The sequence below is a fragment of the Cervus elaphus genome, chromosome 24 (assembly GCF_910594005.1).
Source record: "Cervus elaphus chromosome 24, mCerEla1.1, whole genome shotgun sequence".
NCBI classification, from domain to species: Eukaryota; Metazoa; Chordata; class Mammalia; order Artiodactyla; family Cervidae; genus Cervus; species Cervus elaphus.
The window spans coordinates 55,053,818-55,630,533 of NC_057838.1; the positions used below are offsets into that span (position 1 = coordinate 55,053,818).

The 576,716-nt window shown below is 42.5% G+C and overlaps 6 protein-coding genes, 1 long non-coding RNA gene, 1 other non-coding gene and 2 pseudogenes across 23 annotated transcripts; 7 read left to right on the forward strand and 3 right to left on the reverse strand.

Annotated features, from left to right (window-relative positions):
• Nucleotides 1–7,897: 7,897 nt before the first annotated feature.
• On the forward strand, nucleotides 7,898–76,194 carry IL17RD (interleukin 17 receptor D). The gene is made up of 13 exons (XM_043886306.1): nucleotides 7,898–8,107; nucleotides 47,079–47,136; nucleotides 51,883–52,008; nucleotides 56,259–56,377; nucleotides 56,868–56,988; nucleotides 59,303–59,347; nucleotides 59,648–59,799; nucleotides 60,855–60,920; nucleotides 61,465–61,519; nucleotides 62,018–62,128; nucleotides 62,946–63,130; nucleotides 68,450–69,401; nucleotides 70,139–76,194. The coding sequence occupies exons 1-13, from the start codon at nucleotides 7,982–7,984 to the stop codon at nucleotides 70,249–70,251; spliced, it is 2,229 nt and encodes a 742-aa protein (XP_043742241.1). The 5' UTR covers nucleotides 7,898–7,981; the 3' UTR covers nucleotides 70,252–76,194.
• An 8,086-nt stretch (nucleotides 76,195–84,280) lies between these two features.
• ARHGEF3 (Rho guanine nucleotide exchange factor 3) lies at nucleotides 84,281–394,807 on the forward strand. Of its 7 annotated transcripts, XM_043885392.1 has the most exons (14): nucleotides 84,701–84,723; nucleotides 87,639–87,739; nucleotides 122,976–123,068; nucleotides 189,251–189,317; nucleotides 250,181–250,243; nucleotides 351,597–351,704; nucleotides 369,494–369,664; nucleotides 372,950–373,012; nucleotides 375,279–375,375; nucleotides 375,537–375,613; nucleotides 380,880–381,137; nucleotides 386,752–386,922; nucleotides 390,138–390,324; nucleotides 392,577–394,807. In XM_043885392.1, the coding sequence occupies exons 2-14, from the start codon at nucleotides 87,690–87,692 to the stop codon at nucleotides 392,927–392,929; spliced, it is 1,758 nt and encodes a 585-aa protein (XP_043741327.1). In that variant the 5' UTR covers nucleotides 84,701–84,723; nucleotides 87,639–87,689; the 3' UTR covers nucleotides 392,930–394,807. The 7 variants fall into 7 exon arrangements, with proteins under 7 accessions (XP_043741330.1, XP_043741328.1, XP_043741327.1 ...); XM_043885395.1 differs by lacking the exons at nucleotides 84,701–84,723; nucleotides 87,639–87,739 and adding an exon at nucleotides 84,281–84,401; XM_043885393.1 differs by lacking the exon at nucleotides 87,639–87,739 and having other exon boundaries at nucleotides 84,642–84,723.
• LOC122682553 (histone H2A.V) lies at nucleotides 140,635–141,379 on the forward strand. Its single transcript, XM_043885400.1, has one exon. It carries the CDS (start codon nucleotides 140,732–140,734, stop codon nucleotides 141,116–141,118), a length of 387 nt encoding a protein of 128 aa, XP_043741335.1. The 5' UTR covers nucleotides 140,635–140,731; the 3' UTR covers nucleotides 141,119–141,379.
• LOC122682557 lies at nucleotides 176,765–180,117 on the forward strand. The gene is made up of 3 exons (XR_006337421.1): nucleotides 176,765–176,776; nucleotides 177,732–177,733; nucleotides 180,017–180,117. It is a non-coding gene; the product is annotated as an uncharacterized LOC122682557 (long non-coding RNA).
• LOC122682556 lies at nucleotides 180,124–180,493 on the forward strand (annotated as a pseudogene).
• On the forward strand, nucleotides 275,254–276,845 carry LOC122682552 (brain acid soluble protein 1). Its single transcript, XM_043885399.1, has one exon. It carries the CDS (start codon nucleotides 275,442–275,444, stop codon nucleotides 276,123–276,125), a length of 684 nt encoding a protein of 227 aa, XP_043741334.1. The 5' UTR covers nucleotides 275,254–275,441; the 3' UTR covers nucleotides 276,126–276,845.
• On the reverse strand, nucleotides 357,880–357,986 carry LOC122683403. Its single transcript, XR_006337740.1, has one exon. It is a non-coding gene; the product is annotated as a U6 spliceosomal RNA (small nuclear RNA).
• A 22,271-nt stretch (nucleotides 394,808–417,078) lies between the features above and the next one.
• Nucleotides 417,079–465,486, forward strand: TASOR (transcription activation suppressor). Of its 4 annotated transcripts, none has more exons than XM_043887027.1 (24): nucleotides 417,079–417,664; nucleotides 425,229–425,374; nucleotides 427,424–427,516; nucleotides 428,306–428,378; nucleotides 428,890–428,981; nucleotides 429,446–429,607; nucleotides 430,962–431,086; nucleotides 432,082–432,113; nucleotides 432,836–432,941; nucleotides 433,822–433,925; nucleotides 434,004–434,107; nucleotides 442,808–442,880; nucleotides 442,970–443,041; nucleotides 444,429–445,130; nucleotides 448,731–449,137; nucleotides 449,574–449,715; nucleotides 451,157–451,216; nucleotides 454,783–455,714; nucleotides 458,393–458,515; nucleotides 459,224–459,383; nucleotides 459,781–459,889; nucleotides 461,078–461,256; nucleotides 461,437–461,601; nucleotides 462,143–465,486. In XM_043887027.1, the coding sequence occupies exons 1-24, from the start codon at nucleotides 417,337–417,339 to the stop codon at nucleotides 462,196–462,198; spliced, it is 4,545 nt and encodes a 1,514-aa protein (XP_043742962.1). In that variant the 5' UTR covers nucleotides 417,079–417,336; the 3' UTR covers nucleotides 462,199–465,486. The 4 variants fall into 4 exon arrangements, with proteins under 4 accessions (XP_043742962.1, XP_043742960.1, XP_043742963.1 ...); XM_043887025.1 differs by having other exon boundaries at nucleotides 462,420–465,486; XM_043887028.1 differs by having other exon boundaries at nucleotides 454,906–455,714.
• On the reverse strand, nucleotides 464,144–514,794 carry CCDC66 (coiled-coil domain containing 66). Of its 7 annotated transcripts, none has more exons than XM_043887032.1 (19): nucleotides 514,723–514,794; nucleotides 512,607–512,671; nucleotides 511,911–511,936; nucleotides 505,609–506,050; nucleotides 503,588–503,753; nucleotides 503,299–503,402; nucleotides 501,757–501,878; nucleotides 500,683–500,784; nucleotides 477,911–478,042; nucleotides 477,268–477,428; nucleotides 476,886–476,970; nucleotides 475,877–476,038; nucleotides 474,366–474,510; nucleotides 473,788–473,928; nucleotides 467,850–468,346; nucleotides 466,907–466,947; nucleotides 466,027–466,268; nucleotides 465,646–465,764; nucleotides 464,144–464,422 (listed from the first exon to the last, which is right to left on the reverse strand). In XM_043887032.1, the coding sequence occupies exons 1-19, from the start codon at nucleotides 514,731–514,733 to the stop codon at nucleotides 464,336–464,338; spliced, it is 2,850 nt and encodes a 949-aa protein (XP_043742967.1). In that variant the 5' UTR covers nucleotides 514,734–514,794; the 3' UTR covers nucleotides 464,144–464,335. The 7 variants fall into 7 exon arrangements, with proteins under 7 accessions (XP_043742967.1, XP_043742966.1, XP_043742965.1 ...); XM_043887031.1 differs by having other exon boundaries at nucleotides 477,268–477,455; XM_043887030.1 differs by having other exon boundaries at nucleotides 475,877–476,020; nucleotides 477,268–477,518.
• On the reverse strand, nucleotides 474,586–474,745 carry LOC122683386 (annotated as a pseudogene).
• Nucleotides 514,795–576,716: the final 61,922 nt, after the last annotated feature.

Sequence of the window (576,716 nt, forward strand, 5' to 3'; positions counted from 1 at the left end):
GGCAAAGGAGAAAAAGAAAGCTATACCCATCTGAATTCTGAGTTCCAAAGAATAGCAAGGAGAGATAAGAAAACCTTCCTCAGTGATCAATGCAAGGAAATAGAGGGAAACAATAGAATGGAAAAGACTAAAGATCTTTTCAAGAAAACTAGAGATACAAGGGAACATTTCATGCAAAGACGGGCACAATAAAGGACGGAAATGGTATGGACCTAACAGAAGAGGAAGATACTAAGAAGAGGTGGCAAGAAAATACAGAACTATACAAAAAAGATCTTCATGACCCAGATATCCACAATGGTGTGATCGCTCACCTAGAGCCAGTCATCCTGGAGTGCGAAGTCAAGTAGGCCTTAGGAAACATCATTACAAACAAAGCCAGTGGAGGTGATGGAATTTCAGTTGAGCTATTTCAAATCCTAAAATATGATGCTGTTTAAGTGCTGCGCTCAATATGCCAGCAAATTTGGAAAACTCAGCAGTGGCCACTGGTCTGGAAAAGGTCAGTTTTCATTCCAATCCCAAAGAAAAGTAATGCCAAAGAATGTTCAAACTACCACACAATTGCACTCATCTCACATGCTACTTAAGTAATGCTCGAAATTCTCTAAGTAAGGCTTCAACAAGAGAGTTCCACAAAAACATCTATTTCTGCTTTATTGACTATGCCAAAGCCTTTGACTGTGTGGATCACAATAAACTGGAAAATTCTTCAAGAGATGGGAATACTAGACCACCTGACCTGCCTCCTGAGAAATCTGTATGCAGGCCAAGAAGCAACAATTAGAACTGGACATGGAACAATAGACTGGTTCCAAATAGGAAAAGGAGTACATCAAGGCTGTATATTGTCACCGTGCTTATTTAACTTATGTGCAGAGTACATCATGAGAAACGCTGGGCTGGATGAAGCACAAGCTGTAATCAAGATTGCCGGGAGAAATATCTATAACCTCAGATATGCAGATGACACAACCCTTATGGCAGAAAGTGAAAAAGAACTAAAGAGCCTCTTGATGAAAGTGAAAGAGGAGAGTGAAAAAGTTGGCTTAAAGCTCAACATTCAGAAAACTAAGATCATGACATCCCGTCCCATCACTTCATGGAAAATAGATGGGGAAACAGCGGAAATAGTGGCTGACTTTATTTTCTGGGCTCTACAGATGGTGATTGCAGCCATGAAATTAAAAGATGCTTACTCCTTGGAAGGAAAATTATGACCAACCTAGACAGCATATTAAAAAGCAGAGACATTACTTTGCCAACAAAGGTCCTCTAGTCAAGGCTATGGCTTTTCCAGTGGTCATGTATGGATGTGAGAGTTGGACTATAAAGAAAGCTGAACGCCAAAGAATTGAATCTTTTGAACTGTGGTGTTGGAGAATACTCTTGAGAGTCCCTTGGATTGCAAGGAGATCCAACCAGTCCATCCTAAAGGAGATCAGTCCTGGGTGTTCATTGGAAGGACTGATGGTGAAGCTGAAACTGCAATACTTTGGCCACCTAATGCAAAGAACTGACTCCTTGGGAAATACCCTGATGCTGGGAAAGACTGAGGGCAAGAGGAGAAGGGGACGACAGAGGATGAGGTGGTTGGATGGCATCACTGACTCAATGGACATGGGTTTGGGTGGACTCCAGGAGTTGGTGATGGACAGGGAGGCCTGGCGTGCTGCGGTTTATGGGGTTGCAAAGAGTTGGACATGACTGAGTGACTGAACTGAACTGAACTGAGAACTTCCAGATGTTCAAGCTGGATTTAGAGAAGTCAGAGGAACCAGAGATCAAATTGCCAGCATCGGCTGGATCATCGACAAAGCAAGGGAGTTCTAGAAAAATATCTACTTCTGTTTTATTGACTACGCCAAAGCCTTTGACTGTGTGGATAACAACAAACTGGAAAATTCTTAAAAGAGATGGGGATACCAGACCACTTAACCTGCCTCTTGAGAAATCTGTATGCAGGTCTAGAAGCAACAGTTAGAACAGGACATGGAACAACAGACTGGTTCCAAATTGGGAAAGGAGTGCGTCAAGGCTGTATATTGTCACCCTGTTCAACTTATGTGCAGAATACATTATTCGAAATGCCAGGCTGGATGAAGCACAAGCTGGAATCAAGATTGCTGGGAGAAATATCAATAACCTCAGATATGCAGATGACACCACCCTTATGGCAGAAAGTGAAGAGGAACTGAAGAACCTGTTGATGAAAATGAAAGAGGAGAGTGAAAAAGCTGGTCTGAAACCCAACATTCAAGAAACAAAGCTCATGGCATTCGGTCGCATCACTTCATGGCAAATAGATGGGGAAACAATGGAAACAGTGACAGACTTTATTTTCTTGGACTCCAAAATCATTGCAGATGGTGACTGCAGCCATAAAAGTAAAAGATACTTGCTCCTTGGAAGAAAAGCTGTTACCTACATGGCATATTAAAAAGCAGAGACATTACTGTGCTGACAAAGGTCTGTCTAGGCAAAGCTATGGTTTTTCCAGTAGTCATGTATGGATGTGAGGGTTGGACCATAAAGAAAGTTGGGTGCCAAAGAATCGATGCTTTTGAACCATGGTGTTGCAGAAGACTCTTGGGAGTCCCTTGGACTGCAAGGAGATTAAACCAGTCAATCTTTAAGGAAATCAGTCCTGAATATTCATTGGAAGCACTGATGCTGAAGCTCCAATACTTTAGCCAGCTGATGTGAAGAACTGACTCATCGTAAAAGACCCTGATGCTGGGAAAGATTGAAGGCCGGAAGAGAAGGGGCCGAAGGAGGATGAGATGGTTGGATAGCATCATCGACTCAATGGACACGAGTTTGAGCAAGCTCTGGGAGTTGGTGATGGACAGATAGCCCTGGTGTGCTGCAGTCCGCGGGGGTCACAAAGAGTTGGACAGGACTGAGTAACTGAACTGAAGTCTGCATCCTTGTCATTCCCATGTGACCATTAAGAAAAGTGACAACCAGAGGTTTAGTGAATTGCCCAAAGCCACATGGTTACTGAAAGCCAATATTTAACCTTGTTTTCTTACCGCCTCCTGAACTCTACTTGCACCCTTACATAGCACCAGCTTTACGTAACCCCGCGAGTATTTGCACCTGCACCGCGGCTTTACCCTAAAATATACCGTCCTCGCGGCTGCGCGTCCGGGATTGTCTGGGCGTCTCCAACCTGCACCACGCGCGCCCTCTCGCGGCTACAGTGCAGACTGGGCTCCCGCGCTTCAAAAGAAACGGGAAGTGGCAGTGGACGCGTGAACTCCTTGTAGTGGCCACGGCACTTAGGATGCGTGTCCGGGGATTTCGGGGCGCAGGGTTGGGTCGTCCGCTCCGGGTCCTCCGCGCGTCCCCGCCCCGGGCCTCTGGGCAATCTGAGCGGCGCCAGTGCCGGCTTGGGAAGAATGCGGACCAGCGCCCCAGGCAAAGTTTGGGGATCAGATGAGTCTGGGAGCTCCTGGCCGAGTCTCGGCTTCCCCATCTGTGAAGCGGAAATGATGACAACTTCTCAGTTCTAGCCAAGACTGTCCGGAGTTGGACTGTCATCGGTGGGACTCTCAGCAAGGCACCAATGCTCCTCCTACTGCTCTCCCCAAAGCCCAGGGAAAATCGCCCTCAGTCTGCTGGGACACGAGGTGGAGGACACACCTTACCTTTAATGCCTGGATTAGTGCATAACACATATACATCACAATACCAAAAATAAGTTAGAATTTTGGCCCCTCCGCTTCTAACTACCGTTCATTAAAATGGTTTCTAGTCCTTTTCAGCTGAAAATGACTCAGGATACGAATTGTTTGCATGATCACTTTATCCTTTCTTATGTTTCAGGGGGTAATTTGACTCCTACCAAAATCCAATCCTCGTGTTAAGGATTCTTTTTTTCCCTAACCTTATCTGGTTAGGTTCTAGGTATACTGGGAAAATATATTTATTTGCATTTCATCAACAACTTAAGGTGATTTAATCTGTTTAATCCCCAGCTTTCATTCCAAGTAGAGATGGAGGCAGCCACAGTTCCTCTCCCGCTGATGTGTGTCAGGCAGAGTACAGGGCACTGGAGGCAGGGAGGCGAAGCAGACAGGACGGTGAGGGGAGGCATAAATTGTGCCTGGGCCACAGACAGCCCTAGCCATGGTGGGTGATACCAGGAGACCATGTGTTGTATTGTTGGCAGGAAGGGCTGTTCATCCTCTGGTCACCTACAAAACTGGGCTCTGCTGTGACCTAGGGGAAGGATGGCCCATGGAGGCCTTGAGGGGATCCAACCCCCCTCATTTTATCCGTTTCTAGTATAGAGGCTCATTTCCTGCAGCCGCACAAATATTCTAAAGGGTCAGAATAAAAAGGGGATGAAAGGAAAAGAATCACTGAAGAAGACCAGTATGGGCGGATGTTGCCAAATGCCAATTTATTGCCTTTATTTCCTGACCAAATCTGACCCTTTGATGTATGTGGTTCTCCTGTCCCACCCCGCCCCCCACATGCATGCTTATGGCCTCCCTAGAAAGCAAACAGAAGGGCCTCTCAGTCCCTGGTCTGGAGAGATGTCATTCTAACCATATTTTAGACTAGACACGTAGGCCTTTTCTTTCTTGCACCCTCTGTTCTCCTTTAGAAAAGTTGGAGCACTCTCTGAATTCTGTAGCATCTATTCAGAGGCCATCAGTTGCCAGATGGGGCAGCGAACTGTGGGCAGGAGGGAACTCAAAAGTTAGCGGGTGTGGAGACTAGAAAGGATGTAAGACCCTTCCCCAGTCACTCAGTCATGTGGTGATTGGTGATGTGAGTGAAACCCGGGAAGAACTCTCTTCTCCCCTGCTTCCCACTTCGTAAGACTCCCTCTATCATAAGCTCCAAATGCTGATCCTCTTTCTGGGGTCCAACTCGGGAAGAAAAGAAAGAAATGGAAATGGTCTCTTAAGTACATGAGCACATGGTTCACCTCATTAGCAACTAGAAAAGCCAGTTAAGACTACTGTGAGATGTTGAGCAGTTTGGCGATGTAAGAAAAGTATTTGGCTGTGCACTGGGTCCTAGTTTTGGCACATGGGGTCTTCAATCTTCATTTCAGCCTGTGGGATCTTTAGCGGTAGCACTTTAACTGCGAACTCTCCGCTGCGGCATGTGGGATCTAGTTCCCTGACCAGGGATTGAACGCAGGGCCCCTGCTTTGGAAGAGTCTTAGCCACTGGCCTTCCAGGGAGTTCAGTTCTATTCAGTTCAGCTGCTCAATAGTGTCTGACTCTTTGTGACCCTGTGGACTGCAGCACACCAGACTTCCCTGTCCATCACCAACTCCTGGAGCTTGCTCAAACTTATGTCCATCAAGTTGGTGATGCCATCCAACCATCTCATCCTCTGTCGGCCCCTTCTCCTCCTGCCTTCAGTCTTTCCCAGCATCAGGGTCTTTTCTAGTGAGTCAACTCTTTGCATCAGGTGTCCAAAGTATTGGAGTTTCACCTTCAGCATCAGTGCTTCCAATGAATATTCAGGACTGATTTCCTTAAGCATTGACTAGCTTGATCTCCTTGCAGTCTGCATGAGGTCTATTCAGAGAAGGCCACCCTGGAGTTAGCCTTCTGTGGGTCCTGGTTCTTCTGGATGACCAAAGAAGTGTGATGCTGGGTTTGGCTGAATTCCTGAATATCCTGGCGATGAGATGAAAAATAAAACATTTCCCTGTCCAGTGATGCACATGAACAGGAAATCCCAGCACCTGAGTCTTCTGGTGGATGTTGTAATTTGGGAACCCAGTACCCATCCTCCCTTTCTTTCTCTGGTGGCAACACCAGGTTCTTCTTTGGGCACCACTGTCTCCCACTTCCAGCCTCCAGTTCAGGTGATGCTGGCTCAGCTCCCTGGTCCCAAAGTCAGTCGCTAGGAGTTCTTCTAGCCCACTTGTCTCCATGAGGGTAGCTTACAGAGCTGGGGGGCCACCCTGCCTCTGCAGAGTCTTAAGTTCAAGGTATGGGCAGGGTGTGGTGGAGCCACAATGGAAAATACAGGGACCCAGTTTTAGCAGCAGCTGAGCTGTCTGTCACCACATGAAGGCCAGGCATATAGGAGATTGGGGAGATTCTGGGCCCTGGAAGAAGGAGAGGGTCATGTAGAGGAGACTGCCTTGTTGGACTGGCAGAGGTGAGAGTCTTTAAGGTTGACTGAGATAGGAAAACCAAGATGAGGTTGAGTGGGGAGATCATTATAGCTGGAGCCAAGTAGTGAAGGCAGAGTAGGAAGAGAGAACACGGGAGAGGAAGAGGTCAGGACAGATTTTATTCCAAATGCCATTGAATAAAAACCACTGCAGAAGATTTTTAATCAGGAGAAGACAGTGGTCTGACACCTTTTTAGGGCCCACTCTGGATCCAAGGTGGAGAAATGCATTGTATTTGGGACAAAAGTGGAAGCAAGAAAAGCCCTTTGGCAGCTGTTATGGAGAAGGAGGGGGTGGTGGCATATATGAGGGACAGGCTAATGGAGAAATGTGAAGAGATGGGATTCAAGGGCACAGAGGCAAGACAAAGGGGAAGGGGGCTTGTGGCGAAGTCAGGGGATCTTGGTTACTCTACTTCTCCCAACCTCCGCTTCCTTTTCCAAGCAGAGGTACTACCCACTTCACAAGAGTTAAAGTCTGACAAGTGTAGTGGTTAATAGTATTGTTTTTGCTAATCTGGATTTGAATCTCATGTCTGGCAGGTACCAGCTGTGTGACTTTATCTGAGTCAGTTAATAGTAGATTGTAGCATTTGTTGAATACTTGTTTGTGTTAACCAATAGAATCCTCCCCAGCATAAGACACTTACTCTGTTATACCAGTTTTCCGTGGGGGGAAGGAACAATAATGGGGAGAGAACAAGTCATTTGTCTGAGGTCTCAGCCAGGATTTCTCTAACCACCACATTCATTACCTTAGCTTTTCCATGCTGAAAACTGGGATAACAGTAATATGCTTTTAGGTGTGTTTGGGAGGATTCAAGAGGTGGTTGTAAATTATTATTTAAACATTATTATCATATTTTGGGGGGTTTCCGGAGTTTTGCAGGGAGCAGGTATCACATGGAAAAAAAAAATCTTTCGATTAAAAAAAAAAAGACCTTTCAGGTCGGGGAAAAAACTGCAGCTATTGGCTCCTCAAAAGTCAACTGGAGATTGGCTGTAGGGGCATGGCTTAGAGATCGTGGTGGGGTCAAAAGGGAGAGTTGTTCAGTCGCTAAGTCATGTCCAATTCTCTGCGATCCGTGGACAGCAGTGCGCCAGGGTTCCCTGCCCTTTACTATCTCCTGGAGCTTGCTCAAACTCATATCCATTGAGTCATTGATACCATCCAACCATCTCACCCTCTGTCGCCCCCTTTTCCTCCTGCCCTCAATCTTTCCTAGCATCAGGGTCTTTTCCAGTGTAGTCAGTTGGCTGTTCTAATCAGGTGGCCAAAGTACTGGAGCTTCAGCTTCAGCATCATTCCTTCCAATGAATATTCAGGGTTGATTTCCTTTAGGATTGACTAGTTTGATCTCCTTGCAGTCCAAGGGACTCTCGAGTCTTCTCCAACACCACAGTTCAAAAGCATGAATTCTTCCGCGCTCAGCCTTCTTTATGATCCAATTCTCACATCCGTACATGACTACTGGGAAAACCATAATTTTGACTATACTTTGTCGGCAAAGTAATGTCTCTGCTTTTTTTTTTGTCTCTGCTTTTTAATACGCTGTCTAGGTTTGTCATAGCTTTTCTTCCAAGGTTCAAGCATCTTTTAATTTCTTGGCTGCAGTCACCAAGCCAGACCTGGGGGGCGGGGCCAAAACCTGAAGTTCGAGCCTAGGGGCGGGCCCCGGGGGAAGGGGCGGGGCTAGGGTCCGCAGCGCATGCCCAGAGGTGCTGCCCGCTCCGCCGCGGCTGCCGGCGCCACCGCCCACTCCGGGCTGGCCAGCGGCAGGCGGCCCGGGAGCAGAGTAGGGCCCGGCTGGGCGAGCGCACGGCCATGGCCCCGTGGCTGCAGCTCTGCTCGGTCTTCTTCACGGTCAACGCCTGCCTCAACGGCTCGCAGCTGGCCGTGGCCGCAGGCGGCTCCAGCAGAGCGCGGGGCGCCGACACCTGTGGCTGGAGGGTAAGGAGAGGTCTCGCTGTCCCCCAGAGCGCGGGGGGCACAGGTGCTCCCGGGCAGCGGAGCCCACGCCGACTTGCCTGCTCTCCGTCCGTGGCGTGCGCGACAGGGCTGGGATCCCGTCTGCTCCCGCCCTCCTGCCTCCCTCCCGGGGCGCGCGTCCGGCTGCCCCCGGCTGGGTTGAAAGAGGCCGCCCGACCCCCGGCTTTGTGTTGCTAATGAGGCGCGGCCACGGGCTGGGGTCCGGCTCCAGGCGGGCGGGCTAGAGGGGCGCCCGGCGGCGGGCGGGAGGAGGGCGCCCCACCCTTTGTTCCAGGCCCGGGACCTCAGGGCAGCGCGCCCCCGGGATAGGCTCCTCCGCGCTGTCCGAATGGGGGGCGCTTTGGAGCGGGAGTCGGGAGAGGGGTCTTACCCCGAATCTCCGGTCCTCAGCTCTGCAAAGGTCCGGGACCGCCAGGCAGGGGACCCTGAATGCTGGGCAGGGGTGCGCCCCGTTCTCGGGACTGCTTTGTTCCTTCCGGGCCAGGCCATCTTACCCCACTTTCACCCCAGCTCAAGACTCCAGTTTGCTTTTGCATTCAGCCCTTTGCCTAGCGGATGGTCTCTCCGATGACCCTCTCGCACCCACACACACCCCGACCCCGCTTAAGTTGCGGATATTTTTCATGACCAAAGGGGGGAGTGAGTTTGTCACCTCGGTCAGGTGTCTGAGAGCAGAGGGGCAGCGTCGTTGTCCTGTGTTGGGAGCCGTCTGCCCCTAACCATCGCCTCTTGGATGCCATCTGAGCGGTGGGACATGCGGAGGAGGTTGTGCTCTGGAGGCTTGCCATCCCAGCTCCCCAGCAGTGCTCTTGGGTTTGCGGAGCGCGAGGACTTGGAGACCGTATCTATCTGACCCCCCACCCAAGCCAGGATCAACCTGGCGTGTGGGCACTCACCGCCTTCAGCTTTGTGGAGAGGACACCGGCTTTGCACTCAGGCAGCCACTAACATGACCTTGCCTCTTTTCCTGGGCACCTTTAGCCTCTGATTCTTCACTTGGGAAATGGGAGTAAATGCGGATTTCCTAGCTTCCCTAACACTGCTTCTCTGAGGGAAGGGTAGGGGGTAGATCTCTTAGAGCAGAGCTCATTCACCTTTTGTGGGGTGCTGTGAATGGGCCTCAAGCAGTCACGGCCTAGAACTGACACCCCTTTAGGACCACAGGCTGGTGCCCTCACGTCACTTGCCCTGCCTTCAGAGAAACAGCAAGGAAGGCTAGGTACCAGCTGGGTAAGCTGAAATGTCTTCAAACCCTATGGCTGCAGTGTAGACAGCTATCACCCACCTTCTCACGCACCCCATAGTGAACAAAACCTCCTTATTTGAGTAAAACATATTTTCTTACTTTGCCCCATTTTAGTAAAATACCACTATTCTTTTTTTTTTTCCCCAGTAGATACCAAGTTTTCCTGTTTTTAGGTTTTAAAAGTTTTCCTTAAGACTATCCTCACATTGACTTACCAGTTTTTAAATTTTTTATCTCTAAACTGGTATGTTGGCATTTGGGTAAACAGCATCACTGGCATTTTCTATTTTCATAAGATGGCATAGGTGGGTCAGTGTAATTTGCTGTTTTTCTGCAGTTGCCCAGGTGGCTTCATGTATCCATGCACCAACTGTGTGAAGTTTTAATGCTGTGGGTATAGCAGGTCCCTAAAGGAGCTGAGCTAGTGGCTTTGCGCTCTCAGTAAGAATCTCTTCTCCCTTAACCTGCACCCACATTGTTGTTTTTTTTAATCTCAGTTTTATTTACTTACTTATTTATTTACTTTACAACATTGTATTGGTTTTGCCATACATTGATGTGAATCCACCATGGGTGTACATGTGTTCCCATCCTGAACCTCGCTCCAGTGGCTTTGCATTCATGCTGGAGGTAACCTCAACAGCTCTTAACCTTGGTCCCACAATCCTTCCCTTGGGGTCATCTTCACTGACTTCCTAAATGAGCATGGGAGTCTCAGAGTCACTCCTGGATTCCGGGCTCTCCCCAACCTAATACCTGGCACCTTCTTTCCTGGACTTGCTCTTTGATGCACGGAGCCCAGCTCACCCACCTGCCTCACATACTCACCTTCCCAACCTCCACCTGCCCCTCCCACCCTGCTCCCTCACTCCTGTGCCTATGATGCTGCCGAGGGCACGCTGCTTCCCTGCTCCTCGGGTGCCTTTTCCCTCCCTGAGAGCCCCATGGGCCCAAGACTCAGCTCAAGTGATGCTTCCTCAAGGAGGCCCTCTCTGAATGCTATTCCCCTTGCTTCGCCTTCTCTTGCAGGTCCTTGCCTTTGGCTCTCATCAGACTGCGTTGTCAGTATGTGTTCCCATCTGTGTCTTCAGACTAGTTTCCTTACCCAGGCACTTAACCTCTTGTTGGTGGGCTCCGGGCCTGGTGCACTGTAAATCTTGGATGAACCCAATTAGACCTCGCAGTCTTCCTGCTAAATCCTGTATCAAGTGATAGATTTTAAGAAGGGGGAAGGGGAGGGATGAAGATCAGAGCAGCAGGCTGCAGTGTCTTCCCCGCAGCAGGCTTTAGTACATGCTGTTCCCGCCTGTGTTCCTTCTCCTCACACCTCAGCCTCCCCTCTCAGCTCCAGCGTCACTTCCTGCAGGAAGCCCCTTCTCCCCCTGCCTCCCTAGGTGAATTTTTCCAGAAGTTGCTTTGTCAGGGGGCTGGCCAGTAAGTACTGATGTACTGCTACTTGGGTGTCTGATTCATCTCCATGTGACCTACCTGACAGTGAGTGTCCAACCGATAGACCTTGGTCTCAGTTCTGAGGTTGCTTACCGTCTATTTGGGGCCGCGCTCACATCTAACAGTAGGGGTTGATGCTGTGTGATGCAAACAAGTGAAGGCTCCCTGTGGGTCTAGGTCACACAGAACCTGGAGGGTAGAGGCACAGCAGGGCAGAGGAGTGAGCCCTGAAGGAGGTGCGGGATCTGGGTGCTGGAGAGGAACTGAGCGATCGACCCCCTGGCTCTGGAGGGAGCGGGTGTTCCAGGAACTCTTGCCCCTGCAAGAATGTGTGTTTTCCTAGGACTCCCAAGGTGACTGGAGCAGGCTAACCCTCAGCAGCTGTAACCCTCCCTTTGGGGTTGCTCTCAGAGGAGCCAGCCTGGTTTAAGTGGTCAGATTTCACAGCCTCCCATTATTAGTGGGGCAATTAAGGGGCTGATACCATCTCAGTGTTTTAGAAATGAGTTGTGGGCACACTTCCTCGACTGCTTTAAAAACAAAGTCTCTTAGGGCACTTGCCAGGTGAAGTTGCCCTTTGAGTAATACAGTTTTCTCAAAGAAGTAACAAGTTGTAAAACTTCCAGAGGGGCCAGCATCCTCCTTGACAGTCTTAACTGCTTGCTTCTTGGAAGTGGAGTGGTTGTGTTTGTGATGTGTAACTTTATATCAGTCACTTGCACAGAGGTTCCCCCCCCCCCCCCCCCCCCGCCCCTCCCTGTCCTTGCCTTGCTCATTGTTTTAAGAAGCCTATGCATGGAACAAGGAATTAGAAATCTATTCCCACAGGTTTTTATTCAGTGGCTTTTCCTGCAGTGGAGGAGGAAGGAACATTTCTTGCCTTCTTACCTAAATGGGGTACCCCTTCCCTGGTCTATTATCCCTGAAACTCAATTTCCACTGCCTCCCCTCCCAAAAGTCTGCTTCTTCAGGAATTCAGGAAGCCAGAATGCTGGCATCGTCTTTACAATGAAGTGCAAGTTTCCCATTTAAGGCAAACACTTCATCTCAAAAGGTAGGAAGAAATAGGGTGGTACTTGGAAAAGAAGAAGTTGCAGCTGATTAAAATTTAGGTTCTTGATAAAAGTCCAATCTAAGAACTCTCCTTGGCCGCGAGCCCAGCCATGTTTATTTAATTCTGAATTGGATGTGTTTTCATTCACTTGCAGCTCGTGGCTCTCAAGCCTGCATCTGATCTGCCTGTCTTGTGGCTGTGTTGTCCATGTTGCACATTGCGTCTCTAAGTTAAAAATGACTCAGCCCTGGTTGACACATTTTCAGAGAAACATTTTTATAAGAAGCGTGATGCTTTCTTCCAGCCTGCTTTGCTGTGTTAATTGGGAATCCTCTGGCTGGGGTCCATCTTTCTTGAGCAGCCCTCGCTTCCCATCCCTCCCCCATCCGCCCACTGGACCCAGAGCCCCTGCAGTGCCTGGGGCATTGTGCTAGTTATTAACGGTGGGGGGGGGGGCGGCGGCGGGAGGTGCGGCAGGGGGAGATTGGGAGGGTACAGCTGGGTGAATGAGCCCAGCAGCTAAGTGCTGGCTGAGGCACCATTTCCTTCTAGACATTTCTCAAAGTGAAGTCAGAGCCCTTCCAGTATCAGGATTGCCTTGGGAGCTCATTAAAATGCAGATTCAAGACCAGTGAGACCAGAATGGGCATGAGGTGGGGTCCAGGAACTGATAATTTTAGCAAGTTCCTCTGATGCTCTCAGCGGTGAGAATCACTGCTCTAGGAGACAGGACTTCTGTGATGGCAAGAAGGAGGTGAGAACCACACTGTAAACATTTAAAATCAGAGCTTGACTTTAAATTACTTCACTGGACCTTTAGAATGGAAAGTGGAGACTTTGTCCAAGCCCTGGAAAATGGCAGGGGTGAGGCTGGCTGAGGGGGGACCTGGGGAGCCAGTGATTCCGGGGGTGCCTCTGGTACTGGGGACTGAAGAGGAGGCCAGGGTGAGGGGGACCGACGCCTCCACTGGATTCCTCCCCAGAACAGCTGGGCCTGTCTGGAAAACAGTCTCAGGAAAGAGTCGAGTAGGGTCCAAATCATATTCTCAGCCGTTCAAACGTTTCAGACAGCTTCCTTACAAAGGAAAGAACTGCTAATGCTTTTTTAAGTCTTTAAGTTGAGTATTTCTCATACTTCATTTGGCTTAAACTGTATTGTTTTTTTCTTTCTTTTTTTTTATTTTTAAAGCTTTCAAACTCTCTTTCCCTCATCAGTCCCTAAACTTTTCACATACCATACCCGGCAGATGTCTGCTGCTGCTGAGGCCATCCCATCAACAGTTAGTTGTTCCTTTCATTCCTTGCTGCCTCTTGTGTCTGCCCCTGATGGATAGGTTCTTAGGCTTCTGGAAGCTCAGGGCCCCTCACCCTTGATCTGTAAAAAAAAAAAAAATGGGATGAAGCAGGGGTTCAGGTACCCCTAGAACTTAACAGGCTGGGCTGGGGGACAGGTCTGTCTTTGGAGCAGACCTTTGTCCAGCCACCCCAGACTGGCAGCCAAGACCATTTCTGTTTCACATCCCCCCCAAATCTGGAAGTGTTCCTGACCTCAGCAAGCCCCAGGGACCTGTCTGTGCTGGTGCGGCAGGCCCCATCTCCAGGCAGCCTGACTTGCCTGGGCAGTGGGAGGCAACGTCCTCCTGGGCAGTGTTTGTCTTCGCTGCCGGGATGTTCTGAATGGGCCTGACACATGATTAGGTGACTGATGGCCTCACAACACATTGTCTCCTCCAGGGCCTGGGGCCTTTGAAGCTCTTCCCTGTGGGAAGTAAAGAGACTATTTGCTCTATTAAAATGCCTTGGTATTTCCTCTGTTTAACCACAGGCCACTTCCTCTCTGCCACTCTAAACCCGGCAGGGCCACCGGCTGATTGAAAAGACACAAGCCCAGGAGTGATCACATCCTATTGAAACAGATATAGTCTTACTGCAGATTAAAGCTGGGGCAAGAAGAGACCAAATCTAAGAGGGATTCCTTGAGATGCTCCTTATCTTGCTCAAATTTAGCCTGTTGATATCATTCACACTTAAAGTCATGAATGCATTCTTTTTTTTTTTTTTTAAGAAGGAAATCCTCCTAAGTTGTAACCAAATGAGTGAGTGTGTCTTTCGTTTACATAAGGCAGGTTATAGTAATTCGATCCACTGAATTTCTCATTGTGTGAGTTGGGAAGGCTTCAGTGTCTGGGAAGGGCATGATGTCTGTTCATAGAAAACCATACTTGGCTTATTCTCTGCCTGTAGATCCTGTCTGTTTGTTCTCATGTGCTCAGAAACCCAAGTAAGACGTTTACAGCTTAACTAATACCAAGAATATATCTGGGGAGACTGTCTCTCCTGCTTTCCCGAGCAGTATCTTGAGAAGGTTTAATTAATAACACCAGGTATGAAACTAAAAATTGAACAATTGAAAAATTACCTACAGTAAACAAAGACTGAAATTTAAACTCCATCTGTACCCTGTTTCTTTTGAAGGGGCCTAAAAAGGGAATGACTAGTGAGTCTCTAACGAAGACTATTATTTTAATATTTGCAACTCCATTGTTCAAAGCATCCATGATAAAAACAGCTTTCCTTTTCTTTGGTTCCTTGTTTGGAAATGTTGGGGAAAGGTGGATGTAGCTAATTAAGGCTACAACATTTAAAGGGGGGGCTTAATAAGTACCAGCTGGCCTCAACAAATCAGCCGGGTGGATGACAAAATAAAGATGTGATGTGAACACACATGTAATTCTCTTCTAAAACGGAAGTTGGCCTATAAATTGTCTCATTTAATAGGGTAAATGAAAACTACCTCTACTATGCACTTTTAAGAGGCATTTGTTTTATAGTAAACCTCATGCCTTATTTGCATAAAGCCCGTGCATTAAAAGTTGAAAGGGCAGTAGATGGCAGGTATTGTGGAAAGTTTAATACATTGTAATTCTTCTGTCCGTTTCTTCACTCTAAACCTGATCTTAATAGACATTAATCATGAGGCTTTTCATTAAAATTACTACATTGTAGGGAAGCTTGCTTGAACTTATCAGAAATGCCTATAAAATTGTAACCATGACTTTGAAAAGAGAATTTGGAAATTGATAGCATTAATGAAAATGTTCAGGTGGAAATTTACCTTTTACACATTAAATGAATACTTCAAATGAATCCTTTTAAATCATAAGGGATCAGGCTTTAAATATAGCTTTTTTTTCAAATTTGAAAGTCCTTTACTCCCTTAAAAACCAGGAGTTTTTCCAAGTATTCTGTTTTGTCAGTTTTGTAGATTTTTTTCCCCACATTGAATGGTAACCCTTTAAAAAAATGCTGGCTATGGCCCCAGACTTCTGTTCTGAGCTGGACTGTTTGACTTGCTAGTGGGAGGTTGATGGGGATAGAGGGTGGGTTTCCTTGGAAAGAAGAGGTACGTTTCCCTGAGACAGGCCATATGGTTCTCTATGATTTTATTCTGTCCAGGTGATTTCTGGTTTCTCTTCTGAAAAGCGTTTCTTTCCCTTTTATCTGAGGAAAATACAATGCAATCCAGACAAAACGCAGGAGCAAGCGGTCAGCCTGAGCGTGATCCCAGCTGAGTGACAGCACATCACCTCCGTCCTCTGCAGGGGGCACGTTTGCCCGGGCTGGGACCCAGGCACTCACATATAGGATTTGCTGTAACTGCTCCCAGTCTGCAGTTCACAGAGACATTTGGAGTGAGGCGGCAAGAGCAGCTCCTCTGTGTCAGGCCACGGTGTAGTACTGTGGTTACATTTTCTGGGGAAGTACAAAGAGGAGTGGGACCAGGCACCTGGCTCCAGTGGCTTCCTACCCAGGCGGGGCTGTGAGGCCTGGGGGCTCAGAGACCGGGAGAGGCAGGGAGCTCCCCCTCTTCGCTCTGCCTGGCGCACTCCCCCCAGAGTAGTATGAACCAGGGCTCCTGCTCCGCATCCCGGAACATCCCGCCTGTGCATTTGCCTGCGTGGCAAGCTGGGCGATGAGAAGCTTGTGTCTGAGGTGCTGCTGGGTGCCTGCCTTGCGGACTCTGGCTTTGCAGCTCATGTCCTGGTTGATTCCCAGGAACTCTGGCTACTTGTTCTGCCTCAGTTTCTCCTGCTTTGGAGGAGACCCACCTCTCCCTGGGAGGCTTCTCCACAAAGGCCCCCCAGCTTCCCCCCCGTGTGACTTTCACCTTTGCCAGGAAGCCTACCTTAAGTGAAATCAGACACCACCCCCGCAGCCCTCCCATCATTCCAGATCTCGTGAGGGTGCATCCAGCCTTCTGCAGTGATGCAGTCAAGAAGGGGAATCTTGATCTGTTTATGAAGAAGACACTTAATTTGGATGGTTCAGAGGAGGCTTTGAGGCAGGGATTAGATGGCTAGGGAAGACAGATTTCGCCCAGGGGACTTTCGAGAAGGGCCTCTGGCAAGTGGAGCCCGGAGGTGAGGGACAGTTGGGCAGAAAGAAAAATGTGGGTGAAGCTGGAGGAGGGCGGCTCCTTGGAGGCGGTGGGGACAAGAAGGCTGAAGATGGAGGCTGGGACTAGATAAAGGGGTGCGTTGAGTTTTGCCCACATATGCACCTGTCAGGAATGGTGACGCTTGGGAGGTTTCTCCAGCAGCCGAACAGCTTGATGGGGGTGACCCTCAGCGACCTTCATTCCTTCCTTCAGTGTGTATTTGGTGCTTTCTATGTGTGAGGCCTGGTTTCTGGAGCTTGGATTGTAGTAAGGAAGACAAACAGGATAACAAACTACCAGAACCTGACCATTGTATTTAAAATAGCAACCACTACTCTCTGTTGCTCACCACTTTTCTTCACTTGAGTTTTCCCCATAGATTTTTTTTTTTTTGTACCATGAAACACACAGTATTTTCTGGTCTCCTGTGCATCTCCCTTGCCTCACAGTCAGCTCCCTGGGGGCAGGGCCTTGATCTGTTTTGCTTCCTGTTGTACCAGGAGATCAGCAGTGGCCACAGTAGATTCTCCCTCTGTGTGAGCAAGTGCTCTGCAGGAAACCAGGGGCAATGAGAACGGGCAGTCTTGGGTGGCCTCTCTGAGCAGGTGTCATCTAAGGCGAGCAATTGTATTAATGACAATTTCCTCTGGAGTTCTGATTTTCTTTTATCTTTTAAATTTTATTTTGACTGGAGTATAATTGGCTTTATTTATGTTTTCTTAACACTGGTGCATCATGTGGCATTAGGTGCTGAGAGTCGCATAAAAATACGCCCGACTTCATCCACACCGCGGATTATTGGCACCGTGTCCCCAGTACTGGCCAACCTCTGGGCTGCAGGACGGGTTCCCAGGGAACAAGAAAATGAGGGCCGGGGCTGGTCCTGGATGGCAGTCGCACTTAGGAAAGGGTTGGATTCTTGAAGAGGGGGGGTTTGGACTGTCCAGGTTACGCTGCACTGTGAATGGAAAAAGTAAACAGACGAAAAAAGACTGCTAAGGGCTCACTAAACACCCTGGTTTTGGACTTCACGAAACAATGTGAACAACATGACCCTTACTCCCTGGCAGCAGCCCTTAGGTGGTATGTGAAAACTTGGTAGTGTTAACAGAGAATCAAGCCTCATTTTCTTTCGGTCCCCTCTGCTTGTGAATGCCTTTCATTTTCTGAAGTCACCCACCGGTCCAGAATCAAAGATGCTCTTTGCCTTCTTTCCAGGGCTGTGGGTTTGCCGGCCAGCTGTGGTAATGAGTTTCTGCCCAGCTTTGATTTCCATGCCTTGCCTCCCCGTGGGAGGAACTAGATATTTCTGATCTTACCTCTGCTCATATTCAGATCCAGCCAAGCAATCAGTGACTTCCCGGGCTTTTTTGTGGGAGACTGTGGGAAAAGTCCTGGTTGGCTGGCTATGAATTAATGAAATCCTTAGAAGGCTTCCCTAAAGATAGCTCCTGTGGTTTTTAAAAAAATAGCATTGCCTCTTTTAATTTGAGAAAGAGGTCATGGAGTTTTACCGAAATTAAGCAGGGAAAATGTAACATCTGGTTGTGCTGCCTGAAGACTGCTGTCGGGAGGCGGGAGCGATGGGTTCCCAGTGTCCGACGTGCTCGAGGCGCGCCACCGCGGTCTCTCAGGGCCGCTCTGGACGCACAGCCTGCCCCTTTGTGCTCCCCTGCGTTTTGAACCTCAAGACACAGAAATGCTGTGCTGACATCTGTTCAGTTGAGCACATTTCCCGTCTACTGAGCTTGGTCACACTTTTTCCCCCCTTTATAGCGCATAGTTTTCAAGTTGGAGATTAGTATAATCATTGCCTTTATCTCATTAAAAAAAGATGGGGTAGATAACGGGAGAGAGCCTGGGCGGAAGGCAGGGGAGTTTTAAAGAGCCGTGCTGAAAACTGGAATTCTGATAAGAGGAGGAAGAAAACGATAAATTGCAGACAAGTTTTAGGGAAAGGCATCAAGGCATTTTAAAGGGACCTGTGCCTTTTATAAAGGCAGAAACCTAAATTATCTTAAATGTCTGCTGTGTCTACATACCCCCACCACCACCCAGTTAAGTGATTAATAAGTCACATTATTACGTTTTTAAAAATTTATGTCAATTCTGAACCTATTCTGTATTAAGACTTTATATTTGGGGAGCACACATTTTCTGAAACTAAACCGCAATGTGAAATTGTTGCCGCCCCGTGCCCACGCAGACCAGCAGTCACTCGAACCTGGGGCTCCCCTTTACTCTATTGTCTCCCACGTACTTTGGATTCTGAAAATTTCAAACCTGTAGAAAAGTTGAAAGAACAGTGGGGTAGACACCCATTTCCTCTTAGCTGAGAGTCACCAGTGCTTTGCCCCCACGTACTTCAGTTGTCCCCCAGTGTCCTTCATGCTTTCTTTCTGAATCACATTCCAGGATTCAGACAAGAGCCATTCACCGCTTGTAGACATACCCTATCTCTTTAGTGTCCTTGCATCTGATGGAGTCCCTGCACCTCTTTTTTGATCTTTTATAACATATACATTCTGAAGAATCGGGGTCACTTGTGGTATAGACAGTCACACAATTTGAATTTCTGATTGTTTCCTCATGATTAAGGTCAAGTTAAAATTTTGCAAGATCTTTCTAAAGGTTCAAGCGTGACGCTATTGGATTTTAGGTATCAGTAGGTAACAAACACAGGTGCAGTTCTAGCAAAGAGCAAAATGTGTTTTTTTCTACTTGAAATTATTGCACACACAGAACTTTCTAATGATTTAACCCAGTTTGGTCTTGTATTATTTGTTCTTTTTTAATTCAGTGCTGTACAGAAAGACTTCTCTTTTACTTTCCTGGGAATCCAAAGAAATGGCAAGGTGTCTTTTGCACTATCTTGTAATTTAACTTCTTTCCTTGAAGACGATCTGAAATCAGCTGTGCTCTCAAAATTGGGAGTGTCGCGTCCGAAGAATGCTTAAGGCTTTTGCCATTCACTGGGGCTTGTTTCAAAGAGTTGTAGATGTCACCATCAGTGACTGACCAGGAATGAGTTCCTATTATATCTCCTGCTTTGGCCTGGGTGAGTGCATGGTTGAGTGCTCCCTCACACCAAACTCAGTCACTTCTTTCCTTTGTGCTGAGAAAACATTGAACTTTATTCCCAGAAAAGGCCACTCCACTCAAAACATGTCCTTAAAGTCAGTTTCCAGCCTTCTCCTTCTGTGAGTACATACTGCCTGAATTATTTTATTAGAGACCCTTAAGAGAGTTTATTTGTTTAATTTGAATTACTGTCTTCCACCTCATGGCATGCTTTTATTTTTTATCTCTACCCTAGATTTCAGGGCCAAAGGCACAGAAAATTAATATTGATTATTTCTCAAAGTAAGTTAAAATGTCAAAAAGCAACAAGTTGTTATTCTCCCAGGGTACCAGGGAGACGACAGAGACAAAACCTCCATCTTTTATTCATAAGTACAGTGAGCTGGCGAGAGCGCCGGCAGGCCTGTGTGCCCGGCATTTGTTCAGCTTTCAGGACCAGGCCTCCTCTCCTGCTGACCGTGAAATGTCATGCCGAGATGCAATAGTGGGACATTCAGCGTCCAGAGAATGGACTGCAGAGATTCAGTCTCGCTTTTCATTTTATTTTCTGGCACAGAATCCACAGTGGCCTCTGTGGCCTGACAGCAAAAGGCCAGAGAAGGATGGCTTGGGACCCTGTGCTAGAGTACGCCGAGGCTGGGCCAGGGTGCGCCTGGGGAAGGGGCGGCCGGCCGCCTTTGCTTCGTCTGGTGTGCTCCGTTCAGGGAGAGAGAATTCTAGTTTCCACGGCTCTGCTCCCTTTGGTTTTGGTGGGGGAGGAAGTGCAGAGTGCTTTTCAGTTGAGAAATCACTAACCATCTCTGTGTAGAGGGCAGCCCTGGGCGGGGATGAGGCTGAGAGGCTCCTTGGACTCTAATGTTTTCTTTAGAAAAAGAGAAATCACGCAGCATTTGCTAAACAGGCTTTAGAGCAACAGTTTTCAATTGGCGGTGATTGGGGTATCTCTGGCGACACTTTTGATTGTACTGGGAGGGATTTTGCTACTGGCGTTTAGCGGGTGAGGGCCAAGGACGCCACGAAACATCCCAAAATGCACAAGTCAGCCTGCCCCAATAATGGCCCAAGATGTCAGTAGTGCCGGGGTTGAGCAACTCTGATTTTGGAGTCCCTTTTTAGTATTTGAATTTCGCAGCTCACTTAACCTTATAACACTTTTTAACTTCCTTTCTGTTTAATAGAAGCTGCTGGTTCTATAAATCTGCACTCAGGATGAATTTCCATTACAGTCTCTAAGACATATGATTAAACTATTGTGGTGCTCCATGAAGATACACCCTGAATGCAACTACTATTTAAAATGCAAAAGACGGTGGATTTTTTTTTTTTTTTTTGGCCATAATTTGATCAAAGTAGCATAACCTGTGCCTCTGTTTTTGTTACTCACCGATGGTCTGTGGATAACATTACATTTTTTCAGCATGAAACCCAACACTTCAAATCCCTAAAGCAGTCTCAAATTTATGGTTAATAAAAGCATTTATTGTACTGGATGTCATCTGTTATATCACTCTGGGGCTAGAAACTGGCAAGCAGTGGACAGGAAATATTTTCATTTCAAATCGCTTCAATCTTATGGTCTAGGGGCAAAAGTGTCTGATTTCAGGAAAGCTGCGGTGAATAGCATAGTAATGAATGCATTTTTAGTTGATTAAGCAGGCATTCTCTCCCTTTCAAACAGTCTTCTCTCTTAGGCTTGGTGGGGCTAAATAAACATGTGATCTTAAATGATAGCATTTCTTGGGTTGGCCATTCTTCTTTGATCATCTTAAACTTTTCAGAGTGTTTTCCAGGAATCCTCAGCAGGGCAGGAGAAAGCCGGGGAGAAAGGCTCGACTCAAGTGTTGACCCTCCTTGTAATTGTTTACTTTACGAGCAGAGGAGGTTTTCTGAGATGATGCTGACTCTTCCGAATTCCTCTTTAAAAATGGAATCTGGTACACTGCCGTCAGGATCACGAATTTAGGAGGAAAAAAAAAAAAGCCTTGTGATTACTTTTTTTTCTTTCTTTTCAAAGGCTGCAATTTTATTGTAACTTGAGTCTTGATCCCCCCACCACTGTCAAGTAAACAGGGTGAGGAGAGTTCCATTCAGAGGCAGCTCTGGGTAGTGATGATGTATCTAGGGTGAGAGGCTCCTTGGTCTCTGCTGCCCAGCGCCTTTGAACGTGTTATGTAAATCATTGCTTCCCCTGAGCCTCGGAGGTAGACGGATTATTTCTGATGTGGTTCCTTTTTTTCCAGATGAGGATTCCAAGGCACAAAGAGCCAGGAAGGGATTAGGATGGGAGGCCACGTGACTCAGAGAGGCCTCTCTCCCCTCCGCCAGAAACCAGAGCCATAGAGTTCCTACCCTGCCCCCTGCCCCCAGCAGGCCAACTTGCCTTGCCTTCCCAGCAGCACCCAGCCTGAGATGGACATCAGCCATGTGCTGCAGAACAGCTCGTGGGGGCGGGAGGAGAGCAAGACTAGATACCAGCCGAGTGCTTTGCAGAGAATTAAATTAAACCACGATTCGGCATTTACCCTGGAGGTTCCCAAACCTGGCTGAACCCCAGAAGCACCGGACGGAGGAACATTCTTGGGGGTAGGCGGGGGTGGGAGATTCCGGGACTCACCCCAAATCTGCTTAAGTGGGATTTCCCGGGGAAGGCCGGGAATCTGAGTTTTTTTTTAAAAAGCTGCCAGATCAGTGGTTGCCAGGGATTTGGGGGGGGGGGGGGGTTGGGGTGGGGGTGGATAGAGTGTTTGACTACAAAGGGGCAGAACAAGGGGATTTTCGGGAGATGATGGGATTGTTCTGTGTGCTGAATGTGGTGGTGGATACACTGATGTATGCATTTATGCACCTAATTGTATGTTTATACACGTGTACACTCATGAAATGTCTTCCCGGGCGGCACTAGTGGTAAAGAACCTGCCTGCCAGTGCAGGAGACAAAAGAGATGGAAGTTCGATCCCTAGGTCAGGAAGATCCCCTGGAGGAGGGCAAGGCAACCCACTCCAGTATTCTTGCCTGGAGAATCCCATGGACAGAGAACACTGGCATAGGGTCGTAAAGACTAGGACACAACTGAAGCAACTCAGCACACACTCATGCATACATTTATACGTGTGTAAACTCCTGGAACTGTACAACAAAAACGTCCATTTTTACATGTAAAAAAGCAAATGCTGCTCCAGTGAAACTGAGCTATCACCGAGGTGTCAGGTGACGAGTTTTCTAGCTGTGGGAGAATGCCACCTGGAATTGCAGAGGCAGGTAGGCAGATCCTATCGAGTAGAACTTTGTGTAACAATGGACATGTTCTTCTCTGCACTGTCCATTTCAGCAGCTGTTCACCATGGTGGCTGAAATGTGGCCAGTACAGTTGTGGGACTGAATTTTGAATTGTACTCAAGTTTCAATACCTGCACAGAGCTCGAGGCTGCCCTTCGGACAGCTTGCCTTGGAGGCAGACGTTGCCTTAATGGGGGGCTTTGGCTCTGTGCCAGGTGCTCACAGGGTCCTGTGGTCCTTTGTGCTTGAGGAATAGCAGTGAGTCATCCCAGGTAGAGGGCAGGATGGGCAGGCCAGCCGTCTAGGTTGGTGAGGGCAGAGGAGAAAGGAACTTTGGAAAGAACAGTGATGTGAGGTGGGCCCAGGCAGGGAACAGTCTGGCCAACTGGAGGAATCAGCTTTTCTTCCCATATATGCAGAAGTCGGGGCCAACTGTGGGCCATTTCCTGCCCCAACGTCCCAACCTTGTTCATCTTAAAAAGACACAATAGTTAGCATGTTCCTTAATTGAGCTTCTGTTCCCCAAGATGCTGGGATGTACAGGAAGCCATTGGAGAGTTCAGGAGAATGATGTGTGGATAGGGTTGGGGGTGCCTCTGGCTTCCCTGGAGGTTTGCTGGGTCCCCGTGTCAACCTGGACAGGGTGTGGTGAAGAACCTGCATGGGCAGATCCTGCTCCTCTTTGGGGAACGAGATTCTCTGGAAAGGCACCTGGGCACAAACCTCCCACCTTAGGCATCTAGCACATGGCTTCCATCTCAATGTGTTCAGACACTCTTAAACCTATCTCCCCACCCGCGTGTATTTATGCTGTCTTAAATAGCATTACTTTTCCAACTGCATTATAAGAGTGAGATTCTGAGAGTGTGACCTTTTATTAATGCAAACCAAATGGTGACAGAAATAATGTTCCAATTTGTCAACATATTAGTTCTTAAATCGGCTAAATGGCTAACAAAAAAATTCATGAGCCACAGGTTTTTATAAATAAGGAGGTTTTGTTAATCTTACATTAAAAGAGGGCTTACTTGAGAGCCTAAGGGGGTGGTCTTTTTTTTTGTTTTTAAGAAAGGGCTTTAAAATTAGAAGAGCTATTTCTTTATTTTTATATGAAAATGTCACATCTTTGCATCAGAAAGAGAAGGACATTCTGGATCATAACGTCTTTGAGCAGAGTTCCCTTGTGTTGCTTTTATTAATTGGTAACTTCAGTTTAATGCAAAAAAAAAAAAGCATAATGAGCATTAAATGATTCTTCTTCCACTCTTGAATACATAAACACATCTTGATGCAGAGTTGTAATCACTGCATTTTTTAATGGCTAATTTTATTTTGTTTTTTACTTATGTTTGTTTTCTGAAGATATTTCCATGTTTTGATGTAACGTAGTTCACAGACTTGTCGCTCTTTGTGGCCACATATTTCCATGTTGTGTGCCCCCGCCCCTTTTATTGCTCCTGTCTCCCCATAGATGAAGCACTTGGGCTGTTTCCAGGTTATTGCTGTTATAAAGCTGCTATGTATATCTTCATGCAGATTGCTTTCCTGCCCTCCCACCCTTGCCATTTTGGTTTGCTTCCTTGGCACACAGTGTTTCCCAAAGTGGAATTACTGGGGCAAAGGTTTTATAGCTCTTACTACACATTTACCAGCTTGCCTTTTGTATTGACTGAGCCAATTTACAGTGCAGACTTAGGTTTTGAGAAGAGGACGGATTTGGTCCACAAATCCCAGCTCTGCCTTTTGCTACCATTTATTGTGACCTTGGGCAATTTTCTTCATCTGTAAAATGAGTTAATAATAGTTTATCTCCCAGGATTGTTTTAAGGCTTAAATAAGATACTGTTTTAAAAACCTTTAGCTCTGTGCCTGGCCACATAGTGGATACATTTATAATGATTGGTGGCAGACGGCTATCAGTGAATAAGTGTGCTCGTTTTTCCACATCCTAAAAAATGTTGACATTTATAATTTTTATTTATATTTTATTATTTGAATGGCACTGTGTATTTATTTCATTCTGAGTTTACTAGAGTGGGACTGAGTCTTTCCACCTTCTTATTTACCTTCGGAGTAAGTTTTATTGCTTTGTGTGGATGAAGTATTGCTCAGTAAAAGTATTAGGGAAAATGTTGAAGTGAGTAAATGAGGGTTTTAAAATAAGAATATTGATTGAGTGAATCTTTTGGGCTTAATAACTTATTACAAAACCAGCTGAATCTAAGCATTTTCATGGGAATTCTATCTGTACCAGTAGTTTGGCTGGCAAACCTTTTTTCAGACATAGATTTTCCAAGGTTGATTTTGGATTGATCGCACATTTCCTGTGAATCGAATATAAATGAATCTTGTTTTACTGGAGCTTTTGTGCATCCTGATCTTGGGCTAGAAGTCACTCTGTTAGACGGTCTCATATCAGTGTGACCTCCGAGATGAGGGCATCTCAGGCCAACTGACTATAACTGTCGACAAGGTGGGCGACCCCTCTGACTCTCAGTTTCTTTACTTACACAGTGGGGCAGTCAGACTAGAATTACTCTGAAGAATTTAGGGATTGTTTTTATTGAGATAACTTGAACTTTTAACTCAGAGGGTGTAATTTTTCTGTCCTTCCCATTCCATTTCCCTATTGAGTTGGTCCCTTCTGTTTCCATCTGGATTCTTGCCTCTTGCAAGAGTGGGTGTCTGCTTTTGATCTCTTTTGAGAAAGAAACACCCAGCCTTCGGCCATTTTTGCAGCTCTTTCTATAATAAAAGTAGCATTTGTCCTCCATGAAGGTTTTGATTTTTAAAAAAAAAATTCACACTCAGGGAATTCGCTAGCAGTTCAGTGGTTAAGACTCTGTGCTTTCATTGCCAAATACATGGGTTTGATCCCTGGTCAGGGAACTAAGATCCCACAAGCTGTGTGGTGTGGCTAAAAAAATTTTTTTTGTATACAGATTGCTTTATTTCTACAAAGTATGCTCACCCCTTCAACACCTCTGTCATTGTTGATTTGTGTCTGTTGGTGTTTACCTGAAAGTGTTTAGTATGTCCACCTGCCTCCATCCTTCACATTTCCTGTACACTTGTCCTCATGGCCAGAGACCCCCTCGCATCTCTTGTTTTTTTAAACATTACACTACTGTTAATGATTGCTTTCAACCTACTTATTCTTCTGGACCAGGAGCTTTTAGGGTCCAATCAATCACTGAGTCCATAAACAAGGGCACTGTCTCAGACTCCCTGTGAGCCCTGAATTCCATCAGGGTGTTGACAGTCCCGGAGGCCTGGACCACTCTGTCATCGACTGTCAGGGGAAGAGAAGATTTGGGTCTGTGCATAGTGGTGGCGGGGGTGGGAGAGGGCAGCTGCAGATAAAAACTGACCAGAGATAAGAAATAGTTTGTTTGGCAGAAAGTCTGCATGTGGGTAATTGCAGAGCTGAGAGATTAATCTTCCGTTTCCCTCTCACCCCCATTTGCATTGAGCTGTCATCTTTTTGAAGTATAGTTGATTTACAATATTATATTAGTTTCAGGTCTACAATGTAGTGAATCAGTATTTTTATAGATTTTAGTCCATCTAAAGTTATTATAAAATAATAGTTCTCTTCCCCTTTGTATCTTATTTTATACCTAGCTGTCTCACTAGGAAAGCTGAAGATGTGAAAATAGTGACATGCACATGCATGCCCTCACCAAGGGATTGCTGTCCACTGGGTTTCCATCCAGGTGCTGTCATCATGAGTGGTTGCGACCTGCCCAGGTTGAAGTGGTGTGCTTTAGTGGGTCCTTGGTGAGGGTCCCATGGATACGATAAAAATATTTCTGGAAGAGTGGAAGAAGTAGCATTTAATGTTCATTAAGTGCCCCCCCCCCCCCCCCGCTTTTTTGCATTAGGCTGAAATTACCAGTTCATAAGAACAACACAAGGAAACTCTGCTTGACAGTGCTAATGGGCAGGCAAGGAGACAAGAATGCTTGATAGGCTGTTAGGAAGCTGGTCATCTCCACAGGGGTCTATGACGCAGGTGGAAGGAGGAAAAGATGGGGAGAAACTGGGGAAGAGGTCACCCACACAGAGACCAGAATGGCCTACTGCTTGAGGGCAGTGAGAAAGCTTTCTTGACGAAGAGCCTTATCTCCTAGGGTCATGCTCTCCGGAAGCTCTGAGCTTAGCCAGGAATGATGACAGGATGCCCTGGGAGGGTGCTGGGTGGTTTTAAACCACCTGCAGCAGTGATAGAGCAGTGTCTTAATCCCCTGCAGAAAGGACCGAGCTGTGCGTGATACATGCCACTTGTAGCTCTGAATTCCCTCACCCCAAGAAATAGAGCTTGGTTGTGAACACGTTCCCTGAACCTTTACCAACACCCCATGAATTGATGGTTCCCTTCTGTGGCCTCTAACTTGTGGTACTCCGCTAGAAAGGCACTGGGCAGGGTGGCCACTCTTTTGGGTTCACAGGCACTTTGGGGGTCTCCCCAGTGCCCCCAGCTGGCTCCTCACTGAGTGAATTGCTGTGCTTTGCTGGTGAGAGTGAGGACAAGGGGAGGCATGGGAGGAAGGGGGCAGTCTCCTCGGGATCTGCTCCTTACTGGGAGCTTGTTCTCTTTGTTCTGCTCTGGGCTGGTTGAAGCTTCAGCCCTTGCAGAAAGCTCTGGCCTGGGTGAAAACATCTTGAAATAGGCTTCCTACCTATGGAAATTGAAAAGGAGATAAATCACAGGGACCGTTTCTCCTGTTCGGATGTGCCTCCTGCCCCCTGTAAGTACAGACATATTTTAGCTCCAAATAAGTGGTTTGAGAAGTACCACTGTTCTAATTTGGAAATGTGAAGCTGGCCACTCCCCAAAGGTGCTCCCTCACCCTTTCTTCACTCAGGTAGTCACTTCTACCTGCGTGTCACTTCCTGGCCCCCGTCTGAGTCACTCTTAGACCCTTCATGTGCTCTGCAAATCCTGGGTGCCCTGTGAATAGGGCTGGGTTACCTACTGAGTACAGATTCTCAGTCTACACACGTTAGGGCTTTGGGTTAAAGGGGTTTGGGTTTTTTTTTTTAAGCATTTTGGGGAGCGTGTGATGCCAGGAGGATCTTAGTGACTTGGCTCATCTGCACGGAAGCACCACCCTGCCTACTTGCATAGGGTTGCTGGCAGCCTGCGGGGACTAAGACTGTTCATCCCGGACCTGTCCCCCTGACTCGTGGGAGGCAGTGGGGGACTACCCCAGGGCCACCTCTCTGCTGGGGTCACTTGACTGGGGTCACTTGGCCCTGTCAGGATTGTCCAGGAGCAGTGGAGATGAAGTCCGTCTAGCTCAGACAGTTCCGTGCCTTTGCAAGCAACACATTTGAGAACGGATCCCTTCACCACCCCCATGGCATTGTAAGGTGGCGGAAGGAAGCGGTGGCTGACAGGGGAGTTAAACAAGCTTGAAGGTAGGTCACATTTTTGACATACCATTTTCCTCTGCCGTACCAGCAGCTGCCCTCTGCTTTGAAAGGGAGCTTAGCTGCTCACATAAACTTTGGCTTGTGATAATGTAAACTATTATTAGGATTATCTTTTTATTCATAATATATGCCTAGCTCTCTGTCTCCCTTATTTATGCTGTACTTGAAACACTCATTCACTCTCAGGACCCAAAGCCCTCTGAAAACCGAGAAACACTTTATCTAATAGACTATCTATTTAAATCTCTCTGTAGTTAGAAAGAACTCTGGGAATGAAATCACCGGGTTGAGGAAGCTTCAAATCTCAGCAAATGTCCAGGTTGGAACTGGGATGTGACGATGATGAAACATTTCAGTTATAAGACTTTTTTTTTGTTTTTTAAATGAAGGTTTGTCCCAGGGGTGGTGGTTTTGATACAAAAATGCTTGATTTTCATTTTGAGAATCTTCAGCTTTCAGAAGAGTCTCTTCTCCCATTTCATCACCACCTGGTGGAACCGTCTATCACTCGGGACATTCTGGAAGTTAGAGAAGGTCCCCAGGCTCCCACTGTGGTCAGCCGGAAATACCTCCCTGCATCCTTCAAGGGAGGGAAGCCCCAATGGTCCTGCCTCAGGTGCTCCTGTGTGGTTTGTCAGTAGAGGACAGGTTAGCGTGCAAGCCAAAAATAAAACCCCAAACTAATAACCTTTTCAATTTTCATAAGACGACTCTCCCACCCTTTTGTTTCTCCCTCCACTGCACCCCAAAGGAGGAAGCAGACTGAATTTTTAAGCACATCTGGACACTGTTTTTGTAGTACTCTTACCCTGAATTCCCAGAAGGAACGTATTGGCTCCCATCTTTCCAAGCAGAAACTGAAATGACTCCTTTGTTTATAAGTACCCGGCTTGCATCTGTTAATAAATCTGGGAAGAAAGAAGTTGCACTGACATGAGGGTCCTTAGCCAGGCCGACACACTCTCCTCTGCTCTCTCATGAAGTTTCTGAGAGGTGCTAAAGTCTATGTTTGACCCTCTTTGGTGGGGGTTGGGAAGCGAGGAGTAAGGGCTCCATGTGTCCTGTCTGAAATGCTTTCTGTGACTGTGACAGTGTTGGGGCAGGGGTGCTTAGAGCCCTAGACTGTCTGCTTTTGCTACCGTGCAGTGCCCCCGTGGTGAATGTACATGTACAAACAGTCAGAATGCTCCAGGTCCGAGAGTCCAGAGGTTGGCAATGGAATCCACTTTTCCCTTATCAGATAGTGTTTGTTTTCCTCTTAGGCAAATCTTCTGGAAGGTGATTGTTGCTGAGGAAAGTGAGGCTAATCTTTCTTTAATATCAGTCAACAAGATGTTGGCCTGGGGTTCTTCAAGTATGGGGAGAATTTCAAAACAGTGTGAAACTTTTAAAACTGAGATAGGTATTTGCTATGTTGGGTAGCTTGGAAGTTTCTTTTTTTTTTTTTTTTCCCCCTTAAAAACTATGTTTTTGAATTGAAGCTGTACCTTCTGGAAGACATGAGTGTAGTGTGGTTATGAGGGTCACAGTTCTGTTACTACCCAATAAATGTTCATTAGCGATAAGCATTTAATCAGTGTAGGAGTTACTTTTCTTAAAATATGCCTCTCTCCAGACTGTTCTGGGTATCTGGAAATAAACTCAAGCGATGTAATATTCCTGCAGGCCTCTTCTCAGAGATGAATCAAATTTCAGAGATGACCGCACTTCAGCTTTATTCCCTTACTTTTGGGGAAAAAGTTGTTAGCCACAAAGCCAGAACTGATCCACTTAAGGTTGGCAGTACTATGGATGTCTGCCTGTCAAATGGCCGTTAATGATGAAAAATATCCAAAAGAGGATGATCTAAAAATTAATATTTGTATTTGTGCTTTTGTGCAAAAATTCACCATTTCCAGGAGGTTTGGACAAAAAGTATATGCCTGAACTGAAATTTAAGTTGATAACTTTGAGTTGTATCAATTATGTTGTAGCTTATCTTTCCAACTTTTTTTTGTTGTTGTTGAGTTCTGGGCTATTGTTTATTCTGAATGCTAGCTATTAGGTAGGTTAGTTAGGGGTATTTGGCTAAAAATGACCTGAGTGTTGGTTACCTCTACATTTCCAAGATAGCATAATTTCAAAACTGCCAAAAGATTGTGTTTTTTGTTGTTGTTGTTGTTTTTAAACTAATTTAGCAGTAACTCAGACTATAAACTGGTCTTCCTTGGTGGCTCAGTGGTAAGGAATCCATCTTCTACTGCAGGAGATGCAGGTTCGATCCCTGGGTCAGGAAGATCCCCTGGAAAAGGGAATGGCTACCCACTCCTGTTTTCTTGTCTGGAAAATCCCATGAACAGAGGAGTCTGGCAGGCTGCAGTCCATGGGGTTGCAGAAGAGTCAGACTTGATTGAGCGACTAAACAACAACAAAAGTGTAAAGCGCTGAGCAGAAATTGGAGAGTATCATGACTTAGGGCCCCTGTGCTCTTCTCCATAATAACATGGGAGATTGGATGGCTCTCCTGGCAGAATGCTAAGCTCTGATCCTGCACACAAAACCCTGACAGTGAACCAGATTCTTTTAAATGCCTTTTCCAGTGCTAATGTCGTTCGTTTTCTTTGTAAGTTTGCAAATGTAAGAAAAGATTTTCTTTAGATAGTATTTATAATATGCTTCCTACTTTTTTAGAAAACCAGGGGATAGGTCTGAATAGCAACAAAAGACCTAGGAGTTTATTTATATGGAGAAGCTATTTTAAATGAGCCATCAATATACTTATTTGCTCAGGAATTTTCGTAATCAATAAGGTGGTTTTCATGTAGAAAATATCCATCTTGACATTCCGTTACATGAAACCTATTTGACATTCTTTTTTTTTTTTTTTTCATTCTCCTTTACCTAATGGTCTTTCCTGGCTCCTCTTCTACTTTACCAACCCCACTTTTTCTATCTTCTTTTCCTCCTCGTGGGCCCTAAATGTGGATAGTCCTATCCCACAAAGCCCTGTTCTTAGCCCTTTGTCCTTTCTCATACCTCCTTTTAATTAGCCCATCTGCCGTTAAGATTCTGTTGCTTGACCTCATGCATGACTTCCTGCCTCATGATCCTGTATTTCCCAAAAAAAATATGGTATTATATCGAAGGTTCCCTGTCATCACCTCATCTTCACTAAATTTTTTTTCCTAAAAAAGAAAAGACTCCTTCCCCGGGGTTCTCTATATTGCTACAAAATCACTAACCTTCCAGGTTTCCCAAAAGAGGAGCCCTCAAGTTGCCTTTGAATTCCATCATCACCTCTCTATCACATTTGTCACAGAGGCCTGCCATTTTTTTTTTCCTTAGAAACCACCTCAGACGGGTCCTTTCATCATCCCCCCATCATCTCCATCCTTCTCACCTCACATCTGGATGCCTGCAGTGGCTGCCTCTCCCTCCTCCAGTTGTCCCCCTTCCTAATTCTTCCTGCAGACATAACTACAGCACCATTTTATTAATTGCTTTCCTGCTCAGAATCCTTCAGTTCCTTTCTTTGTTGTTGTTTTTCCCCTCTTTTCAAAAATTGTGGTAAAATATACATTTCATAAAATTTGCCGTTTTAACCATTTTAAAGTGACATTAAGTCCGTTCACATTGTTTTACAGCCATCACCACCATTCAGGTCTAGCGTTTCATCTTCCTAAATGGAAACTCTAAACACATTGCCCACCACCCCCAGCCCCTGGCAAACCCCTTATTCCACTTTCTGTCTCTGGAGTTGACTATGCTGGGTACCTTGTGTGAGGGGAATCACACGGTCTCTGTCCATTTGTGCCAAGGTCAGATTTTTAAAGATTGTTTTTCGTCATTCTGATCTTCAGGAATTTTGTTGAAGAGTTGGTAGAGGCTAACAAAGGGCCTTTGTTTCTGAGTCATCTTCTTTCTGTCTTTAGTGAACTCTGCTAGGAGCACAGCGCTGGTTTACCCCAAGTATAGATGGGACGGTCGAGGTGGGTGGGAGCGAGTGGGAAAGATTAGAGAATGCAGATGTTGACTGCCACCCTGAGTGTCTGTGGCACTAATTCCAACAGTTAGTGACATTTTTGGCCATGGAGGGAAGATAGGTGAAAATTGGAGGTTGATGGTGCTCTGGACTTCGCTTCCTCCTTCTTAAATGCCTTCCATCTGTATCAGGCAGGAAATCAGGCCCATGTTCAAAGAGGACTCTGAAAAGAGACCCGAGCTCTAATCTTTTCTCTTTTGTCAGTGGCACCTTTGGTCCACAGGCCCCAGGATCTGACTCCTTTTGATTCAGCCCTCTGGTCCTTTTGGTTCATCTTTTGAAGCTGCTGTTTTACTGTCTGTCTCTTGCTCTTCTCCACCCCCAGCCTAGCCCACTGCGACATCGACCCGGATCAGAGGTCCCTGCACCGTTCCCCTGCAGGCCCACCTGTCACATCAGGCTGTGCTCACCTCTGTAGGCCCTCTCTGTTTAGGTCTTGCCAAACTCCAGGCTGTGCCACATGCAGAACCCAGCCCACCTGTCCATCCCAGCCCTGCGGTGCCTATCCTTTCAGGCTATTAGGGGATGTTTAACTCGAAAGAGATGGGTTTGTTGGGTCGGTCACTCCAGCTTGCCAGTGTTCGTTCTGGCTGGTGAGGGAGGCTCCTCCTCATCCCTGAGGACTAAGGGCCATTTCCCGAGTGTTCACCATGTGGCCACGTGCTCCTCTGCTGCCTCTGCTTGGAAAGGTCTTCTCCCCACCCCCATCCTCTCCCACCCCTCCCCACCCCCCAAAAGTGCGACATGCCGCAGGGTCCAGCCAGAGACCTGTCTCCTCTGTGAAAACACTTCTCTGGTGTCTGGTGGGCCTTCCCCTCTCCACTTCCCTTTCTCTGGGCTTCTGTTACTTGGAGCTCAGTTGTATAACTGAGCACATTCATTCCATAAATATAACATTCAGTTCAGTTCAGTTCAGTTCAGTTGCTCAGTCGTGTCCGACTCTTTGCGACCCCATGAATCGCAGCACGCCAGGCCTCCCTGTCCATCACCAACTCCCGGAGCTTACTCAAACTCATGTCCATTGAGTCGGTGATGCCATCCAGCCATCTCATCCTCTGTCGTCCCCTTCTCCTCCTGCCCCCAATCCCTCCCAGCATCAGAGTCTTTTCCAATGAGTCAACCCTTTGCGTGAGGTGGCCAAAGTATTGGAGTTTCAGCTTCAGCGTCAGTCCTTCCAATGAACACCCAGGACTGATCTCCTTCAGGATGGACTGGTTGGATCTCCTACTGCCTCTAATTTCGTGTCTTTTAGCTTTGTTTTCCAGGACAGATGGTTAAACTCCTGGAAGAGCATTGTTTTCCATCACTCAAAAGGACCTTCCCTGTGTAAAGTGTATCTCTAGCCCTCAAGGCATCTGCTGATAAATTCTGGGGCACAGCTAAGTTTTTGAGGCAAGATCCTTTTCCTCCTTCATGCTACACGTGTGTTGTGATTCTAATCACAAAATGGAGTATACAGTTTTTATTGGCGAATTATATTATCTCCTCAGCTTGCTCTGGAGAATCTGCCCACAGTGGTCTTCCCCCAGCCACCCGGGCTCTGAAGAGTTGGCGCTCCGAGGTTTCCGAGCCGCTGTAATGTGATTACCGTGCAGGATAAAGCTGTTGTCAGCCGCTTCCTGGATTTGCCCATTTCCCTTTTAATTTTACACAGTTCTGTTATTCACATGAGACCAGCCAACTAATCATAAAATCCCCTAAATTTGTGTAATTTTCTTTTAAACATACAGCATAAATCATAGTAATTTGGTTATCCTACAGAGCAACATTTAGGGTACCCACATCAACAGGCAGCCTACTGAAATATTAACATGTGTGTGTTGCCTTCTCGATGAATCTGCCTTGTTGCCTTTTCCATATACACAACTGGGTTCAGAACAGGTGAAAGGGCCCGCTACTTTTTAATAATGATGGCTAATTAGAGCTGGCTGAACACTTAGAAATTTGCCAGTGGGCTTGATTCTCACCTCATTAGGATCTTTTTGCTATTTTACCCACATGGCTCTCCCAATAGGAACTACATCAGCTAGTAGAACTACATTAGCTAGTAGATGTTTATCATAATAAATGGTGTGTGTATTAGGATCCTACTTAAGTTAGAGTCCTTGTGACACGTGCAACAGAGATCATTTGGAAGAGTTTCCAAAGAGATGGGGAGGGGAGGAGTTTTAGGGACACTTTTCTTTTTATTGGGATATATACATATATTATTGACCTACAGCATTATATAAGTTTAAGGGATAGCATTGTGTACATTTAGGTTGATTTGATACATTTATATTGTAGTATGATTTACAATAGCTTTAGCTGACACCTCTATCATATTACATAATTATCAGTTCTTTTTTTGTAATGAGAATGTTTAAGATCTAGTCTCTTAGCAATTTTGAAGTATTTGTCTGAGTTATTCCAAAAGATGGAAAACCCAAATAAACTTTTTGGCCAACCCCAATATACAGTACAATAGTGTTGACTAGAGAAGATGTGCACATTCTTGTCTGTACTTAAATTTCTTTTGCCTTGGACTTGTTAGGTTTACAAAAGTAATAAAGCCCCTTTCAAAGAAAAGCCCACTATTTCCCCAGAAACTTGAAAACCCACTCCTAGGGTTCTCTGTTTGAGAACCACCGAGTGTCTCACCCCTCGTGGACAGCTGGGGAAGCAGCCGACAGGACTTGGTACCTGGTCCCTCCCGGCCTGGGGAGGAGTGGCCTTCCTCAGTGCTCGTGTGGCTGACGTGGCTCCGTGTCCCACAGAGCCTGACAGCTTGGCCTCACGTCCACCCAGCTGCTCATCCTCAGCTTGAAATCATTTTAGCCAGAACCTTCGGACCTCCCTTTTTTATTTTCTTAAAAATACCTAATCACTGCTTCTTTTAATTTTTTTTTTTTTTTCTGTTAAGTGTCTGTTTCATCCTAACTTCATGATAAAACCCACTTCATGATAAAAAGCCACTACAGGCTTCTAATTTAGTTCCACCATGTTGCTTTGATTCTGGAAGCACTTCTACACAGAAAGCTGATGAAGGGGCTACGGTGCATTGAGTTCTTTCTGTTGACGGGTCAAGGAGGAAGGTTGTGTATGTCACTTGCGTGCCTCACCCCCCTTGGGGGAGTAGGGATCCACCACCAGCACCACTGCGTCAGTGCCGTTCTACTTGCCTTGTCTGCCTCACGCGTATTGGCTAATTTACCTCTACACCAATCTGTGCCAATTGTCCCTGGGGAGGTGGGGCAGGGAACTCTCATTCCTGGGAACTTTGCATGCTCTCCTTCACCCACAAGGAATATTTATTTAAATCTGAAATCAACTGAGACATTGATACTCATTTTTTACCTCATGCTTTGCCCTCCTTCTCAGAATGACATTCTGGCCATTCAAGGAAATTGAAACAAAGTTGAATAGTTTTTGGCAAACACAATTGTTTCCTGGCCTAAATCACACAATGATTTAATTGGTATGTCATTGTGTGTGTGTTTGCATGGGAGTATTTTAATGGGAATTCCATGTGGTATCATTGGGAAACTAGGAAAGAGAGCCTTCTGGATTTATTGCTTATAGTTTAAGGGCAGACTACTGGCTTCCATCCAAGAAGTAGGGAGACTTCAAGTTGCAGGGATCATTAGTGTTTGAATATATCCTTCCGCTCACCTACTATTTAGAAATTGGTTTGGCAAAAGGTAAAAACCAGAACCAAAGGTGAACTGATATACTCTTTGAAACTTGCAGGGTTCATCAGAATCAACTTGTGGGGGTCTTGGCATCTTGGTGGTGACAGTCTCATTTCTCTCCTTTTACCGACATCTAACTTTTGAATCTCGAATAAGTTTTGGTGTGTCTGGAGTAAGAAGTCAAAATTGTAGATTATTCTTCATTTTGGGAAACTGGGGTTTGAGATTATCCTCCCTAGTGGTTCTTGGGCAAATATTTGAGAACGTGTCCCAAACCTAACCTAATTTTGTGTGTTGACAACAGATACCAAAGATAGGAAGAAGCAGTTGAGCAGGAGTGGGAAACTCAGCCATTCTCTCCTTCTTCTGGACACACTATATGAGTGTGTTCCTTCCCATTCAGCAAAGGTGGGAAAAAGGAATAAGAATTAACCACATTATAGTTTATGTTTTTAAAAGAACTTGACTCAGTAAAAAGGACTTGACTGCAAACGGGATTTGTCACCTGTGATCTTCAAAGTGATAGAGGCTCTTCATGGGTTCAGGTGGTTAACAGCAGAAACGGTTGTATTTTACATTCCCACTTTAAGTTCATGAGTCCCAGAGTCTTAGACAAAGTCTTCAGTTACTCAGTTGGAACAAATACTGGCTACAAAGGATAACAGTTGAGGCGTTAATCTGGAATTTTACTTAAAACTTAGATCTTAGATTTAACCACCTCCCTCCCTTATTTGAATTTAGTTTTTTTAATTGTCAGAGTTTCCCCCTGGGTCCCTAAACCACTCCCTCTGTGGACCTGGTGTTAAGCTATCGATAAGGCAGGCAGGTAAGAGCCTGGGTGATTTCAGGAATCCTGAAACCTCCTGAAGAACTCACATGCATACACGTGGACCACAGCTCTCCCCAAATCCTCAGACATCTGTGTCCCCCAAATAAAAGGCTGGAGCCCTCTGTTGGGAAGGATAAGGGTCAGTGAGAGGTTTTTAGTGGTTTGAAGCTATGTAACAACTCAGACTCCCCCCCTCCTACCCATTTTTCCGATCTGATCCGTGTTTGAAAGCCTCAGGATGTTACTCAAACCTTCAGCACATCCTTGCATCTTGAGACCATCTTGTACTTCAGCCTGTGAGCATGCTTGAGTGGGACACCTGTACTTAGGCAGGCCGCAGGCTGGGGGTCGGACAGCCCCTGACTCATGTTGTCTGAGCACTGTCATCGTTATCCATTTTCAGCCTCCTTAATGCAGGGCAAGTAACAGGTACTCAGCAAATGTGAGTGGCCTGCCTGTAGGGGAACAACTCTAGGAAATCGACATGGAGACTTCATACTGTTCTCAGGGAACTAAGATTTCCCCCCAGTTGGGAGAACCAAGACTGTTGAGAATTGCCCCCGGAGTGTTTGGTGGGCTGGAGGAGCAACTGAGGTGGGGGGTGGAGGAGAAGCTTGTTCACATGCTTGTTAACATTCGAGGGTCTTTGACAAAGGAAGTCTAATGCCCTGCCCCGGTCAGCCGGCGATTGCCCCCTGGGAGGCCCCCGTTGTGCGCAGGAAGTCAGACACTAATGATGTTAGCCAGGGGACAAAGGCGCCCTGCCCGGGAAGGGCCTAATTGCTGTGTCCGGCTCCCAGGAGGCCAGCCTCAAGCTGGTGGGGGCTGGGCAGGATGCGCTAAGTGTTAACACCTGGAGCCACACTGCTGACTTCCTGGTGCTTTTTTTCCTTCTTCTGTGTGACTGGGTTCAGGCACACGCGCAAGAGAGCACACACACGTGCACACGCAGGCGTGCACACACACACACACTCCGGCTGCATCTCAGGGACACTTTGGGATGTGGTCTCTAACAGACTAGTTGGAAGAGTTGGATCAGGAGGTCGCAGGGCTGAGAACCAGGAAGCCTGAGTCCCCCCACCCGCCCGTGGGGCTTCGTGACTATTGTTTCACCTCTGGGTGGGCTGACTCTCTTCCTCTCCTCCATGAAATCTGAGAAAGGCCAGACCTTGCAAAGAGGCAGATATATATTAGGAAGGTCACTGGAGTTTTGGCTGAGGACATTCTAGTCAGTACGGATGGAAGAGTGCTCCCAGGGAGAAGAGAGATGAGGGTCTTTACCCCTGTTCTGAGCCCGTTGGGGCCCTAGGGAGGCAGGTGAGGGGTGACGGGAAGTACCTGCAGCACCCATGGGGTGTGTGTATATCTGAGCCCACACCTGGAGGGGTCAGTTTTTTGTGGGGGTTGCTTCCCAGAGAAGGAGGAAGCCAAGATGCACCCCCTCATTTCTAAGTGGAGTCTCTGAATTCTTTGTGTCTAAACATGACTCTGGAAAGCGCTCAGTGGTCTCTCCAGAGCTCTGGGAATGTCCCAGAATTGTTTCTGGGGGGGAAGGTTTCCCCCAGGAAAGTTTCTGGGGGAAGTGGTGTGAGGAGTGTTTCTCACAGGCGTCTCCTTGGGGCTCTAGAAACCCTTTCCCCTTAACAGCAAAGGGGTCATCAGCAATTAAGAGTGAAGACCTCCTGCTATGGCAGGAGCACTGCTGGGATGGCCTTAGTGGCTCATTTCCGGCAACCGGCCAAGCAGCCCTGGATCCTGAGCCTGGTCCCTCCCGAAAGCAGGCGATGGGAGGTGGCCTGGAGCACAGGGGACTGCCTTGGGTTTTTGCAGCCAGAGACAGGAAAATTTAAAAAGGATGCTGGATGGCTGTGAAGGGGGGAAAGCCACAAGTAGCTTATGAAAAGGGGGTCTAATGTTGACTTGCTGCTTCCCGCTGTTATTTTAAGGTTTTTCTGTCCAAGACCACCAGGTGGACAGAAATAATAGGCCGACAAAAGGGGTCGCCTTGCTTTATAGCGCAGCCTGTGATGTTTCAATTAGCACTAAAACCTGAGAGGGCAGCCTTCCATAATTTGCGAAGATGTGAAATCCACCTTGAAGGAAGCACATGTGTGGGGCATGCTGGGGACTGGCCTTGCCGGAGGAGCCTGGGTCCCATGGCAACGCCACGGTCCCCCATTTCTGCAGGCATCTGTGCTGTAAAAGCAGAATTCCAGATGTGATAGAGCGTTTGGAGGCTCCGTCCCCCGGCCTCGGAAACTGTATTTGAAGTCGGCACAATTCAGTCCTCGCTCTCTGTGTGGTCCTAAGGCTTTTTATTAGTAGTTTTGTTTTGATCCGAACATTTCCTCTGAGCTTAGGCATAACAATCATGTTTATAGCTTTAATTTTTTCCTCTGCTGTCTAATCACTATTTTGCCCTCGCAGGAAGATACTTTTCTTGGGCTTCTGGAGTGAAGTCTTTGTAACCGCCTTTCCGAGTTAAGTTGAGGGCGAGCCGGTAGCCGATTGGCCGGGTGTGTGCTCGGGTGGCTGGTGTTTGCTTCCCCCTCGTACCCGGTATTTACAGAAAACCAGGTTATGTGTGTCCACGCGTTGCCCATGTGTGCTTTTGAAACTGCAAATATGTTGACGGTTACCTTAAGGATGCTGGTGCTTTAACATGCGGTTCTCATTTGTGTGGATGGGAGTGGTGTGTGCAAGTGGAGGGGAGAGGCCTGGCTCTTCGTCCAGAAGCATGTTTTATAGCTTGCTTTTAACGTTTGGAGAACTGGAAAAATGGAACAATCCTGTCTATTTGCGAGTATCAGCCATGAGAGAACACACCGCCCAGATTCTTAACAGACTCATTGGAAAAAGTACTTGGGGTTTTGCTTTGTGAAAACCAGGGCGGCTGCAGAGTTTTGTTTTGTTTTTAAACAAGAGGAAAAAAGTCAGCATGCACGTGTGTGTGTGTGTGTGTGTTGGTATCTGGGCTTTTACTGTATTTGCATGTTCCAGTGGCAAGGTAAAGAGAAAATTATGAAGTCTGCAGCAAGAAAGGTTATATTAAAATGTATTAAATCCCATTTAGACCGCCACCATGTAGAAAAGTTGCTGTTATACTGCAATACATAAATGTATCAAGTTAACACTTTGTACACTTAAACTTACACAGCGTTATATGTCAATGATATTTAAAAAAAAAAAGATAAAAAAAGAAAAACTGAGAAACAACGCATATAAATGCCCTCCCACACTTCTGTCTTTAGTGAATGGATTTCTTTTTCCAGGGTGGGCATGGAGGAAGGGCGAAAGAGGGAAAAGACGCTCAGATGAAAACTAGAGCTTTCAGTTTGATAAGCAGGACACATGGTAACTTGGCATAGGTTGGCTCCATGTTAGAGCTCAGAAACAATTGTCCCTTCAGCGTTCCTTCGGGGAGCGTGAAATTAGGAACATGTGTGCAATGATTAGCAACATGTCAGAGATGAATCATGATTACGGCTTTGGTCTGGTGCACAGGCGATGCTGTGGAGAAGTTATTCCCTACCTCCTCCAGCAAATCTCTCTAATTAGCTTAAGATCTCCGGGTCTTTTTGGGCCGACGTGGTAATTGCTGGTGGGAACCCACCGGCTCTCCCCTCACAGAGCTTGTGTGTTCCCCACTAGACATCCGAGCCCTCACCTCCCTAAAGCAGACAGCTGGCTGGCACCCCGCGAGTCTGAAGTTGGTTGCTTCTAGATGGGGAGTGGGAGAGAACAGCTCCTGGGAATGTGGCGTGAATATCTCGGATAGATAGATCCGGGCCCAAGCTGGCTTTGTGATTTATTCTCCTTGTGTTTTGGGTTTGCCAGCATTCTCCTCGGCTTACATCACCTGGGGCTTCTCTGCCTTTGCTGGGTTTTGTTTTTTTTTTTAAACTAAAGGTTTGAACTGAAGTAAGTGGGATCTGTCTTCATTTATGAAACCCTCTGAACCCGCATGAACTAACTACATTGACCCCATGTTCTGCCTCTTGCCCTCGTGATGTCCACTGGTCACAGGCAAAAACGTCACTCCCCTTGTGCATTTTAAGCTTCACAAAACTGTCTGCTATCTTTTTAATCTCATTGACATGCTTGTAAACTCACGGTGAAGGAAATGTTATGTACAATAGGATGTTTGAGTTGCCCATAATTTTAAGTAGTTACTTGGCTGGTGTGCCTTTAAAAAAAAAAATCTTTTCAGGGACTTCCCTGGCAGTCCAGTGGTTAAGACTTCAGGCTCCCAATGCAGGGGGGTGCAGGTTCAATCCCTGGTCAGGGAACTAAGATCCTGTCTGCCTGCCGGACATCACGCCCCGCCCCCCAAAAAAACATCCTTTCAGTTCTTCCTGACAAATGCTTTTATTCAAAATTTCCCCTAATCTCAGTTCACTGAAACTTCAGTAGCTTTCTTAAAGTTCCTTCACCACAATTGATTTGAAGGCAGTCTCACGTAGGCCTTACCGTTTGGCCTGTCTTCCATCGGAAAGGGGGCACTATATAAATCAGCATGGTCCTTTTCAAAATGCATTTTTCCAAAGTGGCACTTACGCTTTTCTGGAGCTGGAATGGGAATGTTTCTCTGGAACGTTGGTCTTTTCAAAAGGCCTGGAATCCCCCAGGGCCCCCCAGGAAACTGGCCAGCTGTCGGCCCCTGGTGGCGATGCTGGCTGCTCTGTATGGGGTCCCGCCCCATGGCTGAATTTTGTGTCCAGGCCATTGTTTTTTTTTTTTTTTGCCATCTGGGTGGAGCATGGTGTAGGTTTTTGCCTTTTTAATTTTATTCCTTTTGAGCTCTGAAGGGTGTTCCTTCCCCTCCCGCTTCCAGAGTAAAAGCTGTTTTCTCCGTTCTCTTTGCGTTTGCTTCTTCTTTCTCTGCTTGGCATAGAGGGATCACAGCCCAGCTTGGGTGCCCCGGCTTTACTCCTTACCTCGCATGGGAACAAATTAAAAGCTGCCGTTAGTGGTTAGTTAACTAAGAATGTGACACCCTGAGGTCACAGCACTGGCATTTTTAAGTAATAGGTAACAAGCAAGTATTCTTAATTTTCAGCTCATTAAATATCAAAACGGGTGTAGTAGGTAAAAGCTCAGAATTGTTTCCTGAAGAAACAGCTTCCGAAGCTGTTGACCAGCTTTGTGAGTGGCCTCCTCCGTACTCTCTAACGGCAGGCCCTGACTGTAAGCCCTTAAGGCCCCCTGTCACACCAAGCTAGGACCTCCTGGGTTCCTGAGTGTATAACTGGCTCAATTATGCATGCATTCATTATGATGAAAAGCTAATAATTGTCAGGGGCAAGGGCTGACCGTGTCCTCGGCCCTGGACTGTGGAGCCTGACCTAGTCACTTTGCCTTGAGTTTCACCCCATTTGAGGCAGTTTGCAGGAGTGGAGTCTCTGGGTCACCCAGCTCCCACCACAAGCAGCAGCAGAACTCAGTCCTCAGTCTGCTGGTTGGTGCCTCCTTCCACCTGGCTCTGCCCTGCACGGCTGCTTCTTCTCCCACCGTGCCCCCAGGTCTGGCTGCTGGAAACCTCGTACCTGGAAATGCCACTTCCTCTGGGCACCCCCCTGCCTCCCTCATGTGTCCCCTCGCAGCATAGCTCTCACTGTGTTTATTAGGGCAGGAGTCTTCTCAGGAATCATGACACAACCATTGCTGCCTGTGAAATAACTGTTTCAATATGTGCCAGGTGCTGTGCAGAGCACTTGACACATATCAATCATCTCACGTGGTCCCCACACCAGTCCTTTCCACGGAGCTTGATTCCAGCACTTCACAGCACTGAGAAATGAGGCTCAGAAAGGTTGAGAAGCTTGCCCAAGGTCACACAGCTGGAAAGTGAGGAGATCTGCAGACACCTGTGGCAATCCCAGACCGCATTCTCTTAACCATTCTTCTACTCCAGATGAGCCCCAGTGTCCCTGCACAGACGCGTCTGTGTAGGATGGCTAAATCTACAGTGGCAGTGCTCACGGATCAGGGTTCCGCATCTGCCTGAAGAGGGGGTGGGAGAGGAAGCAGTGAGAGTGATCGGTCAGCAGGAGGAGAGAATGACAGCGTGTGTGTGTGTGTGTGTGTGTGTGTGTGTGTGTGTGTGGCATTGAGAGGCAGTTCATCCACGTGGCAGATGAAATTATGTAAGTCATTAGCTTTCAATTGCTGCTGTAATAAATAGTTACCACCGTACAACAGTGTAACCCAACTATACTCCAGTAGGAAGAAGGAAATGACAACCCACTCCAGTATTCTTGCCTGGAAAATTCCATAGATAGAGGAGCCTGGCGGGCTACAGTCCATGGGATTGCAGTTGGACACGCCTGAGCACGCACGTATGTTCACACATGCATACTCCAGTAAAAATTAATTTTAAAAAGTTACCACCAACTTAGTGACTTAAAATACCGCAAACTTATTATCTTATAGCTCTTGACATCAGAACTCCAAAATGAATCTTCTGGGGCTGAAATCAAGGTGTCGGTGGCCTCTATCTGGAGGCTCTGGGGGGAGAATCCATTCCTTGCGTTTTCCAGCATCTAGTGGCTGAACTAACTGAGTTCCTCAGCTAGTAACCCCTTCTTCCTCCATCTTCCAAACCAGTAGTATAAGATCTTTAAATCATCTTTAAACCATCTCTCTGCCTCTCTGCCTTCTATGTCCATTGTCATGTCTCCTCTGACTGACCATCCCATCTCCCTCTTCTAAGGACCTTTGTGATTATTATTAGGCCCACCTGGATAAATCAGACTACTTTCCCCTACATTTCAAGATCCTGAAACTTAATTGTACTGCCCCTTTGTTATGTAGAGTAACATATTCATGCATTCTGGAGCGCATATGTGGACGTGTTACCGGGGTGGTGGTTCTTCTGTCTACCCCCAACTGTAAGAAAACCAGTGCTCTGCAGGCCAGCCTGGCGCACTGCTGCTCAGGGGGGCCCTAGGACTCTGGAGCAGCGGAAGCATTTCTCAGGCGTGAGCTGAGGACAGCCTGGTGGGGTGTCTGTCTGAGGCATGTGCTGAGAAGCTGTGTACTTGATGACGTCCCAGTGTGAAAAATCTTTACAGCGCACACGGGAGCCGTGCCTCCTGCTCACACGATCAGCCTTGGTTGATCACATGGTCTTTTTATTTCTGATCTTCTGTGGAATTAGGATGACCACCTTGCCTCTGCATTCAGAGAAGTGCTATGTCGGTCAAATTGTGGGGATGGATCACTGTTTTCCCATCGAGTGAAGTGCACGGGCAGGGACTTCCCTGGTGGTCTGGTGGCCAAGTCTCCGAGCTCCCAATGCAGGCAGGCCTGGGTTCGATCCCTGGTCAGGGAACTATATCCCCACATGCCACAACTAAAAGATCCTACGTGCCGCAGCTAAGACCCAGAACCTGCCAAATAAATAAACAAGTAAGTAAATAAGTATATTTAAAAAAAAAAGTGTGTAGGCAAGCTGATGTGTCAGGAACACAGTGTGAGAGGGCCTAGGCTAAGGTGAGAAGCCGCAGAGGAACAGGCCCCGGGTAAGGGGAAGGGCATTCAGGGAATATGTGTGTCCCCAGAACATATAGTGAGCAGTCATGTAGCCCAGAACAAGGTGGGAGGCAGGGAGGGGAGTGATTGACAGGGTAGGCAGGGGCCACGTCAGGAATGGTCGAGTGGGGCAGGGAGCCATCGGGGGGCTTGGAGCAGAATGAGGGCAGATTTGCATGTCAGGAGGTCACCAGGACCCAGGACTGGTTCTAGGCCGAGTCTTCTTGGCCGAGTGCTCTTCGATGAAGGTGGAATGCTCAGTTGGTGGTGAGTGGATGCCACAGGCAAGCCTCATTGTCCTTTGAGGCCAGGTCCCCGGGCCTGCCTCTGAGCAGCTTCACCCACATCACAGAGCCCTTATTTACAGTGATTTTGGTTTCTGAATACAGAATATAGCCCCTCTCACTGTCTTGGTCTCCTTTCCATAGTGCATTCATGGCAAGTGCCCAATGAATATCTGTTAAAAATGTTGCAATAGAAATATAGGGAGAACAAGAGCAAAATGAAAAGCTGATGTGATTGGTCACCAGAGTCCTACACGCCTCAGGGCATGCTATTAAATGGAATGCATTTCCTTTTTGAAAAATGCTTCCTCTGCATGGCTTCATGTGGCCCTCCTCAAACTCCCATCTCAGAGGAAAGAATTGTCTTTTAATAAAAAGACAATTTGAGGAGACTCAGACGCAGTGGAGTGAGGTGGTTTGCCCTTGGTCCCAGCTAGAGGATGAAGGATTAAGGTACTTTCTTTGGCCCCTGGATTACATTTTTTTCTTTCCCTCTCCTGAGACTCCCCTTTCCTTTCCATTCTAGCCCAGTTATTCTTCCCTCTTTTAAACTTCTGGTACGCAGTGTTCTTACCCTGGGTTTATCCTTTCTGACGTACTGTTTGTGACATTTCATACACTGTGTGCTTATTTATGGCCCTGTTACCATAGCTACATAGACCTTGTATGCCTTCTATACTGAGAGTTCTTGGAGGGTCAAGGTGTGATTTGAGATTTGTCTATACGTGCTGTGTGATTTGCATTCTTTGAATGAATGAACCACTTTGCTCTCAAGAGTAGGGATAATGACTTTCATTCACCACTGTACCTCATATAATGTTTGACTCATAGTAGATGTGTGTCAGCCGCTCATTCATGTCCGACTCTTTGTGACCCCATGGACTGTAGCCCACCAGGCTCCTCTGTCCATGGGATTCTCCAAGCAAGAATACTGGAGTGGGTTGCCATTCCCTTCTCCAGGGGATCTTCCCCACCCAGGGATCGAATCCTGGCATCCTGCATTGAAGATAGATTCTGAGCCACCAGGGAATCCAAGTGAATTTTGGTCCTGGGGTTTTGTATGGGAGGTGAAGGGTATGGCTTGGCTGTCTTGGGGGTCCTAAGACTTAGGGGTCGTGGAGGTGTTGTATCTTCTACTTCCTGGTCTCCTGGTCGTGGTGCTCTGGTTGTGGCCATCTGTAAGTTGGGCATCTTCCAGTTGCAGACTGTGGGCCTATCTCTAATCAGTAATAGAGGCATTTAAGGTTTGAGTAAGGTATTAACACTTTGCAAAGTGTTTCAACTCAGGTGAGGAATTCTGGAATCTCATATATACGTGGAAGGAAGGATGGAAGGAGGATAGCTGGAGAAGGAAGGTGAACCAGGAAGAAGGGGAGGGGAACCCTAGCTGATCATGGAGCTAATGCGCCATGATGATTTAGATTTTCTGTTAACCGTTTCTTCCTCACTTTAATTAGAACGAGGTGTGTCCATCCCTTTCTGCACAGCTGTGCTTTCCCAAGGTCTGTGTTTATCTGAGCCCAGGGATACAGTTTCAGTGGGTGTGCCTGGCCTCAGGATAAGCCGAGTGAACATGTCTGTACCATATGGATGTGCTGGGACTGTGGCCTGAGACCCTGGGCTCCGTCAGAAGGGTTCCTCACATTGCGTCTCAGTGTAACAACTGCCCATTAAATACCAGACTGCCAGCATATGGTTTTCCCCAGCATCCTCCTCGTCGGGTGGAAATTGTAGCTGTGTGGTTAGAATATTTTCCCATCAGTTAGCATCTAAGAATTAACATTTTGTGTGGGGGGAGAATCCTGCAATTCACGCTGAATGGTGCACTTGCTGATGGTTATAGAAACAGTTAAACCAGAGTCTTAGCTGATCTTTCCCATGGTGGATAAGTGGTGGGTCAGGAAAAGGCGGGGCCAGCAGGAGGATGCCGGGGCTCCCGTGTGGATGCTGTAATTAAAGTGGGAAGTCTGGCGGAGCTGTTAGCCCTGCTATTAGGAGTGCAGATGGCTAGCGGCCACATCACTGGGAGTCGGAGGTAGACCTTTTAAAGTCCTTTCTTTTTCTTTTATGACCCACCGTCTATGTTCCAAGCATAGGTATGGAGGCAGTGAAGAATTTTCTCATTAAAAGTAACAGCTTATTCCCACACTCATTCCCACTCTGGGAATGAAATACCTGTTTCCTCGAACTTTAGGAATTGCCTATCTGTCGTGGCTTAATTGGGCTTTTGGACGAGAGTGTCTGGTAGGCAAATTTTATAACCAGTCAGTGCTCAAAAGTGGATCCAACTGGACGGGCTCCAGCTGGCAGCTCATGGTCTCTCTCTCTCCCAATTTTACTGTTAATGAATTATTATTTAACCCCCAAACACAGAGCAGCCTGCTGCTATTGTTTCAGGGGAAGTGAGTACCCCTCATCCCTGTGGCCTGGCAGTTAGGAACCTCCTGGGCTGGAGGGAGTTGGGCGGGGGCCACGAAGAGCGTGGATCTTGCTTGGTGACTGGCGTGACTCTGGGTCTCTGTGATCATGTGTGCGTTTTGACCCCATGGGGATCTGGGCTGGAAAAGCAAGTTGACTTCACTCCTCCTCATGTTCTCCTGTTTTCCCACAGGGAGTGGGGCCGGCCAGCAGAAACAGTGGGCTGCACAACATCACCTTCAGATATGACAGTAAGTAAACGACTTGACCGCTGCAGAACAGAGCCCCTTCAGTGATCTAAAGCTTGCACGGTCGTGCTTAATCGGGGACCCTGCAGGTCCTCGAGTGGGGGGAATTTCCTGAACTTGCTCAGGTTTGTCAACAGAGCCGAAGCACCTCAGACTCATCTAAGCCACCCAAGTATTTCAGAGCTTGAACGGGTTGGTTAGTCCCCCAGAGTGCTAAGAGCAGCTGTGTGGGGAGACTTCCCCTGCTTTCCTCAGGAGATAGCCGTATCCTTAGGAACAACCCAGATGCCCTTGGGCCCAGTAGGGGTCACATGAGCAAAGCACCCCAAGCACAGGATGCTTGAGAGTGATGGGGACCGTGGTAAGCTGGACAGCCCGTGTCTGGTCCTAGAGGAGCACTGGGTCCTCCATGCCAGCTCAGTCAGATGTGGTTTCCAAGAGGAGTGGGGAATTTGATTTCTTTTAGTTTGAGCATTCTGGCAGGGGAGGCATGCTGTGTGGCATTCAGGGACCTTAGTTCCCTGACCAAGGATTAAACCTATGCCCCCTGCATTGGGAGTGCAAAGTCTTAACCCCTGGACCACCAAGGGAAGTCCCAGCATGGACTTAAAAAATATATATATTGTATATTACCATATATAAAATAGATTACCAGTCCAAGTTCCATGCATGAAGCAGAGCTCTCAAAACCGGTGCTCTGGGACAAACCAGAGGGATGGGGTAGGGAGGGAGGTGCGAGGGGGGTTCAGGATAAGGGGTCACATGTCCACCCAGGGTTGATTCATGTCGATACATGGCAAAACCCACCACAGTATTGTAATTATCCTCCAATTGAATAAATTAATTAAAATATATATATTGGCATTTACTTAAAAGTTTTCACAAACACAGAATGAGCCGAGTGAATCTGTGTCTCAGATGGGCCCGGGCGTCTCCAGTCAGCCACCTCTGATGGGGGCCTGAGTTCTCACCCCATCCCCCACCTCATCAGCCGTGAATGATGGCCAACGACTGCACTTTTCCAAACCACAGTTTTCTCATCATGTGAAGTAATGATTAACTTCCTCAGCACCATTTTGAGACTTAAGTGAGGTAATGCTTATACCTGCTCATCTCAGGATCTGGCCTCAGTGTGCATTCAGTAACTAATATGTTACTATTAGAAGTCATTCCAACTGGAGCTGGAACCCAAGCACCTTTTGGGGCCCTTCTGTCAAGGAATTGTGACTTTTTCTGACCAAATTGTTTCCTGAGGGCAGGTTGGGTTTTTTTTTTTTTTTTTTCTGATGAAGCATGTAGAACCCCCTCTGAGCATCTGCTTTCATGCCCTAGAAGGTAATTATATAGAATTATGAGCAATTTTAGCCTTACGAGCCATAATTTATAGGTAAGAATGTTGACAGGAAGGAGATTGATTCATATTAGTGACTCCTGATGTTTGATTCGTCTCTTGGAGAGAATTATGAGGAAGGGCTGTAGGTCACACTGAGGCCTTTGGAATCAACACTACTAAAGCAGGGTTTTTGAGATCATGTGTGCAACCTAACAGTTTTAAATACAAGTATGGATGTCAAGTTCATGCCCACAGTCGCTGACATGGGTACTTTCACTGATGAGGATTTAACATGGGAAACTCAGATACTTCACGTCCATGATGCATGCATGTTCTGGGTAAATGCTATGATGCTTAGGAAAGATTTACAAGTCCATGAGACTTGATTCAGCTAAGTAAAGACGTGTAAGGGATCTTTCTTTAGATTCGAAAGTTAATTTCTAATAATATGTTCTTGGTCCTGGTAGATCTTGTATTACATTCAAAGTTCAAAACTTTCCGGTCAGCTGCAAACAACTATTTGCATCTCTAATTTAATATGGGGTTTTGTGAAAGAGGATCCATACCTACAAAACTTAAAATGCCTTAGTGTTTCCTTCATGGGACTAGATACATGGCCCCCATGCCAATGTCTATCTCTTGGTCATTATTTTCTTTCTGATTCTTTGGCATTTAATTAGAATTTAATTCACAACTCAACTCCTGAGACATCTGAAGCTAGGTTGCATTTTGGCCAAATGTCATTTGGGCATAATTATTTTGTAACCAGAATCCAAAATGTTAAGAGTCGCTAATAATTGGATCCAGGCTGTGCAAAAATACTTAGTTATTGTTTTCCATTGAAAAAGATAATTTATTTCTCCCACAAGAAGTTCCTGTTACTGCTCTGTTGACTGGTTGCTAGTTCTGTTTGAAATAGCTAAGAACCAATTATCAAGTTTTCACCAAAAGTATTAAACTACAGAAATGTTACTTTTCTATTCCTTTGCTCTTAAATGTTACAAAGAAAGAAAATGTCTTGCCTTTAAGTCAAAACCAGCTCTCAGATCTTGCCTCCTTTCACATTGGATTTCTTGTTTCTTCAGGCTCTGAGGGGGTAATGCCTGAATAGGTTATACTACATTTTTTTAATTAATAGATTTTATATTTGCATAATTGCATTTGCAGAAACCCAGAGAATGCCGATTTTGACATTAGAAATGAAAAAAGAGGAAAGAAAAAGAATGACTTACTTTTGTCCATGAATCTTTTCCTAAAGCTGTCTGAAGTCAAAAGTTTTCTTTCATTATGTACTGTGCTGTGCGGAGTGACTTCAGCTGTGTCCGACTCTTTGGGACCGTATGGACCTTAGCCTGGCAGACTTCTCTTCCATGGGATTCTCCAGGCAAGAATACTGGAGTGGGCTGCCGTGCCCTCCTCCAGGGGATCTTCCTGACCCAGGGATCAGTCAGACTTGTGTCTCTCATGCTCCTGCATTGGCAAGTGAGTTCTTTACCACAAGTGCCACCTGGAAGGCCCCTTCTTTCATTGTAGATCTCAATAAATGAAAATGTCTGAACTTTATATACATGGTGGGATTTTGTCTTCTTCTTCTTTTTTTTTTTTTTTTTAATTGAGAAGCTGGTCTCAGCCAGGATTTCTGCCAGTTAATACCTCTGACTCAGAACTTATTTTTTAGTCCAGCTTTGTGCTGGAGATAGAACGGCAAGAGCCTTTTGTGTGATCCCTCAGAGGTGGTGTTGTGTCCTGGCCTTGGGCTGATCACTGGCAACACTGCAAGCCACCCAGGAGATCACTGTAGCTTCAGTTTCCTTGTTTGTTCAATGTGTGTGTTAAACCAGGTGTTTCAACATTTTTCCCCCTACTTTAAAGTTCTCATCTATCTAGTGAACACATGTAGAACACTTTGAGAGTGAATTTTCATCAGAGGTAGAATTTGGTTTTATTAATCATTAACATCTTTTCAAAAGTAATGCTGAAATGTAGAGGTGATTGCTTTTGAAGCAGATGGAGTTTGCAGAAGGGAGTGTGCCTTCAGTAGGAATTAGGCGAAAAAGCAGAACACAAAGCAGAGTGGAAGATGGAGTTTCAAAGAGGAGGGGGGTGTTTTCAGTGCATGTGTGTTGTGCCCTTATAAGAAGTTTTAAAAGAATATCATGTGCACATTAAAAGGCTTGCAAAAGTATCCATTAGATGTTGGCAGTTACTTCTGTGTGGTGGGAGGTTATGGATGACTTCTATGTTTTTCTTATATTCTTTTGTGACTTTCAGATATCTCGTGAATGTTTTTCGTCATAAAAAGTGGGAAATGTGTGGTATAGTTTATGGGGAGGGGGGATGGCAGTGCCACAAACTCACCAAGCTTCTTAGAAAATACCTCTGAATACCTCATTCCCAAAATCCCCTGACTTCCGAGAGGGTAATGAGTAGGTTTGAAATCTGATGGAAGACCTTTTGCATCAGATACTAAAGAAAGTCTTCAATCACTGGAAAGGAATAGCGATAAAGTAGTGTAATTCTGACGTCTGTAGTGAAGGCTGGCGGCTCCCCCTGCACGCGTGGCTGAAACAGCCTGCAGCCATCCTCTGAGGTCCCCGCCTGGGTCTGGCTGGATGCTTCGGGCAGCTTTTTTAGGATCGTGCAGACTTTGAAAGTGTACTTAGCAATTCCAGGTGGCACAGCTGCTGCACGGGCAGGTGGCAATGAATCACGTTCTCAGACAAAATCAAAGAATCAGTGGTTTTCGTTTTTTTCAAGCACCATGGGAGTGTTTGGATTCAGTGGGTATTGTGGGTGTCTTTGATGAGGTAGTGTTGGGAACAAAAGTTTTACCTTTGTCATGCTAGTTAACATCCAAGGTGCTCTGCTTATCACTAAATCACTTAGTCCCTTTGGCAGGTCCTAATTGGATTCTTTAACAGCCTGGCTGTGAATGACGCCCCCACGAGTTCACATCCTCCTAAGAGTTCCTCTTTCCCAGTCACCTTGCCCTCTTGGCTTCTTCTGAAAAAGAACAAACCCCAGATTACTTAGTCATTGTTTGGTTTCAGATCACTCTGTAACATTGGAAAAATTTTGAACTAACCTAACTTATTACTGATTTAGGTAAACTGTCAGAGTAGTAAAAAAGTGAATGCCTGATACAGCAAACTCCAGACCTTACATAATCCTCCAACCACTTTAACTTAAAAGTGAGGGGGTGGTGGTGTTATACATAAACCCCTCGGCAGCATCTTACAGTTTTCCCAACAGCTAACCTTTGATGTCATCTGTGGGCTTTGAGGCACACATCTTTAAACAGAGTAGATTTGGCTAACTCCGAGCATGCTCTGTGTATGTAATTTGAGAAGATGAACTTAGAAGAAGAAAGAAACACATTTTTAAATCTAACTGTCCTCGTTCTCCCAACCCTCCAGACTGCACCACTTACTTGAATCCGGTAGGGAAGCATGTGATCGCCGACGCCCAGAACATCACCATCAGTCAGTACGCCTGCCACGACCAAGTGGCTGTCACCATTCTTTGGTCCCCCGGGGCCCTCGGTAAGTGGTCCAAGTGGAGTCTACGATGGTGGGTGGTACCCAATCCGGAGGTCCTAAGTGCAGTGGCCTCCTGGGGCCAAGTAGGTCTTGCCACAAGTGTGGCTTAGGTGTGCCTCTGCACAGACACTACTTGATTGTAACTCTTGCTGCGCATGCACACAGCTTCATGCTGTGCTTCATGGCTCATCTTTTGTTCCCTTGGCTGTTACCAAGAGAAATGTAGGTTTGTAAAATAATAGTGTGTGAATGGTAAATGTCACTGAGGTCTTTGCTTGTGTGTCTCAGCAGGAGTGGGGGGATGAGTGGCCTATCCAAGAATGTAATGGATTCAGGATCCAGCATTTCTTTGGCCACGTGGAGATGCACCGGCCTAGCCTTGACACATTTTGCGAGTTGTCAGGACAACCCCAGTTTTCAGGAGAAATCATGGAATTAACAATTTTTAAATATTGGAAATGAACTAAATTTATATTTAAATTGTATGGACTGAAAAAAAAAGCCAAACAAACTAAACAGGAAAAAAAAAACCAAAACAACAAACCTACACTATCTGGCCAGATTCAAGTTAGGGCTGAATCTGCTTGTCCTCTTTAATGAATTGATGATGCCCAGGATGGGATGGGGTAGTTGAGTGTGGGACATGGAGAGAGCTCATTTGTTCAGATGGGCCTGGGTTTGAACCCAGGATGAGTTACCCAGGTGGCGCTTGTAGTAAAGAATCCATCTGCCGCTGTGGGAGATGCAAGAGACACAGGTTCAGTCCCTGGGTCAGGAAGATTCCCCTGGAGAAGGAAATGGCAACCCACTCCAGTGTTCTTGCCTGGAAAAATCCCATGTGAAGAAGAGCCTGGCAGGCCACAGTCCATGGGGTTGCCAAGAGTCAGACACGACAGTGTGCACTCACACACACACACAACCTTTAAGAGAAGCATTTACACCTATCTGAGCCTCAGCTTCCCCATCTGAGGCACATGACTTTCTCCTCATTTAAGAGTTAGAAACAGAGTGGATACATGTATATGTATAACTGATTCACTTTGCTATTCAGCAGAAGCTAATGCAACATTATAAATCAACTACAACTGAGAGACTTCACTTCACTCACTTCACTCACTTCATACTTTCTCACTGGAGAAGGAAATGGCAACCCGCTCCAGTATTCTTGCCTGGAGAACCCCATGGACAGAGGAGCCTGGCGGGCCATGGTCCATGGGGTTGCGGAGAGTTGGACATGACTGAAGTGACTGAGCACGCATACTCCAAAACAATTGCAAAAATTATTGAGTGGAAATGTACAATGGGATAACTACTTTGGAAAACCTTTTTGTATTCTAAACAGTTAAGTATGCATTACCACATGATCCAGCCATTTGACTACTGTTTCCCCAAGAGAAAGGAAAGCATATATCCACACAAACATTCATAGCAGCTTTATTTTTAGTTGTCCAAAACTAGAAACATCCTGAATGTCCACTGCATAAACTGATACACCAGCTGAGGTGAGTTCACACAATGGAACACCAGCCAGCAAAGAAGGAATGAAACCATGATATACTTAACAATGTGAATGAACTTCAAAATAGTTTTTCTGAGTGAAATCAGCAAGACAAAAAAAAAGAAGTTGAGCATTGACACAGTCAATAAAATACAAAGAAAGCCTTGGTGGCAAAAAGCAGGTTCCTAATTGCCTGGAAACAGAAGTGAGAGGGAGTATAAAGAGACAGGAGAAAGAATTTGAAGGTGATAGGTAAGTTCTTGGTTTTAATGACAGTTTCATGGGTATACACATAAGTCAAAGTATATGAAAATGTTCTCTGTAAAATGAAACTAATTGTATGCCAATTATGCCTCAATAAACCTGTTAAAAGTAGAAAAAGAATTAAGGACAACACACACACACAGTACATTTCTAAAGAGAGCTCTTAAAAAACAGTAATAGTGTCTGTTGTTATCACATCAGATCCCGGTCCTCAGGTTTCCTAGGACTTTGCACCCAATCTTAGAATTTAAAAAAAAGTCTGACCAAGGAAAAAGTAAGATAAAGTCTGAATTTCTTAATCTAAATGGGGTAAATCTCAAAGGAACCAGATTCAGAAAAGGTGAGTAGAGAGAGGAAGAATGGATCAGACCTATGGGCCTGACTCACTTCTCCATGTAAATACCACTGGGTCTGAATGCAGCAGGTTTTCCAAAAACAACATTATCTTAACATTTAAAAGGAAAAACATCCTCTGTGGATAAAAGAGAAGTGGTCATTCCAACATAAGGCTAAAAATGGTTAAAGGATTGGCCTGACACATTGCAGTCTCCCTTTTCTTTAGAATGAAAGTAAGAGATGTGAGGAGAACTGACATGTGGAACCGTGAGGGCAGAAAGATGAGCTTTTTCTGCATGACAGTGTGTGGGTGGGGATGGCTGGATAGATTCTAACAATTTCTATGAGGTTCTGTTAAGTAGACTCCTTGGGAGATAGAAAAACACATGCATTAAGAGCACTCTGGGTTTGATCCAACCTGGGCCATTTCATCCCTGTGTGACCCTGGGCAAGTCATCTAGTGTCTGTACACCTCTGTTTCCTCATCTATAAAGTGGGGACAATACCTTCCTCTTGTGGTTGTGAGAAGGATTCAATCAGTTAAATGACAAGGAGTAAATAAGTCCCTTTATTTTACTGCCCTATAAAATTGTAAACATGATCTAACTATGAGATGTTATAATATTTTGATAAACCTGTTACTATAAGATTTACATTTATTCCCAGACTTGGAATAGTGGTTTTCCAGGCAAGTCTTTTTAAATATAAGAACTGGAATCACCCACTCCCACCTCCAACTGATGAATTTGTCTGTAACTGTGAGATGTACAGTCTTACAGTCATATCAATCACCTGGCTTTTGTTTAAACAGTTCTGGCAACATTGCATGAATTAAATCTTAGTATAAATAATAAGGATTTGTTCAAAAATATTTTCAGGGGAGGAATGGGAGGATTTCAAAAGACAAGTTCCTGTGAGATCTCCTGAATAGTTGCTGGTCAGAAACCTTGGATCTGGTCAGCATGTGTGAATCTCTGCTGTGGCTCCGCCAGCCCTCACCCCTGTAGGAAGCTTTGTACTCGAAATACTACAACACGGCGGGATCCGGACTTGTGCCCTCTGTGCTCCGACCTCTTAAGTCGTGAAGCTCTAATTGTAACTCCTTTGCCCTTCCCACCATAAAATATGTGCTCTTCATCAAATAATTACAGGATTGGAGAACCTATTCGAAAGAGAAAAAGATTTCCTTGGCCTTTGCCATCGATAATTTTCCCACCTGCTTAATTGCATCCTGTGTAATTACTCTTGCCCTGGAAAGGGGAAGGGTTGAAAAATGTCTCCTTGTCTGGTGTTTCGAAAGAATGCGAAATCGATATCTTGCCAATTGAGGCCTGCTTCGGGGAACTCCAGCTGCAGTTGGACCTCTCCAGTCTCCATGGGATACGAAGCCCCAGCACCGGCTCTCGTGGCCATCAGAGCTTAATCCTTTTGAAAGCAACTAGTTGGACGTGCAGCGGGGGAAGCTCAGGTGGCGGGAGGCTGGGCCAGCCCCTTTGAGCGGCGCTGTGGGCGTCCCGGGGGCCTCTGAGGGCAGCATCAAGAGCACACACTGGGCAGCTCTTGGGTGTCTGCCTTTCAGGCGTGATTAGAGCAAGAACGGCTTTGTAAATCACATAGGCATTCTCCTAAGCTATTTAATCTCCAGCCTAGGACCCCCTTGGGTGTAGACACACACTTTGCTGGGAATTTTCTATGTTGCTCAGTGAAACACGCCAGCAAATATAGGACTAAAATGGAAAGTATTTGAAACATGGTTCGGGGCAAGTCCCTAGTCACTGGAAATGATTGTCAGCTGAATACACCTTGTTTAATGACGTGGAAATTATATATTCCACTGCAGATTTTTATGATCAATTGTGACTTGGATCTAAATATTTGAACCCTAATGTCATAGAGCAAACGGATGTTCGTTCGGCTGGCAGGATTAGAGATGTATTCATTAGTAATGGTGGGACAGAAAGTCACCTGGCCTGTATGAGAGGAATGCAGGGTATGCCTTTTTCCTTTCTGTAAACCCAGGTATTCCTGCCTGACTTAGAATGCCTATTACTCTATTGTGTAGGGGGAGAGGACGGTGATCTTAGAGGAAGGAAAGTGTGTTCAAAAGTAATTAGGTCCTCTTTTCATATTAATAAAAGCATTCTGCTTTGCTCAGGCATCGAATTCCTAAAAGGATTTCGGGTAATACTGGAGGAGCTGAAGTCAGAGGGACGACAGTGCCAACAACTGATTCTAAAGGACCCGAAGCAGCTCAACAGTAGCTTCAAAAGGGCTGTAAGTTGCATGCAGGGGAATGCACCCCTGAAGACGTGCCATTGTTCTGGGGACTGAATGGTCTATTGAGAGCCTGTGAAACTGCAGGAGGGGGGGCTGCGGAGTCCCACCCGCCTGCCCGGTGGGCAAGCCTGCTCCACACTCCCAGAAGCCTTCCAGCACCTCTTGGTGGTAAGACAGACACACCTCTCAGGTTACAAGCTGGAGTGGAGCAGCCATCCTGGAAGGTGGCTTTGTGGACTCTTCCCCACCAGCTTGGAGCCTCGGCTTCACTGTAAGAAAAAGTTTTGTCCATATTCCTTTTCATTTAGGGGTCCAAACCTAAACTTGGTCTGGAAAAGAAACCTGACTTTTTCCTGCCCGGGGACACCCCCCCTCAACCCTAGAACTGTGTCTGGGGGACTATCAGGATGGACTGGAATTCTTGCACGTAGGTAGAGGGGTGGGTGATTTCTCCGTGACATCACACGTGTTTTTTGATCCCTTTTAGGGGATGGAATCTCAACCTTTCCTGAATATGAAATTTGAAACGGATTACTTTGTAAAGATCGTCCCTTTTCCTTCCATTAAAAATGAAAGCAATTATCACCCTTTCTTCTTCAGAACCCGCAGTGAGTATGGTCTTTCCTGCCTACTTTCCACGGGGAGACATTTCTCCTGCTTTTAAAGACATTTTGACAGAGATATGTTCAAGAGTACACGAAATACTAGTATGAAACTAGCATGGGGAAGAGAAAAGCATCCAGAAAAGCAATTTTTAAAATTAAGATTTGAACCACTACAATATTGTAAAATAATTAGCCTCCAACTAATAAAAATAACTGGGATTGGACTCTGTGGGAGAAGGCGAGGGTGGGATGTTTCGAGAGAACAGCATCGAAACATGTATATTATCTAGGGTGAAACAGATCACCAGCCCAGGCTGGGTGCATGAGACAAGTGCTCGGGCCTGGTGCACTGGGAAGACCCAGAGGAATCGGGTGGAGAGGGAGGTGGGAGGGGGGATCGGGATGGGGAATACATGTAAATCCATGGCTGATTCATGTCAATGTATGACAAATACCACTACAATATTGTAAAGTAATTAGCCTCCAACTAATAAAAATAATTGGGGGAAAAAAAAGAAAAAATAAAATTAAGATTTGACCCAGGCTTCCCTGGCAACACAGTGGTCAAGAATCCGCCTGCCAATGCAGGAGACATGCGTTTGATCCCTGGGCCAAGAAGATCCTCTGGAGAAGGAAATGACAGTGCACACTAGTATTCTTGCCTGAGAAATCCCATAGACAGAGGAACCGGCAGGCTTCAGTCCGTGGGGTCACAAAAGCGTCAGATACAATTGAGCAACTAAACAACAACTGGTCATCTAACCAGAAACACCCATTCCGGGCTTTTTATAGAGTGGACATGACAATTGACCTTTTTTGAAGGTGCTGCAATGCAGCCATGTAGTAAAATTGTTTAACTTAAGAAGAGGAAAAGAAAGTATAAGTTTATTTTAAGGTGGAGGGTAAGCATCAAATGATTCCATTCTGTACCTGTCCTCAGGAGGGTGGCCTCTGTGGGTGGCTGCCTGTCATTTTTTCAAGATTAGGTTAAGAAAATCAAGTAGTGTCCCTGAGGTCACCTCATTCTAGGAAGTTAATTTATTTAACATCTCTGTGCCAGACTCCATTCTAAATACTTTCCAAATATTAATGCAGTTGACCTCCATAACAGCCCTACAAAGGATTTAATCTTACCAAACCCACTTACTAGAGGTGGAGCCACACAGAGAGAGGTTAAAGGGGCTGCTGGGGGCTGGGATTTGAATGCCACGGAGCCCGACTCTGGAGTCCTCACCCTGCAGCCAACCACTGGCTGGACTGGGTTCCCCTCTCTGCCTGCCTCTCCTTTTCCACCTGTTCTGCACACGGTGTGGTGTGTCTTTCATCAGCACAAATTGCTGCTCTAGAGTTCTTACTCTGATTGTTTTCTTCTCTTAACACTGTAGTGGTTCTCTATACAGAGACGTTCATTTTCTTAATGAAAATAAGATTTCATAGGGCAGAGACCATGTGCATTTTACAGTATCTCTCAATGCCTTACATGTAACAACCAGATAGAGGATTCAAAGAATGTGTTTATGGAAAGCTTGCCTAAATCAAAACTAGCCTACTTTAATTTTCTTCATCAGAATCAGAGTCTCTCTGGGGGTGAGGTGGGACAGGAGGTGCATTTATCACCATTTCAGGGCACCATGACCTCAATGCAGCCTTTGATTTTCTTGGCATCGTAAGCACATTTTCCAGAGGGTCCTCCTGGGTTAGCAGCATGGCATATAGGGCCTCTCTCATGGTTTTTTTTTTTTTTAAATCACATTTAAATCCTATTTCAAAGCTCCTCGTTTTCAGCACTGGTGCTGCTACCTAGTAGATGCCTGGATGTCATTTTTAGACTCCATCAAAAGGATTTTAAGTTGGAGAGCCTGCAAAAGTTAAAGTAACCTCAAGACAAGCTGCCAGGATCACTCCGATGTTCTCTTATGCCTAAACACTCTGCAGTTGGGTAGGGGCTGGCATTATTTCTATCTGCAGCTAAAACAGCCCCCTCCCTAAGACAGAAGCATGAACACAGTCTCACTGCCCTTGGCCATGGCCTTGAAGCTATGTAATACCTGACAAGCTTTTAAAATGTAGGTGACTTCATGTTGTTTCCACTTATGTGGCATAAGATGAACTGCATTAATATCTTTATATTGTACAATTCAAATTTTCACAAGATACAACTGGGCTATACTGAGAAGCATTGTTGAATCGATGCGGTTGCTGTGTTTGACACTCTTTCCAGCAGTGTTCAGTACCGAATATTTATATTGTATTGAATTGTTAGGTGAGGAAGATGTCAAACTGTCCTAAAACTAAAAACATGTGTCTTTCTTAATAGCGTGTGACCTGCTATTGCAGCCGGACAACCTGGCTTGTAAACCCTGTAAGTATAGCTGTCCTTGGGATTCCCAGGTGGCACAGTGGTAAAGAATCTGCCTGCCAATGCAGGAAACGTCAGGGAAGTGGGTTCGATCCCTGGGTTGGGAAGATCCCCTCGAGGAGGAAATGGCAGCTCACTCCAGTATTCTTGCTGGGATAATCCCATGGACAGAGGAGGCTAGTGGACTACAGGCCCTTTGGTTGCAAGGAGTTGGACATGACAGAGTGACTGAGCACAATGTAGCTGTCTTTGTCCAATCCCAAGTGGAGTCAGGGTGCTCACTCGGGTCCTTCCTCCCCCTAGTCTGGAAGCCTCGGAACCTCAATATCACTCAGCACGGTTCGGACATGCAGGTGTCTTTTGACCACGCGCCCCACACCTTTGGCTTCCGTTTCTTCTATCTTCATTACAAGCTCAAGCATGAAGGACCCTTCAAGCGAAAGACCTGTAAACAGGTAAGCTGCTGGGTATGCATAAAGAAACCACTGCATGTTTCAAAGTGACCCCAGAGCCCCTGGAATTTGGATGGTTCAGTGTGAACATTAGGCTCTGTGGACTCTGAGCAGTGGGTAGAATGTTATCACTGAGTTCATCTCAGGGTCATCCTGAGTCACCCCTCACTCCCTAATTATCTAATTATCTCTACCCTAGCCGGCCCAGTGCTGACGTAGCCAGTGAAGTTTTACCAAAGGATCCGAAACAATGACGTAGTCGTCAGGTCTTTTGCATTTCAAACCTGAATCAGGTGCTCACTGTGTGCTGGTCAGCAAGTTCTATGGTCATTGAGTGTTTACAGCTCAATGAAACCAAGGCTGCTGTCACCCTCGCTTTAGAGATGTGGAACCTGAGGCCCACGGAGGTCACCTGGCCTGCTGCTTAAGGCCTCACAGCTAATCTGGGAGCCAAGTCACTAGCATGTCAGTGGCTCGCAACTTATACAGAGGCCAAGGTTAACTTGAAATTCAGTAACCAAGTTCTTAAACTTGAGATAGTCAGAGGGAGTGGGCGGTATTTCATGGAAGTTCACCAGACTGCTCGATGACCCCACAAGAGCACCAAGAGAGGTTTTTAGTTCTGGTGGCAGAAACCAGCGCCCTCCTAGATGCGTGTGCTGAGTTTGGTTTTCCTGCCCGCTCTCACCTCTGTCATTGACCTTCTATTGTGGCAAATAAAATATGCACAAATGGGAGGGTAATTTTTTTCCCCATTCTTTTATTAAGTAAAAGGTATTCTAACTAGCTTCTTTGTCTTCAGATAAAAAAAACTGCTGCTCAGGGCACCACCAGCCCAGCATAGACTATGACGGGGGTCGCAGGCTCTCCTGGGCCTTTTAGCAGAGGGAAGTTCAGATAACCTGCCAGATAAGCACAGTTGCTTTCTAATTGTCATCTTCTGAAACCATAATTGAAACTGGTGGGAAGTCTCCTTCATTCAGTTCCAGAACAAAAGAGGGGTCCTGGTGACCTTTATCTGAGAAGAAAGTTTTAAAGTGTTATTTGTTTCTTTGCAGGAGCAAAATACAGAGATAACCAGCTGCCTTCTTCAAAATGTGTCTCCTGGGGATTATATAATTGAGGTACACATAACTCAAGAAAGCCCTATTATTTTTATTAAAAAAATTTTTTTTTTGGCTGTACTGCAGGATCTTAGTTCCCCAACCAGGGACTGAACCCAGAGCCTTGCCAGTTAAAGCACCGAGTCCTAGTCAGTGGACCACCAGGGAACTGCTGTTTTTTTAAAAAGTTTTATTGAAGTAGAGTTGATTCACAATGTTGTGTTAATTTCTGCTGTATAGCAAAGTGATTCAGTTATACATGCACACATATATATATATTTCCTATTTCATGTTCTTTTCCATTATGATTTGTCATGGGATATTGGATACAGTTCCCTGTGCTATACAGTAGGGCCTTACTATTTATCTATCTTCTGTATACTCATTTGCTTGGAAAAGCAGAGATGTATCCGACTGTTACTATCTAATCTCGGTTTGAAAATGATCACAGGCAGCAGCAGCTCTGCCCTCCGCTTGCCCCACTGACCACAGATGGAAAAATGAATGGAATCTGTTGAGATGCTATCACTTAAAAAAAAATAATACAGTATCCTCTGCTTTGCAGCTGGTCGATGACAGTAATACGACAAGAAAAGTGATGCATTATGCCTTAAAACCAGGTGAGATTTTGTGTGTGTGTTTGAAATGTTGCCTCTGAACTACAGAGTGGACCAAGATATTTGATACTTTCCGTACTTCATGGTTTAGGAAAAGAAAACACTTGAGCTCCTCACTCTTACATGATGTTCCATCAAATCTGACTTTCCTTCCACCCTAATGTTGATGCCAGGAAGATCAAAGCCAGTGTGCTACATGTGTCACTGGGACTAAATAAGTAGTCAGTTGTCCTCAGAAGCAAAGTGGTGGGATGGGAGGTTTCCTTGGGCATATTCTCACTCAAAGGTTTTCAGTGGTCTCAGTAGATTCTAGCTGTTGAATTGTATGCTACAGTCTTTTAAAGTGAATCCTTTTATAATCACCGAATCATTACTAGAGAAAGGTGGTCAGGGAGTCTTGGAACCTGTTGTGCGGCTTATTTTTAAAAAGAAAAAAAAATGTTTCTCTTTGAACCTGTTACACTGCTGACATCTAAAAGCCTTCCCTTTGAAACTTCCCAGTGCATTCCCCGTGGGCTGGGCCCATCAGAGCCGTGGCCATCACTGTGCCATTGGTCGTCATATCTGCGTTCGCCACGCTCTTCACAGTGATGTGCCGCAAGAAGCAACAAGGTATTTGTGTGGTGTGTCCCACCCCCAATCCAAGTTGGCAGGACTGGGGCCAACAGAGGGCGACTGGGAGCACTTGGTCCCTCCAGGCAGTGACTGGAAAACCACACAACTGTAGTCAGTTCCCTGACTGCTGTAGTTCCCAGAATTAAAATACTTGACTCTTCACCTCAGGAGCCACTAAAAGGACGGGTGTACTTCCCTTCTCAAACTCAGGATGATGAATTCAGTAGCATATAGGACGTCCAAAGGTATGAGTAAGGGAAGAGGTAGGGCTTTATCACTTATAAAAGTCCGATGACAGGAGGGAAGCTTGTGGGAAACTTGGAAGTGTATCTTAGTCTGAGTGGTGGTTACACAAATATAAACTCAGATAAAAATTTCCTGAGATGTACTCTTAAGATTTATGCACTTTACCTTTGTAAGTTGTGCAAAAAAAGCTCCCCTAAACCTCAATGAAAGTTTTAAAGGACGTCAGCTCTGCTGAAGCTTCATTGGTCCGGTAGCTGCACTCAGCTGCAAGAGCTGGTTCGAGATACCGCTGACCAGAGTGGAGGGTGGGGGTGGGTGGGTGGCCCTGGCAGTGTTTTTGGCTTAACCATGGTCAGTTTCTGGTGAAGAACAAATTTTGGCCATTTTTGGCTCCGCTGGAGAAATCAGCTGTCCCATTCCCAGAGGTGACCCAAGGGGCTGGTAGAGTTAGGGAGCTGGGAGTACGCCAAGTGACATGATGACTGAAGACGGCATCACGTCTCGAGCCGTGGGGAACAAGTCAGAGCGCTGCTCATGGGCACCAACCCTATCTTCTTGTCCACTTTAGAAAATATCTATTCACACTTAGATGAAGAGAGTTCAGAGTCCTCCACGTACACCACAGCACTCCCCAGGGAGAGGCTCCGGCCTCGGCCCAAGGTCTTCCTCTGCTATTCCAGCAAAGATGGCCAGAATCACATGAACGTTGTCCAGTGCTTTGCCTACTTCCTCCAGGACTTCTGTGGCTGTGAGGTGAGGAATGTAAAGTCTCTTCTTTTATCCTGGGTGGGATGTGTGCTAATAAACTCTTAGCTTCCAACTAGGGGTTAGCCCTGGCACTCTTCTTTGAGCCTGTCATAGCCATCATTGAAACGAAATGTTTGCTGACATTTCGTTCTAACCCTGACACTCCTGCTCAAAAGCCTTGAGTGGCACCCACCTGGCAGGAAGTTTTTTATGCTTTAAAGAGACTTGTTGAGTGTATGGATGGTGGAGGAGATGGCAGTGTGCAGTGGGGGTGGTGGGAGGAGGTCATCATGGCATTGGAGGGTCAAAGAGAAAATGGTAAGTAAAGAAGTGGGTTTAGACAGTTCTTTGGGGGAGCTTTGCTTAACAACATGTTAAGTGCTCATATGGTCTACTCTGGTTTCTTACCTATTCTTTTGAGTTAAGCTATTAACATGTAACTTTTTTATAATGTCATAGTGTTCATTTTAGAGTGAAGTTTGAAGCTCTCATGGAAAACACACTCTATTTCTTACAGATGCAAGAACTGTACAATGATTCTGTTTTTTGTTGTTTAGTTGCTAAGTTGTGTCCAACTCTGTGACCCCATAGACTGCCAGGCTCCTCTGTCCATGGGATTTCCCAGGCAAGAATACCAGAGTGTGTTGTCATTTCCTTCTCCAGGGGATCTGCCTGATCTAGGGATCGAACCTGCGAATCTGTGTTTCTACTATTGCAAGCAGGTTCTCTTACTGTGGAGGCACCCTTGGAAGTTATCTGTGCTTTGAGATGGAGGGCTCAATGAGTTTCTTAGACTCTCTCCATGTGGTGAGGCTGCCCCCTAGTGTCAGTAAGGCATATTTACAAGGCTGGCAGGGTTTCCTAATGTATGAAGGTTCTAGGGGTGGGCTGATCAGCCTGAAAGACCAGCAAGTGGCACAGTCTTCAAATACAGACAACCCATTGTTTGCTCTACTTTGTGAGTGACTAGCCTGGGGAAAGGTGGGCTCAGTTGAGTTCAGTCACTCAGTCATGTCCGACTCTGCGACCCCATGAATTGCAGCGCACCAGGCCTCCGTGTCCATTACCAACTCCTGAAGTTTACTCAAACTCATGTCCATCAAGTCAGTGATGCCATCCAGCCATCTCATCCTCTGTCGTCCCCTTCTCCTCCTGCCCCCAATCCCTCCCAGCATCAGGGTCTTTTCCAGTGAGTCAACTCTTCGCATGAGGTGGCCAAAGTATTGGAGTTTCAGCTTCAGCATCAGTCTTTCCAATGAACTCCCAGTACTGATCTTCTTTAGGATGGACTTGTTGAACCTCCTTGGAGTCCAAGGGACTCTCAAGAGTCTTCTCCAATACCACAGTTCAAAAGCATCAATTTTTCGGCGCTCAGCTTTCCTCACAGTCCAACTCTCACATCCATACATGACCACTGGAAAAACCGTAGCCTTGACTAGACGGACCTTTGTTGGCAAAGTAATGTCTCTGCTTTTTAATATGCTATCTAGGTTGGTCATAACTTTCCTTCCAAGGAGTAAGTGTGTTTTAATTTCATGGCTGCAACCACCATCTGCAGTGATCTTGGAGCCCAAAAAATAAAGTCTGACACTGTTTCCACTGTTTCCCCATCTATTTCCCATGAAGTGATGGGACCAGATGCCATGATCTTAGTTTTGTGAATGTTGAGCTTTAAGCCAACTTTTTCACTCTCCTCTTTCACTTTCATCAAGAGGCTTTTTAGTTCCTCTTCACTTTCTGCCATAAAGGTGGTGTCATCTGCATGTTTGAAGTTATTGATATTTTTCCCAACAATCTTGATTCCAGCTTGTGCTTCTTCCAGCCCAGCATTTCTTATGATGTACTCTGCATATAAGTTAAACAAGCAGGGTGACAATATACAGCCTTGACATACTATTTTTCCTATTGGGAACCAGTTGTTGTTCCACGTCCAGTTCTAACTTGCTTCCTGACTTGCATAGACGTTTCTCAAGAGGCACGTCAGGTGGTCTGGTATTCCCATCTCTTGAAGAATTTTCCACAGTTTATTGTGATCCACACAGTCAAAGGCTTTGGCATAGTCAATAAAGCAGAAATAGATGTTTTTCTGGAACTCTCTTGCTTTTTTGATGATCCAGCGGATGTTGGCAATTTGATCTCTGGTTCCTCTGCCTTTTCTAAATCCAGCTTGAACATCTGGAAGTTCACGGTTCATGTATTGCTGAAGCCTGGCTTGGAGAATTTTGAGCATTACTTTACTAGCGTGTGAGATGAGTGCAATTGTGCGGTAGTTTGAGCATTCTTTGGGATTGCCTTTCTTTGAGATTGGAATGAAAACTGACCTTTTCCAGTCCTGTGGCCACTGCTGAATTTTCCAAATTTGCTGGCATATTGAGTGCAGCACCTTCACAGCATCATCTTTCAGGATTTGAAATAGCTCAACTGGAATTCCATCACCTCCACTAGCTTTGTTTGCAGTGATGCTTTCTAAGGCCCACTTGACTTCACATTCCAGGATGTCTGGCTCTAGGTGAGTGATCACACCATCATGATTATCTGGGTCGTGAAGATCTTTTTTGTCCAGTTCTTCTGTGTATTCTTGCCACCTCTTCTTAATATCTTCTGCTTCTGTTAGGTCCATACCATTTCTGTCCTTTATCGAACCCATCTTTGCATGGAATGTTCCCTTGGTATCTCTAATTTTCTTGAAGAGATCTCTAGTCTTTCCCATTCTGTTGCTTTCCTCTATTTCTTTGCAGTGATCACTGAGGAAGGCTTTCTTATCTCTCCTTGCTATTCTTTGGAACTCTGCATTCAAATGGGAATATCTTTCCTTTTCTCCTTTGCTTTTTGCTTCTCTTCTTTTCACAGCTATTTGTAAGGCCTCCTCAGACAACCATTTTGCCTTTTTGCATTTCTTTTCCATGGGGATGGTCTTGATCCCTGTCTCCTATACAATGTCATGAACCTCCGTCCATAGTTCATCAGGCACTCTGTCTATCAGATCTAGTCCCTTAAATCTATTTCTCACTTCCTCTGTATAGTCATAAGGGATTTGATTTAGGTCATACCTGAATGGTCTAGTGGGTTTCCCTCCTTTCTCAATTTAAGTCTGAATTTGGCAATAAGGAGTTCATGATCTGAGCCACAGTCAGCTCCCGGTCTTGTTTTTGCTGACTGTATAGAGCTTCTCCATCTTTGGCTGCAAAGAATATAATCAATCTGATTTTGCTGTTGACCATCTGGTGATGTCCATGTGTAGAGTCTTCTCTTGTGTTGTTGGAAGAGGGTGTTTGCTATGACCAGTGCATTCTCTTGGCAAAACTCTATTAGCCTTTGTCCTGCTTCATTCTGTACTCCAAGGCCAAATTTGCCTGTCATTCCAGGTGTTTCTTGACTTCCTACTTTTGCATTCAAGTCCCCTACAATGAGAAGGACATCTTTATTGGGTGTTAGTTCTAAAAGGTCTTGTAGGTCTTCACAGAACCGTTCACCTTCAGCTTCTTCGGCATTACTGGTTGGGGCACAGACTTGGATTACCGTGATATTGAATGGGTTGCCTTGGAAACAAACAGAGATCATTCTGTCATTTTTCAGATTGCATCCAAGTACTGCATTTTGGACTCTTTTTAGGGCATCCCTGCTGGCTCAGAGGGTAAAGTGTCTGCCTACAATGCGGGAGACCTGGGTTCGATCCCTGGGACAGGAAGATCCCCTGGAGAAGGAAATGGCAACCCACTCCAGTACATTTGCCTGGAAAATCCCATGGACAGAGAAGCCTGGTAGGCTACAGTCCACAGGGTCGCAAAGAGTCAGACACAACTGAGCAACTTCAAAGGTGGGCTAGTGTAACCTAAGTATGGGTGTAATAGAAAATTTGGAAACTAGAAAAGAATGACAAAGTTCAAAATGAATGATAATCTTAACTTGGAGAAGAGGAACCACAGTTAAAGTTGTTGTATTTCCTCCTAGTCTTTTTCTGCATAGATGAACTCATACATACAGTTTTGCATTTTGGATGGATTGGAGTTATTTTTTTCTTTCTCTTCACTCAGTGACTTTTTATATTATTAGTAGTTCTATGGAAACTGAAGTTTTAAGTAGACACTTGGTTCATATTAATGATTCACCATAATTGAGTTGTTTCAAATTGTTAAACATCTTTGGTTCCAGTTTGCCTCATTTCTGTTGATTTTCCAGAGATAGATACCTGGAAATGGAATTGCTGGGTCAGGCAGGAACATTTTTTTAAGTGGTTGGTCAGTTAGCTTTCAGAATGTATAATGTTAGCGAGAATTAAGGAAAGTGTAAGACAATTCAGGATTATTTTCAGCAAGTAGGTAGATGTTGGGGAGTTTCTTCCCTTTGGTAATACCTTAGAGCAAAAAAGGAAGTCAAAGTCATTTCAGAACCCTTTCGCCCATAAGAGACTGTGGCTGCCACATTTAGGCATAGGCATTGGGAATTAATTTCTGAACTACAAAATGAAATTGCCAAAAGAATTTGCAGCAGAATCAGGTGAAGATGGTCTGAGAAAGTGAAGCCCTCTGAGGGGCCACACATGTCCTGTGGTCTTACTTTGTCAGTGCTCCACTCCCAACTCCCTCCCAGACCTCCCCTTGGGTTAAAGGCCTGGTAGGGATGTGGTCCTGTCGACTGCTGAGAAGTCGTGGTGAGAGATGGCAGTCTCTACAAGTGAGTGAACCAGAGTGGTGGTGTTATTGCAGATCATCACCCTTCTCTCCATGCACCAGTCACCTAGTAAACAGCAGGCTGACCTCAGGGCTGTGAGAGTGGCAGGGAAGCCCTCTTTGTCACTCATACTATTTGTCGTTGAGTCAGCTGGCCGCATGAGTGGGCGACTCTGGCATCCAGACCTGAACTCCATTTCCCAGCCCACTTTGAGATCCCTCACCCACACCCTTCTATTACCACCTTCCAGTTCTCTCTTCAGGATCTGCCCCCTCCAGGCAGCCTCACTCATCAGATAGATCCTCCCTCATTTCCTCTGTTTTCCATGCTCACCATCACACTCTTAGGTTTACTGAAGGCCTCACATGTGATGTGTGACTTAAGCAGGTTGTCAGATACTCTGTACTTCTGTCTTCACTTGTAGGGTGGGAGTGGTAATGATCCCACAGTATGCTAAAATGAGAGCATGATGCAGAGGGCCTGGTGCTTGGTGGTTGGTCACCCATGGAATGTTAGCTGTTCCTTGGAGCTGGGTGGCCTGGAGCCTGCACATAGCAGAGATTTGGGGCAGATGATGAGCCCTTCTTGTAACATTGCCCATCTTGTCACTCGCCAAGCTGTACAGGTGAGTGAGGTTACCTGGTCTCTTTCCAGGTGGCTCTGGACTTGTGGGAAGACTTCAGCCTCTGCAGGGAAGGGCAGAGAGAATGGGTCATCCAGAAGATCCACGAGTCCCAGTTCATCATCGTGGTGTGTTCCAAAGGCATGAAATACTTTGTGGACAAGAAGAACTACAAGCACAAAGGAGGCGGCCGAGGCTCGGGGAAAGGGGAACTCTTCCTGGTGGCGGTGTCTGCCATTGCCGAGAAGCTCCGCCAGGCCAAGCAGAGCTCATCCACGGCGCTCAGCAAATTCATCGCCGTCTACTTCGATTATTCCTGCGAAGGAGACGTTCCCGGTGTCCTGGACCTGAGCACCAAGTACAAACTCATGGACCATCTTCCCCAGCTCTGCTCCCACCTGCACTCCCAGGACCGCAGTCCGCAAGAGCCGGGGCAGCAGCCGGGGCAGCAGCCGGGACGCGTTAGCCGAAGGAACTACTTCCGGAGCAAGTCGGGCCGCTCCCTGTATGTCGCCATTTGCAACATGCACCAGTTTATTGATGAGGAGCCTGACTGGTTTGAGAAACAGTTCGCTCCCTTCCATCCGCCTCCTCTCCGCTACCGGGAGCCAGTCTTGGAGAAGTTTGACTCAGGCTTGGTTTTAAACGAAGTCCTCTGCAAGCCAGGGCCCGAGAATGAATTCGGCCTCAAGGCCGAGTTGGCGGGCCCCGGGACACCAGCCGACCCACCCTCTGGGGGCCCACAGTTCGGGCCTGACGAAGACGTGGAGGCTGGACCCGTTGTCGCGGGTGCCAGTGCCGTCCTGCGGCCCCTGCTGCACGCGGGGAAAGCGGCTGGGCCCTCGGACATGCCGCGGGACTCGGGCATCTACGACTCATCCGTGCCCTCGTCCGAGCTGTCCCTGCCCCTGATGGAAGGGCTCTCCGCGGACCAGACGGAGACGTCTTCGCTGACGGAGAGCGTGTCGTCCTCCTCAGGCCTGGGTGAGGCGCGGGGAGTGGGAAGCTGGTGGTTCGGTGGGTTGGGTTCCTAATGCGGGCCACAGCCTTGCCCTAGGATTCCAGAATCCAGGAGAAGCTTTTTGCTAATTTTGCTGCAATTTTATTTGTCAGTTGAACCTTATGGGAAGTAACAAAACTACACTGATATAGCCTCCCAGGTAGGTAATGGGATTGTTCAGGTGTGTGCGCTACAGAAATACTGATAAGAAATTATGGTGAGCTGCCCAGGACCGTGTTATGTAACATACAGTATGTGCATTAGATCGCCTTTCTAAAGGCGATACTAAACACATTGGGCCCCAAGTGTGTTGGATGAGTATCTGTGGACCTGTAGATTTGTAGAGTTCACCACTCCCCACTTTGCCAATGTCTTTAAAGCCACATGTATTGACCCAGGGATTCATGGGGCATAGTGTTCTCTCCATTCTAGCTCAACACAGGCTCTGGTAGAAGGGCCTGCTTCCCCAGGGAACCCCCCACAGGATGCCATGTGGAGCTGCTCTTACTGTGCCTATAACCCTTTGGAGTTCATGCATGCAAACCTGGCCCTTCAGCTGAGGGAACTGGAAGCTGGTGGCAGGATGAGAATGCCCAGCCTTGAGCTGGTGGGGAAGCCTGCCTCACTTGTGCAAAGTGCATGGTGCAAACCCAGATCCAGCCTCATTCTGGCCTGAGCACCCAGCAGTAACATGTGACTCTGCCCTCTCTTCTTTTCTTAGGTGAGGAAGACCCTCCTGCCCTTCCTTCCAAGCTCCTTGCCTCAGGGGCATGCAAAGCAGAACCTGGTTGCTGCAGCTACACTGGTGAACTCCACACGGTCGCCCCTTTGTAACAGAATGGAAGAGTCTAAGCATTGCCACTTTAGCTGCCGCCTCTCTCTGGTTCCCCAGCTCATCTCTCTGGGTATGTGGCCCACTTGGAGCTGAGGTCTCTTACAAGGATATTCAGAGCGAAATCCTGGCCAGTACTTGCTCTCCTTGCCTCTCTATTCTCTACCAAATATATTGGCAGAGTCTCCAGTTCTCTGAAACCATGTGGAACTGTGAAAGGCACGTCCATACTGTCTGACAGCAGCTTGCCATGTTAGGTCAGACTTTGGACTAGAGCCAATTTTGGGAGGTAGGGAAGAAACAGGAAAATACCTGCACTGATCATTCAGACTTAATTTATCTGTGCAAACTTTGCCAGTTAGCTATTGGCTGTTTTGATTTGAAATGCTGTGTGGAAAAAGCACTTTTGATGCCACTACAGCCCACAGAAGTCAAGTGCCAGTCTCTCTGGAATCCATGTAGTTAAAGATAATGCCTCTTTCCATTGTTGGTATGGAATTTACAATGCCAGGGGTGTTTAAAAAAAAGCTCTGGAGTCAGAGGTCAAGAAGGTAGCTGAATATACAGTCATTTTTCATAAAAATGAGTCTTATATATTACTGGGGGACATGTCTGTCCAAAGAGGGGGCTGCAGGGCCAGGCCGATCACCATCTAGACCATTCTTTCTGAGATGGGTTGGTCAATGTGCAGAGGGCACTGGGGCCACATCTTGATCTGAATAGGCATCACTCAGGGGCCAGGTCTGCCCACCAAGTTTCCCTGGCTTATACTTACTTTGCTGAATCTCAGATATTGGTGCCTAAATGTTTATTTTTAAGAAACTGATACCTAACTGGGCTGTATTCACCGAAGTTGTAATTTGTGCTTTGGTTGACCTCTAGTCTAAAGCTCTGAACAGAAAATTAGGGATGAGAATCCACTGACAAAACAGCAGTATGTGGAGGTGGTAGCCAGTTAATCTGCTGAACTTGTTTTACCTAATGACAAACCTCTTTTTAAGAAGGTGAAAAGGAAGGGATTGTTACAAAGATGAATGTGCTCTTCAAGTATTGTCTAGAGAAGACATGGGACCTGAAATCATTAAATTCTTGAATCTTAAAGTACTTCCCTCACAACCCCAGCCTGTGAATAAGGTTTCATTTTCTTTTTGTTTGACTTACCCAATTAAAGATTTGTCTCTTGTACTTCATTCTACCAAAAATAGGTATTGAGAGCTTAAGAGGAAAGAATTTGCTTTAAAAGGGAGAAGTATATGTTCTGTTTTTATGAGTGACTTCTGTACAGAATTTTAGTTTCCAAAGGGAAAATAGTTGTTCCATCTCCATGACCTTAAGGGGGAGTGAATATCTTTTTCTGCCTTTTTCATAAATGCTGTTGGATTTTGGCACCAATACCAGGGACCCTGATTTTCACTCCTTCACAAAATAGGACCAATATTGAGGGGGGGACACTGAGAAGCATCCTAAGGTGGGGTGTGCGGAAGTGGGGAGGGGAGGACTTTTCCTTCGAGGCTCATGCCCAGCAGGTGGAGAAGGGAAGGCTTGCACCCTTGCTGGAAAGAAGAGGTTTGTGTGTATCTTTGATGCAAATACCACACTGCCTGCTCTAAAGGCAGCTGGCAGCTTCTTGGGAGAAGAACATGCTTGTCTGTTCTCTGGCATCGAGTTTCCTGCAGCTGCTCTGAGGGAGAGACAAGTGGGCTGCAGAACTGTCTCCCCTGTAAGACCAAGCATCTTGTTGGAGGAGGGATGTTCCATGTTGCCACTGTGGAATCCGAGATGAATGTAGAGTTTCTGCGCACCCGTGAGTGTCCTGCCATTCATTGTCGGCATCCATTCTGTGAAGGAGATAGGTCAGTCTTATTAATGTATGAAAATGCACTTTGGAACATTTTCAGAATGATTTCTTACTGAAGTCAAGAAATGGTGCATACCCCAGAAGTGCCATTAGGAGCTGCCTTAGAATAGACGTTCAGCTTTGTACGTGAAAGGAGGCATCTCTGAGAAACTGGCCCCAGAAACAGAGTCAAAGACTGGATAAGAAGCATCAGTTGAGTTCTGTGAGCATGGGCAGAGAGCTTGCTAAATAAACTCACTCGGAAAATGGAAAGGAAAAATTGTGCTTGGCCAAAAATCAAGTGATGCTTTAGTTTGGATTTAGGGTTTAGGTACTTATTTTGAAATACTAAAGATTGTGATGTTCAGCAAAATCAAACTTTTGTACCAAGTAATGAAAATGACAGTGCGAATGCCCAGCTCTGAATAGTTGAGAAGTCCAACTTCCTAGTGTTGTCTTATTACTTTCACTTTTTTTTTTTAACCCCTCCTCACTTCATGCTGGAAGTGGGAACGGTTACCGTATGGATTAATGCAAAACGTTGTTTTCGCAGAGGTGCTTTTGACTCACGAATGGTCCTGGATGGTGGAAATCATAGGACAGAATTCAGATAAAGGTTCAAAAGTCAGGCTTTCAGAGGCTGGGGAACCAAGAATTCGAATATGGGAATGAACTCAATGAAGGGCCTTCATCCCGAGAGTAAAAGGCTCTGTAGCTCAGTTAGGTGGTATCCTCTGTACAGGAGGCCAGAGGTAGGTCCAGGCTTCCTTCAGCTAACCGGGGAGGGCAGGTAGTTGAAATGAGGGAGCTAGTTGTTTATCTTGACTCGCCGATGCCCTACATGTCTGCCACACATAACACATTGGCATTTGGCACAGTCGGCTTTTCTTAGAGCATGACCAGGTGGATGAAGGCCCAGGCAAAGGTGTGTTCTCCTCTGAGATGAGCTACAAGCAGTGGGGACTGCCTGGATGGGCCCAGCCCAGTCATACAGGGGCAGGAGTCTTTTGGAGGACTGAGGCCTGGGGCTGTGAGGCACGTTGATCTCCAGAGAATCAGAACTCATCCAGGCCCAGGTCCCAGGATTTCAGTGGGTGACCCAGTCAGGTAATAGTATTTTGAGCCCAACATGAGAGAGGCCATAAAAGTCATGAGACAAAGAGTTTTTAGTTGACACAATTATGATTGAAGACAGTCCCAGATCAGAAGTTCAGAGTTGGGTTGTCTTTTCCTTTAAAAGAAGCAAAGGAAGAAAAAAGCTTTTTTTATTTTTTTAATTCCTGGTGAAGAAATGACATACTGTCCTCCCTAAAGAGAGAAAGCCCTGCAGTCCGCAACCACCTCAGCACTCATGGGGCTCTCTTAAGGAGAGAGGAGTTACTCTGTCTTTATTGGAGAGAGGTGGACAATGGCAATGAGAAGCTTATGAGCCTTTTCTAGTTGATATTGTTGGGAAAGAGTCTGTTCTTACTTAACAAATGCTGTTCCTTCAGGTGGCCCCCCTGTAGCAAGTGTAGTGATAAATAAGGTGTGATGACAAACCCTTCTCAGGCTCAGAGAGACAGTGGGGCCTGGTGGAGACTGTGGCCAGCAGACACCCTTGTGCTGCATCTACAGGGAGCAGCCGCTCCAACCAGTTGTGACCATATAGTGTTTCCTGATTGTCCCATTTTTCAAGAGAAACTGAGAATCTGCAGTTTTACATGAAAAAAATCTGATTATTTTTCTTTAGTATGGGCACTAAAATTCTTAATTGAATTCCGGAAACCCATGGGTGGACCTGATTTGGCCCACTAGCTATCAATTTGCCACATCTGCTTTAGAAGATTTGAAAAGAAAGGCATCCATGGTAATTACAGATGTCTGGTACCACAAGAAAATACTCTTGCTAAACGCAGCCAGAAGATAGATTGCTTTTTTTTTTTTTTTTTACCCATTGCTTCCCTAAAGAAATTTGCTATGATTGTGAATATATTTGAAATCTTTCGATTGTTTCTTCACACTTCATATATCTTAAGGAAAAGGCAAGGCAACTGTTAATTTCAAAATCAGGTTTGTCCTCATTTAAAAAATGTGACACTTGGAGCAGTTTCATTTAAATTCCACACCTTAAAGGACCTTATTTATAGTTTTAACTCTTGGCTTAATCACTTTTTTAGATGAATTAAATCACTTAAAAAAAATAAATCACTTTTTTTAATGCTGAGCTTAGGCCAGGCCCTAATGAGGAAAGCAGACATTGTGAAGAGTATGGCAAGGAGTCCTGAGTATCCACTAGAGCCAGGCATTTGCCCTGTCTTCGGTTTTAAATAACTTGTAAATTGATCTGTTTTGGAGATGTGTGACAGAATACGGAGATACCAGTCAGGAGTCCTCATGGAGTTGGATCATCCTTGCTATATCACCTCCTTTCCAGGTTCAGGGTGAAAATAAACAGAAGGAGATCAGACTGTAAGCCAATAGCTTTCATGCCGATTGCAGAGCTTAGGGGGTGAGAGAAAGTTTGGATTATCTGGTAGGGGCCCCTATAGTGTCAAACAGGAAGGGTTGCGCATGAATTATTTCAGACATTTGGCTGTGGATGTGATACTGGATTTTCAGCGAAGGAGCTTCTGTAACCTACCCTGCTGATAGATAGTTCTTTGTACATCTTCCTTATAGAAATTCAAACCAGCCTTCTTTTGTTCAGCATGTAGTGGAAAAAGAACAGCTGGTCACCTTCGTGTATTTGAAAACCACAGTGAAGTCATCCCTCTAGTGTTTTTATTCCAGTGATAAATAATCTCACCCCTACTCATTCTTCACAGCTCTTGCTTGCCAGGGGCTTAATAACTTTCACTGTCCTTCTGTTTCTCAGCTTCACACTCAGTTTAGTTGCCCAAATAGAATGTGGTGCCTTATTCATATTGGTGCCTTGTGAAAGCCAGGCTCAGGATGGGGATTAACAGAAATTCTTACGTACCCAGCTTTTTTTACTATTTAGAAATATAAAGACGCTTTTTTAAAAGTGGTATATCACCTGTGTTCATTTTGAAGGTTGCTTACTACAGTTTTTTTTTCTCAGCAGTAGTCCTCTATCATATGTGGGTTTGTTATTTTTTTCCCTGTGTATTCAAACACTTGGTGCTTATTCTTGATGTGTCTGATGTCATTCCCGAGCTTCTTCAAGACCAGCTCTTACTTTCTGAGTGGCAACCACCCCTCCCTCCCAATTTTGGATTCTATTTTTATATATCTGTATATGTCACCTTTAATTCATGACTCACAGTATTATTAAATGGTGCAGACTTTAACCACAGACAAGATAGCAGTTGCTAAGGGCTAATTTGCTAATAGGGCAAGTGAGGCCCTCTTGGGAATTTTGGGCAGTTGCCTTCCTTCCTGCTCTTCAACTCCTCTCCAAAATTCAGTGAGGACCACAGACTCCACAAGGAACGTGTCCGTATTCTAAAGGGCTGGAGCCATGGCTCCAAGTTGACCAAGCACTGTGGTTTGTACAAGCAGATGTCTGACAAAAGCAAACCATTATGACTGTGTATCTGATGTTTTTATCAAAGAAAATTTCAGTGGAGAAGATTCAAAGAAGCTATCTTCTGTTTGTATGTGACAAAGACAAAGTTGGCCGCTCCAGTCATTAGCCAAAAAATAATTACCATTGGATGTCGCTAATGTGTAAGCATGTTATTTTTAATAAGTGGTTATTTTCTGTCTCAAGAAAAAGATGTAGTGAGTCTGGAGAGAGCAAAAGCTTTTGTAAAAACCAAATGTATTCATTTAGAGAGTAGATGACTTTTATTTTCACTGTATGTTTTGTTTTTCACTGCAGAAGCTCCCTATTACTATGTCTGGGGGGAAGGCCTGTGGAACAGTGGTTATTGCCATTGTCTTTGTTTCATCTTTAAGTTTCTCCTTTGTGAGCTTTGATGGAATAGTGAGCACTGACCAGCAGACTGTAGCAGTATGCTATATTTTTACATTGAAGATGTTATTGTCTTATTTGATTTGTACATAACTCTGTAAATAGGTGATAGTAGTACACAGGTGACATTTGCAAAATGTTGTTTTTGTACCCTAGAATCTCTGCATCAAATAAAATGTTTTGTTTTAAGATTGTGGTGGCTCATTATTTTAGGTCGTGTTTTCTGTTTCCTGAATAGCTGGGGTTCCTAGCACAATTTTCTGTGGGCCCTCGTTCTGAGAGGGAGAGAGATTACCCAGGAGGAGGAGTAGGTCAGGGTGGCTGGTCTGTCTGATACTTGCAGGAAAAGGAACCTGCTGCCCTTGATCGTTTACTCTACCCTCTGTCGGTCAGATACCTGTTGTCTCCTCGGTGTCTGGAACAGGGGCAGGGACACTTACCTCGAGGAGAAATTTGATTCTCAGAACAATGGACTTTCTTTGAAGAAATTGGAAAAGAAGTTGATGGATGCTGAAATTTGGGAGCCACAAATTTCCTGTCATTCAGAAAGAAAACGGTGCCTGTTCATTCTTCTGACAGATGGTGTCTTATCTTCTGTGTGCCATGTGCTCTGAGTTCTATCCCTGATGTATGTCAACTTTGGGGTCTCATTTTTGAGATTCTGACACCCAGAAACGGGGTATCTTTGCCGAGGGCACAAACAAGAAGTCAGCAACATTGGGATTCGTACATCTGATTGAATCATCCTCATTCCTAACCAATGGGCTGTACTGTCTCTCAACATAATTTCCAAGAAGAAGAAAACTTGAGTAGCAGGTTACGGCGAGTTGGTTCCCTCCTCAGTCCACATATTGAGAGTACAGCTGGTTCAGATGTTAAGCAGACGGATCTAAAAGGACTCCATTGGAAGGATCTCATTAGGTAGATGCTGCAGTAAGTGAATACCTCTTTCCTGTTAGTGGTGAGAAAATCCTCTTTGGACAGCATGCTGCTAAGTCTCTTCAGTCGTGTCTGACTCTGTGACCCCATAGACGGCAGCCCACCAGGCTCCGCCATCCCTGGGATTCTCCAGGCAAGACCACTGGAGTGGGTTACCATTTCCTTCTCCAATGCATGAAAGTGAAAAGTGAAAGTGAAGTCGCTCAGTCGTTGGACAGCATGAGAAGCCCTAAGTTTTACCATGGTATTAAAAAGCAAGAGTCCATTTTTATATCTGCTTTGGGTTCATACAGTTGCCAACATCTGTGGGACCTCACCACTGGCTTTATTTACTTTGTTTTAGAAATGCAAACTTCATGTAGCATAAAGACCAGCTCCCCCTTACAGGCTTTAATTAGGAGACACTTAATTTAGGTTTAGTTGAATAAGAGGCTACAGGCAATAAGCAGGTGGATGAGGAAGGAGACATAATTTATACCTTCACTGTCTCAGGCATGGGTGTCCCTGGTGGCACAGTGGTAAAAAATCCACCTGCCAGTGCAGGAGGCCGGTTCGATCCCTGGGTCAGGAAGATCCCCTGGAGGAGGAAATGGCAACCCACGGCAGTATTCTTGCCTGGAGAATCCCATGAACAGAGGAGCCTGGCAGGCTACAGTCCATGGGGTCGCAAAGAATCAGACACGACTGAGCACGCATGCACGTCTTGGGCATAGTGAGTCCTTAATAAAGGACTCAATAAGACGTTTCCCACCCCTACCCACTACCCTGTCTTCTCAGTTGAGAGGAACAAAATCAGAAGTGGTTCAAGAATAGTGGAGATAGAATGAAGGGCAGGACAGACAGAAACAAGGGGTAAGGCCTTTTGCAAGGAGATAAAATTTAAATGGGGTCTTTGAGATTAACGAAAAATAATGCAAGATCACTAGACTTGGCTCCCTGGCCTCTTTCTAGAGGGTTTTTAGACCATCTTTCACATTTATAGGTAATAAAATCTTTTTACAATATCTATTTGAGAGCCTAAAATATGTATTGGAGATGCAGTAATGAATAAGATATACATGATCCCTGCCATCTCGCTTCCACCTCATTCTCAGTATGGGACTATGGGCAAACCCCCTAATTCTTCTGAGCCTCAGTTGTTTCATCTGCAAGATGGGACTGATACCCACCACACTGGGTTATTGTGAGACTTATATGAGCTGAGGTTTATAGAGCACCCTCAGCCACACTTGGCAAGTGCTAGCCGTGTGGTAAATAGCGGTTTTTATTCTGTGGAAGAGCAGGTTTTGGACTACTTGTGGGCCCTATGGACATGGGTAGAAGAGAGTTCCCTGCTGATAGGAGCCTCAGCCCAGGAGCTCGGGCACAGGGCTCGGGCACAGGGCCCTGTCTCCTGGAGCACCTTTGTTACGTGCTACGCTAAATCATCTCTTTTCCTAAGAGAAGAGGATGGGTCTAAATGTGACTGTTGTGGAAGGAAGGCATGGGGCTTGTGGAGGGGGAGGTGCTCCTCACAAAACTAAACTAAGGCAGGATTCTTAAAAGTTGACTGTACATAGCCTGTAACAGTTGACTGGGTTCTCAGATCTGCCTGTGTCCCATTTACCGGGCTCATTGTCCCCTGATCATCTTTCAGCTCTGATAGAGGTACAGACATTTTTCTGAATTTGTTGCTTTAAGGTCCCTGTGCTGGACTACCACACTTTGCTCTGGCTGTGAACAAAGGCAGTGATTGTTCCTCTAACCGACGACGACCAACTCGTGGTTGGGGGGATTTCCCAAGTTTTAGAAGCTGGAGGGGATGCAGAGACCGAGTGATGGTCCTTAGGTTGAGGACCGCTCTTCCTGATGTGGCTGGTCAAAACATTCCAGGGAGCAGGCCAGGTGGCAGGTCCCAGACAAAGCATGGATATTCCCCACCAGCTGGGCAAGGCCAGGCCAGGCGGAACTCACAGCAAAGGCCAAAGTGTGACTGGTGAGAGAAGGCAAACATAAGCAGCACCTGCCTTTGGTTTATGTACTTGAAGATCCTGCACACGGTTATATAACTGTGCATTCTTGACGAGATTCTTTAATCATTGTGATTAAAGTGGGGCTTTGGTTTCAGGTACCCGGAACTTAGATCTCAGTCTGCGACTTTTGGGGGGACTCTTAAGCAGGTCACTTGAGCCAATCAGGACTGTTTCTACATCTGGGAAATAAGTAATAGCTCAGTACCAAATGGAGCTGAGGTGAGGCTTAACTGTGAGCCCAAGCAGAGTTACAGTCATAGAACCCAGTACACAGTGAGCCCCCCTTGCCTTTGGGGATGTGGTCACCTGGGGCAGGTTAAGGGATGTACAGTGATAGATATCTCCATTAGCCCTGGTCTGGGTAGCAGAGGGCCTCAGTGACCACAGTGGAGTCCCTGTCTCCTGGAGGACTCAGTTCTGCAGGCAGTTGGCTGGGACCAACTACAGGAAATGGCTACTTGTAAACTGCTGATAACCCAGAAGTGAACCCCAAAGTTATTACCTGGCTCTTAGCCAACCTCTTTTTTCTCTGTGTTTCTCTTTCTTCTCTGTCGCCACAGCAGAATTTGAGGATCCTCACTGGTGTGGTCCTGTCTTGGACCCTCTGAGCCATACTTTTCCTTCTCCCTCTCGAAGTCTCCAACCAGTCAGGCCTTCCTTGACCACTGTCCACCCTCATTCAGGTCCTGACACACGCCTTCAGGAGCAGCTCCCGTGTTTATTGCCAGACCCTCTCACTCGCTAGTTCAGCTGCTCCTTGAGGGCAGGCTGTGCCCCTTGCTTATGCCTTCCATGTGGGCTGGACTTGGGCTTTGCTTCTTTAACCAGCTTAAGACCCCAGCCCTACCACTGACTGGTCAGCAGGGCAAGTTACCTCATCTCCCTGGTCCTCAGTTTCCTCCTCTGTCTGATGGTGATAAAAATGCACCTGCCTATGGTGTGGTTGTCAGGATAAAGCAGATGGAGGGGATAGTCCGGATAGTCCAGTGCCTGGCACGTGGCAAGTGCACACAGCCATCATTTGTCTCAGTTGTCATCAGGGTAAGCAGGAACAGTTGCTAGTGCATTTCAAAAGGCTTCCCAGAAGAGTAAACTGCATCTATTCCTGCTTTGCAAATTGGGGTGAGATCCCATTCGCTTACCATGATCTCCAGAGCTGAGGGCCACTGGGGTGTCCTACATCCCCTGCCGAGTGGCTTGCATTGTCTCAAGTTTGTACTCCCTGTGGGTCCTGTGTCCAGACTGTAGACTTAGGCTTGGTGATGACCTGTTGTGTATTAGAGTCACCCCTGTGAGTTGGACACCTGCTACCACCTGGGCGCATCCCATACTCCCAGCAGGGTTTATGGCTTAGGTGTAACATCCCACCTTCAGGGCAGGGCGACATTGGATTTGAACCCAGGCATTTCCTGCTCTGAAACACCTGTCTATCTTTCCACTCCACCTCCCGGTCTTGCTTCTCAGGTCTTCCTCAAGCCCAGATTATGAGAGCAGATGGGACTTGCTTTTAGAGAAAGAAGTCTTTTACTGTATTAGCTGCTTGCAGAATATTGCTTAGGTCTGAACACTGAGATGAACACGTTACTCCTTCACAAGTGTCACCATCTCCTGGGGGAGAAGGTTAGTGTTGCTTCATCAACTGGATTCTCCACACTTTTCAAAGAAAGTGTGTGTGTGGGGGGGGGGGGCATCTGAACATTGCTAAAGGCAGAAGACTTGAATATTCCTTTCAGTGATCCACTTCTAGCATTTTCTCTGTAGGAAATAACCAGAACTGTGTATCAAAGTTAGTTATGCAAAGATTTTCATCACTAAGCATTATCCTCGATGCTGAGAAGTGAGGATCAAACCAGGTACCAGTCAGGACTGCTGATAAGAAGAGGCACATTCATACCACAGACCAACAGGCAGCTCTTAACAGTCATGTAGAATATTTTATCACAAGGAAAAGGCTCACAATATGTTAAATGGAAAACAAAAAAGCACACAAAATAACAGTAGATGTTGCTGGGTATCAGTAACCTCAGATATGCTGATGACACCACCCTTATAGTGAAGAGGAACTAAAGAGCCTCTTGATGAAAGTGAAAGAGGAGAGTGAAAAAGTTGGCTTAAAACTCAACATTAAAAAAACCAAGACTACGGCATCTGGTCCCATCACTTCACGGCAAATAGATGGGGAAACAATGGAAACAGTGACTTCTTATATTTTTGGCTCCAAAATCACTGCAGATGGTGACTGCATCCATGAAATTAAAAGACACTTACTCCTTGGAAGAAAAGCTATTACCAACCTAGACAGCATAATAAAAAGCAGAGAAGTTACTTTGCCAACAAAGGTCTGTCTAGTCAAAGCTATGGTTTTTCCAGTAGTCATGTATGGATGTAAGAGTTGGACTATAAAGAAAGCTGAACGCTGAAGAATTGATGTTTTTGAACTGTGGTGTTGGAGAAGACTCTTGAGAGTCCCTTGGACTGCAAGGAGATCCAACCAGTCCATCCTAAAGGAAATCAGTCCTGGGTGTTCATTGGAAGGACTGATGCTGAAGCTCTAGTACTTTGGCCACCTGATGTGAAGAACTGACTCATTGTAAAAGACCCTGATGCTGGGAAACATTGAAGGCAGGAGGAGAAGGGGATAACAGAGGATGAGAAGGTTAGATGGCATCGTTGACTTGATGGACATGAGTTTGAGCAAGTTCTGGGAGTTGGTGATGGACAGGGAACCCTGGTGTGCTGCAGTCCATGGGATCGTAAAGATTGGACACGACTGAGCAACTGAACTGATGACTGGGTGGTGGTGATTGTGGGTGGGTTTTATCTTACTCTTAATATTTCTTTCAGCATTGGTCATACGAGTGGTATTATATTATCAGTGGGTTTTAAATGTGTGATCTCACAGGATGAGTGTTAAAGGTACCTGGTGGGCACTCGATGGCCGGGTTGGTGGTCTCCATCTCGCCCTTGCCCTTGTTGTGCCTTCTCAAGAGATGGCTTTCTCCAACTGTGCTCCCTGGTGCTTCATCCCAGCCCCTCACCCCTGCTTCCCTACCTGTCACCAGTTATAGCTCTTCACTCACTCTTTCATGTGGAGACCTGCAGTACACACCCCAGCTTTCCCACCTGATGACTTAGGTGACAGCCTTGGTCCTATTCTACCTTGTCTTGCAAAGTTAGGGGAGATGGAGCTGAATTCAAGAATGAGCCCTCATGAACTGACTGTTTCAAGGAGAAAAGGTGGCTGATCATCAATATCTTTGGCTTCTCCACCAGTTTTCAAACTCCATGGATAGTGATGCACATTTCCTGCTTATTCCCTCCACAACCCCACCACAGGACTCCCTTTGGGTCCTCCCTTTGACTCTTCTTCCCCAACAGTTTCCTAATCTAAGCCCAGGAGCCAAGTCCTCTTTACCCTCCCCCTAGCAGGCCCAAACCATGAGTAGGTGGGAGGTGATGGGGCACTGCATATAAACCGTTGTGGGTTTACATAGATTTGTTTCTGGTCTACATATTCCTGCAGATCTGTTCTGATCTCTGGACACCCAGAACTGAAAAACAAAGGAAACTGAGGAGTGCATCCCCAGTAATAGTCAACACGCCCATTGCCTTTGCTGTGTCCAGGAGACTGACCCACTGCATCCATTCCTCACTCAGCAACCACGGAGTCCCATCACCTCTGCCTGGGCCTTTCCACGGTCAGGGTCTCGTGTGTCACCCTGGCCACCAAGGCCCCTTTCCATGGGCTTCCAGAAGCGTGCCCTCTGCTCTCCCACCTCTGGGCTTCCACGTCTGTCCTCTCCAGCCCTGTCGCCCTGCATCCCACAGGAAGCCTCCCTGTGCTCGAGTCTGGGCCGGCACTTCCCTTGTGTGTCTCTCACCACGTCCTGCCCCCTCACCTGCCCAGTGACGGCTCTGACTGTTCCCACGTCAGCCGTGAGCTCCATGGGGTCAGGGACTATGTCTGTCTGTCTTGTGACACAGTCACTGCTGAGGTTCAGAGTCTGGCATGGTCTGTGGCATGTAGCAGATGCTCCAATCATTACATGGAATCTAATGGAAATAGAAATTTTATCTCAGACAACGCCACCTGAATAGAGCACCAGGTGTCGACCTCTGGGGCGGAAGTGCCTGCCGAGCTCTGGGTTGCTGAGGGAGTGGAAGCCCTTTATTATTACCTAATAAACATGGCTGGCTGTAGTAAGTGATCTACTGTGTGGAGGAGGGAGAGTAACAAAAGAGGTTTGGAAGAAAAGGTCAAGGACTAGGGATCTGGATATAGGTTTTGGCCTTGGAGATGGAGTTCTGGAGAGGGTGTGTGATCCTTACACAGGAAAGGGATAGGTCATGAAGCACTGGGTTTGGGGTCAAGGTGTAGTGGAATGAAGTTGCCCCTGTTGGAATGAAAGTTCCTTTGCTCAAGATTGGTCAGTTTCTGGCCCAGAAGGTGGGCTGTGGGCTAGGAAGAGGTCACGGAGCCCTAGGAGGCTGAGTGCCTGCAAAGGAGAGACAGGAGTTTTCAATAAAGGGAGTCTCAGCTGTGCCAGATGAAGGTCTGAATGCCTGGTGCTGGTGACGGTGTGTCGGGGTGGTGGTGCCTGGGCTGGGAGATTTACATCCCAGCAGCTGCTGCCAGGGCAGGTCCCTCCTGGGAAGCCCCCAACATCCCCCTCCCCCTTGTGAGGTAGAATGAGGGGGTGGGGGTTAGAGCTCGCCCCATGGAGAAAGTGAGGAGGTCCACTCAGAACCTGATCCTCGGTTTACTGGCGGTATAGATGCGGAGAAACTTAGCCCTGGAACTGGTGCTCTCTCCTCTGACCTGGGGGCTGGCTTCACTTTTCTAAGCTTCAGTTCCTGAGACGGCCCATACAAGCCCTACACCTCACAAGGCTGTAGATCAAGCACCTGAAGTCCTCGCCAGGCACATGAAAGCAGCTGATGAACTTTTTTTTAATCATGGTTTGTACTTTCATAAGAGCTCATAACTAGTGTGTAGGGATTTTTTTTTATTCCTGACTTTATGGGGTCCTGAGGACTGGAAGAATTTAATCTGTTGAATGGATGAGTATAGAAAATGCTTTTAGATTTATGATTTTAGATTATTTAGATTCTCATGTCTATTTCGGCAGGAAAGACACACTGCTGGCTGCTGCTCTTTCAAACTCAGCATCCGCCCACAAACTTATTTTCTGAGAACCTGCTGGGCGCGCAGGGATTCGCCTTATTCTCACTCCCACAGTCGGGGAAAGTGAGGCCTGGGCAGGACCAGACACGCCCAAGGTCAGCCTGGTAGGCGAGGCTGGGGCTCCAAGCGCTGACCCGGGCCCTCGCCCGCCCGGGCCGCTCCTGCTGCCCAGGGCTCGGGAGTCGCCACAGCCCCCTCCCGTTGGGATACAGATCTCCGGAGCCACCGATTCGGGGGCTGCGCATCCTCTTCCGGACCCAGTAAGTTATCTCCCAAATGGGTGCTGGGCATGCCCCGGGGGCCAGGCCTCCCCTTCTCCGTCCCCAGCCTTCCCTGGGACCCCGACAGGGTGCGGAGTGGGAAGTGCTGAGCAGCGGCCAAGCGTGACCGAGTCCGAGTTCCCCGCCACCCGGCCTGCCGCCCGCTGGGGTCCCCGGCCCGCCTCCCGCCCACGTGGCCGGCCCGGCCTCCCCGCCCCCGGCCCCGCCCCGCCCCGGGGAGCCGCCCCCGTAGCGGCCGCTGCCAGAGTCGTAGCCGCGGCGTGCGCCAGCCCCGCGGATCGAGCCCGTGCTGGGAGCCGAGGTGAGTGTGGGTGGCTGGCCTGGAGCCCCGCTACTCCGCTAGCCTTCCCGGGCCGGAGACCCTGCTAGACACCCTGGGGCGGGAGGCTTTCCCGGGCTGGTTCCTCTCCACTTCACCCACCAAGCCGGAGCTAGACCCCACCTCCAAGCCGCCCTCGCTCATCCCGGTGCCCGCGGCACAGTGCGCGCTCCTGGCTCCGGGCACCCTGAACGCTCAGGGGAACCCTGGACGCGGCACAGGTAGGCAGTGCCACGACCAGCCCCGACCGGACGCCGCTCCGCCTAGACCCTGCCTTCGACCCTCTGGTAGCTCTTGGGCTAAAAGTTCCCGGACCCACTTCCGGGGAGGGAGGTGCCACCTGTCTTGGGGTGCAGCCCCTTTCCCTCCGCGGGTCTTCCCGTCGGGCGCTGTTTGTCGGGGCTCGCAGGACCCACCAGTCACTTCGCGGTGGGGAACCCGGCTTTGGGCGCGCGGGGCGGTGGCTGCGGTCTCGGGCCCACTCGGGCTCCCGTGCTTGTTGCAGCTTAAACTAAGCGGCTCGAGGAGCCAAGGATAGAGGGGGAGGCGGACACCATGGGGTTAAGGCGAACTTCGGTCCCTCGTAGCCAGAGAGGGGCAAGCGTTTTCTGAGTGTGGAAGTTTCTACTGAGTCGAGTTCCCGTGGGCTTTGCCACGAGGAAGAAACGCGCTTGCAGTATCAGCGGCCTCATCAAGGGCTTATACATTGCTGAAACTGAGTGACTTGTTCCTCAGTTCCATTTAATGCCTAAATCAGGCTTGCCTCCAGGACTGGGTAAGGATGTGAGAACTGCTAAACGGTGGTTGTCTTGGGTGAGCTAGCAGAAACTTATTTCTAAGCAGTTCATGCACTGCCCAGGTGTTACCACCTTCTACCCTGGGGTGTGGAAGAGTTTTGCTATGTCTGGGTGTCAGCTGTGTAGTCTTGCACAAGTTACTTCACCTGCCCATGCCTCAGTTTCCTCATCTGTAGAGTGGAGATGATAATAGGAGAAACCTTTAAAGGCTGTGTAAGATTAAAGTTTTTATTGTAGTGCCTGGTACAAGGTAAGTTCTCCCTCGGCTAACTGTCCTTCTTGTTACTATTTTGACTGACATGAACAGAGCACCACCATCCCAAACTCCCCTGTGAGCTAGGTGAGCAAGCTCTCCGCACTTCCCCATTTCCTGATAAGGACCTGAATTATTTACACAGTAGCTGTGGTGTCCCCTTCCACCTTGAAACACTTGGGCTTTGCATTAACACTTCCTATGCTTAACCAGCTTTGTGCGAAATGTTATCTCAGAATGTGAGATTAGAGATGACCTTTGTCAAGGACAGTCCTGGAAAACGGGGTCTTGGACCTTCTCTGGAGGCTCTGGGGTGTTGTGGGATGTTTCCCTCACTGGAGTGGAGTGGATAAGGTTTCATTAGGACCCCTTCAGGCCTTGGTCCCCCTGGCAGGCTGACATCTTCTATCAGAGCTAGATGAGGTAGTGGGGGAGTCTGTTTATGGGTCTGAGGGTCTGATCTTGTCCCCTCTCATTTACTCACCTCTAACAGGTTGTCCCTTCTATCAGTGGGGTGCTCCTGGGCTGAACCAGTTTAGTTTTTTCTTGTAGCGGTGGTAACCACAGACAGACATTCTGAACCTGGGGCTCTAAGAACCTTCTGAAATACACCTGAGATGCTTGGAGCCCAGGTGTGTATTTTTTCAGAGGGTTCTGTTTAGATCGTATTCTACAAAAGGCCCGCATCCTCCAAACGTGGGCCCTGAACGCCAAGTGGGAAGATGGGAGTTATGGTTCCCTATACAAGACAGGCCCAATTTTTTATGGAGTCAAGATGTCAGCATTTCCTCTGTCCCTGAGGTAGAGGTGCACACATGTTCCTTTGTGCCCTTGCTCAGAGCACACCTACCAGTGGAAAGTTCAGAGTCAAATCAGCTCTGCCTTGACTTGAGAAAATCTGATAAAGAAGTCAGTGGGGAAAGAAGGCAGGTGCGGTGGAGGGAGATGTGTGTTTAGGGCCTGTGGTGGGGCCTTTAGGATAGGATGCAGTTGATGAATATTTGAACTCGTCAGGAGACTTCTCAGACTTCTCTTTTGCACGTGCTTTTCCTTCTGCTGAGCACACTCTTTCATCACCTTTTCTCATGTCTGGCACTTTCATGCCATTTAGCTCAATGTTTCCTCTGTAGAAAAGTTTCCCCTGACAACTTTGTCCAGAGCAGCCCCTTCTCTGTCAGTTTCTGTCATGTTCCCCCATTTTTTAAATTTATTTTTGGTTGCACTCGGTCTTTGTTGCTGTGTGAGGACTTTGTCTAGTCGCAGAGAGAGAGGACTAGTCTCTAAATGCAGTGTACAGGCTTCTCGTTGCGTTGGCTTCTCTTGTTGCGGAGCACGGGCTCTAGGTGTGCAGGTTCAGAACTTGGGGCACATGGGTTTAGTTGCTCTGCAGCATGTGGGATCTTCCCAGACTAGGGATCCCCTGTGTTGGCAGGCAGATTTGTATCCTCTGCACCACCAGAGAAGTCCCGTATTCCCCCATTGTATTTTACTCTTGGAGCTTGCCTCAAATGGTTTTCCTCACGGATCTGCTCATGGGTTTATTGTCTTCGTCCACCCAGAAGAACATAAAATCCTGTTGCCCTTGTCCCTGCTCCACTCTGGCCCCTGGCACACAGTAAGTGCTCACTAAATGTCCGTGAGGGACAGCACGCATTGGGTATCCACTGAGGGAGGCTCGTGGAGGCTGGAGAGGTTTAGGAGTAGTGAAATGCGAAGGAACTGGCCCATAGGAATGTCAGTCTACAGCGTGACCTTTGAGGTCACACAGTTCAGCCTGCAGTTTAAAGCACCTCCACAGCACCTCCTCCTAGTTACTGCTTAACCCAAGTTTGGATCCTCCGATGAAGGGAACTCGTTGCCTCCTGAGAGAGCCTATTCCTGGCAGAGAAAGATGTGGGATGCAGAGAACCGGATGTCGTCCCCGTACCCCCTCTGATGAGGAGGAGAGGTGCGTACTACTGCTCCAGTTTTTCTGGTCCATGTTGCATCCTGATCCTTTCATCCACCACCCACCCATCCCAGTGAGCTGCCTCTGTTTCTCTGCCATCACCAAAGTTCCTGAGCCCCTGACCAGAGCTCAGTGTTCTCCTGAGTCAAAAGTCTTTGGAGGGTGCCTGAGGCAAGGAGGCACCAAAGAAAACTGCAATTGTTTAGAACCGTTCGAGGCCAAGCTCTCTATCGTCCGGGCTCCTGTAACTCACTGGGCAGCAGGGGTGGGTGGCCATGAGGAATGGGGCTCTGTTTCTTTCATTCGTTTTGTTCTTTTTTGAGATTTGTCAAGTTAATTCCTTAATCAGTTTATTAATTATAGTCCTAGCTATATTTTTAGAAGATTAATCCTTGGACCCATTACCTTAATGGTTTGTAAGGATATTGCCTGATTCGTGGCACCTCGCACAAACAGGTTGAAACTTGAATGAAAGCAAAATGTTTATGTATATGATGCTAATTTATTGAGTCAGTTCCAGTTTCTGTGGGAGGTCACCAGTGTGATGAGTGGAGCGGGGTCCACTGTGGAGAGTTTTGGAGGAAAACCTTGCTTTTTTTCCCCATGTACCTTAGCCACTTAGCTCAGCTAATTTTCTTCACTTATTCAAGAATCACTTACGTAGGGAGTGCCCTGGCACTGGTCACACAGCCGTCACGAAACCAACAGCGCTCCTCCCTTCAGAGTTCACATCGCAGGGGTGAAGATGGGTAATAGACAACTAGATCCATGATAAGATGCCAAGGGGAGTGGTCAGTGTGATGAAGGAGATGAAACTGGGTAAGGGGATTCAGAGTAGCTGGGATGGAGGCTGGTTTGGTTTAAGTTAGGGAACTTCTCTCTGAGGAAGCAGTATTTGAGCGGAAACCCATTTGAAAGAGGGAGCAGCCATGTGGGTGCCTTGGGGAAGACCACTCTTTACATATGGATATGGTCTGTCTCCCTGGGGAAAGGAGAGAGGAAATGAGGTGATAGGGGCAGAACCTCCCCCAGCCTCTCTCCAGATCTTAGCAGGTGGCTGGAGTAAGATCTCAGCCTTGTGTGTGCTCCTGGTTGACCAGGAGGCTGGTGTCTTTCCTTTCCAGAGAGTGGGACCCAGGGCAGTGATGTTCCTGAATCTGCTGCCTGGGCAATGAGCATGAGCCTCGGGGGCTTGATGCGGGATTCTCATTGGTTATAGCTGTGTGTGTGTGTGTTGGAATGTACCGTGGGAAAGGAACTAACGTAGCAGCCTTCAGTAAATGCCAGTTAATCTTCCCTGAATATCTGTTCAGTGACATGAAGAGAGACAGGTGTTATAAGTATCTTAGGCCTCTCTTGGGTGCACATCCCTGTGGAATGTCAGCTCTGGGAGGCAGAGTGAGTGTTCAGCCCCTGGCTCAGTGAGGGCTTGTGGGGACATTGGGCGGGTGCCCCAGGGTCTCTGGTGGCCATGGAGGAACAAGGCTACAGGAGGTGATCACTTTCATGTCCCAGGTGTCTCCTGGCTTTTCCAAGGTGAAGCACAGGTTTTCAGGGCAGAACTGGACATGGGGCCCAAGTCAAAACAGAAACGCTCAGAAAGAGAGGCTGGGGCCCCTGGCCAGAGTTGGAGGACAGAGGAGGCAGCTTGGTGTCTCGCCTGGCTCAGCCAGCTAAAGAGCAAGCTAGTTAGTTAACCAGTCCAACTTGGCTCCTTATCCCAACACCCCACCTCCACTTCCAGCCAGCATATAGTAACTTTATGGGTCTGAATTTGCTGGTAGAACCCCAACCTCTGAATTCAACTCCAGTTCTGAGCTCCATAATATTTTCCTGGAAACTGGAGCAGAGTACTGACCTGGCTTTGAAGCAGATTGAAACGTCTGGAGGTTGTAGAGATGGCAGTTGGGGTCTTGTGTTCCAGTCTCTGCTGCAGTGTTAACCGAGGGAGTGACCTTGGACAAGGTGCTTAATCTCTCCAAGCCTGTTGCAGTGAACCAGTGAAGTTGCTCAGTCGTGTCTGACTCTTTGCAATCTCATGGACTGTAGCCTTCCAGGCTCCTCCATCCATGGAATTTAGCCTTCCAGGCTCCTCCATCCATGGAATTTAGCCTACCAGGCTACTCCATCCATGGAATATTCCAGGCAAGAGTACTGGAGTGGGTTGCCATTTCCTTCTCCAGGGAATCTTCCCAACCCAGGGATTGAAGCCAGGTCTCTCACACTGTAGGCAGACGCTTTACCATCTGAGCCACCAAGGAAGCCCCCAGACCTGTTTGCCCATCTGTAAAGGGAGGTAGTGCTTGCCTGTACCTCAGAGTTTTGCTCTGAGGATTAATTGAAAAGATATTTGCAAAGTGTTTACCCTGTTCACAGCCTGCATGTGGCGGGGCTTACTGGGGTCATCATCTGGTACTTAGGATTGACCCAGGTCACTCCATCACTTCTTTGTGCTCCTATTGAAAAGGTGTGCTCAGACACACTGGAAGTTCTTCATTCAGATTTGGGGACTTCAGTGGTGTGGATGTTGTTCTTTTTGGAGACCATCTTATTAGACAAATCTGGATAATGGAGTTGGCGATTGGTTTATGGTGAGACAGAGGCCAAGCTGAACTGCTGCCAAGACCTCTTTCCCAACTATAGCCCCCCGTTCTCTCCCAGCGGTACCCTATGTCGTCATGGCCGTCACTCCCTGAGGGGCATATGACACCTTTGGAACTTGGCTGCTTCAGCTCACGGTTCTGATTCACCTTCACCCCAGGTCCCCACTGGTTCCTGTAACAGAATGAACCTGACATCCTCCAAACACCCCAGAAGCTTTTCCACTTTCAAATCTTTGCTCCTGCTATTCCCACTACTTGGGATGCTCTTTTGCTCTTGTCCACTTTCACAGCTTCCCTCACTACCCAACTCCAGTGGCCTCTTCCTTTTTCTTCTGTTTTGGCCAGAAAAAGAAATTATCTTTTGCATGCGTTGCCCTGATTATTTCTTAATACACAGAAAAGCAAGCAAATCAGAAATTGTAGAGTAAATAACGAAGTTCCACCTCCCTCATCCCAGGCTTACATCCAGAAAGAAGGTTTATGATCAGCTGGGTGTGTATTTGTCTTACAACCTTACATAACAAGTTTGTGTACCTGTGTATATTTTTTTAAAAGGCTAACATAATCACTTATTTTGTATGTATTCTTCTCCAGCCTTTCCCGCTCCCCCCCTGCCCCCACCATTTAACCATATGTCCAAGAGCACCTTCTCTGTCCATATGCTCTCTTGTTTTTACCTGCCCTGGCTCTCACCTTCCCCTGGAAGAGTGTACAAATTTGTGTGGAAATGGATTTTCACTTCTCTTAGGTATGTACCGAGCAGTGGAATTGCAGGTCGTATGGTGACTCAATGATTAACATTTTGAGGAACTGCCAAATGTTTGCCTTGTGGCTGTTCCATTCTGCAGTCCCACCAGCAGTGTGTGAAGGCTCCAATGACTCCACATCCTCACCGATGCTTACCACTGTCCATCTTCTTGATCATTGCTGTTCTAGTCCAGGTGAAGTGATCTCATTGTGGTTTTGATTTTCATTTTCCTAATGGTTAGGGGTGTTAAATATGTTTTTTAACTTTATTTTTTAGAGCAGTTTTGGGTTTATAGTAAAATTGAGAGGAGGATACAGAGATTTTCCCCTTGCTCCCTGCTCCCACACATGCCTAGCCCCCACCATTATTAGCATGGCTCACCGGAATGCTACATTCATCACCAAGGATGAACTTGCAGGGGCACTTCATGGACATCTAAATTCTATAGTTTCCCTAAGTGCTCATCGCTCTTGGTGTTCTCCTTTCAGTGGATTTGGGTAAGTGTACAATGACATATGTCCATCTTAACAATGCCATACAGAATATTTCACTACTGAAAAACCCTCTGTGCTCTACCTGTTCATACCTTCCTCCACCCCCGCCGTATTCAATGGTCTTTTTGTTGTCTCCATGGTTTGGCTTTTCTAGAATGTCACACTGTTGGAATCATACACTGTGTGTCCTTCTCATTTTGGCTTCTTTCACTTAGTAATATGAATTTAAGATTTCCCATGTCTTTTCATGAATTGATAGCACATTTTTAGCGCTGAATGACATTATCTGGGTGTATCCCAGTTTATTTTTCCCTTTACCTACTGAAGGCCATCTTGGTTGCTTCCAAGTACTTAAAATTATGAATAAAGCCTCTATAAACATCTATGTGCAGGTTTTTGTGTGGACATAAGCTTTCAGCTCTTTTGGGTAAACACCAGGGAGTGGATCATATGATAAGAGTGTCCTTAGTTGTTGTGGGTTTTTTTGGCTGTGCTGGGTCTTTATTGCTACATGCGGTCTTTCTCTATTTGCTGTGAGCAGGGGCCGCTCCTTGCTGCGGTGCATGGGCTTCTCATAGCAGTGGTTTCTCTTGTTGTGAGCATGGGTTCTCGGCACGTGGCCTTCGGTTGTCCGGCTTCAGTAGGTGTGGCTGGCGTGCACAAGAGCAAGGGCTCAGAAGTTGTGGTTCATGGGGTTAGTTCTGCAGCTTGTGGGATCTTCCCAGACCAGGCATCGATCCCACGTCCCCTGCACTGGCAGGTAGATTCTTGACCCCCACATCACCAGGGAAGCCCCAGCGTGTTTAGTTTTTTGAGAAACCTTCACACTGCCTTCCAAAGTGGCTGTACCGTTGTGCATCCCCAGCAGCAGCATACGAGAGAGGGCCTGTTGCTCCACCTGCTAGTCAGCATTTAGTACTGTTAGTTTTTTGGATTTTAGCCTTTGCCGTAGGTATGTAATGGTGTCCTCCTTGCTGTTTTATGTTTCCCTGTTGTCATGTGATGATATGTAGCATCTTTTCCTGTGCTTACTTGCCATGTGTATATCTTCTTTGTTGAGGTGTCTTTTAAGGTCTTTGGGCCATTTTTCATTCAGATGGTTTCTTATTATTCAGTTTTAAGAGTTCTTGGTATATTTTGTGTAACAGTCCTTTACCACTTGTGTCTTTCACAAATACTTTCTCCCACTCTGTGGCTTATCTTCTTTTACTCTTGGTATTATCTACTGCAGAGGAGAAATTTTTTTAAATTTTATGAAGTCCAGTTTATTATTTCATTCATGAATTGTGTTATTGGTGTTAGATCTAAAAAGTCATCACCGTTACAAGGTATTCTCGGCTTTCTGCTGTTTTATTTTTTGGGAGTTTCAGATATTTGCATTTTACAAGGTCTGTGATGTATCTTGAGTTAATTTTTGTGAAGGATGTGATGTCTATGTCTAGATTTTCTTTTTGTGTGTGTGTGTGGATGTTCAGGTGTTCTCAGCACCCTTTGTGGAAAAGATGGTCTTTGCCCTACTGTATTGCCTTTGTTCTTTGTCAGAGATCAGTAGACTGTATTTATGGGGGTCTATTTCTCTGCTCTCTGTTCTGTTCCATTGATTTTTTTTTTTGGTCTCGTCTTGCCAGTACTGTGCTGTTTTGATTACTGGAGCTTTATAGTAAATCCTGTCTTGAAGTGTCAGTCCTCCAACTTTGTTCTCCCTCAGTATTGTGTTGATTGACTATCTTTTAATGTGTTTATCAGCCATTTGTATATTGTCTTTGGAGAAATGTCTGTTCAGATCTTTTGCTTATTTAAAAAACTGGGTTGTGTTTTTACTACTGAGTTATAAGGTGCTTTATATATTTTAGATTCAGTCCCTTATCAGATAGATACATAATTTTTCAGTATTTTCTGCCATTCTTTGGGTTGGTCTTTTCACTTTTTTGATGGTGTCCTTTGAAGCCCAAGGTTTTAATTTAGGTGAAGCCAACTTACCTATTTTTCTTGTGTTGCTTCTGCTTTTGGTGTCTTAACTAAGAAACCTTTACCTAATCTAAGATCATAAAGACTTATGGCTAAATTTTCTTCTAAGGATTTTACAGTTGTAGCTCTTTTATTTAGCTCTTTGATCCATTTTGGGTTAATTTTTGTGTGTGGTGTGAGGTAGACCAGTACAGCTTCATTCTTTTGCATGTGGATGCCCTGTTGACCCTGCGCGGTCTGTTGAAAAGACTGTTCTTCTATTGAGTTGTTTTGACATCCTTGTCAGAAATCAGTCACAAATGTGTTTATTTTTGCATTCTCAGTTCTATTCTATTGATCTATATGTCTGTCCTTATGATACTACCATTGTCAGTTCTGTCTTGATTATTATACCCTTGTAGTAAGTTTTGAAATCAACAATTATGAATTCTTTCAACTTTGTTCTTTTCTGTGATTGTTTTGGCTCTTTTGGGTCCCCATATGAATTTTAAGATCAACTTAAAATTTAAGATCAGCTGTCAATTTCTGCAAAAAAGACAGCTAAGTATTTGACAAGGGTTGTACTGAGTCTGTAGTCAGTGGGAAGTTTGACAGTCTCATCCATACTAAGTCCAGTCCTGAAATACTTTTCCTGGGTGCATCACTCACCTCCACCGGTCATTGTCTTATGGGGACACACTCCGAGGCCCACCCTTCAGGCTGCACAGACAAAAATCCAGGAACATCAGCATCTTTTTTCATTGTTGGAGAAAGTGACACCATATAGTGTAGTGTTTGAGGCTGAAGGCCTTGGATGAGACATTTAACCCCCGATTTTGTGGAATGGGGGTGCACCTGGCACTGACCAAGCATGCGACCGACCGGCTCCCTTTACTCTGAGGCTGTGATGAAGATCCCTAAGGATACTCCCCAATTCCCCCGCCTCCATGCCTTGAGAAATGCGGTGAGAACTAAGGACCCCACACCCTGGAGGCACCAGGGAATGGTGGAAGGCATTGGAGTAAGGCTGCACTTTAACTTGTTTTATCTACTAGGCAAATAGATTGCATTTAACGGGAGGGCTTTTGCTGCTAAAGCAATTGCCCCCCCCCCCATCATAGTTTGAAGAATGGAATAAAAATAAGAACGGAATACTATCACATATTAAAAGATTAGTTTACACCCCTACACGCACTTATATGTTCCAGATGTAATGCCTTGGCACAAGCCCAAGGTTGTATTCTCACAGAAGAAGAAATAAGAAGCACAGCACCTACATGTGCATCTGTAGGAACCTGGTTTTCTGAATTTAAGGAACAACCTGGGGACTCCATTGAAAACTGCAGATCCACTCACACCTCAGCTTACTCTCAGCTGGGACAAGGAGCTCCATTTTAAACAAAACAGTGCTAATGCATGTGTGTGTGTTTGTGTTTGTCTGTGGTGGGGGATTGGAGTTGTTTATCATTGTTGTTACAAAAAAGTTGGGGCTGAGTTTTTCATTTTTGGAGGGGAAAAACTTACATGCAATAGAAATTATTTTGAGATCTTCAAACTCTAAGCTCCTTTGGTGTAACAGATTCCCTTTACCTAAGCTATAAGAACAGTTGATAGGGATTGCATTTCCATTCTTAAGTGAGGAGTGTGTGTGGCTGGAAAGTTAGGGGAAAAACACAGTGACATAACCCAGCCCCCAAACAAGGAAGCACATTACAGAGCTGAGGTTCCAGCCTCAGAAGGTACAGCTTAACTGACCTTATGTAACCTCTCTTTATGACACATCTCCGGGGTGGGGGGAGCGGAGCCGGGGGCGGGGGGGGGGGGAGAGAACTGTGTCTCTCCAGCATGGCTTTAATTTTACAAAAGCCCTGTGCAGCCTTGCAGACTCAAGTGGTTTTCTTAGCAAATCACATTTCATGTGTTCTGGGCTGGGCAGGGCCTCACTAATCCTTGGCCAGCATTGTGAGTCAGAAAATATTTAAATGACCGCCTGAGTCCTTTGAGGAGAGAGAGTTGGCAAGTTAACTTAGGGAGCTGGAGTGACTCTTAAGCAGCATTGCAGGAAACAGGGGTAAAATTGACACCAATGTTAGCAGCTTTCTTTTACTATGCTAGTAAAGAAAGGCGTATTACCTCTTAGGGTGAGATAATAATGACAATGCTACCAAATTTTATTGAGCACTTACTATATGGAGGAAGCTGGTTTTTCACACTTGTTTTTCACTGTGACCCATTGTAAGACAAAAATCTAAACAGTCTGTGTGTGTGTAACCTGGTCTGTGTGTGTGTGTGTATGCACACATATCTAAAACAAATTTGGTAACCACTACTCACCCTATGTATGTCTAGTGTCCTCTGATAATTCCCACATTAATGAATTTATGCTATTTTTTAACAAATGATGGTTGTGAGACCCACTAAATTTATTTCACTAATAGGTCAGAAACTTACTATTTGAAAAACACTGCTACACAATTTACTTTGTGTTTTATATGTGCTATCACATTTAATTCTTACAGCAGACTCATGGAGGGGGTATTATTTACCCCCATTTTATATATAGAAAAATTGAGGTACACAGAGGTAGCTTGCCCAGGGTCACCCTGTGAATAATAGTGGAGCTGGACTTGAACCCAGAAAGATCTGGTACTGTTATCAGTTCAAAGGAATATGGTGTAACTTAGTATCCTAATGAGTTGTTATACACTGAAGAAAATAGCCATAGAAAGGATACAAAATTATTACCACTAGTATGATGTATAGTTGCATTTAAAATTAATGTAAATACTTTGATGAGTTTGATCAATATATAGACAGATGTTATTCTTCCTAGATTTGCTGTATTTTGTGGGGGTTTTTTGTTTACATTTTAAATCATGTAATGACTTGACATTTTATGAAAGTATTGGTTGTAAGAGATGATTTCTGATAGGAATTCAGTTATTTTAGGAGTGCATTAGGGTTCTCCAGAGAAACAAAGTCCCTAGTATACAGAAGGCTGTAGAATATTATCATCAGTTCAGTTCAGTCTCTCAGTCATGTCTGACTCTTTGTGACTCCATGGAATGCAACACGCCAGGCCTCCCTGTCCATCACCAACTCCCGGAATTTGCTCAAACACATGTCCGTTGAGTCGGTGATGCCATCCAACCACCTCATCCTCTGTCGTCCCCTTCTCCTTCCACCTTCAGTCTTTCCTAGCATCGGGGTCTTTTCAAATGAGTCAGTTCTTCACATCAGGTGGTCAAAATATTGGAGTTTCAGCTTCAACATCAGTCCTTCCAGTGAATATTCAGGAGTGATACCCTTTAGGATGGACTGGTTGGATCTCCTTGCACTCCAAGGGACTCTTCAAGAGTCTTCTCCAACACCACAGTTCAAAAGCATCGATTCTTCAGCGCTCAGCTTTCTTTATAGTCCAACTCTCACATCCATGCATGACTACTGGAAAAACCATAGCCTTGACTAGATGGACATTTGTTGGCAAAGTAATGTCTCTGCTTTTTAATATACTGTCTAGGTTGGTGATAACTTTTCTTCCAAGGAGTAAGCATCTTTTAATTTCATGGCTGCAGTCACCATCTGCAGTGATTTTGGAGCCCCCCAAAATGAAATCTGCCACTATTTCTACTGTTTCCCCATCTGTTTGCCATGAAGTGGTAGGACTGGAAGCCATGATATTAGTTTTTTGAATGTTGAGCTTTAGGCCAACTTTTTCACTCTCTTTCACTTTCATCAAGAGGCTCTTTAGTTCTTCACTTTCTGCCAGAAGGGTGGTGTCATCTGCATATCTGAGGTTACAGATATTTCTCTCAGCAATCTTGACTCCAGCTTGTGCTTCATCCAGCCCAGCGTTTCTCATGATGTACTGTGCATAGAAGTTAAATAAGCAGGGTGACAATATACAGCCTTGACGTACTCCTTTTCATATTTCGAACCAGTCTGTTGTTCCATGTCCAGTTCTAACTGTTGCTTCCTGACCTGCATATAGGTTTCTCAGGAGGCAGGTCAGGTGATCTGGTATTCCCATCTCTTTCAGAATTTTCCAGTTTGTGGTGATTCACATAGTCAGAGGCTTTGGCATAGTCAATAAAGCAAAAGTAGATGTTTTTCTGGAACTCTCTTGCTTTTTCGAAGATCCAGCAGATGTTGGTAATTTGATGTCTGGTTCCTCTGCCTTTTCTAAATCCAGCTTGAACATCTGGAAGTTCACGGTTCATGTATTGTTGAAGCCTGGCTTTGAGAATTTTGGGCATTACTTTACTAGCATGTGAGATGAGTGCAATTGTGCGGTAGTTTGAGCGTTCTTTGGCATTGCCTTTCTTTGGGATTGGAATGAAAACTGACCTTTTCCAGTCCTGTGGCCACTGCTGAATTTTCCAAATTTGCTGGCATATTGAGTGCAGCACTTTCACGGCATCGTCTTTTAGGATTTGAAATAGCTCAACTGGAATTCCATCACCTCCACTAGCTTTATTTGTAGTGATGCTTCCTAAGGCCCACTTGACTTCACATTCCAGGATGTCTGGCTCTAGGTGAGTGATCACACCATCGTGATTATCTGGGTTGAGATCTTTTTTGTATAATCCTGTGTATTCTTGCCACCTCTTCTTAATCTCTTCTGCTTCTGTTAGGTTCCTACTATTTCTGTCCTCTTTATTGAGCCCATCTTTGCATGAAATGTTCCCTTGGTATCTCTAATTTTCTTGAAGAGATCTTTAAAAGTCTTTCCCATTCTATTGTTTTCCTCTATTTCTTTGCAGTGATCAGTGAGGAAGGCTTTCTTATCTTTCCTTGCTATTCTCCAGAACTCTGCATTCAAAAGGGTATATCTTTCTTTTTCTTTTTTGCTTTTTACTTCTCTTCTTTTCACAGCTACTTGTAAGGCCTCCTGAGACAGCCATTTTGCTTTTGTAATGCTGAAGAAGCTGAAGTTGAACGGTTCTATGAAGACCTACAAGATCTTCTAGAACTAACACCCGAAAAAGATGTCCTTTTCATTATAGGGGACTGGAAAGCAAAAGTAGGAAGTCAAGAAACACCTGGAGTAACAGGCAAATTCGGCTTTGGAGTAGAGAATGAAGCAGGACAAAGGCTAATAGAGTTTTGCCAAGAGAACGCACTGATCACAGCAGACACCCTCTTCCAACAACACAAGAGAAGACTCTACACATGGACATCACCAAACAGTCAACACCGAAATCAGATTGATTATATTCTTTGCAGCCAAAGGTGGAGAAGCTCCATACAGTCAACAAAAATAAGACTAGGAGCTGACTGTGGCTCAGATCGTGAACTCCTTTTGCCAAATTCAAACTTAAAATTGAAGAAAGTAGGGAAAACCACTAGACCATTCAAGTATGACCTAAATCAAATCCCTTATGATTATAAGTGGAAGTGAGAAATAGATTTAAGGGACTAGATCTGATGGACAGAATGCCTGATGAACTATGGACAGAGGTGTGTGACATTGTACAGGAGACAGGGATCAAGACCATATCCAAGAAAAAAAAGAATATATATGTATCAGTGTATAATGTATCAGTGTATAATGATGTGTTATGCATAATATACATAGTATACAATATTATATAATAGAATGTTTTATATATTTTATATGTATATATATATACACACACATACCACGTATATTGGGAGAATTAGCAAGAGAACAAGAGAAGGAGAGAGAGATTTATTTTGAATCATTGGTGATTCCCGTATGTGATCGTCGAGGCTTGGCAAGTTAAAAATATGCAGAGTAGGCTAGCAAGCTGGAGGCTCAAGGAAGAGTTGCAGTTTGAATCCCAGGGCCATCTGCTGGCACAGTGCCTTCCTGCTAGTGGAGATCAGTCTTTGTTCCGTTAAGGCCTTCGACTGTTTGGATAAGGCCCACCCATATCATGTACACAGCTTGTTTTACTCTAACTCTACTGGTTTAAATGTAAATTTTATCTAAAAAAAATTCCTGTACCTTCACAGGAACATCTTGAGTAATGTTTGATGAACTATCTGAGCCTTAGGGTCTAGCCAAATTGATATTTAATACGAAGAATCACAGAGGTTAAGATACTGTTTGAAGTTGTTCAGAAGAAAGGAATAAGGCAATGGGAAGGAGAAGTGTGGTACTGTTAGAACTGGGAGGACATTTCAGAAAGAACTCCGTCTGCCATGACTGACTAACTGCAAGATAAGGCCATCCCTCTGCAGTTACAGAGCGACAGACAGCATGGATTGGCAGATGGGGTGGGGATGGGCGTGGCTCAGAGTTTCTGCCTTTGGGTTGAATGGATTTTTCTTGCATTTTATTTTTAGATCAGAGGCCTGAGAATTCATGGCCCTCACTGAGCAGGGCCATTCATCTGCAGCTACTGGGTGCTTGTTCAGTAGTTTTATCTCAACTGCTTTATGTGCTAATGCCGCATTTTTGTTTTAGCCTAAACTTGGAAGACTGCTCCTGTCTCCTGAGCCACCAGCTGTGACACAGCTGTGGTGACCTGTGGGTCACTGGTCACAGGAACTGCTGGTGCCCAGGGCTGTCTTCGGGGGAGCTCAGGCTGCATGTGTAAACGTGGCATCCCAGACAACATTATTATAGTTTTAATTGTATCTTTTTTTAAAATTGAGATATGTCACATACCATAAAATCAATCCACATTAAAATATATAATTTAGTAGTAGTTTTTAGTATATTTGCAAGGTTGTGCAGTCATTGCAACTGTCTGATTCCAGAATATTTTCATCATCGCAAAGTACATTAATTTTGAAAGTAAACATTCAAGAACACTATCCCATGATGAGGTCTGTCCCATCAGTACAGAAACATGCATGCTGTTATTTTTTCCAATTTAAAGAAAGAAAGAAAACAACCCACGCACTTCTTTCCTTCAGTCAGACTCCCATTTCTTTTCACTTGAGAGCAGAATTTCTTGAAAGAATTGTCTGCACTTGCTGACTCCCAATTATTTCCGCCCCCCCCCGCGCTTTCTGACTATTTTTTAATAAAAAAAAGTGATAAACTATACATAATGTAAAATTTACCATCCTAAGTGTCCAATTTAGTTAAGTACGTTCACACAGTTGTGCTGCAGTTTCCAGAATTTTTCATCTTGCAGAACTAAAACCCGATATTCATTAAATGACTGTTCTCCCTTTCTCCCTCTCCCCAGACCCTGGTAGCCACCATTCTATTTTCCATCTCTATGAATTCACTACTCTAGATGTGCCCTACAAGTAGAATCAATATGTGTATTTATTTGTGAGGTGGTATTTGTCTTTTTTGGTGACTGGCTTTTTTGATTTAGTTTAATGTCTTCAGTTTACATCCAAGTTGTAGCATGTGTCAAAATGTGCTTTTTTTTTTTTTCCTAAGGCTGAATATATATTCCATTGTATGTAAAAGATCACATTTTGATTATCCATTCATCTGTTGTGGAGGCATTTGGTTTGCTTCCACTTTGGCAACTGGATAATGTTGCCGTCCCAACTCTCTATCTCTTTTTTCTTTCTTTTTAAAAAATATTTTGGCTGTGCTGCACAGTATGTGAGATGTTATTAGTTCCCCCAACCAGGGATCGAACCTGGGCCCCCTGCATTGGCAGCGAGGCGTCTTAACCACTGGACCACCAAGGAAGTCCCACAATAGTCTTTTGAGCCCATTATTCCTCATGAACATCTCTTGCCCAGGTCTGAAGTGACTGCTCTGTTCTTCATCCCAGTGGCCCATTCTCTAGTCCCATCCTGCTTGGCTACCAGCAGTGTTTGACAGTTGGTCATTTTCTCCTCCTTGAAGCTCTTTCGTTACCTCACTTCCAGGACACTGGTCTTCTTCCCACATCTCAGTTAAGGGCAGTTCTATCACTGATCGTCACGCTTGCTGCTACCACCCTTGTCCAAGCCCGTCTTCAGCATAACTCGGCTCCTCACTTCCTTCACTTCACTTAGAGACCGCCTTCTCTGGCCATCATATCTGAGCTATCACGACTACTCCCAGCACTCCTCTCCACCTTTCTAGATTTATTTTGTCTCTTAACTTCTGTCACTGTCCAGTGTAGCATATATTTTGCTTATTCATCTTATCCGTTTTCTGCCTCCCCTACTAGAATGGAAATTCCATGAGGGCTGGGGTTTTTCTCCTGTTTTGCTCCCTGCCATATCCCCCACACTTCATTTGGCACTGAGGAGACACTCAGTATTTGTTGAACCAGTAAATAAAATTTTGAAAAGTAGAGATTAAAAGCCATTTATGATTCTTTCATTATGATCCAATTCTTGCCCTATTTTCTTACATGTGAATTGTTACATATAAGTATGTCTGTATTTGTCTGTCCTGTTTTTTCCCACCAGACATTACTCCCTAAGTCTTCTTTCTTTCTTAAATTGCTACATAATCTTCATGATTGCTTGCTAAACAGCTGCATATTGTTTTCACGGAATGGATGTAGCAATTTTATTTAACCTTGTTGTTTTGTTTAGCACTATTGGGCAGCTTCCAATTTGTTGCTATTGGAGATTACACCACAGTGTCTGTCAGGCATTTGCCCTGCCTCCCTCCCTCTCCTCTGAAAAGAGTCCTCATTCTTTTGATCCCAGGAGGGGACTGTGGCCCAGGCTGGGCCCCTCATGGTTCCCCAGCCACTTGGCTGTGGTGATTGGTCCAGGGATGCATATAGGCCCAGCCAGGACAGGCCATGGGCTTCCCTCAGGTCAGCCTTACTCGAAAGTGGCAGAACAGATGCTCAGAGGCACCAGAGCTGTAAGGAAGGGGCCCCTTCCTTACAGAGAATAGAGTATTGGCAGTATAAGCGGGGAGATGGGGCACATCGCCTGTGGATCCGGTGCCTGGGCTGAGCTATTTCATTATGCTTCCGACAGATTCCCCTTTTTCACTGATGTAGATGGAATTGGATTTCTCACCGCAAAGAGAGAGTCTGGAATAATCCAACTCAATGGAGCATCCCCACTCACTCCTACCCACTGCCTCCATTGCCTTTTTTAGTTCTTTAGTCCAGAGCAAGGAAAGAGGTTACAGGGTACCTAAGGCATCTTTCAGGGCAGAAAATGCATTTTAGCAGAAGAGCTCAATTATTATTATTGGGTTTTTTGTTTTTTTTTTTTTGGTCATACTGGAGAGACAATGTGAAAGCATCATCAGTCTGTATTCAGATGCTGACACTGCTAACTGGTGGAGGTAACCTCAGTTTATTTGTCTGTAAAATGGGGGTGAAAATAATCACACCCCACCTCAGGGAATTGCTTTGAGGACTAAATGAGTTAACACAAAAAAAATCTTCAGAAGGGTGTGTAGCAGAGTGAGGGAATGCTCACTGAGCATTAGCTGTGGCAGCTGCTGGGTTATGATGCCCAGCTCTTAAAGGGTATGCGTACTCAGTCATGTACAACTCTTCTGCAGCCCCATGGACTGTGGCCCGCCAGGCTCCTCTGTCACCGGAATTTTCCAGGCAAGAATGCTGGAGTGAGTTGCCATTTCCTCCTCTAGGGGATCTTCCTGACCCAGGGATCAAACCTGCATCGCTTGCATCTCCTGCATCGGCAGGCGGATTCTTTACCACTGAACCACTTGGGAAGCCCATCTTAAAAGGGCAAGAGGAGTTAAACATAGAACTCCCATGTGAAGTACTAATAGCAATTCCATTCCGGTGTGTCTACCCAAAAGAATTGGGAACACCCATAAGTATACCCAGAGATACTTGCACACCTACATTCATAACAGTGTTATTCACAGTAGCTGAAAAGTGAAAACAGGTCACGTGTCCGTTGGCACATGAATGGACGGACAGGCTACGGCACATGCATACAGTGGCACGTTACTCAGCCACAGGAAGGGGGGAGACAAGCCCCAACTTGGATGTACCTTGAAAACAATACTAAGTGCAGTAAGCCAGGCGCAAAAGGACAAATACTGTATGATTCCACTTACATGAGGTATGCATAGGCAAGTTCATATAGATAGGAAGTAGAATGAAGGTTACTAGGGCCCGGGGGAGGGAGACCCCCGCTATGTGTTAAGCAACTCGTGTTTAATGAGTATGGAGCTTCTGTTTAGAATGATGAAAAAGTTTTGAGATGGACAATGGTGATAGTTATACAGCATTGCAAGTGTACTTAATGCTACTGAATTGTATACTTAAGAATGGTTAAAATGGTAAATTTCATGTTGTAAATTTTTCCACACCAAAAGAAAAAAAAAACTGTAAGAGAAGTTAGAGGGTGTGAATGGGTGTGAACTATGGTGGGTCTCCTGGACTTTTTCTTTACATGCTCAAGTTAACTCAAAATGAAGCCAACCACAGTGGAAGAAATGGTACAGACTGAAACGGGAGTGGGGGTGGCGGCGGCAATGGGATAAACTACCCAGGAGCCCACAGCATCCTTCTAATGTTTCACACTGCAGGCTGGGACCTGGCGTGGGACAAGCAGGCCACCAGGCCAGAGGGTGGAAGATGAGTGACAAGGAGAGGGTCCAAATGAGTGTTCTTAGTGACTGTCAGTCCTGTCCCTGGGTCAGATGGGCCCAGCCCAGAACCGGAGGCCATGTGAGTCACAGCTCACCCTCCAGGGAACAGAGGGATGTGGCAGGGAGGGGCTGGGCTGTGACTCAGAGGCCTTGGCCTCTGTGAGCTTCCCGCCAGGTGCATGGAGGCCCCCTCCGATTCCCCGATTGGCTTCCCCCTGTGGGGGTGGAGGCAGGGGTACCCACCTCTGTGCAGGCATTGAGGAGGCTCCCCAGCAGAGCCTTAAAGTTGTCCGGAGTTCTTTCCCTGCTCGTTTTTGGAAACACAATCACAATAATAATAGCAGCGACATTTCTTGAGCAATATGCTCAAGCTCAGGGCTCTGCACATTTAATCTTCTTCAAGCCTCATCTCACCTTGTCAGCTAGTCTTATCAGTCCCACTTTACAGAAGAGAAAAGGGGCTCGTAGGGATGAAGCAACTTGCCTGAGGCCACACAGGCTGCAGGTGGCAGAGATTCAGGAGGCTGGACTTGTAACCATGACGACACATAAACACACACACACACACACACACATTCGCGCAAGATTAGACTCCATTATGTGACTTTATCTCTGGGTCTTAGTTTTAAAGACAACTTTAGTACTTTTTTCTTTGTGCTGATGAAAAAAAAGTTGGAAAATACAGATAACAAGTATATTTAACAACAAAAAGATCATGCATTCTGGTTGCATTTTAGCATTTCAGTTCATTTTTATTGGTTCCTTTGGGATCCTGACGAGTGAATGACATTAAACAAACCCAGTGAGTACTGAGTGCCCCTCACTCTGCAGGACACTGTGAGTATCACAGTCGTCACAGCTCTGCCCAATGTTTGTAAAACTGTGATGGTATTTCAGAAGGACCAGGCTCATTTGGAACAAATTACTTTAAATATTCCAATAAATAGGTGTAGTATAGTTTGCCCTGGAGGGAGCAAGCTATAATATTCGTTTCTAAGGCATTGTTTTTCTGTGTGTAAAAGGCTACATGTCTCGTTTAATGGAAAGAAACTTGTTCTTTCAGTATTTTATTTGAAAGAGATTGTGGGAAATATGTAATTTTCCCCTGCTTATAGCCACTTCTTAATGAATGTGGCAATGATGAGAACCGGACCAAAAAGTTAAAATCCAATGAATAGGGGGGAAGGGAGATTAATCTTAGCCAATAGTTTAAATCTCATCTCCTGAAATTTTATTGGAGTTAATCAGTTGGCAAACTGACTCATCCAGGTGGCCCATCCTCGACTTTTTTCCTGTCTGTCTAGTATCAACAGAAAAATCAGTAAGAGTAAAATTAAGCACCTGTTTTTTTGTCCATTACAGTAAGAGACATTCATTTATACGTTCATTCAACAAGTACATACTGACTGATATGACAGCTGGGCTTAAGTTCACTGGGAGGGGTATAGAAGAAAAAAGGTTAAGAATGACTTGACTATGGAGGTTGTATGATGGGTACATTTTCTTCCCTGCTTTTGTATGTGTTTGAACTTTTGCATTCAAAACAGTTTGTGTGTATGTGATATTGAGCATTTCAGCCTTGGGCCAGGCCATGTACTAGGTGCTGGGGACGCCCTGATGGTCAAGACAGGCTCAGATTCTGCCCTTTTAGAATCAGAAGACACTCATTCAGGAAGCAAGTGCTAATCAAACAGTCACATGAATGTAAGTAAAATTACAGCTGTGATAAGTGCTGAGAAATCACCAGCTGAGATGCAAAAGTCTGCAGGCTCCATTTCGCCCAGGATTGGTGGAGGTACTAAGTCCTCAGCCTGAGGTAGCATGAAGGGAGCAGGTGTGTGTGTGTGTATGTGTGTATGCGCATGGACCTGCTCGCAGGCATGCATTTGTGCGCAAGCTCAGTCAAGGCTGAGAGGCTGTGGTTCTTTGCCTGTCTGAACCGTGGTGTGATAGAAGGAATTCAGAGTAGACCAGCTAACTGAATGCTCTTCTAGAGAACTTCTGTGTTCAAGAAGATAACAGAGCATAATCCTCCAATGAATTCTGATTCTGATTAGAACAAAAAAAAAAAAACCCCAAACGTTTTCTCGCCTTTCACTGCATACTGTACCACTCCCTGTCATGCCTTCTAACAGGATCCCAGTCCCTGCTGTTTCTCCATCTTTGTGTACGCCATTTCTCCTGTCTAGAATGCTCTAACCCCTGCTCTTCTCAGGGCCAGCTCCTTTCCATATATAGGTCTTGGCCCAAATGTTGCAAGGGAGTCCTTCTCTTAGCACTTCCCTCTGTTTACTTTCTCTTCCCCCATTTTTTCTTAGTCTTCCCCAGGCTGTGAGCGTGGTGACAAGAGGGGTATGTCTGGTTGCGTCCCCCAGCGTCACTCACCCCCAGCCGGTACACGCAGACGGTGGGTGCCCAGCACATCTGACAGCCGGGTGCTGTCTCACATCATCCCTGTGCATATTCCTACTTGATTATTTTGCATTTTAAAAGGATTTTGATCCATGGAGAGTTGTCAAAATGGACTTAAGGGAAGTTATGGAAGCTTAATATGAGATGAGAGTACTTTGTGTATGGTCTGTGTCCAGAAATACAAACAGTAGGGTCATGTACATCTGAATTGTCTTGGGCTGCAGGAGGTGAGGTGAAATGAGATGCTTCTGTAGGCTCCAGGTAAAGGAAAGGGGTGTTTGGGAAGCCCCATCTCTCCCGGGAGATGACAGGAGAAGGGGTCCTTGTCTTCTGGTCTGTGGTCACAGCTGACAGGACCCAGAAGTACCCCGCCACCCTTACTTCATATCTTCTATAAAAATAGCTCAAGATGTGTTAAGGAACTAAATATAGAAGGCAAGTAAGTGGAGCTTCTAGAAGATAATAGAGAAGAATATCTGTGTCAAATTAAGATGAGGCACAGCTTTCTTAAGACATAAAAAAGCACTGCCGTAATGAAAAAGTTTATAAATTGGACTTCATTGAAATTAAGAACTCTTGTCAACAGTAATGTGAACATGGGTGGCCTTAGAGGGTATTCTGCTAAATGAAATAAGTCAGCAAAAGATAAATACTGTATGATACCACTTGTATGTGGAATCTGAAAAATACAACAGACTGGTGAACAAAACAAAAAGGCAAACTCACAGATATAAAGAACAAACTAGTGGTTACCACTGGGAAGAGGGAAAGGGGAGGGGCAAGATGGGGATGAAAGTAAGTGAAAGTCGCTTCAGCCGTGTCTGACTGACTGTAGCCCACCAGGCTTCTCTGTCCGTGGGATTCTCCAGATAAGAATATTGAGTAAGAAAGGGGTAAGGAGTTAAAAAAAAAAAGGTTGTTGTGGAATTATATGAAATCTTGTGTGTGAAACTTTTGAAAATTGAACTATAGAATTAATCATTCAAAAAGTTAAAAAAAATAAATTAGAAAAATAAAATTAAAAACTCTTTATCAGGACTTCTCTGGTGGTCTAGTGGTTAAAAATCCACCTGCCAACGCAGGGGACATAGTGGGCTCGATCCCTGCTCCAGGAAGATCCCACGTGCTGCAGGACAGCTAAGCTGGTGTGTGCAATGCGACTACCGAGCCTGTGCTCTAGAGCCTGGGAGCCACGACTGCTGAGCCTATGTGCTCCCCAACAACAGAAGCCACTGCAGTGAGAAGCCTGCACACAGCAGTGAAGACCCAGCACAGCCAATAAATAAATTATATTTTAAAAAGAGTGAAAAAGCAAGCTATCGTCTGGGAGATAATATTTGAAATACATATGTCCAACAAAGTGTTCGTATCCAGAAGGTATATAAAACTGCTACAGACCTGTAAGAAACAACCCAATTTAAAAAAGGCAAAAGACTTGAGCAAGCGTGTCACCAAAGAGGATTCCAAAAGACAAGTAAACGTGTATAGAAGGGTACTGAACCTCAGTAGTCATCAGAAGATTTTAACCGCAGTAAGATACCACTGTATCTCCACCCAGAATGGCTACAATAAAAAAGACTGACGCAAAAGTGTTGGTAAAGACATGGAGCAACTGGAACTCTCATATACTGCTAATGGGCACATGCATTGGTACAACCACTTTGGAAAATCGTTTTGGCAGTGTCTACCCAAACTAAACATATTCCTACTTATGTGGTAGCATTTCCACTCCCAGGTATATATGCAACAGAAATGAGTGCCTAAGAATGCCTGAGGACTTGCAGAGGGAGGATCATGGCAGCTTTATTCATAATTTCCAAAAGATGGAGACAACCCAAGTGCTCATCAGCTAGCCATGTGAATGAGCAAGTTGTGGTATATCCGCACAATGGAGTATGCTCAACAATGAAAAAGAGCCTTTCAGCAGGACACTTAACTAGATGGATGGGAGGCATAAAGAAATGAGGGCTATAAATGTTTTATAATTTGATTTAGTTGGTGGTTATATTGGAGTATAAATATCTAAAAACATTAATAACTTGTACACATTAGATTTGTGTAGTTTATATATGTTGCAAACTGTTTTGTTATGTATGCAAAATATATGGTAGTGTTTCTCCAGAGTTGGTGAAGGAAGGTTGGGGAGCTGAAACTGTTCGAGGCCAGGGCAGGCTGGAGGGGAGGCGAGGTTGGAGCCCGTGAGAGGCCAGAGTTTCCCCTGCCATGGTGCTCTGGTGTGTTCCTCCTCGTCCTCACCCGCCTCACCCTCACAGCACGTGAGCAAAAGCCACCATCACCACCAGTCCCTGGCTCGAGGCTCCCTTTGCAGAAAGGAGGGAGGGTGGCCGGCTGTTCCTAACTGTGGTGCTGTTGAAAGGAGAGATGCATCTATCTGCTGCTGTCCTCGGAGTCCCTCGGCATCCCATCCTGGAAGGGGGAGAACCTGCCTGTCGGCTAGCTTTACCTGAAACTGATGGTTAAATGGTGATGGTGGTGGTTGGTGTTACTGGGTAGGTTGGAGGGGATCCAGTGAGGAGGTGGAACCTGCTTCTGTCTGCCTGGGCCCGTCACTTGGCACCCACACCTTGGGCTGATCCTCTGTAACAAATTGAAGTGTGTTGTGTAGATTGCCCAGGGCAGCTTTGTGGGTCTGCTGGGGGCAGATCTCCAAGCTGAATGGCCTGAGGGTCCCTGGGCCGGGGCTAGTGCTCCAGAGGACCCCTGGCTCCATGCTTGGGTGCCCTTGCTGGTGTCTCTCTGACAGGCCTGGCTTCTTGAGAGAGAATAAGCACTCTGGTTGTGGATCTGAATGCTAGCATGGTCTGACTTTTATCTGTTTATATGTTTGTGGTCTGCCCTGTTCTGTCTAGGTTTTAATCCCCTTTACCCAGAGGAGATGAGGAAAGTGCAGGGGTTAAGAGTATCCTAGGCTCTGGAGCCGGAGTTCCCAGGACAGGGATGCAGCTTTGTGCACCAGTGCAGTGCCTTGGCTGGTGGTCTTGAGTGAGTCGCTCTGTCCGTTTGTGCTTCAGTCTGTTTGTTGGATGATAGAGGATATATTAGAGATGAATCTGGGTAACATGAGTAGCAGTACCACCGCTGGGTTGTTGTGTGGATTTAATTAATGTAAAACACCAAGACCTGGTACGCAGTCAGTGCTCCTGGACGTTGGTGGTGTTGGCGGCGACAGTGAAGAGCGTTTAGATGGGCCGGAGTAGTGACGGGCCTCAGGGCCATCGTGGGCCCAGTGTGTCCGCACTGGCGCTTACTTGACGCGTCAGGGCTCAGGGTATGTTCGATCGCTTTCTGTTTTTTATCATTCCATCCCCTGACCACAGGTCCTCCATCCCTTATCCACAGTTATAGAATCAAGACACTACTACATGTTTTTTTAAAAAGTTTGATGCAAACTCAATGGATGCCCAGATCTGAGCTGAGTTAATAGGAGCCTCTTCAGAGTGTGTGGTAGAAAGTCACATGTTCAGCTGCAGAAATATTTACGAACTTGACTGTGGATGCTGCACTTGACCCTGCTGCGGCTATATGGAACATACTGTACATGCTTCCTATTACCTTTCTAAAATGCAAATGTTATGAGTTCTGAAATGCATCCAGCTCCAAGGGTTTGGAAGAGTTGTGGCTGTGGTTTATTCTCTCGGTGGCCAGCTTCTCTTTTTCGTTAATATTAAAGGATCCTGCAGTGAGTATCCTTGATAGACTTGGAATTGCTGGGTCAGCAAGCAGGCAGATTTTAAATTTTTGTTAGCTCTTGGCAGATTGCCTTTCAAAGAGATAAGAGAAAATGGCGATTCATTCCACCAGTAACACGTGAATGTGAATTTGGTCCTACTACTCCCCTGCTTCCGTGAGCCGCCTCAGCCACCCGTGGCCCCAGGCTTACATCCTAGCTCCTCTCTGTCACATTCACAGGCTTCCCTTCCCAGTCTAGCCCTGGCCTGTCTTCCCAGTCTCTGACTTTCTGGCCCTTCTGCTGCCGCACTACCGTCCTTGAGCCTCTGACCAGCTGCAGAGTCCCCTGGTCAGTCAACCACCATAGCCCACGCCCCCCACACACCCTGGGCTTAACCCTGGGCTGGACAGAGCTCTGTGGCCTTGTCTTCTGGGGAGAGCTGAGGGTCTGAGCTGAGAGAAGTTAGCCTGGAGGAGTGGAGGGGAAGCTCTGTGGGAAGTCCCGGAGGCAAACTTGGGAGGAATATTTGTGTCTTCTGGCCTGTGGAAAGCCCTTGCAGAGGATTAAGCCAGGGAGTGACCTGGCTGACGGGGCTCATATTTTATGCGTGTGCTCAGTTGCTAAGTCATGTCCAGCTCTTTGCGACCCCATGGACTGTAGCCCGGCACGCTCCTCTGTCCATGGGATTTTCCAGGCAAGAATACTGCAGTGGGTTGCCATTTCCTTCTCGAGGGGATCTTCTTGACCCAGGGATGGAATCCGTGTCTCTTGCATCTCCTGCATCGACTGGCAGATTGTTTACCACTAGCGCCACTGGGGACGCCCACGGGCTATAATGGAAGGTTAAAGTGGTGTTAGCAGTTGATTTGGAGAGAAGGGGGTCAGGCCTTGTCACTGATTGTTAATGAAGAGTAAGACAGGAGAGAGAAAGGTCAAGGCCACCTCTCAGTGTGGTACATAGAGGTGGGACTTGAGGAGGGGATGACAGTGAAAAGAGCACACGCTGCCAGGATTCGAATCCCAGCCTCGGCTCTTGTTGGCCACAGGACTTTGGGCCAGGGCATTTCACTGCACCATGCGCCTCACTGTTCTCATCTGTGAGGTGGGGACTAGGCCACCAGCTCTGCTATAGGGTTGTGTTGAATGTGAGTGGTGTCAGCAGGAGTCAGAGGCGTGGCCCACAGCCGGTGCTGTGCAAAGCCGTCCTTCATGCCGTACCCTCAGTCTCCCCAGACTTGGCTTCTCCGTTGCCTGCCTAACCATCAGTTTCCAGATTCATGTTCTTGTCTGGCCTTGCTTTCATTTTCTCTCTGGATTGAGTCCCTCGAACCCGAATCACAGGCGGTGGATGGAGCTTGGACACCTGCATTTCAGAGAAGTTCCCCAGGTGGGCCCAGCTGCTCCCTGTCAGGCAGGAACCGAGTCTCCTCAGAGCCAGTCCCCTGGGCGGCCCTGGGTAGATGCTCTTGGAAGGAATGAACCGTCGACCACTGTCTGGTCTCATTTTCTCACAGACAGACCCAGCAGGCTGGACTGATCCCGTTTCCAGAGCAGCCTGGTGCGGGGCTGGCTGCCTCAGAGTCACCCTGGGTGGTGGTGGTGTGTCGTCACAGTGCACATTCCCAGCCCCAGCCTTGCGATCCTGATTCGGGAGACCCGAACTGGGGCCAAGTGTGAGCCTGTGTGTGGACGATTCTGTGTCCTGCAGCCTCAGGACACCTCTGGGCCCCGAGCGCCGTGTCCTTTTGGCTGTGACACCCTGTGGCTCTGTTAGGGAAACACAAGGCCCTCGGTCTCAGCCACAGGCCCTGGCATGTCCTGCGGTGTTGGGTGAGGTTGGCTTTCTTGGTGCCAGGTCCCCAGGTGTGGTTTCTGGGTAGTGGCAGAGGCTGCTCCCCTCCTGCAGTCAGCAGGAGTGAAAACACCTGGGTGTTTCGAACTTGAGTGTCCCTCTGCTGCTACCCCAGATTGCACAAGAGCAAGTGCCTTTGTCACAGCCGATGCCTCAATGACTTGGGGGCCCTTGCCTCCGGTTTCCTTTGCTTTGTGGCCTCATTCTCCCTGCCAGCCCCTTGGGAGGGGGTGATGGGGAACAGCTGCTCTCACCGCAGCAGAGCTCAGGGCTCGGGTGCCAGGCTTTGCGTCCAGAAGCATCTGCCCCTTCGCATTGTCCGCGCCTTTCTGGACACAGAGGAAGGCTTATAACCGGGCAGCAGGGCCCTCCTCCACTCCTGTCTCCCTGCCACCTGCAGGCTTCGGGTGAGTTTGTGGAAGGTGTGGTCTTGCTCTTGACCTCTGCGGCCTCCTGAGCTGTAAAGGTTCCATTGAGGTGTGAGCACCTCCTGGTCACTTCTCTGCCTGAGAAGTGGAGGAGGGTTCAGCAGCGGGCAGAGCCAGGCGGGCTCCGGACACGTGACTTGGCGGGCCCGGCGCAGCTTGCTCACACCTCCTCGTCATTTCTTGTGCTTTGCGGGCGTGTGCCTCTCGGAGAGGAGGGCAGGGATTTGGAATCCTGGAGGGGATTTTCCAGAGCAGATCCAGGTCTCAGCCTCCGACCTGGGGATCAGCGGAGGGGCCAGGTGGACTGTCAGCAGGGTGGGGCTGGTGGAGGGCGTGGAAGCTCAGAGCCTCATTTAGGGTGACCGTCACTGGAAAGGTCACTTTCTTTGTAACTGTGGTCGAGGTGGCCAGTTTACTGGCTCCTGAGGTCTCTGTGTCTGTGTGGTCTTGCCTGCTGGTTGGATCTGGAGTGGTTCCTCACCAGGTAGTTTCATATTCTCTGAAAGTGTTTCTCCCTCCTCCTTGTCATGCTCCTGTTTGCTCAGTAGCCCAGTTCCCCACGCTTCAAGTTCTGCCTCCCAGGCCTGTTGACCTAGCGGCCCTGGGCTCACTCTGTTCCAGCAGGGACCCTCTTGTTTACGCCTTGCTCCCCGAGACCCCCAGTGCTGAATACAGTGTGGCTTCTGGACTCTCTCGCTGTGGGACCTCTGACAAGTTGCTAACCTCTCCGCGAGACCCTCTGCCTTCTTGTCTGTTTCTGGTAGAGGGGAGGGGATGTCAGCCTTGTGGAGCACTGGGCTGTGCTCATCACTGGCCCTGTGTGTCATCAAATCCCCAGAAAAGCGCCGTGGAGCTGACACCATTACCATCCTGTTTTACAGTTGGGGCAGTGCTATGAAATCGCTCAGTTGCTTCAGTCATGTCCAACTCTTTGCAACCCCGTGGACTGTAGCTGCCAGGCTCCTCTGTCCATGGGGATTCTCCAGGCAAGCATACTGGAGCGGGTTCCCATGCCTTCCTCCAGGGGATCTTCCTGACCCAGGGATCGAACCCTAGACTCTTACATTTCCTGCATTGGCAGGCAGATTCTTTACCATTAGCCCCTCCTGGGAAGCCCATAGGTGGGGAAACCAAAGCACAAAGTAGCCCTTTCTGGGCTCTCGAGGCCACCAAGTGGCAGAGGTCAAATCAGAATCCCTGTAGTCTTAACTTCAGAACTGACAGGCTTGTCTGGTTCTCTGTAGTGTGAATGTTTTCAGCATTTATAATATAAATGTTTCAGCAGCTTATGGTACATCATGCTATTGTGGAAATATGGTATCATGGAATCCCATCTCTCTTGCATTTGACTTATGTTGACTGAACTGGAAGCTCTTAGAAGAAAGAAACAACTATTGAGGGATTCTCCCCAGTGGCTCAGTGGTAAAGAATCCACCTGCCAGGAGACACGGGTTTGATTCCTGATCTTGGAAGATCCCACAGGCTGTGGAGCAGCTAAGCCTGCGTAGCAGTTATTGAGCTTGTGCTCTGGAGTCTGTAAACCACAACTACTGAAGCCCGCATGCCCTAGAGCATGCGCTCTGCAACAAGAGAAGCCTCTACGAATGAAAGGCTGGCACATTACAGCTAGAGAGTAGCCTCCACTCACCGCAGCTAAAGAAAAGCCCACGCAGCAATGAAGACCCAGCAGAGCCAAAAATAAATACATAAATTAATTAAAAAAAGAAAAGACATAATCATTGAATCCTGCTCTTCCGCTTAAGTGAGTGTATATTCTGGAAGGGGTGGTGGGGTGGAGATTGGGGGTGGTGAGAGCTGGCCCCACATCCTGTGTGCCCCAGTTCCCGTAGGGCTGCCCTGCGTGGGCGTCCAAGGGTTACATGTCTGTGTGTTCCCCCTGTCCCAACCACTGACTTTACCTGGAGTGCGACTGAACACACAGTCACCTACTCAGCACTGGGCTCTTCGAGGGAGGGGGCGCCCCTCTCCAGAACTCACCTTCTCCAGGGGAATTCTGGTCTCTGCAGGACTTCCCCACTAACTTTAGAAGTTGTCTTCCAGGGTCAGAGGCCGCGATTGGTCCTTCCTCTGTAGGACCTTTCTCAGCTGATACTTTGGGGTAAGAGCACAGAGATGGAGCAAAGGTTTAGCCCGAGAGTTTTCTTGGAGGAGTCAGGCTGTGTATTTACTCAGGTGCCAGTTGCGGGTTTGGGAAGTTTGGAGGCCTCGGTCCAGGAGTCAGATCCAGGTGTTCAGTCCCCGCGGTCCACTTCCAACTGCTGGAGCTTGGCCGAGCTGCTGAAGCCCATTTCCTTCTCTGTAACATGTGGCCAACAGTGTGCATCTCCTGGGGATGTCATGTGACTAAATGCAGGTATAGAGTGGGTCCTTGATATATTTAATTCCAGGGAATTTTATATTGTCTTCAAGTGCCTAGATGTCATGAAATGTTATTTATGGTTGAGCTTCTCAGAGAAATCACCCCCTTTTTTGCAGGTGTTTTGAAGTACTCTTCGGGCATGAAGTATGCTATATGTAAGCATTTGTCTCTGCAGGAAGTGAATGATGGTGAGGCAAACCAGGCTACCTTCCTCGAGCTGAGTTAGTGAGTGTGACATGTGTCAGTTCTACGAAGCTCACTTTAATAAATGCCCTGTTTGGTGAAGGATCAGGTCAGGAAAATGTTGCCCTGACCAAAGGATCCAGTTTTGTTCCCAGATGGCAACATAAGCACAAGGTCTATTCTAGGGTCATTTTACGAGAATCATCTCCCTTTTGTATTCCTGTTACGTAGAGTGTGGTGGAGATGAGCACACTTATTTTTATGCTTTGCCCTGATTCTTCCACTCACTAGGTCCACGGATGTGGGAAAGGCACTTAAGCCTCTCTGTAAGAAGGAGGTAAGAGTCTTTATCTTACAGCATTGCTGGGAAGGCTAAATGGGATCAAGCATTTGAAGCCCTCCACAGGGTGCCTGGCATATAGTAAAGCTGATGTCACCATTGCCTGTGGTGAGGAGGAGGGCGGTGACGACAGCGGGGGCAGTGCTGACAGGGTGCCCAGATCCTTGGGGAGCCCGCGTGCCCTCCCTTGGATGAGCCGTGCCCGGGCAGTGTCCATCTGACAGTGGGCACACTGCTCTGACCTGCGTCTCACTCCCTCCTACCTTCGTGTCCTCTGTGAACACATGAGCATGCTCTCTATCAGCAAAAACAAACTGAGCGTCCATCAAAGGCATTGTTGGAGAGACTTAGAGGTTTTGTGAGAAGCAGGTTTTTCAAACTTTTATTTTGTTGTTGCATTGGAACTATTTTATAGTATGAGGACTTACCCAGGAACCCTGGCATATGGATCCTATAGGACAGGAGATGCCCTGGTTGGAATCGCAACACCCTCAGGCCTAAGGACAGGCAGCTAGGAGCTGGAGAGTACTTGAGCACTGGTGCTATCCCCATCAAACCCTCCTCCTGGGATCTGGGATCCGGCCTTCCTCTGGGAAGACTGAGGCTTGGGATGAGGACCTGAAAACTGACCCAGTCTCCTGTCCCCGTCTCCCCAGAGGAGCACATGATGGAGGCCATTCAGTGAGAACTGGAACTGTGGCTGCCACTGGGGCTCGCTCAGCCCAGCCTCTCTGTGCAGTTACGCCATGTGGGGACCAACCACCGAAGCTGGAGGCTGCCTGGCCCGGGCGAGTCCGGGATGCTTGTTGGAACACGTGTGATGATGCCGTTAGTCTGTTGTACCCTTTCCATCACTGGGGCATCTTGACCTTGTGTCTAGAAATGTAACCCCAAGTCCTTGGGTCCCCAGCCGACATCTTCCTTTGAGAGAGTGACTTGAGGGCTCAGGTGGGTACTGAGGGAGCTTGCCTCTTGAAGCCTCACTTTGCTGTGATGCTGGGGGCGGCCAACTCCCACAAGGGCCGCTTTAATTCTTCAGGCGTGTGGCAATGGCCTCCGAGGTGCCCTGGTCCTGCAGCAAGTTTGTGTTGTCTTTCATGAGAGTGGACAAATGCAGTTGGTTGAATTTGTCCTTTCATGCAGGGAACTCATATTTGTCAGCACGCTCACAGTTGGGCTGCCTCCGTTCCCGGTGCAGTCGAGAAGACACGAGCACATATCGGGACTTGGGTGAGGGGGGAGCATGGCAGAAGCACTGCGGAATCACTGGAGGATGGGGAAAGCCTGTGGGGATGAGAGTGGCTGTTTACAAAGTGTCCCTTTGAGGGTGGTAGTGGAGACCTCATTCCTAAACTCTTGGCCTCTGACTCCCTACCCTCCAGGACTTCACAATGTCTGGCTTCCAGGAAGGATGGAGTAAATAAAATTCAGTAACACTGATCTCTAACTGCGTGCATCTTCTTGGCTAAACACTTGTTGTAGATTGTCTCATTTTGCCCAGAGGCGCAGAGCCCACTGAGACCAAATCCCATCCGTGGTTCCCTCCTGTGGCCATGGGTGCTGCTTCCCTTGTAACTGTCCATCTCTCTGTTACTACTCCACCATGCTGTGCTGTAACCATCAGGGTTTTTTTTTAAACTTTGAGACAATTTTATTAACCCCCCAAATATGTCAACCCTTTTTTTTTGTTCTTGTAAAACTGCGAGTGGTACAGATGTAACCGAAGCCCTCCCTAACCTCCAGCCAGTCCCACATCCCTGCTCAGAGGCAGTGGTTTAGAAACACCGTGTCCTGGGTGGTCTGCACACCTCAGGTACAGGCACGCCCATCCGTATCCACTCAGATGCTGCGAGCCAGTCTGTGGGAGGCCGAGGGTGTGCTGCCGCGTCTGCAGCGCTGGACAGAGCGCCGTTCGGTATCTGAGTGAGGGGCCAGCCTCTCAGGAACGGACTGCACTGTGGGTCATGGCATGATGTCAGTGTCATTATCTCCGCTTCAGTTTATCTCTGGCCACAGCAGCCCTCGGGGGCGGCGGCCTTGCTTGCAGTCAAGGCCTCTGGGCCGCATTCTTTGGCCATGTGAGAGGTGAGGTCATCGAGGGCAGGTGGCTCAGGGCGTTGTGGTCATAGACCCCGTCGTCCAGTCCGTCTTCAACCCCGACTTTGGCTTTGGTCCTGAGGTTGGCAGACAAAAGAAGAAAAAATGTATCCAGCTCGCCCTGTTTTGATAAAAGCCTGGAGGACAGACCCTGCCTGTTTGCTGATAAAATTTATAATGCTCCCGAAAGCCAAGCATGATGCAGAGGAAGGAGCAGGCTGGCTTCTTCAAATCTCTCCAGGGGGTGTGTTCCCTTCTGAGGTCTGAGACTGAAAAATTATTTTGTGACGAGTCTTGATTTGTTACTTGTGTGCTGTGAAAGTTTTTTTTTCTTCTCCTTCTTAGTATATCTCTTTTTTTTGGTGGGGGGGGGGAGTGTCACGTATTTATTAAGCACCAACTATATGCCTAACCCAACTTGGATGGGGCGTTAAGGAAGCAGAGTGGGGTCTGGGTCAAGGGTACCATGGGCCCTGGGGTCAGGTCACATGGACTCAAATCCCATCCTCCAGTGATGACTTCTGGGGCCTTGGGAAAGTTAATTGGCCATTCTGTGCCTCCTACTCAAAAGAGGGATCATGGTAGCACCCACTTCATTGGGTGGGAGAAGAGGAAATGAGGTCATGTTTGAGGAGTGCTGAACCTAATGCATGTTAGGTGCTCAGCAAAGGCAGTTGCATCATTAGTAGTTATTATGAACTAGCATTGGGTGCTCACATGCAGTCATAACTAGAAGGAGAATTGGACAGGCAATTCCTGAACAGGCAAGACCTGATTTCTGTTCTTGAGAGTTTGTAGTCTGACTGGGGGAGACTAGATTAAGGTGCTCGTCACTGTTAGCAATTAATATGTGACAGCAGCAATTAAGAGCAGATGGTATGGTTGGTATTGCAAATCCTATAGAGGTTTAGGGGGAGTTCCTGGGGGGGCAGGAGTGGTGTGTCAGGTGAGTGACAGGAATGAAGGGGAGACGGAGGACAGTGCAGCAAGGGTCAGGGGGACATTCCAGGTCTGTCTGGTGAACGACTACTGGTGGGATTGCGGATGGTCAGGAAGTCAGCTGGGATCTGCTTCATCCAGAGGTGAAGTGACACATGCCTGTGGAGTGGAAATGTGTGAGAGAGGCAGAGACACCGTTGCTGCTGCATTTGCTCCTCCTCCTCCTCCTTCTTTAGTTATAAGTGCATTCACTGAATTTTCATAACTGTTGACCTCCAATTGTGGGATGCAAAGTTGGGGAATTTAGCATGTCTATATCTATATTGATTTATAGACAACAAGCAGTGACGTTTTTGAGAGGACTGTGAAGACCCTGAGTTGAAGGAAATGGGAGAGCAGACAAACGTTGCCTGGTTCTGCCCTTTTCTGCAGACAAACTCATACACCAAGTGCCCTTGGGTCTGGTGGCATCGACTCAGTGTTGTCTCGTGAGCGTCATCCTTGTTGCAGGTAGCCGTAGACTGTACATTCTCATACGCTGTGAATTACCACCTTTTATTTCATTCATTCTACTGTTGATGAGCATTTGGATTTGCTTCTGGTTTGGGGCTGGAGGTGAGGCGAATAATGGCCCCTCAGAAGTTATCCATGACCTCACCCCTGGTTACAGGTACCATTCATTGGTAATACGTGTGACTGTGTTACGTTATGTGGTGGAGGGACTTTGTAGGTGTGATTAAGTTAAGGTGTTTTTTTTAAAAAAAATATTTATTTATTTGGCTGCTCTGGGTCCTAGTTGCAGCACGTGGAATCTTTGATCTTCATTGCAGCGCACGGGACCTTTAGTTGTGCCACGTGAGGTCGTTTAGTTGTAGCATGTGGAATCTAGTTCCCCAACCAGGGATCGAACCCAAGCCCCCTGGGAGAGTAGATTCTTAGCCACTGATCCCCCAGGGAAGTCCCAAGTTAAGGGCCTTGACATGGGGAGATGATCTTAAAATCTCTGGGTGGGCCAGTGTAGATACAAAGATTCTGGTAAGAGGGATGCAGGAGCGTCTGGTAAGAAGGTGAGCTGTGATGATGGAAGCAGAGGTGAGAGAAGGTGCTCCACTGCTGGCTGTGAAGAGGACGAAGGGGCCACGAGCCGAGGAATGCATGGAGAAGCTGGAGAAGCAAGGAAGTGGATTCTGCTCTAGAACCTCCAGACGGAGTGCGGCCCTGCTGACCCATTTCTGACCTCCAGACCCATAAGATGACAAGTAGCACTAAGCTGGTGATTGGTCCAGCAGCAGAAGGGACTGATACAGGACCGTTGTGCATAGTACTGCTGAGAACATTCTAGATAATGTCTCACGGTCCATGTAGGCACCTGGGAGCAAAGGCAGGTTGAGTAGATATTGCGACCATCTTCCAGGGTGATTGGACCAGTCTGTGCTCCCGCCAGCAGCAGGCTGTGAGAGTTCTGGTTGCTTCCCATCCTCACCAACACTTGGTCGTCCTGAGAAGAGAGATTTCTCAGGGAAGAATTAGCCAGATTTGGTGTCCAGTGGAAACCTTGTAGGAAGGTGGTTGAGGAGATGCTGGTCACCACTGATGCAGCCCATGGAGAAGGGCAGGCAGTGGTGCCAGTTTCTAGCTGGGGAGAATTAGGGCTCCTCGTCCATGAAGGGACTGGCATAGCAAATGCTCAGTAGCTTTAGATTAATACAGAGCTTTCCAGCTAAAGAGTTGAAACAGCACTTATTTTCACGACTTGCTGATTACTCAGGGTGAGTGGTGGGTCTTGTGAGGTGGAGAAAAAGCCTGCGCTATTCCGCCAGCCCCTCAGAGTTTGAACACTGTCCTCACTTAAGTGCCCAGATGTTAATCACAAGGTCATCACAACCTCTGTGAGCTCCGGTCGCGCTGTCCCTCAAAGGGGTGTGATCCCGCCTTCCCTGTGCGGCCATGGGTGGGTTAGAGGAGCCTCTGCGTGAAAGCCCTGAGCTTCCCGCCTGCAGGTAGGAGGTGCTGAGGCAGTGGTTGCTCTGGCCATTACCAGCAGCAGTACTGAGCACTTACACTCCTGCAGAGGTTGGCAATTCTGGGTTCAGAGTGAGTGTTCAGGGGCCGAGTAGGTGCCTTGGGAGGGGTCTGAGAATATCACCAGGGCATCCAGGGTGGGTGAGGGCAGTCCCTCTAGAGACGCTGTCTCCCCACAGCCCTGAGACTGCTTTTGAAAGTTTTGTTCATTCATTCATACATTCAGCTAGCACTGAGCTTTCTCCTGCACATTATAATACCGTGGTTAGGAACACAGTCCCCCCAGAACAAATGCTTGGTTAAAGTCTGGCTTTGCCATTTGCTGTCTATATAGCCTTTGACAAATCTTAATCCAGTTTTCCAATTCACAGAGGGAGGCAACACCTGCCTCCTAGGGCTGGTGTGAGAATTTGCTGAGATAATCCATGTCAGTGTCTGAGCCTTGGGAATCCCTCAGGGCTGGGGTACAGAAATGGGTGTCCCAATCTCCGTCCCTACCTGCAGGCTGAAGAGCAGTGGTTTCTTGATGGCTCTGTACAGAAAACCTTGTCTAACACCAGGAGATAAAGAGTAAAACCTGACCCAGAACTAGCCAGTGGGCCAGTGGAGGGCAGGCTCTGACTTCGTAGCTGCTGAGGAAATGTGACTTGGAGGAGCGTCTTCTGCTGGCATCATTTGGGATGTAGGTGTCAAATCCTCTTGCAGAAGTTACTATGCTGCAGAAGAGCTCGCTACGCTGAGCAGATATGGCTTCCAGGCCGAGGTGAGGGGGACTGAAGTGTTGACAGCCGCAGAGGTGACCCCGCAGAAGTTACAGCTGCAGAAGTGGCCACTGCTTTCTGCTGTGTCCCTTCATTGCAGGGATGTAGTGGCACCTCTGGGACTCCGAGTTCAGGTCCCACTACCTTCCATCTTGCCTCCTTCCAGGAGCCATTATCTTCCCGCTTGCCTTTTTCTGGGTCCCTCCATGATGCACAGGCCTCAGCTGAAGGAGTTAAACTCTGAGGGAGGCCAGCCAGAGCATTGGCCTCAGACAGGGATCCAGATACTAAAAATATCTCATGGTGTGCTCTTTGCAAGTTAAAGAGCAGGGTTGAAGGCTGTGACTGGGGATTCTCCCCCAAACTGATTCTGTCCAATGCCTCATAGTGCCAAGGTCCCAGGTATTTGGTCCCACTCACCTGGATCTGAAAGTTTATCCACATGGCACTTTGATCTGGGAGAAGGCCAGACTCACAGTAGAACACGTGGAGGAGCGTGGTGCAGGGGGTGGGGAGGATTTGGCCAAGCGGCCTGTGATGCTCAGCAGTCATCACAGCTGATGCAGTGGAGCTGGGCCGTGACAGCACAGCGTGAAGGTCATGGTGTCAAAACTCTCCTGGACCCCCTTTTGTCTAGGAGGCTCCAGGCTAGGGACCAGCACACCATCCCTCAACATGGTTTACACGGCCAGCTCTTCTTGTGTTGAAACTGACAGCTGTTTCTTTGGTTACAAAGGAAGTAGCTGCTCAGTGTTCTGGCCGTGTTGTAGAAAGAGAACGTGTCTTTTAACGCTAGAGCCACACCTGGAGTGGTGAGGAGTGCAGCTCCTGAGACTGGAGAGGGAACCTTGGAGTTGTATCTCAGAGTCCCCCTGGGGCAGGTGCTCAGGAAGTGGAATAGTGGGTGGAAACCTCCACCATCGGATTGTTCTCCCCAGGTCTGTCACTCTATCCCTGTCTGTTAGCCTCTGTTGCTCCTCAGCCCAGACTAAAATCCTTAAATGTGGGTATGGTGCACATTCAGGTGGCGTTTTACCATCCCAGGTAGTTGTTTTGTGAAGTGAAGCTCACAGCTCATACTTGTGGGTCCCCACCTTCCTGACTCCATAACACGTGCTCTGCCTTCAAGACATTTCACACGGGAAGAGATTACATGCTCATTAACACTTCTTCATCCATCAAACACTGATGGAATACCTATTTGAGATAATGTGTGGTTTTACTAAAATCGTGACCCAAAGTAATTTGGTCTCAACTGTGTCTGTAGTCACAGACTGTCCCAAGCTCCAAATAACCAAACCCACCCTCCGAAGGGCCCCAGTGAAAATATTTAACCATAGTGTCAACTTGATGAGAGTTTATCAGCCATAGGAACAAGACCCAATAGAACTTAAAGTTTTATTAAACTTAAAGTGATTTAAAGGACAAAGACATTTCTCTTGAAGATGGTAGTTCCAAGTTCAGAGGCACCTGTGCTCCATGCAGAGTCACAGGCCCAAGTGCCATTTATCTTGTTGTTCTGTTATTTCCAAGCGCATTTTCATCATCTGCGTGGCCAGAACTGAGTTCCAGCCAGTGGAAAGGATGAACAAGGCTTGCCCATGTCTTGAGACCTAGATGGAGAAGTGAAACATATCACATCCGCTCATATTCCGTTGGAACTCATGCCTGGCTGCATGTAGCTGCAAGGATGCCTGGGAAATGTAGTCCCTGGTAAAACTCATAACCTGTGGGCGAAAGGGAGAATGGATTTTGATGGACACTGGGCAGCCTTTGACATATTCCTTTTGTATGTATTTAATGCATCTCTTTGTGTTAACATAAATGCACCCAGGTTATAAATGTTGGTTATTTTGCTTTTTCAGAAAGAAGACCTGGATCTGTGACGCAGCATCTATGGACAACTCCAGAGTAATGAATCAGTGTGCCTTTAGAGGAATGGAAGAAAACAAAGAAAGGTAAAGATTTCTTTAAAAATTAAAATTAAAAAAAAATTCTTACATGCAACAGTAAGTGCAGTTCAGGACTTTTTATAAGTCAGTGGAGGCCATCAAGAATTTGGAGATCGCAAAACTTCCATGTGTCCCTTTTTCTTTTCTTGAATTCCTGACACCAGAGGAAGGATACATTCGTCAAGTATGAGGGAATTTTTTCCAAAATTTAGAAGGAAGAGTTGGCATATAGAACTGATATGGTCCAGAATTAAATATCTGATTCTAAAAACCAAGGGCGCTCATTCCAAAAATAATGGGCTTATCCTTAGATGTGCTGTTTCTGCATTTGCTGGTGGTGAACGCAGAGGAGGTGAAGGCAGACCCTTAGTGCAGACCCTTCTCTTGAAGTCATCATCTCTTCCTCTTCCTTCCACCTCCTCTTTTTTTGTTCCTTGTAAATAAATGCATTGGTTTAATTACTTAAGAAATGCATGGATAAGTTTTCTTAGTTAATAAAGGTGAAGTCTCCATTGAGCCTCCCCCCCGCCATTTCATTCCTCGCGCATACCCTACTCCTGTCTTTCCCAGAAGTAACCACTGTGACCTACTTTGTGGACTTCCTTCCAGAACTTTTACGAGGTGTCTGTGTGTGTTAGTTGCTAGGTCGTGTCTGACTCTTTGCGACCTCATGGACTGTAGCCCTCCAGGCTCCTCTGTCCATGGAATTCTCCAGGCAATATGCATAGGAAAAAAAGTCATTCTTTCCTTCCTTCCTGTTCTTTAAAAACAGTCTGTCATACTATGCTTGCTGGTCTATTCTGTACCCTTTGTAAAACATTCAATTATATGATTTTAAATGTTTTCACGACAGTACATGTGAAACTACTTTGTTTTGCTGCAAAGTGAGTATTGGGTCCATGGCACAAGAATCTCAGTGTTTTCCTGTTGGTGGTGGGTGGGTGGATTCTTTTTTTTTTCCCTTAATATTAATAGCGGTGCTTTGATGCACTTTCTGGTTTATGCCTCCAAGCACATGGGCAGACAGTTGTCTTAGGTGGTTACTGATGAGTGAAGTTGTTGGGCTACCCCATGAATGAGTTTAAGATCTTCATAAATATTGCCAGTTCATTCTCTAAAAAGCACCACTTACCAGCAGATACCAGATTTCCTCTTTGCCCACCTCTTGCCACACCTCCGTTCTTCATGCTTTTTGATTCTTGCCACCCTGCTGGGTGAACAATGGTATCTCTCCATGGTTGTACTTTCCTCCCCCTTCTCTTTACTCTGGGAAGTTCATCTTCTCAGGTCTCTGCATTTCCCAGTGGCCCTGGCAAGCGTCATTCCTTACAAGACTCAGTGACTGTCCTGAGGCCCAGGGCCCCTGGGCAACTCGGGTCTTGCCCAAGAGTGGACACCTCTCTGTTTCTCTTCTGAAAAGCTCCTAAGTCTGCTCTTCCGGGATTGGACATCCCAGGATCACCTGCTTCTCTCCAGATCCTGGCAGGGGTTGTTAGAAAAGCCTTGCTTTGGATTTCCCTACTTAAATGGATTCATCCACTACCATCGTCATCATCCTTGGCAACAATCTGAGTGTTTAGTCTGTGTCAGGCTCTGGGTGGACCACATGGGTTACTCATTCAATTCTCACCACAGCCCTGTGAGGTCGGGAGTTGTGTTGTTACCCCCATTATGTCAATTAGGTGACATAAGGACAGAAATTGATTCAAAAACAACCCAAACAACAAGGGAAAAGTTAACAAATACCCTGTCTTGCCGTGGAGCCCCAGTTCCTACCCATTGCTCTCACTTTGAGTGACAGACAGATGCACGCTTGCTCAGTGGCGAGCTCTTCTGTGGTCATAGCTTATGGACCACGTGGAGCCCTCAGGCCCATGTTCATGGTGGCCTTGACCACACTCAGGGGCCTTCCCAGAGGAGAGTGTAGAAGTGGAGAGTGTGTTTGGGGTTTTGTCTGCCTCCAGCGTATGAACATGGGCTCTTGCATTTCACCAACCCCTCTGCTCTGGTGTACAGTTGGGGGTGATGGTCCCACCCATGTTCATCCAAAATACCTCCCTGGTAAGGGGCTTTCAGGTTGAGCCTGTTTGTCATGGGAATGAATCTACTTGGTTAGGATAAATAAGCCCACGGAGCTGTGGCCAGAGAGGAGGTTCTTCTCTTGCCCCCATAGACCTGTTATCCTCCCTAAAATGTTTAATTTTAGACCTCATTAAAGCAGGCAGAATGCAGTTTCAGAGGTCTTCCTGAGCTGCAGCCCCTGACCCCAACTCCCCATAATGTTTCAGACACATAGACATGCAGAGCCGGCAGAGGTCCTAGGCTCACTGTCTGGTTTCTTCTTCATCAGGACAGTGTGGAGCAGTCAGGCCTGAGGGGGAAATGACTGAGTTCACACAGACAAGCCTGGTCTCAGGCCTGCAGGGACTGGGGCGCTGGCTCTTTACACAACATCGCAGCTACTTCTCATGTGATTATTAGGAGCACTTGTTCCCAAAATTGATTTTATTAACTGATAATGCCTTGAAGGAAACCAACCCATTGATTAGTTAATTATTCATTCAGTGGGAATTTATGAAATATAAATGTGTGCACCAGAGACAGCGACTTAAGTAAGATGCATTCTCAGGGAATTCAGGGTTGGAGGGAGTGGGCTTTTGCATACACAATGAGCAGTGGTTAAGTAGAAAATTTTAATTCATCATTGGTCAGTGGGGATAATAATAGTACCTCCTGCAATGGCATGTCCTGAGTTAGTCATAGGCACCTGGCCTGGAGTAAGCCCCCAGTTAAGGCATCTGTTTTCATTTTTGTTTGTTTATATTTAATCCCACATATCGTGAGGAGCCTAGGAAGATTTTTCCGTCAAAAGGTTGATAGAGCCAGACTTGTGGTTTAGAAATGATAATCCATTGGCATGATTTCTCATCCTATATGTTATCATCTTTTTAGTGTCTACCTTACTTAATGGACTGTGAACTCCATGGGGCCAAGTCTTGGCTGTTTTGTTCACAGTTGTTTCCCCAGTGCTTGGCAGGCAGTAGGTGCTCACTGATATTTCTGGACTGACGAGTGTAGGGGTCAGGTAGTGGTAAGGGGTGGACCCCGGATCCTTGAGGTGAGGTGCTGTGACAGAGCCTGCCACTGAGAAGGACCTGAGCTCACCTGAGCCAACCCCAGGTCCCCAAGGAGAGGGGCTCCCTGGAGGCCCTGCCCACAGACCTCACTCCTTTCTGAGGGGATGTCGTTTTGCTCCTGAGCTTTATGGACATTTTGTCTTTTAAGCAAGTGACTTTATTATGGGGGGACCTAGTCCCACAGCATTTATTAACTGAGCATCCATTACTTGTCACTTGTACTTCTGGGTGCCAACTCACAAGAACACAAGCTTTCTAGAAGAGGAAGCCCTGGGAATGCAGTTTGCTGCTGCCATCGGTGATGCTAGGGGGATAGCGCCTCTGTGCCTCTGTTTCCTCAGCTGTGCAGTAGCGGAGTTAGGCAACCAGAATTTCTGATGTTCAAGACGATTTTGAGGGGAGAATCCCTTGCCCTTCAAATAAGTCCTTCAGGTATATGAACTTCTGATAGCTCCCTGAAACGGATAGAAGGTTAGGACTCAGCCCACGCTGGAGAAGTGGAAGGTTTTCATTCATTCATTCATTCATTCATTCATTCATGTGTCAGTCAGTCAGTGAACCTCCCATCCTTGGTTAGCAGTCCTAAGCACTTTCGGAAAATGTTCAAATAAGGGGTTACTCTCTGCTTGCAGGGCCTGTCACTCTCAGATTGTACAAATACATATCTCTTTTATGAAAATAAAGATCTTCTCTGGCTCCCTCATTTATTCCAGGGTGTTTTGAGCACCTCCTTTGTGCTGGCTTGGCTACTTTACTGACTTGTCTGGTGCAGTGACACTCCACATCTAGTCCAGGGCCCTGTGCACAATACGTTCTCAACCCGTGAGTGGCTTTAGTGGGCTGAACTGGCTAGAAAACAGAATGGTTTTTTTGTTGTTGTTGGCTGCAACTTGCGGTGGGATCTCAGTTCCCCGACCAGGGATTGAACCTGCGCCTCCTACAGGGGAAGCATGTGGTTCTTAACCACTAGTGGAAGTGGAAGTGCCAGGGAAACCCCCAGGGTGATTAGTGGATGAATCACAGCATGAAGAGCTGTGTCCAGAATTGAGGTTTGCTGTGTGCTGTGTTCTGTTTCCACGATCTAAGGGTAGGCTGCCTCGAGAGCCCTCACCTTAGACAGGTTAGTCTGTTGTTAGTTGCTGTCTTCTTGATCTGCTTATCAGCTTGCATCTTGTCCTTTAGGCAGGAGCTGTTTTGGTCACTGATTTTTATGAGCTCTTTGTTCACCGCCCAAGGCTGTGGGGGCCTGCTCAGCTTCCTCCACCTCCAGAAGTTCAGCTGCTGAGCTTGAGCTGCTGGCGTCTGTACTGTGCGTGTGTGCATGCTCAGTTGCTAAGTCGTGTCTGACTCTCTGAGACCCTGTGGACTGAAGCCTGCCAGGCTCCTCTGTCCGTGGGCTTCTCCAGGCAAGGATACTGGAGTGAGTCGCCGTTTCCTCCTCCAGGGGTTGTAGGTCCTGACCCAGGAATCAAACCTGGCCTCTTGCATCTCCTGTATTGGCTGATGGATTTTTACCCCTTGCGCCACCTGGGAAGCGCCTGAGAAGCTGGAGACCCAGCAAAAGGGAGAGTAACCACTCCTGACCAGAGACACTAGCCTTCAGTCTCAACCTCAGCAGCCCTGTGACCTTGAGCAAGGCACTTCACGTCTCCAAGGTGTCTGGGACTTTCTGTCAGCATCTCTCACAGTCTGCTCCTCAGAGCATGATTGCCTCCAAACATTAATAAGCACTGCAGGGGAGAATGGGGCCTGCGCCAAACTTGTTTGGCCGTTGCTGACTTCGGCTCAGACAAGTGTGACCTTCCTCACAGGTCCCAACAGAGCCTGTAAAAGGTCAGTGTGCAGGGGAGGGGTCTCTTAAGGGAGGGTAAGGTATGTGGCACCCCGCCCCCGACACCTGCTGTTGGCACGGATCACACCGGGGACATGCTGGACTGGAAGATCTTGAAGCTTCTTCCCAGTGCTGCGGTGATGTCCCTGGGACAGAGAGGCATAGATGCTGGATATTTGAATGCTTTAGTGGTCTTTTTTGTTTTTTTTGATAGGAACTTTAAAATAGTATTGTAGACAAAAGATGGAAGAAGTCTTCCAGTCCCTGTCAAAAACCTGCCAGTGAGTGAGTGGAAAAGTGGGTCAGGTGTCTTCATGCCTGTTTTTATTCAGGCAGAAATTTTTCTGTGCAAAGAACACTCAGCTGCAGTTTGAAAAACGAATGTGCAGCATCTGCTCTGCCTCTCCTTGATTGTGTGACCTTGGATGTCTCTCTTCTCTCTCACATCAGTTATTGGCTTGAAAGAACATTTGGTTGATGGACGACTTTTATTTTCAATCCTAAAATTTTAGATGTATATATACAAATGTTTATATATTGAATTAAAAAAATCTTTCGGCTGCCCTAGCTCTTTGTTGCTGTGTGTGGGCTTTCTCTAGTTGAGGTGAGTGGGTGCTACTCTCTAGTTGGGATGTGCAGGCTTCTTTGCAGTGGCTTCTCTCGTTGCAGAGCACAGGCTCTAGAGCGTGGCTCAATGTTTGTGGCACATGGGCTTAATTGCCCTGCTGTGTGTGGAATCTTCCCAGACCAGGGATCAAACCCTTGCCCCCTGCATTGGCAGGTGCATTCTTAACCACTGGACCACCAGGGCAGTCTGGTATATTGCTTGAAACAGCTGAAAAGCTTTTGTAAGTCACTGAGGGCAGACGTGGTCTGTGTTGACTCCTCAGGGCGGTGCCTGGGATAGAGTCATCACTCACTAAACATTTGTTGCATAAATATGAAAACAGAGTGTACTCCTCATTACATTCATTGGAATAAGCCCAGAGACAGGTTATTATTAAACGAGTGTTAAGGTAATTGAGTGAGTGAGCTTCTGTGACATGTGAAGACCCAGGGATGTTAGTTTACAGATGAGAAACTGACACTTTGGGAGGCAAAGTGCTGGGCTGTGGTCTTGTAGCCGGAATGGAAAAGCCAAGACCCAGATTCAGCCTCCTGAGTCTGAGCTTCTGCTTTGGTGTGGTTTTTCCCCACTAAATCATCTTTCTGTGTCCTTTATGTGGTTAGAGGTGTTAATTAGGATAGTGTCCTGAAAGATCTTCTGTGAAGACACTGAAAAAGCTCTTCAGTTCTCCAGGGAGCCTGACTAGTTCTCTACATAGAAAATTATAATAATGTCTTCCAATTCTGGGCACCTCCTGAGGGGCTTTTTATGTGTATTGGCTCCAAACACCACAGCAACTGAGCAGAATGCACATTATCTGCCTCCGTTTTACAGATGAAGGAGCAGTTTTAAGTACCTGCCCCAGTTCAGTTCAGTTCAGTCGCTCAGTCGTGTCCAACTCTTTGCGACCCTGTGAACTGCAGCACGCCAGGCCTCCCTGTCCATCACCAACTGCCGAAGTTTACTCAAACTCATGTCCACTGAGTCGGTGATGCCATCCAACCATCTCATCCATCCTCTGTTGTCCCCTTCTCCTCCTGCCCTCAATCTTTCCCAACATCAGGGTCTTTTCAAATGAGTCAGCTCTTCGCATCAGGTGGCCAAAGTATTGGAGTTTCAGCTTCAACATCAGTCCTTCCAATGAACACCCAGGACTCATCTCCTTTAGGATGGACTGGTTAGATCTCCTTGGAGTCCAAGGGACTCTCAAGAGTCGTCTCCAACACCACAGTTCAAAAGCATCAATTCTTCAGCACTCAACTTTCTTTATAGTCCAACTCTCACATCCATACATGACTACTGGAAAAACCATAGCCTTGACTAGATGGACCTTTGTTGACAAGTAATGTCTCTGCTTATTAATATGCTATCTAGGTTGGTCATAACTTTCCTTCCAAGCAGTAAGCGTCTTTTAATTTCATGGCCTGCCCCAGTGTCACAGGTAATTGTTGGGATACCTGGGTCTTTGATGCTCTTAAGGGAGAAAGCCCCTGGCCTTCTTGCCATTCCCCCTGTTTCTCATCTGACTGGGACCCTCGTCTTACCTTGTCCTTGCAGGTGAGTGCTTGGAGCCCCTCTGCAGGATGGGGAGGGCTTGCCGTGGCTGCCCCAGGGTTGGGACTGGGCTTCAGCCGAGGGAATCATTAAGGTGCAGATGGTGGGCATTTGAGTTTCATTGGGAGCCCATCCACATGTTCTAATTCCAGGCAGTCTCTTCACAATGGGCCCCAGTGATGGGGGAACTGCCAGGAGAATGTTAGACAAAGTGGTGGCAGTCCTTGGCCCAGTTGTTGAAGTTTTCCCAGTCTCGGTTTGCCATCCGTGAAGGTGGAGAACAGTGGTATTTAGGTCATAAAGTTGATGTGAAGGTTCAGTCTGGTAAGAAGTCCCTCACTTGAGGTCACCGGGCACCTGGTTAACACCTGGCGCATGGCCGTAGTCTGTTATCAGCCTGTAAATCATTCTCTCACCAACTGCAGAACCGAGGAGGAGACGTCAGAGTGTTCTATGACAATCCTTACGGTGATCACCTTGGAAAATTCATTCAGCAGTTATTTGAATACCTACCGTGTGCTCAGCTGTATCCGCACGCTGGGGAATGCAGTCAGATCTGGGCCTTGCTTCTGACATGGAAGGGAAGATGAATGTCTGTCGTAGGAGACACGCGGGGTTAAGGAAGGGCCTAGCAGGGTCTGGCGCACAGTGTGCACCTGGGAAGTGCTTAAAAACACTCAAACTGAAGGGGACTCCGATGGGCACCACCCTTGAAGTGGTACCAGGAAACACAGCGCACAAGCCTGGCAGGTGACGCTCACCCAGCCCCCGCCCTGCAGGCGGACGGTGACACGTGAAAAGCAGCACCCATCCTGATGCTGAGTCCTCTCTGGGTGGGGCCATGTGCGTCAGTCTCTCTCCTGGGAATCTGATTTAAAAAAAAAAAATTCCTCCCAGGCAAGAGCGTGGCACATTTCCTGGAGGAAAATCAACCAAGAATCAGGCTTGGAGAGCTGTATGAACCTAGGGGTGGGGGCATGTGAACCCGCAATGGTTGAAGCGTTCACTGTACCTCACAGAGGAACAGAACTGTCATGATGCATTTATGAAGCGCTGGCTCGTATCGGATGTTCTCTGGGTTTGGAGTGGAGGGAGTCTTAAGACTCTGTCTCTAGATGGGGGAAGAGCATGGGAACTCGAGCAGGCTCCCTGTGTTCATTGCTTGGACGGTCGTGGATCGAGGGCCTGCTGTGTGCCGGGCGCTGCCCCAGGCTCAGGGCTAGATCTGTGACTGGTCGTTTTGCCCGTAAGGAAACTGACCGGGGAGGTGATATGCCTGGAGGTTACACAGTGAGTTTGTAGCCGAGGTGGAATTAGAACCTGGGTGTCCTGTAGCCATGGATAATGGCAATTAATGGGGCTGGGTCAGCACCCAGTTCTCCTTTGGGAGGTTGTCCTCGTGATTAGGACTGAGGACCTTTTTACCTGTCTGTCCATTTGGGCAAGTAAGAAAAGTTTTCACCCTTTCCCTCGTTTCCCTCCTTGCTTTCCTTACTGTCCCCATTTCTGCAGGTCCCTGCGGTCCTTCCTCATTCCTTCGGCACCTCCCACACTCTGAGGATTTTTCCAAGGCAACTCATTTTCTTACCTCCCCCACCCTGTCTTGCTACCACTTTAGTTTCAGTAGTTTATGGGGTTTTGCCAAGTCTTAGTTTTCCACATTGTCGTAATCATAGTAGTTTTATGATACTTCTCACTTGTGTCAGTCATTTTTTTGCTACATGGTCTTCATATGCATTCTTTTTTAAGGGATGTATAATAGTTCATTCATGTAACAAATATTTATTGAGTGGCTGCTCTGTGCCTGGCCCTGTCCTACAAATGAGTGAGCAGGAACTCGATGCTGCCCCTGCCCGCATGGAGGTTCTAATTAGTGGGAAAGTCGGCTGTTAATCTCACAATCACTTGGGCAGAATGTTCTGTTATGTTATGTGATGGTGTTGTGGGTGGGTGAGTTTTAATAATCTGTTTTGTACTCCCTAAAGCAAGTAAAGGAGGGTTTCACCCTCTCCAGTGACATCTGAAAACACTTCCTGGGGTAGAGGAGGTGAGCATTCCAGGCAGAAGGCGCACTTTCACTGTTGCGGAAAATTTTTTAAAAAAGTATAAAACTGTCGGTCATGCAAAAAGAATATTGTGCTTTGGCTAGTAGGCATGTTTTAAGTTCTGAAACAATGAAGATCTAATCACTTGTGAAAGACCTAACAACTCCTTTCTTTGTGTTCTTTATCTTTTTATTATAATATGTTATCAAAGAAACTAAGTTTTACCTTGTGTTTTTTCCACCCAACTTTATATTTGGAAAATTTGTAGCCTTACAGAAGGTTAACAGATTTTTTTTTAACCTAGATTTTATTTGAACATTTTGTGTCATTACTGTCTGTGTGTGTATGTGTACACATATGTACTTTTTTTTTTCCCACTTGGAAATCCACTGCAAACTACCTCTAAATACCTTGACCTGTAACTCTTAAAATAGGGGCAGGCTTCACCCACTGTTACCCACCTCTGCAAATTAGCAATAATTTTAAAGTTTTTTTTTTTTAGTGTCAATTGTTCTCTTTATTACATATTTTGTATATATGCATAAGTTCATTCCAGTGTTGGGACTTAGTACATGATTCTAAAATAAGGAAGTGAGGATTTTCCCTGTGTCAATGGGGCAAGTCCCAATAGTTTTAAAAATTCTGTCATGAGGTTACATTAACATTGCAAACAAGAAAATAATCCTATTTCAAATACTAACTTGAAATCCAAGAAAGTGTATAAATTCCAGTAAGTGAAATCTATTCATAGGTGTTTACAAATGGCAGGAGATCCAAAGGCCGGCAGTACTTCACAAATGCATCTAATGAAGTATGTAGAAACTCAAGACAGATGATCCGCTTCCCGTCTTTTGTTCATGTGGTTCTTGTCATATAGGCAAGTGTGAGTATAGGATGTCCTTGTCCTTTTGGTGGAAAGGGTATGTGCTGTTCATGAGGTAAAGATAAGCCAACCTAGGCAGCCTCTCACCTCCGGGTGAGCCGGAACACCTTTGCCCCCCCTTAGCAGCATGTCATAAAGAGACATTGGCTTTTATCAGCTGTATTTCAGAAAAATTTTCTTAAAAGCTGGTATGCTTCCTTCAAGGAGGTTCATCTTAGAAGCCTTGTGCATAGAACTATTTTAGGATTGAGGGAAGAGGTGGGAATAGATTTAGGGAACACAAGTCAGATGTCACTATTTTCATTCAGAAATGCACTCGGTACTTCTCTTATCCTTCCAAAGACATCTCTCTCTCTCTCTCTCTTTTTAAAAATCTGTGTTCAGTATTAATTTTACTTCTTTGATTATTCTAGTCCCTTTTTATTTAGCTGAGGCCTATCACATCTTTAAATATCCAGACCATATTCAAATTTCCTTAGCTTTTTCAAAACATTTTTTATAGCTCATTCCATTTCTCCTCCTTCCCACCCCACATCCAGGCAGCATTCCTGGCTGAAGCACTGCATTTGGTTCTTAATGTCCCCTTTAGTCCCCTTTAATCGTGGTGCTAGTAGTGAAGAATCCACCTGCCAATACAGGAGACATAAGAGATGCGGATTCAATCCCTGGGTTGGGAAGATCCCCTCAAGGAGGAAATGGCAAGCCACTCTAGTATTCTTGCTGGGAGAATCCCATGGATAGAGGAGTCTGGTGGGTTTCAGTCCACGGGGTCACAAAGAGTCAGACACGACTGAGAATCTGAGCACAAAATCCTTTGGAAAGGTCATGTACACACTGCTATATTTAAAATGGATAACTGACAAAAACCTATTGTATAGCACATGTAACTCTACTCAATGTTATGTGCCAGCCTGGATGGGAGGGGGTTTGGGGGACAATGGATACATGTATATGTATGGCTGAGTTCCCTCACTGTCCACCTGAAACTATCGTAACATTGGTAATTGGCTATACCCCAATACAAAATGTTTTGGTGTTAAAAAAATATTCAGTTTGTAGGGTTGGGAAAATCCTTAAAGAGAGGGGAATACCAGACCACCTGACTTGCCTCCTGAGAAATCTGTATGCAGGTTAAGAAACAACAGTTAGAACCGGACATGGAACAACAGGCTGGTTCCAAATCGGAAAAGGAGTACGTCAAGGCTGTATATTGTCACCCTGCTTATTTAACTTCTATGCAGAGTACATCATGAGAAACGTTGGGCTAGACGAAACACAAGCTGGAGTCAAGATTGCTGGCAGAAATATCAATAACCTCAGATATGCAGATGACACCACCCTTAAGGCAGAAAGAGAAGAAGAACTAAAGAGCATCTTGATGAAAGTGAAAGAGGAGAGTGAAAAAGTTGGCTTAAAACTCAACATTAAGGAAACTAAGATCATGGCATCCAATCCCATCACTTCATGGCAAATAGATGGGGAAACAATGGAAACAGTGACAGACTTTATTTTGGGGGGCTCCAGAATCACTGCAGATGGTGACTATAGCCATGAAATTAAAAGATGCTTGCTCCTTGGAAGAAAAACTATGACTAACCTAGACAGCATATTGAAAAGCAGAGACATTGCTTTGCCAAGAAAGGTCTGTCTAGTCAAAGCTATGGTTTTTCCAGTAGTCATGTATGGATGTGAGAGTTGGACTATAAAGACAGCTGAGTGCTGAAGAATTGATGCTTTTGAACTATGGTGTTGGAGAAGACTCTTGAGAGTCCCTTGGACAGCAAGGAGATCCAACCAGTCCATCCTAAATGAAATTGATCCTGAATATTCATTGGATGGACTGATGCTGAAGCTGAAACTTCAATACTTTGGCCACCTGATGCGAAGAGCTGACTCATTTGAAAAGACCGTGATGTTGGGAAAGATTGAAGGCAGGAGAAGGGGACAACAGAGGATGAGATTGGTTGGATGGCATCACCAACTCGACGGACATGAGTTTGAGTAAACTCCAAGAGTTGGTGATGGGCAGGGAAGCCTGGCGTGCTGCAGTCCATGGGGTCTCAAAGAGTTGGACACAACTGAGTGACTGAACTGAACTGAGGGTTGGGATTGGATCTGAGGACTTAAAGAATCTGTTTTTCTACCCATTCATCCATCTATCCATAAAACCAGCATTTTTTTGTTGAACCCCTTCTGTATCTGAGAAGGGGGTGTTAAGGGTGGGGGAGACAGCAGTGAATGAAGCAGATGTGGTGATCCTTGTCTTGATGGACTTTACCTTTTGGAGAGAAAGTCTATATAAACAGACTATAAACTGACAGACGTGTGAAGCAACATTAGCTGATGACGTATTCTGTGAAGAAAAATAAAGTTAAATAAAGCGATAGAGAATAAGACAGAATTTTAGACAGGGAAACTGGGAGGGATCTCTTTTTTTTTCCAGAGGATATCATTTTAGCACAGACCTGAGTGTTGAGAGCAAGCCCCATAGCCTTTTTAGGGAAACTCTTGGCAGGCAGAAGAGAAGCATATGCACCGGCCCAGGGGCAGGGCAGGGGTTGAGCTTTGTGAGGAACAGCATGCAGGTCCGTACCAGTAAATGTGTGTTGGTCAGTGTGACTAGCCTTGTTGCTGTGAGGTCACATCTTGAAGAATGGGTCTCCTTGCTCTGTGCTGGATGGGAGAGGGACTACTATGCTTGGCTAGGTGACTGGGGAGTAGGCTGTCTCAGGAGGTGGGTTCCCAGTCACCAGAGATAATAAGCATCTTTTTGACAAGGTCCTTGTTTGGTTAGGGCTGTCTGTGTATTTCAGGCATTCCACCAAAATCCACGCAAACACACAAGGGGGACTATGACAGCTCAGAGGAAGGAATCTTTGTTAGAATAATCGTTTACTTTGGCCAGATCACCATCATATTTTCTTTTTTTTTTTTTTTTTGGTGTATAGGAAAGCAGTTGATAATAACCTCTTTTATTACTGTTAACTAATATTATGAAATAGTCCTACTTTTTAAATAGATTTTTTATAGGTTTTAATAGTTTTTCAGATCTTATTTATTTTTTTCTGTTATTATTGGGAGTAGTTTTTCCAGACATATAATCACATTGTCTGTAACTCAATAAAATTTTGCTTCCACTTCCTTTCAAGTTGGTAATTTTTTTTGATTGTCTGACTACGTTAGCAAGTGCTTTCTGAGTAATATTAAACAGTGGTGAAACCTCAGGTCCTTCTTACCTTATACTTCAGTGGTGGAGCTCTATCTAACCCGTCCCTCAAAATGTAATGTTGGCTTTCGATTTGACCTGTGGTGCTCTTGAGGAAATTCCCCTCTGTTCCTATTTTGTTAAGAGGTTATTTTCCCCCTTAAAAGTCAGGAATAAATGTTGAAATTTAACAAGATTGGCATTTAAAAAGACATTTTTTTTTTTCTTTTGATTCTGGTAATGACACGAATTACATTGATGCAGCCCATTCCAGTATTCTTGCCTGGAGAATCCTGTGGATAGAGGAGCCTGGTGGGCTGCTGACCATAGGGTTGCACAGAGTCGGACATGACTGAGGCGACTTAGCATGCATGCATGCACTGGAGAAGGAAATGGCAACCCACTCTAGTGTCCTTGCCTGGAGAATCCCAGGGATGGAGGAGCCTGGTGGGCTGCCGTCTATAGTGTCGCAAGGAGTCGGACACGACTGAAGCGACTTAGCAGCAGCAGCAGCAGCATCCCCTAATACTGACCAATCTTTGCATTCCTAGTGTGAACCACGTGGTTGTGATCTGTGTTTCTTTTCATTAAAAAGCATTTTAAGCTACCATCATTTAAAATACTCTTCCATGAAGATGCAGTTAGTTGATCTGGTGGCTTAGAGTCGTGCTGTCAGGCTAGCTTGATTTCAGCTTGAAAAGTTGGAGTTAGAGCCATGAGCAAATATTCACTGACCAACGTACCATTGTTGAACGCTTGATGTGTGTACAATACTGCTGGGTGGCCTCCAGTGCCTTCTTGTATTAATAACGTGGAGGTCTTGTGATTCTGTGCAGTTGGTCCCATTAGTCAAGCTTTGTTGTTATTGCAAGTGACAGAAGCCCAATTTGGTCTGGAGTAAGCAGCATAGGGGCTGCAGTGATCATATGAATGGAAGGGCCAGGAGTATATGGCTTCAGGCATGGCTGGACCCAGGGGTTCAGTGTTAGTAGGTCTCGGTCCCTTTCTCTTCTCTTGGCTCTGCTTTTTTTCTGTATTGGCCTCCTTCCCCGGAAGCCGTCTTCCACAGGGTACCTCCCAGAAGCTCCAGGCTGACATTCTCCCACAGTGGTGGAGTGAGAGTTTATCATTCCCACTTGTTCTAACAAGACTGCCCAAGTAGCCTCACATTTGTTCAGCTTGTCGATGCTTTCTTCCGGACCATGAGGGTGGGGGGATAAGGTCAGCTTCACTTGGACCCTTAAACTCAGAGTGGGCAGGGGTGGTTCCCCCAGTGGAAAGGCCAAGTGCTATTACCCACGGGCAGGGAATCAGTTGCTGGGTGAAACACCTCGTGTTCACGACTGCCGAGCCAGTGACGCCCTTTCTTCTGTGACCTCACTGTCCTTTCTCACAAGTGGGAGGGGAGGCTGCCGGTCACTGGGACTCCTCACCCAACCTGAGGCCCAGCAAGTCAGTGACTGAGTCAGGATTCTAAGGTCTTACGTGAAGTTCGAGGCCTTACTTGCTCCACTGAATTACACATAGAAATAGGAGTGGAGAGTCAAAGCGTTAGATGGGCACCTTGCAAGTTGGTTGTCAAGGAAAAAGTTGCCCTCATCCTTGCCCCCAACCCCACAGACAAACACAGGGGTCATCTTGGTTGTTCTTTTGTTCCCTTTTCCTAAAGAACTTAGAAGGTAGACACTTTTTTTTTTTTTTTTAGTTGAAGGCTAATTACTTTACAATATTGTAGTGGTTTTTGCCTTACATTGACATGAATCAGCCATGGATTTACATGTGTTCCCCATCCCGATCCCCCCTCCCGCCTCCCTCCCCATCCCATCCCTCTGGGTCTTCCCAGTGCACCAGCCCTGAGCACTTGTCTCATGCATCCCACCTGGGCTGGTGATCTGTTTCACCCTTGATAGTATACTTGTTTCAATGCTGTTCTCTCAGAACATCCCACCCTCGCCTTCTCCTACAGAGTCTAAAAGTCTGTTCTGTACATCTGTGTAGGTAGACACTTTTAAAGGGATATCTTTGATGGGATAAATATTTTTTGGAGTGTTTATAGTAGCAAAGTTTTTTTTTTTTTTTTTTTTTTTTAATTTATTTTTTTCCAGTGGGTTTTGTCATACATTGATATGAATCAGCCATGGATTTACATGTATTCCCAATCCCGATCCCCCCTCCCACCTCCCTCTCCACCCGATTCCTCTGGGTCTTCCCAGTGCACCAGGCCCGAGCACTTGTCTCATGCATCCCACCTGGGCTGGTGATCTGTTTCACCATAGATAGTATACATGCTGTTCTTTTGAAATATCCCACCCTCACATTCTCCCACAAAGTTCAAAAGTCTGTTCTGTATTTCTGTGTCTCTTTTTCTGTTTTGCATATAGGGTTATCGTTACCATCTTTCTAAATTCCATATATATGTGTTAGTATGCTGTAATGTTCTTTATCTTTAGAGGAGAACATAGGCAAAACACTCTCCGACATAAATCACAGCAAGATCCTCTATGACCCACCTCCCAGAATATTGGAAATAAAAGCAAAACTAAACAAATGGGACCTAATGAAACTTAAAAGCTTTTGCACTACAAAGGAAACTATAAGCAAGGTGAAAAGACAGCCCTCAGATTGGGAGAAAATAATAGCAAATGAAGCAACAGACAAAGGATTAATCTCAAAAATATACAAGCAACTCCTGCAGCTCAATTCCAGAAAAATAAATGACCCAATCAAAAAATGGGCCAAAGAACTAAACAGACATTTCTCCAAAGAAGACATACAGATGGCTAACAAACACATGAAAAGATGCTCAACATCACTCATTATTAGAGAAATGCAAATCAAAACCACAATGAGGTACCATTACACGCCAGTCAGGATGGCTGCTATCCAAAAGTCTACAAGCAATAAATGCTGGAGAGGGTGTGGAGAAAAGGGAACCCTCTTACACTGTTGGTGGGAATGCAAACTAGTACAGCCGCTATGGAAAACAGTGTGGAGATTTCTTAAAAAACTGGAAATAGAACTGCCATATGACCCAGCAATACCACTTCTGGGCATACACACTGAGGAAACCAGATCTGAAAGAGACACGTGCACCCCAATGTTCATAGCAGCACTGTTTATAATAGCCAGGACATGGAAGCAACCTAGATGCCCATCAGCAGATGAATGGATAAGGAAGCTGTGGTACATATACACCATGGAATATTACTCAGCCATTAAAAAGAATTCATTTGAACCAGTCCTAATGAGATGGATGAAGCTGGAGCCCATTATACAGAGTGAAGTAAGCCAGAAAGATAAAGAACATTACAGCAAAGTTTTAATTTGACGAATTCTTCTTGCCTCGTCTGATTTGCCATCTCTTCACATACTTTTTTATTTATTCACTTTTTAATTTTTTTTCTTTTAATGTTTATTGAGCTGTAAATATATATACAGTGTGTGTGCCCACTTATGGGCAGAGCTCAGAGAGTGTCTACATGTTTTTGCCCCTTGGATGGAGGTCCAGCACTTGTTCAATTTACTGTCCCAGCCCAGCTTCTTCCTCTCAGCTTTCTCTTCCTTCCTCCCAGAGGAACTGTGGGCCCCTCGCCACTGCCTGGCCTCGGGCTGCACCTGGGAGCTCTGCTCAGAGCACCGCCCTGAGTCCAGGGCCAGAGTGAGAAAGCTGCCGCTGGAGGGTGGCGCCGGGAGCAGGGAAGTTACCCGCCGGGGAGGGGAAACAGCCGGCCCTCCAGCCCTCCCCGCCGCGGGTGACCACGTGCCCTGTCTCATCCTGGGCTGGCAGGGCCCCTTGCCGTTTCTGCTCTTCCTCCCGAGGCTTGGAGAGAGCGGGGGTTTACCGAGGGGCGTGGTGGCGGATGGTCCGCAGCTACGGTTCAGCCTCCCGCTGCCGTCTCTCCCACTCACTGAGTCCAGGCGGCTTGGTTGTTGAATGTGGTCATTCTCACGCCTCATTTCATGACACTCTTGATTTTTTTTTTTCTCCTCTGGGAAATCTTGCCATTCTGTGGGAGATGGCATATATAATAAAGAGAATGTAGGTATTGAAATATGACATTTGGGATTCAAATTCCCGCTCTGTGTTATGACTCTGGGCAAGGATGTGACCTCCGTGAACCTCAGTGTCTTCATCTCTGAGGGGGATAATATTAATGCCAACCTCATAGACTGGTTCTGAGGATTAAATGTGATGATATATAGTTGATGCTCAGCACACTGATACCAGCGTTTTTTATATCTGAAAAGCCAGGTTATAGCATTTCTTGGGGAGGAGAGTGAGAAGTGACATAAAAGTGAGTTGAGGGTTATTGTCCGGGCTCTGGCGGCCGCGGCGGCAACGGCGGTCGGTGCTGCACTAGCTGCGGCGGCGGCTCGGCGGGACCGAGGGCACCAGCGGCCGAGACCATGGCTGGAGGCAAAGCTGGAAAGGACAGTGGAAAGGCCAAGGCCAAGGCAGTGTCTCGCTCACAGAGAGCTGGGCTACAGTTTCCTGTGGGCCGCATCCATAGACATTTGAAGACTCGAACCACGAGCCACGGAAGGGTCGGTGCCACTGCTGCAGTGTATAGTGCTGCGATTCTGGAGTACCTCACCGCTGAGGTGCTGGAGCTGGCAGGTAATGCATCCAAGGATCTCAAAGTTAAGCGGATCACTCCACGCCACTTGCAGCTTGCAATCCGTGGCGATGAAGAGTTGGATTCTCTTATCAAAGCTACCATAGCTGGGGGTGGAGTGATCCCTCACATCCACAAGTCTCTGATTGGAAAGAAGGGACAGCAGAAAACTGCTTAGAGAGTTGTTTTAACCAACCCTCTTCCTCCCTGTCATTGTACTGTAACGGGACAGAAGAAATAATGGGGTTATGTGGAATTTTTAAAACAGTTAAATGGAAAACCATAGACAATTACTGTAGACATGGTAAAAGAAACATTTGTACGTTCTTAGACTCGAAGTTTGATAAAAGTACCTTTTCATGTGGCAGCAGTTGTGTTGATTGGCTAGGTTTCTCCCATGTGTTTTATACAAAAATGGAATTGATAAAAACCATTTTTTTAAAAAAAATAACTTGTCTCAAAACTGTTCTGTTTGTGCTGTGTTGGACATATTTTGCTCATCCTTTGAAATTTTTAAAATTTTAAATTGGTTATATATTCAGAAAAATAAATTGGGAATCAACTTCTATCATGGTTGATACCATATTATATTGGATCTTAGATGCTACCTATTTGTAGTATATAACAATTATTTTACATACCACTAAAGAAAGAAAACTGCTAATTAAACCATGATATGTCATCAATTATAAGTTGCATCCAAATTTCAGAGATCTTAGAATATAAAAACATAAAAAAAAAAAAAAAAAAGAATATAAAAACATGTCTAAGCACTGAAAAAAAAAAAAAAAAGTGAGTTGAAAAAATCACAACCTCCCCCAGATATGAACACTTTGGTATAACTTGAAGTTCACAGTTCTAAATTAGTTTAGTAATTCATGATAGCATGGTGTTGAAAAACTCACACTCTGGAAATGAACTGCCTTGGTTCCCAGCCTGACTGTGCCACCGGGTAACCTTGGGTAGATCACTTAACCTCTCTGTGATGAAGTTTCCTGGAATGTAAAATGAGGCGAATAGTAGGGCCTCCCTTCTCGCGCAGTTCCGAGGATTAAGTGAGATGAGGTGTGTAACATACTTCCTTAGCCCAGGGCCTTAGTTGATGTGTAATAATTGTGGCGTGTTATTGCCAACATACTGGCCGGTATTTCTCCGTGCCTTTAAATGTCTCAATGGAAGTTTGTCTTGAGTTTCAGAATTCACACTCTCCTTGTCCTGGCGCTTCTGAAAGTTGTCTCCCCCGCCTGTCTCTCTCACGTTTGTGTTGGCAGCTGATTTGGGAAGAGAAGACCACTGGGGCAGCAGCATCCTCCAGAGACCACAGGAGGAGACTGGCTCTTGGAGAAGCGTGAATGCGCCGCTTTCTGGGATTGAGCGTTTCGTCTGTTGGGGACAATGGGTGGCTTTCACGGGTGACTCATCCCCAGGGCCGCGGCAACCACAGCATGAGAAAAGCAGAATGGAGTTGAAGTTCACGTTTGCCAAGTCGGTGCTTCGGTCACTGCACGGCGGCAGCTGAGGGGGCCGGGGAGGGTTGATTTCTCCAAGGACCAAGGACTCCCTTCAGCCAGCAGTGGGTCACATGGAGCAACTGAAAGGATGTGAGAAAATAAGAGGTGCCGGCTTGGCCTTTTTAGTTTGAAAAATGCTCCTTTCGGCTCTGAATTGGTCCCTTGAGCTGCAAGGAGCAGTGCCAGTTAACCCACATTTAATTAGAAACTGGGTTAGTGGACATTCAGAGCGGGTCCTGCGTGTTGGACCCCTTCCAGGGGCTGGTACAGTAACGGCCATTGACACAGCCCTGGCTGTCTGTACGGTGGAATCAGCTGGGTGAACGTACATTCATCTCTTCCCACCTCCGCCAACACTTTTCCTGATTGATTTTGCCAGCTCTGCAGAGAATGTTGACATTCCCCTTGATTTTCCTCAAAACCCATCCCCTCAGCTTATCTTTGCCTACCTCTGCTGTTTGGGAAACACTTCAACACATCCTTAGGGTCAGATTTTTCTTTTCCTCTCGGTGGAAGTTTTTCCTCTCCTGAGTGAAATGATGTGGCTTTCACATACTTCCCCGTGGTGTATGTGGTGGTTGGGGGCGGCGGGTTGGGGGCAGTGGGTTGGGGGCGGTGTGTGTGAAAGCTTCCCTCCCTTCCTCCCTCCCTCCCCTAGGCCTCACTGTGTCTTGTTTCTGGGGCTGGGACCCTGTGGACAGCGATACAGAGACTCCCTTGTCTGCCTGGTTCCCACCAGCTGATGAGCAAGGTCATGTTCAAACCCCTGACACCTGCTTATCAAGACCGCCAGCTGCACTCCACAGAGGTGCCCCTCCCCCACGCCAGGGAGAGGGGGATAAGAATAGACTGGGGGGGACACTGTCCACCTGACCTTTGAGGCGTGCGGGGGGGCGCATTTGATTGGACAACTGGACTCCGGAGGCTCCTGATTGATGTAAATGCCCCACCGTAACGGTTGTGCTATGCGTTGGAGAGTTCTTTTAAATAGACAGTTGTTCACTGTTTGCACGCACACTGTGTGATTTGATCCCCCCTTTCTTATTCTTCCAAGCCACATTGCTTTTTTAGAAAGCAGTTTTAGATCATCCACCTGCCACTTATTATTTGGAAGTGCTCTGATTACAGAGGCTCTGTAATCAGAGAGTACAGATTACGTGTGTCATGAAAATACATAAATTGCATTGGATGGTGGGATTTCAGTGGAGCTAAGGAATGGCTGAAGGGCAACGTGTGTGAGCAGGAGTTCCTCTTTCTTTTCTGTGGATGCAGGTGCCCTGAGGCTCCTCTCAGGACTGGTCGGCTCCATGAGCTTCCTGGCGGATCCTGGGTGTCTCTGGAAGGGCAGCTCCTTGGTCCACCAGAGTTGCCATCTCGGGATTGGAAATCAAACTGCTCGTCATGGCTAGAGCTGCTTGGGGGTTGGTGGGACGATGCCCTTCTTGCCACTGAACATGATGTGGTTTTGAACGTAGAACAAGGTGGGGTAATGTCTGGGCATTATGTAGGGACAGATCCAGTTTTGAAGAGTCTGAAAATGTATATAATTTGTGGGGGCTTCAAATTATAAAAAAGATTTCAAATTATAAAAATGTTTCAAAAATATCCCTTTCCAAATTTTATTAAAATACTCTTTTCCAAATTTTATAAAAGTACAAAATCATATGGATGCCTCTTTAAGGAGGGGCTGTAGTTTCATGCGCTTCCTGATTCATCCACTGAGGGCTGGAGCAAAAAAGACAGACATTGTAAGGAGAAATTTAGAGGTGGGAAAGTAAGAGGTCCATCTCTAGGCTACATTAGAAAGCGGGGTTGGTGTTCCCATGTGTCTACATGCTGCTCAACTTGCAGGTGCATCGAAAAGTGGGCATTAGACATTTACGTAAACGATGAACGTGGCTGTGTTCTGATGAAACTTTATTAAATCTTTTTAAAAAAATTGAAGTATAGTTGATGTACAATGTGTCTGTTTCAGGTGTATAGCAAAGTGATTCAGTTATGTGTGTGTGTGTGTATTCTCTTCCATCATAGGTTGTTATAAGATACGGAATATAGTTCCCTGGGCTACAGAGTATGTCCTTGGTGTTTATTTTGTGTATGTGTTAATCGGAAACTCCTAGTTTATCCCTCCCTCCTTTCCCCTTTGGTAACAGTAAGTTTTTTTTTTTGCTATGTCTGTTAATCTGTTTCTGTTTTGTAAATAAGTTCATTTGTATCATTTTTTTTTTAGATTCCACAAGTAAGTGATATTTTTGTCTGACTTGCCTCACTTGCTGTGATCATCTCTAGGCCCATCCATGTTGTTGCAGATGGCATTGTTTCCTTCTTTTTTTGTGGCTGAATAACATTCCATTCTACTACTTCTTTGTCTGTTCATCTGTCCATGGGCACTTAAGTTGCTCCCATATCTTGCCTATTGCAAGTAGTGCTGCTATGAACATTGGGGTACATATATCTTTTCCAATTAGAGTTATCATCTTTTGTGGATATGTGCACATGCGTGGGATTGTTGGATCATATGGTAACTCTATTTTTAGTTTTTTTAAGGAACCTTCATACTGTTCTCCATAGTGGCTGCACCAATTTACATTCCTGCCAACAGTGTAGGAGGTTTCCCTTTTCTTCACATCTTCTCTGGCATTTATGATTCGTAGACTTTTTGATGATGGCAATTCTGACCTATGTGAAATGTGAGGTGATACCTCATTATGGTTTTGATTTGTGTTTCTCTAATGATTAGTGATGTGAGTATCTTTTCATGTACCTGTTGACCATCTGTATATCTTCTTTGGAGAAATGTCTGCTTGGTCTTCTGAGCATTGTTTGATTGGGTTGTTTGTTTTGGTATTGAGTTGTACGAGCTGTTTGCATACTTTGGAAGGTAAGCCCTTGCTGGGTACATCATTGCAAATCTTTTCTCCCATTCTGTAAGTTGTCTTTGTATTTTGTTGATGGTTTCCTTTGCTGTGAAAAAGCTTTTAAGTTTGATTAGGCCCTATTTGTTTATTTTTACTTTTATTTCTTTTGCCTTCAGAGACTAATCTAAGAAAATTTATGTCAGAGAATGTCTTCCCTAAGTTCTCTTCTGGGAGTTTTATGGTGTCATATCTTGCATTTAAATCTTTAAGTACCAATAAAGCTTTATTTATACAAACAGGCAGAGGGCTGGAGTTGGCCCTTGGACTACAGTTTGCCAGCCTCTGATCTAGACAGTAATTTCAGGTTATTTAATAAATTTTTGTAAAAAATTGATGTTTAAAAAATTTAAAACAAATTTTATAACATTCTGCTTTTGTAAGTTTATTTTTATTTATTATTAGCTATTTTTATTTATTGCTAAAATTTTTGAGGATTTTAGAAAAATATAAAGAGGAAATTTTAATATCACTTGTAATTCTACTACTCATCAGTAAACACTATTTAATCAGTGAATATTGCAGGAAATTTCCTTCTTGCCTTGGTATGCATATACACACACATTGATTATTTTAGTTGAAATTATGCTGTCTGTGCCGCTGAGTTTCCAGGTTTCTTCTAGAATATAGGAATCCAGGTGGCAATGCAAGAGGTATAGTTTTGGAGGATGGTGCCGTCATGACTAAGGCTGTGGACTGTGCTGTCTGAGTCCTGAGTGTGAAGACCAGTTTGTTTTGAGCTGTGAGGCCTTGGACAAGTGATTTTAGTTCACCTGTAGAGTGAAGATAGTCACCCTACCCACCTTCTGTGGTGGCTGTGAGGATTAAATGAGACAATCCGGGAAGAGGGCTTAGTTCTTGAGCAGTGTCAATTTTAAGCATCATCATCATCATCGTTGTTGCTGTTACTCTTGTGTTGGAGGAGTGGTAGCTATCCCTGGCTTGTGAGGCAGGTCATGGAGCGGAGGGTCTGCCCTGTTGATCCCAGCCCATAACCAACCACACTCTTCCTGGCACAGCTTGAAGGGGAGCAGGGCTGTTCAGGCCGTCGGGTTCTCTCAGGATGCATCGTCCCTCACGGGCACTCCACGAGGGAGTCCCCGTCCTCAGTGGGAGGACGCAGGACCACGCAGGACCCAGGGCCAGTCTGTGCTGGCCCCTCCTACCCAACCAGGTCCCACCGCTTCTGTCTCCCCGCAGTCAGGTCAGAGGCTCTGCAAGCAACGGGAGAGGTGATGGTGGAGGGAGACCTGTGATTCACAAAGCACTTTAGAAACCTGATTCCCAATAGAGCCCAATAGGGTTTGGGAGTGATCATCCCTGAGTGCAGGTGAAGACACGAAAACCTGTAGTCACGTGACCGAGAAATAAATGACAGTGATGGGGCACCTGCCACCTTTGCCTTGGTTTGGATCTGGGTTTCTCAGCCTCGCACTACAACATTTTGGCCAGGGTCGTTCCTGGTTGTTAAGGATTGTCCTGTGCGCAGTGGGGTGTTCATCATCGTCTGTCGCCTCTGCCCATTAGATGCCAGCAGCACTTCCCCCTCCAAGTTGTGACAACCAGTAACGTCTCCACACATTGCCAGGTGTCCTCTGGCGGGGGCAAAGGAGGAGGCATAGACTTGCCTGCAGGTAGATAGGGTGGAGAGCGACTCAGTGGCAAACTTGAAACACTGTCAGCAGTGTATCTGAAGGAGCAATCCAGGGAGTTCCCTGTTAGAGCAAAAAACCACGAGATTCTTTGTTCAAGATCATGTGCTTATACCCAACATGTTCACATCAGTTCCAGGTGGTTGAACTTTACAACCTATTTCTAAAATGTTTTTGTTTTCATTGATGATTGCCAGTGTTTCTTTATTAGGCTTCATGCCTCCCTGCTTTATGAAATGGGATACCCACCCCAGTTTCACCTTCCCCCTGACTTTCCACATTGCCGACTTATAGCTTCATCACAGAGCCTTACATACAGCCACGTGCCTTTAACCAGGGAGCAGGGCTGAGACCTTTTCCTTGGTGTTAAACCCTGCAATTTCCTTTTGGTCTCCTTTCTGGAAATCTATGTCACCCGTTACCACCTTCTTTTTTTTCTCATTCCCCTCTTTAGATTTTGCTGCTTCTAATCTGTTCTTCCTAAGTGTAATGGTGTCTATAAGAGTAAGAGTGACAGACAGTGAGTAAGGGTCCAAATGTGTCTTCCTTGGAGCACAGTATCAATATATTTTGTAAAACAGCCCCGTAGCTATCTTTCAAGAGAACCCTCCCCATTATTTAGGCTTTTTCGCAAATGCTGGGCACCTTTGTTCTGGGTGATTGGGGGTGCTGGGAGTCAGGTCTCTGAAGGGGCAGACACTTCACTGTGAACAAGGCTGAAGACACAGGCAGTGACTTGCACACCTAAAGCTGGCGAGTAAGGTGCAGGTTGCAAATGGTCAGAGTTCATCTTAAATGTCCTCCATGCTATGCATGAAGAGGAGCGTGCAAGGTTCTGTGTGCAGAGTGATCTGTGCCTTTAGATATCAGTGTAAATAACATCATCATTTCACAGCGAGGAGCACACATGCAAATAGATTGCACTGTGAGTTTTAGTCGCTGAATCCTGAACATCAGAGAGACAACGCTCGAGGCAGCAGAGAGCCCCGGGATTCAGGAAGCAGCTGCCGGCGGTCAGGTTCCCGCTCCACCACTTGTTGCCCCGTGATCCTGCTCAGGTCTGTGACCTTGCTGGGCCTGTTTCATCATCTCTAAAGTGGGGGTGATGATGATAACCCCAGCGCCCGACAGAGCAAGAGCTCGCTGAGTGGTGCTGTCCTGCTGCTGCTGGTCCTTTCACTGTCATTACGCTGTTATTACCGATGTGGTGTGACTGCCCTGAGAACTGAGTTTCCAGTCCTGCACCTCTTGGCTTGTGTGTTTCCTTTAAAGAGATGTGGATCCAGGTCCCATCTTCCTGACCCCAGCCTCTCATCCCCGACATACCTGGGTTTCTCTTCTCTGCGCTTTTCTTTCTCGCGTCTGCCTGCAACGTGACTCACTTGTTGCTTCATCTCTGCCAGCGACTTGGCAGGCCCACAGGCAGCGTTGCACATGCTGGCCTGTCCAGAAGGATGACAAAATGCAGATGTGGCCCCGACCTTCTCAGAAACCCGCCCACCTCTGACCTCATTGTCCTGGCTCCCAAACTTATGTCCCTGGCTGAGGGGTAGAGGGTTGAGGAGACAGCCCATGGAGGTCAGAGAGTCCGAGAGGACTTTTAAACCACCCTGGGTCCCTGGACCGACAGTGTTAGAATTGCTAGCAGGCTGGGATATATGTCCCCTGCGTTATGGAGCCCCACGTAATAGATTCTTAATAGATTCTGGTTCTTGTGAAGTATTTTGACTTCAAAGCTTATTCATGAGTGTTCTAGTTGAAGTGAAAAATGAAAAAGTTGAGCAATATGTTAAAGGAACAAAATAAGGCAGACTTATGAACCAGAGTCCCCAACTTAAATGCTCACAGGGCATCAGCTAGGGGTGGGTTATTCCCTTTTCTGGGAACTCTCTGTTTCCTGTTTCTGCCTCCTGTGGGTAATGTGGGTCCCCTGTGGCCAGGTCTGCTGATATCCCAAGAGAATCCAGAATTTGGGATTTTAAAGTAAAATCTCTAAATTCTCAAGAGCCCTCCAGATTTTGAAATGTTGGCAATTAATTAGACAAAAAAAATTAAACAAGTCTCGTGGGCTGGCACTGAAAAGCCACTAGCACTCAGGGGACTTGAGAGATGCCCTGCTGATGTCTCTGAGGGATTTACAGAGGAGGAAACCCATGTCCAGAGAGAAGTGACTCGTCCATGGTCCTAGAGCTGGATTTGAATCCAGATCTCTAGGGTCCCCATCACAGGCCTTTTTCTTCCAGTGCTGTCTGGAGTCTGTTTCTGATTGGCTTCCAAGAGGGCCATCGAGTGAAGTTTTACCACAGGTGTCAGCATCATCCAGGCGCGACTGAGGAGCTAGCAGAGGACCCTCAGGGAGAAGGCGCCCCAGGAAGTATGAACCCTCTCCCCGACTCGCTTGGCGCTCACTCATTCCCAGAAGGGGCTGTTCTTGGCAGGGCCTCCTCCTCAGGTTCATCATCCTGCAAAGTGCACAGATTTAATTTTACTGAAGTTTGGTCTGTTCTCAGAAAGTACATCCAGTATGGCTCAACAGAGACTTTTCTGCCCAAGAATCTATGCAGTGTAAAATATTTTGGAGATCTCAGCCTGCACAAAGCTAGGCTAGGATAAGCCCCCAGGTCTCAGGCCAATTCCGCCTTGTCCTCTGGCCAGCAAAGACCAGGCTGCCCCTGGACCATGGCGTCCCACCACAGCTGCCCAGCAGAGCAGCCCTGCTGGAATAAGGTGATGAGAAATTCACCGCTGCTAAATGGCTGGTGTGACTAAGTGACTCTCTGACCAAGAGACTCAGAAACGAGTGTTTCCTGTTACACAGGAGGGGAGGGGAAGTCTTGAGGCTCATGTATTCATTCATGTGCTGCTCAGTCTGCTCATGAAAAAGACATTTTATTTTTGCAAGTTATTGTAGCATGAACCCCAAACACCAAAGTCAGTCTCTTGAAGGAAATTGATCAGGATCCAGGAGCAGCCGTCAGGCCCTGGGAGGGTGACTCATGAGCAGTGAGTTCCCGAAACACACCCATCCCTGGCCAGCTCGGAAGAGGCTGAGAGGGGGAGGTGAATGTGAAGGGTTGGGGCAGACGCTGCCGGCATGGTCTCTGTTCTCAGAAAACAATGCGGGTTACCATCAGAGCATCTATCCCCTGTGAGCACCTGTGATTTTACAAATAGGACGTTCTGCAGAAAACCACGCTGGCTGGCTGTTTTCTTCTAGAAGGCCAAGTGGTCACTGTGCAAGCCCCATCATGGAGCAGACACAATCGGTTCTGGCTCAGCGTCCGCAGGAGCCACGTGCCACGGCAGCACGTCTGTGGCCGCCTTTCCTTCTGGGCTGTTGGAAGTTTCTGAACCCAGTGTGATCTGTTGGGTCTCAACCACAGGAAGAACTGGTTTTTCAGGCTGTTGAGAAACCCTGTGACTTATGAGGATGAAATATGGTGTAATTGACCCCCAGCTCCAGCCCCTGAAGTTCTAGAACACACTGAGAATTCATGTAAATCAGCAGTTTTATTTATGAACCTTCTGTAGATGAATCAGGTGCAGGCAGAGAAGCCTACAAATAACCCATGTGCCTTTCATGTACTGAACACACCTTTGCAGTCAGCAGAACCCAGATCAAGAAACACAGCGTGACTGGTGCCCGGCGTTCCCTGTGTTCCCTCCACAGGGGGCATCACATCCTGACTTCTTAGTATGCGTGGAATCACCAGGATGTTAGGCCAGTGGTTTTGAACTTAAAGAGTCCGAAACAAGTTGACGCCATAGAGCTGAAGGAAAAACCAGCCAGCGGGGGGTTGTTCTCTGAAGGTCAGGAGGAAGACTGTTGTGGTGTTGAGAGTCTGGGGACAGTGTTGCTTGATTGGCTGGGATGGAGATGAATGTGTTCGCCCATCTTTGAGAGGAAGGGGGCACAGGGAAATCGAGACCGTGTCAGGGGGGTTTGTCAGCAGCAGGAACACTGGCGAGGCAGTGTGTACCACGGATACAGGGCGATATCCTTAAAGGCTTGATTGTTCAGGAGTATTAGCAGCCCTTGAGGGGAGGAGTGGTGTCTTGAATGGGAGCCAGAGAGAAGTGCCATGTGTCGGCACTGATAGAAATCTGATCATCTCCGGACGCCGCCTGTCCGCCTGTGGGCTCCTGAGAGCTGTTTGCAGATGGCCTGGAAGATGTCTGTGACATGCAGCCTGGAGGATGCAGCTCTGCCTACCAGGTTCCTTGTCTCTTGGCCGAAGGTGTGGGGTTTCTTCGAGGGAAGCCCCGAGCCACTGTGATGGTTTGCTTAAAAACAACAGCAATCCGTCTCATCAGTGTGGAGGTTCCATGTTACTTCACGCCGGTCCTTGACACCAACAGCTGGGAGCTTCCCTGGCAGGTGGACATAGCTGGGCTTCTTCATGATTTGCTCTCACGTTACTCGAATGTGCGGCTGGGGTGGTTTCTATATATACACTTGCTTTGTGTGGCTCAAGGAAGCAGGGAAAGTGGCAGATCCTTTTAGAAATGGTTCCTGTGCATTCATTGTTCATTCAACATTTATTAAGCACCAACTGTGCCCCAGGTGCCGGGGATGACTTTATTTACAGTCACTGGGGTGATGGGCCCTCATGCAGGCTCAGTGTTCCAGGTAAGTTTTTTATTAGTTTGAGGGCTGTATGCTGTGCATCCGTCTCTCCTGGCCTGTGTTTCTTTTCTCATGTCCTACCAAGAAGTTAATCCCAAAGGAGATGATATATGTAAAGGGCTTGGTACACTGGATAATTTTTGGTAAGTAAGTCTGAGGGGTTATTTTTATTCCAGGGCCCACAGCCTTCTGTTTACGCATCAAGCAGAGTAGGCCTTGTGCCGGATGCACTATAAACATCACCCTTCACCTTTTATGTATTAGAGAACAGAGCCTCATGGAGGTGGTGCGCTCGCTCCTTGAAGGACCTGGTTTGCAGCTTCAGATCGTCACCCTCAGCTGCTCTACAGGGTTGAATGCAATCTGGGTACAGAGCTGGTGGGACAGGAGGGACAGGCTGTCCAGCAGCGGGAAGGCACCTGATTGCAGGACTTCCCTGGGACTCTGATCCCTGTTGGGGCTTCCCTGCGGTGCAGTGTACAGTGGACCTTGGCAACTTTCCTCTAGCCTTGTAAGCCCATTTAACTAGTTGTGTGAGGGTGGGGACAGGGGACACTCAGGTGACAGGCGGGTTATGGCAAACACTTCCTGTTGAAGTTAGCATTTGCCCCCTGGGGTTCTTGTTCTGCTCTGCTGCTTCCTGGCTGTGGTTGTGGGCAAGTTACTAGACCCTCTATGCCTCAATTTGCTCATCTATCAAGTAGAGTTAATATTAGTACCCCTGATGTAGGGTTGATAGGACAATCAGGATTAAGTATTCAACAGATACTCACCTTGGGCTTCCCTGGGGGTTCAGCAGTAAAGAACCCACCTGACAATGCAGAAGATGCGAGTCTGATCCCTGGGTCAAGAAGATTCCCTGGAGAAGGAAATGGCAACCCACTCCAGTACTCTTGCCTGGAGAATCCCATGGACAGAGGAGCCTGGCAGGGCTATAGTCCATGGGGTCACAAAAAGAGTGAGCAACTGTGCATGTCGGGTCCGACTCTTTGCGACCCCATGGACTGTAGCCCTGCCAGGCTCCTCTGTCCATGGGATTCTCCAGGCAAGAGTTCTGGAGTGGGTTGCCATGCCCTCCTCCAGGGGATCTTTCTGACCCAGGGATCGAACCTGTGTCTCCTGCATCTTCTGTATCAAAGGCAGATTCTTTACCCCTGAGCCACAGACTAAATAACAACAACAAATACTCATACCGTTTCTCTATAATTATTCCTGGATATTCCCATCTCCCAAATTCTGTGTGTTTCATGTATTAAGATCAACAGAAGCTGAGTCCTTTTGCCCAATAGTGTAACTTAAAACTTTGGCCTTGCACATTCTGCATTTTAGGAAGGGTTGGACTTCCTTGTGGATTTTTAAAAGAACATCGTATAAAGAAAGGGGTCTGTTCTTTTTGCACCCCCACTTATTTTAAGGATTGCTTGGATGCTGCTGTTATTTAGGTACATGACAAATCTCAGTTTGTTGGTCTGACTGGGGAAGACTGTGACGCGTGTGGAGATCAGTGCATGTGGGAGGCGTTTCCTTGAAAGGGGAGCTGGGGATTGAAGGTGAGTCTGCGTCTCTTACCTGAGAACAATCTGTTTATGGGCCTGACTTTGGCTGGGGAGAAAGGAAATGTCAAGCATTACTAGTCCGGAGGTGCAGGGGGCCCAACTGGAGGGAAGGGCAGGAAGGCCGGACTGGTAAATCCAGACAGGCCACCAGAGGATTCCAGGAAGGAAGCTCTGTGAGGGTGTTGCCCTTTCCCTTGCCGAGTTTTGTCTCACACAAATGTGGAAACGTTATCAGGGTGGGTTCATTAGAAGATGAGTTCCCTGAAAAACACCGTTAGCAAGTGGCTCCAGACCCTCGTATCTCCCTGGACTTTGTAGGCAGTTGTGGATGACAAGGGCATTCTTCTGGGATGGCCGGGGCCCATGCATATGGACCAGACGCTTTCCCCTGGGACCCCCCCAGCACTTCACTGTGGGGTTCTGTGACCCCCGTGACTTCTGGTGTTAGGAGCAGGTGGTGGCTTACCTCTCCGGATGAGCGAGCTCCTGACGAACAAGGACTCTGGAGGGTGGGGTTGGGGGTCAGAGTTACTGACTATTCATTTCCCAGGGCTGCTGTAACATGATTACAAACGTAATGGTTCAAACAACAGACATTATTTTACAATCCTAGGAATCTTAAGTCTAAGATCAGTCTCACTGAGCCAAGGTCAAGGTGTTGGTGGGCCTGGATGCTTTCTGAAGGTTCTAGGGGAGAACCTGTCTCTTTGCCTTTTCCAGCTTCTATAGGCTGCCTGTATTCCTTGGCCTGCAGCTCCCTTGCTCCCCTCCATCCTCTGTTCCCATCATCACATCTCCTACTACTACTTTGACCCTCCATCTCCCTCTTATAGGGCCCCTTTTGATCATCTGGAAGGTGATTGGGCCCAACCAGCTAATACAGGATCATCTCCCTATCACAGGATCCTTAACTTAATCCTACCTGCAAAGTTCCTTTTGCCACATAAAGTAATGTATTCGCGGGAATTAGGAGGTGGGTGTCTTTCAGGGGTCATTATTTAGCCTGCCACACCAACACATGCCCTGAAATGCTAAACTCACAGATCCTGGCTTTATCACTCACTGTCTTGGTGATGTTGGTGTTACTTAATGTCTCTCTATGGAGGCTCCTAATCTAATTTGGGAATAATGATAGTAGTTTCCTTCTTCTGAGACTTAATTGAATACATGCGAAGTTCTTAGAACAGTGCCTGGCATGTGGTAAGTGTATTTTAAGTATTATCTATTAACGCTGTCACCATCTTATTCTTAGTAAGCGCTGGAAGGGTTTGGATAAGTGTTCCATTTTCTTGTTTGCTTATTCTGACTACTGACATTTAAGAACAAAAAGCTTTGTCTTTATAATATATATATTTCTAATTTAAGAATCTCACTTTGGGTTTTATGATAAGAGACTACAAGGCTAACTCACCATTTTTTGGGGAAATAGATTCCATTTCTTTATAGAATGGTACCTAAGTAAAGTAGTGCTAAAGGTTAGGAAGAGATTAATTTAGCACCTGAATAATACAGTTGCCTATAGTCTTTCTTTTTCTTCTCACTTTGCCATGACCTTGGTGAGATTTTTGTGATGTTCACATCATGGCTGCTCGTCTCCTGCCCTCAGGTCTGTGTTCCAGCAGGGGAGGAAGGAGGGCCATCACTATATCAAGGGAAGCAAAGTCTTTTGGGAATCTTCAGTAGATTTTTATCTTTGGCCAGCACTGAGGTATGTCTTCCTGTAGCTACAGGGAGGTCGGGGAAGATGGTGGTTTAATTACAACCTAGAACACATTGAGTTCTGTTAGTAAGGACAAAAGATGCATCTTTTGTCTGCCATGTCTGCCACGTGTCTGCCATGATTCCCTAGAGAAACTCTGGCTGATGCTGGTCCCCAGGGAGATCTGAACAGGAGTGGCTGCATACTTCCTACCATTTTGCTTGTAACAGAAGAAAACGGTAAAGACCCAAGATATCCATCAGCAGGACAATGCACAAATAAATGGCTATTATATTCGTACAATCAAGGACTCTAGAGTAGTTACAACCTGCATATATCAATATGAATCAATCTTAAAAATATAAAATATCAATAGAAAAGTACAAGAGATGAAGTATAACATGATATGATTCCACTTAAAGCTTATGTATAGAAACACTGTTGTCTATAGTTACATAGTAAGGTGAAAATGCAAGTGGGGTGATCAGTGTCATGTTCAGAAGGGAGAAAGTGAAGGAATGGGATGGGGGTGGTGAACATGAGCATCGCTTGTTACTTGTAATCAGGGAAGGATCTGGGTTTTGTGGGGCCTGCTGCGTATATAATTTGAGGGCATCTTTTTTTTTTAAAAAAAAAAGGATCCTTGCTTTACTGTAAATCTGCCTCTAACTGGTCATTGCAGTGTGTATGTGATGTACTGAGAGTAATTTGTAAAGTTAGGTAGGAAGCTCTTTTTTTTTTTTTTGGCACCAAGGTAGGAAGCTCTTTGTAGATGAGTAATTATAACATTCATAATCATAATAGCTAATGATTTTTGAATCTTCTCTGTGGGCCAACCACTGTGCTAAAGATTTGGTGGGATTTTTTTTCACCTACTCCTTACAACCAGCTTATGATACAGGTTGTGTTTTGAATTGGACTATATGTTTTTTTAGTGGTGTTTCTCAAAGTAATTGACTTGATGAGTAGGTAAGAATAAGTTAAATGTTTTTGATTAAAAGATTTTTAATTAAAAAAAAACACTTCAAAATCCTTGTTGCATTTAATATGTTGGCTCAGCTAATGCAAACTCCAGTTGTAAATAATCAAGAAGTCAGTATGAGAGACAGCAAAAGAGACACAGATGTAAAGAACAGTCTTTTGGACTCTGTGGGAGAAGGCGAGGGTGGGATGATTTGAGAGATTAGGATTGAATCATGTATATTATCATATGTGAAACAGATCGCCAATCCAGGTTTAATGCATGAGGCAGGGTGCTCAGGGCTGGTGCACTGGGATGACCCTGAGGGATGGGATGGGGAGGGAGGTGGGAAGGGGGTTCAGAATGGGGAACACATGTACACCCATGGCTGATTCATGTCAGTGTATGGCAAAAACTACTATAACACTGTAATTAGTCTCCAATTAAAATAAATAAATTTAAAAAAAAAAGAAGTCAGACCTGATGACCTCCTGGTAATAGAATTCAGTGAGATTCTCACTGTATGGAGGCCCCAGAACAAGGTGCTTAAATGGGCACAGGGATCTGTTTCATGTTATCTGCTGAGGACGGGACTCTGTGTGTGCCCATGGGTGTACACACGTGGACGTGGCTTCCTCTGGATCCCGAAATGACCAGTTCCTCAGGGGGGAGAGAGGATGAAGGCAGGCCAGATTTGAACTGGCCATTCCTTGAAACAATGTGAGTTAAAAGCCAAGTCATGAAAACCGAAATGGCTGGCTGCCGGCTTTCCACTGGAGCTTGGCCAAGATGGCTTGAGGAATGGTCTGTGAGGTCCCTGGGCTACAGGGCTTGGCCTGGGGGCTTGGCTGTGGCTACCGCAGTGGATGGCTGAGACCACGAAGGGGCTCACGGCCCCCTCCGGGCCCTGGCCGTGGTCTTTGCTCCAGGGAGCCCTGCAGCAGCTCAAGCCGGGAAGTGCCCCGGGTCAAGCCAGTGTTGCTCTTGGCTGCAGGGAGAGAAGTTAGAAAAGACAGGGTGGCCGGAAAGAGAAGGAGCCAGGTCACCTACTTGGTCACATTTAATGGACATTGAGATTTGTAAATATTAAGCAAGTATCTGTTACCAAGGAATGGCCTTGCCAAGCGATTGAGCGGAGGGCCCCCTCCTGTTTGATCTCACAGGTTTGGGGTTTCTCTGTGCACAGAATGTTTGGCATCTTTTTCTTTTGTGTGGTTCTATGGGTTGAATAAAGGGGTGGTGGTTTTTCATCTGTTTATGTGCAGGCTGACTGTAAAAATTTGGTACTGGAAAGTGAACAGCAGTCTGTGATGAGATCAATTTGGTGTTTGCATAAATAACTTGAGAACCCTAAAAACAAAACTGTACATCATAGATTAAGGGCGTCAAAGGTAATTAAATCTCACCTACCTCATTTTGCAAATGAGGAAACAGAAGAGTCTACTTGCAACATTGCTTACAACTGTATACAAGTTCGTAAGGAGTGTGGCTTTTTGCAAAATGAAGATTTTTTAGACATTCCTGCTGAAGCATCTCCAGGAATTCTAAGTTGGAACATGGGGCCCCTGGAGGAGGGAAAATGTAAAACCGTTTGAGTTTCCTGGTAATTACAGGGGGAATGACAGGGTGGTGGGGCAGGGATGCAGGGGGAATGCTGGGATCATCTGCCCCGCCCCTGCCTCCTGCGGGGGTCTCTCACTGGACTCCCAGAGTGTCCCCCTCTGTTGAGCAGGACAGAAGCACGTATGGATGTGGAAGAAGCCCCCACAAACAGCTCCTCTGAGTTCCTGTGACAGCCTGCCCCGAGGGAGGCACCATGTGGAGTCAACCCTGTTTATGGAGAGGCTTCCAGACCCCACGTTCCCCTCATCCTTCTTGCTCAGACAAGCCCGCCCCTGAGCTGTCAGGGGAAGAGTTCGTTTTTAGCACCTCTGGCTCACCTGTGAGCTGCTCTTTCTGTTGGTAGCAGCCCTTTCCAATAGGTCTGTACCCTCAGGCCAGTTCTCTTCCAGGCCATGGACTGGGTGGAAGTGACCCCACATGGACCGTGCCCCGAAGGGACTCGTAATAGGGTACATGGATGGGTAGGTACGTGGGGGAATTGAGAGGAGTGATCTGTCTTGACAGAGGTCCGTGGGGAAGATCTGTCAGGAAGGTTCCTTAGAAAAAGGGTGCCACTGGGCTGACTCAGCTGCTCAGAGAGAACCAAGCGTCATAGCCTGGAAGGTGTCTTGAGGGAGGGGTCCCTTTCCCAGGGCTGGAGGCCTGGGGCGGGGAGGGTGGAGTGGGGTTCCCAGGAAAACAGGTCCAGGTAGATGGGGTGAGGATGGGTGTAGTGGTTAGAGGGTCTGCTAAATTGTACTTTTTTTATCTTGGACTGTATTTTATGAGCGATACGGAACCTTTCAGAGATTTGAAATGGGATGCAGTGGTGAGGAGGGAATGGCCAGATTTGAGATTTAACAGCTTCTTGCTGGTTGCAGCGTACAGGGGGAGCTGAGACACGGGACTAGATTGGGGAGGAAAGGGTCTGAACAAAATAAATGCAGAAATGAGGGCGATAGAGGGGGTCTCCAAAGACTCCTGACGGGATACAGAGTGGATATAGGGGGAATGATGATGCCATTCATTGAGTCTCTTCTTTAACTTGGGAACCCCAGTTTCTAGGTCTACATGATAGGGATATGGGACAATGATGGGACTAAAGAGCTCTTGTGGGCCTGTACTAGTGGGTACCAGGCCCTGTCTTCCTCTTCTCTTCTGCATCGAAACTCACCCAGCCAGCACCCCATCCCCCAGGGCCTGGCCCTTTGCTAGTTCAACCGAGGCATTACCATGCATCACGTGTGGGACTTAATGACTGGTGGGTATTAATATGTTACCCGGTCCTGATAACCTATTTACATGTTAAACAGAAGTCCTCAGGGCCTGGACTGAAGGAATCCTTAGTGCTGTTACATTAGCCCTGAAATTTTCCTCCCAGTTTTACCAGAAAACCTTTAATTGTCCAATTTTAGCTTCAACTTCTATATTTTTTTTTTTTAGGTTTCTCTCTGTTGAAGTTTCATATTGAGACCAGGTTTTTGTTTTTTTTAAATTTGAGAGTTGGGGTGGGGTCTTGTGCAGTTAAGACATTTTACTCTCTTTTGCCCCCTAGTGGCAGCCTGTTGAACACCTCTTTTTGGTTATTGATTCAAAAAATACCTCCTATGTGCTAGTGCCACAAAGATCCTCACTCTTTGATCTTGTGAGGGCCATTCATTCATCTCCTAAACATGTAAAATTAAAATGTCTGGGAGAGTTTGTTTTTAGTTTTAAGCATTTCACTTTACCCTTCGATACAGTAAATATCCTGAGGTTCGACAAACCCGAGGCTGAGAACAGATGCTTTGTGCACTAGCCATACTTCTGGTACATATATTGTTTTCTTCTGTTATCCTGGATTCAGGGTAATGAAGGAAGTCTTCATATGTACTCATTATTATAGGTCTAATGAGAAAAAATTATTTAAAAGATGACCCGTCCAGATGAGTGTTAGTATCTTGAGACTAGTATCTTGTATCTTGAGGCACATGATAATGGAAATAATGGAAAAATATGAACTCTTTCATATTCAAAAATGTGAAATGAATGGGACTGTCAAAGTTCTATTCCCTTTCTGGCAAACAATTTTAGAGAAATATTTATATTCTCTGCCTAGTGGTCTGTTTTGAAAAACCTGATCATGTTAACAAATGGACCTGAGTTCTCTGTACATTATTATTTTAACACCTGAGTGAAGCAAGAGAGTGCCTGGCTCTACACCTGATGCAACTTCACTCCAGAAGCGCGCCTGTCAGCCTTTTGAGGTGAGAGCTTGCTTTCTGTCAGTTTGTTGCTTGGGGCTTTCCGTTTTTATATGGAAATTTTGCCCAAGTTCCACATAGAGTTGTATTATGTACTTAACAAACCCTCGTTATATTTTAAAAACAGCATCAGATAATTATAACAACTATGAAAATAAGATCCATTTATATTGTGTTTTATCATCTGTAATGTGTTTGTGTCCACGAACGCTGAGTCTTCTAATGACACGTGAGTATTTCCCCTTCCAGAGGACACTGAGGCTCAGGCAGCTTAAGCAACTTGTCCAAAGTCACATAGTTACTGGCCTCTGGCCAGAGTGTTCTGCCCCCAGGGCTGGTGCTGATTAGGCTGGTGAGAAAACCCCTGTTCTCAGGAGGCTGCTGTACCACTTGAATGTGGACTGATGTTTTTAGCGGACGTGTGCAGAAATGACCATCCCATTGTAGGTTTTAGCAAGCCCCCTTGAGCAGGCGACGGGGCCATGCTGACTTGGTGAATGAGCAGCCGGTGGAGCTGGACCCCCCAGAGAGCGCAGGGGTTGGCAGAGGGCCTGGTGTGGCGCTGGGGATGTCTGGGGATCTCTGTTCTCCTCTGCGCCACAGACTGAGGCTGGCATCCGAGGGTGTGGTCCACGGCACAGGTGTCCTCTCCCCCAAGAGCTGGGACTTTGCCAGCTGTCCTGTTCCTGGCTTCTCCCCAGGCATTTGAGAAGGGTGACATGGAGTTACAGTCAGTTGATCCAGGGAACACAGTTCTTCATCTCCCACCCGCTGGGGCCAGTTCTGTGTTCTTAGGTCACAGCCATTGCATGTGGCTGGGGTGGACAGGAGGGACTCGACAGTCATGTCATGACGTTGATACAGCAGGTGTTGGTTGAAAGGATCAGTGACAGATCACATGACATGAGGTCACATGACCGTCTCCCCAGGTCTCTAGTGTGCTGTGCTCCCTACCACAGGGCCTTTGCACATGCTGCCCTGTTTGCCTGGGATGCTTTTCCTTCCGTTACTCTTCAGATCTCACACAAAGGTTGCTTTTCTCTGAAAACCTTCTCTCACTCTTGTACAAATATATACTTAGTCTGGGTAAAATATCTGTTTAACTCATTTATGAGAAAACTAGAAGGATAAGGAAGAGAAAGCTGGTTCTAGGAGGTATCCAGGAAGATATATGTGATATATATGCATATGTGTGTGTGTGTGTATGCATGTAAGTATATATGTAATATATATATGTACACATACATATACTCTCATTTGTGTGTGTACATATGTGTACACATATATACATATATTCATAGAAAATTGTGAAGAAAAGAATGTTGGGATAAGATGGAAAATTTAGATATAAAACTTGTTAAGGTTATACAGAAAAATAACACTAACTTTGGAATTATCTTTTAATACTTGGCAGAAATTACTTACAACTTACCAGTTTTTTACAAGTTCACATCCTAAATTTACAGAGTCTGGGACCTAATCAAAAGCAAATAGTAAGTCAGAAATCACCTACCCTGTAGGCAGGTGCTGACTGTAGATGGTGCTGAAGAGGCATGCTTTATTTCCTAGTTTGGGACTTTTTTTTTTTTAAGTAGCATAATGTCCTGAGTGGCTAGCACAGTGCCTGGTGTAACGTAGAAACACGTGGCTACTTGGTGAATGAATGAACACATGGGAAGATCACTTCCTCAAGCAGGCACAGGAAAGTGAAAGTGAAGTTGCTCAGTCATGTCCGACTCTTTTGTGACCCAATGGACTGTAGCCTACCAGGAGCCTGTTTTCCATGGGATTTTCCAGGAGTGGATTGCCATTTCCTTCTCCAGGGGATCTTCTCAACCCAGGGATCCAACCTAGGTCTCCCATATTGCTGTCAGACGCTTTACCATCTGAGCCCCCAGGGAAGCCCTAGCAGGCACAGGGCTGGGTGTTTAATCCAGGACAGAGAAACAATGTCTGTGAGAAACTGTGCCTCCACCACCCCGCTGGAGGAGTCTGGGCTCAGAACTACCACCCCACTGGAGGAATTTGGGGTCAGGACGCACCCCGTGTGCAGACCAGGGGGAGGCTAGTAGCAGGGCACTTACCAAATCAGGTTTGGGGCAATAAAGGACAACAGGTCAGGAGTCCAGCAGTGAGGATGGGGCGTTCAGAACCAGGGCAAGCTCAGGGATTAGGACAGGAGGGAAGGGAAGGAACTGGTCCTTCTGACATCACCGACAATGTGTGGTTCGTTGCGGAGGTTTTCAAGTCCCCATGGTCTGTCTCATGTCTGCCCCTTCCCTGGCCTGTTAGGTGGTCGTCTTTTCCTTCTCCCAGAGGCCTGAGCATCGCTGAAGGAGCAGTGGAGGAAGATGCACTTGGATCTGCATTTAGGCTCTGCCACTAATGAGCTATGCGGGCCTTAGTGACCCTCCGTTGGCCTGTTTCCTCATTGGAACCTTGGAGTGTAACCTGGGCAGGTACCAAAGCTGCCAACGCTCCAGACCTCAGGTTTTGCTTTCTCCAAAGGCTCAAAGTCTGTTGGTTCTCCTCTTCACTGCGTCTCTCAAGACTCAAAGGGGATCTGTTTTATACCCAAGAGCAGCCCTTCTTAGGAACTCCCCTCTCTCCTCATTCCCTTCAGTCCCCAGCTCATCTGGCCTTGCAGGCGCCCTAAGACCTCTCTCCTCCCTCCCCTAGACTCCCCCTGTGCACTCCAGAAGACTTTTCTCCCCGCCCTCAGTATTCCCTCATCTCCCCATATCCTGCCTCTCTTCCCTCTGATTCACTAAGTTTACACAAAGAGACTGATGAACTCAGACTGTATAACGGGAGCTGGGGGGGAAGGCAGACAGGGCCAAGTCATTCCTTAGCTGTTGGACAAGAAGCCGAGTAGCCTCAAGTTTTAAACAGCTCTTGCCCTCCATTCAGGGAGAAGAGCACCCCAGAGGTGCTCAAGAGATCCTCTCTTGAGGTCAAGAGGATTCTTTTAAAGTGGAATGTGTCAAGTTTCTGGCAGTTAATGGACCTCCAGTCAATGGCAATTCCTATTATTGTTACAGAAAAGGGAACTCAGAGGGAGGTGGGAGGGGGGATCGGGATGGGGAATACATGTAACTCCATGGCTGATTCATGTCAATGTATGACAAAACCCACTGCAATGTTGTGAAGTAATTAGCCTCCAACTAATAAAAATAAAATTAAATTAAAAAAAGGGAACTCAGCGGGGACTTTCCCACAGCTGTGAGTGATGATGAAGGGGCGGTGAAGCTCCACCGGGTGGGCTCTGGTGCATAGTCTGAGTGAGCACAAAACCCAGAGGGTGAGAATTCACCCTCAGGGTCAGGCTTGAAGGTGAGCGGGGATGGTGCTCCAGCTGGACACTGAGGTCGTGGGGGCCCCAGCTGTGGGGAGCAGCCTGGCAGAGAGCTGTGGTCTAGTCTTGAGGCGGGAGGGTGTATTTTCCCAAGGTTCCCGGGTTCTAGAGCCGGCTGTCCACAGTTATCTGGGTCTGAGCCAGAATCAATCTGTCCTCCATGCCACGGGATCTCCTTATCTGCAAGCAGACCCCGCTCGCCACACCCAGAGGTCCTGGGAGGAGTCTGGCTTTGAGTCAGGGTGTCTGTCTGTGAAATCTGGAATCTGATCAGGTCTTAGGATGGAAATTGGATGGTGCTGTGGACCACCTGAAGACCCAGGTTCCACAGGGGCCATTTTTAGGTGACATTCATGTGCTCCAAGCGGGAAAACGTTAAGTGAGGAGTAGAAGGAAATTCTCTTTGACCTTGTTGTTTCTCTTTGTTCTTCTCCTTTTAGGGAAGGAAGCATTTTTGTTTGCAGTTCAGATTAATTAAAAAAGACAGGAAAGGAAAGAAGACAAAAGGAAAAAAAAGAGCTACGTAGGGTATTTGAGACTACCCCACCCCCACCCCCCGGCCCCAATCCTGGCGCATCCCCTGAGGTTTTCTCACTGCTGGCCAGCAGAGGGCACTCTTCACCCACATACTGTGTTGACTCTCTTCTCTTGGTGGAGGCAGGAGTCTTGTTCTCTCAAGGAAAAGTCAGTCCTGGGAAAGATTCACTTCCAGCCCTTTCTAATACAACTCTGCATTCTCACGGAGGGAACTTTCCTCTTTTAGAGCCGCAACGTCTGTCCTGTTATTTTAACATCTGTCTACTGTTGTCTGAGTATTCGAAGCCTCTTAAGAGGAAGGTGTTTTTTCCCAGCTTCGTGGAGCACAGATTCAGACAGAAATGGGGCCAGAAGGCACAGAGCGGGCATGTGTTAGTCTCTTCAGTCGTGTCTGGCTCTCTGCGGCCCCGTGGACCGAAGCCGGCCAGGCTCCTCTGTCCGTGGGATTCTCCAGGCACAGAATGTCGCATTAACACCAATTAATAAATACTTGGCTCCAGATGAGCGTTCCTTGCCAGTCTCCTGATTTTCACACCTCCATGGTCCAGGCCCTTCCTCCCAGTGGTACAAAAATGATAGAGATGGTTACAGAAACCAGAGCATTCACAGGCCAGCCCTGGGAGGGGACAGCTTTGGGCCATGCAGAACTTTGTACTTTCCATGGGGATGTTTTAATTCCTTCCACTGGATTTTTTCCCCCCATCACACTTTTAATCCTATTGATGTGATTAATAATACTAGGTAACCCTTATCGCACTCTAACCAGCACCGTTCTAAGAGCTCTTACAAATGTCCACTTGTTCAACTCTCTTAAAATCCCAAGAGGTGGTGGAACTGCTGGGGCTTCTGAGGCTTCGTGAGGGCTGGACACTTGCTGAGAGTCACTTAGCTGGTGAGGGAGGATCCAGATTTGACCCTGCACAGGTGTTGTCCAGACTTATTCTTTCGTTGAGTCCCAGTTGGATCCCAACACGGTGCAGACACAAGACACTATAGTGCAGCTCTGGCTAATGTTAGTTTTGAATGTGCTGTTATTTGAGTATTTGAAAGAAAAAGAGAGGAAGGAAAGGAAGGGAGGAAGGAGAGAGAGCCAGCCCGCAGGGAGCATGCATCCAGGAGTGGAGCCCTAAGGAGTCCTGAGTTCCACCAGGGTGGAGGTGTAGGGGTGGGGGAGGTTGGTGGGTCTAGTTCCTCCTCCTTCCCTTCAAGAAGAGAGAGCAACTCTGCTTTTACTACGTTTATTATGTCTTGGGTTTTGAGTATAATCAGGTTTGACGCACAGGTTCTACTGCTGAAAGAACAAAACCTCTGGCGTAGCAGCCTGTAGCTGCAAGCATGCCCTGGGGCGTTATCTGCCCGCGCCCTGGGGTCCCTTCCTCTTCCAGTTCCCTTTCCAGTGGCTCCCTCCCTCCTGCCCCCGTCCTGTGCCACACGCTTCCTTCCCTGGCTCCTGCCCAGCCCTCGCATCACCAGCAGCTCAGCTCAGCTCTAGTAGAGACAAAGGCGAGGCTGGGAGGGTGAGAACCGGAGTCTGAGCTCAGCCTCCCCACCTGCCGGTACACTGTACGCTCCCTGTGCCCCAGGCTCCTCAACAGTGAGATGAAATGTTCCCAGAACCTGCCCATCACCTTGTGCAGATTATAGGAGAGGACGGTTTTAAACATCACCTGGCCCAAGTGTAAGAATTCACCATCTCTGGGCCACTGTGATGATCGTTACTAGTACTGTGACTGCCACCACCACCCTCTTTTTCTCTTTCATTTTCCTCCCAGTGTTCTCAAGAGAGTTCATCCTCTCTTCAGCCTCCACTTCTTCCTCACCTGTTCCCTCTTCCCAAGAGGCTGGCCAGCCAGCTGCCCCCATCCCCGCACCGCTGCCCTGAAATCGCACCCCAGGTTGTCAGCCATCTCCTGACAGCCAGTCCTGCCCCCTGACGGCACGCCACTCTCTGAGTCAGCAACCCGAGCTGGGCATCTTCTTTGAGGAAGTCTGGGTACTGTTGGCCATTTTGCAGATGAGCGACCCCAGAAAGAGGCTGTGGGGGGAGGCGCACAGAATTCAGAATCTGGGTTACAGACACAGCCAGGAAGGGGGACTCGGCTCCCAGTTCACTGATACCTCCCAGGTTCTAATGGGTTCTAGAACCTTGGTGGCTACATTGCCAAGGGAGGTAGAAGGCGGCAGGTCCATTGTTGTTCTTGGCTGAGTGGAGAGATTTCCTTCGGGGAGGAGACAATAAAAAGGAAGGAAGCGCCGCGGCACCGCAGGTGACTCTCGGCGCTCTGCACAGAGGGAGAGGAGCCAGGCGTAAGAGGCGACGTGCCGTGTGGTCCCACTTAGGTGATGTTTCGGAAAAGGCAACTTTACAGGAACAGAAGACAGATCAATGGTTGCCAGGAACTGGGGTCAGAAGGAGGGTCAGATCCCAAAGGGGCTGCAGGAAGGACTCTGGGAGTGATGGAGCAGCTCTGTGTCTATGTGGTGGTGGGCATACACCTGCGAGTGTTTGTCAGAGCTCACATCTGCACGTCGAAGAGTGACTTTGTATGTAAAAGTGTATTTTTAAAAATGAGGCAGTAGAATCAAATGAAAGGCAGGCTGCAGAGCAGGAAGACAGAACACGCTGTCATCAGCCTACAGCGGGTTGGTCTGATCCCCATTTACTGGTGTGGAAACTGAGGCTCGGGCTCCTGAGAAATGGAGGGACGATCTCTTTCTCTTTTCTTCCATCTGTTCACCTTGGCCCCTCCAGGCCCCGGGTGCTGCTCTAGGAGCTGAGGATCAGGTTCTCAGGAGGACAGGATGGTTTCCACCCACACACAGCTCACAGTATAGAATTCTGAGAAACAGATGCGGAATAAGTAAGTCTAAGAAAGGGTGGTGTGGAAGGGAGGGTCAGGGTGTGGGGCCAGACCAGGGTCAGGGAAAGTCCAGGCCTGGGGGGGTCGGTAGGAGGTGAGGGCCCACCATCCCCACTGTGAGGCTTGGAGCAGAGAGGATAAGACGGGGAGGGGAGAGGGTGAGCTGTGGCCAGTGGGGGCTGACTGGAGGCAGCAGGCCTCTTTAAGCAAAGGAGGATTCACTCTGAGGGCGCTGGGAAGCTTTTGTAGGTTGAGGCAGGACCATTCCCAGATCTGTCCGTCTCCTGAGACCAGGCCTGGTCCACGCCCTGCACTTCCTGCCTTGCTTCTGGGTCTCAGGGTGGCGGGGACGCCTCCAGTTTCTGTGTGTTTCCTTTACAGTTAATCCACTCTGCTGGTGATTCATGCCTCTCTCATAGACTCCAGTGCTCAAATACAATCTGCTAATAAGTTGCGTCTGGTGGAACCCGGGGCGGGTGTTACTGCCCAGTACTTAATAGCTGAGGTTCTCCTGAACGGCCTTGGGAAGCCAGAAATAACTTTCCGTCCTTTGCTTTTGTTTCCCACTTACTGACCCAGATCTGTGGATATCTCGGTCACTCTCTTGTTGGTTGTCTCTTAAGGGTCTTCACCCCTCTCCCCAACTTGCTGGCGATTTCCAGGTTTGCAGGGTTCAGCCTCCCCAGAGCCTGGTAACCTGGGAGCACTCGGGAAAGGTTTGTGGGATGAACGCGGGAGGAGGAGGCAGGAGGCAGGCAGCTGTCTCAGCTGTGTCATCACTCCTCAGAAACCGGGTCTTCTTGTCCATCTTTACAAAGTCGCTGGCCCTGAGCTCTTGCTGCCCACCCCGGTATGTCCATGCAACATGCCCGGAGACCAGCCATGTGGGTAGAGACCACCCGGGGCCCCTGGGAGCGGCACCAGCATGTCATCAGAGGGCCGTGTTGTCTGCAGCCTGTGCTGTTCCAGCCTCCCCACAGCGATGGTGCCAGAGCAGCGGCCGCGCTTTTCAGGGTGCACATCTATGTTAATTTAAATTCATGTGTTTGTGTGAGAAGACTTCCTTGTTTTTCTTGGGAAGCATTCACAGGCCAGTGTTGAACAAATTACCATCCCTTGCTCCAAAAGAAATATACTTTCCCCTAACATTCTGGATTTCCAGGATCGAGAAGGAGAACTGATGTTACCACTGATGATTGCAGGTGTGTGTCAGGGTGGGGAGGCAAGCTGGTCATCCTGGGGCCACTGAGGAGTCCTGAAGGATCTCTTTCCACTGTGGAAGGCCAGGCTCACCTCTGTGTTTTCTTTTCCTCCCCCTTCAGTTCTGCTCCGAGAGCCAAACTAATCCAAAATATTATCCTTACCTCCATGGGCCCTTTGCGTTTCAGAATCTATGAAAGTCTACAGCAAGAATCCTTCTAATCCAACTCAATGGACATGAGTTTGAGAAAACTCTGGGAAATAGCGAAGGACTGCCGATGCTGACTGCAGCCATGAAATTAAAAGACATTTGCCCCTTGGAAGAAAAGCTATGATCAACCTAGACAGCGTATTAAAAAGCAGAGACATTACTTTGTTGTCAAAGGTCCATGTAGTCAAAGCTATGGTTTTTCCAGTGGTCATGTATCGATGTGAAAGTTGGACCCTAAAGAAAGCTGAGCACCGAAGAATTGATGCTTTTGAACTGTGGTGTTGGAGAAGACTCTTGCGAGTCCCTTGGATTGCAAGGAGATCAAGGCAGTCAATCACAAAGGAAATCAGTCCTGAATATTCATTAGAAGGATGGATTCTGAAGCTGAAGTTCCAGTACTTTGGCCACCTGATGCAAAGAACTGACTCGTTGGAAAAGACCCTGATGCTGGGAAAGATTGAAGGTGGGAGGAGAAGGGGACGACAGAGGATGAGATGGTTGGATGGCATCACCAACTCGATGGACCTGAGTTTGAGCAAGCTCTGGGAGTTGGTAATGGACAGGGAAGCCTGGCGTGCTGCAGTCCATGGGGTCTCAAGGAGTCAGACACAAGTTAGTGATTGAACAACAACAAGGGCGAGAATATTCACTTGATTGTAGTTCAATGCTGGCAGTTAAGAATGAACTAATGGGAAAAAAAATGAACTAATGGAAAGTGCAGAAAGGGATAAAAAAATTCTACCACCATTAATGTTATAGTGTTTTCCTTATTTTTTTCAAATATATAAGTTTATTCAAAGATGTAACTTTATATCACACTTTTTAATTTAGTATTTTAATATAAGCATTTCTTCATGACATTGGCAAATTAGAAAGTTCTAGTTAAGGGGCCCATCCTCTCTCTCCACACTGGTGACATGCTCACCTACCTGTCGTGAGTCTGCTCACTCACTGTCCACCCACCTTGGGTTGAGGACCTCCTCTGTGAGGATGAGTTGTTGTTGTTCGGTCACTCAGTTGGGTCTGACTCTTTGTGACCCCATGGACTGCAGCACACCGGGCCTTCCTATCCCTCACCATCTCCCAGAATTTACCCAAGTTCATGTCCATTGAATCGCTGATGTTATCCAACCATCTCATCCTCTGCCACCGTCTTCTCCTCCTGCCCTCAATCTTTCCAAACATCAGGGTCTTTTCCAATGAGGACGGGTTAGGTTCTAGGAAAACACAACTCCCTGTCCAGAGGGAGTTGTCATTATACAGTGGAGCAGAGCGAAGTAAACAGAGGAAGAACCCAGATGGTGGGGTCTGTGGGCAGGGTATTCAGAGGTGCCGTGATGGTCCAGCCTCTTGTGGCTATTGCACATGGCAGAAGAGGACCCGCACCATGGGGACTGAATTTAAACACCAAATTGGGAGTCTTCTTATGGAAAAGGCAGCTCAGTGGGTGCTCAAGACATGGCCCCTCCCGTGTAGGCTTAACTGAAGGGCCGTATGTTAAGGTGTGTACAGGTTTCATTGTGGTTGACCTGGGATAGTCAGGCTGAGAAGGAGGCACTGAATCTGGCCTGGCTTGCTGAGCCTGCCGAGGAGGGCTGGGCTGCAAGAGCAGGATTCTCTGACACTGGAAGTTAGGTGGTTTTTGGAACATCCCCACCACTGTTGGAGGCAGAGGGACATTTTCAGAGGGGCGTCATTCCACAGACCACGTGACCTTGTTGTTGTTTAGTCACTAAGTCATGTCTGAGTCTTTGCAACCCTATGGGCTATAGCCTGCCAGGCTGCCTATCCATAGGATTTCCCAGGCAAGAATACTGGAGTGGGTTTGCCATTTCCTTCTTGAGCCAACTCTTAGTTTTCCAGTCTCTAAATGAGGGTGGTAGATTAGTTGGTTCTCTGAGGATCCTTCCAGCTCTTACCTATTTGAGTTTTAGACACATTATCTGAAAATTAAGTTAAATAGACACTTAATTAAAGTGACCAGGTTTGAAACAGTACAGGTTTATGAATCCTGGTGAAACACACGAGTAGGTTTTGTTTTGTTTTATTTTTTCTCTCTAACAGCCAGTGCTGGTGAATTGCTAAGGAAGCTGTGAGAAACACAGAACAGCCCCAGCGATGAGTTTCCTGGAGGCTCCTACCTGTAGCTCTGGCCATCTGGTTTGCAGGGAAGCTTTGTCAACTTTTTAGTCTAGTAATGGGAAGTGAACTTGCTGCCACAAATCTCATGCTCCAGAGGCTGGAATGGCACATTAAGGGAGATTTACCCTGGTTTCACCCCCCAGTGTTAACTTGTGAGCCGGCCATAGTTTAAACAACACATGACCATCAACAGCTGTGGGGAAAACCAGCTGTGTGGATGTCAGCATGCATTTCCAAGACACCGATTACATGTCTCGGTCCAGAAATTTGCTTTAATGCTAATGTCTCGTCTCCAGAGTTAGACCCATACCAGGAGGATAGGGAGGGATGATGATGATGTTGGTCTTGCTCTTTGGTGACTATGCTGCTGTGACTTACCTTCTGTTCATCAGGCATCCCTGGGGCCAGCATTGGTGTGACACGGTAGGGGGCTTGATAGTGAATCATCTCAAAGCTCAAAAAGCAATGCATCACCCTCCATAGGAAGTGCTAGCAGGCATACGGCTTTGCAAGGAGGTGGCCTGGGTTATGTGAATGTCAGGCTGAGCAGTGCAAGGGGCAAGAGTGCTACATTCTGACTGATGTGGTTTGAAGCCTGGCATCATCAATGCTTCCTGGCTGTGTGATCTGGGGCAAGTTACTTGAGCTCTCTGTGCCTCCGATTCCCCATCTATAAATCTGAAAAATAATCTTGTGTTGTCAGCATTAAATAGGAGATCACATGTTAGGTTCTTACCGCCCGATTGATGACTTCTATTGAAGGTGGTGGTGGACTAGCATGGTGTCAAGTTCATAACACCTAGTGTATTCTGTGTGCCTCACATGCAGGCCCACTATAGTACATGACAGACACTGTTCCTAACTCCCCTGTGTACATCAGCTCAGCTAGAAAATGTGAGTATTCATGTCAACTTAGGAGAGTACTATTATTATCATTTCACTGATAAACAGAGAGTTAAGTAACTTGCCTAAAGTCACAGAGCCAGTGAGTGGTAGATAAGGGATTTGAAACCCAGGCAGCTGGCCCTAGAGTTCTTGTTCTTAACCACTACTCTCTATAGTCTCCATGAAATAATAAGAGCTGTTCAGAGCACTTCCCATAGGTCAGGAAACATTCCAGGCATTTTCTATAGATTGATTCATTTAACCTTCACAAAAAACCCTCTGAAGCAGTTGCTATTTTTCTACCAATTTTATAGTGAGGAAACTGCTAGAAAGGGGTGAGAATGTGGCTGAGTGGAGTTCACATCCTCATGAGCTGGATAATGTAAGACAGGGAGGCTGATGTCTGTGAGCCTCGGGGTGGCTGCGGGCTAAGAAGGGAGTGATGGTAAGAATCGCCTGGAGACCTGGTGGGTGAGGCCTTCTCAGGAGGTGGTGGTTTAATTATTAGTGAGAGGGCTTTACTCACAGACCCCAGCTTTGTTCTTGTCTCCTGGTAGCTGGGGCAGGGCGGGGAGCTCCTGGCTTCTTAGGGGGAGGAGGGATTTAAAGAAGTGTCCCCACCCCCAGCGTGGGCCTGCTGTGGACTAGGGCACAGCTTGGCCCCACAACAGAGGCTGTGTTGGGCCTTGACGGTGACAGTTCTGCCCTTGGGGAAGTGAATACACTGTGAACCTGTCCCAGCCACTTGGGGGCAAACCGTCTAATAAGCCTGGGTCTCAGTCTCCTTAGATGCAAAACCAAGTGCGTCTGGGATCAAAGCATGTGAGTAAAAGCACCAAATGGCAGAAATTTTATATTTTCATCTTGTAGAATAAGCAAGTCTTGTGGCCTTTATTTTACACCCTGAACCTGTGGAACTTTGCAAGACACCTTCTCAGCAGCCAGTCCCTCTTGTCAGCTATGTGAGCTGTGCTGTTTCTCCCTCTGAAATAACCGTGGGAGCTACATTCTGGTCATTGAGCCCAAGTTTGTGGGTTTTTTTGTTTTTGTTTTTTTCTTTTTTGGTCTAATTAATTATTGTAAGCATGAAGTTCTGGGTCATTGTAAGGTTCCTGGAAAATGCTGCCAAAGTATCCTGTGGAAACATTATACCAGTTTATTCATTCATCATTGTGAAGCAAAATGTCTGCTTCTCTGCATTCTTGCCCACACTGGATATGACCATGTCAAATTTGCCAATTTGAAAGGCAAACGTGCTCTTTATTTAGATTTCCATTTTGATAGTTACTAAGGAGGGTAAACATTTTTTTGTTGTTTATTGACTGTGTGGATTTCTTCTTTGGTGAACTATGTTATGGCAAAACATTTTAGTTTTCTTTTATTAAAAAAGCTATTTTCTGATTACAGAATTCACTTATGCATGTCCTAAAAGTTCAGATAGTGTAGGAATGTGTAGCATTGCAAGTGCAGGTTCCCGGGATCAATCTTAACTCTCAGAAATGACCACAGATGACAGTGTGAACCTTATGTTTTTTGGAATTTTCTAGAAATTTCTGAATGCCCTCATTTCACCTTAAGTATTTCCAAAGGTTCACACGTGGCTTTTGCATCTTAAAAGGTCTTTTGCTGAGCAGCATTTTTATTGAATAAAAGTAGCAGGTTTATTTTGATAAATTTATTTTTTTCTGAGAAGCCACGCAGCCTAGTGGAGGGGAGCGTACTGAATTCAGGGTCCCTCCTGACTGCTCTCACGTCTCCCAGTGCTCAGCCGGGTGTGTGCGGTCTGTGGGCCTGGCCAGCCCTGGGTTCGGTGCCCACGAGCTGCCCAGAGGAGCGCTTTCTGTTTTGAATGTCAGGCTGCTGAACTGTCAAGGCGGTAGCAGGCGGATGAGGGCTCCTGATCTCTCTCAGCATCAGCACCGGGCCAGTGCATGGTGACAGCAGTTAATAGTAGTCACCAGTAACAGCCAGCATCTCCCCTGTATGTCCTTTACATGCTCCAATCTGCTTAGACCTCACAGCAACTCTATGCAGCGTAAAATCTAATATTATCCCTGGTTTTCACACATACGACAGGTTCCTAGAGACCACATCATTTGCTTAGGATCCCCAGAAAGCAAGGGCCAGAGAGCCAGAACTCAGACTTAGCCCTGCCAGGCACTGAGGCCCCTCGGGAGGTCAGCCACCTGCTCTGCAGTTCTGTATACCCTCAAGAATCCCACCTCCCTGTCCACCTTTATATATATTAGTCTGGTCCAGATGCATCCGGGTACCTGAGGAACCCCCAGGAGGTTATCATTTTGGTAAAGTCTTGAGCAAGTTGGAAGCTGGTAGAAAGATGAACTCAGGGGCTGCATCCCTGAATCAGGGCGCTGGAGCAAAGAGGGGGAGAGCACCTGTGCCTGGGTGGCAGGATGCGGTTGTCATGGCAGCAGCTATGGCAACGCTGATGCAAGTGCTGGTCCTGTTCCCACTGGAGCCCAGTGGTGAGCTGGAAGATGAGGTGCCCAAGAGAATGGGCTGGACCGTGTTTGATAGAAATAATTGATAAATAGCACATAACTGATCAGTATGGTTATTTTTTCTCTCCCAGTTTATGGCTTTTGTGGATTAGGTGGCCGGAAAATTCTTAGACAATTTGGTGGAACTTGGGCTGAGAGCAGGCATCCTGGAATCAGGCTGTCTGGCCCTGACCTCAAGTGACTCTGAGGCATTTCCACATCTAACTTCTCAGTGCCTCAGCCTTCTCTTCTGTTATGGCCCTTATTTCTGTTAGAGCCCCCATGAAAATGAAATGAATTAAGCCACAGAAAAGGCACAGCAGCAGTATTACTATTCTTCTTATTATTAAATTAATAATAATAGTTCCCACTTTTGCTCTGAATTCTTTTCCTCTGAGTGATTCTCTTACTCAGAATTATCCCCTCTTACTCAGAATTTTGGGAGTGGCTTGCTGTTTGTCACAGTGATGAAATTATCTCAATTTGAATGGTGCCCTTAGCATCACCTTTCCATTTTCTGCACATATGCTGTGACAAGTCTGACGTGGTCCCACCCACTGCCATATTTCACTGACAGTTTGGAAATAAACATGTTTTAATGTGTGGCCCCAGTCACTGCCAAAAACAGCATTTACGGAGCTTCTAATTACCTTGGAGACTGTGGTAGGTCCTATATCAGAGAGTCAATAAACTGCTTTAAGTGATGCTGGCTAATTTAAGAATTTTGGGGTGTTTTTGGAGTTGGAATCAACAGAACATTTGTTAGAGATGCTCAATTCTGAGGACTAATTTTAAAGGTTGTGATTTTCAATTTTGAAAATTGGGCCACCTACAAACTGATTAATTAGCTTCTGATCAATATATTACCAAAAAAAAAAAAGAAAACTGTGAGGACTTTCTTTTGCTCTTGTCTAGGCAAAAAGCCCTTGTAGAGCCTCTGTCAGAGAGGAACTGGGAAACTATGGTGTCTGTAAATATAATTTTTGAGTTAGAGCTTTCCAAGATTTGAAAAACATGAATTTATCTCCTTCCTTTTTGTTTCTGGTTTGTGTATAGCTAACTGGAACAATTCTAAAGGCTTTTCTTAATTTTCTTAAGACAAAAATTGGATAGTTCAAGGTGATTTTTTTAAACATGTCTTCTAAGGATTATTTGATCCAAATCCATTTAAAACATTAAGAAAACTCAGCCACTAACTTTTTTTTTTTTTAATAATGTTAACATTGTACTCCATTTGTTTTTTTCATTCTCTCTCTCTCACCATTCTAAAGAGAGGAGGGATTGATGCTTAGATATTATTTATTTGTTTATTGGCTGCACTTGGCTTTTCCCCTGTGCCTGGGCTTTCTCTAGTTGCCGTGAGTAGGGGCTACTCTCTAGTTGCAGCGCGGTGGCTTCTCTTGTTGCAGAGCACAAGGCTCTGGGGCTCTCGGGCTTTAGGAGTCACAGCTTGCGGGCCCTAGAGCTCGGGCTCAGTAGTTGTGGTGTATGGGCTTAGCTGCTCTGTGGCACGTGGGATCTTACCGGTCCAGGGATGGAACCCCGGTCCCCTGCATTGGTTCACTTCAGTTCAGTTCAGTCACTCAGTCGTGTCCGACTCTCTGCGACCCCATGAATCGCAGTGCACCAGGCCTCCCTGTCCATCACCAACTCCCGGAGTTTACTCAAACTCGTGTCCATCGAGTCGGTGATGCCATCCAGCCATCTCATCCTCTGTCGTCCCCTTCTCCTCCTGCCCCCAGTCCCTCCCAGCATCAGGGTCTTTTCCAATGAGTCAGCTCTTCGCATGAGGTGGCTAAAGTATTGGAGTTTCAGCTTCAGCATCAGTCCTTCCAATGAACACCCAGGACTGATCTCCTTGAGGATGGACTGGTTGGATCTCCTTGCAGTCCAAGGGACTCTCAAGAGTCTTCTCCAACACCACAGTTCAAAAGCATCAATTTTTCAGCGCTCAGCTTTCTTCTCTGTCCAGCTCTCACATCCATCCATGACCACTGGAAAAACCATAGCCTTGACTAGACGGACCTTTGTTGGCAAAGTAAGGTCTCTGCTTATTAATATGCTGTCTAGGTTGGTCATGATTTTCCTTCCAAGGAGTAAGCATCTTTTAATTTCATGGCTGCAGTCACCATCTGCAGTGATTTTGGAGCCCCCCCCAAAATAAAGTCTGACACTGTTTCCACTGTTTCCCCATCTATTTCCCATGAAGTGATGGGACCAGATGCCATGATCTTAGTTTTCTGAATGTTAAGCTTTAAGCCAACTTTTTCACTCTCCTCTTTCACTTTTATCAAGAGGCTTTTTAGTTCCTCTTCACTTTCTGCCATAAGGGTGGTGTCATCTGCATATCTGAGGGTATTGATATTTCTCCCAGCAATCTTGATTCCAGCTTGTGCTTCTTCCAGCCCAGCATTTGTTATGATGTACTCTGCATATAAGTTAAATAAGCAGGGTTGACAATATACAGCCTTGACGTACTCCTTTTCCTATTTGGAACCAGTCTGTTGTTCCATGTCCAGTTCTAACTGTTGCTTCCCAACCTGCATATAGGTTTCTCAAGAGGCAGGTCAGGTGGTCTGGTATTGCCATCTCTTTTAGAATTTTCCACAGTTTATTGTGATCCACACAGTCGAAGGCTTTGGCATAGTCATTCTTATCCACTGTACACCAGGGAAGTCCAGCCACCAACTTTTTCAAGCTACAACTTTTTTTTTTTAATCAAAGCATAATGTACACACAGTAAAGTGTACCAATTTGAATGGATTTTTACTTGCAGGTGTAGAAAAACTGATAAGACTAATCTTTGATTATTTATTATTATCATTGAAGATCAGTTGCATTTCACATAAAGAGGAAGCAACCCTGTAATACTGGTTCTGGGTCTGGTACGTGGTAAGCATTTTAGTTCCCATCTCCTTTCCTCTGTTGTCACTGATTCTGCAGTGGTTTTGACATGTGTTTCTCTGTTCAGGTTTTCTGGAACCAGACTGCCTGGGTTTGAATCCTAGCTCTGCACCTCCTAGTTGTGTGATTTTGGACAAGTCACTTAACCTCTCTGAGCTTCATTTTCCTCATCTATGAAGTGAGAATAATAGCAGTGCCTACTTGTAATATCATTTTGAGGATTAAATGAGTTAGTATTTATTAAGTACTGAGAACAGTGGCACATAGGAAGTGTTTAAAATAAATAAATAAACCTTTAAAAATGTCATTTTCATGACAAAGAGGTTGAGTATTCTCCTGGTCCATAAGGCAGAGGTCAGTGGTGTTGATAAACTGGGGTGACTGAGACCTGATTCCACGTCCCTGGAGTTGCGGGCCGTTGACTCATCAGTGGAGAGCTCTGGTTTCTCTGTTTCAGATGAGAGGTGGGGGTTGGTGCTCTCAGCGTCGGCTCATAGGAAGGTAAGGCGCGTACAAGGAGTCCTGGTTAGAAAAACACACGCTCGGGAAAGAACAGGCTCTCCCCAGGCAAAACTTTAGAAAAACAACAATCTGCTGCTCCTTGATTAAAGGGCAGAAAGCTAATTATCCTTTCCGGAGGGACGCGGGGCTGCTCTCTGCCGGGCTGTGACCTGGAGAGGCAGGATGTGGATTGCCTTAGGAGGTAATGAAGCCTTTCCCGTTGCCAGTGCGCCATCATTCAGACGGTCGCAGGCGGGAAGGGGGAGAACCAGCCCCGTGCTTTTCAAAGCAACCCCCAAATGCTTTAGAAACAGCATTTGCAGGTCAGTACTCGGAGCATATGAAAAAATAATTTTCTTCAATTGGATTTCCGAAAGACGTTTGTTGCAAAGCACCCCTTCAAAAATATCCTGTAATTTCTGCTAACTAGACTAGCTCATAATTAGCTCGACTATTTGAAACTTAGCACCGCCAATGAGAAATCATCCATGCGATGATGATGCGGGTCAGGATGCCAGCGAGGGGTAACCGGGAAACGTTTTTGTGCTGAGTAAATGCCAAGAAGTATTAAGTCTAGTTTCTTCAGTCAAAGGAGGAGACTGTGAAACATTCCATCTTGGGATATTTGTGTACGTATTCTCTCACTGTCTTCCATACCATCCTGTTAGGAATAGGAAGTTCCTGTTGACCTGTACTGTTTGGCCAGAGATGTCAAGCAAGTTCAAAGAAGTCTTACAAATATTTTTTGAGCATCTTCCATGTGCCAGGTGTCCAGAGGCTGGGAATGAGGCATTAAAAAGACAGAAATGCCTGCCCTCAGGGAGCTCACAGTTTTTCTTTTCTTTTTTTTAAATTGCCATTATTCCTGTTTTTGTAGCATTTTAGTAGAGACATTAAAATGTCTTTGTCAGTGATCTCAACAGGCCAGCCGTGCCTTTGTAAATCTTTTAATGCTTGTAACTGCATTATTTGTGAATAGGGACCAAAAGTGTTTATCTTTTGATCTATTTATTTTTAATTGGAGGGTAATTGCCTTACAACATTGTATTGGTTTCTGCCATACATCAGCATGAATCAGCCATAAGTATACATATGTCCCCTCCCTCTCGAATCTCCCTCCCACCTCCCAGCCCATCCCACCCGTCTAGATTGTCACAGAGCACCGGGTTTGAGGGGAGCTCACGTTTTAATGACTCAGTGGACTAGCCAATACCTGAGATCCTTGTCAATTTGTATTTTCTATGAACAATTCTTCTGGGTAATCTGTAGACATATCCCTCTCAACTCTTGCCCTCCGCCCCGCCTCCCCGACCCCCAGCTCCGCTTACTTCCTTGATTTATCAAGTCACCAGGGACTTCTGCTTTGCCAAATTCAGTGGGCATTTCTCCTTCCCCTACTTAATGACATCGTAGAGCACCCCTTCCCCTAAACACTTTCTTCTCTGGCCTCTGGGATGCCCCCACTCACCTTGTCAGGACTCCTCTTCTGTCTAAAGGCTGATGACTCTTGAATACAGTCTCCAGTTCCTTAAATTCAGCTGCAGATTCCACATCTCCATTTAGAGGCCCATACCAGAACACTTGTCATATTTCAAATGTGATAATGTCCGCTCTTGATTTTTGTCCCCATATCTGCGGCTCTGATAAGTCTTCCTCACCCTCCCAGTTGCTCAGCCTAAAATTCTTAGAGCATCCTTTATTTCTTTTTTATTTCACCCTCTGTATCAACCCACCAGCAACTCCCGTTACCCTACCTTCAAATATGTACATAATTCTAGCACTGCTCACCAACCTCACTGCCACCGTCTTGGTCCAGGTCCCTGTTGTCCCTCATCTGGGCCACCCTCTCCTTCTCCCTACCCTTTGCCCTGTCTCTATAGCCATTATCTCCATGCAGCATTGAGAACAGTCCTTTTAAAACTTAGACCATGTTTCTTCTCTGTTTAGAATCCTTTGTGGTTTCCCAGCTCACCCAGAACTAAAATCCAAAAGACCTGGCCTTCTAGTTCATCACCCAGAAGGAAGATAACTCTTAAAGTGCACCTTTTGTGTGCCAGGCACTAAGAGCTCTACGTATATTAACTCATTTAATCCACACAGTGGCACTATAAGGGAATCCTTTTATAATCTCCATTTTACAGAAGGGAGAAGTAGGAACAGAGAGGTTAGGTCACTCGCCCAGGATCACACAGCCGGTGAGTAGCAGAGATGGCTCCAGCATCTGCGCTCTTAACCACTGTGCCCGACTATCCCTTGATGGCTCTACCTGAGAGTCACTGAAATTTGTCAATAGCAGTTTGTCTTCTGGAAGGTTGCACTCATGAAAAATTGTCCTCAAGATAGTAGCTTTGCAGGAAGCTCCAGTGTAAGAAGCAGCACAGCAGAATGGCTTGTGGGATGGGAGCAGAAGACAGAATGGGTGATGCTGCAGAGTCTCTGAGCACAGAGACCCGGTTGGGGGTGGAGAGTGGGAGGAAGCACAGAAAGCCAGAGGCTGAGGGAATTTTTATCATTGCTGAATAATTCACATAAATATGTGTCTCGGAAACAGACTAGCAGGGCTGGTTTCTCACGGTACCAGTAAAACTTCACGTCTAAGTGATTTCTGTCAATTCCCAAGCTGTACAGAATGGTCTCCTGGCTTTTATTTACATATTTCCCTTTTCTGGGATAGTTAATACAATAGCATTTTATTTTGCATTATCATTCATGAGCATTTTTTCCATGAGATATGTATCTCTTATTTTGCCTGAAAATCGCAAACAGAGGAGCCTGCTGTGCTGTATTACATGAAGTTGCAAAGAGTTGGACATGACTTAGCAACTGAACAACAAGCTTTACTTTACCCTCACTTTTTAAAAAATTGTGGTAAACTACACATAACAAAGTATTAGCAATTTTAAGTGTTATAATAATTGAGTGGCATTAAGTGCATTCACAGAATTGTACATACGTCACCATTATCTCATTCTGGAACTTTTAAAAAATTACCCTCAAAGGAAACTGTACATGCATTAAATAGCCACTGTCCATTTGCTCTCTTACCCTAGCCCCTGGCTACCACTTGTCTGCTGTTTCTATGGATTTGCCTATTCTGGGTATTCCATGTAAATGGAATCATACAGTATGTGGCCTTTTGTGTCTGACTTTTTTCACTTTGCATAATGTTTTCAAGATTATTGCATGTTGGCTCTTTCCTCTGCTGCTGCTAAGGTGCTCGGTTCTTTGGAGGAAGCTAAGGCCGTTTTGGGGTGAGGCCCTCACTTCATCCGGCGACTAGCACCGCGCCCGGCAGCCCCCACCTAGCACTCACCCGCACCATGGTCTCCATCTCGGAGCTTGCTTGCATCTACTCTGCCCTCATTCTGCACGACGATGAGGTGATGGTCACGGAGGATAAGATCAATGTCCTCATTAAAGCAGCCGGTGTAAATGTTGAGCCTTTCTGGTCAGGTTTGTTTGCAAAGGCTTTGGCCAATGTCAACATCTGGAGCCTCATCTGCAATGTGGGCGCTGGTGGACCAGCCCCAGTAGGAGGTCCTGCCCAGCCACCACTGCTGCCCCAGCTGAGGAGAAGAAAGTAGAAGCAAAGAAAGAAGAATCTGAAGAGTCTGATGATGACATGGGCTTTGGTCTTTTTGACTAAACCTCTTTAGTAACACATTCAATAAAAAGCTGAGCTGTTTGCTGAAAAAAAAAAAAAAAAAAGATTATTGCATGTTGTAGCATGTATCAGGACTTCATCCTTTTTGTGGTTGAATAATACTCCATTTTATGCATGTATATCACATTTTGTTTATCCATTTTCATTAACTATTTGATCAAAATTTTATATATGTTACTAGAGTATCAGCTATGTGCTAGACCTTTTGCTTCATCCTGTATCCTGAATATATAAAGAGCCTTTACATATCATAACAGAAAAGAGAATCCCTTTATATAAATGAGTAAATAAACCTGAACAAACATTTCACAAAAGGGAAACTATAAGTATAATAATTTCATGAGTTTAAAAAGCCTTTCAATCTCTTTTTAGTTAATTCTGGATTTAGTTTGGTTAGAGCAATTCTCTATTATTTAGCAACAGATCATAAACATTTGATCTGTTAAATGGAGATAAACTCCGTTTGGGAAAGAATTTCATTTGTTGCTCCATTCAACTAGGCATGTGACCTGAAGGTCATCTCCATTGGTTTTTCTAGAGACTATGTCTCTAAAGCCTTTGTAAAAATACTTTGCCCCTTTGAATGTTTCTGAATTCAGATGGATACAGATATCTTTTTGGAGAATGTTCCACCGTATGTGGGTCTCAACTTACACATTTTGAGTGGTCACTAACTGCTGAAACATAGAATGGTGAATTTTCAAAGTCTGAGGCTCTTTGAAACTGTAAGTCTGTTGGAGAAGACTCTTTAGAGTCCCTTGGACTGCAAGGAGATCCAACCAGTCCATCCTCAAGGAGATCAGTCCTGGGTGTTCATTGGAAGGACTGATGCTGAAGCTGAAACTCCAATACTTTGGCCACCTCATGTGAAGAGTTGACTCAGTGGAAAAGACCCTGATGCTGGGAGGGATTGGGGGCAGGAGGAGAAGGGGACGACAGAGGATGAGATGGCTGGATGGCATCACTGACTCGATGGGCATGAGTTTGAATAAACTCCGGGAGTTGGTGATGGACAGGGAGGCCTGGCATGCTGCGATTCATGGGGTCGCAAAGAGTCGGACACGACTGAGCAACTGAACTGAACTGAACTGAAACTCTAAGTGCTATTTTTCTATAACTGAGCTGTCCAGTAAGGTAGACACATGCCGCCCGTCCCTGCTGAGCACTTGAAACATGGCTAGTGCCGATTAAAATGTGCTGCAAGGCTGGAATACTTAGTGGATTTTGAAGATTTGGTATAAAAAAATGTAAAATATTTCTAATTTTCTCCTGCTGATTACATGTTGAACTGGTAATACTATCTGGATATATTGGGCTCAGGAAACTATATTATTAAAATTAAACTTACTTGCTTTTTTTTTTTCTTACCATTTTAATGTGACTCATAGAAAATTTTAAATTACATATGTTGCCCACATGATATTTCTATTGAACAATGAGTGCCGTTCTAAAAATAACAAGCACATGGGTGGAGAATGGGAGAGAAGTCTGAACAGACTTGACTTCTTTGCCTTCAGAATCTTGAAGATGTCCCATGAGAGAGGCTGCAGTGGATCTGCATGCTTCCAGGAGCCTCCCCGTTGGTCTCTGCCTTCACCCTGGACCCCCCTCAGCTGTCTTCTCCTCTCTCTAGCCTGATGGATCTTTCTTCTTAAAAGAATTTTTTTTGGAGTGTAGTTGACTTACAATGTGTCAGTCTCTGGTGCACAGCAAGGTGAATCAGTTACACATACACATATATCCACTCCTTTTGTTTATCTATTCTTAGATTCTTTGGCCATATAGGCCACACAGTGTATTGAGTAGAGTCCCCTGTCCCCTATACAGCTGTTTCTTTTTTTCTTTTTGTAAATGTATTTATTTTAATTGGAGGCTGATTACTTTACAATATTGTAGTGGTTTTGCCATACATTGACATGAATCAGCCACGGATGTACATGTGTTCCCCATCCTGAAGCCCCCTCCCAGCTCCCTCCACATCCTGTCCCTCTGGGTCATCCCAGTGCACCAGCCCCGAGCGCCCTGTCTCACATATACAGCCGTTTCTTATTAGTTATCTATTTTATGTAGTGTGTATATGTCAGTCCTGAGTGAGTGAGTGAGAGTTGCTCAGTCATGTCAGACTCTTTGCGACCCCATGGACTGTAGCCTGCCAGGCTCCTCTGTCCATGGAATTCTTCAGGCAAGAATATTGGAGTTGCCATTTCCTTCTCCAGGGGATCTTCCTGACCCAGGGATTGAACACAGGTCTCCTGCATTGCAGGCAGGTTCTTTACCATCTGCGCCACCAGGGAAGCCTACTATTAAAAGCCCACTATTAATAGACTACTATTACATTTTTAGGTATAAAGACAGGTCAGCTTAAAAAGTATCAGGAGATATATGCTTCACTTTATCTTATAATCTATAGACCATACATCAGAGTATGTAATTAAAATCTGTACACCTTTTCCAAGGAATACCCGAGACAGAAGTAGCAATCAAGTTATAAATGACAGTCATCAATCAGATGATATAATTTAGATGAAGCTTTTCTCTCTCAAAGAGTTGGGGACTGTCAGTCCTAGTCTCCCAGTTTATCCACAGGGATCTTTCTAAAGGCAAACCTCATCATGTCACTCCTCACTTTACAGTTTTAGTGGCACCCCGTTACCCCCAAGCCCAGCTTTTAAGGCCCCGCCTTGACCACCTGCTCGGCCTCATCTCATGCCTCTCTGCCGCCTCCTCCACCTGTCAGGACCTTTGTGTAAACATCATTATGATTTCCATTATATGCACAATAGGTTCCCATAGTAATGATTTAAAAATACATAATGTAAACGGTAGTGTCCACATTTATGCCGCCTAACCCCCACCCCAGCCACGTCATCAGTCACTGTCAACAGTCGGGTGTGTGCTGTTCCAGGGCCGTCAGCCTGCACACACTGCTGATTGTGTGTGTGTGTGTGTGTAAACCTCAGCGGGTTTGCATGTTGTCTTGTGTCTTCTTTCACGTATTTTAAGGTTTCTGCTAGTGAGGATTTAGATTTACCTCAGTATTATTAATGGATGCTTGAGATTTTGTTATATAGCTTTGCCATGATTTATTCCTGTTTATTACTATTTTTAGTTATACAATTTTTCACCCGTATAGCAAAATATCAGCTATTATAATATCCACCTCTGTATCCCCATATAGATTGAATAAGCAGCAACATTTTGCCCTATTGGCTTCAGAATTTTTCTGTGAATAACGGAAACATTCCATGCAGAGAGGAAGCCTTCTGTGTGCTCCACCCAGTCGGTCTCCCCTCTTCATCCCCAGCGGGAAGGAAGCTGCCTTCTGCAGTTGATACAGCCTGTTTAGTCTTACATTTCTACTACATGTGGCCAGAGACAGGGTGTTACTTTGTGCATTCCTCAATAGTATCATGCCATATGGGTATCTCCTATGTCTTGAATTTTCATTCTTTTTTTTTTTTTTAAAGATTTTTCATTATTATATAATTCTATGTTGTCTTCCATTTGATAAGAATGAATATAGCTTCATTTAATCCATTTCCTTATTCACAGAATTTCAGTTCTCATACTTTTAATTCCAATTGTTCAAATGTGTTGTCTCTTCTTCTTAACTCTGGACTCTTTTTTATCTTCTGTGGAGCAGCCTGTGTAAGATTGGAATGATCTGTTTTGAAAGTTTTGTAGAATTCATCAATAGAACTGTCTGGTCTGGTACTTTCTTTCATTTTTTTTTTTTTTATTAGTTACTGAAGTTTTTAGGTTTTGTATTTCTCCTTGAGATATTTTTGATAAGTTATATATTTTGAAGGAATGTATGTTTTAAGTTTTCAGATTTAACGGTGTCGAGTTGTTGTTAGCAGTCTTTTGTCATTGACTTGATGTTCTGTTCCTTCATCCATAATAGTATTTGCAGTGTTCTCCCTGCCCCCTTTTAATCTGATCAGTTTTGCCAGTTTTGTCTGTTTGATTAATCTTTTCAAAGACTGGTTTTTTACCTCCTGCACTTTGTTTTTTGTTTTTTTTTTTCTTTTTTTTTTTTAAATTTATTTATTTTTTTCAGTGGGTTTTGTCATACATTGACATGAATCAGCAATAGATTTTTCCTGGGGCCTGGGCTGCAGTTCCCTTTTCTTATCACCTGGCCGAGTCTTTCTTCTAGCTCTTCAAACCTTGATTGAGGCTCTTTGGCATTCCCCACCACTGCATTCTCCACAGCACCCCCCATCAATTTTTGGCCTGGTTGCCCTTCTGTAAGCTCCATGGAAGTAGGAGCTGATCTGTTTTGCTCACCAGTCTCCCTAACGTGTGGCACTGTGTGGAGGTATAGTAGGCGCTCAGGAAGGAAAGGGAAAGAAATTGATGAGAGTCTATTATATAAAGAGCTACAGATTCATTCTCCAAGGAGCAAAGGCTCTCTTTCAGGGTGTATTCCCAAAAGGACTGTTGTAAAGAGGATGTAACTGGTGCTGAGTGATTGAACCAGCTGAGCAATCCGAGGTTCTGTAATTCTTTTTTCCATAACTTATCAGGAAGTAAAGAGCTGGACTTGGAGCCATGGCATGACTGGAATGAGGCTGAGTGTTAGTCAGTGAGCTACAGAAACGTGTGCCGAGCAGTGCCTTTCTACTTAACATTTAAGAGGAAGACAAGCCAAGGTGACAAGATCTCCATTTTGCAAACTCTTTCCAGTGAGCTTCTCCAGGAAGACTTGGGTCTTCACTGGGCTAAACACCTGCCCGCCCATCCTTGATTATGTACTCAGAACAGAAACTGAAAAGACATTTAAGCAAAGGAAACCACCACATCTTCAGTGGTCCTACCAGAATAAGAAATGCCTGGCTTTAGTTTTTCTTATAAAGTGTCGCTGTTTTCCTAGTAATTCTATAGCTTCTCATGGAGAGAGAGGTAAAAGAGAAGAAACTCAGGGAAAGTTTTGTTAGCAAGATGCTCTGGGCTGGCAGTTAAGATATTAAAATATTTGCAACACATAAAACATCCTGGCAGAGGTGGTAATCTTTGAAAAGGAAGAGGGGAGCGGGGAACCAGGAAATATCAGTGGAAAGGCAGGGCTCTCTTCACAGTTACATTATGTTCATATTTATGGCCATGTTATTGTCACCTAACAAAATATTCATAGCACGTTAAAGCCTTTGTTTTATTTTACTTACATTACACAGTTTGTAAGACTCAGTTGTAAATTTCATTGTCTCTCTGATAGGAGCCTTGCCAATGAAAATGGCAAGTGATATCCTCCTTACTGGTTACGTCGACTCAGTAATAATAACAGCAGTTAAGTGTCAGACTCTCTGCTAAACATTTGTATAATACATCGTTATTTTTATTCCCTTTTTATAGCACATTAATTTTTCAGTTTTATAAAAAGAGGTTATTATCCCCACTTTCCAGATGAGAAGATGGAGGCTCAGGGGGAGTCGAAAGTAGGTGGCCTGGCTGACGGCCTCCAGCAAGAAAGGGAGGGAGGCACTCTTGGAGCCCCAGGTCTGAACACCAGACTTCGGCCCCCACAGTGCCGGCAGCAGCAGCAGCCGGACTCCCAGGAGCTTGGGAGATGCTGTGGATACAGTCATCGTTCTCTGGTGGTGGGAGAGAGTCACGTTTGTTTAATGTGGTGGGAAAACGCATTCTGTTTCTAACCCTGAGGCCTGTCGCTCCTGACCTCATTCTGATTCCAGCCACGCACACTCCTGAATCTGAGCTCTTTCCCTAGATGCACCTGGAATCCTGACGTGCCCCTGTGCGTGTCCCGTGCACAGACCTGGGTCACTTCAGGGCCTGAGGACCCCATCTACTACAGAGAACTCCCCGCAGTGTAGCTTGGTTCTGAGAAGCCTGTAGAACCACGTGCCGTTTTCTCCCTTGGACTTTTGCTGGCAGTGCAGAGAAGTTGCCTGTAAAACAAAAGAAACATACCCAGGACTGGTTGCCCCTTCTGTGGTGCCCACCTGGCCTTGACTGGCTTCTGAGATGTTGTCCTTCATGCCTGCCAGTTCCCCTGGGCTTCCTGAAGGAGCCTTCTCGGGAGGGTGCCTTTTACTCCCCGAAGCCATCCTTTGAGGCCATGTGGGTGGTAGTGTTTGGCTGGAGAGAAGGAAGCTATCAGGGGACTCTTGATGCCAGATGAGATTGTTAAAAGGGACTGCAGCCAAGGTGAATGATCTGGAAGCCTGACTGGTGGTGGAATGCAGGGGTCGGGGAAGCAGCATTTGGAGACAGCTGTCTTTTAGGTAGGTTTCCTGGCACTTTCCCCAGCCACTGGGGGTGTGATCGCGTTGCTCAAGAGTGCCCTGGACTGACAGACTTGCTCTGATGCATTGTCTTTGTCTACAAGGCCTCTTAGTGTGAGGCCCCGCTAAACCGCTGCCCGCCCACAAGCAACCCCCAGGCTGCATTCTTCCAAACACGTGGAAGCCCTGTTTGGTGTGGCCTCTCTCTGTTTGAGAGGGGCTACATCCCCTGAATCTGGAGTCTGACACGTCTGGGTATGAATCCCACCTTGGCCACCTACCAGCTATGTGACTTCCGGCATCTGGTTTAACCTCTCAGGACCTCAGTTTATCCTGTCTGTTAAAATGGGATAATGGTAATATCCCCATTATGCCGTAATCATATACAATATTATGTGAAAACATATTATGATATGAAGTTACCGTGATTGTATATTTAAATGTATGTAAGGCCATACATATGAAATATGGCGATATGTAGTGCCACAGTAATGTATTAACATTACAGTCTAGCATAACAGAAGAACCCATCGACCTGTTATTCTAAGATTTAGACCATGTAGGCATATTACTTAGAACAGTCCCCGGCACATCATGTAACTCTGTCACTGTTAATTATCATGACTGTCATTTTCTGTGGACTGCAGCGTGCCAAACAGGGACACACTGACTCAGAATGTTCTGGTGTATGTTGTTGCTTTGGAAGCAGTGACGCTCATCAGGTAATTAGGAGAGCAAAGCCCAATTATAACCTGGGAGGAGAGGGAACGGTAACCAGGGAGAAGCACTGTTCAATTCTAAGTTTGCTTGTGTGTGTGCTTTTTTTTTTTTTTTTTTAAGGGGAGAAATGTCTCTTCAGAAGAGCATAGACCAACATGGTACCTAATAAGAGAAGAGTATTAAATCTAAATAACCACCCACATTTGCTGTGTTTGTCTTGAGCAGTTATTAGCCTAGGTTTCCACTGTACGCGTGGGTGAGGAGGAGGGTGAGGCAGAAGAAGGGGGTTGGATGCAAAGACGGGTCAGGCGTCCCGTCTGTTTCAGCCCGTTGTCCCAGCTCTGCTGTGGGCACTGGGCTGACATCTGCTGAGAACTTAGCTGTGGCAACACTGCAGTCAGGGCCGTCCTCTCGTCTTGGCTCTGTGCTGGGTATTCTCTCTCCTGTTTTGCACGTAAGAATATGAAAGCTCAAGAGCTTAAACCTCAGGCTAAGGGTCACACAGCTAATAAAATGCTGTGGGATTTGAGATCACACACTTGAGACCAGAATCCTGGTTTCACCCGTGGGGTGAGAGTCAAGTCACTTAATATTTTTTTAGGTCCCTGTTTTCTTATTTATGAAATGGGTACAGTAGTGGCAGTAACTACTCGGCATACGCTGTTTTAAGTTCAGTGCCTGTCAGCCGCTGCTGTTGTTATAATTACCTTGTGTTTTGTTTGTTTATGTCTTCTGCCTGATTCAAGGGGTGGACAGGATGTGTTCTGGTATGGTAGAGCCAGCTCCGATTTTTATCAGGCCTGACATTCTGCAGAGCCTGTGCAGTGGTCACCACAAGCATCCTACCTTGCGTTCCTGCTCACTGTGGCAGGAGGTCAAAGAAGAGGGGTGAGTATCATGTAAAAAACCAGCACCACCACCCTTCAGCACAGCAGTGACTAACCCTCAGGGCAAGTCCAAGGCAGACCTCCTTCAGGGATGCTTTTCAGTGAAGTGGTACTTCAAGCAAAGACGGCATTTGACTATCCATATAGACAGACATAGCATTTTGAGGAGGAGTCATCTATCTATCGCTCCATAAAGACATCATAATACATGTTCCTGGGGGTATGTTGCAGTCACAAAATTGAATTCACTTTACAAGACAGAAGTAAGGTATTCCTGGTGTGTCTGCGGCCACCCAGCCCCCTTCCCACATCTTTCCTCTTTTGTACCGTTTACCTGCCACTTGCGCGGACCCGACTTGAACCTGCCTCTGTTGCATCTAAGGAGATTGATTCGTGGGGAGAGATTAATAGGCAAGGAAGCCAGTTCTGACTTGTTAGGCAGCAGCTGCTTAACAGTTGTCCTGTCAACCGTTGCTTTAGAAGTCCAGGAGCTCAAGTGTGGCCTGTGTGGAGGAGCAGGGACTCCCCAGCGAGCGAGCAACGAGGGAGGGTTCCTGGCTGCACCTGAAGCTACAAACATCACCTGATGGCATCCCTTTGGGAGCCTTCCATTTGCGAAAAGTAAGGACCGGAGTTTGGTCTGGCTCTATAATTGCATCCAGTTTAGACTTTCGATTTTCTTTTAAATTTTCCTGTTTTTAAAGGTGAGGGATTGACTTTTCTCAGCGACTTTGGAGCTTTCCTCCCGGGGCCCTGGAAAGGAGTCTAGAGTGCATTTGGCTGCTCAAGATTGCTGAGCTGTAGAAAACTCCAGCCACTTCACCCTGCCTGGACCGTTTCTGCAAGCATCTCTCCTTCTGATGAAACTCCACTGAAACTGGTGATTTCCTCTGAATAATGAGTGCATCTCTTTTTTTTTGTCCTCTTTCAGGCCTAAACGGCAGCGGCAGAACAACTTTCCCATGTTTCCATCTCCTAAAGCCTGGAATTTCAGAGGGGTAAGTGTTTTCCCAAGCAATCCCACCCGTTGCTTGTCCTCTTCTGGGTGCTCCAGAGAGGGCTCAGTTGAGGTGGACTTTACTAGCCAAGTCTCCACCAAACTTCTGTGCTTTACCACCTGGGGAAGTCATCTTTGCATTAGCACCTGTGGTTTTATTTAAAAACCCCAAGTGGTTCAGTAAGTACCCAATGATGTTTGCCTGCCCTGTAGGTGTTGGGTTACGGGAAGCATCTTATGAAGAAGCCAGGAGATGTCAAGGTTGATGAAGTGGCCATTGTGGCTATTTTGGGGGAACAAGAAAGGTGCAGAGTAAAGGAAAAAGAAATCAGAAATATACTGTCTGTTCTTGTGTAGATTTATGACTGCGGAGAGCTTTGCTTTACAAAAGGAGAGGTCTGTAAGCTTTAAACATTAGAAGCTGAAGGGAATCATAGAATTCTCCCAGTCACAAAGCTCTAGACCCTTAGAGGTGTAGGGAGGGTCAGATTTAACCTTTGCTTGATGCAAAATTCTCTTCCTTTATGTAATAGTGATAATAATAGTAGTCAAAGTGGCCCATCTGTGTGTCCAAATGAATTCTAGCTCTGACTTCAGGAACAGGACTCTTGCCTGTGTAGAGAATGCTCTGAGCTCTGCATCACCAACGGCCTTTACATGCACTGTACCTTATGCCCAAAACACAGTCTCCTGCTGCGTGACACCACACTCCTGCACACTCTGGACTGGCCCAGCCACGTCATCCACTGGGTCTAAGCTTTGACATCACCTTCCGTGGGAACGCATCGTGTCCACCCCTTAAATCTGACCTAGAGGCATCTCCTGTGGATCCCTGTAGTTCCTTTTCTCATTGTTAAAAGATTGTTAGTTAACATGTAGTGACATTTAAGATTGGAAGCCCCAAGCATTGGAGACCTTGTCACTGTCTCTTGTTACTGCATTATCCCTGGGCCTAGCACAGTGCCTAGAACGTTCATGCTTAATTAACATGAATGAATAAATGGAATGAATGAATAAATAAATCTTTCACGTATATCTGACACAAAATTCATATCAGATTATGTTTCACGTTCAAGTCTTCAGTCTTTTCAGCAGTGTTTTTACTGGTTCAGTTCATCTTTAATACCCTACATATATCTCAGTCATTTTCCCCAAATGTCTTTTTAAAAATACAAATCATGGCTCTCTTTTAGCTAAGTTTTCAGTATGCTTTTAACTGAATACAAAGAGAAATATGTTGGCCTCTTAAGTAGATGTGTGTGTTTTACCGAGTGTAAGTCATGTACCTCCTCGGTTGGTTACAGTTTTGTGAACAAGACCCCCATTTCTCAAAGTATGTTCAGTTGGATGATCATAAACATTAAGTGAAAAAGAGACTTGTGTGGTCCCACAGACTTGGGACCCCCCTGAGAGGACCAGATTAAAGCATGTTCACCACTGCAGGACTTCTCAGAGCCTTTAGTGTGTTGATGTGCATGAAGACCATGTGAAGGAGAGCTGATGGAGTTTGTGTGGAGCATCTCCCAAGGTCATTGGCCATAAACCCTTTGTTGAAAAAATAGTTTGTACACACTTTGACACGGTTGACATCTGTAGTTGATTTTGAACTAAAGAGAAGTTGAACTGTTTTGAAGGTGTTTATTTTCTCTCCCTCTCTACCTTCCCTCGAGTGTACCACCCCCTTCCTTCTAATTCAACCCTCTACTAGGGTTGAGGTCCATCTAGGATTTCCCTGGAACTGTCCTGGCTTTAATACTGAAAGCCCCATGCCTTGGGAAACTTCAGTCCCGGGCAAGCTGGGACAACTTGATAACCCTACCTTTGGCTGAAACTTCTTCAACTGTTTGTCCTTGAAAAATGTTTCATGAATTTTTTAAGCTCAAGTCTGGTTTGTAGATCTTACTGCTGAAAAGGGAATTGTTAGACGCATACTTGGTTTAAGGGATGTTCTGTCTGTCACAGCCTTGGAAGAGCAACATTTAACACTGGTAATTTGCTGCAGGGGAGCAAGCAGACAACTGGCCCCTGGCTAATTAAAACCACATAGATAACAGAATCGCAGAACTGTTTATAACAGCCAGGACATGGAAGCAACCTAGATGCCCATCAGCAGATGAATGGATGAGGAAGCTGTGGTACATATACACCATGGAATATTACTCAGCCGTTAAAAAGAATTCATTTGAATCAGTCCTAATGAGATGGATGAAACTGGAGCCCATTATACAGAGTGAAGTAAGCCAGAAAGATAAAGAACATTACAGCATACTAACACATATATATGGAATCTAGAAAGATGGTAACGATAACCCTATATGCAAAACAGAAAAAGAGACACAGAAGTACAGAACAGACTTTTGAACTCTGTGGGAGAAGGTGAGGGTGGGATGTTTCAAAAGAACAGCATGTATACTATCTATGGTGAAACAGATCACCAGCCCAGGTGGGATGCATGAGACAAGTGCTCGGGCCTGGTGCACTGGGAAGACCCAGAGGAATCGGGTGGAGAGGGAGGTGGGAGGGGGGATGGGGATGGGGAATACGTGTAAATCTATGGCTGATTCTTATCAATGTATGACAAAACCCACTGAAATGTTGTGAAGTAATTAGCCTCCAACTAATAAAAAAAAAAAAAAAAACAAAAACCCACGTAATTAACATAATCTAATGCTTTGTTGACTTCAGTTTCCTATCAACCCTCAAATTCTTAGCCAGCTCAAAAGATTTCCCCCAGTAGTTAAAAGTGTCGAAATGACTAGAGTCTATTTAGGTGGTCAGGTCAGTTGTGTTTATCTTGGTCTCTTGTGTTTGCTTTGATTCTTCTGGCCCCTGTGGCTTCCTGGTAAATTTAGACAAACTGACCTCAAAACCACACCAGAGGGAGATGGTTCAGGGCCTGGCCAATTGCCAGATTCCTCTGTGGCCAAAGTCATCCCTCTGTCCCTTGGAGCATAATATTCCATGGCCTGGTGGGCGTGGAAGAAAACCCACGCCAGTGGGAACACTGTCACTCCCAGCTCTGTAAGCATAGTTACAGTAATTGGAACTGAAGAATGAGAAGCACTCAGAATGCCAGGAGGAAAACATTGGGGGGTATTATCCAATTGACACATTTTCTATAATGAAATGTGACGCTCAGGCCTGCTGGACTGTTTGTTCTAGAGCAAGACATGTGTTCTATGAACTCTTCATTTTCTTCTCTATTTGGAAGGAAAGGGTTTAGAACCTCTGTGATGGCAAATTTCCCATTTTTATATATGTGGCAGAGAAAAACATTAGAAGCATTTGCATTTCCACTCCTTTTCAGCTCATAAAGCAGAAGGAGCCTGTGTTACTTTCTCGCGTCCTGGACATGTGTGGGGTTTGGGGGTAGGGGCGAGGGGAAAAGATGGTGAGAAATGGATTGGAAAAGGCAAGAGGAGAAAGAACTACATGGCCTTAAACGAGAAGTGAGATGGAGACACATGAGGGCCAAGGAGGGAGCATGGGACAGGGCACGAGGTGGGGAGAGGGAGTGGTCCATGTCTTAAGAAACAGACGTTTTGGGAAAAGAGAGATGTTTCAAAATGTCAATAATTTTAAGGAAGATCTTGCTGAGTGACTGTAAGGTAACCACCACCGTGTCGTTCCCTTGAGATCCACTGCAGATCTCATGACTTCTTAAGGCCTTAGGAATTGTATTTGTGGTTTTCCTCTTTTTGGCTGGAGTTTTCGGCCGCCAAGCACCTCAGGAAGGGCTGGTGACACCTGGATGACACATCTTTTCTATGTACCAAGTGGTTCAGTCCTTTCATGAGTTACTGCTGCTAATTGCTGGCTGCGTCTTTTGGTTCCCGTGCTCGTCTAAGGAGACAGCGGCCCTGGGTGTTATAGCCCCCTGGAATTTCTCTACCCTCTCTGGCCAGGGGTGGTGCTGTGTGGACTCTCACCAGAACATGAACGCTACAGATATGTTCATGGAGAGAAGCCAGGAGGATGGTTGTGGTTGGGACAGTTATGGTAGGAAAATCACAAGTGAGACCACAATAAGATGGGGAGAATAAGAAGGCAGGACCCTCAGAGAGGTGGGACCCTTGGAGGTGTCTTACCCTGTGTCAGCTCCTCTGGATCTGGTTCAGTTCAGTTTAGTTCAGTTGCTCAGTCGTGTCTGACTCTCTGCAACCCCATGGACTACAGCATGCCAGGTTTCCCTGATCATCACCAACTCCCAGAGCCTCCTCAAACTCATGTCCATCGTGTTGATGATGCCATCAAACCATCTCATCCTCTGTCATCCCCTTTTCCTCCTGCTTTCAATCTTTCCCAGCATCAGGGTCTCTTCCAGTGAGTTGGTTCTTCGAATCAGGTGGCCAAAGCATTGGAGTTTCAGCTTCAACATCAGTCCTTCCAATGAATATTCAGGACTGATTTCCTTTAGGATTGACTGGTTGGATCTTCTTGCAGTTCAAGGGACTCTCAAGAGTCTTCTCCAACACCACAGTTCAAAAGCAATAGAATAGGAAAGACTAGAGATCTCTTCAAGAAAATTAGTGATACCAAAGGAACATTTCATGCAAAGATGAGCACAATAAAGGACAGAAATGGTATGGACCTAACAGAAGCAGAAGATATTAAGAAGAGGTGGCAAGAATACACAGAATAACTATACAAAAAAGATCTTCATGACCCAGATAACCACGATGGTGTGCTCACTCACCTAGAGCCAGACATCCTGGAATGCGAAGTCAAGTGGGCCTTAGGAAACATCTTTATGAACAAAGCTAGTGGAGATGACGGAATTCCAGTTGAGCTATTTCAAATCCTAAAAGACATTGCCATGAAAGTGCTGCACTCAATATGCCAGCAAATGTGAAAATCTCAGCAGTGGCCACAGGACTGGAAAAGGTCAGTTTTCATTCCAATCCCAAAGAAAGGCAATGCCAAAGAATGCTCAAACTACTGCACAATTAATTGCTCTTATCTCACATGCTAGCAAAATAATGCTCAAAATTCTCCAAGTCAACTTCAACAGTACGTGAACCATGAACTTCCACATGTTCAAGCTGGATTTAGAAAAGGCAGAGGAACCAGAGCTCAAATTGCCAACATCTGCTGAATCATATAAAAAACAATGGAGTTCCAGAAAAACATCTACTTTTGCTTTATTGACTATGCCAAAGCCTTTGACTGTGTGGATCACCACAAACTGGAAAATTCTTAAAGAGATGGGAATATCAGACCGCCTGACCTGCCTCCTGAGAAGTCTGTATGCAGGTCAAGAAGTGACAGTTAGAATTGGATATGCAACAACAGACTGTTTCCAAATGGGGAAAGGAGTACGTCAAGGCTGTATATTGTCACCCTGCTTATTTAACTTACAGGCAGAGTACATCATGAAAAACGCTGGGCTAGATGAAGCACAGCTGGAATCAAGATTACCGGGAGAAATATCAATAACCTCAGATACGCAGATGACACCACCCTTATGGCAGAAAGTGAAGAACTAAAGAGCGTCTTGGTGAAAGTGAAAGAGGAGAGTGAAAAAGTTGGCTTAAAACTCAACATTCAGAAAACTAAGACCATGGCATCTGGTCCCATCACTTCATGGCAAATATATGGGGGAACAATGGAAACAGTGAGAGACTTTACTTTGGGGGGCTCCAAAATCCCTGCAGATGGTGATTTCAGCCATGAAATTAAAAGACACTCCTTGGAAGAAAAACTATGACCAACTTAGATAGCATATTAAAAAGCAGAGACATTACTCTACCAACAAAGTTCCATCTAGTCAAAGCTATGGTTTTTCCAGTAGTCATGTATGGATGTGTGAGTTGGACTATAAAGAAAGCTGAGCGCTGAAGAATTGATGCTTTTGAATCGGATATGGTTGGGGCATTGTAAAGTTCAGAATTCTGACCCTTTATTGTGAGAATATTCACTGCAGCTCCTCCAGTAAGCTGAGACAGAGAGTCACAGAGACAGTCAGGGAGGAAACTCATCCTAGAAATGTGAAAATCTCTGGACCACAACGCTTGGCATTGCCTATAGTTAACTTGAAAATATTTAACAAGACCTACTATGTATAAGACATTGTTTTAGGTGCTAGATCTGAGATTTGAATGAAATATCAACCAAATTTCAGGGCCATACTGGTCTTGTCTCTTTCTCCACTGCTTGGCCTTTATACTTGCCTAAACCATTTGGTAACAAATGTCTAAACTCCGAGGCTTTTGAAAGGACTTTGAATATTATGTGTGTGTGCCTGTGTGTGCCCAGTTGCTAAATCCTGTCCGACTCTTTGCGACCTCATGGACTATAGCCTGTCAGTCTCCTCTGTCCTTGGGATTTCCTAGGCAAGAATACTGGAGTGGGTTGCCATTTCCTTCTCCAGGGCACCTTCCTGGCCTGGGGATTGAAACTGTGAGTCCTGTGTGTCCTGCGTTAGCAGGTGGATTCTTTACCGCTGAAACCACCAGGGAAGCCCTTAATGTCATACCCCAAACGTTTTCATTTTCAGTTGAGGAAAATAAGGTTTAGTGTATTAGTCAGGACTCTTCTGGCTGCTAGTGATAGAAACACAATTATAACAAGCTCCAGTGGAAAGGGAAATTGATTGGTTCATGTAACTGAGGGAAACTGATGGATAGACTTCAGGTACAGCTGTATCCAGGTACACTCTCTCAGCTTTGTCACTTTTGAGGTTTTGGTCTTGTCTTCTACTGCACGTGAACTGTTTTGGAAGGAGGGGATGACCACAAATAGCCACACATTTCTAGACAAAAGGGAGTTTTTGCTTCCAGAATCCCAATGTGAAATCCCAGCATAGGACTCTGATTGCCCTGGTTCCACTCACATAGTTATACCTTGGCCAATGACTGTGGGCAAGAGCACTGGACAGACCTTGGTCATGTGCGCCTCTGAAGGAGCTGGGTTGACAGAGTTTCATGATTGGCAGTTCTACTGGAGCCATTGAAAGTGGGGAAGGGACATTCGCTCCAAGGAAGAGGTTGTTGTTGTTAATAAAAGGTTAAAGAGCATTCATTCAACAGCAAAGACACAAAATTGAATAAGACACAGTCTTCATCTCGTGTACCTTAACATCTAGTAGATGTGTAGGTAAACAAATTATTTTATCATAGCAGAATGTCAGAGTAGGAGACATATGACAGAGCTGCTTAACAGGGATTGAAAACAAAAGGTCACTAGACCAGATAGTAAACACTCATATTTTCAAATGATCCCTTTGCTACATGGCATGGGTAACATGCGGCCATCCGTGCCTGCAGCCCCTGGCACTGTTGGAGGTGAGTTGGGAATTCCTCTTGGTGTGGGAGGTGCAGATAATTGAGGGGGTCACTGGATGCCTAAAATTTAGTGCAGGGTTTGGGAAGTATGTCATATGTTTTAGGGCAAAGGTCTTCATTTATTTTTAGCCACACTTTCAGAGTTCTGTGGTTCATGTATCTATGGCCATAGTTCTGATGGTAGAAAATACAGTTAGTCATGTGAGACATTCGTAAAAAGATTGATTTGAAGGCCTTTCAAAGCCAGTAGAGGTTTATTCATCTTGCCGGGACTGAAAATGGCTCTTACTGGCCTTTGAAAGGGATGCTTGTTACATAGGCTTGCTGGCCCATTGTCAGCTCCTTCCCTCCAGCCTGCCCCTGACTTCTTCCTGCATGGACTTTGGGCCTTCTCTCCCACACCCCGAGCGTCTACAGTTGCCTGTTCATCTTCTCTCTTCTTTGGTACTTTTTGGATAGATTCCTGGAACAGTTAATGCTATTTTAACTAATAACCTCCTACTCCAAGGAAGAGTTTGGTACCATCACCAAAGAGAGTCCAGTTTCTAGACGGACAGGAAATAATGCTGGTGAGGCTCAACGCCAAGCGAATTAGGAGTAGAGCCACATCTCCAGACAATAGCTGCTCCAGGCTGCCTGACCCACACCCAGGCCCCATGTTGGGAAGGAAGTTGGCAAACCCTAGGTGAATGTTTCTTGAAGATCAGGCTGAAATGCCGCAAAATTCACAACTCATTAGAGTGACAGCGTCTCTAATACTCAAAACGCACCTCGCCCCTTCAGCGCTTACTGTGGCCTCCCCTCTCTTTTGCAAAAGAAGGTGGCATGGCTTTTTCTTCTCTCGCAGCCTCAGTTTGTACATTTTCCTCCCTTATTTAACATCAGCTCCAAGCAAGGCTGTGAGTGCTGCGTGGTAGATGGTATCTGTTCCATTTCAAATAGGAGGACACTGAGTGCACATCTGCTCGCTGCCTGCAGTCACAGCCAGGTAAGTGGCAGAGCCTGCTTGTAAGCCTGGGATGGGCTTTCCCCAGGCAATGGGGGCCTATTGCCTTTCTAAAACAAAGCTGATTACACAAACCTTGATTTCAGAGAAAGTTAGGCATGACCATCTTTTTAACAGTGCTAGAAACAAGGGACAATTCTGTGGTGAACTTTTCATCACCTCAGATCCTTTTTACTTACCTTCTGCTCCCTTGAACTTTATTATGTTTATTTTTTGTTGTTGTTGAAGTATGCGTGTGCTAAATCGCTTCAGTTGTGTCCATCTCTTTATGACCCCATGGACTGTAGCTCGCCAGGTTCCTCTGTCCATGGGATTCTCCAGGCAAGAATACTGGAGTGTGACCCTGGTTTCATGAAGGATAAGCTGATGTAATATTAAACTATCTTCCCCTTAAAAATGTACTAAAAATATAAAAGCTACGGTAAAAAAAAATAAAATAAAAAATTGCCAGACTCTACTACACCCCTAAAAAAAAAAAAAAAAAAAAGAATACTGGAGTGAGTTGCCATGCCCTCCTCCAGGGGATCTTCCCGACCCAGGGATTCAACCTGTGTCTCTTACATCTCCTGCATTGGCAGATAGGAGTGACTAACTCCACCTGGGGAGCCCCAAGTGTTCAAGTATAGTTGATTACAATATTGTGTTAGTTTCAGGTGTATAGCAAAGTGATTCAGTTATTTATATATATATATATATATATATATATATATATATATAATTTTTAGATTTTTTTCTATTATAGGTTATTATAAGGTGTTGAATGTATCTCCCTGTGCTTATAGCATTAAATCCTTGTTGCTTATCTACTTTATGTAGTATGCATCTGCTGATCCCATATTCCTAATTTATCCCTGCCTGCCTCTCTCTCCCCTTTGACAACCATAAGTTTGTTTTCTATGTCTGTGAGTCTGTTTCTGTTTTGTATATATATTCATTTGTATTATTTTTTAGATTTCACACGTAAGTGATACCATATATAAATCTTTCTCTGACTTATTTCACTGAGTACAGTATTCTCTAGGTCCATTCATAATGCTGCAAATGGCAGCATTTTATTCATTTTAATGACTGAGTAGTATTCCTGTGTGTTTGTGTGTGTGTATGTATGTTCAGTTTTATGTGTAAAACTGAATTACTTTGCTGTACAGCTGAAACTAACACAATATTGTAATCAACTACACACACACACACACACACACACATATCACATCTTCTTAAGCCAGTTGTCTATTGATGTGTGCTTGGGTTGTTTCGATGTCTTGTCTATTGTAAAAAGTGCTGCTATGAACATTGGGGTGCATGTATCTTTTCAAATCAGAGTTTTTGTCTTTTCTGGAGTGGAGTTGCGGTAGCTCTATTTTTTGTTTTATAAGATATCTCTATACTGTTTTTCATAGTGGGTGCACCAATTTACATTCCCACAATACTATGGAAGGTTCCCTTTTCTCCATATTTTCTCCAGCATTTATTGTTAGTCGTCTTACTGATGGTGGTCATTCTGACCAGTGCAAGGTGATACCTCATTGTAGTTTTGAGTTGCATTTCTCTGATAACTAGTGATGTTGAGCATCTTTTCATGTGCTTTTTTGGCCATCTGTGTGTTTTCTTTGGAGAAATGTCTATTTAGATCTTTGGCCCACTTTTTATTGAGTTGTTTGTTTTTTTGATATTGAGTTGTGTGAGCTGCTTGAATATTTTGGAAATTAAGCCCTCGTTGTTCACACTGTTTGTAAATATTTTCTCCCATTCCATAGGTGGTCTTTTTATTTTATTGATGGTTTCCTTTGCTGTGAAAAACCTTGTAAGTTTGACTATGTCCCATTTGTTTATTTTTGCTTTCATTTCTATTGCCTTGGGAGACCGAGCTAAGAAAATATTGCTACGATTTATATTAGAGAATGTTTTGCCTGTGTTCTCTTCTAGTTTTATGGTGTCATGTCTTATATTTAGGTCTTTAAACCATTGAGTTTATAATAGATGCCTTTTGATGTGAGGTGCCCCTTCAGAGTGAAAAGCTGTCTCTCATTTCCGCTTAGTCTTGTCTCACTTCCCTTCAGGCAGTGGAGAGGCCACGCTGTGAACGATGCTGACACCTGTGAGGAAAAGCCCGTGTCATCTTCAGTGTGCTGACACCAAAAATATGCCAGGCACATTGAAGCTCATTTTTAGACTCAAAAGTGGTTTCTTTTTTTGGTCGTATGTGAGGTCCGTGGGGACACAGTGGCTTGTGTACCAGCTTTGCAAGTTCTGCACTTTCGAGACAGAATTTATAGATGCCTTCATTTTATGCAGCTGCCAACTCAATTATTCCCTTTTTGTCCCAAAATTGTACAAGGTAGAAGATGTGTTTGACTGTGGTCTTTTAGATTAATTAGGAGATCTTTTTTGCGGGTGATAGAATTCGACTCAAATTAGCTTAAACAAGGAGAGTTTCAAAAATTACAGAGGTCTCCAGATATCCCATGGAATGCCCCAGGATCTCAGAAGCCCCTGGAAGCAGCACCTGAAGTCCATGAGGGTCCCCAATTCCTCTGGTGTTTGCTGCATTTTCTCTGCAGACTGACTTCCTGCATACCGTGGAAATGCAACCATCTGCAGAGTGACAGCTTTTTCTCTCCCAGAGCCAAAATTACTGGTGGGGAAGATTTTGATTGGTTCAGCCTGGATCAGGTGGGTACTTCAAGACCAATCAGCAGTGGCCACAGTGTGGCTTTTGCTCTGCTGGCTCCTGTGGTAACCATAGTAACATGGGAGCTAAGGGGCAGTTTCCATAGGAAGGGAAGAGGCACTGGGCAGATGCAAACAGTTCTTGTCTACAGCAGTCTTCCCCATCTCTCATCCCATAGTAAAGGGTAACCATCCTGATGCCCAGGGTCTGACTGTCAAATAAAACTTCTAACCCCGTTTTTTTTTCCCATGTTGGCTAGAAGTAGTCCTTTTGGTTATTGGTATTTTTTTTCAGTCCTCAGAATCTGAACTGGGAGCAAGAATAAACTGCTCATGAGACATAAGGCGTAGTAGTCCTCTGGATTAATTGAAATAATAGCAGATCCTGGACAATTGCATTCTGAAATGGCCGTTATTAATTCTGTTACCATTGGGTAATATTGGAGCTTGGTCAGGGGTTTTATTTTTATTTTATCTTTTAAAAATGTTATTGAAGTATTATAGATTTACAATGTGTTAATTTCTGCCACACAGCAAAGTGATTCAGCTATATATATAAATATATATATATAAATATATTTATATATATTCTTTTTCATATTCTTTCCCATTGTGGTTTATCACAGGATATTGATTTACAGTTCCCTGCACTGTATAGTAGGACTTTGTTGTTTATCCACCCTGTATATAATAGTTTGCAGCTGCTAATCTCAAACTACCAGTGCTTCCTTCCCCATCACCCATTCTTTGGCAGTCACAAAACTATTCTCTATGTCTGTAAGCCAGAAATGTTTCTGTTTAGTTTGCTGCCTTGTATATTCCATATATAAGTGATATCATGTGGTATTTGTTTTTCTCTTTCTGACTTACTTCACTTAGTATGATAATCTCTAGGGCCATCCATGTTGATGCAAATGGCATTATTTTGTTTTTTTTTATGACTGAGTAAGATTCCATTGTATATATGTACCACATCTTCTCTATCCATTCATCTGTTGATGAACAGTTTGGTTGTTTCCATGTCTTGGCTATTATACATAGTGCTGCTGTGAACATAGGGATGTTTTCAAATTAGAGTTTTATCAGGTATGTGCCCAGGCATGGGATTGGTAAATCATATGGCAACTCTATTTTTAGTTTCTTGAGGAACCTGCATGCTGTTTTCCTTAGTGGCTACACCAATTTACATTCCCACCAACAGTGTAGAAGGGTTCCATTTTCCTCATACCCTCTCTAGCACTTATTATTTGTAGACTTTTTTTTTTGTGTGTGTAGACTTTTTAATGATGGCCGTTCTGACTATGGTACCTCACTGTAGTTTTGACTTGCATTTCTCTAATAATTAGTGGTGATGAGCATCTTTCGATGTGCTCTTTGGCCATCCACATGTCTTCTTTGGAGAAATGTCTATTTAGGTCTTCTAGTCAGGGGTTTTAAATAGAAGGTGGCCCAAGAATCAGTCTCAGCATTTCTTTGTGTTTTGTTGCATTTATGACTTTTCGTGGAGGTTTTTATTTTTTGTTCTAATAAAAATTAGCATTTATTATGCAAACAATATCATGGCAGTGATCTCATCACCTCTGAAAGGCCATCATGCTATCGGAAGGCATGGGAGGGGATGGTGATGTTGAGAACTAAGGGGATGCACCAGTTTGGAAAATTGATTTTCTGAATCTGAACCTTTCCCTTCACGTTTTCTTTTTCCCTCCATGATAGATTTTACATTCTGTTTCCTGCTCACTTCAGAAGCTGGGGACGGGAGTTGAAGCCTCACTTTTCTTCTTTCCCATCATCTTCCTCTTCAAAGTAACGTGGTGCATTTAATGGATTGGACGGCGTTTAACTCATTGTGACTATAAATAGTGCCTCCTTCTTTTCTTTTTTGTTTTTGTCTGCAAAGCTTGGCATGTGGGATCTTTGTTCCTTGACTAGGGATCAGACTTGAGCCCTGTGCGTTGGAAGCGTGGAGTCAACCTCTGGCCCGCCAGGGAATGCCCCTGGCATTCTTTAAATGCTCAAATCACATTGTCTGTTTAAAGCAGTTGAAACATAAAAGCAAGGTGGGGAAAAGGAGTAAGTTAACTCCCAGCAGAGAGGATGCAGATGGGAAGGAAGGGTCCCACCAGTATCCTGGGGTTTACAATGCCGGTATGTCCCCTTTCTCTCCACTGCATTGGTCTTTCTCTCTGACGTGGTTGCAAGGACCAGAGTTGAAGTGTACAGGAGGTCTACAGACTGAAGGTGCCCTGGGCCACTGACACACACTTGCTTTATCATAAAAACTCAGAAACAAACATAACTGGTCAGCAGTAGCAGCTTGCCAATTAGCCAGGTGAACAGCTAATTTCTATTTTATTTGTGTTTCTTGGGCAGAAGGGATGTGGGGTCAGGATGGAGTGTTTCCAGTGGGCAGTCAGATTAAGGCCTCGTGTATATTAAGTGCTCATATATATTTAGTGCCTCTGTGCAATTAGCACCTCAGAAGTCTCATGCATATTTATTGCATAACAGACATTCAGTAACCAGATGCCTCTTGAATAATTGGTATCTTTTGCTCCTTTCACCATTTCATATCTTTGTTTACCACACACATGTTCTACTTAGTGACCACTTATTTATACTTGAGATATTTCTATTATTGAAGATGAATAAGTGTTACAAACTTATTCATCTTTAGTAATTAAAATAAACATTCTCTAAAAGCAAATGCTCATTACAACTTAATTGCCTAGAGCTCATTTTTAAATGGGCTATCTTCTTTAGGCCTGATGATGAAAATTCTTCCTTAACTTGATTTTTGGGCCTCCCAGCCTTGTCCTTCCTTACGCAAACTCTCCTTACGCAAACGCCATCTGACACTGGAAATCTCAGTGAACATACCTCCTCAATGAGCCTTTTTGAGCATGACTTTCACGTGGTCCAGCTGGTTTAGACGCTGCAGTAGCAGCATGGCCCACCTCTGCCCTGACCTCCTGGTTAAGACACGTTCAGGGAGGGGGAAAACAGACCATATAGCAGAACGCTGCTAATGCATAATGTGTTTTTATATCCTCAGGGCTGATTTGACCTTACATCCATTTGGGAAAAGACAGGGAATTAGGCCTATTACTTTTCTATGGACAGATGAAGACTTGTTTAAAATTGTAGTTCTGATTTGAGGAAGTTGCGATAGAGGTATATCAGATGTGTATTTCATTTATGTAGGTTCAGCTAAACCTGCTCATAGAAAAGGAGTGTTGGATGGGGTGGCAAACCTGCTTTTTCCTCTGTTGATCCTAGTAGGGTGATGGTGATTCTAGACCTTGAAGGGATTTATTGTGCTGCATTCCCCCTGAACACAAGCAACAGCTTTGTCAGGAGCTAAACTGAAGACGTATGTACAATATTTGTTCTAGCAGTAAAGTAGGAACTCTTAGGGCTCACTGAAATCATTCCTTTGATACGTGCTTGCAAAGTTGTTTCAGTCATGTCTGTGACATGACTGTTTGCGACCCCGTGGACTGTAGCCCACCAGGCTCCTCTGTCCATGGGATTCCCCAGGCAAGAATACTGGAGTGGGTTGCCATGCCCTTCTCCAGGGGGATCTTCCTGACCCAGGGATCGAACTTGTGTCTCCTGTAGTTCCTGCATTGCAGGCAGATTCTTTACCGCTGAGCCACTGGGGAAGCCTTAAGGAACTCTTAAGTGTGGTCTATTGAGAAAAGGATGGTAAGGCTTCACCTGATGTCTTCCTAAGGGGTTTCCAAGATGATTATTTTTACTATGTATGCTACTTTTTCAACTTTTTGTTATGAAAAATTTTAAATATATGGGAAGTTGAAAAGTAAGTACAATGAACACCCACCATCTAGAATCAACAGTTGCTAACATTTGGCTTTAACTGTTTATCTATCTCTAATTGTTTATACAATCTGCTTAATTTTACAAAATCTTTTCAAAGTATGACAGTCATGACACTTCACTTCTAAATTCTTTAATACATGTGTCCTAAGAATACGAACATTTTCCTACATTATCAGGCCTAAGAAAGCTACTATTAATTCCCCAACATTCAGTCTGTATTCCTATTTCCCCAACTATCTTTTATAGCTGATTTCCCTTAAGACAGTCAAGGGCCTTGCATTGCATCTGGTTGGATTTTTTGTTTGGTGGGTTTTTTTTTTATCCAGTTGAGGACCATGATTTCATTTTGTTACTGTGTTTTTTAGTCCTTTTAAGTCCTTGAATAGTCCTGTCATTCCTCTTTTTTTTTTTTTATGACATTGATTTTTTTTTAAAAGACCGGACTAATTGCTTGTAGAATGGATTTCACATTTTAGTTTATCTGATTGCTTAGCTAAGATGTCATTTAACTTGCTTTTCTGTCCTTTATGTTTCTTATAACACTGGTAATGTATGTCAAAAGACTTGGTTTGTTTCAGATTAAGCACTTTTGGGCAGGAAAATATCCTAAGGGATGCCAGCTACTTGCATCTCATTAAGAGGCACATGGCATTGGTTGTTTGCAATAAATGGTGCTGACTTGCCGCACAGGGTGGATGCTGCTGACAGTCCATTCCAGTGAGGAATGACTGAGTTCTTGTCAGAAAGCAGGTGCTTGCTCCCATTACAAGACAAGTGCCATTTAACAGGAGAATGATAGCTGCAGAAGCCAAGGATTTCTTTCTGTGGGTTGGCTTCATTCTTTCTCTCTTGGCTGTCATCTTTTGATATGTAAGTCCTGCTCCCAGTGTCTTCTTGCACGAGCTACTGTTGGGTTTGTCACAATGCCAGCTCTGATCCAACCTCACGTGCTCTTTTAGCATCTCTTTTTCTCAAAGCTCAGGCTAGTCTCAATTGCCCTGTCCCCAGATCCCTAAGAAAACCCTGATTGCTTCAGATAGTCTTTCTTGTGTTGAGCCTCGCAGGTAGGGGGCAGCCTTCTGGCTGGTTCCTAGAGGGGCTTCCCTCCTCCTTGGTCCAGTCATCTGCAGCCAGAGAGTCAGGGTGAAAGGGGTCTGCTGTTCACCAGGGTGGGCAAGTAAAGAAACCCACTGGGACTCAGATTTCCCCATATAAAACATGTATCTAACTCACAGGGTTCTTATGAGAATTACATTAAATAATTCATGTTAAGTGTTTAGCACTGGGTCTTTGACATACTAGATGCTCAGTAAATACTTTTTTGGCCCCTCGCTATGGCTACTATTACCCCTAGTTAGCAGGAGCTGTGGACAACATTGGGGAAAGTGGGGCACATCTCCTGAAAAGAGAATGAGGGGAAGATACTCCAAACCGTTTCCAGCATGGTAGAAAAGGTTTCCATTTATCTGATATTTTTCCATATTGTAGGTTGATCAGTTCAGACCTTGGATTATAAGAGACTAAGTCTGGACCATTTGCTCTAGCATTAATGTGCCATCAAGTTAAAAAGAAACAACTTACTTGATGTATATGGGAATGTGCACCAGTTTGGAGGGAGGAAAGAAAATTTCTTGTGGAAAAGCTATTGCATGAATTTTAAATGTAATCTGGATGTATTCCTGAACATTCTGATGTATTCCTTCTGATAAGTGTGACTTATGGTAATTCAGATCTTATGTATCTTAGGAAGTTTGGCAGTGGATTCAGTTCTGAATTTATTTTGCTCGTGTCTCTCTGTGCTGGGCGTCTCTCCGTACAGCCACAGACTGGTACATCGCACTGGCTGTTCTTGGCTTCTTAACTACAGCACCTTAGTTGCCCAATGAAAACATCCAGCAAATGACTACATTCTTTTCATGTTTGTGGTTTTGTTTGCATTCTTGTATGTGAGAGACATTAACATTGTATTTTGAAGGGTAAAGATTAGTCTGATACTGAGGAAACATTTGAAATCATTGACCTCAGCAGGTCAGTCCAAGAATCGGAAATTTTTTAAGGTACCATTTTCAGGCTGCAGAATTAATCAGCCTTTTTAAAAGTGATAACTTTAATGCTCATAGGATGGATGCTGTCACCGATGTTTAGTGACACTGTTACTTCTTCATCTTTTTGGAAAGCTATTTGTGTCAAGAATCATAAATATAAGTTATGGCTATCGATCTAATAGTCCAACTTCTAGGAATTTATCCCTAAGAAGTTACCAGAGATGTGGATTAAGATTTATGGACAAAAATGTTTAGTGCAGTTGTCATTATAGTGACAGAAAAAAATGGAAAAATGTAAATGTCCAATAATGTGAAACAGCTGGTATAAATTGTTTTAGCCATATGAGTTCATATTATGCAGCCATAATGGGATGCTGAGGAAGAGTGCTAATTCAAGAAAAATGTTTATTGTTATGGCTTTAAAGGCAGGAAACAAAATTGTATGTATAGTGATGAGTCTGCTATGAAAAAGTTCACTTAGAGGACTGAAAGAAAATATACCAAAATGTTAATAATGATTTCCTCTCTGTGAGGTTGTAAGTGACATATTTTTCTTTGCTTTATTTTGACTTTGCCAAGTTTCTACAGGATGCTTACATAATTTTTATAATTAAAGAGAAGAAAAATCGAGGTGAGAAGACAAACTATAATTTTTAAGTGGAACTTTAGGTCTAAAAGTTTAAGAATAAAAATCTGTAGCAGGAATAAATCTGAGTCAGAAACTCAATGAATTGGCCTAAATCCCAGGGTTACTTAAGATGGAATTTTAAAATAATGGCATCTGTTTGTGGAGGAGTTTTAAATGTGAGAACTTGATAAAGGTGAAGTTGGAGGAGTTTTGTCTTCCTTTTCTAACAACTAAAAAAAAAAAAAAATCCATAAATCTTACTTGAATATTTGAGAGGGGAGGAAAGCACCTTAATAAGAATGAATACCATGTACTCAGCCAAGAGAGAAATCACAGTCCTAAAACAGTCATCCCCAAGAGTTAATATTCCAAAGAATTAATAGGTAACTCAGTTGTATCTTCCTCAATTGTGGCACATTATTTTTAATGGGTTTCGGATGATAGCTTGGGACAATACTATAAAATATCACTTTATTCTAAGTGATGTTAGAATTATAGAGAGAATTAGAGAAAATTACATAATGTGGGATGGGTTTAGTTTATTATTGAAACTCTGAGGACAATCGATTGCAAACTTGGCTTAGGAATTTAGGAGTCAAAAAGATACTTGCCTTTTTAAAAAGCCCTCTTGTCCCACAGTATGTTTCCTGTTGTAATATTTGTGTAGTAAAAATTGAAGGTGTTTTTCTTGGGGCTGATCTTTGCCAGACATCACCAAGTTCATGGCCAAATTCTAAAGCTTCTCTCTCAAGGAAGGAAAAAGTTTGAGACTGCAATGGTCTTTTCAAGCCTACAGAATTGGTACAAATGGACAAGATTTGCTATTCTTGATAGATAATAAAGCCTCTTGCTGCCTATTCTAACAGTCTTGATGTCGTGTCTTTTTTCCTTCTTTTAAAAATATACTCATCTCATTATCCAGAGTGACTCAGAGGCCCTGCATGCGTGCAACTAAACAGCTTGTCCTCACTTTGCTCTTCATTTTCTCCAAACCCATTGCTCAGGAAGTGGCTTCTCCATCTTGTTTTATTAGTCATTCTGACATGGTCCATCACAGGCTCCCTCCCTGGAGCCTACCTAGTCTTTGAACATCATCTCTCTACTTTAAGAAATGTCCCTTTCTCTTCCCTTGTCCACTGGCATTTTTTTTTTTTCTATTTTAGGGTTTTGATTTAGAGACTAGTGTTGCTTATTATATCTCTTATGTGTAATTTTGTGTTATTTAATGATATTAAACTTATTTAATATATTAAGAAATACTTCTGCTACCCAAGTCAAAAGGCAAATGCCCAAAAGTGCAGGGGACAAGAATAGGAAAGAAAAATCCTTACTGTGAGGCAAGAAACAGACAATACAAATAAGTCAGTTGATTTAGTGGTCCAAAAATCTGTGTCTACATGTGTGTTTGTGTAGGAAACACAGAGGTGGCTTTCCGGGTGTTCACCACTCAACTGCCTTCTGTTCTCACATTTGACATTTGGTTTTATTTCTAGAAGAACTCAATTTCAGAAGTCTCTGGTTTAGCAATAGGAGGAGATAAAAACATTTTCACCTGTTGTTAGTTGTGTTTATGTAAACAAAACCCATGCAACTATTGTTACTTAGAGTCACTGGACTCATTTCTGCTGGCCTGGCAGGGTTTATTTTGGCAACGGTAAGGAGATGCTATCAACAATTCATTGTTTACTGTTTGCATAATGGGACAGGGCAGCCAGCTCCAGCCAGTTAAAAAAATTAAAAAAAGAAAACATGTGTTGAATTAGTTGGATGATTTTATTAGGCTGCCTGTCTGGTTGGGATGGTGTAACCTGTGACTGAGGAGACAGTGCTCAAGTTCTGAAGAGGTCCCCACCAGCTATGCTGGTGGGCTAAGCGGGCAGGTGGCTCAGCGTCTAGAACACAGTGGACTGGCCACCCCACTGACAAGGAGAGAAACATCAGTGATGAGAATGCTAGTGAAAGCGTAATGTTCAACGGTGTTGCCCTCTGAACCTCAGAGAACCCAGGGCTGTTCCAGAAACTTGGGCCAAGGGACAATCTGCTGGATTTTCCTTAGTCGATAGCCTTCAATAAGGTTTTCTTGCAAGGACAGTCATTCTATTCACCACCACCGAGATAAGTTGGAAATAGGAACTTTAAAGGTGCATAGTGCTTGAATTTACTTCTTCGCTGTTGGTCTTAGAACAATGATACCACTTGACATCGTGACTGTGGAAACATAGGAAATAATGAATTTTTTTGTTTCTATCTGCTTAAGCCTCTAGCATGTATGTGTCCTAGCAAAGGTTCTTAGCGTGTGGTCCATGGGGCAGTAACAGGAACAGCCCCTAAGAGCTCAGGAGCAATGCCGAATCTCAGGCCCCACTACAGACCTGATCGGCATCTGCATTTTTATCAAGACGCCCAGGAGATCTGAAGGCACATCAAAGTGTGAGAAACACTCTAGTTTTTCAGGCAGTCTTGGAGATGTAACATCACCTCAGTAGAGGTTCCACGTGCAAATCTTCACTCAGGATCAGGGGTGATGGAAATGGACATGTGGTCTGTCTGCTTTCTCTAGTAAAAGAAGGTGGAGCTATGGTGAACCTCAGTCAGCAAGTACCCAGGACTCGAGAAACTTACCTAGAAGCTGTAATTATTAGTACAAATGCCTCCGTGGTTCAGATCAGAGTAAAAGAAGCCACAGGCAGGGTTGAGAATTCTGGGATCTTCCACCCTGACTCCTCCCGCCTCACCCTCCTTCTCCACCTGGCGGCACCCAGATCATAGCAGTCTGTGTTCATGGAGAGGTCCTCTGGGAGCTCTTTCTCCAAAGCAGAGGTTGTATTTTTTTCTCACAGTGGGCACATAATAAACCTTCTGCTGAGCTTGTGGGGGCCCTGTGCTGGGAAGGCCCCCTCACCCTGACAAGGGGCTCGTCAGCAAGACAGCAGGTTGTGATAACGGAGGGATGGGTGTCCACTGTGCCTCGCACTGAGGCCCATGTGTTATGTCCTGTGTTTCCTACCTTTAATTATTTGCCGGTCTTGCGAAGTGTGTCCCCTGTCCTGGTTGTTGTTTTCTTTGTCCTGTGACAGAGGAATTTGACCTCTCTGGGGATTAGATCCCGCCCAGCCTTGGCCACTTTTTGGCATGGTTTTTCCTCAGGTGGCACTTTGCTGGGGGCAGAGGCATATTTTCCAACAGACGCCCACCCCCAACCATGTCTCAGTTTCTTGAGTCGGTCTTCATTTCCAGAGAAATCTGGGGAGAGGCTAAACAGATTACAGGGCTCCAGTGATGCCCTGAGTACATTTCAGATTTGGAATGCAAATTGTTGTCTGTGGTAATTATAGTTTGTGCCATGGCCCTGCTCGGCCCCCATGGTCATTATCTTGCTACAGAATAAGTAGCTCTGTGCTTTCAGAGTGGGCGGTAGTGAGGGGGAAAGGGGCGTGTGAAGGACATTAAGGGGTGTTTTCAGAGCCTGTCTCCAAGCCTGTGTGAAAGTAGGACAGACACAGACGTGTGGTGGGATGCTGCCACTGACAAGCTCAGTGACCATGGGCCAGGACCTCAACCTCTCTGAGCCTCAGTGTCCTCCAGTCCTTGTCTCAGAATGTTGCCATGGTGATGAGATGTCAATGATGCGATGGGACATTCAGCAAGGTGCCTGGTGCATAATAGGTGTTTAACAACAGGGAATCTCACTGCCTAGCAAATGCCTGAAGGGTAGGGATCTGCAGTGGAAAACACACACCCTTCTTAAAGGATAATTCCTGTGCATACAGTAGTTACCTCTCTCGTCCTGCAGAGGAGCTGTGGTACATCCTTCTCATGCTTCTTGTGTCTGCAGAACTTGAGGGCTGGCTTAGAGTGCTGGCTTGCGTCAGACTTTCTGTGTGTCCTTCAGTGATTTCATTAACATCTCAGAGCTGTGGGTCTTCTCACTTGTAAAATAGGCATCATAATATGATTCACATGGCTGTTGGGAAGATTTTCTGTGAAAAAAGCATATAAATTTCAGCACCAGTGCTTGGTACAAACTCTAAGAATTTAATACTGTTATCTCCTTTGCAGAGATGAAAAACTCAAGGTTTTAAGGACTAAGTAACTTTCCCGAGCCTGCAGTTCATGGGTGGCAAATCCCAGACTCTGACCCAACAAATTGGCTCTGGAGTCCACATTGATGTCTCTGTCACTTTACCCGAAGGGGATCAAAAGTCACTGCACAGGCTACTGAGGATCCCCTCCTCAGACCCTTCATTTTTGTTGACACATTCTTTCTTAAATTAGGTTACAACCAATCATAATAAAATAATTATATTACTATATTAGGTGATAATTACGTGTTCTGTAGCACAGTGTTATGTTATAGAGGATTAGACCAAAAGTTTGTTCAGGTTTTTCCATTACATCTTACGGAAAAACTCAACCGAACTTTGTGGTCAACCCAACATTTAAAAATAAAGTTTTTTCAAGATATATAATTATATATTATAATAAATATTATATATTTTAAATAATGATAGTAGCAACAGCTATTTGCATAGATTCGCATTCCTATTGAAAATGTCCTAGCCACCATCAGCAGTTATAATTGCTTTGTGTTGTCCCGTGTGGGTGTTTAGTATCCATGATCTTGCTGTGAATTTCACTGTTTATCATACACAGTCTCCAAAAGCTGCTATTGCTACTTACCGTGTGCCAGGCACTGAGTGACTTGTTCGATCCTCACACTGATCTGTGGTGGGTGTTCTTAGTATCCTGATTTAATAGATGATGAAACTGAGAGACAGAAAAATTAAGTAAATTGCCTGAGGCATCACAGTAAGTAGTCGAGCTGAGATTTGAATCCAGGTTGCTTGGCTTAGAAGTCCTGTTCCTAGTCCTTCTGCTCAACTGCCTCCATTGATTTCCGACCTACTTTCCGAATGCTGTGCCCTTACCATCTTGGCTGGCCTTGGTGCTCCCAGACCTCCTCAGCTGCAGACTTAGCATACCATTCCCCTTGACTGTGTACTGGTCTCACTGAGTCTCAGAAGGTCTCTCTGGGGACTTTTCCTGAATTCCCCAGAGGTTCCTTCAACATAGGAAGCTCTGTGTGTGGACTCAAACATTCTTAAAAATAAGTAAGAGTCAGTCTTTCATTTTAACGATGACACAACCCAGAGGTGAGGTTCTTGTTATCCCACTGGGGGAATGAGGGCAGAGGTGGTTGGAGTTGCACAGTCAAGGAGCAGGGGGATTCCTTCTTTTCTCCATAAATTGCAGACATGAGAGCTCTGTGTAGTTTCATAGTTCAGGAGGGGATGGCTGTGCTTAACTCCTGTTGGAACGGCGAATTTATCTCACTTCTCATATAGCAGAGGGACAGAGTCAGGAAGCGTAGACATGGAATTCTTGGTGGCGGTTGTTACAGTTCCTGGCTTTTAGTTCATGCACATGTACTTTAAAATGTGTAGCAAATAGAGAACCAGAACATCTCACCGGTGTTATATAGCCATGGCCATTGTTACTGACAGAAAAAGAATTTTTATCTGGTCATGTCTGTCCTTGCCAAAAAAAACTTGGGTTGCCCCGTTTTCTACAGGGTAGAGTTGGCATTCCTGCCTTGGTTCCAGCCTTCTGTCTCCAGGCCTTCCCACCCTGCCCCTTCCACAGGCCCTTTGAATGTGTCATCTCTTCCTGGATGAACCGTGCTGTCCCGCCTCCTCTTCTTTGTTCTGGTCCTCCTCCCCTCAGCCTGGCAACTCCTACACGTTCCCAACACCCGGTTCAAATGGTGCTCTCACTCTGGGGAAACGTGAGAATAGTCGCTGGTGATCCCTGCGTGTGCCTGCTGCTCCAGGACTGTGGAAAGTGGCAGGGTGAGCAGCCAGCATTGTTGGCAGGCCTGTGTCCCTGGCCCGTGAGCATCTCCGTGGTAGTTTTGTATGTTGACTCAGCACACAGCTAGGCACTTCTCTGTTGAGTGAAGGACTTCCTCACCCTCTTTACACACACCTGGCTGCATTTCTTCCATAAGGATCCTTGGAAAGTAGACAGAACATGTGGTGTAAGATGTGAAATGTGAGGCTGTGGGCTCCGGGAGAGGCTGGGTCAGCCCTGTGGCTCCAGAGCCGGCACTGTGGCCCTGTCTCATTCTGTTGCTGTCAGACAGCTGCTTCAATGAGCCCTGTGGTGAGATCCCATGCCGCAGGCCTGGGTTCAAAACCTCTTTGCATCACTGCCATGCTGGAAAAATTCCTTAACCCCTCTGAGCCTATTTCCTTATCTGTAAGTGAAGGGTAAAAAAAAGTACCTATCTCATAGGGTGACCATAGAATTGAATGAGTTTAATATAATGTCTGAAGCCTTTGACTGTGTGGATCACAACAAACTGTGGGAAATTCTTAAAAACATGTTAGAATACCAGACCACATTACCTGTCTCCTGGAAAACCTGTATGCAGGTTAAGCAGCAACGATTAGAATTGGACACGGAACAATGGACTGGTTCAGAATGGAGACAGGAGTACATGAGGGCTGTATATTGTCACCCTGCTTATTTAACTTATATGTAGAGTACATCATGCACAATGCCAGGCTGGATGAATCACAAGCTGGATTGAAGATTTGCTGGGAGAAATATCAACAACCTCAGGTATGCAGATGATAGTACTCTAATGGCAGAAAGTGAAGAGAAACTAAAGAGCCTTTTGATGAAGGTGAAAGAAGAGAGTGAAAAAGCAGGCTTATCCAAAAAACTAAGATCATGGCATCCAGTCCTGTCACTTCATGGCAAATAGAAGTGGAAAAAGTGGAAACAGTGACAGATTTATTTTCTTGGGCTCCAAAGTTACTGTGAACGGTGACTCCAGCCGTGAAATTAAAGATGTTTGCTCTTTGGAAGGAAACCTATGACAAACCTAGACAGTGTATTAAAAAGCAGAGACATCACTTTGCCAGCAAAGGTCTGTATGGTCAAGGCTGTGGTTTTTTCCAGTAGTCATGTACGGATGTTAGTTGCACCATAAAGAAGGCTGAGCACTGAAGAATTGGGGCTTTTGAATTGTGGTGCTGGAGAAGACTTTTGAGAGTCACTTGGACTGCAATGAGATCAAACCAATTGATTCTAATGGAAATCAACCCTGAATATTCATTGGAAAGACTGAAGCTCCAATACATGGCCACTGAGATACAAAGAGTCGACTTATTGGGAGAGACCCTGATGCTGGGAAAGATTGAGGGCAGGAGGAAAAAGGAATGACAGAGGATGAGATGATTGGATACCATGACCCAGCTCAATGGACATGAGTTTGAGCAAACTCCAGGAGATAGTGAAGGATAGGTAAGTCTGGTATGCTGCAGTCCGTGGGGTCGCAAAGAGTTGGACATGAGTTAGTGAAACTGAACAACAACTAGAGCACATCTAGTGTCTGGCATATAACAAGCCTCTTAATCAATGGTGGTTATTATTGTTACTAATAATGAAATAAATTAATCACAGGATGTGTGCTGGAAAGGAAATTAACTGGGTGTTGTGATAAAGGATAAGATGGTGAGGTGTGGGGTGTGGTCCTTTAGACAGATGGGTCATTGAAGGCTTCCTGTAAGCTGTGACTGAACTATGAGGAGGATGCGGCTGCAGTGTGAAGAGTTGGAGGAAACAGTTTGCAGTAGAGAAAGTGCAAGGGCCCTGAGGCAGAAAAGAATCTGACGAGGAACGGCATGTGTGCCTGGAGCTTAGGAGGAAGGAGGAGAGTAGAAGAGATTGGGGTCCAGCAGGGAGACAGGGATACAGGGCCTTGCAGGCTGAAGGGCAGTAATTGGATTGAATTGGAAGTGTGAAAGAATATATTCAGTCCTTACGCTCAGAATCATTCTTTGGGATTGGTTTTTGGATTCCTCCAGTTCTAGCCCACCCTGTGTTCTGTGCGCGTGAGCTAACCCCTAGCAATAAAACCCAGTTGTGATTGACTTAAGCAGAAAATGAATTGACTAGATATCGGAAGCTCAGAGAATTTAGGAAGGATCAGGGAATCGGGAACAACCCAGATTATACTACCAAACATTTCCTGCCAGATTACCGCTGCTGCCACTGCCGGGCAGGTGTGCATAGCATGGTCTGCCCCGCCAGCACCGGTTACAGGACACGGCTACTTGATCTGCCCTCACTGCTGCCTCTGCGAGCTGCCCCCACCCTCACTGGAACACTCTGCAGTATCCCCGCTGCTTTCCCTGCCAGCTTCTCATGCCCAGTCTGGGGTGGGAGTCTCCGATTGCCAGCACCTCACTCGTGCCCAGCTGCCAGGGAAACTCGGAAAGCAAGTGTATGGCGCCCTCATCTCCTCTGGTAGAATGTGGGCTCTGGTTCATGAAGTGGGGCTTCCCTCAACCTGGGGTGGAGGGGGCAGTGAGCTGCATAGCATCCCGAGGGTGGTGAATGTCCCTCACAGGGACACATGGAGTAAGTGACTCACAGGGTCCCACGGCCTCAGTGTGCATCTAATAGGCAGTGGCACTTTAAGTAAGAGCCGATTGCTTTTCTCTTAGACAGTGATTTTTCAAAAAGCAGTGCCAAATTTGGAAGCAGCTATTTCTCAGTCTGATGAAAGGCTAGGGGCTATTTAAAAAAAAAAAAAAAAAAATTAGTTTCATTTGTGCAGGTGTGTGGGGTAGCATGTTTCTCCCATGTTTATCACAGATTTGCATTCCTGTTGGAAATGCCCTGGCCATTGTCAGTGCTTATAATTGCTTCTTGTTATGGCCACGTGGGGCTTATTGTCTAAGATTCTGCTGCAAAGTTTATTGTTTATCTTATATTGTCTCCAGGAAGCTGCATGCGGAAATCTCTGAGTCTTACCAGGAAGTCTGATTTAAAGGGACAGCCTCCGGGGCAGAGCCCTAACTGGGAGGAGGCATTGAGCTTCCACTCAGAAGCAGCTTCCCTCGGGTGGGAGCTGGGAGGAAGGAAGGCTTTTCTGACTACCTCCCACTTGGTTTGCTGGTTTCCAGTGTTCGGGTGATTCCTTTCTGATTTGGATTTAAGGGGAAAGTAACAATATTTATTCTTCTAGTATACATAGATATATACCAAACAAAAACCAAAAAAAACCACTTTCACTGTTGTGTAGGCAGAATCAACGCTGAGTCATGTATGTATACACGCTTTTCAATCTCTCGGTATTTTGTTGGAAGTGTTTTCATCGAAGCTTTCGATTTTTTTGATGGACACAAGGATTTCAAGGAAGTCAGCATTATAACATCTGAAAAATAAACGGGACTTGAGTTTTAACCACCTTCCCATTTTCCCACTTATTGGAAGGAAGAGGAAAAAAATAAGAAATTGCCAATTTCCTTTGCCTTTTTCTTACTCTCTTTCAAATCAAGATGAAAATGAAGCTATCTTAGATTTGGTAGCAACTTTTCAGTTTGCTCAGAGGAAGACCTGAAGCAGTGTCTATAATGACACCAAAAACCTTCCTTTTCTGCTTGAAAAATCGTTATTCCTGTTTTACAGATGAGGAAACTAAGAGTCAAGGAAGTTAAGAAGTGACTTACCAGATCATTCAACTAGTAAACGGCAGAGCCAAATATCACAGAGCTCCCCTATTAATTTACTGTCCATCATTCCAGCCAGCCAGTTGTTCTCAGAAATTATCCCTAAGGAGATATCTGGAATCAAAATACTAGGGAGAAACTTCTTTAAAAGAATGATTTCTGCTTTGGTTATGTATTTTTAACTCGGACATTCAGTTTGTCGCAAAGTGTTTTTTGATAAAAGCAAATTACTTTCCAAATGCCTCCTGAGTATTCAAGTGGTAGGAGTACCACCCTCCTCATATTTAGGTTTTCTACTTCTAACCAGTTTTGACAGTTTAATGCCAAAGAATAAGCCTCATTTCCAAGGAAGGAAGCTCTTTGGCTGATAGATATCAGCTAATCAGTTTTTAAACCTTTTTTTTTTTTTCCTAAGAATTGGTTAGAGGTCAGCAGCCTGCTGGAGTTTCACTTTTAACTGATAGTTTAACAAAGAGGACTTGAGAGTCCTTTGAAAAAACTGTATTCAGGGTATTCATGTTTCTAAGAAATTGAGTGAGCTTCTTGCAGGCGCCCCAGCCTGCTCCATGCAGAAATTCTTCAGGCTTCCTTGCTCATGCTCTTAAAGGAGGTAGAACCCCAAGGACCAGGCTAGGTTAGTGGCTATTTCACAGGGCACATCAGAAGATGGCTCTCCTTATTTTTCATTTGCTTTTCAAAAATAGCATCTATATGTTGGTTGCCAAAATCATGAGAGGAATGTGATAAATAAAAGTTCAGATTTGTTTAGAGAAAAAAAAACTGATTCAAGCTATTGCTCGTAACAAAACGAGCAAGATAAGCCCTCAGAATTAGCAATCTGTTGAGACCTCCATGCTCAAGCCTCTTTTATTTTTAGCTCTTGTGATGCAGCTATAGATGAAGACTTTTCTATTTATTCATTCTTGACTTGAGAGCAGCCAGGTCTGCTCTCACATTCTCCTCAGCATGCTCTTATCTTGTTGAGCTGAGATATTCAGGAGGACTCTAGAAGAACATCGGCATTTTCAAATGGTAGCAGTCTCTTAAGTCAAACCATCTTCTAACCAACACTGACCTGGTGTGGAGTCTGGACCTGCTCTCCCAGGACGCCCCAACTTGTTCATGGTGAGGGGGACAGAGTACTTGTTCAAGTTTTGCTTAATTTAACCACACTTCCAGCACCAAGGAGTAGATATGAAATTATGCAATAAAAATGTGCGACCACGAGTAAACTCTCAGGCTCTAAAACACTTTGAAGTTCTCTTTATTTCCCACTGGCTTGCCATGCATTATGCCTTCCTGTATTACTGTACTTCCCCTCTCCACTACAGCATAAACTTTGTTTCTTCCTAGTCTTAATTTGAATTTGACAACAGCCTCAGAAACTAAGATCTGTGAGGTAACACTTTTCTAACATTGGAAACTTGGCTAAAGCAAGGTGCAGTATACTATTTTAATTTGGTCACTGCTTCCAGTCCATTTTAATGGGATTGTTTTGCTACCTATTTTTCAATTCAATTTGTGGAATTATTTTAAAATGTAAGGCATCAACGGGAATATGGTCACAGGCCCTGAAATTCCCAGACAACTTCTGAACTTATGTGAAATCTATGGCTTCTTGGGTGCACATAGGAAAGAGGTTGAATAAAAGAAATCAGAATAAAATTTTGAGTGGAAACAACCACCATTAGTCACCAGCTTTTAATGAAGAAATAATTCTGCTGAAATCTCACCATTTTGTTTTATGTAAATGAACTTATGACAGCCCTAATGAATTTTTTTTAGTAATATTTTTGGTGAGAAAGTGGCTTGAAACCTCTCAACAGAACCTGCTGTAAGTTAATAGGCTAACAGCATAAGAAACACATCACTTTGAGCTCTAGTGACACAAGGAAGTGGGGGGTGTGGTCTTAATGAGGCCCCCATTTTGGGGCTAGTCTGTTTGGAGTTCAATAAGAAGTTGCTACCACTGTAGTTATTCACCAGGTGTGGGAGAACAGGGACCTTTTTGGCAAACCTATAGATGCCTTGTAGGTAGTTTCCCATTGATAATATATAATGATTCAGGTTTCACATATTTAAAGAAAAGTATCATACCCTGAGAACTCCCACCCCCAGAATCTCATAGTTTTTCTTTTTCCTTTTTAACGTCTCACTCTATGTAGAATATATTTTGACTGAGTATGAAGTAGAACTTTAAAATGAGCCTTTTCTTTCTAAGAACTGAATTGTCCTGTTTGTTAGTGGTTCTTCTTTCCTCCAGTAGTTTGCAGTCAACATTTGCTGTATGTCAGATTCTGAGGATCCCAGGGCAGGTTTTGGGCAGTCTGTCCTAGGGCTATATGCAGATAGCAGGAGCTCTGAGGTCAGCCCACCTGGTTCCCGGCCCAACCCTGCCACCTCTAGGCCCTCTGGGGCAGGCTTAACACCACTGGTTTGAGTCTCAAGCTTTTTAAAAATCTATATGGTAGAGATAATAGTAAGACCCACCTTGAGATAGTTGTGAAGATCAAATTAGAAAGTTCTCACATTAAAACATCGAAAATCTGCAGTCAGCATTAATGGCTTCAGTGATTGTGGCTTTAGGACCTTTTAATACCTGTGCATAGGTGCACTTTCATCATGAGTTACATTGTTAGGAATGAGCAGCTGAGAGGTGACATTTCAAGTGTGTCTCTTAACGCTTCTGACCACAGGGCGGGAGCTGATGAACAAAGGCACTCCCATACCGTGGAGTGCTTTGCAGAGCAGTCCAAGATGTGAACAGTGTGGAAAGATGATATTAAGTGAAGAAAGCAAGTGCTAAAGTAATGTTAGCATTGCATTTTTGACAAATATATTTTAAAAGTGATAAAGCACAAGTTTGCGTGTGTTTAGATGGAAGGAAATGTCTAAAGGATCACCAGCAATGGTAGCAAACTGGTGGCCCTTGGGTCAAATCCACCAGCAACCGTGCTTTGTGTGGCTTGTACAGAATTTTAAAAAAAAAAAAAAAAAGATGAATTAGATGCCAGCATTTAAAAATTGGGAGATTTCATGTAAAACCTGAAATTCCCAGCTTCTCTTAAAAACTTGGAACATCTGTTCACTTGGGCCATTCGTCCCTTGGGACTTCAATAAGCTGGAACTTTGCTAAGGCAAGTACTCTCGGTGGTGTCCAGTGCCTGGCAAGCCACTTCTTTCCCATCCCTTACCCCCTGGTCCTAAAAGCGTTTAGGCTTGTTCACCCCAAATGGCAACCCACTGCAGTATTCTTGCCTGGAGAATTTCATGGATAGAGGAGCCTGGCAGGCTGAAGTCCATGGGGTCGCAAAGAGTAGGACACGACTGAGCAATTTTTACTTACCTACCTCTGGTTTTGACACAGTGCCTCTGGCAAGTGGGATTGTGGTGAGACAAAAAGCGAGGCCTTTGGGAAGATTCACTTGTTACACTATATACTTCTGTGTGGTTCAAATGTATTATAATGACACTATGTTACTTTAAAAATGTAAAAATCAGTAGAAAAAGGTGTTTGAATAGTCCATGGTATCTTAGATGCCACCTGGAGAAAACCCACATCCCAAGTTTATAAGCTCTCATTATAATGCTCAAAATGAGCTTAAGCCCTCCAGGGCAGGAGCCTCATTGTGGAAACGTTCCTCCGAGGTGCCTTCTGCCCAGGCAATCTTATTACGGGAGTTGTTCTTCCTGTCAAAGCAGGGGCATCAGAGGGAAGGGCTGCGCCCGGCTCTTCCCTTCCCTTTGGCAGGCTCTGCCCTTTTCTCCCGCCAGGGGCTCTGCTGGTCCTCCCGCCCTCCCTCCCTCTGCCGTGGCTACCTGCCCCGGAGCCCACTCAAGTTTCACCTCTTCCACAACGTGCTGCAGCCCACAGGTTTCGATTCTTCTTTCTCATTCACAGTCAGCAGCCCGGAAGTTAGGCTTAATCATTCTAGGATTAGTTCATGTGAATGTACCCTTCCTCCCCCAGGAAAGAAAGAAACTCCAGAACCCTGTGGTCACCTCACATTGCCTTTGGCTCCTGCCTGGAGTGGATCCTACTCTTGGTGGCTGGGGCCCCCACAGAGGGAAATTCCTCCAGGATTCGAGTGCCTGCGCTTATGGGGAAGGACCCTTGATTCCTTGGTCCTCAGAGAATTGACATTCTTCATTAGTTGAGCTACTGCCAGGGCTGGTTAAGCTTAGCTTACTTACAGGACTGTGCACATCAGGACCATTTCTATGCGCGAGGCCAGAGCAGGAAGCCTTTTTAGGAACACTTCCCCTTCCCCCGATAGCGCTGCTTACCCCAGCTTTGCTTTGGAAAATAGAGGATCCTGAGGACAAGCTGAAGCCCATCTTTTGTGGACACCGCTGTTTGATTTTCACACTTTATTTCCTGGGCGCCTGGCCAAGGAGGTACCACATATAGGCCTTGAGGTGACCCACATGGCTTGCCTGAGGGCTTGAGCCTTTTCACAGGGATTTCACTTCCCTCTTTCTCCAGACAGGTGGGACCCCCGTCACGCTCTCTGAAGCAGGACGCAGGCCCGTCATAGCAGTACTTTCAAAGTATTTGCCTTTCTTCCTAAGCACTCATATGGGTCTGCACCCCACTGCCCTTGCCCTTGCCTGTTCTGCCTAGAACACCCCTCAGAATCTTGCCCATGTGTCTGTGGCTCTAAGAGGCCTTCCCAGAATTTGTCCCTATGAAAAATGCATTTGCCAGGCTCAGTAATTTCTTGACTCCCTCAACACTTTTTGCAAATTCCTGGCGACATTTAGTTTGTTCTCTGGTCATCTTTGGTTCGTCTATGCACTGCCAGAGCCTGGCGCATCCTTCCGTCGCATACTTATGTAACGCATTCTTCAGAGACCGAATGTTAGCACCTGGCTGCTGGCCCAAGAGTGGGCGGGGAGAGCATTTCTGTTAAGCTCTGAGGTTGAGTCTTGGATCGAAGCTTATCAAATGAATCCTCTGTCTTTGATGAGTCCCCCCCATTGTACTCAGGGCTAAGACAGGCAAAGGCTCTTAAAAATCGGTGCATTTATAAGAATGCCTTGGGAAGTCCTGGGCTAAATCTTTCTGCTGAAAGTTGCAATTAGAAAGATGGTTGCAAATCGAATATCCACCCCGTTAGAGAACTAAAAAATAAAAATTAAGTTATGGAGTTATGTCTCCTTGGGTTCAAGTCCCTCTGCCACTGTGCTGGAAGGGTAAGGGTATTGATTTGTTTGTGGTGAAGGGTTGAATAGGCACAGTTTCCATCAGAAATCTTTTAGTTCACGTGACTGTCTCACCCAGTAAGTCTGGGCCTTGTCAAAGCCAGGGGACTAGGGCACGGTGTTCATTGGTGACATCCCCAGTTTATAAAATGAGAAATGTCAGCCACTAGTTGTTTCCGTAAGGGCTCTGAGGCGAGCAGTAAGGCCTTTTGTTAGTCCTGTTAAAAGCTAAAAGAGAGGTTTCCAGAAGCAACTCTTTCAAAGGGGCTCTGAAGGGAAAATTTGTCTAGGAAAAAAAGAAAGGAACGGATGGGTGGGGTGTTTACCATCACTCTCATTTGTTGAGTTGCTATGAAATTAGGATTCAGCGTAGGCTTCGCATGCCAGGCAGGGCCCTGACTCTTGGGTGAAGTTCAAGTGGACTGTTGATTCCTCTTTGAACACACACACAGTTCTCCTCCCAGTGTCCCTTCTCTATCCATTTCACCCCAACGTTTGGGTCTACAAAGCATGGTATCCTGGCAGTGAGCCCTTTAGAGCTGCCGGAATGCCCAGCATGGCTTTAGGTGGCGGCCCACTTAAGCATTGTTGTTCCTTCCAGGCTGGGAGTTGCCAGCCAGAAACTGAGTTTCTGGTGTGCCTTTGAGTGCCAGGAGGCAGGGTGCTCTGAAAAAGCAGCAGCCGGCAAGGAAACCGCTGGAGGTGGGGAGCTCCGGGGCTGGTGTGGTTCTCAGCTTCTGACAATGTAACTGATGGCCCCCTGTCACTTCCTGTCGTGCAGCCCAAGTAGTGGGGAGGAGTTCCTTGAGGGAAACCATGCTCTGCTCTGCTCAGAGAATCCCGTCTGAAGGGCGCCGCCGCAGCTCGGGGCGGGGGACTCTGTGTGGATGAGGTCGGAGCGCCCCATGGTGTGGTGCTGTTTCTTTGTTCGTACTCAGGTAAGCTCCCTGCGGCAGGACCAGGGGTGGATGGGCTCGCAGTTCCCGCCCAAGCCTGGCTGGACCATGCCAGGAGCTGAGGTGTGGGAGGGGGCAGCTGTCTGCATCTCCCAAGAAACTGATCAAGGAGCCGCTCAGAGCACCTGGACGGTGGAGGCCACTTCTGCCTCGCTGAAGTACGTGAATCAGAAAAGGGCTGTGCAGTTGGGCCTCAGACGGCAGATGTTTGTGTTTGGTGGGGACGATGAGTTATGTGGAGTGCCTCGCGGGCAGCGCTTCCCTTAGCATCTGTGATTGGAAGAGAGCAAGGGGAGGGGGGCTTTCGTTCTTTGCTCCACCATGCCAGTATTTCAATTTTTACAAGACATGGGTTTTCATTAAATGGGAAGGAAAAAGTGAGTGAGTGTATGTGTGTGTGTGTGTGTGTTTAAATAGCAAAGTGGATTTTCGTGACCTTCTCTTCTTTGGACTGGAAGATGCCTAAACTCAGTTTTGGAAGTTCATTCTGTGTGGAGCAATTTTTTTTTTTTTTGTAAGTTTCCTTAAAATTCTGGTGTTTTGAATGTGCTCACCGTTGGGAAGATGAGGCCAGATAATACCAGGGGAGACTCAGACTCCCTGGTATTCTCATTAGTAGTATTGGTGCCTGTTTGAGTAATTTCAGAAGTGGCTGGAAATGTTATGTTTCCATGGGCAGAAGAGTGATTAGGAGCCCAGAAGCGTACTCTCTCTACTCCTTTTGTTTGTGGGTAAGTGTTAAAGCTTTGGATAAGCCAAAACTATGTTTCAAAGAAAATCCTCATTGCTTTTTCTGTTTCTTTGACCAGAATTGTGTTTCTAAGACTGATGTTTGTAATACTAATTCCAAGTCTTGTACATGGCCATTATAGACATACATTTTTAATCTTTTCATGTGATATGTGTTGTTTTACTATCTTTTTCCTTTCCCATCTCACTCACCTTGCTATTCACTCACCCTGTAAAGAATAAATTTTAAGCCTTTGAGATATGGAAATTAGTAATACAGATATGGATAGCAGTTATTAGATATGGAAATTATTTTGTATGATTTACTATACTTCAGGGATAGTTAATATAATATTAATAAAAATATTACAGTAATAGCTAATGTGTATTAGTGTTCACGTTACTTGCATCAGCTCATGAAATTCTTACGTCACTGTAGGGGTTGGCTGTTATCATCATCCCCACTTTGCAGATGGTGAAACTCGGATGTGGCGAGGATAAATACTCTGCTCCTGATCTCCTTGATGGTTAGCAGTGGGTCAGGCTTCAAGCTCAGGCAGAACGGATCCAGAAATGACATTCTTGGCCATGGGTGCACTTGACGATTTTAATGACAGGGGCCTTCATATATCTCCTATCAAGTGTGGCATCTTCTATAACACTTTGGTCTCCAGTCGGTGTGCAAATAAGCTCATTTTGGTGGATGTTTGCCTTGGTCCAATTAGCACCTACATAAGAGGCATCTACGAAAAGTCACTGCCTTCTCTGGACTCAGTTTCACACCTGTGAAACAGAGATGTCTCTAAACTCATTTCAACTCTGATATGAACCTAAGGTATGACTTTTAAACAAAAAGTAAAAAATAGTTCTCCTGTCTTTCCTGTTTCAAAGTCAAGTGATTTAATAAGTGCTTTTACATACACATTTCCCCAGGTATATGTACTTGAACTCAAAATGTAATTGGCTGCCTGGCTATTGACCTTTATTCCGCTCTTGAAAATATTATTGAATGAATTTGTATTTCTTGGCTCTGAGAGTCTCTAGAGCAGGGATCTGGAAGAGTTGAGTCTGGGTGTGGGAGAGGCAGTTGGGAGCTGGATGTGAATAGAGAGAAAGGGAAGGGAGAAACCCTTGAAAGGTCTCATAAATCCATCTTCTGAGGTTTGGCCAAGGGAGCTGTGTATCTGTGCAGGAATGGTAGAGTGTAACAGTTAAGGGCAGGAATTTAGAACCACATAATTGTAGGTTTCAGTCCCAGATTTGCCTCTTGCTAGCCATGTAATCCCAAGCACATTACCAAACCTATCAATGTGTCTTCTCCTTGTAAAGTGGGGGTAATCAAATGTGCCCACCTTATAGGGTTGTCTTGAGGGGTAAGTGAAGTGACTCATCGCAGTGCTGAGAGCAGAGAACCCACTCAGCCAGCGTGACCCGTGTCCCAGGTCTTACTGACCATAGGTGTCAGTGGCTCCCAGAGAAATGAGTCCATAGTGTCTAAGAGCTCAGCGACCATAGGGCTGTAAAACGTCTTATATCTCAAGTGCAACGTGGTCCTGATTGGATCTTGTGGAGGGAAGGAGGCAGGTGTTACACAGAGAAGTCAGTACTTCATTTTACAGCCCCAATTCCCGCTGTGCTTTTCCACCTTTCCCAGAACACCCCAAGTGGGTGCTGTGGAAGGGGAAGTTGATTCAAGCCAGATCCTAAAAAAGGCCTGTCTTGATGGAACACTCATCGGTATGACTCGGAGAGGGCAAGGCCAGGGTGGTGACCCTGTGCGTCCACTGGGAGAGAAACAATGGGTGAGTTTAGTGCCTAAATAGGGACTACGTGGATGTCACTTGGGGAAGCCACGGTGGGTGGGTCTCTTGGGAGGAGCTCAGAAAGCAGCCCCCATGTGCCAGCCCTCTTTCTGAATAATTTTGTCCATATTCGAAGTGTTCCACATCCCTTGAGTGCCCGCGTCTGTTGGTCAGCCTTATTTATGTCCCTGTCTCTTCCCTCCCAAATCTTCCTTGTAGCATTTACTATACCTCTCTCCCTTGCTTCTCGTAGACCCCACCCACCCCTGCTGTAAACCCCCAGTGTTCTCACTACATGCCAGTTTTCATGGAGCTGGCTGAGAGCACTGGTCTGGGAGTCAGGAGTTTGAGGTTCAAGTTTGAGGTTTTGCAGTTAAGCTTGGCCACTGCTGAATGTCCCTGGCTACCAGGTTCTCTAATAGAGACTTAATTGGATCCTGGAAGGTAACATTCTGAGTTCACACCCTCACTGCCACTTAACCTTGGGCAAGTTCTTTATCTCTCTGGGCTTTAGTTACCTCACCTGTGAAATGGAGATGATAGTATCTGCTTCTGATACTATGAAAAGTTTATAAAATAGTATCTGTGAAACTCTTGAAACAGGGCATCATATAAGTGCTCAAAAATGCTAGCTATGATTGTGATTTGTAGGAAAGTGAGACTTGAATAGGATCAGTGTTTTCCTAAACTTCAGTTATGTGTCCCATATCCCCATACCACTTTCACTGTTATTTTTCACTTACTCTTTTTCTTTAAGTCATCTAGTTGTTCTTTGGTTTGGTTTGGTTTTGAACTTAGGTTCATCCTAAGAAGAAGGAGTGCTTAAGTCACTAAATATCATAATGTGTTTCCTAAAACACATTATAATAACTACCCCTTGGTCTGCTGCATGTGGTCTGAAATGATCCTGTGTCACCACCAGGTCCACTTCGCACACTGGGGACCACAGAGCTGGTGGCTTTGAGCGTCTGGGCCCAAGTTGTTGCCTGCTGTGATTTTTGACAGTGCTTCTCCCACCAGAGTGAACAGCCAGCCCATCCTTTCATACATCAGACGCTGCCCGAGAACCAGCTTTGTGCATGACTGTGTGCCAGGTGCCAAGATGGCCAAAATATGGGTCTCTGGTTCCCTGCCATCTTCTCCAAATGGGACATTAACAGCTTAGAGAAAATGTGCTAGAGAGAGCCACAAAATGACCCAGTTGCTGAAATCCCACTGTAAGAGAACCAGGGCCACTCTTTGCCTGAAATTTCTGGATATGAGTATAGGAGTATGTCTCAGTCTGCTTTTGCTGAGTAACAACTACCCCAATCTCAGTGGCAAGCAATATCAAGCATTTATTCTCATGCTCACAAGTGTGCAGGTTTTCGGTGAATCTGCCTCATGCAGGTCTGTGAGCTAACCCACATGTATATTCTCCTGTGTAGACCAGAAGATCCCAGAGGAGCAAGCAGAAATACACAACGTTCCTTAAGGTCTACAATCAGAATTAGTACATTGCCCTGTCTACTCCTAGTCCATTGGCCAGAGCAAGTCACAGAACCAATCCATGGAGGTCAGGAGAGGGGATAGAAGTTTGCTGAAGAATAAATTAGTATACCACAGAGATCATCTCTGTTTACTCACTCAAATAGCATTTATTGGGGGCCTACTATGGGAGAAGGAAATGGTAACCCACTCCAGTATTCTAGCCTAGAGAATCCCGTGGACACAAGAGCCTGGTGGCCTGCTCTCCATAGGGTCGCACAGAGTCAGACACGACTGAAGCAACTTAGCAGCAGCAGCAGCATTCTTGCCCTGGAAATCCCATGGACAGAGGAGGCTGGTGGGCTACAGTCCACGGGGTCACAGAGTCAGACACAACTGAGCAACTAACACTTTTCACTTATGTGGAGTACTGTGCTGTGCTGGGGAGATAAATATGGTACCAATAAGTGATGAAGATGATGAGAACCGCCGACCTAGGGCCTGGTGTGTATTAGGTCCTAAATAAATGATGAATGAATATCTGCTACTACTTTAGGGATGCTGACCAGTAATGTTTCACATGGGTTATTTCATTATCTCCTAACTAACGCACCATAAGTCTCCCCTCTTTGGGCAGCAACAGTCATCCCAGGTCAAACAGGTGAGATACTGTCTTGGCCTGTTGAATGCTTATAATCTGACGTGAGGAAGGAGAGGGTTGGTGAAGGCACAGCAGTGGAGAGGAGCCGTGTGCAAAGAGATTATCCCTGACATGGGGGCAAAGAGGTGGACTTTGCAAAGAAGCTCTGGTTCAAACTGCTTGTGTGTTTATCCCCATATCCACCTGTGCACTGTCTTGGGTGCTAACTCTTCAGGCACCCACCATGGACTAAGAATTTAGCATGGTACTGGGCCTCTCATAGTTCCTTTACATCACTAGCCCCCTGCCTTCCTGAAGTCACATGCATCTTGAAATGTTCTGTTTAGAAAACTGCACAAGTTGTGAAAATGTCTGTGCAGACCCCTGGCCCAGGTGAAGAACTCTGGTCTAATGATTCATTTCACTTCTGTCCTCTTCTTTTTCCTTGCATCTATTAAGAACATCCAGCGGAAGAAGCATTTTTCCATATTTGTATGCCAGTGTCAGGCTCAGGGTCTAAATCATGTAAGTGTCTAAATCATGTAAGTGTCTTTGAAAGCCGCAAGAAAACGAGACTGAAGGTGTGGGTGATAGTTCTTTTGTATATGCATAGAGTCACAGAACTTTCTGATTGGATGAGATAGGAAAGTCCATGTATTTTATAGATAATAAAACAGACCTAGAGAGATTATTTCACTTGCTTAAAGGCACAGAAGCTAATAATGAAGAAAATAATAATAAATTAATGTTTTCCCCTAAGCAGATGACCTGTGTTCAGATAGAAAGCAGGTGACTTATGCTCAGATACAATTAGGTCTTATTCCCTCAATACATGGTTAGAAAATGTTCTGATCTATCAAGTTTATGGTTTATGTTGCAAAACTGAGTTTTCTTCACCTTCCTAGCTAAAGACACAGGTGACAGAAACGTAGATGCCATGTCTCAACCCTAGAATCATTGTGGTGTCAGCCCTTTAGGGCAGCCCTTGTCACCCACCTCTTTCTCTAGGTTTCCTCTTTCTACTCTGTCCCTCCGTCTGTGTGTACGGACTGTTGAGAATGGAGGAGGGCGGGGCTGGGACAGGCCATTTGTCAAGCCAAGGGTGGAAGGTGGGTTAGGGCGGTGCAGGGGAGGAATTTGTTCCTGCAGAGTCCTGGAAATCTTATTTGGAGCCAGTCTTCTATTCTTAGTTTCGAAGGCACTTTGTTCTCTGGTGCATTGTTTTAACAGGCACCAGGAAATCAGGCTCTGCTCGGGGTCAGCGATGCCGCTGGTTCCTGCCTGCAGCCGCCCAGGTGGGCAGTCTGCTGGTTTGTTTCACTTTGTTCGTCATCAAGATCATTGCTGCCCTTTCGCATTTTGCTGCCCACCCTATCTGCATGAAGCAGGGAAGGGCAAGGAGGAGAAAAGAGATTCCAGTGAGTCTCTTTTTCTTTATAAGCAACAGTAACTGCACTTATTTCTGTGTAAAAGGAAAAATGCTAAAACTCACATCTTAAGAAAGCACTGTGCCCAATTGGAGCAGCATCATTCCCTAGAAATAGAGTGTGAGACACATGTAAGTTTAAATTTCCTAGTTAGCCCCATGACAGAAGTAAAAAGAAACAGATGAAATTAATTTTAATGATTTGTTTAACCCAGTATATCCAAATATTAGCATTTCAACATGCAATCCACATAAAAATTATTAAGGAGATGTTTTACATTCTGTTTTTACGATTCTGAGTCTTAGAATTCCAGCGTGTATTATCCACTCAGACCACATCTCACTTCACAGTAGCCACATACTGAGTGCTCAGTACCGACATGCGGGTTTCTGGTGGCCATCGGACAGCGCAGGTCCAGAGCAGTGCTGTCCGATAGAACTTGACATCATGATGCTAATGTTTTGTGTCTGCTGCGTCTCACACAGAAACCAAGAGCCACAGATGGCTGCTGAGCACGTGACATGTGGCTGGCGCAGCTCAGGAGCTGAGTTTTAAATGTTATTTGGATGTGTATTAGTCACTCAGTCATGTCTGCCTCTTTGCAACCCATGGACTGTATAGCCTGCCAGGCTTCTTTGTCCATGGAATTCAGGCAAGAATACTGGGGTAGGTAGCCATTCCTTTCTCCATGGGATCTTCCTAACCCAGGGATCAAACCCGGGTCTCCTGCATTGCAGACAGATTCTTTACCGTCTGAGCCATTAATTTTCCTTAATTAAAATTTAAACAGCCACCTGTATCAAGTGGCTATCATTTTGGATAGTGTAACTCTAGAGATTTGATCTTCTTATAGAAATATCCATTTAAACTTAACCAAGGTATCATTTTTCATTTACCATATTGACAGAGATTAATAAGTTTGATAACACCGCTTGGCAAAGATAATTGAACCTCTCATGCATGGCAGTGGGAGTATAAATTAGAACAGCCTTTACAGAGGAAAATTTGACAATGTTTATCAAACTTACAAATATACATTCTCTTGGACCCAGCAGTTTCATTCCTGGATATTAGTGCTGTAGAGTCTCTCACATGTGTGAACTGATCTATGTAGAAGGACATTTGCTGCAGCAAAAGATTGGAAACCACATATCTAGTTAATGGGGGTTGGGTGGACAAACAAGCTTTGTTTTTAAAATATAATTTGCAACTATTGAGAAAATGGGGCCGATTTTTATTTGATAGTGTGGAAGGCTATCTAAGCTATAATGTTACGTATAGAGCAGTGCATATAGGGAATCAGTCCTGGATATTCATTTGAAGGACTGATGCTGAAACTGAAACCCCAATATTTTGGCCACCTGATGCGAAGAGCTGACTCATTTCAGAAGACCCTGATGCTGGGAAAGATTGAGGGCAGGAGGAGAAGGGAACGACAGAGGATGAGATGGTCGGATGGCATCACCAACTCAATGGACATGGGTTTGGGTGAACTGGGGAGTTGGTGATGGACAGGGAGGCCTGGCATGCTGCAGTTCATGGGGTTGCAAAGAGTTGGACACGACTGAGCGACTGAACTGAACTTTGAGTGCATATAGTGCAATGCCATTTGGGTAAAAGAAATGATATGCTTATTTATGTCTAGAGCAACTCTGGAATGTAGAAGGGACCAATCACAATGGTTTCCTTCTGGGAGAGGAAGGGATAGATGTGGGAAAGAAGTATACTTATCATTGTATGGTATACCCTTTTGGAATTTAATCCAATATATTTCAGTTACTTATTCAAAGAATAAGTATTTAAAACACAAAAATAAACTTCAAAGGAAGGGTGAATCAGAGAAGGCTTCTGTGAGGAGGTGACCTTTGGATGGGGTTGCAAAAGATTCATAGGAGTCTTAGCAAGAGGAAAGTTGAGACTCAGAGACATCAGCAAGCAGAACAGGTCAGGCATGTATGTATTCCTGGAGGTGGCCAGGGTGCTGGTATATAAGACAGAGCAGTATGGGGTTTGAACAGACAACTCTCTGTCCAGATGGGAAGGGGTTTTGTGCAGTGTGGGCTCAACCCTGTGAGCCATAGGCAGCCATTCATGATTTGAGGAAAGTGGGAAATGACATGACTGTGTTTGTGTGAAAGACAACTTTTGGCAGAATGGAGGGTGATTTAAAACAGTGGTTCTAAAGTGTGATCCACAGAGCTCCCGAGGCCTAGAAAGTACTAACTACGTAACTTCAGAACAGATTTCGTTCATGTGTGTCAACAAAATTGCACACCACAGCAGACTGATTACAGAAGCAGGTGTGTGAATCCAGCTGTCTCCTCTGCAGCCAGACATTGAAAAGAGTTAAAAGAGTATGAAACTGTCCTGCTCCTCTCACTATTTTTTTTTAACAAATAGTTAATTGTCAAATGTGATAGTTAGGTTAAGAAGTAATAATACACTCATTTTTAAAATAAGAAAAATTTTAATTCTCAATTTTGTTTTCTAACACTGCAAATATTAATAGAAACCAACATAAGAAAATACTCTTTGGGGCCCTTGATACTTTTTTAAAAAATATAAAGAGGTCCTGAGACCAAAAATTTTGAGAACCACCAGTCTAGAAACAAGGAGGTCCTGTGTGCTTATAATTCGGGTTGGATCAAAATAAATTTTCAGGAAACAAATGCAGAGTCCAGTAGGAGTCAGGATCTAACAGTACTGGAGTTGATGTGTTTCGCATATGTGAGCACAATGCAGTGGTCTGGGCAGGGATGAGTGAAAGAAATAGTCCGATTGATGGATGGGTTTTGACTGACGGAAATAGTGCATGTCATGTACTCCACATGTGCACTAAAAGATATTTCTGTTGTGTCCAGTCCTTTGCTGCTATAAGCATCCTGAGCCTCCCTCTATGTGTGTGCGTACTCAGTCGTGTCTGACTCTTTGCAACCCCATGGACTGTAGCCCGCCAGACTCCTCTGTCCTTGGGATTTCCCAGGCAAGAATACTGGAACGAGTTGCCATTTCCTCCTCCAGGAGATCTTCCCAACCCAGGGATCAAACCCACGTCTCTTGAGTCTCCCACACTGGCAGGCAGATTCTTGACTACTGGCGCCACCTGGGAGGCCCTCCCTGTATAGGCCCCTAAGTGCCAACCACTTGGAAGAATTACGCTAGACTATGTCCTTAAAAGTTAGGCTGTTCACGAATGCCTTGTTCATGGAGATTTACCAGATCTTGACAAACTCTAATAACAAGAATTGACTGTATGTATGTCTGTCAGTATGTGTATCCTTTCTCTTCCCTTCCTTTCTCCCTTGCTCACTCTCCTTTTTGCCCTTTCTTTCTTCTCCTAACCCCTTGATTTTCCACTCTTTCATTGATCATTAGTCCTTCTGTCATTAACCTTTTTTAAAAAAAAAAATGATATTAAAATTGGTTTATAGCACTGTATGTTTTATGTCCATAACATTGTATTTCTACTTCTATATGCTCACCACCAAAAATTTAATTTTCATCCATCACCATATAGTTGACCCCTTTGATCCATTTCGCCTTTCCCTGCCCCTTCCCCTCTAATAACCACGACTGTGTTTTCTGTATCTATATGCTTGGTTTTGGTTGGTTGGTTCATTTATTTTGTTGTTTGTTTCTGGTATTCTTCATATGAGTGAAATCACATGGTATTTGCTTTTCTGTGTCTGACTTAATTTCACTTAGCCTAATAACCTCAAGATCCATCTATATTGTCATACATGGCAGCATTCCATCTTTTCATGGCTGAGTAGTATTCCCCTATGTGTGTGTTATATATGTGTTCCATATGTGTATATATATGTGTATATATATGTGTGTGTGTGTGTGTATACACACACACACACACACACCCACGTCTTCTTGATTCACTCATCCATTGATTGGTACTTAGGTCGTTTCCATATCTTGGCTGTTGTAAATAATCGAGCATTAGCCTTGATTCTTTAAAAGATGTTCAGGGAGGGTGCCTTTGTCAACTAATTTAGTACACATTGGTGGATCACCTTCTTTGTGTAGTGCACTGGGTTATGCTGGAAGCTGGACACAGACATTGTGTTTCAAAAACATAATACAGCTAGAATTATTGTCATCTGTGATTTTGAGGCAAATACAGAATATCATGTTTGTTTCTAGAAAGTGTTTCCCAGTCTCAGCTGTTCTCATTGCCCACCTTCCCACCTTCCCCCAGCAGTGTCCTTGGCCACATGTCATTCACACACACAGTGTTAGAAGGAAACTTTGGAGGACATCTGGACCAGTGCTCTTGTCTTATAGATAATAAACCTGAGATCCAGAGCAAGAAGGTGAGATGCCTAAGGTCATACAGCTAGTTTGATGACCTTAAAAAGTAGATAACGACTAGGTAATTGTTCTCTAGTTGCTCCATCTTACTACTTACACATCAGATAAGAGAGAGGTAGTAACACTTGCAAAGTCTTTCCTGGTGGCTCATTCAGTCAAGAGTCTGTTGCAGTGCTGGAGGCCTGCAATGCAAGAGACCCAGGTTCAATCCCTGGGTCAAGAAGATCCCCTGGAGAAGGAAATGGCAACCCACTCCAGCATTCTTGCCTGGAGAATTCCATGGACAGAGGAGCCTAGCCAGCTATACAGTCCATGGGGTCACAAAGAGTCAGACACGACTGAGTGACTAACACAGACACACAATAACACTTGTGATCTGGCAACTTCTCATAAACTTTTATAGAACAGACTTCTATAAATTGTTCACATTATAATAAAGCTAGAGGATATACACAGATGTAAGGTTTAGAACTATTTAGGTTTAAACTTTCTTTTTTTTTTTTTTTCACAGAACCATTTTGTATCTGTGGCCAAGGTATCTAGACATTTTCAACAGAAAAGGTTTTAAAATTCCTCATTTGGGTTATTTTCATCACCAAAGTATTTTTTATAGTATATCCTAAAGTGGTCTTCACTTGGTCCCAATGATAGACAGCACAGATTTGAGAGCCAGCTCTCTGACAACAGAGAGGGGAGACGCCGCCCACAAAGCCAGCCAGGAAACCGATTCAGCAGGCCTCACTTCCCAGTCACTCCCCAAAGCTGAGCCTCTACCCCTCCCCTCCCAAAAAGGGGCAGGAAGAAGGTTCAGAAAAGATAATGTGCTCATCCTTCAACAAAGCTTGGCTCACCCTTTGGGTCTTCCACATGCTCCCGTTTCCTGTGGCTAAAGTTAGACCTGTCAGATACGCATTTCATTTTTAAATGACTGGGCAGACGGAGGGCGGGCAGGTCTTCTCCAGAAGGGATGGGCGGGTGTTGAGAGGATGGATGGGGTAGAAGTTGCTTCTCACTCGTTCCGGGGAAGAGGGCAACAGAGTGTCAGTGTTTCTGTGCTTGTCAGGAGCAGCAAGGTCAGTGCGCCAGTTACTTCGTGTGACCATTAGGAGAGGGAGTTTCCACAAAGAAAGTGTTTCCTAAACCTCATTCAATTATGAATCATCTTCTGCCATAGCCTTTAACATTGTAAAATACTTAATAGCTTTCTGCAAAACAGCAGTTTTTCCCTTAAGAGTTATCTTTAATGGAAAGTTTATATTATCATAAACAGAAAACTAGTATGCTGGCCCAACTTTGAATACTAGATACCCACAAGACAATGTAACTAAATTCCGGCTAGCTGCTGTTGCCTGAGTCTCTCTCCTGGAGAGAGAGTAAAGGTTGAGGTTGGTAAGCATTGAGTATGTGTTAAAGGTGAGATAGCCCCAATCAGATACTTCCCTGCTGGCTCAGCAGTAAAGAATCCACCTGCCAAGCAGGAGACCCAGGTTTCATCCCTGGGTCGGGAAGATCCCCTAGAGATGGAGACGGCAACCCACTCTGATCTTTTCGCCTGGAGAATCCCATGGACCGAGGAGCCTGACAGGCTACAGTCCACGGGGTTGTAAGAGTCAGACACAACTCAGTGACTAAACTGCCACCGCAGCAATCCGACAGACCAAGAATGGACACTGACTTGGAAACACGGTAACTTTCCTCTTGTGTGATCTGCTGGGTACAGCCTGTCAGAGCCCTCTCCTGGTGTTCCGCTCCTGCCACCTGGGCTGCAGATATCATCTCCAGAGGCCCCTGGACCCACGTGCGACTTCCTGTGTCTTTCAGCTTGTAGGGGGTTAACGTCCCGAGGGGCCCCTCCCCATCAGTGAGGGGGTGGATTGAACACTTTGACCTCCCCAGCTGTTAGTGGAAAATGATGAACTGTCGTATACGGTCCCTCACGGGTGTGGGAGGGGGCCCAGTGGGTTGTTCTCCGGCTCCAGCTGCCCACAGCTGCCCACATCTTTGGGGGGCCTCCCTCCTTTCACCACCCTACTGTCTCACTCCTCACTAGTTCACCGTGGGGATTACCACCCTGACGTGTAAACAGCTTATTCCTAAATTGTTACCCCAGATCTGCTGTGGGGGGAGCCTAAACCACAGCAGCTGGTAAGCATACCCCCTAAAATAATCTTACAAACCACCATGACACCAGACCCATCCTTTGGGAAACAGTAGCCCAAGGTACGTGTCCAAATGGTGTAAAGAAACTTATCACTTTTTTTTTTCCCCTTTAACGTTAAAAAATGTATTGCAGTTCTTGGTGTTCAACTCTTCCATTTTCCCTAACATTTTAGTGATACTCTGTTCTGATAAGTAACGTCGTTTTCCATTTTTGCTGTTCCTCTCTCAGTATAGTATTACAGCTTGCTAACAAACTTAGTGTTCCCAAATTTGCCTATAAATTCAATTTACTGTGTGACATTTGTCAGTTGTTTGCCAGTCTGAGGCATCCAGTGAGTGGAGCCGTGAGTGTCGCTCTGTGGTTACTGAAAGTGTTTGTTAATGCATCAATGATGAGCCCAGGCTAAAATGCAGCAGGCAAGTGTTGCCAAACTCAGAGAGCCACTTTCTAGCAAGCCTTTTACAATATCCTGAGGAGAACCAGGACTTTAAAATTAGGGAGATTTTAAAAAGTGCTTTGTTGTTATTTAGTTGCTCACTCGTGTCCAAGACTCTTTGTGATCCCACAGACTGTGACCTGCCAGGCCCCTCTGTTCCCAGGCAAGAATACTGGAGTGGGTTGCCATTTCCTTAGGGAGATTAGAAAAGTACTTCCACAAAATGAAGGTTCTGTTTCGGCCTGAGTCTTATAGGCAGATTGAAGGCAGGACTGAAGTTCTAATGGGGAAAGGATTTCTTATCTTTACGGGGTTGGGCCCATGCCAGTGAGGTCCTGTCATGTGAAACCTAGATTGCTGAGAGAGTGGTGAAGTCCAGGGTAAGATATACCTCGCAAGAAGTCAGAAGCATCTGTAAATGACAGGAGATCAAGAAATCCAACAGGAAGGCAGAAAGAGGGCCAGCTTCATGGACAGGGCCCTGTGCTCACCAGGTCTTCACTCTGTGGGCACATAGAGTTGCCCAATAAATATTTGTTTAATATTTGAATGAGTCAGTGCCTCGTAGTCAAACTTGCTTTGAGTTTTCAGGGATGGTGGCCTCAGGATGGGTACTCATCCCAGAAGAGTGCCTATACATTTTTTCCTTTCCAGATCTGACTGTGTAATTTGCAGGGTCCAGTGAGAAATGAAAATCCAGGGCCCTTGTTTAAAAAGTTATTAAGAGTTTCAAGATGGTGACTGCAAAGCATTATTCTCTATGTGCCTGCATAATGGAAGGCACTAGAAGTGAACTTGAACTGGCTTCTGCATTCTTTGACCTTAGCTTGAAGGAGGAGACAGACATTAACCCAGTTATTACACAAGTAAAAGGTAACATTTTAATAAGGTTAGTACAACAAAGAAGAGACACAATGAGGCTGAGAGTCCATAACTGAGAGATTTTTTTTTTTGGTTTGGAGCTGTCTTAGAATACCTCCATCACGAGGCTGACATCTGAAGAGTACGGAGGAGTTGGCTGGGAGAAAAGGGGAGGAAAGAAGGTTCAAAGGCAGAGGAAACATGGCCAAAGAGGAATTGGGATTCTGGGAGGGAGGTTGGAGCTCAGAGCAAAGGGAATAAGGGTAGAGATGAGAATCGGACCAGTCCTGACTTTGCACAGGGTCTTCTGGACACTAACAAGTCTTGAGAAATTCAGGGCTGTTTTCATGACTAACAGTAACAGAACGATGAGTAAAATTTTTCACCCTTAGTTTCCCTTCCTGGCTTTCAGGGCTTCCCTGCTGGCTCAGACGGTTAAGAGTCTGCCTGCAGTGCAGGAGAAACCAGGGTTCAGTCCCTGGGTTAGGAAGATCCCCTTGAGAAGGAAATGGCAACCCACCCCAGTGTCCTTGCCTGGAAAATCCCTTGAATGGAGGACCCCGGCAGGCTACAGCCCACGGGGTCGCAGAGTTGGACACGACTAAGCAACTTCACTTTCACTTTCTCTTCAAATAAACTGAGAAAATTACTCCAGTACAGTTCTCATCCTTATAAATAGGAAATGATGTCAACAATCATGTTCATGGACACCAGCCAATCAGAACAGTCATTAGGTACTGTGTGGGTGACGTGTGGAAAGGGAGAACCTGAACGTTTAATGATGAGGGCCCTTTAGGAGCTCTCACTCCTCATCTATCCCCAGCTTTGCTTGGTTGGCTCCATCCCATCACTGAAATGTCATCTCAACTGTTCCTCCTCTGAGAAACCTCCCTGACCTTTCTCTCCAATGGCTTCACCCCTCACCCTCTTTGATAGGCTTTCCTATTACCCTGGTTTACTTTCTTTATAATTCTTGTTGCTGTTGTTCAGTTGCTAAGTCATATCCTACCCCATGGACTGCAGCATGCCAGGCTTCATTGTCTCCCAGAGTTTGGTCAAACTCATGTCCATTGAGTCAGTGATGCCAGCCAACCATCTCATCCTCTGCCGCTCCCTTCTCCTTCTGCATTCAATCTTTCCCGGCATCAGGGTCTTTTCCAATGAGTCAGCTCTAAGCATCACGGGGCCAAAGTACTGGAGCTTCAGCATCAGTCCTTCCAGTGAATATTCAGGGTTGATTTCCTTTAGGATTGACTGATTATTACTCTCTTAGTACACCTGAAAACTAGCTTGTTTATATGCTTATTATTTTATAATCTCTATTCCCTCCAAAGGCAGGGGCTGTATCTATTTTGTTAACTAATTTATCTCTAGCAGCTTGCACAGTGCCTGACATCTAATAAGCACTTCATAAAATAGTTATTGAATGAATGAAACTTTGGAGTGAAATTCATTCATCTGAGTCTTGTTGTTCCTGGATTTCCATTGCCAAAAAAAAAAGGAATATTGTGGGTCCCAGAATCAAAAATGGAACTCTATGGATGACACATCTTGGTGTTTTAGTCTAAATGAAAAGAAATTCTACAGCTTTATATGCACTATTTGGGAGCAGGTGGGTTCATTTGTTCACGTAAGTCAGTCAGCACACATTTGTTGAGCTTTCTCTGTGTGCTGGACTAGGCCTTAGTAATGTCCAGCATGAAAGAATTCTAGACATGAAAGAATTCTACTGTTAGTAAAACACGGATTTTCTGGGAAATGGATTAAATGTTGGATAAATGTGCTTTGATTCTGCAAAATCCAGACCTCGGTTTCAGACTTCAGGATAAAAATGATTGGGATGGGCTTTGAAGCAAAAAATCAGGATTAGAAAATTTAGCACAAAGTCCTTCCCCCTCCCTGCAGCGCCCCCCCTGTGGCTTAGCACTACTCCTGCTTTTTACTCAAAACTTGACAAGACATGATAGTGCCGCTGAAGGAGGGCTGCCCTGAATACCTGCCTGTCTCTGGTGTTTGGGGCCCTTTACCTCTCTCCTATAATTTGGTCTGATGGTGAGGCCCTCCTCCCCTTTCAGAAACAGCTGCAGAAGGAAAATGTCCCTCTTAATCACAGTTGACATCTTTCCAGACACCGCATCAGGAATGGTAACTAGCTTTCACATTACTGTTCTGACAGGTTCTCTGCAGACTGTTGCCAGGGGTGTTTTCTCAGGTTAGTTGAGACTAGTCTGAAAACTGGTGGTCTCCTTTGTGCTAATGACTCTAGTTAGACCAGGAGAGGGGTCCAGTCCTTCCAGAGGCCACATTCTGAGAAGCTCCATTGAGAAACATTGTTGGCATATTCCAGTACTTCATTTTGAGAGGAGGGGAATTATCTGTTACACAGTTATTTTCCTCTTACCTGTTTCTTTCCTACTGAGAGAGAAACATCTTTAAGAATAAGCAGCTCCTTGTGAGAATTTCAAGTTTTGTTTGGAAGAGAGCTAAATATTTTGATCAAATAATCCTTAAATTATATTCTTCTGAAGCCTAAGGGATTGTGTTACAGCTAATGCCCAACCAAAGTCTGCTGAAGTACCTAGGCAGACTCATTCCCGTTTAGGTGCTCAGGGGCTTGCAGGCACCAAAGGTTAGCAGATACTGCCTAGTTGAGCTCTGAGGGCCTGAGGCCTCCTGGAGTTGGGCACTGAGTGGATATCAGATGCCTGGAAAAGGAATGAATGTTTATGGGCTTGTTTTTTTACTTGAGGATGGGGAGAGTGTGCAGGTTATTTGTGAACTTCTTTTATTTTACTTTTGGCAACTTAATGTTTCAAACTTAAAGTTGCAAGTCTAGAGAAAGATACTCCTGAATACCCTTTACACACTTCACTGATTGTTTAAATTTGCTCTCTCTGTGTCTCTTTCTTTGCCTCTGTATTGGTCTTTCTCCATAGATGCATGCTTGCATGCTAAGCCAATTCAGCCGTGTCCAACTCTGTGCGACCCTATGGACTGTAGCCCACCAGGCTCGTCTGTCCATGGGATTCTCCAGGCAAGAATACTGGAGTGGGTTGCTATGCCCTCCTCCAGGGGATCTTCCCGACCCAGCGATTGGACCCGAGTCTCTTGGGTCTCCTGTGCTGGCAGGCAGGTTCTTTACCACTAGGACCACCTGGGAAGCCCCTCTCCATAAGTAAATAGATTTGTTGTTGTTCAGTCGCTAAGTCATGTCCAACTCTTTGTGACCCCATACTGACTGCAGTATTCCAGGCTCCTCTGTCCTTCACTATCTCTTGCAGGTTGCTCAGATTCATGTCCATTGAGTCAGTGATGCAATCTAACAACCTTATCCCCTGCTGCCCCCTTCTCCTTTCCTTTCAGTCTTTCCCAGAATCAGGGTCTTTTCCAATAAGTTGGCTGTTTGTGTCACGTGGCCAAAGTATTGGAGTTTCAGCATCAGTTCTTCCAATGAATATTCAGGGTTGTTTTCCTTTAGGATTGACTGGTTTGATCTCCTTGCAGGAATAGAAGGAATTCTCAAGAGTCTTCTCCAACAGCACAGTTCTAACGCATCATTTGGTTCTTTCATGCTCAGCCTTCTTTATATAAATGTGTGCATGTGTGTGTATACATATATATTAAATAAATTTATATATTAAAATATTTATATATTATATAATTATATATTAATACATTTAAATAAATTTATATATTACATATAATGAAATTTATTTTATACATTTATATATACATATATATGTATGTACTAAATACTTAACTACAAGAGTAATTACAATTACTTTCACACAAGTATAATTGTCAGAAGAAGAAGGTTTAACATTGGCAAAATATATTAACTCCTCCACCACTCATTTTTAAAGTTTGCCAACTGTTACAATAATGTATTTTACAGCTGTTTTTTGTGTTTGTTTGTTTTTTTTCTGGTCTAGAATCCAATTCGGGATCATGCATTGCACTTACGCATGTGCACTTAGGCCTGTTTGGTGTTTCTTGATTTTGACTGTTGAAGAATAGAAGCCAGTTAGGTTGTACAATTTCCTTCTATGTGAGCCTATTAGGTGTTTTTCGTGACTAGATTCAGAATTTGCACTTTAAAAACATCTAGAGTGACGGAAGAATGCCTTTTTTAGGCCATGCATTTATTTTTCACAGTTTAAGAGGTTTGGAGGACCAAAATCAAGGTGCTGATCTATATGGTGTCTGGCAAGGAGCTTCTTCCTGATTTGCAGACAGCCAGCCACCTTCTTTCTGTGTCCATAAATGACAAAGAAAACAATCTTCTCTTTCATGTCTCTTCTTATAAAAGCACTAATCCCATTCATGAGGGTTCTGTCCTCACCACCTAATCACCTCTCAAAGGTCCCACCTCCAAATACCATCACATTGGGAGTTAGGGCTTCAACAAGGGAATTTGGGAGACTTGAACATTCAGTCTGTAACAGGAGAGGATCAGGCGCAGATGAGGGTCCTCATCAGATAGTATCAGGGAGGTCTGAGCCTTCGCTTCCACGGTTAGTCTTGATGAAGCCTCTGGACTGAGGCTCTGGCTATTAAACAGGAAGTCTTCTCAGTCCTTTCTGGGTCTTACATAGGGAATAGTCAACGCCAAGGTCATTCACCTTTAAATTTCTTCCCAGCTTTATCTTTAAAATCTCATGTATAAAGTATATAAATAAAGGCTTACCTGGCTTCCCACAAAGTCAGGTTAATAGACTGTTTTTATTCTTTTGCTTTAACCCGCCTCCTATTCCACTGCTCGGTTTTAGAGGCACAGAATTGTGTTCAGCTTGTCTTAGGTTCAGTGCCCTGGAAGCAGAGCTGGATACAAGTGCGAGTAGTTTATTTGGTCACCAGAAGCACTGGTGAGGGACTGAGGAAGAGAAGCAGGGTACAGGGTGTGATCATGAACGAGTTAGCTCTGTGAACACCTGGGGCTCAAACCTGCTGGGGGCCTCTGGGAGACTGTACGTGGTGGTACTTCTCAAACTTTGCTGCACGATCAACTCAACCCGGGGATGTTCAGAATCCACAGATGGCAGGAGCCAGTCCCTGGGAGCTTTTTAAACTCCTCTAGTGATTCCAGTGTATGGTCAAAACTGAGAAGACTGTATTTCAGAGTTGTCCCTTCAAGCTTTAGGAAGCTGGAGTGTTTACCTACCAACTGCAGTTCATCGCAGGCTGAGGGCTGCTCCTGGTGACATTAACAGCGAAGCATTTCTGGCCTGTAAAAAGCTGAGGCGTGCCAGGGAATGGTGATTGCCCAGGGGACGTGGGCCAACAGTGTCAGCTACTAGCTGGATATGATATCAAATCCTAGCTTTGTCCAAGCACTCTCAGAGCAGTTTTAATCATGTCATTTAAACTCTAAGCCTCAGTTTTCTTTCCCTGGTGGCTCAGATGGTGAAAAATCTGCATGTAGTGCAGGAGACCCAGGTTCAATCCCTGAGTCAGGAAGATCCCCTGGAGAAGGGAGTGGCTACCCACTCTAGTATTCTTGCCTGGAAAATTCCATGGACAAAGGGGCCTGGCAGGCTACAGTCCATGGGGTCGCAAAGAGTCAGACGTGACTGAGTGACTGAACACTTTTCCTCATGTATAATAACTTCTTTGTCCTAGCTTTGAGGATCAGAGATAATATATGGAAAGCACCCAGAATGCAGTGAATTCTTAACAGATCTGTGTTTTAAACCCAACAAGTGGAAAGAGGGAGGGTAGCAAGGGGCTACTTGAAGCATCCAGAACATGCCATAAAGCAATGCAGATTGTGAGTTCTAATCTGGTCAGATAACACCAAATAGTTCTACTAGGGAAATTTTTTCTTTAATTTAAAGGAATGCTATGATGAGTTGTCAGGATATACACAGTGGCTTAGCAGGTGCAACCCATTTCTCTAGCATGTTCCATCTCTGCTGTGTGTGCCAAGTTGCCCCCAGGAGTTGTGGATGCAGAAACCAGTAGTCGAAGGGAAATAGTTCTTCCTATAGATGAACGCCTGCCTGCTAGTATTTGGGGGCACTACTCAGGAATGCATGGGGTGCTGTGGCTGCAAAGGCATCACCAGCACTGGGGTCTGTCCTGATGGGAAAAGGGAGGAGTCCCAAGTGAAGAAGTGAGAACTCTCCTTGTAAAATCAGATTCCCAATATTATCATGGGCAATAGGCACATTTGAGTCTGAATCATACAGTTGGACCATCTGAGTTCCTTGGTTATGTGGAGTAATTCTCTAGAAATTAAGCAGTTATTGGGACATTCCCTAAACTATATGGGTACTATTTTTGTTGATAAGGGCTTCAGACAGTTCTGTGCAGGAATAATTTTAATACATAAGAGTTCTCTATGCTGGTAAAAATAAGTGAATTAACAAATAACAGAGGACCAGGGAGGCGCAGGTGATAACAGTGTATAATGAACCACAGGTTGTGACTAAGCCACTTCAGTGTACCTGAGAGCAGAAGGAAAAATAGAAAATAATTACAGTCATTGTTAGAAGGCTTAGGGGGAAAATGCCCTGTTTAATTAGGTTCTGTGCTTCTTGTCAAATTCCATCGTTGGCAACCTTTATGAATATGAGCCTCCTTTCCCACCTCAGATGGATGCTCATAATGGAGTTTGTCTGGAGCAGTCTGTCTGGAAACTATACTTGCCAGTGCTCTGCCCTGGACAGACAAGATTTCTGTCTTCTCTCCTGCTCCTTTGGCCTTGGATGTTTGGAGAGAAAAGTGGTCTGTTAATGTTCGTGGGATGATCATGAAACTGGCTGCTCTCGGTTGTCAGGGCTGATGGTGACCCTGGCAGGTTGTGAGACCTGGTGGTGACCGCTGACCTCTCATCTGCCTGGTTGAACATCTGGTTGACAAGGAAACCTGAAGTTCAGAGAGGAGAAATTATATGCTTAAAAGGTTCTATACCATGCGGCATGATGAGGACATGAACCTACCAAGTCTAACTTTAGAGCCCACAATTAATGGCATCTGAGCACAAATCTGTATATTATGTTGTGCTCAGTTGTATCTGACTCTTTGCTATGCTATGGACTGCACCCTGCCAGACTCCTCCGTCCATGGGATTCTCTGGGAAAGAGAACTGGAGTGGGTGGCCATTTCCTTCTCTAGGGGCTCTTCCTGACCCAGGGATTGAGCCCACATCTCCTACGGCTCCCGCACTGCAGGTAGATTCTTCACCACAGAGCCACCAGTTAAGATTTATTTACCAATGACTCAGGGAGCACCAGAATTTCCAGGTTTTCTACCCCGTGAGCACATTAAAGAGTCTAGGGGAAAGAAGATCGTGGTTCCTGGATGCTGGAGAAGGGAGGATGTTTTTTAAAATAAGGTATTAAAAATGGAGCAGGGGTTCCCTCTCAGTTTTTTCGCTCAGCCCTGGAGCTGAGACAGAGGAGAAATGAGATGTGGATCCTCTCCTGCTCAAATGTGAGTTTAGTGAGTCGAGTTCCAGCTAAGGACAAGTACAAGAACATAAAATCCTTTCCTAATCTCTCCCTAAAGAAGGCGCGGATGAAAGGCCTCATCAAAGCCTCTGAAGCCACCAAAGCTGTTTGCCAGCAAAGAGATAAATCAGGAAGGTTTGAGATCTGGTTTGAATTTAATAATTACAAATGACTAATCAGGGGCCGTTCGCTGTCAAGTCAGGAGCTGTACTGTCTCCACCAGTGGATTTCTGCTGCTCTGGACACTTGGTTATTAAATAGAAAAGCCCTGTGATTAAATCACAGGGCTGTTCCAACACTAATCAATTCAATCTTGGCTGTTTAAAATTAAGTCAGGCCTTGCACTTGCCCTGCCTCTGTGACAGAAGTGGGAACCACACACTGCAAACGTGACTGAAGGTATCCAGAGAGCATCCATGTATAGCCCTATGTGATGTGGGTACTTAGAGGAGGGTCAGGCTGCATCCCAAGTTTCTTATTTATCATCCTGCAGGATTGCCTCCTCCACCATCTTTAATACCAACATCCTCTTTGCCTGCCTCTCAACATCCAGTAGCGACAAAGCAGCAGTGACAATAGCAGTAATAGTAATTATGATAGTAACCACAGAAGCAATAATAATTATCATTTTTTAGTCTCTTACCATATGCCTGGCCCTGTTGTAAATATTTTATCTGCTTTAGTCCTTCAAATAAGCCTATAATGAAGAAATCAAAGTTTACAGAAATATATCATAGACACTTTCATATCTCACACACCTGGAACCTGCCTGGCCTGTAGTTCATCCTCTATAAATATTTGTCGTGTGAGTGAAGTGATAGAGAGCATCAGTATCTGTGATACACATCAGGAGGAGTGATGGAGCTGGATCCTGAACTCTGTCTCATTTATTCTCTTTGTTTCCTTGAGGTATGTAGGTAAATGTCTTATAAGCCTTTTTATATTGTTCTAAGGCACATGTTGTTTTAAACGTAAATTTACTTTATGTGCTTCTGTGATGGCTCAGATGGTAAAGAATCTGCCTGCAATGCAGGAGACCCGGAGTCGATCCCTGGAGAAGGGAATGGCCACTCACTTCAGTATTCTTGCCTGAGAAATCCCATGGACAGAGGAGCCTGCCAGGCTATGGTCCCTGGGGTCGCAAAGATTTGGACATGACTGAGCGACTAAGACTCACACTTCCCTTCACATTTTTTATATTAATTTAAATAAATCACACTTTGTTTTTGAACAATATAAAAAGAGAAGTAGCACTGGATGGTGAAGGGATCAGTGGTCTGGGAACCAAGCTGATGTAGAGAAAACTGCCCTCTCCAGCATTTGCTAGTTTTGTGACCTTGAACAAATCCCTGAAGACTTCCCACACTTCAGTGTTCTTCTCTGTAAAATGAACACCACCATGCTCACTGAGGCTGGGCTGAGGAGAAGCTGGAAAGGAACAGTTCTTTAAATAGTGAGCACAGTGCTTGGCTCATAGCGGACACCCTGTTCCCGCATCCACTTCTCTCCACCCCCACTGTATATTTGATGGTGATTCTCCTTTGCTTCCAAGACTCAAAACCTCAAAGAATCCCAAGATTTGGGTCTAGAGAGAATGTAAGCTGAGCCTAATAAGAATCAGACAGGCTTAGACCTGGGACCAGCTCTTCTGCAAATCCATCAGCTGAGGACAGGTAGGGTCACTGCTCTTGGCAGAGAGCCTTACCCGGAACCACAGAAAAACACTTGTTCCCAGACCATTTACTGATGAGATTTATGTGTCTGCCTTGTGCTGTCAGAAGGTAGCCAAGCCTAAGAGGAGGTGGTCACAGAGTGGCCTGGAGAACAGTGATGTGCTGTGAAAGCGGGTGGTGTCACCAGGAATGAGTCTCAGAGTCCACCCCATCTGTCCAGAGAGACCTGTATCTCCATCAGAACTCAGATCCACATGTACAGAAGACTTTGCCCTGTTGCAGATTAACAGAGAGCCTCCTGGTTGGTTTTTGAGCCAAGAAGCATGAAGTTTTTCCAGCACCCGAGCACCTCTAGAAAGCATCTCCATGAAATATGTAGCCCGGAGGGTTAAGGAATCAGACAGTATACTCTAGCCCGTTGTTCCTGTACGTTCCCTCCTGTAACTGCCTTTCCTCCCTGCCTCAGATAGGTGTCCAGACAAAGAGTTCAGATGCCAAATCAGGTCGCTTATGGCTGGATTCAGCCAGCTGTTTCATTTCATTTCAGGCTGTTATCAATCCTGGATTCGTTGCTCCTGAAGCACAGAGGCTGGGTGCTCATGGTGTTGCTTGGGAAAGTGCATGCTTGCTGCCTAGTCATGGGTGTGCCTTGCCCTTGAACAGACCTGACATTTCTTCTCACATGAGAAGTGAAAATCACCAGTGGTCCACTTGGACCAATGTCTGAACAGTTGTAATTTTTTTTTTAAACTTATCTATATACTTTAAGGAAAATAAATGTCTCTGCTGGTTAAGAAAAAGAGTCTCTTTTTTGAAAAGCAAAAATCATAGCTTGAACTTGCATGTTTTGAGTCCCCAAGGAAATTTGAGGTTGAAGAATTTTAGCCTTCAGTGATCTTTGCTTTTGAGGTTTTGATTTAATTTTGGCAGCCAGGTGGTTAGCGGAAGGGAAGGGTGTCGCCCCAAGAACACGGGCCTCCTTTATTTATTCTTTTTTTAGTCACTCATTCAGAGATTATTCATTGACCTACTGCTCAGCTCAGGACGCTGGGGTTTTAAGTTATGCACTCAAATCAGAGAGCCCAGACTACAGCACCGTGGGCTCACCCACGGCGCACTGTTTTTCATAGTTGAAAGGGAACTGGACTGTGCATTCGCCTCAGTGAATGTGACAAGAATAACAGGGTGGGTCTCTGGCTCTTCAGATAGGCTGAGAACCCATGAGACCAAGTGTGTAAATGCAGGGGTTTCACACACAGAGTTCTTCCTCCCTCCGAGCTGCCCCAGGTCATCTCTCCATGACTTCTGATGCGCCCAGAAGGGTGGTGCTGGGCTGGTGGGATGGGTACCCGTTTGTTCCCCTCCACTGTGCCCTCCTTCCCCGAAGTTGGGTAATTGTGAAGAAGACAAGCTTCTCAAAGGGAGCAGGGTCAGAAGTATCAACAACAAATGAAGAAATACTCTTCTGGGGGAGTTGGCTAGGCGCTAGGTACTGTAGCCTGTTCTAAGAATGTGATCGTGACCGACTAAATCCTGCCTCTGTGTGCTTGCGTCTCATAAGAAATTCAACCCGAAAACAGAAAGTTAAAGTATCTCTCTGAAGTGGGTCTCTCCTGCTGGTCTCTGTCTCTACAGCTTCTCTGAATCATTCACAGCAGAGATCGCAGTCTAATGAAATACTTTGTTTTCTTTTTATTCCCAGTTAGTGGGAAGAGAGCATGCCTGCCTGGTTCACTGCTGGATCCTAGCACCGAGAGCAGGGCCTCGCACATGGGAAGTGCTCAGTGAACACAGCAAATGAGCACACGACCTAGTGACCCTGGAAGGTGTTTGCGTTGGGCCCAAAGTTTAAATTGCAGACTCCTTCTGTGTTGCTGACCGTGGTCAGTTAGCACCCTATGCAATGGAAATTGAAAGGAACACCCACTTTGATAATCCATGCAGATTTTACTTTGTAAAATGGGTGGGTTTCTTAAGGAGATCTTCTATCCCAGGTTAACTTGCTATGGCTTACTTTAAAGGCCACTAGAGGCCTTTTGTCTTCTGCATTTGGCTCTTGGGATGCATAGAAGCATCTAGGGTTAGTGATGCTCAGGAGGGTGTGTTCCAACCCTGGGTGATATATTGAGTTGGTCTGGAGAGGGCTGCATGCCCATGAGAGAAAGAGCCTCTGTCAGTGTCCTCTCTCCTTCACTAGGCTGGGACTTCTGGGGTAACAGGCCACTGTAAATGTGTCATGTTGACAAAATCATTGAGCCCTCACAATGGAACTGTAGCATCATAAAATTCCATAATCTAACAACACCAGATAGCGGCATACATCTCTGTCACTTACGGTTTGGGTAATACTGGGTAAAATGCCACCGTGTATTGTGCCCTTACCACATGCCAGCCATTGTGCCAGATGCTGCATACATATCTTCTGTGATCCTCAGGACAGCCTGACCTGGTGGTTAATGGCCACTTTACAGATAGCATCCCAGAGCCTCCGCCCTCTCATGGGATTTCCCAAGAGTGCAGGTCTAATTCTGCATCCTCTGAAGGCAAGAGAAGCCAGGCTCAGGAAATGGCTAGGTTGTCCTGGGTGGCGGGGCGCCACGCAGACATCCCTCCTCTTTTACCCCAGCACACGCTACTGCTTGAGTGCGGCCTTCCCTCACTTGCTGTGCTGTGAAATCCTTCTCGATATAGCACTTGAGGTGGACGCTGCCAGGCATTCCGAATGGCAAATGAGTCATAACCTGTTTGCCAAGTGTGCTTAAAATGGTGTGTGTGTGTGTGTGAAGGGTTTTGCCCTAGGAATTCGAATCTTGGATTCAGGGTGTTATACCATAGCTGCGTAACTTGGGAGCCATTTCTTTATCTCTCCTAACTTCAATTTATTTACCTGTAGAATGGGAACTATGCCTTGCCGTAATTGCCTCCAAAGTCAGGATATAAATACAGGCCAATGAATTGGCTTCAATGACACCACAGTGCCACTTTTAATTGTAACTGAATGATGAATCAATATGGGTCATGTCCCTACACAAACATGAAGCAGCACCCCCCCCCAAAAATGACAGGCGGCTCTCAGCGTCCTCTTGGGGCTCCCCCAAAGCCCTTGAGTGGAGTATTTAACTCCCTGACAATCACCAGTCACATGGTGGACTTGTTAGTGAAGATTCTTGGATAGTATCTCAGAATGGCTGATTGAGGATCCTGGCGCCTAGCATTGGATCTCTAAATTCTTCCACTGCTCAAGTGGAATGATATATGGGATCTACCACTCCATACTCTGTAGGGAACCATGTTAAGCTTTAGGATTTGAAACATCTAGGTAGCTGGTTATGGAAAAGATGCCCCAGTCTCCTCCCCATCTGTGTCTGGCAAACTCTTAATTCATCCGTCAGACCTGTTCAAATGCCTCCTCCCCTGAGAAAACACCCCCAGCTCCCATCAAGGCCAAGCTAATTACCCCCTCACTGTGCTCCAGGCCCTCTGCTGCGTGCTAACACACGTCACTGTATTTACTTCGCCCTCTTGGAGAATAAAAGCTTATGTTACCACCTCCACCTTAGAGTTGAGAAAGGGTGACTCAGGCAAGTGAAGTGACTTTCCCTAGGATAATTGGATCTTACTGCATTCTAATCACACCAGAGTCTGAGTCTCTTACAGGAATATGATAATTATGTGAGTTAATATGAGTTCCTTAACTAGGGAAGTTGCCAATCTTGGCATTCCTAGGAGCAAACACAAGACCCGGTGCATAATAGGTGCTCAACAAATCTTTGTTGAGCTAAAGAAATGATAGAAGAGTTATAGTGAGACAGTCTAGGACAGATAAGGACTGGGTACTTTCCAGCATCTGCCTGTGTTCACACTCATCATCTAATAGAGGAGAAAGGGCAGGAGGTGATGGACTTCTTTGAGGGCTGAAGAGTCCAACTGTTTCTCATACCACTCCACTGTAACCTCATACCAGGGATTCTGGTCCGCCAGCAGCTTTCTACCAAGTAGGGGACTTAGCAAGTCACAAATTAGAGACTCGAGAAATCCTTACCTGATTGGTTAAGCTAGAGATGCAAAAGAGAAGTATATGTGTCTCTGAAGAGCTTGATTGTGTTTGTGAATGGAGTTTCTCTTCTTTTTATACAGAGGATAATACATTTTTCCAACCCCATAGACTTCCATGGTCATAAATTCATTTCAAATATAGTTTTCTTCAGTTGCAATAGTGACTCTTCTGAGTCTTGGTGTTTATGGCTCTAAAATGGGAAGGTTGGAGAAGATGTCTAAGGTTCCTTCCAACATCCTGGTTCTGTGATGACATCGGCACCCTGGATGAAGTTTAGAACAAATTTAACTTACACATGTACAAAGCAGCTCTAAAAATGGAATATCTTTAAGTGAATTAGATTATTTCCAGTCTAGTGTCTTCTTCCATGTTAATAAAAATCCGAACTCTGTGTCTAAATTTCCAAGTCTCGCCATACAGAGACATTTAGAAAAAAAGAAACTATAAAGAGAAACAAACTGTAGCGGCTTGAATAAGAACAGTAATGCAAATCAGTTATCCCAGAGCTTAATCGTTTCCTGTAATTTCTTAGGCTTTCTTAGAACTCGGTCTAAGGTTTTGCGTAACATGGTAGAAATGATAAGGATTACGTGTGCTATTTGATTGCATTTTTTTCTTTCCTTAATCGAAGTCATAATCCTTGTTTACATTTGAACTTTGTTTTATTATTTATTTCACAGCGGAAACGGAAGCAGAGCCCCCAGGATGAAGATGCGGTTAGCCTTTGTAGTCTTGATATAAGTGTAAGTACAGTCCTTCCTACATCCCCTGGCATGGGACCACCTCTCATCTCTGAATGTATTTGTTAACATGGTGTGGGCTTTAGGTGGGCTTCCAGGATTCAGTTACAGAGGTTGGGATCTGGGGGGAAATGTTAAAAAATTTTTTTTTCATCTTACTGGAAGAAGCTGTGTGGTCAGCTTAAACTTCCAAGCCGCTTGTTTATTGCTTGTGTCTTTTCTCTCATAAAATGAATGATGAAATCAGTGCATCTGGATAGAATCTAGATAAAGGCCGCTGTGCCGTGTTAGAGACTGGCTACTAAAGGTGGATCAGATGTTTGTCCCCCTTTGGAGGAAGTTGGCAGATTGGCCCTACTCAAGCAGCTGCGTGGCTCAAAGGCCAGAAGTGTCCGGCAGCATGGCTGAGGGAGTGGCTTTGGTTTCAACAGCTTCGTTTGAATGAAGATTCTATACTTAGATTTGTATGACACCTATCTTCTCCTCTGTTTCCTCATGTGGAAAAGACTTACAGAATTGTTGTGAGGATCACACAAAACAGTAAAAGTGAGAGTACCAACCATGTAGCCTGGTCCATAGTAGACACTCACCAAATGTTAACCTCACTGTGTTTTCCTTTAAAAGTGGAAGTTTGCCAAAGATGTTTGAGTGACCTGGTAACTGTGCTAGTGATGACAGAGGTCAAAAGCTTTCTTGGATTTTTTCAGGCCCACAGCTTTGGATGCTGAATTTCAGTAATTTTCTTTGTGTGGCCTCCTTGTCTCCCCAGTGACACAGTTGGGAAGACTCCCTAGGCATCTGATGCTCTCATTGTCTAGGGACTGGGGGTCAGGATTCTGGCACCCACTGTGCTCCCCATGTCTGTTCATTGTTCATACTCCCTGGAACTTTAATCATCATGCATGCATGGTGGATCCATCTAACATTAGGGCCTGGTCCTCCTCCTCCACAGACACCGCGAAAGCCACTGTTGTGAGCTGAGGCTTTTATGCTAAGAATTAGGAACTGGGTCATGGTGCTGGCTCTGTCTGTAACTAATGATGTCATCTTGGGCAAGTCAGTTCCTCTCTATGGGCCTCATCTGTTAAAAAACAATTTTGAGATCCAGTCTTTAAACCATTGTAAAAATTTGAAGCTCCTTTGAACACAGATTACTGGGTTCTCACCTGATAACATTTGTTTACCCATATAAGCAATGCTCTCTTAGTTATTTTTAATTGTGGCAGAGTTTTCTATGGTGCACATAGCTGTGATGGAGGGATCCTGTGCTAGCTAGCGTTAATGTATTCGCACATCTTTATTTGCCACATGGTGTTTGTTCCAGTCTTCAGACCATCAGATTGGTGGGTTGGACCAGTTTATTCTGTTGCTATGGTAATAGGACAAAAAAGACGATGTTCTTCTTGCTTTTACTTTACTCATTGAATCTTTTGTTGTTGACAAGTGAAGTCTTTGGAACTTTCTTTTTTTTTTTTGGAACTTTCTTTATTGACAAGTTTTCTGGTGTTTGCAAATGTTTTTAACTTTGTGGCAATTATTAGGATTGTTGATGTTCAGAATATATAGAGCCCTTAGCCATCATATAGTCCAGTCCCCTTACTTTGAAAATGAAGTAGAGGCCCAGGGAACTGTAGTGATTCAATAAGACTTTAACCTAGATCATTTCTAAGATCATGCCTCATGCTGCATTTTTCCTGAACTATGTTTATTTTTCAGAAAAACATGTCTCTAGAAGCTTTATTCAAAGAACTACTAAACGCTTTTACATGAAAGGATTATTTGCAATCATGAGTTGTGATTTGGTTTTTGTGTCAATTGGCATCCATGACCTTACCTTCTGATCAGAGTCATCTAAGCTCATATAATGAGTTATTTGATGTCTTTTCTCCTTATGCAGCCACAAAAGATACATCTCCCTCCCTTGCTATATCTCTTAACCATATCATATCATGTTTTGTCACAGTAAAGAGACTTTCATGGAAGAGTCTACGTTTATGCTTAGGGATTCACCTGTGGCCAAATTCCTTTCTGATTTGTCTGTTATTTTTTCCTGATTCTTGGCAAACAGATTCCAGAACCTGGGCAGTTCCCTCCAAATATTGTCATGTAATATTATAATCATTATAAAACTTAAAAGAGTCCTAGAACTGTTAGAGGACATGAAAACTGGTGTTTTGCGAGTTTACTGACAGTCCAAGCTGTACAGAGATGACGGGCTGTGGGACAGATACACATGTGGCCACGGAGGATTTTCAGTGCCTCGCACTAACAGGTACTTGGTAGAGACAAGGTGAATGAAGTGGTGGATGCAACCACTCATGAGAAGATTGTAGCCATAAAGGCTGCAATGTCTGAGCAAATATCTGAGTCCCATGAATTAATAGATAAATGGCTTTGTAGTCTCCTCAAAGGTGCTTTTTAAATGGTGATGTCCAGTAGAGTCACAGCAGCATTAATGAAGAGTTTTTTTGAGCCTGTTTCTATGTGTAGTGGAAAGTATCTGATAAAAAAGGTGGGTTCCAGTGGATGACTCATACCGGAAGATGTGAGGGCTTGGGAAAGTAACATTAGTTAACTCTCAATTTTGATTCCACCTCATAAGTGGAAAGATGTTCACCAGATGTATGCTTGAACATGAAGTTGCTGAATGGGGGACAGGGATCTTTGGGGGATCGTGGTCAAGTTTCCATTGAGTCCTAGCCCAGTGCTGCACAATGAGGTCTTCATAAATACTTACTGGTTAGTGAATTGTAACAACAACGAAAAGAGTGGATCTTCCCAGTGTGTATGTGGAATTCAACACACGTACCCCCTTTCTAGAAATATATCTGTGATGTAAAGTTGGGAAGTATTAACACAAAAACTTTCCCCCTTTGATTAAAAGCATATATTGGTGTCTGATTGTGGATAACACTAAACATTCCCGTTGACATCTTGCTTTATTTTAAAGACTCAGATGACAATTCTGGTAGTGCCTGCTAGAGGGTTTTCCTTCTGAACTCTCCTGTAACCTCCTATTGAACTTGAACTTAGACACCAAACAGGAGTGGGTAAGCTAAAAGAAAAGAGTGTATCCTTACAGAACAGGGATCCTCAGTTGTTTGGGGGGCGGGGTGTGTCATGGACTGTTTTGAGAATCTGATGATAGCACTGGGCTCCAGACAATTTTACAAGATTGACATATGATTCTGTGGGCCTCACAGAGCCCAGCCAAGACCCCACATGAAGAGTTCCTCTAAGGAAACTGGAAGGGTCTTATGGCATGGTGACATATCTCCGCAGAATTATTCTCCCACCCTCCACCTCCAGTTCTTGGTGAAAAATGAATTGTGACTGGAGAGTCTACACTAGTTGACAATATAATTGGTCTCTATTTTTTCCCACCACTTTACCCAGTCCACTGGCTGAGCCCCCGGCTTCCTGGCAGGATAGAACGCAAACTATTCCAGAGGGGTGGGGGAAGCAGACTATATTTTTTAACACTTTTGAGAACAATTTGCAGAGTGGAGAATGCTCCCAGAAGCCGCCTACAAATCTTCTCTCACGTCAAAGGATATGAGTGGGATGGTTTCAGGGACATCGCTTCCCCCACAGCACTTTTCTCGTTTGAATTCTAGTGGGCGAGAGACTCCTGAGTGAAGAGCTGGGTTTCATGGTCCCTCAATCAAGACCCTTGGCAGAAGAGCCAGGTGTGACCCTGATGCAGGGCACTGCTTAGCATCAAACATCCTTTATCAAAAAATATACGAATGTTGGGATAGGCACAGGAACGGTTTCCAAGGAAGAAACAGTGTACACGATAAAAAGGAGTATATGCTCTTTGTTGCAGATTTGGAAAATGTGAACACTAGAATTCACTATATTCTTGCTTCAAAGTAGTGGCTACATTTCGGTGTATTACCTTTCTAGTATTATATACACATTCACTTAAAACTGTTTAATTATGAAATATTTCAGGCATACAAAGTGGTATAAAGGATAATGTAAAATTCCAGGTAGCAAAAAAAAAAAAAAATTCCAGGTAGCTACCAATCCAACTAAAGACATGTGCCCTTAATGACTCCACAGGCCCTTAAAAAAAATCCCTTGCTCTGCCGTGTTTATGTTTATTGTTGCCTTCCCTGTCTATAAACTTGCTATGTACATGTAGTCCTAAATAGCACATATGTTATCAATCGACTTTTAAAGTTTATGTAAGCACACAGTTTTAATGGTGATCATAACACATATTAATTTATTCCTGTATTTTCCATTTACTATACTGAAATCATGTCACCACAACCTGAAACATTCTTCAATAACATTATTTTAAATAACCATACTTTGTCAAATGGATGCACCAAGTTTATTTAGCCAGTCCTTCCTTGGATATTTAGATAAGTTGCAGTTTTTTACTATTACAAATACCACTGATGGGCATCCAAGAATATCTTTGTGTGATTCTTTTATCAGTAGGGTAAAATATAAAATTCCTGGCTAAAAGGGAATGAATATGTTTTAAACCTGTTCACAGGTTTATACCCCTTCTGGCAGTGAGAGGTAGAAATTTAGTTCAGAGCCTTTGAGCATCTTGTGTGGAAGCTCGGAAGGGGGGATTGTTCTCAGTTGTCTTTGCCACATTCTCTTTCAGCTATATCTCTGGTCCCTTGCTAAGCGCGGCCTTATGTGGGACTTTTGATAACACCTCCTGTTTGGGAGGAGCCCCTTCTGTTGCCCTTTCAGAGCCCAGGATCTCTCTTACCTGGCAGGGAGGGACAGGTGGTGATGGAGCTGGTGGTGGGGCATCGTTTCCATGCGGCGGGGGCAGGTGGCTGAACTATAATTGGGGTTGGGATGAGACCCATTTAACCCTCACTGCAGTCCTGTGACCATGGGTGTTATCATACCCTTTTTGTAGATGAGAAAACTGAGGCTTGGAGAAATAAGAAATTTTCTCAAAACCTCCCGTTCTTGTAGATTCAAGGCCAGGCGAGCTGGCCCCCACAGCTTCTCCATGCTGCCTCCAACACAGGAAGGAGAAAGCGTTTGGCTCCAGGGCTTCTGGTGATGGATGATGGACAGGACGTGGAGCTGGTCTTTTTGGCAACCCCCCTTTGAGGTTTATAACCATGCACTTTCAGAGTACTATAACCTGGGCTTTCCAGTTACTTACCCTGTTACTTGGATGCTCAGAGCACAAGAGTTGACACATGAGAAGGGGGAAAAGCTTTCCCATCTCACTGAAGCTAAATGACGTTTTTTTGCTAGGACATGTTAAACCAGACACGAAACAGCAGCAGGATTATTTTATCTCTGCTCGGCAGAGTCCAGATAATTACAAAAGATACCATTTCTGTGGTTTTGTTTCTCTTGGTCTGTTCTGGAACTTGCTAACTGGGGAGATTAGCCTTGCCCTGACCAGCATGAGGCCTTGATGAATTACATGGGAGATTTTAATAATGCTCTTATCACCGAGGAGACCAGGCCTGCCCCTGAGACTGGGTTGTCAATAGCGCATATTTATATTTAACCTGATGGAATTTTTTTTTTTTCTGTTTTGGAATTACAGTCTGGTCTTGCTGCCTATGAAATTATCTGGGCCTACAGTAGTGGAGATCCTGTGTTGAGTCTCAACCCAAATCTCTGATGGCAGATCTGCTCATTGTTGACATAGGCACATTTTATCTTGCTGCTGTGACTGTTGTTTCATCGCTAGGTCGTGTCCAGTTCTTTTAGTGACCCTGTGGACTATTGTCCGCCAGGCTCCTCTGTCCATAGGATTTCCCAGGCAAGAATTCTGAGATACATGGGAATTCCTTGGCATCTCCTCCTCCAGGGGATCTTCCCAACCCAGGGGTTGAACCTGCGCCTCCTGCATTGGCAGGCATATTCTTTACCATCTTTATCTTGCCTTTGGCCTAATCAATCAGGTTGTCAGTGGTTGTCATTTCACTGTGTATTCACTATGGCCTTTTCTCTTTGATCCACCTCTTGAAAAGCACAGTGACAAAGAAATTCCTGGGAGCTTCAGGATATGCTCTCAGAAGCTGATCACAGGACAAAGTGTCAGTCATCATCTTTTGTCCCCCTTCAGTGACCCCCATGGGGCCCAGGATTATTGAGGGATCCTGTATTCTGAGTATACCTAGTTGTTTGAATTTGTCATCAGAATTACAGACTTTGGAAGTTTAGAGATTAATCACCTTCAGTCTCTCCACCTGTAACCTGAAATCATAGTAGTGCCTTGCCTTAGAGTTATAAGGATTAAAATAAGTTAATTCATGTAGAGCATATAGTACCTGGCCCTTGGTAAGCACAAAATACACCAGCTATTGTTGCTGTTGATTTCATAATACAATTTTGGTTCAGTTGGAGGATGTCATTGTCACAAATGTTCCATACATAGAACTGACTATGAAATTAAAAAGAAAAGCAGAATATAAAGAGATGTATACAAGAAGTTTTATTACAGCATTTAAAAATAATAGCCATAAGTTGGAAACAGCATGAGTGACTAAATTATATAGAGACTTGTAAATGTATTGCAAAATAGAAGTGTAAAACATGATTACAGAGCACATAACTGTGTAAGTTATGCCTCTAGATGGTTATGTATATATGTGTCCACTTGAAGGAATGGAGTGGACATACACTACATTGTGGATAGTGGTTACATTGGGAGAATGGGTTTACAGGAAGGGGTGCCTGAGTTCCAGGGGTTCTTAACCTTTTGCATCTTGTGAAACCTTTGAACCTCCCCCCACCCCCAAGACTGTTTAGATGTGCTTACAATACAATATATGATTAGAACAAAACCCAATTTTACTGAAACATAGTTATCAAAATATTTAAAAACAAAGTTGTGGTAAGAGTTACATATGTGCTTCTTAATTAATGCATTAATTAACAAGATCTGGCAACAAATCCAACATCTCATACACCTTCCATGAAATGGTAAGAGTAAATGATATTTTGAAATACCCTCACCAGCCACGCTGTGATTTGAAAACTCAGTGATTTTTATGGTGATAAAGTCATGGGTCTGCTAATGCTTCTGTGATTTGTGGTCTCCATTTGTAAAGGAAGTGCTAAATTTCATTTGTTAGTAAAACTGATCTTCAGTGGGTTTTTTTTTTTTTTTTTCCATCCAAGCTCACAGATGCTCTGAATTGAATCCATGCAATCCTTGGGCTTCTGAGAATTTTAAATTAAGAATCCCTGTTTAAGACACTCAGTCTGTTATGATAAGCTTTGTACTGTATTACTTTAGTACTTCAAATGACTAAAACTTAAAAAATATATATATAATTGATTTTGACCTGCTGGTATATGAGGTTGTTAGTGTTTTAAAGGAGGGAAAATAAAACATTACATAAAACTAAAGGATAGGGATAATGATGATAATGTTTTTAGAAAGACTTTGCTATAAGCATTAAATCAGTTCAGTTCTCAACTCTTGGTGTTTATTTAGATTTTTCTTTGAGACCAGCTTAGGTTTTTTAAATAAATGACTTAACTCACCCCAGTAGTTTAGTACAAAATCTTTTATGCTTTTCCTGCTATTGTAGAAAAATGTTCTTGTTTTTAAAAGATGAATACTGAAGTATTTAAAATGTCATTATATCTGTAATTTATTTTTGAATATTTTACTGTAAGTTGTAAAGTAAATATTTTTAAAGAAAAATTTTATTTTTAATTACACATGTAACACTGCTTATATATTCCCACAATTAAAAAAAAAAATCAAACAAGAGCTGTAGAACTAACAAGTTAACGAACCCATTAACCATCCATGGTCCCACTTAGCTTCTTAGGTAAATCTGGTTATTAGTTTAGTCTCCTCCCAGATATTTAGATATATAGATAGATAGAGCTATAAAAGTTAGTTTGTGGTGGCTTTGTAAAGACGTGTTGTCATTTTTTTGTTTTACTTTGCAATTTGCTTTTTTTTCTTTTAAATTGTCTATTTTTTAGAGCAGTTTTAGGTTCACAGCAAAATTAAGCAGAAAGTAGAGATAATTTCCATATGTCCTCTGCCCTAACACATGTACAGTGTGCCCCCAGTATCAACGTCCCCCACTGGAGTGGTGCAGCGTGGCAACTGATGGACCTACACTGACGCATCATTATTAAGCACAGTCCACAGTTTACGTTATGGTTCACGCTGTGTACTTTCTCTGGGTTTTAACACACTTGTAATGACGTAGGCACCATCATGGTCTCTTCAGAATAGCCCTGGAAACGCTCTGTGCTCTGCCTCTTCATCTCTCTCATCTCAGCCCCTGGCAGCCACCCATCTCTTTACTGTCTCCATAGTTTTACCTTTTCCAGAACCTCACGCAGTTCTTTTCAGACTGGCTTCTTTCACTCGGCAATAGCCATTAAGGGTCCTCCAAGTCTTTTCATGGCTTGAGAGTTCTTTTTTTTTTTTTTTCCTTTAATCACGGAAATAATATTCTGTTGTATGGATGTACCATAGTTTATTTATCCATTCGTTTAGTGAAGGATATGTCTCATTGTTTTAACTGCTGCTTATTTTTGCACGAGACAATGGGTCATAGTTTATTTTAACAGCATTCTCCACTGAGGGGCGTTTCTGTTGTTTCCAGTATTTCCCAGTTACAATGACCATCCTCATATTCCAGAGCAAGTAGTAAGGCAGATGCAAAAAAGTACCTGTGTGCACTGGTTATTTTAAAGTTAATATGAATAATGTAAGTTGCCATTTTTATAATTCAAGTTTTTGTGCACACAGTTAAAAACCAAACTGTTTCCAAATGCAGATCTGAACAGGCCAGGAGAATTAATAGAGAGAAAAGGTTCTTTTGTCTCCATCATGAGGGCTTCATTTAAATAAAGGCTGGGCAGCTATTAAACTTGTGTATCTCCAGAGGTATATTCCTTTTCTGTCATCCATGGTTAAAAATACGAAACTACAGTTGTAAATTCAAAGGAAAAGTCTTGTTGTATTTACATCTCAAGTGCTTTTAAATTTTTGTAGTTTATCATTAATTCTATTTTGACTGAGATTATTTGCAGTAAAAAGTCACTAGAAAATAATTGTTTGCAAATACTTTTCTTATAGTTTATTTTTTTCTGAAACATAGCCTGGGTCTGTCTACCTGAAAATTACATAAATAATCTTGGTTAGAAAGTACCATCTGGGCTTCTATTCCCAGCTAATTGAGTTTTTCCCCTAAATGACTTATGTAATTGCATCAAGCCTCATCTTTGATCTGGTTATATAGTCCTAGTTTCAGTAACAGAAGCTGTTTTTCTTTCTTCTTTCTCTTCTTATTTGTGTCTGCTGCCCCTTCTCTGTGAAGAAAGGTGGTGGATTGACTTTGTTCCCTTAACATTTATTGTATATAAACTTTTTACATTATTGGATTATTACTTGTATTTTGGAGGAACTTTTGAAAAATGTAAAAAGAATGAAGGATCCATGAGAATACTCAGAATTTGCATGTCTTCCTCCACCTAGGTCTCTAACTTAATGCTGCTATGCCTGGCTCATTTTGTGGAGAGCTGATCAGTATGAGCAAGTGGTTTCTCTGTGAGCTACATTCATAGCTGGTATTGAAGGTGAAGTGTTTGAATCACAGGTTTATTATCTCCAATGGTCCAAATGCAGAGTTTTGGGTTAACTCCTTAGAAATCCTGCAGGGAATTAAAAATGTTTGTTTTGCTTCTTTCTTTAGCAGACTGACATTTTTCTTTTCTCTTAGTTACATAAATGAGATTTCTTTTACTCCACACACACCTCAAAATATCAGCCTCTAAAATTGAAATCTTCTACTGAACACAAAAGTCAATAAATCTAAAGTATCTTCTTCGCCTTTATTTGCCAAAGTGGTGCTTTTGCTAGCCAGGTCTGTATGAATTCTATCCAAGGAGATATTTATTTCTATAGAATTAATGAGTTCACTTGTTTATTGTTTAGTGCATTCATGGAAGTGATTCATCCACTAATTCAGTTGACAGGTATTTATTGGACTGTACTGTATGTCGGCACAAGGACACTGAAGGAAGAGAAACTTAAAGATTCCTTCATCTGCAGACAAGTGGGAATTGCATACCGTTTTGTTACAAGTTAACCAATCACAGAGAAAGCAGGTTTTAGTTTTTTACCCAGGACTGGTTTTCTCCTTTCTGTAAGGAAATAAATCCAATTATCAGGATTGGTTTCGAAAAAAAGAAATTTTACTATGTATTCTGCTTGCTAAACTTTTTCTCCCAGAGAATATGCCTGAAGTTGACTTATTTCTTGCTGATCAGCCCAGAGGTTCAGCTGTGGACGTACTTCAGCTGATTTTAGGCGAAAACTAACCCTGGGAAGTCATAGTCTTGCAGGTGAGCTTCGCATCTGTGCTCTCCATAGAGTGAGCCAACACTGGGTTTCAAAGCAAGAGCCCTGGCAGGAACCTTGGAGATTATCTAGTTGAATATATTTCATTTTGTAGATGTGGCAGCTGAAGCTGAGACGCGTTACATGCCCAACCCAAAGTGACCGAGGGAGAGAGAGAATGTAATTCTGAGGATTTGTGTTCTGGATTGTACGTTAAACCCAGGAGGAGGCAGAAGCTAACAGTTTTGGTTCACCACTTCCTAGCTGTGTGACTTTGCACAGTGTGTTCAGCCTCTCTGTGTTACGGTTTCCTTGGCTGGAAAATGCAGGTGACAGTAGGGTTGCGGTAAGGATTCAATAAGATAGTGCAAGTAGGGTTGGGACACAATGCCTGACACAGGCTCTCAATTGCTGTTGATAATGCGAAATATCCAGGGGCCATGGGACAGGACACAGGCAGAGATACTATTTCTGGCATTGCTGGAAAGAGTGCTGGTATGGACCCAGCTCTCTATCAGGATTTGTTGAGTGGATTTTTTTCCAATGTCAACTTGGTAAATTCTCATAGAGAATAAATGATACCAGGAAGGGGAAAATAAAGATGTTTATGGGTTGCTTAAAACAAGGGGGTTGGGAAGTTCTATACCTTTTTAGGGGGAACAAGTTTGTTTTTAAATGTATTTAAATTTTTAATTATTTTTAAGATGTTGTAATATGTATTTAAATGAGTAAATAATAATCAATAGGAATATTTAACTAAATGCCTCAACTGTTGGTTTCATTCTGCAAAGCTTTGTTCTGAGCCCAGCTGCCGTGATCGGCAGGTGACTGCTGGTAACACCTCTCAGCTCCGCCTCTCAGTAGATCCGCAGCCACACCATTGGCACCTTCTCCAGCTGGTCCACCTTCATCCGGCTCCCGTTTTCTCCAGGAAGTCTGAATGATTCCAGGGGCTTCCCTGCTTCTCCCCTTGACTCTCTGTTGTTCACTCTCAGCACAGCAGCTGGAGGGGTTGTCTCAAGGCTGAATCACATGCTGTTTCTCTCACGTCCCCCTCCTCGCTCGGCGTCATTGCCGTGTCCCGAGGCCCTGCCCAGCGAGGTCGCGTTGCTACTCCTGGACCCCGTCACCTCCACACACACTCTTTTCCCTGTGCTCCCACCACCCTGGCCTTTTCCTTCTTCCACACTCACACTCCAGGGCCTCGGCAACTGCAGTTTCTCTCCATTTGGAAAGCTCTTTCAGGCCCCCCTGTGACTGACTTCCCCTTTTCCTTCAGGTATCTGCTCAAATATTCTTAGACCAGCTTTTGCGACCCCCACCCCACCCCTTACCCCCATAGAGCAGCATTTCATTCCCCACCCCCACCCCACCCTAGCACTCCCTGCTCTTCCTACTTGACTTTGTATTTTTTCCTTTATGGTATTTATCATCACCTGCCGCATTTTTTTTTTTTTGTTAGTATCTGTCCACACTACAATACAGCTCTCATTTTGTTTTCTGACATATTTCCAACATAGGGGATGATATCTGGCACAGAGCACATCTACTTGATATTTGTTAGATAAATGAATGAGTGGCCGCTTCAGTGTTCATGTTTATAACCTTATAAACATGTTTGTGACCTTCAGAAGGTTACTATAAACATGAACTGGATTTATCTTGGTGACATTGTAAGAATATCTGTCTTCCTCTACAAACATGTTTGTGTTCTCTCCTTTTGGAAGAAAATCCATAAAACAAGAGGCAAAACCAAGGCCTATCTGAAGAGACTGTGTGGTGTACAAAGCGAGATAAGTGAACATAATGCCAGGTTTTTATGAGCTAATGATATAAATCAGCTTGGAGATAAGAGGATATAAGTGTGGAATGTACATGTGATTTCTACAGATGTGGAATCGTTGATGCCAACGCTTTAATATTTCACTAACTTTGTGCTGCAGGAATCTCTCAGGATAATGGTAGGAACGGAAATTTTCTGTTACAATGAAAAGCATTCCCCCTATGAAGTCTCAGTTCCTTTCCATCTAACCGGTCGGTATTCATTGAGCACAAGGCCCTGTTCCTGGTGCCCACCGCGTGGGAAGAGGAGGAGAGAGACATGCAGGGAGTTTGTCAGATACGCTTATCTCTGGATGATCCCAGTTAATGAAAAGGAGTGTATTCCAGGCCAGTTAAAACAGTGGGCTACTGGACATTAATTGCAGCTCGCCCTGGACTGTGTTGGGCAATGACATTGAAATGTGAGCTTGTCTTGCCTTCTCGAGCATAATTTCTCAAGAAGCGTTCTGAGCTTCTGCTCAGTTTCTCAGTTGTGTCCGACGCTTTGTGATCCCATGGACTGCAGCCTGCCAGGCTCCTCTGTCTGTGGGCTTTCCGAGGCAAGAATGCTGGAGTGGGTTGCCATTTCCTCCTTCAGGGGATCTTCCTGACCCCAGGGATCGAACCCACCATCTCTTGTGTCTCCTACATTGGCAGGCAGATCTTTTTACTGCTGAGCACTCTCAATACATGAAGAAAATAAGGGAGCCACTTTGGAGAGACCCGGCTTTGTGGGACCTGGGAATGTGCCAGGTTAACTCAACTGGACTTGGGTGGAATTCTGTCCCATTCTCCTTCCAGGGTTAGTGGAGGAGCCTCACCTGGCAAAGTGATGCAGGCCACCTGCTGTACTGACCTACCCCCTCTAGCTTTGTGTGTTTAGCTTATCTTACTTGAAAAAGGTAAATAAGGTTGTGGTTTAAAGTGCCTTTTATTGACTATAAACTTCAAAGACAGTGGAAAACTAAATAGAGGTGCTGAATGGACCCAGAAATGAACCTGATGATCTATTCAGCTCATTCATGCTAATAACTTAAAAGGTGGCTTTTTAAAAAAATTTGCAAATAACCCAAAAGGCAGATGATTTATCTGTGGCTAACAGAGGTGACTGCACTTTGAGCAAGATGTCCAAGTTCCGTGGTACCTCATCAGCCATAGGAACTGGCTAAATTTCAAAGAGGAGATGGAAGAGAGAAAACCCCTTCTTTACCATGGTTTGGTTTTTCACACATTTGAATATTATGGCTAGCTGAAAAATCCTGGGCTTTGAAATACTGTACATTATCTTCCTGTCCTGTGGTTATATCATGTTGTTTCGCCTTCACAAGAGAACAGGGTTTGCTCATAATTATGTTCCTGAAGTGCCTTTTCTTCATCACTGTTGACACCTCACCCTGCTCTCTTTTCCACAGCAGAACACGTCTTTATGTCCAGCCCAGGCTTTGCCACATCGTGTTCTCTGCCTTGCTGCTGCTTTAAGCTTTGCTCCGTCCCTCCTGATGGTCCCTCTCTGCAATACAACCAGCAATTGAGGCTGAAGTTTCATTTACGTTATTGTCTGATTGCAGAAATAGGCCTGTCATGTGCTTGCTGTCCCCGCAGGGAAGTGGAGGAGTGTCTGAAATGAGAAATGAGCTGGCTGTTGGCGACAGGCATGAAGAATGTGTCTGAAAACAGGGATGGCATGAAGGGAGGGTTATCTCTATGTGGTATATAATGAAAGGCTTGATTTATGGGGTCTCGGGAAACCACAGTAAGGGGCAAAATTGCCGTTGGGACCCTAGAGGTTTTGTTTAGTTTGGGAGTTTATGTTTGACTGAAGGTCTTAGGTTGTTGGCAGAAGAGGGACATTTTACTGAGCAGATCTTGAAATGTTATTATATTTTATGTGATGTGGTCCTACAGACGCAAGCATGCTTCTGCGAAAAGGCTACTGAATCATTTCCCTGTCTCCTAGAAAGGTCTGCCGTAAGTGGCATTGATCCTTGACTAGCTTCCTGATGTACAGGTGACTCAGAAGCCATTTCTAAACTCTAAGTTCTTGAGGGCCTTACACGTATTTTTAAAATCTTTTCCTCATTTATTCTTTTATTCACAGTCATGTTGATTGGGCATCTCTGACACTCACACTGTGGTGGCGATGAGAGGGTAAAATGGGGAACAGGCAGGGCAAGGTGATGAGGTAGATATTAGTTAAAAATCACAGTAACAAGAATATAATAACAACTGGAAAGAGAAGCACAGGAAGCATGTAGCTATGAGATCATTTAACCAAGGACCTTGATCAAGTCATGAAAGGTCAAGAAAAGCTTCTTTGGGGAAGTGAGATCGGAAAGAAGGCAGGTGTTAACTAGGTTAACAGGGAGAGTAGAAGAGGTGCAGCATGGTAATAGCATGTGCAGAGGTCCTGTGGTCGTCTGGGGCATGCTGCTTTAAAGGCATGTGTGGCCAGTGGATGGTATGTAGTAAGACTAGGGCAGTCAACAGGAGCCAGACCATGTAGAATCTCTAAGAACTTGCTCACGAATGAGGCTGTTATCCTAAGAACTGTAGAGAATCACTGATTGGTAGGGGAGAGGGTAAGCAAGGGTATGAGTTGCATTTTGAGAAGACTCCTCAGGCCGCTGAGCAGAGAATGGCTCAGAGGAGGCCAAGGTTAGATGCAGACGGCCAGTATGAGGCTGTGTCACTTTCCTGATGATGATGATGATGATGATGACGACGACGATGTCCACGACTTAGCTGGTTGTGAAGCAGATGGGTTTGAGGGACATGTGGAGAGCTTTGCATCTTTACTACCTTGTCTTGAATGGGCACTTCTCAGCGTGGATTAGGAGACTTAGGTTTTATTTTGACTTCTATCATTGTGTAGTTATAAGACCTTGTTGCTTCACCTCTCTGGTCCTCAGTTTCCTCATCAATAAAATAGTAAGAGGTAAGAGTACATCATTTTCAGTGCCAGAATGCCCGGGGTCCATGATATTTTGAGTACCATGGGTTTTTCAGATAGTTGAGTAGAAAGTAAATACATTAGATATCAGCTAATAATGGGAGACTGATATCTAAGTTCGCTCATACAATCATGTGGCTTCAAGTCCTTCTCTCCAACTCCTTGTATGATGGAAGAATAACTAAGCAGTTAGAGGCACCAATGCATATTTTCCCATTTCTTACCATGGCAAACACTGGACTCTTCTTTAATTAGGATGGCTCTTTAATTAATCTTAACTCAGACTAGTATAACAAAATACCATAATAGCTTAAACAAGAACATTCCTTTCTTTCTCACTCCGCTCCCCAAGGTGGTTCTGGGTCAGATATTTATTTCTTACAGTTCGGGAAGCTGAGAAACCCAAGGTCAGGTTTCCAGCAGGTCTGTTACTTAGTGAGGGTCCTCTTCCTGGCTCGCAGAGGACTGCTTTCTCTCCTCCTCTCTGTGTCGTCACAGGGTGGAAAGAGAGAGCTCTGGTCTCCCTTCCTTTTCTTCTGAGGACACGAATCCCCTTGTGGGACCCCACCCCCAGGACCTCATCTAAACCTAAAACCTCCCATAGCCTCACTCTCAGACATCATCACGTTGGGGTTTAGGACTTCAAAATATGAGTTTGAGGGGACACACACATTCAGTCCATAACAGATGGCTTTTTAAAACACACCAGCTGTGATTCCCAGAAAAAAAACAAAACAAAAACCTTCATGTGAGTAGGAGTGAAAGCAGAGTTCTAATGAAGCAGCCCAGTGGACACAGCCTAAATGAAGTGGAAAAACCTACAGGAGTTTTAGCTAGGGGGATTTGTTTTTTTCTCCTGTGCCTAGGATTTTTGAATCCTTTGTCAGCAGTTGTCAGAGGTCCTTTGCTGCAACCACAAACATTTTCCAGTGGAGGAGTGGTGATAACATTTTCACTGACCTAAAAAAAAAATAATAATAATAATAATAATCATAATGGCAGGGCCAAAGGAAAGGCAAGAGATGTAATTTGCTGGTCAGCCTTGGTCAGCTGCCCACAGCAGCCTTGTCCTGCATGAGTGTTTAAATGAATGATGCACATTGCCACGGAGATCCCTGGAGGGTGTGGGGGATGGCCCAGCCTTGCCCTCATAGAGGAGCCACACATTCAGACAAGAGCAGTACTGTCGACCTTCAGACTGCAAGTGGTGGACTGCTTTCTTTGTGCCATGTTGCCCAGCAAAATAATCTTCAGAAAAGCTTTTTTGTTCAGCCCCTGGAACAAGAGCAAGGATTTGGGGGAGGAGTTTTTCCCCAACCTCTGTAAAAGTGGTTTGAAGTTGGCCCAGCAGTAGCTGTTTGGCAGATATAAGTTCAAAGTGAGCACAGGAGAGGGGGGTGGGATTTGTGGCATATAGAGGTTCTCTGTGGTTCTTAGTCATTTTCGAGGTTCATGTTGCCTCTCTCATACTTAAAGGACAGCTGTTTCCAGCTCCCAGCCCCCTCCCCACACCTTCATCTCTGTGCTATCCCTTATAAATCCCCAAATGGTGGATGGGTGAGGAGGTCAGGGACTTGCAGTCCCCCATTTCAAGCTATGAATGAGCATCTGTATTTCTTCATTTGCATCAGCGTGGCTAGAGGAGGCTGACTTTTCAGCACACCTGGTGCTGTGTGTGGGTTTCAGGGGCCACTTGAGAAATATTGTAGGTACAGACCAGTGGAAGTAAAGCTGCTGCTGCTTATACTGGAGCTATTTGGATGAGAAAGAGCAAAAAACATAAACAAAACCCACAAAAACCAGGTTAGGAGGTTCCAGTGATCCTTAGAAAAGAGAGAGGAGGAAGTGTCTGAGTGAGGCACATTTTCTGGCTTTGAGGAGAGAGAGAGAGCTGTCTGGCAGAAGCTTCTGGGCTGAGCACAGGACCGGGCAGCGGTGGTCCCCATGCCTTGCTCCCTGCAAGGCTCCAGCAGCCCCCCTCTGAGGCCCCAGCAGGTCTAGGCCTGTCCACACCACCCCCAGCCTCGCTGCGCTACAGACACCGGCGCCTTTACAAAGTGGGGGTGCTCCATGGCCCCCTTGTGCAAATCCCTCAAGAGAGGAAAACTGTGTGAAGCCCCAGCTTCCGCCACTGCCTTCTTCTGGTCTCAGCATTCTTTGCTTTCCCTGTTAGGAAGATGGTTTCCTTTGCTGTGTTTTCACCTGTATAATCTCGGTGTTTTTATTTCGTAGTATTTGAGGAGCTCGAGTTGGTTTTGTTCCAACCCTAGATAATGGAATTGGACTCCACAGCTTTCTAAATGATCTGTGGCCATCCCTTACTTGTGCAAGGTGAGGTGGCCTCTGAGACTGCTCTCTGGTCCACCCTCCCTTTGAAGACGGTGACCAAAGTCTGGTGACTGAAGTCACCAGAGGGGAAGGCCCACCATTTGCTGAGGACCCGTGGATGCCAGGCACTGTAGTCGGCGGCTCCTCTCATCTGCAGAGCCAGCCTGTGAAGTCATCATCATCAGTCCCGTCTTATAGGAAACCCAGGCGGATTTGGTGTCTTTTCCCTGAGCCTCACCGACTCTCACAAGGGTCTTTCCTGGCCAAGAACCTCCTGTGTTTTCCTGGTGGCAGAGGACCAGAGGCACTTTATTTCTGCAGTATTAGTTTTTTGTTGTTTTTCCTTTGTGAGCCCGAGGAATGCTCCTGAAGACAGATCTTCCGTTCGTTAACATCCTCCTGGCAAGAGAAGCCATGCTGTGGCACTGGCCCCCAGCTGGCCAGTGCCAGCTTCCAAACAGGAAATTACCTTGGTGCTTGTCCTCCCTACATGCCCCACCTTCCATTAGGCTTATCTTTCCAGGAACATAAATCAGGTCATATTACTTAGTCAAACCCTGCAGTGACTTCCATGAGGTCTGTAAATTTGAACTGAAAAAGAATTACACCCTCATTTTCACTAACTTCAACTGAAATTTAAGTTTCCTTTTGTTACAAATGAGGGCAACAAACCCCAGAGGTATCTGTGAGTTTGTCACCAGAAGAAACCCTAATATTTTCTTTTCACATCACATTGGTTCCATACATCCCTAGATATCGTATATGCCCATGATTATTCTAGATGACAGTAGTTATTAGACCCAACACCTGATCTTGTTATTTAAGCATGAACAAAAAAACCATGTTACCATAGTTAATAGTTTTCTAATATGTTGATAACTATATTTTTATATGATATTCTTTCCTGGAGAATTCCATGGACAGAGGAGCCTAACGGGATACAATCCATGAGATACAAAGAGTTAGACATGGCTGACTAACTAACAGACACATATTTTTATATAATGGGATCTCTTAATCAGAAGTATACCAAGGTAGAGTTGTGGGGGAGTAATGGGAAGTCATCCAGTTTCAGGTGGTGCGCTGGCTGAAGAATTTAAAAGCAATGAAAAGCCAGTTTCAAGTGTATCTGCCTTTAAAATTTTTTTTTAATTTATTTTTGGTTGCTCTGGGTCTTTGTTACTGCACATGAACTTTCTCTAGTTGTGGAGAGTGGGGGCTACTCTCTAGTTGGGGTGCACAGGCTCTTGATTGTGATGTCTTCTCTTGTTGCAGAGCACAGGCTTAGTTGTACCTGGGCATATGGGATCTTCCTGGTCCAGGGATCAATCTCATGTCCCCTTCATTGGCAGGCAGATTTTTCTTAACCCCTGGACCACCAGGGAAGTCCCCAAGTTGGTCTCCTTTTTCTTATCACTGTATGCTGGCATCTTGAAGCAACGTCAGTGATACTGTACTTCTCGCTGCCAGGATAAACCACTCCCATTGTCCCCCTGCCTCCACACCCACACCTGTGCCCTTTCATATTTCTAATTTATTGGGGTTTTTTTGCGTCATTTAAAAATATTTTGTAAAAAAAAGTCCACAGGCTTCAGGAGGCTGATCAAAAGATCCATGGTGCAAAAACAATTAAAACTTGGAAAAAGATACAGATCCACTTTCCTTGGCCTACAGGGCCCTGTATACATGCCTGCCTGCCAACTGTGTTTCTCTCTTGAGACTTCGTAGCAAATCAGAACTTTCTGATGCTCCTCAAGCAAGCCAGGTTCATTCCTGTTGTTCCTCTTTCCCCAGACTTGGCTCCCACCTTTTTCTGATCTCAGTTTTCAATGCCACCTTCCCAGAGGGGCCACGCCTCGTATCCCTGGCTAAGGTAGGCCAGCCGTCCTGCAGGGTTTCTTCTTGTAAGTATCGCTATGGAAGCATCCGTTGTTCTTATTTACTGTTATCCTGAAAGGTGAGTTCCTAAGCACAGAACGGAACTCGCACTGTCCTAACTCCTGCTACAGCCCCAGCCCTTGGCACCCTGATGGGTGTGGACAGGGGCTCAGCGTCCTTTGGGCTGAGTTTGTGTCTCTTGAACTTTCCACGGTAGCAGCCAGTTGATCATGTATCTTTTGTTGTCGTTCGGCCATGGCCATGCCTTGCTGCTTGCAGGATCTTACTTCCCTGATCAAGGATCTAACCAGGGCCCACATCAGTGAAAGCACTGAATCCTAACCCCTAGACCACCAGGGAATTCCCTTTTATATGTGTATAAGTTTAATCACTAGACTTAAAGACTAAAATAGTTCCTTCAAAACCTAGGAAAATGCATTCAACTATAAAAATGCATGTGGATACAGCGAATGTGTTATGTAACAAACAGGGAAGGAAAGAAGAAACTTCTCAAATGTAATTTATAGGTGAGAAAATGATACCAGATTTTCTCTCCCACCTTCTTTGGTGTTGTGTTGGTTTGGAGAAAGCGGCAGAAATCTTGACTTAAAGCACCTTAGACGGTGGTCTCCTGGAGTGAGAAGGATAGATGTAGGATGGTTCCTGATTGATTTACTCAGTTATTCAACTCTTACCCAAAACCCAGAATCCACACTCTTTAGGTTGATGCCCCTCATGGTTGCAAAGTGGTTGCCAGTTGCCAGTGAGGCAGTGTGCTTACATTTTCTTCCCTTTAGCATGATTTGGCTCATTAAGTCACATGCTTATCCCTGTGCCAGTAACAACCCCCAGAGAGATACCATGAAGCCTGATTCAGATTATGCAGTCGGTGTGAGGTGAATATTTGTGTTAAACAGGGTTTTCAAAGGGAACGAGAAAGGGGGGGACGGATGTTGGGAAGGCAGTATCCTTCCTATTGTGGATCCTGCAGTGTCCATTACAGTATAGCTCTTTTAAAAATCAAATTTCATTGTCGCTTCAGTGTTGAGGAATAGCCACTTAGAATGGGTTCTGATGGAGACAGTGCTAATCTTTCTATTTTTTTCAAATGCGTGGACCTTTTTCCTTTGAGAAAAATTTTTTTAAAAAATGATTGCCTGTATCTTGGCCTTGTTTATCAGTCATGTGACCTGGCAACTGCAGACTTGGATGCTTATGTAAGAGGCTTTGGTCTCCATGGTTTTAAAGGGAGCGTGTGCACCAGGGATTTGGGAAAGCTCTAATATAAATTTTCAAAGAAATAACATTGCTTAGACCTTACTTAGATTATGAAGAAGCAAGTCAGTTGATCTTGGGAGGCAGAGCAAAGCCTCTAACCGAGCTCTGGAAAGTCTCTGGTTTTTTTTTTTTTTTAAACTCCATTTTTATTACAGTAGAAGTGTCAGCTGTTCTTGTGATGGATCCTAAGAAAGTTAAAAAAAAAAAGAAATAAATCTCAAGGTGGAATAGAATTTGGTTCACTTTAGGAAAATTATAAGACAAAAGATGCAAGTAAATGGGGGGATATGTGTTTATATATTATATAAATATTCAGATGTGCAGAGAAAGGTCTGGAAAGTGAGCCAGTGTGCAGCAGAGACGGAATGCCCGAAGGGTGAAGGGAAAGAATGGGGACTGGGACATAGTGTAGAGGGAGCAAGTGGGGGATGGGGAGTCTGAGGGGACTCAAGTCATATTTGTAAGGAGGCTATGTATTCATGAATTACTAGTGCAACAAAGTGTTAATAAAACCCTGAGTCAGTTTATTAGCAGTAGCTAGACAAGTGAAATTGCAGTATTAGATCTGATGGTTTAAGAATCCTTCAGCCCCATGGTGGTATTTGAAGGCTCTGGGGTAAAGACTAGAGAAAGAAGTTGAGATTTCTAAAAATGTTGAGTTATTGTTCTTCTGGAAGAAAGTGAAAGTGAAAGTCGCTCAGTCGTGTCTGACTCTTTGTGACCCCATGGACTATGCAGTCAGTGGAATTCTCCAGACCAGAATACTGGAGTGGGTGACCTTTCCCTTCTCCAGGGGATCTTCCCAACCCAGGGATCAAACCCAGGTCTCCCACATTGCAGGTGGATTCTTTACCAGCTGAGCCACAAGGGAAGCCCTAGTCTTCTGGACTGAGGTTATTTTCTTCCTTTCCCTCCTCCCCTCGTTTTCCCTGCGCTTCCTTTATCTTCCTGAGTAACATGTGTTTCATGCAACTTGGTGCTCTTCACTGGTGCCACTTCCAAGGATTGGCTGGTTACAGATTCAGATGTCCAGCCCCCCAGTAGACCTCCTCAGTGTACACTGGATCAGGCCCCCAGCCCTATATATCCTGCCTCAGCTCCAAGCCCCTCGGCGATGGTTTCTGTGGGATTAAAACTTAGTGAAATGACACACTTACCAGGAAAGAGCCTTTTGAAAGCCGAATAGTGAAACTGAAAAATGACACTTGTCTCTTGGGGTGTAAGCTTTAGAAGTTAAATTTCCTTTTATTTTAGGGTTAAGGGTAAATATTCAGAATGCCTTTACCGATGAAGATTTCATCCATCATGTGTATCACGTATATCACAAATAAAAGAGAGATGTGATTCAGCATTAATTACAGCTTTCTGCCCCCCTTCATTGTGTGTGGTTTATGCTGCAGTCATTTAAGGGACAGGCAGCTGAGAGCACTTGTTTTTGTATCAGTAAAGGTCCGTTTATTGCTACCAAGATGAGATATTTGTAAAGAGACAGAGAATATATGTCTGGATTCATATTCCTCCACTTTTGTGGGAAAGTCATTTTATCCCCTGCATGAAAATGGGGACAGTAATCTATCTCGACAGCCTTAAGTCTTTCTCATTGCAATGAAAGCCCTTCAGTGACTGCTGGCAGCCCTCCCACCTGCCCCTCACCTCCATCTCTCTCCTCCCCACTTTGGTCAGCCCCATTCACTTCTGGATCCGCTCCAGTCTGGATTCCTCCCTTAGCCCTCCTCTGACCTTGTAGCCATACATCATATGTTGCTGTCAAATATATGACCCAACTGCCTTGGCCACCAGGTTTTGTCATGGCCACATCTAACGGCTCTTTTCCCATCCTGACCTCTGCTGACTGCTCCTGACTCAGCTCCCCTTCTGTGTGGCCTCTATGACTGCACATTCTCCTACTTCACTCTCACCTTTCTGGCCACTGCGCTTGGATTCCTTCACAGGTTCCTCTTCCTGTGGCCATCCATTAGAAGGGGGGCGTCCTCCTGGGCCCTGAGCGAGGCTTCCTGGACAGCTGCATTTGAATGTCTCCCCAGACTTCACGCTTACTATGTCTAAGACATAACTCCTCCCCCGCCGCCCCACTCTACCAGATCCACAGCCCCTCAAGGCATTTCTGTCCCTGACTGGTACCTCTCAGTTCCACAGTCAGGAACCTGGGTGGTAGCACAGCCTTCCACCCCTTCCTCTGGTTTCCCCACACTGAATCTGTCGCCAGGTTTCAACCTGTTTGCCCCAGTACCCCTTCTTTGCTGAAGCCACTCGGTCTCTGACCTGCATTCCTGCTGCCAGCTGGATCAACCTGCCTCCTTTCTCCCCGTCACACCCATTCCCCCACACGAAGCCAGAAGGATCTTCCTGAAACACAAGTTGGGTTGTCACTCTGCTACTCTGCACCTTTTGCTGCCACTTCCTGTTCCCTCTAGAGAAAGCCGGACAATAAAGCCTGCTTCTTAATGTGGCTTTCAAGACCCAGCCCCTGCCTGCCTCTGCATCTTTCCACAGTCCCCTTCTTCCTCTGAACCTCCTTGATCATAGTCCTGTCCACTTGCTGGTCCTCCTGCCCGTACGGGTCTTTCCTTCATCCTCTCTTTGCCTGATTGGCATTCAAGTCTCAGCTTTCACTGTAACTCCCACTCAGAAGTCCTCCCTGACCCTCAAGGAGAGTGATGTGCCCCTTCTGGAGGCTTCCATAGGAGCCTGTGCTTTCATTTGCTATAGAAGTCCCTGCAGTGCCCAGCAGAACTCTTGGCGCACAGGATGTGCTTCATGGATACTCAACAAAGAAAAGCAAAAATGAGGATTCATAGCATGTGAAAGAGGCTCTGAAAATTCTAAAACATTAATTTCAGTCCACAACAGAACTATAATAAAAAGTTGACAAGAAAATCTTGTATAATGAGGTAACTCAGTTATATTTTTGAGGATGGAAGATGTGAGCTTTCTTCTACACAATCACCAGACCCTTTTGTTGGTAGATTTCTGATTCTCATATTCCCTGGAATTTCCTCTGATGATGTTCTGTCATCCATCCTTTTCTATCTGCACCCCTTGCTCAGGTGCTAAGAGAAAAGTGCTTCATTGAAAGAAATAAGAAGCAAATTTCATAATATGTACAGATTTCCATCTTTGGATCAAATTCAGTATTTAAAAATCTGTACTGTTTCAAAGAGGTCTTATTTTCTTAAACACAAAATCCCTTAAACTTCAGATACAAACTCTCAGCTGAAACTGTGCCTATTCTTAGCCCTTGCTCTTACTGTTTTTTCAAGGCCGCACATGATCTATACATCCATTGAGCAGTCTGGCTTCCTCTTTGGGAAGTAATAATTCTGGTGAGTCAAGGGGATGGTTGGTAGGATAAAGTGGACATTTCAGATCAGGGTTTGATGAATCAGGCAGCCGAGCCTGAAGCTGGAAAGATTACCCGCTGCATACTTCACATTTTCTTCTCCAAGTTGACCATTAAGAATGGCATATTGTACAAATGGGTTTTTTTGAAGCATGTGAATCAGCTTGTGACAAGTCTGTAGGGTTTTTTCCTTTAATCTCATGAAATAAAAGAGAACTAGTCATGATTCTGATCTGCAGAAGTAAGAAAGGGGTCCAGGCCTATTCCTTTCTGCTGATGCATTTGAGAAAATGCATGACACACAGCAATTTGTGTTGTGTATGTATGCATGAGTGTGAATGTATGACCTCCAAAGGGGAGAGCAGCGTGTTTAGGCTCAGGTGACTTGCCAGGCTCTGCCTCCCAGGGTCAGGTCACTGATGGTCAGTGTGGTAGGTCCAAAGGTCCTTTTTTTTCAGACCTCTGATATCTCTGGGCTCTGATTCAACCCAAAGAAGCTACAAGGGGAATAACCAGAAGGATACTTAGATTTTTCCTTCTCTGAGATAAAAGCCCTTTACATGAAAAGAAAGAAATGAATAATGAAATAAGATTAGGGCCTGCAAAGAGCCATGGGGCCCCCAAGACCTCATCCTGGAGTGTACTCAAGAGGAAGTTTCTTGTTTCTACACTGGGGCATTTTTGATGGAGTGACACACACATCTCTGTTGCAGTGGGCTTTTCCTGCACAAGGAGGAGCCCTAAGGAAGACCCAGGGTTGGGAAACATTGGGGTAGGAGCAGAATGAGTAGATGGTAGAGGAGACTCACAGGTGTCCACGGCCAACTCTGAGGGTAAGGGTCCAGTGACAGAAGGCCATGAGCCAGACTGACAAGGCTGGACTCTACCCAGGAGCCCTGGAGTTTTCTGTCCTGTGTGTGATATTACTCAGCCTAATACTATTGAACCATTGTTAAAAAATAGGTTTTATAGATACATGATGGACAGACTGATGCTAGTATATATAGAGATAGACAAGATCGGAAATATATAGAAAACGATAAAACACTGATGAAGGTAGCGGCAGCGGCGAGGGCGGCGGCGGCGGCAGCAGCGCGACAGCTCGCTCCTCTCTCCGGGCTCCCCGCCGTCGAGCCGCGGAGAGAGCCTCCCGCCTAGCGGCCAGGCACCTGGCCGGACGACGCCCAGCGACCCGGGCCCCTCCGCGGCACCGCGATCACCTCGGGGCGGCCACAGGCACCCAGACCCGAACTCCAAGATGGGAGGCAAACTGAGCAAGAAGAAGAAGGGATACAATGTGAATGATGAGAAGGCCAAGGACAAAGACAAGAAGGCCGAGGGAGCCGGCACAGAAGAGGAGGGAACCCCGAAGGAGAATGAGACCCAGGCGGCTGCCGAGACCCCAGAGGTGAAGGAAGGCAAAGAGGAGAAGCCAGAGAAGGATGCCCAGGACGCCAACAAGCCCGAAGACAAGGAAGGCGAGAAAGACGCAGAGGCGGCCAAGGAAGACGCCCCGAAGGCAGAGCCTGAGCCGACGGAAGGGGCTGAGGGCAAGCCAGAGCCCCCCAAAGATGCTGAGCAGGAGCCGGCGGCCGCCTCAGGCCCCTCCGCGGGCGGCGACGCCCCCAAAGCTTCGGAAGCCGAGGCGGCGGAGCCCGCGGCCCCCACCAAGGATGACAAGAGCAAGGAGGGAGGGGACCCCACAAAGACTGAGGCTCCCGCCGCTCCTGCCGCACAGGAGACGAAAAGTGACGGGGCCCCAGCTTCAGACTCAAAACCCAGCAGCACTGAGGCTGCCCCATCCTCCAAGGAGACGCCGGCAGCCACGGAAGCGCCGAGTTCCACGCCCAAGGCTCAGGCCCCCGCAGCCCCCGCAGACGAGGTCAAACCTGCCGAGACCCCGGCAGCTAATTCCGATCAAACCGTAGCAGTGAAAGAGTAACAAAGGACAGCCTATGGAAAAAAAAAAAAAAGAATACAGCTTAACGACGACCTGTCTCTCTTGTCTCTCTCTCTCTCTGTCTCTCTCTCTCCTATACTAACTTGTTTCAAATCGGAAGTAATCATATGTATTGCCCAAGAATAAGGATGTGGTCCCATCAAAGGGAGGGAGGGGGTGGGGAGAATCCAAATAGTATTTTTGTGGGGAAATATCTAATTATACCTTCAGTCAACTCTACCAATCAGCCCTGGATTTTCAAGCTCAATGTCTGAAAGTGCAGTACATCTTTTGTACCTGAGCTGCTATCACATGCGCTCCTGCCACTAAAGATCTGAACATCTTGTCTTTCTGCAAGGGGCGGGAGGTGGGGAGTGATTCTGCCCGCAGGGCTGTGCCAAGGCAATCAGATGTTTATGAAAGCAGTATTTTCTGTGTTTTCTTTTTCATTTACAGCCTTTCTTATTTTGATATTTTTTTAATGTTGTGGATGAATGCCAACTTTCAGACAGCCCACCGTAGCCTGTCCACATGTATCTTGATGCCAATACTCCATTTTTCCTCCCCCGGTCTTTTTGGGAATAACAAACATTCTCTCATCCTACTTAGCCTCCCTAGATTTCTCATGACGAGTTAATGCATGTCCGTGGTTGGGTGCACCTGTAGTTCTGTTTATTGGTCAGTGGAAATGAAAAAAAAATTTTAAAAAGTCTACGTTCATTGCAGTTCCAGTTTTCTCTTCCATTCTGTGTCACAGACACCAACACACCACTCATTGGAAAATGGAAAAACATAAAAATTAAAAAAAAAAAACAAAAAAAATGTACAATGGATGCATTGAAATTATATGTAATTGTATAAATGGTGCAACAGTAATAAAGTTAAACAATTAAAATAAAAAAAAAAAAACAACACTGATGAAAGAAATCAAAGATGACACAAATAGGTGGAGAAATATACCATGTTCATGGATTGGAAAAATCAATATAATGAAAATGAGTATACTACCCAAAGCAATCTATAGATTCCCTGCAATCCCTATCAAGCTACCAACAGTATTTTTCAGAGAACTAGAACAAATAATTTCACAGTTTGTATGGAAATACAAAAAAACCTCGAATAACCAAAGCAATCTTGAGAAAGAAGAATGGAACTGGAGGAATCAACCTGCTTGACTTCAGACTATACTACAAAGCCACAGTCATCAAGACAGTATGGTACTGGCACAAAGACAGAAATACAGATCAATGGAACAAAATAGAAATCCCAGAGATAAATCCACTCACCTATGGACACCTTATCTTTGACAGAGGAGGCAAGAATATACAATGGAGAAAAGACAATCTCTTTAACAAGTGGTGCTGGGAAAGCTGGTCAACCACTTGTAAAAGAATGAAACTAGAACACTTTCAAACACCATACACAAAAATAAATTCAAAATGGATTAAAGATCTAAATGTAAGACCAGAAACTATAAAACTCCTAGAGGAAAACATAGGCAAAACACTCTCCAAAATAAATCACAGCAGGATCCTCTATGACCCACCTCCCAGAGTAATGGAAATAAAAGCAAAAATAAACAAATGAGACCTAATTAAACTTAAAAGCTTTTGCACAACAAAGGAAACTATAAGCAAGGTGAAAAGACAGCCTTCAGAATGGGAGAAGATAATAGCAAATGAAGCAACTGACAAAGAATTAATCTCAAAAATATACAAGCAGCTCCTGCAGCTCAATTCCAGAAAAATAAGCAACCCAATCAATAAATGGGCCAAAGAACTAAACAGACATTTCTCCAAAGAAGACATACAGATGGCTAACAAACACATGAAAAGATGCTCAACATCACTCATTATCAGAAAAATGCAAATCAGAACACCGGTCAGAATGGCTGCTATCCAAAAGTCTACAAGCAATAAATGCTGGAGAGGGTGTGGAGAAAAGGGAACCCTTTTACATTTTTGGTGGGAATGCAAACTAGTAAAGCCACTATGGAGAACAATGAGGAGGTTCCTTAAAAAACTGGAAATAGAACTGCCATACGACCCAGCAATCCCACTGCTAGGCATACACACCAAGGAAACCAGAATTGAAAGAGACATGTGTATCCCAGTGTTCATCACAGCACTGTTTATAATAGCCAGGACACAGAAGCAACCTAGATGTCCATCGGCAGACAAATGGATAAGAAAGCTGTGGTACATATTCCATACAATGGAATATTACTCAGCTATTTTTTAATGCATTAGAAATTAAATTTAATGCATTATTTTTAGAATGCATTTGAATCAGTTCTAATGAGGTGGATGAAACTGGAGCCTATTATACAGAGTGAAGTAAGTCAGAAAGAAAAACGCCAATACAGTATGTTATTGCATATATATGGAAAGACGGTAATATATATTTAGAAAGATAGTAATGATAACCCTTTATGTGAGACAACAAAAGAGACACAGATGTAAAGAACAGACTTTTGGACTCTGTGGGAGAAGGCGAGGGTGGGGTGATTTGAGATAATTGCATTGAGATATGTATATTACCACATGTGAAATAGATCGCCAGTCCAGGTTTGATACATGAGACAGGGCGCTCAGGGCTGGTGCACTGGGATGACCCTGAGGGATGGGATGGGGAGGGAGGTGGGAGGGGGGTTCAGGATGGGGGACATATGTACACTCATGACTTATTCATGTCAATGTATGGCAAAACCCACTACAATATTATAAAGTAATTAGCCTCCAATTAAAATAAATAAATTTAAAAAAAAGGAAATGACTTGCTGAAAAGTTTATCTCTGGGGATAGGCTTTGGGAAATCACAATTTTGTTGTTTTTGCTTGTCTTCTACTTTTTCTGCAAAGATCATAGGTAACTTATACACTAAAAAACACAAAATAACAAGTTTTTGTTTTGTTTTGTTTTTGTTTATTCTTTAAGAAAAGAGAGTATTGAAGGGAAAACTGAGTGAAGAAAACCCATTAGGAGGTTATTGAAATAGTCCCGGGGAGGACACGGGTTTCCCTGGTGGACCAGTTAATGAAGAATCCGCCTGCCAGTGCAGGAAACACAAGAGACAAGGGTTTGATTTCTGAGTCAGGAAGATCCCCTGGAGGAGGAAATGGCAACCCACTCCAGTGTTCTTGCCTGGAGAATCCCATGGACAGAGGAGCCTAGAGGGCTACAGTCCATGGGGTCACAAAGAATAGGATGCGATGGAGCATCCTTGATGGAGCACGTCAAGACACAGGGGAGGAGACTAGGGCACAGAAAAAGAGCAGAAGAGAAGTGACTGAGTGACTGATGAACTAAAACTCGTGGTGCTAAAAGCTGGGCAGGGGAGGGAGAGGCTGTGGGCACTCTATCGCCTTGTTTCAGTAAGTGGAGTGGAGGTAAATGGAGGAGAAAAGTGGAGACAGACTGCCCTTGGACACAGAGGACGTGGAGGCCTGGGGGACACAGGCACCCTCAAGCACACCGTTGGGGCCCTCATGTAGACTCTGAAGGCATTTTCCCTTCAAAAGGCAACATGGTGAACAAGCAAATAGGCGATCCTGGGAGCCAGACTGCCTGGTTTTTGGTCTCTGCTTTGTCGTTTACTAACTGCATGACCTTACACAAGTTACTTGACCTCTCTTGTGCCTCAGATGCCCCATCTGTATGTGGGCATACAGGTAGTATAATAATACTATCTACCTCATAAGACTGTTACATGGATTAGATGAGTTACTGTGAGCGAAGTGGTTAGCACAGTGCCTGACATTTGTAATCTCCATGTAATGACTGATGGATAAAGACAGAAACCAGAGTTTGAGTCCTTTGAGGACCTGGAATGTGTGTTTAGCTGGTCACTATGCAAGTACCTCACAGTGTGGTCTATTTTATACAGTATGGTATATAGCATATTGAAAGTGCCTAGCAGTATAGTGCTAGATAGCTATATTGCAAGCACTATACATACACTTCTCAAATGAATACACATGACAGTTAGGCTCTTAAATAATTATTTCGGCTATATGATGAGTTAAGTAGATCTCAGATGGCTTTGTTTTTTTATGCATAGGAGAAGAAACTCATTTCAAGTTCCAAATAACCATGTTTACAAAGAAATTTTGGTACCCTATTTCATCAGATGGGGACTGCCTGTATTTACAGAAATTCCAGGAACTGCAGTGCCTTGTACCTACATAGGATGGATGATGTTGGAAAGCATCAATTAAAGAAATAGGGCTTACAGAAAGATAAAGAACATTACAGCATACTAACACATATATATGGAATTTAGAAAGATGGTAATGATAACCCTATATGCAAAACAGAAAAAGAGACACAGAAATACAGAACAGACTTTTGAACTCTGTGGGAGAATGTGAGGGTGGGATGTTTCAAAAGAACAGCATGTATACTATCTATGGTGAAACAGATCACCAGCCCAGGTGGGATGCATGAGACAAGTGCTCGGGCCTGGTGCACTGGGAAGACCCAGAGGAGTCGGGTGAAGAGGGAGGTGGGAGGGGGGATCGGGATGGGGAATAAGTGTAAATCTATGGCTGATTCATATCAATGTATGACAAAACCCACTGAAATGTTGTGAAGTAATTAGCCTCCAACTAATAAAAAAATTAAAAAAAAAAAAAAAAAAAGAAATAGGGCTTAAAAACATTAGGTGTTACTATGAAGGGGAGGGGTACTAGGTTTAAGAAGTACTGCTTAAAATTTAGAAAATGCATAAAGCAACTTAGTTTTGTATCTTGAGCCAAAATTGATAAGATCTAAGGCACAGGGACTACATTTTGTGAGGTATATTTTCCAAAAGGCCCTTTCAGCTGTCATGTCCTGGCAGGAGCATGAAGGCAGAGCTCTGAGGGGGGAGACCGGGGAAGACATAGGCACAGTATTTTTAGACTTCATTGTTCTCTGAGCTCTCAAACAGCCAACCGAGATGAAAATGTGTTTTCAGACACACTCTTCCATTCTTTGTGCTATGTTAAGATTGGTATCTAGAAAAATAGAAAACAAAGTATGTTTTCTTTGGTAATTAAATTTCTTGCTGTTTCACCCAGAGATTGGGGTATGGGGGACCATCTATTTTGGGCTATTAGAGTTGATAAAACATTAAAACATTATCTTTAAGGCCACGGGCCACAGGATTCGTGGGTGGGCACATTTCAGTGTGAGAGCTTTCTGCATGAGGTCATGGCACTCAAAAAGCAAAGGCATCTACCATTTATTGATCTTTTACCATGTGACTTAATTGTGGGGTTTTCTCATTTTAATCTTCCCACAACCCTGGGGAGTTAATTTTATAATATCACCATCCCCATTTTACAGATGAAAAAAACGAGGCTGAAAGCAATGAAGAAACCTGACCAAGGCTATAACTCTGTATTGCTAGAATGAATCCAGGGATTGTCACTAAACCATATTGTATATACATATGGAAAAACTTCCTCAGCCCATTTTATTTTTATTTTAAAATAACCCAGAGTATGAGCTTCTCATGCCAACTTGGAACAAAAAGTTATGTAAGTTCCTGGTGAAAGGCTGGCTGATTCTGTAGGGTAGAACACCTGGGTGTGATTTTGTAATCTCCAGAAATACAGAATGAAGAGGCTTTCACAAAAGGCTGGCACTCACATTGGCAGGAGGTGAATGAGACTTGATTCACTACAATTAAGATAAAAATAAAGCTCTTTTAGTGGTTTTTCTAAGTAAAGAACTAGATACCTGCTGATCATAATTAGAGTTCAGTTCAGCCTTTATTAAAAAAAAAAACAGTTACCAGCATATCAAGTGTCTTAGCTGTCTTAGAGGGGCAGGTGAATGGAGACTGTATGTATATGTGGGAGGGTGTTCTTTTCCATACTCTGCCCCCAATAACTCTTACCATGATAACAATAAGCTACCTTTTGTTGAGCACCTACATTTTCTCAAAAACAGTACCAAGCCTTTTACATACATTTTATCATCCCTTAAGTCTCAAAAAAGCCCTCTAAGGAAAGGGATCTCATAGCCATTGTACTCTTGGGGAAATTGAGTCTCTGAAGAATTAGATTTCCCAAAGCCACAGAGCTAGCAAATGGCACAGCTTAGAATTATTGATGCCCCCAATATTTTATTTCTGTTGATCGTAGAAATAATTCAAGAGATCAGTATAATGAAGCATGCATATACCAGTGTACCCAGCTCTAATAGTTCTCCATCATTTACCATTTTTCTCTTACGTAGTCCCCCATCCACACACTCTTTATCATTATTTGTGTCTTAAAGCAAACTCCAGGTATTGTATCATTCAGTTTTAAAAGGTAGTTTAGAATGTCACATTAGCATTTTTTGCTTGCAAGCAACTTTCTACTCAGCTCAAGGCTTGCTTTGCTCCACCATGAACTTTTCTATAGTTCATGGTACTTTGCAACCATTGCAATATCACAGTCTCTGTGCAGTCATTTCCTGGGCCTCATAAACTCCAAGGGGGCAGCAACTGTGCCATCCCTCCCCCCTCACCCACCCCCACATTCTGCACTGAATCCGTGGGACCCAGCTACTGCCTATAAAATTAAGGGTAAATACTCTTAGAGACTGCACATTTTTTAAAAATTAGAGCTTCACTATTCTCAAGCAGTCCTAGGAAAGCAAGAGTCTTTAAAGGAAGAGATGAGAAAATGCTCCTTCAGAACCCCATACTCACCGCTTCCACCTTGAAGGCATCTAACACTCACACCTCAGTTGACCAGTAACTGTGCAGGGAACTGGATTGGAGGTGCAGAATGAGGCTGAGTTCTGATATAGGTTTACGAGTTTGATTCTTAGACTTATGTCTCATTTTGGGTAGGGCTGAATTGGCTCCAGAGCAGAAGAAACTGCATTCATGAAATAAATTCTGGAGAGTTGGGAAGAACACCTTCCCACAAATTAAGGTTATTCTTGTGAATCTTTCTGTCTATAGTTTATGACGTGTGGGGCTAGAGGAAGCTTGAGATGTGGAATCAGCCTGTGTTCTCTTTCCCTGTCCTGCCTCTACTTCATGTGTGACTTTAGGCATAACTTAACCTCTCTGACCCGCTGTTTCTTCATCCATGATTTAGTAAACACAGCTGAGCACCTACTATGTGCTCGGCACTGGGCATCAGAAAACATGGTGTATGTGAAAGGGATTTGTAAATGAATTCTGTCATAATTATTGATGTTTTCCTTGTTAAAAATGCAAGTTCTTTTGGAAGGGTCCACTTTGAACAGGAATCTATCCTTGTGAATAATGCCTAGCTTTTTAAAGCTTTGACAGGAGGGGAAGGAGACAGGATTGAAGGCCATGGGCTCACTAAAGATACATTTTATCAAAGAATGGATCTCAGAAGGGGCATATGTATGGAGGGAAAGTTGTGAAAGCAGTCCACGAGCAAGCCCTGTTTTCAAAAAGCACTGTGTAATTTCTGGTGTACAGATGAGCATTCAGAGCCGCAAAAACAGCCATTCAAGCAGCTTACACATACTTTGAGCCCTTTCACAGCAGTCTCTACCAATGTGTCCCTTTGGAACAAGCAACACTTGGGCCTGGAAGTTCTTTAGTCATTTTTACCCTCTCTGACACTAAACACTTGCTAATTATTGCTGAGCCAGCAGTCCTCTTGCAGTACTGACTCATCTCTGTAAGCTGGAAGACTGTTACCTGTCTTTTGATCCAACCCCTATCTCCCCTAGCCTTGGCTTCTAGTGTCTGCTTTTCTGTACAGCTGTGTTTGTGTTTTCGTGCTCCTTCGAGGATGAAGTAGGGTGAACTATATCGATGAAAGACATAAACCAAAGTCCCTTGGATTGGAGTGAGGAAGGAATTGTTATGAACCCAAGTGGGAATTTTAGAATCTTTAAACAGATGATGCGTTAAATCGGTACTGTTGACCATTCAGTTCAGTTCAGTCGCTCAGTCATGTCCAACTCTTTGTGACCCCATGGACTGCAGCACGCCAGGCTTCCCTGTCCATCACAAACTCCCGAAGCTTACTCAAACTCATGTCCATCAAGTCGGTGATGCCACCTAACCATCTTATCCTCTGCTGTCCGCTTCTCCTCCTGCCTTCAATCTTTCCCAGCATCAGGGTCTTTTCCAGTGAGTCCGTTCTTCGCATCAGGTGGCCAAAGTATTGGAGGGAAAGTATTGGAGTTGATCATTAGACATTACTATATAATAGACAGATTGTTTGACCTTGGGAAGCCTGTGTTCGTTTTCACAAGTTACCAGAACAAAGGCCACTGAGGTTACATAGAGATCCTAAGAGCAGTGGAAAGTGACACTTCATTTTTGTTTTAGCATCACAGTAGAAGTCTGGGGGCAGATGCCACATGGCAAGCACTGTGCTAGGAATTGTGGAGATGAAGACAAATGAGACACAGTTTTTGATGCTGGTCAATCACAACTTCAGGGCAGTGTGATAAGTTTTCTACCACATGCCTTTATTTATTTCTTTATTCACTCAACAAACCTGGCCTTGGGGCCTTGCTAAAGATTTTGCCTGTAATTCACCAGGAAGTGGAGGTTTTGGAAAAGGGATGTGATCTGATTGGAATGGTCTTTTCAGAAGATCAAGAGCTGAGAGAGCAGGTTAGTGAAGTCAGGGCCAGGCACTTGGTAAATCAATTAAGAAGTCAGGGAAATTTCCCAGGAAGATCATCTGCTTGTGGAGTTCTATTATATGTTAAGTGGATGTTGTTCTCTTTCACTGCAAACAGAAAAGGAAAAGTCAGTGAACAAAGAAACACAAAATACAGCACCAGTTTTTGGAATAAGGCCCATTTCAGTTCAGGCATCATCAAACAGACCTGGTAGCCCAATGCTGCTGTAGATTTTTGCTCTCTCATTACTGATCAGACTGGGATATATATGATTTCTTTCCTTGGTTCAGATGGAAAAATGGAAGCAAACGTGATATATTAGCTATCTGTAACAATCTTGGCTTCCCTTGTAGTTCAGTCAGTAAAGAATCCTCCTGCAATGCAGGAATATCTGCCTACAATGCAGGAGACCTGGGTTCGATCCCTGGGTTGAGAAGATCCCCTGGAGAAGGAAATGGCAACCCACTCCAGTATTCTTGTTTGGGAAATCCCATGGACAGAGGAGCCTGGTGTACTACAGTCCATGGAGTTGCAAGAGTTGGACATGACTTAGCTACTAACCACCATAACAATGTTATCACAAATTCAATAGCCTAAAACAACACAGGTTTATTATTTTACAGTTTTTATAGGTCAGTAGTCCAACTTAAGCTGGTCCTCTACTGTGGGTCTCACAAGGTTTTAATCAAGGTGTTGCCCAGGGCTGTGGTCTCATCTGCAGTCTGATTGGGGCAAGAATCTGCTTCCAGACTCATACTGTGTCTGTAACATTCAGTTCCTTGTGGTTGGAGGACTGGAGGCTTCTTGTTGGCGATTGGCGGAGGCTGCCCTCAGCTCCTAGAAGCTGCCCTTAACTCTTTGCCACATGGGTCTCCAAACATGACCTCTTCTTTCTTTAATGCAAAGGAGAGAACATCCTTAAAATATGGATGTTACAACCTTATGTAATCAAGTACACATACATAATCATGCATATCCTGTCACCTTGCCACATTATATAAGGCTAGAAGCAAATTACTAGGCCAGCATATACTCGAGGGCAGGAGGTCTCTAAAGGGCATGAACACAAGGAGGCAGAGGTCATGGGTGCCACCCTTAACAGGCTGTCTGCTGTGATGTTCGGTGACTTGGTAGAGGTGATGGAATAAATACGAGGGTGAAGAAGACCATAGTCTGTAGGGCTCCCAGAAAAACTGTTGCCACCACAAAACTTGTCTCTTTTCCTTACTTCATGTAATCTTGGGAAATTGATCCACCATCCCCACTGAGTCCTTCAGGCTGATTATTTTAGCCCCTCTACAAGGTTAAGGCAAAAATCTATTCCATTTTCTGTGTGCTGGAATGCTGGTAGCAGCAGCAGTCTGTACTGGTTTTATTTTCCTATTCCTGTTTTGCTTTGTTTTGTTTCATTAAATATTCTTTGCCTGAAAGATTTTGTTCCTTTAGGTTGATTTTAATTTAACTTATTTAGCTCAGTTGATTTGAATAAGAGTCATTTGAGGCAGGCATGATGTCTCACAGCATGCTTAGAAGGTTTTAGTAGCAACTCCAAGCATTTTTCTTATTAATTTAATGATAAATCATAGATATGGAGCTTAATGGCTCTTAGGAAAGCTAATCCTGGTACCATAATGGATCTACCTTGAGCATCTCTCTCTCTCAATTTCCCTACCTATAAATCTACAAGAGGCCACATCCATACTAACAAGATGTTCCAAGAGGAACCAATAATGTTTTTTTAATATAAATTGGAAATCTTACACAGTAGAAATTGATTTGAACTCTGCACCATTGAGCATAACTGCACCATGAGTTTTAAATAACTGTCATGCACTAAATGCCTACCATGTGTCAGGTACCCTGCTTGTTGCCTTCATTTCCTTTTCTTACACAGTCTTGACAGTGACCTTGAAAGGTAAATATTATCTTCATTTTACACATGATGAGCCTGAGATTCGGAGATCCACAGTATGGAATACAATACAGTGATTAAAAAAAAAAAAAAGAAGAAAGAGGAAAAAGTGAGGTAGGCCTAAGATGAAAAGATGGTGAAGATATAGTGTTAGATTTTAAAAAGCAAGTTATAGAAATTTGATGTGCTATATTAAACTACATAAAAAGGAATTGTTGATTTTTCAAAGATACACAACTGCATTGAAAGCAGTCTGAAATGATAACACCCTAAATTTACTAAGATGATTCCCTCTGAGGATGGGGTGTGGTACTGGCCATGTGGCAGTCTGAAGGAACTTAAGTATTTAAAATGTTAAGTTTTTACAAAGAGAACATAGTCATGTGTTACTTGTGTAATTAGAAGTTACTTTTTAAAAAAAGTAAAATATGTAACAAAAAGTCAGCCCACCTCCTGAATAGCCATAGCCAAAGCTTGCAGTTATTTATAAGTCATTTCAACAATAAAAAGGATGAACTAAAAATACCATGTCACCAAGAAAACTTTTCCCCCCAGAGATTTCTAAATCAGCTAGGACTTTGATGTCTGGCCTTTGTCTGAATAAGGTACTTGCTCAGGAGTCAGCTGTGGCCACCCTAGGGAGAGTCATGTTGGGGCACAGAGGGATGAGTGAGCAGGTCTGTTTCCTTCCAGACATCTCTGTTCTTCATCACTTCACCTCATGTCGAGTAATCTTCCAGGGCCAGATGAGTGTCGGAGGGGCAACGGGAGAGGAGGAGAGAGGCAAGGGGGTTAGTTGATGGGGAAGAAAGGGTAGGTTGATGGAGAAGAAAAAAAGAACACCTCTTTGAAGGTCAAAGCACTGGAGTCTAGGCATCTATTGGGAATCTTTAATGTCTAGGCTGTTTAACTCTGTTGGGTCTAATGAGACTGGTATAGACTTCATCCCTTGGTGCGCCAGATCATCTAACTCCTAGGAAAAATGGCATGACAGTTCTTGAGTATTTTTCTAGTTTTTGCAGAGAATGTTACTGATGCTGAATTAGCCAGGTCCTCAGCAATAAGATTCAAATTAGATCAGGTAGTTGAGTGATTTTTTTTTCCTCATCCACATTAAAGTAAACAAATATTAAACTATTAAAAATAATTAGTGAAATAAAAACTTATTTATCCATGTTCATCTTAAAATCTCTACTCGTGGTGCATGGGCCATGCTTGGGGAAACCCTGCTATAAGTGTGATGAGCTTGGGCTTTGGGGAGGAACTGGGTTAAAATATTATCTCCACAACTAAGTAACCTGGGGACCTAACCTTCTTAGCATCAATTTCCTCACCTTGAAGTGGGCTTACTAGTAGTTCCTACCTCATGGGGCAATTGTTAGGATTATCTGAGCTAATGTCTCTAAAGCATAATGTGTAGCTTTTTCAAATTGTTAGTGAAAGAAAAAGGTCTTTGCAAATAATAAAACAAGTGGTCAGATCTTGATTGAGTGTAACATCTGTAAAAGATGCTGTCATCCTTGGGTGATGGTTCAGTGTTCAACTTTTTGTTTTAGAAATTTGTGTGTGTAAGTGGGGTGGGGGGGAGGTTCCCCCTAAACTATTGGGTCCTTTTTTTATTTTGGTCATTTGGCTATAATTCATAAAATGACCTATTTCAAATCAATCTGATGGCTGAAAAAGGCAGAACACAGAATCAAAGTGATTACATAGCTACTCTGAAATGCACAGAAATCAGACCCAAGAATTTTTCTTATTAAAGTCTTTGTGGGGGTGAAGTCTCTAGCGTGAAACTATGTAACTAAAGCCTTAGAAACATCTCATCAGATTGTAGGTGCTTATGTTTAAATTTTGTATCAAATATATCTGTTCTGTCTGTAGTGCTTGCTAGTTAACTTGGTAGTTAGAAATGTGAACTCAGCTACTTGGCATTTAAATAGCGGCCTTGATGGAACAAGTGAGACAGTGTGAATCGTGCAGAATTGATGGCAACTAATTGGGTAAGTTCTGCCTAAGTGGAGGCCTTTTAAAGACCTCATGTCACACAACAGGAGTGTGCCATAGCTGAGAAGGTGATCCAGTTCGGGAAGCCAACCTATTAGGAAGCAGCCACATTCTCCTTGTCAGAGTTTAGAGTTTCTGCTGGATTTACCTGGAGGGATCAACTGAGCTTTTTCAGCTGTTGCCTTTGCTACTGCGGGCAAAGACTCAAGCCAAGGTTGAACCTTCTTCTCACTCTTAACCTTGAGATGCCAAGTGAGCATATCCAGTGATCTTAATTTGCCATTCTGTTTTACTCTGAATGTGATTAGTACAGGTAAGGAGCTGAGGTACTCATGTTTTGGAGATGAAGAGAAGAGAAGCAGTTTTATATCCTGGCATGCTAATGTAAACATTCTTTAGATCAGGTAGGTGTATTCTGAAACCAAAGGCTTTCTTTGGCTTAGCTGTGTGCAGGCTAATAAATGGAACCTTTGGGTTTCCTTCCGTCTTACCATTTTTGAAAACCTTTTCTATCTCAGTAAATCCTGCTACCCATGAAACTTAATACAGCAGCACCCTGGAAGTTCTTACCTTTAAAAAAAAAAAAAAAAGGGAAAACATTTGAATATTTGATGAAATAAGTGAAAAAATAATTTTTAAGCAATTTGAATACATAGTATTACTTTTGTAAGATGCCAGGAAGTGAATTTCCACTGTGCTCCTGACTTCTCTGTCAGCCTTTCAGAAGTGGGATTTGTTTTCTCAGTTTTAAAATCAGGAGCAGTGATGGGGTACCAGGGAACATGAGTCAGGGTAGAGCTGGCCTTCCATACTGGTGTCTCAAGCTTTTCCTGGGCACTTATGATGCTCCCTGGGCCACGTCCCTCAGCAAACAGACACTTCTAGTCATATGTGAGAGACAAATTGTAAACAATGAACTGTGCCTCTGGGAATGTGTGTGGTATTAGTGATACTTTGAAAAGGAGACATCTGATGGGAGTATACTTGGAGCCTCAACCTGCTTATCTGTAGAACATGGGAACTGGACAGCATCTCTGCTCCTTTCCAGCTTTGAAATGCTGTGAACCTACAGAAACACGGACTGTGTCTTGTCCTAGAACATTTGTTTTGCTTGATCATTGAATAGTAAATACCCCATCAGACGCAGTAAATATTTACAGCCCCCTGAAACAGTGTTTTTTCCTGTTTGTGATGTTGTTGGCTGGCTCTCCTGAGCACATCATAGGCTTTTCATTAGAGTGTAGCAGGCTGTCTCCGCCTCACCTTTATAGAATGTCTGGGATAGTCTTTAAAAGTAACCTCTTTGCCTCAAAGTGCTAAAAATATCTGCTTCAAAATGAGGTGGGCTGCTGGAGCTGTGGCTCACCCCCATTTCCTCTTAGCAGCTTGAGGGAAAATGCAGAGGATGACACAGTGCCAAGATGAGATAACGCCTGGGATCTGCTGGCTGAAGTCATCCCCAAGGGGCTTCCTGTCAGATGAAACACTTCCGGTCCTCAGAGCTTCGCATCCTGCGGGGTTGTACCAGAGTTTGTAGACCTAGGGACCAGGCCACTTTCTTACTACTCTTTCTCAGGAGGGTAGAGAGCTGTCAGATTCTAAAGGAAGGTAGCCTTCTAAGGTCACTGTTGATGCTTGGCAAACCCAATCAGTAGAAGCTCAGCTATCAGATTCCTTGAGATGTGAGGTGGGGGTACACCGTATGGAAAGTATGTTTAAGTAACCAAGCCCTCATTCTTCTTGGTTTGCTTTCATGTGTTTAATAAACTTCCATTTTGAATTGGTTTTAGATTTATAGAAATATTATACTGCAGAGAGTTCCTTTATATCTCACTCTCAGTTTCCCTTAATAATATCTCACAATCAATATGGCAAGTTGGTCAAAATCAGGAAAGTAACATTGGTGTAGTACTACTAACAAAACGACACTGTTTTTGGATTTCACTACACAGTCCTCTGTAAAAACCAAAGTTAAAACAACAACAACATTAAATCACACACACACCAAAAATAAATATATATGAAACCTCCCACTTTTAAAATGTATATGTGCAAATACACAAATATATCTAGTTGTGTAAGCAGATATTATGTTCTCCTGCCTTGTAACAGGTTATACACATTATCATTTGCCATTCTCAGATGGTCGTTAACCATTATGCTTTGCTATATTGCACTGATGTTTAGGACTGTTTGGTTCCAGGAATTTGTGCTTTTTGAGTCCTCAGTTCAGATCATCACACTTTTTTCTAGCTCCCCTTATATTACCAAGCTGCCAGCTGTTACTTTTTTCTACCATCAGCATTTTTGTTTGTGGCAGACCTTCACCTCACATCACACCTACACTTGAACTGTTAACCTATTAAGGTTTTGTCATCATGAAATAGGGCTTCTTAGAATTATGGAAGGCAAAATATCTGTAAAGAAAATACGTGGGCTGTATTACTGTATGGATTTTATGATATTTTTCCAGAAGCCTTTTTATTATTTCCCTGTTACCCACCAGATTTTGATAAGTAACAGTGTAAACATTCAGTGATAATATAAGAAATAGAATCTAGATTTTAATAGCTAAAAACATGGAGTGACTACCTGTCTTAGGTCCCTGGTGGCTCAGTGGTAAAGAATCCACCTGCCAATGTAGGAGACACAGGTTCGATCCCTGGATTGGAAAGATCCCCCGGAGAAGGAAATGGCAACCCACTCCAGTGTTCTCGTCTTGGAAATCTCATGAACAGAGAAGCCTGGTGGGCTACACTCCATGGGATCGCAAAGAGTCGGACATAGTGATTAAACAACAGCAACCTGTCTTATGTAGAGATTTTTACCAAAAAGTTCAGTCTACTGCTCTGCTCTTCCAATACATTTAAATTAATACATATTTTTTTCTAAATCATTATTTTGAAAGGCAGCATAATATTCCAATTGTAGCTATACTTATCACATATAAAATGTTGCTTAGGGTCTTTATATATATATATATATATTCTTATAAATAGTTCTATGAAGAACAGTCTTAGCTACACTTTTGCACACATCTTCCCAGGAGTGAAATTATTGAGTCAAAACATAATACATGGCACCAGACTGGGCTCTCTGTTATATAGCAGCTTCCCACTGGCTATATGTTTTATACATGGTAGTATGACAGGCTGGGGGGATGGAATTGAGGAGTGGGAGAGAGGTTCAAGAGGGAAGGGATGTATGTGCGTATATATATATACACACACACACACTTACGACAACTTGCCTTGCTGGTCGGCAGAAACCAACAGAATATTGTAAAGCAATTACCCTCCAATTAAAAAAATTTTTTTAAATTAAAAAACTTGGCTTTTGTTGACTGTTCTTGCAGTTAGCAGAGTTATATGCAGTTAGAAAAATACGTGATTTTCTGGCTGCTGAAGGGAGCTTGTAATCCTAAAGTTCCAGAGTGAGGTTGTTTGCCAGGCTGTGCATGCACAATAGCAGAAGAATCAGCTCTGCTTTGACCAGAATCATAGGTCGAGTATTCATGCTGGGGTGAATTCAGATGGTCAGTACTTCTAAGCTAGCCTTTTCAAGTGGCTTCTTAACTCCTGGAAGGAAACTGTTTGTCAAGACGTGTTGCAGTTTGCTCATCCACTGGAGGTGATGGCTTTGGAATCCGGGGTTTACGAGGGACAGGCTACCACAGGCTCTGCCCCACACAGCACTTCCTTGCCCTGCAACTTCAGGTAGCTTCACAGAATAGCCTCTTTAATGAATAGTCGTCCTCTTTGATTCCCATTGGTAATCATTGGACCATCTTTTATCCTCATGTTTTCTGCCTGGTGGACTGTCAGGCAAAACTTCTTGGCAAGTTTTCTAGCCAGCTAAAAATGGAAGACTTGTTCCATTGAGCAGTCAATTCCAATTAGCTCGACTGGTGGGACTGTGGCACTAATGCTGGACCAAGGAGGAAAGCATGTGATTTCCCCATGAACTCAACTGGCCATGCTCTGTTCAGAGTGTGGTAGCAAAGTTGGAAAAAAACATCTGGATTCTTTGCTTGCCCCTCTCCTTCCTTTTAAATGAGGTCTCTTTTAGTTAGACTCTTCTCTGGGTTATAGGCATCTCCATTCTTTTAAATCAACCACTTAGGGCTAGTCTTTTCAAAAGGTAAAAATAAACTTTCTGAACCTTCTGATTCTGATGGTGACTCTTCACTTTCTTTAGGAAACTATTTATTAAAAATAAAGCACACTTTCTGCAGGCTCTGAAAGCCTGAATACATGTTGAGTATTTAGAGGATGGGCCTTCTGGGAGTGAATGAAGTAAAAATCATATCCTGAAGACTGATTCTTTCACATCATTGTTGGTCCTTACACAATTGTCTATTTATATCTTCTCTGCTTGTGTTATAAGTGTCTTCGGGACTGGTTTGGATCATTCAGAATAGGTCAAAACAACAATGGGCTGAAATCACCTTTGTTTCCCTGCGTCTTGTTTGGGTCCATGTAGGGACTCTGAGTGAGTAAGTGAAGGAATTAGCAAATAAACGAATCCCTGAATGAATTGAATCAATAAATGAATGTATGGCACAACTAATTAGAATAATCTTATAATGGGATTTATAATGCTTCTCAACTTTTAATTTAAAATGTCAACTGTTCCAATTCCCGCCCCCCAAAAAAAGTGGGAGATAGAAGTTTGTGTAACATTTCTGTGCACAAAATATGAAAGAATACTTTAAAAAAAAAATTAAGCATTCTGAAGAATGCTTCCTTCCCCTTTTTTCCTTTAGAAATTTTTCATCAACTATTGACCAAAAACAAACATCTGTTTTTTAATCTATTTCTTCCTAAAATTGCTAAATTGGCCTTGTGCAGTTATCAGGAGTTCCCTCTTAAGCACCGAAGATGCAGGGAGAGGACAAGGAAAAGTGATACATCAGCTTGCATCAATCAGATGTAAATACATACCTTTGCTTGCTCAACTGTCACAAAGGTGATTTCTGCTGCAGAAACACTCCTGCTTAATACCAGCAGTTTTTCTAAGAGATGTGATGTCCTTTCCTTTGGGGAAGCTGGGGAAACCCGGACTTCAGTCATTTCTTGACCCTCAGAAATCTTTGCACAGGAGTCCTCATGGAGGTGTACGGTTCAGTTCCTCTATCCTCTTTTTCTCAGAGGTCAGGCGGGAATTGTGAGTGACTCAGCCACAGGGCACTTTATCAGGCCCCATTTTCATCCTCTGGCCTGGGAGGTGCTGAACTTTGCAGGTCATTTTCTGTGTGTATAAAAAGAAGGGAGAGGGTTTGTATATTTAAGCCTTTCTGCTACCATTTAATATTCTTTCAAGGGAACAACATGGTCCTTCCATGTGGCTGAGACCCTTGGAAGGACAAGTAGCAATTAATTAAATCTTACTCTGAACTAATGCTTTTATGTAACAGTTCCATGTCTTTTATTTCATTTTAATGCATGAAGTGTGGGTGAACATCTGTTTTAAGAAACCTAATGTTAAAATTGTGAACACAAAAACAAATAATTTAGTGAATTAATAGTCATAATACTTTTAGGTAAGAATTATTTGCAGTCAGCCCTTAAATGAAAAGTATCTCAACATGTCTATTTTTCACATTTTTCAAATTTTTATATCTTTGTTGTACTGGCATTACAAGGATGTTGTAGAAAATTATAAGATAAAGGTAAACATAAAAAAGATTATTATATCATAATTTTACTACTGGGAGAGAGCTACTCTTCATATGTTGACAGAAAGCTTTGCTAAATGTATAATTATGTATGTTTGCAAATAGAGTGACAGATACTATTTTGTGGCTTGTCTTACTGTCTGGTACACAAGACCATTGCACTTGTTCTTACATCTGGACCTTATTATTCTTAATATCTATGTAGTATGGAATTGTTTAATTGGGACATAGCTTTACTGAATTAATCCACTACTAATCCTGAATTGGTCCACTATTGAATGTATAGTCTGCTTCCAGTTTTTCTTATTGGAAACTTCAACTTTTTCAATAATGATAGCTACTTTCCACTTCACACCCAGTGCTATGTGAAGCATTCACTATATAACATCTCTTTTTCTATTCAATTCTGGTAAAAATCACATAACATAAAATTAACTAAAGTGTACAGTTCTGTGGCATTTAATACAGTCACAATATTGTGAAACCACTGCCTCTATCTAGTGTTCAAAATATTTCCTTCAGCCTAAAGAGGAGCCCCAGGCCTATTAAGCAATTACTCCGTCTGCCCCCATCTCCCCCTTCCCAGCCCCTGGCAACCCAACCACTAATCTATTTTCTGTCCCTATGGGTCTACTTTTCCTGGATATTTCCTATAAATGGGATCACAAAACGTGTGACCTTTCATGTAACATTTCTTGTAACCCTCACACATCCTGTATGGGAAGACCCGGGGAGGTTGAGGGTTTTGCCAGGGACTCCCGCCCTGTAGGATCAGAACCTGAATGCTCATCTCTCTGTCTTAAGATCATATTCCAGCCCTGTGTACTGTGCTGTCTCTCATGATCTTCTAGACTCCATTATACAAAAGTGCTCACTCCTTTCTTAGCCTGTTTACTTTAGCATCATAATTAGGTGACTGGTCCTTTTCCTCTGCTTCAAACTTGCACAGTAGGGAAGTGCTAATTCAGTGGTTCTCACATTTTAACTGCAGTCAGCATCACCTGGAGGACTTGGAGGGTTTCTGACTCAGGTCTGGGATGAGTCTCAAGAGTTTGCTTTCCTAACAAGTTCCTGGGTGAGACCGATGCTACAGGAAACACACTTTGGAAGCCACTACTCTGACAGTTATGATGCAGAAGAATTGTTTCAGTACACTACCCTCTGATCAGAATGCTTGCAGTGTGCTTAAGAATATGGAAAATTTCAGAAAAAGTGTGCATTCATCCCACTTGAGGAGCATGCGAGTGTGATGTACTCTGGAGGCTGAGGAGCCTCCTGAAATGTGATCCAAAGTTGCATTTGGTTTTCCAAATGTATGTTTAAAAAGAAACTAAGCATCTGGTAAGATTGTAAATGTGCATATCCTACAACCTACATTTGAACCTTTAGAAAACCAGTCCCAGGAGTGCAAAAGGAGGCATGTACAGGGAAGTGAAAGGCAATGCTTTTTGTAACATAACAGTAAAAAAAAGAAAGAAAAGTCTAATTCTCCATAAATAAGAGAACAAGTAAAATGTGGTGTAGGGAAGGCCAAATGCAATTAAGCTTTGATCTAGATCTATACAAAATAACATGGAGGGAGCTCAAAAACAATGCTAAGTGGGGAAAATATTTAGATTTACACTCAGAAAACAATAATATACATTATTTGTGGGTGCCTGGAATTTTAAAAAAAGTGATCAAAGGTCTCCAAATAGCCAATAAGAACATGAAAAGATGTTCAGTATTAGTTGTCATTGCTGCTGCTGCTGCTGCTAAGTCGCTTCAGTTGTGTCCGACTCCATGCGACCCCACAGAAGGCAGCCCACCAGGCTCCACCGTCCCTGGGATTCTCCAGGCAAGAACACTGGAGTGGGTTGCCATTTCCTTCTCCAATGCGTGAAAGTGAAAAGTGAAAGTGAAGTCACTCAGTCGTGTCCGACTCCCCGAGACCCCATGAACTGCAGCCCACCAGGCTCCCCCGTCCATGGGATTTTCCAGGCAAGAGTACTGGAGTGGGTTTCCATTGCCTTCTCCATTAGTTGTCATTAGGGAGATGCAAATAAAAATCACAATAATATACTATTTCACATCCATGCATTAAAAAAAAAAAAGATTTGAAAATAACAAACATTGGTGAAGATGTGGAGAAATTGAAACCCTCATACTCTGCTGGTAGCAATGTAACATGGTATACCACTGCAGAAAAGAGTTGACAGTTCCTCAGAAAGTACAGACTTTCCAATTTGTCCAGCAATTCTACTCCTTTAAGTAGAATTCTTTTTACCCAAAAGAACTGAAAACAGGTACTCAAAGACTCTCATACAAATGTTCTTTGGCTACTGTAATGTTCACAGTAGCCAAAAAGAGTAACAACTCACATGTCCATGGGCAGAGGTATGAATAATCAAAATGTGGTATATCCAGACAATTGCATATTATTCAGCCAGAACAAGGCATGAATACTGATACATGCTACAACATGGATGAAACTTAGAAATATTACATTAAGTGAAAGAAGCCAGCTACAAAAGATCACATATAGTATGTTTCCATTGTATACGAAATGTACAGCATTGGCAAAAAGTCTGTCTATAAAGTAGTACAGATTGGGGAGGTACAGGATTTCCTCTGGGTGATAGAAATGTTCTGGAATTAGACAGTAGTGGTGGTTGCACGACATTGTAAATATACTGGTCACAGCGGAATTGCATATTTTAAAATGGGTAAAATGGTGAATTTTAATTCAATAAAAACATTTTTTGTAATAAGTGGACTGGTAGGATATATACCCAATCCATGACAACGGTTGCCCCTTGGGGAGTGGGTTGAGTTAGGATATGGGACTGTGGTTGTAGAGAAAGGAGATACTAGGTATTCTAGTAATGTTTTGTTTCTTTTATCTATTTAAAAAAAAAAGTACTAGAAGCACATTTAACAAAAAATTGAGTCCATAGTTTTGGATGGTGGGGATATCAACATTCATTATATATTACCCATAGCATTTGCTTTGATTATTTTAAACTGCTTTTAAAAAAGAATGAAACCCCATTCTAAAGGCCCAGTGGAGTGGGCGTAACACAAGAAGAGCCGCCTTCTTGTCTAACTCAGACCTCCGCCTGCCTCCTAAGATCCCCCAGATCCTGGGCCCTCTAGTTTGTGCACTCTTTCCACACAGCCTCCACTGGGTCCTCTTAACCAAAGGCGTCATGACACTCCTGATATGGTAAGAAAAGCAAGTTTCTTGATTCCCCAGTGACTCACAGCAGACATCTGTCCTCCTGACTCCTCCCTGAGGCTAGACACAAGTCTTTCCTCCTGTTAGAGAAGCCCCTGCCCCCAGGCTCACCTAAAGATTTCTCAGGTTAGGTCCAGAAAAAGCAGAAGGGTGTCCATTTCTGTTTCTGTGAACATGATAGCTGGTTAATATAGTTGCATGGATAGACCTGAACCTTCCTTAAAACACTGATACGTCTTCTGAATATATAGACCAGTTTTCTGGGGGTAAGATCTTCTTATCTGATTGGTGGTATTGTTCAGTCACTAAGTCGTGTCTGACTCTCTGGAACCTCATGGCCTACAGACCACCAGGCTCTTCTGTCCTCCACTAACTCCTGGCGTTTGCTCAGATCCATGTCCATTGAGCCAGTGAATGATGGGTGAAGGCTACAGACTTCTTCCCTGGTGGTTTAGTGCGGATATCTTCAAGCTAGGGCCGACTCTGCTGGCCTGCGGTCTGTCTGTCTTACTGGAACACAGCCACATTCTCATTGCCCATGTCTGTTCTCTACTGCAGCAGCGTAATTGAGTTGCTGCAACAGAGACTGCATGGCCCGCAATGCCTAGAATAATTATCTGCCCTTTATAGGAAAGTTTGCCAGGCTCTGGTATAGTGGTCAGGATAGTGGGCTCTTGAGCCCAGATACGCTTGGAAGGCAGGTAAGAGACATGGGAGATCTTCTGATCATTTTATTTTAAAAAGAGAATAACACTGAAATATAGAGAAGTGGTGTGAAGTCAGGGTCACAGAGCCAGTTACTCATGGAGGTGAAGCGTGTTGACTTTGGAGTTAAGTACTTCTAGACTTCTAGACTTACAGCCTGAGGTACGTCATTAAAAGTTACAAAGCTGTGCTTCACCTCTGAAGCAGCATTCTTGAGAAGAGTAAATGAGACGACTCAGTTATTTCATGAATAAACATTTACTGGGCTCCATTCAGTGCTGGGCACTGTTTTGAAGCGCTGGTGAGAAAACAGCAAACATGAGGGAGAAGAATCTCTGCCTTCACAGAGTTGTAGCTTAGATGGGAGATGGTAAATAACAGTAAATCAGCAAAGGTACAGTTGGTTCTGAGATGCCAGGACAGGCGGAGAGGGAGAGAGATGGGGGTTGGGGATCTTCCATAGGTGGGAGTTTAGGAAAGGCCCCTCTAAGGACCAGCCTTGTGAGCTGATGCCTCAGTGACAAAAGGAAGCCAGTCCTGCAGAGATTTGGTGGCAGAGTACATAGCCAGTACAAATGTCCTGGCATGGCAGCAGGACGGAAAGGAGGCTGTGCTGGAGCCCCATGGATGAGGAGGAGAGAGATGCAGGAAGACGAGGTCCGACAGGTGGACACGGGTCAGATCCCTCAGGGCCTCATCATTTGTGGCAAGGAATTGGGATTTAAGTCTAAGTGCGGTAAAACCACTGGAGGATTTAGGCATGCAGTGAGTGCTATGATTTGAGATAACTGTTTAAACAATCCTTCTGCTCTCTGTTGCTGTTCAGTTGCTAAGCCGTGTCCAACTCTCTGCGACCCATGGACTGCAGCATGCCAGGCTTCTCTGTCCTTCACTGTCTCCCGGAGTTTGCTCAAACTCATAATGGCAACCCACTCCAGTGTTCTTGCCTGGAGAATCCCAGGGACAGAGGAGCCTGGTGGGCTGCCGTCTATGGGGTCGCACAGAGCCAGACACGACTGAAGCGACTTAGCAGCAGCAGCAGCATATCCATTGAGTCAATGATGCTATCTAACCATCTCATCCTCTGCCGCCCCTTCTCCTTTTGCCTTCAATCTTTCCCAGTATCAGGGTCTTTTTCAGTGATCGGCTCTTCACATCAGGTGGCTAAAGTATTGGAGCTTCAGCAACTTCCATTCCATTTAGTATTCAGAGTTGATTTCCTCCAGAGTTGACTGGTTTGATCTCCATGCTGTTCATGGGACTCTCCCCAGCACCACACATCGAAAGCATGACGCTGAGCCTTTGTGGTCCATTTCTCACTTTCATGCTGCAGTGAGATTGTAGAGACAAGATTTGCAACTGGGAGAACATTGAGTGGACTGCTTCACTAGTCCACGTGAAAGATGATGGCTGGTATAGTGGTGGGAGATGGGGAGAAGTTGACAGATGTGGTGAAACTGATGGGGCTTGCTGGAAGATTAGATTTAATGTGGTGATGTATGGGAAATGCTCGACATGGAGCCAGGGACATAGTATCTTCATCATTATCGTTACCGTTCCTACCACCACCACCATGACCATCTTGAGAGACAGTGTAGCATTATGGTTCGGAGTATAGACTCAAACCACACTACTTGAGTTAAACTCTAGCTGGTGGCTCAGGCAGGCGGTAAAGAATCCTCCTGCAATGCAGGAGACTCAGGTTCAATCCCTGGGTCAGGTAGATCCCATGGAGAAGGAAATGGCAACCCACTGCAGCATTCTTGCCTGGAGAATTCCATGGATAGAGGAGCCTGGTGGGCTACAGTCCATGGGGTTGCAAGGAGTCAGACACGACTGAGCAACCAACATTTTCACTTTTACTTTTCCTGCCATTTGTAAGCATTGTGACCTTGGGTAAATTACACATCCTCTCTGTATTTCAGTTACCCTCTTTGTAAAATGCAGGGGGATCAGAGTGCCTTCCTTACAGACGTTGTAAAATATTATAATATTCCTGCCAGAGAGTAAACCATAAACACCATTGCTGTTATTTGAAAACAGGTAGATGGCCCAATACTTGATGGAAGTGACTATTGCTAAAATCCCAGCATTCTGTGGAAATCCTCATTAGAGGTCAGAAACAAGTCCCTCTTTATGTAACCCATCAAAGGGTGGTGGGAGGGCTCTCTTCTTGACCTCTGAGAATCAGCACTTCCAGGGAGAGAAGACAGCCCCACTGTTCATTAGACTGTTTCAGCTGCCAGCGTTTAAATCAGCATTCCAAAGATGTAAAGGCAAAAAAAAGTAAGCACTGGGATTTCCATAGAAAAAGGTGTGGGGCTCTGTGCTTGTTTTGAAAAGCTCTGTCTGTGTGGGGGTTGGCAGAACTGTCATTTGAGAGACATCTCCTCGTAGAGGGAGGCTTTCATTTCTCCATATTAGGCAGACCCTATTTCGGCTGTGGGGCCTCAGGGGTAACTGGGGCTCCCTGAGTAGGCAGCTATGGTCTTTGAACAACCTGAGGCAAAGGCAGGGGCATTGCTGTTTCCATCATGCGCAGCTGGAACCAGGGGACCAGTCTCTGGGAGGTGGGAAGGACCCCCAGGTGTACACTTTCAGACCTCACACAGATCGCCCAAGAGCTCACATTCCCTGCTAGCTGCAGGTGTGTCCTTCCCGGCCCCAGGCAGACGGCACCTGCACCCATGCAGAAGTCTGCCCCAGAGAAACAGCGGGGTGTGCACCCCTTCACCACAACCACAGAAGGGCCTCTTTAAACTTTCTGTCTTCTGAGCAATAAGCAGCAATACATGGGAAAGGTGTGCTCAAAACCCAGTGTGGGCCTTCTCCCTCCCGCTCAGAAACAAGCTTCCAGAAGTAGAAGCTTTTACTCCTGGACCAGAGTCTGTTCTTATCACTGAGCGCTTTAATTTTTAGAACTTTGGGGGCTCTGAATATCTTTTTCTGCACCTGCTTAGTTGGACAACTTGTTTCTTAGCTTTTAAGTTAGGCAGACTGCTGTAAGTACAGCCATGTTTGTAAGATAGAAAAGAGTAGGCTCTTATTAAGTTAATAATGATGTTAATGTTTGTTTTGTTAGCTATGCATCACATGGACCTTACATTCTGAATATCTACAAGATCTTGAGGTTAAATTATGTCCTCAATTTTAAAATCTCTCCTTGAATATTAACAGCTCACATGTATTGAGCACTTTCTATGTGACAGGTAGTCACTGAGCGTATTTACATGTGTTTAATTCCTGAATCCACAGTTAGAATAGCTTGCCCAAGTCACAGATGAGAAAGTGGCAGAGCTGGGATTTGAACCTGGAGCACCAAGTCCAAGCCCTAACTCACCCCACGAACTCTTAGAACACTCATGCATCATAAGCAGCTTTGCTCCTTGTGAATGTTTTCGTACCAGACATACAGAGATGGTTGTTGGTCCTTAGCCTCTTTGCTTTCTATTTTCTAGGAGGTCTTCACATATTATGCAGATTCGAGTTTTCTGATATAAGTTACGAATATATTTTCCCAGTTTGTCCTTTGTTTTGTGATTTTGTTTACGATGTTTCTGTTGTTTTGTTTGCCATGTAAAAGAGTTTTTTTTTTAATTTAAACTTTAAATTTTACCTCTTATATTTTATGATAAGTGAAAGTCGCTCAGTCATGTCTGACTCTTTGTGACCCCATGGACTGACTATACAGTCCATGGAATTCTCCAGGCCAGAATACTGGAGTGGGTAGCCTTTCTCTTCTCCAGCGGCTCCTCCCAACCCAGGGATCAAACCCTGGTCTCCCGTATTGCAGGCGGATTCTTTACCAGCTGAGCCCCTGGGGAAGCCCATTTTATGATAAAAAGATCTCCAAGTATTTTCTTCTGAACTTTGAGTCATAGTTAAAGTAAAAAATCTTTACACCAGGAAATTTGCCCATCTTCTTCTAGTACTTTTATGCTTTTCACATTTATATTTAAATCTTTGATCCATTTGAAATCTGTTCTGGTACACAATGTGAAATATGCGTTAAGAAAAAAAATTTTAAGAAACACTTTAAGACAAAATTTCCCTGTCCAAATGTAGTCAGAGTTTGTGTATGAAGAGTACTTGGAGTGGTGAATCCTCCTTCAAAATAAAGCAGGCTTATTAGTGTCATAGGTGGTCAGTGTGGAAAGTTGTTTGTGGTTCTAATTAGACCTCTGACTAGCCTGCAGCTTTGGTAGGGGTTTTCCCATCTGCTAAGATGGTCCAAGTACAAGGTGATAGGAGACTCAGACAAATGAAGGTATTGGAGGTGTCAGTAGCTTTGGATACTCATGAGACCCCTAACTCCTCACGCCATCAACTTCCAAAAGCTCACCTATGGAACAACTTTTAACTTTTTTCTACTTTCTTTGGCATTATTAAAGAGTGATTCTTTGGCCAACCTAAGTTTGGTTCTGACAAAAAGTGTCACTTTATCAGTAGGTTACCATACTTGTCTCCTGGTGTCAAGAAATTTACAGTCTTATGGAGGGAAGCAAGACTTAGATACGTAATACAAATCCTGAATAATGCGAGGGAGTAAGAGGACAAGCACTCATTTATTTGGTAGAGGCCCTTCTGTATGTCTTTGAGTCAAAACTCTTCCAGCTCCAAGAGACAGAAACACAACTCAAATTCCTTTAAGCAAAAAGCAGATTTCTGCTTATATAGTGGAAAAGTCCATGGCTTATTGGCCTCAGCAGTGTCTGGATCCAGGTGCTTATTTTTTCCCCAGGAATTTGCCTCTCTTTACCTCCCAGCTTTTATTTCTCTCTCTTGCCTTGATTCTTGGATATGATCTCCCCTCCTGGTGGAAAGATAGCCACCAGCAGCTCCAAGCTTACCCCACTTGTAACTTAGAGGTCCTCTCTTACCTAGTTCTTCCTGCAGAAATCCCAAGCCCAGTTCTTATTTCCCCTTTCTGAATCAGTCACTCCGGCCAGAAGGAGGGGTCAGTTGCTGGCTGGCCAGTCCTGAGTTACACATACTCCCAAGGGGACTGGTGGTGGGCTCAGCATCACTGAAACCACAAGCACTGAGAGAGGAGCCGTTTCCCCAAAGGTCTGTTCTAAGAAGAGGGGTGAACTGATGCTGAATGAGTCAAAACCCCAGAGTGCCCTAGAGCCTGAGCTACTGCTTCTCAAAGCTCTTAAAGGAGCAACACAAGCAGAGAGTCTTGAATGGAGCAGTTAGACTTGGTTAAGCCTATAAAAATGAAGACTCCCTGAGTTGCTGTTTTGTGATAAGAGCAATAGCTTTTGCCCATTCTCACTGACATTGCAAAATAAAAAACAGATGACGTCACTGTTACGGAGGATGGGTTTCTGAGATTCTAATGGAATTTGTTGGAAAAGCTACCACCCTGTCATCAGTGTTTGTCAAATACCAAAACCCAGCAGAAAAGAACATGCATAGGTAAGTGTTTCCTTCTCTCAACCATGGACTATGGCTTGGGGAAAGAACAAGGTCTCAAATAGGGTGAGGTTCTCAGCTGGGTGCTTTGACAAATGTCATTTACTCATTCCACACCTGAACAGTCCATAACTTGTGAGGAATGTGGCAGGAAATGCAGGAGTCTTTGTAAATGAAATGGCCTGGCTGCTTGGTTAGTTGTACTGAAACACTAGCTAACATTGTGTCTGGCATAGTGGCTCATCCTGTCTATGCATCATCTGTTCAGTTCTTTTTTTTTTTTTTTTTTTTGTTCAGTTCTTATCATAGCCTTATATACTGTTCTTATCCCCATTTTACAGGCGAGGAAACTGAGGCTCGGAAAGAGTCAGTCACCCAGGGTCCCAGAGCAAAGGAGTAGTAGAGTCAGAAGTGAGCCTCACAGTGCTCAGTTATCAGCTGGCCATGTGACCCCGACCTTGTTACCTAACAGGGTTTCCTCATTCCTTTTTACAGGTGAATACTTGGGTTGTTAGAAGATTCTTTAAGCAGTGATGCCACTAAAGTGTTTTACTCTGAGAATCCTGGTATACAATGAGCTTGTAATAATGATAGATCACAAAGAAAGAAAAATCCCCCAGATTTTTCAAACCAGTTTCCTCCTGCCTTTCCCAGAAAACATCCACAATTGCTAACATGGACTTGATAGCATTTCATTCTTTTCATTTTTATCTCTAGGAAGGAAAGCAAGGAGCCAGGGTACTGACCAACTTGGCCATCAGCTCTGAATTTTATAATTACCAATAATCTTCAGAAATGACATTGATGGTCTTTGAGGTCTGGTAATTATATACCTGTGTGTGAATAGTTCAAATGCTGGGCTTTTAAGCAAATCTGAGTTTGAATCACAGTCTTACCATTGTGACCTCGAAGAAGTTGTGGAGCCTGTCTGAGCCTCAGGTTTCCCCATCTATAAAGGAGGTCACTAGCTGATCTGAGCTAATACAGGGTGTTATGGGGATAAAAGAAGATGCTTACAAAATGCTTAGCATAGCGCTGCCCCGAGTAAGTGATCAAAGTAGGCCAATTGCCAGTTTTACCGTCATTTATTATTCCAGTGACTTGCTCTTATTATTTCTTGTCCTCACTCCTTCCCCCTCCAAAATAAACACCGCACTGATGCACCGCACCACATCTCCATTCTTTTTTTTTTTTTTTTACACATCTCCATTCTTATCACTGACATTTAATAGTTAAACAGGCTTTTCTTTACTACAACGGTTTGCAAAGCACCTTGCAATTTCCTCTCCTAATTCCTGGAATTTTGTTTGTTTGAACTTGAATTGTTTAAAGCTCTCTGTTCTGCAAGCTCTCTATTGTGTGTTTTCCTCTGATGTCCAAAGGCTTTGAAACAGTAGCTTTTCCATAATCTTCACCGAAAGTTGCACTAACTCCCTAAAGGGTCGCTGCCTTTTGCACAGTCTCTTCCAGCTGGCTGTCTGACTTGTTCTGTTTTCATTCTTTTCCCCAAGATCTCTTCTCTCTGTTTAGCTCTTTTGTGGGGAATCTGTTGCAGGGCGTTCTGTAAAATATTCTTGCCTCCTCCGTTCAAGATGAAGCTGTTATCTTGGTGACAGGTACTGACGAATACCGTGTAGGCGCGTGGACAATCACGTGGCCAGGTTTACAGATTAGCACCTTTTTCAGGGGATGATCATCTCCATAGCTGTTGCAGAAGCTTTGTTAGAAAAAGTTGGACATTAATGGCAACCCTGGTTCTGGCAGTTAAAAGAATGTGGAATCTAGCTAGTAGTTTTTTTCCGCTCCCCAAGGAACATCTCTGGAACTCATTGAAACACACAAGAACACTGATCAGATTTTTAATCAGGATAACCTCCCACCTGTAGAGCATTTTATAGATTCCCAAGCACTTCAGTGTTCACAATCTCTCAGTGCACTTGTCTCTGGGAACCCAGCATATGTGTCTGTTCCAGGGAAGGGGAGGGGGAGGATAAAGAGAGTAGATCCAGGATGCTGAGCTTTGGAGTGGGATTTTGAGGATCTGCCTGGGCCTGATGGTAGTAAGATGGAGAACGGGATCTCCTGCTTTCTGGTGCTTTTCTGAGTCTTGCTAATAACAAGCGACCTGTGAGAGAATTTCACAAGACTCAGAGGGCACTTCCATTATGAAACAATCCTTTGTAGATTCGTTTAAGCTGTTGTCTTTTGTCCTCTTGTGGTATGTTTAGACATCCATCTTATAGTGTAACATTTTACTTGGCATCTAGTGCAAAAGGAAACTATGGAATAATTCTTGCTCTCTGATCAAACTAGATGAATTCCTAGTAGAGGTCATTGGAAAAATATTTGGGGGAGGAGAAGAGGAATATTTCTTCTTTTAGTTTTGGAAGACATCCAAAGAGGAAAGGGAAAATAAAATATACATCAAGAAACTGATGGTTTACAGTGTTTATGGAAACACCATTACCCAGATGCCTTGGTTCCCTCTGCAGTGTTAGACACCTCAATTCAGTGACCTCCCTTTTCATTTTTTTCATTATAAAAATAACATATCGTCATGACCCATAATTAGGAAACCTCCCTTCTGATGCAGCCATTTTCATTTTATGTATTTTCCCTGCCAGCCTTTTCCACATTTATACATATTGCATAGCTACCCTAATAAATGGTTTTCATCCTGTGGGGTTTTCTTTCTTTTCTTTTTTTTTTTGTTTGGAGGCATGCAGAGGCTGTGCCATGTCGGTTGTGGAATTTTAGTTTCCCGACCAGGGATCAAACCCAGGCCCTCAGCAGCGAGAGCACAGAGTCCTACATGACTGGACTGTCAGGGAATTCCTCATCTTGCTTCTTGTTTAATTAAGCATTTTTCATGTTGCTTGACTTCACAGGTATACTTGTTAATGTTTACAGTGTCACCAGTGGATGTTCTGTAATTTAAGTAAACATCTCCTGTTGTCTGACACTTGGATTCCAGGGTAACTTAGTGCAGAGTTGTAAAAACGTGGGCCCTGGAGCCAGCCTGACCTGGATTTCTTGCTCTGCCAATTCTCAGCTGTACCATCTTGCTGGGAAAAATGATGATACTTTTCTTAGAGGATTGTGTGAAGGGAAATAATGTATTTGAAGTACTTAAACATAGCTCCTGGCAGATTAAGTCTTCTCCATATTTAGTAGCTAGTCTGTCATTATTTCCAGTTCATCACTATTAAGCGATAGTGCACTAACAGTGTTTTCTTTTGGTAAATTCACACATGTAGGAATATTAGGCCAAGATAATTGCATATTTATCCTGTTCTTCCTATATAGATTGACATTTCTTGATATCCCAGTTGTTATTGTTGTTGTTGTTTTTTTTTTTTTTTTTTACTCTTGTGAACAATTCTTTGCTATGCAGCTCAGCCAGAAAAAAAAAAAAAGACCTAAGAACTTCTCTGGTGGTCCAATGGTTACGACTCCATGCTCCCAAAGCAGGGGGCACAGGTTTGAACCCTGGTGGGGAACTAAGCTCCCACACTGGGGAACTGGCTCAGGTCCCACACATCACACTGTCCAGCAGAAAGAAAAGTTCCAGGTGTGTCATTTTCAGCCTACCCTTACCGGCGTTGGAAACTATAATTTCCTAAGTTGTGCAATTTAGCATGTTAAACAGGATACCTTGTGATCTGCCCACACTGAAAAAGTAGAGCAAATAGTGTAATGAGTACCTCCACTCAGGCGGCATCCAGCATCCACGATGGTTAACCTCTTCCCTGTGTTTTTAGAACACCTCAAGTCATTTCATCATTTCACTCATCAGGAATCCGGTACACGGCACTCCCTGGTGAGGACTTTTTTTTTTTTTTTGCATAACCACCACACCATATCTCACTTAACAAGACTAACAAGAATTCCTTAATATCAAATATTAAGTCCAAAGTCAAATGTCTCCAAATTCACATTTGTCTTTGAGGCTTCATCTTAGGTAATACTAAGGAATTTTTGTTAACTTGTGTCCAGAAGGTCCTTGTTCAATTGATCTGTTTGAATCAGGATCCCAACATGTTCTACCCATTTCTCATGGTTGACATTCTGTAAAACTCCCCCTTCCTCCTTCCCCCATGGTATTGATTTGTTGAAGAATTCAGGTCATTTGTCTTGTGGACTGTCTTCTATCCTGGAGTCTGGGTATGGCTTAACTTTCCCTTTTCTCCTCCTGCTTTCTGTAAGCTGATGTGTAGATCTGGAGGTTTAATAAGTATCTCACTTAATTTTAATGGGGATGTTAGGTTGTGATTTTTTTTTTTTAAGATTTGTTTTTTATGTGGACCATTCTTAAAGTTTTTATTGAATTTGTTACAATATCATTTCTGTTGTCTGTTTTAGTTTTTTGTCTAGGTCATGTAGGATCTTAGCTCCCTGACCTGGAATCGAACCCACACTCCCTGCATTGGCAGGCAAAGTCTTAACCACCGGGCTGCCAGGGAGGTCATTAATGGGGTGTTTTGAGGAGAGAGCACTTTGTTATAGTCCTTCCCTGTGTAGAATCTTATGCAGTTGACCTGATGCCAATGGTTATTGGCTTCTCCTGGCAGTAGGAGGACAAGCAGCATTGAGATTCTATTAAACTAGTTGGAAGAAATTGAATATAAAATTAAGTGATTATATTAGCCTAAAAATACTCCAGTATAGTTAGTCATTGCTCTGGAAGTCACCCTTTCTTTGTTTCAGTGCCCTAAGAGTAGTTCCAGAGGTAGGTGTGGACTGGCCCTGCCCTCCAGGAGTTCTAGGTGGGAAGATAATCAGAAAAGTTACGTGGCTCTAGAATGTTAATTTCAAAAGTTGGCACCTGGCAGAACATGGTTGATGAGTGACAGATAATAAGAATGGTTAGATCTCAAGAAATGAAACCATCTCCTATGGGTTGGGTTGATCTGGGAAGATTTCTCAAAAGAAAATCTTGATTGAGGAACTGTATAATGGGTGATATTTGAAAAGGCCGAGAAGGCGGAGGAACGGGCTATTGTGGATAAGAGTTCAAAGATACAGAAGACTTCCACTGTTAGCCAGTTGATCCTCTCCTGTTGATGGCCTTTGGTATCTATCTTCTGAACTGTTTTCTTTCTTTTGTTCTTTAATTAATTCAACAAATATTTTTGGAGCATTAATTAAGTGCCAGTCTTTTTTGTGGCCTGGGAACATGACTCATCAGGCAATCTGATTTCATGAAAGAAACATGAGCTGGGAGTCAGACGACCCGAATTACTTTGTTTTTAAAATAAAAATATTGAAAGCACTCCTTGAGGTTGTTGTTAACCCTCGTATCACCAGAGGGAGACTTTGGCAGGTCTGACAGATGTTGTACCCTGTCATCTTTCCTGAGAAGAAAAGCCTCTGCTATTTGAATGAAGGGGGGAAATAGTGAAGGAGACAGGGAAGTCTGGCATGCTGCAGTATATGGGGTCACAAAGAGTCGGACAGGACTTAGTGACTGAACAACAAGAATATATATTAATTTTATTTTTTATTCTCTTACCTTCTTTCTTCTCCTTTCTTGTGGAAGCACTTTATCCTTTGAGCTCTAAAGCTAAGCTGGAAACTCATGAAACAATATTTGTCACTACCCTGGGCAAGGATACAAATGAAAACAAGAAGAATTCTTTAGCTCCCAGACAGCTCAGCTCACCTTTGTTCAGATTCCAAGCGCGTGGGATGCAGGCCGGGAAAGGTTTACCTGTGGTTTATCCCGCTGGAAGACATGGGCTCATTCACATGAAAAAGCATTGATCTTGAGATTGAAAATGGCTTAGGGGGAGTGGGTGGCTGAGAATAAAAGAAAGACATTGTTAGCATTTTTCACATAGTCATACATCTTCTGCAGCAGCTCACCTTCTATCAATTTGATCTAGGTCTGTTTTCCTTTAAACTCAAATCTACCAGCATCTGTGGAGAGCTTGCTGTATGCAACAGTGGTCATTTAAGAGAGACTTAGCTTCTAGCCCCATCATATCCACCAGCTGCCCCCACCCCAAAGTACCCCAGATAAGCTTACGAGCTAGGTATGTACATTTGTTGCTATGCAAACACAGCCTTAAGATAAACGCCCCCACTAACCCTGCTACCTCCCCCCCATGATTCCCGTTAAGTCCCTCTCTTCCCCTTTCTCTTTCCCTATCACGTAACATTCTGTAGAATTTCTGAATTTTCAAGATGAAAGGGAAATGAAGAGTCACCCAGTTCTGTGTTTGCTAACAAACATATTCCATTCCTTCCCCCAACCAGGATACCACACAGGGGGTCACCTCATGTTTTAGCTCTTTTATCCCTCACCACCTGGGTATAAAATGTAAGTGGTTAATGTTCCACACAATTTGCATTGAAATACTTGGATACAGTATATTCTGTTTGATCAAAACAGGATCCAGGAAAGTTGAATGATTTGTCCATAGCTGCCGGGAGTTGGTGGGTAGATGGTGACTGAAACCCAACGTCACTTGAGCCCACACATGTCCTACCTGTAAAGCCACCGCATGGACAAAGACTGCCGCCCTGTGAATCTGAGCATGTTCAGAAGGGGTTGCAGCTGTTGGGCAAGACCGTCAGTGTTCTGGGCAGACTACGTGACGATTGGCTCTCTAGTAGCTGTGTGACCTTGAGCCAGTCAAGCCTCTGCGCCCTCATCTATAAAACAGGGAGAGCACCCTCTTCAGCAAGTTGTGAGGATTCAGTAGGTAATACGCATCATGTGCTTATCACAGCCCTAGCAATAGAGCTAATGGCAGCCTCACAGTATTTTCTAACTTTACAGCATGCACATGTCAGTGCCCTCCATCCCAGCGGATCCTTTTTGTTTTATCCAAAGTTAATTCAAACCTGTCCACATCACTCACTTTTGGAAAGAGAATTCCATACAGAACTTTGCTCTGGGGATGTGGGAAATATGTATATTCCGCTTTTAGAAATGACTTAAAACATCTTTGTTTCAGTGTGATCTTTTCGATTGGTTGGCTGGTTCCTGGGCTTTGAGGAGATTCTTTCTTTCTCCAGACTTACCTCCCAGCGCTCTTCAGAACCATCATAAACCAAGCTACTGTTTATGAAATTACTACTGTATGTCAGCCCCCTTACTGGCTTCTCTCTAATCTTCACCTCCACCCTTTGAAGTGGGTACTATTATGTTCTAATTGCAGATCAGGGCACTGAGGCTCTGAGAGATTAACGTGCTTGATTATTTTAGATATTTTGGTGGTTCTCCCTTGTTGAACGATGCAGAGGCATACTTGTGTGACCTGCAGTTGTCTGGATGGATAAGGAGATTACATCTAGGATGACTCTAGTACTTAGGAGTTATAAGTGTCAGGGCCCTGAATGACCATCCAACCCCTTATTGACCAGCAGGGGAAAGCGGTGAGCAAAGAGGTCACCAGACTTGATCAGACTCAGTGCAGGAGTCCAGGGCTCAGATCTGCACCCAGATCTCCTGACTCTTGCTTAAGTGTTCTTTCTTTAATTGTATCATATGGGCTCACATCCTTGACCCTCAGCACCATCAGTGTTGGTATTAAGACACCAGCTAAGTTGCAAATGGTCTGTAGATAATTAATGTTCCACTTCATTTGTGGAATGTCAGGTTCCAGAAGCAAAGTACTAGCATTTGAACCCAGCTCTGCCCCTTACCAGCTCTGTGACCTCAGGGAAGTGAGTTGAACTCCCTGTGCTTCAGTTGGATTGGACTGTTACAAGGATTCCCTGAGAGACAGCATGGAAAATGAAGGCACGATGCCTGAAGAGCTGACCCCTGGTCAGTGTCAGCTGTGGTCATCACTTGCCAAGCCCCTGTCACTCGCTAAGCACCTTTTGGTACTGGAGCTACGACACTGAACAAGAGTCATGTTTCTTGCCTCGATGGAGCCGACATAGACAGCTCCTACTGTCAAGTGGGAGACACGGTTGTTCAAAAATAATAAAGTGTATGATTTGGTGAATTATTCTAGTTACATTTGTTATTTGTAGAGCACTGTTTAAAAGTTGCTGCAAGATATCTTTAGTAGCAATTTTTTTTTACAAATGTGTGGCACTAGTGTAAATATTTTGCATCAGAAGTTTGGTCAGGGGTGCACAGAGCCCTCAGCCTTCTCAGCCTTGAGGAGCATTGGTCCTCAGCTTCCTGCCAGCAGCCATCTGCATGTCGCCTCCAGAACAGAACTGGCTGAGGTCCTGCTCCTTAGGCAGTCTACCCAAAGGGCAGAAAGGAAGTTACAGCCAGGGAAAATCCACGAGGCAGCAGGACTTGCTCACTGAGGAAACAGACAGCTCTAATAGTCCTAACAGGCCTGTAGGCAGGGGACACAGTAGGAACCAAATGTTGTCATACGGATAACACAAGCACCATGCAAGCCAAGTGCCTATTTTTGAGTGACAGTGGTGTATTTTAGGACAGTTCCAGCCCCTGCGTAGACGAACTCCGTCTTCCTTTCAGTTTCTCTGTCCATGGTTAATCTAATCTCTGTTTCAAGCTTGTTTTCTTGGCCATTTGATATTTTTAAGAATCTATATTCCCCATTGCATTTCCTGACAAATGAGAACATTGAGCTGAACTTTCTGATGAACTCTTATAAAATATTATCATACTATCCGTTCAGTCGCTCAGTTATGTCTAACTCGTTGTGACCCATGGACTGAAGCATGCTAGGCCTCCCTGTCCATCACCAACTCCCAGAGCTTGCTCAAACTCATGTCCATTGAGTCAGTGATGTCATCCAACCATCTCATCCTCCGTCATCCCCTTCTCCTCTTGCCTTCAATCTTTCCCAGCATCAGGGTCTTTTCCAGTGAATAAGTTCTTCGCATCAGGTGGCCAAATTATTGGAGTTTCAGCTTCAGCATCAGTCCTTCCAATTCAGGGCTGATTTCCTTTAGGACTGAGTGGTTTGATCTCCTTGCTGTCCAAGGGACTCTCAAGAGTCTTCTCCAGCACCACAGTTCAAAAGCATGAATTATTTGGTACTTAGTTTTCTTTATAGTCCAACTCTCATATTCATACATGACTACTGGAAAAACCATAGCTTTGAGTAGATGGACCTTTGTTGGAAAAGTGATGATGTCTCCGCTTTTTAGTATGCTGTACAGATTGGTCATAACTTTTCTTCCAAGGAGCAAGAGTCTTTTAATTTCATGGCTGCAGTCACCATCTGCAGTGATTTTGGAGCCCCCCAAAATAAAGTCTCTCACTGTTTCCCCATCTATTTGCAATGAAGTGATGGGACCGGATGCCATGATCTTCATTTTTTGAATGTGAGTTTTAAGCCAGCTATTTCACTCTCATCTTTCACTTTCATCAAGAGGCTCTTCAGTTCCTCTTTGCTTTCTGCCATAAGGGTGGTGTCACATGCATATCTGAAGTTATAGATATTTTCCCTACAATCTTGATTCCAGCTTGTGCTTCATCCAGTCTGGCATTTCACATGATGTATTCTGCAGAGAAGTTAACCAAACAGGGTGACAATATATAGCCTTGATGTACTCCTTTCCCAATTTGGAACCAGTCCGTGGTTCCATGTCTGGTTCTAACTGTTGCTTCTTGACCTGTATAGAGATTTCTCATTAGGCGGGTAAGGTGGTCTGGTATTTCCATCTCTTTAAGAATTTTCCGCAGTTTGTTGTGACCCACACAGTCAAAGGCTTTAGCATAGTCAGTAAAGCAGAAGTAGATATTTTTCTGGAATTCTCTTGCTTTTTCTATGATCCAGTGGATGTTGGCAGTTTGATCTCTGGTTTCTCTGCCTTTTCTAAATCCAGCTTATCATGCTAAAGTAATCCAAAGTGTGGGCTGCCTGTACCCAGTGTGCTAATTTTAGACAAGGATACTTTCATCAGCAAGTTATATTATCCCTTTTAGATTCTTCCCTGAAATAAAGTAGCATAAATTTGAGGCAATACTTTATATACAGCTTAGTCTTTGCTGTTTTATAGGATCGCAGAAGATGAGCATTTATGTTTGAAAGTGAAAGTTGCTTAGTTGTATCCATCTCTTTGCAACCCTATGGACTATATAGTCCATGGAATTCTCCAGGCCAGAATACTGGAGTGGGTAGCCTTTCCCTTCTCCAGGGGATCTTTCCAACCCAGGAATCGAACTGGGGTCTCCTGCATTGCGGGCGGATTCTTTACCAACTGAGCTATCAGGGAATTTTAAATTGCCATATTTTATAGTTTAAGAAACTGCACCTCGGAGAGTTTAATTGACTTGCTCAAGGTCACATGGCAAATTTAGTGGCAGAACTGGTGTTGGATCCAATGCTTTCACATTTAGGTCAGTTCACTCTTCACTGTGCTTCTTCTTTTATACATGTCCAATAGTTGAATCAATATTTGAAATCCTGCTTTAAAGAATTAACTCCTTTGAAGGCAAGGTGGGTGGAAAAGATCCCCAAATCCACCTTTTCCTCTCTGATTCTTTGAGAAGAGAGAGGGTAGGATGATTTGTATACCAGAAAGGTTAATAACAGTATAGACTATGTGCTTACCTTGTGCCTTACATATGGAGCACCTCATTAAACTATGGGCTTCCCAGGTAGTGGGAATCTGATAAAAGAATTCACCTGCCAATGCAGGAGATACTGGAGACATGGTTTTGATCCCTGGGTTGGGAAAATCCCCTGGAGAAGGAAGTGGCAGTCCTCTGCAGTATTCTTGCATAGGGGATTCCATGGACAGAGTCTGATGGGCTGCAGTCCAAGGGGTCACAAAGTGAAGTGAAGTGAAGTTGCTCAGCTGTGTGTGACTCTTTGCAATCCCATGGATGGTAACTTAGCAGGCTCCTCCGTGCATGGAATTTTCCAGGCAAGAATACTGGAGTAGCTTGCCATTTCTTTCTCCAGGGGATCTTCCCAAGCTCACAAAGAGTAGGACTCAACTGAGCATGCATGTATATATTTTATCTCATTAAAGCCTTTAAACTCTCATATCCCCATTTTCCAGTTGATTAAGCTGAAGTTATTGTTGTTGTTCAGTCGCTCAGTTGTGTCCAACTCTTTGCGACCCCATGGACTGCAGTACACCCGGCTTCCTTGTCCTTCACCATCTCCTGGAGCTTGCTCAAACTTATGTCCATTGAGTCGATGATTCCATCCAACCACCAAGTCCTCTGTTGTCCCCTTCTCCTCCTGCCTTCAGTCTTTCCCAGAATCAGGGTCTTTTCCAATGAGTCAGTTCTTCGCATCAGGTGGCCAAAGTATTGCAGCTTCTGCCTCGGCATCAGTTCCTCCAATGGGTATTCAAGGTTGATTTCCTTTAAGATGGACTGGTTTGATCTCCTTGCAGTCCAAGGGACTCTCAAGAGTCTTCTCTAACACCACAGTTCTAAAGTATCAACTTTTCAGCGCTCAGCCTTCTTTATGGTCCAAGCTGAGGTTTGGCATGGTTATATAGTCCAAAGTCATATAGTCAGCAAGTGGAAATGTTGATGTTTGCATTCAGGCTTCTTATTCTAGAACTTGTATTCCCCTGTGTTCTCCCAGGTACTGAAGGATGGGGTGTTACATATTCCATAAAGTTTTACTGTTCTTGTAGAAGGAGGGTGGAAGGGAAATACCTTATTCTTCAAAAATTAATGTCAGGAGGCAGTGCATTTATAATTATCAGTTTACCGGAGCAGTCTGTAGGAATTTTTTTCCTTCACTTTGAAATTTTGCACTTTCCATATTAAAAGCTTATTTAGGAAATGAAAATTAATTTGAGGGAAGGAAGCCTGTGTTATTCCTGCTTCCAGCTGGAGCAGATGCCTGGCCTCCTCTGGACAGGTAGGAGGGGCAACACTGGCCTCTGCTGAGCTCGTAAAGTGGAGAAGTGTCTGAATTCAGGAGCGATGCCAGGTGGGGTGGGGGCACGGAAGGGAGGAAAGGGATGTGGTGTTTGGAGCCCATAACTCAGGAAACGTGATGGCACCTAATTTCAGAGTGGCATGAGGCAAGCGTTTAGGAAAAGAATAATGAGCTATTGTTGTGGGCTTTTTTTCTTTAATGGGTGGGTTGTTTTTATAAAGGTTTATGAACAGGAAACTGAAGCAAAATGCTGACCCTTTTGGTTTTTGAGCTCTGCCAGCATCATTTTCGTTTTTATTTTTGACTGTTGGTGACAGGCACTTCCCTTAACATTTTTGAGGGTGAAGCGTAACCCCAAACTGCCTTTTTATAAGAACAGCAGAATCCAGATGAAGCATTGTGGTTTCAGATCTTCTTGATAATACCATGAGACAAAAAAAAAAAAAAAACACCCCCAACCCAGGGAGAAAGACAGCTCTTTCAGAAACCAAGGCAGACTATAGAATGTTTTCCTTTTGAGGACATTCTAGAAAAATTACCCGACATGTGGGAAACCTCTAACAGGTATTAAAATGGGTCTTGCTGTGGCAAAGAAAATACTGACTGAATTGTCGAATTCCCCTCCTGCCCCGAAAGGCTGAGAATCATAAAAACTTGGCCTCCGCAGCTGTTGTTTCCTCTGGAAGATGACTTAATGTTGAAGGTGGTCTTATCTGTTGTGCATTGTGGGTGCACTGAACCAAGGTTTCAGGCATCTATCTGGCTGCCAATTTCAGAGATGTTAAAGGCTGTTTTGTTCCTGCAGGGCGTTTATTCATTGCTTACCTTATAAAAAGTTATGTCTTACTGCATTTTCCTGGCACCAGAGCAATCCTTGTACCTACCCATTGCACATGGCTTTTCTGAGCCTGCAGGCAGCACTGGGTTATTAAAGTTCAAGGAGGAAGCCACGTGATGTTGGCTTTACCATTTTAATTCTCTCTTACCTTCCTCCCACCCCCAGACAGATGAGTTTTGTTCAGCGCATACTGTGTCTAAGCCAGAGTGAGCCCTCAAAGCACCTCTTGTCAGACTCCAGGTGAGGAGGCCCAGACAGGGAGGGCACGCGCAGAGCAGCCCGCAGAGAAGTTGCCTTCCTCTCTCATTGGCTCCCTCGGACAAAACGTTTCCAAGTCCATAATTTCACATCAGCCTGGCAACATTAGACCAGAACCATGTTTGATCCTGCAGAAATAACCAGCAAAATCTCCCTTTCCCTTTGAAAGTCAGCCACCCAGGGCCCCCCTCAAGAGGACAAAGTCTCTGTATTAATAGTACTAGGTATGACCATGGCAAATTGAAAAGAAAAAAGAAATATATAGAGAGTTTAATCTGGAATCAGACACTTAGAACAGGAAAGGGAAGAAAGAGCCACTGGAGGGAAGGAAAAGGGAAGATGAGGTTGTCACTAGGAATCTCTGAAAACAAACTATTTGACATCTCTTTGTCACCAGTTTCAATCTCCCTGGCATGTCTGCCTTGTTCAGAAATTAGGGTAAATTGCTGAGTGTCTGTGAAAAGCTGGAGGGAACCAAAAGCTCACAGTAATATCCAACAGGGCTCCCATAGCCTTACACTGCAGGTGCCATCTCTACAAGTAGTTTCAGTGAGTTTGGGACTCTTCAAGAAGCTTATTAAGGGACTCATGTCTCCTTTTCAAAATTTCTGTTAACAGCCCATGGTGGTATTCTGCATATGATTTCTTGGTCCTATCTTAGAAACTTTTTAAGGTTTTTTTTTTTTTTTTTTTTTTTTATGTAGACCATTTTTAAAGTCTTCATTGAATTTGGTCCAATATTGCTTCTATTGTATGTTTTGGGTTTTTAGCCGCTCAAACCCACACCCCCTATATTGGAAAGTGAAGTCCTAACCTCTGGGACACCTGGGAAAAGTCCCCCATCTCAGAAACTTTAGACAACTTTCCTCATTGCACAAAGTCTCTGAATTTACCTTCTCTATGACATGTTCTACTTAATTTTTCCATTAAGTTAATAAAAATTAACTTAATTTTTGTTTCAACAAAGATGGATTCTTCAACCATGCACCAGCCAGAATGATAGAAGGAGCTGGAGCTGTTGCGATGATTGAGAAAGTTATGGTCCTTGTGCCTTTGTAGGTAGAGACATGCTGAGTCAGTCATTATGAGCGAGATGAATCTTAGGGAGAGGTAATCAGTGCCATGGGCTTCCCTGGTGGCCCACATGATAAAGATTCTGCCTGCAGTGCAGGGGACCCAGGTTTGATCCTTGGGTCAGAAAGATCCCCGGGAGAAGGGAATGGCAATCCAGTCCAGTATTCTTGTGCCTGGAGAATTCCATGAACAGAGGAGCCTGGTGGGCTACAGTCCATGGGATCCCAAAGAGTTGGACACAACTGGGTGACTAACAGTTTCACTTTCACTCAGCACTGTGGGGGTACAAAGTAGAGGTTCCCCTTGCTGGGGGACTGAGGACCATCTTGGAGGAGAGGAATTAGCCAGGAAGTTATCTGGTTGGTGGTTCTTGTCTTGCAAAAGAACTAAATGATCATGCACTCATAAAAGTTGGTGAACTAGAAGCTGGTGCTTTTCTTCAGCCTTTTGTTGCATAGGCTTTGGGTTCCGTCCGAATTGCAGGCATGTGGGCACCTGTGTTTTCTGAGCTTGGTTTTGGGTGTAAGATGGAAAACTTCAGCAGCTCCTCTACCTGCTTTCTACCACACAGCAGCTGACTTCCGCTCCCACCAGATGAGTGAGAACCAGGTTTGCTAGGAGTCCCAGAGTCTGTCTGTGCTGGTTAAACTCGTTCTGTAATTAAGGTCTTCTCCTCACGCCATTGTCCCCTCCCCACCCCCACCATAAACCCGGGGGCTTTTTCAAGTAAACATCTCAAGCCAACCACCCTCCTCCCATTCTCTACTGCTGCTGCTAATTTTTTAAAAATGTAAATGCAGCCATGCCCCTTGGCTATGAAGAGATAAGCATGGTTTTAGTTGGAACTTTTGGATAGGAGACTGTAAATCCAAGTCCCAAGAGCCAGAACCCATCTCCTGGTGGGTGGCTTAGTTGGCAGTTTACTGGGAGTGTGGAGCTGCATACTTCTTGCTGTGTCCGATGCACCCATATGTTTTTAGTGGGCTGTGCGGCATGTATTGTTCCTCAGTACAGCCCGAGCAAATAAGCAGCGCTCTCTGTGCCTGTTCTGGATTGCGATACTACAGCCCATGGGCTTGTTACCCCTGGGTACCAAGGATCTGTGGTCTCCTTAACTTACACTGTACTACTCAAACCATGGTCTTGAAGGGAGTTTATCAAAAATTCAGATTTCTCGCGTCCACTGCTAAAGAGTCCAGTTCAGTTAATCCAAAGCGAGGCCCAGTAATCTGGATTTGGTAAGTTTCTCAGTTGATTTCACTGCATGTGGTCTCTGGAATTATTGTCCCTAAATCCCCACAATTCACATTTCTATAAATGTGTAGGTTTTCAAATCCTGGCCAGAAGATATGAATAGTGCTATATTTCACTGTTACCCACACTTTCCCCACATTTTAAATTTCTCTGGAATTGGGATGTATCTTACAATTGATCATGTGTTATAATTTTTTTTGTTTTATAAAGTATTTATTTATTTCTAATTGATTGATTGCTTTACAATATTGGTTTGATTTCTGCCATACCTCAACATGAATTAAACAAGAAGTACATATGTCTGCTCCCTCTTGAAGCTCCCTCCCACCTCCCACCGTGTGTTATAATGTAATTGGCAACTTTTTTTTTCTTTCTTGGCTGTACATAAGATAATAGAACATATTTCAGTCTTTGACATCTTAGGTTTGATGAAATATGGTACTTTGATGCTGAGTTTGTAGTTGATGGAAAATAAAACATTTCCACTATCCAAAGCTAGAACTGATACATTTTAGATTCCAGTTTCTCCATGCAGTGATTAGTATTAAAAAAAAAAAAAAAAAACCTACTGATGCATACATTGCTGTAGTCTAAAGAGAATAAGTAGTTTTAGAATATAAAAAGTTTATTAAATTTTTGGTCAAAAATATGAAATAGTTTCAACTAAATGCAGGCTCTCCATAAAGTTCAGTGTACAAAAAGTGTTCTAACGATTGACTTAAATTCTATAAGCAAAGCAAGCCTGCTGATAGTAATCAGCTCAGATTAAAAAGTTAGCATTCTTATTGCAACACCTTGGGTGAGGACAGGTTTCTGACTGCACAGGCTGCGCTATGTATCACAAACACAGTAAGCCGTACCCTCTGGGGTTTTTACTTTATCACCACATTTGCATTTCTGCCACCTAAAGTAATTAAATATGCTGGTAAAGTTTGTCCTATCAAGTTTGACTATAAAGAAAGCTGAGCACCAAGGAATTGATGCTTTTGAACTGTGGTGTTGGAGAAGACTCTTGAGAGTCCCTTGGACTGCAAGGAGATCCAACCAGTCCATCCTAAAGGAGATCAGTCCCGAGTCTTCATTGGAAGGACTGATGTTGAAGCTGAAACTCCAATACTTTGGCTGCCTGATGTGAAGAGCTGACTCATTTGAAAATGACCCTGATGCTGGGAAAGATTGAAGGCAAGAGGAGAACGGGATGACAGAGGGTGAGATGGTTGGATGGCATCACTGACTCAATGGACATGAGCTTGGGTAAACTCCGAGAGTTGGTGATGGACAGGGAGGCCTGGCATGCTGCAGTCCATGGGGTCGCAAAGAGTCGGACACAACTGAGCAACTGAACTGAACTGAAAGTTTGTCCTAGGAAAAACAAGCTAGAAACATTTCTTCCCCCTTTCCAAGTTATTCTTAAATTATCTATTCATTTTCACTGGTGTTTTCAGGTACATTTTCATATCTTAAACAAGTTAAGATAATCTTCTGTTCCCTTCCCCCCTTACTCATGTTCTCCTTTATACTTTTCTCCTTTCATGCTTTATGAAGTCTGTTATTCTGTTAAGGGTCAGGTATGGGCATGAAGGAAAGATTCTAGACATGTCAATATTCTAAGGCTTCTTGGCAGTCAAGCATTTTGTTCGCAGCTCCACTGTGCCTAAACTGACATTTGACATCAACCAATGATCACAGTCTAAATCGAAAATATCCCTGAGGTCAATACCAACAGGTTATCCTGGCTCTGATGCCATGTTTCAGCTCTACTCTTTAATGTAGGGTCTGTCACCTGTGACATTATAAGCATTTTGAATCTGTTAATTCTTTGGTTTGTGGGCAGGGGGGGAGGTGGGGTGTCCTGTGCATTATAGGATGTTTACCAGCATCCTGGGCCTCTACCCATTAAATGACACTAGCTCCCTCCCCCAGTGACTGTCTAAAACATCTAGACATTGCCGAATGTCCCCCAGGGAACAAAATCATACCCCTTTGGGAAACAGTGCTATAGTGATTGTACCTGTCTGTGTTATATCAGAGCATGACACATAGCATTCTTTGTTTTTAAACATAAAATCTTGATTGTTTTTGGATTATAGCTAATAAGTCACAAGATAAGCTCATTACTGGGATAAAGAGATGCTGTCACTTAACCAGTTTTTCAGACTTGTTTCAGAAAATGAGATCTATGAGAGAAGGCAAGAATGAAGTCTTCCAGCTTTAGAATATCCAGGTATATATATTCGTAAATCTAGCCTGGAGCCAGTGAACATATCCCCAGGCAAAGGGAGAGGTTTTCGATGATTCTATGATTTTAGATATTATCAGTACTTGATTTGTTCCATTTTTACTTGTCTGGCAGTAAACCACACTTCTGATCTCTCAGAATTCACTCCAAGAACTTCTTCAGGCTTTTAACTGCCCTCTCCCATCAAGACTGAAGTTACTGAGAGGAGAGGGAACTTGGTCACTAGCTGGGAATGTCCCCCAGACAGAAGGGGAGCCGGGGGGTTGGTACACACGTGTGTCCAACATGTACATTCAGGACTGTGTCAGATTAGCAGAGGTAGACGAGATGGCTCCAGATGCCAAGGAAGCAGACAGAGGTGCTCTGTGTTTGAAGGCTAGGCTTTGGGACATCTGCTTCTCTCGCTTGCACTCCTTCTACAAATGCACACCCCACAGCAGAGGTTACAGGTGAAAGGCTGTGTTTCAAACTCAGCTGTATTTCTTGAGCAGGTGTGTATTACTCACCTTTCTGCCATAGAGGTTCAGGAATGGGTGGAAGATATTTTAAGTATAATGCTGTCAGGACAACAACAATATAATGTTGTCCCATTGGCAGAGAAGACTGTCACAACCACTTTAACTTGTGAAGTTTTAGCCTCACGCTGGGCCTGTTCCACTCACAGTCTTGGCAGTGGGATTTGGGGAGCTGATTGATGGCCTCCCAGTCATGCCTGGCTGTCTGCTCGTCTAAAAGGAGCTAACAACCAGTGCCGGGCTTGTGGGTAGAAGCCCACCACTCCAGCAGCAGCACAAACGTGCCCTGCTCAGCCCAAGCGAGAATGCAGGCTTTGTTCTTGGCACCGTTCCTGGAAATGCAGAACAGGCTTCTTTATTCCAGTCTCCAGGCTTCTGGCTAGCGAGGAACACTGCCTGGCTGTGAAGCATTTTACAGGATTATAACGGGTTGTGCCGAAGGCGAGTTCTGAAAGGCACTTTGTGCCGTTGCTTTGAGTGAAGCTGACTGTTGAGGCAGTGTTGTTCCTAAGCCCATAAACACACACACAGGGAGAATGGGGAATGCTGGGCTCCTGGGGCCACTCAGCTGGGCAGCACTGCAGAGCTGGGGAGACTTCTCTCCACTGTGACACCAGCTTCGGGGGTGTGCTTGGGAACTCTCCTGTAGAGCAGCCTACTTTCTGACCAAGGCTTTGACCATAGCCACTTCCGGCTGGAATACTAGGCAGATTGCCCAGACTCCACATCTGCTAATGTTGGAGCTGTGCATCATGCACACACGAGGGAGGTTCTGAAAGTGGAAATTGCGTGGACTCAACAATATCCTTGAAAAGCCTCTGGATGTCTCAGGGACCACATCCCTGACTTGAATATACCCAAAATTGCTGGTTTCAGTTTATAGGTCTTATTATACCAAAAATATATGTCTTTAAGCATCAAAATCTTATTTATGGTGGTGAGACACTCAGGCTGTGAGAGGCTTGGAAGCATCAGACCACCCAAAGGAGAAATCCAGATACCCATTTTCCCTTTCACACTTATTTAAATTGTTACTGGCTATTAGCAATCTCTCTCTCTCTTTTCCTCTTTCTTTACCTCTGCCTAGCATAGACAGTGGGAAAGACATAAGTTTGCTGCACATATATTGTACCATGTATATGGATTGCTTTTCATGGTTCCATTCTTTGAAGAGGGGCAAAAAAAAAATGTTTTAAGAGCAAGTGGATATGGCAGCCTTTTCATCAACCATTATGATTATTCTTTGCTCTACGATACTTGTACTTGAGGTTAAAGTCCCCTCTCTTCCTTAGGGTTGATTTATTACTACACTGTGCTTCCTAGGTGGCACTAGTGGTAAAGAACTTGCCTGCCAACGCTGGAGACATAAGAGACGTAGGTTCGATCCCTGGTTTGGGAAGATCCCCTGGAGGAGGGCATGGCAACCCACCCCAGTATTCTTGCCTCAGAAATCCCATGGACAGAAGACCTTGGCAGGCTATACAGTCCACAGGGTTGCAAAGAGTCGGAAACAAGTGAAGCAACTTAGCACGCATGCACAGATTTACATTACGCAGACTTCCTCCTTGGTCCTGAGAATCCTGCTCTGAGTAGCCCGGCCCCAGGGCTGGCGTAATTTACTAGTGTCAGTCTCTTCTTCACCAAGTGCTGGCTGTACACTCCCAACTGGAAGTCAATGCCAAGCCAGCTCCACCAGGGTTCAAAGCCCATCCATGAAGGGACAGTTTACTGGCCAGAGCCACCTGCCTAGTTGAGGCGGTGGGCCTGCAGGGGCCAGAGGATCAGGGAGGGAAAGGGAATGAGGAGCAAGCTTCAGCTCAAATCCTTGGCAGCCAGAGGAGCCCTGTGTGAGACTCTTGGTGGCAGGATTAATCAGGGGCTGCTTTGGTTGGTTGCCCTTGGATACAGGATTGCCCCTCACTCCCCACCTCAAACTTGACCAGACTTGCAGTGAGCATCTATGAAGCTCTCCATCAGCACAGTTTAGGCTAAAGGACAAAGCTGTGTTCAAGAATGCAGGTAGGAGAAAGATCAGTAGTCCTGAGGTACTCTTTCCCATTCCAAACCTCCTTTTCAGCCACTTCCTTCCTACTGCTTTAGGGTGTACATTTGAGGAGGAAAAAAAAATCAGGTGCTCTCTTCAATGTCAATTGAACCTCACTCATTCAGCAGCCTCCTTTACATGGTTGGCAAGAGCAAGACCTGCAGAACTGGGCCAGATTCTCTTTGCTTCTGAAGGCAGTTTGTCCACACCGGCTGGGCAGGAAAGCAGGCACATTTAGTGCCAGCATGTGGGTTTGGTACCTGGGATGAAAGGGCTGTATACCATGAGGTTTCCTGCCTGGAAAGTGGGAATTGTTGGATTTTGGCCTCAGCTGGAGCAGAGAACACTTAAGCAGGGACCGGATATTTCCATTCCTAGTACCTCCTGCACACCTCAGATGTGAGAAGAAGAGACCCCCCACTTGCTGTGACCATGACTTTGATAGGAGGGGAAGAAAACTCAACAGTGCAGTCTACAGAATAACTTTTGAGGTAATGATCATTTTAATATTTTAAAAATTAATTTCTAATTTCCCAAGGAACAGTTCATGTAAAAGTTTTAAGAACATATTAGCTATAAATGTGAAGTTCTCCTTTGTACACTACCTTTAATTCCCCTGAAACTGGCTGCCTCCTTTCAGCCCCATAAAAATTTGCTGTGCTGGGCTTAGTTGCTCAATCGTGTCCAACTCTTTGTGACCCCATGGACTGTAACCCACCAAGCACCTCTGTCCATGGGCATTCTCCAGGCAAGAATACTGGAGTGGATTGCCATGCCCTCCTCCCGGGGATCTTCCCAACCCAGGGATTGAACCCATGTCCGCGCATTGCAAGCAGATTCTTTACCATCTGGGCCACCAAAAATTTGCTGTGTTTCCTTCCAAATGGTTTTCAATGGTATTTACCTACATTTCTCTATAGAAAATATATGGTAGTCATTTGTAGATTTTTTTTTTTAAACACAAATGGCATTATACTGCTTACTCTGCAATAGTTTTTTAACTGAACCTGATACCTCAGAGATCTTTCCATGCCTCACCCACAGGCCCATCTTCAAAATGACTGCAACTGAGTGGTGTTCCATAGTGATAAGAGTTTATTTCAGCACTCCATAATGGGGGATGTTGCTTCCCTGGTGACTCAGTGGTAAAGAATCTGCCTGCAGTGCAGGAGATGCTGGTTTGATTCCTAGGCCGGGAAGATCCTACGGAGAAGGAAATGGCAACCCACTCCAGTAGTGTCAGCTCATCACTGGACAGCTTTGTCTGGACACACCCCATCAGATTCCTCTTCTGAGTGGCAGGCGGCCTCTTACCAGCCTCTTCACACTTAAAAGTGGGTGCAGAGGATAGGGCTCTAGGATACTTTTTGGAAGTGGTGGAAAGGTTTTGTGTCCCCATCATGGAGGTGGTTATTCTAGTGTTTACATTTATTAAGACTCAATTAATGGTACAGTAAAATGGGAGCATTTTACTCTTTGTAGCACACACACACACACACACACACACACACACACACACACACACACACACACACACACACACACACACACACACTCCATATATATGTATATGGAGAGACTGGCTATGAGTAAGGCGAGGCAGAATACCGCTTCTTCTTAATATGGGCTTTTTAAAGAGCTTACTTCCCCCAAGGCTGCTTGCCTCCTCCCGGCTTCGCGTCAGCCTCCATTCTGTCCGCTGCCTCTTCCACCCCGCGAGGGCCAAGGAGCCCGAGTGGACCTGCCACTTAGGCTGCGCAGCCCCGAGTCCGGGGCCTGTGGGAGGAAGGGTCCAGCGGCCGGATACCCTAGCTGCTCGGGAGAGGGCTTCCGCGGGGCGGCACCTGAGCGCCCCTGGCGGGGCCCCGCCCACTCCCCGCCCAAGACGGGCGGGCTCTGTCTAGGCTCCGCCCCCTTCCCGCCTGTGCGCCCGAGTCTGTTGGAGCTAGGCTAAAGAAGCCGGCTGTCAGTCTCCGTGTAGCCGCTGCTGCTGCCGCCGCCGCCGCCGCCGGCACCGTGGAGCTGGGACCCCCTTTCGCCTGGGAGTTTTGTGGTCTTATTGGATCAGCGGTGACATCCCAACGGGCAGGGCCGGCAGCCGCCATGGTAGCCAAGGATTATCCCTTCTACCTCACGGTCAAGAGAGCGAACTGTAGCCTGGAGGTACCCCCGGCCAGCAGTCCAGCCAAGGACGCCGAGGTAGGGCCTCCACCTGGACCTCTCTGGGCATCTCTTACTCTTTCCAGTCCCTCTCTGTGGCACTGTTTCCCACCTCTCCCTCTGCGTTCCTCTTCCTCTCTCTCTCTCCATCTCTCATACACTCTTGTCTCCCTGTCTTCATCTCTAACTCTTGTCTCTCTCTCATTGCCTCCCTTCCACTCCCTCTCTGTGGATCAAAAGAACGCCACCTCCTCTGTCCCCATCTCTTTGACCCTGTCTCTCTCTCGCATCCTGCAGAGCTCACAGACTGTGGATCCACTCCACAGAGGGACTTTCTCATACTGCATCAATGGGCTCGGTCGTCAGGGAAGAGCTACCCTTTAAAAGCACAGGTTTCCTCTTGCAGGAGGTTTGGGGGAGGGCAGGGGAACATTCTTGAGGACCCCTCGGGACCTCTCACCTGTCGGGCTTGGACTTGCAGCTGTTTGGCAGCAAAGACAGGACACGGCACCTCTGCTTGTTCCTGTGGCCAGTGGGAATCATTCAGTTGGGGGTCTGGGAGCTAAATGAGTAATCTGAATGTGTCGCATGTGAATTCTGAAAATGAATTAAACTCCCTGGGGCAGTGGGAAGCTGTCTTGGAAGACTGGAAGCATTTCCCCTTCTGGTAACTTTCCTATACTGGGAGGGTGAGGTGAGGGAGTCCTCCTGGCTGGTGTTTAGTCTGCCTTTTCCTCCTGTGAGTTTCATCTCCGGCAAAGAGCTCACTGGCCTTAAAGATTGGATTCAGGTGGAGGAGAAAGTGTCTCTTTCTTTTTTTGAGGGTCTTGGGGAATACAGTTGCTTTCATTAGACTGCACTTTTGCTGTGACTAAGCTGTGGCAGGATCCACAGAACCCAGATCATCATTTCCGCTGATGTGTTTCTGCGAGATCTCCACTCTGCCCCCACCATGAGGGGGAAAGTCTGGGGGAAGGGGTGCTTCCGGCCTTGTCACAGTGCTTTTGGGGGTCCACCCACCTGCCACCCTTGGGTCTGCTTAGCTGTGAGCAGTTGGTTCACTGAATTATGCATATTTGGGAGAACAGCATCAAAGATTCATTGCCTCTAACAAGAGCTGCTCCACACTGACACAACTCTAAACAGTTTCAGGTTGTAATCAGCTTTCTATAAGTTGAGTAGAGACTAACTTCTCACCCCTGTCCCACACCTCAGTTCACTTGTATATTTTCACAAAGGGCTTTTGTTCCCAGCAGCTGTGGAAGTGTGATGGTCTTAGTGGTGTTTGGGCTCTTACTGAAGTTTTGACAGGACAGCAACTGCACAGAATTCAGGTTGTTCAGGCTTGGAATGGATATATGATCTTTTCAGTGGGAACTTCACAATTTAATGAATGTAGGAGCAGTGAAGCTATTGTCTGCTCAAATTCCTTTTGGAAGGAAGCAAAGCATAACTGAGTTTAATTAATGAATTGAGTCAAAGAAAAGAATGAGGATAGCTCTAGACTCTGGTCCCTTCCTGCTATCACTTAGTCCTATATTTTTGTGCAGTTTGACTAAAGGTGTAGGTATAAAACCCATATGCTTCATTTTTTCTTATTCTTTTCTTGTTTATTAAAAAAAATCTGTATCTAACAAATGTGATATGAGATATGTATCACTAGAAGTCAAATACTAATTTTCTTCACAGTGGCTGGATCCAGATTATGAAATGTGACTTAATTTCCTTTTATGGGGATGTTCTGGTGTAGGAATAAGGGTGGGAGAGGAACAGTTTTTTAAATAGTTGGTACTGTTTTTCAGGTATCACTATTTAGGATTTTCCCCCTAGTGGTTAAATCAGAGTAGAAGTATCTCATATACGGTATACTCCTCGAGTCCAGGGAGGCAAATCCAGTACATCCCCTAGCTTCATTCATCTGGCATTTCGCTTCCTGATAATGGCAATAGGCAGAGTTAGAAAAAGAAACCTAAGCGATGTGGGGGCTTGTTTTCTGTTTCAATGTCAGCTCAGAAGACAGCCCTCCTTTGCAGGCCTCACTTCTCCATAGGCAGTTAATTAAAATATATTTGCTGCCAGCAGGGGTCGTCAGCATTTGTGTTTAAAAAACAGCATCCGCTAGTTGGCCTTTTGAAAAACATGATTATATCCTTGTTTCTAAGCTAGGTATGGACTGTCAGTTCCAATACAGGTAGTTTTTCAGGATCATTTTCTTTGTGGAAAGAAGGTGCTTATGCTGAAAAGAAGGATTGGCCAATCCAAAGTCCTTTTTAACTTTCAGGGGTAGCTGAAGCAAAGCATCTGTGCCCTTTAGCACATAATGACTATTCCTTCCGAATTTGTGGTGAAGAGGACAGTGGGCACACAGTGGGCAAGTGCCTTCTAGCATTTGTTCCTATTCTTGGGCAAGTGTGCTGGGCAAGGCTCATGGGGAAGGGATGGGTGTCACTAATGTGCATTTGATACCATGCACTTGAGTAAAAATGTGTGACACAGACATTCTCTTGAAAACACATCTTAACAAAATTTCTACTCGGGATTAAATGCTTTGTACATTTTTAAATTTCAATGATAGTTTTCAGTGATAGACAAAAATGATATAGTTTAAATATTTATCTTCTTTAAATTATTTATTTTAAATATTAAAATTATTCTACATGGATTATGCTATTAATACAATGTGGCTCCTTAATCTAGTATTTCTTATGACATGGGTATATGAGTTTGGTTGCAGATGTTTAATTTTAATACGACAACCAGCTTGATCCTTCCAACTGTAATCATTAGCCATGAAATCTAAGGAGCTTAGTTCATCTTAGTCCAGTAGCACTAGACTTTCACGGAGAAACATAGTATCACGTGAGCATCATTAAGCTTATTTCTTCTGACTCATCGATGCAACTTTGTTCCATTGATCTTTTTTTATATATATATATTTAATGGGTACTTATTTCTCATGCCAGGAGGAACTGATTTTTCTAGGCATTATTAAGTGCTCTGAATACCTGATTAAGTCACTCAAAGAAAAGTTGTTAGTCCTAATGAATTACACCGATCCCAAGTCAGAAGTCACTGTTTCCCCATGGGAAGGTTTGCTTTTAAAGAAAGAAGGCTCAAATGCATGTATATGTTGGCTAAGGACGCTGGAGCCTGGTGAGAAGGTTTTAGGTGTTTTGGAGTCCATTTAATGAAAATACAAAGTGGTGATTCTGTTATTTTCTTTCTAAGAATATATCTGACAATATGATGGACAACTTACTTTTGGTTTTCAGATTCATTGTCTCAGATGTCGATCTAGTTTAGGTCAGATTTAGTTAGTGATGTTTGTAGTCATTGCTTTTGTCTCTCTTGTATATGTCCCTGACTTGTCCCTTTGTTCTAACTTTGACTCAGCCAGTAGCTTTATATGGAACCTTGGAATGACCCAGAAATGATGGAATTCTATTCTTTTTCTAAGTACCACATTTAATGTCTCATTTGAGAACCTAACCATGTTGTAAGAGGAACATAAAACAAGCATTATTCTGCTCACTTTATGCATAAAGACACTGAGGGGAAGTGACTTGCAGAGAGCCACTGAGCAAAGCAGCAGTGAAGCCGAGACCCAGTGCCAGGTTTCCTGATGGATTCGGTCTAGGGTTTAATACCAGTGCCTCCTGTGACATCTAAGGATGTTTACCTCGGTGAAGAAAAAGGGGCGATGCAAAACAAAAGCCGTGTAAAGTGCTTTAAAACATATTCTTCTGAGTACATAATCTTGAGCACTCTATTAACTGAGGAGGTGCCTTTCAAGTTTCTGTTTTAAAGGGCAAGGTGAACTCTCTGCCCCACCGTAATTTATGCCCCCGGTCAATCCACAAGTGTATTTGAAATATATGCATCTGGAGCTGTGTTCCTGACATGCCAGCTGGAGAGCCAAGGAGGTGAGCTGGCTTCTCGTGATTTATGCATTTCTTGGAATTTGTATCATACAGTGTTGAGCTGACCGTTTATACAGCCAACTACATGGAAATAGCTCCAAGGAGTTATTGCAGTTGGAATCTTGATTTCAATCAGGTGATTAATTAGACTCCATGAATCATGCGACCTCAGATGGTTCTGGACGGGAGCCTCATGGACAGTGAAGGTCTCTCACTTGCTGGCAGGAGCTGAGTATGGTCATTGGCCTTGGTTCTCTTGGGGATCAGTATCTTGGGGGTCCTGGTCTTCTAGGATGCATGTGAACTAGGAGTAGGTTTGTTAGAGAAAAAATACGTTGACATGTACATTTGAGGCTGTTCAGGGCATCAGCTCTGGAATAAGACTGTCCAGGTCCCAGTGCCATCTCCAACACCTGCTAGTGATGTGGCCTTGGACAGTCTCCTGTGCTTTTCTCAGCCCCAGTTTCCACAGCTGTAAAATGGGCATGATGAAAAAAAATAAAAATAAAAAAATAAAATGGGCATGATGATGGCACTACCGTAATGAGATGATTCATTACAGTGCTAAGCACATGGTAAGTGCTCCATAAACAGCAGCAGCATCAAGAAAATTTCCTAAAACAATTTTAAGAAACATGATCACCGTCCTCATTCTCCAAATGCTGTTTTTTGCATATCGTGCAACAGGGGTCTGACTGTAAGTTCTCGAAGCATAAGCATCCTTACAGTGATCCTATGAGGTTGGTGTAACTGCCCCCCCCCCTTTTTTTTAGAAGAAACTGAGGCCCAGAGTTGGGTAGTGACCCTTCCAGGATGGCTGAGCCGGTAGATGGAGGAGCCAGTGTTCACACCCCAGTCTGACCCCAAAGTCTGTACTTTCCCAACCACATCATGTTGCCTCTAAATGACTAAATCGCCAGTCTCCTCACCACATAACACATGAAGGGTGAGCATGCCTGCCAGAGCAAATTGCCTCATGGTCAAAGGCCCATTTTTTTCTCTGAGTGCCTGGAAGGGAGACCCCACCATTAGTGAGTGCGCCTGGCAGCCACTTCATAGAGTGGCCACGACCCACAGGAGCGAGTTTTGCAAACCTTTACTTGGGAGGGCTCTGGTAACTTCCGTTTTGTGTTTCTCAAGACCAAAGAGCTAGTCTTTGGCAGAATTCTGCATGCTCAGCACTGTGGAGGTGACACTGTTAGTTCTGCAGTTAGTCATTTTGCTTATCTGCATTAACCACCAGCCTTCCACATAAACTAGTAACTTGGAAGCTTCTGACCACCATCTGGATATTTGCAAATTGTGTCATTTCCTTAAGATACTTTGTGATTGCTTGTAAAATCCTGGACCAGTGCCACTATTTTTGTAACAGCCGAAAATAAATTATTGATCAGGGGCGAATTTTGCAAAGTCCTATGTACATGTAATTGTTACTAATGGTGTGTGTGTATTTGGAAGGGCTCCTTCATTTGTGGTGTGTGCACACAGTTGCCTTCCATAATTTGTCAGCTCCGGTAATGGGTACAGGTCTCACACAAAATGAGGAAATTGCTGTGATTGCACGGCCATTTATTATTGTTGTGTTGGCTCATGGACTATTAGGAGTAAAGGCCAGTGGTTTCTAATGCCTTCAATTTTTTATGACTTGACAGTGGTTATTAGCTAAGAAGAGGCTATTAGTCAAGAAAGGCCTCCAAACCTTTGGCTAGAAAAGGAACGGATCTTTTAAAGTCTAGAAACACTTGTGCCTGGTCCTTCTCTGTTTGGGTCATTGTGTCCTTTTGCAAGAAGGCAGCTGATTCTTAGTCAATTAATGGGAGCTAAACCAGAAACCTTAACGGTAAGTTCACTTTTTTAAATCTTCTTTTTCTGGCTCTTAAGATGAGGAGGAAAGGAGTAGCAAAACAGGCTTTTTTCCGGGGATTTATGAAACAAATAAACAAAACCAGCCTCTAGGAAATGACCCGGGGTCATTGAATTAGAGAACCTGAGTTTTTGGGAAAGGCCTATTGAGAACATGGAGCCCAGTTCTCGTCCATTGCGGGATCCTTTCAGTCTCGGTTCAAACACTTCCAGGAACCTTCCAGGTCTATACATTGCATCTTTGTTCATTGTGGATCATGAGAAAATCTTTTCTTAATTGTAACATTCCTTTCTCAAGCTGAATATTATAAAATGGCACTTTATCTCTCTCAGTATTTTCTCTCTCCCTACTGTCTACTCCTGTTCCACAAATGTGTGCTCACACTCACACACACACACACCCACACCACACTCTTCCCCCAGGTGCCTGTCTTCTCCTGGCTAGACATCCTGGTTCCTCTAACTTTTCCAAATGGGACACAACACCCAAACTCTTTCTCTTCCTTGCTTGTTCCCATTGGACATCATCAGTGACCTCTTGAGTATTGACCAGCCTAAAGACACTGTATGATGCTATATCAACAAACAAGATTGTTTTTATGTTTAATGCACTTTTTAGACAAGGGGAGTAGACTGATACATTAAAAAAGACTTTTGAAATAGAAATGACAGAAAAGAAAAAAGATTAATCTTTGTCATCTACATAATTTATAGAGATATAAAAGAACACTCCAAGATGTCCATTGACAAATGGGCAAGAAGATAATATAGGCAGTTCACATTACAAAAGTAACATTATTTTAAAAGTTCACTCCAATAGACATTGTAGAAATGAAAAGGCAAATAATTTTAAGATACTATTTCATACCTAATTGATGTCACAAGTACTTTAAAGACATGATAAAACCCAAAGCTGGGGATGCTGCAGAGAAATAAAATACTTCTGTGTGCAGTGAGAAGACTTTTCTGTGCATATTAAAAGACAAAAATGCTTCTAATCTTTGCACCCAGTATTCTAACTCTTGTGGGAATAAAGCTATGTGCCCAGAGTTGTTCATAGTGACATTATATGCAATAATGTTCATGTGTTATGTTTATGCATTCTATAGTTTTCAAAATACTTTTATATTCTCTCCCTCACCTGAGTATAATAACCCTCATTTTAAAGATAAGAATACACCAGGAGTCAGAGAGATTCAATGATTTCCCCAGGATCACACAGCCAGGACTGGCAGAGCTGAAAGCTTTAAGTCTGATCATCTGGTTCCAGGCGAGCATCCTTTCCTGCTTACTTACAACAGCCGGAAGAGCCAGCAACCTCTCTGACCTTTGAGAAGGAGATGGCTCCATGTGCCATGGCCTCTGGGCCAGGGATCAGTGACATCATTTGAGCCATTCCACACTAGCAAACAGAAATACCCTAGTGTTCCTGAGAAAAATGAAGAGGCGGAAAGTTGAGCATAATTATATAGATGATGTAACCAACGTAACTATATATGTATGCACATGGCATGTAGACAGGTCGGGGAAGGGACCTTTCAATCAGAGCCTCCCCCTTCCTGTCTCATTGTGATCACTAAAGCAGTGCTGCCTTGTGTTCTGATAACAGTCTATTGTTTTCATGTGCACTCTCTCTTTTGAATCCTGCACCAGCTTTGGACCTGCACGAGGCACGGCCTGTCTTGGAAACAGAGATTCAGAGAGATCAGGAGGCAAGGCTAAAATGCTGGTCCCTCCTTGACTCGCCTTAACCTCTTGGCACACCAGAATGTTGGCTTAAGCCAGTCATGTTCCTGAGTGAGGCTGGTTGTAAGCAGCACTGTTTTAGGCATGTTCAAAGTGAACCACATTAAATTTAACACTGCGTACCTCACCTGGGGGCCGGTCGACTTGGGGGCGGGCCCTTCCTTGGCCCCAACTCCTCCTACAGATCCAAGTGCAAGGTCTTGTGCGTAATCAGTCAGTCATGCCTGACTCTTTGCAACCCCACGGACTATAGCCCACCAGGCTCCTCTGTCCATGGGGATTCTCCAGACAAAATACTGGAATGGGTAGCCATTCTCTTCTCCAGGGACTCTTTCCAGCCCAGGGATCAAACCGGGTCTCCTGCATTGCAGGCAGATTGTTTACCATCTGAGCGACCTGGGAAGGCAATGTGAGATCCCTGGTAGAATAAACAGGAAGCCCACAAAGAAGAGACACAAACTTCTCTGCATGTAGATGACATCCTTTAAAATGATGTCTTTCTGAGCTCTGCAGATGTAATTTGCATCAGAAGTGATAATTAAATGGTAATAACAAATAGAGTATTTCCCCAAGAGTACTGTTTCCATAGATACCACTGGACCTGGCAACCTGATTGAATTACATAAATCTGAGAGCCTGTGTCAGGACCTTGGAAAAAAAAAAGTTAAATGTTTACCAGTTGCCGTACATTGTCAAATTTGAAACTTTGGAGTCTTGCTAGAGGAAGAAGCTGCAGAGGGGAAAAGGAAACAGGCCAGTGGGTAGAGAGAGATGGAATTGGACCCGATGGCCAGAGGGACTGAGTGATAAAGTTTCCCTCTGTGCTTTCTGGCCCTGACACAAGGCCAGTGCAAGCTCCCTCCTCAAGCATGTTATCTTATATTGCAGTGCTAATGTTTCATAATCCCCGAGTGACGTAAGCTTGTCAAGAACGACCCCCAGCAAATACAGAGACGATAATTAAAGGTCATTGGTGAAGACGAGTGTTCTTATTTTTGACTTCACAGAAGTGGGGTGGGGGTGACCCATCTGCATCCTGTTAGGTTTTAGCCGCCTTGGTTCGTTTTCTCACACCTCGGCAGCCATCCTCCTTGCTGGTAGGTGACTGCCTGGTGCTTCTGGGTGTGGTCTTACAGAAGACCACTGTGAAGAAACCACTATGAAGAAGGAAACAGACTGAAGGCGAAAAAATGATGGTAGATGACGTGTCAACCACAGACGCATAGTGAAGAGTCCTAGCCTTCCGCCTCAGCTGTTTGATGGAGCCTTTTCAGAGAGCTTTGAAGGAGACAGTCTCAGAAAAGATAGCTGGTTTTCTCTTGGCAGTCTCCGAATGTTTTGTGCCCAGGCTGTAACAGTTTAGAAGAGTGAGCATTGTTCTGGCTCAGTATCAAGAAACCTTTGCTTTGTAGGACTCTTAAGTGCTCACCTGAATTTCTTTAGCCGCAACTATTTCTAAGTTGGTTCTTAGAAGAGTTTCACTACTAGCTGGGGACAGGGTGCTAGCAGGCTCAACTTCTTGGAACCTCAGCATCTTTGTTGCTGAATGAGTAGACTGGGTTAGACCATTATTTCCCAGAAGATGGGTTTCATAACATTTGTGGTAGCTCAAATGATATGGGACTAGGTGACCCAGAGACAAGATACAAAACAGTTTTGAATCACTTTCCCTTTCCAGTTCCCTTCTGATCTTTCTCATTATGTCGAAGAGAAAGGTTCCTTTGGAGTTAGTGTCTTTAATGCCTCTCTGGCACTTGCTAATTTCCCTTTTTAACAAAGCACAGGCCTGAGGCAGGCAAGCATCTCTAACAAAAATTTAACAATGGGGGTTCACTTTTTTAAAAAGTAGTTCCTATTTATGGCAGCTGATAGTGATTTTCTGTTTAAGACAATGATAGAGTTGTTTTTACAATACATTTACTTAAATAAAAGAAAAAAGTGAGTAAGGAAACATTATGTAATAGCTCAGGGGACATGTACATAGGGCAGAAAATTGCCGTGATGAAACCAAGGGTGTGAAACAGTGCATTGTCGAGTTCCAAGACCTTTCTAGGACTAGCCCTCTGCCACAAAAATTTCCAAGTTTGGGTATAGTGACTTACAGACTAGAAACTTGGGCTTTGAGCATAGAATCCGGATTTCAGGTATTAAGATTTTTAAATAGATCAAAGCTGGCTTAGAATGTGACATAGAAAATTATTATTATGAACTAGTTGCTAGCCAATTAAAAAAAATAAAATTGGATTTCTATTCTAAGAACAAAAGCCTTTTTTGTTTCTTTTCAATACTTCGAGTAAAAGTTCCAAAGTTCCAACCAAAATCATCCCTTCTTCTTCCTTTTCCCCTTCACCCTGAAGGAAGGGATGGAGTAAGATCACATTTTAATTTGGGGCAGCCATCGACTATCATGGTTAGAAATTTGGATTTGAGGGTCAGACTGAGCTGCACTTGAATCCCAAACTTGGCCGCTTATGAGCAATAGACCCTGCACCAATGACTCATCCTCCAAGCCTCGGTTTCCTCATCTGTAAAATGAGAACTTCCAAGGGAGTTGTAAAGATGAAATGGGGCATGCTGGGGGCGTCCACAGAGCAAGTGCTGCACAGACCATTAGCCACAACAGCATCTATTTCCCCCGAGCATAAGTTGAGTAGAAGCTGTGGATGAACATCCCTATCAAGTGATGTACTAGGAGGTCACTTCTTCCTTTTAAGAAACATCCACCCAGTTTCCCAGGGATCCAAGTTGGCACTGGGCGTTATTTTTGAAAAAACAAGATGTTCCAAGCACACTGGCAAGTTTCACATTTATCCCTGCCAGGTAGGATGAAAAAATTTAGTGTGGTTTTCTAGTGTTCCAATAACAACTCTGCCACAGAGGGTGGGGTATGAGCTCTAGATAGAGAGGGACCCTGCTCACGGGAGATGAGGAGTGTGTCGTTGTCCTCAAGGCCACCGCCCACCTGACACATTTCATCTGGGAACCTCACCCACCTTTGGACCACAGACACAGACCCAGGGAAGGTGAGGAGGATTAGGTTGCTCTGGGAGTTCTTCTTGTCGTGTTCATTAGCAGCACACTTTAATTATAAAGAGGTCGTTTGTTAGAAGTTGGCGAAGAGTTGGACAACTAAAAATGACTCCCAGTGCTGTTTGATTGTCAGTAAATATTTGTTGAGACCAGACTCTAGCTAGTTTTTTCTTTTTTTCTTCTTTCTGTGTTTAAAGAAAAGAAGGGCATGCTTTGACCCTCAAGGAATTTTTCCTTGAGTTTGATGAGGTCATTCACAACCCTAAAGTACTGGCAGTGATTGTCAATCCGTGGAAAACTGGTTGGGGAAGTGGCAGCCTCAGTGGGGAGTTTGGCAAATAGGGAGGGGAGGCAGCACTGGGAGGGGTCATCCGATGAGCCCCCTGGTGCTGGAGGTTAACCCACCAATCCCCTGGCCTGCCCTGAACACCAGCTTGGTGCCCGTGTGCCTGGCCAGGCACTCTTAAGATGTGGGGGAAGCACACAAAAGGCGTGCTGATTCCTGAATTTCAGGACTTGGATATCGAACCAACAGTTCCTACTTTTTCACCCCTTCCCTCAGTCCCTTCTGCCTCTACAGTCTTTGATTTCTTCTGGGCTCCTGACTCGGCTTCGGAAACAGCAGTGCTGTGGTTTAGAACCAAGCCTTGCAGGGTTGGAGCCTTGGGCTCGGTCCTGGCTCCATCAGTCACTACCAGATCTGTGACCTCAGGCAGAGTTGTTAACCCCTCTGAGCTTCAGTTGCCTGCTTTGTGAAATGGGTATATTAGTAGTACTAACCTAAGTGAAATCAAGGGAATCATGCATGGAACATACTTTGACAAAGCCTGGCTCAAAATCGCCATCAGTAGCATCGTTGCTGTTGCAGGGTGCTCAGATGCGTCCAGCTCTTTGGGCCCCCGTGAACAGTAGCCCACCAGGCTCCTCTCATCATGGGATTTCCCAGGGAAGAATAATGGAGTAGGTTGCCATTTCTTTCTCCAGGGGATCTTCCCAACCCAGGGATCAAACCCATGTCTCCTCCATTGCCAGGCTTACCACTGAGCCACCTGGGAAACCATTTATTACTATTAATGTAGTTGTTATTGTCAGAGGAATTTGCATATCCTGTGAAGCCGGAGCGGGGGGGTTGCCGGGAAAGCTTTTCAAGTCAAGAGCTGAACTTGAATTTCAGCTCTGCCAATAACGACTGGGTATGACTTGGAGCAAGTCACCTCGCTTCTCTGAACACCTGCTTCCTCTTCTGTAAAATGGGGTGATGGGATTGCTGTGTGGAATAGATGAGTGACTGTGTGCTGGCACCTAGCGGCAGGAGACCCCGGGGGTCTCGGTCCCTCTTCCTCCCCATCCAGGGGTCTCCCACTGGCTGCACAGTGCTTCCTTCTCTTCTTCTTTTTAAATTTTATTGTTGTCTATTATTTTAATCCTGAGGTATCTTTTTGTTTTTAAATTGAGGTTACATTGGTTTACAACATTATCTAAGTTTCACGTGTGCAACATTATATTTTGACTTCTGTGTACACTCTTTGACTTCTGCATAGTTGCCAACAAGTTTCATCTACATCCATCACCATAGAGCTGACCCCCTTTACCCATTTTGCAATCCTCCCACCCTCTTCCTCTCCTTCTCCTCTTGACAAAATCAGAAGAGAATTACATCTGGGTCGGGGTGGAACGACCTACTTCCCTGTTTCTAGAAATTTGCTAGAAGCTCACAAAGAGTGACTGAACTAACTCAATAGGTCGGTCGGGGCCCTGGCAGCATGTAGTTTATGTAGCCACAATTCTGGGGCCTTTACTGGGCCGGGGCAGCCCGTTGCCACCCTTCTGCACAGACCTGCTTTGTAAATTCTGGAGTGGTCCAGAGCCTGACCCCTAAGTGATGGAGCAGAAGGAGAGAGCACCTTCTGGTGAATGGGCCTTCCCCTCATCCCTGGGGGTGCTTGGGAACTGGGGGGAATCTGTCAGGTTAGACCCTCACCAGCCTCCCGGAGGAGCCCTTCCCTCTAGAGCTGGCCAGTCCTGGCAAGCTCATGGGAACTTTGCCCCTTTCTGCCACAGGAGCACTTGACTTCAGGAATAAAGAACATTTCTCTTTTACCACAAAACTGCCCTTGTCTTTCCTGGAAACTTTTACTGGCACCCCTTACCACTGAATCTCCAGTGGCAAAACGAAACAACCAAATCACAGATTTGTATTTACTTCTTTTAAGTCAGCTGCCCTTTTTTATTCATTTGCCCTCTTGTGTCTTTGTAATTGAAATGAACCCTGTGTGACTGGGGAACAGGGCTGGGGCTCTGAGGTTTCTGCCTCTTTTGTCAGTGTGATGCAGGCTTTTTCAAATGCACAGTCTTCTGAATTTTAATAGACTGTAGATAATGATACATCTGGTTGCATATTAATTGCTGAGAGTTAGAAATAACACATAATCACTGTGTTTCAAGGTTGCAAGTATGCAGCAGTGGGAGCCAGGGTTTGTTATGAGCCTTTGGAAAAATACATTGTTAGTGGGCATGATTTCATTCCTGTCATTAAAAACGTGTCACAGAAGGAAAACTCTCAAGCAAAGTTCAGTCTTGTGTTCTGCATGTGTGCACCAACACACACACACACATACACCTCCTAAGGAATAACATTGTGAAGCTATTCATCTGCCCACTTGGGGAGTGTGGGAGCAATGGCGAGGCTGTACAAATCCATTATAGCTTACCTACCTCACAGTTTCCTGGACCTTATTTTCCTATAAACCATTGCTTGGTGGGTGGTAAGATGTCAGCTGAAAGCCAAAGCAGGAAAGTTTTCAATTTTAAGAAAAAAACGATTTTCCCAATTCAGCCACTCCCTGGTGTCTGTGTGGCGTCCACTTTGAAGGATCGGGTTTCAGTGCTCTCAGTCGAGAGCGGCCTGTTCTGTAACACCCAAGTGCGGTGTTCCCCGGTTCCAAGTGGAGGCATGTGCCGCCTAGGATGCGCACCGGCCAAACGGTTTGAAGGGATAAATTATGCTCGGAGGGACAGCGGAGGGTTACCAGGGAGCTCAGTGACTGCATCTTATGTTTCTCTCTGGAAGTCACACCTCTGTGAGGCTTGCAAACTGCTCCCAATCGCTTCCCATCCAGAACAGAAACTGACCAGGCAGAGAGAGGAGGGGGTCCACGTTCTTTTCCTGCAGACCCAGGGCCCTTGGTTGGATGTTCCTTTTAGGTTTCACCTAGTAGCTGAATCTGGGATCCCTCACCCCAACCTCGTCTTCAGTCAGATGGCAGACTCGGCTGTCAGCGTTGCTTGCCTGTGACGTGTTTGCTCATCTCAGATTCGGCTGGAACACGCTGTGCTTCCTTTGGGACACTGAGATTGCGATCTGTGCATCCTTTTCCATCTCTGTGCTTCTTTTTCCTCTTCTGGGAAGCTAAGATAATGCTGAGATTCAAGGGATGACAGGAGGATGAGAGAGAGAGACAACAGGTCAGTGGATCTGTGCCTGGTGCTTTCTGGAAGCCAAAAGAAGCATGTTGTTTTTGGGAGTTCTACCTCGCACCTCCGACATGGCTTGAACACCCGGAATTCCTATCATTGCCTCATCCCAGATAGTACTGGGATCAGGCAAGATTGGGATTGTTCTAGCCCACAGTTCAGCAGTGTGGGCTGGGGAGGGGTAGGCTGGGCAGAGTTCCTTGTAGACTTCACGACCCACCCTACTTGGATGCCCTTCAGCCCCTCAGGCTCTTATCTTGGGATTCCACGGCTGATGTTTTTTTTCCTACTTGGATGTAGCCTTGGATCTTGCCAAACCACTCCCAGTTTTGCTGTGTCCAGTCAGGGCTGGACTAAGCAGATGATGAAACTGCCGGAGGAAAGGGAAGGCAAGAATGTGGACTCAAAATGTGGTCTCGTAGCAGCCCGAGTCCCTCAGAGAGCAGGGCATGTCACTGGTGAGACTGTGGCAGTGAGCTGGAGTGGCAGCTCTGTCCCTGGGCAGGAAGAGGCCAGTGCTACAGGGAATGAGTGAGGGCACAGCCTTGTGGGTTGTAGGAGGGTCCCCCCCACTTCACAGGGCGTGAGACCTAGCCTGTGGAAGTGACACTGTTGGCCTGAAGTCAGAAGGTATGGAGTTGACAGGGCACTGTCCTCTGACCAGAAAGGTTGGTTCATATTTCATCCTTGGAACCTTTGCAAAGAATCATTTAGGGCGTCAGAGTGATAAGAACTTTGTCACTTGCAGCAGAGGCTTTCTGCTCATTCTTCAAACACGGAGGAAGCCTCAGCCAGTGTCTTTAAAGTGCCCTTGAGGTCTGTACACACCCGTTTCCAAACCCTGAAGCGGAGCTGGCATCCCCGGTGCATTCTTCTCCCCCTACACCTTCAACCCAGCCCAAGGGGAAGCCAGGGGATCCCTTTTACAGAGATAAACAAATACAGAGTTTATATCCCACCCCACGGCTTCCGAGAAGTCAGTAGGAAACAACTGACTTAAACCCCAGAACCACAGAGCCCTTCCTCCAGGCCTGTGGCTGTAATTAGGTCACCATGTCACCTCCGGGGGACTTGTTGGCATCTACCAGTAATGTGAGACTCTGACCCCATTTTCCAGACGTGTGGGAACACTTCTTCTGCGGCCTGCTTGGCAAAAAGACATAACCTGATGCCAATCAAGAGAAAACATCTGTGCCTAAGGTTTGCTTCCCCGTAAGGGCCACAGAGGCTCAAGTCTGCCGGCAGCTCTCAGGCTGTTCCAGGTCAGACTCGTAAAGTGCTTCAGCTCTAAACATCTGGCCCTTTCTCCTTGACAGAGTCAGGGCTTTGCTTGATGATCAGAAGGCATATGTTGAGCCAGGGACCACAGACAGAGCTAAATATTTAGCTTCCTCTTTCTCTGAAGGTCTGCAGTGCCATGTCTGGGCATGACCAAAATGAGTTTCAGGCAGTGGGCTGGCGTTTGCTTAAAAAACCTATCGAGGTGAAGGTGTGCATGTCTCCTTCTGCCCAAGGTTAAATAATAGTAACATCCTGTGTAAGAGAACTTGAATGTGGTTTTCTGCTAAACTCCAATCTTCTGGGGCTATTTATTAGATGTGTTTAATCATGGGCCAATTTAACTAGTAGCAGACTAATAAAATAACAAAATTGGGCTTGCTGCCAGGACAAATGTTGACTTACCCTTATAATGTTGACTGAAACGAATAACTTTGAAAGTAATTGAGGAGTGAAACCTTAGCCAAAAATAGGGTGTCTGAAACAGTGGTTCTGTTTTATTTTACTGGCACTGCTAAGAGACTTTGTTCGTAACCTAGGCTGCTGCCCGCCTCAGCTCTTGGAGAGTCCGTATTTTGCTAAATTATTTTCCAAGATGTTGTTTTGGTTTTCTTTTTCTTTATCCCATAGACCATCATTTAGAAAAAAATTAACAGCCCCATTGCAGAGAAGAACAGGCTGCTTTTCCAGTGTGGGGGCAAACATTCAACGATAATGGGAGGGATACAGATAACTTGCTTGAGGTCTTCTCTCAGAAATGAAGTGGTGTGCCAGGAACATTAACCCTCTCAGAGTCTGCAGTAAAATTAATTGTTCCTGCAAGGTACTCTGGATGAAATCCATCTAACTCGCCGCACACTCTCCTTTCTTTCATTCTGCCATTAAGTTTATACGAACATTCAAGAGTGATAGTGTTTTTGCCAGTGTGTGTTTTGAACTTGAAGGAAGCAGGGGAAGCCTGGAGGAAATGAAGCCAGGATGACCACATAAATTGTCATAAACTGGGACTTCTTTCTCTTCTCATTTTTTTACTTGCATTTGATGGGAGCTGTGTTTGGGGCTGGAACTGAGCATACTTTCAGAGGCTCATGTCAGCAGTGTCAGAGTTCAGTCCAGCATCCCCCTCTCAGGCTTCTGCCTTATGCATGGTTCCCCTAAAAGCAAACCATTTCACAGGCTGACCTTGGCCAGAGGCTGTAGGTGCTGACTGGCTCAAGCAGAAGTCAAGGTGTTGACTGAGTTGACATACAGGGAATAAGGACCATCTCCCCATCCTCAATGTGTTCAGTTTTACAGCCCTGAGAGTCAATGGTTCAGTTCGTGAATTTGCCCAGACCATCTTCTGATGTCTCCATCATGTACTTTTTAGCATTTCCATGAGGGAAGACAGGAGAAATTATCAGATCCTAAATGCAGCAACACCCTGTCTACAACTTGGCCGTAAGACTAAGCTAACTGAGAGTGTCCTGTAGATTTCATTTATGCAGGCTTAGTTCCTAGTAACAACAACAACGAAAAAGACCACTTTTTTTTTTCTTTTAAAGAAGGAAATTAGGGTGCTTTCCTTGTAGCATCTGATGCAGAGAGAGTTGGGCCGTTGCATCAAAAGGGAATTGTAATCTTCATTAATGCACAGCGTGAGGCAACTAGATTTGCACCTGGACAAGATAAGCACAAGAGTGTGGCCTCCACCTTTGCAATTAGCGGGGAAGGAGGTGTCAGGAGTTCTTCCTAGAGCTGTTCCCGGTGGTTTGTCAGTGTCCACAAAGCCTGTGGTCCATCTGTTGAAATCATGGATAATCGTCTCTAAGGGAAAATTATAGTTCCTTGTCTGAAGACTTTTTGCTTACCTTGTGGGTTAGCAACCAATAATTCTGAAATGCATTTGGCCTAATCAATGAAGCCAGGTTTCCATTGGAATTTGGCCCTCATTATTTGCCTTTTAACTTTTGGTAACAAATGATACCAGGTCAGTTAGCTTCATGCCAGGGAAAAGAAAACATAACAACAGCAACAAAAAATTTTAATGGAAATTTTGGAGTCAGAAACCATTATTTCATTACTGTCTTTTTCTATTTTGGAAGAAATTAAGATGAAGTCCCTTGCAGGCTCCGAAGAAGCTCCCTGTCGCGTTCCTACAGCCCCGCCCCTCTCGCTCAGACAGCTCTGTGAAGGCCTCCTCATCGGTGCCTCTGTGCCCTGCACACCCCTGTGGTCCACTGTGCCCTTCCTGCTGGTCACATCGCCTGCCCCCCTCCTTGCCCACTCCCCCAGGGCTGACTCTCTCGGGTGCTCTGCCTGGATCAACCTTCTGGTTTTCCCTGTTCAGCCAGGAGACATCCCCTCAAGGGTGACATCTTGTACACTTGAGTGAAACCACTTTGCATATTGCTGGGTGAACACTCGCAGAACTGAGCTTCAAAGGATGCACATGGTCCCAAAGTATCTCTTCCATTCTGTGTAATAATTACAAAGGCAATAGTAGTAACTTTACCATGGAGGAAATTTTCCAGCAAATACCTTCCACCTGGCTGCTGTAACAGGGTATCACAAGCAGGCAGGCTTAGAACAACGGAGATTTATTTCTTACAGTTCTGCAGACTGGAAGTCAAAACTCACAGTGTTGGTAGGGCCATGCTCCCTCTGACTCCTGCAGGGTCATTCTTCCTTGCCTCTTTCTATGCTGATTTGATGACAAAATAAAATGAAAGGGTGGGACGGCCTTGGCAACAGGAGGTGTCATAAGAAGTGAGAACAGAAGAATATTTGTGGTGACCTAGAAGTTTTGAAGGGTGAGAATCTTGAGTATTAACTGTAAAACAATTTAAACCACAAGGAAAGCAGTGGTAAAGTCGAGACAACTGTAACGAGCGGAACTGATGATCAGCAAGGAGGGGAGCCCTCAGCCTTCTTAGTGGAAGACTGGGCTATTGTATGAAAGAAAAGAGTGGATTCAGGAGGCAGTTGTAGGGAAAGGAAAGCACCTTCACAAATTAAAACCAATACAGTGGAACAGAGGTCTCTTCTGATGGGCAGCCTGATCTTGAATGACCCCTGTTTTCTCTCTATATTTCTAAGACAAATCAGAGTTGAATTCTATCAGATTGTTTTATGTTGTGGAGCTGAGTGATCAGGAGCCAGTTGATGGATTTCTTTTCTTTCCTTTTTTTCTTTATAAAATCAATTTGCTTATTTTAATTGGAGGCTAATTACTTTACAATATTGTGGTGGTTTTTGCCATACATTGACATGAACCAGCCACGGGTGTACATGTGTCCCCCATCCCGAACCCCCTTCCCACCTCCCTCCCCATCCCGTTCCTCTGGGCTTTGAGAGCCCTGTTTCATGCAAGTCGATGGGTTTCTTAATGAGAACAAATAGTAGCACAGTCAGTAATCAAACAGACTTCACGGAATCTTGACAGCCATGTTGGTGCCTCTCCATGGGGCGTCCTACCTTTAAATTTAAATGTTTCAAGGTATCTCGCTCTGTTCCCAGTTTCCCAGCCTCCTGGATCTGTCTCTGTTCTGGCCTATAGCAGTTGAGAGTTTAAATTCCGTAGTGGGATTTTTTTTTTTTTCCATTTTACCAGGTTTCTTCTACTTACGTCCAGTTCTAGATGATGTCTGCCTCCTCAGTATACTTTCTCACTAGACAGACCCTCACTAACAAGTAAAGTAAAAATCTCAGATGGCACCTGTCTGCTCCGGGTCAGCATTCCCTAGTACATCTGCAAAACTGTTTTCAGTCCACTGAAGTCAATCTTTGTATTATGGGGCATTTTGACCAGGCACCAGAGGCAGGACTGAGCATACTATGCCCTTCGCCAGTCTAGGGTTGGCCCCTAGATTTGCCAGTTGCCACACAAAGAGTCAGACACAACTGAGTGACTGAACTCTACAACAAAACCTGGAATCTATGCCATTTCCTACACAGACCCTTTCCCTGGCCCCATATCACTTTGAAGCAGATCCCAAGCATCATAACATTTTATGTCCCTTATTTCATGGTATTAATGGTCCAGGAAAGTTTGTGTTATGTTCAGGATAATTTGGAAAGCTAAGAGGATAAAATGTAGTAGGATAGTGTTCAGTCACAGAAAAGGTGAGTCAGAGATACCCTCTGTTTCCCTGGGGACCCTGGGTCCCCAGCTGCAAGGAAGGGGTACAGATCGAGCCAGTGCTGTCTGGCAGAGCCTGAAGACTATCTGAGTGTGCCTGTGAGAGACGCCCTGCTTGGGAGTGTCATCTCTGGGTATGTCTCAGCAGAAGGCTGAGGCTGAAGACCACTGGCCCAGGACATGACCCATATGAAGCCAGCAGTGGTACAGGGCAGTGGTCAGCCAGCTCTGGCCCCTGCACCAAATACAGTCCACTTCCAATGGCCCTTAAGCTATTTGTTTCAGTGGCATGACATACTATTGCCCCCCCCATCTTAAAAAAATCAGTTGTTTTTTTTTAAGGAATCAGATTTCTAACCCTGATTTTTAACTCAGTAGTACTTGGAGGTAGAGCTCAGGATCAAAACATTGTAAATGTTGCCTGGTGTACTAAAGATACAGTTAGAAAACAGTATTTTGGAAATTAATTTTCTAGAATTTTCTACATACAAATGGCTAACAAACACACAAAAAGATGCTCAACATCACTCATTATCAGAGAAATGCAAATCAAAACCACAATGGGTACCATCTCACGCTGGTCAGAATGGCTGCTTTCACAAAGTCTATAAACGATAAATGCTGGAGAGGGTGTGGAGAAAAGGGAACCCTCTTGCACTGTTGGTAGAAATGCAAACTAGTACAGCCACTATGGAGAACAGTATGGAGATTCCTTAAAAAACTGGAAATAGAACTGCCATATGACCCAGCAATCCCACTCCTGGGCGTACACACCGAGGGAACCAGAATTGAAAGAGACATGTGTACCCCAATGTTCATCGCAGCACTGTCTATAATAGCTGGACATGGAAGCACCTAGATGTCCATCGGCAGATGAATGGATAAGAAAGCTGTGGTACATATACACCATGGAATATTACTCAGCCATTAAAAAGAATACATTTGAATCAGTTCTAATGAGGTGGATGAAACTGGAGCCTATTATACAAAGCGAAGTAAGTCAGAAAGAAAAACACCAACACAGTATATTAACACATATATATGGAATTTAGAAAGATGGTAATGATGACCCTATATACAAAACAGCAAAAGAGACACAGATGTAAAGAACAGTTTGTTGGACTCTGTGGGAGAAGGCGAGGGTGGGATGATTTGAGAGATTAGGATTGAATCATGTATATTATCATATGTGAAACAGATCGCCAGTCCAGGTTTGATGCATGAGGCAGGGTGCTCAGGGCTGGTGCACTGGGATGACCCTGAGGGATGGGATGGGGAGGGAGGTGGGAGGGACGGTCAGGATGGGGAACACATGTACACCCATGGCTGATTCATGTGAATGTATGGCAAAAACCACCACAATATTGTAAAGTAATTAGCCTCCAATTAAATTTTTAAAAAAATGCTAGAATCTTCCGTAGTGTCCTCTACTGAGCAAAATACTTGATTGAAAATTGGAGAATCTCCAACAAAACTCATATTCCTTTTTCTAATGAACAGGGGGAAAAAGAGGGGGCCTCAGGCCCTCAAGAACGGTTTCTCTATTTTTTAATGGTTGAAAAAGGCAGAAGGATAATACTTGGGGACATGTGAAAATTATATGAAATTTGAATTTTAGTGTCTATAAATGAAAGCTTAATGGAACACAGCCACATTCACTTATTTACATACTGTTTATGGCTGATGGTAGAGATGAATAGTTGTGACAGAGGCTAGACAGCCCTCAAAGTCTGAAACGTTTGGCCATCTGTCCCCTCACTGAAAAACATCACCAAACCCTAAAGTAGGGCATGGGCTCTGGAGCCAGCCTGCCTACATTTAAATCCTAGCCATCTTTTTTTTTTTTAGCTTTCCCTGTCTTTATTTTATTTTATTTTATTTATTTTTTTTGCTTTCCCTGTCTTTAAAATGATAATCACAATAGTGGCTACCTTGCAGAGATGTTGGGCTTCCCTGATAGCTCAGTTGGTAAAGAATCCGCCTGCAGTGCAGGAGACTCCGGTTTGATTCCTGGGTCAGGAAGATCCCCTGGAGAAGGGATAGGCTACCCTCTCCAGTGTTCTTGGGCTTCCGTTGTGACTCAGCTGGTAAAGAATCTGCCTGCCATACAGGAGACCTGGGTTCAACCCCTGGGTTGGGAGGATCCCCTGGAGAAGGGAAAGGCTGCCCACTCTAGTATTCTGGCCTGGAGAATTCCATGGACAGTCCATGGGGTCTCAAAGAGTCAGATATAACTGAATGACTTTCACTTTTGCAGAGATGTTAGGAGAAATAAATTACTAATTATCTGTAAAGCATAGAGAAGAGTCCCTGCAATGACTATGCACTCATTATTCTTAGTTAATACTACTAGAGCTTTTCCATCACTCACAGATCAAAACTTCCTGTTTAAAACATGAGGATGATGAAAGCTTCCTAGAGGGTTCAGGGTGGGTGACACATGATGCCTGGGTGTGCAATTCCCAGCACATCTCCTGTCTTACAGATGGAGCCCCAGAAAGGATTCCTGGTGTTTCTAAACATTTGAAAGACATTAAAAAAATAAAAAATTACTCCATCAACTCATGGACAGAAGCACCTGTTAGCACAGTTGTTTCTCACCTCTCCCTAGCTCCTGGCCAGAGGTAGAGCATCCAAGGGCAGTGTTGCCCTGCAGAGGAGTGGTCAGTTCTACATTAAAGGCTGCATATCTGGCCCCTCCTGGGCCATGTTTGTGACTCAGTAAAACCAGAGTGTCAGGGAAGCTTCAGAGGTGATGTGGAAGACCCTTCCACTGTTCTCCAACCCCACTCTGGCCACAAAAATGAGGTGTAGGGAGAATGAGTGGTTTCCTGTATGCTGTGTCTGTTGGAATGGAACCTTTTTTTGGAGGAATAAAAATAGTGCCAATTTATATTGATATGATAGGCATTTTCTTACATTGCATATGTTGTGCTTTGGCTTTTATCTCTTAGAGGGAAAAATGAGGAAAGGACAAAAACTGTATCCCCTAGGGAAGGATTATTAAAATATATTTAATGAAATCTCACATTAAAAATAAAATTACATGCAGTGCTTTGTTCTCTTTTCTTTGCAATTCAAGCACAAGAGACTTTTAAAATTGCTGAATCAATTCCTGTATGAAAAATATGACCTGTATGTCTTTCTTCATCCTCTCCTTCCCCTCTTCCCACCCTCTTCCTTCTTTTTCCCCCCTTCCTTGTCCTCTAGGAAGATAAAGAGAAAATATTTGATAAAAGTCAGTACTCATTCATGATAAAAATTCACAGCAAACTTAGCATGGAAAGGAACTGCCTTACTTGATAAAGGGTATCTCTTCCATGCGCTTAGCAAGTATAATACTTAATGATGAAACCTTCATAATAATTACTTAATAATTAGGAATTAGACTGTGGTACCCACTCTCTCAGCTTGTAATCAGCGACATACAGATGATCCTAGCCAGTGCGATAAGATAAGAAAAAAAAAGGTGTGAGATATGGAAAGCATGCAACAAGTCTGTTATTCAAGAAATACTGCCCACACTGCATTTTTCTTTTTTTCTTTTTTTTTTTCTTTTTAACCTCTTTAGTGAGATGCCCCCCCTGTTCTGTCTTAAAATTGCAGGGTGAGGGTATAGTCTGCCCTTGAAAGTGGGTTTAGTAGTAACCTTGCCCAGCTTCGTTTGGCAGCTGAGTTGTTGGATTAGGGAGCTTCTGCAGGTTGTGTTCTGTCATCTCTCTATAAAGCCTAAAAGCATCCCTGGAATTGTATTTGCTGGTTTTCAGTACAGCTATTTAACTGGAATCTGGAAACATTTTCCCTGAGGGCTCTTTTTAGACAGCAGTAAAATGTAGCTGGAGACATACTGAGTAAATGGAAAAGAAAAATCAAATTAGGCCAAGAATGTTTTTAATCTCCTATTCTCACTGAAGCCCTCAAGGAGAACACCATAATTCATACTTCACTCTTGTGGGTCAGGCATAAAGCCTTCTCCATAGATCTAATGACCTGTAAATGTTCTGGTTTGAAATTGCACCTGCCCACTTTGCGGGATCAAGTACATCGTGCAGCAATGGTTTCTGTTTCGATTTTTCATTACTTGGGAATGTCACATTGCCAGAGAGCAGCCCAGAGTTTACTTCCAAATGGGTGAAGCCTTCGGAAAGGAGTTTTAATTACAATCTCATGTAGCAACACTGGGCACAAGCTGCAGAGGGGCCGACATTTGCACTGTGCATTCCTCTTACAGCAGTGCAGAAAACACACAGCTGACCGGCTCATGTAAAATGGGCAGCAGAGTCAGCGGAGCCTTAGAAAAATGACACAGCAAGTGAAACAAAGCCGAATCTTCCCGCCAAGCATGCAAGGCTCCCTGCTCTCTTTTTAAAGCAAGATAACCCAGTTGGCGTTTGCCCTTCAACCTCTCCAATTTGATATGGAACCTGTGACCTGGGAGCTTTAACCATTAATAAATCAGAGACCTGGGAGTCAACAGGCTCTGAGGTACATGGCAGAAGTAAATGAGACCACATCCTGCTCCCCTAGGAAAGCCCTCTTCTTCTCACTTGCTGCAATGCAGTTTGTGCCACCAAAGGTGGTATATCAAAACTCTGGCATTTCCAGCCAGAGCAGGAGCCATTTAGAAAAATTCAGGGGATGCTCAAGAGACTGTGCGTGCGTGTGTGTGCATGTGTGCGTGTGTGTGTGTGTGTGTGTCTATTCAGTAAGCCTGCTGGTGGTGCAGCTCTGACGTAAAAAATATTTTAAAAATCCTCCTCTGGGCACAGATAGTCAGGAGCCAGGCACTGGACAGGGAGCATCCTTGAAGGGCACTGTCACCTGGAAACAGAGGGGCAATCGGACTTTGTCTTCAGCATTTACGTAATTATAATATGATATCTCTTGTGTTGAGAGATTCATCCTTTGCATTTTGGAACTAAGCCTTCCTGATGTTCGGAGAGTTGCCTTCTGTCTGTTCAGCTCAGCATGCCAAGAGACTGGAGAAGTCCCCAGCAGCTCGGATGCATTCTCCGTCTTGGAAAAGTATTTGCTTTGAGGAACCATGAAGTCACTCCTGGCTACATCGTGCAATTGTTTTGTGCTTTTTAAACAGCCTTTAGATTTTTTCTGTTTGCCAGAAAGGTTGGGTCTGTTTCAGAGGAATCTTCTGTTTTCTAAGGCTGCCAAGGGCATAAAATGACATGAGAGTGTCTCAGCAGAACTCCAGATTCAGGCAAGATTTTTCCAAGCACCTACTATGTTCAAAACACCTTGCAGGGATATTCTGGAGAATCTTAACTCTCAAAACTTTGAAGGCAATGGCTGAAAAAGAAAGATGAACACCTTGAGGCTCCCTCTGGAAATGGTTGAGTTTCACCACAACCACTGGCAAGTGTGGCTTTTTCCATCAAAATTTGGTGTCTTCATGTGCTGTCCAGCATCTCCTGCAGGTCAGATGGAGCTTAGGAAGACAAGGGTAACCGTTCTCTTTGTCAAGTGTTTTGTCTGTCATCCCTCTCTTATCCACAGCCTCTTGTTTTTATTTATGTAACTGTAATCTGCAGAGTCATTGGTTTAGGTAGGCTCCCCCACCGATCAGTTTGGTTTGGGGTAACTTGCGGATTTGCACATGTTTTATGTGGTGATAATTTTCATAACTTGTGGCTAGGTATAATATAAAAACTAGTGCTCATGGTAGGGTTTTCTCTCTGTATATTTTCTTTTTGCTGTCTAGTTGTTATAAGTATTAATATGTGCATTTCAAATATACTGTAGGTACAAAGAGGCTTTCTTAACAGCCTAGTAATAGAATAACTTCTTTAAAATGTTTTTTTAAATTTGGTGTACTAAAAGAAAGAGTGAGTCTCTGTGCTCTAGAAAAGCGATTGCATATTAGAAATTTGGACAGTGGCTTCAGGCAAGGTGGAGAAAAGGTTTTTTAAAAAGATGAAACCAGAAGCATCAAAAGACAACCGCCCGACAAGGTCATTGGATGGGAAATTGGAGGCAGCTTTTGTCTGCAGGAGGGGTTGGAGAGAGTGACTCTCCTAAGTGCGAGCCTCTGATTTAAAAGCCGGCAGACACTGTTGGGGTGAAGGAATTTGCCTATTTGCTGTCTGCTCAGACACTGCCTCTGTTGACCGCATCCCCCCCACCCCGACTATTTACCCTTCCCTGGCTCACCAGACACCTTCACACAGCAGGAATGAGATGGGTACCATTTCCATTCTACAGAGTGGTATGCAGCCGGCAGCTCATGGAGTGAGACATGACTGTGTGGTGGAGTTACATTCTCTTTGGAATTGACCTTGACAGTTTCCTTTTTTTTTTTTTTTTTAACCCTAGGAGCCCAGTAATAAACGAGTCAAACCTCTTTCCAGAGTCACATCCCTTGCCAACCTCATCCCACCTGTGAAGGCCACGCCGTTAAAGCGCTTCAGCCAAACCCTGCAGGTAAGGACACGGTGGGCTCATGTTTGCAAAAAAAACCCTGTTGTGTGGGAAGAGACACCTCTGTCCAGCCAGAACCTCCCCTGGTTTCAGTCTGACCTAAATCAATGCTTATTATTTGAGTAGAAGAGAGCAAGTGATCAGACTGATAGAGAAAGAGATGTTTTAAAGTTGGTGTCAGACAGAGTCTTTCAAGGTGTAACTGGAGGCATCATCTCTGTTGGGTCTTTGCTCACAGTTCTGTTTCAGAGACCCCATCCAGATGTACTTTCATAGGTATCCGTTTGGTCCTAAAATATCTATGGGCCTCCCAAGGAGACCAGCACCTGACCTCAGATGGAGGGCAAGAGAGTCTAGTGGCTTCGACGAGTGGCTTAGAGTCTAGCAGCATGTGAGGAGAAACTCAGTCCACCCACTCATTTCTTATGGCCCTGGAGCTGAGAATGATTTTTGCCTTTTAAATTGGCTGTGGAAAAACAATCCAGAGAGGAATATCTCATAACCCATGAAGATGATTGGAAATTGCAGTGTCTGGAGCTGAAGTTGTGCGGGCACACAGGCGTGCCTAAATGTCAATGTGTTGTCTGTAGCTGCCATGACCCTACAAAGGCAGAGTCAAGTAGTTGTGACCCCAACCGTATTGCCCACACCACCAAAAATATTTACTGTTGGACCCGTTAGAGAAAATGTTTGTTGCTCACTGACTGAGGAAAAGGGCCTGGGAGTAGAAGTATCTCACTTCTGGCCTTGACTCTGTCCCTCAAAGAGCTTATCCCCTTGAGCGGGTAATGCCACACCTCTCTAGGTCTTGTGTTATTCCATGTGGATACATTGGGGATGGTGCTACCAGCTCCTCTAGAGAATCACTGTAAAGACTTAAGAGGTAGTACATTTAGAGGACCTAGCATGGTTCCTTGGCCCTTGGTTCGTAATCACTGACTTCCTAACCAGCTAAGGTGTAAATATTAGCTACTGTAAAAATTCTTTGGTTAACAAGTAGTTGTAGTTCTTGTTCATAAACTCCTGATAAAGTTTATCTTTTAAAGTGAAAATTGAGCTTTTTTTTGTTTTTTTCCTTTCTCCAAAGGCCTTGGGCACCCAGTATGATAAAAATCCTTTTCATATCATGAAAAGGCTCACCTTGTTCAGCTGAGTAGACTTGAGTCCTTCAGTTCCTTACGTGTCCTGAATACTTTTGCTTAGCGATATTTTTTATCTTGACTTTCTGAGTCATTAAGAAAGTTGTGGGCCAGCACCCGAGGCATGTCCGAAGCTATGAACACTAACGATTTGAGAGCTGTTTGAAGTCTCCCTCACCCGCTCCTGTCCTTGGTGCCACACCAAGCAGCCGAAACTCTTCCCCCCTCTTTCCTATCCACCCTCAGTGCTCGTCCCCTGCCCTGCGCATTCCTCTCTTAGCTCTGCTAATATTTCTCCTGAATGAATACCTCATCTCATTAGCTATAGGCTTGGCTCTGTGCTGGAACCTCTGGGCTCCTGACTATCCCCTGATCCCCTTTGTGGGAGAACAGAGGAGGAAAAAAAAAAAATAAGGTCATCCTGGGGAGCCAGATGAAGGGCTTTGAAGCTCATGAAGAAAAATGTGTTTACCTTCTCTCCCTGGTGACGTCTCTCAGCCCTCTGGCCAAGTTCATCACAGGCTTCCCCTGGAAGATTCATCACCGCCCTAGCCCCGCACATCTGGTCTTTCACTGAGTTCTGCTTTTCAAAAATTCTTCAGCCTGTCGATTGCCATTTCACCCTTTCCTTTCCATCTCAGTGGTGGTGGCTCGAGGTCACCGGAGTTACTTCCTCCCTTGATTACAGTCTCCGTGTTGCCCGCCATCTCTTCCCCTTGTCTCTCCGAGGACAGTCCACCCTGTGCCCCAGGAAGGGCCTTGCTCACGCCACAAGTGTTTAGGCGGGCTCTACCCCCTACCTTCATGCCACTTACATCCTAGATAGGGCTGCCTTCTGGTCACATCTGGCCCTCGGTTGTGTTTTTGGCTGCACGTTGTTTTGAGCTCACATTTAGAAATCAAAAGAGTCCTCGTAACTGTCTGAACTTCTGGCTTCTTTTGAGGAATTGGAACGCCTAGAAGTGCTGGGCCTGTGTTCTCACATGGCACTTATGAGCCGTACCTAAGTGGCCAGTCAGCATTCACCTACTGATGTCCCCACTTCTCCCAGCTATCCTCCCAACACCTGGCCTCTTCCCTCAGCGTCATCAGCTTGCCTGGCCTGCAGGCTCCACATTCGTGCTCACGGTTCCCGGGAGAGCGCTGTCTATGCCTCCTCACCGCCTCCCAGCCCCAACCCAAAGTGCATCTTCCATTGTCATTCCTTCAAAATCTTTCCTTTGGCTCGCCAGGAAACCTTTCATTTTTTTCTCTTATTTCTACCCTACACAGATCCCACACAGGGAACACTGCAGGAAATATTTAATCACTTTGCAAATTTGCCCTGACCTAGAGCACTGGGGCAAAGAGAAATTGAGCCATGTCTGAAATCCAGCAGACTGAGGCCAGACTTGAGGGGCTGGATCTGACATGTGGTTATTGGTTTCTAAAACCTCAAAGATTTTTTTTGGCAAAATAATTTTTAACTTAACTTGTTTAAAATACCAGGATAAAGAGCTAATCCCAGGTTCTGTTTATTGGGCAGAAACAACCAGACAGAAACAGAATAATGATTCATAATGGTTATGTCCACAAACACAGAGAGAACTTGGACAGTGTCTTTATGTTGTGAGTGTGTCTTTGGTGGGGGTCAATAAATGGAAATACGCCCCTGAGGTTGTATGCAGAGTTAGACAGCCTCGTTTGCAGGATGGTCTGCAAAGCTTGGAGTATGCCATCTTGCCCCCACCTATCTCCCTGTAAGTCACCTTGGCACATGCAGTGCAAATTCTGCAGAATTACTTTCAGTCCTAGCATCCCAATAATTGCCTCCTGGCTTTATTGCTTCCTTCCCCAGCTAGAGCGGGATAGATGTTGATGTAGCCTGAGGAGCAGGGAGGATGGGGGAGGGGGCCCTGAAGGGAGTACTCATTGTGCCAACTTCACAACCTTCCTCATTCCGCCTCTGGTGGTCCTGATGCCCCTTCTAAAATGGGAGAGACAGAAAAAGAAGCCACAGGGTGGCTCCAAACCTCTCGGCAGTCATTCATTCCTTACCCATAGGTGTGTGTTCTTTTTCTCTAACTTCCCAAAACAGCACAGTGCTGGAATGGAGCAGCTTGCTTCTCTGTGGCAGTATCCTTGCCCCTGGCTCCTGGCCTTTAGAGATACTCATTCGGCCTCTCAGGGTACATTCCTTTTATCGTAGGAGAAGAGATGACTTAGGCCCAAACCCAATGCTTTAATCAATAGTAGAACACTTAGACCCTGATGCTGGGAAAGATTGAAGGCAGAAGGAGAAGAGGGCAGCAGAGGATGAGGTGGTTGGATGGCATCACTGACTCAACGGACATGAGTTTGAACAAACTCCGGGAGTTGGTGATGGATAGGGAAGCCTGGCGTGCTGCAGTCCATGGAGTCGAGAAGAGTCAGACACGACTGAGGGACTGCACAGGAACAGAACACTGAGCAGGCCTCCCTCTGGCTTCCCAGGAGGGCGTCAGGAGAGCTCGGGGCTGGCAGCCTCTTCCAAAAAGGTTAAGGGCCGTGTCACAAACGTAAGTGGTCCTTGGAGCCACAGTTCAGGAAGACACTGCAGGACTTGTTCTCTGTGGCCTCCTTCCTACCCCCACCCCGTGCCCCTGTGGACCCCAGTCTTGGGCCCCAGCACAAAGGCGGCATTTGTGGAGGTCGGAGAGGGAGCGCCGACTGCATGGCGCTGCGTCCGCTTCTGCCCGGGGAGGTTAGCGCTGCTGGTCAACTGGAGCACAGATATCTGGATCCCTCTGTGCCTATAAATGCCCTCCCTGGACTGCCCCGCTCTGGAGGGGGCGTGTGTGCCCTCACCCCTCGTGTGCAGTGAGGAAGGCGGGAGGCGAGCTGCCTTGGCCGGTCAGTTTCTCTCCGAGGCCGCCTCCCCCGTCACAGCCGCATGGCTGGTGGGCTCATTTGGGCTGAGTCCCGGGTGTGCTATGGGATGCTGTGTTCCCTACACAGCAACTGAGCCCTCTGTTCTCTTTGAACTGTGTTTCTTTTCCCTTGTAAAAGTGGGTGTTCATTATGGAAAAATACAGAAAAGAGAAAAGAGAAAGATTCCACTCCCAAACAACCCCTGTTAATATTTTACAATTTCCTTTCAGTGTTATTCTAGGTCTGTCTATGAAGCTTAAACACTGAGCCTAATTTGGGGTTACTCACAGTCTGCCAACCTTATCTTTGTGTTATCTGTTTACCTTTGGATTTATACTTCCCCCTTGCCACCCCCAGGGTCTGTGGATGACCAGTTTCTCTTGCATCTCTATTGATCTTTGCTTCACATATTTCCAAGCTGCACAGTTAGGTATATAAAGGTTCCTCTTCATCTCCTGAAGGTTTTGTACCTTTTACTAAAGTTAAATATTTCTATTTATTTCTTTTAATGCTTTTTGTATTGGATTTTCTTTTGTTTTTGTCTTTTCGTGCATTTTACCTGCTGTTTCTTGTTCATCTCTTCTTTTCCCCCTCCCTTTGTCACTTAGCTAGATGAAAGTTCTATTATGGCTTAAGGGAAATGTTATATCACAGTTAGAGAATATGATCTTAATTGACTAAGTATATATTATTTCAACATGATGTGATTTATTTTATATAACCAGTCTTCTATTAATGGATATTTATGTTGTAAATATTTTATGTCATTAAGTACTTATGTTGAATTTTTTAATGACATTTCTCCTATTTTTTAAAGTGCCTTCTATTTTGCTTTTTTTTTTTCTGATTATATAACATCATAGTCAGAAAAGGGAATAAAAGTTCTTGTAATCCCATCTTCCCATCACCAAAAAACTTTTATTAATATTTTGGTATATACTTGGGCAGTCTTTTCTTTTACTCTTAATATATACTTGCATTTGTACTTTTTAAAAACAAAATTATAATCATACTATTTTAACTTGCTTTTGTCTTAACCATATAAAGTAACTCATGGTATAAGGACCTTTTTTCTTGTTATTAAACTTTTTCATTATCTCTAGTTTTAAGAGATAATGGGTTCATATAGTGTTTTGTCAAAAGGATGTATGTTTATTCAATCACCCTTCTATCACTGAACATTTTAGTAGTTTGCATTTTTCTGCCATTATAGAAAACCACAAATCTGAGCCATCTGATATCACTGTTAGACCTCTGATTTTTTTTATAGGAGTGTAGTTGATTTATAGTTCTGTGTTAGTTTCAGGTGTATGACAGCGTGATTCAGTCAGACATGTACATATATCCATTCTTTCTCAGATTCTTTTCCCATGTAGGTTATTATAGAATGTTGAGTAGAATCTCCTGTGCTATATAGTAGATCCTTGTTGATTATTTTATATGTTTTTTTTTTTTTTAGTTCAATATGATTTTATTTTAAAATCTGCAAAGCCAAAGGAGGGATCTGATGTTTTGTTAAAACAATTTTCACAGTATATATTTCAGCCTTTTTAGCTTTGTGTTGAATAACAACAGAAAAGGAAGTTTCTATTCAAGACCCTCACTCCAGCACAGCACACTCAGCCAGGCACCCGGGATCGAGTGGCTGGGCAGGTCACCCTGGCCTGAGCTCACAGTGAATCCTCCCCCTTGAATGGAGCCCCAGTTCTTCCCCAGGCACACACACTTATTTTCACTGCTCTCCACAGGCCCTGAGAATCCTTCATCTTAAAGTTGAGTCTTGTGGATATGTTAATCCCTAACTCCTAATTTACCCCTGTCCCCTACCCCCACATTTCCCCTTTGTAACCATAAGTTTGTTTTTTGTTTTTTTTTTTTTAATTTTTAAAATTATATTTGTTTATTTTAAATATTTTTGATAAAATTAATGTTTTATTATACTTTTAAGTTTCAGAAATTGTTACTTTATTTAACAGGGCAATAGTTAAGCAATGGAAATGATGCACACACGTTCATCATTTTTCTATATTATATTCAAAGGCTGGTCTTTGTTTTAGTTAGACTCTTTTTTTTTTTTTTAATTAATTTATTTTTTTTTTCAGTGGGTTTTGTCATACATTGACACGAACCAGCAATAGATTTACACGTATAAAAATATGGAACGCTTCACGAATTTGCGTGTCATCCTTGCGCAGGGGCCATGCTAATCTTCTCTGTATTGTTCCAATTTTAGTATATGTGCTGCCGAAGCGAGCACATAAGTTTGTTTTTGAATTCTATAAATCTGTTTCTGTTTTGTAAATAAGCTCATTTGTGTCATTTTTTTTAAGATTCCACATATAAGTGATATCATATATTTGTCTTTCTCTCTCTGACTTAAATCCATCCACGGTGTTGCAGGTGGCATTATTTTACTCTTTTTATGGCTGAGTAATATTTCATTGTATATATGTACCACATCTTCTGTATTCATTCCTTTGTTGATGGACATTTAGGTTGCTTCCATGTCTTGGCTGTTGTAAATAGTGCTGCAATGAACATTGGGGTGAACAGATCTTTTCGAATTCTGGTTTTCTCTGAAAGTTTGCCCAGGAGTGGGATTGCTGGATCATACAGTGGTTCTCTTTTTAGTTCCCATTAGTGGTATAGATGGGTTCCCTTTTCTCCACACTCTCTCCAGCATTTTTTGTTTGTAGACAATTTGATGATGGCCATTCTGACCAGTGAGAGGTGATACCTCATGATAGTTTTGATTTGCATTTCTCTGATAATTAGTGACATTGAGCATCAAGCCTCTACTTTTGATGTATATCTGTCTTGGCCAGAATTGCTTCTCCATGTTCTCACATACTAATTCTAAACTCATAGTCATATTTCTTTCCCTCTCTGAGCAAGGGTGCAGGGGCTCCTGTTGGGTCTGAAATGGCTCAGAGATGATGAGGGTAAAAGGGAGAAAGGACATATGAGGTTTGAGGAAGAAGTGTGGGAAGAAAAGCAGAAGCCAAACTGCCTGTCTGGAAGGAAGACTGTAGCTGAGGACTAACTTGTATTCCATGTTAAAGGGAACTCCTGAGTTTCTGCTGTTCCTGGAATAACAGTTTGACTATCGTAATAGTTGACTATTGCAATTTCAAGCTTGTCGTTTTACATTTCGTCCTGTCTTTCATTAGTTCGGTATTTACAATGAGCCAAGTTCTGTGCAAGGTCCTTTATATTCATAGCCTCATTTTCAACTCTGCAGGGTAGGTTTCATCAGGACTTTATAGGGAAAAAACCTGAATGTGCCCAAGGTCATGCAGCCAGTCATGCTAGAGCTGGATCCTCTAGGGTTTGGCAATGCGTCTGCTGTGGTAGGCTTTTATAAAGTCAGTTTGGTCCTAAGAAAGCCTGCAGTTTGCCAGGATCTAAAAGTAATAACCAGATTTTCAGTCTGGAGCATCCTACCTCACTGCTGTTCCTTATGCTTTGTTTGCTTATGTGATAGCGAGAGTCATCATTCCATTTCAGCCTGTGGAATATTTTACCTTTAGCGTTATTGTGCGCTTGCCCAAGGCTCTGGAAGACTTCCTAATTCCTGGCTGGCACTAAGCAAAGTGTACGATATTTTCTCCACACCTGAAACAAATATTTTCTTCAGCTATCATTCACTTCTACTCAGAATGTCTCCCAACGAAAAAAAGGTTTGTCCTCATACTAGATCTTTCAGGATTGTGAATTGGTCTAGTGCCGTTTACCATGCTTTTAATGTGCATTAATCTGAACTGGATACCATACTGTGATTTTGTTGATAGCACCACTTCTGACTCAGTGTTCATGGTCTTGCACATTTGTCTGCTGATTGTGTTTTCCCTTCATTACTATCTCTTTATTATGGAAAATCTGGAAAATAAATGTAGAGAAGTATGAATATGAAAATAAAAATCCTCCATAGTCAGGGCTTCCCTGGTGGCTCAGTGGTAAAAAAAAAAAAAAAAAAATCCGCCTGCCAATGCAGGAGACATGGGTTTAATCCCTGATCTGGAAGGATCCCGTATGCCTCAGAGCAGCTGAGCCCTAGAGCGCATGGTCCACACAAGAGAAGCCACCATGAGATGCCCTCACACAGCAACTAGAGAGTAGCCCCCACTTGCCACAACTAGAGAAAAGCCCAAGCAGCAGACCCACTACAGCCAAAAATAAAAACAAATAAATAAAAAGCATCCATAGTCCCACCATTCAGGGGTAACCCCTGTTATCATTTTGTATTTTAAATAGGGATCTTTCTTTTCTTCCTTAACTCTACTTGTGAGACTTTCCTATTTTCATTACGCATTTCTAAAAAAGAATGTTCTTTCCAAGTTTTATTGGCATATAACTTGACATACAGCTGTACTGTGTAAGTTTAAAGTATACAGCATAATTTGATTTGTATGAATTGTGAAATGATTACCACAATGAGTTAACATCCATCATCTCATTAGATACAAAGAAAATAAAACAGTATTCTCTCAGGAAGAATGCTTTACAGACTTGCATGTCATCCTTGTGTGGGCCCTTCTCTGCATGGCTCTGCCCTTGGTAAATGAGCTGCCAAAATGAGCACAGAAGAATGCTTTTAACAACCATGCAATATTCCAGTATATGATTACACTGTAATTTATTGAACTAATCCCTGTTGTCAGGTATTTTAGGCTCTTTCCACATCTTTTGCTTTTATAGTGTTTTCTCCTCCTAAAAGTTACCTTAGTGGAGGTCCCATGTAGAGGTATTTAGTCCAAGTAGTTTAGGCATGTGTCTGCTGTTTGCTGATAAATGAAGTCATATAAACAAGTACTGACGGCAGCAGAGCAGTCAGTGGTGTGATAACCGTGATAGGTCATACCCTTTCCCTATTGATCACCTACCGGGCACCTGGCCAAACCCTTGATACGCTTTATCTTATCAAATCCTCACTACTACTTTGTGAGGCGTTTATTACTATGTCCCTTCCCTTTTACAGATAATCTGCCTCCAATGCAGGAGATGTGGTTCAATTACTGGGTCAGGAAGATCCCTTGGAGAAGGACATGGCAACCCACCCCAGTATTCTTGCCTGGGAAATCCTATGGACAGAGGGGCCTGGTGGGCTACAGTCCGTGCGGTCGCAAAAGAGTCAGACACAACTGAGTGACTAAAACAATTTACAGGTAAAGAAACTGAAATCCAAAGAGATGTCCAAGGTCCCTCAGCAGTTGAAGTGACTTGACGCCAGGTCTGTTTTACTCCTGGCGTGTTCTTAACCCATGTTTTGGAGTTTCATAGTTGAAAGGCTAGACTCAGTTCTCTTCCAGCATGTACCTGTGCCAGTCACTTAATCCTCTGGTACTTGGATTTCTTATCTGTTAAAAGGGGGCAAAATATGAGAACCTGTCCAATGCCTCTGTCAGGATTAGTATGTGATGTATGTGAAGTCGCTCAGTCGTGTCTGACTCTTACAACCCCATGGACTGTAGCCTACCAGGCTACTCTGTCCATGGGATTTTCCAGGCAAGAGTACTAGAGTGGGTTGCCATTTCCTTCTCCAGAGGATCTTCCCGACCCAGGGATCGAACCCAGGTCTCCCGCATTGTAAGCAGATGCTTTACCGTCTGAGCCACCAGGGAAGTCCTGTCAGGATTAGAATGAGAGGCAAATGTGATAGCGGCTTCATAGCTGATAAATATTATTTCTCAACCTTGATGCTGGGAGGGATTGGGGGCAGGAGGAGAAGGGGACAACAGAGGATGAGATGGCTGGATGGCATCACCAACTCGATGGACATGAGTTTGAGTAAACTCCGGGAGTTGGTGATGGACAGGGAGGCCTGGCGTGCTGCGATTCATGGGGTCGCAAAGAGTTGGACATGACTGAGTGAACTGAACTGAACTGAACTGAACTGAACTCTAATCAAATTTTATAAGAGAGTCTCCTCCAGGACACTGAGAACATTTCCCCATTCCCCACCACTACCACTGTACTTTCTGGTTTAATCCCTTGTAATAGCAACACAGACATATGTTTTCCTCTTACAGTCCCACCCTAACCTCTAATCCATTTAACAGTAAGCCCTCTGCTACAAAATAGCAGGGTCAGTGTAGAGGATTTCCCTGGCTCCATCTCTTTATTGGAGTGCGTTATCTTTGGCCATAGAGACCTTCTGTTTTGGGAAAAGGACAAGGGAGTGCCCCACTGAACAGGGAGCATTAACAAACCAAATCTGTTCCATCATGCCTAACATGCCGGGTCTACATTTCCTCTGACACGTGTAAAGGCAGCCGCTTTTTCCCCACCTCCAGCATCTTTTCCATATACCCAGCCCAGGCATAAACATGAGCACCCATTTCCTAAATCTGCAGTATCTGCGCCTGCTATGGCCATTGTTATTGTAGCTGCCAGTAGTTATGAGCTTTGGATTTTTGACTGATTTGCTGGGCCAGTTTCCCTCATGGAAACTCTTGCTTGTCCTGGAACATTTTTCATTCCAGGCCCAGATTCCCCACAATGAGGGGTATCGCCGTGCATGTTTCTGTTTTGTATCCAGTCCCTCCCAGGGCTGAGTCCCTTACTTTGAAGTGAGCCTCTCCTGGTCACCCTGTATTCCTGGCATCGAGTGGTTAGAGGTGAGGATCGTATTAAACATCCTGTGCTACCCAGGATAGCCCCTCACAACAAAGGCTATTCTGGCCCAAGTCAGTGGTGGCAAGATGGGGAGTCTCTGCTGCAGGCCAAGAAGTAGCCTGACCCTCATCTGTTTGGGCACACACATCCCATCATGCTTAAATCTTACCCTCTAGGAAGCAGGGTAGTCTATTGGTTAAAAATTGTAAAGGTATGGGGGGAGCTGGACTTAAATAGACCAGACATGGGTTGTCATCCTGAGTTCACTGTTGACCTGGTTTAAATTCTGGAGCACCATTCATCAGCTACATGACCATCAGCAAAGCATCACCCTCTCTGAGCCTCAAGTTCCCTCGTCTATAAATATGGGTAAGAATCCTCACCTTTTGGACAGAGAAGGAGATTAAAGCCCCCCTCACATGCAAGCAGTGAGATTCCCTCATTAAGCAAAATTGTTGAGGACCCACCATGTGCCCGTGCAGATGAATCCATCAGTGAATAGAATGGATGGAGAGCCTTGGCCTTCAAGGAGCTTACCTTCCACTGGGAGGAAACAGACACGTCAGAATCAACCTAGTAAGTGATGCCCAGAGCACGTGGTCACACAAGAGCCAGAGCAGGGGGGTGGGCCGAGGTGGGGCACTGGAAGGCGTGTGGCTGTTCTCCTCTCTCAAGGCAGCCTCCTCTTTGGGTTTTTCCTCCCAGCAGCAGTCACCTTGCTCTCCCCTAGCTCCAGTCCTTTCATCTGATTGTGCTGAGCTGTACCAGTGACTGTGAGGGTGTGGTCAGCCCCACCCATGAGCATGGCTCGGGGCTGGTTGCCTGTGAGCTGCCTCCAGGGCCAGTCAGCCACTGACCACACACCTGTCTGGCATTCTTTATTTCTTTGGGATTCTTTCTTTCAGCATCCTTCCCCCCTTCGAAGTGGAGTTTTAAAAAGACAAAATGCTTGTTTTAGTCCATCCTAATTAAATTGCTGCACAATTGCACTCATCTCACACACTAGCAAAGTAGCGCTCAAAAATTCTCCAAGCAAGGCTTCAACAGTAGGTGGACCGAGAACTTCCAGATGTTCAAGCTGGATTTAGAAAGGACAGAGTAACCATAGATCAAGTTGGCAACATCTGTTGGATCATCGAAAAAGCAAGAGAGTTCCAGAGAAACATCTACTTCTGCTTTATTGACTATGCCAAAGCCTTTGACTGTGTGGATCACAACAAACTGGAAAATTCTTAAAGAGATGGGAATACCAGACTACCTTACCTGCCTCATGAGAAATCTCTATGCAGGTCAAGAAGCAACAGTTAGAACTGGACATGGAACCATGGACTGGTTCTAAATTGGGGAAGGAGTACATCAAGACTGTATATTGTTACCCTGTTTGGTTAACTTCTTTGCAGAATACATCATGTGACATGCTGGACTGGTTGAAGCACAAGCTGGAATCAAGATTACCAGGAGAAATATCAATAATTTTATATATATGCAGATGACACCACCCTTATGGCAGAAAGTGAGGAACTGAAGAGCCTCTTGATGAAAGTGAAAGAGGAGAGTGAAAGAGCTGGCTTAAAATTCAACATTAAAAAACAAAGATCTTGGCATCAGGTCCCATCACTTCGTGGCAAATAGATGGAGAAACAATGGAAACAGTGACAGACTTAATTTTGGGGGGCTCCAAAATCACTGCAGATGGTGACTACAGCCATGAAATTAAAAGACGCTTACTCCTTGGAAGGAAAGTTATGACCAACCTAGACAGCATGTTAAAAAGCAGAGACATTATTTTGTCAACAGAAGTCCGTCTAGTCAAGGCTACGATTTTTCCAGTAGTCATGTGTAGATGTGAGAGTTGGACCATAAAGAAAGCTGAGTGCCGAAGAATTGATGCTTTTGAACTGTGTTGTTAGAGAAGACTCTTGAGAATCCCATGGACAGCAAGGAGATCAAACCAGTCAATTGCAAAGGAAATCAGTCCTGAATATTCATTTTAAGGACTGATGCTGAAGCTGAAGCTCCAACACTGTGGCCACCTGTTGCAAGGAAATAACTCACTGGAAAAAATCCTGATACTGGGGAAGATTGAAGGCAGGAGGAACAGGGGACAACAAAGGATGAGATGGTTAGATGGCATCACCAACTGGATGGACATGAGTTTGAGCAAGCTCTGGGAGTTGGTGATGGACCGGGAAGCCTGGCGTGCTGTAGTCCATGGAGTCGCAAAGAGTCAGACACAACCGAGTGACTGAACTGAACTGAATTAAAGGTGTAAATCAGAAGTTTGCTTAATCAAAGAGCCACGCACTCTTTCTTCCTAAAACTGAGCAAATGAGTGCCCTCTTCTTAACTTGAACTCCGAGAAGGCTGGATCCCATCTCACCAAAACCTCCCCACAGTGCATGATTTGCCTGTAAACAGCAGGTGCATGCATAGTAAGTCACTTCAGTCATGTCCAACTCTGCAACACTATGAATAGTAGCCCAGCAGTCTTCTCTGTCCGTGGGAGTCTCCAGGTAGGAATACTGGAGTGGGTTGCTATTTCCTCCTCCAGGGGATCTTCCTGACTCAGGGATCGAACTCAAGTCCCTTATGTCTCCTGCATTGGCAGGCAGTTTCTTTACCATTAGCACCACCTGGGATACCCAAGTAGCAGGTACAGCCCCTATAGTGGAAAGAGCTCAGTTTTTGGACTCACACATATCTATTTGTATCCTGAGCAGATAATTTAGCCTTCCTGAGCCTTGGTTTACTCACAAGTAAAATGGAAATAAACTCCCACCTTGCAGGGTGCTTGTGAGGATCAGAGAGAACTTATGAGAAGTGCTAAGAAGGGGAAGATGTTTAACGGCCTCTCTGTGATCTGTGGGCTTCCCTGATAGCTCAGTTAGTAAAGAATCCACCTGCAACGCAGGGGACTCCTGTTCGATTACTGGGTCAGGAAGATGCCCTGGAGAAGGCATAGGCCACCCACTCCAGTATTCTTGGGCTTCCCTTGTGGCTCAGCTGGTAAAGAATCCCCCTACAATGCAGGAGACCTGGATTCAATCCCTGCGTTGGGAAGATCCCCTGAAGAAGGGAAAGGCTACCCACTGCAGTATTCTGGCCTGGAGATTTCCATGGACTGTGTAGTCCATGGGGTCGCAAAGAGTTGGACACAACTGAGCGACTTTCACTTTTACTTTTCTGTGATCTATGTGGTGAACTTCACCCCTGCCCCTTCCCCTTTAGCCCCCGAGCCTAGCAGCTGGGTTCTAAGGAAACACAAAGCCAGGAATTCTTAGAGATAGGGCTCACCTAGTATAGCTCACCTGTCTGTTTTTTTCCCTTAAACTGCAACGGTAGAAAATCTCCAACTGTGGGAAATTTTTCAATAAAATTTTCAATCCTATGTTCAGAACATGAAACTGAAATTAAGATGTATTTTTTCCCCGTCAGATTGATAATATCATGTTGATGAGTGTGTAGGAAAGGAACTATCATATGCCTTTCTGGAGACTATCAAGTTGAACAGACTATTTGAAGGTCAATTTGGCAGTACATATCAAACGTTAAGAAGTAGCTACTTCTCAGACCAAGGAATTCTGTTTAAGGAATCTGCCTTATAGAAATACCAGCACAGATACCTAAAGGATGTTCACTGAGTCAAATACTAGCCAGACACTGGAAACGATTTTAATGTCCGTCAGTTGTAGTTGATTAAATCCATGTGGTTCATCCAGATTATGAGACGCTAACACTGTAGCCATTAAAAAGAATGGGTGACTTAAGAGGTACTGCTGCTAAGTCACTTCAGTCGTGTCCGACTCTGTGCGACCCCATCCCTGGGATTCTCCAGGCAAGAGTACTGGAGTGGGGTGCCATTGCCTTCTCTGCTTAAGAGGTATAAACTATATAAAATAAATAAGCTACAGGGATATATTGTACAGCACAGGGAATATAGACAATATTTTATTTGAATTACTATGTTGTATACCTGAAACTAATACAATATTGTAAACCAACTGTACCTCAGTTTAAAAAAAGATTGGGTGACTTCAGGGTGATGAAAGCGTGACACTGTGAATGTACTAAAGTCCACTGACTTGTTCACTGTAAAAGTGGTTAATTTCATATGATGTGCCTTGTCCCTGCATAAATTCTTTTTTTTAAGAGTGAGTCTTATAACATGGAGAGACATGCTGTTGAGTGAAAAGAGAAGATGTCGTGTTTTCTGTGAATGTTAGCAAATGCATAGAGAAGGTTCAGAGAGATCTCAAACTTAAAGCAGTCACTTCTAGAAAGTGGACTTAGAAAAATGAGGGGATCGGTACTTAATTTTATATACTTCTACATGAAAATTCAAAGTTAGCATACAAGACTTTCAACCTGGTGGTGGAGAGGGGAAATTTGAAGTTGGTCAGGGACTGAAAACATAACAAAGAAGGCGGTTGATGCCCTCAAGTGAAAGTGGAGAACGTCTTTCATTTTGAATCTTCCTTTTCGTGTTTTCCTCTCCTTCTGCGCTGCAGTTCCCGCCCCAGCTGGCATCAGAGCCGCAAACTGAGATGAGAGAGTCTCTTGATGACTCACTTTGCTTGTTGTGACCTTCTGTGCCTGTAGCTAATTGATTTTTAGTGCTGGAGGCATCTGCGCGCAGTAGTCTGGTCACTGTTTATTATAAGGGTCTGTTTTCAAGAGATCCCAAGGATTTGCAAGATACTGTTAGTGAACTGTATTTGGAGCAAATGCTTTCTTGGCCAGCCCTGGGCTGGTCCAGTGATTGTGAGCTCACCCACGAGCCCAGAAGCTCACAGACACCTGTGCCAGCCTGCAGAACTGTGGTGCTGTTTGAAGCATCCTGCTTCCAGGAAGTTGTGGTCATACCCTGAAGCCCCTTGGCAGTCTCTTTTTAAATTTTTCATTTACTCATTTTTCTCGATTGATGAAAAATTATAAACTAGGTAAAAAAAATACCTATAATGTAATCAGACAAAAACAGTAGAATTTTGTGGCGTTCCTTCTGTATCTTCGCACATGTGCACTTTATAAAGTGTTCATGTACAGATTTGAATTCTGATTTTATTTTGACTTACAAAGAAGGGATTTTTAGCTGCTAAAACTATCTCAAAAAAAAAAAAAAAACAAAAAAACACCACAGAACTATCTCAGAATTGTCTTATTGGCTAGATAACATTCTATCAAGCAGATGTGCGTGTGTGTGTGCAGGCTCTTTGTGACCCCAAGGACTGTAGCCTGCCAGACTTCTCTGTCCATGGGGATTCTCCAGGCAAGAATTCTGGAGTGGGTTGCCAGGCCCTCCTCCAGAGGATCTTCCCAACCCAGGGATCATACCCAAGTCTTCTCCTGTGTCTCCTGCATTGACAGGCGGTTTCTCTACCATAGTGCCACCTGAGAAGCAGATGAATTCTAATGTACTCAACAATGTTATGGATAGTTCTTGTTATGGATAGTTCTTTTAAAATATACTTTCTTAAATTTTATTGTTGAATCTCAAAATATTTGAAAGCTACCTTAGAAGGTCTCAGTGATGATGACTCATATTTCACATGCAAAATCAGTTCCTACCCTCAGAAGTTTCTAGTTCAGAGCAGATGACTGTAAGTATCATGAAGTGTGATCATCACTATATCAGAGATATGTCCAAATGGTTCTGGGAAAGGATGGGAGAACATTGGTACAGGCTCCCTAGAGGAGGTGTTTGCATTATACCTATCCCAAGGACAGTTAGGAGTTAGCCAGCAAGGCAAAGAAAGAAAAGCATTCCAGAAAAAGAAGACTGCTTGAAGGAAGCACAAGTGGCAGAGCATGGTGGGTACATTTAGGGTATATCCAGCAGATAACCGTGTAGAACTGGAGAATAGGGGACTTATGGTTGAGTGGTAGGAGATGATCCTAGATGTACAGACTGTGGTCAGGTTACAAGAGGACTTCAGTGCCCAACCAAGGAGTTGGAACTTCACGTTCAAGGCCACAGACATGTGGCCACAGCCATGGCAGGGAACACTTGCTAAATAAGAATGTCACTTTTGAGCACAGCAACACCTCATTGCTTCAGCAACATTTCCAATAAGTGTGTTGAAATCTTCTAGGATGAAAGCTGAAGATGATGCACTCAGCTTTCTTCTTGATCATTTGCATTTGTCACGAGAAAGCACTGTGCTAGCATGTCTCAGCCACACAGGAGGACTTTGGATGATTAGACCACCCCAAAGTCTACTAGAACCTCTTTGGAAAAATAAGAAAAATAAGGCGAGACTGGTGTCCTTTGCTGCCAAGATGGTAACTGACAGAACTGAAGTTGAGGTGAATGTAAACCGAAAGGGGACTGTTTCAGCCCCTTAGTCTCTACGTGGCTCTTCCTGGCTTAAATCACACTGAGACCCAGGGGCTCAGCTGGTGTTGGTGGAGCTTGCCGCTCCCTTGCTCCCCACCTTGAGCTCTCTCCTTTCGTTCTGTGTGTCCCTTTATGCTCTCCTGTAGCATACACAATCTTCTATGTGACCAGAGTGAATTGCTGCAAGAAACTGCTGCTTATGTTATCTCTTGAGCTTACAGTCCTGAAGGAATGATCGTCTGTTCTTTCTCCCATGGAGCACACAGCAAATTTCAGGGAATTAGGTCCCCTCTCTGAAGCAGGGTGGTGGGGTACTCTTGATTGATCAGGCCTGGGGGAGTCTGCCCAAATGAAGTGAGAGCGGTTACCCAAGGAGAGTGGGCTGTATTCCCACAAGGAGGAGAGTCGGCCTACTAGCCAAATGTTGGGTTGGTTTGTTTTTTGAAGAACATCCACTTGTGTTAACTTTTGTTCTCGAGAGCGGAGGTGTCCACGGAAGAAAGCAGAGCCCGTCTCTTGCCTGAGAGCCGCCTGTGCGCACGCGTTTGACCTGAAGTGCTCTTAGGCCGTGGTACACAGGGCTAGCCCAGTCTCGCAGAACGGATACTCCCAGCACGTCTCTGAGAGCGGCCCCTTGCCCAATTTTCCTCAGCACGTAGGCGAGAGACAATACCCTGCTTCCCAAGGCCTCGTGGCATTTTCCTCTCCTTCTTGCAAATGTCTGATTTATGTTCTGTCAGTGGCAGGAAGCCACTCAAATGATCCACCCAGTCCTGCTGCTGTGCCTGTGACGGTTTGTTTTTCTCTTTGTTCAGCGGTCCATCAGCTTCCGCAGTGAGAGCCGCCCCGACCTCCTGGGCCCCCGACCCTGGTCCAGGAATGCTGCCCCCTCGAGCACTAAGCGGAGAGACAGCAAGCTGTGGAGTGAGACCTTCGACGTGTGCGTCAATCAGATGCTCACGTCCAAGGAAATCAAACGGCAGGAGGTAGGCTGGGGCCCCTGGAGTTGGGCGTGTGTTTGGAAAAAGGTGCACTACGGGTGAGAGCCAGGCCGGCATCTATGCCAGTGTCTCCAAGTGAGTTCTTCACCGCATTGTTAGAAGGAGGACGAATGGGGATGTCAGACCTTGTAAGGAACTGAGAAGCCAGCATCCAGCTGGTTGGATATGGCCCTGACTTAAAAATAAAACTGACTGGGGACTTCCCTGGTTGTCCAGTGGCTAAGACTCGGTGCTCCTAATGCAGGGGGCCCAGGTTCCATCCCTGGTCAGAGAACTAGATCCCACATGCCACAACTAAAGATCCCACATGCTGCAACTAAGACCTACAGCAGTCAAAGAAATAAATATTAGAAAGGAAAAAAAGAAAGTGATGTGAAAATTTGATTTTACAAAGAAGATGAATCAGGAAGTGTCTATTCACAGAAATAATCACATTAATTAATTATTACATTAATTATACCACATTAATTATTATATTAATTATATCACATTAATTATATCTTAATAGCACCTTCTGGAATACTTTAAAATATTCAGTTTATGAAACTTTGATCCAGTTTTATGGAAGACTTTAGTATGGAATGCAGTTAATTTCATTCCCTATAAATTTTCTGCATCTGTGGCTCTAGATGGCTATGATAATATTACTTTATCGGGAACTTGTCATGTGCCAAGCTGTGCTAAACACTTCAAAGGTGTATCATCTAGGGAAATTCTTGGAATATCTTTTCTAATAGAAAACCTGACATTGGCGAAAGGAGTAGTTGAGAACTTTCTAGGTTTTTGACTCAGCAGTTCTTTTCTAGGACGTTATCTGCCAGGCACATTTGTACATAGATGAAGCAAAGTACGTGTAAGGTTATTCATTACAGAAACATTTAAAACAGTGCCAGAAAGAACCCGAACATCTATTATCAAGGCCTGGTTCCATAATGAATGCCCATACCTTCTGTAACTATAGAAACACAGGAAGTGTTGGCTAAGTGGATAAAACAAGACACAAAGTAGGGTGTTATAGTATGGTACCATTTATGTAGAAGGAAACATGAGTGTGTGTGTATTTGCGTGAACAGGAAAGTCACTCAGTCGTGTCCAGCTCTTTGCGACCCCATGGTCCTATACAGTCCATGGAATTTTCAAGGCCAGAATAATGGAGTGGGTAGCTTTTCCCTTCTCCAGAGGATCTTCCCAACCCAGGGATTGAACCCAGGTCTCCTGCATTGCAGGCGGATTCTTTACCAACTGAGTCACAAGGGAAGCCCAAAAATACTGGAGAGGGTAGCCTATTCCTTCCAGTGGATCGTCCTGATCCAAGAATCAAACTGGGGTCTCCTTCACTGCAGGTGGATTCTTTACCAACTAAGCTATGAGGGAAGCCTTGTATTTGCTTATAGACACATAAAATATTTCTGAAAAGGAGGTGGTAACATTGTTGACTCCTGATAGGAGAACTAGGTGGTGGGAAGGAGACAAGAGGGAAGTTTTCACCATGTGGCCATTCCTATGCTATGAATTTTGAACCATGTCAATGTATTATCTATTTTTTAAAATGAATAGGTAATTTAAAAATAATATGTACACTAATATCATTTTCAGAAATATTAACAGTGGCAAAATTTTAACAGTGGTTAACAAGATGATATTGTGGATGATTTAAATTTTTCCTCTTTATATTTTTCTGTGTTTTCCCAAGTGTGAATAGTGTGCATATATAACTTGGACTTTCTGATAGTAGGAAGGAAAGATGGGAGGATTGGTTCTGCAGACGAGGAGATTATTAAGGTACAGGGTCACCCACCTAGAAAGTTGCAGAGGTGGGATTTGAACCCAGGTCTGTCCTACTCCAAAGCCCATGGTCTTCATGCTTTCCACACACACAGATGCCTGCCCACCGTGTACCCCACTACAGCTTCCGTGGTCCTCCTCTCCTGGGGACCACACTGAGCTATGGTGAAACAGACACAAGGAAATCTGAGGAAGGTCCAGTTTCCTCCTCCAGGGGATCTTCCCAACCCAGGGATCAAACCTGAGTCTCCTGCATTGGCAGGCGGCTTCTATACCACTGAGCCACCGGGGAAGCTCCCAGGGTCCAAGTAAAAATAGTTAATTGTACTGTGCCTACCCACGTCCTGGACGTGATAATGCTCTATAGTTATATAAGGTGCCACCAGTGCAGGAGGCTGAGTCATGGCTCTACAGATCCTCTCTGTATTATTTTTGTAACTCCTCATGTGAGTCTATAATTATTTCAAAATAAAAAGTTAAACAAAATATGGGGTACCAGGAGGTCATGATGTGGAAACTTTACTGGACCTTGAGAGGGGTCACCATGCACTGGCCTCCAGCACAGCATCCGGCCTCCACCTGTTGCCAAGGAGCCCGTTCATCACCCCACTGTTCACCAGGCCCAGGGATGCAGGTGTTCTCCACGCCTGCTGCCTCCTTCCCTCTAATTCAAAACACATGCCGTAGTCCCTGAACCATCCCCACAAACATGCAGTCCTTTAATAACATTACGTTTGCCAACAGTTCAGATTCTTAGGTGAAAGTAAAAGACTGTTCTGTGCATCATAGCTCTTAGATTAAGATGGCTTAATAGAGCCAAATTAGAGATTGTTCATTTACACACATTTTCACACAGCCAGCTCCTGTGATTTTATTTATTGTACAGTGTGAAGGTGAGAAGTAATTTAGAATGAATTAACTTTACCAGACATTTAGAGTGATAAAATACTGGATTCTTCCTACAATGCAGCCTTAACACAAGTGGCTGATAGGAATAAAGCTCTCTGTTGAGATTCACCTTCTGTTGAATAGAAGGAAGACAAATTGTGATGGCCCGGTTAATAATAATTCTGTATCCATCACTGAGAACAGACCCTGTATCATTTATTATGATTGCCATTCACAGCCAAGACACAGACTCACAGTCATGGCTCAAATTCTAATTATTTCACCTAAAATAACTCTGTCTTGTTCAGCTGCATCAAAATTCTGTAAGTGAAAGATGACTTGTTGGATTGGAAGCATAAATGGAAACTCTTTTTCCCACAAACAGAAAAGCACACTACACAGAAGTTTTGCATAATTGTTTCTTTGTAGGTTTTAGTCACTAGATACAGTTGCTTTGGGTTAATTTCATGTTTTAAGAATCCTGTAAAAATCCTGAAGAAATAAGCAGATTTGGGGCTTTGAGCACTGGCACCAGCATCATTTGAATTTGGTCTCATAAATGAAAGTTCAGTAAACGTGTGTTATCTTTCCTTGCAGGCAATCTTTGAGCTTTCTCAAGGAGAAGAAGATTTAATAGAGGACTTGAAATTGGCAAAAAAGGTACATTCAAATCCAGTGGTCCTTTGAGTCACCTCCTGCTTGTTTTCCTCTGAGTAATTTCACAGTTCTAAGACTGTACTTTATGATCACTCTTTTTATGACTAAGACAGGTCATAAAAAATTTGAGAAGAACCTACAAACCAAGTAGTAGGGAAAATGGCTCAAAGCAAGAAGGCTCTAGACCTGACACCTTTAGGGCTGGCACCTGTGCATGTCTCTAACGCAGTCAAAGAATACCTCAGTTTAATCAGAAAGTGTTCATGAGGCCTGGCTGCACATGTATTTCATTGTCCTAGAAGTCTCACAGGCGGGACTCCCTCAGCCCTGGGAGGGAATGTGCAGGCATCTGAAATTGGAATGGTGTCTTAGAAAGAAAGTCATTTGAATCCCATAAGTGGGTAAAGTCATTCATGAAGGCAGTTGAATACTGGCTTGTAAGTTAGGGTCTTTCATATGGAAACTTGTCCGTAATCACTTTGTGTGTGGGAAGGGAGAGGAAATTCATGCCTTGTAGTCTATGTAATCTTGACAGCCATCCTGCCTCAAAAACCTTTCCATTCCATTGTCCCCCATGAAGGCTAAAATCCAGACTTCCTCCTGTGACACTCACAGCTTTCTCAAAAAATTGCAGGGTGTGCTTCCCTTCTTTTAAGTGTCCTGTGTGTGTGGATGTGCTCAGTCGCTCAGTTATGTCCCACTCTTTGCAACCCCATGGGCTGTAGCCCGCCAGGCTCCTGTGTCCATGGAATTCTCCAGGCAGGAATACTCATGTGGGTGCCATTTGCTTCTGCAGGGGACCTTCCTGACCCGGGAAACTAACTTTATGCTAATATCAAGTCCCATCTGTAGCATTCCTGAGAGATGGCCATCCGAGCTTTTGTTGGATACAGCCAACAAAATTGAGTTTTGGGCAGGGTTGAAGATGAAGAAGATGGGGAGGACATAGAAGGCATTTAACTCTAGCAGACCTCCTGATGGTCATAAGTCCAGCTCCTCCTTCCTCCTCCAAGATCAACCTCCTTACCTTTTTCACTTCTATCCTTTGCTTTGCTGGTCCTGTCTTCCTGCAAACCCCTCCCTTTCATTTCAACTATCCATGTCCACCTGTCCTCCAGAAGCAAACTAAAATCCCAGTTCATTCAACAGTATTTACTACCTCCTTCTCTGTGCCAAGCACCTCATCTTTAAAATATCCTGTAGCCAACCCACCTCTAATTCTCTGATCTGCTAGAGCAGTTATCATCTGGTGAATTTTTGCTGCCATGTGACATCTCTCCTATTTTTAATCTTAAACTTTTTTTTTAACATTAATTTTTCCACACCTTTTTTTTTAATCTTCCCAGTGAGCTTTATAAAACTCCTTGAAGGCAGGGACTCTGCAGTCACAGTCTCTGCAGCGCCTTGGGTATAATCGTGTATGCATGTATTCACGATCAATCCAGTCCATCCCAAAGGAAATCGGTCCTGAATAGTCATTGAAAGGACTGATGCTGAACCTGAAACTCCAAAACTTTGGCCACCTGATGTGAGGAACTCATTGGAAAAGACCCTGATGATGGGAAAGATTGAAGGCAGGAGAAGAAGGGGACGACAGAGGGCAAGATGGTCGGATGGCATCACCGACTCAATGGACATGAGTTTGAGCAAGCTCTGGGAGTTGGTGATGGACAGGGAAGCCTGGCATGCTGCAGTCCATGGGGTTGCAAGAAGTGGGACACAACTGAACAACTGAACTGAACTGTGGTTTACTTTCCATTAATAAGAGGTGATAAGATTGGCAGAGATTTTGCCCTCTTTGCTTCAATTTCATAGTAAAGGATGCCAAGCACCTTTTTCCCCCTTCACAGTTTAAATACGGACTGATTGAAAAATAACCTAGTGGTAACTAATTTTGTACACAGTGGGAATTTTTCAAGCTGCTGGACATTCAATAAAGTTAGTTTTTAAAACATCATACAAATCAAATCTCCTCTATAGTTAGAATTCTTGCCCTTTCTGAGATGTAAGATATACTGGGGCGGGGGGAGGGGGGGAGTTTGAAAAAATCAGCTTTGGTTTATCAACAACTGCAAAGGCTGAAGGCAATACCGGATTCTCATCTGCTCCAACCACACCCATCTGCTGTTTGTGCAGCATTATGGGAGAAGTCACTGGGGAGAGCCAAATACTCTGTTACTGTGTAGGGCCTCTCAGAAGCCATTTACATTAACAGCTTGCTTCCTCTGATTATAAATGCGTGCTTCCATCTCTTGCCCTTCTTGTGCAGGCCTATCACGACCCCATGCTGAAACTCTCCATAATGACAGAACAGGAGTTGAATCAAATTTTTGGAACACTGGACTCCCTGATTCCTCTCCATGAAGGTATAATTTTGTTCCCAGGATGAGTTGTGACTTGTAGCATTAACTAAGTTGTCTTATAACAAGTCACGGTTATGTAATAACGTGAGTAACGCAGACTTTCCCAGCCCTGTTCGTATTTTGAGTGCCCAACAAAATAAGGACTCTCTTTGTTTTCTCACCAGACCTCCTTAGTCAGCTTCGAGATGTCCGCAAGCCCGATGGCTCGACTGAGCACGTTGGTCCCATCCTCGTGGGCTGGGTAAGAAAAGTTCTCTGGCTTTGACTGAAGATGATTTTCAGTAATGTCAATGGAGTTTCATTTTAGCTGGGCTTTTTTTATAGGCAAACTTTTGGTTTCACATCAGAAAAAATTAAAATAGCAAGTTTCTAGTATAATTTATCATTATATTTATTAGCCTTTATTGTCTCAGAGCATGGAAACAATTTTTTTCTTATTATAAATGAACTGCATTTAAAGGTAACATGGCCTTTGTGCAATAAAAGAAGTAAAGACCCACATGAAATTGTTACTAGTTTCACATCAAATTAAGTAAAGCTAATTAATATTCACATCAGGCCAATTACAACTATAACTATTAACTCTTTTATTCTAGTGAAAATTTAAGGACAGCTTCCTGTCCATCACTAAGAAAGCTTTATTCATGCTACACACACAAAAACAATTTCTTATGGTCAAATGTCATTTCATAAACAAGGTAATAACTAAATACTGTTAATGTTTAGCATATATCTGATCCTGTGTAACTTCTTAGGAGAGCTGGGTATTATTCTGATCTGTATCCCAACATAACCCGTACCCTTTCATAATTGAAGAAATTAGTTGTGAGTTTAGATTATGGTGTCAATAGGTTTTTGGTTCTGGGGCTGAGTTGGTGTTTTACGGAGCACATACAGTGATTGTTCAATTGTAGTTTATTTTAGACAAGGTATGCGCTTGCTGTTTTGCCACAGGCCCCACTGCTCCCTATTATGCATTTCTACTCTGGAAGTCCTTGAGTGGTCCACCCCCGCTCCAGGTGTTTTTCATTTGTCTTGAAGCAGATAATGAAAGCAGATTACTTTGAAGACTTCTTCCAGGCAGTGTTAGGTCCCTCTGATCCACACAGTGTTCCAGAATAGTCAGGAAGTGCCACAGTAGCAGAGCTAGAGTCATTCCACTATTTGGAGAGTGTGTGAAGATTATAAATCCTGTTGCCGTGTGAGTTCTGTTTATCCAGTTACACTTTATTTGTATTTTAACCTTCCTAAACCTTCCAGCAAGTAAGCTTTGCAATTGATCTCTCTTCTTACCTTAATGCGTCTCCATTACTGCCTTGATCAAGAAATTTGACGGTTTCATGACTTAGCTTAAGTCCAGGAGTGAGTTTTAGCACTGAGGCTGAAATATCCCAAGGGTATCTGAAAGTCAAGTAATGTTCTAAGATGAATAATTTAGAAAATGTGCCTTAATATTTCAAGAGAGATCATTCATCTTATTTTTTTTTTTTTACTTTTCATTTTATTATGAGCCCTGGTAGATGTCTTAACTTCGTTAGCCCACAAAGAAATTTCTCTAAAGAGAGTCAGCCAGCTGGAGACAGAGGAGGTGTAATGAGATGAGAGAGTCTGCCTTACTGTTTCTTAAACTTCTTCAGTCTGTGGACTGCTTTGGTGGGAGAAGGAACAACTTCGGAATGGCACGATGACGCCTCTGTTTTTGATGAGATGGCAGTGTAGAACTATAAGGTTTCCTTAGACATCATATACAAATTGTCTGTTCATGCAAGAAGCAAAAATGAATGCAATTTGCCTTGTTACTTTTCTTTTTCTGAAATAAATGCACTTTTGTTAGGAAATTGGTTTGATTTGAGGGTAGGTTTTGTAGTCCTTTTCTGTACATACGCCAAAGACGTCTGACCATGCCAGTCCATTGCTGTCTGGACACTTAGACATCAAATGGGAACTTGCAGCTTGAAGAGCAGCCTAAAATTACACAATTGGCCCATTGTTACCAGATCTCATGGGAAATGGTCCTTATTTATCAGGCCTGATGAGCTGTTAAATGTTTTCCCTCTCTTCACTGCAGATGTGTCCGTGCGAGTGGGAATTGTAAACCAAGGGGTACATCTGTTTGAGTTCTGGTCTTTTTAACAGAGCAAAATAAACATCTTAGTAGACTTTGAATGAGAAAAGTCAAAGCCCATTCCACCCATGAAAAATTGATTTATTTCCCCCCAAAGGAAAAAAGTGAGCAAAAAAGCTCTTTTAAACAAGTAAGCCTCCCAAGTGGGATTGCCCTGACCAGTCCTTTTGACCTTAGAATGAATCAATTGCTTTTGCTTTGAAGACCTTAAAGAGAGTGGTGGGTTTTTTCAGGGAACCACCTTCATTACTGGAGATCAGTAACCATGGGCTGGCCTGTTCTCATAAGCCTCCCTTTCTCATAAAGAAACAACTTTCCAAATTACATCTTCATGCTAACATTTTTTCAGTAATAAAATAATTTATCAGCGCTGCAGAGCAGCAAGTTCTCATGTTAATTTGAGTTCTAATTAAATTTTCATTCCAAAGAGAGAGTCAGGGTACATGGAAGCAAAAAAAAAAAAAAAAAAAAAAAACCAACTTTGTTCTATCACTTTTCATAATGTTAGGAAGGTAGAAAGAATTTCTTAAAAAAAAAAAAAAGCATTTCCCTTAGTCTAAAAGATGGGGAGTACTTCAGAACTCTAAGAGATTGTGGGGAGGACAAATACACTTCAGACTGGTTTTGTCTCCAGCTAAGCAAGTAGTTTTGCTTCTCTAAACCACAATTTCTTCAATAAAAATATTTTTGGAGTAAATAGTAATAGCTGGTAGCTACCAATTTTTAACTGGGAACCAACCTCCTCTTAATGCTTTTTATCTGCTGTATCTCAACATCTCACTAAAAGAGGATATTAGTATATGCATTTTGTAAGTGAAAGGCTTCTGAAGGGTCCCCTGACTAGTAACTCAGTTAGGCTTTGAACGTGATTCTCCCTGTTCTAGAGTTATTGCACTGTATTTGGAAACCAAGATATGTGTATTCTTCATTCCCTATCTGGTTATAGATCACTTGTGGCTTTTTCTAGCCAGTGAGCTGAACCAGATAGTTTTTCAGGTTATGCTCAGGAAATGAGGACCCTGTCAGGTGTGAACACAGGACCAGAGCCAGATTTGGTTTCCACGGCAGCAGGGGCGGCATGATCAGAGAGAGTAATGGCCCATTGGACAGCAAGTGGCAGCGTGGTCGGTGTTCTTAGCTAGAGTACATCTGATGGTTACTACTGATTTGTTTCTCCATAATGAAAACATTGGGCATTTCCAAGTCTTTTGAAAAGGCAAGGAAGTGGAAATGAAATTAAGAGGTCCTGAATCTCTAATTAACTCTGAAGATCTGAGTTACAAGCCACAGTGCAACATGTGGGGTGTGTCTGTGTGTGTGTAAGTTCTAATTGTTATTACTTTCAAACACAACATAGAGAAAAGAATTTCTGTAGCCCTTTTAAATTCGAATAGAGAGGTTTTTTGTTTTTGTTTTCATTACATGTAAGGAAGGTACATGTAAATGTACTGAGAAATGTTAAACTCAACAGTGAACTTTTTAAACATTATGCATCTAGGAAGTTTGTGTATGTGTGCATGTGTATAGGCACCAATTGTCATTACTTCCAAATATAACACTGAGAAAGGAATTTCCAAGAAATGTTAAACTCAACAGTGAACTTTTTAAACATTATGCATCTAGAGTGTTTGTGTATGTGTGCATGTATATAGGCACCAATTGTCATTACTTCCAAATATAACATTGAGAAAGGAATTTCTGTAATTCTCTTTAATACAAATAGAGATTTTTAATAACATGTAAAGAAAGTAGACATTTCCAAGGAATGTTAAACTCGACAGTGAACTTTTTAAACTTGACTTCCATGGTATCTTGTCTGATGTCAATCACTGAGAAAATAATTTCGATAAAAGGTGTAAAAGCAGCAGCAGAACAGTTAAACTTTGACCCATTGTTCAGATGCCGCTGCAACTTTTTTTTTTTTTTGCAACTTATTTTTAAGCTGAGTTCACAAACCATCAAATATTATCTAATCCAGTAATCCATTAAACGTTAATTTATTAGTTCATTCAAAATACAGACTTTGTCTGCTGTATAGTGGGCCTAGTGCACAGCACTGAGGATGCAAAAATGAAAGACCCTCTTGCCACCGTCTCACACTGAATCATTCTACAGAACAGGCGTTGTGGTAGATGTGACTTCCTAGTCCAGGGAGGGAAGCAAACACTGTAGGACCATTGGCTGCATTTTATTGCCTCTGGTGACCTTCTGGAAGCTGACAGCTTGTACATGAGGGTGCCATCATAGGGAGGAGTGGAAAGGGGAGATGAGCAGCCCTTTCACTGAGTCTTTGACCTTGTGTTTGCACCTTGTGACTAATGGGATATGTCAGGAAAATTAGTATTTAGCTGGAAGGGAGATGGTGGACTCAAAAGTGTTCCAGCGTCTTAAAATTTATTCTTCGCATAGGGCTTCCCTGGTGGCTCAGTGGTAAAGCAACTACCTGCCAATGCAGGTGATGCAGGTTCAATCCCAGGTGGGGAGAGGGGTGGAGAGCCCTGGAGAAGGAGATGGCAATGTTGGCCCTCCGGTATTCTTGCCTGAAACATCCCATGGACAGAGGAGCCTGGCAGACTACAGGCCACAGGATCACACAGGAGTCAGCCAGGATTTAGTGACTAAACAACAACAACAAAATTCTTTGCATGGAATTGTGATATTAACCGTAAGGTATATTTTGGCCTGTCAGAACTAATTTAAAAGACATTTGTAAATGATTTCTGCATCTCATTTTTTACTCATTATACATTTGTTTTAACTTCTTGGATTTCTTTATAATTGGTCTGCCTTGGAATCAAGAACTTTAAAACCATTGTAGGTAGAGGTGCTTGCTCTGGGCCATGCAAAGGTCTGGGCTGTGGGGTCTGACTCCTTTCTTTTTGTGCCACCAACTCTTCTAGATTAGTTTCTTATTAATAATTTTAAAAGAACCCTCAAAAAAAAAAAAAGAACCCTCATTAAAATTTTTTTTTTCCTTTCACCAGATACTTTTGAAAGTTTAAGACAATTCTGTATGCATATGCAATAATCCCCGTTGAGGAAAATTCTGAATTGTGTGCATATACAGTAATTCCAGCTCTTTTGAGTCTAGCTTAGATTGACAGAAATGCAAACAAATTATTGAGGTCTTAATAATCAAGAAAGTAAACATGCCACTAAGAAAATAACTGTGCAAGCAAGCGGGAGCCTAAAGAGCTATCTGTCTGTTGCCTGCCACTTTGAAGATTCTGTGTGTGTCTCCTCCAGCCATGCAAACAGAGAGATGTTGGGCAGGCCTGGAGACCAGTTAGGCTTTGTTCAGTCCCAATGAGTGATGTCAGCGTGTAGCTTCAGAGCATACTTGTTCTAATGCTGCACCCCTCCTTTCATGTTCCTTTCTTAGCTACCTTGTCTCAGCTCCTACGACAGCTACTGCAGCAATCAAGTAGCTGCCAAAGCTCTGCTGGACCACAAAAAACAAGATCACCGAGTCCAAGATTTCCTGCAGCGATGTTTAGAGTCCCCCTTTAGCCGAAAACTAGATCTCTGGAATTTCCTGGATATTCCAAGAAGCCGTCTGGTGAAATACCCTCTGCTTCTTCGAGAAATCTTGAGGCACACACCAAATGATAATCCAGATCAGCAGCACCTGGAAGAAGCTGTGAGTTTCTTTCTCTCCTTGGTATTTCCCCAGTGGCTGGAAGATTGGGTAAATGTGTGAATGAAGGGTCCCTGGGTACCAGGACACAGGAATCTTGGGTTCAGGGCTTGACTCTTACATCAACCATGTTTTGATTTAGTGAATCAGTGCTATTTCTAATCTGTGAAATGCAGTATTTACATGAAATGCACTCTAAAGTCCCTTTGACTCTAAACTTTCTTGATTCTGAATAGGTGACTTTGTAATCTGTTTGTTGCAATTCCTGATTATTACGGTAAGATCTCTGTAAAGATTTTAAATTGAATAGCTTTGTTTAGTTAGCAAATGGAAGTTGCCTTTTGCCTTTTACTGAAGCCCATTTGTGAAGTCAGCACCCACTTGAAACCCAAGTTTCCTTGGCTCCAGATTGACGCATGGAGCCTAGTCAAATCTATTCACCAGCAACTGTATTGGATATGGGGTTGGGTGGTTTGGGAAATATGGATTCTTCCCTAGCAGGAATGTAAGACCAGGAAAAATTGGATCCATATCATGGGATCTGGTGACCTGTGACATTCTGCCCAGAGAGCTCAGTTCTGGTTGCGGTGCTCTGCAGGACAGGGCAGAGGAGATGACAGGCCAGAGGCGCAAACAGCCAGGGCAGAGGTGTAGAGAAGTGGCAGGGTACATCATGCCAGCGAGTGCCATTGATCAGTTTGCCTGGGGTTGATAATAGTCAGAAAACAGCAAGAGAAGGGACTGAGGGTGGTGGTTCACATTGGGTATACGGTTGTAAATATCAATTTGAGACCCTTTTCCTTTCTTGTGCTTTTGTTTCTTAAGTAGCCTAGATTCAGGTTCAAATTCCAGCACCGTCACTGGCAAGCTGTGTGATCTTAGACATGTAACATTGCATCTGTAGCACAGGGGTCAGCGGAGACTAGGGACAGGGAAGCAAGTGGGGAGGATGTTGCAGTGGTCCAGAGGCATAGCCTTGGAAACCTGCTCAGGGAGCTAGCAGTGAGGATGCAGGCTAAGAGACCAGTTCTAATAGTTCATTCCCTGACTGGATCTGGGACAGTAATGAGCTGATAAACAGAGGTGATTGGAAAATCGATCAGAAGCCTTGAGTCTGTGGAGCAAACTGCCTGTTTCTTCCCAGAGAGGGGCTTAATAACATCGGGTTGGCCAAAGAGTTTTCTGTAAGATGGTATGGGGAAAACCCAAATGAACTTTTCGGCCAACTCAATAGTAATTAGTAACAATAACAGTAGTAAATAGTAATGGCAACAACAATAATAACAATAACACCTGCTGACATGTATTGAATACCTAGTAAATCAGCTTTATGTGATTGTCTAATGGGTTATGTATCTCACTTAACCCTCATACTAACCTGTGAGAAAGCTGTTCATGTTAGGGCCATTTTCCAGATAAGGCGTGGGGGCATTAAATAATTCGCCCAAGTCTGGGCCAAGAAGTAATGGAGTTAATATCGAAGACTGCCAGTCTTACGACTTCTCCACTTCTTCATGCTCCTCTGCCACAGAGCTGAAAGCCTGGCTACTTTCTTAAGCCCCTGTTGCCTCTGGAACTACAGAAATCTGTCTGGCCGCCAGGCTTTATGGAGGGCCTCACCAATCCAGAGCTGGGCCAGTTGTCCGTGGAGAGACAGAGAAGAACAGGAAAGACTCTCCTGATTCACAGGGTGTTTGAGGTGTCTGGCAGGCCCAGCATACAGACCAGGCTCCCAGTCCAGCACAGCGGGGAATGCAGGCAACAGAGATGAGGCCCCGCTCACTTCTTCACGTCTGTTTTTATTACTCGGAAGAGCAATACCGTGGCCTCCTCTCCATATTTCATCCCAGCAAGTGTGTGGTCTGTAAGAATGAGGACAACAGGGAACTCGACCTAGTCTAAATAATTACTTTTGTGAAGAACACAAGCCTGCCCTGAGTTTTCCAGTAAAGATTTCTTCTTTTTAAAACGCAGCATGAAAGAATAATGCTTTGTTTAAAAACAAGAAAAAGAAAAAACCAGTAAGCTAAAGTTCGAATTTAAAAACAGATAAGAATATGATTGTTTGCAATACACCAGTCTCCTTAGTGCATAAAATTCTTCAGGCTAATTTGCCAAGTTCTTCAGGCAAATTTACGTGTGAAGCATGGTATACCTGCATTTGAAAATGTCTGCAAAGCAAGTCTTCTGAATGTCCATTTACACTGTATAGGCACAGCAATTTTTTTTTCCTCTTCTCTACAAAATCCTTGTGGCATTATCCTGGATGAACAGAAATGTTTAGCCCTGTACTCTTGAGTGCATCGTGAATGTTTGATAACCGTAAAATACACACTACCATCATAGCTTGACTAATATGTTCCCTGAATAAATTTTCCTCCTATAAGAAGGAAAAAATCAGGGAACTCTAAATAAATTGCTTCTACACCAAGCATTCAGTCTTATGATTAGATCTAAAGAAAGATCTTGTTTTTTAATGTAGTGTGTAAACTACCACATCTGTATTAGAATTGCTTAATAGTGCTTTGAAAGGTTGATAGAAATTTCCCCCCAAAGAGAACATCTTAAAATAGGACTTTGGATACTTGTATATTCCAGATCTGGTTGTTTAATGTTTTGTATTCTAAGGATTGTTTCAGTCAGAAAATTATCCTGCAAGCCATCTCTTTCTTCTGCCTGCCACTGCTCCAATTCCACCCCCCCCACCCCAAAAAAAATCACTGGAATCAATGGAAAGAACAGTCCTTTTTTTTTTTTTTTTTTTTTTTGATGCAACAGCAGTGAAGCCTGCTCTTCTTGGTCCATGTCAGGAGCCAGCAAGTAGATGATATTACCACACAAGGGGGGAGACAGACAGGGCTTTCAGAGTCTACATTGAGAATGACAATTCCAGCATATGGGGGTTTAATCCTTATTCTGTTACGGATATCTTTCATCATGTCACTTTACCAGCCCCTGCCCTTCAGCGTGAACCCAAATGAGAAATGCAATGATAAATTTAATTTAAATGCACAACTACCATGACTGTTGGTTATTGGCAATATCCTATGTGTAACTTTATTCCTTGCTGCAATTCTGCAAAATAGATTCCTCTCGAGAACTGGTACAGAGAGATTAGACATGGCATGCAGGTATATTAGTTATGTATATAACTGAATATAAATACAAAAGCAGTATTTTCAATAAATGAAAGCAGACCCAGAGTCACTACAATAAATACAGATACTGAATATGGAATAACACCAAATGTTTCCATTCTTTTGTCTCTTTTTATTTTTTTTCAAACACCAGAGAAAGAAGCAGCATTTGAGAGTAGTCATAGCTGCCTAAGGAAGCACTGTGGCTTTTGAGTTTATTAATCTTCATGTGATATGCCAGCTGTTCAGTTCCTGAGTTAAATTAGGAAATGAACGTAGCTTTATGCCTATAGTACATCCTCTTCTGGTTTCCTGGATTCTTGCAGGAAATTCAGAAAATTAACTCAAATACTGATTAATTCCAGCTGCCCAGGTACACCTAGTAATGTCTGATAAGATGAGACACAGCACTTAATGCTCAGTCTTTAAAAACAAGGGAAAAGTATGAGTTTCAATTCACATTAAAAATGTAATAAAGTAGAAAAATAAGCTAGACATAGAACAATTGTTCAGATACCGTCCACGTATTTTCAGCTTCTTGAGGGCAGGGACCCTGTCTCGTTTCCTTGAATGCCACCACCTAGTCAGACACTGAACAGATGCTCAACAGCATTAATTGAATTAATTTGCAAGATGACTTATAGCTTCAGTGTATTTTGTGAAATTTCTTTTTTGTTTTTGAAAGCAACAAATAATCAGTCATCTTTGAAAACCAAGGAGGGGAGAAGCAAGGAGAAAGTTTGGGTACCAAAGTGTACCATTTATTACTTGTTTTGTTTTACTGAAACTCAGATTAATTTCACAGGACTTGTACTTAACCTTAGGTTGACATCAAAGGCCAAAAAAATTCTTTTTTTTTTTTTTTTAAATTCTTTATATGACGTAAAGAACCTATACTTTTAAAAATAATGTGTTTTGTTTAAAATTATCAAGTAGTACTACACTCATTCAGAAAACAGAGAAAAGAATAAATAAATGATCTTTGAAACTGTTAGTAGCTAAAGCGTGTAGAGATTATACCTCTGTTCTTAGGATGCAGTCACTAGACATCATCTCAAAGCTAAAAGATCTTCTGTTGAACTGCATGGAAGTGCCAAAGCTATAATTGGGTAGAAGTTTTTAATCCAGTTTCTTTGGGCATAAGGCACATGAAAAATAATTAGTTAACAATCTTAGAATTCACTGCCACTTAAACAAGGTCTGGTAGCTTTTTGCTGAGTAAAGGCCTCTTTTAAAACCTTGATTTTCAAAGACTGGTCTGTTTTTCCATTAAATCAATGCAACCAAGAAGAGGCCTTACTAACATTTCTCATCTGTTAAGTTGTATTCTGTTAATCCCACCACAAGAAAGATGGGACTGTTGGTCTTTTCACTACTAGGGGACAGAAGTCTCTGCTGAGGAAGTGATTCCTTTGCCTTGGATTGGTGTCTCTGAGTTTTTTTCTCAACTAACTTCTTGCTCCTTCTTTCTAGAATTTTCTAATTTTTAGATGTATCATTCACGTGCTAAAACACCACCACATTGGGATAAATGCCCACTGACCATGTCTCAGTGTTGTTCTCTTGTTTTGTTTTGCTTCCTTTTGTATTTAACCATAGTGCATCCACCATTGCTTTGAAATCACTCTACCCCTGTCTTATTTGAGTGTGCTGTAGGAATGGGCATGAGTGTGTATAGACAAATCGTCTCCATTCTTACTCCTAGTGTCTATTTCTTTCCATTCCTAGTTCTCTGCCCTTCATACATGAGTTATGTTTTGTCACTAAATGGTACCCAAACCATTTATTCACACCCCATTTGGATGTGTTGTTTGTAGGTTAGATTGAATACATGTAGAGAGACCTTGAAACTGGGTTTCAAATCCACAAGGACCATCCCTTTTCTGGACTGTTACATTCTGCTTTGTTTTCTCTCCTTGGCTGCATTTTTTGTGTGTATGCCTACATTTTCTACCTTGTTGAGCACATGTTAAGAAATGTGTGATACAGAGTCTAGTGGCTATAAGTCCTGCACATTGAAAGCAGTGCTTCACATTTCTTTCTCTCAGACAAAATTCTGCATCAACATTAGTTTTATATTTAATACAAATATAGATGTGTGTGTGTGTGTGTGTACAAATGAATATATATGTATGTATTTAACCGACTCGATGGACATGAGTCTGAGTAAACTCCGGGAGTTGGTGATGGACAGGGAGGCCTGGTGTGCTGCGATTCATGGGGTCGCAGAGAGTCGGACACGACTGAGCGACTGAACTGAACTGAACTGATATGTGTACAACTATATAGATGGTATATGGATAGATAGATACAGTATGTTAAAAGCATTTTTCCCCCTTTTCCCAAAGCAGCAGCTTAGATAATGGGATCTCAGAATTAGATCCAAGTGTATCTTAGCGACTTTCTAAGGTTAAGTCCCTGGGCCTTGTTGATGTGAATGGTTTGATTACTTTCCCCATACTTCCTTTTTGTTTTTACAGATAAACATCATTCAGGGAATTGTGGCAGAAATCAACACCAAGACTGGAGAATCTGAATGCCGCTATTATAAAGAGCGACTTCTTTACTTGGAGGAAGGCCAGAAAGACTCCCTAATCGACAACTCAAAGGTGCTGTGTTGTCATGGTGAACTGAAGAACAACCGAGGCGTGGTGAGTAGTTGCTTTCCTTCGGTAATTTCATCCGGAGCCTCCCTGACTCCTTCATCCGTGTGATTTTGAGCCTCCTATTACAGTGCCTTCCCTAAGCAGAGTCATGTTCTTTAGACAAAAACTTTCTCTAGTGTCTTTTATATCACAGGATCATACATTATTAAATTTGTTTTATATATTATATATACATATATTTTAAATTTCATCACCAGTACATATTCAGAAAAATTTTGGAAACCATCATAGAGTTGCCAGCTTTTTCTGTTGTCTGGTCATGACCCTCAAAAACAAACACAAAACAATTACTATCTCCTCCCACTTGGCTATCAGCAAGTAATAGATGATTTTAACAGGATGTTAAAAGTATATGATCTCAGAAAAATAGATAGTTCTTTAATTGAATTCATTTAGCTTTATGAGAAATTCTTCTTACGAGTTGGTGCCTATCCACAAACTGACATTTTGAGACCAGTTTTTTATTTTTGTGTTTTGTTTTAAATAACAACCTACCCACCATCAGCTCTACATCTTTTTTTAGCTCTGACTTGTAAACAGTCCATTTCCTTGCTTTTATTCTTCTATGCATATTGAAATTGTTCCTCCTCTCCTATCATAGCAACTTGCACAAATCTCCCCTGGAGGGCTTACTATGGTAGATTGTGATTCTCCATTTATCTGTTAGTATTTCCCACTTTATCATGCTCTTTTACGGTGGAGACTGTGCCTTGTCAGTCCCTTTCATGGGGACCTGACATATCCTAAGGCACTGAGTAGTGTTAGGTGAATATGTGAGTGAATGAATGAATGAATACTTACCTAAAGGAAAAATGGATGTGAATTACATGAGAGATCAAAATTGAGCCAACTCACCAGGCTTTTTTTTTAATATGTAACAATAGAAAATAATGCTGATATGTAGTATTTCTATGATTTTTATACATTTATATATAACATGTTTTATATAATATATCAACTGTACTATATATAACATATGTTCATATTTTAGCATTGAGAAAGCCATTGAGACACTCTCCACTTCTCTTTTGTTTCATCTTTAGCTTCTAGCCAACCCTTGGAATGAAAGCCAAAACTTGATGGAAAAGCTCTTAATAAAGCTTTGATGATTCAGAGGCTGCCTTTTTGACCTGGGCTATAAAGTGGCATTTATGAGCAGGCTTGGAAATGGCATTTGAAATCACTGAGGACATGTCATAGCATCCATTATCAGTGCTGCTGTAGATCTAACCAGTTGATGTTGCAACAAAGGTTGTGAGACCTGTCACAGGCCACTGCTTAAAGAGATGTTTCTGTTTGGGAGTTACTGATTGCCAGGCAACTGCGTTCTGCTTTTTGCTGATTTTTGGAAAGCACTGGTAGACTTCTAATGGCCAATACTCCAACTCCTTGAACACTGTTCCTCAGAAGCCCTGTGACAAGTAGAAAGGAGCATTGCTGTATGGAATGGGGGCCCGTCTTCCTCCTGTCCATCAGTCAAGGGCTGAGACTCTGGTTGGCTGTGCCTAGGTCATTAAAGATGACCCCTACCTAGTTCATGTTTCAGGCAGATTGATTTTTGAAAACAAAGATTTTAATTGGAGTGGGGCACTCGTTTTTGTTTGTTTGCTTTTTCCTGTAGAGGTGTAAAAGTCATTATGAATAAAGTCATGAGTCAGGAAAAAAAATTCTCAATAGCTTGAGGGCAGGAAGGAGCTGCAACTAAGAAGAGGAACTCTCAGTGAACATTCATAAACAGGGAATATTTTTTTAAAGTTGCCCAGATAATCAATGTTCAAACCTCCTACCTTGGCTGGAAGAGTGATTGAAGTAGAAGCAGTATAGAAATCTCTGATTATTTTTAGTATATGAAACAGTGACTAACACCTCCCCTCACCAACCCCATTATCATTCTGTCTACCATTCCCCTCCACCACCAAAGAAAAAAGCCCTTAACTTGGTTATTTTGTGCTTTTCTCTGTTTTTCGGTCTTCAGACCTGCCCCTACTCCAAATACACACCAATACAGAACCACCATCCTTTGTTTCCACAAGCCAACATTTGGTTGAGCTTCAGTTCCTGCAGTTTTTGATGTATATGTGTATCTGTCCATCCATCAGTCTGTGGCAGGGTGGGGGTAGATGGCCCACAAGTATCTTTTCTTCCAAATGTAAAATTATCTGATAACACTGAAAGTGCTTCCCTGACCCCAAGTCAAGATTCTAGTGTGAATTTTCAGCCCTATTCTTCTGGTCTCCTCCTTGAAACTCCTGGGCTGACATTCCCAAATATTACCGCTGGAAAACCAGAACCTAGCTGCAGAGTCATGGATTGTCTCACTTCAACTCCTAAGCATTTCCAAGCTGTGGGAAGAGTCTGGCACTGGAAGTTGAATGGAGCCAATTTACTCCAGCTCCACTCAGGAAAATTGCTTTTGTAATGTGGTTTTGAGACAAGCCTTTATTTTCAAGATTCTTTTTTTGCCCACAACACACACATCAGTCATCAGCCTTTTAAGTACAACCTCTTCGGAGAACTGAGGTTCTTATGAACTTTACCAAGAAGGACAAGTGCTTTGATCGTCTTTCTTCGTGGCTACAGCTGCATACTCTGGTTTCCTAGGGAATGGGCAGTGTTCCGAGCCGGGGTGCCTGGGTGAAGCTGATAATCAGCTCTGTGGTGGAGTGAAAGAGTGTTTTACAGGTTTGAGAAGCAAAGATTTAGGCTCAGATATACTAGTCTCATCTTTTACGGACTGTTACTCATTTTGATCTCTTAGAATTGTACTGGATATAATAAACCAAAGCCAGAAAAGGACTGACTTTTTTTTTTTTTCCTTCATTACACCCTTAGTTCTATGGGGTTTCTCTCTCTCTCTTCTTTTTTAATGTTCCTGTAATAAATGTGCTAGAGACCACGTGTGCCTGCGTGTGTTGTGAATGGTGAACACCCCTGGAGCTGGCAGACCTGACTGCAGGTGTCTGTAGGCAGAAAGGGCCTCTTCACTGGGGCGCTAGGGAGGTGCTCCTACAGGGCAGGCAATGGATGCATCTGGAAACGCCTGCAACCCCCAACTGCTGTCCTCCTGGAGGTAGATTTGAGCCAGAGAAGTTCAGAGGTCAGTTTGAAGCTGGTACCCAGGGACCTGTTATCCCCAGAGGTCTACTTATCAACTCCTTAGATTATTGCTTAAGGGAATCCTGTGTGTTCTTTTCTTCCAGAAACTACATGTCTTCCTCTTCCAAGAAGTGCTTGTTATCACCCGCGCCGTTACCCACAATGAGCAGCTCTGTTACCAACTGTACCGGCAGCCTATCCCCATGAAGGACCTGCTGCTGGAAGACCTGCAGGATGGGGAAGTGAGGCTGGGTGGCTCCCTGCGAGGGGCGTTCAGCAACAATGAGAGAAGTACGGGTGGCTGTCCCTCTTGACCTGTGGAGTGTCTTTGGGAGTGGTGGTTTGGAGGGAATGGCCGGCTGGTGAAAGAGACGAGCCGTGGCCTTGGAGGCAAATTGCATCTCAGTTGTGTTTCATCACTTAGAGCTTGTGTAACCTTACTCAACCTCCAGGGGCCTTAGTTTCCCATCTGCAAAGTGGGGATGCATGCATACCTACTTCATAGGATTGTTCTCAGGATTCAGTGAGACCCTGGGAGTTGACCTGTCTGTCCAGCATGACTGCTGCCCGCTATGCTCCCTTCCTCTGACTGCTTCCACTGGATAAAAGCCTTCTTAAGACCAGACTGTTCCTATGTGACTGCAGCTGCTTCCACTGGATAAAAGCCTTCTTAAGACCAGACTGTCCCTATGTGACTGCAGCTGCTTAACAGTGGGTGTTCACATAGCTGACTTGTGTCTAAGGAGGCACAGCTATGGTCAACTGGGCCGAGGGTTTATCTGTAATTACTCAAATGGGCTTCTCTGACTTGAGATTTAGTAAACAAAGGAATTAACCAAGAGAATCTTAGATAGCAGTGTCTATCTAGGGTCTTCTATGTGTTAAACACTGTGCCAGACACTGGTATACACTGGTCTACCACACAGGTCAATTTTGGGGGAGCCCTGTGGAATTTACCTTGTGATGGAGGAGACAGATGAGAAATAACTAAATATTCTGGGTGTGTTTAAAAAAAAAAAACAACTAAAACCCATTAAGGGGATAGAAAATAGCAATAGGAGATCTGTTTAAGATGAAATGGTCAGGGAAGTCTTCTTTGAGCAAGTAACATTTGAGCCTCTTGGGTTAATATTGGTGTCCTACTGTCCAAGTAGTTAATATACGCTGCGTCTTACCTCCACACCAGCCCCTCTGCCCTAGTGATAGAACTGGTAGCAGGAGTAGTACTTACATTTCTCTAGTAGCAATGCAGGAGCATTTACATATGTTACCATGTTTATCCCTCATAATAACCATCTAAGGTTGAGTCTCTTTGTTTTCCCCATTTTACAAATAAACTAAAATGTAGAGGAGTCGAGGCATTTGCCCCACAGAAAAGAATGGAGCTTGAATTTATCTGAAGCCAGTCTGTTGACCTCAGGGATCGTGCAGGGGAACTGACTGAGCTCAGACACGTCCATGAACCACATGCATGTGACACATGGGGCCCATTAAATGCCAGTTAATGTTGTTATTAAATTAAGTCAAATGTTTTCCATATTGTGTGCACTATCATTTTTTAAATGCACATGGCTCCATGATTTCCCTGGCAGTCCAGTGGTTAGGACTACATGCTTTCACTGCCGAGGGCCTGGGTTCAACCCCTGATTGGAGAACTAAGTTCCCACAAGCCACATGCCATGGCATGGCCAAAAATATATATAAATAAATAAAATTTTTAAAGAAACAAATGCACATAGCTCCTTTTGGCAGTTATTAGAATGTCATTTCATTTTAAAATGAATCCAAACTTATAAGAGTTCTGACTATATCTTGGGATTTCCTTGATGGTCTAGTGGGTAAGGCTCCAAGTTCCCAGTGAAGGGGGCGTGGGTTCGATCCCTGGTCTGGGAACTGAGATCCCGCATATCGCAGCTAAGCCCACAAGTGCTGCAACTACTGAGCCCATGCATCCCAGAGCCCACGCATAACAACTAGAGAAGCCTGTGTACCACAATGAAGACCCAGTGCAGCCAAAAAAAGAATAAAAAGAATTCTATCTTTACATGTCTTCTCAGTCATCAGATACTAAACACACAGGTACTATCATGTGGAGGATCTTGGACTTGTTTGATGTTACAAAGAGCTTCTTAAACTTGAAAAAGCTTTAGCTTGGGGCAGTTGTTAAAATGACAAGATTATCAGGCTCCTCATTCCAGACCTGTTGAATCCAAACCTCTAAGGGGAGGACCCCAGGATCTGTATTTTTACCATGCTGTTTGGAGATTCGGATATGCGGCCAGGTTTGGCATCCAGTACCCCGGAGTCCCGGACCGAGTTGTTCTGTACTGATTTGATAGCGTTGGAAGGCCCCTGAGTGCCAGACCTGTGTCAACACCTGTTGGTTGAGGAGGCTGCAGGGTGGAGCCAAGCCATGTCCTGAAATAGTAGGACAGTTAGTGATCTCTGCCATGAATACAGGGTTAGTGTCACCGCATAGGTTATCTTTGGCCTGCGGAAATACCTGTGCACTGACCTTTTTTGTGTGTTCTTCTTATTTCTAGTTAAAAACTTCTTCAGAGTGAGTTTCAAAAACGGATCCCAAAGTCAGACCCACTCGTTACAAGCCAATGACACGTTCAACAAACAACAGTGGCTCAACTGTATTCGCCAAGCCAAAGAGACGGCTCTGTGTGCGGCGGGGCAGGCGGGGGTCCCTGACCCCGAGGGACCATTCCTAGATCCCGCCCCCGGGAGCAGGGAGCCACGGGGAGAAACAAGACTTGAGCAGATGGACCAATCAGACAGTGAGTCGGACTGTAGCATGGACACGAGTGAGGTCAGCCTCGACTGGGAGCGCATGGAGCAGACGGACTCTCCCTGTGGGACCAGCAGGCATGTTGAAAGCAACGTCTGAGAGGAGCGTGTGCTTCCTGGAAGCAGCCCTGTCTTAACCTGTACAGTGTTTGCGTTCCACATGTGGAGCGGTTCGGAGAAGCACTTTTTACTACTTTTGTGACCGTGTTGACCCAGTCTCTTCTGTCTGTACCTTTTTGTCTCTAATACTGTAACTGCCAATTTGTGTCAGCTGGAATCTGTGGCAACTGTTAGCCTGTATTGTTTTTCCCAAGTGTCTGAATGGGTGGATATGTACTTGAACAAGTTATCAATATTTTCACTGGTCCTGCTGGATTTTGAAAAACAGAAAGGAAACAACCTCTAAACTACTGTTTCATGTAGATTACTTTTAAAGGATCCTTCCACGTTTCTCTAGTACTTTTCTAGCTCTTTGACAGAGTAGCTGAAGGCATGAATTTTCAAGGGCCTTGCAAACAGGGCATGAGGAAGTTACCTGTGTAATCATGATGGTGTGTGAAGGAAACCGGGAAAGATCACTGTTTCAAGTTAAATTGATCCAATATCATTCAACCAAAAAGCAGGAAAACATCCCTGGGGATTCTGAAGGTTTAATTTTGCAAAGGAAGAAGCACTCTCTTGACCTTGCAAGTTCATCTAATACAAATCTGATGCAATAATTTACTAGGACATGAAATAGAGTCTGACCTTAAAAGGATCAGCACAAAAGCAGCTGTCAGCTCTGAATCTTGAACTGAAGTATATATTGCATCAGGAGGTCTCTGCCAATAGATGCTGGCTGGCCTTAGATACGCATTTCTAGCCTAAAACATAAGAGCAGAACTCATCGGGCCTGGGAAAACCTGGCAGGAACAGCAGAAAGGCCCTCTTCACTTTGTTTCATCTGCCTCAGCCCACTCATATTTTGGAGCATGAATGAAGAGATGACGGAGAGACTGTGGCTGCATCAGTGACCCTGTTTACATAAACATGTGAGAAGAAGAATTTGGAAGAAGTCCTCCATCGTGACCTTGTGTCGGAAGCATTAAAAAAGAAAAGCAAAGTCCAGTGTCCTTCTGGGAAAGATCAGAGCCTGGGGTTTTCCTGCTCCACTTTCGGGTCATCATTTGCCATCACTGGCTCTGTGCTGGGATCAGAATCATAATTACATTCTCCAGAGGCTGACTTAATTAACTCCATCATCAATCAGCATCAGTTGGCCAAACTAGTAACCTCTTTGTCCAGCCTTGATTTACAATGTAGGGTGAGCCGCAGACCTTTGAAAAAAAGTTAACTGAATACACAGAAAAGCTCTGCACGAGTGTAAATATTGAAGATGACTTGTGCAAAATTGTACCCACACCAGCACTAGTAGTAATGATTCTAAATTATTGCCAAAAAGTTTTTTTTTAATCTGTGACTTTCAAGTTTACACAAAGGAGAGCAGTAAATACTATGTTGTCATTTTATTATGTACATCTATCATGTGCATTCAGAAAGCTGTGTGATGAGATTTATCAATGTAAAAACAAGGTATAGTACTTATTTTTCAAAAATAAAAAAAGTCATCAATTTTACCCTGTAAAACATATTTCTGTATTTATAGATTTTAAACTTGGTGAATTTTTTTTTCTATTACAAGTTTATTTAAAAGTGCTTTGTTTCTTAAGTTGTTATTGATTTACCAACTGACTGACTGAATCTGCTGCAGATAGAAGCAGAGAAAAGCCAAGAAAAGTTGTTTGATGGTGAAGAAAAGAATGAATCATTCTTTGAAGGAGCCATCGGCCACTGTGGCCAGCATTGTTGAGAAAAGAGGTCTGTCAAGGACTGGCCTATGAGAAGAAAGTCAATGAATGTTTTCATGAAATGAATGTTTTTGTATAATGGCCTTAAACTTTTCTGGAAGCATTTCAAATAAATTACGTTAAAAATGGCATTTTCTTGGTGTATAGTGTTTGCCCTACAAATACCAAACTTCCATTTGTCTTCCTGGGAGCTTCTTTCCAAAATTTCTGCTTGTACCCAAATACACATTACAATAGGGTGCAGGTTGAAATAAATGCTTTGATTTGATCTACCAAAGCTCTTGTCGAACTCATATTTCTAACGCCTGTTTTCTCAAGGATTCTCTGCTCTTCGTTATTTTAATTTAATTTGGAGTGTAGTTGATTAGCAGGATTGTGTTAGTCTCTAGTGTATAGCAAAGTGATTCCATTGTACATATATACCTGTATCCATTCTTTTTCAGATTTTCTCCCATTTAAATTATTGTAGAATATTGAGCAGAGTTCCCTGTGCTATACAGTAAGTGCTTATTGGTTATCTGTTTGATGGACAGTAGTGTGTACCTGTCATTCCCAAACTCCAAATCCATCTTCTGCTACCCTTCCCCACCCCCGTAACCATAAATTCATCCTCTACATCTGTGAGTCTGTTTCTGTTTTATAAATAATTTCATTTGTATCTTTTTTTTTAGATTCCTCATAGAAGTGATATCATGATATTTATCTTTCTCTGACTGACTTAATATGATCATCTCCAGGTCCATCCATGTTGGTGCAAATGGCATTATTTCATTCTTTTTAATGACTAATATTCTATTGTATATATGTACCGCATGTTCTTTATCATTCATCTGTCAATGGACATTTAGGTTGCTTCATGTCTCGGCTATTGTAAACAGCACTACAATGAACACAGGGGTGCATGTATTCTTTCCAGTCTTTTTGCTCTGGATGTATGGGATTGCTGGATCATATGGTAGCTCTATTTTTAGTTTCTTAAGAAACCTCTATACCACTCTTCATAGTGGCTGTACCAATTTACATTCCCACCAACTGTGTAGGAGGGTTCCCTTTTCTCCATACCATCTCCAGCATTTATTGTTTGTAGACTTTTTGATGATAGCCCCTCTGACTGGTGTGAGGTGATATCTCGTAGTTTTGATTTGCATCTCTCTAATAATAAGTGGCATTGAACATCTTTGCATATGTTTCTTGGCCATCTGTATGTGGTCCTTGGTGAAATGTCAGTTTAGGTCTTCTGCCCATTTTGGGGGGGAGGGTTTTATATATATATATATATAAAGCTTCATGAGCTTTTTAAGGAATTAATCCCTTGGCAGTCACATTGTTTGCAAATATTTTCTCCCATTCTGTCAGTTGTCTTTTCGTTTTGTTTATGGTTTCCTTTACTTTGCAAAAGCTTTTTAATTTAATTAGGTCCAATTTGTTTATTTTTGGTTTTGTTTCCATCACTCTGACAGATCAAAAAAGACATTGCTGCAATTTATGGCAAAGAGTGTTCTACCTATGTTTTCCTCTTAAGAGTTTTAGTGTCCAGTCTTACTTTTAAGTCTTTAATCCATTTTGAGTTTATTTTTGTGTATGATGTTAAAGAATGTTCTAGTTTCATTTTTTAACATGTAACTGTCCAGTTTTCCCAACACTGTTTATTGAAGACACTGCCTATTGTATACTCTTGCCTCCCGCATTGTAGATTTATCAGCCATAACTGCATGGGTTTATTTCTGGGCTTTCTATCCTGTTCTGATGATCTGTATTTTTGTTTTTGTGCCAGAACCAAACTGTTTTGTTCACTGTGGCTTAATAGCGTAGCTTGAAGTCAGGGAGTCTGATTATTCCAGCTCCGTTTTTCTTTTTCAGGACTGCGTTGGCTCTACTCACTCGTTTATTCATGTTTAACAACTATATCTTGATTCTGTACTGTGTGCCAGAGGATGTCATGCTTGTTATCGAGAAGACGTGTTGAATATCACTGTTAGTATAGGTTACTGTTGATGAACTTGACGCCGAATAATAGCAGGGAAATTTCACTTTGAAATTCTTGGAATTTTAGTCCACTTTTTTTTTTTTTTAATTAAAATGGTTAGTTTAAGGTTCAGCAGTTTTAAGCACTTGACAGTCAATTCTCAGTAGCATATTGGCCCAGTAAGGCTGGTAGTTAATCTTATCATTATATAAGCCATCATCATTGTTGTCAACATGCTATTAATTCCCAGAATAATTCAAGATTTTCACATAAATAAAAGTAAGTCCAATTTTTTTCCCAAGTGAAAACTCACTCCCTTTTTTCTTACTCTTCCCTCCTTTTCATCTTCCTCATCCTTCTCCAGTGCTGCTTTGGATGTTCCCTCCTCTTTTGATTCCCTTGATTGTACTGACTTTATTACTAGAGAGTATGTCTCTACTAGTCTATTAGAAGATATTTGTACTGACATTTTGTGGGTTAGTACAAATGACTGAGGGCTAAATGGTTTTCTTCAGTCTGTTTTCAAGATGTTATTGGACACACAGCTAAATATAATTGTCTCGGAGTAAATGAAAGTCATAAGCAAAGAGAAGAACCAGACCTAGCAATTTTGTGCAAAATTAGAGTGTGGTTTCAGCTTCTGGTTAGTGGTCACCACCACCATCTCCTTTCGTTTCCATTCCTAGCACCATCTGCAGCAGCTGAGCATGCAGAACTCTTCTTAACTACAATCCTGTTTTAACAAAGTCTCTGTGGTTCCAGAAAATGGCAGCCCACCATGTTGGTACACAAGCTGTTCAACTTCCCATTTACATTCTGTCCACGTCCACCTTTAACTAATTCCCCAGAAGCCTGAGGATCCCTTGGAGATTTAATAAAGAGAGCAGCTCACCACACAATTTGACTTGGGCGTGTTCTCACCTGGATCCCCTCAGCTTTGTGGAAAAAGCCATTGATCATCACCTGTCACTGATGTGGTTGACTGATTTAATTCATGCTTATCTCATTCATTGACAGAATTCTAGAATTACAGTGTTGGGAACTTGAAGAGGATAACTCAAGCCCCAGGTCACCAGAAAGAATCTGAAGATCACGAAGGTTTGAAACCTTGCCCATGTGAACACACAATGAGAAAAGTCAACTGTATTGAATGTACCTAGAGGATACTCATGCAAACAAGTTTGCAAAGCAGTAGTCAGTTCTCACTGCATCTTATTTCCTTCTTCCAGATTCGTTTGCACATCAGTCAGCTACATAGATCTGCCCACAGGAAGCAGCAGTTCATCAGTTGACCTGGAGGGTTAGCGAGAAATTAGAAATGGCACCCTATCTTTGAGAACTGATCATCTAGTTCAGAAAGCTGGACCTGCCTTCTAGATAACTTGTCCCCTTCCACGTACATGTTCACACACAAACACACCTAAATGTCAATGAACTGTGTCACCTCACCTGTGAAGTTTTGAAAAACGTCATCCTCAATATTCTGTTCAGCCCATGTCTAATGAAATGGAGATACCATAAGCCCTTAGGCCATTTGAAAAGTGATACATTGTATGTGAGATCACTTTGAAAACTATTAAGAGCCAGTAGTTTTCATTGTTGTTATTTAATAATCATTTTTAATTTTACACATGGTGTTTTGAAATTTCTCAAAAGTGTGGCCTTGTGGCCTTGGCTGGAATCTTTTTCATTCATCTCTGCATATTTGGGGGGTAGGGTAGAGAGGTCTTCTCAATCCACAGAATCTGGAATATTTTTTTGTTTTTGTTTTTTTTCCATCAGTGTAGTCCTTTCTGTTTTCTCTTTCAGGAATTTTCCAGTAAGAGAGATGTTGAACCTCTGGATTTGGTCTCTTCCCTCCTGGACTGGTTTTTATATATTCTTATCTTTTTTATTCCTACTTTTATTTCCTAATAGTTTGTTCTTTCTCATGGGAATTTCTTCACCTTTATTTTCTAATGCTTCTGTTAATTTGGGGAAAAGTTTTTTTTTTTTTTTTTTCAAATCATTGTTCCTATTCTTAGAGCATCCCTGTTCTTGTGTAGTGAAGGCATTATCTTTGCTAAACTCTCAGGCTATCATAGTTTTGTTTTATTTTTCTTCTTGCGCTGTTCATTTATGTGGGGATAATAGTAGCTTGTGGGATTGTTCTTTTTTGCTTATGTTTCCAAGATGACTATGCTAGTCCATCGTTTTATGTGCCTGTGGTGTATATGTACTTCATCAGTGAACTCTCGCTTGTCACTTCTGGTTTTATTTGACCAAAAGGGAAGTCCTTACATAATACCAGAGAGAGGGAAATGAGTGAGGTTGGAGTATTTATTCTCCCGTTTCTCACCTTGGGCTGGCTACCTCTCTCACATGAAGTCACAGCTCCTCTCAAGGAGTTCTCTCTGAGTCCCAGTAACCCCTCCATCCTAGAAGAAGAACCTCCGCCATCACTGGCCCCAGGATATTGACTTGTCCCTACGTCCTGCCCACAATTTGTATAGAGTCCTTTTTAAACCTTCTTTGAATAAGCCTAATTTGAATATGCTGCTGAGCCTGCTGGGCCTCTGATGGGTACTGGGACCTGACCTGATAAACAACATACCCACATGCTTTCTGCGTCTTCGTCTCAGTGATCATTCCACCACCTGCGTTCTATTTTCATATGTTGTGGTTCAAGGATACAGCAGTCTTTTGGAGTTAGATGGATTTCGTGTTTCCGTTTCTTGTTGTGATGGCTAATTTTCTGAGAAAAGACATGAAAATATCTTTCAAAGGAAAGGCAAAATAAACTTATTTCAGGCATTAAAAAAAAAAAACCTCAAAGAGTTCATGACCAGCAGGCCTATACTGCAAAAACTGTTAAAAGATTTATTTTGATAGAATATGGCACCAGATGGAGGCATGGATCCGCACAACAGAATGATGAGCCCTTAAAATGCAACATGTAGAAAAATAGGAAAGACTTTTCTTATTATTTAAATGTCTTAATAAGTTCTAGCCATGATGGAGTAACAAGGACTAGATTTACCCTCCACCTAAAGCAACCAAAAAAAAAAGAAAGACAACACATGTGAAACTCTGGTTTTGAAGACAGTGGACACCAGGCAATAAGGACAGTGACCCTGAGAGGAGAGAATGAATGAGTGTGAGCCCTGCGTCTGCTCCAACTTACAGCCTTGAGAGGGTTGTCAGGAAGCAGGGCAGGGAGGGAGGCCCGTCTAGTCCAGTGAAGTCCCTGAATGGAGGAGATGTGACTGAGAGGTCAGGGAGACCATGGCAGCTTGAGTTCAGGCAACAGAGGAGAGTGCTACGTGGAAAGAACGCCGTGGAGACCTGTGACGAGGGCCCACCGCCCCCTCCATCCCCACCCCACCTGCCCAGGAACTCAGCTGAAGGGCACAAATAAGTGCACAAATGTGAGAAACTAGCCAAGGGCGGGAGAATTATCCAAAAGGATTAGCAGGAAATCACTCAATGCTGTCCCCACCCCCCCTCACCAAAAGAATATCATAGTTGGATAACATATTCAGATGGGCCTGAAAAGTTGTGGAGAATAATTAGCCCTAGTGTGAACACCTCTTTGCTTCTACCTAACAAGTCCTAGAGACCAAAAAGGATGTCAGACTATTTTCAAGTAGCTTAACTGCATCCCAGAACAAGGCACAGGGATATTGACAGGGATAAAAAAATATCCAGCACCTAATAGGGTAAAATTCACAGTGCTGTTAGAAATCTGAGAAAAGGAGTGCAAAACATGTACACTGAAAATGGTAAAATGTTGGAAAATTCAACACCAAACTAGATGGGGAAATGTACCGTGTTCAGAGACTGGAAGACTCAGGACTATCAAGGTGTCAGCTCTGGCCAAAATTAATCCGCAGATTTAACACAGTCTCAGTGTAGGCAGACTGTTTTATAGAAGAGCTTCCCTGATGGCTTAGTGGTAAAGAATCTGCCTGCAATGCAGGAGACACAGGAGACGCAGATTCAGTCTGTGGGTTGGGAAAATCCCCTGGTGGAAGAAATGGCAACCCACTCCAGTATTCTTGCCTGGGAAATCCCATGGAGGGAGGAGCCTGACTGGCGGCAGTCCAAAATGTTGCAAAGAAAAAAAAAAATGTTGCAAAGAGTTGGATACCACTGAGCACAGAGCGCATAAGCTGGTTCTAAAATTTGTGTGGAAACCCGAGACAACTGAAATAGCCAAAACAACTCTGAGAAGGATTAACAAAGCTGAAACACTTACCTAAAACTTACTATGACTCTGCAATAACCAGAACAGTATATTACTGGCATGACAGACAGTCAACAGACCCAAATAGAGCACAGAAATACGAAACATATAGTCTGTTGATTTTTTTTGGGGGGGTCAGTTGATTTTCAACAAAGTTACAAAGACATTTTAGTGGCAAAAGGATATTTTCAACAAATATGCTAAAACAAATGGATATCTATTTTCAGCAAGACAAATAAATTAAGACCCTTATGTCCATCTTATAAAAATGCAAATAGATTGAAGACAAAAATGTAGAACCTAAAGCTGTAAGACTGCTAGAGGAAATCAGGAGAAAACTTTGATGCCTTGGGTAAGGCAAATAATTCCACAAATAATTCTGAGATATGACCCTAAAATTGTCATTCATAAAAGAAAAAAATGGATAAATTAGGCCTCAATAAAATGAAGAACTTCTGCTCATTAAAAGACTGAAAAGACAAGTCACATACTGGGAGAATAATTTCTGCAAATCATATCTCTGATAGAGAAGTCAAAGCATATATAAAAAAAATCTGAAAATTCAATAATAGGAAAACAGCCCAATTTAAAAATGGATAAACAGGGCTTCCCTGGTGGCTCAGAGGGTAAAGAATCTGCCTGTAATGCAAGAGACCCAGGTTTGATCCCTGGGTTGAGAAGATCTCCTGGAGAAGGGAATGGCTACCCCCTCCAATATTCTTGCCTGGAGAATCCCATGGACAGAGAAGACTGGTGGGCTATATATAGTCCAGGGGGTTGCAAAGTGTTGTGGACATGACTGAGCAACAAACACTTTCACTTTCAAGGTAAGTGATATTTAGTTTTTTTTTAATGGCCAAAAAGTTAGAAATATTCAAACATCACTAGTTGTGAAATAAATGGGAGCTAATACCACAGCGAGATACCACTATTTACCTATTATTTGTCTAAAATTTAAAAGATGAACCATAGCCAACAGTCATGAAAAGATGAAAAAATGCTCACAATCACTAATCACCTCGTTGTTCAGTCGCTCAGTCATGTCTGACTCTTTGTGACACCATGGACTATAGCTTAACTATCTGCTGGAGTTTTCCCTGTCCTTAACCATCTGCTGGAGTTTTCCCTGTCCTTAACCATCTCCTGGAGTTTTCCCTGTCCTTAACCATCTCCTGGAGCCTGCTCCAGCTCATGTCCATTGAGTCAGTGATGCCATTCAACCATCTCATTCTCTCTTGACCCCTTCTCCTGCCTTCAATATTTCCCAGCATCAGGGTCTTTTCCAATGAGTCAGTTCTTCGAATCAGGTGGCCAAAGTGTTGGAGCTTCAGCATCAGTCCTTCCAATGAATATTCAGGGTGGATTTCCTTTAGCATTGACTGGTTTGATCTCCTTGCAGTCCAAGGGACTCTCAAGAGTTTTCTCTAGCACCACAGTTCGAAAACATAGTATGGATGGAGGTTCATGATACTTTGGACTGCAAACCATTTACCACTAGAGAAATGCAAATGAAAGCCCCAGTGATACCACTTCACCTTCATTAGGATGGCTACTCTTGAAAAAAACAGAAAATAAATGTTGGTGATGCTGTGGAGAAATTGAAACCCTTGTGCACAATTGGTAGAAGTAGGAAAACGGTGAAGTTGCTGTGGAAAGTAGTGTGGTGGTTCCTCAAGAACAATGAAATAGGATTATCGTTTGATTCAACATACGAAAGGACTGATCCTAAGCTCCAATACTTTGTCCACCTGAGGCAAAGAGCTGATTCATTGGGAAAGATCCTGCTCTGATGCTGGTAAAGATTGAGGGCAGGAGGAGAAGGGGACAACAGAGGATGTGATGGTTGGATGGCATCACTGATTCAATGGACATGAGTTTGGGCAAACTCCAGGAGATAGTGAAAGACAGGAAAGCCTGAAGGACTGTAGTCCATGGGGTCGCAAAGAGTTGGAGACGACTCAGCAACTGAACAACAACAATGATCCAACAATCTGATTTATGGGTATATATCCAAAAGAACTGAAAGCAGGATCTCAGAGATAGTTGCACATCCATGTTCATGGCAGAGTTATTCACAATATCTAAGATGTGGCAGCAAGACAAGTGTCCATCAATGGATAAATAGATAAACTGGTTTATACATACAATGGAATATTATTCAGCCTTAAAATGGAAGGAAATTCTGTCACATGCTGCAATGTGGATGAACCTTGAGGGAATTATGCTAAGTAAATAAGCTGATCACAAAAAGACCCTGTATGATTCTACCTATATGACGTACCCAGAATAGTCAAAACCATGGAAATAGAAAGTCGAATGTTAGTTGCCATGGGCTGAGGGAGGGAAATGGGGAGTTGCTATGTAATGGTATAGAGTGTCAGCCTTTCAAGATGCAAAGGGTTCTGAGGATTGTTTGTACATAATGTGAATGTACTTTACTAGACTATACACTTAAAATGGTTAAGATGATAGGTTTTCTATTATATATTACATTGCTGTAATTTAAAAAAAGGAAAACAGTGTCACACTCACTTTATATTTCATCTGTGCAGCAACCCCTTGAGGGTTTAAGTTATAATTATTATCTCATTTTACAAATGAAGAAACCTAGGTGCATAGTTAGAACATATTCTTAAAAGAATCCCATTGTACCTTAAACTATGTAAAAGAGTTGCCAGACTCCCAGCAGGTGACCCCACTAAGCCATCGAGATGTTATGGTCCACCTTTGTTCCCTCTCATTATTTCCTAAGGTCCTGTCCATTTAAGAGCCTTCAGCGTCAGAACTTTGGGAAGAATTCTGTCCTGCCTGCAATCCTGTAAGTGCTGCGATTCCGTTATTCCTATAAGGCAAAAATAATACATATACATATACATTACATATGTTTACATAACTCTTATCCTGAATATTTTAAAGACTATTTTTAGAATGTGATACAGAAAAGTTGCTGGGTTTTGAAACCTGTTTCATGAGCTTTTGCTGCCCTCTGCTGGAAAGTTTGTGTATATGCTCCTGAGGATTTCGTTTTCATTGGTGGTGGTCGTTCAGTCGCTAAACCGTGTCTCACAACCCCATGGACTGGATCCACCAGACTCCTCTGTGGAATTTCCTAGGCAAGAATACTGGAGCAACTAATGCACATACACGCAAACCACCAGGGAAGCCAGACAAGTGTTAGATTCTGCTCTCCAAACCTAGATTTTCAATGAGGTGTCTCAGTCTACAGGTGTCAGATTCAAAAATTTCTAAATATATTTAAGATATTTTTACAATCAAAACAATATTATGGGGGACTTCCCTGGTGGTGGTCCAGTGGTTAATGCAGGGGGTCTATTTCGATCTCTGGTTGGGGAGCTAAGATTTGTGCTCGCATACGTGCTCAGTCGTGTCTGAGTCTTTGCAACCCTATGGACTGTAGCCTGCCAGGCTTCTCCATCCATGGGATTCTCTAGGCAAGAATACTGGAGTGGATTGCCATTTCCTTCTGCAGGGGATCTTCCCAACCCAGAGATTAAACCCCAATCTCCTGCGTCTCCTGCATTGGCAAGCAGATTCTTTACCACTGTGCCACCTGACAAACCCAAAAATGTAAGTATAATTTTTAAATATTTTGAGGTTTTGCAAAGCAAAGCAAAACAGTTTTTCTTTTGCTGTTTTTATTTTTTATTTGTAAATTTTACTGGAGTATAATTTATTTACACTGTTATGTTAGTTTCAGATGTATAGCAAAGTAACTCCATTATATATATATATATATTCTTTTTTAGATTCTTTCCTCATATAAGTTATCACAGAACATTGATTAGAGTTCCCTGTGCTAATACAATAGGTCCTTGTTGGTTACTATCTTACACATAGTAGTGTGTGTATGTTCATTCCAAGCTCCTAATTTATCCTGCCCCACATTTCCCCTCTGGTAACCGGAAGTTTGTTTTCAGTATCTGTAAGTGTGTTTCTATTTTGTAAATCAGTTCATTTCTATCATTTCTTAAAATTAGATTCCATATATGAGTGATACCGTATAATTGTCTTTCTCTGACTTAGAATGATAATCTCTAGGTGCATCCATGTTGCTACAAATGGCATTATTTCATTTATTTTTGTGGCTGAGTAATATTCTGTTGCATATATGCACACTACGTCTTCTTTATTCACTTGTTGGTGGACATTTAAGTTGCTTCCATGTCTTGGTTTATTGTAAATAGTGCTGCTATGGACATTGGGGTGCGTGTATCTTTTCAAATTAGAGCTTTCTTCAGATATATGCCCAGGAGTGAGAGTGCTGGATCATATGATAGTTCTGTTTTTAGTTTTTTAATGAATCTCCATACTGTTTTCTATAGTGGCTATACCAATTTTTATACCAATTTATATCTCCCCCAATTGTGTAGGAGGTTCCCTTTTCTCCACATTCTCTCTGGATTTTTATTGTTTGTAGAATTTTTGACATGGCCATTCTGACCCGTGTGAGGTGATACCTCATTGTAGTTTTGATTTGCATTTATCTGATAATTAGTGATGCTGAGCATCTTTTCATGTGCTTTTTTGGACATCTGTATGTCATCTTTGGAGAAATGAGTGTTTAGATTTTCTGCCCATTTTTTGATTGAGTTAAAAGTAAATTTTTGAACATTCCCATACCCTGTCCACAGAAAAGCACATTTAGATTCTCAAGAGAATGGGCTAATCACCAAATGGCACAAACCACAAGTAGAATTCCTCTAGAAGGGAAACTGAACACCACATTTTCTTCCATTAGATAAATGTCTGGTGTTACGTTTCTATAATTTATGTAAATTGCAACCATAAACCTACCAATTATCCCATTTAAACTTGGCTGGTTCCCCAAGGAGTTCTTAGGGGAAAACTTATAAGAATTATTGTCTATCTTTTCAGAGCCACTGGGGGGTACTAAATCTCTAGATTGCTTTTTTTTTTTTTCCCTTAAGGTCTACTTTTGCAAATCTCTTCTAACCAGGGATTGTTTTTTTAGTGGAAAAATAATGGAAAAACATGATTTGGGGGTGTGTTTGGAAATACAGGAAACAGTATTTGAAATAAGGTATTTAGATGCAAACAATAATGTTTAAAAAATTGGAATATTTTATGTTAATAGTTCACAATGCACCAGGCTTTCTATTTAAGATTCTTTTTTAGAAATAGGTTAATATTAGGTAACTTTTGAGAAATCTTTAAAACATAAAACTCAAGAAAAGACAGAAAGAGCAAGCACTCTCATCAATTGTCAATGTCAATTTACACATTGACATTCTGTAGTAACTGGATATAGACATACAATAGGGTGTAGGTGTCAGTTGCTGCTGTCTTAATTGACTAAGGATACATCTCAGCTGTTATATTTAAATTATGCTGCTCCAGTGTTTGGGGTTTTTTTGTTTTTCGTTTTTATTTTAAGGAAAAAAACATTACGCAAGTTTAAGCACTGGTGATAGGGTACATAACTTCGTGCATCCTAGTGGAACACTATGTCAGTTTACTTTTTTAAAAAACAATTTTATTGATATAATTCACATAGTAATAACTACTGACGTGTACAATTCGATGATATTTAGTATTATCACAGAGTTATGCACCATCACCACAATTCATTCTAGAGTATTTTCATTACTCTAAAAAAAAAACAACACTAGCTTTCACCTGTAAATCCACCCATTCCTCCAGCTCTAGGCAACCACTAATCCACTTTGCCTCCATAGATTTCCATATCCAGACGTTTCATATAAATAGAGTTATATAATATGTGGCCTTTTGAGACTGGCTTCTTTCACCTAGCATAGTTTTCAAGGTTCATCCATGTTGTGACAGATATCAATGCTTTATTCCTTTTCGTGGCTGAATAATATTCCATTATATGGTTAATACTTTTTTTTCATCCATTCATCAATGGACATTGCTAATTAATGTTCTTTTAAAATCAGCTTTTACTGTGTAGTTACTAAGAATTCCTGCACCCAGTCCCAGCAAGTGCCTGTGCATATGGGGGCTTCCTCGTTGTTGTTGTTCAGTTGCTCCGTCGTGTCCAACTCTTTGCAACACCATGGATTGCAGCACGCCAGGCTTCCCTGTCCTTAATCATCTCCTGGAGCTTGCTCAAACTCTGTCCATTGAATCAGAGATGTCAATCAACCATCTCATACTCTGTTGTCCCCTTCTCCTCCCACCTTCAATCTTTCCCAGCATCAGGGTCTTTTCTAATGAGTCAGCTCTTCACATCAGGTGGCCAAAGTATTGGAGCTTCAGTTTCAGCATAGTCCTTCTAATGAATATTCATGATTGATTTCCTTTAGGATTGACTGGTTTGATCTCCTTGAAGTCCAAGGAACTCTTAAGAGTCTTCTCTTGAGAGAAGTCTGAACACCACAGTTCAGGTAAGGTAAGGTGGTAAGGTGGTCTTGTATTCCCATCTCTTTAAGAATTTTCCACAGTTTGCTGTGATCCACACAGTCAAAGGTTTTAATGTAGTCAGTGAAGCAGAAGTAGGTGTTTTTCTGAAGTTCTCTTGCTTTTTCTGTGATCGAAAGGAAGTTGGCAATTTGCTCTCTGATTCCTCTGCCTTTTCTAAACCCAGCTTGAACATCTGGAAGTTCTCAATTCATGTACTGTTAAAGCCTGGCTTTGAGAATTTTGAGCATTACTTTGCTAGCATGTGAAATGAGTGCAATTGTGTAGTAGTTTGAACATTGTTTGGCATTGCCCTTCTTAAGGATTAGAATGAAAACTGATCTTTTCCAGTCCTAAGGCCAGTGTGGCCTCAGGCCAAACTACAGGGAAGGAACACAGCCCCACCCATCAGCAGAAAATTGGATTAAAGATTTACTGAGCAAGGCCCTGCCCACCAGAGCAAGACCCACTTTTACCCACAGCCAGTCCCTCCCACCAGGAGGCTTCCACAAGCCATTCTTATCCTCATCCATCAGAGGGCAGACAGAATGAAAACCACAACCACAGAAAACTAACCAAACTGATCACATGGATCACAGCCTTGTCTAACTCATTGAAACTATGAGCCATGCCGTGTAGTGCCACCCAAGACAGACGGGGTATGATGGAGAGTTCCGGCAAAACGTGGTCCACTGGAGAAAGGAATGGCAAACCACTTCAGTAATCTTGCCTTGAGAACCCCATGAACAGTATGGAAAGGCAAAAAGATATGACACTTTTTGAAAAATGAACTCCCCATGTTGATAGGTGCCAATATGCTACTGGAGAAGAGTGGAGAAATAGCTCCAGAAAGAATTAAGAGGCTAAGCCAAAGCAGAAACAACACCCAGGAGTGGATGTATTTGGTTGTGAAAGTAAAGTCTGATGCTGTAAAGAACAATGTTACATAGGAACCTGGAATGTTAGGTCCATGAATCAAGGGAAATTGGAAGTAGTCAAACAGGAGATGGCAAGAATGAACACGGACATTTTAGGAATCAGTGAACTAAAATGGATGAGAATGGGTGAATTTAATTCAGATGACCATTATATCTACTACTGTGGGCAAGAATCCCTTAGGAGAAATGGAGTAGCCATCATAGTCAACAAAAGAGCCTGAAATGCAGTACTTGGGTGCAGTCTCAAAAACAACAGAATGATCTCTGTGTGTTTCCAAGGCAAACCATTCAATGTCAAAGTAATCCAAGTCTATGCCCCAAACACTAATGTCAAAGAAGGTGAAGTTAAATGATTCTATGAAGACCTTCTAGAACTAACACCAAAAGAAGATGGCCTTTTCATCATAGGGGACTGGAATACAAAAGTAGGAAGTCAAGAGATACCTGGAGTAACAGGCAAGTTTGGCCTTGGAGAACAAAATGAAGCAGGGAAGGGCAAAGGCTAACAGAATTTTGCCAAGAGAAGGCTTCCTCATACCAAGTAGCAGTTCTCAGACACCAGCTGGGTGTCCAATGATTCAACTCAATTCTGACACTACCTACTCAGAGATAGAATCAGATTCCACAGTCCCACCACGTTAGATGACAGTAGCAAGCTCGGGTTGTTACATGTGCTTCTGGCTGACTGAATACAAATCAGGAGTTCCCATGCGTTTCTCTCTGGGTTTGAGTAATTGCTAGAACAGCCCACAGAACTCAGGGAAATCTATTTACTCATGAGATTACTAATTTATTATGTTGTTGTTTAGTCACTAAGTCATGTACTACTTCATCTACCCCATGGACTGCAGCTTGCCAGGCTTCTCTGCCCATGGGATTTTCCAAGCAAGAATGCTGGAGTGGGTTTTCATTTCCTTCTCCAGGGGATCTTCCCAACCAGAGATCAAACCTGAGTCTCTTGTGTCTCCTGCGAATTCTTTACCTCTGAATCACTGAGGAAGCCCTGGTGTATTATGAAAGGCTATTTAAAGATAAAAATCTACAGCCAGATGAAGAGATATACAGGGCAAGTTCTGGAACAAAGAAACTTCTGTTCTCTTGGAATTTGGGACTTGACAAGTTAGCATGTAGAAGCCGATCTTTGTCCCCCACGTAGCGGCTCCCCAGCAAAGGGTCAAAAAGCTGTCTTTTGAGGTTTTTATGGAGGCTTCTTTACATAGCCATGACTGACTAAATCACTGGCCAGTGGACATTGATTCAACCTCAAGCTCCCCTCCCCTCCCTGAAATCAAGAGGTGGGACTGAAATCAGGAAAACCAGCCAGTCACTTGGGCTGACAAGGAGCACACACCCTGGGATGGAATCCAAAGTCACCTTTGTTAACATATACCCAATTGTGATGGAAAGAGATTGTTGTAAATATCAAGATACCCATTCCGCCTGCAGCATTTTCAGGAAGGACAAATATTATAGCAAAAAATCCTCCTATTGCTCTTATCAACCCCAAAATCCTAAGGGTTTGGGGAGCTATGAACCAGGAACTGTGACTGAAGCCGAATATACCTGAGAAATATATCTTGGTCATCTGAATGCCAAATATATACATATTTCTTATAAATCACAATATCACAGTAGCAAAAGCTCATATCACCTATATCTTTTATTGCTAGCCTGTTTTTTTTTTTTTTTTAAGGCAATTTTACTTTTTCTTGTTGGACTTTTATAAATTGGGGAGAAAATGTCCAAAATTACAGTAAGTCTGAGTACCTTTCTGGTATTACGAAGTATCAAATAATAAAACCGTAACCTGAATCACGTCAAAGGGAATGCAAGCTCTGTGTTCAGTTGTTAGTCAGCCAGGGAGACTAGATGACTGATGACTGATTTGCTTCTGTCTGTCCACAAATCCTCTAAAAATTGTTCGGTGCCAAAAGAAAAAGTAAAAATGAAAAGCCTTGTGTTTGTAAGGGAGTTGGCGGGAAGTTTCAATGGCTCAGTGGTAAAGAATCCGCCTGCCAATGCAAGAGACTCAGGAGACATGGGTTCGATCCCTGGGTGGGGAATATCCCCTAGAGAAGGGAATGGCAGCCCACTCCAGTTGTCTTGCCTGGAAAATTCCATGGACAGAGGAGCCTGGTGGGCTATAGTCCATGGGGGTCTCATAGATTCAGACACAACTGAGCATGCGCGTATATCCACGCATGTTCCTATTCATTCAGAATAATAGAGGGACCAAACAAGGGATAGGAAATGACACATAGGGGAGTGATGGGAATGTATTATGGTGTAACTTCATAATTTTTCTTTCTTTCTGTTGAGAGTCTTGATTAACAGATTAGAGCTCCTAGAGGCCTACAAGCTAGTAGAATTTCATATATTTGCCGGAGACTGGAGTCAGAAGATAGACAAATTCGAGTCCTGCTCTGTCACTTATTGGAGCTATTCCTTCAAGCAAGACAGTTAAGCAACCATTTCTTCCTCTGCCAAACATGGCAATGTTTCTCTGGCAACTGCTGTGAAGATTAAAGAGTGTATAGTCTGGGAAGCACCAGACTATAAACCCAGGTTCGGGATGCATCTGTTTATTTTCAGCTGTATCCCCAGAAGCCCAGCCTAGGGCCTGGTAGCAGATAGGGTCCCAAGAAATATTTGTTGAGAGAAAGAATGGTAAAATATCTGTATTATCATTCATTTTCCTCAAGCTTCAGTTCAGTCAGTTCAGTTACTCAGTTGTGTCCAACTCTTTGCGACCCCATGAATCGCAGCATGCCAGGCCTCCCTGTCCATCACCAACTCCCAGAGTTTACTCAAACCCGTGTCCATCGAGTCGGTGATGCCATCCAGCCGTCTCATCCTCTGTCGTCCCCTTCTCCTCCTGCCCCCAATCCCTCCCAGCATCAGGGTCTTTTCCAATGAGTCAACTCTTCACATGAGGTGGCCAAAGTATTGGAGTTTCAGCTTCAGCATCAGTCCTTCCAATGAACACCCAGGACTGATCTCCTTTAGGATGGACTGGTTGGATCTCCTTGCAGTCCAAGGGACTCTCAAGAGTCTTCTCCTCAAGCTTACAGCCTTCCAAATTGAGTAGTGAGATATGTTAAAACTTCTGAATTCCTACAACTTTCTTTTGCTCTCTTTTATTATAAAAACATAAAATCAAAAACACTTTGAATTTTTTTTCACACATTTCACCACTGTTGGCACTTTTGCAATATACCACTTGCTCTTGAGATTTTTTTTTTTTTTTTTGCTTTGTATAGCTCATGTCCTTGGCACCATCCTCTTCTTAGAAAACTTCACCAGCCACCATGTGAAGTTAGTGTAAACTTAAGTCTTTCTTCAGATGGAAACAGCAGTGGTGTAAACGATCTTATACCTGGAACTCTACTGGTCACCCAGCTGATAAAACAGGAGAATCACTCACAATTGTTAAATCCTTTTTATTTCAACAAATCTTGGATTTGGCAAATGATGTTCATCTGTCTTCTCAAATGCAGTAAAAGGCATTTTGAATTTGCAGAAGTCATTTCAAGGGCATTTGATGGACACACCCTAATTTATATTTTGGGACAGTCTACATTTGCATATAATGAAGTTTGCTTAAAGCAAGATATACCAGTAAACACTTAATGCAGTAAACCTAAATCAAGTTATGTGAAATAACGATATTCTTACCAGAAAAGATCAGATAGCCACTCTATCCTTGGCAGTCAAAACACATTTCATAAACACCTATTGTGTTCCAGGCACTGTTTTCTAGGCACTGCGCCAGGCTCATTATGGTAAGCAAACCCAGACATTGCTCCTTAGCCCATGGAGTGGAGCATACGTAGGTTCTAGCGGGAGAGAGAGAATTCCACAAATGAGGGAAATGGGAAGAGTAATAGTAACAAATGAGGGAAGGGAAAGGTAAATAGTCTGAAAACAACAAGGTTCACCACACAGGGGGAACCAACCTCGAATGGGCAGAGGGTGATCAGGGAATTTTACACAAGGAAGTGAAGCTGCAGCCAAAAGAAGCTCAGGAGGATGAGGGAGGAAGAGCACACCGAATTGGGGAAGCAGTGTGTACTGAGCCTGATCACGTGGCCAGGGGAGCCCAGCTGGGGGGCCAGGAGGAGGAAGCGCCCAGGAGGAGCTTAGGGAATACTAGTGGAGAGGAAAGTAGAAAAGGGTCAGGATTAGCAGGACTCTCTAAGCCCCATGAAGAATTCTTATCTTTGTCCCTTGAATAATGAGAACCTGCAGAAGCACTTCTGGTTTTTTTGTCGCTGTTGAACTGAAAAACAGCATCATACAGTAAAACACACAAGTTTCAAATGTAGAGTTCCATAAATATTTATATATATATATATATATATATATATATATATATGTACTGCCCTTCTAACTATCACCTAAATCAAGATATAGAATATTTTCATTGTTTCAAAAATTCTTTCACACCCCCTTTGACTCAGCACCTCCTTACACACCTCCCAGCTACAGACACATAAGGGAACCATTGTTTTGACTTTTATTATCATGGACTATTTTTGTCTTGCCCTTGTACTTCATGTGAATGGATTCATGCAGTATATACTCTTGTGTCTGACTTATTTTCACTTAATATCATGCCTGTGAGATTCATTCATGGTATTACATGTAACAAATCTTAGATGGGTTTGACTCAAATGACAAAAGTGGTGATCATTTTGTAATGTATAGAAATAGCAAATCACTATGTTGTACACCTGGAACTAACATAGTGTTGTAGGTCAACTGAAGTATAATCAATTAAAAAAAAAATCTTAGAAATGAAACCAAAACAAACCTTAGTAACAGCTCTTGACTCCTGGGTTTAGTTGAGATGTGTGGTTACCAGAGTCAGCTGTGTAACTGAAGGGCTACTCACATGCAAGTTCACCCCTAAGCTTATTCTTATTTCTGAGGATTCCTTTTGTGCCTTCTCTTCTTTGCATGGACGTCTTTCCTCCCAGACATTAACCATGATGAATTTTAACCCAGTTTGTTGCCAGGGTCTTATACTTCCTTGGGACACTCCCAATAAATATCTGCTCAGTGAGTAATGTTAAGTTCTTTGGGGGAAAGAAGATGATTCCATGGAAGATTATTTTTGTAGCTCAAGCATAAGGGAAAGAATGGCAATTTCATACGTTTTTAATGCATCTGAATAGGCAGTGGAGTTGTAGGCTTATAGCACTGACCTTATTCACAAAATGAACGAATTGAACTGATTTAATCTCCCTAAGGTTCTATGAGCTAGATTAGTGGTGGTTTTGTTGAATGGCCTTAATTTTTTTTCTTGTGGATTTAAAAAATTTTTATTTACTTTTTAGTGGAATAATTGCTTTATAGAATTGTGTTGGTTAACTGGCCTTTATTACCTTTCCCTGGGGCTGATCAATGGAAAGCTTTAAAAAAAAAAGGTCTCCTAGCTGTATCCTTGAAGCAGGTACTTGTGAGCATCAAATAACATCTTTTACCTGGAAAAAAAAATGACATTGTTTACAAATATTTAACGCTGTTATTAGAATCAAACCTTTTTAGTGGCTTTGTTCACTTCAAAGGTATTGTTATTAATGCTTTGTTTTTATGTGAGAATTCTGTAACTGTATACTTACCTAGTTGATTTGACCAGCATCAGGGAGTTTCTAATGCCTCTGTTCTGAAACATAGGGATCCTTCTAGAATCTCTGTGTTGGTTTTCTGGATGATTTTTAAGATACTGCTGTTGCACTCTTCGTTGAAAAATCGGGTAATAACAACAACAGCTTCCAGCATGATTTTCTACATATGTATTTTTAATGTTTTAATTAAAAATTTATATTGAAATGTTTTTGATTTGCATTGTTGTTAGTTTCAGGTGTATAGCAAAGTTATTCAGCTATATATGTGTGTGTGTGTATATATATATACATATATATGCATGTATGTACATACACATATGCTTTATTTTAGATTTCTTTTCCATGATAAATTATTATAAGATATTGAGTATAGTTCCCTGGCTATACAGTTGATCCTTGTTGGTTATCTGTTTTATATAGTGTAAATATTTTAATCCCAAACTCCTCATATATTTCTCCCCTTCTCCCTTCTTTTAAAAATGTTTTTTAGTTAAGTGGTGCATTTTTAAAGGCTGTTTATTTCTTTGGCTGCACTGGGCTGGGTCTTTGTTGTAACCTGAGGGATCTTTTAGTTACAGCGTTTGTTCATCTAATTCCCTGCTCAGGGATGGAACCGGGGCCCCTGCGTTAGCAGTGTGGAATCTTAAGACACTGGACCACCAGGGAAGTCCCTCCTATTTTTAAAATGAAGAGTTGAACTGGATTTTTTTTTTTTTTTTCTGTTTTCAATGTAAAATGGCAATTGTGGTCCCTGCATATTTACTTATATACTACCTCACTGTTCTCTAGTTTATCTCTGCGGTGGTGTTTTGTCTGTTACTGAGGGTAGGCGACTGGAGAAGGAAATGGCAACCCACTCCAGTGTTCTTGCCTGGAGAATCCCAGGGACGGGGGAGCCTGGTGGGCTTCTGTCTGTGGGGTCGCACAGAGTCGGACACGACTGAAGAGGCTTAGCAGCAGCAGCAGCAGCAGCAGAAGAGAGTAGGGGACAATGTAGATTTTATGTCTTTTAACCTTCGGTAGCTCTTGCTTCCGAACCTTATGTATTACTGGTATTACCCTTAACCCCCCAGCCCCATGGACATACTGGGTATCTACTGATACATGCATATGGCTTCCTGGTGGCTCAGATGGTAAAGAATCTGCGTGCAATGTGGGAGACCTGGGTTCGATCCCTGGGTTGGGAAGATCCCTTGGAGAAGGAAATGGCAACCCACTCCAGTACTGTTGCCTGGAAAATCCCGTGGACAGAGGAGCCTGGTGGGCTACAGTCCATGGGGTCACAAGGAGTCGGACATGACTGAACGACTTCACATTAATGAACCAACAACAAAATTATCTTTTAGAGACTGTAACACCTGAGTTTCTGATCTCCTGTAGCCTCTATTTTCAAGTAAAGCCTCTTCCTCCCAACTTCAAGGGTAACTTTTAACTTAAAATAACGTAGCATTTTTGTGTCAGCTTGGCCCTAGTATTTTTATCAATATTTTAAAATGTGTTTTTACATTAACTATTTACTAAGAGGAATAATTGTTTTATATTATATTCACTTTTCTATGATATACCTAGCTGATTCAAATAGGTTGGGCAAGTCATGAGCAGCTTTTCCTATAAGCTGTGAAACAGATATGATATTTATCACAGGACATTGGAATCCAATTTTACTATTGTCCTTAGGAATGCTCTTTAAGTAGCAGCCACGTGGCAAGCCCTAGGGTTTTATTATCACTATACATTTGGTCAACTCCTGGAGTTTGAGCATAGAGATATGGGTCCTAATCCTGATCCTACTGCTTGGAGATGGAGCAAAATATCAATCCTCATTTCTCCATATATAAAATGCATAAAGATACAGAGCTACTGTGAATATTAGATCTTAAGAGAAGCAGGCAGTGGGAGGGTTGTTCGAGAGGGTGGGGACATAAGTATACCTATGGCTGATTCATTTTTATGTATGGCAGAAACCAACAGAATATTGGAAAGTAATTATCCTCCAATTAAAAGCAAAAAAAAAAAGCAGGCAAGGGCTAGTACTCTATTTAAATAGACCTGGCTTCAGATTCTCATTTTATTAAAATTTTTTCTGTCTTGCAACATTTTATCTCTTATCTATAGTTGATTTACAACTATAGTAAATGAACTGTATGATTTACAGATTCTTCTCTGTAATAGGTTACAAGATATTGAATTCCATGTGCTATACAGTAAATCCTTATCTATTTGATATATATAGTAGTGTTTCTATTAATCCCATACTCCTAACTGCAGCACTTATTTTAAATTGTGCATAATAGCATCTCCCTAACATCTGTTGTTGTGAGGATTTAATGAACATAGTATATATAAATCGCCAGGTACAGTGCCTAGCATATAGAAAGAACGCAAGAAATTTCTGTATTCACCATTGCCCAAAGTTTCAACCTAACCAGCATAAGCTGTTTAAAAGGCCTCCTAACTTGTCTAGTTGTTTTAAGGTAAGACGATCGCTTGCTGTGTATCTTTTAACGTAGCTGCAAATGTTTATATTTTTCTTTAATATACACTAGCTATAGGAAAACTGAAGCAGCAATGGAAAATCTAAAAGCTAGCAGCCCTTCTCAAGCTCCCCAGAACCAAATCCTGTTAACATTAGGCTGTGAAGTCAAATCAAAGGACCAAGGAATTTACAGCTTGCTGGAGGCGTGCCACTGGTTCTAACCCTTCTAGATAAAAATAGGCGGGCGGGTGGGAGTAATCTATTGTAAAAATATAAGATCCAGTGGACTAACAGGTCACTGAAGCGGGCCCCCGTGGCTTTCAGGCTCTTATCGCTGCAGTCACTATCATATCACCACTTCAAGCCTTTATATATGCATGCAAATATTTAACAAAGCCGGAATCATCCCACAACCACTGCCTCTATCCGGTTCTGGCCGATGCAAGTCTTGCGGGGAGAAGCGAGGTAATCTTGCCCGGAAAGAGGCGACGCCTGCGTTCCCAGGACTTGGCGCCGCACGCCTCCCTCGCCCGGAGCACTGGCCGAACGCGGTCCGGGAACTCGCAGCTCGCCGGGAGACCCATCTAACCCGCAGCCGGGAGCGGCGTCGAGGTACTCGTCTGGTGTTGCGGTCGCCCCTTTTGGCGGGCTCGGGCGCTCCGAGACTCCGCCCCCTGGCGCCGTCTATCCGCACCCGCGGAGGCGGGCGCCGCGTCCTCATTGGCGGAACGCTCCGTGATGGCCCCGCCCCCTCCAGGCCCCGACGCCAGCACGTTGAGTGGCGGGGGCCGGCTGAAGAACTGCCCGAGCGAGGAGCGGCTCCCGGGGCCGGGCGGCACGGTTGGGGCGCCCGCTTTAGGGCTCCCGAGAGGCTGCTGGGCGGGGATAGCGGCCCGCGGCCACGGGGGGAAGGGGGTCGGTGGGCTGAGAGCAGCTTGGCGGCGAGGCCGGCCCGCCGCCCCTTCCCCCCACCCCCGTCGACCTTGTCGGCCGAAGCTTCCCGGAGCTCCTCACGCCGGCGCGATGGCGACTGCTGCGGAGGTGGAGGTCTCTCCGCCGACGGACGCGAACTGGGAAAGTGGCGGCGGCGGCGGAGACGACGAGATGAAGCAGACGCTTCCGGAGCTTGAGTCCTCCCCACAAAATGGCGGCGGCCTCAGCATCGCGGAGCCCGGCGGCGGCGCCGGGCCTGAGGAGACCGCAGCTTCCGAGGCCGCCCCGAGCCTCTGCCACGAGCAGCCTCAGGACTCCTCTGATGCGGGCGCGGCTGCACTGCCCAAAGGCCCTGAAGAGCCCGAAAGACCCATTAGGAGGAGTTTTCAGATCCCCAGGAAGAGCAGAGAAAAGAAAGGTGGTGCTTCCCCTCTTTCCCAACCCCTCTTTCTCTCTCCCCTCCATCTTTTCATTAGAACCTCTCTGTCTCCTTCCCACACCCATCCGAGACACGTAAACACGCATGCAGCGCCAGCCGCCTCTCCCCTCAGCCTCGGCCGCCCAGCTGCTGCGCTTGGTGCGAGAGGAAAGCGGTGGAATCACGCTCCCTGCTCCCTCTCTCCCCGTGGAAGTTGGAAGTAGCTCAGTTTTGAAGCTTGTCCGTAAGGCTGCAGCTCCCAGAGAGGAAAGATGGTGCTCGGCGCCCCTCCTTCCCAGCCCTTGAAGGCAGAGAAGCTGATGTGTCCTCCTGTAAAGATGCTTCTGAAGTCTCACTGTGGAAATAACCCCTGGCCATGGATTCTGGGGCTTTCTCCAAGGCCATTGCATTGCGAGGACCACAAGCGCTTCTCCCTGTGGAAATTCTTCAGCTCTATGTCTACTTGAAATTTGATCGATGTCAGCGTCTTCCCTTGTTTAGAAATCTCCGTTAGATGTGATTCATGCACACTGCTGTTTTCCATCACACTTCATTTCCATGTAGTTTTTTTTCCCCCGCCCTGTTTTTGAAGCGCTAGATAGGGCTCTCTTTAAATCCAAGCCTTAGTTTGTTTTTCGTTGTATTCGAAAAGATGGGGAAGGTAGGTTCTTGGTGCAGTAATTTCCCTATGAAAAAAATGGAGGGGAGCTTTTGCCCAAGAGTCACTGACTTGATTTTGCAAATGAGAGAACTTCAGGAAAATTTTTTTGAGAGATCCAGTCTGGTTCGTGGAACAAAAATGGGAACAGTTACATGGACAATGTAACGTTTCTAAAATTTTATGCCATATTGTGACACCTGTCTCATGGAGGAAATTACCGTTTTCTGTTTTTAGAATACAATTTTTGACCATCCAGTGATTTGGGGTGCTCTGCCTGAATTTAGTCAATTTAAAGCGGGTTTTTTTTTTTTCCCCTCCTGTTTTAGTGCGTGGTTCCGTTTTTCAGATTTACTTTGGAAAGTAATAGGAATTTTCTTTGTAGGAAACGTTTTTTGTTTGTAGCGTGAGTCTTGGTAAGGAGAATCTTGAATGAAGCATGTGCTTCCTCTCTGCACGTGCACAACCGCTACATTTGCACAACTGAAATTGATAGCCTTTTGTCAGTAAGATACTGACAAAAAAGTCAAGTTGTTAATTTCTGTTTGGATGAGAAAGCCAAGGGAATTCTTGGTGTGAGAAACCAGGCTGAGAAGGATGAAGTTACCTCCGCTAGCAGGAGGACTGTTTCTAGAAATATCTTTTGAGTTAATGTAATAGATTTCAGGGTTCAAGAGGATTCTTTAAGGGTCAGGATCATCAATTGTTTGGGTTTATTTAGTTAAGATGTATAGTCAATAAGAGGAAAATTAGATTTCAGCCTCAATTATAAATTGGTAGAGAATAGGTTAAGAGTAGATTTGGATGGACTCTTGATTGTAAGGTTGAAATAGTAGCTTGAACTTTTTCCTGTTTTAATTTTTTTTTTTAGCTTGATAGAGTTTTGCAGTCCGTTTTCTAAAAAGTTTTAACCAAATCATAACGCACGATGTACCTCATTTTAACTTCTCATAGGACCAGAAAATTGGCCTAAAACTCCTGATCTGTTTGGAATGTGGGATGGCACTAGGAACTGTTGGCTAGTGTGTGTGGTTTTTTTTTTTAATATGTTCAGAGGCTGCTCTAAAATAGACTTCATTTGAACACACTAAAAGATATAATTGAGGAATTAAGAAGTATAAAACCTCATTTTCTCCCCAGAGTCTCATGCTCCCTTGGGGAAAATTTATATTTTCCATTTTCACTTAGAGGCAGAGGCTGTTACCTTTCTCCTCTCTCTCAGAAAGGTTTTGGTAAGGAAAATATAACACGTAAACTTTTTTCATGTTTAATGAAAATGAATAATTTTTAACTTGTGTAAATATTTCTGCACCAAGCAGCAGCTGTTCAAATAGTGCAGTAGCAGTTTAAATAGAGCTTTTAAAACTTAAGTAAGCAGCTTTTTACCATCGTGGACTTCATCCTGCCCAACGTGAAGGAAGTTAATACTTGGTGATGGAATTTCATAGAAAAATCCAACTTTTCATAAAAAAAAAAACAGCTTTATCAAAAACAGGGTAGTAGGTTCTGCTAGTTTCACACTTGATCCCCAAATAATACCCTCTTGGAAGACTTGAAAGGTAACACTTATGTATAGAATTTGGCTAGGTATTCATGCTGGTCATCTGAGTCTTTTATCATGAATATTAGATACCTCTTCTTGAATTTTTCTGTATCAAAGATTCTGTTGCATTTGTATTTTAATATGGCAAGCCTTTGCTTGTGACTGCTTTTCCAGTAAAAATAAAGATTAGGACTTGTATTCTTGGTAGCTTAAAGATAAACTTTTGTAAGTAGAACTTGCCTATCTTTGTCTTCACAGTAGCAGAACATCCAAAATACTGCCATTCTAATTAAGTGATAATATTGCAAACACTTCATAGTGCTTAGTAAGTTGTAGGTGCTGTTCCAAACAGTTTATATGTGTTAATTAAATCTAAGTAATCCTGTGTGGTAGGTGCTATTCCCATTTTACAGATAAGGAAAGTGAACTACTGAGGTAAATAACTCGCCCAAGGTCACACAGCTAGTAAAAGGTGGAGTTGGAATTTGAACCTAGGCATAAAATACTTATTTCTTTTTCATTATAGAAAAGTTAGGTTTTTTTTTTTTTTTTTTTTAATTAACAACTATTAAATTTAGTGATGTTTAGTATGTCTTCATCCTGGGGAATTTTCAGATTGACAAATTATGTTCATTATAAAATTAACACATGTAAACAGTACTGACAGATTAAGTGATATGTTGACTAGAGTAAAATTTTACTCTTTATGATTGTTGATTCTTTTTACTTACTGGACAGGCTACTCTCTGCACTGTAAGGAGGCACTGTTGCATTTTACCAAATTGTGGAATTGCATTTCCTCAGTGGGTGTTTCACTTGCCTTCTTTTACTCTAGAATCTAGTAGTGTAAGTCCTCAAAATCAGTAACTGTATTTGACACAATTTTTCTCTTCAAAATTCTTAGGAAGTGATGTAGTGATGATTGACTTTCTGGAAAATGTTTGTTGGTTAGTGCTTTATGTAGGGAACAAGATTAACTGCTCTCCTGCACCTGCAAGAGATGCATCACAAACTAAATGATCTCATGCATTTGTGTCCATACTGGTCTAGTTTAGGAGAATTAATGACCAATTCTCCTCCCATGTCCCCATCTTTTCCCACAAAGTTTGGAGTTATCTTTTTGAAGACTTTGGATTAAGTGTCTTAAGGAAATTTGCATGATGTTTTAAAGTTTTATATGAATGACTTGTTTCCAAGTACCACAGGTTTCCATTGGTAGAAGTCTTCCAAGCAGTAAAGTATAGGCAGAATTCAGTCATTCACATAAAACATTTGATAGGATCATACAAATTGTAAGTAATGGAGGTAAAAACTCTTTGACATATTCCCCAGTCCAAAAAGGTTAAGTTTCATGTTTGTTATCTCTAGATTTCTGCTAGAATGTTCATTCTTAATTTTACACTTAATGTTTCAGTTGTGATTTAGAGATGAATCATCCATTCCTACAGTATTATGTCTAGTAATTTTATTAGACTGGAGAAAAGTGATTTTTAAAATAAACTGTTGTGAGGAACAAATGGATATTCATTGTATTTTAGTCGTTAGTAGACATCAGAGATAGATTCAGAGAGAATTGCAGACCAATGTGATTGCCAGCCTACTCATATTACCTTTTCTTCCATGAATTACTGTAAGTTGAAATACATATTTTATATTTTCCATTGGTATATTTTTATAATATTGGTCCATCTTATTTTAAAAGTTTAGCTTGTTTTTACACTTAGGTATATATATATATATTTTTTTTACATTCACATAATCTTAATACAAACACAAAGATTGGCATTGATACTAAATAAGTTAATGAAAGTAGTCGAAAAATGTTTCTTTGGCTGAGGAACAAAGCTATTTTATGATCTTAGTTTTATGTCTGTTCCAGTTCCTTAAATTTAACATTGAATTCTTAGTATGTTTACTATGTTTTGTATGCTGCAAATAATATAAAATATTCTAGTTCTGATTTGATGGTATAATCAGTTTCCTTAGTTGAATTATATATCTCCAAGTACCTTTCTCTTTCCCTGAATCCCATAAAAACACATCTATAAAAGGGACTTCCCTGGTGATTCAGTGCTTAAGACACTGCATCCCCTGCAGGGGCACAGGTTCAATTCCTGGTTGGGGAATTAAGATCCTGCATGCCACGTGGTGTGGCCAGAAAGGAGGGGAAAAGAAATGATGAAACGCATTCATAATCCGTTTTGTCAGTAGAGAAACCTTGTTAATATCAGAAGTAAACTCAGTAACTTATCTTTCTGATAACAGATTTGTTGGAAAGCCTGTACATGAGCAAAATTATGTATTCCTTAATGTCTGGAAGAATTATGACTGCTGTTAGTTAACCTTTATAAACCAAAAAAGGTTGTTATGGCTTTTGATCCTGTTAAATGCATTAAATGAGACAAATATTAAGAAATGAGATTTTTTAAAAAAAAAGATTTAAAAGTAGACAAAAGAGGTTAGAAAGAACATGCTAGACATCAAATTCTTTTTTTCTTATAGCTAGTATCCATATAGCTAATACAATTTCTTGATCTAAAATAAGGAAATAATTCTGTTTTTCCAGCTCTTGGAATGATTGGTTTCAGCTCTTACATGCCCATTTACATCTTTTATTTACCGTTCAGGATGTAGGATTTGCAGCTAGGAAGCCTACTTTGAATTCCGCCTGCCCTATTCATACATTAACCTTGGGCCCAGTTAAGTGTTAGCTCAGTTTCATTTGTGAAGTAGCCATAATGAACTTCCTTGGGTGGTTTTGGTGATTAAATGAGATAATGTGTATAAAGCTATTAGTACATACCTGAAAAGGAATAATGAGCCATTAATGGTTAGACTCAAAAATTGTCAGAATCTGGAGAATGTTTTATTGGATACTGACTTCCTTATGTGAAATGGGTGATTAATATATAAAATGTTCCGTTCCCCATTTGGGTAGTCTTAGATTTATTATTGCCTCAGATGATGATACTGTGACATCTGTATGTTTTCTTTAAAAGAAGTGACAGGATGTGTTGATCACATACATGCTTCAGTGGTTCTTAAGGACAAATAGACCACCAGGGAATGTACTTTCAGAACATTTTATATTTCTAAACTACCATTACTAGCACATTGACTTGAAACCTTTAAAAATAGTTATAGCAAAATTTTATTCTTCTAGAAAGTGATAACTGGGAATAAAAAATAGAAATTATAACTCTAGCCTAACTGCTAAAGCCAATTGAGACATTTGAAATACTTAGGATACAAGTATTTCTTGTTAGACCTAAAATCTTGCACCTTTTTCTGGAAAAAAAAAAACAAAACCTCACAAGTGTTTTCACGTTGGCAGACTACTTAAGTACATTTGAGGTGACTCTCGGACATTGCTTTGGAATGAAACAAATGTTAAGTACTTTTTAGAGAGTGATTTGAGAGTTAATTTCTATATACATTTTTATGATTTAACTGATATCTTTCACTTTTGGTTAGATTGATGGTGGAAATAGTGTTGTAATATCTTTAAATATTTTCTTTTATGTAGATTAGTAAAATATAGAAATTTAAAGCCACTTGATACTTTTTTGTCACATTTTTAGATACCTGAAGGCACTTGTTAGTTTAGAAACATAATCATGTATAAAATCCAACTTTAAAAATCACGCTTGCTTATTTTGTATGTGAAAGCCTACAAAAACTACTCCACATGCTGTTTTCCCTCACAAGTTTTTCCAGTTTAGTTGGGGATAGACACAAAGATAAAACATTTTCTCCTACAACATTCTGTAAAACAGATTTGAATTGAGAGAATGGATTTTTTGCTGTTTCTCAGCTTCACTGAGTTGTTGAATTTGTGAGACCTAATTTACAATGACAACAATCATATTTTGGTAGTTTAGAACATATTTGTATTTAGTGTAAAAAAAAATCTTGACGAATTTTATTATCTTTTTTTGTTTTTATTGGCGTCCTCATTCATTCACCTTGGGGCCAGCACCCCGAGTAAAGGGAAGGAAGAAGGCGTTACAGCTCCTCTCCTGGAGCTTGTGATGAATAGATTATTGCGTGTATCCATCTGCTGAAAAGTTGATTATAGGATACTTTGTTGCATGTAATAGTTCTTTTTGAGTGTTTTTCCCCCCTGTTTACTCCTGTTGTCTTTGTTGTATTATTATAAGTAATGTTGATTTTATATCCACCCCTCGCTTTTTTAGTGTGTAATTCTGAAGTAGTGGGAATCATTTGTTCTGCAGACATTCTCTCATTAAAAGCTACTGCTTTTACAGAAACTTTTGTAATATATACATTGGTAAATGAATGGATATATCCTTTGACAGTATGTTCTTTAAAGCTTAATAACTGAATAGAGAATACAGTAGAAACTGCTACTCTTTAATACAAGTGGAACACTTGTTTCCAGTAGTGGCCTAAAGGTATTTTGATTGACATTTATTGGTTCTTTATAAATAGTATCTTGAAAGAAATTAAGGTAATAGCATATAACATCTGTTCTGTGAATAACAGTGAAAGTGGTTATTTTTGGTTTGGGGAAAATATATACATATATGTAGACTTGATGTTTGAAGTTTATAAGTCAAATTATTTCATCCACAAAGTGGAAATTTGAGGTTATTAGCCTCCTGATTGAAGAGCAGATTGACTATTTAAGTATTTTTTTTTAAATAAAGGGAGTGTGTAGTCGTTGGTCAAGTGCCAGTAAATACTGGAGCTGATATTTGTGTCCAGGTTTGACTCCAAGGTCCCACATCTTTCCATTTCAACAAGTTTTCGTAGTAAATACCCTCCTACTTTATGTTGGTAATGCAAGAAGGTAATGGATGCAGCATGTTATTCTAACTTTAGTTTTAAAAACCAAATAGAATAATTTTATTCTATAGACACCTAAATGTCTTAAGTGTTTTTATGCTTCTACTTATGGCGTAAGCATTTAATTTGCTAAAATAAATGGTCCTAGACATACTACTTATGTGTAACATAAAATAAGAGTTGAGGTAATTTGAGTTTATGCAGTTTCTTTTGAGTAATATACACAGACATCTTTAAGTAGTTTAGGTTGCCTAGTGTAGTGTCTGCTAAGTTTTGCCAAATTGTAGCTTCCTTTTCTGCATGTGTAATGCCAGATGCTCATTCCTATAGTTTTTTCTTCAATGAATTAATCAGTATTTCTTTTACATGTCACAAAACACCCAAGTAATAGGCAGCTAGACTTTTTCTTCAGTTAACTGTCTTTTGCACTTCACAAAATAAGATAGCCTTGATCATTTTTTTCACTCTATTTATAAAGTTATATTAAAGCCACAAAAATATAAGAAACTACTTTTAAGATGGAATTTTAAGATTAATACTGTTTTTCATTTTAGCACTTTTTCAGCCATTAACTCCAGGCTCTCGGGAATTTGAAGATGTTTTAAATATTCTCCACTCATCTTACCTTGAACCAACTTCAGTAGCAAATTTTAACTACAGGCGTGCTTGCTTGATACATAACGAGCTTTTGGAAAAGGAGGTATGTTTTAGATTGTGCCTTTTGTAAGATTCTTCAGAACCAGTTAATAGCTGGTATTTGTTTTACTTTTTTAAAAAAATGCTGAAGTTCTTTGGAAAGCCAAATTATGAAAGGGAAAAACAAGTTTTAAATGACATGTTTTTCCCCTAAACACTATTGATATTGCACTGTGTTTATCTGTGTGTTACTGTGTGATTGTATAAAATAACTTCTTTTATTAAAAATGAATTTTAAGCATAGTGATAACTTATTGTTTAGTGGCATCATTGTAAATTCATCAGAAGGCTTTTGATCTTTCAAGCACATGTTAGTTAAGTGGAATCTCTAAGAGTGTGTTGTGTCTTAGGTTCCAAGGTTAATGAAATAAGATGTGCATTTATTTTTAGGATATGTTTAATTTTTCCCTTAATTATTGCCAGGTAATTGAATTGAATTTAATATCATTAGTAGAAATTCTTAGTGAGAACAAAGGGGAGTATTTGAGACTTTTAGGTAGTGAATTAAAGTTTCATGTACAAATTAGAATACTGTTTTGGTTTAGGAAAAGCCATAATAGTCTTGGAGTTAATACAGATGACATGTTTGGAAATATTTGATGTGTATACTGCTTTCTAATGCACATGAAATGCTATTAATTTTGTACTTTTAAAGTTGGTTAATCCAGTGCTGTCAGTATTTAACTTTGAAAAGATCCCTAAAGTAACTAAATGTTACTGGCTCCCAGAGAAAATTAAAACCTTGGTAGTTTGATGTGGTTTCATGGTATGATAGGGATTATTTGTTAATTCATATAAAAATTTAGTCTAAAACTTCATTATATTATTGAAGATCAGTAATAGCCTGAATATTGCATGTAAATCTGTTAGATACAGGCTCCATATCTGTATGTGTCTAAAAGTGAACGCTAGCAGTTTAGGGTGACTTACAGTTCAGATGTACTTAGATCAAGTCACTCTTATGGGTATGGAGCATGGCTTATGTACTTGGCACTGAGAATACAGTTGCAAAGAAATGAAACATTTTTCCTTGTTGTAATTGGGTTTATAGTCTAGAAGTTGGTCATTAAACAAAGATTTATTAAGCCACCTGCTATATGCAGTGGGTCATCCCTGGTGGCTCAGTGTTAAATAATCTGCATGTTAATGCAGGAGACGTCTGTTCGATCCCTGGGTCGAGAAGATCCCCTGGAGAAGGAAATGGCAGCCCTCTCCAGTATTTTTGCCTGGGAAATCCCATGGACAGAGAAGCCTGGCGGACTACAGTCCATGTAGTCACAAAGAATCAGACACCACTCAGCAATGAAAACAACTATATGCTATGCACCATGTCAGATAAAACGAGAAATCCAAAGATAATCAAAATATGAACTTAAAAATCGATGGGAGGGACTTCCCGGTGGTCCAGTGGTTAAGAATCAGCCTGCCAGTGCAGAGGGACACAAGTTCGATCCCTTGTATGGAAAGATCATACATGCCATGAGGCAGCTAAACCCATGTGCCACAACTATTGAGCTGCTCTAGAGCTGGAGAGCCACAGCTCCGAAGCCTGAGTGCCCTAGAGCCTGTGCTCTGCAACAAGAGAAGCCACTGCAGTGAGAAGATCCTCTAGAAGAGTAGCCCCTACTTGCCACAACTAGAAAAAGCCCGTGGCAGCATTGAAGACCCATTGCAGCTTTTAAAAAAAAAGTGTGGTAAGATTTTAATAGAATTTTAGTTAAAATTGTTTAGCACTAGAGGCTTATTTGACTATATTTTAAGACTAAAGAGCTAATTATAATGAGGAAAAAATGAAGTGCATAAATTTCAAGGAGAGAAAAGATAATTTCCATTTTGGTAGGTTTGGAATTTTTTTGCTGTGCCTCACAGCTTGTGGGATCTTAGTTCCCGGACCAGGGATCATAATTGGGTGCCTAGCAGTGGGAGTGCAGAGTCCTAATGACTGGACCACCAAAGAAGTACTGATCTGGAATTTCTGAGAAATTCCTGAAACTCTTTACTTGAAAAACATAGACACGTGCTAAGGCATTGTTACAGATTTAATTTCATTTAGTTTACAGAAAAGCGAAGAGAACTGAAGTTTGATGGTCGTTTAGATAAAGAGCTTTCAGAATCCTATGCATTTCTGATGGTTGATCGGTATAAGGTAAGTGAACTCATTTTATAAAAAATAATTTGAAAATGTTTGCATTGTAGGTTACTAAATTTGCAGTTATTCAGTACACTTGATTTTTATAAACTAACAATTTGTTGATGTATAAATGGAAAAGTGATTTAGTAGCGCAGAGTATTTCATTGTTTTGTGATTTGTTTTTCAGATATGTTCATTTTTTTCTTTGATCAGAGCTATTTCCCACCCCCCCAAATGTAATAGATGATAAATACTTTTCCTTTTATTAAAGTAGATTATCAGGTGGGAGGTGGGAGGGAGATTTGAGAGGAAGGGGACATACGTATACCTGTGGTTTTTTCATCTTGTTATATGGCAGAAACTAACATTCTATTGTAAAGCAATTATCTTCTTACTAAAAATAAAGATCAAAAAAAGTAGATTATGTTCTCTATTGCAGATTATATGTGCTGAGAACTATTTTTTCTCCTTTGATGTTTAGATGGATTACTATCTCTCAAATATTTTGCCAATTCTAATTCTCCCTAAAAGGGAATGCTTATATATACGAATGTCGTGAATTCTGAGTATCTGTCCGACTTGGCATAAACAAAAAATAGATTTCAACTATGGTTACATTGGAAATTTAAACCAGTTTTACACTGATATTTAGTTGTTATAAGTAAACTAGCATGTATATTTATAATTTCTATAATGTAAAAATATAGTTTAGAGGCTTGGATTTTACTTAAAACGAGTTTATTGAGTATCTTTTCACATTTTTAATGTAATGTGACTGCAAGATGGCATGTTTTGTTTATTTAGGTTCAGAGCATATGTGAAAAAGGACTACAGGTGGGCCAGTCCAAAATAACAATTCTTGGCAATCCTTCCATGGGTAATCTTTTTTTCTTTTTCCATATACCTACTCCTAAATTGCCCTTTAAAATATATTACCTAGTTTTGCTGCAAATCCTGAAAATTCAATTCATGCATGCTTGTCATGTTCCCAGAAAGAGAGACTAGTTTCAGGTTCTGCAGTGTAAAACCAGTTTTATTCTTTGTTTCTGATTTTGCATACTTGGAATTGAACAAGGGTTATCTTTTTTTTCTTTTAATGTCTTAGTCTAGTCCTAGTGATACTGAGAAACTTGATTAGTTTCATGTTATTTTTCTGGTTTTATTTTTGCTTTGGTTCAATATCATCTATCTTTACCGTCATTACATTTTTTTTTAAAAGTGTGATACCTTTTATCTCTTGTAACTATCTCTTTATCTCTTATTATAATCTTATAATATCTCTTATAATTTTATCTCAGAATATTATATAATTATAATACTTAGGTTTAGATTTGGACTTTTTATATTTGTGTCTTTATTAATAATTCTTTCATTTGTCTCTTTACTAGGTGTCTATCTTTCTAGGTATGCTGATTTACTACAAGCTAATCCTTTGGAAGCTGGGGCAGTGGGTGATGTGGTTATTTTTAAAATAATGAAGGTAATTTTGACTTTAATAATTAATATATCAAAGATAACATTTGATTTGTATTAGGAGTTTGATTAAAAGCCAGTAGTTGCTTGTGTTTGGTATATAAGATACTTTTTTAGAGAGATTTGCCATCTTTAATCTGAATTTACTGAACCTTAAAGTTAGCTTTCCTTTCCAACGAAAAGAATGAAAGAGGGAAATATGTTGATAATGTCACTTAAGCAAGTGAAGAGTGTTGTGAAGAAAGTTTTTATTTCCTTGTATTAAACAAATTCAAAACTTTTTTTCTAGGGCAGGGTAACTTTTTCTTACTGCTTCAATATTGTTAAAATGTTTTGGCTATTACTTTATTACCAAGTATTAAAGAAAAAAAACTGTTATAAATGATCTGTATTCAGAGGTATACTATCATATTAATGTCATACAGTCAATAATAAGGTTTTGATGGACGTGAAAGGTTTTCTCTGTTTTAGGGTAAAATAAAGAGTGTGTATGACCCCATGGGTGTAAAAAGTTCAGAATCTGTATTAAGTAAAAGTGCTTCGGACCCAACACCAAAGCATGAATGTCATGTGTCGAAGAATGTTAATAGAATTACATCACTTCTGGCTTATAGAGCCTATGAGCTTACTCAGGTAGGTGCCTGGATCCACTTTAGTGTTATGACCTCATATCAGTTTGTCACTAAATACTTTAAAATATCTCCCTTTCAGTTCCCTCTGCCACCACACTAGTGTAGACTTAGCACTGCCATCGTCCAGTGATTCGCCCTGCTGTTTGTTCAGTGTTTGCCAGACAGCTCAGAAACATACAGTGGTCCTCCTCAGGGTGATATTCAGATTCCTTAGCCTTACTAGTTCTCCCTGCTTGTAGATTGACCTCCAGCCTGTTTTTTTGTATGATTCCTGCCCTCTGTGATCTCATTTCATCTTAAAGCCTTGGTTTCTCATGGCCTGAAAATTCCTGTCTGATAAAATATTACTCAACCTTCAAGGCAAAGTTAAAGCCCCCTGAATTACCTTAATTCTTATACTTTGTGTTACTGATTTGATAGATTCTATTTTTATTAGTATTTTTCTAAAATTAAAGCAGTTCATTTTTTAGCTTTATTCAGGTATAATTGATTTATAGTAAACTACACATACCTAAAAAGTATAATATTTGATATCAGTCATGGTTTTATATGGTGTTTGACTATAAAGGAATGTTACTATTTTTTTTAATGTGTATATCTAAAGGGATTGTGTATAGAAATGGTGGTGCTCACCTCCTGGAAATGTTCTCTTTTTTTTTTTCTCCCTTTCTTTGATGTTTTACTTTATTTACATTAAAAAAAAATTTATACTTTCTCCTTTGTTTTTGAAGAATCTCTGTGGGTAAGACCTTTTAGCAAAAATTATATTCACCAAAATCATCTGGACTAACTCATTTCATTGCCTTCTGGCAGTAGTAGTATTGTCACCGATGTTTGTAATCTCTGCCACCTTCCCTATATTGCCTAGTCTGCAGTTGGAGTCAAGAATTTGTTTTTCCTTTCAAATAATGAGCATAGTAGTAGTTTGCTTGAGATTGTGTTTTTACTATTTTATTTCCACATCAGTGGCTTTTGTGAGCTGACATGGAAGTTAGGCTCCATTTGTTAACTTTTTTTGAGGGGATTTGTTGCACATTCCCAGTGGTCAGCTCTTCAGAAGCTGAGGAGCTGAAGCAGCTCTTCAGAAGAACTTTTTTAGTATCCTGTCATTTGAGATACATATATACATACAATGCGTGTGTGTGTGTATATAAGCACAATATTTTTATATTATGAAATTAATATAAAGTACAAATTATTTTAAATAAATTGACAGGCAGTGCTTAAAGATAACTTTTCATTAGAGGTACTTCAATTATATTGTGTTTCTCAGGTATCAGGCAGATAAATATAACATTCCACTCTGTAATTCTTGCCTTCTTAAGAGAGGTAACTTTGCGTTTTCTTATTTTTAGTATTATTTTTATGAGTATGTCTTTGATGAGCCAAGGCGAAGACCAAGACACGTGTGTCCATACGCAGTTGTGTCTTTTGCTTATAAAGACGATATACAAACTCAGAAGTTCATACCTTCATCAAGGTAAGACTTGTGAATCTTACATGTCATTTAGAATCTGTTGTCACGTATCCTGCACTGCTGAGTTAGGAGGAGCACTTTACATTTTTTTGTTTTTGCTTCTCTTGAAATTCATTAAATACAGGATTGTTCATGATGACTTTTAAGAATTAAATTAGAAAGACAGATGTCTGGAAATAAAAACTAAAATTTCCTAAAACCTCATTGATTAACCTTTTTTCCTGATACTGAAAATTTGTGTAGTTGGTATCAATGCTGTTTTTTGTTTTGTTTTTGGCTGCCACACGGCATGAGGGATCTTAGTTCCCCGACTAGGGATCAAACCCTGGCCCTTGGCAGTGAAAGTTCAGAGTCCTAACCACTGGACTGCCAGGAATTCCCTCAGATGCATTTTTTTTTTTTTTGGCTGCTCTGGGTCTTGTTGCTATACAATAGTTGCTGCAAGCAGCTCTTTAGTTGAGGTACATGGGCTTGTTGTAGTGGCTTTTTTTGTTGCAGAGCACAAAATGATCATCCTCTGGCAAACTGTACATTTACTTTTTGACTGTTTTCTGTCTTCCTTATGAGATTGTAAGCTCTGTGAAGGCAAGGGTTTTGTCCTCCCTATAATTCTGTTATCCAGAACTATGCCTAATAAATAATAGAAGCTTAGTAAATATTTATTGAACAATGAACATGTTTAAATATGATTGAGGCTATTTCTTCAAATCTCATCACCATAATCAAGTAATTGACAGAGACTTTAAAGGACTAGATTCTCTCCTGATGGGTATTTTTGGGGAAATTTTTGAGGCAAGTAAGTAATTCTGATTTTTCCACGTAGACTTGGGTTTATTAAATGTTATAATAAGTAATTTGTTCTTCATGCTTGGAAGGATTTAATTTTTTTGTACAGTATGCCATTGAAAATAGCACTTCTATCAAGGTCCTGAATGTTAACTTTAATGTTGTTAGCAATCAGTAATATTTCTCTTTTTTTTTAAAAAATTTATTTGTAGATCTAACAGCTTTAATGCAGATAGAAACACAGGTAAGATTCTTGTATTTCTTTCCTTTAGTTTTATAAATCAGAAGAATTATGTTGAGTAAAGAAATAAGTGCTTTCTTTATTTTTATAATGAATGAGACTCTGCAAAGTATGAAAAAACTGGAGGCCGTGTTATGATGTAGCATTGACGCTTGGTTATCCAAACATAAGGTCTCCTTTGAGAATCTGCTGGTACTGTGAATAGTCCAAAGAATTGTAGCACTTTGATTGATAAAGGTAAAAAAAATAAAACAAGCTTCACAACTCAGACAAGTATTAATTTCATCAGAGATTTAGAGTTAAAGAGAGAAGATTAAAAGCAATATTGACATTTTCTATCTGCAAGTTTCTCCACAATGAAAAGAAGGCAAGTGAAACCTATGTAACATTGTGTGGAGTTCCTGTAGTTGACTGGATTTCTCCTTTGGGGGGAAGTGGAGGGCAGTACTGTATTGTCTTTGCTCCTCAGCATTCTGATAGGAGGATATGTAGGCAAATAAATTTGTTATCTCTTTCATCTGGAATAATTTTGTACGAGAAGAGATACCCAAAACAAAAATCTGATTATTTGAATTCTCTGTAAATAGAAATGTCAAGACTTTTTTTTTTTTGGTAATTGTTCTACTAAAACTGTTTCTGGATATTTTTCCCCTTTTATCTAGTAAACATGTATTTGCTTCTGGGCTGCTGAGAGTCTGAGTTGTGTCATTTTTCTTTTTATTTAGATAAATTTAACTACACGTTGTGGAAAGGACAGCTTTTAAATAAAGGAAAGCTTTTGTGTTATATTTCTCTGAGGTCAGCCACTCGTGCTTTTTTGCCTATCAAGCTGTAAGTATGTTGTATTGTAAGAAAGTAGCAATTAGTTGCTAATTATTCAGTTCTTATGTTTAAATTTTGTTTCTGTTTTTCTTACATTTAACTTTTACTTTGATCCATAAGAACTTAAATGTTAATACTGATTTGTTTTTTAAAAAAGGATTGATTTGATAACCTGGAAACTTGGGTTAAAAAAAGCTCTCTGCTTTTCTGTCTTGATTTGCAGATAGGCTAAATAGTTATATTTACATTTAAATGTACATTTAAATTTAAATGTAAATTATTTATATTTACAGTTATATTTACATAGTTACATTCATGGCATGAAACTTTTTCTTAGTGATTTAAATATTAAAAGTGATTTTTCGAAGTTTTGTCATATGTAGATACATTTTTTATTTAGCAATTTGAACATGATAGACTTAAAAGTTAACACTTCTTTGTTGAAAACATTTTGATGTGGTCAGTTTAGTTAAAATTTATAGGCTGTTTTCAGTCCTTTGCAACATAAGTCGGAATAGAAAGATTTAAAATGATCTTTTGCTACACCACAGTAAATGTTATGGGCCCTCATAAATGGTAGAAGAGCAATTTAACTGTTCATACATGAATTGCCTTTAATAAAATGACAACTTTTTATCCTTTGTGGCTGGCAAAATTGGTGTTAGCTTCTGGCTTAAAGAAAGAAGGTTGGTAATATTGCTGGGCTATTTAGCTACCCGTATATACATGTGAACTTCACATATCAAATATCAAGTATGATATTAATAAATACGCTCATCTGTATTCCATCCAGATACATGTGTCTGAGAGAGAGAGAGTGATTGAGAGAGAACATTACTAGAGTTAAAAATACAGATAAGGCAAATAAGCCTTTTCAATTTTCTTTCAGTCCTGAGAAGTTAGATGTTGAAACAGTTATGAGTATGGATCAACTGAAACAGAAAATCCCTCCAGCGCTATTTTATAAGGAAACTTACTTTGGTCCAAATGAAGGTAGAGCAATTTAATTTTATTACAATATGTAAGAAGCAGACTTGATTTGAATACTAACTGTATTTTTTCTTATGTCAGTTTTGAAGAATGGAATGTATTGCAGCCTTTATGAAGTTGTAGAAAAGACAAGGATTGGAAGTAACATGGAGAGTTTGCTGCAGAAACTAGAGAAGGAGAAACTTGTGAGTTAAAGGTTTCCAGATGTTCCTTCTTCTTCCTAAGAAACGTGCATATTAATAAGTGATTATGGTAACATTTCAGTTTATTTCATTTTTGCTTCTGAAAATACCACGAAGTCTCTGTTGTTGCCATTTGGTTAAAAGTGTTATGGTCTTTTGGTGCTTTTCTATTTTAGCCATGACACTAGATCCTCTATAGACTAGTCTTTTCCATGAAGTATCTTGATTGTGTTTTGTGACTGTGATATTCAGCAAGTACTTATTATCCCATTTTTATGCAGGGTATATAGTTTGGTAAAGAATGAGACAGGAGACTGTTTTCCTGGATTATGTGGTGAATGGAGTTACTCGTTTGTTCCAGTAGAGACTGTGCCATGTTTGAAGATTCAGAAAGAACAAGGCCCTTGATGAGGTTGAAAGTATAAAAATAGTAGAGGGTAAAGTGGTAGAAAATAGGGCTAGAAAAGTGTGTAGGGGGCTGTGTTGTGCTCAAATGTTTGTACGTTTGGACTTGATAGAAATAGATTTTAAAGAATGGGATGAGGTTTTGATTATGTGTGTAATGTGATTAGAGCTGTGTTTTGAAATTTTACTTTGGTTTCTCTGTAGAGAATGAATTGAGAGGGGAGATGAGGTAGGAAACTACCATTTAGAGTAATGGTAGGTGTGATGAAAAAGGATAATGAAGAGATCGATTTAAGGGATATTTACTAGGTAGTATCTAATTTAGTGCATATTGAGTATATTGAGTTTCGGTGAAGGGATTACTAGTTCAGGCATCAGACTGTGATGGATTCAGGAATGAATCGAAAATGGTTATGTGATGCTATTATGTATAGGTTAGTTGAAGGCGAGGAGATGATTGCAGGAAAGAGTGGCTATTCCATGATTTCTGTTAACATGAGGTAGGTGAGCTTGTGTTCAAATGTTTAAGGGACATTCCAATAGCGAGGAATAGAGTTTTTTTTGCACAAGTATGCTGTTTAATACAAAGTTTTCAGCAGTTGTCTTTTTACTCCTCATTTTTTGAGCCTCACTTTCCCAGTAGTCAAATGGAGAGTTGTAGCAGTGATTTTTTTTTTTTTTTAGAACTTGTGACTTGATAGATGACTACATAGAATTTCATTGTATGGTTATACATTTGCTTAATCAATCCATCGTTTATAGGTGGGAGAGTCAAATTATATACAGAATTTATAGGCAGAGTTTGTACACTTATTAGCAATAACTTTGAGATCAGCTATAAAGCTGTAGGTTAGGCATCTTTGAACACACGCATATGCACGTTTACATATATGTGGACATCCATTTACATTTATCTTTGTGTTTCTTACCCCCTCCCCCACCTCCCCCAACCCCGCCAAGCTCATCTGTGATACAAGTATTCCTCATGATCAAAATCTATTCAGTTCCTGAGTTGATTAAGTGAAAGTTTAGGTTGTAGGTTTGGATATAATGGAATATTGAGTTATCCAAATCTGTTCAGTTCTTAAATTTCATAGAATGCATATTGTGAATCTGGACAGTGAGGAGTTTATCACAAAAATACAATGTCTGTTTAGTGCCTAATAGTGAAAATCAGGATAGGAAGGATACTAGCATTTTGTTCTTCACCTGAGCAAGTATAAAGTTAGGTTTTTGGAGGACTGGGTCAGAATCAAGAAGTAAAGTAAGATCCTGTGTCTTAGAGGGCACAGGTATTCCATAAGGATACACCACGTGAATCTAATGAACTGACATTTTGTATAGCTCCCCCCTTTCCTGCAAGCCCCATTGGGAATTATTCTATTTATAGCTACGTCCTTCATAGTTGTCGTAATAATGGGAGGTACACTGGGGACTCTTGGATTCTAAATAATTTTATCCTGAATACATACAGGAGATATTCTGGATCAGAGAATTACCTTCTCACAGTAGGTAATACATGTGTTGGCTCTCCTTTGCTCTATTTTGTACCCTTAGGGTAGTGTATCCAGACTCAGGTCGGTTAGTCTATGCAAGTAGTTGGACAGTCCATAGGCAACGGGTGAGATGATTTTTCCTACATAAAGGGAAGGAGGCAACCATTTCCCTTCTCTCCTGAAAAGATATCCTTGAAAATGTAATCAATGTTAACTCCAACCTTTGGTGAATAGTCTTTTCTGGAGCCAGTTAGCCCTCTTGGACCTAAATACCTAGGGAGATAACTCTTCAGTCTTCCAGGCACCGTGGAACTTAACCTAGGAACCTAATCTGTACTGTAAACTTTTGTGTGCTCACTTAGCACTTTTAGGGGAGATAGGAGAAATGTATCCTTTTGGATCAGAGCAGTAAACTAGGAAATTGTCTATAGATGTAATTCTTAAAATGTGTGAAGAGTGTAATATTTCTGGGGGAAATGAAAACAAACACTATATACATTTCTGCATGTCAGAAGGCTAGGGCTTTTTGCAGGGACACAGAATTCAGGAAAGTTGTATTTTCCCACAGGGATATTTATAAGATAAGTAAAATACTAGACTCTCAGTTGATGGTCAGTGAAATTAACTCTTTATTCATTTATTTTTTGACTCTTTTTTTTTTTTTAATGTTATTGGAGTATACTTGATTTATAATGTGTTAGTTTCAGGTGTACAACACAGTGAAGTCAAATTCTTAAAGTTGACTTTAGTACAAGAAAAAATATGATAGAAATGTTCCTAAATTTGAATATTGTCTCTGATATGAATTTTTGAGTCTCTTGGTGTACATATTCAGGGTAATTTTTTCTCAGGTATACATTTAGTATATTAGATTTATTATTTAGAAGTAGAATTACTGAATCATAACATATGACTGGCTTTACAAAATCATTTTAAGTGGTTGTACCAGTTTATACCCTCAGTACCAAGTTCCCGTTAACTCACATCATCATAATTACTTGATATAGTCAGACTTTAAATGTCTTTTAATGTTCTGTTGCCAATTTTTCCTTTTCAATGTCTTGTGGTTTTTAGTATGGTTTATTTACAGTATTGTGCTAGTTTCAGTTATATAGCATAGTGATTCAGTACTTTTGCAGATGATATTCCAACACAGAGTGGCTTGTGTCTTCGTATTAGTTTGAGGAGCTGCATGTTTATTCTGGGAACTGATGCTCGGCTGTGTGCTGTGATCTGTTTCATGGTTTACACTTGCCTTTCCGCTTTATTCACAGTGTTTTTCGGAGATTCATAACTGTGATGTAATTGAATTTGTCTGTCTAAATGTTAAGTACTGTTAGTGACTTGTTTAAGAAATCTTCCCTTGCTTCTAGATCTTATAGATAGTATCCTATATTTTTTTGAATGTGTTATGATTTTTTCTTTTGGCACTTAGCTTTTTTCCTTAATATATATGTATTTTATTGAAGTATAGTTGACTTACGGTGTTCCAGGAGCACAGCAAGGTGATTCAGTTATACATATACACATATATTATTTTTGAAATTATTTTCCATTATAGGTTTTTATAAGATACTGACTATTGTTCCCTGTGCTATACATTAAACCTTTGTTGCTTGTTGCATATCTGTTTTTTTGTTAGAAATCTAGCATTCTATTCATACTAAGTCAAACAAGTAGAATCAAAATGTCATAAATTTTTTGTTAGGCAAAAATTCTTAAATTTTCTTGAATATTTTATAAACTTGTATACAGAAGTTTTTCTACTACACTTGATAAAGGCTTGAGAAAGAACATCAAGAAAAGAGGGGGGAATTGGAAAACATAAACTAAATGAAATGGGAACACTGAATATGAAATAGAAAAAGTGAAACTAGGTAAAAAGTAAAAGATAATCATATAGTCCAGGTGTTTTTAAACATAACTGCTCATTAGAAACATCTGGAGGAAAAAAAGCAATACCTGGGCATCTGTGTTTTTCAAAGAATTCCAAGATAATTCTGATATGCATCTGACACATAACTTTAAAAAAAATCTATGCATATGTATTTTTTTTTAACTTTTGTGTGATACAACACACAAAAGGATTCCAGTCTCATTTTTTCCCCCAATATGAATCTAACAAGTTGTTCCTGAACCATTTACTAAATAGTCCATTCTCTCTCCACTAAGAAGTCTTCATTATCAGGTAGGGCAAATTGCCCACTTTTTTCATTGCTTTCGGAGTGTTTTGCTATTTGAGATTGAGCTTTTTTTTTTCTTGCCCCCAAAATTTAAAAATCAGTTTACTTTTTAAAAAAAAATCTTAGAATAAGCTTGTTGGGTATATTATGGTTTTATTTATTTTCAGGAAATGGTTGATTTCTATTTTTAGAAAATGTACCAAGTGAGGATTATTTTTATAGTGTTTTTAATAGCTACTGTGAGCATTTTTAGAAATAGTGTTTTATTATGCTGTCTCTTACTAGTACTTTTCACCAAAGGTTTGTTGCCTTTATTCATCTGAAGAACCAAATTTTGGTTTTGATCCTCCGTTGTACTTTTGTTTTCGTGGTCTCTTAATTTCAACTATTAGTTTTAGTCTACTTGGGAGGGGTGCTGGTATTTAGTTTTTACTGACTTCTTACATAAGATAAAATGGTCAATGAACTTTGAGTTCCAGGTACTTTTTTAGTTGCTTTCCACATGTTTTAATATGTAGTGTTTTCATTGTTTTTCAGTTCTAACTGTTTTTTAAAGTTTCCATTATGACTTCCAGTTTGTGACGTGATGTAGAGGTATATTTTTAAATTTTCAAATGTATGTGAATACATTTTTTTCTTTGAATTGCATTGAAATCAAGATATGTAATTATTTGAAATTTTTTTGAGATTTGACTTTATAAAACTCTGTTCAGTTTTGTATGTGTCCAGTCTGGATTTGAGAAAAATGTGTATTATTTAATTGTTAAATCCTAGGGACACAATTCAGGTTGACAGCTGTTTTCCCTTAGCACTTTGACTGTATATGCTACAAGGTCTTCTGGCTTCTATTTTTGTTGAGAGATCCAGTTGTAGTCTGATGATGGTTTCTTTGTAGGTCATTGTTTTTTTCTGGTTGCTTTTTAAATTCTTTCTTTGTCTTTGATGTTCTACAGTTACATTAAATATATCTAGGTGTAGATTTCTTATTTATCCAACTTGGTGTATATTTTTTCATGTTTATAGATTTATATCTTTATTTCTAATAACTAAGAATGTTTTAGTCATTATCTCTCGGATTATACTTCTTCTTCTTTCTCTTTTGATTGACTTCTTAGGACTCTGAAGCATCATTCTGTTCTCCCTGTCAGTCTGTCTTGTGTTTTTTGCCTTATTTGTACTACATTTTTAGTCATTTCATCATAGGTATATTCTAAATTGCAAATTCTTTCTTTAGCTGTGTCTTATTTGCTGTTTAATCAATTCATTGAGTTTCTAATTTCACAGAATTTATTTTTAATTTCTAAAAGCTATCTTAGGTTCTTTTTGAGGTCTACCTTTTTCTTTTTTCTTTTTTAAACAGATTCTTGTTAATTCTTTCAGAAAGATTTATTATGTGCCAGAGACTCTTCTAGGAGGTAGAGATTATATTCTGATGTTCCCTTGGTTATGTTTCTTAATTGACTCACCATTTTAAAATATACAATTAAGTGATTTTTAATAAATTTGCAATGTTATGCAACCATTGCCACTATCTTACTTCAGAATATTTTCATCACCCCCAAAAGAAACTTCCTATTTACTAAGCATTCACTCCATATTTTTCCCTCTCCCACCCTCTCCCTCCACAACCAGTCTCTGGCAACTAGTAATCTACTTCCGTCTTTATGGTTTTTATATTGTGGACATTTTATATAAATGTGATCGAGTAATACGTGGCCTTAGTGCCTTCTTTCACTTAGCATAATACTCTTAGGATTCATCCTCATTATAATATGTATCAATACTTCGTTTCCTTTATTTCACTCTGTGGATAATGCCACATTCTGTTTGTCCATTCATCAGTTGTTTCCACTCTTTAGCTATTAAGAATATTGTTGCTGTGAAATGTGTATGCCAGTTTCTGTGTGAACATGTTTTCTTTCATACATGTTATTTTATATATTTTATCTGATGATTCCAATCTGCAGTCCTTATGTATTTGAGTCTGTTGTCTTTGCTGAATCTCACTCAGGGTATGTTATTTTTCAGAAGCTTGACAATTTAAGATTCTGAGCTTAATATTTTATATTTTTAATACTCTTTGTTTTCATTCCTGTAACATTATCTGGAAAGCCAAAATGTCAGTAGTAGAATCTGGTAATATAAATCCACAGACTGGGTTAATAATGTTTTCTGAGGGAGGAGGAAGCAGTAAGGTGTAATAAATAGAGGCATCAGTACAGAATTCACAGGTGCTTCCTTTTCTGCAGGATTGAAAAGTGTTTGGTTTGACGCTACAGATGTTATTGCTGGCGCTTCTGTCTGCCTGAGTAGTTTCTGGGTTTAGATTCCCTGTGCTTCGTGCGTCTCCGGGAACATTGAGTCCCTTCAGGGAACTAGAGCCTTTAGGCCACTAAGCCAGTTGGGGGTTAAAAGAAAAAAAACCCTTGGCATTTGCAGTGGATGAGAAGTTAAATAAATCTAATTATGTTTTTTCTCAGCAACCACAAAACATGAAGCTGTTACTCATATCTCCCAGTTTTCTGTTCTGACAAACCAAGAGTTTGGGCAAAATGTTAAAGGGATATGATACATAAAACATTTTAAGGTTTTAAATCTGAAACAGACGAGCACCCGGGGCAACCAGGTCCGGAGCGGGTGGCGAGGGGTTGCTGACACAAGTGGGGCGACGGCTGGAGAGGCAGGGGAGCGGCCCAGGGCCCGCCCGCCCGCAGGGCTCCGAGCTGGCCGCGAGGGTGGGGAGAGACCCACAGCCCTCACCGAGGGAGGCCGCGGCCGCCAGGCGAGTTGGCTGCGTGGGGGCAGTAACGGGAGAGGGGGCCCAGGTAGGAAAGGCGGGGGGCGGGGGGCGGGGTCGGCTGCCCTCCCCCAAGGCTTTACAAAGCGTGCGCACTAGCCCCGGGCTAGAGCGTGAGCCGCCACTGCCAAGGTGCCTCCAGCGTCCCCAGGTTGTGTAACCATCCAGAAACACACCATAGAGTCCTCTTTCAGCAAGTATTCTTGGTTAAGTCATGAAAATGGAATTGGAGCTTGTTTTTCCCCTTTGTATAGAAGTGAAGGAGGAGACGTCAAAATTCGACTCTGGTGGGACTCGAAACCACATCATTTGAATAACCACACCCCGGCAAGAATTCCAATGCACTATCCATTGTGCCACAGAGCGAACTAAAATGGACTGGAATGGGTGAATTTGACTCAGATGACCATTATATCTACTACTGTGGGCAAGAATCCCTTAGAAGAAATGGAGTAGCCATCATAGTTAACAATAACAGTCTGAAATGCAGTACTTGGATGCAATCGAAAAACAACAGATTTATCTCTGTTCGTTTCTAAATCTGAAACAAATTTTGCAGATGTGTTGTCCACTGTACTTTTGGGTTTTCAAGCAGTGCTTTTATTAAATGGTAGCATAGTCAATTTAGCCCTTTAAATTATTGGTTCTTACACAGACTTTGTTTACTGGAGTTGTGTCATGGAAATTTATGTAGCACAAGTTTTCTTCCAGAATCCAGAGTCCCTTTGCGTTCTGCTGCCATACTCAGTTCTTCCTTTACTGAGTATACCCTTTCTTTAATCCAAAAAATACTGTGAACTATTGCAGTAGTTGGTGAACTGAGTTCTTCGTATTACGTTGTTTTCTTTCCTCCAGTGCTATCAAGTTTTCTCTATTTTTTACGGAAACACTTCAGCTCAAAAGGTTATACTCTCCAGGGCATTTCTGGCTAACTTGGCATTTTTGTCTTCTTACAATCTTGCCCTTGATCTTTCTTTCTAGATTTGTCTTAATGTTTCTCCTAGTCTCTGCTTACCCTTGGCTAGTTGTAAGTACTCTGATGCCTGCAAACTGTCCATCGTGTTGTAACTCTGCCTCGTGATGTTGCCTCTATTGAAATGTCTTTCCCACAATCTTAGGCCCTTGGCAATGTACCCATCCTTTGAACTCCACCTCCCATACACTCTAAATATGTTTTCCCTTTCTGTTGCTTTGTAAAACTTCTGAAGACCTTTCCTGTCTATCTAATTATTGATATTTCTTGTGTTACTTTCACTACCCAGTTAAAAACTTCTTTTGATCAAGGATCTTGTGCTGCTTGTCTCACTTTATCTCTGGTAAGGCAGGATTACTTTACATGTGAAAGATGTTCATTAAATATGTGAAGAAGTAGATTATAGCAACACTTTGTATTTGAAATGAGCCTGAGCTCTTGAAAGGCAGCAATTTGACCCTACTTGTTTCATATCTCCAACATGTAGCACGCCACCTTGGCAATTTTTAACATGGCTTCTGAATTGCTGAGGAAAATATTTGAAGTTTTAGTTTTTGTTTGGTTCTGTTAGTTTCAAGGAAAAATCAGCTAATTGATTTAACAGTTACTTAGAATTCTTTCAGTAATATTTTCTCATTAAAACTGTGAAAACTTAAGGAATTCTTAATTAGTTGGAATCCGGTTCGCAGAGAATTGGTAGGGTTTGTCTCTAATTCAGTAGCAGTACTTTTCCTTAAAAAGATAAAAACTTTTTGCTTTCCTTGCAATTAGTAGGAACTGCTTGCTATGTTTCTGCCTTCTGGTGAATAATAAAGCAGATTCAACTTTTTCCTTCTTCCAAAAATGCAGGTTCTTGTTAAACCTTTGGGAGACCGAGGATACCTTTTTCTTCTCTCTCCTTATCAAATGGTTCCTCCATATGGTAGGTGATCTCTTTAATTTTTTATATTTTCCTTTAACTTTTTCAAAGTTAATACATATTGCTAATGAATTTCTGTTGTTTTTTTTTAGAACATCAAACTGCTAAGCCTCGAGTCTTACATGCTTTGTTTCTATTTCAAGAACCTAGAGGAATAGTTCCTTGTAAGTTCATTGGCTATCTAAATCTAGTTACATATAGATAACTGCATTTTAGTGCAAATTTTCAGGTAACTCAGCATTTTGACTTTCTTACGCCATGTTTTGGGAAATAATGGAGATATTAAGAGGTATTAACAATATAAAACACAAATTATATGGCTTTTTTTCCCTAACAATGAAAAATTATTTTGGTTTTTATCAGTGTTTTCACTAACATTGATTGAAATTGTTACAGTAATATAGCTTAGGTTTTCAGGATTTCTAAGATTTTTTTTTAAGCTTAGTTCATTTTTGCATTCAAATTTTAGTAATGTTAAGTGTATCGTGCACTAGGTTACATATTGGACCATTCAAAATTAATAATCTTCACACTATTTTAGAGAAATTTTTCTAGTCACCATTTCTAATGGTGTATTAATAATGCTGTGTTAAGGTAAAGTTCTCACTGTTAGATTAAAAGTGAGATTCATGGGAATTTCCTGGCAGTTCACTTGTCAGGACTCTGTTTTCACTCCTGAGGACTCGGATTCAGTCCCTGATAGGGGACCCAAGATCCTTCAAGACCTGGGGCATGGCAAACAAAAAAAGAGAGAGATTCTCAATTGTAGCAATTCAGTGCCTGCCTATCTGCTTATGGGGATAGAGTTCATGTAAAGTTAAGTCTGTTATGTTAAAACAGGAAGGAGTGACGTCATGGTCATTTGCAGGACTGTCTTTCTAGGAGCCTCAGATTTTACCCTTTTTCTCCGTTTCTCCGTGTATTTTGCTTGCCAGTAGTTGATGCCTAGGGACATGACAAGGATCTTCAAAGGGCAGGTGTTCTTCCCTTTAAAAATAATATTCCGTAATTTTCATGTTCTAGTTTCTTATTGGCCCATTTTATGCTCCTGGACTTAGAGGCATGCTATTTGTGTATTCTTGTTAACATATGTATGTTAGGATACATATGAACTTCCCCGATAGCTCAGTTGGTAAATAATCCACCTGCCATGCAGGAGACCCCAATTCGATTCCTGGGTCAGGAAAATCCCTTGGAGAAGGGATAGGCTACCTGCTCCAGTATACTTGGGCTTCCCTTGTGGTTCCGCTGCTAAAGAACCCACCCGCAATGCGGGAGACCTGGGTTTGAGTCCCTGGGTTGGGGAGATCACCTGGAGAAGGGAAAGGCTCCCCACTCCAGTATTCTGGCCTAGAGAATCCCGTGGACTGTATAGTCGATGGGGTTGCAAAGAGTCAGACATGACTGAGTGACTTTCACTTTCATTTTTCATTAAGGTACATACTGGTTTGGTCCACCACTAATGTATGGGTGCTTTGACAGTATGTAGATCTGTACTTGTCTGGTTTCTTGATTACTAACATGGTTTGCTTTTTTTTTGTTTGTTTACAGCACAAAAAGGCTCAACCAGTGCAGCACCTCAGGAGAAACATGAGAGCATGTCAGATGTGTTAAAAATAACTCAGTTTTTACAATTTGCTTTGATTCAGTGTCGAAAGGAATTCAAAAATATAAATACTATAAATTTTCATTCTGTTGTTGAGAAGTATGTAAGTGAATTTTTTAAGAGAGGTTTTGGTTCAGGTAAACGAGAGTTTATCATGTTTCCATATGATTCACGATTAGATGATAAAAAATTCTTATATTCAGCTCCAAAAAATAAATCCCATATTGATAATTGTTTGCATACCTATATTTTTCGACCTGAAATGTATCAGTTACCTATTTATAAATTAAAAGAGCTATTTGAAGAAAATAGAAAACTTCAACAGTTTAGTCCACTTTCAGATTATGAAGGCCAAGAAGAAGAAATGAATGGTACAAAAATGAAATTTGGAAAACGAAATAACTCAAGGGGTGAAACTGTTTTATCTGGAAAGCAGAAGTCATCTCACTCTTTGGATTATGATAAGGACAGAGTCAAAGAATTGATTAATTTAATTCAGTGTAAGAAAAAAAATGTGGGTGGGGATTCAGACACAGAAGATACGAGAAGCAAAACTGTCTTGAAGAGGAAGCTTGAGGATCTACCTGAAAATACGAGAAAGCTCGCCAAAACCAGTAATTTATCTGAAAATTGCCAACTGTATGAAGGTAAAATATCAGAATTGCTTTTATATAGTGTAAAAGTAACAGCCAAAAACATAGTTAAGTAGTTTCTATCTTTTCTCCTCATAACAAGGGTTTGCAAATTATAGCTTGAGAGCCAATCCAGCCAGTTTTTCTAAAGGAGATTTTATAGGAATACAGCCATACCTATTTGTTTATGTGTATTTAGCTTCTTTTACACCATAATGGCACAGTTGAGACAGATTGTATGGTCCACAAAGCCTAAAATATTTACTCTCTGATCCTTTACAGAAAATATTTGCCAGTTCTTGTCTTTTTTTTTTTTTTTTTTCTTTTCGAGTCGGGAGAGACTCCAGTTCTTGTCTTTGTATATCAGATTTCTGAATTGTGTCACTTGAGGCTAAAATAAGAAAATAAAGTATGTTCAGCTATCACCTTCCTAATTGGAGCTGCTTCCCTTTAATTATTTCTTTACTTTTATAATTGGAAAAGTACAAAATTGAATATTGAGTTCTTTTAGAATGTTCATTAATGAAAAGAGCCTTCTGAGCTTTAAAATTTCTTAGATGCACACTCTTTTTCCCATCCTAGGAGTCCAGTAATTTGTTTGGGTTTTTATTTTTTCTATTTTTGTTGTTTTTAGGTGACAGAAAAAGACAAATTCTTCTCTTAAATGTTTCAGTATTGCTAGTAATTTAAAGGATCTTTTCATCTAGATTTTTAACACTGCTAGTCTATCAGCATGAAATGTGTTCCTTTGCATTCCGTACATTTTGTACTGCTGCTATTTTTGTTAATTACAGTAGATCTGACTGTCCTCCTCCTGTTTCTTAGTAAGCAGCTTCACTCATGTGTTTCCTAATTCAGCATGTCTCGGAACTGACTGGGTTAGTGCCTGTATTATATTGTTCTCTAATCAGTCTGTAACCTCAGTCGCTTTTCACTCCTCTGTGCTCCTTTACTTTCTCTCTTCCTCCGCTATTCAGTTTAAGATTAAATGATTTAAATTTAAATTGATTGAACTAGAAATTCATTTCCTGTATTATATACCAGCTACATTTCACCACCGACACTGCTGTTCTGAACAGCACAGGTGGAGGACATTTCATCACTGCAGAAAGTTCTTTTTGACAGTGCTGTTCTTTTCAGAACTTTCATGGTTTTTTCTTCACTTGATCTGTTTTCTCTCTTTCCAGTGTTTCATCCTTGACCCTATTCTGGGTGGCCTTCCTTGCTTCTAACGCTAATTTCAGTATCATGTTCTTCTCAGTATTGTTTTACTAATTTGCCAACTGTCTCAGCTTCTGTATTTGCCTTTCAAGGCTTTGTTATAGCCTGGCCTTGTCCAGCCTGAGTAGCCCTGATTCCCACTCTCCCCAACAGACACTCTTCTCAGAATACGTAATGGTCAGCCTGGTACTTTTTTCTTTTCTCACAAAGCATCTTTCATTTCTTTCAAGCCTTGTGTCTTTGCAGTTGTGATCCCTCCTTAGCTTTCTGGCTGTTCTGTTCCTTGATACTTTTCTACTCCTTTCCCTTCTGCTGGTTTTCTGCTCTGTTCTGAACCTGATGGTGTTTACTGATCCATACTATCATTACTGTTGACTTCTATCTTGAGAGTGAAGTGCTTACTGTTAGCTAGCTGCTTTATGTGTATAGACTCATTTAGTTCTTGATTGGTAGACATTATTATCCTTATTTTACAGGTAAAGAAAACCATCTTAGAAGTTAAATAATTTTATCTAAAGTTACGTAGTTCACTGATCCATGTTTGAAGTCACTTTTGACTGACTGTTAAGCATCATTCCTATTTCCTGGTACTGAACACATAATGGGCAAGATAGTTAAAATTTGGCACCATTTTAGCAGATAAGTGGCTAATTTGTAGATGTGAAAAAATACTTGGGCGGAAATCAGGCTTTATCAAAAATTAAAATGGTGGGAAAGCCATGCTAGTTATAGTGGACCAATGGAGAAAGAGGGAAGGGGGGCTGGGGAGATGGATAGAATGGTTAAAGCAGAACTAGTGACATCAGACGGGCATGGCTAGGCATTCCTCACTTTTGTTCATTTATAGTCATTTTGCATACTTTATTTCTGATTCTGAAAGTAAAGATTTAAAAGTAGGATTCTAACTTTTAAAATATGCTGGTCTTGATTTGGTGGTGAGCTTACTTTATTTTTTTTTTAATTTTATTTATTTATTTTTGTTTATTTTTGGATGTGCTGCGTCTTTCATTGCAGTGTGCAGGCTTTCTCTAGTTGCGGAAAGCAGGGGCTACTCTCTAGTTGCAGTGTGGGTCTTCTCATTGTGGTGGTTTCTCTTGTTGTAGAGCTCAGGCCCAGGCACATGGGCTTCAGTAGTTGCAGCAGGCAGGCTCTGTAGTTGGGGCATATGGGCTTAGTTTCTCCATGGCGTGTGGGATCTTACCAGACCAGGGATCAAACACGTGTCCCCTGCTTTGGCGGGTGGATTCTTATCCACTGTGCCACCAGGGAAGTCCTCTACTTCTATTTCCCCTACCCCCTCTAATATCAACTTTTTAAAGTATGATTTACATACAGTGTACTCATTTAAGTGCACACTTCGATCAGTTTTTTATAGCTTGTTATTCCCACTCCAACATATGGGATATTCTCATTACCTCCAAACGTTGCCTTGTCTTTCTTTGAATTTGTCTCTTTGCACTCCATTGCTGGTCTGCTTTCTGTCTCTTTAGATTATTTTACCTTCTCTGTAATTTCATATAATCAGGTACAGTATATACCCTGTTTCTCATTTTGGGGGACTGTGGTATATTATGCACTACCTAAATTGCAACATCTACCCTAGCTTTACTCTAAGTATTAAGGCACGTGAGTTTCTGAATGTCTACTCTCTTTACAAGTTTTTAAATATATTGGTGGTGCATATAACCCAGATTTATACGTGCTTGAAGCCATGTCTTATATGTTTTCTCTCCTAATAGTTTTTGTTTTTATTGTAAGATTGGTGTAGATTTCTTTGGGATGATTTTGCATCTTTTTTTTTTTTTATTTTGCATCTCTTAATACCTCAACTTTGTTATGAATTAAGTAATCTAGTCATTTAAGATAAAGTTTAGGTTACAAGGTTAGTACAAAATGTTACAGGAGAGATCAAAATCAAAGTCATGGGTTTTGATTATTTCTTTAGAAGATTTAAGTGTACTCTGCATACCCTGCTTGAACACTTTGCAAAACAGTAAGGATACGTATTTTTCTGTTGTCAAGTATCTCGTTGATTTTTAGGATTTTGGTGGTAGAGTTTAAGGTAACTATAGTACAGTTATTTATATGTATTATCCACATTACCAACATGATAGCTAAGCTCATTTCTTAATAGAATTTTCAATATATGATGAAGATAAACCTCATTAAATGGAAATTTTGACCTGTGTGCAAAATTTTAGAATCAGTCGTGTTTGGAAAGTAAGGGGTGGATATACTTGTAAACTCATAGCAGGTGATTTGATTGAGTTCTTGCCTATAAATGTCAGATTATAATTAAATTTTAGGTGTATGTATCTATATATATTTATTTTTAAAAAATTTTTATGCTTGGCTTCCAAACTGTAAGAGATGGCTCTTTCTTCTTTCCTTCAGAGTCCTCACAGCCTGTTGGCTCACTTGGGCATGAAGCTGACTTGAGACGGCAGCAGCAGGATACCTCTAACTCGGGCGTTGCTGACATCCATAGGCTGTTTAATTGGCTGTCAGAAACACTAGCAAATGCACGTCATTCTGATGCCTCCCTGACAGATACAGTCAACAAGGCCCTAGGACTGAGCTCTGATGACGCCTATGAAGAGATGAGGCGAAAGCATGCGTATGAGTTGAGCTCTACCCTGGAGAAGAAAGAATGTGAGCAGTCTACTGGTGCAAAAGTCGAAAATGCACGTTTTAAGGATACTCAGAGCCCATTGCTAGACACTGATCCATCATCTTTAAAGTATCCTGTTGGTGTTTCTGCGAGTGAAGTAGGCACTGACCATAAATTCCACTTGAAAGAAGTAAGCCTCTATGATTGGATTATCTTTGTTTGCTTTTGTGAATATTTGTGTGAAAGGGAGATGGTGGGTGTGCTCGTTTTTCTTTTTCACAAAGAAATGATACACATTTCAGTAATAGTGTCTGTGCCGGATAGTATTTATAAGTTATTCCTTGTTACAAAGACATGAAAGCAAGTCTTGCTACTGCCCATATAGTCTAAGATTTACCATTGTGATAAAAGTCACAGCCAGACAACTTGTTTTGTCAGGAGCTGCTTGAAAGTGCTGGTTGCTCGCTTGTGTTTGAGATTAGAGTATAATACCTTTATCGTGTTGATTTTACTCATTTGTAATGTTTAGATTGAGGGTTGAGCATTTGCTGTGAAAAAAGGTGTTAATTCTTGACTTTAAAATTAGTTGAAAAGAAAGGTATTGAATCTGTACTCTTAATTTTTAGGATCCAAATTTAATTAGTATGAATAATTTTGAAGATTGCAGTTTGTGTCCTACTATTCACATTGAACATGGATTCCATAGACAATCTAAGTCAAATAATGTTGAAGAGACTGAAATACATTGGAAACTGATTCCAATTACAGGTAAGAACAAGTACACTGGGGCTTAGGTTTGCTTGGTTTTACTTAGGGAGTAGTTTCCTGAAGGGTTTCATCTTGGAAATTCTTGGGGCTTATTTGGCTCTGATATCTTCAGTGCCTTATTTTGAGCATTATGAAATTCATCATTGAGTGTTGCTGTGTTCTTGGTCAGTATCTGCAAAAGAGTCTATTGAAAAGAGAAAGATTTAAAATATACTTCTTTCCATTTGAACATGCAACTTGCAAATGAAAATTGTTGGCAGGAATTGCGTTTTTAATAAGGTGAGGTAGCTACAGAGATGAATGAGAGTCTTTGGGCAGCCAATTAAATGCTGTCTTCACAAATTATTAAACTTCACAAACTATCATCTAAGAAGTGTTGATGTTAAGGTTCATCTTTTGGAAAGAAATGAATAAAGAGTTCTTACTTGATATTGGGTTATTTTCAAGAAATTGGATCATTGTAGAGAATGGCCTGAAATGATTAAATGTAAATATCCCTACAAAGCTTATAGAACCTTATAAAGCTTATAGCGGGGCAAAAATAGTTTGTGAGCATGCTAAGTTGCTTCATTTATGTCCGACTCTTTGAGACCCTATGGATTGTAGCCCAGCAGGGTCTTCTATCCTATGGGATTCTCCAGGCAAGAATACTGAAGTGGGTTGCCACGCCCTCCTGTAGGGGATCTTCCCAACCCAGGGATTGAACCCATGTCTCTTAGGTCTCCTGCATTGGCAGGCGGGTTCTTTATCACTAGTTTAGCAGATGTTGAAAGATCATTTTGCAGTGTTCTAATTTCTCTGTGCAAACACATAAACACACACACATACAGATACTGTTAATATTCCAAGTTCTTATTCATCTTTGTTAGCTAAGCATTTGGGGAAATATGTCCAGGGCACATGTATTCCATTCCTTGATCTTTATTTAACCTTTAAAAAAAACAAAAACCAATTTTTGCTCGAAAGCAGACTGGTTTTATGACCTAAAAGCTACTGAGACCTCTAAGGACTCTGAAGAATTTCTAAAAACTTGATGAGTTTCTGTGGGCTTCAGCACCTTTATCTACTTGGTACCTTATTAGAGAGGGCACAAGGCCCAGAAGTGATAGTAGAGCAGCAGCTGGAGAAATTGGTTTGAGTTGGACAAACCGAATAAGGAAGTAGTCTGTACAAGGTGCTTATCCTAAGGTTCCTCACTTAGACACCTTCATAGTTGGTTTCAGAGTCATTTGAAGGCACAAGATCTAGGTGTTGATAATCCATCATCACCTGAAGGGGAAAGAAAGCAACTTCCCATTTCTTAATGACCCTTCAGGATTATTTTAGGTGCACGAAGGAATACTTGGATTTGTTAGCATTTGGGGTTATTGGAAAGGTGCTTTAAAAGGTTGTCACCAGTATCTGAAGAGAGTGTACAAATCTAATGGATGCTTTCCCTCAGGAGGGAATGCCAGAAGCCCAGAAGACCAGCTGGGAAAACATGGTGAGAAACAAACAGCAGGTAAGAAGGCTCTCTCTGCTTTTCCTCGATGTGCCCTTCTTCAGAATTGCTACTACATTTCTGGTCATCTGTCAGGAGGGCGTCAGTTTAAATCTGTTAATTACTGAAAATTTGGACACTATTGTATTTAAAATATTCATTTATATAAAATATTCTTATATAAAGAATGTATTCAAGGGAGTCACTGAATATTCACAGATTAAATTTTTTTCACCTACAGTAGGTTCTGTCTGATATAAGAATTTGGAAAGACCAGAATATTTTTCTTAATCCACTTCTACAGAAGCAGTCTTCAAGTTTCTCTTAAATTAAAAAAATATGAGGAGGTGAGGCCATGTATCTTTTAGGTACATTATTCCTAGTCTTATATTTCTTTGACTGAATTCTTCTATTTGTAAAACTAATTTCTACAGATAGTAAGAGAAGCATGTACAGATATTACTGATTAGCTTGTTGTATAGTAGGTGCCTGGAAGACAGTCTCTTTTGTCTGAACTCAGTTCAGTACCTTGGCAGCTGGCCACAGGCAGACTCTTCTTGCTTGGAATTTGGTCTGGATTTTTTTTTTTGTTTCTGTTTGATTTTATCGTACTCTTTCAGAAACCTTGTATTGTTTTTTCTGTTTGGAAGAAGAGCTAAGTAACTAAGTAGATCTTTGTGGTTATTCCTGTCTTTGGGGGTAAAAAAGAAAAAGACTGAGTTAATAGTTTTCTTCAAGATCTTTGTCTCCTCCTATGAAAAGACGATTGGGGGTGTGGGGGACAGAAAGTAGGAAGAATAGATATATGACATACAGGAAAGTGCATAAGTCTTTACAACGTGATGAATTTTTACACATGTAAACACTTAGGTGACCGCCACCCAAATCAATATATCGAACATTTTCAGTACCCCAGAAGGCTTTCTTCTGCATCTTCCCAGTCAGTATTCTCCCTGCCCCGAACAATAACCATTTTGTTTCTTCTTTCAGCATAGATTAGTTTGACCTGCTTTTGAATTTAAGGTAGATGGAACCTACACTCTTTTGGTTTTGGCCCTTTTACACAACTTTATGTCTGGGACTCATCTATGTTTTGCTTCTATCAGTAATTCTTTCTTATTGGGAGAAGTCAGGTATCTTGTTTATGTCTCAGAATGATCCATCAGCATCAGCAGTCTTTATTTGGCATACCATCTTCATATTCTGTTGTTAAAAGTATAAAAATGCCAATGATGTTACCTTTAGCGAACTCACTACTCTCCTTGCACTTAAAAGCCAAAGTGCCGCAGTGCTTGAGTGATAGTAGAAAACGTGAAAACGTACTGTTATGACACTGATGTGTATTTCTTTTAAATCATTTATGAAGACACTTTTAAAATAATGAGGTTTTTGATCTTAATAAAAATATGAGGGAATCTGTACAAAATAGATGGTGATCATTTGCATTTTCAAAAAGGATTTGGTTTAGTTTTTTAATAAACTAAATTGTTTAAAAACATTTCCTTTATCCATAGCCCTTCAGGAATAAGCTTCTTGAATAGCAGAAAACTCTGGGAGAATGTATTTCAAGTATTTTTAATAATAAACCATTCAGAAGCCTTTTATTTTCCCTTCAGAAGTTTTTAAATGTCCTCCCTAACTGTTTGTTTTATGGGATGCAATTAAAAATTTTTATTTCAATAGTTCAGATATTTGACATGGTACATGATGTTAAGAAGTACGAAAATACTTCAAAAAATGTCTTCCAACCCTAGACCACACATGTAGTTTCATCCAGTCAGTCAGCGTTAGTTACAGACTTATTTATTGTTTGCTGCACTGCACAGCTTGTGGGATCTTGACTTCCCCGACTAGGGAGGTATCTGATCTGGCAGTAAGAGGGCCAAGTCCTAACCACTGGAACACCAAGGGGTTCCTCGTTACAGATTTCTTATGTATCCATCCTGACATTTCATATGTCTACTAAACACCATACTGCAGATGTAAGAAATGTGTTCAGAATTCCTAAATTAGTTTATGGAACTTGGATATTTTTCTGGTTTATCAGTTTCATACAGTAGTAATTCTTAACTGGTATACTAGATATTTTGTTCCCCTTCCCTTTTACCTATAGACCTCCTGTATGGTCTTCATATTCTGCTGACAGATGCCTTTGCAGTATTTAATGGGTGCAGTGGTTCATGGTAACCACTGGGGTTGGTAGAGAAAGGTCATAAACTAAATGCTGCTGAGCTGTTTAAACATTTACAAAAGTGTGAATGTGGGGGAAATCAAAACTGAGTTTTATATAGAGAAGTTACACTGCTATACCTGGGTATAAACTTTAATAGGGATTCCACTGTATCTTAAAAGTACTGCAGTTTTGAAAACTGAAACTATGTGTGGACTTTCTGATCTAGAGGTAACATTTTATATACTGTAGTAGCAATCTGTTAGGGAATATTGGCTAATATTTAAGAAAAAGTAGTTTTCTGATAAACTTATGTAATAGGAACTTGAAGACAAAAATAACAAAACTTTGTCTTTACTGAAATAAAGTACTACTATAAATTGCTGTTAAACATATTTTCCCCTTGTTTTTTACAGAGAGATTTAGGGTACCTGTTTTGAAATGCAGTTTCAAAAACATACTGTGGTTGAATTTAGGATTTGTGAGGGGAAAAATTTAGGATTTATGTTCTTACAGATTGAGCTAGTTGTCAAGAATCAAAAGTTATAATTCCATTAGCATTAGCTAGCTTAATGATCTCGTCATCTCAAATGGGGTAATAGCTATTTTGATTTCTCTTGGAATTATTTCCAAGCAAAATACAAATACTAAAGTGCTTTCAAAAAGCATTACTATTAATGCAGCTATGAAATATGTTCTCTTCCTGTATTATTGAGCCTTTCTTTCCCTGATAAGTCCCTAACATTGTAGCAAATCCACTATGCAACCCCATAGGTAAACAACCCCATATGTGAGAGCAAATATGAAAACAGATAAAATTAGTTATCTTAGATCCTGAATGCAACTTATTCCCACAGCACTTCAGCTTGATGTTCTTTCAGTTGCCTTACACTCAAAGTTTTCACATTAAGAAGGTGTTACCACAGTAGTGGCGTGCTGCGATTCATGAGGTCGCAAAGGGTCGGACACGACTGAGCAACTGAACTGAACCACAGTAGTGGGCATTACTTCGCAAAGATTATAGGGGTTGAACAAGCTGTTGCAACTAACTATTCTGATTAAAACATGTCCGTTAGAGTCAGGTGTACCAAAAGGTAGGGAAGCAGAAGTAAGCAAGTGACTTAACTGTAGTGATGTTAAATTGGCACTTGGTTGAGTACTTCAAAAGTAATCAAAGAAAGTAACATTCAGACTTGTTACTTGAGCTACTGAAATACAAAAAGCAGCCATAAAATAAGAAGGGTGCATAGGGGATAGGGTCATACCATTATTTGAGATTTTTACTCTACTTTCCAATACATAGTTTGTTCTAAATATATAGTTGACCTGGCCTTTCCCCCCGCTTATTTATGAGTTTGTATTTTCAGATGTCATTAATACTGGATTGCTTTTGTAATAGTAAACTCTTCCTGTATAGGTATGAAATCACCAGAAGAACAGCTGGTGTGTCTGCCACCACAGGAGGCCTTCCCTAACGACCCCCGGGTAATAAGTAGACCGAGGAGTTCTGATCACCAGTTTCCATCCTCTCCATTTACAGACACAGTGCAGGGCCCCACTGAGGAGGACGCGGTGACAGGTCAGGTGGTGACGGAGGAGCAGTGCGTGCCGGCGCCAGAGCCGCCTGCAGTGAGCGAGGCCACAGAGAGGACAGTGCTAGGGGAGTATAACCTCTTTTCCAGGAAGATAGAAGAGATTCTGAAGCAAAAGAATGTTTCATATGTCAGCAGAATTTCCACACCTATCTTTTCAACGCAAGAGAAGATGAAACGGCTTTCTGAGTTCATATATTCTAAGACTTCCAAAGCTGGTGTACAGGAGTTTGTAGATGGCTTGCATGAGAAACTAAATACTATTATTATCAAAGCATCAGCCAGGAGTGGGAATTTGCCACCAGTCAGTGTTGATGATTCTTGTCCTAAGATAGCACTGAGTCCTCTGGGAAGGCATGTCGTGCCAGCTTCCTCAAGCGACTTCAGCAGTAAACACAGTCTTGAACTACTTGGTAGTGATGCTTTGAAAGACACCAGCTCTCATGAGCAGCATTCCTCCTCAGCTCTGGGTTTAACTGAAGTAGAGGTGAACCAGCCGCATCAAGCCGCGGAGCCGGTGGCGACTTCCGATCATACTGTACCTGGTGATGCTGCCCGGGAACCAGGAGAAAAAGAAACCGCAAAGTCGCCCAGTGATGTAAACATTTCTGCCCAGCCAGCTCTTTCAAATTTTATAAGCCAGTTAGAGCCTGAAGTTTTTAACAGTTTGGTTAAAATCATGAAAGATGTCCAGAAAAATACTGTGAAATTTTATATTCATGAAGAAGAAGAGAGTGTGCTCTGTAAAGAAATAAAGGTAACTAAATGAGAAGGTAATTGTAATGCTGTCTAAACTTGTGTTGTTGAGTCTGATCTCTATAAAATGGATTTTTTGTTTTTTAAATGCTGACCATATTATTTTTTATAATTTAATGCAGAGTGGAGTAAAAGACTAGTAAGTTCAACTAAATTCAGAACCTGTGATCTAAACATCTTAGAATTGTGAATCTTATTTTGCATAGTCTCACTTTAAAGACCAATTGCATACGTATTGCCATACCTTTACATTATTGATTCAAAGATTTTAAATGTTTCTTGGGTTTTTTAACAAAGCAGAGGGAGAGATGCAGAGAAATGAAATTGTCACTGTGTACCTCATGGGGTTTTATCAGTCAGATAGAAAAACAAAACCGTCCGGGATGACCTAATGATGGTATCTTTTGGTGTTTATTGATGTCCTGGGCATGCCAGGGTTCCCTATAGCCCTTATTGATAAAAAAACATGATTCTGAAAAACTTACCCAATCATGAAAGATTCTTTATTGCAGGGTATAATTTTTGTACTCAAGCTATGGAGTGGACTAGCATTTCAGGCAGTTGATTTAAAAAAAAACACACACACATAGAGACAGATATAATTTATAACACATGGGACAGTTGTATTAGTGGTTAACTAGTAATTAAATAGTGACAGTAGTTAGCCAATTAGTATTCACTAAACTGTATAGCATTTTAATTCCTTAAGGGAATGCCTTGTTTGTGTCACTGTTTTTGTGAAAGTTGCTCAGTCATGTCCAACTCTTTGCGACCCCGTGGACTGTATAGTCCATGGAATTCTCCAGGCCAGAACACTGCATTGGGTAGTCTTTCCCTTCTCCACGGGATCTTCCCAACCCAGGGATCAAACTCAGGTTTCCCAGCTGAGCCACAAGGGAAGTAAGCCCTAGTTTTCCTTAGTAAGGGAATGCCTTAGTGTTTTAAATATACCTGCTCTCATTTTCAATTTACTTACCATGATGAGCTTCTGCTTTTTTAGTTAGAGGAAGCAGAAGGGACTGTAAGTTACTTACAGCCCAGAGTGCATCAGAAACTCCATGCTTTGATTGCCCTGAGCCTTGGTCAGTTTGAGGATCTCTGCTGTTGGCATACTTGACTTGATGTGCTCAGGGGAAGGTGAAGAGCATGGAAGTGGAGGCAGCCAAGTGCTCAGCATGTTGCCTTTACTCATTTCCTGTAGTTCTTGGGAAGATGAAACCAGATTTATCAGGAATTTCTTGGTTGCATTTTTGCCCTGTATGATTAAGCATTGAGCTTCTCCACATTTTTTCACCCCCAGCAACATGTTACCACCTCTTTGGGGGCATCAGTGCACATTGGCGTGGAGCTCAATGAGAGTGGGTTGGGCACAGTTCCCACTGTGCTCAGCGTAACTCCATCTCCCACTGTATTTTAAAGATTGTAAGACACTTAGAGTAAATTTGTTTACTTAGGAATGGTGGTTTTAATCCATTATGGCTTAGAGTAAATCATATTTCTGTTATTTATTTTATGTAGAAGAGAAAAAGGATGTGTATTTTAAAAATGAAATTAGATCAGAATTTAACTCTTAGTTAATACCCTTGGAAATTTTGCAAAATGTTAAAGTATAGGACTTCATGAATAAAATTTTAAACTTCCTAAATATTTCTGGAATCAAAATGATTTGTTGCTTTATGAGTTACACTCTTATATAAAACAAACTTGCATCTAAAGCTTCTTAATGTAAACCAAAAATTACAAGCAGCTCTATTAGACACTAATTTCCTTTTTCATAACTTGATGGTAAGCTGCTCTGGGCTCTCTCCAGAGGCTTTAGAGGCTAGAGTAAAATGGAAACAACATAGAAGATGCTTCTGGGCTACACAGAAACATCCTCTTTGGGTGTGACACTTCTAGACAGCTCTTAAAAACTGGTGGGGGCAAGCTTGGTTTAGATTTATGGTTATCTTTGTCAACCATGAGAGAATTAATCTCCTGAGTCTGAAATGAGGAATGTGACCTTCAGAATCCTGCCTTTTGCTTCAGGGTTCAGGATTCCCCCAGCAAGCAAAGAGAACGGTGCCAGGACTGGCTGTCTTATGTCCTTTGAAAGGTAGTAACTGGTAGTCCTGTGTTACCAGCATGGTAGGAGGCATTATTGGGAGAGTCTTGTTTTGTTTGAAGGTGTAGACTTGACAGGCAGGGCTAATTAATATGTAAGTACCACTGTACATATTGAAGCTCTGTATGAATGATCTTGGGGTGGTTGTGAATTAAATGGGCTTCAGCAGTTGGAAAAGTGCTTTGTAACTTTGAGGAATATACTGGTAACTGCTGCAGATAATCAGGGGCCTGCTTTAAAGGAAAGGAATGGAAGTGAGGGAGTGGTTGCCCAGAATAAGTACTAAGTTAAAAACTGGGCTAATCCATTCTTTCCGTTCTCTTACCCCAGCTGGCTTTACTTGGCCTTGACTGCATAGGGTTTGTAATGCTGAGATTGTGACCGTGAAAGCTCTGAGCTTCACAGTCTTCTCTAAGAGTGGCCTTGATCTCTGGGGGCCCTGGTGTAAAGGTCGTCACTAATCATAGTCTAGTAGTAGTTAAATATAACCAGTTTATCTTGCATTTCTGGCATTAAATGGATGTTTGCAAGAAGACTTTCAAATGTTGATTTAGTTTGTTTTTTCTTTTCAACAGGAGTATCTTATCAAATTAGGCAATACAGAGTGTCACCCAGAACAGTTTTTGGAACGAAGATCAAAATTAGATAAACTATTGATTATTATTCAAAATGAAGACATTGCAGGTTTCATTCACAAGGTAGACTATTACACTGAATTCCTTACTTTGGTTGTAAAAAATCTCTACTATCTTTGAGACTGAAGCTGTTTGTTTTTAAAGTATTGTTAAGTTTTAAAGGAGATAAAACTTCGAGGTTAGGACATCTAGGACCTGCACTGTGCTCTGTGAATTGACTTGTGGGATTCCTATTTGTACCTCTGCAAAATTTTAAATTGTGGCATATCACATCATCTTCCCATCGCTTAGTCAAGAGTAAGAACGTTGGCTCGTTGAATGCCACTGGGTCTGCCGACTGTTGTTACCACCTTCATTCACATACACCCCCCTTTGCCAAACCAGTCCCCGTCCTTTGGGCTTGGGGGTGCCCCACCGAGTCTTAGGAGCTTGTGTCAGGAACCACTGCTCTCTGAAGTCTTTCGTGACTGTTCCAGGCTCTTGCCTCGTTTGAATTCTCAGTACTCACAGAGCAGGACACGTTAGCATTCATCATTCTGAATGATGAATTTCTAGGTCTGTTATAAGTGCCTCTTCCTTAGAGTGTTCTGTCAACATAGATGCCCAGTACATGTCAGTTTGTATATTTGGAAAAAATGTAAATATTTTTGCATTTGACTTTTCAGAGGCAACACACTAACTAACCTAGTACAGGTGAGCCACAGTACGTTTCTTGTACATTTCACACTTTAGTCTGTCCTTATTTCTATTTTTATTTTCGTATTTAAATAGGTACCTTGTTTGGTGATGTTAAAGAAGCTCCCTTGTGTTAGTTTTGCTGGTGTTGATAGTCTGGATGATGTTAAAAATCATACGTACAATGAATTATTTGTATCTGGAGGTTTTATTGTTTCTGATGAATCCATTCTAAATCCAGAAGTAATCACAATTGGTAAGATACATTCTCTTAAGCATGCAACTACTTTTCTCATGTATTGTTCGTTTTGCCAGTCACAGGTAATGACCATCATTTTTTGGAATGTTTATTACTACAGATTTGTTTGCCGTTCTTTTACTCTATGAATTAACTTCCACTAAATCTGGCGTAAAGCAGGGCTCTCTGCACCTACTTTACTTAGATTACTTTTGGTTTTTGTTAACTTGTTTTTTGTGTGTAGATGTTATTAGAGACAGAGCTAGATCTATCTCCCTTAGAGGGGGGAAAAAAGAGAAAATAATACATAGGAAAGTAGGTATTCCTACATAGTATCAGCAGACATGTCTTCCATAATTCAGTTGTGGAGTGACTTATTTACTGAATTTAAAACAAACTTCATTGTCTCTAACAGAGAACCTTAAAAATTTTTTGACATTCCTCGAAGAACTTAGTACTCCAGAAGGAAAATGGCAATGGAAAGTCCACTGTAAATTTCAGAAAAAACTAAAGGAACTGGGCAGGTAAGGTTTGAAAAATAACTGTATTGGTTATTGATTTTAACGTTTTGTTCACAGGATTTTGTTCTCTATATGTTTACAGATGATAGATGCTGCTCAGTTTTCATAGGTATCTTTTGCCAGCCAAAATGGTATTCTTGTTTATGTAGAGGTTTGCCAAAGTTCTAGTTAGGTATATGACCTTTGCCATTTGGGTTTAGAATTATAAAATGAGATAATCAGCATTCTTCTTTTTTAATGGAACTGTATATATGCCAACTAGATCAGGTCCTATATCAGTAATCTAATAACACTACACGAGACAGGGATTAATTTTGACCTGATAAGGGGTTCTATGATTAGTTCATTAATTTGTGTAAATAAGTGATTTCTAACATGCCCAGAAGTCACTTCTGAAAGTGATTCTTGAATAGTAAACTAGTCCCTTGAGAGGCTCTGCAAATGATTGTTGTAATCAGATGACTGCTAGAGTCCATATAATGTACTTATTTACAGAATTAAGGATCTGAGAAACTGTAGTTAAGGATACTATGTTACATTCTGTCAGTCAGCATTTCCAAAACATAGGCCACAAAACTTTTTTCTTCTTGTACCTATTGTAATTCCGTGGCACACAATTAGGGAAATTCAGGCCTAAATAATTTTAAATTAATTTTCATTATATTTGATTTTTTAAAAACATCAAATCATGTGAAGTAGGCATTGGGCAAGTCTTTTGTAACAGATAGCAACACTGAGGACCAAAGGTATAACCTGTTCAAGTTAGTGCCCTCATCTTCCTGACAACAGCCAAATAGTTTCTACCACAGGTTGCCTTGTGTTTGGGGGTAGAGAGCTTAGAGCCATGTTCTTTTTGAAGGGAAGATTTATATACTTTCTGTCCTTTTATGCCTTCGATTGCATTTCTGTATTAGTGAAGCTGAAGAGAAGTGTAATTTATTTAGTGAGTTGAGATTTTTGTCTGAACTGAGTAACTGGTCCTCAGGCTTTGGACCCAGAGAAGGCCCTTAACCATGGGGTTGCAGAGTTTCTCCTCTTCCTCTACTCAGAAGCACCCATACATCAGGCAGTGAGCTACGCAGTGTGGTTGTGATCAGTTGTCTCTATTGAGAAATTATGCTGTTAATTTCAAGCGAAAACATCCATACTAAATTTTAGCAGATCCAGATACTGAACTACTTAATTTCACAGATTGAATGCTAAAGCTCTAAGTCTGTTGACGCTACTGAATGTCTATCAGAAGAAACATCTGGTTGAAATTTTGTCATACCACAATTGTGATTCACAAACTCGAAATGCTCCAGAATTGGATTGCCTTATCAGACTTCAGGCTCAGAACGTACAGCACCGGCACATAGTCTTTTTAACAGGTAAAGCAAATGCTCTTTCCTACTGTGAATACAGGAATGTGGGCGAAAGGATTTTGTGGCACTGTGTGGGGGTGTTTCTGAAAATGTGGAGGAAAGGGTTTTTTGAGGGCTGTGGGCAGGCATTATAATTTTATATTTTCAAGTGTTTTTTATATTCAACATTTTTTCTCCCAAAATTAGAAAAGAGTATCAAGATGATTTCTAGTTATACTGATAATGGAATAGTGGTTGCAACTGCTGAAGACTTCATGCAAAACTTTAAAAACCTTGTGGGCTATCACAACTCAATCACAGAAGAAGACCTTCCATTGCTTGGTGCTAATGAGAATCTTGAGTCACAGTCAGGTAACTTTTCAGTAGTTTTCATTTTCTTTAAGGTAGACAGAAAAAGAATGGGTTTGCTTTGATTTCAGATAATGAAAACTTATTTTGAAACTGCTCACCTCAGTGTAAACAGCTTCAGGGGGAGTGTTTCAAGGCATTTATCATTCTTTTACTTAGAATATACAAAAATGTCATTTACTATACTGTAGTCCATGTAAGCTGTTAAAGAGTTAATGGTAGACTGCATACTATACTTATATAGAGTAAGCATTTTCTTTGGAGGTAATGTAAGTATTATTGGCTTCTGTTGTGATTTAAAGCAGTTTAATGATAAAAGTAATAGAGATATCCATAGCTTTAGTCTTTTGTGAGATGGCCTCTGCTTTGGTTCCAGGTTTTATGTAAAATGAAAGATGTACTTTTTGTTTTCGAGGAAAAGCAGAGATGATCGAACATTTGATAGAGCTAACCAATTTATTTAGTAGTAATCCAGTGAAGCTAGATGTCAGAATTTTTATTTTATATTTGTCTTGTCAAATACTGAATTACCGTATAACTTTAGATGCTGTTTTGACATTAACCCCTTTGGAGCTGGGAGTTGGGATTTCCCAACATTAAACGTGAACACATTTCGCAGAAGCTTTTAGCATCGGATTATCTGGACATTCACACCTAGTGTGAGTGTTGTGACTAAGTGAACTTGTGGCAGAAGACCAAGCTTTAAGGGATTGTGGACTTGCAGACCCTGACGCATTATATTGTGTGAGTAATGTATAATTTTAAAACTTAAACAAATTGTGTATTTCAATAGAGGAGGACTTTTTGTTTTTTAAATGTAGCTCTTTTAGAAAACGATGAAAAGGATGAAGAGGATATGTCTCTGGATTCAGGGGATGAAATCTCACAAATAGAAGTATGCAGCAATTTTCATTCAGAAATATTGGAGAAAGAGACCAAAGGATCACGTGGAACAGATCAAAAAAAGAATATTCAAATTGAGTTGCAATCGTCTCTTGACTTGCAAAAAAGTTTATTCGAAGATGAGACTTATCAAATTGATTCTGCAGAGAGAGCTTCTATTGATAGAGTATGCTCTGAAGGAGAGAACAGTAATTCAGCTGAACAAGATTCATATAGCAACTTTCAGGTTTATCACAGTCAATTAAATATGTCCCATCAGTTTAGTCATTTTAATGTTCTCACTCATCAGACATTTTTGGGCACACCATATGCCCTTTCATCAAGTCAGACTCAAGAAAGTGAAAATGACTTTTTATCTGCTTATACTCAAAGCTTGGGTAGAGAGAAATCTCCATCTCCATTAAGTTGGTGGAAAAGTGATTCTTGCAGGCCGTTTTCAAAACAGAAATAATTATAGTACTTTTTTTAATAGGTTGTTATGGACTTTTTCTGTTTCTTAAAAGTGAATTAACAATTTATATTTCTTTCTCTAAACAAAAGGTTTCTTTTCTTTCTCATGTTTTTTTTTCCCCCCTTATTTAAATCATGATGGCCTGTAACAGTTGAAGCCTCGGAAAATTGAAATAAATATATATATTTTTAACATATATTGTACTTGAATTATCTCATGTTGGCACTTCTAAGTTTTACACTTTATATGTCATCCGTACTTTGGCTTCAAATTGAAGCTTGTTTTATATATAAAACTAGGATATTTGCAAAAGGATAGTGCACAGTAGTGGCTTTACTTTTCTTTCTCTAATGTCAGGTTATCCCAAATACTTTTGCTGAAATGATGTATCAACTATTGTATTTATTTAAGCTTTTGTACAGTGTTTTTACACAGGTATAAGCCAGTGATGTTAATAAATATTTACAGGATTTTGGCTCAATACCTCAGGATTTATTGAACAAAGCAGTTTCATTTAGGTTCTAAAACTATGTACTTAGGACTTAATACCAGGCAGCATTAATTTTTATCTTTAGACTTAACCATGTAATTTTGCCTGTTACTAAAATTTTGATCAAGCTTTTATTTTTTTTCAGTGCTTATGTGGTCCTTAGACTTAACCAAATTCAGTTTCATATTTCAAAAGATAGGCTTCTGTTTATTACAGGCAGTTTATTAACAGTTTGAAACCAACTTTGCTACAGGTTTTTAAATTGTTAGAAAAAAAATGTATGTATATTTTTCAGGTGGTAAGTAAGCACTTAAGTGCTGCACCAAAGTACATGGTGGAGATAAAAATTTTCAATCCACATGTATTGGTTAAAAAAATGCTTCTTCATTACTAATACAAACTTGTAACTGTTTTTGAAAACTGTAGTTTCTACAATAAAAGTCATCAAAGGACTTAAAAAACCTTCCTCATAAGCCTAAGCTGAATCTGGGCTATTTTAGTAATGTTGGGACATCAGACCTTCCTTTGGCCACTAAAAGAACTTTAGGTCCTATTCTTCAAACTCTTTTTATAGAGTATAATAGATAAGTGGTGTTTCAATTAGTAAGCCTACATGTAAAGTGTGGAAGAACATTATCTGTAAACTCCAGGCTGTGTTAAGGTAAGTAGATAAATACCCACATTGTGACAGAGCAGGTAACTTTTTTTTAACTAAGCTTTTATGAAACTGTTTTATTGTTTTAAATACATAAAATATATACACAGCATTTTTCTACATAATGTACAAGTTTTAAATAAGCATTTAAAAAATAAATCTAGGCTACTTGTAAAAACACAGTTAAGCAACAATCACATTTTATAATTTGGAACATGAAGGATTTAATTTTCTACATTTAAAACGAAGAACTAAAATTCTCTTCTTGATTTGCAGCTAAAGGCATGAGATTAGTTTCCAACTCCCTTTGCTTCTGGAGAAGGCCCTGAAATCACATTGATTTGTTAGTAAAGTGTGCAAATTAACCCTATTCTATATTTACTTTGAAAACGTTTTCAATTTTTACACCAGACTTTCTCACTTGGATACTGTACTTACTATATATAGCTATTATAGATTTGTAAGACTGTCTTCATATTTTTAGCATAAAACCAATAGAGATGGCCTTCCTTAAAGAGATGCCACCCCTTACCTTTTCCTCAAATGTCTTAAAAAGACCATGAGTCTCCCTTCACATCCAGTGTATATGTTGACTGCATTAACCTTAGTGGCTGGCACAGGGCCCTGCTGAAATGAGACATGGTCACTATATAGATGAACGTATATGTATATTACATTCTTTCTCTTAACCTCACAACTTTTTGTCTCCTCTAAGCTAGAGTATGCTTGTCATTTTCAAAGGTAATGTAAGTAAAATCTGTGTGAATTACCGAGCTTGAGTTACAAAACTCAATCGAGGTGTAACTAATACTAACGTGTAAAAAGGCTAAAGGATTCTTGATAATCCTATATTAATGGGGGTGATTTTCTAGCTTTATAGGAAAAAAAAATTGTTAACACTTGAATCAACAACTTAAAATACAGGAGGCATTTGTAAATGACTGGACATGGAAAAGGTACTCCTAAAACTACAGTTTATTTGGGAAAAAACTATACTGTGAATCAAAACTAACTGCAAAAGCAGTTTTGTAAGTCATTATTTTTTAAAGCACAGCAACAGGTGTTTCTTCAAGGCTACCTGATAGAGAAAAGTTACAGACTTAAATATTGGATTTTTTACCTGAGCAAGATAAAGAGTCACAGTTGGTCTGGGAGAAAAAATCTGGTAAGATAATACATGTAATTTCACACTGAGTATATAGTGCTGTTTGGGTCTTGTGTCAATGTTCTGTTCTAAACACAGCCAACACATTCATTTTAAGAAATTGTGAACTGCATTACTAAGAAACCACAACTGTACTTATTTTCTGCCTTTGCTTTTAGGGCCTTATTGATCATGCTTTGCCATTTCAAATGTATGCATTTTCATTCAATAAAATTGTTTTAATACTCACGTCTCATGATTTCATGCTGGGAAGAAATACTCTTTGGCAATGCGAATCAAATCAAAAAGTCTTGTAACCAGTCAGGCTTAAGTAACTGCTTAGCCATTCTAACAGAGTCCTCCACCAGAGTATGGTCACACCTACACTATCGAAAGGCTCATACCTGTCTCAGGTCTGATAGTCCCTTAAGGATTGCTTGTTGTCGATCCCTGTTTTTCACCAAGTTAGGATTAAGAAGTGGGTCCCTGAGATGGTCAGAGGTAAACAGCTCTTCTTCTAGGTCTGAGGTGAGACAGGATGTAAATGACAAAAATCAAATACATTTCTGATACTATGAAATAGCCCAATGCTATAATTTTCTAGGGGTTCATTAATTTATATCCTAGGAAAGCACCAAGTAAAACTTACATAATACATATTCAATACAAAATTTTATAGTTCACTCCAAAAGAGCGAAATCCTACCCCTCCTGGGATAAAGCTTATTAGTATTACTCATATACTAATTTGGATTTTGAATTCAGGGTGGGGATACATTTACTTACCATGTGCATTTTGGTACTGAGTATCCTGGGTTACAGGCCTAGACAACGGGGCCTCTGGATCCAGGTAATAAACCTCGTTGGTTCGGACATATGGAATAAAATGAAATGGATCAGAAATCCCAGGTGGTAATTCTGTGTGACTATGTCCTGAGATCAGATTCTCTCTTTCATAATTATTATTTTTCAGTGTCTGAGTTTGTTGCGTTCTGCTTTTCACTGCCAGAATTGGTGGCGACTGAGACCTGTATTTTCCCAAAAGCACAATAAAGGACTTAAGAAGCATTAATTGACAATTGTGTCTTTTATTTTAGATTAAGCATTTTCTACTCTTCAATCACATTTCAGTTTATTCTAAATGTACTTATAACATCTTATGGAACACTATGTATAAAAGGCTTCAGTTTTCTGATAATTTTTCCTAAAATAGGCCAATAAAATGGGATTCATTTGGGAGTCACTACTACTAGCTGAGGATATACATATACAGACACAGTCTAGAACAGGGAGAAAGCTTCAATTTTACTAGCTTCTGAGGATCAGTGCTACCTAATTTGAGTCTAATGTTCATAATACAACTTTTAGCACCTGAAGTAAACTTCCTATTAGAGCCATGTTCAGAGACAACTCTAAACCAGATAGTTCATACACAAAAGCAGAGAATAAAAATCTAACTATTCTAAATTTCCCGTTGGTTAATCTCTCATTGCTAACCAGTCATTTTCCTCTTCTCTCAGTCCAAGGAGAATGTCTATTCCACTGTTGACATCTGGAAAATCAAAACTGTTTAAATCTGGAGCTAACAGAAAATGTCACATTCCTGCTTAGGCTGACCTTTATATCACATGGGAAGCATGAAGTAGCAATGAAAACCATAACATACCTTTCCCTGCTAAAACAATTAGTTCTCAGAGGCTCTTCTTCCTGTATGATGGACAGATGAATGTAGAAAGGAGTAAGCAACAGTATTTCCATATATCCCCACAAATAACTGTAGTGGTTTACTTGTTGTAATGTTTCTCAAACAATGATTTGAGCAACAGATACTAGGTAATAGGCTAGGTATTTCTCCAGTCAGAGAAACCAAACCAGTCATTCCTGACCTTGCCCATTACCCTCTCTGTACGGCTTCATTTCTCTCTCAGAGTGTTGGTTCAGATATTCACTGTCACTGTTTGGTTGTTTTAGTCTCTGTGTCTGATTCTTTCGCAACCTCCTGGACTTAGCCCCCCAGGCTCCTCTGTCCGTGGGATTTCCCAGGCAAGAATACTGGAGTGGGTTGCCATTCCCTTCAGGGGATCTTCCCACCCCAGGGATCAAACCCAGGTCTCCTGCATTGGCAGGCAGATTCTTTACCACTGAGCCACCTGGGAAGCTCTGTATGTACAGACTATAGAGAGTTTTGAATGAATATTTGAATAAAGAATACTATTCATCTATACAGGGTTTAAGTGTGAATTTTTTTCTGTGAAGGACAGATAGTAAACAGCTTTGTGAGCCGTGTGCTGTCTGTTGCAATTACTCTAATAAAACTCTTCTTGCAGCATGAAGTTGGCCACAGGCAAAAGAATGAGCATGGATGTGTTCCTAAAATGCTGCATGTGCAACAGCAGGCCGCACTTACTACATCTGCAGCCTGCTTTTGCACAGAGTATTTATCCTATGGGCCACGGTTTGCTGACCCCTGGTGTAAACTAAAGCAAATTTCTAGAACTCTTATTCAAACCTAGAAAAGCCATGTCAAAACATGCATGTGAGGAACTGTAGTCTCATTCTAAAAACCTCAATGCATTTTTAAAAATATTTTTTAGACAGAACAGCTTTACCTTTCTGACTAGCTGCCGCCTGAAACTTGGCTCAGTTTCTTGATGAGACGAATGAAGAACTTCTGGTGAAGTGCCTCTATTTTGAGAGATTTGTCCAGAATTATTTCTTTCAATCAAATGAAGCAGTTCCATCTGCCTTCTTAGCTTTTTTTCTTCTCTCAGCTTTTGAAGTTGTTTAGGGTACTTTTCTGATGCTGGAATATACCTTCTCAGTGGCTTATTTATGTTCCAGTCAGGCCTTTTAGGACATTTCTTCATAAGTTTTGTTTGCTTCTCTGTTCTTGTGATCTGATTACACTGGTCATTATACCAACTGTTCTCTTTTTCTAAGTTGGCTTCTTTAATCTGACTTAATAGTTCTTGCTTGTTATTCTTAGTGTTAAACTCTTCATTAAATTCTGCAGCAATCTCAGGAGATGAACAATTTATAATTTCCCTCTCTGTTATCGATCCACAGTGTGATTCTGTATTGGTAAATACTCCTATATTTAAGTCATCTAAAAAAAAGTTTCAGGTGATTAATTTTTCTTCAAATTTTGTGGTAAAATATACATAATACAAAACTTACCCATCTTAACCATTTTTCAGAGGTATTAAAATTGCCCTCAAAAACTCTGTTTTGAAAATAAATTCTAAAGTTGTTGTAAAGCAGGGAGTTCAGCTCAGTGTTCTGTGTTGACCTAGAGGAGTGGGGTGGGGGAGGTGGGATGGAGGCTCAAGAGGGAGGAGACACCTACACACACATGGCCCCGTTCACCTCCTGGTTCAGCAGAGACTAATGCAACGTTGTAAAGCAATCATATTCCAATTAAAAAAAACCTCTATACCCACTAAACAACTTCCCCCTTCCTGCCACCTGGCGGCAACCACCTTCCTACCTTGTATGATTTTGACCACTATAAACACAAGTAGAATCTAAGGTATTTGTCTTTTTGTGACTTGTTTCAGTTAGCATAATGTCCTCAAGGATCATCCAAGCTGTAACATATGTCAGAATTTCCTCCCTTTTGTAAGTGTGAGTAATACGCCATTGTGTGTGTGTCTGTAGACACATACCCCATAACATTCCATTGTGTGTATACCACATTTTTATTCATTCATCTGTCACAGGACACCTGTGTTGCCTTGCCTCTGCCTTGGGCTATTCAAGACCTCACTTTTTTAGTTGTTTTGGGTATACACCCATAAGTGGGACTGCTGAACCATACAGTAATTGTATTTTAGATTTTCTAAGGCAGTGCTGCAGTTTGCCATAGCAGCTGCACCATTTTATATTCCCACCAATAAGGCACAAGTGTTCTGATTTCCCTGAATCTTTCACTAAACCCTTTTTAAGCGCACAGTTCAGTGGTATCGAGCACACCGATGAGGCCACACAAGTCCAGACCTACCAGCACCTCCCACAGACACCCTGCGCCCACTGCAGTAACTCCCCGTTCCACCCCCGTCCCAAACCCCAGCAACCACCACTCTACTATCCATACCTGAATTTGTTCATCCAACCCTAGATTCCTTGTACCAGTAAAACTATCTATATACAATATTTGTGCCTCCCTGCACAACTGCCCCCTCCCCTCAACTCCAGCTTATTTCACTCAGCATAAGGCCTTCAAGGGTCATTCAAGCTATAGCACATATCAGAATCTCAGATGATTCATTCTTAGCATCACATAATAGAGATCGTTTTTTACACCAAACTTCCAAACAGAATTGTCCTGGTTTTCACTTAGAAATGCAAGATTATAATTTTTAGGGAAATGTTGATTGCTACTGATAGTGCATTTCATGTATTTTTTTAATGTCTCACGTACCATCATGCTATGCCAGCAGACTATCCCTGAATTGCATATAACCTTTCACTTTTTTCCATTCTGAAAACAAGAAAAGTTCACCATTGGAAAAAAAGACATCTGAAATTTCCCTACAACTTATATAATGTTCATGATTATGTATATGCTCTACTGTCACAACAGCTGGTAGCCTCAAACTTACAAAGGCTATTTTTCCACATATGATTGAAATTTTAAATTCACAAGTAGCTAAGCAAAGGAGGTCTGGATTGCCCATTAAAAAAAAAAAAAGTCCACTTACTAAGCTAAATGTGTTATTCCAGGCTAGAGCTGCCCAAGACTAATTCCTACTAGTAAGGCTGCCCAGCCCACATCACTCTCCTACTGGTATCATTTGCCACTTTAGACCCATTTACATCCTGCTCTCCTCTGCTCTCAGGGCGATTGGTAAGAACCTTATCAGTGGTTTTCTGGATCCTTGGGCTTCTGATTTTATCAAGAGTGTTCATATGCAGATTACAGGAAGGGAAAAGACTGAATTCAGGGTATTTATTCCACTGTCTCAATCCCTATGAGCTAATCTCAGGCTGACTACCTTTCCCAAAGGTCACAGTTCCCCTCAAAGTTACCTCTATCCAACACTTGTCTTCAACACTCCAGTTGCTACTAGCACCAGTCAAAGCATTACTGTTGTATTCCCTCACATCCACTCCCTTGAAAAGAATCCCTTTCTAAATAAGTCATCTTTAATTACTGATATTTGAGGACCCTGATGGATTACATTCCCTCAGAGTCACCCAGTGATAATATACATAATTTCACGGTCTTAAAAACTTAGTTTGACTTTAATTGATGTGTAGGATTTATATAACTTTGTTATTACTCTGGACATAGAGAAGGGACCAAACCAGATTCTTCACACTAAGAGCTAACTATAAAAAAAATACCAAGGGCTCATGAGCAGAATGATTTCAGATAACTAAGCAGGTTGCTTTAACCCTCTCTTCCTTTTTCAAGTTCCCTTCTACTTTCCTGTAGAAGGGATGTGGGTAATCTCGTGTTATAATGAAGTAAGATCTAAGATTAACTGGCAGAAAATAGGGTTATGTAGAGAACGGATTTCTGTAAGACAGTACCAGCCAACTCCTATTTCCAGAGGAATATTATCCCCTACTTAATGGGGAGCCAAGCTGTTTTTTGTCTAAGTTACCAAAACCACAAATAACTGATAGCAGGGTCCACTGGTAATTAGTTTAAAAAGTGAAGGGCTCCAGGTGGGATGCATGAGACAAGTGCTCGGGCCTGGTGCACTGGGAAGACACAGAGGAATCGGGTGGAGAGGGAGGTGGGAGGGGGAATCGGGATGGGGAATACGTGTAAATCTATGGCTGATTCATATCAATGTATGACGAAACCCACTGAAATGTTGTGAAGTAATTAGCCTCCAACTAATAAAAAATTTAAAAAAAAAAAAAAAAGTGAAGGGCTCTAGTTCAAGGTGGTACCTATGAAGATACTGAACTCACCTCCGATGGACACACTGAACCTACACATACATATGGAACAATTTCCTCCTAAAAGAAAACAAAAAAACCTAAAAAACTGGCTAGGCGACCCCTACATACTGGGCAAGTGAGAAAGCCCCACCATCAAAGCAGGTGAGAGAGGCTAAGCCACAATCAAGCTATAAACCCTGCCCCTGTGCTACAACCCACAACTGGGAGGGAACTCAAAACTCAAGAGCTTTCCTCCAAGGAACAAAGGGTTTGAACCCCACACTGAGCACCCCCACTTTTAAGATCTGCACAGAATAGATAATGCCCCAAAACATCTAACATGAAAACCAAAACTAGACTCAAAGCTATAGCAGAAGGGAGAAACAGCTCCTCAAGGGTCACCTACCCCTGGACCCAGCGCAGAGGCAGCCGATCACAACCAGATATGAAGGAAGCGCATTTAAAATTAGGTTAAAAAAAAAAAAATCAGTTGAAGCGTTGGCCCAAGGGGTAGGCATGTAACTTAACACATCTGCGGGCTTGCTGGAATACTCTCACAGTGAGGGTGTGGAAAGAGGCTGGTGGGCGTCACCTTTTAATTCAACAACAACAACAACACTAGACCTGTTATTTCCACCTTGCTGCCCCTGCCCTATCACACTCCCAAGCTTCAAGGGGGGTGGCGGGGGCATCTCAGCACTCTCCCTCCCCCTTGTCCTAGCTGGTGCATGCCATCTTCACCCTCTCCCTTGACCCCAGGTCACAGAGCCAGTATCTCCTGGCAGGGAACTTCTGCGAGCACCTGCGGCCCTGGTTTCTGCAGCTGTTGCCCAGGGGCTGCCCCCTGACAGACTGGCTCCGGAGGCCAGGGTCCCATGAAACTGTAACAATCAGAGAAATAGCTCTTGACAGAGTATCAACCCCAAGGACACTGCATAAATAGCAAGCTGAAACAAACCCCCAGTCTTTCTGAAAAAGATTCCTACTTGCTTTTCCAGAAGGTTCAGCCTGAAGGAAAGGCTTGAGTTTGGCACACATCGAGGGGCCTATGGACAAGCTCTCAGGAATGGAGGTCGTTAGATAAAATCTTTACATTTTTCCTCTGCCTTATGCCAGCAAGGCAGCGTTTCCCAAAAAGTTTATACACTTGGATGGTGTCCCAAGTTTTGCAGGTGCCACCAGGGGACATCTCTACAGCACCCTATTCTCGCAGCCAAGGGCTTCTGCTTGCAGTTCCCACAGGACTGTAACCAATGGGGCTTGTGTTCCAGGTCTCATGAGACTAAAACAACTGAAGAGACGATTACTGGCAGGTTACTGACCACAGAGCACTGGACAAACAGAACTGAAACACACACACTCTCACCTCTGCATGAAAACGGCCTAGGGGCAGGCCTCCGGTCTGCACTCGCCCAGAGTCCTGCTGAGCTCCTCACAGAGGCCCGTCTCACAGCTACCCCTGCCTCACTGCAGCCTGCTGCTGTCGCCCAGGAAAGAGCTCTACACTTGCTTGGAGCCCCAATCTGTTCTACTGACAGTGTAAGCATTATGGTATATACCCGAAACTAATGTTATGTGTCAATTATATCTCAATTCCACATTTTAGAACAAGATAAAATGTTACTGGAAGTTATTTTTTTTAAAGTACTTTAAAAAAGAAATTTCCTGGACATATAGGAGGAGGGCTGAAAGGATTCCTAGTAAGCCTATGAAAATGACACCCAACATGAGTATTACTTAATTACTTATGTAAAAATTTAAAAGCAGCACAGGAAAAGATGCTTAATGTCAGCAGTCATGATGAGAGAGCACTTCACAACCATGAGAATGAGTACAAGCGAGGAGATAAAGAAATCGGAACCTTCATACATCAACTGGTGGGAATGTAAAATGGTATGGCTGCTTTGGAAGACAGTTTAGTAATTCTTCAAAACTTTAAACATACAATTACTCTATGACTTTGCAATGCTACTCTTCTCCCCCAAGAGACCAAAAATTTATGTCTACACAAAAATTTGTACAGTAAGGCTCACAGCAGCGTATTTCTAATAGCCAAAAAGTGGAAGCAAATGTCAACTGATGAAGGAATAAAAACAAAATATGGTGGTATATGCATAAAATGGAAAACTGTTCAGTGATAAAAAGAATGAAGCACTTGCTGTCATATATTACAATACAGATGAACCTTAAAACATGCTAAGTGAAAGAATCCAGACAGAAAAGATTTCAATCATATGGAATGTCCAGAATAGACAAATCTAGAGAGACAGAAAGTAGTCTGGTGGTTGCCCAGGAATAGAAAGGAAGAAGGAAATGGAGAACGACTGTTGATGGGTACAGGGTTTCTTTTTAGAGTGGTAAAAATGTTCTAAAAAATAACTATGGTGGTGGCTGTACAACTCTGAATATAAAAACTGAATTGTATCCTTTAAAAGACACTGAATTGTATCCTTTAAAGGGGTTAATTTAATGCTATGTAAATTATATCTTAATAAAGCTGCTATAGCAAAATTAAAAACCAAGAGATACCTTCATTTTCTAACTCTTACTTGAAAACCTTAAATTCCTTTAAATTTTAAACTTTAAATTAATTTAATTTCAATTGTGATTTTAAGTAAATTTTAAGCCAAATCACAATTTATCAACCAATACCTGTCTGCACACCAGTGTCCTTCCTGGGAGAAGCTGTCGAGTTGATATATGTATTCATTTTACCGCTCACTTTATCCAAGCCATGTCTTGAGTTTGCAGTGTTGTTAGTAGATGCATTATATTCCACTTGTATGGTATCAACTGGCAAGAGAAATAAGTCATCTGATAAAATGATAGCAGCAAGTAAATACACATAAGACTTTTAATTTAATCAAGTAGTGTAAACACTGCAACAAAAATTTAGAAGAGCTAGCCTAAAGTTTCTCATAAAAAGTTATCAACATTTTTATCCCTTACTTAATGGACAACTCTGTACAAATGGGTACAAAAGTATACATTTTACCTATTGTGAGGAAAATGTTAAGAAAATGTATGTGAAAAGATACTGAAAAGTACAGCATTATTTAGTTCTCCTCTTAATGCAATTTCCCAAGTAAGCATTATAAAATAACATTAGTTCAAAGTCTGAAATTCCTTAAAAAGTATTTAGTTAACAAGTGTTTAAAGGTATTAAAAAGAGGCAATTCTCAATCTTCAAAAAATACTATAATTATACATAACATTCCAGTTGTGCTTACTGCCAAGATTTTGAATTAATCTAGAAGTGTCATGTCCCTTTTGAGCCAATTCTCGGATTCTCTGCTCTTGTTTCAGTCTCTGTGCCAGCTCCTGCGCTCTCTGCATCGTCTGGAACAGCTTATTCGTCTGTAGAGTCATCATTTCCTATCAATGTTGAAGTGTACAAAGTTATTAAATACAATTATCAAACACGTACAGACGTGACTATTCTCTCTCAGTAATAATTAATAATTTTCTAAGTTCCTACTATATGCCAGGCACTATTTAAGAAACTGAGAAGAGCAGCCAACAGAACAAAGTTCCTTCCTTTTTGGAGCTCATATTTTACTGATAAGAACAGATACTACACTTGATCTTAGCCAAAAGGCCGAGAAGCGATGGAGCTCATATTTTAGTATCTTTTTCTACGGCTGTATTAGACTACAAACACAAAAACTCTTTCACCCACTCAAGATTATACTAATAAAGTTTCCAAAGCTTCTAAAACCAAAGGTCAACTCCATAATTTTATTAAAGTTAAAAGAAAACTGGAGAGGCCAGAAAGTTTATTTGAGTTTCTTCATGTTACAAAAAATCACAAACTTTTTGGCAACCCACTAGATAATTAAGAACTAATACTCAAGATTAAAAAAAAAATAAAAATAAAAAAATAAAAAAAAAAAGAACTAATACTCAAGATTTATAGCCATTTTTTACAATTCAAGCAAATAACTTTTTTTTTTTCATGTAGTAGTTATTTCATAGATGTAGTTGGCTCAGCATATTCTATGTATCCAAATCAAAACCTAAACCATTTGTACATTCATCAGCTAATTCTGAAGCAAAGGTTGCAAGCGGGAACTGGCAAGAAAAGGCAAGCTCTCGACGCCACCATGCCACCTCCCAGCTCCAGGGCAAGTGCTGTATGATCTATTCTGTAAATCTCATGAACCTTTGGCAATTGAACATCACTGTATAACCTGCTGTTTGTCAGGCCCACTCAAACACAGCACTTGATATCACCATACCTATGCAGTCTGTACCACTTGCTATAGAGGTTCTCCTACTCTTTTTAACAGATTTTTAATTAGCACAGAGGAATCCTCTAACATAGCAACAGACTCTATCATCAATCCCAGCCAGTCATTCTGCAAGTAAATGCTCCTGTTCACAAATGAACAGACAGAAAGCCCAATCGTTTCTCTTAACATATCTAGAAATCTATTAATAATCATTGCTTAGGAAACACTTCAAAATTAAGCATATGGAAAATTTTTGTTTTATGTTGTAATAACTCATCTTGACCTCCCCTCTCCTCAGAGCAGAAAAAAAAATAGCATCTGTGAAAAAATCTTTTGAAAAAATAAAAGCTCCAGCTTTCTACTTATAAAACCTTCTTTATACAAAGCTTTAATGTTTCTGCATATAGCTTCACCATTTCAAAATACATGCAAATATTCTGGTTATTTTTTCTTTAAAAACAAACCCACTTTTACTTTAAAATGTCACAGTTAGGATACAAATAACCTACTTCCTTTTGTTTTTGCTTAAGTATGTCTTCCTCATACTGTTTCTGCATCTCTTCTCGTTCCCGGGCTAGGCGACGCTCCTCCTCTTGTTCCTCCTTCTTTCTCTGCTCTTCTTCGAGCTGCTTCTTCTTGCACTTCTCTTCTACCTGAGCAGTGATAGCTTTCTACTCATAAACAGTAACATAAATCACTGTCATAAATTTTAAAAATTCACACAGCATTTTTCTGGTGTTTCAAAATGTTCATCAATATAGAGAAGGCAGTATATAAATGAGTTAAGTTAGAACGTCAAGTTAAATTAGAAAGTCAGGTTTTTCCCATCTCCCACCGGTCAAGTTCTACATGCCTTTTCTTTAACCCCAGGAGGGCTCTTAGAAGAACTAAGAGAAAACCAACTGAGGGAAGAATCTCAGTGTTTAACATAGTGCCTGGTAAAAATAGCAGATGCTCTATAAATGTCTGCTTCACTTAATTGTTAACTACATGAACTAAGCCAAATTCTTCACACAGTAGACATTTTAAAGAATTATTAGACATTCAAGTCCCTTTGGTATTAGACTAAAATTAGGGTAGAATTTTAATCTTAGTTTCCTTTCTTATATTATCTGCTAAATTTCTTAATCATAATTTTACCTCAAGCCTTTATATATATTTTCCCCTTTCAAAGACCCAATTCTCACCCTGAACAGAATTCAGAAGAACTGAAGGGGGAAAAAAAAACCCAACTTAATACTAACTTAAACAGATTCAGTATTATTTCAGATACACAACCTATACATTAAAGACCTTCTCTCTTGGAAGGCAGGTGGCTGTAATATGTGATATTATCTAATTCTCAACATGAGTATAATTCTAATATAATGCCAGTTGGTGTAGGGATTAGAGGTAATCACAGGATTGTGCAAAGCTTGTGCTGTAAAGTTATACCAAAATTTAATTTCCATTCACTTAGGTATCTAGGCCATGAATACTAACTATCAAGGCAAAGAACAACATTTTACAATGCAATACCTGATGTTCTAACTGCTTTTGTCGCCTCCTGTCTCGTTCCTCAATCTGAGCTGGGTCCAAAAGAGCAGTCATAGAACGGAGAAAGCTGGCAAGATAGATATATTAGCTACTTAAAACCCACAAAGGTGGGTTTAACAAAGTACTAACTCATTTTTGTTTGAAATACATCATTTCTACTTTTGTTTTTCGATAGGCAAGAAGTATATTAATATAGGATACTTAAAAGAGATCCAAGTGGGAAGGCAAGGGAGCTCTACCGAGTCATTGCTACTATAAATAAAAATAGGAAACTGAAAACAGTTAAGATATACACAAACAACAGCCCTAAAAGAAAGCACACAGACTTTCTTAATCATCAGTAAATACTGAAGACTGAACTTACTTCGTTTTCTGAATGTTTGCCACAGCCACATCTCTAGCAGGCCTCACTGCATGCTCCTCCTCTGAAGGTTCCATCTGGCTTCCGACGGCAGGTGTAGAAAGACTGCTGAGATCAGCCAGCTCCTGCGAGTCCGGAGAGACACACGAGTACTCTGGTTGTTTCTGCGCTGACCGGGACGACAGTCGAGACTGAGAACCAGGACAGTTCTTTAAGGAATCAAAATGCACCGCCCATCTGTCATGTTCCTCACCCTAATCACGACAAACGAGAATTGCTAACAACTTTAATGACTTCTTACATTTAAAATCCCAAATGACAAATAACAAAATTTCTAAAAGTCACCACACAGCAAAATAAGCATCATGAAAATTAACAAAACTGCATTCTGTATTGATTCCACATACATTGAGATAGCTAAGCTTAGAGAATATGAAAAAATCAAAGAATTAAGAAATGTCTAACAAGTTACAAGAAACTATGCAAAATCGCACTTACTAAATTCATTCAAAAAAGGTTCACAAGAGCAAATGTGGAATAATTTAAATATTCTAATCTTGTCATGCAGTTTTAGGATACTTTTAAGTTTATGATTAAAGATGTTTCATTTTTTTTCCTGTATACCCAATGAAACTTTATAAATTACCATTGAGGATGTAATTTTCTCCTCTGCCTTTTTTTGCCGGTCATCTTCTATTTGCTTGTTCAACTCTTCGATCCATTTTCTCTGCTGGTCTTGTCTCACAGCACTGAAAGGGTGCTCCAGCAGTACTGCTTCCTAAACAACAGTCATCAATACCATTAAAAGTTTACATTTCTTTTCCTAATCACTTTATCTTTTACAAATCTTTCCAAAGAATTTATATAGATTTAATGTCGTAATGTATTTATTTCTAAGAGATGCAACAATTTTAAACAAAAAAACTCAAGTATACAAGGAGCCCTCATAGTCAACAAGAGTCTGAAATGCAGTGAAGTGAAGTCGCTCAGTCGTGTCCGACTCTTTGTGACCCCATGGACTGTAGCCTACCAGGCTCCTCAGTCCATGTAATTTCCCAGGCAAGAGTACTGGAGTGGGTTGCCATTTCCTTCTCCAGGGGATCTTCCCAACCCAGGGATTGAACCCAGGTATCCCACATTGCAGGCAGACACTTTACCATCTGAGCCACCAGGGGGACAGTACTTGGGTGCAATCTCAAAAACAACCGAACAATCTCAGTTCATTTCCAAGGCAAATCATTCAACATCATAGTAATCCAAGTCTATGCCTCAACCACTGATGCTGAAGAAGCTAAAGTTGACCAAGTCTATGAAGACCTCCAATACCTTCTAGAACTAATACCAAAAGCAGATGTCCTTTTCATCATAGGGGATTAGAATGCAAAAGCAGGAAGAGACACCTAGAATAAAGGCAAGTTTGGCCTTGGAGTACAAAATAAAGCACAGCAAAGGCTAATAGAGTTTTGTCAAAAGAACACACTGGTCATAGCAAACATCCTTTTTCAACAACAGAAGAGACAACTCTACATGTGGACATCACCAAGTGGTCAACATTAAAATCAGAGTGATTATGTTCTTTGCAGCTGAAGAGAGAAGCTCTATATAGACAGCAAAAACAAGACCTGGAGCTGACTGTGGCTCATTCCATTAGCTCCTTTGGAAAACTCAGGCTCAAATTGAAGAAAAGTATGGAAAATCAGTAAGCCATTCAGGTATGACCTAAATCAAATCCCTTATGATTACACAGTGGAAGTGAGGAATAGATTCAAGGGATTAGATCTGTTAGAGTGCCTGAAGAACTGTAGATGGAGGTTCATAACACTGTACAGAAGGCAATGATCAAAACCATCGCAAAGGAAAAGAAACACAAGAAGGCAAAGTGGCTGTATGAGGAGGATTTACAAACAGCGGAGGAAAAAAGAGAAGTGAAAGGCCACGGAGAAAGAGAAAATTATACCCAACTGAATGCAGAGTCCCAGAGAATAGGAAGGAGTGATAAGAAGGCCTTCTAAAATTGAATAATGTAAAGAAACGGAGGAAAACAATAGAAGGGGAAAGACTAGAGATCACTTCAAGAAAGTTGGCGATATCAAGGGAGCATTTCATGCAAGGATGAGCATGATGAAGGACAAAACCGGTATGGACCTAAAAGAAGGAGAAGAGATTAAGAAGAGGTGGCAACTATACAAGAAAGGTCTTAATGACCCAGATAACCACGATGGTATGATCATTCACCTAGAGCAGGACACTCTGCAATGTAAAGTCAAGTGAGCCTTAGGAAGCATTACTACGAACAAAGCTAAAGGAAGTGATGGAATTCTAGCTGAGCTATTGTAAATCCTAGAAAATGATGCTGTTACAGTGCTCCACTCAGTATGTTGGCAATTTTGGAAAACTCAGTAGTGGTCAAAGGGCTGGAAAAGGTCAGTTTTCATTCCAATTCCAGAGAAAGGCAATGCCAAAGAATGTTCAAACTACTGTATAACTATGCTCAATTCACATGCTAGCAAGGTTATGTTCAAAATCTTTCAAGCTAGAGAAATTCCAGAAGTACAAGCTGGGTTTTGAAGAGCAGAGGAACCACAGATCAAATTGTCAACATTTGTTGGATCATGGAGAAAGCAAGAGAATTCCAGAAAAATATCTACTTCTGCTTCCTCAACTACACTAAAGCTTTTGTGTGGATCACAGCAAACTATGGAAAATTCTTAAGGAGATCAGAGTACCAGACCACCTTACCTGTATCCTGGGAAACCTGTATGCAGGTCAAGATGCAAGAGTTAGAACCATGTTGCCCGACATGGGCAACAGACTGGTCCAACATGGAAAAGAAGTATGTCAAGGCTGTATATTGTCACCCTGCTTATTTAACTTCTATGCAGAATACATCATGCAAAATGCCAGGTTGGATGAATCACTAGCTGGAATCAAGACTGCGGGGAGAAATATCAACAACTTCAGATATGCACTTCACTAATGGCAGAAAGTGAAGAGAAACTAAAGAACCTCTTGATGAAGGTGAAAGAGGTGAGTGAAAAAGTTGGATTGAAACTCATCATTAAAAAAACTAACATTATGGCATCCAGTTCTATCACTTCATAGCAAATAGGGAAAAAGTGGAAACAGTGGCAGATTTTATTTTCTTGGGCTCCAAAATCACTGCAGACATTGATCGCAGCCATGAAATTAAAAAGAAGCTTGCTCCTTGGAAGAAAAGCTATGACAAAACCTAGACAGTGTATTAAAAAACAGAGTCATCACTTTGCTGACAAAGGTCTGTATAGTCAAAGTTATGGCTTTTCCAGTAGTCATGTACAGATGTGAGAACTGGACCATAAAGAAGGCTGAGCACTAGAGAACTGATGCTATCCTATTGTAGTACTGAAGAAGACCCCTGAGAGTTTGCAAGGAGATCAAACCAGTTAATCTTAAAAGATATCAATCCTCAATATTCATTGGAAGAACCACTGCTAAAGCTGAAGTTCCAATACTTCGGCCACGTGATGCCAAGAGCTGATTCACTGCAAAAGATCCTGATGCTGGGAAAGAGTGAAGGCAGACGGAGAAGGGGGAACAGAGGGTAAGATGGTTAGTTATTATCACCGATTCAATAGACATGAATTTGAGCAAACTCCGAGAGATAGTAGGACAGAGGAATCCGGTATGCTACAGTCCATGGTGTTGCAGAGTTGGACACAACTTAGCAACTAAAAAGCAATACAAGTCAATTTTTCAGAATGATATTTTTAACACATACTGCCAGGATATAACTAAGAGTAAGGAAAGGAAATTTTCTAAGGAAAATTCTAAATTTCTAATAAAAATAGAAAATTCTCCAAAACAACTACAGATTTTAAAATTTCTAGCCTAATATAGTCTCATTTGCTTTGAAAGGAAATTACTAATAATCTGAATAGATGACTACTGTTTACACCTGGCTTCAGAATACAAAAACACTGCTTCTGGACCAAGAGTCAGGAGGATATACAGAGCCAGCTGCTTTCTCTTCTGAATCATAATGTCTCTCGGTATATTTTTTCCCCCCATTTCTGCTGTGACAGCTCTATCAAGATCTATGATACTCAATAAGAAAAATACATTGTGTCCAGAATAAGTCCCTGAATTTTATGAAAAAACAAAAACAAAAAACAGCAGCAGAAAAGTTTACTGTTGTTTTTAACTTAGGAGAGTTTACTATGCTTTAACAAAAAAGAAAAGGATATATTCTACTCAAACCGTCTTGAAAGGCAAAAGTTATGCAACGAAACATTCTGTTACATGACATAACTACAGGACATAATTTTAAAAATAGTTTGACAGGATAACATAATGGAGATATACCTTACAATTACTTTCTGTCCATATTTTCATCAGAAATAATGGCAAAGCTCAAAGTTTACAACCAAGTGCCTTGATCAAAGGAAATACTTAAACAAAAAGGAAAAATCTTAGTATCTCAGATGCTCCCACACATTTTTAAACAGAAAAAACCATCCTATTTATTTAAGTCTAAAAAAACTACTCAAAAGGAGCTGTATCTTCAGGTAAGTGATTTAATAATTCTATTTTTAGAAATGTTATTTTAGAGATCAGACTGGGGGTGGGGGGAAGGGCCCTTTGAACTCTCTTTAAAAAATTCACAGGGTGGCCCAGTGGTTAGGACTCCATGCTTTCATTGCCAAGGGAGCAGGTTCAATCCCTGGTCAGGGAACTAAGATCCCACAAGCAGAGCAAAGTGGCCAAGAAAACAAAAACAAAACAAAAAAATTCACAACAAATGGCATGAATCATCATAGAATCCTATAAGTTTCTTAAGTCTGATGTAACTAGATTTGGTTTCAAATTTTGGTGAAGTCTCAAATTACTCAAAAATAAGACACAAGTCAAAATACCTTTGAAAATTCTCAAAATCCTAAGTGTTTCATATATATATGTTTTATATTTACAAGCCTGTAGAAGATTTAATAATCAGTTCTTCTAATTCAGTCTTCAATGTCTTACTCAAGGATGTCTTACAAAGCCATTACCATTCACTTGCTTGCCACCTAATTAAGTCATTTCACTTCTTCAACTGAGTAGAAAACTCTTTATTTCTTTCTTTTTTGAAACTTTGCCCCAAGGTGCATTCAGGTAGAAGAATGAAACTATAAAGGTCTGGGGAAAGGGAGAGGTGGTAGATAAATGAAATTTTTTTTTTTTTTAATATAATTATGGCTGCATTGAGTCTTTGTTGCTGCATGCAGGCTTTCTCTAGTTATGGTAAGTGCGGCCTACTCTTCATTGTGGTGCACAGGCTTCTCACTGCTGTGGCTTTTCTTGTTGCGGAGCATGGGCTCTGGGCACACAGGCTTCAGTAATTATGGCCTACAGGCTTAGCTGCTTTGCAGCACGTGAAATCTACCCAGACCAGGGATCAAACCCCTGTCTCCTGCACTGGCAGGCAGATTCTTAACTACTAGACCACAAGGGAGGTCCTGAAGTCGCACAATTACTGAGCTCATGTTAGTTGAAATTGAGTAAGACAGATAAAGGCAAAATACAAGACATAGTATGTAACAAATGTGTTCTGATGATTATCTAGCACCTCCCTTCTGTTAATTCTTCCATATATCTAAGGAAAGAAATTTCTTTTTCTAGGCTCATCCACTTTTTCAATTTCTCTCCTTCACATTAATGACCTGAGATTTTCCTTCTTTCCCCTACATAAAAACTGCTTTTTAAAACACCTATTTTGAGCCTATTCTTAACTGACAGCCTTGAATGAAAACTCATTTTCATAGGTACTCAATACACACTTCCCCACAAACAGTTCCTAAAGTAAATTTTTAGCTACCTTCAAGTCATTCTATGTTAGAAAATGTTAGTCTTACTAAAATAAATGCTGAATGAATGGCAGGTATATCAGAACTGAAAGTTAGAGTTTCCAAATGGTCACCTAGACACACCCAGTGCTGTTTCATTTAATCCTCTCCTTAAAGCACATCTGGAAAAGAATAATCAGCGGTGACTTTGCCAGAAGAGTCCTGCTTGTTGTCAGTGTATGATTCCAAGTCCAGACACCAGGAGCCTCTTACTTGAGACACTTCTGTTCACCTACTCATCTTGTCTACTCAGTAGGCATAAAAGGCATTCTTCTGGAGGGTGGGTAGTTTCAGGACACTGAGCTAGAAAGAACCAGATCTTCCAAGAGGAAGAGCAGCACAACTAAGAGCTACATACAGACATTTGGGGGGTGAGGGGTGGGAGGGGCACAAAGCACTTTGAACTTCAATGTTACTTTAGAATCCTCTGAAACAGGGCTCTAGAGTTTCCTTCCTTCCTTCTACTTTCTTTGGGTTTAACTGTTACAGTTCTTTCTCTAACTTCTTCAAATGAATATTTAGATCTTTGATGTTTTGCTTTCAGTCTTTTCTTTTCCAAGAAATGCATTTAAACCTATAAATTTCCCTGTAAGTACAGGAAGCTCATATTTTTTCATAAATGACATTTTCATTATCATTCAGCTCAAAACATTTTCTGTGAGTTTCTCCTTCTTTCACTTAGAAGAATATTGCTTAAATATCAAACATTTGGAAACAAATGTTTCTAAACATTTGTTTGGAAATGTATCAAACATTTTCTTATTATCATTTATTACTGATACCTGGCTTAATTCCACTGTGATCAGAAAACATATCTGTGTAATTTGAATCTATGAAATTTGTTGAAACTTTATGGCCAAGCAAACAATTAATTCTTACATTTAATTTGTAAAATATTTTGCCCATAGATTCTTTGGGTTTTCCATATAAATGACAAATTACTACAATTTTATTTTTTCCTTTCCAGTTCTTAAGACTTTAATTTCTTTTCTTGCTATACTGGTTAGGACCATCAATAACGAATAGTAATAATAATTGTCATCTTACTTCATTTTTAATTTAAAAAGAATACTACTAAAATATCTCATTCAGCATGATGTCTGCTATAGTTTTTTAAATTTTCAATTGGAAATTCCTTCTAATCTAACTGCCTGAAATATTTTCCTTAATGAACTGGTTTCGAGTTTTATCAAATGCTTTTCATATATCTACTGAGCTGTTTCATTTTATTATGTTACAATGGTATACTATACTTGTGGATTTTTAAAAAATCTGCTTTACTACCTATCATGAATCTATCTTAATCATGATATATTACCTTTTCATACACTGTCAAATTTTACTTGCTAATATATAATTTCTGTGTGTATATCCATGGGTGAAATAAACCTAATTTTCCTTTTTTTGTTATTTTTCTGGCTTTTAACATCAAGTTTATACTGGGCTTACAGAATGAATAGGGGACCATTTCAAATTTCTACTGCCTAGAAATCTGATTAAATTTGGGACTTATTTCCTTAAAGTTAGATAGAAACTGTCAGTAAAACCATGTGGTCATTTATTTTCCTTATGGTAAGATGCTTTTCTTTCTTTTTTTTAAAACCCAGATCTACCATTACTTTAACCAGGAGTATGCAAGCTTTCTACTACTTTTTAAGTCAGCTGTAAGTTACAATTTTTCCAGCCATTTACTCACTTCATCTAACTTTTCATAATTATTAACTTACTAATGATTCTCTCTCTACCTGCAATGCCATTTTTATTCATTACATGTTTCACTGACTGGTACCCTTATTTTCTTTCCCTTTTTTTAATCTTTAAATTTAAGTAAAACCAACTTGCAACACTATGTTAGTTCCACGTGCACAATAGTGATTCAATGTATCTATATATTACAAAATGATCACAATAAGTCTTGTTACCATCTGTCACCATGCAAAGTTATTAAAATATTACTGACTATATTACCTATGCTATATATTTTATCCCCATGACTCACTTATTTTTTAACTGTAAGTTTATACCTCTTAATTTTTCTTACCTATTTCACTTATCCCGCCACCCTCTATATTCCTCCCTTCTGGCATTACCACTTGTTTATCCTCTGTATCTGTGAGACTGTTTGCTTTCTTATGTTCTATCCATTTGTTTTCTAGATTCCACATGTAATTGAAATCATATTTGTCTTTCTCTGAGTGACTTCACTTAGCATTAATACCTTCTAGATCCATTCATGTTTTCACAAACAACAGGATTTCATTTGTTTTTATGGCTGAATGCATAAACCAAATCTTTTTCCATTCATCTATTGATAGACACTTAGGTTGCTTCTATATCTTCCCTACAGTAATCAATGCTAAAATGAACATAGGGTGCATATATCTTTCTGATTTAGTGGGATTTTTCCAGAGGGGAAAAAAACCAGAAATAGAACTGCTGGGTTGTACAGTATGAACGTTCAGTTTTTAATTTTTAGAGCAACCTCCATACTGTTTTTCATAATGGCTATGCCACTTTAGATTCCCACCACCACGCAGGGCTGGTGTTATGGGAAACCGGCATACACAATGACTCCAGTGCTCCCTTCCACCTGTTCAGTTGCTGTCAATACCAAGTTCTGCCTCTTACTCTAAAGAGGAATTCACAGGCATATGAAGTATGTAGTATACTTCTTGGATCCTAACAGGCCGTCAAACAATTCAACTTCCTTGTTTAATTATTAAATCTTTCTGACAAGGCAAAGAGACCCGATCAGTTGTTAGTCTTTTTTTGGCTACGCAGCGTGTGGGAACTCAGTTCCGTGACTGGCACTGAACTCGTGCAGAGGCAGCAAGGAGTCCTAACCACTGGACCATCAGGGAATCCTCCCCACTCAGTCTTCAAAAATGAAGAGGGCTTTTTCCATAAAGTTCAATTTTGGAGGACTGAAACGGGGATCTGCAGATTCCAAGACTGCCCTGTATAGAGAGGCAAAGGGAAGCTTTAGCTAGGACTGGCTCATTCTGGTTAGGCTATGGTATTTATTTCTTCTGAAATTAGGCCGTCGGTGTATTCGGACAAGGTTATAACTCAGACAAAACCCATTTCTATTGTGGAAAGGGCTTCATAATTCACAAACACTCTCCCCAGGATTCTAAAGTAACCAGACAACAGATGGAATATAAAGGTTCTATGCATCCCATTTTTATTCTACTGTGTTGTGACATGCTGTTAAGAGTCCCAAACAAGATAAATCCTAGGTGAAACACATCAAGACACATATTAATCAAACTAACAAAAATTAAATACAAAAAAAAAAAAAAAAAAACCCACGAAAAGCAGCAAGGGAAAAGCAAAAAATAACATACAAGGGAATCCCCATAAGGCTATCAGCTAATTGTTCAGGAAAAACTCTGCAGGCCAGAAAGGAGAGGCAGAATATATTTAAAGTGATGAAAGCGGAAAAACCTACAACCAAGATTCCTCTACCCAGCAAGGATCTCATTCAAATTTAATGGAGAAATCAAAAGCCTTACAGACAAGCAAAAGCTCAGAATTCAGCACTACCATGCTAGCCTTTAAACAAACGCTAAAGGAACTTCTCTAGGCAGAAAACACAAGAGAATTAAAAAAAACCCACAAAACCAAACCCAAAACAATTAAGAAAATGGCAACAGGAATGTATACATCAGTAATTTCTTTAACTGTAAATGGATCAAATGCCCCAACCAATTGACACAGACTGGCTGAATGGATACTAAACAAAACCTGTGTATAGCCTACCTACAGGAGACCCACTTCAGACACATACAGACTAAAAGGGGGTGGAAAAAGATACTCCATGCATATGGAAATCAAAAGAAAGCTGGAGCAGCAACATTCTTTCTTTTTTTTTTTTTTAGCAATATTCTTATCAGACAAAATAGCCTAAAATAAAAACTGCCACAAGAGATAAGGACACTACATACTGATCAAGGAATCAATTCAAGAAGAAGATATAATTTTTCTATCTTTTATATATAAATTTATACTTGTAAATATTTATGCATCTAACATAGGAGCATCTCAATACATAAAGCAAATGCTAACAACCCTAGAAGGAAAAACTGACAGTAACACAATAATCGTGGGGGACTTTAACACCCCACTTACTCCAGTGGACACATCATTCAGGCAGAAACCAATGAAACACAAGCTTTAAATGACACAATAGACGAGATAGATTTAATTGCTATTTATAGGACATTACATGTGAAAGCAGAAGAATACGCCTTCTTCTCAAAAGCACATGGAACATTCTTCATGATCGACTATATCTTGAGTCACAAATCAAGCCTTGGAAAACCTAAGAAAACTGAAATTTTATCAAGCATCTTTCCAACCACAATGCTATGAGATTAAAAATCAATTGCAGGGGAAAAAAACCTGTAAAACACACACACACATGGAGGCTAAACGGAGGAAGAATATTACGATGTGTGATGCTATAAATAACCAAGTGATCACTACAGAAATTAAAGAGGAAATGAAAAAAATACACAGAAACAAATGACAATGAAATGACACTGACGATGATCCAAAACCTATGGGACCCAGCAAAAGCAGTTCTAAGAGAAAAGTTTATAGCAATTCAATCTCACCTCAAGAAACAAGAAAAATCTCAAATAAACAATCTAATCTTATGCCTAAAGCAACTAGAGAAAGAAGAACAAGGAAAACCCAGTCAGTAGAAGAAAAGAAATCATAAAGATCAGAGCAGAAATAAATGAAACAGAAACAAAGAAAACAGTAGCAAAGATCAATAAAAACAAAAGTTGGTTCTTAGAGAAGATTAAACAAAACTGATAAAACTTTAGCCAGACTCAAGAAAAAAAAAAGAGGAATTAAATTAATAAAATTAGATGAAAAAGGAGAAATCACAACTGACACAGAAATACTAAGGATCTACGAGTCTACTACAAGCAACTATATACCAATAAAAGTGGACAACCTGGAAGAAATGGACTGTACCAGGAGAATTAGAAAATATAAACAGACCAATACAAGTAGTGAAATTCAAACTGTAACTAAAATCTTCTGACAAACAGAAGTCCAGGACCAGATGGCTTCACAGGCAAATTCTATCAAACATTTAGAGAAGAACTAACACCTATTCTTCTAAAACTCTTTCAAAAAATTGCAGAGGGAGGAATACTCCCAAATTCATTCCACAAGATCACTATCACCCTGATACCAAAACCAGATAAAGATATCACAAAAAAAAGAAAATTATAGACCAGTATCACTGATGAACATAGACCCAAAAAAATCCTCAACAAAATACTAGCAAACAAAATCCAAAAAAAAAAAAAAAAAAAAAAATCCAACAACACATTAAAAGAATCAAAGAATCATAAACCATGATGAACAGTGATTTCTCCATGGAATGCAAGGATTCTTCAATATACACAAGTCAATGTGATATTCCATATTAATAAATTATATAAAAATCATATGATCATCTCAATAGACATTGAAAAAGCTTCTGACAAAATTCAACACCCATTTATGATAAGAACTGTTCAGAAAATGGACAGAGAGGGACCATACCTCAATATAATTAAGGCCATGTACAACAAATCCGCAGCAAACATCATTCTCAATGGCAAAAAAACTGAAAAGCACTTCCCCTAAGAACAAGACAAGGATGTTCACTCTCACCACTCTTATTCAATGTATTTTTGGAAGTCCCTGCCATGGCAATCAGAGAAGAAAATGAAATAAAAGGAGTATAGATTGGAAAAGAAGTAAAACCATAACTGTATGCAGATAACATGTTACTATACACAGAAAATCCTAAACACTCCACCAGAAAACTACTGGACCTAATCAACGAATTTGGTAAAGTCGCAGGATATAAAATTAATGCACAGAAATCTCTTGCATTCCTATATACTAACAACAAAAGAGCAGAAGGAAAAATTAAACAATCTCATTTACCATCACAACAAAAAGAATACTGAGGAATAAATCTACCTAAAGAAACAAAAAAACTGTACTCAGAAAACTATATGAAACACTGATGAAAGAAATCAAAGAGGCTACAATCAGAGAAATATACCACCATACAGGATAGGAAGAATATAATGAAAATGAATATACTACCCAAAGCATTCTACAAATTCAATGCAATTCCTACCAAACTACCAGTGACATTCTTCACAGAATTAAAATAAAAGATTTTACAATTTGTATGGAAACACAAAAGACCCTGAATAGCCAAAGAAATCTTAAGAAAGAAAAATGGGATAGGAAGAATCAGGCTCTACAACTTCAAACCATATTAGTCAAAACAGTACGGTACTGGCAACAAAAACAAATATAGACCAATGGTAAAGGACAGAAAGACCAGAGATTAACCCATGCAACTTTGTTGCCTCATCTATGACAAAGGAGATAAGAATATACAATTGAGAAAAGAAGCCTCTTTAGTAAGTGGTGCTGGAAAATCTGAATAGCTACAGGTAAAAGAACGAAATTAGGACACTTCCTAAAACCATACACAAAAATAAACTGATAACGGATTAGAGACCTAAATGTAAGACTGGATACTATAAAACTCTTGGAGGAAAACAAAGGAAAAATACTTTTTGACATAAATAACAGCAAGATCTTTTTTGATCCACCTCCTGGGATAATGAAACTAAAAACAAAAATAAGCAACTGGGACCTAATTAAGCTTAAAAGCTTTTGCACAGGAAAGAAAACCATGAACAAGATGAAAAGACAATGCTCAGAATAAGAGAAAATATTTGCAAATGAAACATACAAAGGAATAATCAATCTCCAAAATATGCAAACAGCTCATGGAGCTCAATATTAAAAAACAAACAATCCAATCAAAAAATAAGTTCAGTTCAGTTCACTCAGGTCATGTCCAACTCTTTGTAACCCCATGGACTGCACCACGCCAGGCTTCCCTGTCCATCATCAAATCCCAGAGCTTGCTCAAACTCATATCCATTGAGTCCATTACGTCATCCAACCATCTCATCCTCTGTTGTTCCCTCCTCCTCCTGCCTTCAATCTTGCCCAGCATCAGGGTCTTCTCCAGTGAGTCAATTCTTCACATCAGGGAGCCAAAGTATTAGAGCTTCAGTTTCAGCATCAGTCCTTCCAATGACTATTCAGGACTGATCTCCTTTAGGATGGACTGGTTGGATCTCCTTGCAGTCCAAGGGACTCTCAAGAGTCTTCTCCAACACCACAGTTCAAAAGCATCAATTTTTCAGCACTCAGCTTTCTTTATGGTCCAACTCTCACATCCATAGATGACTACTGGAAAAACCATAGCTTTGACTAGACAGACCTTTGTAGGGAAAGTAATGTCTGCTTTTTAATATGCTGTCTACATTGGTCATAGCTCTTCTTCCAAGGAGCAAGCATCTTTGGATTTCAGGGTTGACTGATTCCAGCCAACAACTCCAGGAGAACCTTTGCCCAGGCCCCCAGGCAACACGCTGACCAACATCCAGTGGCAGGTGACACATTCCAGAGGACCAGTGGTGGTACAACCATGCCCCTGGGCATGTCCTCCAGCTACGTGACACAGCTGAAGGGCATGGCCCTCCTAGTCAGGGCCTGACAGAATGTGATCCACTGGAGAAGAGGATGGCAAACCACTTCAGTATTCTTGCCTTGAAAATTCCATGAACAGTATAAGAAAGCAAAAAAGGTATGACACTGAAAGATGAGCCTCCCAGGTCAGTAGGTATCCAGTATGCTATTGTGGAAAAGCAGAGAAATAGCTCAAGAAAGAATGTTCAGGCTATGTTCTTTCAGCTCAAGAAAGAATGAAGAGGCTGAGCCAAAGTGGAAATGATGCCCAGTTGTGGACATATCTGGTAGTGAAAGTAAAGTCTGATGCTGCAAAGAACAATACTGCATAGGAACCTGGAATGTCAGGTCCATGAATCAAGGTAAATTGGGTGTGGTCAAACAGGAGATGGCAAGAGTGAACATGGACATTTTAGAAATCAGTGAAATAAAATGGACGGGAATGGGCAAATTTAATTCCAATGACTACTACATCTACTACTATGGGCAAGAATCCCTTAGAAGAAATGGAGTAGCCCTCATAGTTAACAAAAGAGTTTGAAATGAGAACTTGGATACAGTCTCAAAAATGACCGAATGATCTGGGCTCATTTCCAAGACAAACCATTCAACATCATAGTAATCAAAATCTATGCCCCAAACACTAATGCTGAAGAAGCTGAACAATTCTATGAAGACCTACAATGCCTTCTAGAACAACAACAACAAAAAAAGTCCTTTTCATCATAGGGGACTGGATGCAAAAGTAGAAAGTCAAGAGATACTTGGAATAACAGCAAAGTTGGCCTTGGAGTACAAAATAAAGCACAGCAAAGTCTAACGGAGTTTTGTAAAGAGAATATGCTGGTCATGGCAAATACCGTCTTTCAACAACACAGGAGATAACTCTACACATGAACATCACCATATAGTCAATACCGAAATCAGACTGATTATATTCTTTGCAGCTGAAGACAGAGAAGCTGTATACAGTCAGCAAAAACAAGACCTGGAGTTGACTGTGGCTCATTCCATTAGCTCTTTATTGCAAAATTCAGGCTCAAATTGAAGAAAACAGGGAAAACCACTAGGCCATTCAGGTATGTCCTAAATCAAATCCCTTATTACACAATAGAGGTGACAAACAGATTCAAGGGATTAGATCTGGTAGACAGAATGCTCGAAGAACTATGGACGGAGGTTCATAACAATGTACAAGAGGTGGTGACCAAAACCATCCCCAAGAAAAAGAAATTCAAGAAGGCAAAGTGGTTATCTGAGGAAACCTTACAAATAGTAGAAAAGAAAAGAAGTGAAAGGCAAGGGAGAAAAGGAAAGATATACCCATTTGAATGCAGGGTTCCAGAAAATAGCAAGGAGAGGTAAAGTCCTCCTAAATAAACAATGCAAAGAAATAGAGGAAAACAATAGAATGGGAAAACTAGAGATCTCTTTTAAGAAAATTAGAGATACTAAGGGAACATTTCATGCAAAGATGGGCATACTAAAGGACAGAAACAGCAAAAAGCAGCAGAAGAGATTAAGAAGAGGTGGCAAGAATACACAGAAGAACTATACAAAAAAGTTCTTAGTGACCCAGATAACCACAATGGTGTGGTCACTCACCTAGAGCCTGATGTCCTGGAGTGTGAGGTCAAGTGGGCCTTAGGAAGCATCACTACGAACATAGCTAGTGGAGGTGACAGAATTCCAGTTGAACTATTTCAAGTCCTAAGAGATGATGCTGTGAAAATGCTGCACTCAATATGCTAGCAAATCTGGAAAACTCAGCAGTGGCCACAGGACTGGAAAAGGTCAATTTTCATTCCAATCCAAAAGAAAGACAATGCCAAAGAATGTTCAAATAACCATACAACTGCACTCATTTCACATGCTAGCAAGATTATGCTCAAAATCTTTCAAGCTAGGCTTTAGCAGCATGTGAATTGAGAACTTCCAGATGCACAAGCTAGATTCAGAAAAGGCAGAGGAAGCAGAGATCAAACTGCCAATTTCTATCATCTGCTGGATCACAGAAAAGGCAAGGGAATTAAAAAAAAAATCTAATTCTGCTTCATGATTATGCTAAAGCCTTTGACTGTGTGGATCACAACAAACTGTGGGAAATTCTTAAAGAGATGAGCATACCCGATCACCTTACCTGCCTCCTGAGAAACCTGTACCTGTATGCAGGACAAGAAGCAACAGTTATTACTGGACATGGAATAACAGACTACATCAAAATTGGTAAAGGAGAACATCGAGGCTGTACATTGCCATCTGTTTATTTAACGTATATGCAGAGTACATGATGAGAAATGCCAAGCTGTATGAATCACAAGCTGGAATCAAGATTGCCGGGAGAAATATCAACAGCCTCAAATATGCAGATGATACCACCCTAATGGCAGAAAGTGAAGAGGAACTAAAGAGCCTCTTGATGAAGGTAAAACAGGAGAGTGAAAAAGCTGGCTTAAAACCCAACACTGAGAAAACAAAGATCATGGCATCGGTTCCATCACTTCATGGCAACTAGATGTGGAAAAAATGGAAACAGTGACAGATTTTATTTCCTTGGGCTCCAAAATCACTGTGGACAGTGACTGCAGCCATGAAATTAAAAGACGCTTGCTCCTTCAGAAAAAAGCTATGACAAACCTAGATAGCATATTAAAAAGCAGACACATCACATTACCAGCAAAGGTCCATCTAGTCAAAGCTATCTTTTTTTTTCAGTATCATGTATGGATTTGAGAATTGAACCATAAGGAAGGCTGAGCACTGAAAAATTGACTCTTGGGAGTCCCTTGGACAGCAAGGAGATCAAAACAGCCAATCCTAAAGTATATCAACCCTGAATATTCATTGGAAAGACTGAAGCTCCAATACTTTGGCCACCTGATGCAAAGAGCTGATTCATTAGAAAAGACCCTAATCATGGGAAAGATTCAGAGCAAGAGGAAAAGAGGGCAACAGAAGGTAAGATGGTTGGAAGGCGTCACTGACTCAATGGACATGAGTTTAAGCAATCTCAGGGAGAGGGACAAAGAAGGCTAGTGTGCTGCAGTTCATGGGGTCGCAGAGGGCGAACATGACTTGACGCTGAACAACATAGCTGATTCATATTGTTGTACAGCAGAAATTAATATAACATTGTAAAGCAATGATATTTCAATAAAAAGATATAAAAACTTTAAAAAAGCTCCATCCCATAACTGGTGTCAATCTATAGAAATTGACCCTGAACTCTGACTATGCTATAATGACTTCTTTTGGTACAGGACATAGACAGAGATGTGTTATGGGTTATCCTTTGTATCTGTGAAAATGAATACAGGAAACCTCATTTAAAATGGAATCAGGAAGCTCTGAAGGGGGAGCTGTCACTCATGTATGATTCACCACAGCTTACAGACCCGAACAAAATTTTCTTCTGACCAGCAACAAGCTTTCCATCACCTGCAGCCACCACAGCCCTCCCCAATTTTCCCCTTTCCTCTATAAAAGGAAGCCCATCTCCTCTGTTCTCCAAACTTGCCTGAGGTTTGTCATAGTGGCTTATCCCAAATTATAATTCTCTACTATTCCCAAATAATCTTGTTGGCAAAATAATTGGCTCTTTTGTTTTTTAAGGTCAATATATCCTTTTGTGTGTCAGAAATATTCTGTAACATGTCAGAGAGTTGAAAAGTCAAAAAAGAAAAAGATAGAGATACATGATTCAGTGATGATAATTCATATATGAATACCCTGGGCATTAATGTGGACCACTGTCTGTACATACATATTAAGAAAGCATAATACCAAAAAGGATCCAAATCAAACTCACAAGATGCACAATAACCACCACCTTCAAGAGTCTACACACACACACTTACACAACTACTAGACTAAAACAAATTTGGCAAAGTTGCAAGATATAAAACCAAGAGAAAATATCAGTTGCATCTCTACACATTAAAAATGAATAACAATTATTAATAACAAAAATTAAGAAAGCAATCCCATGTATAACAGCACCAAATACTAAGAATAAAATACTTTTAAATAAGTAGGCCAAATACATGTACACTGAAAACTACAAAACACTACTTATGGAAATTAAAGACACAAACAAATAGAAAGAAATTCTACCTGCATGGATAGGAAGACTTCATATTGTCAGATTACCTAAAGCAAGCTAGAGTCAAAAACTTGAAATGAAAGAAAATTTCCCTATGAAAATTTTGATGCTTCTTGCAGAAATGGAAAATTTCAGAAAGAAAGCAAAGAGGACACAAATAGATGGAGAAATACACTGTGTTCATGGATTGGAAGATCAATATTGCAAAAATGAGCATACTATCCAAAGCAATCTATAGATTCAATGCAATCCCTATCAAGCTACCAACGGTATTCTACACAGAACTAGAACAAATAATTTCACAATTTGTATGGAAATACAAAAAACCTCAAATAGCCAAAGCAATCTTGAGAAAGAAGAATGGAACTGGAGGAATCAACCTGCCTGACTTCAGGCTCTACTACAAAGCCACAATCATCAAGACAGTATGGTACTGGCACAAAGACAGAAATATAGATCAATGGAACAGAATAGAAAGCCCAGAGATAAATCCACGTACCTACGGACACCTTATCTTCGACAGAGGAGGCGAGAATATACAATGGAAAAAAGACAACCTCTTTAACAAGTGGTGCTGGGAAAACTGGTCAACTACTTGTAAAAGAATGAAACTAGAACACTTTCTAACACCATACACAAAAATAAACTCAAAATGGATTAAAGATCTAAATGTAAGACCAGAAACTATAAAACTCCTAGAGGAGAACATAGGCAAAACACTCTCCGACATAAATCACAGCAAGATCCTCTATGACCCACCTCCCAGAATATTGGAAATAAAAGCAAGAATAAACAAATAGGACCTAATGAAACTTAAAAGCTTTTGCACAACAAAGGAAACTATAAGCAAGGTGAAAAGACAGCCTTCAGAATGGGAGAAAATAATAGCAAATGAAGAAACAGACAAAGGATTAATCCCAAAAATATACAAGCAACTCCTGCAGCTCAATTCCAGAAAAATAAATCACCCAATCAAAAAATGGGCCAAAGAACTAAACAGACATTTCTCCAAAGAAGACATACAGATGGCTAACAAACACATGAAAAGATGCTCAACATCACTCATTATCAGAGAAATGCAAATCAAAACCTCAATGAGGTACCATTACACGCCAGTCAGAATGGCTGCTATCCAAAAGTCTACAAGCAATAAATGCTGGAGAGGGTGTGGAGAAAAGGGAACCCTCTTACACCGTTGGTGGGAATGCAAACTAGTACAGCCACTATGGAGAACAGTGTGGAGATTCCTTAAAAAACTGGAAACAGAACTGCCATATGACCCAGCAATCCCACTCCTGGGCATATACACTAAGGAAACCAGATCTAAAAGAGACATGTGTACCCCAATGTTTATCACAGCACTGTTTATAATAGCCAGGACATGGAAGCAACCTAGATGCCCATCAGCAGACGAATGGATAAGAAAGTTGTTGTATATATACACAATGGAATATTACTCAGCCATTAAAAATAATTAATTTGAATCAGTTCTAATGAGATGGATGAAACTGGAGCCCATTATACAGAGTGAAGTAAGCCAGAAAGATAAACACCAATACAGTATACTAATGCATATATATGGAATTTAGAAAGATGGTAACGATAACCCTATATGCAAGACAGAAAAAGAGACATAGATGTATAGAACAGACTTTTGGACTCTATGGGAGAAGGCGAGGGTGGGATGATCTGAGAGAACAGCATCGAAATATGTATATTATCAAGTGTGAAACAGATCTCCAGTCCAGGTGGGATGCATGAGACAAGTGCTCGGGGCTGGTGCACTGGGATGACCCTGAGGGATGGGATGGGGAGGGAGGTGGGAGGGGGGTTCAGGATGGGGAACCCATGTAAATCCATGGCTGATTCATGTCAGTGTATGGCAAAACCACTAGAATATTGTAAAGTAATTAGCCTCCAACTAATAAAAATAATTGGGGAAAAAAATAAAAATTAAAAATTAAAAAAAAAAAAATTTCATCCTGAGACACATACTAAAAGGAACCCTGACTAGGCAAACAAATTGGGGGAAAAAAAAAGAAACAAAATTGGAGAACTTAACACATTCTGATTTTAAAATTTCCTACAAAGATATGATAATCAAAACACTGACATGGTGGCAATAAAGACAGACACACAGAACAACTGAACAGAATGGAGAGCCCAGAAATAAATCCTTTCATATACAGTTTAATGAATTTTGACAAGGGTGCTAAGATGATTCAATGGGGAAAGAAGAATCTGGTGCTGGGAAAACTGGATATTCACATGCTAAAGAATGAAGCTGGATGCTTACCTTACACCATATGGGAAAATTAACTCAAAAGAGATCAAAGACTAAAACTATAAAACTACTGTAGAAGAAAACATACAGGAAAAAACTCCACAATGTTTGATTTGGCAATGACTTCTTGGATATGACACCAATAGCTCAGGCAAGAACAAAAAAATAGATGAAATGGACATCAAAATGTAAAACTTTTATATATCAAAGGACACTATGAAGTAAGAGAAAAGGCAACTCATGAAATAGAAGAAAATATCTGTAAACTATGTATCTGATAAGGAGTTAATAGCCAGAATATGTAAAGTTCTACAACAAAACAACAGAAAAGAAAATCTAATTAAAAAATGGACAAAAGACTTATAGACATCTCTCCAAAGAAGAAACACAAATGGCCAATAGGCACATGAAAAAATGTTCAACATCATGAGTCATTAGCGAAATGTAAATCAGAACTACACTTAGATTCATTAGGACGGCTATTATGAAAAAGAATAGAAAAAACAAGTGCTGGTGAAGACGTAGAAAAATCAGAACTCTTGTGCACTGCTGACAGAAACAGACAACAGTGAAGCAACTGTGCAAACAGTATAACAATTAAAAATAAAATGTTCAAATTAAAATTGGTAAAAATTTAACATAAAACACAAAGGGACATTCCTGATGGTCCAGTGGTTGAGAATTCACCTGCCAATACAGGGGACATGGGTTCAGTCCCTGATCCAGGAAGGACCCACATGCTGCAGAGCAACTAAGCCCACACACCACAACTACTGAGCCCCCACGGTGCAACTACTGAAGCCCACATGAGCCCTAGCGTCCATGCTCTGCAACGAGAAGCCACCACAACGAGCAACCTGCATACCACACTGCAACTAGAGAACGCCCGCACAGCAACAAAGGCCCAGCACAGCCAAAAAAAAAAGATGAAACATAAAATTACCATATAATCCAGCAACTCTAATTACAGATACATATCCAAAAGAATTGAAAATACAGACGTGGAAAGATTATTTGTACATCAAGGCTCTTAACAGCATTATGTCCAATAGCCAAAAAGTGATAACAATCCAAATGTGCATCAACATTTGGATAAATGGATAAACAAAATGCAGCATTATACATATAATGGAATATTTCAACCTGAAAAAAGAAATTAAATTCTGATACATGATATAATGCGGATGAACCCCGAAAACATTAAGTGGAATATGTCAGACAAAAAAGGACAAATACTGTGTGAGTCCACTTAAACATACTGAGAACAGTCAAATTCATAGAAATAGGAAGTAGAATGGTAGTTGCCAGGGGCTAAGGGGAGGGAGAAATGGGGAGTTACTGTTCAATGGGTACTGTTTCAGTTTGGAATGATGAAAAAATTCTGGAGATAGATGGTGGCAATGGTTGCAAGACAATGTGAATGCACTTAATTCCACTTGAGTGTATACTTAAAAATGATTAATACTGTATTTTTTTCGGCCATATCACATGTCTCGTGGGATCTTAGTTCCCCAACCAGAGACAGAACCCAGGCCCACAGCAGCGAGAGTGCTGAGTCTTACTAACTACTGGACTGATAGGGAAGTCCCCAAATGATTAATTTTATGTTATGTATATTTTACCACCAAAAAAAAGGGTGAAAAATTAGAAGAATATTTTGTTGTCCAACTGCATAACTACAGTCTGGTGGTAGCAATAGGAAGCTAGCAGAAGGATAACCACACTTTCTATCCCATGTTAGAGAGTATGAAAGAATACACTTTTCTTAATAAAAGGCTTCCCAGGGAGGGGTATAGTCATTAGAGAAAGCCAAGGTTTCATGAAAGTGAGGTATTGTCAAAAAGGGTGAGGCTGTAAGTGAAACATTTCTTAGCTACACAAAAAGAAATTTTAAGTTGCAGAGTGTAAAAGAATGTTTAAGTTGAACAACATAGGAAAGAGAATACAGGACCATTCAACTGGGAAAGGAGGAATAAGATTGAGAATCAAGAGGAGGAGAAAGGAAGATGGTGGGAGGACTGACTCCTAACAGCCTCAGGGCTCAGAATGGTCCTGTGCTTTGTAAATTGTAACTACAGCAAACCTTCATTCAACACTTGTTACATCACTGTCTTACATCACTATCCTACGCACTTGATATGCATCAGCTCCTGTTTCAACAAAAGTGGCCTTGATGATTCTGCCTGCAACTGAATTTCTCCTCAGTTACACGAAGATGTTAACTTAATATTCATTCAAATAAAAGAAATGCTTGTGGCTATGGCTGCTATTTATGAAACCAACATCTTTCAAGTATTTAAAGGGGGATTTTTTTTTTTTTTGGTTACCCAGTTAGTTCATGTCCCCTTAGTAATACTTCTCCATTATCTTAACCACATTTATACTAAAATACATTAAAAGCTATATTTAAACAGTAAAAATATGCAAACATAATCATACCCTAATCTTTGGTTGTTCAGTCCTAGATTTAGTATATGTTTTCCTTTCTAGTCTTTCTCCCACTCCCAACCCCTATCTCTGACTCCACAGTGTAAATAACTTTACTGGTTTTCTAGATTACTAAAGAAAACACAAACGTTATCATTAAAAAAGAAAAAAAAATGCAAAATCACCTCAAATGGTTAATTCTTTATTTGCATTAACATCTTATGGATTACTCCCAGATCATAAATGACCTAAAAAGCCACGTAAAATAAGCAACAATAGACAACACAATGACACTTCAGCCAACATTTCAGTAACAGAAATACTTAGTATTTTTAGCATTAAAGTTCTTTTCAATCCTAATGTTGAAAAGTAAATAAGCTTGTAACTAATTCCCAACAATTTCATAAATAGTTTTATTTGTAGTTTTTAGTAGTATCTGCATGCATTAAGTTCTAAATTTTAAAAACTTAGAATTGTCATCCAAAACTACACAACTTTCCAAAATTACTCCCAGCAAGACCAACTTATTGCCTTTTAACAGCTAGTCAAAGTGCTTTTGGGAATACAGAAAAATGTAATTCATATTAATAATTTGAGTGAAAGTCACTCAGTCGTGTCTGACTCTGTGACCCCATGGACTGTCCATGGAATTCTCTAGGCCAGAATATTGGAGTGGGTAGTCTTTCCCTTCTCCAGGGGATCTTCCCAACCCAGGGATCGAATCCAGGTCTCCTGCATTGCAGGGGGATTCTTTACCAGCTGAGCCACAAGGGAAGCCCAATAATTTGAGTAGCCTATAAAGTTATTTGATGTAGGGAAGTCAGTCCCATATGAAGCAGAAAAAAGCTGCCACGCAAACAACCTAAATGGATGCATTCTGTAAGAAATCTACCAGTACTGAAAATTTCTATCACCAGAATGATATCTTTAGGTTACTACCTTATTTTCAGAATGCATTTGTTAAATGTAAATTGTTCACTTGGAAGGAAAAAAAAGAAATAGTTGATAACTTTTTAAAAAAAATTTAAGGAGCATGTTGTACTCAGTAAAGTTAACAGATAATTCTTTAAAAAAAGAGTACTGAGATTCACTTCTTCAAGGAAAATACATTATACAGCAATCGATGGGAAAGGGTTTATATATTTACAATAATAACACTTAGAACTTACCTGTAAAGTCTGACTAGCTCGAGGCAGTGAGGGCCCATCAGCATGGATCACCATTACCTGACTGGGAGACTGTGACAGAATGCTAGAAGAGCAGGCAGAAGTCTAAAAATAAGTTGAAAAACAAGGGTACTTTTTTGTCTAATATTGAACACATACTGAATTTAAAGTCCCTGAAGCACTCCCTGAGGGACACACAGTATATACTTCTGTTTGCTAAGCAATCACTTATGTTTGACTTGATAACCTTGTAATGGATAACACATGGTCAGTGGTAGAATTTTGTGGTCATGTAAAACATCAAGCCAACAAAGGTCCGTCTAGTCAAAGCTATGATTTTTTTTAGCAGTCATGTATGGATGTGAGAGTTGGACTATAAAGAAAGCTGAGTGTCGAAGAAGTGATGTTTTTGAACTGTGGTGTTGGAGAAGACTCTTGAGAGTCCCCTGGACTGCAACGAGATCCAACCAGTCCACCCTCAAGGAAATCAGTCCTGAATATTCATTAGAAGGACTGATGCTGAAGCTGGAACTCCAATACTTTGGCCCCCTAATGCGAAGAACTGACTCATTGGAAAAGACCCAGATATTGGGAAAGATTGAAGGCGGGAGGAGAAGGGGATGACAGAGGATGAGATGGTTGGATGGCATCACTGACTTGATAGACATGAGTCTGAGTAAGCTCTGGGAGCTGGTGATGGGACAGGAAGTCTGATGTGCTGCAGTCCATGGGGTCGCAAAGAGTCGGACACGACTGAGCTGAACTGAAAAAATCATGGAGATCTCTTAGAGGAGCCTCAAGGAGGTGCCAGGAACCTCCATACTCACCTACAATATAGTAGACTTATATTACAGTATATAGTAAGATTATTTATAGGATGCAGAGTAGTTGAGGACATACTTTAAAATAATATTTTATTTTTTTTAATAATATTTTAAAACATCAAACACAGAGTTAGCTTTTTAAAAAATGAATAAGCTTCAAAAATAAGCTTTATGACATAAACAACGCTTAGCATTAAAAAACTGCAGTCAAGGTATCTTACATTCCATAAATGCCTGATTTTTATGCTCTTACCTTAAACTGATCCAGAATTTGAAGTTTTTCCCATTCTATTTTATCACTTTCAGATTTTTTCCATGGATTATTCCATTTTTCAGAAGCTTCCTTTTCTTTCTTCTTTAAAGCAACCTGTTCATCTGTAAATAATGTCCTTTTTTAAAAAATATGTAAAAACTGTAAAAAAAAAATCACGTAAACAAATCATGACCTTCTTAAAGAGTGCAGATGTTTAAGAAGATCTACTCAAAATTGTTTTTGAGAAAAGAGGTTAACTCACAAGACACAGAGAATTCTGAGAGATATGAAATAAAACATTTAATCAGAAACAAATTTAAGTATGGCATAAATGAATGTAAAATGTTTTACTATAAATAAGGAACAATTTTTCAGAACATATTTTATATTATGCTAATTATGTGAGGTTCTATTCTTTGGTAATGTTCACTCAATTATTACTGACAAGACTTAAAAGGCTAGAACACTGAATTCAGAAAAACTGGGTTCAAATTGAAGGCCAACCACTTTCCTGCTGTGTGACTGTGGGAAAACTGACGTTCACGCCTCTAAACCCACGTTTTTACTTCACAAGATGAGGTTAATAATAGTGCTTATTCTCAGTACAGGGCCTCATACAAAGTATTTTTAAAATGTCAGGCACTATTATTCATAACTGCTGAAGAGTAAAACACATAAAATCATGTGTCCAAATTTATATCAAAACATTTGAATTATGATATAAACACACATCCGATCTCCAAATCTTTTGATACCACTACTATACATTTATTTAATTTCTTCACTCTTCTATTACTTTGACTTCCAATGGCAATTCACTCCCAGTTTCTTCTGCTTATCTCTTTTTCTAGATCACCTGTCCTGGCAGGACTATGACTAACTAGAAACTTTCCAGTTCAGTGGACAATGAATTCCACCTTCATGCTTTTAGTAGTACAACTATTTCTAAGAAGTACAACTATTACTTCAGTATTTTTCAAGCTCTCGTACCTGTACCCTAAGTCTAACCCAAGAAGTAACAGGAGTTTCTTAGTTATTATCTTAGTTACCTGAAAATCCAGCTTAACACAAATTATATTTTATTATGATATCCAGAGACTGCAAGAGAGAAATAAGCTTGTTTTTGCAGGGGATATACTGATTGATATCCTACTGATGAATGTTGATTAGAAAGTTTTAATTTTTGAAATATTTTTAAACAAAATCATTTTCAACCTACAAAATTTCTGTAATGGAAAAATAAGAAAATGGATTCTCAGGAAATGAGAAATGTTTAGAAACCTTTGTTTGAGCTCCAGAATGATAATGATATTAATGTTCATCTTTGGATGAATACCACAGAGCACTAAAAAAATAAAAGACATAACATAATGGAATGTGAAATCATAAAGTTTATTGTGCCATTTGCAGAGAACTAATCTAGATGGTGAATGATATAAAACAAAGTTTTGGATAATATACTGAAATATATATTTCATCCTCAATATATATTCCTTAGACAACAAAACTATTAATATAATAAAAGGTGCAGTAATTACCTACCAAGCTCTTTCCTCCACTGGGCTTTTTTTGCTTCCAACAAACTTCTATCACGTTCTCTTTCTCCCAGAGTACTGAATATGTCAGCTGGTTTCCATACATTCTCTCTAAGACAAACATAAAAAAATAACAGAAACCTTATTATACATTTCTATAAACTTACTCCATAAATATTAAGTAATGAAACATTAAATAGCTCTAGTCTTCAGAATAAATATTTCACATACAAACCAAGGAAAAGTAAAATCATATTCCCAAGATGACCCCACAGTAACAGATAAGAGTTACATACGTGGAAATTTTCTGCTCACACTGATTAGATGTCACCTGATCTTTATTTAAAACAGATTTACTTTCATCCTGAATAGATGAAACAGTCTCAGCTTTTTGGAGGAGTCCCATGATGTTTTCGTTCTTTGGCTGATCAGGAATATTGTTTAAATTTAGACTATACTGACCTACGAGGTAAAATGCATGTTTTAAAATTAATACTAAAATTGCAGAATGATAATGATATTAATGTTCATCTTGGGATGAACACCAAAGAGCACTAAAAAAAAGAGACATAACATAAAGGAATGTGAAATCATAAAGTTTATTATGCCATTTGCAGAGAACTACTCTAGATGGTGAATGATATAAAACAAGGTTTTGGATAATATACTGAAATATATATTAGTCACTCAGTCGTGTCCAACTCTTTGCAATCCCATGGATTGTAGACTACCAGGCTCCTCCGTCCATGGGATTTTCCAGGCAAGAGTACTGGAGTGGGTTGCCATTTCCTTCTGAGGAGGATCTTCCCAACCCAGGGATCGAACCCGGGTCTCCCACATTGTAGGCAGACATATTACCATCTGAGCCACCAGGGAAGTCCCTGGAAACTGAGTCTCAGAGGTTAAATGGCCCAGAGGTATGGCCATAGCCATACAAACTTTTATTTCAACTAAGAAAACAAGCAACAATAATCAAGGAAAAAACTTCCATTTACTCTTGCCAACAATACTTTTACAAATAATATAAATAACACAAATCACAACTTAAAGGAGAATAAATGCAAATAGATTTAGGGAAAAAAACTCATTACCTTGTCCTTATTTTTCTCATTTAGCTGGGAAATCAATCACTGCAGAACTTTTCCATGGACTATTGTATATATCTATTCCAAATATTTTATATAGGGCACATATGCTTGGCTCAAAAAATTCTTTACCATTGAGCCACCTGGGAAGCCTTAAAAGCAACTATACTCCAATAAAAATTAATTTAAAAAAAAGGACTTCCCTGGTGGTCCAGAGGGTAAGACTCTGAGCTCCCAAAGCAGGGGACCCAGGTGCAATCCCTCCTCAGCGAACTAAATCCCACAGCCCAACTAGAGATCCTGCACTTCACAACTAAAAAACAGACTGAAGATCCCATGTGTCACAACTAAAACAGTGCAGCCAAATAATTACACAAAAATATTTTTAAAATAATAAACTTTTAAAAACTTTTAAAGATAAAGGTTAGCACTCTCACTTTACAAAGAATAATCTACCCCAAGAGGAGGTAAATTACTCCATTTTGAGCCCCACAGAAATGTTAAGGAGCTACCTGGTCCCCAAACCAGTTGTGGTCCCTCTTTCTGGTGACTGTTAATTTTATTTTTATTTACGTCACCATTGCCTAACAAAATTCTAATAATATTTCTACTCATAGCCACAATTCCTTAGCTTAAAGCTGAAACTAGAAGGCTTTTAAAAATATAATGCAATGCCCTAATTAGTAAAATAGAAGGCATATAATACTCTACTACTTCCAAGTCAGTGTTTTACACCGGTTATAAAGATACTGCTGTCAATTCTTAGCAAGGACTGAGGGTCAGGAAGAGCGAAAGCCAGGCCAGGAAAATAATCCTTTTCAGCAACTCGTGTCTAATTTCCATAGCAAAATTCTCATCATTTTTCACTAGAAATACTATAGTAATTTTTTTTGAACATTTTACATATTTTTCATCTAAGTAAAGCCTGCTAATATTCTAAAATTAGCACAGCAGCTTTCTTTCTGTACTAACATCTAGATGCACAAAGCTGAATTTCTTAAGGCTATGGTACATGAGAATAATATTCTTAGCATTAATGTTAAATAAAACATGGCATATTTTAACTATAAGAGTAATTCTGCATATGAGAGAATGTCTTCTAAACAAATATTTATTTTAAAACTTCATGCACTAAACTAGAATTTAAGAGGCAGTTATATAAAATACAATGAAACTTAAGTCCTAAAACACTTACATATTGATAAAATATTAAAATTTTAGAAAAATCTTACTTGTTTCCTCCTGCTTTTCATTCTCAGTCAGGGTAAGAGATTTACTTCCTTGGTTTACAGTCATCAGAATTCGTCGTAGTTGGTCTTCTGTTAGACACACCAAACCGCTCTTTCTATTTTCAGCTGTGATGTGCTTTCTGCAAGGCTTCTGTTTAGCTACTACAAATGTATTCGTGGTGTTTCTAGTCTTCTGTATATTAGAGGGTGGAAATGAAATATCTTTCTCGGTATGAAGACTGTCTTTGTCTGCAAACTGTTTGCATAAATCCTTAGTGGGTGAAAAAGTCATACTATTTTTTTCACCTTTTACCAGTGAAATTTCTGAACCAATTCTTTTCTTTTGCAAAAATTTTTCACTCCTGACACAAGTATTTTGTGATTTTAGAATGTATCCAGTTTTAGTTCGTAAAGGATATTTTGCAATCTTGGTTTTATTTCCCATCTGTTAAAACAACAGAAATTTATTATTTATAATAGCATATGAAAAATCAACAATTATCTCTATATAATCAATGATAAGTCAGGATTCAAAACTTTTTTCCCTCCATTTTGCCAGTCAGGTAATATACCCGTAGAAACTCACACTTAACCTTTGCAAATCTTCACCTGAAATCTTTAACAACTGGAAATGATTATTTTATTTCAGGATAATGAAGATTACAAAACAATTTTAATTTTGGTTGTTACAATCCATTCCACTTCAGCTTTGAATCTCATGTCAGCATTATAACACCCACAATACCTTTGTCTTTACAGGCATTTACAGACCTTTAGGTTACCAGCCCTTATTCCTTGAAAATCTTAGCTGGTGGGTCACCATCCCTCTCTCTAACCTAACTCCTATCTTAACTACTGGTGCTTTCACATTGTTTGAATACCCTCACTTCCCTGGACTCTGCTCCTATATGCTTATCAGACCATGCTACCTCAGTTACTTATTCCCACAGTGGTATCTTATACTGACTTTGTAACTACCCATAACTGTAACCTTTCATAATCACAATTTCAACAAGAAACTCCAATCATAGACCTTAGCACTCGTCAATCCCTCTACATCAGACATTACTCCTTCAAATTTTACATGGCTCATTCAATAACCACCTTCAAATCAGGGGTCCAACATGACTGGCTCATGGAAGTCTTCTCTGAACACTCTTATTAAAAATTGCAGGCTTACTGCTCTAAACTCACTCCCACCTCGCTACTCCCCATTTTCCCAAGACTACTGTTCCCGACACCACCCTTATGGCAGAAAGCTCCAATACTTTGGTCACCTGATGCGAAGAACTGACTCACTGGAAAAAAGCCTGCTACTGGGAAAGACTGAAGGCGAGAGGAGAAGAGGATGAGAGGATGAGATGGTTGGATGATATCAGACTCAATGGACATGAGTTTGAGTAAACTCCAGGAGTTTGTGATGGACAGGGAGGCCTGGCATGCTGCAGTCCATGGGGTCACAAAGAGTTGGACATGACTAAGCAACTGAACTGAACTGTGCCCCTTCCCTTTCTCTCCTTTATTTTGCTCTATATCACCTTTTGGTATTGCAATATTCTATATTTGATTATTTTCTGCCCATTCCACCTTTTTCTAATTTAAACTCCACACGACAAAGATTTTTGTTTGCTTTGTCCCCTGTTGTGTGCCCAGTATCTGAACAGTGAGTGGAACAGGGTAGGTTTAAGGAAATTTTGTTGAGCGATTATCTTCGACTACACCATTTAAAGACCGAATTTTTTATCTCTCATCCCCAAGTTAGTGTCCCTTTCCAAAATATCTAATTTTTGTAGCACTGCTGTTCTAATCTTTCAGATCAGTAACCATGGGGTCATATTTGATTCTTTATTTTCCTTCAAGGTGTTCGTTAGTTTACCAGCAAATATTGGTCATTTCTTCCTTCCAAATGTCTTTTTCTCCCCTTTTATATGACAATAAATCTAAATTGAGGTTTTCATTACCAAACTATTACAGCTTGCTTATCTCAAATCTATCTCTTATCTAACCCACTGTACATTTCTGCAGACACATCTAACAGAAAGTAATTCAACAGTCATTCAATCAATATTAAGTGTAGTTCTTTAGGTGATCAACACTAAGAAAAAGATGCCAAAGGCATAAAATGAGTAAGACAAAATTCCTGCTGTCAAGGAGTAGGGTAGATACCACATGGCTTTCATCTGGCTTATCATATCTCAAATCTCCTTACTTTCAAAAATTACATAATACATAACCACACTTTTACTCTACTTTTCAAAATGTACCATATCATCAGCAGCAAAATTTCTTATTATCCTCTTCATCCCACGTACAGCCTTTTATCCCAGGCTTTAAGACTTTCGATAATACTAATAGCACAATCTAACATGCTCCTTTACCCTCCTATCACTATGGCTATTTTTATATAACTAATTCTTTCAATGAAAAGTGACCAATTTAAACCTACTGCAAATTAGGCTGGGTGGCAACTAGGATGAACTGAAGAGCACTTATCCGTCTAAAGCAGGCAGCCACCAGTCAGAAGCAGCTTACATTGACAAACAGGAATTTGAGTCTACTTACTAGATCATCCAGTATTTCAAGAGAACCAAAAATGCCATGTTTTACCTTAAAGTTCCAATTTTTAGACAGTCACAATTCATTCTAGTTTTTGAAAATCACTGTGTTAAGCAAATTATCAGCAGACTGCACATAGCTTACAAGGCTGAGCCCTACACCCCAATCTCCAACTATACAGCTATTACTACTACCCACTCTTCTTTGACTCATACTGATGTTTTTGGGATCATGAACAGTTGAGCATTTCAGTTCTCTACTCAGTTTCTGACTCAAACTGCTAAGAAGTATAGTGTATGCCATTAATGTATCTTAAAAATTTCTTACTTTTGTCCCCTTCTTTATATTCTGATAACCAGCATACTTCAGGGTCTCATAAAACTCTTCCTGGACTAAAATAACTAGCTCTAAGTAGTGTTCCTGTTATGATAATCTGTCCTTCACAGAACTGCCCAAAGCCCATTCTTACAACACAAATCCTATCTAGTCTACTTTTCAAAACAAGTAAGTTCAATCCCTTTGAATATACATTTAAACCCCTCACAATTGTAACCACCCTAAGTTTTATGTTGTACACTCCCTGCTGATATACACACTAGCCCCAAAGACAAATTATGGTTTGTACTTTGGTATTTTGCCTGCTATTTCCTTTGAGTTTAGAATATACTTCTCTACTACTTTCACTATGAATATTTCCCTCATCTCTTAAGTTTTAACTAAAGAGTCAGCTCATTTATGAAGTATTCCCTGTCTCCTCAAACCACAAAGGACTGCTCTTTGAAAAGTTTTTTCTTTTTATAACTCTAGTATGGTACACATTTTATTTTACTTGTAATATATAGTTATTTACTGAACTGACAGTCCTGCTTTTAAGAAACATGGACTAGGTGTTACTTCTTTTTCTCTCTCAGAGTCACAGAACAAATACAGTCAAGAATGTAGCTATACACACGTAGTGGAGTTTCACAGCTGCAGTAACTTCTTTTAAACAGAAACCTATTAATTGTGGCCCCAATTTAACTAGAACTATTTTGCCACAGTCTACTTATACCAGAAATAAATACAGAAAAAAATCACCTAAAAGTATTTAATGAAAAAGTGGGGTAGCAATGTCTGGCATGAGATCAATAAACACTCAGCTCAATCCTGAATATGTTTGTAGCTTAATACCTGAGAAGAGTAATGAGAGAAAGCAGCAAAAAATCATGAACTATCAAATAAATATTCTATTACGTTCAAGTTACTTAACAGGAAAAAGTAATCTAGCCCATATCATTTTTTTTTTTTTTTTTTTTTTTTTTTTTTAAACATTTATTTTTATTCATTTGGCTGCATAGAGTCTTAGTTGTGGCATGTGGGATCTAGTTCCCTGACCAGGGATCGAACCCAGCCCCCCTGTATCAGGAGCGCAGAGTCTTAGCCACTGGACCACCAGGGAATTCCCTAGCCCATATCATTTTCAGGGTGTTTACTGGATCAGATGAATTTTAATTATCAAGTAGGGTATTAATGTCATAAACATTTCTATGTAGCATGTTGCTCTTTACCTAAATTTAAAATTTTTTAGATGTTTTAATTGTACCAATATTTTTCATAATATTAAAAAAGATATAAAGACAGGGTCCAATGCATTGAACACTGGTCGACTTCAGAATTTATGTGGAACCAGGATCCCAACGTCAGAAAGATTCAGAGAGAATTAATATTTTAAAATATAAAACATGCTACCTAGCACTAATACTGTATGCATCTATTAGTGTGGCATTATTCTGATTCTCACACATAGAAATATCTGCAAACAATTTTTTAATGTTTTATATTTCAATTAATTGTGAGATATTTTTATGACTTTATACATTACCCATGACACTGAATCATTAATATTTCTCTCATTTCTCTTCCTATAAAAGCTAAAGAAATTAGACTGGCAACCATATTTATTTCATATTCATTCCCACAGATTAAAGAAAAATGCAGGAGAGATTTTGAAAAAATTACAGTACTCAGACTACAGCGTGTTAAACTTGATGATGGGCTAGAGCTCACAGTGTTTAAAGAGCACACTATGAACATGACCGTAACTCAACTGAGGAGAAGATGAAAAAAGGACTGCAGGCAGTACGGCCACTCAGGAGCTAACCCTAATAGAAGAAAAGCAAAGCACTATGATGAGTGAATTTATGAACAACTTACAGAAGAGAGAAATCAATATATAGCTGCAGAATTGAGATTTATGAAACTTAGGTTGCATCAGTGCTTTCTTCCAGCTTTACTGAGGTTTAATAGGTGTACAATTTGATATAAGTATACAATGTGAAATAATTACCACAATCAAGCTAATTAACATATCCACCACCTCACATAGTTACCATGCATTAGTATTTTGGTGTCCCCAAAGCAAGAGGAGTAAAACAATCTGTTTTAATTCAATAAATAAATATCTAGACCCCTAAAAGAATTTTGAAAGGATTTTACCAAAAGTCCAAGACTAGTAACTTTATTACAGGCATAAAAGGGGATCTCCGGATGTCCCAAGTTGGTTAAAAAGATAATGAAATGTCTTCACAAATGTACTGACAATAACATATCCATGAAGGACACAACTGAAGAGGGAATATGTACAAGAAAATAGAGGCCAGGGGAAGACACAAGTCAACTATTACAGGTAGTCTAGTTTGTTTTTAAATCTAGGAACTTGAAAAGGAGTACTGTATTTGTTACTGTGACTCAAATAAAAACAATTGTTGCAATATTTTAGGGCAGAAAAAGATTTTGCAATTAAGGGAACACACAAGGTATGCATATACTGTGTATATGTAACAATTTTTATAGGTAGCTTGTGGAATTACTTAGACCATAGTCACCCATTTACCAAGTAACTGATAAGCTGGGAACTCAAGCATCTTCTCCACTTTGATTAAACCTGGAAACCAAAGCCACCAAGGGTTCAGAATTGATAAGTACCACATCACCCAAACTGGGCTCTACTCGAGATATGGAAAAACAGACTTTGAGATGCTGCAAAATAAAGGGGGCTACAGAAACTTATGGAGGAGAATAGAAATTTCTGCTGTTTAATGGGAAAAGGAATGGGAAACAAGAAGTGATATCAAAATTTTGAAGTGGTAATGTATTCTGCAGAAAACGGCACTGTGTGTTCCTGATAAGGAAAAATAATTGAAAAGGAAAATTATCATTTAGCTTAAGTGTAACCTCTTAGACTAAGAAGCTAAATGCATTTAAGATTTTGTCAACCAAATACATCCATTTGGTGTGGGAAAATGGAATCTGAGTATGAAAAAAGAACTTTGTTTAAAAGTCTGTTTTTAAAGATCTCAGGAGTTACACTGTCCAGTACAGTAGTTACTAAATTGAAATTAAAAATAAAATACATGAATTAACAATTAACTTCCTTAACCACACTGGTCACATTTTAAGTCCTTAACAGCCACACATGGCTAGTGGCTGGCTGCCATATTGGACAGCACTGATTTTATAATGTTTCCATCACTGCAGGAAGTGCTACTGGACAGGACTGATCTGGAGAAAGAAATTCTAGAAGTCCTTTTGAACTGAAAAATTACAATTCCATTTCTGTGAAAGGATCAGCTTGAAAGCAAGCAAACAGTAACTTTTCATCATCACTCCAAATCCTTTATGATAGTTTGACAGGAATTATTTTCAAACCACTGTAAAGTGAATTGCATTTTACATTTGAAAACAAGTCAGGTCAAAGTCATTTGGCTTACCTTTCCAGAAATTTTTGATTTATGGTCTACAAAAGAAAAAAAAATTACTAAACTATCAACCAAAAACATACTAAGGCAGTCACAAAAGAAAATTTTAATTAACATTGTTTTAAGAAGATATTAACTAAAAATATTAACCCCAAAAAACATTAACTTTAGATATTAAATGTTTTAACTTTTACAGTGTGGTTCAAACAGTTCTATTTCATTTTCGTTCACTTTCCAAGGTAAAACTACAAACAGTTTAGAGAAAAAGAAAATACTCTGAATGAGAAGAGTACCAAAGCATACTCTGAGTTTTAAAACTAATACTAAAAATGACTTTAAAACTATGGTCTTATTATAAATTGAATTTTCTCAAATAATACATTGTTTACATGCACAGAACATAAATACATAAATTTCACCTAGATTACTCATTGGACAATAAGCATGTTTGCTACATACAAACAAAGAGATGTTACATATGAAATATACTGGAACATTAAATTATATGAATAAATACGGACAGTAGTAACCAATGATGTGATCTGACTCTATTTGGCTAAAAATAAATTTGAGAAAGTTAGGGAAACCAGTTTTTTTCAAAGTATCATTTAAATATTCTACTACAAGCAAAAAAACCTGTTACAAAATAATACATTTTATGTAGGAATTTAAAAGTTTATATTTTAGATTTCCAGTAACATAGCATACCATATGGAGATAATATAAGCTTGGTTTTTCCATTCAGTAATTCCGTTTCAAGCTTTAAACCATCTCTGCAAAATAAAAGAAAGTTGTCTGTCATTTTTAAGAAACAGCAACATTTTAAATAGCCAGAAGTGTTCATTTGAACCTTGAAAGTAAATTTGTTCTTTGGAATTAATACAGGAACCTTGTAAATATTAAACCATTTTTTAAAAAATTTGTTTGTGTTCAATTTTTTAAATTGAGGTATAATTGAAATCATTCTTTTAATTTAAAACATTTTTCAATTCAAGATAAAATTTAAAACTACATAGAAAAAAATTCTTGAAACTTTCCTACAAAGAATTTATCATATTCAACCTGAAACTTCTTTTTGTTCAGTTCAGCTGCTCAGTCATAAAGGAATAAATTAGTCTGGTTATTCTAACATCATTTAATTCTTTTAACTCTAGACTGGAAAAAAAAAAATAATGCTGTTAGGAAATTCCTCACCTATGTTAAAGGAGCAAAACCTCTAGTTACTATTTATTAGTTTCATAATGGTCTCATGACTAACACATTCTATGGCCTAGTAGAGCAGTATTTGGAAGTGAACCTGTAAGAGTGTCACCAGGATTATAAACTGCTTGAGCATGGAGTTTTATTTTGAATATTTCAACTAATACACATTCAGACTTGGTGATGCTTTTTAAAGTATCACAGCAATACACCTATATTTTCCCCCTGTACTTTATCTGTTCCTGTCAAATTCAAGACTAAAAAGTAACAGTAGTTACTGTCAACGAAAACTGCACGTTTGTTAAAGTCCTAATAAAAATTTCACTAAAACCAAAAGCAGCAGTACAGTTATTATAATATTTCAGTAAGGTGAGGAGGGCAGGATAGAGGAAGGGAAGAAGTAGGTCAGTATCAACAGGGACAAAAATGATGTCCACAGTAAAAAAAATTAAACCCAGCAGACCAAAAAAAGGGAATAGGAAATTTGCTGTGATGCTAAAGTGGGGGAAATCAGACGACCTCAATTTACGATTAACATAAAACACTGGAAAGAATGGGTTTTAAGGGTTTCCCGGTTGCACAGTTATAAACAGTTCATGTTAACATTGGTGAAATTTAAACAAAAGACTTTGAATTAAATTGTAAAGTACGTTTATTCAGTCCTACTGCACTGCAAACGCCTTCAAGGGCTGTCTTATTTATTTGCTATCCCTAGATTCTATTTGCTAAATGAGGTGCATGTGTGTAAGTTTGGTGACTTTTCATCTTCTTAAAATATCAAACTTCCCAATCATGAAAACCATGTAACGGTCCTTTTTATTCGGCTTCCCTGATGGCTCATACGATAAAGAAACTGCCTGGAATACTGGAGACCAGGGTTCAATCCCTGGGTCAGGAGAGTCCCCCGGGGAAGGGAACGGCAACCCACCCTAGTATTCTCGCCTGGAGGATCCCATGACAGAGGAGCCTGGAGGGCTATAGTCCATGGGGTCGCCATGCAACGGTCCTTTTTATTTACTCAACCACTGTCTCCTGGAGAAGGAAATGACAACCCATTCCAGTATGCTTGCCTGGAGAATCCCATCGACAGAGGAACTTGGCAGGCTACAGTCCATGGGGTCACAAAGATTCGAACATGACTGAGTAACTAACCACCACCATCTAATGAGGGCCTATGAGCTGTCAAACACAAATGATCCATGGCTCCTCGAGAAGCCTCGGCTTTTTGCACTGCAGGCGCTAAGCTTCTCTGGGCACTCCAACATTGCAAAAAAAAAAAAAACCCACGACAGGGACGCAAAGCACCAGAGCCTGGGCCAGGATTTCTCCCGGGGAAACTGCTAAGCTTTATCTCTCCACCTGCCCTCACTTTTTACCTCCTCTCATGCCTCTCCTCCTTCTCCCTCCTGAGATACAGGAGGAAGCGAAAAGGAGAGACGGACAGTTTTCACGCGAGCTATTAATTTGAAAAGTAAAAGGCCGACCCAGCCCCTTGCCCCTTTCCACTTCAGGGAGCTGGCACTGCAGCTGGGGACGACACAGGACTGGAAGGTTCCCCGCGAAGGACTCCAAGGGTCAATTAAGTCTCGCCCTTCCACAGACGACCTTTCTCTCCCCATCTTACCCCAAGTTCATGGCCTGACCTCCCCGCGCTCTCCACAGGACGCTCAAGCCCCTTGTGTACGCCGGTTGCTGCCGTCGCTCAACAAGCACTACGCCGATTGGATACAGTGATGCCGGCGAGCTAGGAGAGCGGGCCAATCAGGATTGAGTATACTGGCGCCTGCGCTTGGGGGCGAGGCTCCAAGAGCACTGCCCTTTCGCTCCACCTGGGGTTTGTGGTCCAGATTCTAGAATGGTGTTAGTTCTTAGCTGGGGAATTGCAGCCCCTAGAGTTCACAGAGAGGACTCAGAGAAGTGCGTCAGCTCAAGTGGAGGTGGCAAAAGTAGGGAGAAACAAAAAGCATTAACATTGTTGAAATTAACATTTGCTATATTGTACATTTGGAAGAGAGGCTTATTTTAGTGTAAAATAAGTTAGGGAGGGGGTACTGGATGGGGAAGATCCTCTGGAGAAGGAAATGGCAACCCACTCCAGTATTCTTGCCTGAGAAATCCCATGGACAAGGGGAGCGTGGTGGGCTACAGTCCATGGGGTCGCAAAAGAGTCAGACATGATTTAGCGAATAAACAACTGGAGGGAGACTCCTAGAGCAGGTTCCTGATATATCTTATTTCTAGCTGTGACCACGGCGTGAAGCCCAGTGCTCTTCGTAAACTGCAGCAACAACTGCAAGTGCTAAATAGTGCCATACCTGGATCTAAGGGCCTTGTGTGTCTTATTTAAGCTTTACCACTTTATCCCTGAGGCACTGAGAGGTCCAGGAACTTGCCTAAGGTCACTTATCAAGCGTTGTAACCGGAGAGTCCTCTTTTCAATCTAGTGTTACAGGAGCCTCCTATTCATCCTTCAAACCTCAGTTTAAATATCACTTCCTCCATGGAGCTGGAGGAATTCTCTAGTGGGTAAATTAGGAGCCCAGTCTCTGGACTTCCCATTCCCTACCCTTTCAATCAGGGTACTAACACATTTTAGATCTTGTGTCAGGGAGAGCCTCTGAGGAACACACTTGGTTTTTGACTACTCTATGCTCACAGCACTTAGAACTGAACAGTATAGAAAGTAAATATTTGTTAAGTGAATGAACAGCATAAATTTTTAATGGCAACAACTTTATTAAATTTGGCGATGCTATTTCATGATGAAGATGCCCCTAGACATAATGAAGGTACTAAAAGTTTATGAATTTTTTATCTATCTTTTCTTAAATGATTTTTAAAGACAGTTGTAATAAATGTGGCACACTGACTTCTTATGGTCCATTCAATAAAAACTGAAAGACATCCTTGAATATTCATTTATGTATTGGGTCTGTGGAAAATAAACTTAGAAACATTTGATAATTTATTTGATTAAATTAACAGATACCCATGTATATTTGATCCTCTGTTGTTTTTGTTTTAATAAAAGACATCTGTGCATGGGGGAAAAAAAGCTAAAAGGATTTAAACCAACATGTTAGCAGAAGTATTTCTGGTAACATAACATAACATAGTATGACTTCTAAAATTTTGTTTCTAACTTTCATTATTATGAAAATGTTTAAACGAAAACAAGAATAGTTCAATGAACACCCTCTACCTAGATGTTACATTTGTTAATATTTTGCTACATTTGCTTTTTCTCTTTGCACATAGACAGACACACACATATACCCACATCCTTACCAGTTTATAGGTACATGCATGTACATACTCACCTTTTTTTTTTGCATCACTATTTGCAAGTAAGTTACAGACATTAACACTTGGCCCGTAAACATGAAAGCATGTATTACTAAGAATAAGATCTAGCCACAGTGTTAAGAAAATTATCAATTTTATGATAATATGGAATGTTCCAATTCCCCATCTAATTTTCCCCACTTGTTCTAGGAATACATTCTATATAGGTGAAGGGAATTAAGAAATAAAAACCTCTAGTTATAAAATAAATAAGCCACATGGATATAATAAACAGCATAAGGAGTATGGTCAATAATATTGTAGTAACTTTTAATGGGAACAGATCGTTACTAGACTTACCACATTGATAGTTTCATAATGTATGCAAATATATAAAATCACTATGTAGTATACTTGAAAGTTATAGAATATTATATAGCAACTATATCTCAATAAAAAGAGAACATTTTAAGATGTTATTATGTAGGGTTTCCCTGGTGGCTCCATACTGAAGAATCCACCTGCTAATATAGGAGACACATGTTCGAGCTGTGATCCAGGGAGATCCCACATGATATGCAGCACCTGAGCCCCACACGCCAGAGCTACTAAAGCCTGTGAGCCCTAGAGTTTGTGCTCTGTAACACGAGAAGCCATAGCAATGAGAATCTTGTGCACCTCTTGCACTTCAAATTGGTGCAAGACTATTTCAATCCCCAAGTGTATTGTGAGGCAGGAATCAAGGATCAGGTTCCCAGTGTAGCACCCTTTAACACTCCATCCTTCTTTATGGTCTGCCTGAGATCCACTCCTCCAGAAAAGAGAGTTTAGTTAAATACTTTGAATTGGTTGTGTAAGGGTATGTGAAGTTTGGAGGTACTATAAGCATACCTTTCATTTATATGCAGCGGAGTTGCCTCAGGTCTTACTACCTTGTGGGTGCAAAGAGTGTCACCTTGGCGATAATCATGCTCCAAGCTGCTCTGGTGGCATCTTGGCCAAGGCTAAGAACTTCTGGATTTCACTACCAGTGCACTGGGGCCCTTGAGGTATCCAAGCCCTTTGTTCTCTCTGTTTAGTGCACAGCATAGTTTTCCAGAGCTTTGGATCCAGACTGCGTGGGGTCAGATCCCAGCTTTGTTGCACACCAGCTGTGTGATCAAAGAAAGTTATTAACCTGCTTCAGTTTTATCTTTGAAACAATGAAGATGAATACTAGTATTCTACTTCATAGGGCTGTTATAAGGGTTACATGAGCTTCAACACCTGCATAAGTCCTCTTGGAGGAGATCACCACTAGCCCTACCATGGAGACATCAGACTCCAGGACTGGGCTGCCACAGGCCAAACTACAGGGAGGGAGCATAGCACTAACTATGAGCAGAAAATGGAATTAAAAGGCTTACTGAACATGGCCCATTCCTTGAGAACCTCATAAACAGTATGAAAAGGCAAAACAATTTGACACTGAAAGATGAACCCTCCATGTCAGTAGGTGTCCCATGTGCTATTGGAGAAGAATGGATAAATAGCTCCAGAAAGAATGAAAAGAATGAGACAAAGCAGAAACAGCACCCGGTTGTGAGTGTGTCTAGTGGTGAAAGTAAAGTTCAAGGCTGTAAAGAACAATATTGCACTGGAACCTGGAATGTTAGGTCCATGAATCAAGATAAATTGGATGTTGTCAAACAGGAGATTGCAAAAGTGAACATAGACATGTTAGGAATCAGTGAACTAAAATGGACCGGAATGGGCAAACTTTAATTCAGATGACCATTTTATCTACTACTGTAGACAAGAATCCCTTAGACGAAAAGAAGTAAACCTCAATGTCAACAGTCCTAAATGCAGTCAGTCAGTTCAGTTGCTCAGTTGTGTCCGACTCTTTGCAGTCCCATGAACTGCAGCACGCCAGGCCTCCCTGTCCATAACCAACACCTGGAGCTTGCTCAACTCATGTCCATCGAGTTGGTGATGCCATCCAACCGTCTCATCCTCTGTCGTCCCCTTCTCCTCCTGTCTTCAATCTTTCCCAGCATTAGGATCTTTTTCGCTGAGTCAGTTCTTTGCATCAGGTGGCCAAAGTATTGGAGTTTCAGCATCAGTCTTTCCAATGAATATTCAGAACTGATTTCCATTAGGATTGACTGGTTTGATCTCATGGCAGTCCAAGGGACTCTCAAGAGTTTTCTCCAACACCACAGTTCAAAAGCATCACTTCTTCGGTGCTCAGCTTTATTTATGGTCCAAGTCTCACATCCATACATGACTACTGGAAAAACCATAGCTTTGACTAGATGGACTTTTGTCTGCAAAGTAATGTCTCTGCTTTTTAATATGCTGTCTAGGTTGGTCATAACTTTTCTTCCAAGGAGCAAGCATCCTTTCATTTCATGGCTGCAGTCACTATCTATGGTGATTTTGGAGCCTAAGAGTATAAAGTCTGTCACTGTTTCCATTATTACCCCATCTGTTTGCCAGGAAGTGATGGGACCGAATGCCATAATCTTAGTTTTTGTAATGTTGATTTTAAGCCAGCTTTTTCACTCTCTTCACTTTCATCAACAGGCTCTTCAGTTCCTCTTCACTTTCTGCCATAAGGGTGGTGTCATCTGCATATCTGAAGTTATTGACATTTCTCCCAGCAATCCTGATTCCAGCTTGTGCTTCATCCAGCCTGGCATTTCACATAATGTACTCTGTATATAAGTTAAATAAGCAGGGTGACAATATACAGCCTTGACGGACTCCTCCATTTGGAACTAGTTTGTTGTTCCATGTCCGGTTCTAACTGTTGCTTCTTGACCTGCATACAGATTTCTCAGGTGGCAGGTCAGGTAGTCTGGTATTCCCATCTCTTGAAGAATTTTCCACAGTTTATCGTGATCCACACAAAGGCTTTGGCATAGTCAATAAAGCAGAAGTAGATGTTTTCCTGGAACTCTCTTGCTTTTTGATCCAATGGATGTTGGCAATTTGATTTCTGGTTCCTCTGCCTTTTCTAAATCCAGTTTGAACATCTAGAAGTTCTTGGTTCACGTTTTGTTGAAGCCTGGCTCGGAGAATTTTGAGCCTTACTTTGCTAGCATGAGTGTGAAATGTGAAATGAGTGCAATTGTGTGGTAGTTTGAACATTCTTTGGCATTGTGTTTCTTTGAGATTGGAATGAAAATTGATCTTTTCTGGTCCTATGGCCACTGCTGAGTTTTTCAAATTTGCTGGCATATTGAGTTTAGCCCTTTAACAGCATCACCTTTTAGGATTTCAAATGGCTCAGCTGAAATTCCATCACTTCCACTAGTTTGTTTGTAATGATGCTTCCTAATGCCCACTTGATTTCACACTCCAGGATGTCTGGCTCTAGGTGAATGAGCATACTATCATGGTTATCTGGGTCATTAAGATCTTTTCTGTACAGTTCCTCTGTGTATTCTTGCCATCTGTTCTTAATATCTTCTGCTTCTCTTAGGTCCATACTGTTTGTGTTCTTTATTGTGCTCATCTTTGCATGAAGTGTTCCCTTGGTATCTCTAATTTTCTTGAAGAGATCTCTAGTCTTTCCCATTCTACTGTTTTCCTCTATTTCTTTGCATTAATCACTTAGGAAGATCTTTTTTTTTTTTTTAATCTCTCCTGGCTATTCTTTTGAACTCTGCATTCAATTGGGTATATCTTTCCTTTTCTCCTTTGCCTTTCACTTCTCTTCTTTTCTCAACTATTTGTAAGTCCTCCTCAGACAACCACTTTGTCTTTTTTGCATTTCTTTTTCTTGGGGATGGTCTTGATCACTGCTTCCTATACAATGTCACAAACCTCCATCCACAGTTCTTCAGGCACTCTGTCTATCAAATCTAATCCCTTGAATCTATTTGTCACTTCCACCATATAATCATAAGAGATTTTATTTAGGTCATACTTGAACGGTCTAGTCGCTTTTTCCTACTTTCTTAAATTTAAGTCTGAATTTAAATGCAGTACTTGGGTGCAGTCTCAAAAAAATAGAATGATCTTGGTTCATTTACAAGGCAAACCATATAATAGCACACTAGCCCAAGTCTATGCCCCAACCACTACTGCCAAAGAAGCTGAAATTGAGCGGTTCTATGAAGACCTACAAGACCTTCTAGAATTAACATTAAAAAAAAAACAACCTGTCCTTTCATCATAGGGGACTGGAATGCAAAAGAAAGAAGTCAAGAGATACCTGGCAAATGAAGCAGGGCAAAGGCTCACAGAGTTTTTCCAGAGAAAGCACTGGTCATAGCAAAAATCTCTTCCCACAACACAAGAGATAACTCTACACATGGACATCCTTAGATGGTCAATACCAAAATCAGATTGATTACATTCTTTGTAGCTAAAAATGGAGACGCTCTATATAGTCAGCAATAACAAGCCCAAGAGCTGACTCTGGCTCAGATCATGAGCTCTTTATTGCAAAATTCGGACTTAAATTGAAGAACGTAGGGAAAATCACTAGGCCATTCAGGTATGACCTAAATCATATCCCTTATGAATATACAATGGAAGTGTCATATAGATTCAAGGGATTAGATCTGATAGAGTGCCTGAAGAACTATGGATGGAGGTTTATAACACTGTATAGGAGGTGGTGATCAAAACCATTCCCAAGAAAAAGAAATGCAAAAAGGCAAAAGGATCATCTGAGGAGGCCTTACAAATACCTGATAAAAGAAGAGAAGTGAAAGGCAAAGGAGAAAAGGAAATATATACCCATCTGATTGTAGAGTTCCAAAGAATAGCAAGGAGAGACAAGGAAGCATTCCTAAATGAACAATCCAAAGAAATAGAGGTAAGCATTAGAATAGGAAAAAGTAGAAGTCTCTTCAAGAAAATCAGAGATTCCAAACAAACATTTCATGCAAACATGGGCACAATAAAGGACAGAAATGGTATGGACCTAATGGAAGCAGAAGAAATTAAGAACAAGTGGCAAGAATACACAGAAGAACTATACCAAAAAAATGTCTTAATGACCTGGATAAACATGATGGTGTCTAGAGCCAGACATCCTGGAGTGTGAAGTCAAGTGGGCCTTAGGAAGCATCATTATAAACAAAGCTAGTGGAGCTGATGGAATTTCAGCTGAGCTATTGAAAGTCCTAAAATATGATGCTGTTAAAGTGCTCCATCCAATATGTCAGCAAATTTGGAAAACCAGCAATGGCCACAAGACTGGAAAAGGTCCATTTTCATTCCAATCCCAAAGAAAGGCCATGCCAAAGAATGTTCAAAGTACCACACAATTGCACACATTTCACATGCTTGCAAAGTAATGCTCAAAATCCTTCAAGCTAGACTTCAACAGTACATGAACCAAGAACTTCCAGGTGTACAAGCTGGATTTAGAAAAGATACAGGAACCAGAGATCAAATTGCCAACATCCATTGTATTATAGAAAAATCAAGGGAATTCCAGAAAAACATTTATTTCTGCTTCATGACTACGTTAAAGCCTTTGACTGTGTGGGTCACAACAAACTGTGGAAAATTCTTAAAGAGATGGGAATACCAGACCACCCTACCTGTCTCCTGAGAAACCTGTATGCAGGTCAAGAAGCAACATTAGAAGTGGACAATGAATATCTGACTGATTCCAGACTGGGAAAGGAGTATGTCAAGGCTGTACACTGTCAACCTGCTTATTTACCTTCTTTGCAGAGCACACCATGCAAATTGCGGGGCTGGAAGAAGTACAAGCTGGAATCAAGATTGCCAGAAGATATATCAATAACCCCAGATATGCAGATTACACCATCCTAATGGCAAAAAAAGAAGAGGAACTAAAGAGCCTCTTGATGAAAGTGAAAGAGGAGAGTGAAAAAAGTTGTCATAAAGCTCAACATTCAAAAAAACCAAGGTCATGACATCTGGTCCCATCACTTCATGGCAAATAGATGGTGCAAAAATCGAAACAGTGACAGAATTTATTTTCTTGGGCTTCAAAATCACTGCAGACAGTGACTGCAATCATGAAATTAAAAAGAAGCTTGCTCCTTGGAAGAAAAGGTATGACAAACCTAGATAGCATAATAAAAGCAGAGACATCACTTTGCTGACAAAGGCCTATTGGTCAAAGGCAGCCCATTCCAGTATTCTTGCCTGAGAAACCCATGGACAGAGGAGCCTGGCAGGTTACAGTCCATGTGGTCACAAAGGTCAGACCTGACTGTGCAGCTCACACACACACACATGGTTTTTCAAGAGTCATGTATGGATGTCAGAGTTGGACCATAAAGAAGGCTGAGTGTGAAGAATTGATGCTTTCCAATTGTCATGCTGGAGGACACTCTTGAGAGTCCCTTGGAAAGCAAGGAGATCAAACCAGTCAGTACTAAAGGAAATCAACCCTGAATATTCACTGGAAGGACTGATGCTGAAGCTGAAGCTCCAATACTTTGGTCACCTGATGTGAAGAGCCATCTTATTGGAAAAGAACCTGATACTGGGAAAGACTGAAGGCAGGAGAAGAGGGAGACAGAGGATGAGATGGTTGGATGGCATCATTGACTCAATAGGCATAAGTTTGAGCAAACTCCAGGAGATAGTGAAGGACATGGGAGCCTGGTGTGCTGCAGTCAATGAGATTGCAAAGACTTGGACACGTCTGAACAATAACTGAGCAAGGCCCTGCCCACCAGAGCAAGAGCCAGTTTTACCCACAGCCAGTCCCTCCCACCAGGAAGTTTCCACAACCTCTTATCTTCATCCATCAGAGGGCAGACAGAATGAAAACCACAACCACAGAAAACTAACCAAACAGATCACATGGGTCACAGCCTTGTCTAACTCAATGAACCTATGAGCCATGCCCTGTAGGGCCACCCAAGACAGATGGGGCATGGCAGAGAGTTCTGACAAAAGGTGGCCCACTGAAGCAGTGAATGGAAAACCACTTCAGCATTTTTGGCTTGAGAACCCCATGAATGGTATGAAAAGGCAAAAAGATATGACACTGAAAGACAAGTCCCCCAGGTCAGCAGGTGTCCAATATGTTTCTGGGGGAACAGTGGAAAAATAGCTCCAGAGAGAATGAAGAGGCTGAGTAAAAGAAGAAATGATGCCCAGTTGTGGATGTGTCTGGTGGTGAAAGTAAAATTCAATAATACTGCATAGGAACTTAGAATATTAGGTCCATGAGTCAAGGTAAACTGGATGTCATCAAATAGGAGATGACAAGAATGAACATGCACATTTTAAGAATCAGTGAACTAAAATGAATGAGAATGGGCGAATTTAATTCAGATGACCTTTATATCTACTACTGTGGGCAAGAATCCCTTAGAAGAAACGGTGTAGCCCTCATAGTCAACAGAAAAGCCCGAAATGCAGTACTTGGGTCCAATCTCAAAATGACAAAATGATCTAGGTTCGTTTACAAGGCAAACTATTCAGCATCATAGTAATTGAAGTCTATGACCCAACCACTAATGCCAAAGAAGCTGAAACTGAAGAGTTCTATCAAGGTTTACAAGATCTTCTAGAACTAATACCAAAAAAAGATGCCCTCTTCATCACAGGGAACTGGCCTTGGGGTACAAAATAAAGCAGGGTAAAGGCTAACAGAGTTCTGCTAAGAGAACATACTGGACATAGCAAAGACACACTTTCAACAACACAAGAGATGATTCTACACATGGACATCACCAGATGGTCAATACCAAAATCATATTGCTTATATTGTTTGCAGCTGCAGGTGAAGAAACTCTGTACAGCCAGCAAAAAACAGACCAGGAGCTGACTGTGGCTCCAATCATAAACTCTTTATTGCGAAATTCAGACTTAAGTTGAAGACGGTAGGGAAAACTGTTAGACCATTCAGGTATGACCTAAATCATATCCCTTATAATTATACAGTGGAAGGGTCAAATAGATTCAAGGGATTAGATCTGGTAGACAGAATGCCTGAAGAACTATGGATGAAGGTTCATAACACCGTACAGAAGGCGGTGACACAAAACCATTATGAAGAAAAAGAAATGCAATACGGCAAAGTGGTTGTCTGAGAAGGCCTTACAAATAGCTGAGAAAAGAAGAGAAGTGAAAGGCAAAAGAGAGAAGAAAAGATATACCCAACTTAACGCAGAGTTCCAGAGAACAGCAGGGAGAGATAAGAAAGCCTTCTTAAATTAACATTGCAAAGAAATAGAGGAAAATAATAGAATGGGAAAAACTAGAGATCTCTTCAAGAAAATTAGAGATACCAAGGGAACACTTCATGCAAAGATGAGCACAATAAAGGATAGAAATGGTAAGGACCTAATTCCAGTTGAGCTATTTCAAATTCTAAAAGATGATGCTGTGAAAGTGCTGCACTCAATAGGCCAGCAAATTTGGAAAACTCAGCAGTGGCCACAGGACTGGAAAAGGTCAGTTTTCATTCCAATCCCAAAGAAAGGTAATGCCAAAAAATGCTCAAAGCACAATTGCACTTATCTCACACGCTAGTAAAATAATGCTCAAAATTCTCCAAGCCAGGCTTCAGCAATATGTGAACCGTGAACTTCCAGATGTTCAAGCTGCTTTTAGAAAAGGCAGAAGAACCAGAGATCAAATTGCCAACATTGGCTAGATCATTGAAAAATCAAGAGAGTTCCAGAAAACATCTATTTCTGCTTTATTGACTATGCCAAAGCCTTTGACTGTGTGGATCACAATAAATGTGGAAAATTTTGAAAGAGATGGGAATACTGGACCACCTGACCTGCCTCTTGAGAAACCTGTTTGCAGGTCAGGAAACAACAGTTAAAACTGGACATGGAACAACAGACTGGTTCCGAATGGGAAAAGGAGTACATCAAGGCTGTATATTGTCACCCTGCTTATTTAACTTATATGCAGAGTATATCATGAGAAACACTGGGCTGGAGGAAGCACAAGCTGGAATCAAGATTGTGGGGAGAAATACCAATAACCTCAGATATGAAGATGACACTACCCTTATGGCAGAAAGTGAAGAAGAACTAAAGAGCCTCTTGATGAAAGTGAAAGAAGAGGGGGGAAAATGTTGGCTTAAAACTCAGCATTCAGAAAACGAAGATCATGGCATCCAGTCCCATCCCTTCATGGCAAATAGATGGGGAAACAGAGGGAAATGTGGCTGATTTTACTTTTTTGGGCTCCAAAATCACTGCAGATGGGACTGCAGCCATGAAATTAAAAGACACTTGCTCCTTGGAAGGAAAGTTATGACCAACCTAGACAGCATATTAAAAAGCAGAGACATTACTTTGCCAGCAAAGGTCTGTTTAGTCAAGGCTATGGTTTTTCCAGTAGTCATGTATGGATGTGAGAATTGGACTATAAAGAAAGCTGAGCACCAAAGAATTGATGCTTTTGAACTGTGGAGTTGGAGATGACTCTTGAGAGTCCCTTGGACTGCGAGGAGATCCAACCAGTCCATCCTAAAGGAGATCAGTCCTGGGTGTTCATTGGAGGGACTGATGTTGAAGTTGAAACTCCAATATTTTGGCCACCTGATGCGAAGAGCTGACTCATTTGAAAAGACCCTGATGCTGGGAAAGATTGAGGGCAGGAGGAGAAGGGGACGACAGAGGATGAGATGGTTGGATGGCATCACCGACACAATGGACATGGGTTTGGGTGAAAGCCGGGATTCAGTGATAGACAGGGAGGCCTGGTGTACTGTGGTTCATGGGGTCGCAAAGAGTCGGACATGACTGAGCAACTGAACTGAACTGAACAGATGCAGGAGAGTTTAAGAACAGGTGGCAAGAATACACAGAACTGTACAGAAAAGATCTTAATGACCCTGATAACCATGACAGTGTGGTCACTCACCTAGAGCCAGACATCATGGAGTGTGAAGTCAAGTGGGCTTGAAATATGAAGTCAAGTGGTCCTCCGGAAGCATTACTAAAAAACAAAGCTAGTGGAGGAGATGGAATTCCAGCTGAGCTATTTCAAATCCCATAAGCTGATGCTGTTAAAGTGCTGCACTCAATATGCCAGCAAATTTGGAAAACTCAGCAGTGGCCACAGGACTGGAAAAATTCAATTTTCATTCTAATCCCAAAGAAGGGCAATACCAAAGAATGTTCAAACTACCACACAACTGCACTCATTTCACATGCTAGCAAGGCAATGCTCAAACCCTTCAAGTCAGACTTCAGCAGCACATTAACTGAGAACGTCCAGATGTGCAAACTGGATTTAGGAAAGACAGAGGAACCGGAGATAAAATTGCCAACATCCATTGTATCATAGAAAAAGCAAGGGAATTCCAGAAAAACATCTACTTCTGCTTCATGACTACTCTAAATCCTTTGGTTGTGTGGATCACAACAAGTTATGGAAAATTCTTAAAGAGATGGAAACACTAGACCACCCTACCTGTCTCTTGCAAAACCTGCATGCGGGTCAAGAAGCAACAGAATTGGACATGGATGAACGGACTGGTTCCAGACTGGGAAAGGAGTATTTCAAGGCTGTATATTGTCACCCTGCTTATTTAACTTCAATGCAGAGTACAGCATGAGAAATGCTGGCCTGGATGAAGCACAAGCTGGAATTAAGATTTCTGGGAGTAATATCAATAACCTCAGATATGCAGATACCACCACCCTTATGGCAGAAAATGAAGAGGAAATGAAGAGTTTCTTGATGAAGGTAAAAGACAAAGTAAAACAGCTGACTTAAAACTCAGCATTGAAAAAAACGAAGATTATGGCATCCGGACCTATCACTTCATGGCAAATAGATAGGGAAAAGATGGAAACCTTGACAGATTTTATTTTCTTGAGCTCCAAAATCACTGAAGAAAGTGACTGCAGCTTACTCCTAGGAAGAAAAGCTATGACAAAACAAGACAGAGTATTAAAAAGCAGAGATCATGTTGCTGACAAATGTCCATATCATCAAGGCTATTGTTTTCCCGGCAGTCATGTACAGATGTGAGAGTTGGACCATAAAGCAGGCTTAGCACCGAATATCAATGCTTTCCATCTGTGTTGCTGAAGAAGACTCTTCACAGTCCCTTGGACAGCAAGGAGATTAAACCAGTCAGTCCCAAAGGAAATCAACCCTGATAACTCATTGGAAGGACTGATGCTGAAGCTCCAATACTTTGGCCACCTGATGCAAAGAGCCAACTCACTGGAAAAGACCCTGATACTGGGAAAGATTGAGGGCAGGTGAAGGGGGTGACAGATTATGAGATGGTTGGATGGCCTCATCGATTCAATGGACATGAGTTTGAGCAAACTCAGGGAAATAGTGAAGGACAGGGAAGCCCTGCAGTCCATGGGCTTGCAAAGAGTTGTACATGACTTAGCATCTGAACAAGAAGAAGAAGCACATAAACGCCATGTAAGTGTTAGCGATAATCAATACTGTTACAGAAGAAGTGCTATTTGAGTCCAGTAATTTGCAAAGTTTTAGATCACTTACTTTTTTTCTACTTCAAAAACTAAGGTAAAAATTACAGACATCCTCCTTTCCCAGAAGAGGAAACTGATTCACAGAGATTTAATGTAACTTGCTCATGATTTTAACTACTGTACTCTGCTTCTCTCTTTTATAGAAATATTCTCCCTGAATTCTACTTAAACAATTAAGAAATGTTTCCTTACAGATGATAGTAGGTTTTGAATTTTTTTTTTAACTGAAGAAAGAACTTGTAAGTCATTTGGTTGTCTATGACTCCCTTGAATTTACTTTAGATTAAGCCAATTTTAAGTATCTCAGCATTGCAGAGACTCTCCTACGATATTAAAATTTGCACATCTTGCTCATCCTAAAGTAAACAAACATGATTATGATTATTTGAGCTATTTATGTCAGTAGAAAAGCATAAGAAAAAAATCTCTATATGTGCTTTTTCTTAGCCAGCTAAATCCCAAATGTGTAAATCATTTCCTTTTTTCTAAATATGGTACTTCAATTCTGAGTAAATAATTTTTGTCATTAGAAACTGCTGCCTTTATCAAGTACCTGATAAATATCTTTAAGTGAAAAAGGTGTTTCATTTTTGCTTTGCTTCTTAGTGTTTGTATCAACCTGGATCCAATCAGGAGAGAGATGCCAGCCACACAGTAATTTCCACAGTGAAAGTTCAAAACCTAAGGAGATACCACTTTACATCCACCAGAATGGCTAAACTGGAAGGTTGACAATACCAAATGTTGGGGAAGATATGACACTACTTGAACCTTCATCTTCTTATACTGAAAGTGTAAAATGGTACAATCTCATTGGAAAACACTGTGATAGTTCTTAAAAGAAATGTTTACACAGCTGCCCTATGACTCAGCAATTCCTCTTGGAAGGTTGCACCCTGAGCCTTTAGTTTACTGATTTCTGAAGCTTTGCCTGCAACCGTTCAAAGACTTTTTCAGGAATACGTAACTGGGAAGGACTTCCTGATGCCTCCATTTATGGATTTCATTTTCTCGTTACAGACCATCACTGTGGAGCAGTGTTGGCGGTCCATTTGGGAGTACTGCTCTACAGAGCAAGTTAATTAGTCTTTTGGCTCCAGGAGCAAATGATACAAACCAAAAGACCAATACATTAGACAAATGCAAAATTAAATTAAGTAAATTGTTCAGGTGTGAAGGGATGAAGGTTTTAATTGGGCAATTATGAGGAATGTCTTAAGAAATACCGAAAGAACAGAGGAAAAAGAAGAAAACCACTACAGGAGTTAAGTCAATTAACTCTCTTTGACCTTGGATTCTTCATATAAAATATTAGATGGGTTGTCTAAGATTTGTTCGGTTTGTAGATGGATGAATCTAATCTCTCTCCATGGCTGCTCCTATACTTGGTTTAGGTCCCTCCCATCTCTCCACAAGGGTATTCCAACAGCTTCCTATTCTCTAGACAGAAAGATTTCTAAAATGTGAGTCTGCTTAAGTCACTATGCTGCTTAAAATCTCTCATTTATATAAAAACTCTGTGCCCTTGATATAAATAAATAAGTAAATAAACAAATAAATAAGACTTCGAGGCAACCAAGAAGCTAGCTGGACAGCAGTGGCTATTAAATTTGGGGAAAATACTCTTGGGCACAAGAATAACAGAACAGAGTTTTCTCTTCTAACCTCCCAAGATGAAGTGCTGCCAGCTCAGAGACTTTGTTAATGGTAAAACTTAATAAAGGACACAATGGTAAAAAGTGAACATACTCACCTGCTAAATGTACACTTTTGCCTATTAAAACTTTTCCCAGTGATAAACGTGACGCTAGAGAGTGATTTCTTTGGCGTGGAGTTGGGAGTGGTAGAGAATGGGACCAGGAAGACAAACAGGGAGTATCGATAGCATTGATAATATTCATTTTTAAATATAGGTGGTGGGGACACAGGTTTTGTTATATTATTTTCCATTTTTTATGTTGTATTAAAAACACACATACATAAAGTTCCTCTCCATGCTTCCAGTACAACAAGTAACCACAAGCATATATTTTCCCTTGCACTCATTTTTCATACAGCAAGGTGATGTAAGTTTTTCATATGTATATTTTGCATTCTTCAAGTCCAGTTTACATGGGTGATTTTGCACCTAATCTTGACACAGCAGATGGCAGTGTAGGTCCAGTTTCCTATAATAACATGGACATGTTCTAGATGAAATTTATTTTAGCTGGAAAACTATGGTTTTAAATGGTTAATATGGAAAAATTAAAATTATAGAAACTCATGACTTTCTTTCTGGGGACTTTGAGATGTATTTTCTAATTATATTAAACTCATTAAGATATTTCATTAATAAAGTAAAAGCTAATTCTTAAGCAGGAATAGGAATCATCACTTCCAAAGAATACCGAGCAATCCTCATTTTCACAAGACTGGAGCAATGGTCTGAGTGAGAACTTCAAGTTTGACTTTGACAAGTAAAACCCTTTCATAAAGTTATCTATGAATATCCAGGTTTTCTTACCATGGTGTAGGATTACATTTTTGGCAAGAATTAAAAAAAAAAAATTAAACGCAAAGGGTTAAATGAAATCCATTTTAAGAACAGCAGATATGAGGTAATAGCCAGTACATTTTCTTTGCATCCCTCTCACCTGTTTTTCAGATTTTTCCAGATTCTTTTGAGTCTGCTGCTTCCCTTAAAAAGTGTTAGCTGCTCAGTCATGTCCGACTCTTTGTGACCCCATGAACTGTAGCCTGCCAGGCTCCTCTCTCCATGGATTTCTCCAAGAATACCTGAGTGGGTTGCCATTTCCTACTCCAAGGGATCTTCCCAACTGAGGGGTTGAAACCGAGTCTTCTGCATTGCAGGCAGATTCTTTACCCTCTGAGCCACCAGGGAAGCCCATCCCTTAGTAAGAAATATAAGGGAGCACAGCAAGATGGAGGAGAGTCCAAGTTCTAATTAAACAGAGCCAGGTTCAAATTCCTGCTTTGATGCTGATGCCCGTGTGACTTAGGGGAAGTTCGCTGGCCTCTACGAGTCTGTTTCTTTTACTGTAAAATGGAGGTAATAACAGAATGTAGCATTTGGGGTTACTGTGATAATGTGTTCACAACATTAGTACAGATAACTTTTTTTTTTTTAAGATTTAGGTATTTATTTGGCTATGCCCAGTCTTAGTTGCTGCATGTGGGATCTCTTCAGCTTTGGTATATAGGATCTAATTCTCTGACTAGGGATCAAACTTGGGCCCCTTGCTTTGAGTGCCAAGTCCTAGTCACTGGACCACCAGGGAAGTCTCCAGTATGACTGTTCTTGAGGACTGCCAGGTTCTACTCCCTGTGCTATCCCCTTGTATATATTCTCTCCCTCTCCCCGCTTCTACAGAATGTGTAAAAACAAATACCCATCACGAACATCTCTTCCCCCAGCCTTTGGAGTGATGTGTGTTCAGCACACTGCTCATTAGGCCCTGTTGTGTGGGTTTTTTTTTTTTTCTCTTTCTTTCTTCTCATTCTCTCTTCCATTTGGAAATTCCTCTTCTCTCTCTTTTTTCTCAACAGAGTTCTTTTTCATTTACCTTAATTTCCAAAGAAATTAATAACAGACCTTGTTTACCCCTTTCCTGTGGGAGACACACCATCTCCTCTTCAAGTCCACGCACCTTTCCCTGGGAAAAGCTCAGAAGAACTGAGAACTCCTGCGTCAGCTAGAAGATTCACCAGATGGGCTTTTCTCCCAATATTAGAAATATTTGAAAATCGGCCATGTTACAAAGACACTTGAAAGTATTAAACCACAGTAGAATTTTCATTCTGTAGGAGAGATTTCTGTGATAATTTAACTTTGTATTTTACTTTGTACATATTTTTGAAAACTTCATGGAGTTTTCTAGAACACAGAATATAGCAGAGCAAGAATTACCTTTTATTTCTATAGAGAATTGTTGGATGTGAGCAAAAATTTTAATCATGATATTCTTGAACACAGAACAACAAAACAACCCACTAATTATTTCACTAGTAATATATTGGAATAAGCTCCAATTTATTGAGTATTTACTATATATATTAGGCAGAGGAATCGGAGAAGGCAATGACACCCCACTCCAGTACTCTTGCCTGGAAAATCCCATGGACGGAGGAGCCTGGTAGGCTGCAGCCCATGGGGTTGCGAAGAGTCAGACATGACTGAGCAACTTCACTTTTACTTTTCACTTTTATGCATTGGAGAAGGAAATGGCAACCCACTCCAGTGTTCTTGCCTGGAGAATTCCAGGGATGGGGTCGCACAGAGTCGGACACGACTGAAGTGACTTAGCAGTAGCAGGCATAGGAATAAGTATCATAAGAGCATTATCTCAGTTTATTATTTTTAAACCACATTTCTTTATTTGGCTCTGCTGGGTCTTATTACATGGGATCTAATTCCCTGTGTGTGCTTCTCAGTCACATCTGACTCTGTGACCTCATGGACCGTAACCCTTCAGGCTCCTCTGTTCATGGGATTTTCTGAGGCAAGAATACTAGAGTGGGTTACCATTTCCTTCTCTGGGGGATCTTCTCAACTCAGGGATCGAACTCACGTCTCTTGAGTCTCTTGCATTAGCAAGTAGGTTTTTTTTTTTTTTTTAACCGCTGAGCCACCAAGGAAGTTCCCTGACCAGGGATCAAACCTGGGACCCCTTGCCTTGGTAGCACAGAGTCTTAGCCACTGGACTACCAGGGAAGTCCTATGAGCTTATTCTTAAAAAACCTAAAACTCAACTGTAGATATAGTATTATCTTCATATTACAGATGATAAAACTGAGTCTTAGAGAAGTTACATAACTTGAGTATGATTAGACAGTTACATAAGGATAAAGCCAAATCAATCTAACTCTGGAGTCTAACCTCAGTGTTACTATTCATTTTTTAAAAATTATTGACATAAAAAAATTATTGACATATAATTGATGTATAGTTATATTAGTTTCAAATGAACAGCATGATGATTCTGTACACATATGTATTGCAAAATGGTCACCACAAAAAGTCTCATTAACATCAATCACCACATAGAGCTAGAATTCTTTATTTTTTTAGAATATTTTTTTTTAGAATTCTTTTCCTTGTGATGAGAACTTTTAAGATCTACTTTCTTAGCAACTTTCAAATATACAATACGTGTAATTAGCTATAGTCACCACGCTGCACATTAGATTTCCAGGATTTCTTTCTTTTATAACTTTTTGTTATTTTGTACTTTGTATTTTGATATTTGTACTTTTTGACCACCGACTATCACTCGTTTTGCTCAATATTACTATTCTACAGTAATTAGTGAGTACAAGGTAAATATTCCTGGTGAAATTGGCCAGAGTCTAAATAAAATTCACAGCTTCATCTTATTAAAACTAATTTTCAATTACCAAGAAACTTATCCATCCACAAATTTATTAGGCACCTATCATCTGAAAGCCATCCTTAATGTCTCCTTTTCTTTCCCACTCCCAATAAACCCACCTATAAATTCTACTGACTTTTGTTTCAAGGGGTCTAGTTCTCTTCCTCTTCTCCTTCATCCTATTCTAAGCTAATATCTCTGTTTCCTGTACAATAGCCTTTTAACTGGGCTCTCTTCCTCTGACCTGTACATGTGCTATACACTGACATGTTTGTTTCTACCTCTTTCACACCCATGGAAATGCCACAAGAGCCAAGACTCTGTCTTGTTCAAAGCTGTGTACCCAGGACATAAAATATGCCTGGTACATGGTGGATAAATATTTGTGGGTTGGATAAATTTAACACTTAGCACCAGGACCCAGGAGAAAGGAGCAGTGACCTCACAAGAGACTGAGTCAGACTTGACTGTGAGTGTTTGGGAATCTCTGGTGGAGGCATGGATCAACAGTGGCTGGAATAAATTTTTTTTTTTACTTTATATATATATTTTTTCATTTATTTTTATTAGTTGGAGGTTAATTACTTCACAACATTGCAGTGGGTTTTGTCATACATTGACATGAATCAGCCATGGAGTTACATGTATTCCCCATCCCGATCCCCCCTCCCACCTCCCTCTCCACCCGATTCCTCTGGGTCTTCCCAGTGCACCAGGCCAGAGCACTTGTCTCATGCATCCCACCTGGGCTGGTGATCTGTTTCACCATAGATAATATACATGCTGTTCTCTCGAAACATCCCACCCTCGCCTTCTCCCACAGAGTCCAAAAGTCTGTTCTGTACATCTGTGTCTCTTTTTCTGTTTTGCATATAGGGTTATCATTACCATCTTTCTAAATTCCATATATATGTGTTAGTATGCTGTAGTGTTCTTTATCTTTCTGGCTTACTTCACTCTGTATAATGGGCTCCAGTTTCATCCATCTCATTAGAACTGATTCAAATGAATTCTTTTTAACAGCTGAGTAATATTCCATGGTGTATATGTACCACAGCTTCTTTATCCATTTGTCTGTTGATGGGCCAATCAAAAAATGGGCCAAAGAACTAAACAGACATTTCTCCAAAGAAGACATACAGATGACTAACAAACACATGAAAAGATGCTCAACATCACTCATTATCAGAGAAATGCAAATCAAAACCACAATGAGGTACCATTACACGCCAGTCAGGATAGCTGCTATGCAAAAGTCTACAAGCAATAAATGCTGGAGAGGGTGTGGAGAAAAGGGAACTCTCTTACACTGTTGGTGGGAATGCAAACTAGTACAGCCACTATGGAAAACAGTGTGGAGATTTCTTAAAAAACTGGAAATAGAACTGCCATATGACCCAGCAATCCCACTTCTGGGAGTACACACGGATGAAACCAGAACTGAAAGAGACACGTGCACCCCAATGTTCATCGCAGCACTGTTTATAATAGCCAAGACATGGAAGCAACCTAGATGCCCATCAACAGACGAATGGATAAGGAAGCTGTGGAATAAATATTTATTGGTTGGATAAATTTAACACTTCCCAGGTGGCTCAGTGGTAAAGAATCTGCCTGCCAATGCAGGGGATGTAAGAGACATAGGTTCAATCCCTGGGTCAGGAAGATCCCCTGGAGTAGGAAATGGCAACCCACTGTAGTATTGTTGCCTGGAAAATTTCATGGAGAGGTGTATGTCAAGGCTGTATATTGTCACCCTGCTTATTTAACTTATATGCAGAGTATTTTATGAGAAACACTGGGTTGGATGAAGCACAAACTGGAATCAAGAGTGCTGGGAAGAATATCAATAACCTCAGATATGCAGATGACACCACCCTGATGGCGTAAAATGAAGAACTAAAGAGCCTCTTGATGAAAGTGAAAAAGGAGAGTGAAAAAGTTGGCTTAAAGTTCAACATTCAGAAAACTAGGATCATGGCATCCAGTCCCATCACTTCATGGCAAATAGACGGGGAAACAGAGGGAAAAGTGGCTGATTTTACTTTTTTGGGCTCCAAAATCACTGCAGATGGGACTGCAGCCATGAAATTAAAAGACACTTGCTCCTTGGAAGGAAAGTTATGACCAACCTAGACAGCATATTAAAAAGCCGAGACATTACTTTGCCAACAAAGGTCCGTCTAATCAAGGCTATGGTTTTTCCAGTAGTCATGTATGGACGTGAGAGTTGGATTATAAAGAAAGCTGAGCACTGAAGAATTGATGCTTTTTTTTTTTTTTTTTTTTAGAATTGATGCTTTTGAGCTGTGGTGTTGGAGAAGACTCTTGAGAGTCCCTTGGACTGCAAGGAGATCCAACCAGTCCATTTTAAAGGAGATCAGTCCTGAGTGTTCACTGGAGGGACTGATGTTGAAGTTGAAACTCCAATACTTTGGCCACCTGATGCAAAGAGCTGACTCATTTGAAAAGACCCTGATGCTTGAAAGATTGAGTGCAGGAGGAGAAGGGGATGACAGAGGATGAGATGGTTGGATGGCATCACCGACTCAACGGACATGAGTTTGAGCAAACTCCAGGAGTTGGTGATGGACAGGGAGGCCTGGTGTGCTGCAGTCCATGGGGTCGCAAATAGTCAGACACAACTGAGTGACAGAACTGAACTGAACTGAAGGCTTTGTCATTGGGCTTCTCTCATAGCTTAGTCGGTAAAGAAACTGCCTGCAATGCAGGAGACCTGGGTTTGATTCCTGAGTCGGGAAGATCCCCTGGAGAAGGAAATGGCAAGCCACTCCAGTATTCTTGCTTGGAGAATTCCATGAACAGAGGAGCCTGGCGGGATACAGCCCGTGGGGTCTCAAGAGTCAGACACAGTTTAGCGACTAAACCAACAAACCACCAACCATGCCGCCATTAACATAAACAAGGAATAAGAACGGGAAGATGTGAATTGGGGGGAACTGAGTTTCAGGCTTATTAACTTCGAGGTGCTCCATGAGAGAACTCTGAGGAAGTCCAACATTTAAGGGGTTGACAGAAAAAGAGGAACTTATTGGGATTTCCCTGGTGGCCCACTGGCTAAGACTTCACTCTTCCAATGCAGGGGGCCCAGGTTCAATTTCTAGTCAGGGAACTAGATCCGACATTGCCACAACTAAGAGTTCACATGAGGCAACTAAAAAGCTCGCATGCAGCAACAAAGATTCCGCATGTCACCACTAAGACCTTTTGCAGTCAGATGCATACATACATACCTATATTTTAAAAAGAAAGAAAAAGAGGAACCTAACAAACTGAAGGTGAAGGTATGGTCTCTGAAGGAGAGGAAGGGCAAGAAGCCCTGTGCAAGCTAAAACAGGCCCAAATGTCAAGGAGGGAATGTTGGCATGATCAGCTCTGCAAGAGTTCAAGTGGGAGAAAAACTGAGAAGTGGCTGAAATGGCCCCTGGACCTGGCAGGTAGGAGGTCACTAGTCTCTCACGCATGATAGAAGGGATCCTATCTGTTAATGCTGTGTACCCACTGCATATTCCACAGTTTCTGGGACAGAGTGGATGGATGAATTCCATAATGAGTTACGAGGTACCCTGTGCCTAGCAAATTAGATCAGACCGGCCCTTTGTGATCAGAATTGTAGCCAATTTAGTGGGATCAGAAACATGAGCTAGACTACAGAGGATTCAGTGAAGACTAGAAAATGAGAGGAAGAAGGCCACAGGAAGATGGAGGATTGAGAAAATATTTTATTTGGGGTGGCGGTGCAGGTTTGAACAGTATTGAGAAATCTGAAAAACATGGAGGCAGAGAAACATGGTGCTTCAGATCACATGCTCAGGAGTTGAATTGCCTGAGCAGATTCTTTACCAGCTGAGCCACCAAGGAAGCCCCAAGTGTTGTTTACTTGCAGAAACTGACTTCTCTGAGCCTTATTTCCCTGATCTGCTAGAGTACTCCCTACCTTAGAAGGCTGTTGTCAGGATTTGATATGGTAACTCATGCAAAGTATCTAGAGCTGTCCATGGCTCAATGAATGCTGGCTGTGACTACAAAGAGGATGATGGGACCAGAAGAGACAGACAGGTGGGCACAGGTGGCAGGATGTCTAGAAGGAGTCTCATTCGAAAAGAGAAGAGGGAAGGAGGAAGGATGGGATGGAGGTAGGTAAACTTAAGAGAAATGAGGAACTTCTGTGGGACTGAAGTATATTTATGGGATGTGGGGCTTAAAACTGGTTTGAATTTTGAGAAAGGTTCTTTGAGATTTGAAGGGAACCATGCATCACAGCTCAGCAATGGAAAATGAAGGAGGATTCAGAGAAGGTGTGTTAGAGATTCACTGGAGGAGGGGCTGGAAAAGGGCATGGCCTCAGTCAACTTGAAATGATAGGTGGGAAAAGGTATTTACTTTGAGCACCTGTGTTGGATAAATGTAGAATATTCATTAGCTATAATTCTAAAATATAAAGCACTAATCCCTAGTCTTGAGAGGTATTGCAGTATGGAAATCTTTAATGTGATTAGGGGAAAAAGAAGTCTGGAAAACCTAACAGTCTGGGTTTTTGGTTGTGGGTAAGAGAAATGAGCTCTGGCTAATTTAAGCAAGAATAAAATTTTTGGAGTAGCTTACAAGATTTAAAGGCAAGTTGAGGAACTGTGTCTCAGAGAGCACAGACCCAAAGGCTGCTGCTCCAGGGCTCCTATGGAACAAAAGCTGACATCCATCTCCATAGGGTCTCAGGCCTTCCAGATGCCAACCTCACCTCCACATATTTACCTCCAAATATTTGCCCTCTTGTGTAAATTCCAGGGAGAGAATGGGTCTGACTGACTTGCCTCCAGACACATGGTCACAATCAGACTGCTTTCTGAATGTGTGACTTTAATCATCCCGCATTCACTGTCAGTAAAGTTGGCTGGACCTGAAGAGGGATGGATCCAGGAAAAAAAAATTTAGTGTGTTTTTCTTTTCCTTCTCCTTTTTCATCTGCTTTGTGCCAGGCACTTGTTAGGAGAAACAGATAACAGTCAATAAAGAGCAAAACCAGACATGGGCTCCACTTCTATGGAGGGTAGGTTTGCGGGAGATGTATATTAATTCAGCACTAACTTAATGATTATACAAGATATGCTCTTTGGAAATGCATATTTCTAGGAAAATAAGAGCCTGATCTGGCTTGGGGGTTGAGAAAAGACTTTCTAGAGGAAGAGATGCCAAAACTGAGATCTGAAGGATGAATGAAGAACATGGCCAACACTGTAAGCAGCATGTGCAAAGTCTGTGACTGGAGGGAGCCTGTGTTATACCCTAGTTATCAGTTCATCCCGAAAATAGGACTTCTGTCTCAGCACCTGTCAAGTGTGACATACGCACAGGTTTACAGATAACTCCACTTGCTCCTATTTGTGATATTGGTACACTTCAATTAATGAAAAAAATGTTAATGTAGGTTAACGAGCTTGCCTACTTTTCTGAGGACACAAATAATTAACTTCTTTATATTTCAGTGATACATGTCTGTTGTTGTTTAGTTGCTCAGTAGTGATGGACTATTTGCGACCCCATGGACTGCAGGACACCAGGCTTCTCTGTCCTTCATTGTCTCTAGGAGCTTGCTCAAACTCATGTCCACTGAGTCGAGATACATCTCTAGAGATTTAATATAAATTTTGCAGTAAAAATTAAGTCACAGTTTATCAAGCTGTAACTTTCCAGGTGGCTCAGTGGTAAAGAATCTGCCTGACAAGCAGGAGATGAGGGTTCAATCCCTGGGTTGGGAAGATCCCCTGGAGAAGGAAATGGCAACCCATTCCAGTATTCTTGACTGCTAAATCCCATGGACAGAGGAGCCTGGTGGGCTACAGTCCATGGCATCACAGAGTTGGACATGACTGAGCGACTAAACGGCAACAGTAGCCACTTTCTCTGGTATGCTAATCAGGATCATGTTATATAACTCACAATAAAAAAAACATAATTGAAAGCAAGTTTAAGAGTTTTATTTTAAATGGACTGTTCTCTGTGGGGAATAATTATGTGAAATTTGCATAAACTGCAAGAGCCAAGATAGATGCTTTCATATCTGTGCGTGTAGTCGTTCATTAAATATGACACCTTAAAATGTGTCTACTAAATAAAATTAAATGTTTATCATAGATGTAATTATTTTGCTTCCACTTTAAAAATTCTAGCAATACTACATTCATTATTAAATATAAAATAAAGCAGTCATGAAAACACAGATCAAATTCCGCAACTGTTCTTTAGAGGTATTTGTCATGCAAAAAACCTATTTCACAGAAAAGTTGGTACATGTAAGTATTTTAAATATTAGAACAAGGTTTCAATATCACATTGGGCCTTATATTTTAATTCATAGAATTTGGGGGAACCTTTTGAAAACTCAGTCACCACTACCAGTTTTAGAACACTACCATACTCCAAGAAGTTAGCCCTAAAATTTACGCGTTTTTCTTTTAAAGCAATCATAACCTGAAAGAAAGAGTAGTTATATGTAAATGACTAGACTGTTTTGTAAAAAGTAGACTAGACTGTAAAATGTTTGTTGCTGATTAGACAAGCCAATCAATCTCAAAAATCCAATTTCAAAAATAAATGACATCCAATCCACTCTCCCTCCCCTGCCCTCAGGCAACCACTGATCTACTTTTTCCTCTCTCTGGAGAAATTTTTGACCTAGTTAAATTCAACTGAATCAGAGAAAGATGTGGGAGACACGGCAAATACTGTGATTTAACATGTAGTCCATGGCAATATAATAAGTGCTCAATAAATGGGGTCCCTGGTACATACCATGTATAAATGTGAGCTAAATGTACATATTGAAATCAAATATTTCTTTCTTTCTTCTACCAGTGTACAAAGTACTATATCCTCAAGAGTTACAAAGGGGAGAAATATAGTCTGATTCTATCCTTCTGGATGCTTTCTCCAAATCTTCTATAATGACATTTCCATTGTCAATGAGAGCCCGCTGCATCTGTAACTCATCTATTGTCCCTTTATGAAAGTATAAACACCACTAGCTAGTAAAGTAGGAAAACTTTGTGGTTATCTCTCTTCAAGTTGGTGTGAGTCCATTTGGATTTAATATTATTGCAATAACAAACAAAACTAGTTTCATTTCACTGTATGAATGTCTTCTTTTTTCTTCATAAATTTATTCCCCTGAGAATAAGAATTTGATGCATTTTATTTTTGAGACTGGATTTTTGAGATTGGATTGTCAATTCAAGAGTAAACATTTTATCATTGCTTATACATAATTACTTTTTATTCAGCTTAGAGAGGTCTCAAAAAGGAAACAAATGTAAATTTTAGAATTTGGTATCTAACTGTGGTAAAGTACTAATTCTTATAAGAAGAGTTAACATGGAAGTGTGATATCTAATTGTGGCAAAATACTAATTCTTAGAAGATAAGCTAATATGGAAGTTTCACAGTTAATACATGTTCAGGAATTTACTCTCTACATCGTTTATCAATGTAACTACATATTCCAAAATGACAAGACTATGAACCCCAGGACCCTACTATTATTCACAAATTTCTTTTCAGAAATATTGTCTGAAATGAAATAACTGTGGAATTAGGAAAATCATAACTTGAAATGTTCTCTATTTATAGGTGTAAATGTGGTGTGGTATACAAACTTAAGAGTTTATCCAGTATATGAATTTACTACTTCATTTTAAAGAAATTCAAATAATATAAAGGGGGATGATAATTGAACAATGAAAAACCTTCAGGGTAACCGAGCACATTTTATGCTCAAACCCAAGGCATTTCTTTGGCTTCTCTGTGGTTGGAAGGAAGGAAGTACCCATGAGAGGACAGAATGAACAAGTGAGGAACCTGATGACAACAATTGAGTCCTAGGAACCATCTATGTTTAAGCCATCTTGACTTCTACTGGGTTGGCCAAAAAGTTTATTCAGGAAACCGGAAAGAACTTTTGGCCAACCCAATATATTCTCAGATATTGAGCCAATAGATTCCCCTTGCACTTCGGCTACTTGGCTGAATTTCTGCTGCATGCAACCAAAACTATCTTGAAATATGTATCTTCTATTTTTCTTTTAAATGCATTGTTACAAAATTTTCAAGCACACAAAAGAACATATGTAAGGGATATACTACACAAACATCAGAGTATTTACATAAGAAGTAGAGCTTCAAAAGAGCATTGGCGTCTCTCATGAGCTCCTTTCTGGGCTCAGCTTTCTCCCAGCCCTCAAGACCCACTATTTTGATGTTAGTTACCTTTTTTTTGTTTGTTTGTTTTTTGGTTTTCATTATTCCTTTACCCATATGTAGGTACCTATTATGAGATAAACTGTTTCTCCTAAATTCATATGTTGAAATCCTAACCCCTAGTACTTCAGAATATTATTGTAATTGGAAATAGTCTAAAAGAGATAAATTAAAACAAAAATCATTCAGATGGGCCTTGGTGCAGTATGATTGGTGTCCCCATAAGAAGAGACTTGGACAGGGCCACGTACAGAGGAAAGACCACGTGAAGACAGGGAGAAGATGGTCATCTGCAAGTCAAGGAGAGAGGCCTCAGAAGAAATCAACTCTACTCACACACTGATCATGGACTTCTATCCTCTAGAACTGTGAGACAAACAATGTCTATTTAATCCATCCAGTCTGTGGTACATTGTTATGGCAGCCTGAGCAAATTGGTATCCTTAACAATGCATTTGTTATTTTGTTCTTCAGCTTTGTATAAACGGATTCATATTCTCAGTAGCCTTCTGTGACTTGCTTCATTCACTCGATGTCACGCTTCTAAGGTTCATCACATGCTGATAGGTGAACAGTTGTTCACCTTTTTATTGCTGTATAAAATTTATTTGAATATGTCACATAAAAAATTCATTCACCTTTAATGGGCAATGAAGTTGCTTACATGGCTTTTTGTTTGTTTTTGTCTGTTTGTTATGTTTTATTTTTTCTCTTGTAAATAATGCTGCTATACATAATTTTTTTTTTTCACTAGTTTCTGCTCATATAGACTCAACTAATTTACCAGACAGGGAAAAATGTTTTTTAAATGATTTCCAATTATACTCCTACCAGCATTTACCCAAGCACTCTTGTTCCAAATCCTCACCAACATTTGGTATTTCAGATGTGTTAACTTTTGCCAATCTGGAAGACATATAATGGTATCTCATTCATTTTAACTGGCACTTTCCTGATTACCCATGGGGATTTTAAGTTTTCTATATGTATATATTATTTGTATAATCTCTTTTGTGAAAAGTCATTTGTATTTTGTTCCTTTCTATTCTAGACTGTGTATTCTCTTACTTGCTCATTTTTATATTGGGTTGTCTTTTTATTGATATTTTTATGTGTGTTCTGAATACTAATTCTTTGTGGCTTACATGCATTGCACATATCTAGTTTCACTTTGTGACCTATCTTTTCACTTCTTTTACGGTGTTTGTTAATTGAAATTCTCAATCTGAATGTACTAAAATAAGTAAATACTGTCCTTTACTATGGGCTTCCCTGGTGGCTCAGCTGGTAAGGAATCTACCTGCAGTAATCCATGGAATTCTCCAGCCCAGAATACTGGAGTGGGTAGCCGTTCACATTATATTTTATCTTACCTAAGAAAAGTTTCCCTACCCAAGAAAGTTTACAAGTTTATTTTTTTAAAGACTTTTTTTTAGAGCAGTTTTAGGTTTACAGCAAAATTGAAAGACAAGAATAGAGAGTTACATCATATACCCTATCCTCAAATATGCATAGCCTCCCTATTTTTATCTTCCACTGAAATGGTACATTTCTTACAATTGGTGAACCTACACTGATACACCGTAATTACCGAAAGTTCATAGTTTACATTAGGGCTCACTCTTGATACTATGCATTCTATGTGTGTGTGTTCAGTTGCTCCAGCATGTCCGACTCTTTGTGACCCAATGGACTGTAGCTCACCAGGCTTCTCTGTCCATGGGATTCTCCAGGCAAAAATATTGGAGTGGGTTGTCATTTCCTTCTCCAGAGGATCTTCTTGACCTAGGGATCAAACTCCCATCTCTTGCATCTCCTGCATTGGCAGGCAGATTGTTTACCACTAGGGTCACCTGGGAAGTCCATCATACACTCTATGTTGATGATGACTGATGTTCAGTCACTGTTAGGTTTAGTCAAATGTAACAGGTAACCATTATTATTATATTATACAGAGTATTTTCATTGCCATAAAAAGCCTATCTACTCTATCCATTCATCGCTCCCTGTCCCACAAGTTATGATTTTCACATTGAAGTCTTTAATCCACCTGTAATTGATATTTGTGTATGGTGTAAGTTTGAGATCCTTTTTCTTATCTACAATGCCACTTCACTTATATACCAAGCTTTTCTATGGGTGGGGGCCCATTTTTTTTTTTAACTATTAGTATATTTGCTTATCCTGTGCTAATACTTCATTGCTTTAATGACTAAAGCTTCAAGTATTGATCCCCAGCATGACAAGCCTTTGTGCTTTGATTTTCATCTTGGAAGGTCTTTCCTCGTCTGCATATACTTAATACTAGCTTGTCAAGTTCCTTTAGTAGAATTGCACTGAATCTATAGGTCAGTTTAGGAAGAATGGAAATCTTTATGGTACAAAGATATTCTATTCATGAGCAGAGAAAATACTTTTATTTGAGTTGTTCCTAAGTGTCTTTCAAAAAATTCTGCAATTTTAAAAACTGAACTCCTAGACACTTTTTATCAGATTTAATAAATAAATCTATCTTTATCTTCATAGTTACTTTTGCTACTATAAAATAGCATCTTTCTAAAAACAATGGTGAATACTTATTATTCATATCTGTTTACTAATCTTATGTTATATCTCATAATTTATCAATTTTAGTAATTTGTATACCCCTTTGGCTTTTCTATGTAAACAATTATATCATTCTCTTTAATTTTTATTTTATACTGGAATATAGTTGTTGTATTAGTTTAACAATGTTGTGTTAGTTTCAGGTGTATAGAAAAGTGATTCAGTTATACATACACATATATTTGTTCTTTTTCTAATTCTTTTCTCACTTAGGTTATAACAGATTTTTGAGCAGAGTTTGCTCTGCTCTTCAGTAGGTCCTTGTTGGTTATCCATTTAAAATATAACAGTATCTGTACATGTCAATCCCAAACTCCCAATCTATCCCTCACTCCCACCCTTTCCCTGTTATATCATTTTCAAATAAGCACAATTTGCTTTTTTCTATTCAATCTCATTAACTTTTGCCTAATGAAACTTAAAAGCTTTTGCACTACAAAGGAAACTATAAGTAAGGTGAAAAGACAGCCCTCAGATTGGGAGAAAATAATAGCAAATGAAGAAACAGACAAAGGATTAATCTCAAAAATATACAAGCAACTCCTGAAGCTCAATTCCAGAAAAATAAATCACCCAATCAAAAAATGGGCCAAAGAACTAAACAGACATTTCTCCAAAGAAGACATACAGATGGCTAACAAACACATAAAAGTTGCTTATTTTTCATCTCTTATTCTTCTGGTTAGGAATTCTGGCATAATGCTAAATAGGAGTGGTAATGGGGGGTACACTTGTCTTGCTTTTATTTGTTACAAGAATGTTCAACACTGGTGAGAATGGCCACCATCAAAAACCTACAAATAATAAATGCTAGAGAAGGTGTTGAGAGAAGGGAACACTCCTGTACTATTGGTGTGAATGTACATTGATACATCCATTATGGAGAACCGTATGGTGGTTCCTTAAAGGGAAACTAAAAATAAAACTATCGTATGGTCCAGTAATCCCACTACTGGGTATATACCCAGAGAAAGATGTAATTCCAGAGAAAAAGACAGGTACATCAATATTCATTGCAGTACTATTTATAATAGCCAGGACATGGAAGCAACCTAACTGTCCATCTACAGACATGTAGATAAAGAAGATGTGGTACATACGTAAGCAGAATATTACTCAGTCATAAAAAAGGAATGAAACTGGGTCATTTGTAGAGACGTCAATGGACTTAGAGACTGTCATGAAGAGAAGACGTGAAGTGAAAGTTGCCCGGTCATGTCTGGCTCTTTGTGACCCCATGGACTATACAGTCCATGGAATTCTCCAGGCCAGAATACTGGAGTGGGTAGCCTTCCATACAGAGTGAGTAAAGTCAAAAAGAGAAAAACAAATATCATACATTAACACATATATGTGGAATCCAGAAAAATGGTATAGATGATCTAATTTGCAAAGCAGAAATCGAGACACAGACGTAGAGATCAAACATATGGATACCAAGGGGTGAAGGGGCAGGTGAGATGAACTGGCAGATTGGGACTGACAGATACACTGTGGATACTATGTACGAAGTCGGTAACTAATGAAAACCTACTGTATAGCTCAGGAAACTCTACTCAGAGCTCTACCTTTACCTAAGAGGGAAGGGAATCCATAAAAGAGGGTGTATGTATATGTATGGCTGATTCACTTTACTGTACAGCAGAAATTAACACAACACTGTAAAGCATCTATACTCCAGTATTAAAAAAATAAAGTGATCCCAGTTCACCTGGAAAAAAAGGATGTTCAATATTGTGCCATTATGAAGGGTATTTTGTAATTATCCTTTTGCAGATTAAGGAAGCTCACTTTCATTCTGAGGTTATGAGTATTTTTGTTGTGAGTGTTACCTTTTATCAAATATTTTTCTGAACCTACTGAACTGACTATATGGTTTTTTCTCCTTTAATCTATAAGTATCATTAAATACACTAATAAATTTTTCTAATGTTAGACCAATCTTACATTCTTGGCTAAATCCAACTTAGTCATGATAGTAGTGTATAATATAGTTTATATTGATTAAAAAGTAAATGATACGTTGTTCAGGATTCTTGTTTTGATGTACATGTATGTAATTGGCCTGTAACTTCCTATATACTCATATTATCTTGATATCAAGATTATATTAAGTTTATAAAATGATGTGGGACTCATTTTTCATAAGTTTTTGTAAGACTAGAATTATTTATTCAAGACTTTAATATATGTATCTTTATCTTACCTATAACCTTCAAGTTTAGGTATGGAAACAGACACATATGGGGACTGACATTTGCAAAGCTGAAAAATAAATCAAGATTAAAATAATTAGTGTTAACAACTCAGCCTTCCTAGAGTACTCGCAACGTGTAGCTAACAAGGAGAAAAAAGAGAAAGTTAATTATGAATTGTGAAACTCTTCTCTAATGCTTGTTGGTGAGAATTTATGTAGATAGGAAAGACAAATGAAAAGCTTTGAATTTGCATTGAACAGAAGAGAATCCTTATTTACAGAAGAGAAATTGAAGCTGATTGACACCTTTCTCCAGATACACATTTAGCTCTTTTCTTTTGCTATCAGATAGCACAGATTGATGTGTCCTGTCATTATTTCAAATGTTGTGTTGCCATAGACACTGGCCAGTTCTCAAAGCCCCTGTATCTCACACATTTCCTTCACAAAAAGTGCTGATTGAGTTCAGATACATTTATTCCCCTGCCCCCCCACCAAAAGCATACACAGAAAGGAAATGAAATGAGAATCTGACAGAGTTTCTTCCCTTTTTAAACCCCTACTTCCAGATTCTTTTCTTAGTTAATGGAAAGAGCAGCTTGCTCTTTCATGGCACATACATATATATGTTTTGCTACTCTTTCAAAACACATTCAGTAATTTTTGAAATAAAACTAAGCTGAAAAAGACCACATAAAAATTAATTGAAACACTTCTGTCACAATTGTCTTAAGTAATTGCATCACTCTCCATTTGTTGAACTGGATGGCACTAGTAAGAGTTTCACTTTGTATTAATTTGCATTTCATAGATTAGAACTACCTTGCTATATATTATCTCTCTGTCTTCCCAATACTATCTAGGGATATAGACAAGATGGGTATCATTACTATTTTAAAAATGGGGACTTACACTCCCAATAGTCATGTATTTCCCAATGGGAATAAGTCTGTAGGGCACCTAATTTTTACTTAGCTAAATCTACAAGGCACCATGTATTTTAAAAAGGTATTACAATTACTGAGAACTTGATTAGGTATTACTCCACTGATACAACTAGGTCCTACTAAGATAAAGGAAAAAAAAATTAGACCAAATTTTTTTGGAAAGCAAAAGCATTTTTATGCTGTTTAATATTTTTTTTGCCTTTTGCCTACAACAGCAGAATGAGAAAAACATCATGAAACTGCCTATCTTTGCCAGTGGTAAGGTTCAGTCTACTTTAATGTTGCACTATTATTTGAAACGTTTATAATCTGTTGGGTCAGTTTAGATATTGCCTGCTATGGGCTGAATTGTGTGCCTCCCACCCCCAAGTTCACATGTTGAAGCCCTAATCCCTGAAACCTAGAAAGTGACTATATTTGGAGAAAGACCATTTAATGAGGTGAATAAGTTACAATCAGGTTGTTAGGGTGGGTCCTAACCCAATGCGACTAGTGTCCTTATAAGAAGAGGAGATGTGGGGACACAGAAACAGTCAGGATGTTCACGCACAGAGAAAAGACCATATGAGGACACAGCAAGAAGGCACCATCTGTGAGCCCGGGAGAGAGGCCTCAGGGGAAACCAAACCTGCTGACACCTTGACATTGGACGTCCAGCCTCCAGAGCTGGGAGAAAACTATTTCTGTTGTTTAGGTCATCCAGCCAGTGGTATTCACTTGTGGCAGCCCTGGAAAACTATTACACTGGCTTAAAATCCTTGGCTCTGAGGAGGAGGAAGGATCAGTCATCAATGAGAAGCAGGTTTAAGCTCCTTCAGCTACTCGTCACAAACTGGGGCTTTCAAAAAGAGTCTTCTCATAAACCAGAAAAAAAACAAAAAACAAACAAACACAAAAATTGGCATTTAACTATAAATACTCCAAGAATCAGTTCATGAATAGCATCCTTATTTTGGAAAAACGGCTCCAAATGAATTGCTCATTACCACATACTTGACTGAACCATATTATGCAAAACCATGGCAGGATTCAGCAGCATTTCTAGTTAACAATGAGTTATAAACAGCTCTATATTCTTTTCCTGGGCTTTTCTCCAGAAGGAATTATTTAATTTGGAATTATTTTTGTATTAAAATGAATGTTTAATAAAGTGGTTTTTTTTAAAAAATAGCACATTCACAGGAAAATATATTTTAGGTGCTATCTGCTTTAAAAAATAATTTATTGAGGTGAAGTTCATGTAACATCAAATTAACCAGATTAAGTGAACAATTCAGTGGCCTTAATTACACTCACAGTGGTGTGCAACCATCATCTCTATCTAGTTACAAACTATTTCTATCATCCCATAGTAAAACTCCTTAACCATTAAGGAATTTCTCTCCAGTACAATCTCCCCCAAGTCCCTGTGGGGGAAGTCTGTGTTCTGTCTCTATGTATTTATGTATACTGGATATTTCATATAAATAGAATCACACAATATTTGTCTTTTTGTGTCTGACTTCTTTCACTTAGCATAATGTTTTCAAGGTTCATTCATGTCACAGCAAGTGTCAGTACTTCATAACTTTTTATGACTGAATAATACTCCTTTGTATATACCAAATTTGGTTTATCCATTTATTTGTTGATAGGTATTTTGACTCTTTTCTCATTTTGGCTATTGTAAATAGTGCTCTGTAAACATATATGTTTATGTGTGGTCCACTGGAGAGGGGAATGGCAAACCACTTCAGTATTCTTGCCTTGAGAGTCCCATGAACAGTATGAAAAGGCAAAATGATATGACACTGAAAGATGAGCTCCCCAGGTCGGTAGATGCCCAATATGCTACTGGAAAAGAGAGAAGAAATAGCTCCAGAAAGAATCAAGAGGCTGAGCCAAAGCGAAAACAATGCTCAGTTGTGGATTGTGAATGGTGATGGAAGTAAAGTCCGATGCTACAAAGAACAATATTGCATAGGAATATGGAATGTTAGGTCAATTAATCAAGATAAATTGGAAGGGGTCAAACTGGAGATGGCAAGAATGAACATCGACATTTTAGGAATCAGTCAACTAAAATGGGCCGGAATGGATGAACTTAATTCAGATGACCATTATATCTAGTACTGTGGGCAAGAATGCCTTAGAAGAAATGGAGTAGCCCTCATAGTCAGCCAAAGAGTTCAAAATGCAGTACTTTGGTGCAGTCTCAAAAACAACAGAATCATCTCTGTTTGCTTCCAAGGCAAACGATCCAATACTACAGTAATCCAAATCTATGCCACCTATGGCAAAGAAGCGGAAATTGAATGGTTCTATGAAGACCTACAAGATGTTCTTAAACTAACACCAAAAAAGGTGTTCTTTTCATCATAGGGGACTGGAATGCAAAGTAGGAAGTCAAGAAATACCTGAAGTAACTGCCAAGTTTGGCCTTGGAGTACAAAATGAAGCAGAGCAAGGGCAAACAGAATTTCAGCAACAGAATAAACTGGTCACAGCAAACACCCTCTTCCAACAACACAAGAGACAGTTCTACACATGGACATCACCAGATGGTTGATGCCAAAAATCAGATTAATTATATTCTTTGCAGCCAAAGATGGAGAAGCTCTATACCAGTCAGCATAAACAAGACTGGGAGCTGACTGTGGCTCAGATCATGAACTCCTTATTGCCAAACTCAGACTTAAATGGAAGAAAGTAGGGAAAACCACTAGACCATTCAGGTATGACCTAAATCAAATCCCTTACAATTATACAGTGGAGGTGTCAAATAGATTCAAGGGACTAGATTTGATAGACAGAGTACCTGAAACTATGGAAGGAGGTTCGTAACATTGTACAGGTGGTGATCAAAACCATCCCCAAGAAAAAGATATGCAAAGAGGCAAAGTGGTTGTCTGAGGAGGCTTTACAAATAACTGAGAAAAGAAGAGAAGCAAAATGCGAAGGAGAAAAAGAAAGCTATATCCATCTGAATGCAGAGTTCCAAAGAATAGCAAGGAGAGATAAGAAAGCCTTCCTAAGTGATCAATGCAAAGAAACAGAGGAAAATAGAATGGGAAAGACTAGAGATCTCTTCAAGAAACTCAGAAATACCAAGGTAACATTTCATGCAAAGATGAGCATAATAAAGGACAGATAGTATGGACCTAACAGAAGCAGAAGATATTAAGAAGAGGTGGCAAGACTACACAGAAGAGATATACAAAAAACATTATAATGACCCAGATAACCACAATGATGTGATCACTCATCTAGAGCTAGACATCCTGGAGTGTGAAGTCAAATGGGCCTTAGGAAGCATCACTACAAACAAAGCTAGTGGAGGTGATGGAATTCCAGCTGAGCTATTTCAAATCTTAAAAGATGATGCTGCGAAAGTGCTATACTCAATATGCCAGCAAATTTGGAAAACTCAACAGTGGCCACAGGACTGGAAAAGGTCAGTTTTCATTCCAATCCCAAAGAAAGGCAATGCCACAGAATGTTCAAACTACCACACAATTGCACTCATCTCACATGCTAGCAAAGTAATGTTCAAAATTCTCCAAGCTAGACTTCAACAGTACATGAATGGAGAACTTCCAGATGTACAAGTTGGATTTAAAAAAGGCAGAGGAACCAGAGATCAAATTGCCAGCATCCGTTGGATCATAGAAAAAGCAAGGGAGTTCCAGAAAAACATCTACTTTTGCTTCACTGACTATGCTAAAGCCTTTGACTATGTGGATCACAGCAAACTGAAAAATTCTTCAAGAAATGGGAACATCAGACCACCTGACCTGCCTCCTGAGAAATTTGTATGCAAGTCAAGAAGAACAGTCAGAATCAGACATGGAACAGCAGACGGGTTCCAAATCGGGAAAGGAGTACGTCAAGGCTGTATATTGTCACCCTGCTTATTTAACTTATATGCAGAGTACATTATGTGAAACGCCAGGCTGCATGAAGTGCAAGCTAGAATCAAGATTGCCGGGAGAATTATCAATAACCTCAAATATGCAGATGACACCACCCTTATTGCAGAAAGTGAAGAAGAACTAAAGAGCCTCTTGATGAAAGTGAAAGAGGAAAGTGAAAAAGCTGACTTAAAACTCAACATTAAAAAAGATGAAGATCATGGCATCCAGTCCCATCAATTCATGGCAAATAGATGGGGAAACAATGGAAACAGTGGCTGATTTTCTTTTCTTGGGCTCCAAAATCATTGTGGATAGTGACTGCAGCCTTGAAATTAAAAGACAGTTGCTCCTTGGAAGGAAAGTTATGACCAACCTAGACAGTATATTAAAAAGCAGAGACATTACTTTGCCAACAAAGGTCCGTCTAGTCAAGGCTATGGTTTTTCCAGTAGTCACGTATGGATGTGAGAGTTGGACCATAAAGAAAGCTGAGCACCAAAGAATTGATGCTTTTGAACTGTGGTATTGGAGAAGACTCTTGAGGGTCCCTTGGACTGCAAGGAGATCAAACTAGTCCACCCTAAAGGAAATCAGAGCTGAATATTCATTGGAAGGACTGATGCTGAAATTAATTTAAAGTTAATTTTTGTATATGGACTGAGGTAGAGGTCCAACTTTATTCTTTTGCATGCAAGAAGGCAGTTGTCCTGGCACCAACTGTGAAAGAGGCTCTTCTTTGTCCATTAAATGAAATCAGCACCCTTGTCAAAAATCAATTACACTTCTGGATAATTTCTATCCTTTTGGTCTACATATTTATCTTTATGGTGGTATCACAAAGTTGCGTGGCTTTGTAGTAAATTTTAGAATTGGCAAAGGAGAGTCTTTCAACTTTTTTCTCAAGTTTGTTCTGGCTACTCAGAGTCCCCTGCAATGCCATAGGAATTTGAAGGTAAGCCTTTCCATTTCAGCAAAAATAGCTGTTGGAATTTTGATAGAGATTACTGTAGACTGATTTGCATTACTGACATCATAAAAATATTAATTCTTGGGGTGGAGAGAGGGAGACTTGGATGACATGGGATAGCTAACTTGGAATGCAGTTTACAATTATGGTTTTTATGGAAGTCATAATAGGATGGTAGTGTCATCCATGTCAGAGGTGTGGGAAATATTTTTGGATGTATAATACAAATGATGTGTTATTATAATACATCGTTGGGCTTTTATAAAAACTTAAAGAAGCAAAATGAAAGTACTGATCTTGGCTTACTTTTTAAGATTTAAACCAACTCACCTCTTCCTAAGTTGACTAAAGACTCTAGTCATATTTTCATGAGTTCTAAGAGCTGCCTCTCAGAGGCATTGGAGCTATTTGCTATTCATTCCCCCAACAGATATTTATCAAGCAATGCAGGCTGCTGGGGTCTCAGTAGTGGACAAGGGAGGCGTGGTGCCTGCCCTAGAGAAACTGACAGTCTTGTGGGAGGACAGCTGATTAAGCAATCATGCTATTGACTATAAAGATCGAACTCACATCTCCTGCATTGCAGGCAGATTCTTTACCATCTGAACCACCAGGGAAGGCCAACAAAGAGTAGTATGGACCTCAACAGCTGAAACACATGCCACAAGCCCTCTACTCCATTAGAAAGCAGAAGGCATTTTGCTTACTGAGTTCATACCTTCTACTTTACAGGCATGGAAACAGTGCAGAGAAGGAAAGTGACTCACTTTTGTTAGTAACTAAACCAGGATTAAAAGTCTTATTCTTTCCTATTTCTGTATTCAGCATTAAAAAAAAAAATTCTGCTATTGCTATCTTTCTTGTTTGGAAAACCTGACCTTTGCTTTTGATCTCTTCTTTTACTCACATTTTGATTGTTCAGGAACCAGAGAATAGTACTGGCAAATTGTGTAGGCTCTTCACCATACTGGCTTCCCACGGTGCTCTCAAGGCAGCCAGCCCTCCCTGGTTTGATCTGTGGGTAGGACACTCCTCATCTGAGCCAGCTCCTGGGATGAAGTCTGGAATGGTTGAATGATGCAAAAATGCTTCCAGCAGGCACTGGGTCACTTCAACCCCACTCCTTTCTTCTCAGACCAATCTTAAATCTGATACCCTCAGATTCACTTATAAACTCAGCTTCTCTCTAAACCACAACTGAATTTGAAACTTGGCAAATTTTTATGGCTTAACTGTTGGTTATGTGATGACATAAAGAAAACCATATTTTAGTTTCCATCATGCATTGAGTCCAGACCACACTGCAACTGGCAGTTCATTGGATTTTATTTCCTGTGACATGAGTAGGGCGAGCAGAGACATGACTGGTTTTACATGTTAAAAAAAAGGACAGCCACCAGCACACCAGAGCTTCAGTTCAGTCGCTCAGTCGTGTCTGACTCTTTGCGACCCCATGAACTTCAGCACTCCAGGCCTCCCTGTCCATCACCAACTCCCAGAGTCCACCCAAACCCATGTCCATTGAGTCAGTGATGCCATCCAACCATCTCATCCTCTGTCATCCCCTTTTCCTCCTGCCCTCAATCTTTCCTAGCATCAGGGTCTTTTCAAATGAGTCAGCTCTTCACATCAGGTGGCCAAAGTATTGGAGTCTCAACTTCAACATAAGTCCTTCCAATGAACACCCAGGACTGATCTCCTTTAGGATAGATTAGTTGGATCTTCTCACAGTCCAAGGGGCTCTCAAGAGTCTTCTCCAACACCACAGTTCAAAAGCATCAATTCTTTGGTGCTCAGCTTTCTTTATAGTCCAATTCTCACATCCATACGTGACTACTGGAAAAACCATAGCCTTGACTAGACAGACCTTTGTTGGCACAGTAATATCTCTGCTTTTTAATATGCTGTCTAGGTTGGTCATAACTTTCCTTCCAAGGAGCAAATGTCTTTTAATTTCATGGCTGCAGTCACCATCTGCAGTGATTTTGGAGCCCAAAAAAGTAAAATCAGCCACTGTTTCCATTGTTTCCCCATCTATTTGCCATGAAGTGATGGGACCGGATGCCATGATCTTAGTTTTCTGAATGTTGAGTTTTAAGCCAACATTTTTACTCTCCTCCTTCACTTTCATGAAGAGGCTCTTTAGTTCTTCTCCATTTTCTGCCATAAGGGTGGTGTCATCTGCATATCTGAGGCTATTGATATTTCTCCCAGCAATCTTGATTTCAGCTTGTGCTTTTTCCAGCCCAGTGTTTCTCATGATGTACTCTGCATATAAGATAATAAGCAGGGTTACAATATACAGCCTTGGCGAACTCCTTTTCCTATTTGGAACCAGTCTGTTGTTCCATGTCCAGTTCTAACTGTTGCTTCCTAACCTGCATACAGGTTTCTCAAGAGGCAGGTCAGGTGGTCCGGTATTCCTATCTCTTTCAGAATTTTCCACATTTATTGTGATCCACACAGTCAAAGGCTTTGGCATAGTCAATAAAGCAGAAATAGACGTTTTTCTGGAATTCTCTGGCTTTTTTGATGATCAAGCAGATGTTGGCAATTTGATTTCTGGTTCCTCTGCCTTTTCTAAATCCAGCTTGAACATCTGGAATTTCACAGTTCACATATTGCTCAAGCCTGGCTTGGAGAATTTTGGGCATTGCTTTACTAGTGTGTGAGATGAGTGCAATCGTGCGGTAGTTTGAGCGTTTTTTTGGCATTGCCTTTCTTTGGGATTGGAATGAAAACTGACCTTTTCCAGTCCTGTGGCCACTGCTGAGTTTTCCAAATTTGCTGACATATTGAGTGCAGCACTTTGACAGCATCATCTTTTAGGATTTGAAATAACTCAACTGGAATTCCATCACCTCCACTAGCTTTGTTTGTAGTGATGTTTCCTAAGGCCCACTTGACTTCACATTCCAGGATGTCTGACTCTAGGTGAGTGATCACACCATCGTGATTATCTGGGTCATGAAGATCTTTTTTGTACAGTTCTTCTGTGTATTCTTGCCACCTCTTCTTAATATCTTCTGCTTCTGTTAGGTCCATACCATCTCTGTCCTTTATTGAGCTTGAGGTATCTCAAAAGATTTTTCTCAGAGGTCAAACAAGTTGATCATCTTCCTTTCACACCTCTTATGATTTCTTTTTGTCCATCTCAAGCTTCTCTAGTAGCTCCAAGCTCGCCAGTATTTGTTCTGATGATTCTCGCCTCAAGTATGGAATTCAGGTGTGCCCCTTGGAGGCTTGAGGACTCCCAAGCCACTGCCCAGAATACTGTTTGCTCCAGAATCTTCTGCTCCTTTCAGAATCAGAAATGTGCCATCATCTTCTAAAGAAAGCTGTGCAATTGAAAAGACATACCTGAATGGCCACATACACCTGCTCTTTATGACACTCTTGCTCATACTGCTGCCTTGAAATCAACATTTGGTATATCTATCTGTAGTTAGAAGAGATATGGCTTGAGCTGAGCTTCTGGGCCTACTGACTTTTGCTGCTGCTGCTGCTGCTGCAGATCCAATTCAGGCATCAGAGTCTCCTCAAGGGAGGACACGTTTTCCCTCTGAGTTAGGGAGCAGTGCTCTTTGCTGGATCACTGGGTCTCAGCTTTCTAGATCCCCTCACACCGTCTGTCCACCACTAGGAGAGATGAATGCATGGTGCAGGTTCTGGTTTGGCTGTGGTTTGAACCTACCCTGAAGACTTCCTTCCACCTAATTCCTTATAAAGAGGTCACACACATGTCCCTTCCCATCTTTATGATATTTCCTCCTAAGACCCTCCTTGTCCCATCTTTCCATCTCTATTGTTTTGTTCAGTTCCATCGCTGAACTGGGCCAGGCCATAAAAAGTGGACTGAACTTAGATCTTGGAGAGAAGGATGATCAGACTTGGTTTAAAACTGTCCTGTCTTTGTTGCACCACTGAGATAGCAAACACTCAGTGCAAAGGACACACATGCAGGACTCAGTGAGTGGACACAGCTTCCTCCATGTTAGCGAGATTCCCCCTTGAAAATGGAAAGCTTAGCAATGTGCATGGAGTGAGGAGTCTGCATTGGGAAGAACCCTGATCTCTGGGCTCACTGTCTTTCATCACTTGGCTCAGAGTAGGGTCATGTCAGCTGTGAAATTTCCACTCTTACCATATAAGGAAACCCCCTTGTATCAGTTACGTATGAACCCGATGTATTTTTCATTGTGCTATCAGACCCACAGTAGGTTAACTGTGTCCTATTTTAAACCCAGGCTACCAGGTAAGTTTCAACAGCTCTGAACTCAAAGGACTACGCCCTTAGTTCCAGCCTGAGCAGGATTTTCTGGTTGCAAGCAACAAAACCATCAATTGTGGCTAATTTAGGCAAAACACAAAGCAAAAATAAACCAAGATTCAATGGAAAGATATCGGATAGTTTGCAAGACAGTAAACTAGACAGGTCCCGCAATCTCAGGGTCTGGAACCAGTGAATGTTAGGGGGTGCTACTGGAATGATTACACTTCAACTTTTTTCTGTCCTCCTGTTTTCCAGTTCATGATTCAGATTCTAAACCGATCATCTAACTGAGTCACAACTGGCTAGGTGGGCTCTATCTGATACTCTACCAAGACTGCTTTCAATGGGTCCTGCAAATTCAAAGGGAGGTCAGGGTGCTGTTATCTAATGAAGCAAGAATGCTCATTGAGCTCATTGGGCAAAACCCCAGGTAGCCATATGGTCCCTTTCTTCCCAGGTAACTATGAATGCAAATAAATGAGCAGGCCTGGAAATAATGTACCATTCCCTCCTCAGCAGCTTTTGCTCTAAGGATCACTGTGTTGGGAGGGGGGTAGCCAGAACTCATTTTCCTTTAGGGCTGGAGCCCAGGATTTAGTCAAAATATGCTATTTCATCAAATTCTTCTAGATTAGGTTACATTTTATAAACGCGGTCCTTTGTTTATTGTAAGTTTGAAATACAAAACGAATATGTTAAAATTTATTTTCAGGGTTATTGTTGTTGTTTAGTCACTAAGTTGTGTCTGACTATGACCCCACAGACTGGAGCCCACCAAGGTCCTCTGTCCATGGGATTTCCCGGGCAAGAATACTGGAGAGGGTTATAATACCCTTCAAAGCTGCAGCTAAGTTTTTTTCCCCTAACACCAGATTGAAACACTAGAACAGGTCAGAAAGAAAACTTCCTAAACTTAGGAGTGTCTAGAGAAATAGTTATGCACAAGATGTATTAGAGATGGCACGGGAGCAATGCAATTTTAAATCGGATACAAAGGCAAAGTGGGGACTTCCCTGGTGCTCCGGAGGTTAAGAATCTGCCTGCCAATGCAGGAGACACGGGTTTGATCCCTGCTTCTGGAAGATTCCACATGCTGCCGGGCAAGTAAGCCCGTATACCACAACTACCGAGCCAACATTCTAGAGCTTGATTGCTGCAAGTCCCAAAGACCACATACCCCAGAGCCTGTGCTCTACAACAAGAGAAGCCATCAGAATGAGAAGCCTGTGCACTGCAACTAGAGAGCGGCCCCTGCTCACCACAACTAGATAAAGTCCATGCAGAGCAACAAAGACCCAGCACAGCCAAAAAAATAAATAATAAAATTTTTAAAAAGGCAAAATGAACATGATAAATATAGAAAGTGGGATCTATTCATCATAACTCTTGAGTCTCGAGATGAACTGTTTATTCATGTATTCATTCCTTAATTGTTTATCAGATATCTGTGCTGAGCACTATGCTGGGGACAGTCCCTACCCACATGGAGTCTGCATTCTAATGGGGATCATCACATTCCAGTGTTATGTTAATTCAGAAGGAAAGTAACAGTGTGAAGATTTGAGTATTTCAAATATCCAAGACATAAAATTATGCCGAAGTTTACTCGAGAGACCAAAAGAAGAATTCACACTTTGCATTTGGAAATTAATAGACAGTATTTACTCTTCTTCCTTCATCCTACCTGTAACATACATGCCCATTTCCCCTAATTTTCTTTCTTTCTCTTTAAAATAAAACAGAGAAATTTTTGAGAGGAAAGATTCTCTTTGGATATTGGCCTGTTGCCCTCAAGTTATAGTGAATAATTCTTTCAAGAAAGGATATTGGTGCATGAAACAAACCAGGTTTTTCTCAATACTTGACAGAACATATTTGTGTTTAGGGTTTTGATTTTTCTTGAGATATAAGTTGGCTGTCAAATGCTCCCTGAGGTTCAAAAATTATCAGGAAGCTTCTGGAGCTACTTGGAGCAGTATCTCTAGATAAGCAAGACTGGAGATGCAAAAGCGTCCTATTCCTTGGTCCTACACTGAACTGCCCAAAGATAGGGCTGCTTCCCCGGGAAGCACAACTCTGGGAGGACAGAGATCCCCTCTAATACGGTCTTGTTAGCATCTCCAGCACTGAGCACTGGCTGGTAGGGCTGGCACTCAGCAAATGTTTGTTAAATAAACAAATAAACATAAAAAAGGTTCTTACAGCAAAAGAAGAGAAATTTTAATCTCTCTAGATTTCTACTCAGATGAATTTTTACAACTACTTTGACTGGTTGTTTCAAAATTTCATTTGATGTACGAGAGATCTAAGGCCTAATACAAGTTGACAAGTAGCACCAGGAGCTTCTATGATTACATTTCAAGTAATAGGTTGGCCAAAAAGTTCATTCAGATTTTTCTGTAAGATTATATAAAAACCTGAACAAACTTGCAGTTCAGTTACTCAGTCATGTCCGACTCTTTGCGACCCCATGGACTGCAGCACGCCAGGCCTCCCTGTCCATCACCAACTCCCGGAGGCTGTTCAAACTCATGTCCATTGAATCGGTGATGCCATCCAACCATCTGATTCTCTGTCATCCCCTTCTCCCCCTGCCTTCAATCTTTCCCAGTAAAAGGGTCTTTTCCAATGAGTCAGTTCTTCAAATCAAGTGGCCAAAGTATTGGAGTTCTACTTTCAGCATCAGTCCTTTCAATGAATATTCAGCTCTGATTTCCTTTAGGATGGATAGGTTGGATCTCCTTGATGTCCAAGGGACTCTCGAGAGTCTTCTCCAACAGCACAGTTCAAAAGCATCAATTCTTCGGTGCTCAGCTTTCTTTATAGTCCAACTCTCACATCCATACATGACCACTGGAAAAACCATAGCCTTGACCAGATGGACCTTTGTGGGCAAAGTAATGTCTCTGCTTTTTAATACGCTGTCTAGGTTGGTCATAACTTTCCTTCCAAGGAGTAAGCGTCCTTTAATTTCATGCTGCAGTCACCATCTGCAGTGATTTTGGAGCCCCCCAAAAGAAACTCTCTCACTGTTTCCATTGTTTCCCCATCTATTTGCCATGAAGTGATGGGACCAGATGCCATGATCTTAGTTTTTTGAATGTTGAGCTTGAAGCCAACTTTTTCTCTCCCCTCTTTCACTTTCATCAGGAGGTTCTTCAGTTCTTTTTCACTTTCTGCCATAAGGGTGATGTCATCTGAATATGTGAGGTTATTGATATTTCTCCCAGAAATTTTGTTTCCAGCTTGTGCTTCATCCAGCCCAGCATTTCTCATGATATACTCTGCATATACAAACTTTAGGGCCAATCAATGGAGAAGGCAATGGTACCCCACTCCAGTATTCTTGCCTGGAAAATCCCATGGACTGAGGAGCCTGGTAGGCTGCAGTCCACGGGGTTGCTAAGAGTCGGACACGACTGAAGCGACTTAGCAGCAGCAGCAGGGCCAACCATTGAAAACCCAGGGAATGTTACTCAGTGCTCCATGGTGATCTACACGGGGAAGGAAATCCAAAAGAGAGGGAATACGGATAAGAATCCACCTGCCAGTGCAGGGGACATGGGTTTGATCCCTGTGCAGGAAGGTTCCATATGTCATGGAGTGACTAAGGCCAGGCACCACAATTACCGAGCATGTACGTCCCAACTATTGAAGCCTCTGCACCCTAGAGCCTGTGCTCTGCAACAAGAGAAGCCATCACAATGAGAAACCCACACACTGCAACAAAGGCCCAGTGCAACCAATAAATAAATAAATGAACAAAAATGAGGGAAGACGTGTATTTGTAAAGCTAATTCACTTTGCTGCGCAGTAGAAACTAGCACTATAGTAAGGCAACTAAACTTCAATAAAAATTCAAAAACATTTCAACAGTAAAAATCAATGCCTATTTGGCTAATGTTCTGACTTAATTACAAATTCTTTTTTATTATGAGCTATATTCTCACTTCCGTAAGACAATCTGATTTCCATATGTATATACTTGGATATTATTATTTTGGGATAAATTTTGGTATTTTAAACATTTTACTAATTAACAAAGGTTTCTACATCTAGTAGACTTAAGGGAGGTTTTCTTATATTGGTGATGGCAAATGAAGTTCATTTCACTTGCCAAATTTAATTGATTCATATGCCTGGAATGGCACATGGAGAGGATTCTGAGGCCAACCCTGAATCCTGCAGGGAAACTACCACACCTAATGGATTATCAATGTCTTCCTTGGCTGACAGAAGCAGAGGATAGCACATATACTACATAATTACCATCCTTGTTCTATAAACTATAATGCAAGATCAGAAGGTGCCGAAGTCCAGCCCCGGCGGGTCCAGGAATACCCAAGGGATGAATGGTGTCGGCGAGAAGTGCACGGACTCTGGTTGCAATAAAAGAGCTCGTCTACCCTTATTTTTTCAACAGTTCAGATTATATAGAATTGTTTTTCTTGCCTCCCCCTTACCATCCCCTGTGTTACATCAGATGTTGTTTCATACTTCTGTAAATATTTTTCCCTCATATCTTTCCCAATGATTTCATCTGGAACAATCCCGATTACAGGGTTTTTTCCTTGAATGTTCCATACATTAGTCTTCTTGCCTCAATGGCCTAACTTTTCACTCCACCAAAAACAATGTTCCACAGACTCTAAATGTAATATAAATTCTTTGAACAATAAAACAATACATGGGAAGGGTTATGAACAACATGTTTGACATTTCTGAGAATAGTACCATGAGAAAACCTTGATATTTTTCTTTGTCTAAGACCACAAAACCTCAGTCTACAATATTTAACTATGAAGCAGCAAAACACCTCTATTAATATTGAGGTAATGGCAGTGAGGCTGGTTAATATAAATCTTCTATACTATTGAAATCCTATGCTACATACTTTCCAATTCTACAAAAATACCCCTAATATTCCATGTTGTTTAAAGGAAGGGACACAGTGGACAAATAGCAGCACTGAAATAGCAACAATGAAAATCCTCTTGACCAAAGAACATTAATCTATCGTACACCTACTTCTGAATCTAAATGCCTCTACTCTTTTCTATCTAGAACATTATAATCTTCTAAGCAAGCAGCCAATCTGTGTCTGTGGCCTTTTCCTTTTTGGCTTGGTACGGTGCTTATGGTCATGTCCTGGGCTGAAGCAATCATGAGCATTTCTGATGCCCTCACAAGCGTAACACCACTTGCGTGGTGGATGGTCTGTCACAAACCTCAACAGGCCTTTCATTCCTGGTTGGCCATAAGGTTCCCAATGCCCAGGAGGCAGAGTGGGCCTCGGCCTTGGGGGATCTTTCTTAATAGGATCGGACTTTTCTGGGGAGGCCTGGTCACTATATGTTACATTCCCAAGAAGTATCAGGAAACCAAATAAGAGTAAGACAGAAAGAGAAAGGGGACATACCGGGTCCCCGGGGCAACCCCGAGGGAAAGAGCTGCCTTGCAGGTTCCTCTCTCGTCCCGTGACCTTGTCACGGTCTGGGCATGTCCTGGCGGCTCCCGACAAGAAGGACTTCTTCTGTGACTAGAGACTGACTGCAGTCTAGGTCTGCAAACCAGGGGAGAGATTAGCAAATATATCAGCGTAGTTCTGAGGCAAGAGGCAGATGGGTCCCACCCAAGGTATAACAATTGGAGATTCATTCCCTGTTGACGTTGGTGGCTTAGATGGTAACGAATCTGCCTGCAATGCAGGAGACCCCAGTTCAATACCTGAGTCAGGAAGATCCCTAGAGAAGGGAATAGCAACCCACTCCAGTATTCTTGCCTGGAAAATTCCACGGGCAGAGGAGTCTGGCCGGCTACAGTCCATAGGGTCCCAAAGATTTGGACACGTTTGAGTCACTAACACTTTAACATTTCCCTATTGACTAAAACTCCAAGACAGGAATAGCAGGACTATTAAGGGAGAAGGTTGGGCCCTGCCCAGACACATATTTTATGTTCCCAAAGTTAAGAGACCTCCCTGACCACACATGCACAGAAAAGAATCCTTGGTGGCCAAAGGGGAGTGATGCCAAGGGATGCTCCCTATCCAGATGTTATCTTGGCTAAGAGATGCATGCACACACATGGGAGGATCCTGAGATATTCCAAATATAGACTGTGAGCCAGGCCAATAAAAATGATTGGCCAAAGGAAACCTGGATGAAATACCCCATATACCGTGACTCACGGACTCTCCTTCTGAGTCTGCCCATGTGTCTATCCACATGTAGTGTACTCTAGTCCTCTTAATAAAGACTTGTTTCACTACTTTCCATCTCTGGAAATTCTTTTCTGCAAAACCAAAGGCCAGGGCCCTTGTCACTGACCACTAGTCTAGTGGCTAGAATCTGGAGCTTTCATTGCTGCAACCCAGCTTCCATCTCCGGCTGGGAACCCAAGTCCCACTCCAAGCCACTGCAGGCTGGGGTCACCCAAGATCAGTTCCATCCTGAAGGAGAGTCATCTGTTATATCAATGGCAAATAGCCTGAAATGAAATTATTGTGGGAGTCTGGTTCCTTAACAGAAAGATGAAGATCTAAATGAACACAAAGTTGTGAGTCTAAGGAGACTGCTGAACCTAGAAAAATGTTAATAAACCCAGTGAGGGAAAAAAAAAACAGCCTAGGGATTGGTGCCAAATATCCATGGTTCAGTGGCTAGTCATCAGTTGTATGCCTTTGGGTATCACAGCCTCTTTCCCTGGGACTGTCTTCATTTCTAAGATAAGGATAATAATGCCTCCTCTGGGGTTGATAACAGGTAGGGGTGTGTGTGTGTGTGTATTAATTAAAAGGGCCTGACACAGAGAACAACTGAAATAATAGTCCTTTTTTCATGAGAGTGTAAATTGATGGGTTTCTTCAAAAATTATTCTTTCATACAGTATGTTAACATGTTTTTGGGACAGATTCTATTCTAAAAGATCAATGAGTGCATCAGCTATTGATTGCTTTGTGGATATTTAAATAAAGCAGCATAACTCCCATGCGATAGTTGGCATGCAGTTTATCTGGCAACTCTATGTAAAAGGGGAGTTTGTAAGGAAGATAAATTACCAGTGAATCTGAATCTACTCATTTTTATCCTTAAGACATGATACACGCTGCCCATTGATGTTTGCACTGCCCAGTTCTATCACCTCTTTAGCTGCTATATGAGTAAAGTACACAGATCAGATGAAATTATTCAGAACAGATGCATATCTCAGAAAACAGAAAGATCTGGGTTTGGGGAAAGATGGTGTTTTCAGCACTCTTTCACACGACTCTTGAAGTTTTGGCTGCTCTTAGAAACCAATCTCTTTTTTTTTTTTTTTTTGAAACCAATCTCTTTTAAGTGGAAGTTGCTTTTTAAATTCAATTTAGGCTTAGACTTATTTCCAGAGGAGTCTTAACAAGAGCTATGCAACACTGTGTATTGAATGGAACTGTTTTCTGGCTCCCTTTAGACTTTTAAAGATGAAAATTCAGGTAGGAAATGATCATTATCAAAATGGCTTGTCTATAAGAGATTTTATCTGTGTTTACTTGCTTGCAGGAAAGCAGTCTAAAAATCTTTCTATGACTCCACAAGGAGAAAAAATTGGGCAGCAGGTGAAATTTTGATCATGTGCCTATGATTTTAAAATATTAAAAAAAAATTCCAGCTGGGCCCAAAAGGTAAAAGCTGCTGTGGAAAAGCATTTGGATACAGGAAGAGCTAAAAGAACAAGACAGAACAAGTCTGAGCTATTTAGACAACCTGAAAACCTTTACTACGGAGACAGTAGAAAGAAAACACACCACATACACAGTGCTGATTGCTGAAAAAATGGTGTACATGCACATCTGAATAAAGAAAGTTACTTAGAAATAGGAGATTTTAAAATTTCCAGAACCATTTAATATCATTTGCAGTCTCTGGGAGGCATGCAATTCAGTGGTTATAAAGTTGGAGTAATGGTCCTGGGTGCAAGTCTTAGCACTCTCCTCACTATATGATCTTGGAGAAGGTATTTCCCTCTGTGTTTCAGGTTTACTAGACATAAATTAACATTGCTACTACTTTGCAGTCACCATGGGTATTGACACACCATTTGCCAAGTGCTCACTATGGTGCTTGACACTAAAAAGAGTGGTCTGTAATGTTAGCTTTGGTTATTTTTGAAATTTTGAGGCAGGGGCAATTGACAGGAGGCTCAGCGCTGACACTGAGCAGAAAAATCAACACTTCCCAAGTGGTTTCTGCATTGGAGGCGGTGGGGGGGATGGGGTGTTGTCCTGATTGAAAAGTTTTTCACAGGTAACTTCAAGGTACTAGTTCAGGAACATGGGTTTAGTGTTACTATTCTTAAACTGTGTAAGTGACATATACCATTGCATATATATTTCATAACTTTTCAATATACCAAATTTTACTACATTAATTGCTTTGACTGTGTTATATATTCTTAGACACTCACAGTTCATATTTACTCTTTAGAAATGAAATTAGTTTACAAAGTTAAACATTTCACATGGTCTGCTTGAATAGAGTGGCCTTTTTTTTTTTTTTTTTAATCATCTTTTAAAGAGATCCAGTAAGGGACTAGTGTTTGGCCATTGTTTTTGTCTCTTCTGTCCTTCTGTATTCAAATTTAACTAGGTAAATTTTTAAGTGTGCATATCAGAGTCTAAACTAAAGACAAACATCAGGTTGGGAGAAAACATTGCCTCTACTCATACTTGCAAAGTGTTATGTTTAAATTAAGGATTATCAAAGAACTCCGGAAGAAAAGATTAATGTCCTGGATATATGGTGGTAGTGGCACAACTTTATAAATTTGGTAAAAGTCATTGAAGTATGTGCTTACACTGGGTGAATTTTATGGTATGTAAAATATATCTCAATAAAACTGTAAAAATAAAGTCCTTCATATATTTGGAACTACAAAATAGTTGGGGGGAAAAGTCAACAGCAAAATGTGAAAGAGATATAAGCAAGAGAGTCACCAGAAAATAAATCTGAGTGGTTAATAAGGATAAAAATAAGTTTGATATGACCAGCCAAATGGCACTGCAAGGAGCAACAAGAGCACTTTCCACCTATCATTTGGTAACTTTCAAAACTTCATTTCAAATTATATAAATTATATGAGTAGGCAGTACATTTAAAGAGTTCAAAGGTAAAAATGAAAAAGGGTATAAAAGTGCACAGGGAAGTTTCCCTTTCTGCCTGTTTCTCCTAGATCTCTAGTTTCCCTTTTTCCTCAGTGTGACCAACGTTATCAGTATCTTGTGTAGTTTTTCAGAGATAATTAATATATATACAGGAAAATACATACATTTACTATTGCACCTTATGAACAACAATCAGGCCCTGAATAAACTGCTCTTTACCTTTGTTCCTTCAAGAGCTTCCTCTATGAGTACCCAGAGAGCTTCCTCATTATCTCTTTTACAGTGTATAGAATTTCATCATGCAAACATATCACAGTCTCTTGAGAGTCCCTTGGACAGCAAGGAGATCACACCAATCAATCGTAAAGGAAATAAACCCTGAATATTCTTTGGAAGGATTGATGCTGAAAGCTCCAATACTTTGGCCACCTGATGAGAAGAGCCAACTTACATGAAAACACCCTGATGCTGGGAAAGATAGAGGGCAGGAGGAGTAGGGAATGATAGAGGATGAGGTGGTTGGATACCATCAATGACTCAATGGACATGAGTTTGAGTAAACTTAGGGAGATAGTCAAGGACAGGGAAGCCTGGAATGCTATAGCTCATGCGGTTGCAAAGAGTCAGACATTACTTAATGACTGAACAATGACAACCACAGTCTATTTAAACATTTCCCTGGTAGTGGAATGATTTTTTTCCCTTGTATTTTCCCGTGAACATTGCCCTGTATATTCATCATTTCACTTGTGTGTGAGTATGTCTCAGGAGCAGATTCCTAGATGTAGTTTTGATAAATACAGCCAAACTTTTAAAAGACTGTATACAACATCACTGACAGTTTAGGAAAATGGATAGCTCATACTCTGCTTTAGGGATGTAATCCTGCTATGTATCAAAATTAGAAGTATGTATATACTCTAACCCAGAAATTCTATTTCTAGGAATCTCCCCTACAGAAATTCTTACAAAGGAACAAAAAGTTATATGTTTCAGAGTTGTTTAAAATGACAAAACATTGGAATCAACTTAGACAGACAGCAATCTTAGTAAACAAATTATGGTACCTCCATACTATGGAGTATTATGAGGAGATTAAAGACAGACAGATAGAACTGACATGGAAAAGCAGCCCTCTAAGATGTGTTAATAAGAAAAGCACATTACATGAACGGAGTGGTTGCACATAAGACAGATGGAAATGCTAGATTTAGAGATCTATATGCAGATACCACAAATCTTTCTTCCTCAACCCCTTTGTCCTTCCCTCCCTTCCTTTCTACAAATGCATAAAGGTGTAGATGAACACACACTAACATTCGCCGTAGTTGAGAAAAAGGCTGGAAAAAATAAAAGGGGAATGTCTAATCTTTATTATATTTCTTGCATTGTTGGACAGTTTTTACAATGAGGACATACTCACATGTAGCTTCTGTAACTTAAAATGACATTTGTAAATACCAGTAAATTTGTAAATACCAGTAAAAATTCAAATGAAGGCTATCACAACCACCCCAGGGCTTTTTCTTTCTTTTCCTACCCTGTTTTTCGTTAATCATGAAAAATTTCAAGTATACATAAGGCACAGAAAATAATATAACAGATATTCCTGCACCCACCATCCAAATTTAACAGATGTTAACATTTTGCCAAATTTGCCTCAGAGTTTGTTTTAAAAAAAGAAAGAAAATGTTACTGCTATACTTATAGCTCTGTGCCCTACCTTCAAGGTGGCAATTTTTTTGAAGTTGTGCATCATTTACAATCTTTTATCATAAAATAAGGGGCCCTTAGATGATTAAAAAGAAAAAAAGAGTCTTAAGCTTAGTTTTCTCACATTTTGCAGAAGACTGCTTGTAAGAATGATTATAGACTGCATTTTTTTTTCTTTTGGACTACCTGGAGAGTATTCCATTTCCTATTCATCCCCTGCCACCTCCTACCCTGGTCTTAATGCTATCTTCCTGAACCATCTTCAGGGAGATGGCCCAGGGACCATCTTCCTTAGGCTCTGCGTCCATCCTCTTCCTTCCATTCCATCTTGACAACTACTGACAGACTACTTCCTAAACTACAGTTTCTCAGCTCCAGCATCACAGACCTTTGGGGTGGGTGATTCTTGGTTGCGGGGGGCCGTCCTTTCCATTGTTTGATGCTCAGCAGCATCCCTATCCTCTCCCTACTACTAGATGCCTGTAGCACTTTCTCCAGTTGTGAAAACAAAAAGTGTCTTAGGGGACATTGTCACATGTGCCCTGCAGGGAAAAGTCATCCTGGCTGAGAGCCACTGTCCAAACTATGATTTTTGATATCATGTCCATGCCAAAACTGCCTCCCATTTGCCTATCATGACATAATCAAATTCTCCCTTCATCCCCTCCAGCTCCCACCTGATTTCAAGGCCAGTCACAACCCGCCTTCACTTTCTCTCATTTCTCACTTCTTCGTATCATTCAAGTAGATGAATCTTCCTGCTCCGCTGACTACTTGTAATAGGCTAATTCTCACCTCTGGGCCAGTGTGCATCCTTTCCCACATCTGGAGATGCGTCTTAGCTGCTAGTTTTGGTCTATTCAACTTGTTTGCCCTTCAAGGTCAGGCTCAAGTCCCATTACTTTTTATAATGTTTCCTAATGACTTTGGCCTCTAGCTGTATCCTTCTTTGGAGGTGTGAAGTCTGGTAGTTTAGTGGATGGGTTTCAGAATCAGGTGATTGTGGGGACAGCTTTGATGCTCCCACAAAAAAGCTGTGTGTGTGGGCTCCCCGGTGGTCTAGGGGCTAAGAATCTGTGTGCCAGGGTTCTGGTTCAAGAAGGCAGAGTAGAAGGACATGTGCTCATCTCTTGCTACGATAGCACCAAAACTGCAACTAGCTGTTGAACAACCATTAATAGGAGGCTGCTGGAACCCACCAAAAAAGATGTCCCACGTAAAATGACAAAAAAGAAGCCGCAGTGAGACAGTATGAGGGGCACAATCACGATAAAATCAAATCCCATACCCGCCAGGTGGGTGACCCATGAACTGGAGGACAATAATAGCAAAGAAGTTAGTCCATTGTTGTGAAGGTTCTGAACCTCATTCAGGCTTCCCAGCCTAGGGATCCGACAAATGTACTGGGAATCCCCAGGGAATCTGGCCTTGTGGGCCAGCAGGATTTCATTATAGGCCCTCTAGAGGACAGAGGGAAACAGAGACTCCAGTCTTGGAGGGCACAAACAAAATTTTGCACACACCAATACCCAGAGGACAGGAGCAGTGACCCCAGAGGAGACTGAACCAAAGGTACCTGCTAGTGTTGGAGGGTCTCCTGTGGAGGCATGAGTCTGCAGGGGCTCACCACAGTGATGCGGGCACTGGAAGGTTCCCCTTGGCATAAACCCTCTTGCAGGTCACCATTAACCCTGCCATAGAGCCCACAGACCCCAGGGCTAGGTCGCCTCAGGCCAAACAACTTTCATGGAGGGAGTGCAACCCCATCCATCAGCAGATAAACGGATTAAAGCTTTACTGAGTAAGGCCCTGCCCACCAGAGCAAGACACAATTTTTCCCATCGCCAGTCTCTCCCACCAAGAAGCTCACACAACCCTCAGAATGGGCGAAAATAATAGCAAGTGAAACAACTGACAAAGGATTAATCTCCAAAATATACAAGCAGCTCATACAACTCAATACCAGAAAAACAAACAACCCAATCAAAAAGTGGGAAAAAGATCTAGACAGACATTTCTCCAAAGAAGACATACAGATGGCTAACAAACACATGAAAAGATGCTCAACATCACTCATTATTAGAGAAATGCAAATTCAAACTGCAATGAGATATCATCTCACATTGGTCAGAATGGCCATCATCACAAATACTACAAACAATAAATTCTGGAGAGGGTATGGAGAAAAAGGAACTCTTTTGCACTGCTGATGGGAATGTAAATTGACACAGCCATTATGGAAAATGGTACAGAGATTCCTTAAAAAACTAGGATTAAAACCACCATATGGCCCAGCAATCCCACTCTTAGGCATATACCCTGAGGAAACCAAACTTGAAAAAGACACAGGTACCCCAATGTTCATTGCAGCACTATTTACAATAGCTAGAACAGGGAAGCAACCTAGATGTCCATCAACGGATAAATGGATAAAGAAGTTGTGGTACATATACACAATGGAATATTACTCTGCCATGAAAAGGAACACATTCAAGTCAGTTCTAATGAGGTGGATGAACCTACAGCCTATTATAGAGTGAAGTAAGCCAGAAAGAGAATCCCACTGCTGGGCATACACACCAAGGAAACCAGAACTGAAAAAGACACGTGTACCCCAGTGTTCATCGCAGCACTGTTTACAATAGCCAGGACATGGAAGCAACCTAGATGCCCATCAGCAGACAAATGGATAAGAAAGCTGTGGTATATATATGCAATGGAATATTACTCAGCCATTAAAAAGAATACAATTGAATCAGTCCTAATGAGGTGGATGAAACTGGAGCCTATTATACAGAATGAAGTAAGTCAGAAAGAAAAACACCAATACAGTATACTAATGCATATATACGGAATTTAGAAAGATGGTAACGATAACCCTATATGTGAGACAGCAAAAGAGACACAGATGTATAGAACAGTCTATTGGACTCTGTGGGAGAAGGTGAGGGTAGGATGATCTGAGAGAATAGCATTGAAACATGAACATTATCGTATGTGAAACAGATCGCCAGTCCAGGTTTGATGCATGAGACAGGGTGCTCAGGGCTGGTGCACTGGGATAACCCAGAGGGATGGGATGGGGAGGGAAGTGGGAAGGGGCTTCAGGATGGGGAACACTTGTACACCCATGGCTGATTCATGTCAGTGTATGGCAAAAACCACTACAATATTGTAAAGTAATTAGCCTCCAATTAAAATAAATAAATTAAATTTTAAAAATCTGTTATATATATATAAAAAATGGCAGTAGGATCATACATATGGATAATTACCTTAAATGTAAATGGATTAAATGCACCAATCAAAAGACAGACTGGGTGGACGAAAACATGTTCATGTATGCACTTCCACTTACCACATCACTCTGCTTGATGTCCCCCTCTCCAACTGTGTGTAATTTTTTAATATTGTTAAGTTAATTATGTTTCCATTATGGCTTGAAATTGTAATTATCTTTTATTTATGTCTGGCTATTGAATGTGAAAACTGATAAACATCTTTTACTATTGTGATTACATAACTATTACTCACTTAATACCATTGTATCATGATGGGTCAACAGAAAAATAATACAATGCTATATCAAAAATAGGATCTAACAGAAAAACCTATAATCATTTTTTAAAATCCAGATGCATATCAGAATTATCTTGAAATTTTTTGAAAAATACAAATGCTCAGGAATTGCTATTTTTCTCCAGAGCTCCAGACATGTTTCTAATGAGCAGTCATGTTTAAAAACAACTGGACTATATGATAATCTTTTGCTTTTATCTAGTTTGTTTCACTTTTCCTGTTTCATATTCAGTGCCCCCATTTCATTTAGCTTGTTTTCCAATTTCTCCATCTCTTTTTTTTTATATTCTTTCTCAAGCTTTTATCAAGTATAGTAAAGATGCTTTTGTATACATATATATGCATTTTAGAACACATGAATTTTTGCTAACTAAAAAATTATGACATTTTATTTCCACTTGTTTGACTTAGTATGAATATAAGGCTAGATTTCTAATTAAAAATTAGATATGCAACAAGCAACAAAGCTTTACTATATAGCATGGGTAACTAGAGTCAATATCTTTCAATAACCTATGATGGAAAATAATTTCAAAAATAATATATGTGTATACATATAACTGAATCACCTTGCTGTGTACCTGAAACATTGTGCCAACTATACATCAATAAAACATATGTATTTTTAAAAAAAATCTGCCTGCCAATGCAGAGGACATGGGTTCGATTCCTGGTTTGGGAAGATCCCACATGTCATGGAGCAACTATGCTTACTATGTAGTATGCTACAACCACTGAGCCTGCACTCCAGAGCGTGTGCCTCACAACAAAAGAAGCCACTGCAATGAGAAGCCTGTGCACCACAATGAAGAGTAGTCTCTGACTGCCGCAACTAGAGAAAGCCCACAAGTAGCAATGAAGACCCAGCACAATCAAATAAACACATCTTTTAAAAAAAGAAAGAAAAGTGGCCTGAGCCATTCTTGCTTTGCCGAGGACAGAAAAGCATAAGCACAGATCTTGGATCCTTGATAATGCCTTTTAACCTCCAAATAAATCATCTTGGGGTCAACCCCCTCCAGATTTATTGAATAAGGTTACACAGTTTCTTTGGACTTCCCAGGTAGCACTAATGGTAAAGAACCCACCTGCCAATGTAGGAGATATAAGAGACAAGGGTTTGATTCTTAGGTTGGGTAGATTCCCTTATTCTTGCTTGGAGAGTTCCCATGAACAGAGGAGCCTGGTAGGCTACAGTCAGAAGGGTTAAAAAGAGTTGGACATGACTGAAGTGACTTAGCACATAGCGCACACACAGTTTCTTTATCTTCAAGCCCCTTGAAGTTTGTTTTCCCTTACTTGCAGCCGAAAGCATTCTAATTGGTACAACTGAAACCCAGAACAAAACATATTACAGCAAAATAGGTTCAATAAACCCTTGAATGCTTACAGGTCTGTATCTAAAAGCATGAATTCCCACATCTAAGAAACCTCTCCAGCATAAAATAGCTTTCTTTTGATTGAAGCCCAAGGTCCTAGTGAAGGACTCATTTTTTCTCTGAAAATTGACACCCGTAGAATATACATGCCTCCCCTTTCATGTTTCCTATGTCACTGAATAGAGTGAGTATAAGTAGCCAAGTGACATGTTGCATAGCAACCTCAAGGATTATTCATTTGGAACTGCAGTCACATCCCAGTCGTTAACCTTCAAGTACCCATGGAATGCCTAACCGAGGACACTACTCCGGTGAGAAGCTGGGGAACTGTGCAGCATGAGGCATTAAGCCTCGCCTGTAGAATGGTTATGTTCAAGGTAAGATAAGACAGATGGGGAAAAAAATCCCAAGATAAAGAGGAAGTAAGTGGAAGGGTTATAAAAGGGTGGATACAGTGTTTGCTTTCACTGGAAGAAGTAAGAAAAGAACCAGAAAGTCAGGACTGTTTTTTGGTCACACATATTTGTAAATCATTTGCTGTTAGTCATTTATTTCATTTAGGCTAATTAGCTAATTCCCTTTGCTAATTTCATCCCCATAGAGAAGTCTTTATTAATTACCCAACTAAAGTAGGATGCCCCCCTGTTATTCCCCCAGTCTCCCCAGTGCTCTCACTGGCTTGTTTTTTCTTCCTAGCACTTAGGTCTATACTGACTTGTATCAATCTAGGGGAGATGGTTCCTTAATCTGTCAACATCACTGTGCAAACCAACCAATTATGTGTATTCTAGGAAACTTCCGAAGTTAACTGAAAAGTTTTCACTCTCTGACTGGAAACAGATCTTAAAGAATTGCTTACACACAGGCATGGAGACAAATATACTAGAGTGTTCATTACAGCATTGTTTGCAATACAGGAAAACTACAAAACAAGAGAAATGTTCATCAGTAAGGGAGCCATTACGTACTTTACAATACAGCCACACTCTGTAATTCTGTTAGCAGTTAATGAGTAATTAGTAGTAATAATACTAAAAGCAGTTGAGAGTTGTTGAATGCTTACCTATATTTTATCATTTTTTCCTCTAAAACTCCTCTGAGATACAAACTTTTATTACCTCCACTTCACAGATGAGTGAACTAACGCACACAGATGTTAAGTGATTTGGCCAAGGTCAAACAATTAGGCAATGGCAGAGTTAGGATCCATAATTAATTCTTCCCCAGGACACACACTTTCAACCACTCCTGTCTTCTAGGAATATGAGAAGATATGTGTGCTCAGATAAAAAAAAATCCTGGAAATTCTATTAGCTGAAAATAAAAGCAAATGGCTGTACGATGAATCTGTTCAAAAAGCTAGAGTTTGGTAACTGTGTATATGTGTGTGTGTGTATTTATTATTAGTGCTTACCTCTGAGGAGGAGAGGGTAATGAAAACTTGCAAATTTATTTGTTATAATCTTAAGATGTTTGGGTCTTTATTATTACCATAGTAATTAAGAAACAGTTGTGCAGAGACAAGATGGCACAATAGTAAGACGTGAACTCATCTTTTCTTATGGAAACACCAAAATCACAACTAACTGCTGAACAACCATCAACAACAGCACCCTCAGAACCGAAACACTGGAACCTACCACAAAAGATACCCACATCCAAAAAGCCACCAGACAGTACGAGGGGCACAACTGCAATAAAATCAAACACCATACATGGCAGGTGGGCTGCCCACAAACTGGAAAATACTTTTACCACAGGTATTCTCCAATAGGAATGAAAATTCCGAGCCCCACTTCAGGCTCCCCAGAGCCTAAGGATCTGGTAACGAGTGGAGGAGACCCCAGAGAATCTGGCTTTGAAGGCCAGTGGGATTTGATCGCAGGCATTCCACAGGTCTTGGGGAACAAGAAACTCCACTCTTGAGGGGTGCAGACAAGGTCTTGTGTGCATCAGGACCCAGAGGAAAAAAGCAGTCACCTCAGAAGAGATTGGATCAGACTTACCTGCTCATATCAGAGGGTCTCCTGTGGAGGCAGGGGGTGGCTGTGGCTCATTGCAGGGACAAGGACACTGGCAGTGCTAGTTCTTGGGAATACTCGTTGGAATAAGTCCAGGAGCAGATGGCTTCACAGATGAATTCTATCAAACACTTAGAGAAGAGTTAACACCTATCCTTCTGAAGCTCTTTCAAAAAATTATAGAGGAAGAAACACTCCCAAGGTCATTTTATGAGGCCAATATCACCCTGATACCAAAATCAGACAAAGATACTGCACAAAAAGGAAATCACAGGCCAATATCACTGATAAACTTAGATGCAAAAATCTTCAATAAAATAATAGCAAACTGAATCCAACAATAGATACACCATGATCAATTGCAATTTACCCCAGGCATGCAAGGATTTTTCAATATCTGCAAGATGCTCAACATTGCTAATTATTAGAGAAATGCAAATCAAAACTACAGTGAGGTACCACCTCACACAGGTCAGAATGGTCATCATCAAAAAGTCTACAAATTAAAACAAAAAAGTCTACAAATAGCAAATACTGGAGAGTGTATGGAAAAAAGGGAATCCTCTTCCACATTTGGTGGAAATGTAAATTGGTACAGCCACTATGAATAGTGTGGAGTTTCCTTAAGAAACTAAAATTTGAGCTTATATGATCCAGCAACCCCATTCCTGGGGTTTCTAGAGGAAAACACGGTTTGAAAGGATTTTTCTACTCCAGTGTTCACTGCAGTGTTGTTACAATAGTCAAGTCTTAGAAGCAATTTAAATATTCATCGACAGAGGAATGAATAAAGAAGATGTGGTGCGTACATACAATAGAATATTACTCAGTCATTAAAAAGAATGAAATAATGCCATTTGCAGCAACGTAGTTGGACCTGGTACTAAGTCAGAAAGAGAAAGACAAATACCATATGATACCACTTAAATGTGGAATATAAAAAACAATGCAAATGAACTTATTTACAAAACAGAAACATACTCAGACTTAGAGAAAAAACTTATGGTTACTGGGGGGAGGATTGTGGGGGAGGAATAGATTGAGAATTTGGGATGGACATGTACACATTGCTGTATTTAAAATAGGTAACCAACAAGCTCCTACTTTGTTGCTCCTATTGAGCAGGGAACTCTGCTCAATATTCTGTAATAGTCTAAATGGGAAAAGAATTAGGAAACATAATAAATACATGTATATGTATAACTGAATCACTTTGTTGAACACCAGAAACTAACACAACATCACTAATCAACTACACTTCAATACATGGTGGATTCAATACAAGGTGGTTGACACTGGAGCCTATTATACAGAGTGAAGTAAGTCAGAAAGAGAAATACCAATATAGTATATCAACACAAATATATGAAATTTAGAAAGATGGTAACAATTACCCTATATGCAAAACAACAGAAGAGACACAGATGTAAAGAATAGACTTTTGGACTACACGGGAGAAGGCAAGGGTGGGGCGATTTGAGAGAAAAGCACTGAAACATGTATATTACCGCATGTAAAAGAGATGACCAGTGCAAGTTTGATGGATGAAGCAGGGCTCTCAAAGCTGGTGCTCTGGGACAACCCAGAGGGAGGGGGTAAGAGGAAGGTGGGAGGGGGATTCAGGATGAGGGGACGCATGTACACCCGCGACTGATTTATGTCGATGTGTGGCAAAACCCACAATATTGTAAAGTAATTAGCCTTCAATCAAAATAAATAAAATTTAAAAAAAAAAAAAAAACAAAACACCAATGAACCAGTTATGCAACAACCAAAGCTACCACTAGAGGGCTCAACAAGATGCTTACCAACATCTCCCTCTAGAGGTGGTGCCCAGAGAGCTGTCCAGGTGCTGAAACACACAGGCTAACAAGGGCATGGCAACCCACTCTAGTATTCTTGCCTGGAGAACTCAGTGGACAGAGGAGCCTGGTGGGCTAAAGTCCATGGGGTTGCAAAGAGTCGACATGGCTGAGTGACCAACACTTTCCCTTATTCAGGTAGCTCATTGGAGTGACACTCAGTTCAGTTCAGTTGCTCAGTCATGTCTGACTCTTTGCGACCCCATGGACTGCAGCATGCCAGGCCTCCCTGTCCATCACCAACTCCCAGAGCTTACTCAAACTCATGTCCATTGAGTTGGTGATGCCATCCAACCGTCTCATCCTCTGTTGTCCCCTTCTCCTCCTGCCTTCAATCTTTCCCAGCATCACGGTCTTTTCCAATGAGTCCGTTCTTCACACATCAGGTGGCCAAAGTATTGGAGTTTCGGCTTCAACACCAGTCCTTCAAATGAACATTCAGGACTGATTTCCTTTAGGATGGACTGGTTGGATCTCCTTGTAGTCCAAGGGACTCTCAAGAGTCTTCTCCAACACCACAGTTCAAAAGCATCAATTCTTTGCTGCTCAGCTTTCTTTAGAGTCCAACTCAGAGTGACACTGGGGGAATCTAAATAGCCTCTTGGAGCTTCCACTGCCAAGCTCTATGGCTAAGAAATGGTTGGAGTATGGGAACACACTAAAGTATTTCATCCTTCTATGTCATTCCAG

Excerpts from the sequence above, each read along its gene's own strand:
- IL17RD (XM_043886306.1), top strand. The coding sequence starts at position 7,982 with ATGGCCCCGTGGCTGCAGCTCTGCTCGGTCTTCTTCACGGTCAACGCC. Across the intron at positions 56,378-56,867 it reads ACAGTAGCTTCAAAAGGGCT|GGGATGGAATCTCAACCTTT; the intron begins GTAAGTTGCATG and ends GATCCCTTTTAG. Across the intron at positions 60,921-61,464 it reads CTGGGGATTATATAATTGAG|CTGGTCGATGACAGTAATAC; the intron begins GTACACATAACT and ends TCTGCTTTGCAG.
- ARHGEF3 (XM_043885392.1), top strand. The coding sequence starts at position 87,690 with ATGCAGAGAACCGGATGTCGTCCCCGTACCCCCTCTGATGAGGAGGAG. Across the intron at positions 351,705-369,493 it reads GCTTCAGCCAAACCCTGCAG|CGGTCCATCAGCTTCCGCAG; the intron begins GTAAGGACACGG and ends CTCTTTGTTCAG. Across the intron at positions 375,376-375,536 it reads CCTGATTCCTCTCCATGAAG|ACCTCCTTAGTCAGCTTCGA; the intron begins GTATAATTTTGT and ends TTTTCTCACCAG.
- LOC122682553 (XM_043885400.1), top strand. The coding sequence starts at position 140,732 with ATGGCTGGAGGCAAAGCTGGAAAGGACAGTGGAAAGGCCAAGGCCAAG.
- LOC122682552 (XM_043885399.1), top strand. The coding sequence starts at position 275,442 with ATGGGAGGCAAACTGAGCAAGAAGAAGAAGGGATACAATGTGAATGAT.
- TASOR (XM_043887025.1), top strand. The coding sequence starts at position 417,337 with ATGGCGACTGCTGCGGAGGTGGAGGTCTCTCCGCCGACGGACGCGAAC. Across the intron at positions 432,114-432,835 it reads TAATGCAGATAGAAACACAG|ATAAATTTAACTACACGTTG; the intron begins GTAAGATTCTTG and ends CTTTTTATTTAG. Across the intron at positions 445,131-448,730 it reads AAATTGCCAACTGTATGAAG|AGTCCTCACAGCCTGTTGGC; the intron begins GTAAAATATCAG and ends TCTTTCCTTCAG.
- CCDC66 (XM_043887029.1), bottom strand. Across the intron at positions 506,051-511,910 it reads AATCAAAAATTTCTGGAAAG|ATGGGAAATAAAACCAAGAT; the intron begins GTAAGCCAAATG and ends TTGTTTTAACAG. Across the intron at positions 500,785-501,756 it reads AAATTCTGGATCAGTTTAAG|ACTTCTGCCTGCTCTTCTAG; the intron begins GTAAGAGCATAA and ends ACTTATTTTTAG.